This window comes from Rhodnius prolixus, unplaced genomic scaffold (genome assembly GCF_049639745.1).
Source record: "Rhodnius prolixus isolate KJV_2025 unplaced genomic scaffold, Rpr scaffold_5, whole genome shotgun sequence".
Classification (NCBI taxonomy): Eukaryota; Metazoa; Arthropoda; class Insecta; order Hemiptera; family Reduviidae; genus Rhodnius; species Rhodnius prolixus.
The window spans coordinates 27,442,530-27,885,519 of NW_027411624.1; the positions used below are offsets into that span (position 1 = coordinate 27,442,530).

The following is a 442,990-nucleotide window of genomic DNA, read 5'->3' on the forward strand; positions in this document are numbered from 1 at the left end:
TAACTTAATAAGTGGATGTAAAGTCCACCAGAAAAAATAGGCAGTCAAGAGGAAAAACAATGTCTACCTTGCTATTTAATAAAGTCTAAACTTTTTAGAGATATAATTGCTTTTGAAAAGTCAAATACAAAGGACTTGAATTTTATTTTAATAATAAATATTGTGATTCAACTTCGTTGTCTTAGCGGGCTAGCAGGTGGGTCAATTAACTTTATTGAGTTATTCCACAGCAAAATTAAAAAAATAGATCTAGTATTTTCTCCAACAGGTATTAATCGAACTGTATTTCCATTTATTTAAGATTGTTCAATATATTTAGGTTTTAATCGTTTGAGTATTTAAAAGTATTTTTTTATTAGAACCGAAAAAAATTTTCGTTTATAAAAATACAAATTTATAAATTAAAATGAAATGTGATCAAGATTATTAAAAACTCATTTATTAAAGAGGATCTAATTATTATTTTTTAGAATATTTTCAGCAATTAAGGCTGTTTGATGTGGTCACCTACTCAGAATAGTGTCCACCGTTTGAAACTGATTTCCTTCTTCCTAAACCATAAATCGAAAAAAATATTTCTTAACTTGGTTCCTAAAACCTTTATTGTTCTGTATTGGTGGTCGGGTAATGACGCTACACTTACAAATAAAAATCTTCTGTTTACAAACTGACTCCCAGTTTCTCAAACTCTTCTGTAAAGAAACACTTAATTTTAATACAAAATCATAAATTTCTCTAAAAAAGTTATTTTATTAATGTAGAGCACATTAGGCTTGCAAGGGCTACCCATCTAAAAGAGGATATTTCGTCAATTATGATTTAAATAAAATTACGGACAATGACGATCACTGTCATTTATTTCAAACATTTAAAACTTACATCTTAAAATATACATTTATTTACAATATACTAAAAAAAAAAGTATAAATTTTAAAAAAATATGTAACTATCTAATAAAATTTGGGTCAAGATAATTATTGGTTGAGAATGCAACCGAACTGTAACTTCGATTTACAAATACTTTTTTTGGTTTAAAGTTATGTGTTAGTGGATGTTTGGGTGGTGATGGTTCATCTAATAATGCCACCATGCAATCTGAACACATGGATACAGTAGGACATGTAGCACATTCCCATCTCAAACCCACAATTGGGCTCTCGGAACATCGATCACACTGTTAACAAATTTATTTTCTTTGTCACTTTTTTGAAATTTTCAATTACTTTAATCAACAATATTTAGAAGAATTACCTTGTAGCCATAATGATGAACTTTAGGTGCAGTTTCTGAGGAACTTTTTTCACTTTTAATCATCAGAAGAATTTCATTCCAGTGAGTTAAATCAGCAGTATCACTGCTTGAACTACTTTCACCATCACTATCACCTAATACTGCCATTGCCGCTCCAGGGAAAAATGTAGTTGGCTTATATAACAGATGTTTATGACGTTTGTGCACATGGCTGGGCTAAAAATATAAAAATAAGATGGTTATTTGTTTTTGCGTGTCGAAGTCACAAAATCAGAAGCACCCTTACATAACACGATTTTGCAAATACCACTTTTTCTGTTCAGGGGATCTCAAACGGATATTTCCGGAGAATTATAATCGAAAATCGGAACAATTAAAATACTTTCTCTAACAATAGTAGTGTAAGGGAAAGTAATATAAAAACAAAATTTGTTTCACTTACTTTTTGTCTTCCATATCTCTTTGAAGTAGCAGGTACATCTAGACCAGCCTTATGAAGTTTCTTAAAGTATTTTTGGACACGGCTGCAAACTTGCTGTGTAGTCCTGTTACCTAAATAAAAAAATATATAAATATTAAATTTAACACAAAAAAAAGTAGCACTAGAATACATATGTTTCATGCTAGCAATGCTCTCCCTTCTATTGATGGGATGAATTCCTACTACCAAATTTTATAATTAAGGATTGGTCAAAATCGTGAACCAAAGTGCGACTGTTTTAATTTCTCTCATTTTCAGCGCAATTCTTACATATGAAAACTGCAATTTAGGCATTAATAGAGGGCCCACGTCAGCAATACAAGTAAATCACCTAGACTACATTATGGTTCTTTAAAAGTAGTACAGGCATTCAAAATTTGGGAAAAAAATCTGTTAACATGAAACTTGATTTCACAAAATAGGGTTCTGAGTTTTTTTAATGATTGCCATTAAAGCTAGAACTATATCGCATACATGTATATACAAAAAATCGCTTTAATTTGAAATATTTTTGTTGGAACATTTAACCTAAGGTTTCTAGAGAATGTAAGGGCGAGATGTAACTTTGAAGTTTCTTTACAGTTTTACACGAAGAAGTCAAGAAAGCATTACTGATAAATTAAGCTACTAAAGACAATCTTAAGCAGTATCCTATCCAAACCACTTGAATTTATTCTTATTGGGACCAACTAAACCTTTAAAAGTTCGCTTTGAGGCTGAGTAAATTTTTTAAAAAATGACAGTGTGTGCCAGTACGAAAAAACCTATGTCGCTTTCAAATACTTTACGAGCTAGTACACATGTGTGAGAAAAGTACTTTAAGCGATATTCATTTTAGGCACGAAGACGCCAATTTTACTATTAGCACAATGGAGAAAGCGGAAATGAGAAACACAACAACCATTATATAATACATAAATTTATCAACAATGTCAAGAGGTTGTAGTGAAGGCCTTCATAACTGAAAAATATTATGGTACTTCGTTCTATTCCCGGTCTAGGCTTTGAATTTAATTTAATGGTTACTTTGAGAATGTAATAGAAAGACATGTTTGCCAGTCACCTCAGTCCGCGACATCTAATTTGCTAGTTAGGCTTAAAGCCCGTCTGAAAGGTAGGCATTACTTGCATACACTTAATTTTGACCATTTAAAGTGTATTCATACCTAGGGCGTCAGCAATTTTTTTCCATCTTCTGTTTTCTACTGGTTCTGGCGGAAATTCAACCAAAAGTGCTTCAAGTCGTAGTTGCTCTTCCACAGTCCACAACTGTGAACATATTTTTTTATAAAATTCTAGAAATATTCGCATTATTTCAGGCATATAAATGGTGAGAATAGGATTACGAAATCCTATCTCAAGACTTAAAGTGTGCATATGTTGGGAATTCGGCATTAGTTGTGGTTGCCTAGAAGTCAAGAAATTCAGTTCGAAGAAAATAAATAGTACCTGATTGAATGTTTCTGGTTTTTCTTCATTGTACACTCTTCCTCGGACTTTAATACGATTATCACCTTTTTCCAAATGATTTGTTTTCTCTGAAAATTGTTGAACTTTAGCCATTCGTCTAGTCAACAATGGATTTCTACTGTTAAACCTTTGATATTTAGACCAATCAATGTCAGGTACCTGCAAGTGGTATTTGATATTTACACTTGAAATTACATATTTATATTTAAATATTAAAAATTAAGTTATAAACTTGCCTTCTCAATATTACATCTAAACAGATAGGATTCCTTTCTTTTGAATATTTCTTCTTTGACTAAATTTGGATCCTTTAACACTTTATGTCTCAGTTCTTCTAGTTTATCAATGCTCTGTACAAAAAAGATTTTCATCATTTCAGCTCTTAGTATTAACAATGCACAAACAAATAAGTGAGCTTCAAAAAAAAAAGTGACTCCGTAGATGGAGAAGATATATATGGGCTTCTGATTCGAAAACAATGGTAATTAATGGTATCAATTTGGTAGAACAAATCACTTTTGATAATTACTACTTCTCTGCTAATAGTATAAATTATTTCAAGGATAACGTTTAATAAAACTTCTAATAATAAATTACCTGTGAAACTTTTACTCTTTGAGCTTCCAAAATCGCCAAAGTTCTCATAAGTTTTAAATAATCAGGATTTCCTTTCAAAGCCAAAAAGTCAGTTTCAAAGTAAAAATCGTCCTGAAGAATACCTCTTGAATCAATTCCTTTGCAAAACGTTTCCACAAAACTGTTGGAATCATCATTAGTAGTATCTATGGCCTCTTCTTCCATTCTTTCCAAGTTTAACAATTTCATTTACATTTCACAATAAAATCAAGAGCTAAAGGTAAACTGTAACTGATCCTTGTAAGTATGATGCTTTGATAAGAGTTCTTATCAAACGTAAATAATCTAATCAAAAACACAACAGAACTTACTAACAGCTGGGCCAACACGTGCAACCTATGAACTGAACCTCCCTTTCTAGCTTGAGCGGCCAACATGCGCGCGCAACAGTAGTATCCCAGTTTCTTTGTTATATCTCTTTAAATATTGTAGAACGACAACTATTTTCAGTTAGTGTCAGGCACGAAGTGTTAGGGGTAACCGTCAGTAAGATAACTTCAGATATGGAAACTGTACTTAGGTAAAATTTAAATATGTTTCGCATTCCAAATTATAACCTGCATCGTGAGTTTTCAAACTGTTACACAATAATTTTTGGTATTGTCAGAAGAAATAAACAATAAGTTATGTACTGAAACAACAATAAAAAATACTATAAAATAATTAAGTACCATGACAAACAACCCATAAAGACACTTATCCTAAAAGAACTATCACATTCTAATAGTATGTTTTATCTGATGCTAGTGAGGGTATGCTCTTTGGAATGGGTAATCCACTTTTGGATATATCCGCAATTACTGATGATGAATTTCTGCAAAAGTATGATCTTAGGCCTAATGATGCCATTTTAGCTGAAGCAAAGCATATGCCACTTTATAAAGAGATAATTGAAAATTATAATGTTGAATACATAGCTGGTGGTTCAACTCAGAATGCACTCCGTGTTGCACAGGTAAATTACTAGTTATATGTAGGTAAAATTTCAATGTAAGCAAATGCATTACTTATGTACTTTAAGTAATATTTATTTACAGTGGATTCTTCAGAAAAAAAATGTAACCGCATTCATTGGATCAGTGGGAAAGGATGATTATAGCAGGATTCTTGAGAATAAAGCAAGAGAGGACGGAGTTAATGTTAGGTATCAGTATACTGCTGAAAGACAGACTGGTAAGATAAAATATTTTGGAAATTTTGATAACTAGTTCAAAAGGCATACACAGATAATTTAGATTAAAAAAATTCAAGATAATCAATTAAGATAAAAATCAAGATAACATATTATTCTTGGATTTCAAAGGTTCTATTTATTTATTTTCATTCATTCAGTATTCAACAGTATGAAAATGTATTTGTTAGAAGAGAAAAGACTTTAAATCTACTATTCGTGAAATGTCACAAAGCAATAATTAATACAGTTATTCGGCAAATATTTACACATCAGATTTAGATCCTTATTTGTTTAGTGAGAGCGTTACCTTCTAGTAATTTATATGCTGAAGCAAAGAGTTAAATAATATTTGTTAATGTAAAAAAATTAATATTGTAGTTTCTATCCTGCAACTTTTGGGAATAGAATCACGTAAAGTAAGTTCAGTTGTTCTTTTTTAGGTACTTGTGCCGTTCTAATAACAAATAATGGAGCCTATAGGTCTCTTTGCGCAAATTTGGCTGCCGCAGAATGTTTTGTAGTTAGTCATTTACAGGAACCAGCTGTTAAAAAGTTGATAGAGCATGCTGAATTTTACTATTCTTCTGTACGTACATTACATTTGTTCTGTCCTTTATCCACAAATGAACGTACTTATATTTTTTCAAATTTTAATTACTTTGATTAGAATATTTTTCATCTAAAAATTTTTTATTTTGCTGTTAAATTCTTAAATTGTGTTGTAAAAATTTCTCCTTTAATATTATTTTTTCAAATAAAAATTGCTTATTCAAAAATATCTAAATAGATAAAAATTAAAATCTTGCGAGGCATTGAGCAATTAAGTTGAGGTAAATTCAATTAAATATCTTAGCTCGCCTTCACAAAAAAAAAAAAATAATAATAATGAGTCAGTTTTAATCATAAAGGAGAACTAATCCTTAAAGGACTACATAATCCTTTCTTTTATAGTTCCATAACACTGGGTTTTGCTCATTCTTGAGAATGCCCTTGCTATTAATTTTTGCCTAATATTTTGGCTTTTGCCTGAAATTTAGTTTATTACAAGAAAAACAAAAAATTCCAAGTTTCAGTAAATTATCATGAACTTATTTTTGCTTTGCTTTCTGATTTTGCTGATTAACTAACGTTAATTTGTAGTTGGTTACTTGTGAAGAGTAATTTTTTAATTTTGTTTTTAATTTTAAGCTTTGACTTGAAACAATTCCTGCCTATTTCAAATTTAAAATTTTATTATCTATTATTTTAAAATAGTATTACCTAAAACTAGAACTCTGTGACCACATTTCAGACATTGAAAATCTCTTTTTCTTTTATTTTCTAGGGATTTTTCCTTACAGTGAGTATAGATACAATTCTTGAAGTTGCACAAATTGCATTGCAAAGGAACAAATTGTTTATGATGAATTTAAGCGCTCCATTTCTTCCAGTCTTTTATAAAGAGCAAATGATGCGAGCTATGCCATATGTAGACATTCTGTTTGGGAATGAAACGGTGTGTAATACAACTTATTAATCTCTTATTATACTATTTTATTTTTAATTAGTCTATATATGCTTAACAGGAAGCGTTAGCATTTGCTAAGGAGCAAAATTTTTGTACGGAAGACTTAACAACTATTGCGTTAAAAATGACATTACTACCAAAACAGAACAGATTGAGACCAAGAATAGTAATTTTAACCCAAGGATCTAAACTACCTGTTTTGTTAGCTAAAGGTAAAGTTTTAATTATAAACATTAAATTTATTCTTGTATCATGCATAATTTCCAGTTTAACTTGCAGTGTGACAGTGTTTATGGTTTATTAGCTTAAGAGATTCAAACAAAAGTGATTTTAAAATAAGAGCACACTTAATGCAAATCGTTTGATCCCTTTTTAGGAGAATTTTGAAAAACTTGAAGCTCTTTTCTGTAAAATCTAACTTACGGTTAAACAATTTTCCATTCTTTTGGATTTCTTGGCATTGCACAGGCCACAGAATATTAACTTGTTATGAATGTAATAGCAAGTTACGAGCTTACTAGGGCTTATTTCATTATTATATGTTCTGTTCACATACGTACACTCGCGAGAAATGTTTTTTCTTAATATTAGGAACCTAAATTCATTTTTCTGGTCAATTCTATAATTGACACGCTCGTATCGTAATTCTTGCTCTTTCCAGAAATGAAAGTAATTTTATTTATTTTTATTACCTCTAAAAACGAAAAAGCAGAAAGATAAGATTAGTATTCTAAAAATATCAAATATTTCGATATTTGATTTTTGGTTGATATCCATCAATTCGCCACACAACTTTCCGAAGAGTTTTCGCAAGTTTATTAAAAACATGGTAATATTAATCTGTTCTTAAAGGGCACAAATTCTAGTTTAGAAGAAAATCTGTAATGTGAAGTGCGACTTTTCAAAGTATACACTTAGTTATGTAAATTTTTTCGGATTCGATTTCAACGTTTTCCTTAAAAAAATAAAACTTGCTTATAAATTTTTGATTTTTGTAGTAATTTTAATTTCAAACCCTAGAAAAATTGACTGCAGGTGACAGGTTTGTCTTAAAATTGAAATAATCTTACCAGATAGCTAGTTTGATGGCTGAGCTAAGTCATAATAACAGGCTGTTTGTCTGTTTAGAGTAATTTTTCCTATACCACGTAGTTAAGAATTACTCAACATTCTGTATAGTACAAGAACATTGTTAATTAGAATGTATTAATTGCTCCGAGAGAAAGTCGTTGCCACTTTGCCAAGTTGAATATTATTTTATGAATTCTTTAATACAAATAGCAAAACAAAAATTGAATATATTTTTATTGTATAAAATAACTGTTTACTGTCTTTAAAAGAAGCAAATTCTCATATGACTGAAAACTCTTATTTATCTTAATGATTAGCGATCAAGAAAATGAATGGAAGTGGATTGATAGTAAATATACTTAAGTATTCATCTTATTAATGCAGTATATGAATCAAGGTCATGATGTTGCCAGTACCACGTAAGAACACTTCACATGATCCAAATCAGTTAATAATACAAAGAGTAGGAAATAATAAGTTATGTTTCAGCTTTTGATTTTGTTAAATATTAATTTAACAGTTTGAGGCTTTCTTGTATATAGATTATTTAAAAAAAACAAGTTGTAAATTTACGGTTACGTATTTTTATACAAAGACTAAAAAATGCCAATTTTTTGTTTTGTATCTTCTGTTAGTTTGAACTGAAAAATTTCTTAAACCACCTCTTGCGCTTGCAATTGTGTGATAGATGTGAATTAATTTTCTTGAAGAATGTACTTTCTAGTTGAAAAAAAATCAATGCCAACTTCTCTGATGTATTGTAATGCCTATTTTACCAGGCTTGCTTTACTACATACAACTACCAATTAGGTATCGTGGACTGAGGCGATTAGTAAACATACTTCACTATAAAGCTGAAGTTATTAAAATATATTTTATTAAATATTAAATAAAATGCAAGGCCGAATCCAACCCAGTACCTCAGTATACATAACATTACTGACGTAAATTCTATATTACATTTAGTAGATAGTTGATTCCCCTATTCTAGGCAATATATGATTTGAGATATTCTGGGCACATATTATTAATCTTGAGCGGTGTATTTTATACTTAATCCAGATTTTGTTTTCATTCCTAGTCTTACCTGTTCCCGTAAGTGCATTACGCTGTTGCAGTTATGAATATCTGAGCGACATTTTACCTTCCTCTGTAGTTGATCATTAATTTAAAAGGAATTTTATAGTTATGTTCGTATACAAATCTAAATTCGTGAACAGGAACTACGTCTTTATTAAAAAGATTTTTATTCTTTTCAAGTATTTGAGATTTTCATGAAAATTGCTCCCACGTTTCCTTTAAATTTTATTTTTATTATTCACATGTTGATCTGCAACTTTTTCTTGATATGTTATCCAGTAAAATTGGGAACATCTAATGTCCTTCACACGTCTGAGTCGGCAAATTTTAACAGCAATGAGCATTTCTAGAACGGGGAGGGTAGATTTTCCTCTAATTACCATTTCATCCGAGTTTGAAGGAGATTCCACTATTAGAAGTTGCTGAATGTATTTTTCCCTATTCTGAGCTTTTTTTGAAAAAAAAAAAAAGATTTCTTTTTTCTTAACTTTGTATGAACGACGTAAAGCGAAAAAGAGAGTAAAAAAATAATCGCCTATTTTTCAGGAGTTGCTTAAAGTTCTACTACCAAACTGATATAAACATTTGATACATTTAGTTCACGAACTTTCAGTAATTTTTGTTGGATAGGTTTTTGTGGTAGGTTATAAGTGTAGTATCGATGAAATATGCATTTTTCTGTGTGTAAGAACTATTTTATTTTTTTAATTCGGGGTTTAAAAAATTTGATTATAATTTCTAAGCATATTAAGAGAAAGTTAACGTGTGTGTGTGTGTTTCTTTAATTATTAACCAACTAATTGGTTGCCCTTAAAATTTTATCTTAAATATGGATATGTTCCTTAAATACGGTTTAACTATAAAAGTAGTGCAAATATTAAATTTTATAAAAGATGCACCCGAGAATAGATTTTATATTATGTATTTTTATGTCAATGTAAGAAGTGTATTTTACGCATAAATTATTTTCTGCCTTAGCAGTCAAGTACTTAATGCGTTTATTCTTTGCCAGAAGTTTAGCTTCATCTTTCAACATTTATACGTGTTTCTAAGATGTGTGTTACTTCCTCTTTTTAAAATCGAAAGCATTCACTATCAATACCTTCTCTTAAAGAAAAACATTATACAAATTGATATAAATAAAGATAGGTTTAGTATTAAACAAATGTTAAATATGTATTAAACATTTATTTAAGCTGCATACATTCATTTTAAATCGTTGCTCTCTACACTCCATATATTCTCCTATATATTTCCTTTTTATACATAACTTTTCTAACGCTTGTTAATAGATGGTAAGATAACGGAATTCCCAGTTAAAGAAGTTCCGCCAGAAAAAGTTGTGGATACCAATGGTGCTGGAGATGCCTTCGTTGGAGGTCAGTTGAAAGTATATGGATTTCAATTTCATCAGCCCAATGTTTTTATGAAACAGTTAAAATGTATCTCCAAAAAAAAAAAAAATCCCCAAAGAGCAAGGGTATCTGACAACGTAAATCTAAACTCAGTTTTTATCCAAATTCTAGTAACATGTTACTTGCTAATATTTATTAACAAAAAAAATAATCTTGATATTTTCTAGAGAAAAAACTATATACTCATGTTTATAAATTTTCAACAATTTATATGTTTCTTTGCAGAGATTACAATAAGAAGAGCAAGTAGCTCTTCAGCTTTAGCCTTGGAAAGTCTTTTGAAAAAATCTTTAGTTATTGCTCTAAGTTACGAATACCATTGTTGCGTTTAGCTTAAATCTTTAGGGTTTAAGAGGGCTGTACGTCGTAACCACAGCACCTGTCAACATGTTAGGTTTACTGTATACCCAAGTACGTCCTAAACTTAGCACACCTTAGAGATTTTTTTGTTTTAAAAGGCTGCCGTAACTACCGAAAAGTCTCTATATATTTTAAAGCGACCCACATACATTTCAAATTTATTGTACGACCTATTGTAAAACTTCGGTAAGCTAGTTCTTAAAGCTATTCAAAGAATAGATCAAGGCATCGTGAATGTCTTTGCTGTTATCCTCTCTTTGAAAGCTAAAAAAATATTTATTCAGCTAATTGTAGTTATGTAATTTACCGCATTAATAGGCCCATATTTACATAATAATCTCACTTTTTTCTTAATTCCCATCCTTTTTAGCTTTCTTAACTAGACTTGGCTTTTTCTCACTTTTGTGTCTTTTTTATTTAAATTTCTGATTAAGCATTATTGATTTATAAATGAATCTTTTTCCTAGTTCCATAGTGTTTTATTGTAATTAAACATTTTTTTTTATATTTCTTTCTTTTTTAGGTTTTATATCGCAATTAGTAAAAAATAAACCATACGATATTTGTATAAAATGTGGTATATGGGCAGCTGCACAAATTGTGCAAAGATCGGGATGTACTTTCAGCGGAAAACCTACATTCTCACTTTAGTTCAAATTATATTATTAACGAGGTAGATTTTATTTTTTGTTTTTAGTTTGTGTTTTTAAGTGTAAATATTATTAGGTAGTAAATGATCTTTGATGTAGTACAGACACTAATTTTTTTCAACTTTCATTTTGCTCAGTTAGACATTTTACTTTCATTTTCTCATAAAATCTTCAAATGAAATCTTATGTATCAAATTATATAATTTTTAAATTGGGACGAGGTATTTTGGGGAAACTTCCATGTGTTTAATCCTAAATTATTTTTATTGATATTACATAATTTTAAAAAAGGACCAATGGGGCTAATTAACATTTTTATCACTAACCACAGTACTTAAATGTGCCTAACAAACATATGTAGGTTTAGCGTTCTAAAGAAATTTTGTATTTTGAATTACTATAAAATAAATTAATAGATTTGATTAGCTCGATATTTTATTATTTACCTTTAAAATATCCTTTTTAAGATAAAACCAAACTTTACGCTAGATCATACCAGAGAGGAAAAATGAGGTTACCTTCCACCACAAAAAAACTAAATGACACTGGGACAAACGTAGTAGTTCGTGAAATGTCAACGTGTGTGATCAATTTGTGAAACTAAAAAGCTCGTATTTCAATACGTACTATAGAATGCGTTGTTAACCCTGCACTATTGTGAGTGGCAAGAGTTGTCGGCTCAGCATTGAGGCCGCCATCTTGTTATGATGTTATGGTATCAAAACATTTGTCTCTTTGTGTCAAATACGTAATAATATTTTTAAAAGTTTAGTTGATTAATGTTGGTTTTAATTTTTTGTCTGAAGTGTTGTCCAAAAGTTTATTTTTAGTGCAGTGGTTGTTAATAAAAATTGTTTTATTTGAGCGTGAATGTGTTTTAAAAAAATGAGTTTATTAAGGAAATCCTATATTGCGAAGCAATGAGGTTCCTCACTATTCCTGACTTTTGTCATCTCTTATATAAATCTTAAGACTAACCGTGAGTACAGGATCAGATTTAAATAGTATTTTAACAAATTTACTTTATTGAAAGGTTAATTATCAATGGAAGAACGATTATAGTTATAGTTTTAAACTCTTACAGTGGTTTACCTAAGTAAAATGGCGTTGTATTGGCCGACATCTGTGGCGGTAGTATGTTGTCTACCTTATTTTCATATTTCTTTTAATTAACTCCTTTTTGTTCTTGCAATATTTATTTTTATAAAAAATAAAAACATTCTTTGAAGACCCGACCGAATAAATATCATCATTTATTTGCTTCCCAAATATAATTTTTTATATGCGGATAAAATAAAAAAAAACACTTAATTTTTTCAAATAAAAGCCGTATGACCAATTAAATTTTAATTTTAGAGATAGTTAAAAATTAGTATAAAAAAAATAATTGCTTTGCAATGATTTATTTTATTTATTTGTTTTCATTTTAGTGCTTTTAAAATGTGAATTGATGAAGAGTATCAATTTTTCTAAGAAGATTAAAAGATTTATAATGTGGAAGACTTATTCATCTTCTCCCGTTCAAAGAACGTGGAAGTTAACTAATTTATATTGTCACAATAATTTTGCCGTTAAACTAGAGTAAATATTTAATTACATAACATGAAAGATCAAGAAAATCACGGGAGTTTACAGTGGCAAAAGTGGATTTTGGACGCTATTAGGAAAGTAAGATCCCAAAAACAACGTCCTTCCGTTGAGAGAATATGCAATGCAATACGGCAACATCAAAATCAAACAGAAGCAGTTATTACTGAACAATTAGAACGTTTGGTTAGTGATGGTTATGTTTTGAAAGTGATTAATAAGGGTAAATCTTCTTATAAAGATCCGGGTGGTGTACAGCATAGATGTTTAGAAGTTAACAAAGATACAGATTTAACAAAGTTTGTTGTTAAAGCTGTCAGAGAACTTGGCGATGGTGAAGGTTCATCGTTGAAAAGTATTGAAAAATATATTCAACAGTCTAATAGTTTGAATCTAAAACCAGGAGTTGATCTAACCAGTTCATTAAAGTTATCATTGAAAAAAGCGGTTGACCGGTCTTTACTTGTACTTGATGGGAAGTTATACAAGTTTGTTGGTGGTAGTGGTGATAATGTTGGTGATAAAACTCCAAAACCTTCAGTTCCGCTGAAAAGGGGTAAAGTTGAAGCTCCGGCGCCAAAAACACCCGCCACACCGAAATCGAAGAAGGCACCTACCAGTGAACAGTCACCAAAGGTATGTAAATCCCTGACATTACTTATCAATTTCTGTATAAATAAAATGAAGTGTTAGTGTCACTCACATTTAACAAAATTCTATTTTCAATTTTTTTAGTGTCAAAAAGTTAATGTATTAATAAACTACAACTGTTTTCTTCATAGACAAATGCCGATAGTGTGGTCCCAATGTCAATGTTCTACTAAACTGATTTATGATCGTGTCCATTTCTTTTTTTTATTACAATTGGATCGGTATTTTAAATAACCATCATCAGGTTTAAATCCATTTACAAATGATTGTTAACAAATGTAATACAAAATATTATAACATATAAAACTTATCGTTTACTTTGTTGGATACCATTAAGTTCCAACATTGCGCTGTTCCGAAACTTGATCCATTTTTAATCAAACCATTCATTTGTTAACAAAGTTTTACCCGTGATGATCAGTTAAAAACTGAAACCGATTGTATTAAATATGTATATAAAGTCGTAACTCGACATACCATACATTCAATTTCTTTGGAACGTCAGATTTCTATGCTAAAATGTATAAGTGATTTATTAGGATATGATACGTGTGAAATCTTTATTACGAAACGTTTTATGTTCATCTTTGAATTGTAAAAACTCAAACAAAAGAAGAAGAAGAAGAAATTGTTTTAGAATTCGCTTTGAAGTATATTTGGCGGGAATTCTGAAGTACTTAATCATCTCAGGGTGTGCCCATGAATAACCAGTTGTATATTTTCCGCTCTGCCTCAAAGCTGTAAACGAACTCTGTTACAAAATCATCTATTTTTTTCGCAAAGTGAATTTAATTTTTGTTGCACTATTAGTTCCATGTTGTATCTGTATTTATGTTCGTAAACTTGCTTACCTACATCTGTCAAGACATCTGCCTTGCAAAACATCTGTCTCTTTCTTTGGCTTTCCAAGAGTAGTCTTTTAAAGCTAAACCATTTAAAATTTTACATTATATTTAACATAGTTATTATATTTATCCAGAACTAAAATTAAAACAACTAGAGTGTAAAATGTTAAACTTTTAAGTTTCTTTAAAGATTTGAATTATTTTTTTTAAGCCCAGTTACGAAGGTTAATATAAATTCCGTCTAGTAGACAAATAGCAACCCGGCCATATCTTCTTTTCACAATTATAGTGTTTAAAATTTTAAATAGTAAAAATTTTGTTAAGATCCATTTTTTCAAACAGGATAAGATATTTTATGTTTTTCTATAACTAATAAATTAATGCGTTTTTTTTATGTAAATAATTTAAAAGAAAACAATAATTCATATCATGACGATTATATTTTTTACATACCTTCGTCCTTTATTGATTTGTGTTGTGACCCTTGCTATAAAGAGAAGTTTTGATTCGAAAGATAATAACATTTTGAAGTTTCTAGCGATCCACGAAATGTTTATAAATCATTAAATATTTTTTAAATCTTATTTCGCAAGGGTACTACTAAAATAGATTTTGGCCTCAGAATGCACTTATGGTTTCAAATTTTATCTTCCGTTTCGTTAGTTATGTGCCAAAATGTTGGATTATTTACTGGGAAGGAGGAAATATTATACTTTAAATTTTCTTAAGTTTTCAATTAAATTATCCCTTTCCCAAAACACTTGTTCAAAAACAAAATATCGAGTATTGCTTCAACTTTATATTAATTACTTAATTTTCCCATCTAAGTCTGATGAATTTAGAAAAAATGTTAAAAAAGAAAAAATTCCTCTTCAGTGTCAAGTGAGCACTTCTATGATATAAAAATTTGTTTTATTTTACAAACTGTTCAGACTGTGATTTACTTAAAAGTAATTTAAGTAAAAAGTTAATTTAAAAGAAAGTCTCCTGTGATCATACAAGACAGATTTCACCCTAAAAAGCGATTTTATAACGTAAATATTAATAATAAATAATTATTATTTGTTAAAATTCTCAATAACTAAAGTAGATTATAAATTAGATGGGGAATGAAATCTACCTTTACATTAATGAAATATTAAGAAAGATCCGTTTTTATTTTTAAATTAAATACGCTGATCACTTGTCAGTGTTTAAAAAGTCGTTGAACCGTAATACTATCAGTGAAGGGGAAGTATTTCGACCTGGATACGACACTGTACGTATACATTGCGTACCATCTTTTATTCGTAAATATTATTTTAATCATGCTATAATCCATTGTGATCCATGTTACAATCACTTTTGATAAATAAATTTAAATGTGGGTAAAACAAAAATGAAAGAGAAGTTCCCTTAAGAGAGAAAATAAATCTAACCGCGCATTGCAGTTCTAAAAGTGGAGCGACATCAAATGTCTTCTCTTTTTTTTAATAATTAGAAAGTTTCATAAATAAGTTTTTTGAATCTTTTTATATCTTTCTTACTTTTTATCTAGTTTGGAAACAGTCTCAATTTATGTTTTAGTTTGTTATTTATTTTTTCTGAAAATTGTCAAATTTCATAATTGTTTTTTTACGGGAAATATTTAATCCAATGCCTTCTAACTACGAAAAAAGTTTGTTTGGTATGGTTTAATGTTAATTTAAACACCTGTGTCAACACAAGCATCTAACTTACTTTCAACGAAAAAACGCAAGTTAATTTTTTTTTTAATGAAAATTAATTTGGGCCCTACGAGGAAGTAAGGGAATACAATTTTCTTCCAAAGGGTCATTTTGGCTTTAAAAAGTGTGCAACGTTTTTAAGAAATAAATATATTTAGAAAGTTTGAATTTTAGAGAATGTATTTTTCATTATATAGCGGTGAGGGTGTAATAAAAGAAAGTAAAGAGTATATATTATATATATATATATGCTGTTGCAATAGTATAATAACATGACAATTATAATTCTATTTAAGTAATGACAAATGAAATAATGTTCGCTTTATAATTCCCGAAGCTGTGAGTTACTACTTTTCATCTTCCAAGTTCCGTTCTCATTTACTGGGTCTTATTGCATCGTGAGAATCTTTTTCTTATTAATACTTTCAACACCTTTTCTCTTCCTTTTTTCACGCCGTCGCAGAACACTCTTTTAAATGAGAAGTTTTCCTTTTTTTTCTTTTTTTTTTGACAATCACCAAAAACTGTAGCATTTTCCAGTATGATAAAAAAGAAAAACATTGCCGATTTGTCTTACTTTATAACCTAGCTGACCCATCTTTGTTTACATCATTTACTTTTATACTAGCTGATAAATCTTCATTTACATCATTCTTTTGTGTGATTAGTTATTTATTCTTACACATGTCACATGTCACAAGTACTATTATAGCATGTGCATCACTGTAATTTTTCAAAGACTTTCTCATTTTACTTTTCTTTTATGTCTCTTTTTTAAACTTAAAATGTAATATAATAATAATCAGTAAATAGCTAAAAATGTTAATATATTTTTTTCAGTCTAATCGAAGTACGAGAAGTCGGAGTGCACCTGAAGAGGTAAAGTAAATTTTTAATATATTTATTAATTAATATTATTAATGTTTTTTATTAATTAACCTTATAAAAGTAGGTAAATCGTTTCTAAAGTAATGTAATGATTATTTTGTGTTATAATTCTATGTTTTTGCCAATCATCAATAAATTTTTCATTTATTTATTTTACGAGGATATTCTTGTTTAGATATGGATATTTAAAATAATATTTTTAGAAAAATTAACTATATAAAAGATGTAAACCATTAATTTAAACCAATTAATAATTTTATTTTTTAACTATACTCCATCTCATGTGTTGTGTATAAGCAAGGAATTTATGTCGAATTAAGTGTGTTAGAAATATAGTACAAACGAGTTACACATCATCAGTATTGATTTTTAAACAAGGAATGTTCGCCATTTGTGCTAGGTGACAACGTTAAATTACCAATAACTCTAAACTATGTTGTTAAAAAATGTAATTTTGAAATTATACTTGATTTTTTTACTAATAACTGATAACAAATATAATAATTTTACGACTTTAAAAAAATAATTTTCTTTTGCTAATAAATAAACATCTTGTCTATAACTCCCTGTTTTGTTGAGAAATTCTTGAATCGATTACTAAACTGAACTAATAATGCATGAAATTGGAAAACCAGTCTGACAATGTGTTGACTTATTTTAATAGGCGACTATGTTCTAATGGCGGTAGTAGCTTTCTTCGTAGGTTTTGATAAGTGCAGGTAATCTAAACAATTAATTTATCGAAATAAATTTGACTGAGGTGTAAAGCTATTTATTACTAATTTTTGGCATTTATGTTTTGTGGCGATATCTATAAATTGTCAGTTAACATTGTGTAAGTAGTTTATTACATTGTATGTTTCGACTGAACTCGGTTTTTGCCTAAACTTAGCCAGCTAGTATAAAATTGTTTATATTTATTTTTAGGTTCATTGGTGAGGAATCCCTCTATTACGGTTACATTATTGAGGGAGAAATAAATGACTTCTTCATAAAACTAAATAGTTTTACAGGATAATAACAAGAACGTTTCTGCCCAAAGGGACTATTATCAGCCTATTGAATGGATTTGCTTGATTTGTAATTAATATCATTATTTGTGATGTGTAAGCTGAATTAAGATACACACACAAATATTTTGTTTTGTCTCTGACCCTTACTCGATCACTGTACCAGATTTTATCCCTTTCTTTTGTTTTATAAATTAATAGGCTAACTCGGGATAAAGTGTAGTTTAATAGCTGAGACACCACAGACTGAGAGATGAAGAATTGGACCTTGAAGTGAATACCAAAGTGTGGGAATGAGATAAAGACTTAAATCGAGATGAGTTCGGTAGTGCTCTTTCATTTTTGAAATTATTAGTTTTTATATAATTATTATACCGTTCGATCGATATAAAATACCAATACGCATTCAATTAAATTGGATAATTGCACTAACTCTCAAATGATTTTGAGTTGAGAAATTCTAATTAAATTGGTAATTTTAAACAAATCTATACTTTTCAAAATAGACAGTATTTATTTTAAGCATTTTAATTTATTTTTTGGGTTGTTTGTACTGTTTGTTTTGGTCACTGGTTTATTCATTCTAGAGGGTAGAGTAATATTTATTGCCATTTTCAGTTTTTTTTATTTTTACCAAGCTTTCGATATAGAATCATTTTCAGGTCTTAGCTGAATAATGAACATTGCAAATTTATTAAATAAATTTTTAAATCAAAATTTTTGATTTTTTATATGTTAGCTGGTTTAAAACTGTTATAGATCTTTAAGGTTTTAATGTTTATAACCATCTACCATGTAAAAAAATGAAATAAAATTTGAAGTGAAAAGAAAATGTGTTATTAAAACAAATGTACAAAATATGAATTTGTATTAGCTTATAGTGACCGTAAAATATTTATATTAAGGATTTAATTTAGCAAGGAGTAGGTCCAGAGCATTCTTCATTCATTGTTCTGGACCGATTACTCGCTAAATTGAATCATTAATACAAATTTACAAATGTTTAATTAGTTAGCTTAAGCCCCAGGGGTCGCCATACTTTTTCGATCATGGACCCCTAAATAATTTTTCGAAATCTCCATCGACCCCTATAAAAGTAATTTTCAGTTAATTAAAATAAAACTATCTATTAGGTACTGTGTTTGTACATTTATTTTATGATTTTAAACATTTACTAAAGTAATTTTACATAGTGAAACAATAGTTTTATGAAAAATATCTTAAATGTTGAAATTTAAGTACCTTAATATTTATTAAATAATAAGTAATTATAAATAAGTAAAAAATAATAAAGTAACTACAGTATTGCTTCTTAATTAATGAGATGGGTGTGCCTGATGTTTCTTTGCAAGGTTCGCTATATTTGGTTCGAAATTGTTTTTCCTTCGACCCCTAATCGACCCCCTAGCTCAGATAGACCCCCTACTTTTGTTAAATAGACTCCTGGGGTTTCATAATGTAAAATTACTTGAAGCCCTGAAGGTAAAACCTAGTCGCTAGCCGTTAGGTCAAAAGATTGAAAAATCCAATAGTAATGGCTGACTTTGGCATTAATTGCTTTTTTTTATATTTAGTAATCAACCTATTTGTTTTTACTTCTTAAATTAGGCAGAATTAGCCTTCTAATAAATTTTCAAAATTTAATTTAATTTTGTACTTACTTATTCATTTATGTAAGATTTAATGTTAATCTTTTAACTTTTAGTCTAACCTTTTATTAATGAACCTTTATTTTTCATTATAGTACTTTTAATACTTTGTAGTATGTACTTAACCACATTATGTTGTTGAGCCTTTTGCATAACGGAATTCAACATTAAATTGTTAACATTCGATCAAAAAAATGTAACGAAGTTAAAGACCCTAAAATAAAGCGTACATTACTTTTATAAAATACTTCATTACATGCAGGTGAATGAAAATGCTTTTGTTTAGAAATTGAGAATGTGCAGCCATACCTTATCCTTGAACAAAAATGAACGATTTCCGTCCATTCAATAAATAATATTAATTAATTAACAGATAATATTAAAGTAAAACTAAAATGATCCCTAAAAAATGTCCATTACGCCTTAATCCTAGGATCCTACAGAGATGATTGCCTAAAATCTAGATTTATTGAAACCAAGAAGGGGGCAACACTGCTTAAAGAGTTCTGACAAATTTTCTATTTAATTCAGCGGACAACGAAACTTAGCTTTTTCAAATTTTTCAATCTAATATTAAAGCCGAAAAATTTCAGAAATCAAAATAATATTTGAACTATTTCAATAACGTTTAGAAGAAATATCTTTATTCTTATGGCTACCAATTTTTTGGTGGTCTGACAGAAAGTACAACCTGATATCGTACTTTTCGATGAATTAAATAAAAATTTATTTTGAATTATTCTTTTTCAATAAATACCTCAATTCTTTAATAATATTGAAATACAGTATTATTTAGTGTATTGAAAATTGAAACTTGACGAAATCTATGATGACTAATCTTGATCAGAGAAATTTGGTAACATCTAAGGTAGAATTTTGCAAGCGATATTGAAGTCAATGGCGGCAGTCTTGAAGTATCTGTTTGGGAGAAGATCTTCTCGGTCCATTAAGATTGAAAGCAGATCTTCTGGTATTCCCTAGATCTTCACCAAACAACCTAACCTCTTGAACGAACAGACTACTTATTTATTTATTTATGTTAAATTCACTGCTCTGTAAGATACACGGTCACAGCCAGAAATAAAGTGACCACTTCTCATAAAAAAATCTAGATAATTAGGTTTCGAATGGTTGGTAAATTTGATTTTTTTTTTTTTGTATACCGTAAGAAAAATGAAAGCTGAATTGTTTTGCATGAAAGTACTCCACAGAATATTGAAGCTATACTTTTGTACACCTTCTAATATTGATTTTTAAATGAGTCAGTGGACCGTTACCTACTGTTTATTTTTTATTTAGACCTTTATATTTTCTTGTTTTATTCATTTTTTAAATAAAGAACAAAAGTATTCCAGTAAATCTAAAGATTTTTTTTTTTAAAAAAAATTATGTTCGGTAATGGCCATAGAAAGTCTAAACATGTGTAAGAAACACAATTCTTCAAAATCCAAGAAGCTTTTGATGACACTAATTAAAAATTTTCTGTAATGTAGATTTTTTTCTGACCTTCAAGTATTCTCTTTGTTTATGTTTTTAGACTTTTTTCTTTTAAGCTCTAGCATTGGGAGATGAAAGTTGCAAATCTTACGTTACTCATTACATAACAAATTAAAGAAAAATAATTTAACACTTTAGTGAAGGCCGAACGGTCGGTTAGAGGCGACGTTCGTAAAGCTAAGATTACTGGCACTAGGTTCGTCAATTCTCATACTAAGCCTTAGATTTTATTTTGTCTTGAAGTGATATATGAATCCTAAAATTAAAAGTTGTTTTAGTATTCTTCAAATTTAGTATTTTCTTTGCCGAAGATCGATTCTGAATATATTATTAAAACAAAATATATTTCAGTTCTTATTAGTATGAAAATACTAAATTTAAATTCATGGTGATTATTTTACCAATTTTGATTTTAACTTCTGATGTTCGATAGAAGTCCAAAACTGGATCGGGATACCAAAAACATGCGAGCCGTGACGGATAAAATCAAGGAAGCAGTCTATTGAAGATTATTTAAAAATCATTAATTTTTAAAAAGAAAAAATCTTAGAAGTCTATGATTCCATTCGGAGCTTTCTCACCGGCCTCCGTACAGTTTTCTCTCAAAGAAACATTGTCTATGATTGTTTTTTATCTACAGCTTCTGTTAAGTGATTGGACAATGAAGTCAACACTAAACAAAACAAAAGAAGGCAGTGATATCATCAGATATCAGTGCCAAGTTGGTTGGTCTTGAGTTTTATGCTAGTGTTGATGAAGTTAAAGACCATTAGGCCCAATGACTGAACCCCTTCGGCTTGCTAGCCACGATTGATTTTGAATCATTAAAAGTCACTAAACATTGTTACAAAATATTTTATGCTTAGAATCATCTTACATTTGTAGGTTATCATGCAGGATTCAATCAACAAGCTATGACGGATTGAAATAATTCTATTGTCCAACTATGCGGATTAACCCTGTTTAGTACTAACTTTTTAAGACGACCGATTGAATATTTAGTGATATAATTTGGGATGATTCTTTTTTAAAGTTATTTATCTTGTTAAAACTCAAAAAATGAAATAGATTTCTAGATATATTTTTCATTTTCTTTAAAAGTTTTGGCCCTGATACTTAATTCGCTAAAACTTACCTGCCAGGTATCGATCTAGAATTAGTATTGGAAGAAGTGATTTTGCAGAATTATGTAAAAAGGACAGATATTACTCACAACAAAAAACTTATCGCAACTAGAGTTGATTACTTCTCACCAAAATCGTTGAATCTTTAGATTTAATTAAAATTTGACAAATTATTTTAAAACATTAGTTGTTAATGTTGAAGGACTTATTGATAAAAACAAATACGTACTTATAAAAGTACCTTTAATCTAAGACTGCAAAGAAGTTAAAAAAAATCACTTTGAAGAAATGAACTGCAATTTGTTGTATGTTAAATAAAATAATTATTGTATTTGATGGAAATGTTAGAAAGCTTTAACTGAAATATCTTGTACGATAATAATTTAAATGTTTAATGTGTTAAAGGTTAGTAAAAAAGTTAAAAATTGGTATGTACATACTTAAGTGACAGCTTACAACTTGAGATCTTACTCAGAGATCTTTTTTACTTCCCAGTCTGGTTGTTAGTTCGTACGTTTTTGTATTAAAATATACCTCTACCTTTTTATATTTATGTTCCAAATGAAATGTGCAATTTATGTATTAGCTAATTTTTATAATGTGAGTTCTATTATTTTATAGTCTTCAGGTAAGCCCTACCCAATACAAGCCAGCTAGCTAGATAGGCTCTTATAGACAAACCGTATAAAAACAAAAACCAGAAACTCAGCTCACTCTAGCACAAAAGTCTTGGGCCAGATATTACCCTCAATCTCTTGAATTGTCCATTCTTTGTGGTTTCTACCAGGAGACGGAGAGAAGTTCGTGAAGACAGTCTCAGAATCATCTTACTATTAGTTCTATCTGGGGACCACTTCAGAATTTTATACTGCTGAGAACCCAAGCAGCTCATTGATAAGAATGAATATTGTGAAGCCATTAGTAAGAGAAGTTATTTTGCTAGGAGTAATATCAGTCCTTTCATGGTTTATCAAGTCAAACTTTTGTTTTGATATGGTGTTCTGTACGACAAAGTTATGATAAATTGTTCGAATTTAGTGTACCCCAGATTATGATGACCATATCGGCAGAATTTAAGAGGACTAACTCTTCAGCATATTCTATCGTTAGCTTGGATTATTTACCGTTGATATCGAACTATTATGTGAAGATATTCTGAAAATGAATTTCACCGCTGAAAATACTCTTAATAATAATAATAATATATGTATTTTATTTGCCTAAAGAAAGATACATCTTGTGGCAAGGAGACTGTCCTACACATGTACAACAATTTTCAAAAATTAAGTAATCTTAAATTAAAATTAAAACCATTTCATCCTGAATTAGTCGAAAATAATTAAAATATAGAATAATGATATATAAAAAACAGATGCATATAATTTAAAGTAAAAAGGACAATTACTTAGACACAGCTACTCTGATAAAATAAAAACTAGAAATTTTCAGTACCTGAAATTAATTAACACTGCTGACAAAGAACATTTAGTAAACTTCTAATTTTTTGAATATATACATATACAATGAGCACACATTTTCACCTATCATTTTTAGCCTTAGCTGGAGTGCTTGAGTAGTGGAAAGAAAAATATTATTTATTTTTTCTCTACAGCTTACAACCAAAAAATTTTCAAATCTGTGAAAATACTCATGAAGTACTCGTCCATGGGGAAATCTCTGTTTTTTTTTGCATTTCTCCGGACTTCTTTCTCCTCAATCACTTTGTTGAAAACCTAGCTCTTTGAGAGACTTAATTTTGCGTTTGAAAATCTTTTTATTTTTTAATTTTAAGGCGCGCTAACATCTTAGGTTCTCAGAGCACGGCTGGGTCTCTGGACCATTGTACTCTCGTTGCAGACAATACTGTTCATCAAAGGACAGTTAGTTGTAAGAGACATCTGGAAAAAGGAGGTCTAACAGCACTGTAATCCATAGTACCATCCGCAAAGCCATTTTTTTGGTTTAGTATTAACCTATACCTTTTATTTTATTATTATTTTTTCTTTTTTTGGAGGTTTGAAAAAAATCAACAAATTGCCTCATAATTATACCGTCCATATAATAGTACAAAAAAATAAATAATAATAATATCTACGTTTTCAAATGTATTTTTATCTTCATTTATTCGGAATCACTCCAACCTGTGGGGTACACTTCTTTCTATCTTCAACTTAGCTCACAATCTATATATATATATAAAAAAAAAAACACTTATGAGGTATTAATGCAACGTTTACACCAATATACCCCGGATACAATTTTTTACAATGTAGATAGCAGTGGATTTTTAGCTTTAAAGCCATTTCCTATACAAATCTAAGGTATTATAACAAAAAAATATTCTGTACTTTATCAATCGACGATCTCTAGTATTTTCAGAACTGTACAATTTACATAAAAAATTAAATGACATATTTAAAAAGACGAGTAAAATTAAAATGCCAGATTTAATGAAGATTACAATTTGATGATCGCAATGTTGAGAGTATTGCGTCCGATTCCTGAATCGATTTTGGATTTTATTTTCCCTAGGTTATGATTATATTAATATTGGAATATATTTAAAGTTTCTGGCAGGACTGTTGTGTAAGGGCTCAAAAGCTGCAATAAAAGTTACTTTGTTAACCGCTTGTATGTATCTAGGCACCTAATTGGTGAGGTAGTTTGAGCGTGAAGCCTGTCTGGAAAATAGAGATTACTTTATTTTTATTGATTGAAGTTCAGATTTCTTTTTTTTTAACTTTATCACAATGAATCACACATCTTACTGCACTTTCCCGGAATTATTTCAGAAAAGTCCTGCTCAGCTTATCTCCTGCTAGTGTCCGGACTTTAGTAGCACCAGTCAACTCATTTACAGACTTCTTCAATTTTCTTACTTCTTGCAGGCGTCAATCTAAAATTGAATTTGAGAATGTATGGATGGGCTAAACCTTTGAAACGATTTTTCTTTGAATGTCTCTAATATCTTGTTTTTCCTCATTTTCCCAAGTAATCTCATTTTTTCTGTTAGAGACTTCCTAGCAGAACTTTAGAAAACATCTATTTCAACTTCTCTTGCTTTTGATTCCTATAAAAAAATGGAAAGTACATTTTATAAAAATTTTATGATAAATATTAAAAGAAAACTACCTTTAAACGTTTAGAATCTAGTATTCAGGAATTACCAGAGTTACTACTCGGAAACCGCTCTGTTGTTCAAGGTTCTTCTTACGTAGTAAGGAAAATTGATTCTTTTTCATATGAGTTAGTAATATTAAGACTAGTAGGTAAGTTAGGAGAAAACATGAGCCGCTTTTCATTTAAAAAATATTTATTCTTCTGATATTTTCACTAGTTTACGTATTTCATGAGTCTACGTTACCATCTCACGTAAACTAGCTGAGAGTTTAAAAACTAGAGCTAAAAATGGGTGCTTCCAGATCACCTTTTCATCCGGGCTAGTCGTCATTGGCGTCTTTTTACAACCTTTAACTTAAGTCTGGCAAGAATACGACAAAACGATTTCTGAGCATTGTAAGAAGAAACTAGGACATTTGTTTTTATATGGAATTGATTATTTTTTTATAAATAATTCTTCAGATAATGATTAATTTCATTCATCACAATCTTATTGAGTCATCTTTTATATTGATCGGTTTCAGAATTTCCTGCATGAAGTTCGTAATAGAGAAATTGACTTCCAAATTTAAAAAAATTCTGCCCAAGTTTTTATAGAGATTGTGGATAACAAGCGTGCCAGTGAGAAACCAGCGATTTAAGAGCGCTATTCATTTTTTTTCCTTGTTTTGTTTTTTGTGACTGATTCAGCGAAGGAAGTTATTGATAATTATTCATATAAATATATATTTTTTTTATTTAAACATAATTAAAGATTATTCAGTTGATGAATTACTGTCTATACCTTATTATAAATTTTTATCCAATTTACTACAAAACCCGTAAAAAATGTTTAACCACTGACTGTACTGATATGACTCAAAACACGTTTTTTGAAATCTACCTCTCAATATTTGAACAACCACAATATATGACTCAAAACACGTTTTTTGAAATCTACCTCTCAATATTTGAACAACCACAATCATAGGGACAATCTATAGTTAATCTTAGACCTAACACCAGCAACCTATAAAAATGTTGATGAAATTATTTAATTTAATGATAATGTGCAATTTTATTTAATCAATATAAAGTAAAAAAAAAAAAATAGATTTAATTATGTTAAACATAATTGACATATTTTCTTACAAATTTCTTTTACAATTTTTTCGCAACTTGCTAGGAAAATCTATAATCTGAAATTAATTTCTTACCTGCTAATTTAGTTTTATTTTTTATGTGGCTGCCTGGTAGTATAGAATGTCACAACCTTGTTGTGTCCCAAAAATCAAGAAGTGCCATTTGAATTTTCCATCACTTTCCAAGTATTATTGTCAGCTAATAAAAATAAAAAGATTCAGTGATAAATAAAGTCTTAAAGGGTTCAAGAATAAAGAGGAAAATTGATAAGAATTATATTTTATTTATTTTCTAAATAGTTTTATTTAAGTGATAAGTTCACTGTGGAGCATAAGTAAGGAATGTAATTTAATACACGGGAAAAATGGAGGAGTATCAATGTCTTTTCAATTTTCATGAACTTTCATTAATTAATATTATGCTTTTGGTGTAACATCTTTTCTGCTAAATATTCCATTTAAAATTGATCATTTACACTGCTACATTAAAAAAAAGTATTGGCATTATAGTTCGTGTAATCAAAATGGCATCATCTGGAGAAAATGAGAAGAAAAATGATGTCGAAAAAGAAAACACACGAGACGAATCCAAATGGAGAACAAATAAAAACTTGCAAGGTCATTCTCTTGACCTGATTGTTACTGTAAATGCCTGAATTGTTTCTAAAAGCGCTAGATTAAATATTGGGTATAAGATTTTAATTTAGAGAAGTGGATATGAACAAAATCAATATTTATTCGGATAAATAAATTAGTTCAAGGAAGATGTCCAAGGATTTTCGAAAAGAATGCTGCATTTCACTACTTTTATTATTACTATATGTGAGGTTGAATATTATAGAAAACAACGTTTATTAAGTTCTAGTGTGTTCCAAAGCATTATTGTCATTGCAATGTACAAGTAAAAGAAACGTTTGTTACTACAGCAATCATTTAAAATGATTAGATGAGTTGTGAAGACTTTGTGATATATTGGTTTCACTTACCAATAAATTTATTGATTTGGTGTAAACTCAAGGAGAAAATCGTTATATATGTATTCCCCTTCAATTAGGAGTGAACGTTCGGGTTAACGTTTCACAAAAATTCAATATACTTTTTCATCGATTAATTAATCTAATCACCAATCCTTTGCAAAGTAATTATTACTGTTTGCACAAAAGTACTAACATATTTATTAATATCTTCAGATTTTAAATATTGTTTTTTTAAAAAATTAAGTTTGTGCCTTTTCCCTTTTATCTTCTGTATCTTTCAACATTGAATGTTTCGCATCACATAGTTCACTAATTTATTGTTTATATTTGTATGATTGAAATAATTGAGTTTTATTTGGAGCATGAGTTACAGTTGACACATTTGAGTTCGTTTGATGACTGACGGCTTAAGTACAGTTAGAATCAGGACCTTTTGGGAAATATTTATTTTACTTATCATTAACTCTCATAAATATCAGATTTTCATCTTTTAGTGTTTATTTTTGTTTACCCTCTTGAATACTTTATATGAAAAAGCAATCTATTAATTGCTGAAAGAAGTATATTTGATTTTATGGACAACCAAATATTTCGTCACCTCCTTTTACCAAGTCCAACAATTGGTACTAAGCCTAAAACATCTTTTACTACTTTGAATAAATTACTCTCCACGATCATATCATCTAAATCCATTAATTGAAGCAGCACTTATCTTCAATCGTTCCGATTGTCCCATTCAACACTTGGGGCTGGCAATAACCACGCGATATCTTCGCTAAGGAGATAAGTAACAATATAATTGAAAAGTCATTCATCTCTAGGTAATTGATAACTTTCACATGTCTGTTTTCTAAACATGTTCACTTGTTGCAGGACTTCTGCTCTGTAGTTTTAAGTTGCAAATAACATTTTTAAAAAATGCTGATACAAGTTACTTGTAAAGGCAGTATAAGGAAGGCTAGGCCCAATCAAGTCAATCTTGATTTAACATTAACATTATTCCATTTACTTTAGGAGTAATGATATTTTTTGACTTGGCAATTTATAGAGAGAAAGAACACAGTTTTATATTTTTGTTTACTTCAATTGATAGTCTAAAAATAAGAGTTAGTTTTTACCACAACGGCTTTTGATGTTTGCAATCCCGAAGATTGCATCGCTTAATATTTTTATATCCTGTAAGTTGACTGCCTTGTTTGACCCTGTATCATGTTCGTATGTGGAAGCAAATTCAGGCGAAAGCAATTTTTTACTGATATTTTTATCACCAGCCGCATTGCTTCTTTATCTTGTCAATAAAATTATAAATTAGTCTCGAGTATCAATTCTATAAGCTTTATCAGTCTTTTACATGTATTATAGTAGTACGCTATCTAAAAATATGTATGCTTAAAATAGCACAGTGCGCGTACAACATATTCTTAGTTGTGCGTAGGTTTTTTTGTTTTTTTTAACCATTTGGTTTAAAATAGTCATAATAAATTCTCATTAAACTTGGTATTTTTTACTAAATTTAAGGATTACCTAAAGAATAGATACATCCTGTTGACAGTCTAAAAACCCTTCAAAAATTCCAAATTTCTAAAATTCACGAAAGTGATAAATTATCATTTTTTTTTTTACTTTCAAAGAGAGGTAGAAAATTAAACAGTTTTTCAGTGCAAATAAATTTTTATGTATTTTATATGTCGGTTACATTTATTTAGTAATGAGTGTATCTCGAAATTAATTTCACAAAAGATGACGATTACAGTTCTTCTAACAGCAATAATCTGGTAGGATGTAAAATGGTGTATAAATAGGAAGAAAATTACTTCTACTCGGTGTTCTATAACAGTAGCGGACAGTCAAGTTATAAAGAGAATCCTATCCGTTGAGGAAGCGGATATTTTTTGCAAAAGAGACTGTAACGAAGATATTTTTCCCCTTTTTATTATGACGGTAGACAAAATAAAAGAGGTATTTTGAGGGGAACATAAGTAGAATGTGGGAACCCTAACAACGGCAGAGGGGTAAAATCTCTCAAGGATTAAAGCGTCCCGATTTAGTGACTCTTTTCCAGATAAGTTAATGGCCGCGACTATCACCAAAATTAATACGGAGCTAAATAAAAAACAAATGAAGAATTAGTATCAGTTATTTGTTTATTAACCTCAATGTAATAAATGTATTAAGAGAAAGTTGTGTATGTTAAATATATTCTCTTTTATCCTCGCTCCGCAAATAGCCACTGCATACAATTCGGAAATTTTTAATTATACCACTAAGTTTCCTGCCTCACTGGACCAGGTAATTGCGCAAGAAACTTAAAAGTACAATTTACAATAAAATGAAGAGGTACATTTTCTACTTAAACTCACCAAAGTTGAGTCATCTAAGGAATTAGGTGAAGCCTTAAGTTAAATTTGTTGTCTATCATTTCCTTTAATTTATACGTTTTAAAAAGAAGTGGTCTTAAGTATGAGTTTTGTTGTTTCTTTGCATCTGGTGGGATGGGACGAGTAACTAGCTACCTTTCATTTGATCTATTTCTTAAATTGTACCATCTCCACTGTTTTAAAATTTTACTACCTTGACGCTAAAAGTGGTATTTAACCCATATTCAAAAAATCCTTCCAGTTAAGAAATGATTTTAGTGATTTCAGCAACTTAATATTACATTGGTATCTAGTGGGTAACAACGTCCTAAAAGGAATATTCCAGAAAAACAAGTTTTAAACAAAAGTTACAGATATACAGACATTAAGTACTTAAATGAGAGTATGATTTGTATTATTCAAAACACGAAGTTAAAAAAAATCATATTGTAAATCCTCTCTCAGAAGTGCCCTTAATAGTATCTTCTTGCAAAAATGTTACAAGTGAAGGTTGAGTTCCACCAGGACTAGGTGCTTTTATAAAGTTTAGGAAATTTTTTGAGGCTATTATCATGTATGTATTATCAATGATTAAAATTGTAAGTTTGAAGAAAATTGTTTGTCTAGCAAGTATTTAATTTTGAAGAAACTTCGTTTTAGTATCTTTCAGTCAGATAAAGACCAATAGCTTTAGTCTGAGTCACCTATCATAAGATTACTTTAATGGTGGTCAATAATATTTTTAAAGTTTATAATTTAAATAAAGAACGATCTTTAGTATTATCCTTGTTAACGAACCTCTTTTGAAATGAGTCACCACACCACTTCAGTATTCATTCATCACTTCAATAGTATTCATTTTTTGTATTAAAATAAGAACTGTAGTTACCAAATGATACTGTTAAAAAAAAGATACAAAGTATGAGATGTTGAAATGATTTAATTGATTTTATTTAAGAGTGTACTTACCATATCATTTTTCCAAAAAACAACGCACTCATTTTCATTAAAAGTTTAATACAAAACACACTTTTATAATGTTTATAAACACTTATAATTGCTGGATAATTAAGTATAAAATGTTGCTTAAGAATACAATAAAATGTTTAAATACATTTTAAAATCGGGTATTTTAGAGAGTTAAATGGAGAAAAATCTGTGCACCTTTTTTTTTTTTTAAAAAAAAAAAGTTGAAGCTGAATACAATTTCTATAAGTAACTAATTAATTAAAAAACTTAGTGGAGTCTAATTAACCTGACATCCTAAAAGTAACCTCCTTCTGTTAGTTGGACAAAGTTGATTACCAATTATTGAAGCCTTTTCATTTCTTCTTTTTAGTTATTATTGTTATCTCATATTCAAATATGAGTTGAAAACAATTTTTTTTTTAACGTAACGTTTATAAAACAATTACTTTTGAAGCAATGATGGGTAAGGTATGTTGATTTTTTTTTTTTAAGTGGTCATAACATTTACTTAAAGTTTCAATTTATTCGGACTAAAGTTCACATAGTATTTATTAGTTTGTAAAGTTTATTTATTAAGGTTTGTATTAATTATTTAATGACAATATATTGAATACTTTCGAAGTAAGTTTAAAGTAATGGATCAATCTACATTTATGTTTCAATCTGATTTTGACATAAATAGTTATCTCCCGATTTACATAGTTCTTTCTTCCTTGATTTCTATTTTGCATAGTAAACATTGAAAATGACTCGCTTTTATAAAGTGAAATATGAAAGCGAAATCATAATAATTACGTATTAAGGAATTTAACATGATTTTTTTTTTTAAATTCTGAACTTCCAGTTTCTATAAAAGTATGAATATGTAAAAAAACACAAAAAAAGACGTATTGTTCCATCAATGAACTAATACTTTTTGTATTTTATTTTCTGCATTTTTATTTACGTTGAAAAAATTAATTTTGCCAGTTATCCCGGGTTAAATATACAAAGCTATTATTTTTATTTATACGCTTTTCACAGGAAATTTCTTTGTAAATTGAGGATTGGTTTTAGTGAAAGTGAAAAATCCCTTAAACTATTGTCACAGACCTTTTAATTTTCTTAGCATTGATGCCGTTTGGGCATCCTCTACATTAAAAGGTAGTCTCAAGAGAGATCAATATTTTCCTGAGATTGCCGCGTCTTGTAAGTTAAACGAACTCTTCAGGGAGACGAGATTAGTTCACTATGTTCTCCAGTTTCCTATTTGTAGTTCTTTCAATTAGTGCACGGAACTTTTGATTATCTAGCAACCTCTTGCTGGATATTTTTTTTTTTCAACGCTCCAGTGCCCGTTTCGTGGTTAGGGCTGGTAGGTGAAGAATAGGTAGCTGCGATTCTTCCCCCTACGAAAGCCGAACTTCTGTGCAGTCATCATCTTAGTCGAATGAACGATGTATTTAATTAATAATTTTTTGAAAAGTATGAGAGAGCATCACTCCCATCTAAACTGTTTTTTATGAAGGAAATATATTCAAACATATAATGTGCTATGGTGTATCAAAGAGAAGAAAAAACGAAAGTAGAATGCTTTACATTCAACAACGAAGCAGTACGTGCTGACCAGAGAACTGTCGATTGAGTGAGTAGCAGCAATGTTTGACTGCTAGCCAATAGCTCATCATATTTAGCGCCCTTGCGGTGGCACGCGCCAGTTATTATTGATCTATATTCTTCTGGACTGGCCGCCCACCCCATTTTCTTCTGTGGCGTTATTACTACTCAATATGCAATAATTGACAAAACACCACTTTAAATACTTCAGTACGAACAAGATAATAACCCTCACTATTAATTTTAACTTGAAGAAATATATGTTTAATTGCGACACAAAGATTGTTCATTTACAAGTAAGGGCATAAATGACCTCGCAGTCGATACGCCAGTAGAAAACATAGGCCAGTAGTGAATTGAAAAACTGAAGATGATAAATTACTATAAAAAAGTTTTAAAGCCTTACTTTAAAAATGCAAAAAACTACCATTTCTGTAAATCGTTAATCTGCTATGAGAAGCAGCTTAATCGTCCATCTTAACCAGTTTACTTCTCCATTAGTTCACAATTGATTTCATTTTCATCATCTTGTCACATTTACATCTAAAACATTTAAGCGTACATATTTGAAGACTTTCAAGATCAATAAACTTTTGTTATTTAAATGTATATTTAGAAGAAAATGTGACACTTATGCCTTATAAATATGTGCTCAGCGGATTTACATGTAGTCTCTAGTTTTGATTAGTATAAAACAAAAATATATTTTTTTATCCGTGAAACATTGACTTATGTTGTGAGTTCCGAGCTTGTAGAAAAACCGGGGTCATTTTTCTAATCATCGGCGAAAAGTTTATGCTGTTTTTTCTCCTTGGACAAACATCAGTATGCCAACGGCGAAAAACTAGCGTATAATCATCCATTTCAGTGTTAGATTAACACATATACTTTACGGAATTTCCTTTTTAGGATTCTGATGAAATAACAATTGGGAAGAGATTAGCTCAGTGGTTAGTACTAGACTACCACAAAGAAATTCTGGGTAGTCTGGAGGTGCAAGTGGTATGAATAAACTACTAAGAGGGAAGAGGAATTACTGTCAATTTCAGTCTTTCTTATTTAATATTTCCAAGCTTTTAGGGGTGTATAAAATTCACCCAGTAGTTGCTTCAAAACATAATTTTCACGGGGTGGGTGTTGATCTAATGGTCAAGAGCGTGGTTTTGACCATGTGAAAAATACCCAGTTCGAATCCCGCTTATGAATATTTTTTATTTTTTAGAAAAAAATTGTTTATCGTAAAGTATGAGCTTCCGCCCCCATTCGTGACACCTAATTGGTATATAAACAAAGTCGAAGTAAAGAGAATAGGTACTGAGATATCACCATCTTCATTCTCATTCATACTTATAAATGCGAATCTTCATTCTCATTCATACTTATGAATGCGAGAGTCGTTCTCAGTACCTTTAATGCAATCCCAACAAATCCTAAATTTAGAAAATTGCGTGCTTCGAATATTCATATCATCTACATTACAACTACATGGATTACCAGACAAAGATAATTTTTGAGGTAAATTCCTTGAAATAATGTGACGATTTTGATTTTTTGAACACTAGGTACTCGGATTTATATTTTAATTTACATAGTATCATCTTTTTTTTACGAAAGCTTAAAGGAACGTGTTCTCAAAAAACAAAAACAAAAAAACAGAATTATTAAAAATTTATTTACAACTAAATGGTTGACTGGTCAAAGAATAATGTTTAACATGAACTCCTTGGAATTATGTGATGAAGGCTAGTCAGTAGTCATTCAATTCTTATTGTCCATGACATAATACCTCTACCATATTATTCTTAGATAATTAACAAGTTAATAAAAAAGTTCTTACTATCTATAACTAGTATTGTTAGTTTAATAACATTTATTATTTTAAAATATAAATAAGCTTAAGTGAATATTGAATACTACAAACTATTGTAAAAATATATACTACATATTACATATATTTTTTACCTTCTATTGTCAGTAAAATATTAAAAATTAGTTCATCTATTGGAAAAAAAATTACTTTTCAATGTGGAATTTAGTTTACACATGTCAGGGACCCTGCTTAAAATGATTGTATTCCTAACCGTGTAACCTGTGCTTAACCTTCCTCATATTACACTTTCTGGCAGTGTTTATTATTTCCTTTTATATTACGGAGTTTTTGCGGTGTGTTTTAAGAGATAATTTCGAAGAAAAATTCATGTTGAGAGCAAGCATGTAAGCATGTATCATCTACAGAGATTATCTTTGTCATGAAATGGTAGGAATATAATAGATCAGATTACCAATTCTTACATTGTGGCTTTAAAGCAATGAAATTTGTTAAGATGAATAAATTTAAATCTATTCAGTTGGAATTTGATTAACAGTGAAAAGATGGTTATTACAGTTTCATTACAAGTCATTAGATGGATATTGCTCTAGCTTATTACCGAATGAAATTATTATCTTTATTACATGAAACGGTTGTTGCAATTTTGTTTTTTCAAGGCTATTTTTAAAAAATCTGTACAATTTCTAATATTGCCAGCATTTAAGTAGATAAATGTTCTTTATAAGTAGCTCTGTCATCAACAGTTCTTTTTAGTTAGATTAAATTTCAGTAGCTGCTGTACTTTTTCCAAGTTGGATGTGAAGCTGTATATGATAGTGGCATGGATGGTTTTTTTTTTATTCTTGTATAACACACATAGAAGATTGAAGTTAAAATGAGATATTGACATAAACCTTCCCAACGGGGACTAGTTAATCATTGGTATTTCCCATTTAGGAAATGAATGTAACCTTGATCATTAGAATGTTGGAACTGGGCTGTTGCCAATTCGTTGTTACTTATTGCAAGTTTTTATTTATATTCAGCTATGAAATTACTAATATATAGTGAATTTATTAGAAATTAAAGGAACATATTTTTTGTTTTTTCTAGAAGGTTAAAGATTTGTTCAAGTTTTTTTCATCTGTTTGCTCCAACGTGTTAAAGATGGCCTTCTCCCCCAAAAAAGCTAGTTTTAAAATCTGTTTTATTTTTTTGGTAAGGTCTAGTATTTTTTAATAAACTGAAGTAATGAGATTCTTGAAACAGGGTTGGTTTATTTTTTATTGTTAGTAAGTTTTTAATTATTTTTTTGTCTCTATTTTGAATAAAATGTCCTGATTTTACCACTCTGCTTACATACTTTGTCTGACGATATTACCTGTGTTATGTTCAACTCGGTCCGCAACCATTGTATTACTTTAATAAATAAATTTTGTTATTGAACTTTTATAGCAAGTTTATCTTATGAACTGCTGTTTGTAATTTTACCAAAACTACACTATATTATAGAATAGGTGTCTTGAGATAGGTGCGGTGGAAAAGTACTCGGCATGGCTGAGAAGGTGGCGACTTTTCAGTTAATTTTTTTTCATTCTTTTTTTTTTTTTTTTAGTTCAATGCACGTTAATCCTATCTTTTCTAATGCATTCCATTCCTGAAGTGTAATTTTGGAAGGTATCTTATTTACCTGTTAACGGTTACTGCTAACTCGTTTTCATTTTATCATTTGAGCCAGTTCTTGAATGTTGGGAATGTTACAATTCTTATAAAAAGTCCATCAGTTTTCCCAAAGCATCTTTGTAGTACGTTCATTTTTTTTTAATGAATGTTTACTTTTTTACATTAATTTTTTTCCATACTTATGCTCCAGAAGAAGTGCATAGTTATTGTATTATCAAAGTAATCTGAGAAAATTCTCTTTTACTTTCCCGGCAAACTTTGGTCCATGTCCTTAGCCGCTGATGAAGTCGACTTTTTTTTTACACAATTCATTCTCTGCATTGATGGCTGCTTTAATTTTGGCATTTAGAAGAAGGCTTATTTCTCTTTCATAGTGTTAGGGTACTTTTTTTCTTTAAAACGGTCCAAACAGATGCGGAATTCGTCGTCACATTAGTTAAGTGATAAAAAATTAAACCAATATAAAACCCATCTTGCACAAAAGCATTCTTTCTTACATCTATTTCTTTATTTTAAGCGCATCTCTTCTCTCAGAATAAGCATTCAGTGCCAGTTGTGTCGTACGCTATTATGCAAATTCTCGATGTTTCCTTTTATCGTTACAAGTTTTCGGTAGTCTTTTACTTGTTCTATCTTTTTCAAAACTTACAACCCCATTAAAAATTCAGTCGCTCATTTTTTATCAATGTTTAAAATGGAGGAGCACTATCCTGTTAAACGCACATCAACTTTTAATATGTACTGGAGCCTCTTGAACGCTTTTTTTTTTTTTTGGAATAGCTAGCTATTTATCATTTGCTGATGGATTGGTTGAGGAACCTTACAAGCAGGGTTTACCAAATTTTTATTAAAATTAAGATATTTCGTTTATTAATTCAATTGACTTCTGCTGAATCTTATTTTTAAATGCATGGTCCGAAGGACTTCCCAGTTGTGTGACTGAAATAGTGGTAAAGTTTCTAGTTTTGTTGACAATGGTACAGACGTTTCAGAGTAAAATTATTTTCAATCGTTTAAATATTTTCTACTGCTTATTTGTACCTATAGTTTTGTTTGAACCTTATTCAGTTCTTTACTGCTGATAATAAGAATACTTGAGACATTACAGTTTTCTTAATTTCGTGTTAATTGAGATACCTTGTATCTTTTACCGTTTGAGTTGGTAATTACAATGTAACTGCGTAATTCTGATATATTTACAAATTAATAAAAAAAACTAGTAACAATGTAGATAAATCAGAATTTTCCGAATCTCTTTTCTTATCAAAGCCTTCCAAGGCATTGTAATTCAGATATTTTAGAATCAGTAATTAGAATTCACATTTTTGCTCTTTATTATATTAATGACAAATCAGTTGCTCATCAAAATATTTTTAAGTAACTTATATTTGTTTTGCTACTTTTATAGTAGTTGTGTGTTTTCATTGTTTTATATATATATGTACATATACAATAACCTGTTAGTAACCAATTTTTTGTTTGTTCAAAATATTGATGATGTTGCTACAGGTTTGGTAATGTAAGGATGTTTCTTACAGAAACCTGCATTGGCAATTTGTGGTGAATGTTTGGGTACAGCGGCCAAGAACAAACATGGCCAAGAAGAGGCGTTACTTTCTTGCGAAACATGCGGGTGTAGTGTACACCCGTCATGTGTGTCCAAGCCAGACATCTTGACAAATTTAATAGCTAAAGGCAATATATGGAATTGTGAAGAATGTGTACAATGTGATAATTGCCACCTAACTAACGATAAGGTATTCACCGAATTTCAAAAGAAAAATGATCATCTAGGTTTTTTTTTTGTTCATCCTTTACATTATTCTTCCTTATTTAGACAATGTGATTAGTTAAAAACTAAAACTAATATATAATTCCGTCTTTTGTGCTGGTAATAAATTTAAAATTCGGTACATCTGGGTGTTTATTCCCATGTAAGCAAAAATTTGGCAGACATTATAACTCAACATCGCATTGTCTAACTAATTAACGAAAGAGATTTCAGAGAATTTCATTTACAATATACAGTAGAAACCCTTTGCTATTTTGTTGTGAATATTCCCAAATATTAAGTTTGAACTGCCTTAATGTTACTCCGAATTGATTTGGATTTATTCATTTGAGTAGATCGTAACCCATAACAAAAATGATTGAAATAAGAATTTAATACAAAACAACTGTGTTCAAAAGGCTAAGTGATTAGCACCCTGGATTTCCTTGTAGAGATGCCTGGTTCGAACCTAGCTACTGGTTTCTCTACTGATTTTCTCTTCCTAAGAGCTTCTTAATGCCCACAACTTGGTAATGTATAGTGTTTTTTTTTTAAAAAGAGAGAACACTTTATGGTGGAAGCCGGTAGTTCAGTGGAAAGAGCTCCGGGTGCCAATAACAATAAGGGAAAAAAAATAAAATTAAAAAGAACAGGTTTCACTACTAAACTCAAACTGAAATGCAAACACTTCTCCTCTCTTTAATGACAAAATCTTTCCATTTTTTAAAAAAATTATGTATGAAATGTAAAAGTATTTCATTAAAAATATGTACATTTGCTCGGAAAGAGCAGGTACCAGATATATAACCTTCCTATTTCAAGTGAAACGAAATATTTTCAATATAAATACAAAAATTAAATTATGTTTACTACACTTCAATGCATACTTCATTAGGATTGAAACTTATAACATTTTGTTTTAATGGAGACATGATTAAAATTAGGTTTACAGAAACTGTAAAATTAGATTTGTTTAAAAGTAGAAGTACAAATGATTGTTTTTAATTTTTTAACCCTCTAAAACTTTTGTGAGTAAACTAAATTTATTGCCCGACAGTAAATAATATTTTTTTAACTTAACATTTAGAAAAAAACGGGGCTAAACCGTACTGAAAGAAAAAATTATGCATTACGTTTGTCCTAGGCAACGCCATTACACTTGTATTTTAAATATTGAGTTATATTTCACTAATTTTAGACAAAAAAACAACAACATTTAATTGAGATGGTACAGCGCTGACGAACTTGCAGTGGCAAAGGCAAGGAGTTGTCAGATAGTCTTATGAAAAAATTAGCAGTTTTTCCCCATAAAATATGAATGAATAAGTCTATTTTCAGGAAACAATTCTTTTATGTATACTTATACTAGCTAGTAGAAAGCAACCATTATAAACCCTCCTGCACCAAAGTTTACAATTCAGTTTCATAATAGCAACATTATTTGTGTGAATTTAGAGTATCATCAATTAAAACAGATAATCCTACAGGCAATTAATTACGTCGCTTTAAAAAAAATTACGTGCTTTTAAAAAATCTTTTTTTAAAAAAAGACCAAGTAAGAAGCCACCAATTCTCCATTTTACCTGACAAGGTTCCACCATTCATTTTAAAGCATTAAAAAGAAATTAAATGATTATTTATTGAACAATTATATGTATTATATATATATAACCACGCGTGCCCTCAGACAAATCTGTATTGGATCTAGATTTTGACTTTTTTGTTTTTTTACCCTCCCGATTTCAAATTTTGTATTCTTTTTGATGCCTTAACTTATATTTTGTCAAAAAAGAAGGTTTTTTTTATCACACTGGCAAAAATACATTATCATAATACTAAGAAATAACTTTATTTGGCTCAAGCAAAAAAATTGCATTTGGAACTTAATTTGTGTTCTAATGGTACGCATAATCGGGTTGTTATTTTTTGTTTGCGACAACATATGCACGGGAGCTATTTTAGTGCTCCGTCGCAGGCTCCAGACTGTGATTTTTTTGCTTATAATGATTTGTCCAACACTGAACGGTAGAAAGGTCTTCTGATGATTTTTATTTTTCAACAATTTCATGTTGGTCTGTCTACTAAATATATTTACTGGATCCAGTGTCATATTCATTAAAGTTATAAAAAAAAATACAAAGCAAAACAAAAATGGACAGCATTTTCTCAAACAGAGCCTTTTTAAAACTTATTAATTATACTATTTTAAATTTAAAAATATTAAATTAATATTTAATTATTACTTTTTTTTCTTCAAATTAATCCGCTTTTCATATTCATAATTTCGCCCTAAACCAAACTTCCACATATCATGGACAAATTCATTTTATTTTATTGCATTTATCTTATTACTTTATAATTGAAGAATATATTTTCAGATATGCGTCGTGAAATGTGGTACTTGCACCAGAAGTTTCCATCTGAACTGTTTGGATCCACACTTAGACAAACGATCGAAAACTGTTTGGCGTTGTACTGATTGTATAGAAGGAGTACCACAAACAACATCACCTGCTAATAGACCAACAGCAGCTACTACAGTTAGTACTACTACACCAGGATCCTCTGTGTCCGCAAGTGCTACTTCGTCTGCGACCACTCCTTCTCCAAATAAATCAAAGTTAAAGAATCTCAGAGTTCAGCAACTTAGAAGTATTAGGTAAATCTAAAAAGTTATTTTTTTATTTTCTAATTAAGACAGGTCGTCATCCGAGTTTTTTCAAAAGAGCATTTATATAGGAAAGGGTGGGTATTCTTACCAAACTAATAATAATGGTAGTAATTCATACCACTTAACAGTTTGAAGCGCGTGTCTTCTTTCCAAAATTCCATATTCCTCAAATATAGATTGCAGTGAGTGGAGTATCGCACAAAAAACATGCAGCCCATCGACGGTAATTGTAGAACGTTCGGGCTTTTTTTGAATTAAAGGCATTGAAAATATCTTTAAAAAACAAAAAAACGAACGAATCACTTTTTAAAGGGAATAAGGACTATAAGAAAATGATTAGTTCTTGCTTCTTTTCTCAGTACTTTTATTTCAGAATACTTGATACTTGTAACATGAAGTTTTTCAATAGTTGTGGATTTATTGAATTTAATTATTATTATATTGTTATGCAGGAAAGCAGCCAGGGCGAGTATCGTGAGGAAGAAAGGAAAGTGTCGGTCGGTGAGCGTAGATAGCTGCTCGGAAGACGGTAATGACGAACTACCATCAACAACAACTAGTTCCCCTTCCCATGCTCCTTTCCTGCAAGATCCTCAGGGTGGTGGGGGCCGCGAAGAAACCAGTGATCGTATATCAAAGGAAAAACAAAAATTCTTCAGGTGTTCAGCTTTTTATAAAAAAAATAATTTAGCCGGGATGATAGGCGGGGGCGTTGGCGGTGTTGGAGGATCAGATGGAGGGCCAGGAGGAGCTGAGAGCGACAACAGCAGTAATAGGGTAGCTGGTGGAAAAGTAAGAATGAAAGATGGTGACGCCAGTGTTATTGTTGAACGTGTAATTACACCGGTGACACCATTAACAGAATTCCCCCGGGCGGTACCGCCCACGTTCCCTTTTTTGGGAGGACGAGAACCGTTTGGTGGATTGGCCCAATCAGAAGAGCCTTGGGGTTTCGCTGCAGTCAAAGATGATAATATTAAGGGTTCTACTACAAGTAATGAAGCAATGAGTAATTTACACTCAATACCAACTCAGGAAAATCAACATCCACGTAACAACCATAGGGCAGCATCATCGCGGAGGCCCCCTCCTGCCCCTTCCTCGCCCGCCACCGCTAACACCACCACCACCGCCATATCTCATCAACATACTCAATCCATGACTGCTTCGCCACATGTACCTACCCCAGCTAGTGGTGGCGGCGGCGCTACGACCACTATACGCTCACCGTCCAGCCTTGTCAAATCCGCGGTCAACTGTAAGGCGCACGAACTGGAAAGGAGGAAGTTAGTCGGGGAAGGGTGTAAACTGATGAAGGAAGGTAGCCGGCAGTCATCAGCGCCACAACAAGGCGGCACACCTGGTAAGCACCCCCACCTCGCCACTGTTCCTCCTCCACCCACCTCTACCCATCACCTCCCCTTCATCACCACTAATCTTTCATTCACTTTACCACTCATTCTTTCTAATTTACACTTACATACTGTTATATAGATATAATATTTAAAACGTCCTGTAACAACAACAATTACGCTATCATCTACCTTATTCATTTATAACGAGCCAACCTTTAAGTAACCTGTTGTAACTCCCGAATTTTGTCATTTTTACTGCTGCAGTTTTAATAAATCCACAAGTAAAATGGAGGTAAAACAGTATTATAATTCATTTCTAGTTTATTGGTCATGAAATCATATAAAAGTGTTTCTACCCGGCCCGTTAAACTGTGGTTTTATATATTATGCACTAAGAAAATGAGAACGAACGATTGATGATGAATTTGTTGAAGCTATCTTTCAAATAAAAACTATCTGTTCAAAAGGCAGTTTAGGTTATGCGCGATTCCATTCTTGCCATTCGTTTTTAATAAAACGAGAAAAGTGTAACGAAAACAGTCGTGACTATCTCATTTAACGCCTCTGTTTCATGTATTTCATGCGGCAACCACAATCTTTTCATTTAGTAGCTTAACAACACTTTCAAATCATTGGTGCTAACAGTTACTCTAAAGGTAGGCTTACTATAATTACGAAGAGCCAAACCGGGAAGCAGAGGAGGAAGAGGACCGGGACGCAGAGGAGGAAGAGGCTCATTTTCGTTTTGCTTTTCGCTTAATTTGTGTTTTTCATATTTGAAATACAATCAAAATTATTAAGAACTGAAAACATATTAATAAATGGGCGCGGGGGAACGATCGGCCGGGGTGTCGGTGTTGTTTCAAGTTTGACCGGGACCATCCCGGTCAAACCGGGACGTATGGTAAGCCTATCTAAAGGTCATTAAGTTGTATTAAAATGGGCACTCTAGAAAGAATTGTTTTCTACTTAGTTCCCCTAAAATTATTTAAAGATAAATTTTTTTCAACTTTTTGTTGAATATATATATTAATAAATTACATTCCGTTATGCTGAGGTATTCTGGGCACAATAGTTCTTGATAATCTTAAATTTATTTGATATGAGTTGTAAAATATTTTTACCTCGGCCTATTTGAACAAATGTTTGGTCGCTAAGCCCTCCAGAAAAATAGTCATTCAGTTCTTTATTTTACTTAATATCATTTTTAAGGAAGATTAACTATGAAAATTAGTTATCAAATCCGTGTTTTCCATTCCTAAAGTAAATTTTGTAGAAAAACAAATAAAAGTTGGTTTTTAGGAAGAATTGAGTTCAAGCACAGCTCCAACGAAATTTCCTAATTAGCAGAAATTTTTTTTTTTTGAAACATTTTTCAGAGATGAATTTTAGAAATGAGAATATCGTATCAATATTGCTTTAATTTGTACGTTGATTTGTACTATTACGCATTATAGAAATTGTTGTTGTTACTCGATGACGTATCTTTTCCTTGTAGTAGTTAATTAAAAATAGCTTTTGATAGGAGGAAGGTGTAAAGATCTGCCCCATAAAATCACTGCTCTGCTTGACTTACGAGAGCACACTTAACACCTCCATCACACTCTTTGTCACTGTAACTCTTTTTTTTTTTTGCGCCGTCGGTACAATAAATAAACTTGATATCAAAATATCGCATAGTATGAAATTCATTTGAAATTTCCATGTTTTACTTCATTTAATAGGTTAAAGTAGGAATGAAATAGAAAAATCTCTATATTTAGATTACCTTTTAAAATAATAAAGTACTATTTTTAGTAACAACTGGTAGCTTTGAGAAACGTTTAAAACGAAATTTTCTTTTTTTTTAATACTCAAAATTAAGAACGGACAATAACTGTAAATTTAAATTTCACTATATTGATATTTTACTTTTTTGGAGGAGTCAAGGCAAGAGACTTAATCGTCTCTTAAACATGCCTCTCTCTATTACATACACGCACTCAATCATTTCTCCCATGAAATACTCCCGTTAAGTAATCTCCAGGTAGCCTACAATAAGTAAAGTATCCCTGAGCTAAAACCTTCCAGGCATTCCATAATTCAATAACCCAGTATTGAGCTACATAGAACGCCCACATTTCAAACCCTATGAAATACATCAGGAGTAAACTGGCCTTCTGTGGTCGACAATTTACTTATTTCTGCATCGGTCAGATTAGCATCAGATATAGGTATTACTCAGAGCACAGTGGAGGAGAGCCCTTGATTGAGGAGGCCCTGGTCCTTTTAGGACCAGTAGCGCCGAAGAGGAAGGAAGGATAGATATTTCTCTTCTCCATTAATTCCACTTAAATATCCTAAGACCGTATAACTATTTCTGACGATAGTTATGATATCCTATTGCTAACACATAACGCCTCTCAAAGCCCCAATTTCTTACTTATAACATCTTATCTGAAAAGCAGGAGCTCCTTTTCTTTATGTGTATAAATTGATATATTAAGTTGATATTTTTGATTTATAAATTATTTGATTTAAATTATTTTTGTCAATAATATTAAAAACAAAATAAAAATAAAATTAGAAAACACCTTGACCAATTAAAGATAAGTGGCCCCCCCTCAAAGTTAACTGCCGAAAGTTAAGAGCTTAGTTTTTGCTATGCCCATTAAATTACCATTTCTAAATCATTCCTTATAAAAAGAGATTGAATTTTTTAGAACTTATGAATTAGAATTAAAAATGAAATTCAGTAATAATACCGGGTTTTTGAAATACTCTATCTTATAATTTATCAAAAAATATTTAACTAAACATATAACATTAATTATTGTAGTGATTTTATTTTATTCTATTACGTACATATGTTTTACTTTGTTCACGCGAGTTTAATTTTGGTTTCTAAACATTTCTTAACGGTGTTCAGCAGTATAAGGAAATTTATGAAATTCATTTCAGAAAGAAACTTTACACTAGATTCTTCATAATTTATCTAATAAACTTTTCCCAGATTCCTTTTGTATGTTCTTATGACTGCCCTATCTATTATTATTTTATTATATAAATAAATTATTCAAACAGTAATACGAAATAAGTCCTAAAATAAACTCCAGCAAGGAAGTAAGTATAACATATTTTCTGTATATGAGCTTAGCTCAAGCACTTAGAATGGAACAAAATATAAGAAAGTAGTAAAAATAATGTAATTAGTACTGAAAAGACCATAAATTCAGCTCTCTAGTTCTACTGCAAAAGATAATAAATATTTATAAAAAAAAAAATACAGCAACTTTGCTGAGGTATGTGAATAATTTTTTTTAATAATTTGTTTGTAGTGTTGGCAGGGGAAAATACCTGTAGGTTTCTTCGGTTGCATGTAATCTTTATAAAGACACATTCTTTTATGTTTAAGGATATAAATTTGGGACTTTGATTTGCTCGATTGATGATTTTTAAGAAAGGTGTTAAGTACGCTTTATTTGATAATAAAAATCACCCCACCACCCACATCCAAAATTGCCTATTCGTTTCAAATAAATTAGATATTTATAAAACGTATGCTTGTTATATATAAAGATTTCCCATATCATACTTTCCATTATTCTATTTCATTGTAGTTAATTTCAAAAAAAAATTGCACCTGAGCATGTTATATTTGGATATTTTTTTGAGATTATTATTATTTCGTTTAGTTTATTTTTTATATATTAATAAAACTATGATTTTTTTAAATAATTATTGAAACTTTTTCCAGCAACTATCAACAATCTTTTAACCAGTGAACTTCCTCCGGGAGTAACTCAAAAAGATGTTGAAATGTTTAAGGAAGCTAGAGAGAAGGCTGTGGCGGTAAGTTATTATCATTTGAAATCCCAAACGTTTTGATATACAAATTTTTATGAGTAATTCTTGAAAAAAATATTGAAAATGAATTAATGCTTTAAGCTAAAAATTATTTAAGATTTCATGCGACTTTATATTTCTTAATAAATGGATGCTTCAATAGCGCAGTAGTTTACCCCGAAAGTTACAGGCGCTAAGATCCTACATGCTTAAAATTAAGAGCTATTAGATCTGCTGCTAGGAACCATTAAAGATATTAGCTTGGTTAAAAACAAAAATATACTTTGTTTCTAAATCATGGTGAAAATCGCTAAAGCCACTGGCGTTTATGCCTAAGAGCCTTTCAGGCTACATGCCTAGTTGTGAGTTGAGAGGCTTTTGATTGGCAAGTTCACGTCTTATCAGTGATTGTAATTCTAATAGCCTGTTGTTGGTCAATTGCGATTCTAGCAAAATTTTGTGGGGTTTCTGAGGCCAATTGTTAAATGAGTGTATGAAGCACGGGGGATAAGCGACCTAACGAAATAAAAGAATTCTTTTGTAACAATTGATTTTAATATTTTCGTAATAGCAGTAATAATAATAATAAGGTACTAATTCACAGATGACCAAAGTTAATATTGAACCAGAATTTGAAATTACACAGAATGTAAATAATATTAACCAACAGCCTAGGTCTCCAGCTCAAATAGAATTTGGGAAATATTTGATACACACTTGGTATTCATCTCCTTTCCCTCAGGAATACGCTAGGTAATATAAAAATAGTTTAGTTTTAACATATAATGTATTACTAAATTAGAGTATACATTGAGTTTATTGATTTATTTTTCTAGATTGGGCAAACTATTTCTGTGTGAGTTTTGCCTGAAATATACCAAAAGTAGGATAGTACTTGAAAGACATTTAGATAAATGTAATTGGAGGCACCCACCTGGTACCGAAATTTATCGAAACAATGACTTATCAGTATTTGAAGTTAGTATTACTTCATTTCTTTTTATCAATACTAGAACAATTATTTAGTTAATTGAAAAATATTTTTCTTGTACAGAACAGTTACGATTATTTGTAAGGCTCTTTAGATTTTAGAAACTTATTTTTTGTAGCAAAAGGCGTACAGTCCTTTAATAAGGATATATATCTATATCATATGGATTTATTTATTAGGTATATATTATCCTAAATTGGTGACGCTCAAACGACTTTCTCTTACTAAAATATCGAGTTGTTGATTTGCAGAATATTTAATAGAGACAATTTAGAAGATATTTTCTAAATTTCATAACTCTTTTTTTATTGGGTTTTTAAAAAAATGAAATCACAAAAACGCGAAAAATCAAAAAACCATGAAAAACCGGTTAAGAGATTTTGATGCTACGCCGCATACAAGTCCCCTGGTAGGATTCAATCTATTGTCTTAAAATGCCAAGGGAGAAAGAAAGAGATTCCATACTTTAAAAACAACTTTTTCACACTCAGGGAACCTCATAACGGATATTTCTAGAAAATCTCGAAAATTTGAAAGTATCCATACTTTCAATACTTTACCTAGTAAGAGAAAGTAAAAATAATTTGTTTTTCTATCGATGCTTAAGCAATGATAAAATTTTATAACAGATTTCCAGATTAGCCAAAATTAGTTTTAGGTAATATTCCAAATTGTTTGTGGAAATATGTTTTGATTCTTAAGAAATTTTTTTTTTTTTTTTTTCAATGCCAAGTCATGATTATTAATTAGAAATAAATTATGTCTAAGCTCTGGTAGAACAACGTACAGGATTTGATAGGCTGTGTCTAGTGGATTGTGGGTATACTTAAGACTCAACTCTTTTAGATGTTTATACTCACTATAACCTTCAATTATTAATGTAGAGTGGGTGTTGTACCCTTGGTTTATATGTAAATCGATTAGCCTAATTTAATAAAATTCCTAAAATTGTATTATTTTCTTCCTTATAACAAATAATTTATTGTGTTGATTTTTTTTTTTAGGTTGACGGCAATACATCCAAATATTACTGTCAGAATCTTTGTTTATTAGCGAAACTTTTTCTTGATCATAAAACACTTTATTATGACGTGGAACCGTTTCTCTTTTATGTACTTACAAAAAATGATGAGAAAGTAGGTATTTTAGTTAATTTAGTCCAAGCCATAAATAATAATTATTATTTCATTTAAATTAATAAATATTATTCTAGGGATTTCACCTAGTGGGCTATTTTTCCAAAGAAAAACATTGTCAACAAAAATACAATGTTTCTTGTATAATGACAATGCCACAATATCAAAAACAGGGTTATGGAAGGTTCCTAATTGATTTCAGTAAGTAGATTGTTTTTATCTTAATTAGTGTGGAATCACTTCATTTGACAATGAAGAATGAATCAGACTGAACTTACTAGCAATCATTTTTCCACTATTATATTTCTTTTAATAAATGAGTAATAAAGACATTAACACATAGAAAGTTCACTTACTTTTGCTGTTGCAGGTTACCTATTGTCTAAGGAAGAAGGCCAACCTGGAACACCAGAAAAGCCACTATCAGATTTAGGCAGAGTTTCTTACCATGCCTATTGGAAGTCTATAATATTCGAGTATCTAGATAACCATAGAGATAGAGATTTCAATATAGAAGAACTGTCAAAAAATACTGGTATGTAGTAATCTATTTTCGTGTATATAAGATTTATGATCTTCAATGAAACTAACATTTGTTTTATTACTGAATTAAACTCGTTTTATTCATTTATTATTACTTTTTTTATTTTTAGAAAAAAAAAATTAGTTTAAGGGGAAAAATGCTTTAAAAAAATAGACATTTCATGGGATGTCGGTTTATTTAAAAAATTTGATAAATTATTTTTACCATATTAAATTGTACTAGAAGAAGCGTAGGATTTTTCTAAATTTAGGTAAATTTTTTAAATTAAGTGGACTATATTTTAGTGGTGTTTGGTAAAATTAATAAATTACTTAACGATCAATACTTGTACTTTTATTTTCAATAAAACAGCAATGGTATTTATATCACGAAAACCAGAACACCAGATTCCAAAAGGGAGGATTACACAATTTTTCCAATTTCAAAAAAGAGGAAAAAAGATATTTAATTTACGAGTTAAACTTAGTTACTTGCGACTGAGCGTACCTGTTCCTTACAAGTGCTTGAGAGGTGAATCTGAGATCATTTTTCAAGAAAAATATGTACTATTCAATCTAAAACCGCTATAATATATATATAAGTAGCGCAGAATATGCATTTACTTATAAGAATTCCATTTCAAAAAATTGCTGCATTCTGAACAGTACTTATAATTAAGAATGAATAATTGACTATACTATGGCTCTGTGCTTTTTACGAGCGTAGTTTGAAAAGTCCGTGCAAAAATAAAAAGTACTTAATTTTTTGGGGTAAACCTTTTTTATTTTTCAACATAGTCTCCTTTTAGGCTTATACACTTCGTCCAACGCTGCTCTAGTTTGTTGATCCCATTCGAATAATAGGATTTGTCCAAGTCTGAAAAATAGCCATTCGTTTCTGCAATCACCTCCTCGTTTGAATAAAATCTTTTTCCCGCCAGCCATTTCTTCATATTGGGGAACAAATAGTAGTCCGAAGGAGCCAAGTCTGGAGAATAGGGGGGATGTGAAACGAGTTGGAACCCTATTTCCATTAATTTTGCGACCACAACTGCTGAGGTGTGAGCTGGTGCGTTGTCGTGATGGAAAAGGACTTTTTTGTGGGCCAATCGTGGGCGTTTTTCTTGCAGCTCGGTTTTCAAACGGTCCAATAACGATGAATAATATGCACCTGTAATAGTTTTACCCTTTTCCAGATAGTCGATGAGGATTATTCCTTGCGAATCCCAAAAGACAGTCGCCATAATCTTTCCGGCCGAAGGAACGGTCTTCGCCTTTTTTGGCGCAGATTCCCCCTTGGTAACCCATTGTTTAGATTGTTCTTTGGTCTCAGGAGTGTAGTGATGTATCCATGTTTCATCCACAGTAACGAAACGACGCTTAAAGTCCTGCGGATTCTTCTGGAACAGCTGCAAACCGTCCTTGCAACACTTCACACGATTTCGTTTTTGGTCAAGCGTGAGCAATCGCGGCACCCATCTTGCGGATAGCTTTGTCATGTCCAAATGTTGATGCAAAATATTATGTACCCGTTCATTCGAGATGCCCACAGCACTAGCAATCTCACGCACCTTCACTCTTCTGTCATCCATCACCATATCATGGATTTTATCAATGATTTCTGGAGTAGTAACCTCAACAGGGCGTCCAGAACGTTCAGCGTCACTTGTGCCCATATAGCCACTCCGAAAATTTTGAAACCACTTATAAACTGTTCTAATCGAAGGTGCAGAGTCACCATAATGTTTATCAAGCTTCTCTTTAGTCTCCTGAGGCGTTTTGCCTTTCATAAAGTAGTGTTTAATCAACACACGAAATTCTTTTTCGTCCATTTTTTGAAAATCACTCGACTTCCTCGATTCAAACGAATGCCAAACACAAAGAAATAGACCGATGTGGTTGAAACTTGGTGTGTGTTCTTCCAAGAGATGCTACCAACTAAGCATAACCTCGATACGCGCCAGTAGTGCTATCTCTCTGACTTTGCACGAACTTTTCAAACGACCCTCGTATTTATTTTCTTGCTATTATTTAGTTGCAGGCAAAAAATTTAATTTTCGCGGAAATGCGCCAAATTATGTTGCTAATCTATTATTTAAACTACGAATACAGCAAATAATTAAGGAAAAAATGCATATTTTGTCTTAAAGTATTGCTTACTTAAGTAGGAAAGCTGGTTTGGGAGTTAAGAATTACACTTAGAATCTAAATGACTGAATCTATAGAGTTCAATGTTCAAAGTAATATTCTCTTTTAAACTTAATGTATTTTTTAATTTTTATTTTTTACACAATTACTCAATTAATATTGAGTTATATTCATTTCTTTTGTTTATTTTATTCAGGTGTTCATCCGCAAGATATCGCTGAAATGATGCAGCTAATGGGTATGATACAGCCTTGGAAACGGGATGCCGATGAGGGAGGATGTGGTCTTGCTGTAATTGTAGATTGGCCTTTAGTTGATAGCTACTTAGAAAGAATAAAAACTAAACCTAGAATAAAGATTGATCCAGAAGCTTTGCGTTGGACACCACTTATTTCTAATTATGTGAATCCATTTAAGATTCAGGTACTTTAATCTGTTAATTAAAATTAAAATAAATTTCCGTTAGAATGGCTACAGAATTTCCGTTTATGGAATATATTTCTCTACATTTAATAGTCTCAAGATGAAGCTGATGATGCCGACGATGAAAATGACTTGAATAAAATAGATGTAGACGATTTAGATGATGATGTAGATGTAAAGATTAGACCCAAACCTATTACTTCTTGGGATAACTTTCCATCGGCGTCTAGGGATTCAGTCAAACTACCACCGCATAAATCAGCTCGCAGTCGTCGTTACAGATATTCTGGGCGCAGAGGCAGAGTGGGCAGACCACCGAAAAAGTAAGTGTATTTATATCTACGTTAACGTAGAGTAAGTGTGACTAAATCCAATTCTATTATTATTCTTTTTTCTGCAACCATGTAGGAATGTTCTCATTACTCAATTAAAATCAGCTGTGTAATGCCCAACTTTACCTCACTATTGGGGAAAAATTCCCATTAGTGTCACTTTCCTCACTAGTGAGTGAATAAACTTTATTTTGCTTCCTTGATATAAGAAGTTTTGTTATTAAATATTTTCTGTAAAACTTTAATGAGCTTATTTAAATGTATTTTATCTAAATAATTAATAAAAAAAAACGAATTTTAAAAAAATAAAATAAAAATTGAAAGGAATATAGAAATAAAAATAATATTTTAATAAATAATTAGATATTTTTTAATTATAACAGTTAAAAAGGTTATAGTTTTACCTTATAGAAATTTAAAATGGATTCTAGTGATTCCTGTTTAGTTTTCTTTTTAGTTAATAATCCTAATGGTTGCAGAAAAAATATAATAATTAACTCGAGTGTAAAGTATTTTCCTCACACTCGGGTACAAACCCTGCCTCGTGTGAGGAAAAGTACTACTATCCACACTTGTTAAATAAATAACTATTATTTTAACAGCGGTTTTAAAACTAGGAAATAAACCTTTCGCAATAGTATAATGTATTTATTCAAAGATTTTAGACGTCTTAATACACTGCAATGATTTACGTCGTTATTTACACAAGTTGCGAAATAATTCCTTTTAGTCAGGAAAAAAGCTACAATTAGCCAAAATAATGTTTGCTTGCAATTAATAACTACGTAAAAGCTATTTAAAAAATTTAAAGAAAATTTATCGTTTTACTAATCTGAATCTACTTCCTTCAATATGGAACAAGTATTTGTACGTCATTCTTTTGTAGAATTGAGTAATAAGTAAAATACAAAGTAAAAATAATAAAATAAATAAAGTTCATCGGGTTAAAAGTTATGACTTTCTAAATCGCACTGCAGTACTAGTACTAGACCATAAAAGGCTGAAGAATATCGGGTGAAGGATGTCTCTCTGACCTAAAAATTTAGATTGAAATGGTGCAAAAGGAATTAGATCAACTGCTGAGTTGAGTGTCAGAGTAGTGGTTGGCATTGAAGGTAAAGAAAAAGTCGTAAAGTTGGCAATGGAAGGAAGGTACTTTAAGTTACATTCTAGTCTGAATCTTCTGTTGTATCTGAATCCAAGTGGGTTTTCTCTGGAGAACATTAATATGACGGTTTGCCTATTTTGTTCTTTACCCCCCCCCCCAAAATCAAAACAAATAGGAAATTTGTATACACTAGTTTTTTGCTAAAACAAATCGATTTTATCACTAATTCTTCTTTGCAGAGTAAATTTGTAATAAATGTTTTCGTAAAGTAATATTTCTTTTTTCGGATCTTTCATTTGTATTAATGTAATACACTTTTGTAGTGCTGACTCTTACTTAATAATGAAGACCTGTTGTACATTTTTAAAGTAGTATTAATTATTTTATCAACAGAACTTTTCCGCCAAAGAGAGAAGGCAGTGAAAATGAGTCTCCTACAGAGAGAAAAGCGGAAGCAAATAAAAAAGCAGTATCCTGCAGTGACCTTCTGGAAACACCTGCAACTAAAAATGCTACCCATGAAGATCCATTGCAAGATGGTCTTACTGAGAGAGGCCGCAGATTGTTGAAGAAAAGACTTAATAGAGGCGATGATATAACCACAGACTCTCCATTGATAAATGTTACTCAAAATAATGAGCCTACAGAAAGAAAGAGAAGAAGAACAGGCATTCTAAATGAACTTGCTATCAACAGTCCTATAATTAAACCCAGCAGACTAAAACTTCCATCGGCATCTTCAGCCTGCAACGTTGCGGTTACTAGTAATGATGCATCCATAGATTCAGTTAAACAGGTATTTTTACACAAGCGCTTATTTTGTAGTAAATTATTTTTCATTTAGGTTTTATATGGATGTTAAAACCACTAATTCAATCATATTTTATCAGGATTCAAGCACCCGGCGATCAAGCAGGTCTAGAAGGAGCACCCAAAACGAACAACTTCCTGCAAATGATTCATCCAAAACTGGTACGCATAAAAGTTATATCGATTTTTGTGTTTTAAAGGTAAAAAAAAAAATATATATATATAAAGCAATCAAATTCATAAAAGTGTTCATTGCTTTTATGTCAATATCTAAGGTAATTAGCGTCCATAGCTTTTTTCAGTGCACTACCGGTCTTCGGACAGTGTTTTCTCGTTACAGACAACACTTTCACATCACCGGCCAGTGAGCTGTAAGTAGCTTCTAGGAAGAAAAAAAAATCTTAGGTCCAGCAGCTGCTGGATTCGTAACCGTGGTATCCGCGTTGGAATCCAGTATTCGCTAACCACCCAGCTAATCCCTTCTCTAATTGCTTATTATTATTATTTAGGTAACGCGGCATTAACGAAAGGTATTAAAAAACAAATTGTTACAAAAGACAGATGGGCTAAGAAGAAAAAGCAAAAAGAAGTAATAACGGAAAAGTTACTCCCAGAGACAAGGTAAAAAATAAAGTTATTAGTTATTACTGAGATTGAATTGAATTTTGGCTTTCTGTGTTACTTTACTTATTAAGAGTTTCTGAATTTTATTTTTTTACTTTTTATTCGTCATTTTTCTGATTAAAACTTTTTGTTGAAGTTGAGGCTTTCCATTTATTTGGTTCAGCAATTTTCTTTCAGTGTGAAAAATTAGATGTTTGTAATAAAAAATAAATTTTAAGAAACAGAAGTATAACTTTACAATTTCAAATAGTTGGCCGTTTTCTAAAATAACCATCTACATAAAATAGTTTAAAATAATTTTTTAGGAATAATAATTTCTTGTAATTTTCTTTTTTAAACTTATTTTTTGTTTATTAACTTAGTTCAATAAAATTATATGATTTTCTTTCTCAATAGATATTCTTCTTTTTTACAGATCAAATTTAAGAGTTAAAAAAGTTATATCAAAAAAGAAAAAGGCTAAATGGTGGTCATCTTCTAGAAAGAAGACAAATAAGAAACGAAAAACGGGTGTTAATATGCTTGCTCTTCAACCATTGGAAGTTGAAACAAAAACTGTAGAGGAAAAACAACCAGAATCACTTCAAGAGAAAGTATTTGAGACAGACTCAATAGAAGATCCACATTTGCTTAATGGGACCAAAGAACTGCCTGGCGATAAAGAAAAAACTAATAAGATTGTTACAGTTGGAAGTGAATCAGTTGACGTTGATAGCATTGATGCAAAGGCAAAAGGTTGGATGAAAGAGATTACAGAAAAAGATCATGTCCCTAAAGACAAGAAAAAGAAGAAGGTCCAGAGAAAGTGGGGAGTAAAACCCAGAAGGGTTAGTTGAATTTTATTTACATTAAAGGTCAGCAGAAAGCTGCAGACTTTAATTACTTTTTTTTAGATTACTTTTTATGGAACCAAAATCAGGTCATACTTTCGAAATTAAAAATTCACCAGAAGTGCCCTTTCTAAAATGGTCTTCCCCCTCTCACTCTTATATATAATATTTATATACAACAAGGAAACAACTTATATAGAATAAGGAAGTCGGTGGTGATAGTCGGTACACACCGACTATCCAGAGCCCGTAAGCGCTACACTTCCAGTCCCAACTGTAGGGTTGGCTTGATACCTAAACCCTTAATTCGCAAATCCCTCATTGATCGAAATAGGAACTGCGCCCGCGTAATATTCCGTACTTAATAATAATAATATTGTAATATATAACATATGGATTTTGTAAGTGGGAGATCTCTGGTTCGAATCCCGCATTAAAACTATTTTTTATTTGTTGAAAAAATGTTAATAGTAAAAAGTTATTGTAATCGTGATCGTTTCCAAATTTTTTGAAATAAATAATGTAAATTTAAATAAGTTGATTATATAGTCGTTTGCTCTTTTTAAACATTTCTTTGGGTTTTGAAACCAGAGTTGATTTTGTTGTAGTTTGAATCCAATTTTTGTTTTAGAGATTTGAGACGTATGCTCTATGTATTGTGTACAAAATTTGAAACAAAATTCTAATTGCAGGGACGAAATATGAGAAATAAGAAGAAACAAATGGCTAATAGTTCTGCAGCAGTAAGTACGGTAATAATATCCACCACTACCTCTGAGAATATTAACGTGATCGTTGAGAAAGAACAGGATTCAGGACAAATCGGTGGAACTACTGCTACAGAGGAGCCAAAACTACGTGAAGTAACATCCATCATACCTGACACAACAAGCCGTGTTGAAACAGATACTTGTTCAGTTACAGAGCCGAAGAGCAATCAAGAAGCCAACGTTTTGCTGGAAGAAGCAAAGTCAGATGATAAGGAATTATCTTCGATTAATAATGAAGTTGGCAATGAATCGACCAAAACTGAATCCCAAATTAAGGTAATTTAGTAAAATACATTAAATTGATTTTTTATATTTGCTGATGGTTTGTCATAAGTTACGCAAACAAACCTTTGAGTATTTTTGTTCCTTTATATTTTTATTCTATGAGATTACTTAATATTGACAATCTTTTTTTACATTCAGAATCATGAACCATAGCCCTTAGAATTCAATATTTTTACAAACATAATGTCAGCTGTTATTGAAGCGTACATCTTAAAGACGCAATGTAATTGTTTGAACAAATTTTTATTTTGGTATTTCCATTTTCACCTGCTTACATTAACATTCTGGTACATCCACAGTGTGTAAGCACCAGGGCCTCTAGTTTTCGATTCATTTCTAAAATTTATTTTTATTCTTAGGAGGTAGAGGAGCCAAAACAAAAAATAGAAGAGGAGACTAACATGGGTAAAGAAATTATTTCTAATGAAGGACAACAGTTACCGCCTGAGGAAGTACCTGCAACAGTTTGCACACCCACACCTACTGCTACTGTAACTTCAGAGCCATTGCCATCACCAAAGACATTATCTTCTTCTGAAAAAGAACCCGCTAAAGAGGACAATAATACTCAGCCACTGGTGGAAAATAAAGAATCAAGTCCGGTGAAAATAGATTCACCACAAACCGTGTCATCTGCTGAGGAAGATTCAACTAAAGTTTTACCACCATCACAAACGGAGCCACCATCTCTTCTTTCATCAAATTCTTCGACAGGTGGGGAACAAAATGTTGCAGCTGTAGCATTAAGTAATGAAGTCATCAGCAATGTTAATAAACAGCAGGCACCTTCTCCAAAGTGTGCATTCGAGGCAAAATCCGAATATTGTAATTCGTCATCTCCTAAATCTGTAAATTCAATGGTAGAGGCAAGACAAATATCACCACCGAAATTATTAGTAGAAAGTAGACCTCAATCGTCACCTCCGAAACCAATGATTGACAAAATTCCTTCTACATCATCAGCAAAACATGTGATAGATAAAGTTCAAAATCAGCCCTCATCACCGAGACAAGTAATTGAAAAACCTTCACCGTCGCCACATTTACCATCGCAGAAATCATCTTTAGTTGAAAGAATGCATTCACAACCGGCCTCTCCAAAACCTGTGGTTGAAAGATTGCAGCCACATTCTTTGCCACACAAACCAATGGTAGAAAAATTACAGCCTCAACCGATGTCACCTAAGTACGTATCTGAAAAATCACCAACTCTACATCACCTTCATCACCACCACCACCACCATCATCATCCACATCCTCATCCCCACCATCCTCTACCAACTGTTGACAGCAGGACGCTTGCTTTATCGCAGAAATCAATGACTGATAACAGATCGCTACCACCTCAGATGAAACCAGTCATGGATGCAAGACCATCATCGGTTCCTATTAAAACGAGTGTTGAAAATAAACCTACTAATGTTTCCCATAAAGCTTCAATGGACAATAAGCCTCTAAGTATGACACCCAAACTTACAGTAGAACACAAACCTTTGGTGCCTATTATACATGATCCGAAGAAATTACAGCTGCCAGTGGAAGTTGATTTAACCCAAGGTGAAGATAGTATGTCTCCTGCAAAACCAGTTGAAGAAAGTGTGGTAGATACGGCTCCGCCTCTAGTAAAAGAAAGATGTTCTCCTCATGTACCTCCTCCATTGGACAAATCTAAAGTGAGTTCAGTTCAACGGATGTATGATCAAAGAACATCTTCACCTGTCCATCATGTTAAGAAAGAAAAGAAAAGTAGTACTCCAATAGTTATTTTAGATGACGAACACAAACGTAGGGAAGAAGTGATGCAGGCAGAAGTGAAGCCACCAGAGGTACAGATGTATGCGGCGGAAGCTTCTATTAACCCTGTCCATAGCATGCATGGATATGGTTGTGAACTTGACGTTAATCAATTAGGTTTAGCTGCATCGCAACAGTCGAGTGGAGAAATTGTAGAACAGCGTGCTCTTCAATATTCTGACTGCGCTCAGCAAGGACTTGCACTACATCATCCGCATTTAGCGGCAACATCTCACATGCATGTGGGTTATGCGACTGCTGCTCAACAACAGCGAAGCAGTAAGCAACTTTCCAGCAGTACGAGTAGCAGTAGATCAAGATCTGCTCCACAACATCACCTCCAATCAACTTCACCACATTATCATCAAAGTAATTTTAGTCCATCATATGTAAGCATGTTGGGACAAAGAGGAATGCCGACAGCCGCTGCACAACAGCGACTACCTTCGTGTTCTAATAATTTTTATCTACAGACTACCCAGCAAGGTACGTCGCCAAGTTCGCTGGTAAAATTGCAGCAGTTAACTAATGGCCTGGACGGCATACCGATGACGCCGCCTCCACCTCCTGTCGATCTAACGCCGCCCCCATCGTCGCATGCTACTCCCCCACCTCCAAATCATTATCATAAATTTTACCAAGCAAATCAGAGGCATCAAATGACCTCTACAACCAGACCACCACCCCATAATATGTTAGCCCAATACAACAGTTTTAATGGTTACCCCCGACAACAATCGCCAACTGTTACTAGCTACATTGCAAACAGCGCTGGCTTTATCAATCAAGCTACACAGTTGCCCATGCAAATGATGCAAGGGCAGTATGCACAAGATCCACAACAAAACACTATGTACACGACGTACGGCTACCTGAATGGTAGTTTAATGCAACCATTGAATAGCTCTATGAGACGATAACCTCTGCTTATTTAAAATTTTGTTTTTTAAAACACCAATAACAAAAATCACTTTTTCACCCTAGCTCGCAGTACCAGTTTTGTATTTTATTTTTTGACTGCAAAATTAATATTGCAGCTAAATTGTGATTTTTCAATGTTTTATTTAATTTTTTGTGTATTAATAAAGCCCACGAAAAATCACTTATTTTTGAATAAATGCACATTTATACTTAAGAACAAAAAGTAAAAAATTTATCTAAGTTGTGTATAGTGTTATATGTACTTGTAAATAATAATTATATATGTCAAAGGTTAGTTAAATCATGTTGCACACTGTACAAAAAAGATCAAATATTTTTACTAAGTCATTTTTAGTGTTTTGTTTTTATTTTTTATTATTTATATTTGTGTTAACCCCTTTTTTTCTAACTGGCAGAGTTGTGTAAATAGATAATTAAAAGATTTTTTAAATTATCTTTTTTTAATTTATAGATCTTTATGTAGCTTTTGAATTCGATTACTGTGAAAAAGTTGTCATGGAAATATTTTTTAAATCCATCAGACGAGAAAATTCATCACTGGCAACATTAAAAGTTATGAAAGCTGCTTTTATTTCCCATAAGTTTATAGGCAATTTCAAAGTGTAGGATTTCTTTAGTACTTTTTTTCTAAAAAATGAATTAGGAATTTTTTATGTTGAAATTTTGCAAGAGTTTTAGTTAATTTTAAAGCTAGGCCGCAGAAACTACACTCTTGATAACAATAATAAAAGAATCTCTTAGTTAAAGCTGAGTCAGGCTTTTGTCTGAGGGCTTTTAAGGTTCGTCTGCTTTGGTAAAACAAAAAATAGGCATGGTTTCGGTAGATTGCTAGAGCCCTGCTGAGGGATGAAAACGATGATTTATTTATTAACAAGAACAAGAATGTATTTCAGTTCAGAGTAATTCTAATTGGTGTAAAAAGTCTGTGTCAAGATTATTTTAGAAATTTCTCTTCTGCAGCATGACCAAACAGTTTCAGATCTGTTTTCCGGATCAGGTTAGATCGCAACATTGACTAAGTTGAATTTACATAGCTAAGATTACCTCGTATGTAACACCTCTTTTGCTGTGTGTTTCATTAAACAGATTCACCTGATATGTTGGTTCACTAATGGGATTTAAAACCTTAAAGGTTTTTTGAAGCCGAATTTCAAATTCCTTTGTACTACTACAGGGCAGTTCCAACGACTTGTCTGCTTCAAGCTTGTAGTTGCGTGCTGTACCTAGAGAGCAAGTGGGAGGTTCCTCTTCAATAATCTTTTCACATCTCTCTCTGCTTTTAAAAGTGAGAGAACGATATTTAGGTGTCTTTTAGCAACAATAAGAAATCCATGTTTATCATCAAATTCAGACAAGCAAGCCTTGTCACAGCGCATGAGGAAGATGTTATCATAAAGCCATCCCTAACTTAAACAATGCAACATGTAATAAGAGCAGTTAGACCTAATGTGTGACATATTCAAGAATTAGAATTCTGTGTCTTTTGGTTAAAGTTGACTCCTAAAGGTCTTGCTTGCGTGGCGAATGTTTTTTATTCATGGGTTTGAGAACGCTGAAACTTTTTGTAAGAGATAAATGCAGTGAATGGCCTTCCTCCATTTATTTATTCACTATATTCAAGACTTATATCTGCATACTCATACCAAATATATATGTGTCTATCAACTAGCTCAACACCAAAATTTGTTTTGGAAGTGCCTTTAAAATTCAAGGTGTCAAAAAAACTAAGCAAGTGTAATCGTTATCACCCATTTGACATATGAATTAAGTAAAACTTATGTTTTAATCAGAAAAAATAATAAATAATTGTTTAATATTTTAGTAAACGAGTGAATTATTTTTAAAATTAGACAATCGCGGATTTTTCAGTTCCAGTCGACTGAATGTTATCAGATGTAGTATGGTATTCGAACCTCAAGCTTTCTGCTTTTCTTTAAAATTTGATTACTCCTATATAGTAAATAGGACGCGCTTGCAATTAGCATAAAAGACGAAAGCAGATAAATTAATCTCTTTCAGCATCATTGCGTGAAAAAGAACTTTCTTGCACAATCATTTCATACTACTGCGAGATTATAAAATGAATATCCTATTCACGTGTACTCTAAAAACAGACAAAATCCCAAAACTGCTGAGCCCTTCCTAATACGCACTAGTTTAACAAAATCTAAAGAAGCGCAGTTTTGATTTTAATATTAAATTCGTAACTGAAATTTTACTTTTTTTACAGAAAGCTGAATTTAAAAATAATATATTAAAATACTAATTATACGTCTCGAAAGGTAATTTCTTTAAAAACTAACAAATCAGGGTTGGAAAAATAGTCATCTATCAGCAATATCCTGTAAACCAGACGTGAAAAAAGTGCGACAATTTGTATAATTAGAAGAAACATTTTATAAACAATTGTAACTTACGTTTGGAAAATGTAAAGGATGATTAAAACTTATTTTACATATAAAGCAATAATGAAAATAACAATTCTAAAATGAAGTAATGAATGAGGAAGAGATACATACATAAGAGATGCGTTATGAAAAAACGTACGATGAAATTGTCGGTCTGTCCATGATGTAAGAGAGAAGTGCACAAAATTGCAATTAAATCTACAACCATTAACAAAGAAAACGTATCGGTGAAATGTTTCTTATTTATTTTTTAATTTAGTATTATCAATTTTTAAATAATAATTGCCGATAAAAAATTGTTTAAGTAACTATTTACACAGAATAATTTGCCAGATATAAAGATTCATGATTTTCATAAACAAATAAAATTGTACGCAGCATACGAACAATTTAATATTTTTAGATTAATTAAAAAACAAAAATGTACATAAAGAAAACTTGTAATATTTTCTTGTGATTTCTATTGTGCAGCACTATAGGTAAGACTATAGATATACATATGTGTATTTAAACAAATCATAAAATAACTGATAAATAAAAGAATTGACTAGAATTAGAATGTGAAATAAATTATAATACTTGTACACAGATTGGCAGAAATAGTATTTATATTTTATATACATCAAATGTGTTAAAAACAAAATTATGACAACTTTGTGAGGAATAGTGGTGTACCTTTTAGAACTTGTGAATTGGCCTCGTTTATCTGAAAAATTAAAATCCACATTAGACATATATATGATTTATCTGTGATGGAGGATTTACATTTTAAATTGGCCACTCTTTCACGGTTGTTGAAGTATGCATTTTGGGATCTTACTGTAAGGAATAAAAGAAAAAGACACGTAATGAAACTGTTAAAATATCAAGTGAAATATTGTAAATTCTCAAAATTAAATTTAAAAAATGCCTTTTGTAAATAAAAAATAAAACAAAAATTTCAAATTCAATCTGATTATGTAGCTTTCATGAACTTACAAGCACTCGAACATAATCTCCACTTTTTATTTCTGCCAGGTCCTGTGATCCCTTAAAAGAAGGAATATTACATGAAGGAATTATTACTTTAATGTTTCCATCATTTCTTCCTGCTAGAAACGTTTTTGATCGTTTACTCTCCTATAGAAATATACACATATATATAAATATATACATATGACAGAAACCGAAAAATTTCCGTACTTTTATACATCTAATTAAGTATCTACAAAACGAAACCTTACTCCTTCGATCAAAACAGTCTGCTCATCACCAATGAATTTTCTGTTTAGCTCAGTGGCTCGTTTCCTGTACGCTGCAACCATCTTTATTAATCTTTCCTGTTTCACTTCTGATGGAACATCATCTTCGAATCTTCTAAAAGCAGTTGTTTTCTAAATCATACAAACGATTAGGAATTAAGTTACGAAATGAGTGCAATTATTTTTGAAAGAAAATAAACATACCTCTCTCATGCTATAAGCGAACAAATAGGCTACATGATATCCAACTTTTTCTATTAAAGAAAGAGTATCTTCAAATTGCCTTTCTGTTTCTCCACAGAATCCACAAATAAAATCACTTGATATAGTTACTTCAGGAATCATTGATCTTACATGATCTATCAGTTCAAGATACGATTCTCGAGTATATCCTCTTCGCATTCTTTCTAAAATTTCATTATTCCCACTTTGGACAGGAAGATGAAGACTGCTACAAACATTTCGGTGTTCAGCAATAACCTCCAGTACCTGACCGTAATTAACAGATTTATTTTTGCTTAATCATACAGTGGAACCATGAAAAAGAAAAAGTAATCAACCTCATCAGGGAAATCCTTTGGATGAGGTGAAGTGAATCTTATCCTCATTTGGGGATCAATTGACGCCACTTCCTTCAATAAACGAGCAAATCTAAGACCACCCTTTTTCGTTTTGTACACAGTTTTAAATCCTTTTGCCATTTTTGTACTATTATCTCCGTCAACATCCAAAGAAATATCTCTATAACTGTTCACATTCTGCCCTGTTTAAATTTAAGGCAATTAGGAATACTTGAAAAGACTACTACACTACACTACTAAAACTAATAACCTTGTTCCAATATTTCTGTTAATTTTGTATAACTTCCTTTCACTAGGAGGAGTATTACGATCATGTCAACTTTTCGAAAATGTCGTTTATAAGGCTTCTAAGACAGAATCACTGATTTTAGAAAATGGTCTACGTTAAGATTGAAAACTCAAGCTCGAAAAAATAATCGCATTAAGTTCAAACGTTATTAACATTATTCTGTAATATTTTATTCCCTATAAATATATTATTGGTCATACATAATATGTTTCATATTCCTTTTAAATAGCCTCGAAATTGGAGGAAGAACTTAGTTGTGCCGGGTGTTCTAAGGAAGGATGAAGTTAGCTTTCCTCTAAAGCGCCATATATGTATATTCTAGCAAACCATTTAATTAATATGTGATCATCATATTACATCACATAGTACATCCAAACTTCAGACTTTGTGACGCCACATTTCCTTCTTTAGAATCATATATTTATAAAATTAAAGCGAACCTCCGGTAAAAATTATAAATATAGTAAACAAATTTCTTTTTTCACACCGAAATTTATTACCTTCTTTAGGGTATTATAAAATTTGTGAAGTTTAATGTTGAGCTATATCATCATAACTGTTATGAACACAACAAACAAATTTACAAAAACGTCGGTGTGAAAAAAGAAATTTGTTTACAATATTTATTGACCGCACCTCAATACCTTACCTAGGATAATCTAATAACAACGGTCAAAAACCAAAACTATCATTTAAAAAAACTGTTAACTGCGGTAAGAAAAATTTGGTTGTACACACAGGATTTCATTTCATAAAAATCCTGTTAAATGATTTAGGCTTTTTAATATATAGTTTTTTTTAAAAAAAAAAAATCCCTAGTAATTGATTAAAATTATATTTTAAGATTTCAAACGCACCAAGTAAAGTAACTTCTTTATATCCTTGTTCAGACAGCATTGATACTTCCTTAATTATGGAAGTCGAAGGCCTGGATCTTTCTTTGCCCCTAGTAAATGGAACTATGCAATATGTGCACATATTGTCACAACCCCTCATTATTGATCTGAAAATAAAGATAATTGAACTAACTTAGAATGGCTTATTTATTGGAAGAACAAAATAAGACTTACACATAAGCAGTTACACTATTGGTGTTGAGCCGCACAGGTGTAATATCAGCGTATGTTTCATCTTGAGACAAAAGTACATTAACAGCAACTTGGTTATTGTCCGTCAAGGCTAACAAACGAGGAAGATCTTTGTAACTGTCGGGTCCGGCAACAATATCTATTGCCTTCTCTTTTTCAATCAACCTTTCTTTCAATCGTTCAGCCATACATCCTAGTACATTCACGAAGTTACAGTGGTTTTTCTATTTCCAAATACATATTTAATACCGTTAAAAAAAAACCCAAGACCACCTACCTAAAATGCCAATTTTTAATTGTGGTTTGTTCTTAAGATTAGTTCTTTTCAAACCTCGCAGGTGTTGTATTCTATTCCAAATCTTGGTTTCTGCACTCTCTCTGATTGCACATGTCATTACCAAAATAATATCTGCTTCTTTAATTCTGTTTGTTTTCAAGAAGCCTGCTGACTGTAGGATGGACCATACAATCTCAGTATCGTTGACATTCATCTGACAACCGTATACGTCAAAATACACTAAATTTTAAGCAAATAATGATCAAAATGATGACATTAGTACTTAATATCATAATTATAAACTGAATATTCACCCTTCCTGTTCCAACCTTGAAGACTAGATGGATTCAGATATGGTACTGTTTCGGTAATGTCTGTAACTAGAGCATTGCAATTTGAAGAGTTTACAAAAAAATCTTTCAGCTCTAATCCATCAGATGGAAGACTCTTGCGAAAGCAACATCCGCTCCTAAATGACCTGTTCAGATACGTATGCCTAATTGTCTTAAAAGGTGACCGAATTATTTTTCGGAAGTGTACTCTCCCAAACATAATGATTCGAGTACTAAAACCGCGGGCGAACCATAAAAAGACATATCATAACCTTCTGACCTGCAGGCTAAATATGCTACTAATATTTGTATTACTCTCCTAACAGCTGAAAGGGTGAGGTTATGTTATCATTTGAGATTGTTTAGGCTTAGGTTTTCTGTAGTTGATGGTGTATTGTGTTGTGTATCTTTTAAAAATATGGCTACTGATGAAGCTGTACAATCGACAAATGATGATGCCAGTGAGTGTAAAATGTCTGCAGTTCGTTTGGGATATTGGGATGATCGATTTGTTCATATACTTGTAAGGGGAACTGAAAGAAAACCCCCAGAAATTAACAGGGGGTATTTCGCAAGAACCGAAGGAGTAGGGATATTTGTAAGAAGATTTCTTAAGGTTAGCGAAAAAATGTAAAATTTCTGGGGTTGAACAGTAATTACTGCTTTTATGAATTGAAGATGATCTGTTTAACATTTTATAGATGGCTGGTGAAAAGTGTCAGATCATCAGTTTTGGAGCTGGTTATGACACACTTTATTGGAGATTAAAGGAACAGCATTATAAGTTTGATAATTTCACTGAAATTGACTTTCCAACCGTTACTGCGAGAAAATGTTACGCTATTAAGAGAAGCAAAGTGCTCCTGGATGGGCTTGGAGCTTCAGGTTGAATGTTATTATTTTTTGGCCGTTCTGTGTATTTCTCCTGTAATAATACCCCTTAATAACTAAATCTCGTCATTTTTTAGTAAAGTAATTTAACGAAATTACATAGTTCTTCCGCTTTAGTTGCCCGTTTCAAGTAAGTTAGTTAAATTAAAGTGATCTCACTTCGTTTTGTTTTTTTTTTTTTGAAGATCTAAATTTCGTTAGCTGATGGGTATACTGATCTGAAACGATTATTGTAAGTAGTTTAAGTTTAACTAGTGTATCACCTATTCAAGTATTACAAAAAAGTCGAGTGGAGTATTTTATATATTATTTCAAATTAATTTATTTTAAAAAAAGGAAAAAAAAAAACGAAATTTGAAAGCTAATTCTAAATATTCAATTTCAATTTTTATCTTATTAACCAACTTCTGCAGAAAGTGCTTTTTAAGGCCCTAAATGTAATAATTCCTTAGGCAAAATAAGTAAATAATAAATAAAATGTGTTTATAAGGTAATGGTTGAATGGCTTTTCAACAGATGGAGAAGTACGTTTGAGTTCAACAGAATTACACGGAGGAAATTACCATTTGGTTGGGGCAGATTTAAGAAATTTGGGCGAGGTAGCTACAAAACTTAGAGAATCAGAAGTAAATTATGATTTACCTACACTTTTCTTAGCTGAATGCGTACTTGTTTACATTGAGGCGGCTTCTATTGAAAATCTGCTTTCTTGGCTGGTACAACAGTTTCATACATCGCTTTTCGTGAATTACGAGCAGGTATTCAATTTGTTTTCTTATTTAGAATTGCAAACTCAGTGTTTGCAGAGTTGGCTGTTAAATCTATTGAGGCAAGTAGCATTTCTAGAACATCACAGGGAAATCTTAGTTCATTTAAGCTTCCTCACTAATGTGGCTCACAGAGAACCGTATAGGAAATCCTTGCAAATCTCAACGACACAATGCCAGCACTTTCCTACCTACATCCTACTGTAACGCATCGTAAAAGCGGACCACCTATTTTGCTGACAGTTCTTGGGTTTAACCGATCTATGTACCTGTTTTCGCCTTGTTTATAATTTTTTTATTCGCCTCTCTTAGCAACTTTATTTAAATTTTTTAATGCCTGTGCTGCATTTATTTTGAAGCCTCCTTTTTTTTTTATTCAAAAGAGGGCTAGAATTCTCATCTTAACTTCACAATCACTGCACCAAATTACTCCCATGTGTCGCAAGTCCAGAGCAGCTCAAAATTTCGAATTTGTTAATATGAGGACTTTATTAGGAAGATCTGATGACAAAATAGCAATCTAATTACGAACGAACTCATGTAACGTACATCGTTTAAATGGAATCCAAAATTTGAATTGGTTCCATTATTAAACCTAGATGTTTAAAAACTCTAATTGTCATAGATGTGATGTGCAAATACCATATAGATTTAGTTTATTATGCAGAGGTCCTTAAGTAAAAGTTAGTTGGTGCATTATTTATGGTTAAGTAATTTGTTTTTTAAGCGCAGAAGGTTTAATAATACTTTTTTCAATAGGTATATGTTTTTTAAAATACTAGCACCACACAATGTGTATATAATTATATAATCTATTTTGTACGACAATCTCTAAAAGGGATATTTTAAAATAAAGTTTCAGAAAACAGTAGAATTAAACTCCCTATTTTTGAGTTATTGAATTATAACTCATTTATAAAAATCTTTCATTGTAAAAGTAAAAGAATTACCTATTTTTTCAGACGGGCTTTACGTCCAACTATCACTGTAAATATCCTAATTTGGAGCCCAATTTATGTTTGCTCAAAGTACTTGATCAAATTTATTAGAAGTGTAAGATTTTATTTTGGAATTAAATTTAATGATAGTAATAAACAAGATTCATTTCTCTGAATGAAAATGTATTACTTATTTTATATGGCACACTTCTGATAAACTTTATAAGATGGACGATTTCTGTTGTTTAGGTAAACATGTGTGATAGGTTTGGAGAAATAATGTTGGAAAATTTAAGAGCTAGAGGTTGTCCATTATCTGGGGTTGATTCTTGTAGGTCATTAGAAACACAGACGAAAAGGTAAGCATAAAAAGTTCTATTTTTACTTTGAATTACTTGATACTTGATTTTGTAGTTTTTGTTAACTTTTTGGACTGATCAATGTTAAAAATGCCTCTAGAAGATGTGCTTTAGGAGTTAGAAGAGGGTATATTTCCATGAAGAGATGGAAAAATTGCTATTAAACATTTGCGTCAAGAAATGCTTTCACTTTAAGTGATCTTGGCGTCAGATTTATGAGTTTATTTTCTTTAAATTGAACTTTTGAAGGGTTTTAAAGTTACATTTGGAATTAATCTCTTCAAATTTGTTAAAGTTTTTTATTATGTTCTTTTATGTACTCTCCTTCATGATCGCATGGAGTAGTTTTGTTTTATTATTTTTCGTCCATTGATTCAATTAGATTAGATTTACATTCCGTGGCACTCCAATTTATTATTGGACTGTTTTTTATTCACTGTGAATAAAATGAGATGATTTTTAATTATGAATAAAAATCAATCCAACCGCATAGGAACAGTTACGTCCAAAGACAGCATCTAAAACCGTTAACTGTACACGAAGCGAAAGGAAACAAAATATTGGATTCCCTCGCGGAGGACCCTGCTTCGAATCCAGCTGCTGACTCTTAGATTTGATCTTTCGAGGAGCTTCTTACGGCTCACTGTCCGGTGATGGACAGTGTTGTCTGTAACGAGAGAACATTGTCAGGAGGCCGGCAGTGCACTTACATTTATTTGCATATTCAAATAAAAACAAAAAAAGGAGTAAAGGGAATTGAATTTTACACATTGTTATTATATTTAAATTAAAGCGTTCAACATCTAAGGTCAGTGCCCGTCCTTCAGGATTTTTTTTTATACAGACATCTTGAACGTCTCTAGGCAGTGAGTATTTAGTGGCTCTTAAAAAGAAATCTTGGGGCATGTAGTTGAACTCAAACCTGTGATCTTTGCGTTCATTCCAGTGACCTAGCCACTGGGTTAATTTCTTCCCTTATTTTGGCCTTGATTTATAATCAGTCAGTCAACCAAAGTTCTACGATAAGAACAAAATTATGTAGGCCGATACCTGTATAACTATATTGACGATTAACCTTTATACAACTGCCCTACTGGACAGTTTTAAAGCAAAACATTCGTTGCCTAATGATTTTTTTTAATTATATCCTTGTACAGATTTATAGATTCTAATTGGGACGGAGCTCGTGCTTGGACAATGATTGACGTTTATTCTGCAATTGATCCAGCCGAACGACACAGAATAGAAGAAATAGAAATGTTGGATGAAAGAGAATTATTAATCCAATTATTTCAACATTATTGTATTGTTATAGCTTGGAAAGGTGAACTGTTTAATTCCATAACTTTGTCAGATTATGACGAATGATTCTCCTCCGCCCTCGACGGCATTGTACGCATATCGTTCTGATACGTTCTGACCTTAAAGCCCTAAAATCTCGTCGAGGAGACTAAAACATGAAGTAGGCAAGGGGCAAATTTTCATATTTTCAATTATATTGATTATATTACTTTAATCCTCTTATTCGGCCATGACTGAGTAATGTGTAAATTCAAAGTTTTTCGTTCATATGACATTCATGAGAAAAAAGGAGAAGAAAAAATAAAAAAGCTGCGTAATGCAAAAAACTAATTTTAATATTAAGTATTTGAATAATAACCCCTAGTCAAAACATATTACTTCTAAAAATTAAGGGATGTTTTATTTTAATTTTATGCATCAATCACCAATTAATTTAATTGTGTTAAAAGTTTTCTTTTAATTGCTATTAAGCAACTTCGTGCCTCGTTCAAAATTTTAAGAAAACTATTTGCTGTTTACACAAATTATAAGATTGAGAAACATAACAAAAATGAATGAAGCCATTTTTTAAAAAGTTTTTTTTTTCACTAACCTTAAATTTGATTTATGAGAGATTACTCTTTTAATAATTAAAAAAAAAACAGTTTATGAAGAATTGTTTTATGAGCTAAGCTATTTTCTGTATAATTTTCTTGAGCACAAATCATCAGCTTTTTATAAAATTTGTTTTCTCCAGTCCAAGTGACAGGTAATACTATGCTTGCTAATGACTAGTTTTTAGGTTTTTTCTATAGGATAATTGTAATAGAACTAAGTTTTTTCCGTCTTATTATCACAATGAATGTCCAGTCTTCTAAAAATTACCTAATTTAAGCAAATCTTTGTAAATGTTAAGAAAAGAGAGCACTAAATTTAATTGTTTTCAATTTACAACTTTTAGGATTTTATTTAATTCTTCAAGTAACTATGAATTTGTCTCAGTTTTTGTGCAACTTATACTTAATATATATATTAATGAAATGAGTCACTGGCTTATCGAGTTCTAATGTTTTTTTAATTATTTTATTTTATCATATTTTCTCAGAACTAACAGAGCTATTTTATGTAAGAAACAAATTTTCATTAACTAGTAAATGTAATATTAGTTTTTAATGATAAATTTCCTTTTTTTGTATTTTTTTGTTTTACATAACTACAAGTTTTTTGTAATGACATTTCATGATCTTTTTTTATTTTAAGAAAATTTAGAATTTAGGGGCTAAGTGAAAATGTAACACAGGTATTTCATTTTATTGTTTTAATGCGCATAATTTTACAAATGTCGCCACAGTAGCCGAACGTTTATAGAGGCGAGACCCACAAAGTTGAAATGTATTGTTAGTACGATGTTTGATTCCAGTACTAGGCCATCGATTTTACTAAATGGTAATTTGAGAAATTAACAGTGAAGTATGTCTGCTATTCGCCTCTGTACACGAATCCTATTTAATTTGGAAATTAGACGTAAAGCCTACCTAAAACACAGGAATTACTCTTTGTTAAATTTAATATTTTTTTGTTTTTAATTTCAAATAATTTATTAAATTTTCATTTTTTTTAGTGCAGATTCAGACAAGAAAATTACTTATTTGATCAGTAGCATTAAATGTGGTTCACATTGGAGGTGGAAACATTACTTTTCCTGACCAGAAAGAAATAAGAGGAAAAAAATATAAGAACAATAACTTTAATTCGATTCAAAATAAAAATACCGCTTACGAAGAAGCCAGCTTTTTCTTTGGATTTTGGCCTTGTTGGACATGTAATTGATAACCCATTACTAACCTATTTCTCTGATCATTGTACCACAAAATGTGCAAGCAGATTTAACTAAAAAAAAAAAAAAAAAAAAAATGGAAAAGTTATCTGCTAATTATAAAATTAGGCATAAAATTATTCGTGCAATATTCTTTCAAGGGCTATAAAAATAGTAGAACGTTACTAGCTCACCTCAAGTTAAACTAGTTTAGGGGCAACTCGTGTCCAACCTTCTAAAAATGATCAAATCTAGTGTAATTTTAAGCATTTAATTAAAGTTTTAGTTTACGGTTTAAATAAAAAAAACCTTTCTTTTTTTTTATAAAATGACATTTGGTAAAATTATTTGGCACAAAGGCGACCAAAAAGGGTTTGTTAAGACCCTAAACTATTGCCGGTTTAGAATTTTATTCTCTACCGCTTTGAAGAAAGAATCCAGGACTGAAAGGTGCACAAAACACATCCTTTCTTGTTGCATCTTTTTTTTCACGAATATATCTGTTTAATGTATTTAAATTTAATGCAAATCATATACTATATAACATTATGTTATATATATATTTTTTTTATTATTTTTATTTATCCCATGAGCGTTCCGAATTGTTTGAAGCGAGAGTGAGACTGACTTTTGTTCTCTTATGTTGTATTTTGTTTATTAGAAGGAATTATTTATTGAATTTATTGTTTGTTTGTTTTGTTTTTTTCATTAAAACTTGTTTTTTCTTGTTTGTTTTGTGACTGTAACAATTACTAATTATAATTTTTTTAAAAAGAAGAAAATAATTTACATAAGATGTAATTATAAAATTTTTTGGTTGAATATGTATAGTTAACTATAAGTGGCGTGAGAATTTTAAGTGACTCGCTTTAATGATAGATTGACCTATTTCCCTTTTGGTGACATCAACCCTACCTATCATTTTGGAAGTAACATGAGGCCTAATTATAGTTCACAGCCCAATTTATACAATACTTGATCGATACTTTTTGTTTTCCAAAGACCGGATGAAAAACAACCCTTACGTTTTTTTGCATTCAATTAAAAAAAGGTTTTATTTAAACCCTCTTTATTGCTCGAAACATGCGTTCGTTGTTTTCTTTAAGTTAGACAAATCTGAAACAAAATTCGGCGACTTTCCGGCAACAAATTTTGTGTAGGCAAAAAACTCCGAGCTTCCAAGTTTTCACATCTCCTATAATTGTATGTTTTTTGCTATAAACAGTGGACCAAATGAATAATAGATGCCAGGTGTGGGCTGAAAGCACAAAATTAACATTTAACCTAACTTATATGCATCCTGCTTGGTCCTTGATGAAGAAGTACTCTTTGCGATTATCCAGATATTATTCGGTGAAAAAAGAGTTAATGCATCCTAGCTTAGTGATGTAGAAACTAGCTTAAATCTTACTCTTCAGGAGATGGTATAGCAAGTTGACCTAATAGAAAATATACCCACTTAGCTTATACCATCTCAGTAAAGATGATTCTAAGATTGAGGAAACTTTGAACAAAATTACTTCTAGGCTCTTATCATCCACTTCTAAATTTTTCAAGCAACTCTTGTACAAAACACTTGTATCCTCTTTTTTAATTTCAAAGCTACGTTTATTGGGTTTTATTCATTTTGAGGCTGTGTGGCAAATCTCTCAAACTCCATTACTTTTGTTTATAACGATAAAACTATGCATAAACTATCAAAATTATAAACTTAGTAGTGATAGAATCGGTTAGCTTTAACTTCCGTTGAAGATGAAGTGAAGAAACTGCATTCAGATGTTTGTTAAATTCTGGAAAAGGTTTTATGCATTTCTGTCAATAGTACCGAATGCCTGTAAGGTTTGATCCCCCATAAGTAAAATAAATAAATTAGCATCATTATTTGACGTTCGTATGGCTTCAAAAAATTTCAATAAAGCAATCATATATGTTACTTATTATACAAATTAATACAAAAGTGAATTCAAAATATATTTATATAATTGTTAATATTTATAATTTATTATAATTTTGTGTAACCTGTATGCTTGTGTAAAAAGAAAAATATCTCACGTCACCGATTGTCCAGTCAGTGTTTCTTATTGTGATTTTTATAAATTTATCTTTGAAAGAAAAGTTATAATTTATTATAACTAAAATAAATATTTAAAAAAAGTTTTAAATGTTATTATATACATTAAATGTATACTTTATTTGTATGTACATAAAGTAAATATTTGTTTGTACTGAACAAACAAATATTGAGGCATAGATGACTCAGGTGAAATATATTTTTTTTTTCCAAAGTTGGTTTTTCTTCCATTTTTTAAATAATTGAATGGTTAATTTTGGGTTACAGAAGTTATTTTTCTTTGCTAGAAAATAAGAAAACCAATGGATGGAAATGTCACTAGATAATGCTGTTGTGTTGGGGAAGACTTAACAGTAGGAGCAGGTAGTGTTCCAAGGATTTACAAACGTGAGTAGTGGAATATCGTGGTTTTATCCGAGGAAGTGCAATAAGTTTTAAAATACATCTTTTGCATCCTAATTCTGGCTCTTAACTAGGCAGTGTGACGCCTCTGTCTGCAGTGCTTGGTCCTTCCGCCAGTTACCTGCAGGCAAATCCATCATCGTGGTATCCTTTCGGAAAGGATATCGAGGCTTCCTTTCACCTCTTCAACCTTGGCCTGTTTCTTCCTCCGTTTCATGAATTCGTGAAAATTTCATTCGGATTAGATGTCTGTTTCACCTTTGCCTATCTTAATGTATACAACTTTCTCTGTAGGTTTCACGTTTTGGATCGAATGGTCATATTTTAGAAATCATTTCAGTTGCGTCCGTCGTTTCTCTCCTCTTTTTTGGCTAACTCACCTCAGTTACTAAGTTTTTAAAATACTTCTTAGGCCAGGAAGGGTTTATGAGAATAAAGTGTTGGTTCTTTTCTTGAAGAGTTAAACATTGTCGCGGCAACTTTGTAATTTACTGTGAATTTCAGTCAAGAAACCGTATAAAGTTTAGTCTTATCGTTGAGAGGCGATCCAAGATATTTAAAGCTTCCCCCAATCATTACTGTTTGTTCAATTTATTTATTTCCATATTAATGGAAAATAATGAATTTTATTCGAAGGAACATTTTATAGTAAATATTAAAATAAAATGACTATTTAATATTATCCTTTTTTTAATGTAACCAAAAAGTAAATTTCTAAAAGTCTGAAAGAGTGATAATGGACTTTTATAAGGTGAAGCCAGTTTTCTCAACACAATTCTTATGAACCAATCTCTGAAGGTGGATGAAAATTGTTTTCATGAACATCAAGTAGAAATGAAACAGTAATAATTGTGTAAGTATATTTTTCAAACTTTCAAAAAGTAAATTTTTCTAATTCAGTTATATTGTCACAATTTATTTCCACCAGATTTATTTATTTTGAGAAAAGCTGATATTAATAGGCTAGAAGAAAAAGAGTCAAAATTTTCATCATCGCATCTTATTACAGAAAAAAATCAAAGGATGGAACTCATTTTGTAAAACAAACTTTATTAGTAGCATTAAAAATTTAAATGAGATAAACTACATTGTAAAGCGGTAAGAGTAAATTTATCTCTTTGCTCCCTTATCTATTACGTATGATCTAATTTATGAGATTAAAAAATTTGTACTCTATATACTACAGCTTTGCGCCTGCGTAAGCAAACATTTATCAAATAATGGATTTGAAAATTATAGTTTGAATTCAGTCTCAATTTTGTGCCTTAACTGATTGAAATTATAATTGAAATATCATAAACAAAAAGTAACACATTGGGGCTGGTCTGTAATTAGCTCTTCTTTTACATTTCTATTCGAATTTGAAATTTATTTTAATAATGTGTTAAAAAATGAAAGTTTTAATGAAAAATTGTATTTTATTTTTCAGAACAATGGACTTGTTTAAGAAAAGCTGGTTTACAGAAGTATATGACATGAGCCCTGGGATGTGCCTGTCAATAGAAATCGATAAAGTTCTTCATCACGAAGTGACCAAGTATCAAGATATATTGCTCTTAGAAACGTAAGTCAAAAGAACTTGTTCTTATGAAGTCAGTGTATAAAATCATTGTAGAGAGGACGAAACGTTTGGTAGAAAGAGGATTTTTGTTTTTTTCTTTTAAGCGATCACATTCGTTAGAAACTAAGTTCTCAATATTGAAAGAATATCGTTTGCCCAATATTGGATTCCCAAACAGAGATCCCGGTTAGAATCCTGCTGCTAGCTGTAAGATTTTCTCTTTCTGGGAGCTTCTTACAGTTCACTGTCCGGTGATAAGATTGTGTCTGTAACAAGAAAAAATTGTTGAGTTTAGAGGTTGGGTGTACTGAGAAAAAGCTCCGATCATCCATTTGAGACAAAATGCTAGTTGAATAGGCTGCTGCTGCTGCTTGTAGGCTTTCATGTTACGTATTAAATAAATATTATAATATTTGTTCTAAAGTAATATTTGTTATTTAAAAATGTTTAATTTTTTCATTTGTTTTATGTGCTTGTTAAGGAAAAACTGTGGAAGAGCGTTAGTCCTCGACGGAATCATACAGTGCACGGAATTCGATGAATTTTCATATCAAGAAATGATATCTTTTCTCCCATTATGCTGTCATCCCGACCCAAAAAAGGCAAGTGTTTTGTATAGTAAATTAAAGTTACAGAACTTTTCATTTTTTCTTTTTTCTTCCAGTCAAAGAGAGTGAGATGCAATCGGTCCAATTTTCGATTTTGATATATATTTTTTCAGGACCCTTGTGAGAAGGGTATGTTCTCTTCTATCTACTAGAATTTTAATAGAATGAATGAATGAATGAATGAATGAATATGCTTTATTTACATAAAAAAAGAAACTTTTACAAATTAAATTACAAAATAAACTCTTTTAACTTATTAAACTCAAAATTATATTTCTTAAAGAATATAAAGCAATCTGACAATGGTTGCAAACAACCGTCTGCCAGGAATTTGACCTTTCTTTGTTTTGTTTTTTTCCTAAATGAACATATTTATTTTGTTTAATTATATACAATCCAGTACAACACATACACTCACAAACGAACACACACACCAACGTACACTCAATAATTGAACTGCTCTACCAACCAATTTCTGTACTCTAAAGCATTTTTTTGTATACATATATATACATATATATACTCCTTACTGACTTAATAGAATGTACGACCCTGTATATTTTATATTATTAAAAGCAGTTAAAAGTCTTCAGAAATTTCCTAAACTACCGAAAATACCATATTACTTAATGGATTTTTCAAATTTCCAAGATTTTTTTATTTCGAAAATGTCTTCAAAATTTTCTCTGTACTCCATATTCATATCAAAAGTTTTGTTTGGATAATTTTTGTGGAATAACGTAATAATTAATTATGTTTGAATTTTTGCGCATTCGTTAAAAGGTGTTTTATAATGTTCCTTGAAGTCTATAATGATAATTATAATAAGAAAATTTTTTTAATTAGATAAAATATTGTAATTAATAAAAAGTAGTATATTACTTGTTATGAAGCTCACAAAATGATAAGTACAATTTAAAAAAAAAAATTGAAAAAAAACGATTATAGGAAATTTTATCATATTGATATTACTATCTCTAGTTGTAGGAAGATGGTGAATACTTGGAATGTCCCCAAAAAAATCTGAGATTGATAAAGCGTCGAATGTGGGGTCACACTAATTCTGTAAAATCGTAAATAGTTTAATTATAATTCTTGTATTAGAAAAATTTCTTTGAAGTATTTCTGGTTTCATTTAATTTTTATTATTGCTTATGGTTCGGCCTTTCTTGGCAATCTTTAGAACAATGGAATTGAATGAAATCAAAATAATTATCATTAACTTATATGTATTTTAATAGATTATTGTTAATTTAACGTAATTTTACAATTTTAGCTCAGAACGTGTTTTTATGGTGGATAGGTGTGAAATGGAAAATGTATTGAAAGAGTTATGTGTGCTCTTTTAATTGTTACAGTAACTATATCTTATCCGTCGCACACATACGATTTTTTTTTACGTTTTATTCAAATTTGGACTTCATACAAAATATTTCTCTTTATTATCTAATGCCACACTCACTAATTTTCTTTAAAATATTTTCTACAAACATGCATTTGTTACTAATAGCAATAGATTACAAACTATTGTTTATTAATGTGGTAATGAATTAAAAAAAAATTATGTAAATACAATAATATATATATAAAGATTTGAATAAGCCTGCAAACAGTAGAACACAAATCTAGAAAATATAAAAACTTAAATAAATTCGAAATCCAATTAAATATGTTCATTTAACAGTAGATTAATTTAGAATTTTCTCAAAAACACTTGCTCCAATTTTGTTTAAGAGCCTCTTCGAAGAGGGGGTTCGGCTTTCTTCTAAAAGCTTTAAGTGTTTGATGTACTTTCTTGAAATCTAGGTAATGTTAATAGGAGTCAAATGTGGGTATAGTTTTCCAAATTTAAAGAAAATCGACTGCCCGGAAGTGACGCCTAGCTGAATAAATTTTTCAAAGCGAAAATTATATTACAAAATTTTATGCACAATTTCCAGGTACTGATTGTTGGAGGAGGTGATGGAGGTGTAGCGCGAGAAGTTGTGAAACATCCATCTGTTGAATTGGTTGACCAAGTTGAAATTGACGGAAGGGTTATAGACTTGTGCAAAGAATATTTACCAAGTATGGCTGTAGGCTTTACACATCCAAAACTAAAATTACATGTTGCCGATGGTTTTGCATTTGTAAGAAATAGATTACATAACTATGACGTTATCATCACAGATTCATCAGATCCAGTTGGTAATTGACAAGTTAAAATTAAATTTGATTCCATTAAGTGTTGAGGATAGCTACAATTAACATCTGCGAAAATTTTCGCGATATAGATTTTTAAAAGTCACGAAATTGACAGCTCTGTTTGTGTTTCTTTCAATCAAAAATGTGTAATCAAATGAAGTTATTCCAATCTTTAGGAGCTTAAATACATTAATTATGTACTGCTTTATATTATAAATAACAGGAAAAAATTATTATGTATAACCTATTATTCTTTAATTCAAAATTTCAGGCCCTGCAGTGCCTTTATTTCAACTAGAATATTTCCAGTTATTGCGTAACGCATTAAAACCTGGAGGTATTATCTGTTCGCAAGCTTCGAACCCATGGTCAAAAACAAAGGAATACGCAGATGTGTATAAAATCTGTAAACAATTATTTCCATCAGTAGGCTTTGCGTATACATCAGTACCTACATATCCTAACGGAATTATAGGATTCGCTCTGGGCTCTCTCAATAAGGTAATGTGTAGAACTAAATTAATTAATGCTAGTCTTAATTTGAATGGAAATTAATTTCAAGATAAGTTTTTACTTTTTTTAGTTTCATAAATTGAAACTTGGTAAAAAATAGTAGTTTTTGTTAAATAACTCAGATCTCAGATATAAAATGTTGAAAAGGCTACTCGACAGACGATCAAAGCTGACCCTGACGAACAAACGATCACTATATACCGCTCTACTTGCCCCAATATGGACGTACGGAATACAAATCTACGGAAGCGCTAAAAAATCGAACCTCAACCAACTTCAAACCTTACAGTCTAAAAGTCTTAGAACAATAGTTAATGCTCCCTTCTACGTCTCCAATCATACTATACACTCTGATCTCAACATTCCTCTCGTTTCTGAAATAGGACAATCTCGCTACACATAACTCCACTCAAATCTACACAGTCATTACAACCCTCTTATCCACAACAGGTCTACCATAACACTTCCTTCTAATCCTCAACGCAGACTAAAGCGGCGGTGGCCACGCGACCACCTCAACACAACGCCGACCTCCTAGGATGGTTGATGTGTAAACTTGCCAATCAGGCGAACTAACGGCTTCCATCACTGGATGGTCGTCGTTCACTCCACTCATGCCTCTTGGCGCACATGTATGTAAGTGCGTGCCCGTGTATTTGCGCCATTTCCTTACTCTCATCTCTTTTGCTTGTTATATCTATTATAGTTGCAAAAAAAAAAAGATAAGATATATTGCCGATCAGAATTTGCACAGCTTCTTTAAGTGTACTTAAAATTTTGAAGAAATTTATATTCTTTTCACAGTAATCAATTACTAAAGATATTTAAAAAATCAACTCTAACAGAAACTGAGATTTCATTTAAAATAAAAGGAGGTTATAAACTAAAATCAATTCTCTAGGCCAGCACAGACATCTTATTGTATGGTTGATACTGAGCCACAATAGATAGATAAAAGAAGTGTTGCACACTAATCGGACTGCCTCTCAGTCTTTCAAAGACCTAACATCTTCTGTAAATGGGATTTGGCGGCAACATATTCTTTCTCGTGTAATAAAACTAACTTTTTTCGTTTAAAACAGTAATATTTCCTTCAAATGAGGCTCCAGGTAAGTAGATTATCTTTCGTCAAATCTAGTTTTTAGTTTTAGTCTTTGAACAAGGATTAGTGGTTGGCTGGAAATGTGGCCAGCAAACTGTTGTCTATTTCTTATATCTGAAGGTGTTCCTAGATTAATTTTTATATTAAATTTGTTCCAGCAAACTAATTTCAAGGAACCTATAGGAGTATTCAAAGAGGAAGAACTTTCTTCTATGAAGATGAAATACTATAACGAAGATGTGCATCAGGCTGCATTCTCTCTGCCAAATTTTATTCGACAAGCTTTGAAAGAAAGTTAATAAAATTATAAAATAAAAATTTAAGTACCCTTTTATTGTGTGCTTTTACTTATCTGTGATGTATCAAGATCAAGAAGTAGGTTCACCACGCTTTCCTGGTATTTAGTTACTTGGTTATTAAGACCAACGTCTTAGTATTTAATTCTTTAACTCCTTGATAAAGAAGTATTTCTTATTTATTCAAATTTTTAATTTTTGTTGATATTTACTGGAGAAAGTGCAGTTTAACTTGTGCCGCAAAACTTACCAACTTAAGTTATCTCTACAGATATGCATCCCCACTGCTATAAAACACCAAGTGTCCAAAACGTTGACCATTACAGCTCACACGCCAACCAAACTTTAGAATCACCACATATCGTGTGTATTACAGTTAAACTGCAATTAATACAAAAACAAGGAAACTTACACTAAAAAACTTAAGAAGCCAAAGAAAAAAATTAGAAGATTTTTAAACAGATTCCCACAAAATTGTAATTGCCTATGCGAAAGCATAGGCGCGTGGCACACGACATGCTTATTTATATACCAAGGAACGTGTACTAGCCTGTTGTGTAGAAACGGTAGAGCAAAAAATGCAAATTTCGTCTGCAAAATATTAATTAAAAAATCATTTGAAAAACTCAATAGGGTTATGTGGGTTCGTGAACATTTGAAGAAACGGAAGAACTTAGGGCCTCCAATAATGTATATTTAAGCAAAGAAAGAAGGCAAATATAATAAAATAAACGTGGCTACAGAATTTTTGGTTTTAGATGAATCCTAAAAGCCCTGCGTTCACTCTATGAACACAGGTACAAATTTATTATTGATGCCATCGAACCTACTGGAGTCGATCGTGTACGATCCTCTCTAACTACCGCCAAACAAGGTTTAGATTACAATCAGCTGGCCCAAAAAAATTGCTTAACGTTAATAAAAAATGACCTCCGAATCCAAACATTACATTCAGTAAAAAAATTATGCTTTTTTTTCTTTTTCAAGTTGCTCTACAATGCATATTTCTTTTTTTAAGGCTATTAAACATCACATATATTTAAAAACATTTTGTTCAATAATTTGAATAAAATAATTCAATTAGAAAGTCTGCTTTGCAAAAAGTCCAAAATATTTTTAAAATTGGTTAAAGGATATTTACAAATTATGACGCTTAATTGGTGGTTACAAAATTTTTAATACTAACATAATTTATTTAAACGCTTCCGTTAAGTTGAGTCCCTCTTATTTCTTGATAAAGGTACCGGGAAATCAAATATATTATAGCGAAAATAAAAAATAACCGCAGTTTCTTATTTTGAATATTTATTATTTAGTATAAATTAATGAGTGATATAGAGACGTGCAAAAAAAAAAAACAAAAAACAATGGAACAATAAACAAAACAATAAAATGGTAACAATGCTAGATCTGGTTAACATCTTCTCTTTTAGGGCCCTATGTGGCCTTTATTATCATTTAATACAATTACGTTATTTTAAATATTAATTAGCCAAATCCAAAGGTTCTTTTTCTTAAAATTAACAAAAATTAATAATACATTAAATAAAAAAAAAACTTCCTCTTTTGGGACTTCATATAAAATACTGATGGTTTGCTCTTCTTCCAATCAAACTCAAAAAAATATTAATACATTTCATGCAGTTTCATCTTGAATAGTGTAACTGTAGGAGTGTCTTGACGATGTCACAAATGAAATAATCACAGTCTACTTTTTGGTCATATATTTATACGACCAATCTTTGAGCGGAACAAAGGTTTCTTTAATTGATTGTGGAGATGCCCATCTCAAAATGTAATGTGGACCACCAGCTTTGTCATTCGTGCCTGCAAATAATTATTTATCAAACTGAGTAAACGTTTGTTTTATTGAAATTGATTTTGACCGCAATAGCGCAAATGGAATAACTAAAGAAGAGTTAAAAAGAAAAATCCCTACCATTGTGTTGAATAATTTACATTTTCCACAATCGCATTTAATAATTTATCTGCATATTAAAATGATAATTTTTGCAAATATTGGTAATTTACTATTTTCAGTTGGATAGATGGTGAAGTATTTTCAAAGATTCATCATTTTCTTATAGCAATAAGAAAATTAATAAATTTGATTATTCACTTCTTCACATCAATACTTTTAAATTACGAATTAAAATATCTTAAACTTAGTACAGGACAAATTTCATAGAAAATAAATCTTTTTGCCTTAATGAAAAAAATGACATATAAAAGTACTAGTGGTTGTAATGATAAAAAAATAGATTTTGTTTTTTTACTTTGAATTATTTCGTTATTTTTGTAACTTACCCGACATCCTTGATCCACCAAATGGCTGCTGAGCTACAACAGAACCCGTCGATTTATCATTAATGTAAAAATTCCCGGCGGTCATTTTCAGCCTGCACAGCGCGTACGCGTTGAACGTACTGAAAAAAAAACATGTTTTAGAACAAATTTAGACCACAATTTTTTTAATTTTTATTTTTATCAGGTGGACACATGTATGTATTCCCTTCGGCTGTACATATACATTACTTAAAAAAATGAGTGGACAAAATAGCTGTAATTGTGTCAAACTTCAGAAATTATCCAATTAAAGCAAAGTTCAACATTTCAATCCTAAAATAAATGTAGAAAAACTCACTCATCTTCTGAGAAAATCGCTCCAGTGAGGGCGTACGGTGTGCTACAGTCAATTAAATTTAAAGTGTCTTCCACTTTATTATCAGGATATTGATATACAGATAGCACAGGGCCAAATATTTCTTCGGTCATTGTTTTATCAAGTGGATCCTTCGACTCTATGATGGTTGGCTCAATGAAGTATCCTTTTCTAAGAATAAAAATTATCTTAGCTGCATTAAACATTTTTCCGTTGCAAGAAGAATAAACATGATAAAAAGGACAAAAAGACTAGATAGCTGTAAATTTTGAATATGCAAAAAATTATTTATGACAATTAATTAAGAAATTGACCCTAACTTATCGTCATATTTTCCACCTCCAATTACTTTTAGGTTGGAATTTGATTTAGCATGGTCAATATATGAAGAAATTCTTTTAAATGCCTTGTCATCAATTACAGCTGACATAAATGTATCAAATTCTTGGACATCTCCTAGTTTAAGCTTCTTTCTTGTTTCTAACAGACCTTCTTTTATCTGCCGACAAAAAAAAAACATTAAATTATTATGAAAAAACTGCTTAAAGAAAAACAGAAGTCACAATAAACAAATAATAGCAAACCTTAGGCCATAATGATTCAGGAACGTACATACGAGAACAAGCTGAACACTTTTGTCCACAAAATTCAAAAGCAGATTTAATTGTTCCATTTACTACAGTTTCCACATCTGCTTTAGGATGTACGAAATGATAATTTTTTCCACCGCATTCACCAATTAATCGTGGATAATTTTTATAAAGATTAATATTTTTGCCAACTTGAGTCCACAATCTATTAAATGTCCTATTTTGTCGCGGCAAAAAAAAATTTTGAACCCGTTATTTATAGAATGTTAAAAAAATACATAATTTGAAAACATTAATTTAAAAAAAATATATACATATGTGCAATCTAACTTACGGGACTGAACCTGTGAAGTTAATGCCAGCAAGTCTTGGAGAACAGGTGATAGTGTCTCCAAAGACAGGACCATCAGCAGGCACGAAGTTTACAACTCCCGGCGGTACCCCAGCTTCAGTCATTATTTTAAAGATGGTATAATTAGATAACAGTGCTGTATCCGAAGGTTTCCACAGAGTAGCGCAGCCCTAAAAATCGAAAACACTAAGTAAGTAAAGTAAAGTAAAGTAATCGCCTACTTTTTCAGGCGGGGCTTAACGTCCAACTACCAATTAGGTGTCGTGGACGGAGGCGACTAGCAAACATACTTTACTGTAAATTTCTTTTATTAACCATCAAATAAAATCCAAGGCCTAAGACCGGGAATCGAACCCAGTACCACAATACATATTAGCGTCGCAGGTCTCGCCTCTAACCCGCTCGGCTACCGTGGCGCCTAAAACACTAAGTATAAAAATTAATCAATTGTTATTGTTAAGCCGCGTACCGTCCTATCTCGGCGGTACCTTTTGACAGTGCTCCATCTCGCCTTTTTCTATTTCTCTCTCTCTCTCCTTATTCCAATTCTCGTAGTACGCGTTATTTTTCGTTAATCGTTTCCTTTGGTGTCGCCGCCAATATCTTATTTTTCTGCTATTTTGTAGTTTTGTTTATTTCTCAGTTCCCATGGTTTCAACCTTCCCCTTCTCTATCCTCTCTTACCCGTGGGGTTTTTCTGTCTGCTGTAGTTCAGTACGCCGCTGACTCTGTGCAAATAAGTTAGTGCTCCTCAATTCCATACCGCTTCATAACGAGTCGACGTCTGGCCCTGCTCTGCATCAGATATAGTACGCGTCCGCTGGACCAACGCTTCAAGTACAGCTTTTCGTACTTCCGCAACGCTTCATCATCGGCTGCTTCCGGCCCTACGTCACTCGAGTCTGCCTGCTGGTGTACTTCTTACTGCATCTCAGCCTGCTAAGAGACACTTCCGCTGATATCTAGCACTTCGCTTCATCCGCATCTAGTGTATTGATTGTACTATTACTTCTTCTTCATCCGCATCTAGTGCACTTGGTGCACTATTACCCTTCCCTCTTCCGCTTACCTCACTTCCAATTCTAATACGCCTCTTTGGGCTTGAACCCCAATATTCCTTACTCTTCTAGGAGCTCAGCTATACATTACACACACACATCTTTACACACTTGTTTACCTAAGCTCTTTAATAGTTCCTATTCCCTTCTACCGCTTAATTAGAGATCCTTTACCGCCTGGCGGATACTGTGTGCGCTCGCTTCCGGTGCGTTAAAGGTAAGTGTTTTCTTGACCATTTTCATTACTAAATATTTTCTTTGTATTTATTTATCCCCCCCCCGAGCACGTATCGATTTAAATTACGTTTACGTCATCTTCCCCTCTCCGCATCTGGGTGTAAGCCTCACGCGCTTACGGTTATATATATATTTATATATTTAAATTATATGCTGATTATAATGTAAATAATCAATATTTACAGAAAGGTGTAATCCCATTTCATAGATGAATCGGTGTGATTATGAAATGGCAGTTCAATTATTTCAATGTTTGATAATTAATATATACAAACATAGTACTCTACTTTTTTTGTTTTTGTTTAAGGTGCTTTCGGAACTTTTTTCAGTGTACTGCCGGTCTCTTGACAGTGTTCTGTCGTTACAGGCAACACTGTCCATTACCGAACAGTGAGCTGTCCTAGGAAGAGAAAATCTAAGGGCTATTAGCTATTAGCTGGATTCGCACCCGGTATCTCCGAGATGAAATCTAGTACACGCTAACCACTGAGGTAATCCCTTCCCTATTACTATAAATAAATTACTTTGAGATGTAAAAGCTTCTGAAAATATATCTGAAGCTTAGAATTTGTTACCTGCACTTCATCTGTCTGATTAATTACTTCAGTTCATTAAAGAAGCAAGAGAAAGAAATTAATACCGGAGAAATCAATCTTTATAACACCTACCATTAAAGCTGGCGTATAGGCAAGATTTCCACCAATAGCAGTAAAATTGAATGGTGACACAGAAGCAACAAAGCCATCAAGTCCACGATATCTGTGAGAATTCAGCGATACTTTCGCTTCTGGGCTGAGCGGCTGATATTTCGACACCTCTTTAGCATACAAGGCATTGAATCTAAAACAAAATACAATAACAAAATAAGTGCCGTAATAAATGAAATTTGATACTGAATAACTGTAAAATTTGATTACCTTTAGGTGAAACTTTTATTTTACAAACTGACCTGACGTCTGCAGCCACACATGTTTCATTTGCCAAATACTCTTCAGATAAAAAATTACTTGAACATTCTCACATACAACTCCTGAATAGGCTAGTTTTCAAATCGTACATTTCGATATGTTTTTTTCTAACATATTTATATTTTGGAAATAAGAACATTTTTTTTTTGGCAAAAACAAAATCACATTAACCAGGAGGGAAATACTAAGCGAAGAAAAAAATAAAAACAATGAAATCTTGTGAATTGGGTTCTAAAATTAGTTCAGGAATTCATTGTTTAAAAACGACGATCCTGAGTAAAATTTAAAAATTCAATACCAAATTCACAAATATCAATATATCGATGGTAAAAGCACTGGAAACTGTATTAATGAAAAAAAGTACATAATTAATATTCCAGGAGAGAGAAAAAAAGAGAAAAAAACAAAGACCAATTCTCACTGACGCTTAGAGAATAAAAGTTCTCTGATTTCAGATAGGTTCTTTTTTTTCCTAGACTGGCTTGGTACATGGAACGGTGGTAATAAGCCTCTCCTTACAGGTGCGCAATAGCTTCTAAATAGAACTATGAAGAATAGATATATATAGGCGCGAATAACCCTGCAGTTGATGCGCCGAAAAAAAGGAAAAAAAAAATAGATATGTATATTTTTTTAAAGGAGGTATGTTACTTTGGGCTAACACTTAATAAGGAGCAAGGATTTTAAATTTTACGTGAAATTATTCACGGTGAACCGTCATTTTTAATTTCGGCATTCACTTATAATTAAGTGATTATAAATGAACAGCATTCTTTAATTAAAATGGTCATAATTATTAAAATAAACGAGAAGCAAGTCAAGGGTTTTAAGTAAGAGTAAACAACAAATATTTTTCTTCAAGCGGCAATTCACATCACGATGAGTTTGTCTTTACTATCACTAAATCTTGAACTGAGAGATATTCTTTTGAAAATCTGGTATTATGTAGCCATATTTTTTAATAAACAAATTTTCGTATTTGAATTGACCGGATTTATTTTTTTTTAATTTTTTTTCTTTTTAGCGCATCAACAGCTGAGGTTATTAGCGCTTGGAGCTTTTTTCAGTGCACTGCCGGCCTCCGGACAGTGTTCTTTCGTTACAGACAACACTGTCCATCACCGGACAGTGAGCTATAAGAAGCTCCTAGGAAGAGAAAATCTAAGGGTTAGCAGCTGGATTCGAACCCGGGACTTCCGCGTGGGAATCGAGTACGCTAACCACATAGCTAATCCCTCCCCTATTTATTTTTATTATTATTATTATTATTTTAACCGACGTAGCACGCATGCTTATTACATCCCTGACTGACTTCGGACATTCATCCATCATAAGTGGTAACTAATTCAGTTTGGAGTACAGATTTCGACTTTACTTACGTTACCGTCTTGTACTTACTGACTGAATGAGGGAGGTTACTTGATTGGTATGGGTGTTATTAAAAACGTTAATGAAAGGTAAAACATTTTGTTTAGTAATGAAACAAAATTAATGAAACCTATTACTTATTTGAGGCGTTTATCGCATAAGTAATGTTTTAGAATTGTGAAGCTGTAATTGTATTTTAAACGAGGAGCGTGCGGATTAAAGCTGAAAACATGGAATTAATTACAAATGAAATGAGCTTAATTCTAAGCATTATATAAATATAATGACAACTTTACGATTCTAAAACATTACAAATGCTAAATGTTTACAGCCCTAAAAACAGAATTAAGTTTTTTAAATTTTATTTCATTATTTTACAAAATGATTTACTATTCACTAACATTTGGAAAAACACACACATAACATATAACCTCCCTCAAACAGCAAATCTATTGCAAAACGGAAAAATATATGACGGATAAAATAAAAAATACTTGCGAAAAATTTGTATTTAAACACATCTGTTTAAAGTTATAATTTGGTGATTAAGAGGGGTTTTAAAACTTGACCTAAAAGTGTGATTTCAATATATTGTGAACAGATTTACAAATTGCAAATGTTACAAGAATCAAATATGTGATGAATAGTCAAGAGTTTAAAATCACTGTACGTTCAATTTTCAAGGTTAGCAATAAGAGAAAGTCGTGTTCACACCACACTTTTTTTATTATTAGTCAATACAGCAAGAAATCTAACTTTGTCCGTTAGCTCTATTTAGCGAGAACAAAAAATTGTAATAATAAAAAAAATAAAATAAAAAAAAATGGACAGTGCCAATAATACACTTAAGAATTTTGGCTGGGTGCCGTTGCCAAACGCTTCTCATTGTAACAAACAGGTTAACATTCTCATTCTTTGAAGGAATATGGAAACTAAATTTTCTTACACCCTTAAAATATGAAAATAAATTAATAACTAAATAATAATAATAAATTAAATCCTATAATAAATTAATCGAACTAATGAAATAAGGAACTTTTTAACAAGTTAATTTGCTATAAAAATTATTAAACAGGCATTTATTACTTTTTACGAGAAATTTAATTGTATACATTTTAGCTATAAAAGGAGAGAAGAATACCAATTTAGCTAATAATAATTATACTGCAAATTATTGTTATAGGAAGGTTACTACATAAAAAAAGTAATGGAATAACAATTTTAAAAAATAACATCTAATGACAAAATAACTATAATTGGCCTAATTTTATTATGAAGAAGACAATCCACTTCTTTTAAGAAAATTAGTTATTTTTATATTTAAAATCTAGATCAGCCGCTCCTTTTATGTTCAAAACATAAAACTTTAAATGAATAAATAAAATGTCAAATAGATTTTTAAGCAATCTGCAATACATTTATCATTATAAAATTTATATAGGTGATGTTATTTTAAACCGCAGAAAAGCTTTTCTAAAAAACAAACAAAAATAGAACACCAAGATAAAGCGGAAATAACTTTCATGAATATTTAAAACTATTAGAAAATTAATATCTGCAAAAATAATTGTACAACGGTTATTTATTATTGCAAAAAAGTAAAAATACTAATTTATGCAAACGAAAGAGGATTAATTAATGAAAAGAAGACTTAACAACTCTCCCTGGAATTATTTTTGAGCATTTCCCAAACAAAACGTTTACAAGTCTTCAGGCAACAAAACTAGCAACTCACAGCAAATCTATTAAAATGACTAGAATCTCTCTATAAAATGAAATTTATTATATTTAAAGAAAAAATATAATAAAAATATCTATAAAGTGTGTAATTTAAATTTCAAGTTAAAAAAAAAAAATAGTCTACGGAAAATCGAAAAATTTCAGTATGCTGCTTACAATGAATGATCTAGTTTTCTTAAAATTTGAAGTACTAGACTTTAAGAATATCTGCTAGATAATTGAGTATTATTATATAAATAGCAGAATTAAATTTACCCCAAACATCATTTAATGCTTATCATTTAAAAGAATTTGGTAGGCTAATGTAAGCTTCTTCCTCTAAATCCAATTACAAATTTCCATTGTAAGATTAATTGTTTAAAGACATTTATTGGATGTTTTAATCAAATACCAAATAACTAAAAATCCACCAATCGCGATACCTCGTAGAAAAGAAGACAAAAAGAGAGATTATCTAGCTTTCTAAGATTTATACTACATTTGTACTCATACTAAATTTTAGAGAAAAAGCGATAAATATTGAGAGTAAGACAATATGAGTAGAAGGAAGGTCTAAGTACATTTTTTGCCGTTGTAATCTATAATCACAATTTCGAAAATTTTGGTCTAACAATACTTTCACCCAAATGTAAGAAAGAGGGCGGCAATAAGTTTCTGAGTTGATTTATTTGGCAATTGCTATGTTGCACATTTAAACGTCTTTGTGTGCTGATTAACTGAGAAAAAAGAAAAATTATATACAAAAATTATATTTAGAACTGTTCAAAATAAGAATATTTACCTGATAAAGTCGATTAATTCAGCAGCACTATCAATTTCTGCCTGAATAACAGTTTTAGCCTGGCCAAGCATCGTAGCTGCATTCAATTTCTGCCGATATTTGGTAGCCATCATATCCGCCGCTTTTCTCCATATTGCTACTCTATCCTTTAAAGGCACGTTGTCCCAATGTCGTTGTGCTTCTACAGCCGTCTCAATCGCTTTCTTTACCAACTCCTACGGGGCACATACCTTGGGTCACAACACTTACTCCCTGTATTCTTTACTCTGTGACGAAAGCATAATTCAGAAATGTAAGAAAGAATTATGTTTGACCTTTTTTCACATTATTTATGGGTTTTGCAATGAAGCCTGTGATGATATTCTTTTATGAAAAGAAAAGTCATAACTTGAAAAAAAAAATCTGCATTTTCGGAAAATAGAAAGGATAAAAAAAAATTACGACCTATCCAGAATAAAATAAAAAATAAATTGGGGGGGGAAAAAAATACTCCTTAACCATTTTATGGAATAAGTAATCCCCAGGGCGCGAAAAATCTATGTTGTGTTAAAAAATAAATAAGTAAAAAATTGGAGTTCAGAAAGAAGAGAGAGAACAATTCGGAAAAAAATTCGGAATTAACTTACTGAATCGGCGTAGTAGAACTTCGCTATCTTCTTCTGATGGTCATGAGGCTGAAATAATAATTGAAAAATAAAACAACAGTTTTAGGAATTACAGCTGTTTTTAAATTTAAGAAAACTTTTATGAAAAATAAATTTAAGGGGCATTATTCTTCTGATCTGATTAGCTAAATAAACTAGGTAACCAATTGAAAAAAGAAAACTAGGTCATTTAAAATTATGTCAAAAGAAACATTATATTCCACTTCATTTATGTTATCTATTTATAATCATAGTCCCTATTCTATTTATAACTTATCTCTAACACCTATATTTATCTAAAAAACTGAGTATAGGAAATTAATAATTTTTCCCGTACCATAACTTGGTATCTAACATCTTTCGTTCGGTATTCTTGTCCACCTATAATTATAGGAACTTCTTCGCATTCGCTTGCAGTTTCTTTCAAAGCCTCTTGTAACTCTTTCCGCTCCTTACTACCAGGCAAATATTCTGCAGAAAAATACAATTACAAAAAAAAAAATCTTTTTACTTTATTATTAAATTCGTTTAAAAAAAAAAACCTACCATATACTGGTTCATTTTTTACATGAAAATCTTCAATTTTGATTTCCGGGACAACCGACGAGGCACATCGTGTAGTTAACCTTTTTAAAATAAGAAAAAAATATATATCAATAACTTAAGACTACGGTTCCTAACCAATATGGCTGGTATAAAACGAAGTGATTTTTTACTTTAGTATTATCACAAGTTTTTTTATAAAATAATTTTTTTTTTTATACTTGCAGGGAGTATACTTATATATTTATACATAAACGGTTCATCAGATAACAAGTTGTGTAGTAAGAAGTACTATCATCATTTTTTTGTCAAGGGTTAGTTTTCTTTTTAATATATCTGTAATAAATATAATCTAACCGTCTTTAGAGATAAAAAGCTCTCTTTGGCTTTACGCACAAAATTAGATTAGAAAGTAAGGTCAAAGGTTTGAGATTAAAATAAAAAATATTTATCTAAAATTACCTTTGAAGATTTCCGATAACAACCAATCGAGATAATGCCAGCATATTGATATCGTTTTATGTTTACTAATATGCCACTTAACTGGATATAAAAACAAACTTTCACTGGATATAAAAACAATCAAACATTTCAAGAATAGATTGGGAAAAAATTAAAAATACTGCCTCACAGTCTTGAACCTTCAACTCACGATCTCACCGCAACCCAGAATGCACCTATCCCTGATACAAAGGTGAAATAGCAAATGTTTCGTCAGCTAGCTGTAGCAAAAACGTGACGTCACGCATAATGGCAGCTATTCTTTGTCAATACAACCATATGGTCAGTTTATTTTTAAGCTCATAATTAAAAAATAAATAGTGGCATAAGATATTAAATTTTGGTCATAGAAATTTAATTAAATTGGTTATTTCAAAAATTATAGTTTTTAAAATATGAAATGAACTATTTTGAAATGGTTAAAAGAGATAAATTGGTACAAAAATCACAAAAATTAAGATAACTCATATGTATTTTTGTTCATAATCATATGTATCAACCATAATCTATTAATGTAACTGTTGACGTAAGAATCTCCGACCATGTGTTTGCAGAAATCCTGTTCATTAAATCAATAAAAAAAAAAAAAAATGAAAAAATAACTGGCACTTAGAAAAAGGGCAGGCTTAACATTAACATAAAATGGCATTTCAGGATATATGTACATAAATATTCTTTGAAACAAAATAATCTTTAAAAAACTTAGTTTTAAAAGTTGAGTATCAACCCTTATACAACTGTCCTACCGGTCAGTTTTAATTCGTAAAGTTATTACAAAAAGTAATCAAGAGAATATAATACTATTTCTCTGCTAAAAGAAAGTATAGCAATCGTGTTGATTTTCGGAGTTTCCAAAAGTGCATATTTTGACGTCCCCTAAATATAATCTAAAGATTGTATTCTATACGCTAAATCTAATAGCGAAATTAAAAGTCTATGTGGCTTCCCGAAGTGTAATTAATGTTAGTGTGTAGAATGTAGTCGTCCGTGAAGATTTCATGTGTATGTTTAGTCAGTGTGTTCCTGTAATAATTACCTAGATTAGTCTACTGTCTGCAAATTCGCAACCCTCTACCCGTTATAGTTGCAGCCATCATCACAAAGGGTGTCTATTGAGAATTTTTCGTTTTGTTTGACTAGAATACTTGAAAGGCGTCTCGCAAGGACGCCAAGGTAAAGATAGCTACCAATTCCTCCTCCTCCTAAGAACGTATAATCGAATAAAGTTCAAATTTGTTGCTTGGTTCAGGTACCACCAAAAGGCCGGACGAGATTTTGGAGTAAAACAGTTAACTAATTGCTACTTTGCCGTCGAGATTTTTGTTTTTAGAAATTACGGATATACCAATTTCTTAAAACTTCGTATGCTCACATACGATTTAATTGAAGCCGGGAAAAATTATTTTTAGAAGGTTTTGTAGGAAGGGAGACGTTAGACCAGGCTCTCCTTTAAACAGTAGGTACTGTTCTAATTTTCGTATGATGTAACATAGGATAGATCAAGGAAAGGTAGATCCCTCTACTGTGCCATTTCTGTATTATATAAGAATTCCTAAAGTGCCGGAAAGCACAAATTTATTATCGGAGGTCTTCACGAATGTCCCGAAAAAACTACTCCAGATTATTTAAAATTATTATATTAATTACTCAAGTAAATGACATATTTGTTGGAAATTTTCTTCAAGGAAAATTCATTGAAGGATAGCTGGAGGTTTGGCTTATAAAGTGCCTCATCGCTGATTTTTTTTTTTTGGGTCCTTCTGTGAAAGTATATTAATGAACAGTGAGTAGCTACATTTCTAATTTGTAGATTACTCTCTAACCAAAAGATGAATCTAATGATCACTTCTTTTCAGCACTCATATACTAATCTATTGACATGTTTGAAATTTGTTTAATGAAAATTGATGTTGAGGGATTCAGATAATCTTCTTTCAAGAAAATCTTAATGAACCTACCAGGTGAATTAACATTGGATAAATTTAAAAAGTTTAAGAAAACCTGAAGATTGCAATTAGAAAAAGTCTGTGTGCGTTTATAATAATTATTAATTAAGACGCTTATTCAAACTTGGGGTTATTGGCTTTTAGTGCTTGATCAGTTCATTTCCGGGGCTTCTAGAAGTTTTCTCTCGTTACAGACTGCTTTGTTCACCACGAACATAGGTGTAAGAAAGAAATTTAAGGGGAGCTATTAGGACTGAAACCAACTACTCCTGTTTTTACTGAATCTGATTGTTTCTAATCAGATAATCCATCTGAAATAATATCTGTAGTCGTTTTTATTGTAAAGGTACTAACGCAAGTATCTAGGCCCACCGATGAATGGAAAATTTACTAGTCTGAGCAGTTTTACTAGTCAGGGAAAATTTCTCTTTCAATAAGTATTCCTGAACTAACATGTTATATGTGGAATATTATAGCTGCTCTCTATAGATCTATTACTACCACGGAAGTTACCTGGTTTAAACATTTAAAAAGCAAGCTTGCTCATTAATTTCAACGAATATTATTGTTTATGTAAAAAAAATTAGTAGGTTCACATTTCGCTTTATCGCATATAATTAGTACTTCCTTAGATAAAATTATAAATATTATCTATATCGACGGAAGTGATTTATATTAATGGCAAACCATTATCTGCAAGGTTGTTGTTCTATTTTTCCTTAGTTTCGCATCATTAAAAACAAATCAAACTCCTAAACGATATTCGCTTCATTCAATTCTCGAGGTACTAACTTGTCTGTCTATCTATCTATGTATATAATCTAGGAATTTTAAAAATTATACATAATTATTACTAACATTATCCAGATTGTAAAACTGCCCTTACAAAGAAATGGCATTTTAAAAGTAACCTCAGAATGCGTGGTACACTGATGGCTCCAAGATTGAGGAGGGTGTGGGAGCGGGAGTGTACGGGGTGAAGCCGAAATGTAGCTTTTCGGTTAGCCTAGGGAAACTAGCTACAGTTTTTCAGGCTGAGCTAGCTGCAATTAGGTTCTGTGCTACCGAGATTGAAGGGCGAGGAATTATTAATTCTAAGGTCGTAATTTTCTCGGATAGTCAGGCTGCTCTACGGGCAATTAGTTCCTATCAGGTTAACTCAAAACTGGTTTGGGACTGTCTGGGTGCCCTGAAGGAAATTAGTGACCAAAATAAGGTCTTTCTGGTCTGGGTACCTGGTCATTCAGGACATAAGGGTAACGAAGCGGCAGATTTATTGGCCCGGGAAGGCTCTGCGGGATACTTCGTTGGCCCGGAGCCCTGCTTTGGGGTTCCGAAGTGTGTTAAGACTGCGACCATTAACTTATGGGTGCAGAGTAGGTCTCAGGAGTGGTGGCTTGCCACCACTGGGCAGAGACAGGCGAAGGAGTTTATTAAAGGCTATTCGCCGAGGCTGACTGCAGAATTAATCCGTCAAGGCCGTGGGGCTATCAGGATGATTGTAGGCCTATTAACTGGCCACTGCAGACTCAGAAAACACATGCATCGCATGGGCCTGGCAGATGATAGCCTTTGTAGGTTCTGTCAGGAAGAGGAGGAAACGGCACTACACGTGTTGTGTCAGTGTGAGGGGCTTGTGTGGTTAAGGATGTTACTTCTCGGGGAGCAAAAACCAAGGCCTGTGAGTTTTACCCAAAAGTCACTCTCCAGCATTAAGAGTCTAATTAAAAGGACAGGTCTGGAGGGTGAGCTTTAAAGTTAGGGGAGCCACAAGAGACCCAAAGGGGTCGCAGTGGCGTAGGCCCTGAGGGCGCCCTAGTCTAATCTAACTTCAGAATGCGCTAAAAAGAATTTACCTAAAAAAATAATTTTATTATAAATAAATAATTTATTATGCAAATAAATGCAAATTATATACCTAGTTTGGAGGAAACTTAGATATTTTAGAAAAAATCTCAGAAAAGTGAAAAATCCAGTGGTAAAGCGATATTTCTGGTTAAGGAATTTGCTTCTAACTCAAAATTTTAACAACACGTTTAACCCTACGACCAAAGGAGGGCCTACAATTAATAAGAAACTTTAGAGGAACCCCTTCCGCATAAGTGCCCTTAATGGAATTGTTCTAGAAAAACGATTCAAATAAAGGTTACAGTCTAATATTAGTACAGTGTGATACGAGGTTTAAAGAAAATCATCGGATTTTTTTTTTGAAAAAATGACAAAAAATGAAAAAGCCCATCAGGGTAGTGTGATGAACTTCCATACATTCGGATCCCTGATGATATCCAATCTAAATATATAATTTTTCAGCGATTCTCCGTTTTTGAGACATTTGGCTCTCCAACAAATTCTCACACCATTTTTAAAAAAAACCTCTTTTTCGGTCTACATACTTCAAAACTAATATTTCTGTGAAAACTAATTTTGAAAATCGGTGATCGCATTACTTTTTCTAATCAGTAGTTAGAGAAGGTTAAAGCTATTATTTTATTGAAACTTATAGCAGAATTTTTTATAAATAAATAATGTTGACCCAGTTAATTTTCTAGGTTTAATGTAAAGTTTTAAACAGTAGCAGAAGAAACGATATGGTCCACGGCATGTAATTCTTATTAATTATTGTATTTTAATGATCAAATTATTTTCTGACATCTAATTTTTGATATGTTTCAAAAGCGTCAACATTAATTGAAATATTATTCTTTTAATACAGGTCAAAATGGGGAACGCAACGTTTTAAATCTATTTTTATTTTCTTTTTAAATAAAGAAGCAGCAGCTGAGTTCATTATCGCAAAATATAAGACTGAAAGACTAAACGAACCGTTTAGTAGCTAGTTCCCCCTGAAGTTTCGCTCAGGATAGTTAGCACATGGATTGAACAAAATATATCAAAAACTAAAAAACGCAGAAAGCAGTATCGTTATATTTAAACTAGGCCTTACTAGGGAACTACCATCATAGTAAAGTACCACTTCTTTTCTCACTTTTTGGTGGTTTTCTTTTTTCTTTTTTTTTAAATTTAGAATCCTCATTATTACTTTTTATTGATCAATTTTTTCAGGACAATTCTATTGTAGAGAATCTTGGGGGAGAAGCTGTGTATAATGCCCACTAAAGTTCCAATTCCGTATAAAGTAGATTTTGCCTGTAAAACAGTATAATGTTAGCAGGAAATGTTATGCTTTAGAAATTTACAATTTGAAAAAAATATATAATTTAGAGTTTAAGAATCGCAACAAACAACCTGCCGTAATGCCTTTAGTTATAAAAAGTGTACTTTCTAATTTGTAAAAAGATGGGAATAAAATAAATATACACACCGTTTTTCTATTTTTCCCCTTAAACAGTAAATATTTACTTATTTATAAGATAACATTACTTCTTAAATTTACAATAAAATCTTAAAATAAAAGTGAGACAGCAGAGTAAAATAATTGTACTAATTTCATCACAAAAAAATATTGAAACCCCCTGAAAAAATAATAACTTCAAACAAATAACAATGATAACAAGAGTAATATAAAATACAAACAAAATAGATAAATAGTGAGCAACTTAATCGATAACTGGATTGCGCCGAATAATACAAATTTTCCAGCAGATAATTTTAAAATTTAAATAACAATACACATACAATGATTAACATAACAGCCTCCATATTTCTAACTTAGCATGACTTGATTCAAATTCGGACAAATCAGATCAAGTTCAAAATTAACAATGGTTCTTATATTTTTTACCTAGTGTTTGTTAAAACATCCCAAATTATAATAGCAAACTGCTTTCATTATTTGTTGCCACTCAATGCTTTTTTTGATTTTGGAAACTGGCATCGAAAAAATCCTGAAAAGTGAAAACTATTTTTTTTTTGTGATGAAAACAGCCATGAAGGTTTATAAAAGTTTAATACTGTTTATAAAAAGAAGAGCCAGTTTTAAAAATTATTGTTCCCCCATTAAGAATAAGAAATACAAAAACAACAACAAAAAGAAAAAAAATGTCTTTGCGACACAACCGTTGGTTTTTAAATTTTTAAAATCATCGTTTTCAACTATTTATTTTAATTAGACGGTGTGAGTCACTCAGTCGTCTTTTGAGGATATGTCCGACTCATCTCCAGAGTCTGGTACTAGTAAATTTGGAAGGCTGATTGTGGTAGCGGTACGTCCTGGTGCAAGTTCGTTATATGCAGAACATCCTGCTTGGAAAGCTTGACATCTTGCTTTTCTATTACCGATTGTTTGTGAAGATACCCGCGATAGTGTTCGTGGTGCAGTACTACCACTAGCACCAGCATTTGCGGTACTGGTAGCAGAAGCTTTACTTCTAGAACATGTACATAAAGCCGCTGAAGATGATGAACCACGCCTTTCAGAATTATCGCTCCAAACATCGCCAGCTGAATCGTCCAATATTGGTTTCCATCGCACACCTTTCCATTGACCAGAACCTGTGGATGGCCTACGTGGCGAACGATTTCCACTTTCACTTTTTCCATTTCCACCAATACTACATTCATTAGGAGTTTCAAAGGAAGATTCTAACATACCACCACCAGAAGTTGAACAGAAACTTTCTATTGTTGAATTTGATGACCACTGGCGCAATTCAGATGTTTTAAGTATTTTATCCTTAAAAACTGGTGTAGGGGGTTGTTTTTTGAAGATAAAATTTCTCATTTTTTCTGAAGGCGTTTCAAGTGTTGTGGAAAAGCCCTCTTCCACAGTCGACAAACGTTCTCCTTCACTGCTGCCCACACTCTGCCTGTGCCACAAATGAACATTATTCACGGCTAAATGCACAAAAAATATAAATATAAATAAATTAATTTACTCATTACTGTTTACAAAATTAAAAGAAATATACTAAATTTTTATATAATTTTTGGGACTTATATCAGTTGTTTGAATATTATTGGATGGGACAAAAAAAAAAAAATACCATAAGAAAATCAGATTTTATGTACTCTTGGAAAAGGTAAATCTTTATGAATAATTTTTTTAATATTTTTAATTCACAAGAATTGCGAAGCTTTCAGAGTTACATTCGATTTTTAGTTGTACTATCAGCAAAAAAAAAAAATATCATTTTACAAGTGGACAATCTTCTGTTCAGATAAACTCAATCAGGAAATTACATCGTAATAAATCACACTAAGAAAAGGCTAAAATAAAATATTCTATCAATTTTGCTAGTTAGCCAAATACCTACAATTAACTGAACTAAATCAGAGTTGGGCAAAATTTTTATTCGCGACTAATATTTTTAGTCGTGACTAAAAATGTGATTAAAAATTTAGTCGCGACTAATTAGTCATGACTAATTCAATCGTGGTCACATTTAATCATGATTAAATTAGTCGTAAGCGCGACTAAATAAAATAATCATGATTAACATTAGTCGTGACTAATTTTTTCAATCACAAACCATTAGTCTTAGTCATCGCCATGATTACTCTTGCTGAATGCATATTATCTGTGCACTTATACATATACTAATCTGAAATTTATGGAATTTAAGAATGCAAGCACTTTAAAGTTAAACCACCACATCAACTCACTAGACCTATATGGGACCACTTTGCACTCACATTTAACCATGTTTTCGACTCACAAGACTTTTATAGGACCACTTTACACTCACATTTAACCATGTTGACAAACTAAATAAATATAGTAAAATTAATTATTGGGAAATAACAGAACTCCAAATGTTCCAAGAGGTAACCTATTTAAATGAATTCACATCTCCTATTATGTAGTAAATTTCTCAAAATTGATTTTTATTTATTTATTTTTAATAAACAAGAAAGTTTGACAATTAATTGATGTGAGATTTGTTTTGATAATAAATTAAGCCGCAAGGTAGAGTCAGAAAAAATATAATTAGGTCTTTTTAGTAATTTTTGTAAGCTTTAAGAACCATTAAACTTATTTAAATTTTTATTTTTATACTAAATATTAGTTCACTAAAATGTAGGCTGTGTTGTTTCCAATTAGGATAGCTTGTATGAATGTACAATGATTCACAAATTCTATCAAGTGCTTTTCTATGTTACAAGTTCTATTTGTATGATTGTTCTATAATGCTTTATATTTTGTAACTCTGAATAATTACATTTTTTAAAAAAATTATTCAAATTAATATTTCGAAAATAATTAATGTTATTAGCTCAATTTCTAAACGAAATTAAATCTATACAATTACGATTGTTTATTTACAATGTTTTTTCACTCTACCTTGCAATAAAGTAAAAATAGATAAATAAATAAAGGACATTATGTATGTACACTCGTGATAAAGATTTATCTACATATTGTGACATACATTATTTATTATTGTAAAATGTTAGGAAAATGACAAATGGATTATTATGATAATTGAAAGCATAGATATTTCAGAAAAGGGTACGTTACGTTTTATCAAGCAGTACAATGCATAAATTAATATCAGGGCATGAGGGGAGCAAGGGTGCAGCGCTCATGGGTGCCATTCGCATAAAATGAACATGGAAACTAAATAAAACATGTAAATTTTGATTCAAAGAGTGAACCGGTCACTAAGCCAATGTGGGTTTTTACTCTTTGTGGGAGCTTACTACTTAGCTGCGAGGGACGCTCGCAATTCAGAACACAGTGTTGTCTTCTACCTTAGCGATGCACAACTTTTTGAAGACCGAGATCCAGAATTCACAAGTGTTGATGAAGGATTTCCCTCTTCAATGTCCTATTTTATTATTTTTTTAAAATGATTTAAGGTGCGTCAACATCTAAGGTTAATGGCGCCCGGAGCTTTTTTCAGTGATTGCCGGCCTCCGGACAGTATTACAGACAACATGTCCAACGAGACAACAGTGTCGCGTTACAGACAACACTGTCCATCACCAGTTAGTGAGATGTAAGAAGTTCCTTAAATAAATTACATAATCCATTAGTTATTGTTTAATACCTAAAAGTTAATCGCTCAGCTATTGAGGCGCCTTAATGGATCAGTTTTTACCGTATATTTTTGGACTGTGCTGTTTTGTATCTATCTCTGTGCTGTTTTGTATCTATCTGGTTAGTAGAGTGCAAATTATTTGTATTAAATTTTAGCAAGTTAAGAATGGACATCTGTGAATTTTATTATTTAAGCAATGCACAGCATTCATTTTTCGAGTAACCCACTGTTATCAATTTGCCACTGTTTGCAGTTGTATATAATCTATTGTTACTATAGTTTGTAATCAGTACATGCAGTATGATGGGATACAAAGAAAGAAAAGGATAAAAAGTCACAAAATAACGTAAACTAGTACAAAAAAAAAAGTTAATACTTGGGGAGGGGTAGGACAGACGTCTTACCGCCAGATACCTGCTGGTGCACTAGAAGGTGTTGGTGGTGTTGGCATCAACAGATTTGGTACAGAATTTTTAGGAGTATTCCTGCTTGTTTCTTGTTCTTCTTCTTCAGCAATTTCTGGTAAGAACATTGATTGTTGATCCTCTGGTACCCTGAAAAGTGAATTTCTCTTAATATATACAGGAGTATTTTAGAAAGAGCAAATCAGTAAATTATATTAAATTGAAATGCAGACGGTTCACAAAGTCGGGTCCGATTACAACTAGTGTTCCCTCTAAGCTGTGCGCGTGTGCGCGCGCACATACATTTTAAACATAGCGCACATGAAAAATATTTGCGCGCACGAAAATTTTTTGATTAAAACGAAACAAAGAAATCGATTGCAGGAACATATGGATATGCTGATGAGAGTAAAATCATATCGTATATGAATGACGGAAACAATGTAAATTTAAGTTAAGTTTATGCAGAATGGTTAAAACCAAAAGGCTGGAGAGAGAAGTTATAAAATAAATGCCATTCATAAAAAATGTAATCCTTAATTCTAAAATTGTTCAATAATAAGTAATTGTGAATTGTCTTTCTTGTTTGTTTGTTTTGACGAATGTGTTAATTTAAAAAATTAGAAGCAGACAACGTTTTTACATTCTAAGTATTTAAATTTTCTGATTTTCCATATGAATCGAAAAGGGAAGTCACACTAATCAGCTATATTCTGTCTTCACGATCTAATGATTTGACTTTATTTTAGGGTAGTTTTTTTCATTGTGTTCCGTTGTAATGTGTGGTATGCTGTAAGTTCGAGTCAATGCGTATAAGTAGGAACAAAATTTGGCTGAATATTAATACTATTATTGTATTGTCTTTTCTTTTTATTATACGCACTTTTTTAAATTGCTGCACAAAATTTGTTTATTTTGGAAAAAAAACTGCACACACTTAAAAAAGTGTGCACACAGGTCACAAAAAATTAGAGGGAACACTGATTACAACAGTTACGAATTTAAGGTAATCTACTCGCAGGTTCAGGCCTACAGCTGTCGTTCTTTATTTTTATCAAAATAATTTATAAAAAGTGTCTTATTTATTAACAAATGATCTCGTTTGTAGATTCATGCCGCAATGCAGCGTTGAGTTACAATATTGCAGTTGTGATTCATCGATAGCAAATCTGTTTATGGTCATTGATTAAGTTGGATAATGATAGAATTATTTGGCATCAGTTTAAATCAAGAAGAATAAATGCCTATGTGAACGGACAAGATTACATAAAAAGTAAAATGCAAACAAAAATAGCGTAAAAAGATAGATTTTTTTCTTGTTTATAGTACATATTTATATTGCTAATTTACCTTACTTTGTGAACTCACCTCATTAAATACATTTCAAATGTAAGATATTACAAACCCCAAACAATAAATAGTGGACAAGCAGTTTCAAACTGATACACAAATATTGGTATCTTAAACATAACAATTCATATTATTTTCCGGTTCTAGAAGGAATGTTAAAAAATAGATACAGTCCAAAATGTTTTATAATTTATATTCATAGCTGATCTTTCTAGTGATACCAGTACAAAAAATAAGCTGTAGCGTTATTTATAAATTGTATTAAGATTGATCTAAAAGAAATTATACCTATTAATCAATAATTAACTTGTTTTGAAATTTAATTTATAATTTCATTCTCCTTAAAGGCCGAATTTAATTTACTCCACCATATATGAGAGTGATATAAGTTTTTGAAATCTTAACCACAACACTAAATGCTGCACTAGTTTATTAATACGGAATCCCCAAACTTTTGCCAAAAATAGTGTAGTAACTTCAGTCTTCAAGTACAGTTACTACTATTTTCATTTCGTTTTACTTGGAGGCAATTACCGCAGACGTCTTAATCATATAAACAACATTTACGCAAATAGTTTCATATATAACTGTTTAGTAAATAATATTAATGAAATATTATGTACTTTATAAAGTAAATGTATGGCAAAGTTGTTCACTTTTTTTACTCTATATTTTTCTTACACAAAGAAAAATGAAGTAATGCGAACATTATAAATAAAACAAGAAGGGCGGTTATAATCTAGCATTCTGTGAGCTACAAAAATTAAAAAATTACAATAAAAATATAAAGAATAAAAGCAATTAGCTAGGCTGCAGTGGTCTCTTGTACCCTTAGTTATTCCCTACCTAGACACCCAAGCGGCCAGTTAAAACAGCTGCCAGTAATGTAAGTGAAGTTAGACTGTCAGGAGTCCAGCCAGCAGTGGCGAGGCGCTTAATTGGAACAAAAATCTGCTTTGTACACTCATGAGATTTCTTTTCTAAAGAACCTAACTGACACGTTTTCTACAAACTAAATTTTTTTTTTTTTTTTTTAACAAATGAAGCTTCACACAATATAGGTTTCCTTTTTGGGTTTAGCGTGATGCTCCAGAATCGGAGAAGTTACTAACAGAGGTTGTTTCCCATTTTTGGTTATAAAAATATGATTTTGATTACGTTAAAAAAAGTTACTGGAATTCTAGGAGTAAATAAGACGAAATAAGGATAAATTTTTGACAAGCACCAATTAATTCGTGCTTGTTTTCTAAGAATATTCAATAAATCCAATAAAATGTTTAAAGTTACTTAAATTCTCGTTACAATCCGCTGCATTTTACGAAAACCCGATGAATTAAATCATGCGGATTTGTCATGCTCATGCTTGCAGTGGTGCATTTTGAACCATGAATAAAATACAAGTTGGATACGGCGAGAGTTTGGATACTCACCTCGCATTTGTTCATGGGCAAATGTGGCGATTTCCATCCACTTATCTGCACCACTAATTCTTAAGCAATTAAATATGAATATATTAAAACATAATGTATTTTTTTAGAATGTTTGAACTGTACTTTCATCCACATTAACTCTATGTAAAAAAAACGAATCACTGCAGTAAAAAATAATTGAAAATTGGCTCTTAGTATTTCTTTCTTGAATCAAAGTTTGACTGATTTTCAAATAAATAAATAAATCAAGCATGTCAAAATCAAACAACAAACAAACCAACATACTGCATATTATGAACAGATCCTCTATACGTTTTTTTCTTATATGCAAAAGCTGCACCAGTATATGGTAGCGTTAGATTAACTTCATCGAAATATTTATCCTTTACTAATGGCGGCGCTTTCGCCATCAGTATATCCACTCCCAAATATGAGACTTTAGTGTGACGATCAATTAACCAGTTCAATTCAAAGTCTTCATCATCATCACCAAATGGATTTATTAACTGTTCAGCTACCTGCAATAATAAAATTTCATTGTATTCTTTATGATGGTTTAGGTTTTCGACCGTTGTTATTAGATTATCCTAGAGAAATTATTGAGGTTATTTATTATAAATATTGTAATTTGTTTACAATATTTATTGACCGCACCTCAATAATTTCCATAGGATAATCTAATGGTATTCTTTCGAATTATTCGACTTACATTAAAAAAAAATTTTTTTGGTTAACAAGATTTTGCAACTGACTTTTGGTAGTGGACTGTTTTATTTAGAGAGAGTATACTATATGAAAGGAGGCAATGCACTGGGAAGGCTCCGGGCGTCAATGCCTTTAGATGACTAAAGCACTTTTAATGAATACGTGACAATCCTTAAGCAATACGGTTCTTCATAAATAAATAAAAAGCAACATTATTTGTCAAAACGAACAAAGAAAAGAGGTTTCATATATATCTGGAAACAGGGAAGCAGTTTGGTCAAAATCCAGTCAGTCAATTCAATACAAACCTAAGATGGAAGGTTTAATATCATACAATTTGAGATCACTTGACACTAAAGAAACTGAATGTCGAAATACTAAACCTAAAAAATGTCTGGCTATATTTGAGTATAAGCTAGGATTTGTCATTTCTAGTTGAGATGGCTGTGAAACCCAGATCCTTAAAGATGTTACTACCGCGGAGTCTATTCTATCAATTGTGATAATATCAGAGAAAATAACAAAATGTAACGGCTTAAACGGTCATCCCTAGAAATCCCAAACTGATCACTTTGTTTTCATTTTAAGAATTAAATCGTATTAGGCTTTCAAAAGAGGTGTTCTAATTACACAATATTTTTATCTCGACACAGTTGTATCATAATTTGTACCTCAGTTTTCTTCAACTATAAAATTTGACCCTCCCCATCCTTGTGAGTGAGTCGTGCTTTAAACGTCAGCGTAAGTAACAAATTTAAGAGGTTGAATGTGTTAGCTCCAGATTGTGCAGTTTGATATTCAACACATTTTCGGATTATTCGAAAAATTTATTCTGAGAATTTATTCTTGTAGGAGAGTCAAAAAATATATAAATAATTAACTCAGAAAATTCAATTCAGCATAAGCTAGGATTAAACAATATTCTCATATTTTCAAGGTCTTATTGTTCAGTTTATAATTTGTAATTTGCGGAAGCTTAAGAAACCGTCATCAAGTTATTGAATACAGTAAAAAAAATCATTGTAATATGTTGCAGAATCCAGCCCAGTTATTGTTTCTTGTAACCAACTTACCTTAAGAAGGCCCATGAAGAAGAAAAATTGCAATATTGTAAACACTGGTAAATAAATATCAATTTCCATTTGTAATTGCTTCTTTGCTTCTTCGACATACTGCCTCCCTACAAGGGCAGCAAGGAAAAAAGAATACGTAGCCAAAGTCACTACCTAATAAAGAATAAAATGAACATCACATAATTTCTTCATTAAATAGATTTCCAAAGTTGACCAGTTGCAACATAATCGGTCGAGAAAAATAATCGTTATAAGTATTCTAAAAAATAAGTTAATAGTAACAAAACCTAATTCATACCAATGATGTCGCTGGTGATATTTTAAAGACCATTTCTCCAATCAAAGCATGCAAAATATACACATGTAATGAGCGTGCCTTTTAAATGTTAATAACAGAAATAAATATTGTAAATATAAAACTTCGATAATTAATGAACAGATACTGGATACTTATAATAATTTCTGTTCTAATTACAAACAACTGCAACCATTTTAATTTAGTGAAGTGGATACATTTGATCACGCTAATTCCTTTCCTCATTAATATTATCTGTTATTTCTCCGTAAGTTAACATTTTTTATTTTATAAAAATACATAGTTCTAAATTTAAAAACAAAATTGAACACCGCTGATCAAAAGTACCGTCTTCGTTTTTCTTTCTAGTGGATATTGATTCCCGAAGAGTGAGAAGCTTATTTAAGAAAATTACTTTAAATACTTAAATAAAACTAAAGAACTTTTCAAAATAAAACTAAAAACTTAATAGCAATCATGCATTTTTTTCATAAAATTTGTTACACTGAATTAGGAAATCATATTTTAAATTTATGATTGCTTTTGCTTTATTTAATAAAAGTTTATTATTATTACATATTTGGATATTCTTGGTAACTTCAGTCCCAACAGTTATAGCCAAAAGTACTAATTGCGTTATGGTAAAAGTACTAATAAACGGTAGATTGCACTCTACATCATTTAACAATTTAATATTTATTTCAATTACTTTTCAATAATCGAATATTTATTTTTTAATATTTATGAAATTGGGGACTAATGACAGCACATTTGAATGAAGTGATTTTAAATAACTGTTCAGTTATCTAAGTGTAATTATATTTGTGAATGTTTGTTAGATCTATCTTTACCATTTTATGTAATAACTGACTATGAGTTCCAATTATAAATGCTACCTAAATTTAAAAAAATAGCCAAATTTATATTACATACTTACATACCAACCTGGGTATAAACCAGAGGTATGGATATCCAATCATAACTCCACAAAAGACCACATTTAGACCTGAATTCATTAAACTCCTAAAAGTAGAATACCAAAAAGAAAAATCTTTATTAGGAATTTTGTTCACAAAAAAATTTAAAATTTACAGGAAATATTTAATTAATACAAAAGAAAAATATACCGAAAAGCCATTATAGCTTTTGATAATAATAGAAATAGCTATAAATAGATAAAAGTATGGTGCTAAATATGTTTGGCCGGCGTAGAAAAAATTTCAAAGTTTATTATTTTTAAAATTTATTTTTTATATTTGCCTTTAAGAACATTAATAATAATAATAATAATAATTAAATTACCTCCATAATTAATTTTAATCCTTGCATGTCATTTATAAGCATTTTATTCTTTTTTGCATCTTTAAGTAGACATATGAACCATGTACATGGGATCCAATAAGTGTTAAATTCTACGTTAGGGACGGAAAGAAACATTTCTAATTCAAGCGGTGTCATGAATCCTATAAATAAAAGAGAGAAACAATTTATTCTAATACTGAATGAAGTAATACTTGAATTCATGTAATAAGAATGAAGTCTTGATTTTTTTTTTTGGAGGGGCAATTTTCTTAGACTAACTGGTGCTAATTCCATCATTTATGTGCACACATTAGCAAAGTACATTCAATAAAAGTGACATAGATTCTGAACTATATTCCATAGTTACCATCTAAGAAAGTTACAGAGTATTAATGCCACAAAGAAAGGAAGAGAATTAAATTAACATTCAAAATGTCATGACGGTATTATTCGACATTTGAATAAAAAGATTTGTATCACTTTATTTTTTTTTTATCACAGCAACATGCTTTGTTACAGAGTGATACCAAACCTTTTATTAACTATTAAAAAAATACTATTAAAATCATACTTAAAAGTGAGATTTATTAATTTAATTAAATAAATAAGTAAAAAAAAGTTGTTATCATAATATATTAATAAACGAAGCCTTATATGAAATATCAAAAAATAGTAAAGAAAAAATGCGTGAATCTTGCGTAAAATTGTAGTTGAAGATGAAACTATTTATAAACAACCTGCCACCATTAATATAAGTCAACTTATGTTAGATTAGTCTGGAGTTTGCCTGGTTACTAGCAAATTGTTTTCGACTGGATGTTATTAAATTTTAAAACTAGCCAACCTGGTTTTTAAACAGATCTAAAATTTAAAATAAATAAAAGTTTACTCAGAAAACATTTACCTCATGCTCCAAACGAAAAATGAGAGATATAATATTTTTGGCTATTTAATTCTATTAATAAAATTTAGTTCTTCAAACTCTTTGTTTTTGCATACAATGATGTTTACTAGTTTCTAGTTTTACTCGCAGTTTATGTTTTATCAACTTACGAAAAGCTAATTCAAATGGCCCAGTTGAATCTAAACATTCGTATTTTAACACCACTCCTTTTAAAGAAAAACATTTCAAAATTAGGGAAGAAAAGAAAGAAGGCCTTGTCTACTCAGGATGAGTAAATCTTTACATTTCTAACGTTTAAGAGTGGTTGCAAAACTAAAGCATAATACAATAAGCAAGGAGAGGAAGTTTAGCTTAAGGCGACATATATCATAATTCAGCACTTTTGGGCTAGAGAAAAGGATCCTTGCATAATCACAAAAAAACGTCTCAGGAGAATTTGGCGTATTGTACTCAATTATTGACCACAGCCTGCGAGAAGCTTCAGTAAAATGCAAGAGAGAAACCGCATAGGCATTTCTCACTAAGCCCAAACTAGCTGCTCGTGGCTTGAAGTCGTTAATAATCTTCTTCAAAGTCAGAAAGATTTCCGAGTTAACAAACGAATTATTTTTCTCTGTATTTATTTTGTTTTTTATGTTTTTATCCTTTTATATTTGGATGTGAAAATATAATATCAAATGAAATTTGTAACACGTCATTATTGTTAGGTATCGATCTTACATCTTTCTGTTAATATGTAAATTGTACCAGCTTTTGGGCAATTTTTCCATAAATTTTGTCTTAAAAGTAATTACGTGGTAACATTTTATATTAATATAGATGCTACTGCTTCTTTTTTCTTTTGCTTCCTACATGATATTTTACGATCAACTTGACGTCATGTGCAGAATGAAAAAAAAACCCTTAATCTTCACTTTTCATCATGCTTAATTCCATCATAAATGTCTTTGCAAATCAGGGTTCACCTGACAGTTGCAACTTCTCTTCATTCATCATAAATCCTGACAACTAATACTTATCTTCTTCACTAATGGCACAATTGAATAAAGATAAAATTTGTCTTAAAATATCACATAAATTAACCAGATATATTTTCAAATCTATTGTTACTATAATTAAAACAAAAACAACCATAAAAGTGAGTTGTATACTATAAGAAACAAAGTATGTTATAACAATTATAAATTATTTGCAAATCCACATTTTTGCAACATAAAACTATTTTATAAAGATTGTACCTGCCTCGACGATGTGATCCATAGTCGGAAAACGACGTTTAACTGCGGAGCTGATAGATCGGAGGACGAGTACTAGAGACAAATTGAGGTACCTCATCAAGGTTCTTCTTAAAATACGACCCTGTTCATCGTTTCCTCCCACATACAGCGCCAAGGAATGCATTACTCTTAAAAAAGTACATAAACTTAATAGCGTACATGTTCAAAATCAGAAATAAATAACGAATATCACAAATTATATTTTTATGTTTTTATTATTATTATTTTTTTTAGTGATTTAAGGCTATTGGCACCAGGAGCTTTTTTTCAGTGCACTACCGGCCTCCAGACAGTGTTTTCTTGTTACAGACAACACTGTCCATCACCGGACAGTGAGCTGGAAGAGTTCCTAGAAACAGAAAATCTAAGGGTCAGCAGCTAGATTCGAACCCGGGTCCAATACGCTAACCGCATAGCTTATATCTTCCCTTAATATCACTAACTTAACCATAAATTGATCTTGAATAAAAGGTAAGAAAGGTAATTAATTTTCATATTCATGAAAAAGAAAAAAATAAAGTTAACCAGTCACATCATATGTTGTCATCATTAAATAAAGTCTAAACAATACTTTTATATCAAAACTAACAATTAAATTCATTGCTGCAATGTCTTTTAAAAATATGCTATAAAATTTTTTCCCATTTCAAAATAATGTTAAATGAAACTATTAATGTACATTTCTAGAAAAATTTCTATTATTCTTAAGTGTGTAAAATTTAACTTTAAGATAAGAACCGCACTATCGTTGGGATCACTTATCATTTTATTAATTTAAGAAAAATTTACTGGCGTGAATATTCTTAAGAAATTCTCTTCCATTAATTCTCTAGCTTACCAATTTTCTTTTAAGTTTGATTTATTTCAAAATTTTTGGTTTATTTAACGTAGAGGAATAAGCTCACCTCTAAAATGTAATTTAAGTGTAATGTACGGGGTCATTAACTTTACAGTACTAATACTAAACTAAAGTAAGAATTCAATATTAAGTAAAATTGCAAACTCAAAGAAATTAGACAGAGTGGAAGTACCAGTTTAGAATGAAGTTTGTAGATTTTAACGATTTTTTTTTTCCCCAAAATAGTTTTCAAAACAATTTTCTTGACATTGATTAAATGGATGCTGTATGAGATATGATTTTTCTTATAGTTAGTTCTTTCATTTATGCATATTTGTTTCCAGCTTTCACTCTTTTTCAGCCTTTAGACACAGTTTTCATTAAGCTCCCAACAATATTATATGAGAAGTGAGTGCACATTGAACTATCCTCGAAAGTCAATACAAGATTCGTTTGAAACAAAAATAAGAAAATCTCACTTCAAGCAAAAAAAAAGAAAAAGAAAGTAAGAATTGAAGAAAATTTACAAAGTCCAAAGTAAAACCCATTGATTTAACCAACCAAAACGCAATAACAGCGAAATCTACAATAAATTAATAAATAATAAGATAATGAACAAAATAATTAATTATTAGAGCAACAAAATATATTTTCTTCTCTTATAGTGCCAACAATTTTCAGCGTAAATGAACAATGTCAGAAGATGTTTGGAATCAATTGTTGAACTTAAAAAATAATTATATACTAGTAAAGTCATATACATTAATCTTGTGGAAAATAACCATCCTATAGAATATTCCTTAAACTTCTTTGTACAATTACAAAACTAACTAGGGAATAATTAAAATAGTTTAAAAATATCAATATAATTGTGATAACTAGCCAGATAATAGACCTTCAAAAAGGTTGGCCAAGTATTCTGCCAACCCATACATATTTACATTCCCCAGTGTCTCTCCGCTAGACACCACTTAATGTATACGGCTAGTATTGTTTCTTTGTTTGTTTTTTTTTCATTCTTTTAGAATTATATTAGATTTGAAATTATTTATTTAGCGTTTGCCTTTAGGTCAATGTTTTTAGCTAATTAAAATTTGATTGTACGATGATGAGTATACTTTTTCTTTGTTGGAAATATCTAGATTTGAATCTTGTAGACAGTAATGCTGTTATATATAACTTTCCCTATTTCTATTATTAGATGGGCTCTTCACCTCTTTCAAGGTACAATTCAACTAATTCTACCCTTTGTAAAGAAATAACAAAACAATGATTACTGCTTTTGAATTAAATAAACACAACTATTTAAATATCACATTTAATTCAAACTGGCGGTGACAATTAGGCAATAATTTACAAACGAACAAAGATGATTTTATCACACGAAAGCATATTTCTAGTAGAAATTAATAGACACCTATTTCAAATGCATTTTTGGAATCTCTTATAAGCGAAGAAGCTGCATATTGAACTGAAATGTCAATTGCAAGAAAGACAAATCCATTTGCAAAAAGACTTCTGGGCCCAAAAACAACAAAAACAAGGAAAGAAATCAACTTTATAACGTTTGAAACTTTATGACACCATTGGTAAAATGAATGAAGTAGCCACTATCTGTGATAACTGTAGCAGGAAGATTATAAAGATGAGTATCTTTTTAGATATAGTAGGCTTTGAGCGGATTTGTTGGAGCTACAAATGAACTTAGTGAATGAAGAAGAAGAAGTGCCCAGAAAGCTGTTCTGAGATCATAAATATGTACCCGAAAATATAAGATAATGATTAAACGGTGGAATTAGTTAAAAAGGGAACCTCAACACAATTCTTAGTCCCAGTCCAGTGATTGTCTTCAGAAACATGGTTTAGGAAATTGAAAAATGGAAATTTGTTGGAAGTGCTGGAGGCGACGGGAATAAGCCACTATAATCTAAAGGTTTATTAAAGAAATCGGGCAATGTTATTATGCAATATATTCTCTTCCTTTGTTGGATGCAGTTATGAGTTTTTGTAGGTAAAAAGATTATTATCCTTCCTATACATAGGGAACTATGTATAGAATGTCAGTGTCATCGTTTAGCCGGTACCAGGCTTAAAGAGGAAGGCTTGAAAGAATTCGAAATCACACTGCTTTAGGAGTATTATACATATCACGATCTTTTATTGGGTGAATTGGGGCTAGCGGAATTTGAAATCATAACATTCTACAACATAATAAATGGATAATTAATTATTAGAGCAATCTTTCGCCTGGAATTTTCATTAAATTAAACCATATTGAGTAAATGTTCTCAAGCCCATAATATCAACAACATCACTATTGGCAACAGAAAAACAAGACCGTAGCTTCATCATAGCCTGAAGCGAAAGAATACAAGGCTGCTGTTCAGAGATGGATTATGGAATAGATGCGTCTTTTCTGATACCCCAACAAGAGCATTCTACAATAAGAAGTTTTAGACATTCCACTTACTTGCACATTCTTACACTTTCCATAAAATTTACGATTGAGGATGTTAATTCCTATTGATTCTGGTTTGTGTTAAATTGTAAATTTTGTGGTTTTATTGCAGCTCGTTCTATAAACACAATCTGTCGCTTTAATTCGCTCATCATGCAAGCAGCTGCAATATTACTATACTTCATGAATCATATTCGAGAGCTAGTTTATATTCAAACTAAGTTGGAGACCGACTGATTTTTTGAAGTTTGAGCGCAAATACTCTAGAGATCCCCAGTTCAATCCTGCGTTCAGCTACTTTGATTTTTTAGAAAAAAATGCTAATGCTAAAGTTCTGTTTCCGTCCTATGCACGACATTTAATTTGGTAGTTGGACGTCAAGCCATTCCTGAATAGAAAGCGATTACTTTACACAATTTACTCCTTTTAAAAAATAAAATTAGATTTTTGCCTGTAAAATTAATGAAAATGGAAAATACCTGTTTAAATAATAAACTACAAACTTTCATTATCGCATAAAAGACAATACCCAGTAAGAGGTTATAAAAAAAAATAAATAAATAAAAAAATAGTCCTCGTCAATCACATGATGATAGATCACGATAGTCCCGGCGCATGGAAGTAATGGTGCTGTCACGATAATTTATACAAATAAATGACACTTAGAAAATAGATAGTAAAAATGAGGTGAATGTAACAACATAATATGAAAATTGTTGGAAAAACATAAAGCAGCAGTTCTGATCTAAATTATTTGAGTACACTTTTTTTTCGCATTATAAAATCAATCGTCCTGACTGAAAAACGGCGTAAAAGAAAAGCGTTTAGTGGTAGCTCACTTCTCCCAGATAGATGTGTAAATAATATTTTGGGAACAATGTTTAAATGAAAGAAAAAATTCTTTACGAACACAAGTATACCGTAAATGGTTTAACGAAAATTTAAGCCGTAACCCGAGAATTCTAGAAATCTAAAGATGAGGGGATTAATAGGGATATGCCAAAACTTCAAAGCCAAGATCATAGAAGAGACTCTTGTAAACCTAGTTTTGTTTACTGTACGAAAATTAATATAAAATGATACACTGGCAGTGGAAATTAGCAAATTTCAGTTGTCGCAAAGGAGAACGATTGTCCGAAAAGATGTAAATCGTATAAAGAACTGTGGTCATATGATGAAATCTCAGGGCTGAAACTTGGACCTTCATAGGCAGCTAATTAACTCTGGCTCAATTGCTGGGAAACGGAAATTTTCCGTGGTAACTTCGCCCCTATAGTGAATATTGGGACGAAGAGAATAAAGAAAGAATAAAAAGAATGAGGGCTAAGTAAAGACGCCCAGGTTATGGTTATGGTAAGATATTTCTACTGGGTGAATGTACAATGAGACCAAGAAAGTTGACCAGACGAATGAAGAGCATCTTGGAGGCTATGGCGACGACTGATTTGTTTGCAAGATGTAGAATTTGACTAAACTGGGCCGATTGAAAGTCAAATGCGGAGAAGAAAACAACCTACTGGATTGAGTAGAACTGTATGAAAGTAAACAAACATACCGTCAAAATGTAAGGTTTAATTTTCAGCATAGTATTTAAGTATACAAACGGATAGTTAAAATTTAAGATTTAATTGTCAGCATTTTAGGTTTTTGAGTTATGTTGCTAACAAAACACAGAAAAATTAAACACTAAATAGGAGAAGATGGAACTCCATACTTAGTTTTTGATCAACGAGCTTCATCTTACGGCGTTTTATTTAACTGTAACGGGAGAATTAATGATATATTAAGGAATAAAATAATTATTTACTTACTTGTCAGGCCAAGGAATGGCCGTGTACTGTTGCCACCATCTTCCCGCAACATAAGCCACATAGAAACCGAGTACAAACGATAGCGGGATTAAATTTATAAATGTATCACAATAAATTACTACCTTCTCGAACAATCTGTAACAAACAAAATTTTCCTGTAACTATTTTAACTGGTTATAATAACAATTTGTTCTGATCAACTTGTTATGAATCCTTGTTTATTACTAACAACTGTGCGTTGTGCACCTCTTTGTCGGCAGTAGGCATAATAAGCTATTGTAGTACATGACTTGCCGTGGTTCTCATTTCAGCGGCTTCCCATGATTACCAAGAATTTCCCTACAAAACCTTGTTGTTAAAATATAACTTTCTATTGATCAGGTATTTGAATGGAATATACCATCCCAAAATCCTCAGAACCTCCAGATTCTCTCAATTTAAGGGAAGGTGTATTGGCATGCACCACTAGAAACTGGGTATTAGCGGTCCCTCTCTCTTCCTAGAACTTCTCCAGAGAATCTGGTTATGGAGAGAAATATTTTTGGGATGAAGAATCTAAATTACGAACAATGAATTTTTTAAATAGAGCATGCTCAATGTGAATCCACAATTGATGTACCCTATTTCGCCATATAGAACATCACATTAAAAGTATTAAGTTACTGAATTGTAGGGTAATCGCGGCGCTATTTCAATAACTAGCCTAATCGCTTTAACCTGCAGAAAGAAAAATTAATAATTTTAATTCAATTATTATAAAATAAATTAACTTTCCTGGAACATACCAGAAATAAAACCACATTTGAGAAATAAATAACATAAACACTTGGAATTTCCGTTTTGGCGAAGTTAGAACTATATTATTTTTGTTTTCATGATGAAACAGAAATTCTTATAAAAATTAAAACTACATCCAAGTGAAGCTACATTTTAATTTTAACAAAAAATGAATGTTTTTTTTTTAAATAACAACTTCGTCTCTAATGTAATAATCACAGCATGTTTTTTTTTTAAATAACAACTTCATCTCTAATGTAATAATTACAGCGTTACAAATACCCGGTCGACCCCTCATATCAATAATTTATCAGTTTATTTATGGTTTTATGATTAGTAATTCGCGAAGTATTAAAAGTATAAAGTATAAGTTTAGGAAGTAGGAAAACATTTGTGGTTCGTACAGTTACAAAACAGTATAAAATTTAGTCTTAATTCACCAAAACATTAAGTAATGATAAACTTATTAATCAAACATTTCTAAGAGATTATAAAATATTTATCATCTTTATCTCCCTAAAAATTATATATGGATATCATGTGCCCGTAATTAATTCACTTATAAGATGATTCATTTTCTTATCTCGTCAACTTGGCAAAGTTTAGAATTCGTAAACGTACTCAGCTGTAAGGGGAGTACTTCCCAGGTGGTGGACTCCCAGGAATTAGGTTCTATGTTTTAGTGTCTAGCATCACACAGCCAAATAACAAGGTCGGAAGTGGGCCAGTTCATATATTTATGTATATATTCTTTCAAAAAGAATTCTTATTTATTATAAACGGAAAAACTGATAGATATTTTGTGTTTTTAACAACGATGATTTCTCTTGAAATCTAACTGATTCTTAGTTGTGCAAACTGAAAATATCAAACTATTATTAAGATCTACGTAATCATCCAAGCATTTTATCTAAGATATTAGCCACTGAAAATATGGTATGAAGCACCCTTCTTTTATCTCAATTCTCATCGATGGTTATGACTCACAACTTATGAGTGACCATTTTTCAAATAAAATATTTTTTTTAAGTGCTTCTTGATGTGGAAACCAATCATTTTTCTAAATGAAACTTTTTAAGTGGCATTTGCTTTTAATAGTTTTGCAAAAACAAAATTCTTCATAAGAAGATAATAACCTGTCTCTCTAATTTGTGTAATTATTTACTATTGAGACCAATCGAAAGAGATATCTTACTAATCTGTCATTTATTAGTAGATTAGACTAGTAGCTTTTGTGGATGTTTCATCTCGGCGAAGGTAAAGGAACAAAAAGTGATGGAGTACATATAAACAATGAACTCTGGGCTGCTTTCTTGAGGTGGGGAGATCAAAGTTTGCTTAACTGGCAGGAAGTAACCAGTGTGGTTAGAATAGAAATTGTGGATCTGTCCATTATGCAAATCTGAGGAAAAAGATATGAAAAGGAAGTCTGACAATTGGTAAGGATTGAAAAAAGGCTTCAACGCGGGTGTCTCAGTTACTAGCCTCCAATTTCGGTGGGAACTTATGGCAATATCTCTGGCAGATGAGCATTGGAAACAGGTAGTGATACATTGAAACAAGAGCAGCTATCAACATTATTTCTAGTACAAAGGAACCCGAAACGCATGGAGAGTAAAAACTGCCTCACGATGGTTGTAGAAGAAAAAAGAAACAGCCACACAATGTAACATATACTGTCCACTGCGGACTGACTGGAAATGAAGCTGCTGAACTTATGGCGATGGCAGGAGCTGAAATGAGATAGCCAAATAACCATGAGCATAGCAAGTCGCTTCATCAGTGCTGGAAGCAGAAGGTTCGCCGCAGGCAAAGAGCCGCAAAAGTAGAAGAAAAGAACTGGAAGTCCAATTACACCAGCGATGAAGGGTCCCGAGTTACCTGGTCAAGTTTACCTTGGATCAAGATGGTAGTGAAGATAGTGGTTCTGAGTCAGTTAGCTCAGAAATTGATTCCAAACGATTTTATTGGTAAAGAAAAATAAAAGGTACAAGGTATGACACTATAAAGGCAACAAATGATATGAAAAGGTTCAGTGAAAAGTCTATTGTCTAGATATCTATAAATCAGAGTGATAATAGAAGATATCCACGAATACTGAAACGAAAATTCTGTCATGAACGTACTCACCCAAAAAATTAATAAATAAAATAAGATAAAGAAAAGAGGAGTCACATTATTTTCAGACAACCAAGTCTCCTAGTACATTTATAGCCAAGTCGGCCACCAAGATGTCCGGTCGACTCTGTACGTGATTATCTTTCTCTTACAAATTAATGCAGCACAAGTTTTTTTGAAATCTTCGAAAGACTGCGGCTAATTTTCCTAGGCTTTCCGAGATATCATATCACGGATTAGCGGCTGTCTCTAAAGTACCCATTTCTTACTCTTTGTTTGAAGCCGTCCGAGGGCAGTCATAAACTTAAAGTAATTACCTTTTTATTTTATGACTTTAAGAGATTATGTTGCCTAAATTATTGTATACAACTTCAGAAACAATCTCATTAAGAAAATGATTGAGTCGTATTCTAAACGAAAGACAAATTTAAGAATTAAAAATTGGGGGCAATTATTTGTCAAACCAAAACACTCCTGAAAAAAATACTCAGTACCGAATACAGATAATTAATAAAGATACGGATTTGAGTTACATTATATACATTTTCACCAATTGGAGTATGCATTCCAAACTGTTGAAATTGAATATGTTCATTATTTTTACAAATTACAAAATAAGGTGAATGCTTAATTTTGTTTTTACTTGAAATGAAAAAAAAATTACTAACGAAAATAAACAAGATAATGTACAATGTATAAAGATAGAGAATCGTTATTTTTAGAATGCTCTCTATTGTCTGCAACTTGTCTACTAATCAAACTTCACTATAACTATTTATAATCTACAAACTTTCAATATGTTCTTGAACTTTGATATTGTTCAGTACAGTTCCATTAATTAACTAGCGAATTACCTACCAAGAGAATCTACTTTCCTCCCCCTAATGTTTAAGAGGAGATTTGAAATAATATAAAACACCTGATACAAGAAACGAATGTACATTCATATATAGTTTATTATAAACAATAGATAGGTCGTTTAGCAAATTAATACTAAAAATATAAAATGGGGATAATTAAGTAAAAATAAAAGTGAGAAGAGGCAGGGACTAGTAAATCTGCGACAAAGTAACGAAGAAATAAGAACTATTTCAGTACGAGGATGGTCATTTTGGAACAAAAAAGTTCTTTTAGATATTCAAGATGGAACAAAAAAGTTCCTTTAGATATTCAAGATGGTCTTGAAGAAAAGTAACTGCAGTGAAAAACAGAAAGAAAGTATAATGAGTTTCCTTTTTTCCTAGCAAATGATCTCAAAATCATTTCAGAAAGAAGCTATTTCTTGGAAGGTAACTTAGATAACTTACAACTTATTGACCAAAATGCTGACTGTGGTGGTGTCTGGGAGAAACGAGTAATCGGGAAAGCTGCAAAGATTACATTAGAGAAAAAAAACAACTCGGACGATGAAAGTCTCAAAGGAAAGCTAGTGATAAATCAGACGAAACGGATATCTTATTTCGCTAAGCTCAGACGGCATCTAAATAAAATAAAACGGATGGGCACGTATACGAAAAGGATAAAGGCAGCCACTTCAGAAGGTACTGTTCTGATTATACTATCTCCTGTATAACAATTTTATGGATATAATGTACATTCATTCAATATGTTTATATTATGATATAAAAAGTCTCGCGTTGCTTTCATTACAAATATAAAATACTAAATACTTTATATTTCTCAAAATGCAATAAGAAAACTCCGAAGACATTTCTGAGTTTTTGAAATTTCACCGAAAACGAACAAAATTATGATGTTCATTAAAATGAAAGGAAGTGCGATACAGTCAGGAGATTTCCTTTAAATCCTCACTAAGAAATTGAGACTCTGAAGTTTTCTTTCCTTCACGCCCTTTTGGTGTAGCAACTTCTTCCAGCCAAACATGTCAGTCCTATCTCCACTTCTTCTTGCCTCTTCGCGTTTCTTACCTCCATCATCCTCTCCAGTTGACCTAATCAAGTCAGCCTCTCACGTTTAACCATTCCTAACAGGCCCTGTTCCATTCCTTCAGATCCAGGTAAGACGGCTTTCTCCAATCATTATTCTACCTCACGAGACCAAATATCTTCTACACGATTACCTTTCAGACTCTGGGGACTCTTTCGTCAACGTGCAGATATCGTTCTCGGGATAATTGCTCATAGCGCAAGACTTTTGGCAACGGCCAGTTTTTTTTTTTTATTGCTAAATGTGCAAATGCTTCCTTCTTTCTATGACAATAAACTGGGTTGAGGATGGTGTAATTTCAAACTCATATCTATTACAATTGTACAAGAGTTATGAGACTTTTTTGCAATAACCAGTAATAAATAAATTAGAAGAAGTATGCTTTTTGCAATTCCTCAGACTACTAGATTTTAGAATAATTTTTAGTCAGCTGCCAAAAGTAAATATATTTTATTTTTCACTATTTTAAAAAACAACTACAGTTCCAATTTTATTAGATAAGAGAATTCTTAAATATTGTTACAAATATAATAATGTTTAAATCGCATACTTGTAAAGTCTTTTTTACCCCATAAAATAACACTATATGGTAACAAATGAGGTATGTAAAGATGTAGTTTGCGAGAAAAAGGCACACTGCCAAATTGAACTGTACTACTTGTTTATTACTCTAGGAGCAATTTCTTTTCTAATATTCTTCTTTATCCTTACTTTTTATTAGCGTTTTTTATTTTCTTTTTTTTTTTTTGATGGTTTAGATAAAATCGATGGTTTAGATAAAATGTCTTTGATCCTGTTCAAAATCCAAGCAGTATATTTCGTACTTTCAGTCAAAAATACACTTTTATAGAATATATACTACTCAAAAGTGATTACCAAAATAACAAATTACAATAATTAGTTAAATTAAATTAACAGAGGCGGATGTTGGTCTAGTGGTCAGATCCTCACTTCGAATCCCGCATATGACTAATTTTTATATGTTAGAAATTTTTTTTTTATAATAATGTATGAGCTTCCGCCCCCGTCTACGACACCTAATTGGTAGTTGGACGTTAAGCCCCGCCTGAAAAAATAGGCATTTTTATCAAAGACCTGTATTTTTAATTTAATAATTTTTAATGGTAATTATTGTGTTAATATTTCTTAACTAATTTGGAGTTAACCTAGATTCCGAATTACAAACGAAAATTTATTTATTATTTTCCCAAGAACTAACCTCAACAGCTTCATGAAGAAGAAGAAATGGCTGTAAAGCTAAATTTGCTGAAACCTACAAGACTATAATGCTGCTTACTACAGTACTACAGTGCAGTGGCGGCTTTGTTTGCCTGCGAAGTTACACAGTAGATATCTTATTCTATAAAAATGAACGCCGAACAGCTTAAATTATAAGTGAGAGTTATACGTACAATAGGAAAATCGTTCGATTAGCTTCCTATTTATGCTTGGATAATTGGAAACAGTCGTCTAAGAGGGGTCGAATACCAATCTGGCAAAACTGTAGAAGCTCCGATCTTTATAAATAATATATCAAAAATATAAAATATCCGAAAAACATCAATGGTTTGTCCGTCTTATGAAAATAAATCAGAATAGGAAACCCAAAAAGACTTTTACGATCACCAAGTACGGAGGTGGAGGAGAAGAAGACATAGAGGAAGTGGCTAGATTAACAGGAAAGCAAAAAAATGGGCGAAAAAGAATTGTGAGGAGAATTGGGATGACATGAGACTAGGAAGAGTCAGTATTTTTTGGAAATGGAATATAATTGTATAATTAAAAAAATAATACAGATTGATGAGATAGCATAACTTAATGCAGTAATTTTCAAACTCCGAACAGATATAAAATAGAATATCATTCATCTTTTCAATTATGATAAAAAAAGAACTTTGGCGTGCTACATGATAAAACAAAAATTATGTATGGTATGAACACGAATTGCTCTTACTACATTTCTCAAATCCTATCATCTCTGATCCCAAAAGGGAGGTTTTAATAGAATTTTCCATGAAATCGGCTTTAAATAAATTTGTAGATCTAACGAAACAATTATTACTAGGAGTCCTCACTTAGTCTCGCTATATCACCTTTTATGCCCATCTCATTCAGAGCACACTTGCCATCTTCAGTATTATTACACAAACGCTAATTTCTTACAGAAAGAGTCATATTAGCTAAGCCTCAAGGGCAAGAATAGTAAAGCTGAGAATTCAGAACACTGTGTTTATAAACACTTCTAAGAGAAATTTGATCACCAGATAATAGCGAATGTTCTGCACAAATGTGTGGGTAAGTAACAAGCAAATTTTATATTTTGTAGTACGAAGTATGAAAATCGTTTTAGCCAAACCTCAGTTTTCTAATAGTTAGATGTTGTCCTAAACTCTCGTGACAGTCGCGACGATAGTCTCAAGATGAAAAACCCAATTTCAACTTTTTTGCGATATTTAAGTAGTATTACCGGAGCAGCAACAAATGGTTCCAACTAAAGTTAAAATAGATTAGGTTCTGATAAAGTGCTTCAGGGCTAATTTCATTTTATGAAAACTTATTATGTAAATATTTCTTGTTATTTGGTCCTAGTAATTGCATTGTCTATGTATGTTGTGCATTATATGTACAAGCATTCACATCTAGGAGTGCTCGTAATGTAATGAACAGTACATGAAAACAAATACACACCGATTCGGAAAAACCACTTTTAATTTGAGGGGACCTCAAAAGGAGAAAAAAATAAATCATCTGCACTATTTCAGTGCATACATTACCTTCTCTTTTTAGTAATCATCTAAAAACGAAAACGTTTATGCTGAGAAAATCAGTTTCAAAATAATTATAAATTCAATTTTTTTTTACTAACCATAATTTATAACGGTTCAAATAAATCTGAGATCACAATGATTTGTGAATGCGCAGCTATTATCATTTAAATTTTTAAGTCATGGAAGTATTCAGTGGTGCGAATGAACCCGAACCTGGTTAAGCTGCTGACCTTCCCACATCCTACAGACCATTCAGCTTACACCCGATTCTAGGACAAGTTCTTGACAAACGGTTACTTAAGCGTATTAATCTCATATTATCGGAGTTTGGTGTTATACCAGACCACCAATTTGGTTTCAGGAGTCATCATTGTTCAACAATGTCACAGGATTGTTGATGCTATTGTTTCAGCAATGGAGAGAAAACAGTACTTGTCCGTGGGCGAAGAAGTCGCGTATTTAAATGAACCCACAGAAATTCCAGCGTGCCACGTTTACTCTCTGGTGGGGCCCCTGTCCACCTGTCTTCAACAGCAATTTTCTTCCTTTTACCTATCTGGTACGCTACCTTGGGCTCTTCATAGACAAACGACTCACGTGGAACCCACACACTAGACTTAAAAGACAAGCAATGACAAAACGTGCGAAATTGCTTTACAGACTAAATAGACGACACTTCAAATTGTCAATAGAACTCAAACGCTTAATATACAACACTATTCTCAAACCTATGTGGACTTACGGACTAGAGCTGTGGGGTTCAGTCAAACCTACAAACATACGGACGTACAGACATTTCAATCAAAACTACTCCGACAGATAGCTGACGCTCCTCTCTACGTGACTAACCTCACTTAACAACGACCTCAACATTCAATTCGTACACCAACTCGCCAAGACGAAATATCAAGGATTCAATACTGCTCTCCCTACTTGACTGGCTGTTGTAGTCTTTCGCCTCCTCTGACATTCCTGACAATCCTTGACGTAGACTGAAACGTCAATGGCCCCGAGACCTCCTTGAGGTCTGAAGACATCAACATCATAATCGGTTTCCTATAGAGAGTGCTACCGCTGGGTACTTTCTCTCCTCCTGCTCATCACGCGTCAATATATCTCATCCACCTTCTAATTTATTTATTGTATATATTTATACAGATTGTAAATAACTAAATAAATTTGAAAAAAAAAAATAAGGTGGCTAATTTTAAAATTAAATATTCTCGTACAAATTAATATGAACTGTTTCGATGGCAAGTTAAAGTGAAACGTTTTATAATCTTGGTAAAATGGGTAACTTCTTATCGTGAAAATTTTCGTAAATTCACTGTGACAAATAAATTACCGTATACAGCGAAAATACTGTATACAAATTAAATAACATGATTCGAACTGATGGGAATTACTGAAAATTCAACCTAGTTGAAACCTCCAATAAGTCTCGGATGTAGCTGACAGTTTATTCAGAATAATGTCAACCAACATAGTAAACTATTCCTCAATTTACGAACTTATTCATAAGGTGCCGCCCTCCTAAATCAACCGGTATAGGGAAGTAACTTTTAGAACTGTTTACAATCATGATATCGATTTTTCATTGCGGATTATGATCTAATAAACACAACTAATTAATTAGGTTTTTAGATGACTTTAAGCTGCTAAAAATATACGTATTACAGTGCCTTAGAATGAAAGCAGTATTAAAATCTAAATTAAATCTTTAACCTATTCGCTTTCACTACACAGACCTAACATTTTAAAAGAAAAATTCCACCCTCGCCTTCAAATTTTTAGTGCGGCGAAGTTCTACTTTACCTCCAATAATTAGCACTACTGAAAATGATTATTTTATCTACTATAAAATCTGATGCCTAGACCAATCCTACATAAGATGTTCACATAAAAACTGCAAATATTTGCTCATACTCATAAACAAGATCTCTAACAAGCCGTAGATCAAGAGTTCAAACTAAGCATACTACCTTAGCTGTTCTTTGAGGCACTGGAGTATTTTCAGCTCACAGATCGGTGTAGGACAAACCTGTCTACAGAGAAAACTCTGTAACGCCGTCCGCCAGTACCGGTCAACAGCGCACTGAAAGTCCTCAGGGCGCAAAATAAGTTGCAATTGACGCGCTTAAATTTAAGGCGCGTCAGCATGAGGTCATTGACATCTCAAATCTTTTTCGGTGCACTGGCGGCCTCCAGACAGTTCCTCTTGTTACAATATTGTCAATCACCGGACAGAGAGCAGTGAGAAGTACTTAGGAAGAGAGAATCTAGGGCAAACATTTCGATTCAAACCCGGAAACTCCACGTGGGGATCCAGTGCGCCAACCACTCAGTATGTTATAACTACCACTATTACTATTATTGATTAATTGACAATTGAAACTAAGATTCCTTCTACTTGCCAATGTCACAACAGAATTTTTTGTCTCGTTGCATATGATTCAAGATAAGCGATAATAATGAAATTGTAACCGAACTACTAGCTTACGGTCACTAGAATTAGGTACTTTATTTAATCTAAATATACTTAGTAACTTGGATTGGTTTTTATGTTTATCGATATCAATCGATTTCCGATTACATACTAAACCACAGACAACAGACTGAACATTGAACAGAATAGTTTCAAGATCTCTAGCTAAATATTGATAAACTTATTAAAAAAATCTGCTTAAGAAATACAATTAAGGGAAAATTCAGTACAATATGTGCAATTCATGTGCTAATCACGTATAAGTGATAGTGTTAGTAGAAGCCCATATCAATAAAATCACTTAGCTAAAAACAAATTTTAGAAGTTCATTAGTATCTTTAGCAAAAACAAAACCAAAAAAAGTTTAAATTAAAAATATTCAAATTGAAGAAATTAGTTTCAATCACATTTCAGATTTTCTAGAAGAAATGAAAAAGGTATTGATAGTCAAATGCTGATTACTAGAAATTTAATAGAATCTACTATAACTAATGTTGAGAAGATCATGGCCTCTTATTTTTTGAGCGGCAAATTACACTATAATTTGAGATTTTCACTCAGCGATTTTTTTTTTTGTGATTGATTTTCTTTCAAACGTTCCCGTATAACGCTTTTTTATACTAATTTAAATTTTTTCTCTTTAATAGTAAAAGGTTTTTAAACTTAGTTTCACCGTATTTAAGACGTTTCAAAGCACAGCAAAAATGTAATGTAGGCCCTAAATCAGAAATCATTTATGAAAGATTTCTGTAATAGTTTTTATCGGAACCAAAGCTACTGAACTACTCTATGATTTTTGTACTCTTCGGAAAAAGAAGAGAAGAAGATAAGATAGCCTACTAACTGTAATTACAATTAAAATTACATTACGAAGAACAAATGGATTGATTACATGGAAATGGGAAATGAAAGCAAAGCTAAATTTCAGCTCACACACACAAGCAGAATGCATAACACAAAAATAATGCAATTAACTACTTTTTCTTTAAAGAAATAACTTATTTTACGCGTACTGCGTGTAAATAACGTAGATCATTTTTGTTATGCATTCTCAAGTTAAACAAAATGCGTATGGGAGGGAGGGGTTGTCCCTGCGCTGTGCCCCAAACCAGCACCCTCACACTAAACATAAATAGCCACCTCCAAATTTGGCAACACACTGAACAATACACTTTTTCAAGCACATCTCCTTTGTTTTTTTTTTTTGCAGCCCTTCGACGAACCTCTTCTGTTCGAGTGTAAACGCGTTCCTGTAGAGAGCGCTGAGGAGGCCGAACGCGATGAGGAAGAGCAACAGTTCCCGATATATGAGCTTGTACAAGCTACCTCTCCACATGAAGAGGAGCCTGGTGAAACCACCGCTTGTAGACGAGGCAACTTCATATTGATAACTGACTGTCATATCTCATGCATGTTCCGTTCTGTGGGCCGCCTCACACTGCCATCGTATTCCTCCCTCCCTCTTCCCATTCTTGTTTTTTACGCTGAATCCCCTCCACCCAAGTTGAAGATATTTTATCACAATTTTTATACTTGAGATTATGATAGATTGAATATTCATTTCTTTAAATATTTAATTAGTAAAAATAATTGTAAAAAATTGCTAACTCAAATTTGATCATAGATTACGATCGTTGGAATGCTAGAATTTAAGGGAATTTTGTATTTTTATCAATCTACCATGTTGGCATGTTCATTAATTCAAAGAAGGTAATAAGTGTTATACTCACAAGGTTATTGGTAGTAATTTTATTTATTTTAAAGTGTACAAAGATGAAGAGACTGTCAGATGAGCGTACCAAATTAGTTTTCGAAAGAATTTCAAAATTGTAAGTGTTTTTAATTGTAATTATTTCGAAAGTAAGAATTTATTTTTTTTAGTTGTTGCTTAGTTGTTTTCTGCTTGAAATCCTATGTTCCCTCTAGCATTGGAAGCAATCTCAAATTACTTCTTGACAGACCTGATGGGCAATACTGCTTTAGAGAACAAAAAGATAGAGTTTATTACATTCCTGAATCTGTGATGAAACTGGCAGATAATGTTGCTCCAGAGAACCTCATTTGTGCAGGGACATGCATTGGGAAGTTCACTAAGACTGGAAAATTCCATTTACACATAACAGCTTTAAACTATCTAGCCCCATATGCTCAGGTATTTTATTATATTATTTTTTTGATCAGAAGTTGATTTCTTAAAAGAGCCAGACAAATTTACTCTTTTTTTTCTAGATGTAATTGGTAGTTCTCCTCTGTAGAATGAGCAGTACTCATGAATTATGCACTATATATACTAATTGAAAACTAACATAATTTTGCGTCTTTTCTCGTATAAAAAGGTATTTTTGAAAAGGGTAGATACGCAAAATATGTATATTTTTTACACAACGCATAGTGTTCTAGGTTATCAACTAGTTTACAATATTGAGGGATGTGCTCTGACCTCGTACTCCCAGGTCATCCACTGTAGTGTGAAAAAAAAATCCAGGCTTATTAAACTGGACTTTAATCCTGTTGGGAATATTTATACTTTTGTGTGGTCTTTGCTCACAAGAGTTTCCTAATTGGTTGGACGTAAAGCCCGCCTGAAAAAATAGACAATTACCTTACTTTACTTACTTTTCCTTATTATAGTGCAAATAATATTGAAAATAATGAACATAGTAAAAAGAGTACGTAGACAAAAATATACAATTAGCTGACTATTTGTGAATGTTGGATGCTAGTGTTATTAAAGCCTAGGTTTCTGAAGAATTTGCTTCAGGAAGGATGATCTTATTTCATAAAATTTAAATTCGACATGGTTCCTGATAAGCCCATGTCTACTTTTGGATAAAGAAGTTTATTTTGTATTATTATGTTTTTATTTTACTAGATTAAGTTCGAAAGGATAGAAATAGTGTATAAAAAAATGAGAAAATTTTGAAATTTAAACAAAATAAAACTTAGTCCTTTTACAGCATAAAATATGGGTGAAGCCGAATGCAGAACAGCAATTTCTTTACGGTCATAATGTTTTAAAATCAGGACTAGGGAGAATAACTGATAATACAGATAAATATCAAAATGTCGTCGTATATTCAATGACTGATGTACCCCTAGTAAGTAGTTTGCAATTTTGAATTCGAATAATATGTGTTTTGGCTAGTATATTCACCAATAATTTATGTTCGATTCTTGTTTTTCTAGGGTTTTGGAGTAGCTGCAAGAAGTACAGCCGAGTGTAAGCACGTTGATCCGCTTACAATTGTGTGTTTACACCAAGCAGATATCGGCGAATATATTAGATCTGAAGATACTTTGACATAATATGTAATTACTTGTTTTTAAAAATATGTAAATAAAATATTTTTACTCTTTCTTTTTGTTTTTAATATGGGGATGTTCTTTAGAATTCATTTCAAAAACAATCGTATGGATAAAGTGTTCTTTATGAACAGAATAATATTATTGTTCTATTGTTGATGTGTAACAAGACTATTAAGTGTAGCTAGTGGGCAGGAGTATGATGATCAACAGGATTCCTAAAGGATAAACTAGTTGCGCAGTTGCATCAGCTATTTCTGCAGAACATAATTGTATTATGATATGTGAAAATTGGATCTTAGAGGGACTGTAAATATTCAGATATCCTATAAGGCACTTAGCTCCCTGAAGAAGTAAGTTTCTCAAGGGTAATTTAACTTCATAAACAGGGTTATTAATAGTGGCATATTGAGTTCTTTATAAATTAATTCAAATCAAATCTTTTAACCCTTATATCTACTTTTTAAAGCTTCTTGCTGAGGCTTCACTCTGGTTTCTGTCGTCAGAGTCCACTGAAGACTATTATGTAAACATTTAATGTAAATTAAATTTTGCAAGTAGAGGCTATATGACCAAGTACAGATGCCAGAGTAAGTTCTTGGAATGAGGCTGCTGTAAGTGTATGTACCTGCACTAATGCGTAATTGTTATTAAATGCGTTCATTTTAGCAGTTTAGGCCCACAGAAACGAAGCAGCCATTCTCTAAAAATCTACAGGAATAAAGAAATAATCTCAGAAATTTTGCTAAGCAGAAAATAATTGAAATTAAATAATTAACAGTTCTTCGTTCTTTTATATTGCTGAGCTGTTGATACAATAGTTGCGGTGGATTTTTTTTTTTTATGCAGAAAACACCTGTACTCGATTTCTAAGGTATTTTTTAAAGGACACGAAAAAAAAATTGTTGCTCACATAGTTTGCCACCTTACCTAGTGAATGAATATTCGAATGATGATTCAATGACGCGTCTGCGAGAGAAGAGTCGAATTGTAACTATAGTTGACAGACAAAATTTTAAAGAGAGAAACAAACCATATGTCTCACTCAATCTAAGGTGTGATTTTTGGTTATCTTACTTCCCCCCACCCTAACTAATACTTCTACGCCTTGAAACCCATTTCTACTTTATCGTATGAATCACTAGATTAAAGTAATTTAAAAAATGAAGTTAACCAAATACTACTCATTTGAAAGTATTAATTTATTATTATTAGGCCTCATATTGTACTAATGAGACTCAGGCAAATATTTGCAAAAGAAAATTAATTTCATATTTATATATGCTAGGACAAAACAATCCAAAAGTTAAAAATGAAATTTTCCAACAGCATTTTTTTTTCTGAATGTTCGAAACAAATAGTAGTAAATAAAACAAGAAAAAAATAAATAAATCTCAAAATGAATTTGTGAAATAGTGATTCAAATGTTAACAATAAATTAAAAAAAAAAAGGCTGTTTACAAGGACTTAATTTATTCACAAGTAAAAACTAAAAGTAAGTACATAATATCACAGACTAGTTAATTTTCATTTAGTTCTTCACTTTCACTTAAATTAATTTTAACACAAGGCAGATGCATATTTATTACATCTGTAGTTCTTACTAGGGCAAATTTAAGATTACACATTGGTGTAACTAAATTCTTCAGAAATATATCTTGTCCATCTATGTCCATCCCATTGTATTCGGCTTTTAGTTGGGAGTTTTCCAACGTCGTCAATTCGCAAGGTGTACCTGCGAAATTTTAAATGTATTAATATGAAGGAAGAATTTAATTTTGTTTTTTATTTATTAGTTTTTTTTTTTACACTTAACCATTTACTGAGGACTAGAAAACTTTTCACTTAAAAAGTAATATATTGCTTGCAAAAATCGCAGAAAGAGGGAGAATCTATGCAGATTGAGGAGAGAATGTCTCATTGAAGTCAAATCCTCTGGGACATAAAAGATCTACAGCGGATCTCTCAGAGTGTTAGTGACTGAACACAGAATATAAGGTTGAAAGTCAAAGTGTGTATGATGGTGAGCTAGAGTTTGTTTGAGGGTGTGCTAATTGAAATGATTTCACATATCAATTTTACCTTAAGGTCCCAAGTATACGTATATGTGTGAGATTAAGTTATCAGTGCTTGTGTTGTCTATGTTGCAAGGGGTCAGCAGAAATGGTAATTTCTCCAAAGAAGCTACTAGCCCACCTCCTCCTATTGGGTAAAGGAGTATCTAATAAGAAGACGCGAAATACAACAGCAGCAAATCGAAGGTCAAATATTAGGATCTATCCTGGACATGGATCTCAATAATGTCTGGACTAAAGGAGGGTCAGAGAAGGATGCGGAAGAAAGATTACTGAGTATTTAGTCATTAATGCAATCATTCAGGATTTGGAGCAAACAAGAGACCAAAAAATCCATACATTAGGCTTTTTCATAAGTTTTAATTAAATTTTAATTTTCTAAAACAACTTTTATTTCGGGTACTTCTTAAGTTTCCTATTCTTTCGATGTGGAAATGTTTGCAGGAAAATCCGGAGCAATATAGAAATATTGATCCAAAGTTTCATGAGTTAAATCGACAGAATGACCGCATGTAAACATTATGGATGGGCATAAAGCCAGAAAAAAAAAATAGCGATGTAAAATGGAAAAAATTATCGAAAAACCAAATTTCTTACTTCCTCTGTCAACAGTTATGTTCAAGTTAATTTCAGTTAAACAGTTGTAGTCAGTTTTTTTTTTTTTTTTTTAGTTTTTTGCCTTAGTATTAAGTTCGACTTATATCGACCACGTAAATATTAATATGTTGTGCAGAGTAAACAGGCACTGCAGCCTGAAACCTCCTTTTATATATATTTGTATAAAAAAAATTGAAATTGTAAATAAACTTTTAAAATTCAAATTCAATTCAGTTAAACAACTCAAGGTAAAAAAACAGTCCAAACTAACTTCGGTTCCTTTTTTTATTTCTGATTGACACAAACCGAGAATTTTTCTTTCATCAATAATAGAACAATTATAAATCAGCTAACTGACATGCACCTCCTAAAGCAATAATATAAATCATTCATTCTTACCAACAAACCCTGAAATACACCTTAAAAATCTTTCTCTTAAAAATGCTCTAGCATCTTGCTTCTCTTCAGTATAACAGGATAAGTCGGGAGATTCTTGACAGGATTTTGCAGTTTCCATTGATGGAAATAGCCCACAACTGACGATCAAATTTTATAATTTCAGAAAACTTTAAAGTAATAAGTCACGCACTCCAATGAAGTGAACTAAATTTCCTGTTTACTACTGTTTATTAGTTATGGGACATTTGAACGAATCCAATGGTGGAACGAGTTGATTCAAATCCCTATTTTTAAGTAAAGTGATTCCGCGCAAAAAATAAAGGTAAATTAAAATGAAAATAATTAATACTGAAGTCATTTAGATGTTACACTGAAATACAATATTTAACTAACTTGAGGCTATCATTTATGAGTCACTGACATGTAACTTTCAAAATCAAACTACATCAGAATCACCTGGCAAGCTTAGAATACTGATGCTTGGAGGGGGCGTATTTCAAGATTTTTAGAAGGCTGCCAGTAATTATTTAATGACAATTTTTTATTTATTTTGTTAATTTCTTAACATTATATGTAGAGCTTTTTGGTAGGTACAGTACGCATTAAATACGAGACATTTTAAATTGCAGATATATGTGGACAATTCCAACAAAAAAAGAAGAAGCGAGAAACACTATTAGGAGAGTTCTATTGGCAAAAGCAATAACTCGGCTAACGTTCTCAGTTCTTCCGCTAAATAGTGTGTGCGCAAATAAAGTAATTAATTACAGTAGTGATCTAATCACGAGAGTGAAAATAATTGAAATAAATAATAATTTTGTTACTTTTTCACATTTCTGGCTGGATCCTTTATTTCAAACTAGAAGTTGGGTCCATTAACCTGGCGGCACTTTGGTTGAATTTTGAGACAAAACTTTTGCACCGAGCTCGAAACACATTGCACTCTTATGCACCACCAAAAAAAAATCTAAATTCGCCAAGGAAAAGCCACAATAAGCAATTAAAGTTTTTTTCCCGCCAAAAAAAATTTGGCCGGATTTGATTGAAACTTACTTCATTATGTTAAGTACACTTTGCACTCCATTGCACCACTTAAAAAAATTCATTAACTTTAATAATTACGGAGATATGGCCATTCAAAAGATCAAAGGAATTTGCCGCAAACACTGAATTTCGAACCGCGACTTAGTATACAGGTAGAGGAGAGCTAGCACCAGCTAGAACCACAAAAAAAATCTAATAAAATATGCACACATTCAGAAATATAAGGAATTAAAGTGCTAAAAAAAGCATTAACTTGGCGGCACTTTGGTGGAATTTTGGGTAAAAAATTATTGCACCCTGCTCAGAACACTTTGCACTCCTATGCACCACCAATAAAAAAGCTAGCACCACCAAGGAAAAGCCTCAATTTTCCATTTAAAGTTCCGCGCGAAATTTAAATTCAAAAAAAATGAGTCTTATTTGCGGGAAAATTGGAGCGCTTTTTTCCAAAATAGCAAGTACTAGTATTAGAACAACTAGCCCCACACAGGAAATGCCAAAAATTAGCATATTTTCAAAGTAATTTACAAATTATTCAACCGATTTTCCCGCCAACTTACCTTTAACCGGAAGTGCTCTAAATTGAATTGAAACTCATCCTATTTTGTTCATGGTAGCTAGCACCAATATGCACCACAAAAAGAAATTTTGAATTTACACTAAAAGCTGATATATTGATAATAAAAGATGCACTGACAGACGTGACCATTAACTTTGCGGCACTTTGGTGGAATTTTGAGAAAAAAATTATTGCACCCAGCTCGGAACACTTTGCAATGCCAATAATAAGCCAGCAACACAACGGAAACTGTAAAAATTCACCAATTGTACGCCAAATATAACTTTAACCGGAAGTGCCCTAAATTGAATTGAAACTCATTCCATTTTGTTCGTGATAGCTAGCACCAATGTGCACCACAAAAAGAAATTTTGAATTTACACTAAAAGCTGAGATATTGATAATAAAAGATGCACTGACAGACGTGACCATTAACTTGGCGGCACTTTGGTGGAGTTTTGAGAAAAAAATTATTGCACCCAGCTCGGAACACTTTGCAATGCCAATAATAAGCCAGCAACGCTACGGAAATGGTAAAAATTCACCAATTGTACGCCAAATATAACTTTAACCGGAAGTGCCCTAAATTGAATTGAAACTCATTCCATTTTGTTCGTGGTAGCTAGCACCAATGTGCACCACAAAAAGAAATTTTGAATTTACACTAAAAGCTGAGATATTGATAATAAAAGATGCACTGACAGACGTGACCATTAACTTGGCGGCACTTTGGTGGAATTTTGGGTAAAAAATTATTGCACCCTGCTCAGAACACTTTGCACTCCTATGCACCATCAATAAAAAAGCTAGCACCACCAAGGAAAAGCCTCAATTTTCCATTTAAAGTTACGCGCGAAATTTAAATTCAAAAAAAATGGAGTTTTATTTGCGGGAAAATTGGAGCGCCTTTTTCCAAAATAGCAAGTACTAGTATTAGAACCACTAGCCCCACACAGGAAATACCAAAAATTAGCATATTTTCAAAGTAATTTACAAATTACTCAACCGATTTTCCCGCCAACTTACCATTAACTTGGCGGCACTTTGGTGGAATTTTGAGAAAAAAATTATTGCACCCTGCTCAGAACACTTTGCACTCCTATGCACCACCAATAAAAAAGCTAGCACCACCAAGGAAAAGCCTCAATTTTCCATTTAAAGTTCCGCGCGAAATTTAAATTCAAAAAAAATGAGTCTTATTTGCGGGAAAATTGGAGCGCTTTTTTCCAAAATAGCAAGTACTAGTATTAGAACAACTAGCCCCACACAGGAAATGCCAAAAATTAGCATATTTTCAAAGTAATTTACAAATTATTCGACCGATTTTCCCGCCAACTTACCTTTAACCGGAAGTGCTCTAAATTGAATTGAAACTCATCCTATTTTGTTCATGGTAGCTAGCACCAATATGCACCACAAAAAGAAATTTTGAATTTACACTAAAAGCTGATATATTGATAATAAAAGATGCACTGACAGACGTGACCATTAACTTTGCGGCACTTTGGTGGAATTTTGAGAAAAAAATTATTGCACCCAGCTCGGAACACTTTGCAATGCCAATAATAAGCCAGCAACACAACGGAAACTGTAAAAATTCACCAATTGTACGCCAAATATAACTTTAACCGGAAGTGCCCTAAATTGAATTGAAACTCATTCCATTTTGTTCGTGATAGCTAGCACCAATGTGCACCACAAAAAGAAATTTTGAATTTACACTAAAAGCTGAGATATTGATAATAAAAGATGCACTGACAGACGTGACCATTAACTTGGCGGCACTTTGGAGGAATTTTGGGTAAAAAATTATTGCACCCTGCTCAGAACACTTTGCACTCCTATGCACCACCAATAAAAAAGCTAGCACCACCAAGGAAAAGCCTCAATTTTCCATTTAAAGTTACGCGCGAAATTTAAATTCAAAAAAAAATGAGTTTAATTTGTGGGAAAATTGGAGCGCTTTTTTCCAAAATAGCAAGTACTAGTATTAGAACAACTAGCCCCACACAGGAAATGCCAAAAATTAGCATATTTTCAAAGTAATTTACAAATTATTCAACCGATTTTCCCGCCAACTTACCTTTAACCGGAAGTGCTCTAAATTGAATTGAAACTCATCCTATTTTGTTCATGGTAGCTAGCACCAATATGCACCACAAAAAGAAATTTTGAATTTACACTAAAAGCTGATATATTGATAATAAAAGATGCACTGACAGACGTGACCATTGACTTTGCGGCACTTTGGTGGAATTTTGAGAAAAAAATTATTGCACCCAGCTCGGAACACTTTGCAATGCCAATAATAAGCCAGCAACACAACGGAAACTGTAAAAATTCACCAATTGTACGCCAAATATAACTTTAACCGGAAGTGCCCTAAATTGAATTGAAACTCATTCCATTTTGTTCGTGATAGCTAGCACCAATGTGCACCACAAAAAGAAATTTTGAATTTACACTAAAAGCTGAGATATTGATAATAAAAGATGCACTGACAGACGTGACCATTAACTTTGCAGCACTTTGGTGGAATTTTGAGAAAAAAATTATTGCACCCAGCTCGGAACACTTTGCAATGCCAATAATAAGCCAGCAACACAACGGAAATGGTAAAAATTCACCAATTGTACGCCAAATATAACTTTAACCGGAAGTGCCCTAAATTGAATTGAAACTCATCCTATTTTGTTCATGGTAGCTAGCACCAATATGCACCACAAAAAGAAATTTTGAATTTACACTAAAAGCTGATATATTGATAATAAAAGATGCACTGACAGAAGTGACCATTAACTTGGCGGCACTTTGGTGGAATTTTGGGTAAAAAATTATTGCACCCAGCTCGGAACACTTTGCACTCCTATGCACCACCAATAAAAAAGCTAGCACCACCAAGGAAAAGCCTCAATTTTCCATTTAAAGTTACGCGCGAAATTTAAATTTAAAAAAAAATGAGTTTTATTTGTGGGAAAATTGGAGCGCTTTTTTCCAAAATAGCAAGTACTAGTATTAGAACCACTAGCCCCACACAGGAAATGCCAAAAATTAGCATATTTTCAAAGTAATTTACAAATTATTCAACCGATTTTCCCGCCAACTTACGATTAACTTGGCGACACTTTGGTGGAATTTTGAGAAAAAAAATTATTGCACCCAGCTCGGAACACTTTGCACTCCTATGCACCACCAATAAAAAAGCTAGCACCACCAAGGAAAAGCCTCAATTTTCCATTTAAAGTTACGCGCGAAATTTAAATTAAAAAAAAAATGAGTTTTATTTGTGGAAAAATTGGAGCGCTTTTTTCCAAATTAGCAAGTACTAGTATTAGAACCACTAGCCCCACACAGGAAATGCCAAAAATTAGCATATTTTCAAAGTAATTTACAAATTATTCAACCGATTTTCCCGCCAACTTACCATTAACTTGGCGGCACTTTGGTGGAATTTCGCGCGTAACTTTAAATGGAAAATTGAGGCTTTTCCTTGGTGGTGCTAGCTTTTTTATTGGTGGTGCATAGGAGTGCAAAGTGTTCCGAGCTGGGTGCAATAATTTTTTTTCTCAAAATTCCACCAAAGTGTCGCCAAGTTAATGGTAAGTTGGCGGGAAAATCGGTTGAATAATTTGTAAATTACTTTGAAAATATGCTAATTTTTGGCATTTCCTGTGTGGGGCTAGAGGTTCTAATACTAGTACTTGCTATTTTGGAAAAAAGCGCTCCAATTTTCCCACAAATAAAACTCATTTTCTTTTAAATTTAAATTTCGCGCGTAACTTTAAATGGAAAATTGAGGCTTTTCCTTGGTGGTGCTAGCTTTTTTATTGGTGGTGCATAGGAGTGCAAAGTGTTCCGAGCTGGGTGAAATAATTTTTTTTCTCAAAATTCCACCAAAGTGCCGCCAAGTTAATGGTAAGTTGGCGGGAAAATCGGTTGAGTAATTTGTAAATTACTTTGAAAATATGCTAATTTTGGCATTTCCTGTGTGGGGCTAGTGGTTCTAATACTAGTACTTGCTATTTTGGAAAAAAGCGCTCCAATTTTCCCACAAATAAAACTCATTTTTTTTTAAATTTAAATTTCGCGCGTAGCTTTAAATGGAAAATTGAGGCTTTTCCTTGGTGGTGCTAGCTTTTTTATTGGAGGTGCATAGGAGTGCAAAGTGTTCCGAGCTGGGTGCAATAATTTTTTTTCTCAAAATTCCACCAAAGTGCCGCCAAGTTAATGGTAAGTTGGCGGGAAAATCGGTTGAATAATTTGTAAATTACTTTGAAAATATGCTAATTTTTGGCATTTCCTGTGTGGGGCTAGTTGTTCTAATACTAGTACTTGCTATTTTGAAAAAAAGCGCTCCAATTTTCCCACAAATTAAACTCATTTTTTTTTTAATTTAAATTTCGCGCGTAACTTTAAATGGAAAATTGAGGCTTTTCCTTGGTGGTGCTAGCTTTTTTATTGGTGGTGCATAGGAGTGCAAAGTGTTCTGAGCAGGGTGCAATAATTTTTTACCCAAAATTCCTCCAAAGTGCCGCCAAGTTAATGGTCACGTCTGTCAGTGCATCTTTTATTATCAATATCTCAGCTTTTAGTATAAATTCAAAATTTCTTTTTGTGGTGCACATTGGTGCTAGCTATCACGAACAAAATGGAATGAGTTTCAATTCAATTTAGGGCACTTCCGGTTAAAGTTATATTTGGCGTACAATTGGTGAATTTTTACAGTTTCCGTTGTGTTGCTGGCTTATTATTGGCATTGCAAAGTGTTCCGAGCTGGGTGCAATAATTTTTTTCTCAAAATTCCACCAAAGTGCCGCAAAGTTAATGGTCACGTCTGTCAGTGCATCTTTTATTATCAATATCTCAGCTTTTAGTGTAAATTCAAAATTTCTTTTTGTGGTGCATATTGGTGCTAGCTACCATGAACAAAATAGGATGAGTTTCAATTCAATTTAGAGCACTTCCGGTTAAAGGTAAGTTGGCGGGAAAATCGGTCGAATAATTTGTAAATTACTTTGAAAATATGCTAATTTTTGGCATTTCCTGTGTGGGGCTAGTTGTTCTAATACTAGTACTTGCTATTTTGGAAAAAAGCGCTCCAATTTTCCCGCAAATAAGACTCATTTTTTTTGAATTTAAATTTCGCGCGGAACTTTAAATGGAAAATTGAGGCTTTTCCTTGGTGGTGCTAGCTTTTTTATTGGTGGTGCATAGGAGTGCAAAGTGTTCTGAGCAGGGTGCAATAATTTTTTACCCAAAATTCCTCCAAAGTGCCGCCAAGTTAATGGTCACGTCTGTCAGTGCATCTTTTATTATCAATATCTCAGCTTTTAGTGTAAATTCAAAATTTCTTTTTGTGGTGCACATTGGTGCTAGCTATCACGAACAAAATGGAATGAGTTTCAATTCAATTTAGGGCACTTCCGGTTAAAGTTATATTTGGCGTACAATTGGTGAATTTTTACAGTTTCCGTTGTGTTGCTGGCTTATTATTGGCATTGCAAAGTGTTCCGAGCTGGGTGCAATAATTTTTTTCTCAAAATTCCACCAAAGTGCCGCAAAGTTAATGGTCACGTCTGTCAGTGCATCTTTTATTATCAATATATCAGCTTTTAGTGTAAATTCAAAATTTCTTTTTGTGGTGCATATTGGTGCTAGCTACCATGAACAAAATAGGATGAGTTTCAATTCAATTTAGAGCACTTCCGGTTAAAGGTAAGTTGGCGGGAAAATCGGTTGAATAATTTGTAAATTACTTTGAAAATATGCTAATTTTTGGCATTTCCTGTGTGGGGCTAGTTGTTCTAATACTAGTACTTGCTATTTTGAAAAAAAGCGCTCCAATTTTCCCACAAATTAAACTCATTTTTTTTTTAATTTAAATTTCGCGCGTAACTTTAAATGGAAAATTGAGGCTTTTCCTTGGTGGTGCTAGCTTTTTTATTGGTGGTGCATAGGAGTGCAAAGTGTTCTGAGCAGGGTGCAATAATTTTTTACCCAAAATTCCTCCAAAGTGCCGCCAAGTTAATGGTCACGTCTGTCAGTGCATCTTTTATTATCAATATCTCAGCTTTTAGTGTAAATTCAAAATTTCTTTTTGTGGTGCACATTGGTGCTAGCTATCACGAACAAAATGGAATGAGTTTCAATTCAATTTAGGGCACTTCCGGTTAAAGTTATATTTGGCGTACAATTGGTGAATTTTTACAGTTTCCGTTGTGTTGCTGGCTTATTATTGGCATTGCAAAGTGTTTCGAGCTGGGTGCAATAATTTTTTTCTCAAAATTCCACCAAAGTGCCGCAAAGTTAATGGTCACATCTGTCAGTGCATCTTTTATTATCAATATATCAGCTTTTAGTGTAAATTCAAAATTTCTTTTTGTGGTGCATATTGGTGCTAGCTACCATGAACAAAATAGGATGAGTTTCAATTCAATTTAGAGCACTTCCGGTTAAAGGTAAGTTGGCGGGAAAATCGGTCGAATAATTTGTAAATTACTTTGAAAATATGCTAATTTTTGGCATTTCCTGTGTGGGGCTAGTTGTTCTAATACTAGTACTTGCTATTTTGGAAAAAAGCGCTCCAATTTTCCCGCAAATAAGACTCATTTTTTTTGAATTTAAATTTCGCGCGGAACTTTAAATGGAAAATTGAGGCTTTTCCTTGGTGGTGCTAGCTTTTTTATTGGTGGTGCATAGGAGTGCAAAGTGTTCTGAGCAGGGTGCAATAATTTTTTACCCAAAATTCCACCAAAGTGCCGCCAAGTTAATGCTTTTTTTAGCACTTTAATTCCTTATATTTCTGAATGTGTGCATATTTTATTAGATTTTTTTTGTGGTTCTAGCTGGTGCTAGCTCTCCTCTACCTGTATACTAAGTCGCGGTTCGAAATTCAGTGTTTGCGGCAAATTCCTTTGATCTTTTGAATGGCCATATCTCCGTAATTATTAAAGTTAATGAATTTTTTTAAGTGGTGCAATGGAGTGCAAAGTGTACTTAACATAATGAAGTAAGTTTCAATCAAATCCGGCCAAATTTTTTTTGGCGGGAAAAAAACTTTAATTGCTTATTGTGGCTTTTCCTTGGCGAATTTAGATTTTTTTTTGGTGGTGCATAAGAGTGCAATGTGTTTCGAGCTCGGTGCAAAAGTTTTGTCTCAAAATTCAACCAAAGTGCCGCCAGGTTAATGGACCCCTAGAAGTTTAATTATGTTGCCCAGTCAATTTAAATTTACTTTATAGCTGATACTGATTTTTATAACTTTTATAAAAAAAAAAGAGAAACAAATTGTCTTAGTCGGGTCTTTTTCAAAGTTACGGTTTTTCGTGCTATTGACGATCAACCCTTATACAACTGACCTACCGGACAGTTTTAAGTAAGACACTCAAAGGTGATCCCAAATTTTAAAAACCAAACCACAAAGTATGTTTTGAATCTTTCAGAAACCGGGGGTTAGGTGATTTTCATTAAACTCTGTATGTACAATAATTATTAGCTTTTATTGGCAAAGTTATTCAAAAAAATTACAAGTAAAATATAACATTTTTAAGATTCAGAAAGTTTTTTAAGCCTTTTTTTTTCGAAGATTCTGGTTAAAATTTGAAAAGGGCATTATCATTTAATGCCTGTAGTTAGATAACCGCAAAACCTTTTTATTTTTGTTTAAATTTAAATAACAAAGCTTACCATTTTATACGAAAGATATTGAACCCAAATGTTAGTTCAAAAGTGTAATTTAAATAAAATTATGTATATTTTTATGCTCAAAGTAAAATTTGCTTTTCCTTGAAAATGCTTGCCCTTTTCAAAATTACTGATTTAATGTAAGTATTACGTTTTTCTCGGTAAAAAGCACACGTGGTTAGTAACCTTTTAATAACTGGAAAACCAGTTATCATTACAAATTTTATGAAACTGATTATATCAACCATCTTTATTTAACATTTGTTTTGCGACACATAAAGAAATGTGGTTTTATAATTCCAATGATTCTCTTGAAATAGAAATCTTTTATTTATAAATATCAATAATTAATATAATTTTACTTATAATTTTTTATAATGAACTCATGTTACAACCGATCTGATAAATGTACTCGATCTGTTTCCGACATAAAAATTATAAAAGTAAAAGAAAATACAAGTTATAAATTTAAAATTAAAAAAAAAGAAAAAGAAAAAAAAAAGTAATTTCTAACAATTTTGAAATTTTCACAATTATTATTTCTGTAACAATTGTTTACTTTTTTTAAAAAAATTATAGTACAAAATTTATCTTTCAAGTTATTAATTCATAACGTTTTGACAGACTATTAATATATTGTATTTATTACTTTCTTATCGTAATATATGTACTTTAAGAGTAAATATGAAACAAATCTTAAATATAATATAGTCTAAGAATAAGTTCATGGCTTATAATAGTGCCTCTGACTCACAAAGCTAACCAGAAAATTTTGACAAAATTCATACGAATTTTGAATTTTCTTCTAGGTCTTGTTGCTTTTTGTAACAAAGGAATAATAATTGTATGAATATATCTAAAAAGAAAATTAACAAAAATATTTGAGCAAAATCGATTTAAAAATAGTTGAAAATGAAAGCTGAACGTAAATTGATACTTTGTCAAACGCTCCAAATTTTGAGTTCTATAATAGCTTTATAACTAATTTACCTTCTTTTTAGTTTATTTTTTTTCTTATCTGCATCTTCTTCTCCTTTTCTTTAATAGCGGCGTTTCTACCAAATACCACTTTTGTTCTTTGAAAAGGGGCATAAATTATAATTACGGCCCGAAGCGCTGACATAATGTTTTCTTCTCCTTTTATTATTAATATTTATTTATTTTTTCTCGACACATAACATTTCCAATGCTAGGTCCAATTTCTTCCCTCTTCACGCTCGAAAAGGAGGGGAATGAATATTAATTCAGCAAATAATATAAAATGGCAACCTGCCACAACGGTTTCCTTTCTTTGGATTTACCCTGATACCATTTCTCTTTGTTGGACAACTGCACATACACTTTATTTTTTGTTCTTGTAGAATTCTGTAGGAAATTCTTCTTATAATATAAAGTACCATACATATCCGTATTTCGGAGAAAAAAGCTGTAGCGAGGCAGCAAGCAGAATCCCAAATGCGGAAAATGGATGGAAAGTGGTGGATGCTGGAGCACTAGGCGTCCTTCCAACGTTGGGATTCTTACTTTTTTAAATATTTCTATTTATGGTTTCCATATTTCATAATGTATTATAAGTGTCCAACAGATAATAATTATTAATAGAGGTTTTTGTTTTTATTCTATTCTATTCCAAATTCTTCATTAAGTTTGGAAAGATTCCTGAAAAATAAAATAGTATTAATTATAAATAAACTAGCTTATTTTAACTGTTTGATGGACGAAATAATATCATGCTTTATAATATTCATCAAAAAAAGTTGAACTTCTTTAGAAATTGGTTAATCTCGAAACAATGGTCAGTTAATAGAAAGATAAACACTGACGATCAACACACTGGATTCATCAAACTCAGGGCTGTGCATTCGAAATCGAAACTGTAATACCAAAAAGGAAGTCATCACAAATATAACATCTTTTTTTATAGAACTTTTCAAAATAAACTGTTCAAAGATAATCAGTTTGGATTCAAATCTCTTACAGATGTTGATTTTTGATCATTCTTTAGAGAAATATCATTGGTATAAAAACGTTTACTTCCATCTTATGGACTTTTAGAGGCATCCTAGGGAGGGTAGGAATTTGCACCGTGACCTCTAAGATCGATTGTGCCTCTCTTTCTGGTGCTACGCGCATCTCTAAAGCACACCTTGCAGTCCCTGATGTCGAATAAATCCCAGAATTTGAGAGAGTTCTTTTGGAGACATTGCTATTGAATATAAAATAAGAACAAGCTCTCTTGAAACTAAAACGTATTCTGAAAAAAAGTGTTTCACACCAAGCAGTATAAAAAAACATGCCCTATTACAGAAATCTTCACACTATTTACCACATTAGAGATAATATGTACTTTAGCGATTCCATTCAAAAGGAACATACATTCACGGTCATAATTAACGGCATATTTGCTCAATATAGGACGTAGATTAAGAGGCAAAGTGGGTCTGCTAATCAGAATTGCAAGTCGGCAATGCTAGCCAGAAGACACATGAGCCTACCTATTTATCGTACAACCAGACCGATAAAGGTCATACAGGATATGCTTGACGAGGAAGAGAGACTTCACTGCTTTACCTTTACCATTCTCTGGGCTCGTCTTGAGCATTGTCAATTGTTAGTTGACCCCTTTCCAATCACGAAGGCGTCTTTCAGATGGCTATAGGGTTTATGTGAGAATTTGTTTTGCAAACGCGCTCTAATAAACTACTAGTTAATGTTGGTTACCACAAAAAATATCACCGTATATGACGGTCACGGTGATTATGGACTCTTATACCATTCCATTTTAGAGGACACAAAGCGAAACCGTAAAAGAAAACAATGGGACAAGAGGGGTGAAATTTGGTTGCATATGTAATAATCTTTTTGAGGGTAAATTTGCTCAGTACCAAAGATGGAAAAATCAAACACTCACATGTTCTTGATATTTATAAGATTTATGGCAGTACAAATAAAAAGAATTTATTTTGGAGGCCGCAGGCTTAATTGTTTTGGCTTCTTCCTTCTTCAGTACAAAAATTTTAATATTCAGTTCAAAATATATCAAAGATGTCAACAAATACCTCTTATTTACATCTTCCATTAGATCGTTTCTGTCTAAAAGTGATATAACCAATTTCAGCGTATTCCATATTGATTCTGACATAGATAGAGAAAATTCACCTTGTGGGCCACGACCTGATGCCTGTTGATTTAACGCTGTCAAAAGATGTTCACCTGCTTCCCTAAAAAATTTAAATCACTTAGTAAATTTTTCAAAATATAATTATTCGATGAGTGGTCCGGTAAAATATTTTTACAAGGATTTTACAACAATGGGGTCCTTGAATCTTCACATTAATATAGCAGTTTTTTAATTCTAAATTCTGAACAATAAATTATTAGCTTAAACTCAAAAAAACAAAACAAAAAAGGCACAGTTTACTTCAGAGCTTAACTTTGTCAGAAAGTATTAAGCTCAATGTATACTGAAAGGACGCCTAAAAAAAGATCCCACTGGTATAGAGAAGAGACGGTCCAGATGCCGGACGTGCACTGAAAAAGACTACGTCTGTAAAGGCTTCAGATGTAGAACCCTTTTAATTTAAATTTAAAAAACAAGTAAGTGTTACGTTCGGACAAATCCTCTGAAAAATTAAAATCTATGATGAAATTCTCTCTCAATCAAAACTCCACAGCTTTTACCACAGACGAAGATACTATAAGTAACGCTATATATTACTGTATACGTTGAAGTGGAGATTTTTAAACTAAAATGGATCTGTCCTAGTCACTTATGTGAACGAGCAATATATTTCTAACGGAAGTGTTAAAATAAGCTATGAATTATTTTATTAAATATGTTCATAAAATGAAAAAAATAAGTTACCTATGAGCGCCTAAATGTACACAAGTAATGCCAAGATTGTATCTAGCTCTAATGAAGCCTGGCGAGAGTTGTAATGCACTCCTATACGCATCAACAGCTTCTTCCGATCGGCTGCCATTTGCTAAAGTTGCACCAAGTCGATTCCACATTCTAGAATCCTATAAAGAGCCTTAAATTACTTTGTTATTTCAAAAACGTATTTAAATCTGTCTTACTATTTTTAAATGTAAGATAGTTTTTGTAAAAACTACTAGTACTAAAAAAGTAAGAGCGCATCCTAGACTTGTTGGCCCTAAACAAATACTTTATTTTATTTGATATATGTACTCACATTAGGTTTTGCCTGCAAAGCAGCTTTAAAACAATCGGCAGCCATTTCAGTATCTCCTGAAAGGTTAAAAAGCACTCCAAGACCGCATTGCACATCTGCATCAATTGTATGCGTGGGATTTCTCCTGGCTGCTTCCAAATAAAGATTCTTCACTTCACCATGCAGTTCACTGAAATAGTAATAACTATTTAATAAAAAATTCCCTTGATCAAGATCAACGTTAAGAAATTAAACAATAAAATACCTAGTCATAATTGAAGTTATGCCAATTAAACCATGATCACTGGCAGAAGGCTCCTTCACAAGATCGCTATATTTCGGGTTCATGTGCAACCATTCCTGGGGGGAAAAAAATAAATAAAAATAATTTTATTCTGAGTGAAAGAGGACACATAAAATATTTGAGTAGATAATGTGGTTAGGTCCGCAGTGCTGGGATAAGAACATTCGATTTCTATCCGATGCAAAACGCGTCTATTATATCCCTGACCAGTTTCGGACTTTAATTCATCATCTGAGGTAGTTTAATCCATCTTGAGTAGAGATTTCAATTTCACGTTACAACTTATTTCAACTTACGTTTTCAGTTTCGCACTACACTTGCTGACTCAGCGCAAAGTGTATGCAAAGCATCTAATCAAAGAATAGATACGTTTCTCGTCTTTTTTAGCATTGAACATGAGAATAAACTTGCTAAACTAAATAATTATATTGCCAAGAAATATACCTTTAGCGCTCTGCAAGCCTGATTTTGAAAATTTTCATTCGTGTAACTGACAGCTAAAGCCATTAAAGCTGTTAAATTGGTCGGATCTAATTGTATACACTTTTTTAATGCAGCTATTGCTTGTGGATCCTATAAAAAAATAATAAAGTATATAATTTGACGTAAGTATTCTTTAAAACAAAATCTTAAGATTTGAAATGCGATATTAATCGCTTGAAATATTTTAGACTGTAGTAGAATGAAAACTGAGTTACATACGCTAATGAACAACTTCTTTTTGGTAGACCATCGACAGCGATGGCCAACTTTATCGGAGTTACTTTTTTTTAAATGTGAAAAGAATATAAGAACTAATTTCATAAAAATAAAAACACATACCTGTTCATTTTCTGCTTGAGTAGTCCCTAAAAGTTGCCAAGCCAATGAATTTTCCGGTTCATTTTTTGCGGCAGCTTCAAAACAAAGAACAGCGCTCGGTAAATCACCTGCTTCCAGTCTGGCTTTGCCCTCCTCAAGAGCATTCACCAGTTCGGTCATTGGATTGTCAGAAGCAAATTTATAATCCTAAGGTAAAACAATAAAAAAAATTGGAAAATTAAATTAAGTGAATAAATTTCTTTAATTTATTTAGTAAATATTGCGTCCTACCTTGAAAACACTTGAAAAATCACCGAATTCTGATATCCAACTGTTGCTATCATCAGCTATAGCCAGATTTTCCCATTGTTCGGATAACTTTGACCACAGCTGTTTATTAAAAGTATCTTCTTTTGATGTTGATGATGCTGCATCTTCGGATGATTTTGTATCTTTGTTTTCTGGTTCTAATAATTTAGTTTTTTTAGGTAAATATTTCAACTGACATATAGGGTGCTCAAATTCAAGACTCCAATGATTCGCTTTCGTATCAGTAGAATCTTCTGAGCTCACTGTGATATCTCCATCTCGTATTTGCTTCATATATTTCATAAACTGGAATTAAGCATAAACTGTTTTAAGAATATATATCCTAGGTAGGATAGAACATTTTAATAATTTTATTAAAAATAATTTAAAACTGACTTTAGAATCAGAGAACTTTTCATCATCTTTAACAGACTGGATAACATCGGCAGCTAGCTCTTGTAAGTCATCTTTCGTATCAACATACTCAACTGAATTAGACAAATCACCTAAAGTTGGCTCATCTCTGTAATTATGAATAATATTATATAAATAATTAATTCTTAAATAAGTGAATCTGGACGATAAGATGGAGTTTTTTATCTTTTACTAATTACATAATGTTTATACTCACAAAACACTTTCTTGTGTTCGCTGAAGGTACTCAGTGGCCCATTTAGGACCTATTCCTAAATCTAGATAATCGGAGGAAGGATCCAATACGTCATTTGGTTCTGCTGTCCATATTCCCGGTTCCGCGTGTTCCTAAATGGGAAATTTAAAAATAGAACGGCAAACGAAATTAGATAAAAACATAAATAGATGATAATGAAGCGTTGGGTTTCACATTAGATGGAAAAATTAACTAATGTTGAGATACGGTGATCTATATCTCAACATATCTCTGTACTGATATCAGCTGTCAATATAATTATTCCAAATTGCTCATGGCTCACTAAATTAATCATTGATGAACCTCATCAATAATTAAAAAAAAAAATAAGTAATAATTTTAAAAATAATTATGTAATAAATTTAAAAACAATTATGTAATAAATTTAAAAATAATTATGTAATAAATTTAAAAATAATTATGTAATAATTTTAAAAATAATTAATTTCGCCTAAACCATGGAATAAGGAATTGAATTAAAATCAATTTAATTCAATATCTGTGCGTTAAAGATTTTTTTAAAAATATACCATTCACAAACAAGTATTTTCAATTAAATAATTAATTATTCTAAATACAATTTAAATTTAATTGATGTAAATAAAATCCTACATCAAAATGTTTTCCAGCATTGAGATACTGTTGGGCCCAAGCTTGTACATCTTCTTCTATGGCGAGCTGAGAAACTGGAGGTGATCTTATGGGCCCCATCCTGCCTTCAAGATCTCGCATCTCTGCCAATAATGAATCCATTCTAAAAGGTTGTGTTGACTGAACCATAGTTTCTTCAAGAAATTCTTGTACCAGCTGTAACGTTGATAAATTGAGAGCTTAAAAGTAATTTTTAAAAATCCTTAGATACAGGAAGTCCCCAAGCCAAATCACCTGTGACTCCTAAGAGATGTCAAAAATGTAATAAAAAAGTTTCAGTTTCTCATAGTGCCAATAAAATGTGCAATGTGTTATGAAATATGCAACGTACAATGTAAGTGAGTGTTTAATGTTAAGGAAAGCTAGAGCTTTCCAGTGTTGCCCAAATAGTTGCACACAATTTGATTCTAATCTTCAGAATCGAGAGTCCCCAGGGAAGCTACTCATAACCACTAGTGATTTTATCTACCTATTTAAAATAACTCAAAACAGAAGAGGAAATGTAATAACTCTAGGTTGAGGCGTCACTTGAGTACACATTTCTTAAGCACATTCATTTATATCTCCCTAAGATTGTAGAGCTTAGTAGTGCGCGATTCTAGACACTATTTTCCCTGTAAATCAAACCGTAAAATGATGAATAAATAAATTTAACCTCTACAATCAACAAATAATCTTATATTTAGAATACAAAATTAAAAATTACTTTAAAAAAAGTTAGTTGAAACTCATTGGTTAAAACAAACCACAAACAAAAATAATAATAAATAGTACACAATAAATGTCTTGTATTATTATTCAAATAAATATACTACCCTGCAGGAGTAATTGGACTAGCCACTTCTTCATAGGTCTTGGAGTACCAGCGGATATATCACCCTAAACAACACTCATGATACACCTAAGACCCTCTTGCTGTTCATCAACAATAGATGATAGGTGCCAAATCTTGTGGAAGTTAAGCGTCTAGAGCAGAGATCTAATCTATATCGAACCCTGCACACCACCAACCTTAGCTTTGCGAACTCACCTCCAACCGTTGGCTAACGTGGGGCCTAGCCTACATCATAAACGAATCCTTATCATAAATTAATCAGAGTGGACCAAAATTGATTTACTCAATATTTCTGTTAAACAGAACTTCATTTTTAAAAAAAACAATTTCATTATTATTACTTGCACAATGGCAAACCGAATGGGTCAAGAAGCTGGTAAATGAACAAATCACTTGTGGAAAGCCAGTCGGAGAAACTTGTAAAAAATCATTTTTTCCCCAATTATTATCTCTTTGGAAAGCGATAAACCTCTAACTATTGAAAAAATACAAAATTTATAAAATAATTTATGACAGAAATCAATATTTAAAAAAAACAAAAAAACCTAGAATATCTAAAACAGAGTTGAAAACGATTTTTTTTTGTTGACATTGTCTTTCAGAACTTTCATAAGATCATCAAATATAATTTTTTTGTGGGCTTGCTGAGCGCAAAAATTAGCCAATATTATGCAAACAAATAATAATTTAAAGAGTTGGTAACCTTTAATTTATTGTTGTTTCTAAACTTAAACGACGTGGAAAACTCTCTATTCAAAATTACCCAGCTGACTTGTTTTTTTTATTGCTCGCTATTTTTAATTTTACCCATATAAGGAATAAATTTATCTTATTTTTCCACCCTAAATAGACACATTTTTTTTTAGTCTTGGACGAAATTATTATACTTCCAACAGATCACTGTGCGTGATGGACTGTGTTGTCCTAATGAGAGAATACTACTAGGAGACCAACAGAGCAAGACTTCGGACGCCTATTACCTCTGGTGCATACGACTCGACCCTTCAGTTAAACGATAAATCTAGTCGTTTAAAAACATCTCTTAGGCCTGCTCTCGGAACGGTTAACAGATATGATAGCTTAGCAGGTTTTTCCAAGTGTTAATTTGAATTTATTTAGTAGTAAGAAAATTGTGGCGTAAAGGTAATTCCTACTAAATGGTATAAATTCGTTTAAATATGGAATTATATCATTTATAACACAATATAAATTTCTATGATTATAAACGAACAGTACTGTACAACTAGTCGAAAATTTAAAAACATGAGAGCGCTTCTATAGTGTATCATTAATTCAATCAATGAATATTCAATATAGATGAGTAAATAAAAACAGTGATAAGATTTATAAAACTATTCAATTTCGTCTATTTACTAAGCTAGGATTTCAATTCAACTACAGATGCACTTGTTCAAAAGAAATTATTTTATACTAAAAAAAAACATACACGTGTAAAATATTAGGATGTGATACTTTGTATTCGGCTTCATTCTTAATTGGAAATTTAAAAACAAATAAGACTACATATTGAGTTGACTACATAACGTGTATTTTAACCCCTTAGAAAAGCGTGATTCAAATTAGTTAATTTATTAATTGAAAAATGATGCTAAAAATAATTAAAAAGTAGTACAGGCCTCGTAATTAATATCCTTTTTGCTCAAGTGTTTGGGATAGATGTGTTAATATGATATGTACAAATGCATTAGAATTCATTCATCTTTACTGTTGTCATATTTAGTCTAATTGCACAATGTAGCACCTAAATTGCATAATAATACCTAATAGATCTCACAGGATCAGAAATAAAATCCCTCTTTATAAACTACAGAATCAAGTAAAAAATGTTTACATATTTTAACTAATTTTTATTTTAAGCGATGACATCAACTAAAGTAGTAAGAAAATCAATTACACAGCACACCAATAAAAGATGTTACTATTGTCATAATTTTACACATTTAACAAAATATTTAGAATACCTGTTCAGAGTTTGCACTAGCAATTGAATCCGAAAATCCATGAAATCCTTCATCTTTAAGTCCTCGATCTTGAACGAAGTGAGAAGTAAGGCTAACGAGCGAATTCGCTCCACCACAATCACCTTCAACTAGTTTTCGTAATGACATTTTTCAAGTTCCTGAAATTTAATGTAATTAAAATTTCTGTAATTCCCACTTTTTCAAACTAACACCCATTGTTGAAATTAAATCCAACGATAATTACTTGTGACAAAAGCAACAGAACTAAAGGTGATAACAAATTAATTTTAGATGACACTGTAATTAGAAAAATATTTAAATTATGGTTACACTGATACAACAATTGCTACTTTAATATATCAGTATGAAAAAAACTCAGCAGCAAATCTTGATTAAAAAGGTTAACATTCACTACTCCTAGCCTCAACCCTGAATTTCTGGTATGACCAATGATTACTTGATATACGAGAACTCATTTGGTCTAATTGTTATTTGCGGCCAAAATGCAATAATTCAGTAAATAAAATGAATCCAGTGAAAACCATAAATTTTTTCACTCTTCTGATGTAACTTAATTAAAGTGAAGAATGAATTATTCACTAAGTACTAGTATATCTAACCAAAATATTTCAACAACCTTCCTTACGGATTGTTTACTCAAATTTAAAAAAAATCTACTCATCTCTTACAATTTTCTGCGAAGAAAACCAACATTCGTTAAAATAACTTTCAAAAACAAATAACCCGTTGTATTATTTAGTATCAGGGTACACATAAGCATTCTTAAAATGGGCCTTGGACACGTCATATCACCGTGACTTTAGATTTAAAATCCGCCTATAAAGCCTGATAATGACACAGCAAACACTGTAGATTACCTTTGTTTAATTTATACTTTAACTAAAGGCTCTATTTTGAGCAAACCAATTAGATCTCAATCATATCTTTTTTTTAAAAAAAAAAAAAAAAAAAAAGTACTAATTAACTGACATAGCCGTTCAAATTTTATTTTTCTTAAAGTGAGAAAACTTTGAACATACAGTTTTCTTGCTAAACAAATTATTTTGATTTCGCCTCTCGTCAATTGCAAAATCTGTAGGACTAAATGACAAGATACTGTATAAAATACCCACAAAAATTCTTAATCTGAAAATCTTTGTCAATTGTAAAATACGTAATCTGAAAAAATTAGGCTAACAAAACTTCATTTTGAACAAAGGAAAGTAAATTTAATAAGAGTGCAAACAACACGAAAATGCAATATACGACGATTAAAAATCTGAGATGAAACCCTTGTTTTCTCTTAGTCAGATTTTGAGCTGTAGGTTGTGCAATTCTCATGCTTGTGAAATTTTGAGCCAATCCTCCGAATTTGTTGAGTCTTTATCTCAGAAGTTTTGCTACGTATTTAATTCTCAGTGACCCTAGGTAGTAAACTGGTAGAATACTCAGAAATCGTATACTAGGCAGAGGTACTATCTTATCTGAAATCAACTTTTACGAAAAATATTCAAATAAAATTGATAGCATTTAAATTTAAAACAGTTAAGATTAGAAAAATAAATTAGAAAAAAATGGTGGTTCCTCCATTAACAATCTATTAAAATAACTTTCAAGGTATGCCTAACTACCACTCTCCCAATCATGGAATTTCCTACAACAATGTTTCTAATTGAAGTTGTAGATCTTGTAATTGTAGCAAAAAAAAAAAAAAAATCGCTGAAGCCGTTTTTCTGAAATTATACAAAAATAAAATCATTCAATGATTCCGTTGGTAGGATTTTTGTAGCTAACTATAGCTAGCCATAATATTTTTATATAAATTCAATTCCCAAAAGAAAAAAGTAATGAATAGGAGGATTCGTTAAGAGTTATATGTAAATACTTTGGTTTAATTTTCATAAACATAAACACATAATCCACTACTCAAAGCGTCCATCCGCAGTGAACGCGTTAAGCCAATGACTTTATGTTGCAGTGGAATTGCTAGTTTAGTAGAATACATTATACTTTACCACCTTATAGAATTAGTTTTACTGCACAGAAAATCTTCTTTGTTCAATTAATATCACTTGCTGATAATATTTTAGTTTACAAAATATATTAAACTATTGATTTTTCAAGGCAATATTTCCCTTTCACTTGACTAATAGCACCTCTACAAATTGATGGCGGAGAGAAGTTTCGGGAAAGAAGGCTGGGAAACAAATTCCACTTCCAAAGCCTCCTCTTCGCTCTGGGCCTCTTCGTGGAATCGTTGTTCAGAAACTCGTAAAAGGCATTTTAAAAAAAATCTCAGAAAAGTGAAAAATCCCACTCAGTAAACGTTTTATTCGGCTGTGGAATTTTAGCAACAAACTTAATCCTCATATTATAATATAGATGCTGAACTTTACATTACATATTCTGAAATTATACTTCTGAAGGAAACCTAACCACTACTTCCAAGAAGTATTCTTAACAAAATTTCATGGAAAAATGTTGCAAATAAATGTATATCTACAAATGTACAGCAAAGCAAACAAGTTCAAAGAAAATCGTCGAAGCTGATTTGAAGAGAAACTCAAAAAGTGAAAAAATTAATTTCCTTTACTTTCAGATTCCATGACGTTCACAATTGAGTTTCATTTTGAAGATTTTTTTATTTTTGTGCTAGTATACACCTAGACCATTTTCTAAAAACAATTTTTTGGAACTCATGGGTCATCATAGCGGATATATTCGGTAAAACTTGAAAACAAAAATTTGACTTAATCGACGTAAGCCCATCTTGTAGAGTCGAAAATTTATAGCATCAATACTGAATGAAAGAGATTCATAAATAAAATTCTGGTAATAACTATTAAACTTTATTCATCTTTTTTATTATAATATTTCAAAAAAATAATTATATAAATATAATCTGTAACAATGTTTTTTATAACAATTTGTAAACGTTCACCATACATTTAGTGACACTGCGCACATGTTTAAATTAATAATGTCTTAATGTATAAAAAAGCTACATAAAATCCAATTTGTTTTTTGATTTCCAGTTTCAAGGTGAATAAAAAATAAATGCATAAAATTTGTCAATTATAACAAAATAAAATAAAATTCAACTGTAAGGGGAAACGATATATTGTCAGTAAAATAAAATATATGAAGTATTTTTAGACAATTGACTTAACCATATTTTCTTTCCTTGATTAGTGAACAAAAAACCATTCCCTAGGTTCTTTTTTGTTATGAAAAAATTTCACATTTTTTTCTTTTTCAATTTATAACTACAGAATACTCAGCAAAGAGCATAACGTGACACTCATCACACACTCTAACCTGTTTAGTAGAAGGCGGAATTGGCATGAAATTATCTGAACAAGCATTGCAAAATATAGCTCCACAGTTTCTGCAATGATGCTGAAACAAAAATAAAGTGATGTTATTATTGGATAAACATTTTCTTTTTGTGAAGATTCTAACGCGCTATAAGAAATACTTTCTAAATAAAAAAATTAAATAACGGTAAAAATTTGATGTGAAATATAAACAGAATGTTTCTAACACATTCACAAAGGTTGATTGAGCATAGTTCTGAACTCACACTTTATATCAACTAAGCATTCTTAAAAAATTCTTAGAAATTACAAATACGCGATGCTGATTCGACCAACATTCTACGATTATTTCAGTGTTAGAATCACTACTGACTGAAATGAAAATTAACATTACAGGGAATATGGAATTAACATTACAGAAAATTCAAAATGGTTATTTGGTTATGTCGGACAACTTTTTTTCTAAAATGTATATGGTACACTTGGCGTTATTATTAACTTTAAAAAAATCACGTCGTTCAATTCTCTGCACTGGTTCTAAAAAGCAAATGTTTAAGGCCGCATTAAAAAAGAAACTCATGATAAAATTCGATAACCAATTAAATAATAAATACATATTGTATATATTATATAATAAATATTAATTAAAGTTTCTCACTTGTCTTGCAACAAGCACACTCGTCTTAATGCGAGAATTCAGGGTCTGATTCTTTTCATTGTTATTACCAACTCATGAGGAATTTCAAAAAATTCTACATATTATTGTTAATTTGTTCGTTGTCCTTAAGAATGTCTAACAACAAGCACATTAGCCCTTAGTGTGAGAATTTAGGGTTTGATTCCCCTGTCAGTCCAGTACTAATTAAAAACAAAATACAATTGTATGGGAAACTATTGGTAACTACTCTAGTACAACAGCTGGATCTGATAATGAAGGTACAAGTACTAATGCACTTCAAATTCAATGAAAACTGCCATCTTCTACCGTTTTTTTTTATCAAATCAAGAGGAACATACAATAATTTCAAAACAAATGAACTATTCTCTTCTCCAAAAAATAAGAACCGTTCCAGAAATCAACGAAATAATCTAAACTATAAAACTACAATGCAACATAAAATCAATCGACTATGAGAGGGTAAATGAAACTTTCTATTGTATAAACTAAAATTAAAAAATAAACTTAATTGTTTTAGAGGGATTACAAAACTTCAATAAATTATGAATTGATGATAAATAAAAAATATTAACTACTGACCTTTCGTCTTGTTAGACTGAATTCTCTTCGACAAATTTTACAATTGGTAACAGCATCATCTGAAGCCCATGAATTTTCAGTAGCCGAAAGAGCAGCAGCTTCGCCAGCTTCTTCTTTAAGTTCTGATACTTGTAATTTAGAAATGCTAAGGTGACGACCCAATTCCTCTAAAGTTTCTTCCTGCTCCCGGCATTTTTCATCAAGACGGTATTTTTCCTCCTGCAGAGTCATATAATTCTGAAAATAAATTGTTTCTTTAAATGACTACCTGAAGAAATCAGAAATATGTTTATACTATAATATAATTTGAAACTAACTTTTGTCACTTCTTTCAGATCAAGAACTTCTTGTTGCAATTCATTAACCTTCTTCTTTTCTGCTACCAACTCTCGTTCCAAAATTTTTCTTAATTCTCCCTCAGCCTGAATTGCCTTCGAAGAATCTTCTTTCATTGCTTCAGTAGCCAAGAGCAGAGCTTGTTCCACAGCACTTTTATCCTTCTCAAACTCCTTTTGCCTGTTCCACACAACCCAACCAACACCTCAGTCCGGAATGATCACTGTTCATCCTTAAAGCAAAGTGAAATACTCCGGGGCATGCCCTTTTATGGCATAATTGCGGGATTTATAATCACTTACCGTTATATTTTATTTTTTTGCCCCCATTGCACATATATATTCAGGGCGTTGAAAGGGCCGTTGCATTAGGCTTATGAAAGGACAAGCTCCTATGACCAGGCATGGAGGAGCGTATCAAGAGTTATACGAGGAGCTGCAGGCCGACTCTATTCTGGCCTTGCCTTCGGATTTTATGACTCCCAAATATAACTTCGACAAGCCTTTCAAAGTCTATATTGGAGACCGAGAGGCTTGGAGACGTGGACCCCCAGTGGCGGGAGATTCGATTTGGTACCAGATGGCTCCAAGACGGAGGAGGGTGTAGGAGCAGGAGTGTACGGGGTGAAGCCGAAATGTAGGTTTTCGGTTAGCCTAAGGAAACTAGCTACAGTTTTTCAGGCTGAGCTAGCTGCAATTAGGTTCTGTGCTACCGAGATTAGCGGGCGAGGAATTATTAATTCTAAGGTCGTAATTTTCTCTGATATCAGGCTGCTCTACGAGCTATAAGTTCCTACCAGGTCAACTCAAGGCTGGTTTGGGATGTCTGGGTGCCCTGAAGTAAATTAGTGACCAAAATAAGGTCTATCTGGTTTGGGCACCTGGTCATTCAGGACATAAGGGAAACGAAGCGGCAGATTTATTGACCCGGGAAGGCTCTGCGGGACATTTCGTTGGCCCGGAGTCCTGATTTGGGGTACCGAAGTGTGTTAAAACTGCGACCATTAACTTATGGGTGCAGAATAGGTCTCAGGAGTGGTGGCTTGCCACCACTGGGCAGTGGCAGGCGAAGGAGTTTATTAAAGGCTATTCGCCGAGGCTGACTGTAGAATTAATCTGCCAAGGCCGTGGGGCTATAAGGATGATTGATTTAACTGGCCACTGCAGGCTCAGAAAACACATGCATCGCATGGGCCTGGCAGATGATACCCTCTGTAGGTTCTGTCAGGAAGAGGAGGAAACGGCACTGCACGTGTTGTGTCAGTGTGAGGGGCTCGTGTGGCTAAGGATGTTACTTCTCGGGGAGGGAAGGCCAAGGCCTGTGAGCTTTACCCAAGAGTCGCTCTCCAGCATTAAGAGTCTGGAGTGTGAGATCTAGAGTGAGGGGAGCCACAATAGATCCAAAGGGGTCGCAGTGGCGTAGGCCTTGAGGCCGCCCTAGACTAATATAACCTAATCTATATTTTATTTTTAATATATTTTATATCTATATTGGAACAATATATGTTTGCATACATATAGGAACAATGTAAAAATGAAATCTAGAGAATTTAGCATGAAAAAAACTCAATAATTTTAGAATTTTGATCTCATTTCATTAGCAATATCAACAAACGATTTCCATTTTACACAAATCTAAGCAAAGAGCAAATTACATTTTAGCTGCGGTTTATGATTTTATCCAAAATATATAAATTACTCATTTCTTTAGACGATTTTTTTAAGTAATCTAATGCAATACATTAGATTAGTATAGGGACAAGAATTTAGGTTTTGATGACAAATAGATGTTGTTTTTGCCAAACTTTACTTAAAGATTTCTTTTTCACTTAAGACTTATATTAAAATTAAAATTTTCAAACAGTAACATAGATTTATTTATTTACTGAAAAAGTTGAGCTTATGAGCTTTCCTATGTTTTGCTTTATGAAGGGCATCGTCAGAGGGGCAGTTCGGATCAGCCCTTTAGATCCCCAGACAATTATTATAAAGAATTAAAAGAAAAAAAAAAGGAAATTAAGAGCATATAAAAAAAAGTTTATAACTGGCGCGAAAACTAAAAATCTGTTTACCATTGCTTGAGAATGAAAGACAAAAAGAGTGCTAGTCTGCAAGATTTCACAATTGAATTCATACTTGCAAATATACTCACTCATACGGCCATATATGTACAGTCATCCCTCAGTTATGGCGGTTATAATAGGGACCAGAACCGGCCGCGATAAGTGAAAAACCGCGAAGTAGTGTCACCCTCTCATTTTTAACATTAAAGAATAGTTTCAAACATGTAAATTAAATATTAATAGTATAAATAACATACATAAAATAATGTATAAGTGATATTAATATGATACGTGTGTGTAACATACGTAGGTGTAACTAAAGTGTACATACTGTAAATTTGTTTTTAGAGCTCTTTGAGCATAAATCTTGGGAGAATTTCAACAACGCCAAAACGACAGGGTGCCTAGAGATAGAGCACTCTTATTTTATTTGAAAGACTTAAATATTATTCTACACAAATACCCATGGTTAATTTAGTTCAGTAAATTGCGGTTTTTTTTTTTTTATTCTACAAGAATGCAGTCATTTATTAGCTTATCCTACCTTTTTATTAATGTGATATATAATTAGGACAATTATTAATTATTGTTATACGCGCGGCTAAAAGGTTTAAGTCTGTAAAGTCAGGCATTATTGCAGCATGAATTTCTTTTCGCTAAAAAAAAAATAATAATAAAAATAAATCATTTCTTTTTTAGTTTTATTAATAATTTACAAGAGAAACAATCAAAAATACGCAAAAAATACACATACAACAACAAAATAGATTAGCCTAAGCTACAGATATTTGAAGCAATCATCACCTTGTTATAGTGTTTTAATGTTGGCTGCCTTCGGTGATAATGAAACTGTATCCCACATTTTACCATATAAAAACTGTCTATAATCAACTTCAACGAAATGAATGAAGAAAAATAAAAATTCCAAAAAAATTATTATAAATCTGTGTTCAAAGAATAAAACTTCTAAATAGTGCAATTTAAATGAGAAAATTATTATTATTATTATTATTATTAAAAAACAACGTCTCTAATTACATTACAAATATTATTTTATCACAAGCAACTTGACAAATAACTCAGTTATTACGGAAAATCTGCCTGTGACTTGTTTATTTTGCAATTATTTTTTTAAGTTATTAAATTTTTTTTATAATTTTTTTTCCCTACGTACCTTATGAGATCTTTCAGAAAGCTGATTGGCAAAGCTACAATAAAGATTTTGTCTATTTCTTCATTTTATTTATTCAATTTTTCATTTAAATTTTTTTAGCATTATTTTTCTTTTAAACTAGTTAGTGTTTTTACAAAAGTAAAAGAATGTTTCTTACATTTTTTTTTTGAAATAAGAAAAACGGATTTACGTTTCATTTGGGGATGGTTTTCTTTTTTGGAGGCCTACCTCAGTGACAGCTTAGGCGAAAGCGGGGACTGAAGCAAGCCATTTTTATCATTCAACATTTCTTTAAATATAAATACACAGCAAAAAAAAAAGGCTTGCCATGCCTTTACAAATGATCTAATTCCAAAAATTAAATATTTAAAAAAGAAAAAACAAATAATAATAGCTATAGAGATAAGTTTATTGAAAAGTTGCAGCTTTGGATGAAAAGATGGCTTTAGCAAGCCTAGAATAAAAAACAGAGAGCAAACATCTTTCTCACATTTTTTGTTATTTTATTTTTTCTTTTTTCACTTAATTTTATTATTATTAGCTCTTGTATATAAAAAATAACTAGTACATACTTGTCGCCCATGATTTGTAGCGTGTCTGTCATTGCACAGGTCTTTGCCTCCAGCTTGGAAATGAGCTCCGTTTTGTGTTTGAGCGAAGATTCTTTTTCCTACATTGAACCCGAAAAAATAATAAAATGAAAAAAATGTAAAAAATAAAAATATCAAACTATGAAATAATTAAAAAAAACAAAACAAAACAAAAAACCTATGCAATTCCAAATTTTGCTACAAACCACAGTTAGGAGTCCAGTTTTATTGTCGTAATCTTTGCTATGTGTATTGCTTGTTTAACATAATTTATAACTGTAAGGAAAATGAATAATAATAAACTGGACTCCCTTCAAAAGTGTATATTTTCTTCATTATTATTATAAACCTAATCTACTTAACAGCATCAAATTCTTTCGTAGCCATACAGTTTAATCCCTATACCACTCCCAACCAATAATTTTGAAAAGCCTTAATATTATTTAATTGCCATGCAAGCGCAAAAATCACAGGAGTACTTAAGTTTTCAAGAAATACACTTGAACTAATCCAATCCTAGAATCTCGTATACAATTTCCTAAAAATGTTTGGAATCGCTGAAGATACTTCTAAGATGACTTTAATAAATGTTAAATAGCTAGTTTAACAATAATAATTTATTTAAAATTAATTCCTGATAAATTTGCTTTTAATTATTTAGATAAGTATAATGAGGTTAGTAAAAAATTATACTATCTTTTACAAATCTGAATTGCTAAGTTTCAAAAAAATTTGATTTTTATTTTTTTTAAATTTTTTAAAGGAGTCATTATTATTTTTAAATGAAATTCGTAGTTGGAAGTAAAACGCCACCTGAAAAAAAGCCATTACTTTACTTTTATTCATAAATATGTGAAATTAAAACTTCTATGAATAAGTAAGTAAAATTATGACTTCTTTTTTTTAAGCTACCAAAGCAGGTGAAGTGGATTGGGTCGGAAAAAAATTACTGTTACAATCTTTTCAACAATATTCGTGGGTTTCGAAGTGAAGCCCTCCCAATTATAGGTCCACGTCACCACTTAACGACTTCTGTAATTATTTAATACTGTTCACCGTGATTACAACAACGAAATGCCTGACATTTTATCAAATTTGGTATTTAGTATAAACTGAAAATTAAATTTTACATGTATACGTTCTATATTTTATTTCCACCAACAGAAAATATTAGGTAACACTGTAAAAAAAGATCGAAACAGCCTTTAAAAACTGTTCGATATTATTTGTTCATTAAGCGCTCAATTGAATGTTTTTTAACAAAAAAAAAGTTCCGATCATTAAACAAATCTCAGAATTAAAAAAAAAAAAAAACAAATATTCTAAGGTGGTTAAAAATGTAAATATTTAGATGAATTTATGTCATTTATTTTGTACTAATACGTCATTGTCGACTACTAAAAATAATGAGACCTTTACTTTTTCAAATAGTTCGCCAACAGGCAATTGCATGCGAGATTTAAGAAAGGTTCCTGCAGAATCCAACACTATCATCTTTTATTATTTTTTTTAGATTTCCTTCTTTTCCTCAGTTTCTTTGAATTTTATTAAGCATTTACAACCCATTTAGTACATGTAGAACATTTATTACTCCCATTACATACTAATTTGGGAATGGAAAAAGAATATACCTTAAAATTATGAAATAATGAAAGCACTTTTTTACAACACTAAAAAAATGTGACATCAGTGAAGTTTAGAGCTTATTCTTTTTTTTTTTTTTAAAAAAAATAAGAAATAAATATCTTGAAAAATTTGGGATTTTTACTTTAACATTGGTGATAAAAATGTTTAGCAAAAGGGTCTGCCTTTTTTATTAAACAAAATATAAAATTAAATAAATAAAATTATATAAAATAATATTTTTTTAAAAAAAGCTTTGTATTGTAATTATTTTTAAGTGATTATTACTGTGATGTTTTATTTAAAAAAAAGAAAAGAAAAAAAAAAGGCCAGCTGTGAGTAATATAATATTTAATCACACACGGTCACAGGGCCTTGCTTGTTTGAGTATAAAAAGGTCCCTTTCAAGTTTAAAATAAGAATGGCTTTAATAATAATAAATCTTTAAAAAAAAAAAACAGTTTACTATTAAAAAAAAAAAAAAAGATTCAGAAGAAGAAACAAATTATTATGGAAAAAGAAATCGTTCTATTTTTATTTTTTCTGCGTTCTTTCTTGGCACTTGATAAGTCCATCGAGCAACTTGCCGATCTCAATTGTCTTGTTCTGTAGCCTTGTGACCATTTCACCTTTCTCCGTCAGTTCTGTCTCGCATTCCTGACACACACATACCAATCACTCAAGAAAAAATGCACTCATACTAACAATATTAATTTTAAAGGCCTCGCAACTGTAGGTATCTCTTGTTGGTATGTACATAATACTTCTCCGAGGATAAAGCAAGAAGTTCTACACTAAATTGAATTATGAATTATCCTATAATAAATAATCTTTTAGGTCTTAAATTTCTTAACTGAATCACTCACTGGTTATATGGTAAATAAAAATTACTGTCGCAATAATTTTCAAAGCATGCAGTTATATATTAATTTGTTAAGACAATAATATACAACTTCTCCAACCACTTCTGCACAGTTCCAAATATCTTTGGTCAAAAAATAGTGAGCATTCCTAATAAACGGAAATGGGTTAGTACAAATTGTTCTGCATTACATTATCCAAGGGGCGTTAAGATTCTTGATAGAATGGCCGGCTATCATGGTAGTAATCTCATGAGAGATGGAAATATCGAAGCAGTTGGTTGTATAGATAAACCAAAACCCTTACAATTATACCGAATGTTTTAGCATATAAACTTTCATATCGCCTTCATGGCGACTGATCTAACCTTGATGAATAAGTTCACTTCTGAAACCTACTTCGTCTAACTTTTGTCCCGTGTCTACCTTAAAGGTAGCCTTTACTTTAACAAACACGCCTCTGACGGTGTAATACACACATTAAATGATTTATAGTTTTCACAATAACTAGTGTACGAGTGTTCTTGTAATGGAACCTATAGAATTTTCGTAAATGAAGTCACATAAAGTGTACACTAACCGTTATAGTTCAATTCTTCTGATTTGATAGACTCTTCAGATTACAATGTTACAGATAATTTTTTTTTTTTTTTAAATTATTTATAAGAAAACTAGGCGCTTATATATTATAGACATATATAAAATACACTTTTAACATTAATTAAAAGTGTATTTTTTAATACCAACTAAAATGTTTTGCAATGTCAGCTCATTGACATTTAAAAGACTTCCGCTTCCAAATGTAAATTAAATTCCACGTACTTTTCACTTTTCATAAATTAAAAATTATTTATAACAAAAAAATTACCTGCAGTTTTTTGTACATTTCCAAATTAATTTGTTTAATATCATCTAACTGCCGACGAAGTGACACTATTGTATCCTGCTTGTCATGTATGTCTTTTTCTAGAAGTTTCATCGCAACTTCCATTTCTGCTTTTAAGCTGACCTACATTCAAATACAAAATATCCATTTTAACACTTGTATGTATTAAATTTGTTTCCTACCCGTATGAAAATACGAGTCTAAATAAGTTTTGAGTAAATAAATAATTACTTGTAATCTAAGTTCTTCTTGCACTTCAGCTGTCTTTTTCTTTTCAGCTTCTAGTTCACGCCGTAACAGTTCTATTTCCACAGTATTTTCTTTACCTCCTCCCTAAGATATTAAATAAAAGATATTATTTTTAAAAACTGTTGGAATTGTAAAGATAAATATACCTCTTAACAATTAAAAAATAAGAATAAATAAATCTGATTTCTTTTTTTACTAGGTCCAAGAAATAAATTTTAAATATCGTTGATTTTATTCATTGTAGCACGCATTTTTGTTTTTGTTTTTGGAATCCAGAGCGGTTTCGGATGAGTAAAATCAAAGCATAGGATAAGTTGGAAACTTAAGTGGAGTCAAGATCTCTGTATTAAATTGATTAATCTACCTCTAATGATGGATAATGATCCGAAACCGCTCAAGGCTTCAATAAAAACGCGTATTACAACAAAAAAAAAACATTAGCGAGGCTCAGCAATGCAGACCTAATCACATTTTCAACTTTAGATATACTGCAAAAGAACTTAGGGATAACTAAATAGTAAATAAAACTTATTACGACACCTCATCAGTTCTTTCAGAATTGATGTCTCTTTTGTTGTTTCCCTTTAGATTTTTATTTTCTTCAGTTAAGTGCATTATATTTTTCTTCGCAATTGCAAGATCTTCTTTCATCAGGGCATTGGTGGTGGTCAACGACTCTACTTTGGCCTGTAAGTTACCAACTGTAGCACTAGAAAGTCATAAAAATGAATTTTTCTTTGTATGACAAATAATGAGTTGCCCTCATTAGCTAAATAAAAGCAGGCATAAATTGATTAGTACATTGTTTTTCATAGTAACAAAATTTATCCTTTATCTGAGTTAAGTGGAGTTTCTCATAAAGATTGACGATACTTTTTTTGATAATTATTTGTACTCTTCAAAAAAAAAAATGTTTTCCTCCTCAAAAATTGTTGCCAGGTACCAGGAAACCGGAAGCATACGAACATAGAAACACAGATAAATAACAGGATGCGATATGAAAATTCTCTTTGATTTGATTTGGAACGGCCATGAGAAATTTAATGAAAAATCTTAACAATTGATTAATTTAATTAACTAACATAACTTTACGTATTTATTAATTCTATTTGTTCATCGCGACAATTGTTGTCTATCTGAAAAACTGCTTACCTGCGGTATCAGCTAATGCGAAAGGATGCTCTACTAAACCAATTGAGCATTTCCCGGATGATAGCTGCAAATGTGATTTATTATGAATCCTTTGCTCGTTGATTCTCAGTTATGGATCGTTTTATGTTATGCAGTACTGCTTCAGTCTAGTAAATACTCGCTTAATTTTCAACTCTATCAATTCGCAAATCCTTTGCCGTAATTGATTAATTGACATTACTTTTGTAATGTCTATTTTTTTTCTTTATATCCAATTATCTAACTAGGTATCTTAAACTGCACTGCACTTTTATTGCTATTGAACGCTCATTCATAAAAAGGATGTTTATAACTCGTTTTTTCGGTTATTAAAACTTAACTTTACCAAGGAAATGGAATGTTTCAACGTTCTATTTTGCATGAAATTTCTGTGACTTCAAGCAATACCATTAAATCTCAATCTACATGGTAGACTGTAACTGCCTATGAATACAAAATAACAAAAATAATCCATGGGACCATTTCTTTTTTTAATTTTAATTGCATACCGGTTTTTCAATCGCCATTTTTTTTTCTTTACTTTGTACGCTTGCCTTTTTTTTTGTAAAGAAGAAATGAAAAAAATAGCCAAACAGGTATTCAGTTTTCGATCGTCTTTGTTTCAACGAACCCAAAACATAACAATTATTAAATAACTCCCTTTTCCTGTTATTTAACTCTCGATTCAATACCAACACAAAATATTTACACACATGACTATTACCTTTTAGCAAAGTTTTGGCTAACCCCTTTATTAAGATAAAAGTTTCCATTAATAAGATAAAATTACTTTAGGTGTCTGTTGAGTTCTTCTATATAGTTCTTCTGATCAAGTACCGTTGTCATATTATCTAAATCGAGCTCTTCTTCTGGCGTGCCACTGATAGAAGCATGGTGACTGGATCTGAGGTATAATGAAAAATCAATAACTCCTTGTTGACAATCTAGATCTTCTTCCTATAAAATATACATAATACATATATCATCAGAGAAATAATAAGCATTCATTAATACCTATTCTCATGCACTTTAGGCCACAATAAATAATCAATCTATTAGTTTTTATAATTCTCACAAATGTCAAAAGTTTGTTTAATTAAGGAAATACATAGAACTATAAATAAACTAACCTTAACACACAAATTACAATCGATAACATTAAGACCAACTAAAAGTCCAACTATAACAATGGCTTCATCACTCATAAGCAGAGCATCCTGTTCAAAATATTCAGATAAAATATCATCACGGTGGTCTATTAATAATTTTAGATAATCTGCTAATTTTTTTTGCATTAACGCAAGTCTTAACCAAGCTCGAGCCCGACCCATTTGAGTTCTACAAAATAAATAAAACAAAACATTAAAAATTCATACATTGAATTTATAACTGTCACATTCTCAAAAGTATATATTTATATATATTTTATTAAGTTAAATGAATTAAATAAATATAAAGTTGTTATTTCGCTAAATTTGCATGAATATATACGAAGTTTTCAGCTCAATAGAAACTCCATTGTAACTATCCCACTTGTAGGAATTTAAGATTTGCGTCTCTAACAAGAATCGCCATTCCAACTGCTACGATACTTAGCTTCTGTAACGGATTTTATGCTTACAACGTGAGAAGCACTCACGAGGCCTCGTTTTTTTAAAAAAAGCATCGATATTTGTTTAAGTAAAAAAAAAATCTTTTTTAAAGAATGTGCGTTAAATGTAAAGCTAGTCAAAGTTCTATAAATCTAGACTACGATATATTAGTTAGATCGCTCGTATACTTGTCTTAAAGTAACATGAACAATAAAACGCTCCTTGCTAAGTATGGACATCTGCAATCATTCATTCTGCTTAACAGTAATTTTTTAAAAAATTAATAATTGTCAATGTTTAAGTCGGATGCCCTAGTAGGCATAAATAGAAAATCACCTAACTTTAACAATTTTTTCCTCTTTTCTCTATTAGATATAACTTCAGTTGTTTTCTGAATTAAATAAAAAAAACTTACCTTACTGTTGGTAAATCTCTAACACTGCTGGTAATATCTTGAGCTTCACATGTTAACTTTTCAACAACTTGTAGAATGTCCCACAATTCTTTCTTGGGTCCAAGAAGGCCCTAAAAAAAAACAAAAAAACTTTTAAACTTTAATATTTAAATAATGATGATTTATACGAAAAATATATACAATGTGTAAACATTTATTTAAATTAATATATAATAGCATACTAACTTTTTTAGGTTTCAATCCATGTCTCAATACATGTTCTAATACAATAAAGAAATGTTGTAATGGCATATGATCAGAATCTAACATTCTTCCATATTTTAATGATGTTTCAATTAGTTCTTTTACTATAAGTTTTGAAATATTGACAAGATTTCTTCGCTCAATGACAACGGGATCTCTTGCTGAGAAAAACAAATTAAATACAAAATAACATATAAACATTTAAAGTAAAAATTTAGACGAATATATTCATGAGAATCAAGAAAAAAGTAAAATTTGCTCAGTAGTTGTAAATAAAACGTGAAAATTTTGATTCTCTTTATTGGGATTTATAACTGTCACATTCTCAATAGTGTGTATACGTATGCACTATTTCGATGGAAAATTCTTTTCAGTAAAGTAGTACTTCCGTTCATTCAATTAGCTTCAAATTTGAAATTTAGTTTCATATTTGTTTTTTATTATGTAACTATCAAGATAGTAGAATAAACAGTAATGTGGCACTTTAGAGCACAGGCTAACCACCCTCTTTTCCAGAAGTGCCTTTAATCGAATTTCCCTAGAAAAATGTTTGAACTAAAGTTATAGAGCTGCATATACAATTTGTAAACGAAGTATAAAGAAAATCGTTAGAACTGTCTAGGAGAAAATCTTAAAATACGAAGAATTCATTCAGTAAAGTATTACTTCTGATTGACTCATTCTGATTAAATCCTTAATGTGGCGTTCTTTATTGAAATATTAAATTTCAACTCCCTAAAATTTTTTGTTTTTGAGTTACGACAGATACGGACACCCAGTGTAAAACTATTTACTTTCAAACCTCAAACCTGTTCTAACAAAGCTCTGATAAAGGTGAAACATTTTGTGATTGTCTACTTGACAATTAAATTGCAAGTCTTAATAATCGCTCAAGACGTTAGAGGCCCTTTCGACACTGCATGGAGGCCGAGTGTTCTCTACCGATTAAAACGGTTCGGATTCGGCCCAGTAAATCTCTATAATCCCAGCAAACGTTTTTTTTTTGTTTTTGGACCAAGCAGCTAACGATAGTACGGTTTAAAGCTTTATCTCAGGAATGAAATTAAGAGTGGCCTAAGTCTATTGGCAATCAAAATGGTGAAGGGATACCAAATCATTGAAAATGCCAGTTATCAGAGAAGGTAATGATCCCTGCACTAATTATGAACACATTAAATTTAAAGCATATCTACCCAAATTCAACTAACTAATGTAGAGTAGTAGAATAAATAATGTAGTGTAGAAGTAGGTTAGCTAATGTAGAGTAAGAAAATTGTGAGATATTTACAGACGGAAGCAAAGACGGCATCCACGTGGGCTGAGTAGTTGACTTAAACGAGAAGTCATTCACGAAGCGAAGTTCAAAGTAAACAAGTATCGCAACAATAATTTGGCAGAGCATCTGGCATTAATTAAAACCCTAGAATGGATTAAAAACAAATAGATAGACTAAATTCGTTTCTTTCAGGTTTAACGCTGATTCTCGCGTGGACGAAAACCTACCTAAAAGTTACAAAAATTTCCCGCATACCGTTTCAAAAGGCGCTATCCGGAAACAAATCATTCAGATTTAGGATCAACAATGGCAGGATTCAAGATGAAAGTGCTTTCACAAAAAGCTTGGTTCCTTTAGAGTCAGATAGAATTCATTTTTAAAAATATAAACTATATTCTCACACAGTTTGTTAAACGTCACATTAAATTCAAAGCATATCTACCCAAATTCAACTTAATGTAGTTAAATTAATAGTTTTCTATAAATTGTAAAATTTTAAGTATCGGTTAATATTAATGCGATATAAGCCATCATGATTTACTATGAATAGAACATGGAAAAAATAAATTCTTTCTCGTAAGAGTTAATGTTGTTGAGAGAAGGAAAAAAAAACAGACCATTTTGTAAAATCATCTTTTTCGGACTCTGAGAACTGGATACGACCAGTGACGACAGCTCAAAATCGAAAATCTACTTGATTACAATATCTTCTCTTTCTGTGGTAGTTTAAGAGAAAGTCAACGTCGCTAGAATATTAATTCTAGAATTTTATTAGATTTCAGAAAAATACAAGAGAAGGATAATAAAGAAGGATTACGGAAATGAAATTAAGGATTTTTGCAACAGTGAAAAATATGTTTAAAAAAAATACCAATTAGCAAGGGAGGATCTACTGGTGAAGGTGTGGATTGATCATGAAAACCGTCTTGTATACTCATTTCAACATCTTGTAATTCTTTGAGGCATAGCCATTCTCCGTCAACTGAAACCCTGAAGTTGCAAAGGTAGATGGTGTCCTGGGCACCAGGAACTTCGTCTTCGAGCATTCTCATTAAGCTAACACAAGGATTTTTTTAATTTGTTTTAATATAAAACATCAAGATAAGTATACAAACAATTTGAAATTAGGTCTAAACAACAATTGACATTAACGTATCATAGACTAAATTTAAAAAAAAAATATATTTATATATCCTGCAAAAATACTACTATGATCTATTATCAAAAATACAGTTACAGTTTATATTTCTTAAATGCCGAAATTATAATGAATATATATAATTTTATACTAAACTAAATTAGCATTTTCCAATAGTTTTAAAGTAATGGGCAAAATTGATTTAAAACAATATTGAGAAGACTGTTGGATATAAGCGTAATTCAGTGAAAATCTGATAGGTGCTTTTGAGAAATATATCTTTTTCACTTGAGTACCAAAATATCAATGATACAAGCAGAAAAACGGAAAATTAAATTTGAAAAATGCGTGATACTTTTCAAGTATTTGATTTCAGATTAAGTAAAAATCTAAATTACCTAAACAAATAAAGTTTAGTTTAAAAATAACAAATTCTTGTTTTTCCATTTTTTTTTACATACTATATGAAACTTATTTTTTATTCATTGCCTTCTTTTATTTAAGTATAAAGTGAACAACGCGCAATTTAGACGGCAAACAAAAAATTATCTTTCTGAACTTTTTGTATGTATCTGAGTTTTAAAAGTAACAATTATCAATCTAATTTATGCGAAAGGTATTTAAAATTTAAAGAAAATGAAAGTAACCAATTTAATAGCTTTCTATCAGAAAAGTTTAAATCTTAAACAAGTAGACTTCCTGATGATATAAGTAAAAAGGTACATATGAAAGGGAAAAAAGGACAAAATTTTCAGAAGAAGGCACTGTTCTAGTTGCCAAATTTAGTAACGAAATAAAGTTTGCAAATACAGGTTACAAAAACGTCAATCACTGGAATTTTTGTTTCCAAATGTAACACAAAATGCTTTGAAACGCTGTACTAGCAGTTCTAAATATCAAAATTGACAGTTTTCTCATAAATAAAATCAATTCTAATCCTTATTTATTTTTGTAAATTTATGACAATAATAAATTCTTTGTCATTCTATAATAAAAAGATTAATTATTGCACAAAAACTGTTTTTAAATATAATCAATGAGATGAATGAAAATTTTAAGATGAATGAATTCTTTGTAAGTCATACCTGGCAGTTACAGTTATCTTTCCCTTTAACAAGAAAATAATTCTAACTCAAAGTTGAGTAATAGTATAATTTTGTATGAATAAAAACTCTTCAAGAATAAGCTGTAAGAATATAATTCCCTAGTACACAAAACAGATCAAACTTTATATTTTCATCATGGTAGGAAAGTAACACAACAGTAACAGTTCCAAGTATTGTAAGTATTGATTGTCAAGACATGACGGTGTACTGGTGGTGCCCTTAGGAAGAAGCGAGGGCGACACTGGTAAATCAATAGCCATGGAGAAGTACCAAACAGCTGTACAATCTCGTTCGTATTAATTACTTATAAGAATGATAAGCAGTTTCTATCAAAAATTTCTAACGTTGCCTATAAAGGAGTAACTTTAAGAGTTTTGGACTAAAAACTTGATAAGCTAATGTATAAATTCATTAGAGACAAATGCATAGCACTGCAGATACTATCAGAATTATCTCAATTAATTCCTGAAATCGTAGATTAAATTAAACGAGTATTTTTCAGTATTACACCCAGCATAAAAAAATATGTCATTTATCTTGCTTATGACTGACGCAAATCATTGATTTAATAAAAGCAGAAAGCCTACACGTACACACAAAAATATATATGTATAAAATATATACAATTTATTGTTTACTTAAAATTGCAAATTTCGTAAACATTACCTTTCTATTATCAAGAACAGAAAACGAGTATGAATCAAATTAGAATAACTTAATTAAATTCAGCTAATTTAATTAGCCACTGGCTAACTGGGTTTCGCTTTTAAATAATTTCCAATTTTTACTTCAGTAATGTTTATTTTTTTAAAGTCTTTTTATCTATAGATTGATAGATTGCTTCTTTACAGAATGAATGTAGAATACATACATAGCCTTAGATACTAGAACTTGTGGTCTTTAAAGATTGGAGCAATGTGGCTAGTCTCAACGATCATTTCATCTATTTATTACTATTCGTTACATCGAATGAAAATCAAGTTTCTGTAACGACAATCAATGCAGAAGTAACTGCAAAAAAATCGTTTCCAGTCAAATCACTGGCTATAGCCATTGTGCGGGGAAGAACTGTACGATTCTCTCATTTTTAAAGTTAGTGTATCCCATATTTATTACTGGGGGTAAAGTAGACCGCTTCCTCGTAGTGCTTCTGGACAACGTTAACTAAAAACGAACATAGCTAAATCATCTATGCCATTCACCTTTTATAGCCTATCAATGAGAATAAATATATCGATTTTCGAGCAAAAATGCTTTTAACAAATATTTTAGACTAGCACTAATAATATTTTTTTAAAGATTAGGAGCAGTAATTATTCCCAAGAACTTAATAGAAATTTAACCTTAATTAGCTGGCATGAAATTGTAGAACTTTTCTTTTGGCTATAAATTAACTTTCTTAGATTACATTAGAAAAGGGGCGGGACCTATGACCGTCGGTACCGCAGCCTCTAGAGACTTATTGTGCCTACCCTTTTTTAGACCTGGTAGACGAAACCTCCCCAAGTAAAAAAGGTTGAGGACTTTTCCAAACAGTTTTTTGCGCTTTTTACTATCTCCTTTGGCCTTAATGTTCCAAAGGTTTCATAGACTAGCGCAACCGTTCGACTGCAACGCAATCGAACAGCAGGGGAGAGGCCGTTTCCTTCTCCTCCTAACACAATCTGCACATCAGTTCTGAGCTAATAAACCCCACCTTGTAATGGTGTTTCCTGAACCTACCATGCTCCGGGAATAGGCCTTCAATTAGGGTAATCTGATTTCTACCCAAACACAGAGTCTCTTTGGTTCTTTGTTTACACAGCCAAGGCATCATAGTCTTGCTGTGTTTGCCCCCAGGACACATCATACCAGTTCTCTCCAGGTCCAATATCTGACAGCCGCACGAAGTGCACCCTTGGTGATCCCCAGGACAGGTTCCGGAGACAATGAAAAGAGTGTTAGCTCTGAACCTGACCAGCTGTTTCATTCCCCTTGATCCCCACATGACCCGGCACCCATCAGGCGAACTTTATTGTGCCGAGCCAGTTGTTCCAGGGCCTTTTTACTTTCCCAAACCAGGGAAGATGTAGTTCTGAAGAAAGTAAGGGCCTTCAGTGCAGCTTGGCTGTCCAAAAAGATGCAAATCTCCTTATTTCTAAGATCCATTTGCAGGTTTTCCTCAGCTCAAGAAATCATTTTTCAAACGAGTTGTTTAAAAAATTTAAAAAAAATTATGAAGCTAAATAAACATAGAGAATCCAGAAAAAAATGAATAAGAAATGGTACGAGGTTCAACAGTGGAGGAAAATCATAAAAAATAAACAATGCTTACTTCTCACAGAACACAAAAGGAACTGCAACAGAATTTGGAGTGTTCAAATATATGAGTTTAATGCTTTATCAACAAGGACTTTGGCCACCTGAACTGTTTCGTCTTCACATCGTCAGTAATTATAATTAAAGTATACCTAATTAGCTCGTGTTAAAAGGAGTAAATTTCATAAAACTGTAAACCTTAAAGATCTGACGTATTACCAAAAATAAATAATAATTTAAAACATTAAACATACTAAGTTTTGAGCTAAGCGCATCCACACGAAACTTCAGCTCATTATGCTAAACCCAATTACTCACTCGTTTCGTGCACTAAATTACTCTTAATTATAAACATTCTAGGGAAGGCCACACTGATTTTCAGATTGCAGTGGACTTAGCATCTCTTACGAAGCCCTCATCTAGCCTAATCTTTAGGGAAGTTTATCGTACACTTTTTTCTTTTTTTATAAGGTTTTAGTTATTGTAGAAATTTCTGGCCCACAAGAGGGACTTAAAAATTAATGCCCAGTTTACAAAAAAATACGGTACTGCACATCCATCTTATAGTAAGAATAATTTGAGAGGAATACTGCAAAAAAAAAAAAGGATTCTAGGATCTTTTAACTGTTCTTATACACTTGAGAAATTCTAAAAAGTATTTTATTTTGTAAATTAGTAAAATCGAACTTTCTCACTACATTAAAAAGTTCGAAATATGATGCACTGCTCTAGTGAACCCCAAAAAATACAGAAGTGACTTTTTTGAGTTAACTGGTAAAAAAAACCTCTCAATAAATTCCACTAGGATTTTAAGGTTAATTTAAAACATCTTTACACCATGAAAATCTAACTTTGTAGCTCTTAATTATGATTAATTCATAACATTATATCTTTCTATTATGTGGCTTCAAGTGCAATGCTCATTTATGTTATCTCTCAAAGACGAAAACCAATATTTATTTAGCTTACACTACTTCTTTACACTTATGTTAGAGAACTTGTAAATAATTTAATAGACCAATCCTTCCCACTTACTGATAAGGTATAAGATACGGTACTGGTAAAGAAGAAGTAACGACTTGTGTTGTTAAAAGTTAAAACATATTATTTTTTTTAAATTTTTTAGAAGCAATACTTCATTAATTGATAAACTACATTTCATTAACAGTCGAGATAAAATATTTCACTTTTATTAACGGTATTATTAATATTTCGAGCAAATTTCACTAAATATTCAAGTAACCAATCAATAATTCTTTACCTTTTTCTTTTGAAGCATTTCTAATAGTAGTATGTCTTGATACCAAAAATGAAGGGAGAAATTCAAACGATCCAATAGAAGGTGATCTAGAAGTTGATTTGTTGTCATTGTTGGAGAAATAACTTTTCTTTTCTAATGGGGATACAGTTTCATTATCACTAGAGGCAGCCATCAGCCATCAACTAACATTTATGGTTAATTTGAATAGTGCAGTGTGCCGTTTAGTGAAGTCTAATACTGGCAACACTGTTTTGTTTTTGACAGTTATAGTTGTAACATCTACTTAACCTTCTATGAAGATGGAAAACCCAGATCACTGGGTGGTAAGTGATTAATATATTCATACATTTTGCTGGATAGCTATCAATCCATCTTGCGAAATAAAACCTGCAGAGAAGACCAAGATGGAGAGTGATAACATTAATTTTTCAGTCTCAGCTCCTGGCAAGATAATACTTATGGGGGAGCATAGCGTGTTGTATAATAAGAAAGGAATAGCAGCAGCTATAAGTAAGAGAACTTATCTTCATTTTAAAGAACACAAACAGGCGCACGGACAAATCACTTTTAATTTGAAAAACCTTAATGGTGTTAGTGAGTGGGACTTCAAAAGTGTGTACGATCTGATTACAAGTCACAAACCGTTAGTAGTTGACCGTCTTAAAGAGTTTAATTTATTTACACCAGATTTGTTGAAACACGATGAATTTGTAGATATTTTAAGACAATTTGTGATAAAAAAAAATATTGAAAGTGGTCCAAAGCAGAAGTCGATGATGTCCCTGTTTTATGTAGTTGTTGGCATGTTGTGGTGCACTGATGTTAATATAACTCCTTTTGATATTGAGATATCAACCGATTTAACAATTGGTGCCGGTACCGGCAGTTCAGCTTCTTTTGCTGTGTGCTGTGCAGCCGCTATGTATCACTATATAAGGATGAAGGCTGCGCAAAAACATGGTTTAGGGGAATTTAACATATCTTATGAGATGTTTAAACCATTCAATTTAACCCTCTCTCAACATTATTGTGGATTTACTTTACAGGTAAACATAAAACAATAGTTATTACATCTAATTATGTTTTCAGATTTCAAAGAAAATGAAACATAACTTTGTTTACAGGATAAAAAGATTATAAACAAATGGGCATATTGCATGGAAAAAGTAATGCATGGCACCCCATCTGGGCTAGACAATACTGTTTGTACTTATGGCAATACTGTCCTTATCAATGTGAGTGATGGAAGTGAAGATTATCAAAAGTTCCAGATATTGGAGGCTATGCCTCCTTTAAGAGTACTTCTAATTGATTCAGGTAATTAAAAATAATAATGAATTAAAAAACATAAATAAGTAAAGTAATTTTTTTATTTATTTAGGAGTGGAAAGATCTACGTCTGATTTAATTGCAAAAGTGGCGCATGTACACAAGTTATGTCCAGAAGCTATTGATGGAGTACTTCAGGCAATGGACACAGTAGCCTTACAATTTATTAAGCTTTTGAAGGAATTGAAAGATCAAGAGGAACGAGGAGAAGTTACGGGTGTTTACACAAAACTCGAGGTAATTTGTTTTGTTTGGTTATTCTAATTTTATAATACAACAGGAGCAGTTAATTCCATGAACTCTTATAAAAAAAAAAGGAACTTCTTGGTACATATGTAGGTTAGTTTAAATAAATTTATTCAGCTTCTATTTTTTAAATTTATTTTTTATTAAACAGTCCTGTTTCTAAAAGCTTTAGAAAGAGAAATGGCATAATAATTTTTAAAAAAATGGAATTCATGCCCTGTTTGGAATTTTGATTTTAGGTACATATGTAAACTATGATTTGATAATTTTATTCTCTCTATTATCTTTTGTTCACTGATTGGATAAAAATGATGTGTCAGATTTTGCTAAATATTTCAATAAGTTGAACCTCGTGAGAGTGAGCGTAAGAGGCAGTTGAAAGAAAGGAGATGTTATCAATGTAGTGGTAGATATTGTAGCCAGAAGACCAGTGCATTGTACAAGTATTAGGAGGAAAAGAAGTGCACAGAAAACCACTGACACAAAGGAATAATTACAAAATAGATTTAAAATTGTGTTATGGCCTGGGATGCCTTGATACCTCTTTTAAAATGCTGCAAGACCACCCACAATTCGAAAGGTTCAAGGCATTTGCGTCTGCAAATGGACCGTACGAAAGGGAATAAATGAAAATTGATTGAAAACATGGATGCTGTGTTGTTTTTATAGAGTAGAAGAATGGGCCAAGGGGCATAGTACATGTCATATAATAACGAAGGCTCGGGAGTGATAAATGAAAAGAAAGGAAAGTATTTTATCTATCTTTCCATGCAATTATGCAGTTACCGAACGTAATATTATAAATTTGCTTCGATTCAGATGCCAAATTTAATACTTTCAAGAGAAAAAATGTAATTGTTCAGTTTTTTATTTTAATTATTGCCTGATAAGTTTTGACGTCCTCTTTGAGTACGAAAAAGAATCATTAAAAATTTGTGTACCTCGACTTTAGAGTTTTTTTTGGTTTCAACGTGTATAATAATGATTTAACAATCATTAGCAATAGTACTAAGTTGAATATTATCTTTTAACTAAGGCGCGTCAACATTTTGAGGTCTCAGGCGCCAGGAGCCTTTCTCAGTACACAGTCCCTAGAAAGAGGGAAATTTATAGTTTCCAGCTTGGCCTGAACATAGGATCTCAAGTGTGCTAACCAGTTTACTACCCCGCTTTTTGTTTAATATTATTGAAAGAATAATGTAGATAATGTTAATAATAAATTAAATTTTAAACCGAAATTGCAAGTTGGAAGTAATTCTTTTAAACGGAAATACCACTTAATGGAAAATTTTTTCATTTTTTCTGATTTCCTCCAAAATGGTTTCTGTGATTTTCATTTTTATAAACTACATACGTAGGTCCATCATTTTTATTCGTAACATTTTTCACGAAACTTCTTAATGTGGTTTATAAAGGAGAGGAAGTTTCGGGTTCTTTGTCATCAGCTTTCTTCAAATGTAACATTTTATTGTGAACTATATCGAAACCAGCTAATTTTTGCGCATTCTAATTTTAAGAATTAAGAATTTAATTACCTTAGTTGCAGTAAGAGAAAGATGATTTGATGTTTTACACCAGATTATTTTTATCATTTAAAATTATTGTCCAAAACTATTTAATTATTAAAAAAATAAATAAGTTGACTGTTAGTATTGTTTGCTCTTGTTTTTAGGTATTAATTGATATACAGCATTGTCTCTTAAAATCATTAGGTGTCTCACATAAGCGACTTGAAGAGATTATTGAATGCTGTGCTCATACTGGATTACATGCTAAATTAACTGGAGCTGGTGGTGGAGGGTTTGCATTTGCTTTAATATCGCCTTCTACTCCAGAACATGTGTCAGATAAAGTAACGACAGCTCTATACCATGCAGGATTTGTTGCTGATGATATAGTTGCCAATTCTGAAGGTGTAGCACTAGATATTAAGTCTATTTAAAATATCTCAGTTACATTCTCATGTCTTGTACCTTGTGCAATTGTGTAACCAAAAGGCTTTAATTTATTTCTTTTATATTGTTTCTTGTAATGTATACAAATTCTTAAGTAGTATTTTTTATCACGCAATTAAAAGTTGTAGTACTAGTTATGCAATTGTACAACTTATAATCGCATTGATTTGTTTGTTTCTACAAACATGATGTTTGAAGACTTAATACACTAAAAATATTTTTGTAATTTTTTTTATTATGAAATAAATTGATTTCATTGTTGCTAGTTTATATAATATATATACAATTTTTTTTTTTAAATAGTTACACCAGCGCTAAGATTCACTAATAGTAACAATGACAAAAATTGAAACTACTAAGCACTCACTAACTAACCCAGCGGTAACACTCCCTTACATTTATAAATAAAACAAAAAGTTCACATTTGAAACTTTTCGGATTACTCTTACACCTATATGGATTAGACCTCTGGAAAGAGACGAGGTTTGGGGGCTCTTTTGAAATGTTACTTACGTCAATTCAGAATTTTTATTTTATTTTTTTAAACAAGTTCTATATATTTTGTTGGTATATGTTTAATATCTAAGAAAGTGAACTACAGTGAGGCGATCAATAAGTGTTATTATATGATGAACAGTTCGTTTTTCAATCATTCGTAAACTAGTTCGAATTTTTTTCACATGATATAATAATAAATGAGAAATAGTGATTATTAATGTATTTATTAACATATCCCCCCAGAAAAAGTAAACGAACAATAAATATATAAGTATTTGGTGATATAAGTAATAGATCACAAATATTATTTTACTCATATTTATAGTTCGCAAAGTTATTTACCCAACGCTAGATCATGCTAAAATTAGACGTCTATTAATAATTTTCTTGAAATTATTAAACAAAAATATTTTAAAATACAAAATGTTTCATTTTACCCAGGCCTGAACTACAGAAACTTTCGCTTTCTTCTTCTTTTTATTAATTAAATTCTTTGCGGAAAATGTCTGGGAAATAATAGCTTTACAAAACCAAAATAAAATCTCCAAAATACTGAGCAAACTTCCTCCTAAAAAAAGTCCTCCAATGCCACCAAGATTAACTGTAACACATTTATGTTTTGTACTATTCGGAAATTAAAAAATAATGTGCTTTTATTAATTCATCTCATTACCTAGGAGTTGCATGGCATTAAAACTGACTTCTCGCTGGTATGTAACAGCATCAGCTGATTTAAAATACACATCGAAGCACCCATCGAAATTATTACTAGTAACGTAGAAATTTTTTGTTCGCTCTGATACAAATTCATAATTTACTTCATTACAAGTGGGTAGACAATGCGTGCAATCCAGAGCGCTATGTGTTTCTGTATCGTGTAGTTCCATATGGATATTTGGTGGCTTATAAAATCTTAAGTCCTCTGCAATTATCATATTAATTTAGATTTAAACTGTTTTTAATTAAAACATTGACGACACTATAATATGTTAATACAGTAATATTAATAATGTGAATTTCTAGCAGAAGAACTTCCATTTAGTCTGAGATGAGCAAATGAATCCCTGTTAGGCGGCAGTCGCGGAGTACAGTCATGACACCGCGATTCCCATCGTAGTTTCAAGACTGACTTATCTAATAACTTAGCTTAACATTCTAACGACTATGTCACAACCATCTGATCCTTTAAGTTAATAAGAACCCTGGCATCTTTCAATTACAAGTTCTTTTGCGGATAGTTTTTTCGTCTTCCTTTCAACGGATCATTTGCTCTTAAAGATGTAAAAGAAAATTTTTCAATAATTCAAGAACAGATAGTTGAAGTTTTTAGTAGTTAAAAACAGTAAGGAAATAAAAGCCGGAATAGAGATTGTTAGAGATGTAACAGACTATGGCGTCGATAAAAGAAAATTACAAGTTTAAAAAATACATCATACATTGGTCTAAAAATTAGAAAGTATAACTCTAATGCTAAAAGACTATTGAATGACTACCGTAGCCTGCATTTTTGTTGAAAGGCGAAAAAAAGGAGAGAAATGGTTCTGTAAGCTCAGCTATGGGGAAATTGCCTTATTAAAAAGGAACTAACTAGTATGGAGTTACTTCCTTTAAAATTGTTTTATTAAGACGCATCAACATCTGAAGTGAAGATTGGCCCATAACATTTTTCGGTGTACTGCTTGCCTCCGGACTAGTAATAAAACAAGCTTGTAAATATTTTACTCGTTCAACTGTTCCATTTAAATCTCACAAACAATATTTAAAAATTACTTTCAAACTGCCTTACCATTTAAGCTCACAATGCACTTTAATCGTAAGGAATTGCAAATTGGCAACTTTCTTCCTATAAATAAAAGCAGTACTTCTGTAGATATTTTAAACGAATATTTGTCATAAAAAAAAAAATTATTATGTATTAACTACCTTCGTTATAATTATTAAAATAGTAAGGCAAGCAATGACATCTTTTTAAAATGTATCTCAGACGGCATTCAATTATACATGATCTTTGAGAATAGATTTTTGTAATGTTCAGATACCTTTCATTCCTAAATATACATCCTCTGTCTTGAAGTTTAAGACCCCGAATATCATTTGAACTTTTTGTAATAGTAATTTTAATTGCCATATCAACTTTATTAAGATTATCAACGGGAAGAAGAATGCCAACTCCAGGCTCTGGCAACTCATGTGGATGATGGATTTGAGCCTGAAAAACATACATTTGTTTACAATTCACATTATATTAGATATATTTATAACTGAATGCCAACACATTTTTTGCTTCAACGACCAAGAATTTAAATTTTCATAATTTTAAAATTATTTTGCAAAGAAGCATTTGTAGAAGAAAGCGCTTGGTTGCCATTAATTATGATGGAAGCTTTAATTTTTCACTTTCATAAAAATGTTGAATGGTCAATTCACAAGACTCCACATAGCTTCTATTTGGTAATTTCACTATGTCCACTTTGATTTGTTATATAGAAAATTTATATAAAAAGAAGAGGCACCATCAAAGGCATCTTTGAAAACAACAATGGAATAATTTTTTGAGTCTCTACAAATGTTCATTTCCGCACAAATCTTCCTACTCTAAATTTAATAAAACTTTATTGTTAATTACAAACATAATATTGAACTGTTATAACAACTTTGTTATTAAACTACCAATTTCAGAAAGTTAAAGGGCAAAAAACAGATATTTTTGAGAAACTCAAAATCGAAATTCTTACTAGGCGTATGACAAAGTAACTATGTGATAAATTCATTGGTAACTTACTCTGACGTGGGTACTACCAGTGAATTCAACAGGCTTTAATTTTAAAGAATCAACTATTTTGATAAATATTTCTGCTCCGGTAGTAGGTCCGATGGCCCCTAAACTGTTACGCTTTAATCGGCAACCATTCTTTCTATTTTTCTTATCATCTGGAGTACTAATAAGAATAAGAATGTAAGATTAAATATTTATAATGTTAATAATTAATAAATGTAAAATTAGCTCACCAGTGATTATGGTTTTCTGAAGTAAGAGAGTTAAATGAGTAGCAAAAACCTTCCTCTGTTCTTTGTAATTTGAACATGGTATTACAACATTTTTTTGGTTTACCCTGCCACCAACATTTTTTAAAAATATCGGTACATTTTGGCGCTGACTGCAACACAATGGAATAGTATTGTTAATTAATATGAGTAAACATATTTATTAATCGTGAACATTCTAGTGATATTAAATAACCCCAAACCGACCACCAAAAGTTTCCCTGAAGATATTATTGAATTATTTGCAATTAACTTGAGGTTTTCAGTTCATATAATCAGTAACATCAAGCTTAAATTAATAACTTAGTAAACATGCAATATTAGTTATTATTATTATTCTTTATTTTTGTTTTATGAGACTGATTTCGTGAACTAGATAAAAAAAATTCATCGTTTTAATGCTTTCAATCGTCAATAAATTAGTGAAAAAACAGCTCTTTCTTTTAAAATCCATCATGATTTTCATTTATCGTGATGTCTGCAACGTCTTACAAGCTTTTATCTTAGTCCTGAGAGTAAGGAAGAATTGATAGTAAGATCTTCTTCTTGTCGATTGACTTTTTCCAACTTTAACTTTCCAACTTAAAGTTTCATCAATCAATACCAGTTACTCAAATATTAAATATTAATATTCTGTAGATTATACAAAGTTTCTTACTAGTTAACTCAGAAGAGAGCTTCAAGCTTGGCACAGAATTCTCAAGAAAAATTCTTTCTCTTATTGTTTAATTTTTTTTACATAGAGTTCGTACATCACGCAGAATGCATATAATTAAAATGTGATTGCTTGCAAACCATGTTGGAGAAGGGAAATTAAAATTGATATCTAGAAGAAACACCTGATAAGCAATAGTGTATTAATTTTTTTTAAACATATTTTGAAGGATGGCAGCTGTTTAGGCTTAACCAAAATAATGATTCTCGGTAATGAATCTAGTTAGACCCTGCATTTTGGAACTTACAAAAATTGGAACATTTATTCATTACATTTATTCATTAACTCAACCGATTCACATTTGAACGCAATGGGTTACCAAGTTTAAAGATACTAGTAGGAGCTAATCCCAAGAAAATCTCAAAAATTTATTCTAACATATTCTCTACAACCTTCTAGTTAAGAAAACCACAAAATGGATATTTCTGATCCAGAGTTGAAATAAAAAAAAATACACGATCGTAATACAGTCTCTTACTAGGAAGGAGCAAAAAAAATACTTACTTCGTACATGAGATCTGAGATGTTTACTTGTTTTAGGTAACTTAGTATTGGTTCACTTTTTTCAAGAAAATATTGCATTTGATAGAAAAGTGGATGTTGAAAAAGTGCCAAAGCGCTCAAATAATCTTCAATTCTTGTATCGTTCAATATTTCTTCGTTAATCGATTGACTGCAATTTATAAACTAGTTAGATACGATGTATAGTGTATATGTATTCTTTTAATGATTACTGCACACATCAACTCTCTCTCCACGACATTAAGAATCTGGAGGCCTCAGTGCAGGCGATTATCATGTAGTTAAAGCCTATCTAATCTAATCCTAATGAATTAGGGAGAAATATTCACAAGACGATGAGTATGATTACTTACTTTCTAAGATAGTCTTTGGCTTTAGAAATTAACAGCTTGTGACTGGGACATATAGTAATTGCTGGAAATAATTCTTCATTAAAATTACTCATAGTATCAGTAACAATAATTTGAACAGGATACTGGACATATCCTTCCCAACTGTTCCAGATTAGATAAACAGCTCCACTAAACGACATTATAAAAAGCACTGTCCAAATGACCCTGAATTAAGAGAAATTTTCTTAGTTAATTCAAAACACTCAAATGCTTAATTAAAAATAATGACTCACCTATGCCAAATGGTTTCACCATCTCTAAATATATGTTGGATACCGTGGACTGTAGAGACTTGAGTGTATTCTTTTAAGTATGAGATACTACGTTGCATCTTTAACCGCTTGTTTTTTGTTTCATTAGATTTATTATTCATTGCAGGCTTAAGTTGCAGCGAGATCATTTTAGTAGAGAGCCTATTTCTGCTTATCTGAAAACATATTCCGAAAATTGATTTGCTTCAACTGTAAATAGATTTAACTTAATTTACTATATATGTAATGTAAACAAATTAAATTATATTTGTATTTACATAATGTTTGTGACCAAATTATGTTAATGATAAATAAATACATATATCAGGTAAAATTCTTACCACCTCTAATGCTTGTTTGAGGTAGTTATTCTGACAAACATTGCGGGACTTTTGCTGCCTTACGTGTATGCAAATACTGATGCCTTCAATTTCAGTGCTCATTTGCTGCAGTTTAACGCACTAATTCACACATAAGATGGTATTTTCATCCTACTTTATCCATTTTTATTTATTTTTTTCGCCATATCTTCTGCACAGTGCTAAAGAGGAGGAGATCCTTATTTCACTTTATCGCATGCCTTGCATACTGGAGAGAGGTGAATTTTAATTATGGGTGGAACATTCATCTTAATGTAGTCAGTCTATGGGTATTAGGTCCCGTTTTTGCTTCACTAGATGTTCATCTTGTCTACATTATGTAATGTCAAGTTGCAACGTAAGCGACGTGGATTTATATTGTTTTTCTATTCTAATATTTGGGCTATTTATTTTTCAGCCAACTGATATGGGTTTTTCATAGTATCTTTTTTGCTGTCAATTTGGTAAGGGTCTTAAGTAAACTTCTCATTTAAACTAGTTTCATTATTTTGTTTTGGTCTAGTTGAAGTCAAATATAAAGATAACTTTCACTGGTCTCCAAAGCGAGAAAATGAATTTACATAGTAAGTCGGAAATAAGATTCAAGATTAAAACTGTTTAAAGAAAAAGATTCTTCCCACAACTTTTATGCTATTGCCGAACTAAATCCCGTTAATGAATGAATTTAATGAGTACTCAGTTTTTTTCTTTTTTATCTCAAAATGTATGAAGCTGCGAGGCAAGTACTATTAATTTATCAGCCGATGTGAATTTGAAAATCACCAGCTACAACGAACCTTACACAAATTATTTATTAGTGAATTTTCCTCAAATTAAAACTGTCCGGTAGTACAGTTGTTTAAGGGTTGATCTCAAAAACAGCACGAAAAAGCGTAATGTTGAAAAACAATAATTAACACCTGAATAAGCAATTGAATTAATTTTAAATATTTTCTTTTTTACTCAAGTTCCAATTTCTAGCAGCATAGATTTCAATTTTTATATGAAATTTGATGACCACATTTGCATTTTAATTCAAGAGAAAGAGATTAAGAATAATAATAAAAGAGAGATCAAATTATTATATAGTTTAATGTTTATTTTTTGGAATAAATGCATCTAAGCAAATATATTCTCCTCGTACAATAAAATATTTAATTATTGGCATAAAATCAGTGACAAGAGTACATTTCTTTTTTCTAGTGAGTAAATAGTAAATTTTATTTCGTTAAAAGTAAGCTCAGAAATACCAATGTTTCAAGTAATCATTAAATAATAAACAAATTAATGAAAGATGCTATTTTTCATTTCAATATTTTCAAAATTAACTTTAAAGATGAATTAAAACCAGACATAATTAGTAAATATAAATATTTATATTTTTTAAAGCCCAGTTTATATGACAATTAAAAAACACAATAATTTTTGATGTTTTGCGAAAAACTGGATTCCAGAGAACAAATATTTTCATACACTTCAAAAGGTCAGATTGCACGGTTTTAATCACTTTATACAAAATATTTTTACAACGGTTTTTTTTTTCTTTTCAAAATAAGAAAGGTGTAAGGTATTTTTTCAGTTTTTATATTTTGTTTAAACTTCAAAAGAAGTCGGTATTTAAATTCGAGAGAAAAAATTATTCTTCTCAACAGCAAAATAGATAATGTCATACTATTTTGAATTAAATTAATTAATCTAAATTCTGTTCGTTGTTACACTGATCAACAAAAGTTTATATATATATATATATATATATATATATATATATATTAAAAAGCTAATTATTTTGCTTTAAGCTGGAAAAACATTCTTCTGTGAGTGTTTTTTACATAAGAAACATGCTCTGAAGAAATAATAAATAATTTCAAAAATACTGATAATACTGCAACCAAGAAATAAATTACAAGCACTTCCAATAGAAACTGAAATAAAAAGAGCTTAATTATTATAAACTTAAAACTTTATAAACTTCCATTATAATTTTTTGTATTTTCATTCTAAAAGTAGAAAAATTAGTAAGTAGTGCATTCTAGAAATATTATCGGCCTCTGTACAATGTTCTACTTGTAGCGCACGATGCCTAATTAATAAGAAATCACATAAATGTTGACGATGATGTAGTTGATCATATAACTCTACAAATTTTCAGGATTCACCATGAAGAAGGCAATAAATTTGCCGTAATGACGGTAAAAAAGAAATTTGTCTAAAAAAATTTTATTGACCGCTTCACAATATACCAAGGAAAAAGTAAGCAGGAATCTGAATTACATGTTGTTGTTTTTTTGTGGCGAATTTATCCAAGGTAAGTGAAAAAAAAAAATGTATATGCTACAAGAACATATGGATTATGTTTATGAGCTAAGCAAATAGCAAATAAGTGAATAGTCAATTTTTATTGAAACTAAATATTAATACCTATAAGCTGGAATACAGGAAATCTTTTTTCTGTTAAATATTTCATTCCACCTTTGCTTGTAAAATGAATATCTAAAATGCCGTATTCCAAATTTCCATTGAGAATAGTTAAATTGCTTTTTTTGATTGATTTTTCATAAATAATTCCGTAACATGGTAATACACATTTGCAACTTGTTAGGTCTTTTCTCAACAAATTTTTAATTGCTAATGCAACTGCAAAAACAAAACAAAAATTATTTAATTTTATATAATTGCGAATTTATTTTTTTTTTGAATAGGAAGCAGAATCAAAACTTACTTTTCAATTTGGCTAAGCATTTTAGTTGTTCCATTGTGCATGGAGGTTGAAGGCTATTACTGTCTAAAATAATTTTGAAAATTGCATTTACTTATTTGAATGAATGAAATTTTATTACATTTAAGAATATATCCATCTTTATTTTCATTATTAATATCCAACGGTTTCAGGAGAACTTGAGAAACAGTTTCACGATAATTCATGAAATGTTCCTTGGTAAAACATCTACTGTTTTTCTTGCAACGCGGCCTTAGCATTCTAATATTAGCATTATGAGTTTCAAGCTGGCAATAAAAGAGTAATTACAAAAACTAAGTGGTATGGTCATTAATTAGTTCTGAACTATTATATTATTAGGAAATTGCAAATTTTGCTTAGCTTATGGATTTGGTTTCGTATGATAGTTATCTCTAATAACCAGATTTGACTTCTAACCCGCTGGAGATCAGGGTTTCACTAGCACTAGTTGGTGGAAGGCATAATAGATAAAATGTCAAAGAACAGAATTATCTGAAAACTTCTATAAAATCCCGTTCCGCAGATATGTATATGAAACTGTTGTTTAATGTACTAACCTAAAGTTTAAAATTTATTACCGTAAAAAAAATAAAGCTGACATTTGCATTTCATTTCAATAAATTTATGTCGGCATTCTGCAAGACAGGTACTCTGCGTATATAAATTGTATATCCACAAACGTCGTTCATTATGAAGGCTGCATCTACGATCTTCCTGAGCCATATGTATTAATTTCCTTGAGCTTCGTATAACAATTGGTCTGACCTAAAGCAATTTTGTTTTTCTTTATTTAATTTAATCACATAGATTTAGTTCCGACTGTACTTTTTTTTTTTAATAGAAGATTGTAGACCAAAAATTTAAAAAACTTACTTCTATTTGTAACATTTCCCCGTAAAGCGTTTCTAAAGTTGTACCAGTACCTGCTTCTGGTAATTCATGAGATGTAGTTATCAACACCTGTAATGTCATTTACTTTTGAAACCGCAACAGCAGAACATCATGAGCATGGACCGAAAAGTTAAGAGGTGTTTCAATTTCATGAAATTTGTATATTATTGGTAATTTAATATGAAAAAGATCGTAAATGTATGTTTGCTGTACAACTCCATTCACGTCTTCTTCTGAATTTAATTATTAAAATATAAGATAAAAGTCTTCTAATATGAATTGGTGCAACGAAAGTAGCCTTGGACACAAGTTACATAGCTGCGTTGATTACAATGACTTCTCAGCCTACTATCCCTATATCCTATACCTAACAGAGGTGGAGCCGTGGATTTTGAAGAAACACCGGAAAAGGTGGAAATCCCGAGCTGACTGCCGTCAGGCTAAGGAAATTCTTGGCCTGTCGAAAACAGCTGTGGTTGGCTGAAGCAGATCTCGGATCCGGTTCAGGTATTGAGTGGACATGCGAATTAGGCGTACCTTCTTTTCAAATGCGGCCTTACCCAGTCGCCAATTTGCGCTGGCTGAGGTGAGTCCAATGGGACTGTTCGGTATTTTGTATGTAGAGGTATGTCCCGTTTATTCTAAAACTAGTTTCCTCGTCTTCGGAAGGTTAAATTTTTCCTTCCCGGATATTGTGGCATATGGTAATCTTTTCGAACTTTCTAGGTTTATTCAGTGCACTGGGCGATTGAGTCGCCATGCTCCCTAGTGCCCTGTCACTACTTTATTAGTTTATTGTATTGTTATCCGGCAATTTTTAACCAGATTTGTTGGTTCTTATGAGATGATGTATGGGAGGGGGACAATGGGCATTTGATTGCCTGCGTTCCTTCCTCTTTTTGGTGGAACCAGCCTTTAATTCAATATAATCTAATCTACATTGCAAGGAATCTAATATTTAGACATAGACTTGCATATTAGAGCATATTGAAATTAATTAGTACTAAAATACAATGACTTTTCTTGGAATTAATATACCTTAAACGTCTAAAAATATAACTAAAAACCTCATATAGGTAGATTCAATTATCTAACCACTACGCCTCTTTCATATTTGCTTCCATTGGGACCAATCCTATCTTTAATAATATCCTCCTTCATGGTTACAGTGAGTCCAGAGAAAACACCTGAAGATGTTGTATGTCTTGGCCTACATCTACGATCACGATGATGTTTTGTATTTTCATCCTTGTACAACATGATCGGTGGTACATAAACTGGGCTAAAATGAAAAGCATATTTCATGAAAGTACTATTGTGTATAGGCACAATAAAAAATACAAAATATTACTGAAGTTGGCATTTATTTTTTAATCCTATTGAAACAATGAATCAGTCATCAAAAATAATGAACAGTAATTAAAATATTACCATTTCAGAAATCAGATTAAAAACTCTATTTGTATTTTACTACTGCAATTTTCTACTCACCAAAATTTATTGGCCTCTGATAACATAGAATTAAATGAATAACAAAATCCTTCTTCAGTTCTTTGCAGTGAAAATATTTTGCAACAATTTTCTTTTTTTCCTTGCCAATAGCAATGTTTCATTATTTCATCACATGCGGGCAGAGACTGTGCACAGAAATTAAAAGTGTAGTGGCAAATCAACTATTTCCTATATTCCAAAACAGTTATCAATTTATTATTATTGGATTTAGGAATCAGTCTTGGATTCAGTTTTACATAAGAGGTGGCCAACCCAAATGATCTTGTGGGCCACTTTGGAAATTCATTATAAGCCTGCTGGCCACTAATAAAATTATATGTAATCTATTAGATTGGACCCACTACAAATATTTTTACAGTGAAAATTCAAAACAGAATGAATTATTATTTATACAAAGAAACATAGATAATATAATGACAACTATGAGTTGGTTAAATCATATTTCATTTATTTAATTAGTGAGATTTTGTTTCTCAACTTTTTCACTTATCTCTTGCAAGTCTATCACAATGAAAAAATGTGTTTAGTTCACAATAGTATTGTAAGTCAATCAGTCCCATTCGGAGACAATAAACAAATTTTGTAAAAATAGGATGAATATCGCGAGCCATAAAATTATTCAAGGCAGGCCATATGCGGCCGCGGGTCGGCCTCCCTTGGTTTATACCAATAGAACAGGAGATACAAAAATAAGAAATACGAAGATTATGGAACGTTCCTAAACATTATTTCCATATACGATGATATGTCTCTCGTATCTCTTCAAAAACACAGCTAGAAAGCTGCAATTTTTCATAATTGTAAAGGTAGATGAGTACTATAATTGTCCATTTTTTCGCAGAGATTATATGTACCAATAGGACAGGAAATACTGTAATTCGAAATAAGAAGATTTTTCACGTTGTATCTCCTTCATAAATACATCAAGAAAGGTGGAATTGTGACCCAATTGTAATGGTAAATGAGTACTATAAATGTACATATTTTCGGAAAGTTCAGTGTTACTTTGTGTTTGGTAAATTTCATTTTCGAAAAAACGATTCGCATATGTAAGTTGACCTCACTGCGCTGACAAATTTTTGTGCCAGATTCCTCCAATTAGATTTTTTTTCTTGGACATATGTAAGTGTTATAAAAGTCTATTTTTGATCGTGACGTTCAAATGACGAAATTAGGATGAATCTCGCGGGCCTTAAAATTATTCAAGGCAGGCCACATGCGGCTCGCGGGTTGGCCACCCTCCCTTAGATATTAACACATTAAATAATAATAATGACTCTGGTTATTTATATACCAAGATGCTCTTTATGAAGAAAAGAGAAAAATAAAAGTTAAGTAATGTCTATTTTATCAGGCGGGCTTTACGTCCAACTACCAATTAGGTGTCGGGGGCGGAGGCGACTAGCAAACAAACTTTACTGTAAATTTCTTTTATTAACCATTAAATAAAATCCAAGGCCTAAGACCGGGAATCGAACCCAGTACCACAATGCATATTAGCTTTACAGGTCTCGCCTCTAACCGCTCGGCTACTGTGGCGCCTAATAATCTAAAATAATCTTATGCTATAATTATAAGCCTTTAATATATAGTTTTCGAAACTATTATTCCGATAAAATATAATTAAAGTGAATATTTACCTTTACCATTAGGTCAGTGATATTTAAGGAATCGAATAATGGGAGGTAACCAATGACTTTCTTTAGATGGTATTCCATATGAATGTATGTCGGGTATTGAAGTAGCGAAAGAGCGCTTACTAAATGTTTCATTATTACCTCTTTATTTGTGGTTGCTTTATTTAAATATCTGAATTTTTAAAAAACATATAAAGAAGCAAAATTAATATTACTTTAACAACTAATGTTTAATAAATCACTTTCTTAGTCATATTGTTGGACTTCTGGATTTTTTACTAACAAAAATTGATTTTTTTAATTGTTTATAAATTCTTCATATTAAGTTAATCTTAAATAATTAATTTGTTTAACCTGATGATATAAGCATAAGCCAAAGATGGTTTTAATCTATTTGCCGGGCATATTGTAACTGCGGGAAACGCCACGCTTGTAAACGGTAAATGAGGGTCTTCAATTTTTACCACAGTTGGTATTTGATTGTATTTTTCCCATATGAAAAAACTCACGGTACAACATAAGGCAAAAAAAAGCGCAATGGCAGTCAACCAAAATATTCTGAAAGAGAATAATTTTAATACTTTCTTAGTTTAGTTACTGAAAAAAAGGAGGCAAATAACTAATATCAACTGACCTTTCAATAAAATGTAAATTTAATATTCCGATATATTTGATGCAATGAAATGTTGATGAATTTATGTAAGCACGAAATGTTTTAGTTAAATGCTTCTTAATATTTTTTATTTTTACGTTCATTTTCAAACATCCAACCGCAACTAGTGCAGCTCATTTAATGAACGATTTTAACTAAATTCAGACGTCCTTATATATACAACCCTTATACAACTGTCCTACCGGACAGTTTTAATATAGAACCATCGCAATGATATTTCCAATTTGGGTATTTGCTTAAGAATTACGAATTACCCCCCCCCAAACAAACAAACATCGTTAGTAAGTTAAATAATTCATTACCTTATTCAGCGATTATAGATTTATTCACCTATTTTGCAATTCAGTCATGATTTCAAGGAACCTTTCTAGATAGTTAAAATTAATTTAGATTTAACGTCCGGTTATCTTTTACATACAAATAGAAGTTAAGTGAAATGATTATTTTTGCTACCCAAATATTAGTTGATTTATATTATGCATAACTTTTATTGTGAGGGCATCAAACAAGACATACATATGTAGCGCTAAGCAAGGGACACAAATATGACATTGGATGTTCATTAAAGAGCTCCAAGCAGTGAATGCTTTACAAAGGAATCTCTTTCGAATATTGTAAACTAAGTGTATTAGTTTGGTGGCATTTGGATAAAAACTAACAAAAGAAAAAAAAAACAACGTCAAAAAAAGAAGGAATATGACTTTCATTTAGGACCCCATCTTCACTTTGGCCAATTTTGTACGAAGAAGAAAACCTGCAACAGTTGACTTTTCGAAATTTCGTTTGCGGAGAGGCGGTGTAATCTAATCTTAAAGAAATGAGTGTGCTCCTGGTATATGAAAAACAGTTTTTGAATAACAAGGTTATTGGCACAAAAAAAAAAATGCTAAAGACCAAAAATCTCTTCGACCGTCCAAGAAAGTTGTGCTGGTTTCCGATTTAACACGTAGAGGTGAGGGTGAGCAAGAACGACAATCCGTTATGAAATTTCCCGGCTCGGTTAGTTGTACATATATTCAAATCACGCTTTTCAATTTCAGAATTAATGTGGTAATTAAAATAAATAATAATACACTTGTTTTCTATTTTGGCAATTTGTTTTAAATATCAGAGTTTAATTTATAAAATATTAACTAGGTAAAATGTAAATCTCTACTTATCTTTGCCTTTTCTATAACATTCATTGTTACTTAATCATGGGACGTTCATGTTAAAAATTCTTTTCTTATACAACATAATTTGAATTTTCATTTAAAAAACACATGTAAAGTTGATAAACATTATCATCTAAGACACAGAGCCAGCAGTGGTTGCACGTGCAATCAGCTGGTTATTTAATGACAGATCGTGTTTCGTGTCAGTGAAACCTTCCGTGTTAATGTTAGCTAAACAATAGATGATAACTACAAAAAATGGATCTACAATGTGCTGTTATGAGGTACGATTGGGGTCAGTTAGGAAGTAGAAGCCTTGTTGCACAGCTAGCTGTCAAAAATGATCCCCTTTTTGAAATTGAAGAGTCCTGCCCATATGCTGAGTGGTGGATGGGAACTCATCACAATGGCCCTTCTGTGCTAAAAGTTCATAACAAATTGTTGAAAGAATACATTCAAGACGATCCAACTTGCCTTGGCAATTCACTATCCACGTTTGGACCTGACCTTCCATTTCTTTTAAAAGTACTTTCTGTAAGAAAGGCTCTATCAATTCAAGTGCATCCAAATAAGGTAATGTGTTTTATAAAAGTGTTTAGTTATAGAATCTTTTAGACTAAAGATTTTTAAATGGTAAAATATTTGGGTAAATCTGCAGAATAGCCCATATGATTCCACTCTTTTTATAAACCAATAATTTTTTTTAATGAACTGACATTTTACTACCAAAATTTCATTTGCATTTCGAGTTTTTAAATTTTTAATTTTGTTGCTTTTCCGCAATAGTGTTAATGGGTGTTGTTAGTGGAAAGTATTTAAGCAAAAATGTTTTCACTGGCCTACCATAAATATGTATATATATTTTAAATAATGGTCCTTAAAAATTACATTATTATTACGTTATTTTAATTTTATGATTAAAATAATGTTAATATTAGTCTTCAAGTATGATTCCAATTTTATAAATGTAGCAGCAGCATAAAGTTTAAACACAAAATCTATAATACAAATGACGGCTTGCATTAGAATGACTTTAATAAAGAAAATTGGTTCTGTTTAAAATTAACGCTAATATGTATTGCTATTTATTTTATACAATTGTTGACAGGAGGATGCACAGACTTTGCATCTGAAGTATCCAAAAATGTACACAGATAGTAATCACAAACCAGAATTAGCAGTTGCATTAACCAAATTTGAAGCATTATGTGGTTTCCGACAATTGGAAGAAATTGCAGATTTTTTAAAAAGTGTGTGATATAACTTTTTTGCATTGTGGTATTTTACAACCGCTTAAAATATTAGTCTATTACTTTTTGTGAAACACATTTTCTATGAACCAACAATTAACCCTGGTCATTAAATGGAAAGGAAGGGATCCTGGGTTTAAATTCTGCTGCTGGCACTTTCTTCCCATGGGCTTTTTACAGCTTCTGTCCGGTGATGGACAGTGTCATGTGGAGTGAAAATAGCTCCGGGCGCCAATAACTTATGATGTTGACGTGCTTTGAATAATTAAAAAGAAATATTAAAGTGGATAAAGTTGTTACAGCCATTGCACTTATTTTTTTATAAACTAAAAAATCAAATAGAATATGCATATGAACTGGTTGTTAAGATTATCCCCGCATGTAATAATCCTTTCTAAAGTTATTAGTGATCACTGTAATAACCTATGAACTATTGGTCGCAACGAACAATGCGCTTTACGAATATTTCGCTAATTTGAGATTTAAAAAGAACAAGCTCGGGCTTGAAAACTGTCAATGGTATGGAAGTTCGTTACTCAAAGAAGAAAATTTAAAAACTTAGATACTGTGATTTACCATCGTCTTGGTCAAAATATCACATTTGTTCTTGTTTGTAAAATGTAAAAGGACAAAAAAGTACACAAAATAATTAGTACGGGTCTATAACATTATGAATGCATTTCTATCTGTTCATTAACGTGATTTTTATTAATTACAGGCATTCCAGAATTATGTAATTTAATAAATGCTGAATACAGTCAGAATTTCATCAGACAACCTTCAATTAAATTGTTAGAACTTTGTTTTTCATCTTACATTACTGCTGCTCCTGTTGAATGTAAGAAAAGTGCAGCAAAATTAATTCAAAGATGGGAACAATCAGGTAGGCTGAACGAAAATAAATCGTGGAATAGATTTTCTATTGGAATAGAGTGTGTATTAATCATTATTATTTAGATTTTAAATTAAGGGAGATGCAAATGGAGCATCTTTTTCTCCGGTTAAACAAACAATTTCCTGAAGATATTGGTCTATTTGCCATTTACTTTTTAAATCATATAACCCTTTCTCCTGGAGAAGCACTTTTCCTAGAAGCTGGTCTACCTCATGCTTATCTTCATGGAAGTAAGGATTTTACTTCATATTAGTGACTGATAAGTAACATAATATAACTTTACAAACATAACTTTTATTGTAGATTGCGTAGAAGTGATGGCCCGAAGTGACAATGTGGTAAGGGCGGGGCTTACACCCAAAGTTAGAGATGTGGCAACGTTAATTAAAATTATAAAGTATAATCCAACATCAATAGAAAACCTAAAGTTTTATGCTACTTATTTTGATAAATTTATCAGTATTTATAAACCGCCAGTTAATGACTTTGCTTTGGCACGAATTTGTGTTAGTATTTTTAAGTTCTTTTATAATTGTCAGACTTATCTTTTTGTAGAAATTAATTTACAATTCTTTCGACAGCTCCCCAGAGAGCAGATGTACACCTTACCAATGTTGAAGACTGCTTCATTATTGTTTGTTCTTAGTGGAACTGCAGAAAATGAATATTTTGATATTGAAACAGGCATGGTATTATTTTTACCAAGTGAATTCATTATTACATTGACTGTTACATCAGATGTTTTGGAAATGTATCAGGCCCATGCGAATGTTTAAAATTAAATATATTTCCTAAATAAAGTTTATTTTGTCTGTAGTTTTGTTTCTTCGATAAAGTTGTATATAATATTTGCTCTGAAATTATAAACATTACTCTCTTTTATAAAGACTAATTACTTTAACAGAATAATTAATTGATAATAACGAAAGTTTATAAAAGTTGATACCTGCCACCAGTACAAATGTTAATTATGTTTGTGAAGAAGGTTGGACATGCTTCACCATGAAACAGTCTTGTGTTGAGTAGAAATGCATTAGTTATAATAAAAGTTAATTCCTGATATGGTAAATTGGGTAAATTATATTTATATTTTAATTGACGCCCCATTATCTGTAAGAAATAATCAGGGTTACCTTTATTAATTAGAACTATTATTATTTTAAGATTACTTTTTAAAGATTTAACTCCAGGTGAAATTTATTTAATATTTGTTCTTCATGTAACAGCCTGAGAGCGTGAAAGAAAATTGTAACCACAGAATGGACAGTCTGAATTTGCGAATATCCGAATAAATTTATTCGAGTAAAAAAATTATTAAATTTGGTTTTTAGACTCGAAATAGTTGCACCTTTACAGGGGAAAATGTACAATGCCAATGCTACCTACCTTAAAGACACATAAACTAAAAGAAAATAATTGCTGACGAACAGGTTTACTTCTCTACTTTAATCTAAGCAAGATTTGTAGAACGTTTTCGTGTCAGTTTCTCGAACCTGACCAGATTCTTTAAGATGAACTAAAAATGACGTGTGCATAGATCGGCTCTTCTTAATTTTGAGATGGGAACAAACGAAGGGTAGAAGTGCTTCTATAAAGTACCATTAAACATGTGTACCTATCATAGAATTTGTGATTTTGATGAAGAAGACTGTTCGGCAATGGCCCGAGAAAGTCTTCACAACAAAAACTTTTATTATTGGTCTCCATGATTTAGGTTCCGTTGGTGCCCTTTATGAAGAGCTTCTTGGAAGTTGAACAAGTTGTGTACGCTAGAATGTAAAAACTAGAAAGATGAAAGGCACCAATTGTAACTGAAGCTTGAGACCAATAAAATAAGTTTCCACAATAAAGACTTTCAGCGGGCATTGCCAAAATTTTTTTCTCTTTTAATTGAAGACCTGACAATTATGTCAGTTTCAAATGATTCCATGAAACCTCTATAAATATTAAGGTAGCAACACAATATGATCAAGATTTTGCGAATAATGAACGAATTAATACAGTTACTTATGAACATTGCTAAACTTTATTGAACCACATCCAACGACCCGAATCTACCGACAAAAAGCTGGTTCATATCCATCGCTAATGAAAATGAAAAATGAAAAAAAAGCTCTGTAAAGAGATAGTCCCTCTCCATAAGACTTGGCGTTTTAAAATTGCCTCACAGATATTTCAATAGTAATATTAGTTAATGATTACCTTTAATAATACTGCTACTAAGGAAGACAATAAAGTAAAATTTGGTAGTATGCAATAAGAAATTCCAGCTAAAAATCCGCCAGTCAAGCCAAAAAGTTCACAATCTTTTCCTGTTTTTCTGCATAAGTAACAGGTGGTTGCCTACATACAAAAAAAATAAAAAAAAAAATAAGTAAATATTTATTCTATTATACGTTAAAAACGATATTATTTTCCATACCCTATAAATACCAATGTACGTTACAACAAATGAACATAGTTTTAAATTCTTTAGCATAAATATTTTTCTGAGTAGTTCTTCAGGAGCGTAAATGAATTTTATATTATACCATATTACCTTAAAGATAGTTAGTGCTAAACCAAATGAACAATATTTCAACGATTCCTGAAAAAAAATATAGTGTTTTATTAATATTAATTAAATAATTATAACGGTATACCTAGTTGAAAAGTTAACAAATTATTTCTACCTTTATCCCGTGCAAGAAACATGAGTTATGCTTACAAGTGTGTTTTTGCTGTGAAGCATTTTCATCAATTGGCAAGTAAAACCTGAAAAAAATTAAAAAAAAACGAAAATTAAGACATTTTGTAATTACAATAGAAAACTCATAATAAAAATATCTTGAAAAGAGGGTTTTGTTTTCTATGATACTTCTTTGAGTTATTCAGGCACCTCTCCTGTGTAATATACACACCCTACTAAACTAATTGAAATCAGTCAAGAGACTACTAGAGTGATAGTCTCCAGCATAAATCTTAAAATTGTAGGTGTAAATACTAAACTCACCACATTTCTTTTTGCCCACCTTTCATCAGTGATTTTTGGTTTTTTACCTCATACATGAGAAGAGCATTACATAACATGAATAAAGTTGTTTCAAAGTATATATTTCTACTTATTATCTTCGAGATGTAAATTCGCCTAAATATTGCTTCTACAAACTGATCCAATTTTATTAAATTAAGTCAAAAGTGAATTAATGCTGTAATTAACAGTAAAAGACTGTTTATACCATTGAAGCAAATGATGAAGTAATTAATTTTTTTCTGAGCGGGTTTTCCAGAAAAATTGCTGTACCGCACACAATTGGCAGTAAATAAGCAACGACATAATAAGAAAACTGCCCAAAATGTTTTCTATAAATAAGAAAAATGTCAGTTTTTTTTCATATTTAGATATTACAGAATTATTGGTATTTTTTTTTTTTTTTTTTTAATCTTACCGGAAAAAGCAGTTTCCTGAAGTGAATAAAATCATGTAAGCAAACGCTGTAGTTACAGATATTGCGAATTTTTTTGTGATTGGTATTACATCTTTTTTAGTCAATTGCTTCAATTGCGGTGTATAATGTAACTGAAAAGCAATTTTACTTTTATGTAATTTCATGAAGTTCTAATATCAGATTCCAGAGCGTTACAAATTCAATGTTTGGTTTTAATGCCACATTGGGACCCATTAATAAGTTTTAGGAGTAAATCAGCCAATCAGAAGGGCCACTTTATCAAATGAATTTTTAAGTTTTTCAGAAAAAACTACAAATAAAAAAATCATCAAATATTTATTATACTCATAAAGGCTTTTTCAATTTTTCTGCAATTTTGTACAAGACCCCAAAGGATTTCATTTGATCATGGATATGGCAAATCTTAAAGGAGATTATAATTACTATTATTTGAACCTTTATTCAAATAAAAATGATTTTAGTGGGAATGGTACAGTTGAGTCAACCTGCTTCCTTCACCGTAGCATTTAGAAAGAGAATGTGTATTCTATTCTGTTCTACTTCCTCCACTCTAAAGATATCTAAATGGGTTGCATAGTAATGCAATCTTTTGGGTTTTTATGATCTTATGGTACTAACAGTATTCAGACAGCCACATTTTATATGATTCAGAACTATAATTTCCAAATATAAAAAAACTGAGTGACATCCTAAATATTTATCAAAAAATTTAAAGAGAAAATGGTTGAGAAAAGGTGGGATTGATGGGAAAATAGAAGTTGCAAATTACAAGTTTTCACCAGGACCCTAAGCAGCACATAATGAGGTATTTTCTCTTAAACTTTGTAGTTTGAAAGAAAAAATAGTTTTAAAGAAATTATACGATACCAAATATAATGCTCCAAAAAATATTGAGGATCCTTGCAAAGTTGATTTACTGGTTATAAGATTTCCAATTAAACAGTTTTGGTGCCATGGATGGATTATTTTACAATTGTAACTTTGAACTTGTAGAAAGTCCTGTTTACTCAAAACCGCCATTAATTTTATGCTAAAAATAAGAATATATTTTAAATACAAATTTCACGTTTCTTATCGTTTAACATAATACAACGAATCCTACATAATATTAACGAAAATATACTCAGATACGTTTTGTTTTTATGTACATAACTTTGTTAAAGCAACTTTTCCAATTTATGAAGTTTTTTTTTAAAATAAAAAAGACGTACGACGTTAACTCAGAAACAAATAGAAAATGTTTTAGATTTCTTGCGGATGTCATCAATATTAATGGTAATAGGAAGGTCAATGAATAAATAATACATTTATGAGAGTGTTAAATAGAAGAGAGAATGATTTATTATTCATGAAATTCAATCATTTAACTGGTATTTTTTCGACTTCATTTTTTTTTTTTAAATAACAATATAGTCATATTAAAATTTAAATAAAAATAAAGCATTCACAATTTTTGACAGTCTTGACTGCAAAAAAAGTACCCCAGGCAACATCTCACTTGCACATTAGAAATAAATAATCTCTTTTACGAGAAACGGGGCTTTATTTCCATATATCTTTCTTTATTAATATATTTGGCAGTTTTTCTTGTATTCCTATCTATCTTAGTAAATTTGAAGTTCATAAGTTAAGTTCAAACATTGTTAATAATGTCAGTTCTAATACAATTTGCATTTCATTAAATTGGTTATAAGTTAGTGAATATCAACAGTTATTATTAGCAATTAAAAAATTGTTATATAATATTTAATCGCCTTACAACAGTTTTCAGTAAACAGCCAGTTCTTTATATTGTACACTTGTAGCATTTAGTGCTCAGATTATTCTGTAATTTCAGACATTTCAGTAGTGCAGGTCAAATAGTAAGGACAGGGCGAAATGTATTATTGTAAGGTTTAGGGTTCTTGATTAGTTTGCCACTATCAAGGACTTCACATAGAAAATTTGAATTTTATGTTCAATTCATTCATGTGCATTTGCTGTCAGAGGAGAAAAAATCTAATTTTTATTACTTAATTTAGAAATTATGTTGATCTATGTTAGGATTGTTCATCTGCTTGATAGATTCGTTAGGCTTATGGTAAATCTCAATATGGTCTTTGTACTAGCTACAGAATACACAAAAAAAAGGCAGACTTACAGGAAAGGAATTATGTAAGAAGATATTATTAAAGGTGTGATCTACTATACAAGCAAACTATTAGATTGGGTCGGTCGCGAATAATATGTTTAGATTGTGGGAAAGGAACACAGTTTGGTGCGTCAGAAATGTACGCTAAACTGTTAATTGCAATCCACGCATTAATTTTTACCAATGCTAATATGAAATTCATTAAAATTGTATATTAATAAAAAGCATTTTTCTTAAAGAAGTTCGATGAACAAATAGTTTCATTTACTTAAAAGTAATGATACAAATTAAATATTAATGACTTTTTTTATAACAGACTTTACTAATTCACAATGATAAAACCCAAGACAAATTTTATAGCTAAAATTATCAATTTATTTTTAAAACTTACAAAAAAATATTTTTTGGCGAATAAATTATTGAAACAATAACAACTTAATAGGAAATTGGCTTAATTTAGATTACTTTATTTAACAAAATCAATGTGATGCAATTTTGGTAAATAATAAGCAAAGTCGTAAGTATACACAACTAATTAAATATTTATACTTAAAAATTAATTATGATTTTTAATAAAAAAATAAATGAAGCTAGAAAAATGATTTTAATCAACTTCTTCAACAGTAGGACCTCCCTTGGATTGGCTGCCTCCTCCTTGATGTAGTTTTGTCATTATTGGTGAACACACTGCTTGCAATTCTTTTAATTTGTCATCAAATTCCTCCTTTTCCGCCAGGCTATTTGAGTCTAGCCATTGTAAGGTCGATGAACATTTATCTAACACACTTTTCTTCTCATTATCAGTTAACTTTCCTGTAGCTGCATCTTCAACAGCCTGCAAAATTACCGCTACTGATTAAATAATGTAATAATAATTGTAAATTGAAATTGTAACATTCAGTAGTGAGTAGAAGCATCACATTTCATCACGCTGGATGAAAAAAATCTAATCTAATCAATTATACTCCAATTTGAGAAGGACATTTCTAAGCGGAAGCTCTTAGGTTCGTAACCAGCTGATGGCCTTTAATTTTTCTCTCCCTAGGAGTTTCAACGTCTGGTAATGGACAGTGTTGTCTAAATGAGAGAAGTCAATGAATTGAAAAAATAAACTCAGATGGAGACGTGTTAAATAAACAACAATAATAACCCCCAAAGAAAACCTAAATTGAACTTGTTTAATGATATTTTTATGCAATAAATCCACTAGCTGCTGACTCTATTTGAAGTGTAATGAGAAATGTTTGAGGCTAGAATAGCAGCAAAGAATTCAAGAACCCTGAAGAGCCATTCTGTCCATTTCTCTAAAATTTTAGTATTGGTGTGTTTAATATCTACATTCTTCAGTTTGAAAATGAATCTATCAAATAATCAAAAGAACTCTAAATAAGATAAATTCTAACATTTAAAGTCATGATACTTTTTCCATACCTGCTTAACTGAAAAGCAATAAGATTCCAATTGGTTTCTGGATGAAACACGCTCCCTTTGCTTTTCATCTTCATTCCTGTATTTTTCCGCATCGGCTAACATTTTTTCTATTTCATCCTTTGATAATCTACCTTTATCATTAGAAATTGTTATTCGTTCAGATTTTCCAGTACTACTATCTTTTGCTGAAACGTTGAGAATACCATTTGCATCCAAATCGAAAGTTACCTATAAAAAATTCAATTTGAAGTTAAAGTTATTTCTAAAAGAAGTTAAAGTTAGTTATAATTACCAGAAGTTTTTTACGTAAGAAAAGTCTTGCTTGATACAATTGTATATTACTTTTTAAAATACCTCTATTTTAGGCACACCCCTTGGAGCTGGTGGGATTCCTGATAAGTTAAACGTTCCAAGTAGATTGTTGTCCTTAGTCATAGCTCTTTCGCCTTCAAATACCTACGGAATGTTAGTTATATTTGAATCATTTGAATAAATTAGATTTTAATCACGTTGTACACGTATGTAGACATTATAATAAAAACGTATTTCGGCATAAAATTAGCATACTTAAATCCTATTACACTTACTAAAAACATTTTGTAATTTTAAAATTTTACCACGCATATTATTCATTTATTGTTCATAAATTATGTTATCTATAAATAATTTAATAAATAATAATCTATATAAATAATTTTCACGAAGAAACAATCTTACCTGAATTGTAACAGCCGGTTGATTATCAGCATATGTTGTAAAAGTTTGCTGTTGTTTACAAGGAATCCTAGAGTTTCTTTCAACAATTTTTGTCATTACACCTCCAGCGGTTTCAATTCCAAGAGAAAGTGGTGCAACATCCACCAATAGTACATCCTGTATCTGCGAGGATGTATCACCGCTGAGAATGGCAGCTTGTACTGCAGCACCATAAGCGACAGCTTCATCAGGATTTATTGACAAGTTTAGTGCTTTACCGCAGAAGAAGTCCTGACAGAAAAAAATATCTTATAACTTTTTTTTTTAATTTGAACACATTGGTTAAATATGAATAACGTAAATGCTCATTATGGAGTAGCTACTTAATTCACTGCTACTACCACCGCATTAGAGAAGACATTTTGCAGGAAACCTATATGCAGGAAATTGTTATTACGTATGTAGCATCGAGCGCAGAGGAGTTTAGTAAAAGAGACTGCTTGATGTGGAATCATCACGAAGATAGTCAAAAAAGAACTCGGGTAGAGTAAAACCCAAAAAATGGAAGGCTTCCTTGGAAGATGGAAAATGTATGTAGTGTTCAGTCTAAATGCCAACTACATTGCGAAAATTCTAATCAATGACTTGAGTGCAATAAAAAAAAAGATTTTCTTTTCTATTTAGAAATAACTTAGCAAGTAAAATGTTACCTGCAACATTTTCTGAATTTTAGGAATCCTTGTCGATCCACCTACAAGTACTACATCATTAATTTTTCCTTTGTCCATTTTTGCATCGGCAAGAGCTCTTTCAACTGGTTGCAGTGTTGATCTAAATCATAACAAACTTCTATTATAAAAAATGAAAATGTTTATTTACATGTAAATATTTTCTAACTAAGCGAACGTTCTTAGCAACAAGTACAGAACCCATTTTACCTAAAAAGATCCATACAAAGTTCTTCAAATCTGGCTCTAGTTATCTTTGAATAGAAATCAACACCCTCATGCAACGCATCTATTTCCAAAGAAGCTTCAGTGCTGGATGAAAGAGTTCTCTTTGCTCGTTCACATGCAGTTCTCAATCGCCTTACTGCACGTGCGTTTCCTTTTAAATCTTTTTTAAACTTCCTCTGGAATTCATCACAAAAATGGTTCACCAATCGATTATCAAAATCTTCACCACCCAAATGGGTATCACCGGCTGTTGATTTCACTTCAAATAATGAACCTTCATCAATGGACAGTACCGACACATCAAAAGTACCTCCACCTAGATCAAATATCAATACATTTTTTTCTCCTTTCAAGTTTTTATCAAGACCATAAGCCAATGCGGCTGCGGTAGGTTCGTTTATTATACGAAGAACATTAAGTCCAGCAATAGCTCCAGCATCTTTAGTAGCTTGTCGTTGAGAATCATTAAAGTAAGCTGGTACTGTAACCACTGCATCGGCCACTTTTCCACCTAAATATGTTTCTGCTATTTCTCGCATCTTTGTCAGAACCATAGAACTTATCTGAAATAGGAACAATTTATTTACCAATTTTATGGGTAAACAAAAATTACTTATAAAATTTTCGATGAATTTATTATAGTTTGATAGAATATTCTGAAGAGATAAGATTATTAGAAATGTCCATTCCGTTATTTCAGTCAGCTACAATAAAGAATGAAACACTAAGTGAACTAAAATTTTGTTTATACCGGCTTTAAAATTAAATAAATTATGAGATGAAGGATGTCGGCAAGTATCCTTAAGAAAAAAAAAAAAAAAATTGACTGATGTTCAACGTTTCGGGTATCATTGGCTCTCCTTAATCTGGAGCTTCCAAAAATAAAGACTCTCTCTGGCCATGCTTGCAATTTTAGGCCTAAGAAATTAAAATAAATTATTTCCTTGATTTAGAAATTTACCTCTTCTGGTGCAAACTTTTTCACTTCTCCTTTATATTCAACTTGAATCTTGGGTTTTCCAGCGTCTGAAACTACAGTGAATGGCCAGTGCTTCATATCTGCTTGAATTTTAGGATCATCAAAACGGCGACCAATAAGTCTTTTAGCATCAAACACTGTGTTCTTCGGATTCATTGCTACCTATAAACAAAGAACTGTTTTGATTTAAGTGTTATTGTAAAATTATCAAGCAAGTTTTCTTAGAATTCAATGTGAATCGAATGAAGTTGAACTTTTAGCGCAATTCTAGAAATGAAATTATAAAACGAAATAATTCTAAAAATAGGATTCCAACAATTTAACATTAGATGAGCAAATTCTAGATATATTTGGTAGATTGGCTTAATAGAAGTCCTTGACAAATTGAAATCGTCAGCGCAAAATGAGGCAGTGCGAATCAATGACTTTTTGAAAATATATATCCTGAAAAACTTCATGTAGTTATTCATAAAATAACGGAGCACAATGAAGGTGCACTTTAGACAGAGAATCACATGGAAGTTCCATAAGTGCTCCTAAAAAAAATTACGTTAAAGACTGAAATGCTTGAGAAATGTAGTCAGTTAGGAGCTGAATTCAGCTTTGTATCATTGTAAACAGTTTTTAGCAATTTATAAACTTTAACTAATTTTTTGTTTTTCACAATAAAAAAGAAAATAAATTGGTATCGAATACTGAAGAAATGTTTCAAATTATGGCACTCCTCCAATTTAAATTCAAAATTAAATTAAAAAAAATATTCCTCTGAAAAAGTAAAACGTGATGTAAAGGGGTGTGGGTGTAAATATTTGACAAAGCCATAAACTTTATTATAAGTGTAGGCTCATACTCGTAACAGTTCTAAAAAAAGGATTTCCTCCTTAAATATAATCTATGAACAAAATGGATCGCGAAAAATCCGTTTATATTTTAATGTTAAACATCTGGAGAACCATTATAAAAACAAATTGTTTTACCACTTTTAAAAATCACAGTCCATTTATGGTATAGCAAGGTAAAATAGTTGTGTTCAAATCGTTTTATGTTTATAGAACCAAATATGGCTAAGTGTCACACAAAGGTTATCAGTCATGAATCAACAAGCTGTAGTATAGATGTTACGGTAAAATACAACTATCATTCAATTATTTTTTAAATATTTGTAAATCTATCTCATTTTTTTCGTTTTATAAATTGATCACCAAAACAAGTTTTAAGGTCCTGCGAACACGAACCTCGAACATTGGGTATGCATATTTTCAAAACGACAATTCACAGATGGCTCAAAGATTGTATACCTTTTTGTTTATACTATTATCACTTTTGTTATCAAGATTTCGATTGAAGTTCGTCAACCAGAGAATTTTCTAGTTTAAGTAAATTGTCTACCCGATGTGAACCTAACCAAAGATTTTTTGGAATAACATAAGTTAGTCCAGCTTTGAGAAAATTAATAAATTAGCGTAGGAATATTGAATAAACGGTTAAGTATAGCACAAATCTGAATATTCTTAGTGATCTCTTCACTTTTCCGAAATAGCATGCTATGATGGATGTTACCATTAATAGAACAACTACAATTATGGCGGAAAAAGAAAATGGTAAATGAGTTTCACACCAATCGTATACATAATTAGGGTATTGCGTTGATTCATATATGTACATCTACACAAAATCGTCCCTCAAAATATCTCTTAATTATCAATTATCTTTTTTTGTTATAAACCTTCAAAAAAAGCACAATCTATATTATCCTTCCTTTCAAGGAAAGCAATTACATATAAAAAAAAAAATTAAAAAATAAGTAAAAGAAAGATTTTTAAGCACACCACTTTGGCCTTTCAAAATAGACAATATTTTTTATGATTATGAATTACGTAAATTTTTTTTAAGTTAGAAATCAACTTAATTGATAACTTAAAAACAAAAAATATTTGAATGTGGAGACGTACTCTGCCAGCACCTTATTAGACACTGATTCCAAACCAGGAGTCTATTTTTAGACATCACGCCCACTTTGCTTTTCTGTGTCTTGTAACTTTTTTTTCTTTTATTTATTCTGTTCATTTTTTAAAAAACATAGTTAAAAAAGATTTTAACTAAAATTAGTAACGCTGGCACAACCAGAGGGGCTTAGGCTCAACCTACTAACCAGAATTTGTTATAATAGCATAACGGGTTCTGAAGTATTCTCCTAGAATTTGTCTTTTGATTTTATTGCCGTTTTTTGTCCAAGAAAAAAATTCTTGAAGTTACTTTCCCGTAAATTATTAAAAAAAAAAATGGAATAATAATAATTCAAGCTAGTCAGAAATTAGGGGTATAGAGACGAGGTAAATTTGAACTGGAGGTAGAGTGGTGATTAGAAGAACGATTTAAGTCCACCCGAAGCATAGAAGAGAATTAAGGATGGTGCCAGCTTGTCAGCAAATATCTTCCCTCTGTCGACTGGATTCGATGGCTAAAAGGCTGAAGAGGGGCACCAGTATCCCTCAGCTCCTTACTACTTCCCAGTAGAAGCCGTAAAGGACGTAGCGAGGAGGGAGGAGGTGTCATCCCAGCTCGAGAGGTTTTACCAAGTTAGGAAAAAAAAAAAAAAAAATACAAGCGATGATTCTCATAATGAAAGAACACAAATAAGATACAATTTGATTTATATCCTCTCTATTTTGCAATTGAGGAAAAATTATTCGAACGGAAAAAGATAACCATTACTTATAACCATTTAATAATTAGCATTTAATCTTTGAATTTGAATTAGTTTGGAAAATTAACAAAGCCTTAAGTGGCCATCTACATTATTGCTCTCTTCTACATCCTCTGTCTTTCCTCATAATTTATCCACAGAAGAAGTATCTTTCTCTTAACACCAATCGCAATTCCATAGTGCCTGCAATTCTTCATTTTTGGCAGGTTTCTTTCGTAACCAACAACACTGTTTATTACCGGCCAATGAACTGTAAGAAACTGGAAGAGAAAATCTAAGGGCTAGCTGAGGAATCAAATCCGTAATCTCCGCTTTGGAATCCAGTATTTGCAAACTACTAAGTTAATGCCTTCCCTAATTCCGTACACTGCTGAGGAATTATGTGTATGTTATGTGATAATACTTTATTAATAATTAATGACCACAGAATTCTGTGCAAATTGAGATACTTATTCGGTGAGAATAATTTGAGAGTTTTTGTTTAATTTTTTATTTCTTAGATACAAATTTGTCAATCACAGTGGTACAAATCGAATAAGTCAATTCCACTATTGTATTATATCATTTTGCCTATAATATATTTAAACATTACTAATAATATAATTTGTAACTATTAGATTGACATAAGGACAAAGGATCCTGTCTTATAAAACTGCCATTTAAAGAGATTGACATGTGTACTAAGACATGATACAGTACAATTCCATATAAAGAGAACTATGCCAAGGCCATATGTTCAACATTTATTTGAATGGATTCAGCTATGCATTTATCCTCTGATCAAAGTAAATAAATTTTAACATTAAAATAATCTTTATCTTACTTTCGAATCAGATAGTAAAAGTAGGAGCTTATGTATGAAAATAATAAAATCTCTGAAAAAAAATATATCAGGGTTGTTCACCTTAAAAAGGTTTAAATAATAAAAATTTAATAAATGATCATTACTGTTTTGTTTTTAGCAGTGAATTTCTCTCGGCTGGATTTCCTGGGTAACTGGTAAATGAAAACAATATTAGCTGTCATTTTGGCCGCATTATATTTGCAATCCCTAATATAGATGGTGAAGAGAATCAAGGCAATTTAAGGAAAAACATACACCAACCACAGAATCATTAATTAATATTTAAATTTTGCTACAAAATGATCCAGGTAAATTTGATAATCCCACATAAGTGGTTGCGAGTATTTATGATTAGTTGCATATTAAGTGGAATAAATAAAATCAGGGCTTTCGTTTCCGTCAAACCATAATAAAAGCATCATAGAAATTGTACGTCTGACAATAGATTTTTATTAAACTTCCTTGTTGATGCCAAAATGGATTATCAAGTATGAGGCTACCTTTGAGATTTTGCCACTAACTAACAAAATAAGGAAACATAAATAATCACACAATAAGATGTTGATAAACCTACCTATTTACTGACAAGACTTTTGCGAATTCGTAACATGACAGAACGTAATTTTACAACAGAATGAAAAATGTAAATAGCAATGATATGAAAATCAGACGAAAAAAAACTTAGAATTAGATCCTGTTTTTATATTTCAACTATATATTTTAAATCTGAAGGTTAAGTGGTTAAAATCTTTATTTTAAAACCTTAAAAGGAAATCATTGACTGCGTGCTAAATTTTGCATCAAGTATTAATACGAAATAAAGGCTACATAATAAATGGTGTGATCAGTGAAGGGGGTTAATTATAGATCGTGAAATAATTAATTGCTTCAATGCACAAATGTTTAATAGATCTGATAGGTTATTTGATAAATTGTTATTAACTCCACCTCGACACTAATCATATATTAGTACAAGATGAAGTAATTACTAATTAATCTGAGCGCATCTCCTTGAGGCAGCATCAATTTCAACACAAAGGTGTGAATCACGAGCTCGATGAAGAATCTACAATCTCGTTGCAATTTATAGTTGCAGAAAACCGAAATAGCAGTACGCAGAAACTGGTGGACTTCCAGGTTATCTCCTCCGAATTTTGATTGCTACAGCTTATACACTATACATATTAAGAAAATAAATAAAAATAGAATGGAGGAAAGGGATTAATTCTGTTTTATTAAAATGAGATAATTTTTTATTAAGAAAAAGAAAATTTTATGAGAAATTATTTATTAAGTATTTATTCTTCGTTCTTGTCGACGCATTATTTTTTAAAGATGTTTCGATTATTGTCCCATATTCAGCCCAAAATTAAAATATTTAATAAATAAAACCAATTAATTAAAATTTTTCTTACTTTTAAACCAATTTTATCCAGTAAATTATTTCCAGCTGAAAATATTTGAGAGAGATCGAAAAGCCGGCGCGTTTGCTTGGTTATCATTCACAGTACCAAATATTGTAGTTTGCTTGTTGCAACTAAAAGGAACCTTAGCTTGCTATCATGAACACTGTTAGAGATATGAATTACAAATCCTTTGATGAAGTGGGTGACAATGGTTTTGCCAAATATGCGCACATATTTACGCTTAAAAAAAATAAACAGTAGGCAAGCGTATATCATCGATCTCACAGTGCGTTTCGAATCCAACGACGCAAAGTAGATACGAGATAATAAAGTTAAAGAAAAGCGTAGCATTTATGCTTAATATATTAACTATAAAAGAAATACAGTGAACAATTTTCCTAGCGCGATATTTAGGTGCATGGTAGCATGGTTTGAGGCTCACAGCATGATTTCTACGAAGTCTATTGATTTTGATTTTGACGAGATCGGACATAGCTGTAGTACAAAATAACGAGGAGATCAGTACATACAGCCTTCCTGGCCACAACTAGAAATCCAATTTCTGGATTTACTAAAAATTGTAAACATACAACGAAGATTTTTTTGTTTATATATATATTTGTATGGTGAACAGTGTACTTTGCATTATATACATCTAACATAGTGTAATTAATCAACTTCTTGCTCGGTAGTCGACAAATTGTTAGATCTAGTGGAATTGTAACACAATGGCATATTAAAAGCAACACATAGTGGATTTTGTATCCAAAGTTATAGCATGTGAGGTTTTCTGCCCCCTTTTGATTTTTTTGTTCTATTTAAAGCTCTTCAACTTCGAAATTGGCTTCAGGACAAAGCTCTCTTGTTATAAACAACGCCGTCCATCACCGGATAATTCACTTTAGTGACTTCTAGAAAAAGTCCTTTTCAGGGGCAAAAGAATTTAATACGTAATTGACAAATTTTCTAATTACCATAAAAAAAAAGTGATAAGAGATTTATTGGTAATATATTATGATCAATATATTCTGGATATTTTATTTAGTTTAAATCACTTTAACAATTCAACTGGAAAAATATTACAATGACAGATAAAAATAATCAGCACTCTATAAATAAAGAGACTTACATCTAAAGGAAGTTTTAAATAAATATGATGATTCACTAGAAATATTTATAAGAGAGTCACTTATGTATAAATAGAAGTAAAGGAAACACATACACAAACCTTACACTAAGTATATACACATGTTATAATTGAATTTGAAACCTATTAACCGTATTTATGATAAAATTTATTTGCTTTTATTTTAGTGGTTAGGAACAGAAGGGAAGTTATTGATATAACTACAGTCTGTAAGGCGAGGAGACGGAGGGTGCTGAGAGATCTAATTTTGTCAGATCTCCGATGTATGTGTAAAGTCTAAAGCTCAGTTGAGTTCCTGGAGGAATTTTAGGAGAACAAACTGAGTTGGATTAGATAGTAGAAAATACGTAGGGAGATGTGGTACTCATCCCGGGATGTGATTGTAATTTGTTCAGTGGAGGGTTAAATGAGACATTGGAATATTATTAAGTCAGATTATCCTCAAACGAGGAGAGATGTTGGATAGAAATGACTCGTACAGCGATTAGTTCCAAAAGTCAAAAATAATGAATGAAGACTGAAGAGACTAGCGCACAGAAGTGGCTCATTTGAGGTTTGAAACAGCTGTAAGAAAGTTGAAACAAAATTTTAAGAAGGGAATCAGATGCAGAAAAAGGCACGCTAGGTAGAACTTTGGTAAAGGAATAGAGTAGTAATCAGAAGCTTCTGAAGTACGGAAAGATGGTCGTATGAATTGTATGAATTAAGGGGAAGTTGTTGCTGATGCTGTTGTTGTAAAACGACATTTTACACCTTTTTCTTCAATCATCTACCCAGATGTACACTTAATGAGACTGGTGTTCAGCAGGTATATATGGAGAATTCCCAGGTGCACACAACAAAGTAGTCAAATTGTACAGAGATTTGTTGCTTGAAATGGGCCCCGGAAGCTTAAATCTTATGACGGATTGTACTAAGCACTGTTTAAAGAAAGCTGAGAATTCATCAAGAAGTTTTAGGATTAGAATTAATGTGATAGCTAAAGATTGGAAGTAAGAGATAATGCTATCAATCTAAGCCAGGTAAAATTTGTGGGAACTGTTTCGTTACACTTCTATCTAAATATTCCCCTTCGGAACTATGTAATCCATCAGCTAAATAACATCTAAAAATATGAAAAGACTGCTTGGAATGTAAAATTCCAAGTTGAATAATATCATCTGAAACATTTTAGCTTCCCTACGAAAATGATTTTAAGTGGATTCTGGATTCTGAAAAATCTTCGAAGTTTTGTGAGTGCTTGTTGTTTACAACAGAAGTAATTTTATTCTAAAAAATGTTTTATTCTTAATCTACTGCGCAAAATTTTATATAATAACTCATCAACTGCAAGATGAATCAGAATTAAAAGAAAGTCACAAAGAATACAAACATTGCTAACACCTCAATTTGATTGATATTGTGACCCATCTCAAGCCAATGTATGTCAGTTTACAAAAAATTAAACATCTGAACTGTCTAGAGAGAGAAGAGCATTAAGTAACTAAAAATAAAAAAGTAATTTTTTTTAAATTAATGATAGCTACTATTTATTTTTAACTGAAGAGAGTAAAGTGACCTAGTTTGTATTATATAAATGAAACAGAGCTCCTTAAATTTAAAATCTGAATTTTACATTCATAAGTGTGTTAAGTCAAGTAAAATTTATGTTATAAGTAAGTAACAGTAAATAATTCCAATTTTATAACATCTTCATTCAATTCAATTTATACAGCTGCAAGATGTTGCCCAACTTTTCATTTTTAGAGAAGAAAAATAATATTTTTTTTAAGATGTATATTTATTTTCTACACTATTATTGAACAAAATCTATTTTATTATAACCCAATTTCTTATTACCTCAAATGAAAATCTAAAAACACTAATTGCAGAAAAAAACTTCTTAGCTACAGATAACCTTATAAACTGTTATGTATTTGATAAACGATCGCTGAAAACTGGACCAAGAATTTAGATTTGTCGCTAAAAACAATAATGTGTAAATTAGTCGCTAAGGAATATATCTTTTAATCCAAAGCCAGGCAGATAAATTATTGAACTACCGCCCAAATAAAAACTCTGGTCCTTCCCAAGGATTTCTTGCAAATTTTAAACCCTTCTTAAAAGTGGATGGAATTTTTAGTTTAGTTTAGACTTCTAATAATAAAGTTCCTCTGAATAGAAATTTTATTGAACTTTTGTTATCCTTAATCTTACAGTTTAAATCGCAAAAAGTGAAGAACCTCTCTAAGTGGAAGTCTAATTTAGTCACCACCAATTATCTTAAAAAAACTTTTAAATCAAATTTACACAAAATTTGTTTTCTAATATAGAAAAAGGCTCAGATTTTATGAATACAAATTTTAAAAAACGGAAATCGTTGTTCAAACCCAGAAAATAAAAGTAATTTAGCATTAAGGGCGAGTTTTGTTTATGTTTTTTTATCGCAGCTGGAATTGTTTTCTTTAAATATTCATACGAAGATCTTACTTTTTTAGACGGCTTGTCATCCTAGTCTGGTAAGGATCGTTATACTATTGCTAAAATAGTGTATAGTGTCCGGTACTTGGAGCTTATTTGAAAATTGCCAATATTAATTTAAGGAAGGTTCTAATACAATGGATTTTGAGAGTTTCACTAGAGCAACAAAGATTCACCGAAATGGATAAAACCACTAATTTAGAGAAAAGCGTTGCAGTTTCGAGAAAATTCTTTAAATTATTTTTACTTAAAGGCCTTTAAAATACGATTTCCTGTGAACTACTTTACCTAATGAATATTGAAAATATAAATATGTCAGTATTTAAAAACTACACTTAATTGGGACTAAATATAGAAGAAAGAGAATTTTATATTAGTTATTTTGTAACGTGCTTCTTTTGGACAAAAAATGTTTTTACTTTCTTTAATTTGTTTGTAAGAGAAGATATTGCTACCTGAAGATTTGTGTTTTCTGTGAAAATATCCTTTAGAAGAACCTCTGAGGTAAAAAAAAAGAAGGTCTTTTTGCTAATTTGTCTGTATTTATCACAAGCACAACTAAAAATAAAAAATCAAGTATAAACCTGATAATTCGAATCAAACCAAATTCAAGAAAGAAAAGCTAAAACTCTATAATGGAACTTGTGGGTACCGATTGGGAAATCTGTTTCAATCTTTTGAGTTTGTGATTTCAAGGGTCGAATCTTCCTTATTTTTCCAATACGATTATCCACTCAGCAGAAAGAAAACACAGAAATTTGTATTCATCAAAAATAATCTCGAAGAAAATATAAATATAAATACTAAATGTTTTGGCTAAATTTCATTATTTGGTTTTAATTGAATTGAAGCTTACAAAAAATACAACAGGCATGGCAAGTATCGTTGAGGTTTTACTTTAAGCCGTATCAAGAAAAGAATGAACTTCGATTCTTCTGTAAGTAAAGTAGTACAAAGGACTGAGACCTCAAACCGATTATTTTATTTTACTTTTTTGTATAATTGAAGAATCAAAGGCGAAAACGCTGAAGCAAAGCCGGAAATGCAATATTTTGATAATAAGAAGGCAGATAAATGGCGGTTTCCTGGCCACGTTATCTATGAATTGCGGAAGAAAGGTTTGAAGAAAAGAGATAGATTTGGTTTTGAAAGATGATTGAGGAGAAAGGTAGCTCACTCTTGAAAAGTTATGGCCAGAAGAGGACGCAATCACCATGAGGATTAGGTAACAACTGGCAATTGATTTGCCATGAATGGGCTAGATTCCATTGGAGTATGTACATCTATGATCATAAAATATTTTTATAATTTGAAATTCTAACAAAAAATTATTTGCTATTTGTGAAATGAATTTCGAGTTTACTATAAAGTTGGACAATTGTCTTAAATTGTTGGATTTTTAATTATTCCTAAAAAGAAATGAAACTTTTACTTCCATAAATAGAAAATAGTTATCATTTACAACATACACAAATTTATATATTTTCAAATTTAACACCATACAACAAGCACAATCATTAACCAAGCCTATGATTAAATAGAAACAACAAACTAATTAATTGAACAAGTTACATATTTTACCTGATTTTTGGCCGCATCGCCAATTAGTCGTTCAGTATCGTTAAATGCCACATAACTAGGTGTAGTTCTGTTACCCTGATCGTTCGCTATAATCTCAACTTTACCATGCTGCCATACACCAACACAAGAATAGGTTGTTCCTAAATCAATACCGACAGCTGGAGTTTTTCCCATTTTCTTCTTCTTTAAGTTCTTTCGAGCAGTTTAAACGACAAAAAATGTGCGTACTAGTTAGCGCTTTCAATGTTAAAATAAGACTGCGCTTGAAATGTAGTAACTGGTGAGTAGGTAATAGACCTTCTTCTCCCCACTCTTCAGAATAAATTCTTTTACCAAGTTAAGCCCTGTCTGTAACAAGAATAACATACTACAATTAAAGTTTTTGTAAATTAACAAAAAATAAACGAAACATTAAAATGAGCTCTTTTGCCTAAAACAGCAGAACGGCTGAACCGCAGAATTATATAAATTGAATTAAACTTCTTGCTCTTCAATAGTAATCATTTAAGCAGAAATTACCATAATATTGATATTTGAAAATGTTTTACGATAAAATGAATTTTTCCTCTAAAATGATTAAGAAAAGTTATCAATTCTGTAATTTGATAAAAGTTAATTTCCCAAATCTTTGTCGGATTTACTACAATTTCTAATCAACTGGATTAAGAACATTAGTTTCAACTCATTGCAAATATTTACTCTCTCATTTTCTGAGTATCACTAGGATAAACTCTAAAAAGATAGAAAATGCCCAGCATAACATTTTCTACCTTCTAACTTTATAGTACGGAAAATTATAATTTAAAAACTCTTTATTCAAAAAATGAGTAACTATGCATGAATGCACTATTTCTTTTAGCATTCGATTTATTTTTAACTCAGTGGAAGTTAACTAAAATTCAAAAACTGTATGGTGATTTAGGCTTGAAAATATGAGTATATTTTTAGTCATTACTCACAAAGTGAGAACCTAAAAGCTAAAGACAAATGGTAATTTATTACGATGGTATTTTTTTTTGATAATTTTTTGAGGGTTTTAAGTATAATAAATTAAAAATGGTTGTCCCAGGATTACCCAAGAAGGACAAGATAAAATAAATGTTCATTAAATTAGAACATTTCAGTTCAATAATGTAAAATTCATGAATATTTTAACATAGAAAGATTGATTATCATATTACCTTGAGTTTTCATGTGTAAATCCATTTATTTTATTTCCTAAAAGTCTTCTGTGTAGTTTTTAACTGCAATCAGTGGTAAACAAATTTTTAGTATAAATGAATATGATCATCATTATTACTGGTACTATAGCCCTCTGGTTTTGGCATCCTCGATGTTTTTCCGCCAGTCCACTTAATTCATTGCGACAGCCATACATACAATATAATCTAATACACTGTAGAAAAATGGAATGTACCACTGAAAATTGTTCTACTTCTATTTCTAGAAAATTCTATTCTATTTTTATTTCTAGTTCTGTACTTAAGGCGCGTAATTTTTAGGTGACATGTTCTAGGGTCGGTCTGTCAGTAATGAAGTAAATTTAAGAAAAACTACATCGACCTGACAGATCTATTGTTGCTAGTTGTTATCTAATTATGTACTTTCTTAAAATTCAACAATATGGGTGAGCAGTATTAAGCTTAGTTGAAGCTATTACTGTATAGTAGTAGCATACAACATACAGAACTGCTAGATATACAAGCCTGGAATTCTTCACGTATATATAAATAAACATATAGTTGTTAGGAACGAAAATCCAAGTTTCTAAAGAGATGGTAATTATATTCCAGTAGTGAGTGATTACACAAAGAAAACTACAAATATTTCTGCCACTTTTCTATACATACAGGGTGATCCATTTAAAACGCACCAATCGCAAATAACTTTTTTGGAAAGCGGAATTTCGAAAAAACCCACGGAGTAAACTATATGTTTTTTTGGTCTAGTTTTCAAATTTTTCACCCCCGATGCTGTACCTTTATTTTTGGCGGAGTTACGGCCAAAAACCCAATTAAGGTTTCATAAGGACCACTGGTTTTGACAATGATTATGAAGACTAAATAAAAAATTGTGAAAAATGACGTTGACCCTGTCTCGATATCCCTAATATTAGTTGAGATATTTAAGATCAAAGTTACAATTTTATCTTATTCATCATCAGTTTTCAGTATTAACTTTCTACCAGAAATATAAGTTTTGGGAGGTCCTCTGGCTGACTTCGTGGGTTTTTTCGAAATTCCGCTTTCCTAAAAAGTTATTTGCGATTGGTGCGTTTTAAATGGACCACCCTGTATATTCCCGAAAACTATAAAAAATATAGTCCAAAATAAATTATATAACTTTTTAAAGAAGTTGTGCTTAAACAAAAACAATTAATTCGATCTGGTAGCTTGCTACGGTTAATAAATACAACAGTTGAAGTTAAATTCTATTTTAAAATTAAAATTTCAAAACGCCATTAATTTGTATTAGTCATAGTAAGTTAATACGTCATATTTTAAATGCACTTTTTTTTCACAGCAAATTAAGAAATTAGTTCGTTACAGAGGTAACGATCTTAAATGATTCAGATGGAACATTTTGAGAAGAAACAATTTCTTTATCTTGTTCCTTGTATCATGCACTACTTTTTTGCTAATAACTGATTTTAGTACGAACCTCAACGTCACAATAACTCCGAGAAACTAAATGTGCCTAAATTTTGTTAGTTTTTGTTATTTCAGCAGAAACTTAAATTTTATTATTGATACATAAATCCATGTAAAGGCAACCTAAGATATGCTTTTTACTGCAACATTATACTATAAAGTTTTGAAGCTTACTTTTCTACTCAATGTAAATGCAGATGTCTATTTTAGCGAAACTGTTCGCTCTGTATTATAGAGATTATTTGACAAAGAACTACGTGCCGTCCTTTCTCTAATTGTTCCAAGTCAGTTCTTGTATTTGATATTCGCAAAAATGAAGGAACTTGTCTGCCCAACCTAATATCAATATCCAGCTCTGATGATCTTGTGAATAAAATTCTGGCGAAATGGCTATAATTTCGCTAAATTTACCCGTATGCACGCACTTTTTTTTTGGATTCCTGACCGGTTTAGAACTTATCATCTTTATCAGAGTTGATTAATCACTTTTATGTACAGAATTGAACACCATCTTCATTTCCATTTCACACTACACTTGTAGTGTTAATAGCTAGTCAATAGGTAGTAAGCGCAAATAACATGTAGTGTTTAAGAAATGTGGTTATACTGATCCATTTTTAATGTTGTTTCTAAACGTTCTGTTTATTTCGGTTACCTTAAAAATTGGCCGAACAAAATTACAGTTTATTTATGCAAACATAGTTTAGATATTGTAAGCGATAATAAGAATAGCTTTTAAGAATACTGGATGTTCTTAACATAATTTTGTAACTTTCATGTCCCTTGTTGGGATTCGCTGGACTAGAGTAAATACTCTAATGAAATAGTCTATTAAAGTGAATAACTTTTTTAAAGTAGGTTTCTTCTCAATTATTTTTATAAGACGTGTTAGCAAAATTTTTATTATTTCACTAACATTTTTTTCATTTTCAACATCCAGATCGAATTATTATTTATCATTTAAAGTACAAGTTAAAAGTATTCTTTTGAGTGAACGAAAAATAATTTGAATGCCTACCTTTCCGCTATATTATTTTTTTTTTGAGCAACTATTCAATGCAAAATGAAATACTGTAACAGTCACGATATCGAACTCATGGTTAACAGGAGGTGAAGGTTAAGAACGAAATAAACTGCAAACTAAATCAGGCAATAGCCCAGAGACTTAGTAAAGTATTACTTTAGTAAAAGCTGGAGATAGAATTAAATGTTGAGCTAACGAGTAAAAGCCGATGATTACCGACGACAAGCGAATAACTTAAATTTATTTAAACGTAGGAAAATTTTAAAATTAATAGAAATCAAATTTTGCAATTAATGCGAAAAATGTGAGAACCTGTTGATGAAATTATTTATTTTCTATTGTGTGTGTTGTACATCGGCTGCTCCGGTTACTAGCGCTCTATAATCAATTTCATGATCGATCACTTTTTGAAGTATTTATTGTAATCATGTATAATTTGCTAATTAATTAAGTAGGAGAAAATAGCTTCTTATCTATGTGATTTCTGTAGAATATGCGTTCAGCAATAGCGGAATGCAGCGCGAAAATTAATTGTCCGACCACAAAGAAAATTTGCCCATCCCTGCTTAAAAGTATTACTTTAATTTGTTCTTTGATATTTAAACCAGATCACATGGCCGGAAACGCAGATTTCCTAAAACTATAGCTTTAAAGTAATCAAGGATGTTTTGGGGAAAACTCTCTTCCGATGAAATACCTATTTCCTTAAAATTCTGGAGTTTAAAATTGTGTTTATTTAAGAAGTGGAATGCTTGTTATAATCGGTTGTTAATACAGCAGTAAAATACTTTCCATCCTTTTTTTAATGTTTTTCATTTTTATTTTGACATTAAATGTTTAAATACAACATACTTTCCCTTTTCTCAAGAATACAGTGTCACATAAAAATTCAAAAACATTATCATTTTTGGGTTATTTTTCTTTCTTTTTCAGTTTTTCCTTCAAAAGATTAAACCATTTGTAAATTCACTAATAAAGCGAATATATTTTCTTTTTTTTTAAAGGTAACAACATTATCTTACACTTATGTGAACAAATAAAAAAAATAAAAAAAAATAGTGAAATAGATTTATAGCCTGTGAAGCATAAGTTTATACAATAACCATATTGTGTGTGTGAATTAATTTCCTAATTTTATATGTTATTTTAGTTTTTGCATATATTTTTAAAAAGTGTTTCTCATCAACAACTTGCTAGAAAAATCTATATTTTTTGAGCATTAGGGATTTTATTTGCTATTATTTTACATTTATTACATAATATATTGTGTATTTTTGGGAGTAGCTTTTTCAGTGATTTGTGTTTATTTTGAAAAACTGCTTCTGATTATGACACTTAAAATCTGAATGCTCTCTTTAGAATATAATTTTTCTTTTGGCACGTACATAGGTTTTATTTTGCAACCTACTTTTCTTTGAGCAATTCTATTCAGATTTCTTTTCTTATTCTCTTTATTTACTTTTATTGACGTTTTGTGTAATTTCATACTTTCTTTATAAATTTTTTAATTTTAAAGATAAAAAAAACTATTTTAACACTTATTGTTTTTTTTTTGCCAACTACAGAATTTCTTTTTTATTATTATTATTATTTAATTTTTTAAACCAGAGTTCTTTTAATTATTTTATGCACTAAACCTGCAGTACTTTATTATTTTTGTATTGTTTAAAAATTTTGCTTATTTTATTTTTTTTAAATTTAAAATAAGGAATTTCAGGAAAACAATCATTAATCTCATAATATGCTGCATTTGCAAAGTGCATAACATAAGAAAAAGGCTTTCTTGTTAAATCGCTATTTTTATTAATAACATCAGGGGTTCGGAGACACATTTAATACTACGGCAACAATTATATACATTATCACACGATAAATGAAAAAACAAAAGCTCAGGAGTCATTCTTGAATTATTTAAACCTATACAACCCAGTTTTTACTCTGATATATTTTTGGATGATTTAACACAATAAATAAAATACAAATGGGTTTACACATATGAATTTCTCATTCTATGAAATTTTCATAAAATGTTTCAAATTTCTCTCTCTCCTTAAAAATGTCAATTAAAAAACTTTTTTTTTATTAAATTAAAAAAAAATGTTTCCATCCACGCACACCCAGAAAATTAAGAGCAAAGAGAATTTTTTGTTTACATTTTTTAAATACCATTCTCATCCCTAATATTAAGGGAAAGACTTTTTTTACAAAACCCAATTTTTAATAAATATATAGAAAAAGTAAATACATTACAATTTCCTAAGAAGTAAATAGGTGATATAATCAAGGTAACAACACTTCGTTTGCAGATTTTATCAAAACCATTTTTGGGGTAGAAATGTCTAAATTTATTTAAAAACTTATAGTCGACGGAATTTTTGAGTATTGTCGTTATTTTCTTTCTGTATTAAAATGGCAGCAAACTGGGAGCGCGTGGTCATTTATGTTATTGTTATATTATTTCGTTCAGGCAGGTTACTGAATTAATGGTGATGATTGGGAATCACTGAAGTCCAGTGCATAATACATGTCGGATGAGTCAAGCGCTGGAAATGGACGTGATTGGGCTAATGGTTCTTTGTCTTTCTCCATGCTGTAAAAACAGATAAAAATGTACATAAATTACCATTAACTTACTTGTGAAGTAAAGTATTTTTGACAAGCTGTGATTCCTAAGTTCTGTTAGAACAGAAGAAAATATGAATTTTATTTGAATGTCTCCTTGACTAGAGAGAGGTGTAAAATCCAATGTAAGCAATGTAAGTTACTTATGCTCGTAAATCCACGAAACAGATACTTTATAGCTCCTTTGAATGTCGAGATCGAATTACTCGTAAATGTACTCATCACCCTCTCTCTTAACATTGCGATTCCCTTGCACAGCTCCATACCCTTAGCTCTGCATTCTTCCCCTCAACAATTATTGGGACCATATATTTCCCGAGTTACCTTTTTCCCCCAGCAATTGAGCGCGAGGTCATCTGGATAGTACAGAAGTAATGCGAATCCATGTCTTCGAGCCAAAAGTAATGATATGCTGGCTGAACAGTTTCCAGATGAGATTTATTTTTTATATCTTACATTGCTAAAATTGGCTTATCGCCCGACCAATACCCGGACTTAAATCTCAAATCAAACTACTGACAATCGAAAATAAATTCTTTGATATTTATACAAATGGAAGATCTGCAATTCTCGGAGTGAAGGGCGATGGGAAGTTAGTGTTTTCCAAGTTATTCGAAGCGGTGGGAAAAGATTGTGGAAATTTGATGATGACTTGACAGCTGTGAGTTGGCTAGTAAAAAAAACCAGAGAGCATAAGATAAAAAGTGATGGTTCTTAAAAGATACCAGGGCATATTGGGCTCTTGTCTCGCTGACAATGAAACCAGATATGAAGATATGTCAAAAGGATTTGGCCAACAGGGTCTGTGACTTGTCGCTGTAATAGTTGGCTATAGTTGGTGTTTTCGGGAATGAGAAGGTCCAATTATTTATCAAAGAAGAAAGCTATTTCCTGCCATTCTTCCGGAAATACTGCCAGTTTGACTTTACATACTGTTGCAGTCCACTGGAAGGATGGACAGCAAGCACCTTTACACATGTACCTCCATCAAGGAGAATACAGAAAGAGGAGACTGTTGTCTAATGTACCAATAGATATTGTTCCGTTAAACGCAAAATGAGAATGATCCCACTTGCGGGTGTTAAATGGCACGCTTTCTTGTAAATTCTAAAAGTTCGAATGGATATTTAGACTCTCAATATTTTAATCTCAAATATACAGACTAGATTACATCCCAATAGTGGAGGATGATCAGATAGGACATTTTTACTCCTTGGTTCTGATTTAGCCTTGCCTGAGTTAATACCCCACTTCTTTTTCTAATTCCACTCTCTTATAACCATTTGATCAATAGGTCAACTATGACAAACACTTCAAAATTTGGAAGACAGAATTTTTATCAGTTAAACCATCTATAGGGACGGATGGGGATCTGAAACCAAAGAGAACCAAGAAAAAAAAAAATGTAGGTTTCTAATTAGTTGGGATAACGTGCAAACTCTTAAATCTTTAAAGAGGATTAAAGGATTAGTCAAAAGGCCCTAGAGTTCATGCAACAATAAAATAATATTTATAACTTCTTTTTGTTGCTGTAAATGACCCGGAAAAGATTTTTGAAATTAAAACAACAAAAATGTATTACCCATTCTTCTTGAGTACAGCATCAAATCTGCTGATATTATAGGGCAAAAGTGGAGAAGATTTGAAACAACAATGTTTGTAAGTCTCGTGCATCCTACAGTGGCAGATGATCACCTAAAAAAAAAAACAAGATTATATAGCCAAAAATCAAAATGAGACTTACTAAAGAATTCCGTGTAACATTAAATTAAAGAAATAAGATCCGAACTCACGGTGACAATGACAATTAATATAGCGCAAGCCAATGTTCCGGCCGCAACATACACGTTATGTAAATGATCCAGATGTATAGAAACTGGAGCTCTGGCCATATCCATCGACATTTGTAAATCCATAGGTTGATCATTTCCATCAACTTCAATTGTATCTGATGCACTTGGAATTACTTCAATTATAACTTCTTCTATTTAAAAAAAAGAAAAGAAAAAAAGAAAATACAATGCATAAATTAGTGTAAATAATGTGAGCTTTTACTGAAGCCATACAACGTACCATTGCAGATTTTCCCTGTAAATCCAGGTTTACATGCACAATAAAATGAATCAACACTACTCCAACAAGTCCCATCATTTCTACAAGGATTAGCGCTGCAAGCCTGAGAAATGATTAAAAAAAAAGTTAACAAACTGCCTGGAAAAGAAGCGACTGTTATAATTACACGACTTACCGCTCTAGTAGGTATGATACAATTTGCTCCCGTAAATCCTTTCGGGCACTCACACGAATAAGTGTTTCCTTTATCCAAACAGTAGTGGTGATGTGAGCAAGGATTAGGTGTACATAAATCTTTCTACAACAGAAAAAAAAAAATAGTAAATAAGTAAAATTAAAAAAATAAAATCTAATTTTGGTTTAATAGTAATGCTATGTGTTATTTATAAGTTACTGAGCAAACTTTTGTCTACAATTCGGTGACGAATTCATTAAAATCGGAACCATAAAAAGAGAGATGTAGAAGTTTGAAATTTGAACCATTTGCAAAACCTCCAAAATTTATCCTTGTATATCTCTATAACTATTATCACTTATACATTGCTATTTATACCAGTAATAGAGCTAACTTTCCTTTACTATTTTGTAAAGAACTCATTAAAATCGGTGCAATACAAAAGAATATACAGAGGTTTGTAATTTGAACGATGTGCCCAACCTCCAAAATTTAACCTCTTATATGTCAATAATTATTATCAGTAAAACATTTCTATTTATACCAGTTATAGAGCTAACGTTTCTCTACAATTCGGTAAAGAGGTCATTAAAATTGGAGTAACAGAAAGAGGGATATAGAGATTTGAAATTTGAACGATGTACAAAACCTCCAAAAATTTAACCTTCTATATCTCAGTACTTATTATCATTAAAACATTGCTATTTATTCAGTTATAAAGCTAACTTTTTCTGTACAATTGGATAAATAATTCATTACAATCAGTTCAATAGAAAGACTATTTTGGTGAAATCATTTTTTAAAAAAAGTTTATGAATTTTTTATGCTCATAATTTTTTGATTTTTTAAAACTTTTTTCTTTTTAAGCTGCAATTAATATTTTAATAGATAACTGTAAGGAACCATGGCATCGAATAAAAAGCATTCACCACCCGCGATCTAGAGTAAGCAACGCTCTTGTTAGATCGTTTCCTCTAGTCTTCTGTCTTTAAGTAGACTTATTAATCCTAATTAAAATATTGTGCATTAGTATAGATATTTGATGCTGCCATCTATGTTAATTTACTTCAGATTTCATCAATCAAGGTGAAAGATATCTACCTATAGAAATTAAAGTATGTTACAGACAAGCTTTTATGTTGTCAGTAAGCCGCAGTCTTATGGTTTCTTCAAGAGTGCTTATTTTATTTGAGGAACCACAGATTGCTATTATTTAATTTTATTATACTTTTTTACGCAGTTACGTTTTAAACTGTTGTCTCCTTTGATCAACGAAGATCTGGGAATTTTAACATAAACTAAAAGCTGAATGATTTTAACGGAAGATTATGCCTTTTTTGATATTGCCTCGACCAACATTTTAATATAAGAAATAACATCGAATAAATTCTTTAATTGTGCCCAGCAGAACCTACTAAATTTACAAAAACTGTAACTCTGCCTGCTTTTACCTGTGTTGCGCTTGTTATTTGGTCAAAGGGCTTTATTTAACCATGTAAATCTTAATTATTTTACCCATAGTACTAAATCCAAATAAAAATAAAATCAAACCTTTATCTGACATCTCTTGCCGGTATATCCTCGATCACAGCTACAAGAATAACTATCAATATGATCTGTACATGTGCCACCGTTTAGACAAGGATTCGAATCACATTCATTAAATTCATCTTGGCACTGACTACCTGTAAAACCTTAAAAAAAAAAATTATTAACTAGATTGTTAAGTCAATGTTAGAAGACACTAGGAAAACCTGTTACGTTTTATGGTAGTAATCAGTTTCTGGCTTTCGTTGATATTTAGATTGATGATATCACCACCTTTAGCAAGGTAAGGTTTTTAGAACGCCCGAAACCGGTTAATACACCGTAAATGAAAAAGTTATCAAGAAAAACAAATGTAGGAAAATATTCAGTTTAAAAATAAAACTTTTAACTGATGAAATACGAGAACTTAAAAAAGAGGGAGACGGTAAAGTTGTTTACCTGGCTGACAGAAACATTTATAACTGTCTCGCTGGTCAATACATATGCCATGTCTACATGGTGATGAGGCACAAGCATCTATGGAATTCTGACACTGTGGCCCTGTAAATCCAGGAGGACAAATGCATTTATATTGTTGTGCGGTTTCATTACTGGGTTTACACTTTCCACCATGGTGGCAAGGACCACTTTCACATGGGTTAGATGTATCTTCACATACTTTCCCAGTGAAACCTGTGTACAGAAGATGCATAATAATATATTGCGGCTAACCAGAAAATATCGAAGGCTGGATAGAAATATTACAGAAACTTTTAATTTTTTTAGTTTTGTAAAAATTTTATGACTATTTACAATAAAATTGCTTACCGTAAGGACAGAGACATTGGAATGTTGAACCTTCTTGTCCCTGAGATATATCAACACATATACCATTATTTTGACAGGGGCTGTGGAAACAGGCGTCTTTTTCTTCACAATGTGGTCCAATGTAACCCGGACAGCATTCACATTGGTAATCTTCCTACGATTGAAAAGTGATGTTTCAAAATTAAGAAAAAAAAACCAGGCATAGCAAAAACAAGAATAGTACTTCAATTTAATGTCCAATTTCTGTTAAATCATTATAATCTCATAAGATTATAAGAACTTATTTTCAATATTTTCAAGTACCTACAATTAATTACGACTAAAAGTGAAAAACGCCTACAATTACCTACGTTTGCTTACTACTACAATGTAGTTTTACCCTTGAATGAATTCATAACCTTTCACCTTTCCAATAAGTAAACAAACTACAGAGCACGTATTAGTTGTATCTTTATCCGCTAGATAGCACACAACGCTTCTTTTTGGAGGCTTAAATTTCATTTATTGGCGATAGATCGCGCAAGAATCAACTTATGTTTGAAGATAATCATAGATAACGAAATTGGCTTACCAAAGACGAGTTGGTGTAGCATACTCCTTTTCCAGAACAATCTTCATTTTCTCCACAGTTTTCTGATTTAACAGTCACTTTTAGCTTGATACAATGACCAGCCCATGAACCTGAGACCACTGAAATTTGATATACAATATTAAAACTGATATTTATTTTTTCATAATTGATAAGAAAACTAGAAAACCTTAATCATTAAAATATTTTTGACATAAAGCCAAAGGAAATTGGAATCAAAACTTTACTTATAAAAAAGCATCTTACATTATCTGATTTTTGTTTGTGAATGACATGTATACATGTAATGAAATAAAAAAATAAATTGTGGCAACCGAGAAGCTAAACAATGCCTCTTCGAATTTGTTAGTTCATTGCAATTTTGAAGTCCCTAAAAAATGCAGAAATATTCGGGTGAGCTCAGTAACTTCCGTTTTATGTTCAGAAAATCCTAGTGCTGAATTTGTAGTACGCATTTTGAGGTACAATTAACACTTGAAATTCATAAGGCTAAAATCTGTTGGAGGAAGTGAACTAGGCATGTTTTGATGCAAGGTTGGTTAACTTCTCACAATAATCACTACATTATCCAGCAGATACGTTCTGCTACAAAGACAAAGAAGGTAGTCCAATAGAATTGGATTTGGTTTGTCCACTATAAAAACTTATTTAAATGTGAATCTAACAGTACGCCTTGACATCAAGGTTTCTAGAAAATAGGTGGTTCTCAAACTTCACTATAACGGAAAGTGCGTTATTTTAAAAGGATCAATGAAGAAACTAGAAATGGTTAGAATCGTGCACTCGACTTTTCTGTTAATGATAAGTAATTTATTATTTTTCATCTAAAGCAAACGTTTTTTCCAACAAAGCTACATTTCCGAATATTCTTAAGATTTTTGTCTCTACTTAAACGAAAGATTAATGTTATTTTGGATTTTGAAAAGAATGCAAAATAATAGAGATACTAGTCTTGGTCCTAGCAATGATCTAAATTTAAATAATGAAGGGGAAGAAGTGAATTAACTAGAATTCTTATTTCTTGTACTCTACCAAAACATCACTTGAATATAGAAAGAATTTTTGGTGATGACTGATGAGTTTATAAAAGCTGCATGTGTCTTGATGTACAAAAGATAGGAAGTTAGGGTTCTAGAAGTACTGAACGTTAGAGACGTTTCCGAATGTTTTCTCTACTGAAAGAAATTTTTAAAGATATAAGTAGTTTCATTTCAACTAATTCTTAGACTGTGAAATCCGCTAAATGTTCTAGTTTCAAGAAGGTATTTAAATGGCTTATCCATCAATTTCAGCAAATTAATATTTTTAATTAAAAATCTATTAAATAAAAAAAAATTCAATTCAGTTAAAAAGCTGTAGGCCATTTTTCAGAGAAATATGAATGTTTCCCAAGTTGAATCCGATATTAGTTGATGCTACTCCGAGGGATTTCTCTACCACAACTATTCTAACTCAACTAATACAAACTAAATAAGGGGGAGTAACAATATGATAGCTTTTCTGAGACAAACATTTCGACATATTGTAATCCAAATATTGAATTTCGCCATTATTTCTAATAAAGAAGAGGGTAGATTTACTCCTTAAAGTATAGTATAACAAATTTTTTAAGCAACTCTGTCTTGTATAATATAAACATTAATTAATCTTTTTTTTTCTCGTTTGAATTGGAATAAATTAAAACATTTTAAAGGTGTAATAATCAGAGCAAATTATTAAGGAAAATGCTCTAATAATTTTCTGCTATTAACACTGTAATTTCCGTTATTAATTACACATTAATAACAAACAGATCTTTTGATAGGATCCAATCAAAAAATGATTCAGGTTTCTGTGATTTTTGATTTTTTTATATGTTCACATATAATAATATTTTATAATAAAATAATTTATCCAATCTTTAGATATTAATTACTTTAGAAAGATTTACTGGTAATCTTTATTGTGGCTTAGATTAAGTAGACAGATGATGGATGACTTTTTGATGATTTTTGAGGTAAATGGTTGAAAGTGAATAGTTGAAAGTCTTTTGAAGTTAGCCCTACTCTTCTGCTCATTTCTTCGCTATCTAATTCGCTCTTACCACTCCAACTGCACACTCTGAAAACATTGCAAAGTTGTTGGAACTTCATCCCAAGCCTAACCACAACGGCTTTATGGATCAATATCCCTCCGGCTTTGTCGGTATGCACTCTCACTCTGATAATATCGCTAACCTTTTCTCTTTGCATGACGCCAATTTGGTTTTAAGCGACTTTTCTTTTTTAATCATTTATCCTGCAAAGAGATGTATTGAAAGCTTGAAAAATTCAAATTTTAAATTTAAATAGTTACTTTTATACAAGTTAGGGTAGTGTCCTCTCCCTAACACAGTAGCCCTTTAGACTTTAAATTCTAACTCTATTCAGATGTGGATTCATTAGGTTATGATAAAATCTGAGAAATTATTGTTAAAATGCATTTCTCCTCCTGTATTTTATAAAACACGGTTTGTTAAAGATTAGAGGCTGCATCTCAACATATATTTTCCATTATTTTGACGTGAATACGTCTTTAAATTTGCTATCATATGTAGGCAATCCAAACACCTAATGATAACATAATCGGGGGATACAGTTTGGCATTATAGTTTCGAATCTATCGTCTACATCTAAAATTAAATTAGACCACTGGATCAAAGAATTCATTACGATAAGCGAGGACTGAGACGCATCGCGCGCGGTGGAGGGGGAAGCGCCGCCATTTTGAGATCATTTTGCTGCGAATCGAGATTTGCAAATGGTATAACTTTTGACTCGGAGAAGCTACGATGTTCGTTTAAGTTTTAATCGTCAGCTATCGTCACAATCTATGGATTGTATATAAAACATTAGTGTAAAATAGTGACAGTGAATATAATAAGGTGTTAGAATAAAAAAATATTATCAAAAATATATAATGTCGGCCTATACGCGTCGAAAAAGCCAAAACCAAATACAGAGATCGTAAACGGTTGGAAAGGGCTTTTCAAGTACAATCGAATGGTAAAAATAAAACACCATATGACCGAGTCAAGCTGTGCCGGGAACGTAAAAGAATGAATGCGGCCGAGCGGATCAACGACGGTGTCAGTACATCTGCAGCTGGGGCGGTTAAAATTATGCAAGTGGATGATGAAATCGCTTCTACATCGGTAACGGACTGTATAGGCATAGATTGTGTTCTATCGTTGATTATGAAGATACATTGGGCAGCAGCTAGGGCACGTTTCACTACGACGTTTGTCAACAATCCATTCGGACATAAGTGTGATGTGTGTGATCGTCTATGGTTTCTGCGCTCATTGAAGCTAACAAAAGAAAAACACTTACCGCTGCTTAATAATTTATTATTATTATTATTACTATTATATTATAAAAAATATAACCCGTTACGTAAACGTATTCACGTACAACACACGGCCGTGTCCATGACACAGCCACAGTTTTTTTTCCCCAGACAATAGAGCTCTTGCCAAGCATCAAAGCATCGTTTTCTCAAAGCACTTTCGTAGTCTCCAAGCTGTGCGTTGGAATATATTTTCTTGTCTGAACATGATGACTCATAGGACAACTTTATGGGAAATCTCTGCCTATTAACCTTTAAAGCAAACCTAAGCTCTTCTACTGTTTCATCTATTCATTGTTCTATGCAAATAACTCATATCTCTTAAAATCATGAAGTGTACCGGTTTTTCTGCTTAGTTTCACTAAGACTTCACATGGGGTCTGGGTATGAGCCTCATTATGCGAGGGGACAACTTCTGCTGCCATACAGTCTGGTGCTTCTAGTGCACAGATGTTCCTCCAGTAAATATACTCCCATTACTGGCAATTACCATAGTTTAGCGTAGCCAGGACCTAAAGCCTTGGGTTTTACCTCCAATCCAGTACACATCTGTTAAGTTAATCAAGTTCCTTCTTAAACAAGTACATTGGTAGAAAGGTTAGAGTCGTAGAGGAAGGTTTGCAACAATAAAACTTTCCTTATGGATTTCCAGGTGAAATTTATGAAGATATTACTATGATAGGATTTCCTGTTCTACTCTGGCTAGGAACAACATATTTATTATGAATAATGATGGGCTACATTCATTGCATTATTATACCTACTTTAATATGCTAATTCATTTACAAAATATGCAGACATAATGTGAAAGTTACAATCAATCCTTTAATTTAGTGGTTGAAGGGTATATGCATAAATGTATGTTCTGTACAGATATGATAGTTTGTACTTGGTAATATACTCGTACAATAACTATAGCTCGTGTACAATACAATGAAGTCCTATGTTGACTTTACTACATCCGACACAGTTTCTGTTTATAGCTTACATTCTAGAAACTTCGTGGCTTCGCTCTAAATACACTTGCATTGACTGTACTTTAATACTAACATAAATTATAATTAGAACAAATTTATATTATTAAGAAAGATGAACGCTAGTTTTAAAATATGTTACTCATCACATTAAAAAACACATTTTTTTTGGTTATATATGATTGGACCTGCAATGCAGGACAATATCAATGATTTCATCCGTTATGACCAATCGAAATTTTGTAATTCAATTAAAATAAAGTTATTACTTACGTAAACTCCTATTGAGCAAAAGTAATCACTTTAAAGCACTGGGAAATTATTAAAATTATTTTATAGACACTGTTCTGGTAATCCACTTCCAGATCAAAGCCACACTTTTTTAAGATTCTTGAAAAATAATCCAGAGTCCCCAGAGTCAAAGATGAGAGTTTTTATTCTCCAAATTACCAGCTTCTTTGCCCTTCACCCTGTCAGTAGTGTAGTAGCGTTTCTACACCTTTCTTTACGGGATCTCGAAAAAAACTGTAATCTCGAACAAGACACCAGTTATTCCTGCTTTTAGATAAGATTAAATGGCTTAACTCTTATACATCTGTATTAGAAACATCTGTTGTCTCCATTCTAAACTCAATCCTCTAATCGAATATTGGATTCTAAGTTTAGGTTAGATTATAGTTAAGATTCGATTAGATTAGTATTGGCCAATCAACCTATGCCACTGCTACAGGGACTCTTGTCGTGTCCCTTTCTACTTTAAGCACTCTTTCTATTAGATAAGACTTAAGTGGTTTTAGAGGGACTTATACAACCAATGCCTATGAAGAGATTGCTACTTAAGAAATTATTTAAAATTACATTAGGATTTAGAATGAATAACCTTCTCTAATAATGGCAGAAACACAAATGTATTACAACTGGCCCTATCTATAACAAGTTTTCTGCAAAATTATACCTCGGATTGGCGTCTATATTCCGGCTCCTCTAGTTCAGCCTAGGAACTGTTCAAGATCTCACAGAGTCATAATCTTAAAGTAATTTTCTAAATAATAATAATTTATAAAACAAAATAAAATACAAATCAATTTATGAAAATGAATTGCCTTCGACTTCAGAACGTCAAGTAAGGTCTTTATAATATTACTAATATTTATATCTTAAGAAGATCAGGTGGCCTAAATTATTTTGATGAAATATTTTACTTCTCAAACCAAACCTCCCACGAAGATTAAAATTCTGGATGCGGCTTTGTTCCAGCTAATGTTCCGCGTAACGCCGCATAACTCGTAATAGTATTTAATTTTTGTCCTAAAGTTTGGAAAAGAAAAAGAACAAATTGCTTGGAACTGAAAAGCAATTCTGAAGGGAGTGAAATTCACGAATATTTGTGAAATGGATATTGGCGACTCGCCATATGCTGCGGACTTGGAACTCCGTTGATATCCTGCTTTACTAAAGAAAAACTACTTTGCTCACAAGCTTGAAGATGAAGCAGAAGAAAAAGGAAATCTGTTGAAAAACAATAGAAGAATGAAAAATTTAATTCAGAAAGTTAGGGAGTGATTATTTAATATGGGAACTAAAGTGATGCAGCTAGAAGGAGTGATAATTTGTGCGGTGGAGGGATCTGACCCTAGTTGTTTACCTAATGTAAACAGTGGTGGCACTAGCAATGTAATGGACTCTTGGGCGTTGGCACATGGTATTGGATTCCGCGCCAGACCACAAACTGTAGCTAAACTGTCCTCACTCACTACCCAGCAGGCAATCCAGCCAATGGTTCTGTTCACATGAACACTCGCACAACTATCTAGACAATTCTCTACAATACCACCACTCCTTTGTCCGTACAAGAGTTTCCTGTTGATCATAGTCATCTCAGACCGGAAGGTTAGAGTTTCTAGTTTTCGGTTTTAGCTTCAGCTCACACCTTCACATTAACTCAGCCAAAGTAAATTGTTTCTATTACTCCACCCACAGCTAGCAGATGCTAACGCTCCAACCGCATGCATATAAACTATATTAAACGTTTACCATTTGGCTGGTAACGAGGGTCTTTTCTTTACGTTTTCATATTATTAAAACAAGAAATAGGCCAATCATTTGTTTATCCAATATTTAAACTAAATGGAATACAAATATTTAATTAAGTATTTGAAATAATTAGACAAGATAGCCTGTTTAAACGAGACGAACAATATACTGGGTAGCAAAATAAAAACAAAAAATCTGGGGACTTTCAGGAGACCTATGCAGCATAACAGTCTTCTATTGATACCTCGATGAAGTATGTTGTTTGGTAGAGCCGTGTTTTTAATTTCATTTAACTTGCAGCAAAAAATATGTAGGGGAAATTAATTTTGTAGTCTGCACCCTCCTAGCAGCTTGTTTAAGAAAATTATACTGAAATTTAGTAGAGATTTTCCTACATTCAATACGCCGAAAAATGACTTGAAATGCCATTAGGTTTATTCCTAGAATCGTTACAATGTTCTAACAGAAGGAATCGATATCACCTACTCGGAGAAGCTACATTATAGATAAAAATAACAACAAATAGTTCCCTCCAAATTCACAATTTGGATAGATTAAGGTATAAATCTAATCTCCTCGGCGATAAAAATATTTTTGTTATTAAAATATCCAACTTAAAATCGGATGATTTTAATAAATTTCAATTGAATTAGTTAAATTTCTACAGATTTTTGTTGTCAATTAAAAATACCAAATTCAAGAACTAATAGATTTGGTACAAACGGTTATTCTAATCATTAACTCTTTCATCTATGATTGAATTTGTTCCAATTAATTGATGCTGGAAGGGAATGAGAAATGTAGACCAAAAAAAGAATAAAGAAAACTTTTAGAAGGGCTTAAGCGTCTAAGAAAAGACCATTTTTAGAGCTGGTGAATTTAGTTAAGTTAGACAGAGGAGTATAAGGTTTGTTGGAATATGAGATCTTTTTTATATATCTTAATGTCATCAGACTAAATGAAGATTTATATGCTTATAATGTTGATGTACTATTTGGCACTAACAATTCAAGCGTAATGAGCACCTTTCTGGGAATGAAATCCACAAGGTAGGAATATTTACTCTGTTCAAGGAGTAGGAAACAGAATAATGAAGAGTGACAATGGCAAGATGAACTACGGAACCATTCTGGATTTGTTACATCTTCAGATGTGGAAAACAGAAAACAAACAACGTTCCTTTTCATTTTTAAAAATTTCAGAGTCCTTTATTAGATGAAAAGTTGAAGTTGATTATGCCGAGTAGATTCACTAAATCTAATACAGAAATTTAATTACAAACTTGAATAAACTGGGGTTTGCTTTCTTTTTGTGTTGATTTAGAGAATTACTATAGTCCAATTAAATTTATAATTAAAAATTAGATTCATTTAAGATAACGTCAGTCCATGTAAACAAGGAATTATTCATTCACACCGAGCAGTTATTTGAAGTCACTAATGAACTTTTTTTTCTTATACAATAACAACGAATATAAATTATATGAACACTGTGGCAAATTTAATGTAATAACAATTAAGAATGAAGACTGAAACAATTCAATAACGGATGATCGTTATCTTGCGAGTAACGATGCCAAATAGAATGCACTTGACTTTATCGATGCACTTGTATCTCGTAATTAAATGTACGCATAACTGTAAAGTCATTATTGTGTTTATTTTTCGTTGCGGTTCCGTTCTGTTAATTTTATTAATTAGAAAATTATTATGTATTTAATGAATTATTTATCTGAACTGTTTATTTAAATTAGTTACATTTTGATAAGGCAACCATTATATACTCTTTCATTGTGCGATTCTAGTTCTAAGTCCAATGTGCGCATCGAACTGTTAGTGTATTGTATTCTGTTTTTGAGAACCTAACTTCAAGTAGTTTATTTTCCAAAACAATACAAAATCAGTTGAAACTTTTTGAATGAAAAAGTAAAAGTTAAAAATGATTCCCACGTGGAAATGCCATGATCAAAACCAGCTACTTTGTTCCTTATTGCTCGTGTACAGTGATTGACAAGTTGTCTATTCGAAAGCACACTGTCCGGAGGATGGCACTCCACTGAAAAAGGCTCTGGGCGCCAATAATTTCAGATGTAAAGCGCCTTAAAATAATATAAATAAATAAATGCGCAGTAATAATGGGGAGAGCTATATCATAACATTGAATTTTCTTCAGATTTTCTGCGTTAGAATATTATTTACCAGACATAGTCACACCTACACATAGCTCTTACAAGCACAACAAAAACAATTAAAAAATAAAAATAAACTGCTATTTACCACGGATATTTTAATTTCATTTTGAAATTGACAAGACCTATAGCTTATAGAAAGAGTAAAAGAATGCTAGTCTCAGATTTTTACAGTTTTAAAAGCAATTTGCAGGTTGTAGGTGGTTCAATCATTGGGTAAAATAAATTCAATGAATAATCACTCACCCAATAACATGTTTACTCCTTCCGTGAGATCCTTATCATAGAAAGTAAGAAGTATATTTCCATCAAACATAACCGGTGTCATATCTAATTGTACTCCGTCTGAAATGTCACAAGATGTTGGGCCAGGTCTAGTTACCGAATATACAGCCAACTGTACTAAAGGCTTTTGTTTTGGTAACGCTGTTGATGATAATTGCTGATGAACTGCCGGCGTGGTTGAAGCTGAGGTGGGACTCAGACTTTCCTGTGGCAGGGAGGTCTCACTGTTAGCAGTTGTGGAGGTTACGGCCAATGTGGCTAAGGAGTGGGGTCGGCCAGTTGTAGTTGGATTCGCTGTCTTAATACTCTCGTTCATGTAGACCAGCAGCACATCGCCACACTGTATGTCGATTGATGATTCCAATGCAACTCCCTCTGGAGGACAATTTTCTTGGTCATTTGTAAAGCAACCGGAAATTTTCTCCTGAAACAGATAAACATTTAAAACGTTTTAAAACATTCATTCAGATTATTAAATGCAAGAATATGTTACTTTCTATTTGACTGGGAGCGGATGAGCGCAGGACCAAGGACATGTTGCAGTAGCTAAGTGAAGGTCTGTCAAGTTTGCAATGTGCAGCCATTGGCGTGAGCTAGCGTTACCTAACGTCAAATAATTTTAAATAGCAACAAACACTGCAGAGCTGTATGAATTGCATAAGATGCTACTTTTAAGCATTATTCATTAATAATCTGAAGTAAAATTTATACGAGTGGGGGTTGAAATCTTTTGTCTTGGTACCCAAACCATTGTCGTCCACTGGTGAAAAAAAAACTGATGGATGCGAGAGTCTTTGTTTGAGTGAAGACGATTCACTTCGATTAGTCTGTGTTAATTTTTTCTTTTTTTTTGGCGCATCAACAGCTGAGGTCATTAGCGCCCGGAGCTTTTTCCAGTGCACTGCCGGCCTCCGGACAGTGTTCTCTCGTTACAGACAACACTGTCCATCACCGGACAGTGAGCTGTAAGAAGCTCCTAGGAAGAGAAAATCTAAGGGTCAGCAGCTGGATTCGAACCCGGGACCTCCGCGTGGGAGTCCAGTACGCTAACCGCATAGCTAATCCCTTCCCTGTCTGTGTTAATATTTTTTTTTTTATAACGTACGCGTTTTTAATCCAAGCATGTTTATTGCAAATGTACAAATTGTTCAAATAATCAAATGTGAATTAAGACTGTACAGGTCAGAGCGAATCAATATGGCTACAATCTCAATCACTTAGGGCTATAAATTTAATTTACTTTTGATTACTTGGTAATCTGTTCGTACAATGAATTTATTTAACTCATGTAAATGGATTTTAATGATATACTCTAATATACTGGTGAACAGTGTATGTATGGTCACATCCTAGACTGTTTTCTCAATTATATTCTTTGTTTTTGATTTGTTCTGTTTGATTTTTTTTATGTGCTTTTCGTCCCTTTTTTCCATATCTTAGCTACTACTTATATTGTATTTTGTAATATTATTCCAATACTAAAAGATATCGTGTAGCGATTTCCTGAATGTGGTTTTACTCCTGTCAGAGTATTTGCGGATCTCTTTCTACCATCGTCAAGATTCATTCGAAACATACTGATTCCTGTCTCAAAAAAAGAGAAAGAAATCGCCATTAACTTTTTGGGCAGATTATTATTTTAGATTTTGAGAAGAGAAGAAATGACCACTTTCATTTTAATTTGAGAAAATATTGTTTTAATAAGAGTAGCTGTGTGAAAATAGATGCGTAAAGAATTGGATTTGTTAAGGGAAGTTGATGATGACTTTGAAGAGCATTTGAAGGGTAGAAGACTGGAGGAAGTGGAAGTTGTGCTAATAATGATGGTCTTTTAGGGTGTCACCACTTTAAAATCAAACAACAATTCAAAATGTAAATCTCTCGTTGTAACCAATTAAAACAAAAATAATTGAAAAAAAAAATTGTACCAATCATTTCTTCTTGTGAACCCTTATCAAACTTTCCTACCGGACAGTTTTAATTAACTTTCAAATCATTTGTGTCAAATCAGAACCAGTGAAGAAGTACACATCTCAAACTTCTGACCTAATGTAATCGAAACAAATAAAGAACATAATGTAATAAATACACGTAAATCTATAACTTTTACTTCAATTAATTTTACTAAAATTATTCTAATTATTTTCCAATTTGTCCTTTTTTGGGGGGATTTTCATTTTTCTTGTCTGGTTATACTATAATGGATCAACAACAATTAGGTCATTAGTTTCCATAAGTCCCTGAAGAAGTGCACCAATAGTACTCTAATCGTAGAGCTTCAATAACACAAAAAAATATATAAAGAAATCTTTCCCCTTGTAATTTAAGGCCTATCAAATTATGAACCTGATTATAAGTTTATAAAAAACTTATAAGAGCAATTATCTTGCACCTCCCTACTAAGAAGCGCACCTTAAGGTTTTGTGTGTTGGCAGTTTATTGCATGTCATTCTACATAATTTAATGTAGCAATTATAACAAGATTTCAAGAGTCCACATGTTCTTAATGATCAGTAAATTGTCTGGTCATCTGCTTATTATTTACAAAATTAAAGAGAATACTTACTTTAGTTTAAATTAAAAGTATACACTGTTTAATTTTATTCGATTTAATTTATACACGTTGGAAAAAAATCATCAAACTTGCTCTAATTATGTATATCAGCAATACACACTAAATATAAAGTGAATTTAAGATTAACTTACTTGGACTAATGTAAAAATGAAAGCACTCTTAATTAAAGGACAATAATTAAACGACTTTTCTCAATTATAATTTACTCGCTTTTACTTTAATACAAAAAATAAAAAAAAAATTAATGAAATAAAATGCCAAGGAGATTTTATGAGATTTTTTCCAAGTTTAATGTTAGAAAAGTCATGGCAACAAAATGAGAAAAATAAAAATTGCTAAAAATTATGGAAGAGGCAACATTTGGCTGCGTCCTGCTTCTTCTGGCTCAAACGTTTGATACTCGACGCACGCACCACTTCTATTTCCTTCGTGAGAATCTGTATTCTGCCGACTCACCTCTGGCTTTTTCTACTTCTTAGTCGCTATTTTCAAGCAATAACAAATAAATACTGCTACCACGTTTATTTCTAGAGAGAGAGAGAGAGAGAGTGAGAGAGAGAAATAATGCAACCAACCATTTTTTGTTTCAGATAAGTGGTACACCTGTGATGAAGTGGTAACTCCCCTGGCTCGCTAAGTTTTACAATTCACTTTACAAGTTAATCAACTTTTCTTACTTAAGGAGATAAGCGAAATGAATATATGTTAGGGGGAAATATGTAGACAAAGATAAGTGATGAAGGTACCGCGTCTTATGCTGAAGGATGATGGCGTATGAATGTTCAAGAAGGCGCTTAATTACGATGACCGCTTTGGTGACATTGGGGTCATCTGTTCAGACGATTACTAATATTTTGCCACATTCATTTATAGAACTAATATTGGCCATAATATTAAGTGAACGAGAAAGAAAAAGTAGAAATCTTGAAGAACTGGAAACCATTTCGACGTTCTTCCTTTCTATTTTACTTTTCTTTTTCCAAATGAAGGCTACTCTTTATGTTTATTTTAGCCCTAGCCATAATATTAAGTGAACGACGAAGAAAAAGTAGAAATCTAGTCGAACTAGAAGCCAATTCAGTGTTTTTCTCTTGTAGTTTACTTTACTTTTTCCAAATGAAGGCTACCCTTAATGTTAATTGTAGCCCTAGCCATAATATTAAGTGAACGAGAAAGAAAAAGTAGAAATCTAGACCAACTGGAAGAATATTTTTTATTCACTTTTAATTGTAATCAAGGGCAATCAAATTAATTAAAAATGTATTTGACTTCCTGGATTAAACTTGCTTTCATTTTCTTGTTTTTATTGGTTAAATTCTAGATTTTTATTTGATGTTCTTCCTGTTTAATTCCTTAAAGTCTATTTAAATTATTTCGTGATTTAAGGAGGAAGAAGGAAAATGCGTTCGCAGCAAACTTGAAGAAGTTCTGATTAATATTAACTTGACGACATTGTTATTTTGTTACAAATTTATTAATTTCAAAAGGTTTTCCAACTTTAATGTGTTTTTTTAATTTAAAATTTCTTTCTTCCAAACTTTACGACACACTGAAACTGAGATTTGTGGCTGTTCCTTATTTGCAATATCGATAGTGAAATGTTTTCTATAATTTTTTATCTTTTTACAATAACAAAACTGAATTACAGTTTATCAATACTGCCCTAAACCTTATTATGAAAAGATTTATCAATTGGAACTTAATGTGATTTTCTATTCTAGAGTTACTAAATGGTACAAACATTCAAGTAATCCTGTTTGTAAAAACCTTTATTCACGGAGACTCGACACTTGTATTTCCATTGAAAAATCCAAATCGGCATAGTGAAATACTTCTTTTTATGGAATGGATAAGGAAATTTTGTCAAGAATGTCACGAGAAACTGAAGAAAATAAACAAAAAAATCGGTGCGATTGCCTTTGTAGTCAATAAATCTTGAACAAGTAATTTATAGTTTGCTCTTTTTATGAAAACAACAATATTTTAGATCAATAACACAATAATAATAAACAAGAAAAGCTCTCTCATTTTTCAATAATTTTTCTCTGGAACAAAGAATAGGAGAAAATATGGAACAATACTTTTCCATTCATTTTTCACTCGTACTAAAATCATCTTGAATCCAAAGCAATATCAAAGCAATAACTTGAAGATATTTTCAGTCAGTGTATCGGGCCGGAAATCTTATAGCGTAGAGTTTTTCATGAAATGAAAAATAATAAAAAATGTATGAAGGAAGCGCGGGGATTACGTTTGGAAGTGGGAAAGCGTGGATAAGTGCTCGCCTTTCCCGCTGCCTTATTTTCATATTTTCCTTTCCACTTTCTTCCACACTGCTTCAACGATGAGCATTAAGAGAAAGATTATTCCCATTTCTTTATGATTTATTTTGTCAATTTTATTTTTTTCATAATGTTTATATTCTTTCCTTCTACTTGAAGTGGAAATTCTATGAGATTTCTCTGCTTAAACTCTACCTGCGGGTAGTTTAATGACCCACACAACGCTCATCTTTTCATTTATTTGCTGGCTGCGGTTCTAAGTTAAATGTTACTATCTTCAATGGTTTGACCGGATTAAAGTTTAAAAACAGAGCTTCTCAAGCTGTGTTCCACGGTACATTGTTGTAAATCCGCCTCTCATTTTCCAAAAGAAAAATTTTAATACCAACAATAAAATTCAAATAGTTCAAATATAGTTAAATTATCTTGTTATTCAAAGACGTCAAAAGGAAATAAATACTAAGAGGTTGTGAAAGAAGTATCGGTCATCTACCTGACTTCAGGTTTAACTTATAGGTAACATTAGAATAAAATATTGTAAAGTTTTTCTTGTCCTTTTACTAAGAAAGAACTTTATTTACACAACTAATGCCTGCCACTAGTTATTAAATAATATGTGGGTTTGATTAAATAATAAAACTCGCTAAAGTTGTAAGTAATAACCTGATTTATTACACATTAACATTAACTAACATGAACATTTACTAGTAACTAACGCTATTCATTACAGTCACCATTTACAACAGTCACAACAGTTTACTGTTACTTACTCACTACGTAACGCCACAAAACTGTTCCCCGCACTGCACCGAATTGCACTAGTCTCTGCTACACAAACAGAGCTCTACTCACTAACTGACTAACCGCCTGACTAGCTACCACTGAAGCACTCCGCAACACTGACTCTCTCAAACTGTCACTTCCAAAGTGTCTCTCCAAACTAACGTCTCTCCAAGACTCACTCAAAACTAACTGATTAAAACTGATTAACAGCTCATTAAGAACTCCTTAAAAACTGACTTCTCCAGCTGTGTCTGCCTCCTTTTAACTGCGTGCCTTCCTCCAACTGGGACTGCCCTCCTCCAACTCTCTGAGCATAAGTTTCCACGCCCTCCTGACGTTCATTGGCTGGAGAAAACATACTGCCACCACCTCAGCTGGGGCCGCCCTCCTCCTACTCTCTGTCTCGCTCCTACCTGTCAATCACTGGCTGGGAAAACACATATGCCACCACCCCAACTGAGGCCTTTCTCTTAGCTGGCTTTTACACAGGTCACTAACTCCTTGAACAATCTAGCCCTTTCCTTTTTAGTTCAGGTAGAGACCGGCCCTTTTGTCTACACAGTGGTGGCCTGATACCGACTTTGGTCGCTTAACCCCTAGAACAATCTAGGCCTTTCTTCTCTGCCACAGATAGATACCGCCCTTTTGTTTATGCAGTGGCGGCCTGTTACTGACTTTGATCGCTCAACCCCTAGAACAATCTAGGCCTTTCTTCTCTGCCCAGGTCAACTTCGTTACAATATTCTTCCTAGCAAGACTGCAAGTTATGTTTAACGTTTCATATTCAATAAAATCAAAGGAGGAATCATGTTTCTTAGCATTTCTGTTAAAAGTGCATAAGATGTAGTCGGTTTATATTTCGAAACATTTGAAAAGTGACCTTCATGACAAACATGAAAAATATTGTTCTGTGATTAATTTAAACAAAACAAAAATTTTGCACTACAATTAGAATTTCGACATAAGTCAATACTAAATTAGAAATCGCGAAAATTAGAAAACTAATACGAAAATTAGCAGGAGATGAGAGTAGCGTTCATGCCAGTCAAAAATATTTTGAGAAACATCAAGCACATGTTTTTTATTATTAAATTTTCATTGTGTTTATTACAAATAGGTATACATTTTTTTTTATACGACAATTTAAATATAGTAATAATAATAAAATAATACTATTTGATTTCATGCAATTGTAACGATGGTGCTTTTCTTCGTAAATTACTCACTACTTCAACATATTCTTTAAGTATTTGTTACACTAGAAGAACATCAAGTAAAACATGGTCTGCAATTCTTAAAAGAGTGATAACCACTGACTTATTGTCCTAATGAATGTGGTTAGTATAAAACATTAGAAAAGACAACAATGAGGTAACATCCGGTTTAAATCATTCCTAACTGAACAGGATTTTGTAATTGAAACTTCCGCTCTGCCGTCTTTCTTAAAACTAAAAATTTTATTTATTTATTGAATTCCCAATAGTAAGTATAACCGGACATTAGAAATTTCCGGATCATTGAGCAAAAGTGGCCAACCTGTATCCACTCTAATAAGCAATTCAAAGCTTTCATTCTTTTCATAGAAGTGGTTTTGTTCTTACTTCAATAGACTGTAGTTCGACAAAACGAAAAATGATATTTAATTTATTTTTAACTTATCGTACCTCATACGAGGGTCGTTTGAAAAGTCCGTGCAAAGTCAGAGAGATAGCACTACTGGCGCGTATCGAGGTTATGTTTAGTTAGTAGCATCTCTTGGAAGAACACACACCAAGTTTCAGCCAGATCGGTCTATTTCTTTGTGTTTGGCATTCGTTTGAATCGAGGAAGTCGAGTGATTTTCAAAAAATGGACGAAAAAGAATTTCGTGTGTTGATTAAACACTACTTTATGAAAGGCAAAACGCCTCAGGAGACTAAAGAGAAGCTTAATAAACATTATGGTGACTCTGCACCTTTGATTAGAACAGTTTATAAGTGGTTTCAAAATTTTCGGAGTGGCCATATGGGCACAAGTGACGCTGAACGTTCTGGACGCCCTGTTGAGGTTACTACTCCAGAAATCATTGATAAAATCCATGATATGGTGATGGATGACAGAAGAGTGAAGGTGCGTGAGATTGCTAGTGCTGTGGGCATCTCGAATGAACGGGTACATAATATTTTGCATCAACATTTGGACATGACAAAGCTATCCGCAAGATGGGTGCCGCGATTGCTCACGCTTGACCAAAAACGAAATCGTGTGAAGTGTTGCAAGGACGGTTTGCAGCTGTTCCAGAAGAATCCGCAGGACTTTAAGAGTCGTTTCGTCACTGTGGATGAAACATGGATACATCACTACATTCCTGAGACCAAAGAACAATCTAAACAATGGGTTACCAAGGGGGAATCTGACCGTTCCTTCGGCCGGAAAGATTATGGCGACTGTCTTTTGGGATTCGCAAGGAATAATCCTCATAGACTATCTGGAAAAGGGTAAAACTATTACAGGTGCATATTATTCATCGTTATTGGACCGTTTGAAAATCGAGCTGCAAGAAAAACGCCCACGATTGGCCCACAAAAAAGTCTTTTTCCATCACGACAACGCACCAGCTCACACCTCAACAGTTGTGGTCGCAAAATTAATGGAAATAGGGTTCCAACTCGTTTCACATCCCCCCTATTCTCCAGACTTGGCTCCCTCGGACTAATATTTTTTCCCCAATATGAAGAAATGGCTGGCGGGAAAAAGATTTTATTCAAACGAGGAGGTGATTGCAGAAACGAACGGCTATTTTTCATACTTGGACAAATCCTATTATTCGGAAGGGATCAACAAACTAGAGCAGCGTTGGACGAAGTGTATAAGCCTAAAAGGAGACTATGTTGAAAAATAAAAAAGGTTTACCCAAAAAAATTAAGTAGTTTTTATTTTTGCACGGACTTTTCAAACGACCCTCGTATCTTGTAGATTTAGGTGTTAGTGCTGCAGAGATTTTAACCGAACAGAGAAACCGTCTTAATATTTCGGAAAGCCGAGTTCTTCTTTCTTTTTTTTACGAAATTGAACAGATATCAAATATTTATTTTCGCAGCATCAAGGATCTCTTTAACAATGAAAGAGGCTTCTTAGTTTTTGTATTTAATTTTCTTATTCGCCCAATTAATCAATCAGCTACTGCATTAGAAGTCGTCGTTTTATGTAGGTGCAGTAATGCAACATTAAAATGAAATTTAATTTGTATTACAATATAACCGCATGTAAAGTATAAGTAAGCAAAGAGAGATTTAACTGCATATTTTTTATTAAACCTCATCTCAAAAAATTATGAGTAACTACTTTGCAGTTGCGCTATATTAAGTACCTGCGTAACCGTTAAGAAAATTAGCTTTAAGGAGGTAAAAAAATGTTTACTTTATCCAATATGAGCACAAAAATAGGCGTTAAAGAATAAAATGGTTTTAAGGAAAGCTTAATCCTACCTCTTCACAGAGCTGCCTTAAAAAACATTATCCTTAGGAAATGTTCCTAATAAAGGATATAGCTCTATATGTGTGCGAAGAGTAGACGAACTTAGGTTATCTTTGTTGTAATCTGTAGATAAATGTGTCCTTACGAAGTACCCGATAAATAACTAGAGATTGGATACTCCAGAGAATTATTAATCATTTTTGTACGCGTAAATTACCTTCATTGGCTTTATTTGGATCATTTATTAATCCGCTTTTATAATATTATTTATTTTTGTAATAAATGTTTAAAAGCTTTACTATGTACTTAGGTAGAGCTATTTAATATCTCTATTAAAAAACATTGAATTTCATCTGCTACGTTCTCAACACCTTTTCCACAATTCATTACCAGATTATTAGCAAATCGGATTGCTGGCAATATGATACTTTAAGATGACAATACACAAGTATGTAGGATTCTATTATGAGAAAATTCTAATATCATGTCTCCCTGAACTACAAAAAAATATTTTTCAAATAGAACATCACATGAAGAACATCCGGAGAGTTGGCGAGGAAAATCCATTTTACCTAGCTGACTTTTCGATGACATTAGTGTTGTAATCGATAGTATTCGATCTTTATGAAGTTACAAATTTAGAAAAAGCTGTTGGAAGCTCTTAAAGTTTCTCTGGTTCCAGCAGTTTTGATGGTAACTTTCAATATGGTTGCAATTTTGTACTAATACAGAAATTTTATTGGTCATTTTTAGTTCTCCATGTTGTGACCTGTCATAAATTATCTTCAGATAAATAACTTACCACCTACCGCCCAGCTGCACCACCCTCAAATTCGGAAAACCCAAACTGCAGATGTTCCTCGTGCCAGTCCGCTTTCATTATCACAAAACCATATTCGTCCACGCAAAATATGAGGAGAATTCTCAATTTCATTGTATAAAAATCCCATTATGGCAACATAACAGTAAATAAAAATGTACCACAACCGCAATGAAAGAAAATTCATTTCTAAGATACTAGTGTAGAAGCCAGAAAAATAGAACTATTATTATAATTTTTGTAACTAATACAATTTAAAGTTGAATCAATTTAATTTAATTAAAATAAGTTAATAAGTTTTATGCTGCAAGTCTCCGAGAGGAATTTTGTGGTTCGACAACTGGAAGATGGTAAAACAACCCGGTTTTTGTTATTTTACATGTAAATAGTTCCGTCCCTTTCTTTCTTTACTCTCGGGTTCGGCTGCAGAGGATGGAGTACCCAGGACTGCCAAACTGTATGGTTACAGTTCAGCACGAAAGATCCTTAATTTGCATATTTTACGAGTATATAAAAGCAGGACGTGGGACCGTTCTCCTAAACACACTTCAGACTTCCTAAAGGTCTGTGTTCTAATAATATCCAATGAAATCCCTTCAAAAAATCTTGGGATGGTATTTCATATAGTGATTCTGATGGACATATTTTTGCTCTATTAAAAACAAACCTCCATCTCCAGCTAATCTTTCTTCTGGTAAACTCTTGTTTAATGCCAAGGGTTACTGGGCAAATATTTCATTTTGACCGCTGAGAATGTTTTTTTGTTATTTCATGATAGAATAGGAAATAGAGTCGATCCTCTCAATAACGGACACTGGCGGGGGAAAGCAAAGTGGTCGCAGTTTGGAGGTGGTCGTTAGAAGGAGTGTAGGCAAGTTTCATAATGAAAAAATATAGTTTTTTTTCCAAACTTCTATTTAAAAATTGTTTATTATTAATAGATTTAAAAACGTACATAATTGCGTAATTATTTAGCTATATGATATGCATCAAGTTTTTCTTAATTATCCAAAATATTTATCAAAAAACTACATATTATTGACTTAATTAATAATTTTTATAATAATCATCACATTTATTCATAATAATAATAATTTATGTTAAAATTATCATCATACTATCATATATTATTAGAAAAATAGAACAAACCTTTCGGCAAGTTGACGATGGCTCGATTTGGTTTTTGCAAAATCTTCCAACACATTTATTTTCTCTTTTAGAGTTAACCACTTTCGTTTGAGAGACATATCGGAAAAAATAATATTGTTCGTCCAAAGTAATATTGAAAAATGATTAAAATGGTACAAGATGTATGGAGCTTATATAGGAAACTTTAGGAAAAACCAGAAAAAAACAAAAACTTGAGAGGGGGATAATTATTTTGATCACCGCGTCAAACGAACTTTTAATAATAAGGTGGTCGTTGGTGGGAGGTGAAACATAATAATCCGTTCCCCAAAATCAATGTTCGCGGTCGTTATGTAGAGTGTCCGTTAGACGGAGGTTCTTTTATATAGAAAGTGTCCTTTATTGGGTCGCTCGACTGTATTCTATCTTAGGATAAGAAGTTCTGACAACGTTATGTCCAATCTGTTGCTGGTGTGGTGGGTGTGAACTACGTAGAGAATTGACTCTGTGTGAGGAGTTTATGTCAACGGAAACTAATTCAAGAAAACTTGAAAGCCAAAACTTTATAAAGGACAAAAGAACTTAAGTGAACGAAGCAATATTAAGCTTTTGGTAAACCCCCCCCAAAAAATTTTCATTTTCAAAGTCTTTTCTATTGAATCGGAGGAAAATATAAACTGATAACAGCCTGTCTAAAATTTACAATAAATAGAAAAAAAAAATACAAAATACTCTGTGAAGTTGGTGAGAAGTTTTAACAGAAAAGACAGGAAAAGAAGATCCTGAAAGGAATGGGAATAAAGACAGAAAAAGGACTTTTCTGGAGACAAGGTCAATATAAAGGTCTATTGTAAAAGAAAGTTTTGAAAAACTTTGTATTACATTAAAAAAGAAGAAGATTTTAGCAGAGAAAGTCCAGCAAAAAAATGAAATAATAAGAGCCAGAAGCCAGAAAGGGGAAAAAATAAATGTCTCTTATTCAAGGAAAACGCAGGAGCCGTTAATAAAACGATGCTAAAAGTCTCACAAGGGGTATTATTGTTTTTTAAACTCGTGAATTTCTTAACGTTCCAAAAAAAGTTTAATGTTTTATAAGGTTACAGTTTCTGGTTGTAATTATTTATTGTTTAGGTTTATTCAGCCTATATACTTTAGGATGTTAGTTAAAGAGGGCCTGACATCTTTTGTTCCTCAAGGAACTTCATTTGACAAGTTTATTACTATTTGTCTCTTAGTCTTCGCTACTTTCTTAGAATGCTGGTGTTATCCTGTAGTGAGAATGGTTTTCAGGTTGAAGCAGTCTCTCAATGTAACATGTTAAAATTACGGATGTATTCTATACAATGAAATTTAATTACTAAAGTCTTGCCTTTAATAGAAGTAGGAAATAAGTGCTACTGAGCCTTAAAGAAAGCTTTGAGTTTCAACTAGCTCTCCAGAAAAGCCAAGTTGATATTGTCTAAGAACATATAAAGGCATCGCAATCCCAGGACACTATCTCGTTAAGGAAGAGAACGCGTGGAAAATTGAGAAAATTTCGGCATAGTAAGACTTGAAGTCGCACGAAGAGGTTCAATTAAAGAAATGAAACAATTCTATGGCGAAAAGCCGATTACTTGAAAAACTGCCTTAAACTTAATCTTCAATATTATTTTCAAACAAGAACAAATTAATAAGTAGATAGTATATGCATAAAATAATTAACGAATGATTATTTATAATCTCGTTAATGGACTTTGTCGTTAAATTTTAATGAATCTTTGTTAGTTCAGAAATTTATCTTAGTGGTTGTGTTTTATGTATTCATTATGTTAATATAAGTGATAACTTTTAGACATTATTTAATGTATAAATACTCGCTAGGAGAATTGTATATTTAGCTAGTGATTACAAGTCTAAGTACCCGTCGTAAACAACCATTAAGTTTAATTTAACTTGTAAACAAAGTATTGACAACTTACTAAGTAGTAAGTACTGAACTGCGCGATAAGTTGGCAAGCTAAATGACATTGTTATAAAGTTGAATGTTATAAAAGGTGATGGCGAACACGATTTCACTTTAGAAATGAGTAACACTTTTCGTAGACAATAAATTGTGGGGAAAAAATATTTGATGTGAACATTTTATCATTTTCAGTAGGGTTCAACCCCCTGTACCCTATACCTTGTCAGGGTGATTTTTCATCACCTTAACATTAGCAAAAAATGGGTCTCATTTTGCATTCAGTTCGGATAAGTGTAATAGGATAAATAAATAAATAAATCAAATCGAATGCCTATGTTGTAAATAAATTATCGTATGACAAGATATTGGCATAATCACTTTGGCAAAGAAATTGCCATAATAGGATATTCTTTGATCAAAGAGCGACAAGAAGAAGTAGAAGTTTGTCTCCAAAACGGGGAATGCCGTCAAATACTAACTCATATTTTCGCTCCTTTGGGAAAACTACCGCTGTTTGGCTAATGCTGAGTTCATGGAAAATGAATGGCAACTTTTGCCATCTTTGACAAGTTTGGGCATAAGGTGTTGGCCCATCCTTGCGATAATGTATTAGAAAAATACAAACTGTAACTGAGCAGTCAAAGCGGTAAAAATTCTTGAACCTAAACACTTTATTATTATAGATTGTCTTCTTTTTTCCCAGTGTTCTTGAAAACGAGTACAACGATTTTTTTTAAAACTTTGACAACACTTTGAATTCATATTGGTTTTTAAACTTTTGTTGGAAACATTTTGCCAAAAATTATCCGATTTAAGGGATTTTCAGGAAGAGAAGCCCTTTAGAGCGAACTATCCTCTAAATAAAAGTACAAAGTACAGATTTACTGTACGGTCCTCTGTCTATTGAAATCTATCATAAGGAAGATCCCAGCATCCATAGAATAGGTGCCTACTCTGTAGCTTTTAAGTTGTAGAAGTACACTCCGCTCTTTGCTGACCCTTTGGGAAGGGAAACATTCAAACGTTTCTCTCTTAATGCAATTCTTTAAGTGCAATTACCTATTTTTTTTAACTTGTAATTATTAATGATAGTACAAAGATGTTAGATATAATATTTGCTGACATAAATCTTATATTAAAACGAAAAACCCGTCAGTTAGACTTGTCTTTTACATCATATGAAAAATGATATATTGTAAGAGCACAATATAAAAGAAAAAATTGAACTCGGGTCCTTCCGTGGAATGGATACTTAAGGTCACAACTGGATCCATTGTATCCTCGATTCATTTTCTTTAACACAGCCTCCACATCATTCATAATCTTCAATAGGTTCAGCTAAAAAAAGGTACCACGGTTTTCAAAATTAAGCACAAAAAGTGTGTGTAGTCGCTCCTATAAATCTAGTTACCTGTACAGGAATCAAAGCCAGATTGGTTTAAGGTTTCTTATGCGAGAGAGCAGTGCCGAGCTAGGCAGAGGAGTGAGTGAAGAATCTCTTTTAACTTTAGAAATTCCTCGTAGTTCAGTACACGACAATATATGTTAGAAATTAGATATATTCTTATTCTTATTATTATTATTTTGTGTTTATTGTGCTACAATCAGCGCATTAGCGCTATAAGTAACAATGATAACAATGGAGTAATAAATTATAAGGTAACGAGTGGAGAAGTTACCCAGTGGTAACACTCCAAAATAATATATGGTTAGTCACTCTCTTCACTTGAGAGGAGATCACGAGGCCACTGTCTTTTAAGACGTCTTGTCGGGTTGTCCGGAAGAGTTCTAGAAGAAAGATTTTGAGCTAGAGGATTTATATGAGATTGCAGGCTGAAGTGGAGTTTTCTGTATCGTGTTTTAGCAACTTGGGTGACTAAAGGAATGTTAAGGTCAGTGTGTGTAGTCAGGTTGGAGACATAAAATGGAGCGTTTACGATAGTTCGAAGTATTTTAGATTGTAGCGATTGAATCCTTTGGAGATTGGAGCGTTTAGGTGAACCCCACAGCTCTATTCCGTACGCCCAGATGGGTTTCAAAATAGAAGTATAAATCAGTCTTTTGTTGTCCAGAGAGAGTTTTGATTTGTTGTCTAAGAGTCTTTTAAGTAGTCGATAGCGTGTGTTTAGTTCTGTTCTTTTACGAGTGTGGGGATTATTATTTTAGAATGATCAGCAACTTGGATTTTGGGAGAGGACTGTAAAGATTGTCAAAGATTAAGAGAATTTAGAAATTTAGGTAAAAAGTATGAAGTATTCAATTCATTGTAGAAAACTGTGTTCTTTACTCAATCAATTGTTCTTTTTAATAAATTCCTTTTTAGGTTGCCTCATATATGGCTATCTAGAAGGCAATGGTTACATGGTTCTTATTCAGACCAATCACTAGGAATACAGTCCTTTGGCAATATTAAATATTTTTATTACCTTCAAATATGGGCATTCAAGCTAAGGCAGATTATTTTAAATGAAAAATTTCTGCTCTATTCAGGACCATGGTTCTATTGATGTATGACGTCATACGCCCCCTTCAAATAACCAAAAAACAGATCAATCGTTATTTTTTCTTCACATCTTACGACGCATTAGTAATTTAAGTCAACACTGGTAAAAATCTTTTAAAACTGCTGAAACTAAGCTTGGCTAACCTATGTTAAGTTGAAAGGAAAGCTGTTCGAAGGGTATGGGAAGGGTCAGCTTACTGCGTTGGATAGTAGCTAAAGAAGAAAGAGTTAACGGGAGTCTATCTGTGTGACGTTGATAAGGCTTTACAGGAGTATGCATGAGTCCAATCCTAGCAGCAGTAAAATGGGCATTTCTTTAGACTGTTAGCTCTGCCTACTCACAAACAAACTTAAAGAGGAGATGTAAGGGAGTGTCGTATGAACTCTTAACGCACGACAGGCCTTCAACAGTCTGGGTAAATGCCCACTTACCACAAAAAATATTCATCAGATAAAGCTTATTATGCAGCACTTCGGAAGTTAACTTGGAATTTCCTCTCTTATCAACTGGAAAGTACTTTTTTACTTCTTCCTGCTAGGAAGGAAAGTATTGTAGTCAAGTTTTAGCCCCCTAAAGTTAGAAAATCTGTCTAGCTGAGTGAACAAAATATTTTAAAAAAACAGCAGGAAGATGAACCTCTGTATTTTGATTGGGTTTTAATAGGGTACCCAAAATTTAGCATGTGGATTTTCTTGAGATTTTACGAAAAATGGTTTAATTGATTTCATCTAAACATGGCGAATGTATTGCCAATACGCAGAGTTAGAACGAAAATATTTCACCAGCCTACGAGGTGTGGCTATTAAATAACGAGACTGATGCTGCTACAGAAGAACTATGCATGCGCCAAATCCTAACGACCGACAGCTGTGCAGCGTAAAGCCTTCTCTTTCGATTGCAGCGTCTCAAGTGTTTGTAGAGAAATCTGTCTTACCGGAACCGTCGTTTGTGTAAGAGATGTTAGTTTCGTTTTGACGAAAACATGGTACTACACATGTAGTAGAGCAACAAATTGTGAAATTTCACATGAAACTGGGTAAAACCGCTACTGAAACTTATCTTTTATTAAAATAAGTTTATGGCGATGAATGTTAATCACGTGCTCAAGTTTTTGAGTGGTTCAAGCGTTTCCGAGATGGCCGAGAAGACGTCGGAGATGATGACCGCCCGGGTCGCCCTTCCACGTCCAAAACAGATGAAAATATCGATTATAATTAATCAACTCTTACTACCGTGAGGTGCTTTACTCAACTCCGTGAAAGAGTAAGGAAAAAAAACGACCCGATTTGTGGAAGAACAAGTCATGGGTTCTCCATCAAGACAACGCGCCGGCTCACACTGCATTGACTGTCAAGACGTTTCTAGCCAAGCACAACATCCCAGTTTTAGGCCATCCGCCTTATTCACCTGACCTAACCCCATATGACTTTTGTCTGTTCCCTAAAGTCAAATCTGCATTTAAAGGAACATGATTTCAGACCTTTGAAGCTGTGAAAGAAAAAGCGGCATGCGTCATGCAGGAGCTCACAGAAAAAGACTTCCAGCACTGTTTCGAACAATGGTAAATTCGCATGGAGCGTTGTAGGGATAGGGGAGGGGTGTATATTGAAGGAGATAATAACTAAATATGTTTGAATTTAAAATAAAATGTTTTACAGCAATCGTCTCGTTATTTAATAGCCACACCTCGTACGAACCACTTTGCTGAATTCATTTTTAATTTATTTTTTGTGTGACTTTTTCGAAAGTGTGGTGCATTTATTTGAAACAATTTTGGCCCAGGAAAATTTGTTTTCAGTGTTCTTGATGAGGAAAAAATGGGCTAGGTTAGAAATATCATTTCTGTATAATTTGGGTTGTTTCGATCTCCTTTAATATTAACAAATATATTTTAAAATTCGGGCTTTGAAATCATGACAGAAATATAAATTAGAAAACATAAGTTAGAACCTGAAGGAATTTTAGCGAAAGAACTGTGGTCACGTGATTGTTCACGCTGTATTTGGAAGTAAGCAATCGGACATTGTAAACATTTCGATCATCGCTCATTGTAAAGGTACTTTTGGAGTGGTTCTAACCTCCCAGCATTGTTGAACTGTTTGAGTTGTAAAACTGGAGTTTGTTAGAGTTGGTAAAAGGGTTGAAGCTGTGTGGTAGCAGAGGTTTAACATCGTGTACAATGCCGAATATTAATTAAAATATTCCCATGGTAATGAGTACCACTCCTACAGACGACTCCTTCTTTTGGTCTACCACATTTCATTAAGATATACCACCGCAGAGCTTATAATTTGTTTACCCACTTTTAAGTAGCCAATTAATTCGCCTTGCTTCATTAAATAGGATCTTGTGGGACGCAAGAGAAAACTGAGACCTTGTGAATGGATTAAAAGAGCTGATGTGAATTTTCTCTCAATACGACTCTCAAAGTTTAAACTTACTAACTTTTTCAAACCAAGAATTTTGAAATTTATTTTCTCACTTTTTTAATACTGTGTTTGTACTGAACTCACAGAAACGAAAAGTTACATCAGCCTCAAACTTGCAATACGTTTTTGCCGATTCTGTTAAAAGTATTTCGACCAAATGAGCGATTTTACTAAAGCAAATTTTCAGTTTACGTGTATTTTTCTTTTGAAATTAGTTAGAACGATTCTCTATTTATATATACAGGAAAAAATGACAGTTAAGTGGTTTTGTGCAACTCGAAGAACCAGTGAAGTTAAGAATCTGTATCTTTCTATGCATCAACGAGGTGGTATCTTTCTGCTTAATCTTCTCTGTGAATTTGTAGGCTGATGCACTTTAAGGATAACCTACACAATTTTATAAATGAGAGTGCATTCTTAGGATCTCTTCTCTTATGTCTTACTTTCCAGGTAAGGTCTCTTTCCGGTATGGTACTTTTAGGAATTACATCTTAATGTACTTACTGTCAATAGTCAATTCTCTAGTTCTTTTTTTTTCCCCAAATCGTAATCTTTTTTTTAATTCAGATCTCTCGGTGATCATTTTTACTGTACTTATTATGAGTGCAGGCCAAAGTTGATTGGGATCTGTACAGTAAATTAGGCCTTAAATTATGTTTTTTTTTAAGCATAAAAAAAGAGTCTTTTGATCCGGACCGAGTAAAGTACAATGGCTTCTGGAGCTAACTAATGATTTAGCGCCCCTAATGGGTATTTTTAATAATATTACAAAAAAATATTCACTAAAATTATCACCTCATTAAAACTAAAACCTAATGAAACTGTTAAACATAACTAGGGTTGAAACTGTCCAGGCAGGTTACTAAGAACTTCTTGACGGGATAGGCTGGAAAGAATTTGGGAATTTAGCCAAATATTTCCATCTATTATCATCAAATATTTCAGTCGAAAATTCTACGACGCATAAACAATTCTTCATATTACGAATCCTATTCAAACTTATCTAAAAAGTACGTACGTTTTGACAAAGATTTAACCTCAAACCGATACAAGAAATTTGACTTTTGCCTCTCCGCTCATCCGCTACCCACTCAATTATAATCTTCAACTCTACCAGATGATCCCAGACGTCAATTAAAGCGGCACTGGCCACGAGATATACTCTACGCTGGAAGATAGTAATCTGAAATGATTAGTTGAGGGGTCAGCAATACTTCTTGCTGCAGTGAATCAGTCATCTGGCAGTTCTACATTTCATAAAGTTATTAAAAATAAAAAGCTTTTTGTTTTATAAGTTTCAGTTAAATAAAATGTTAAAAAGGATTCTCTTTAGAAAGGAAAGTTTAGCTTTAAAAATGAAGGAGATAAAGAAGTGTGCAGAAGAGGAAATGATAACACCGGTGTGGAAGGAAGGAAACCATTAGTGTGATTAAAGCCTAGGCTATGTCAGGCTAAACTTTGGTACAACCACCAGATAACCGTTAAAGCGGCTTTAGTTATATCACTATGGCGTTTTCTAGCCTTGGGCAGGGTTATGAGCTTGACAATGACTGGACAAACCATTTCTGTAACGATAAACACTCGTATCTTTGTTTCAATCACCTGTTTATTTAAATGATTAATAATTGGCAATTATTCATTCTGTCTGTCTCTGTATTGATATTCATTTCATTTGTTGCTTTTGAAACTGTAACAGGAAATATTGACAAGTTCTATTTTAAAAGGAAATGGCTGCTTTAACGAAAAGTGAATTGTGAAGGTTATACTTGTGAATTACAGGATAAGAATTACTGCAATAGAGAATATACAGGGTGGGGCAAAAGATATGAACCGGTTTTAAAGGGATGTAAAACGAAAACAATTCAACTTACAGAAATTATGTTTATATTGTTTAATTCAGTACAGAATCTAGTTTTTTACATTAAGTTTGAAAGATGATATCACGTAGGTGGCGGCCGTCAGCCGCGATGCACTCTTGAAGGCGAATTCTGAAGTTGCCTCCATACGATAGCAAATTTAAAGACGTATTCACGTCAACAAATTAAAATTTTATTCTGAAAACTAGAAAATTTGAGACTTTTCAATTTTGAATTGTACCTTTTATTATGATATTACAATTGATGAATTGTACTTTATATAATATTATAATACTTAATATTTACTTGATATAATATTAGAATACTTGATATTGTATAAGTAGTAGTAAATTGTACCGATAAAAGGTACTTTAGGAAGAAAGTAAGTACTGTAAGAAGACCATGTAATTATAGAACAATCTATTTCAGTGAGTTGAAAGAGATTCCCCCAAACAAGAGGAAATCCAAGAATCGGGAGCAGCATCCACGATGAAGCCCAGCTCAATAAGGACTGAGATAAGCCTAGAATAAGAAAAACACAATGAATTGAGAAAGAACATGCGTTAAATTCATTGTTGGGTACTCAAAACATTTAGTTTCTATAAAACCCCAAAAATCGGATTAAACAACTGACTGTTTGGTCGCCAAATTCAAAATAGAATCGGAAATTGAGGTTTGTAATATTAGACAGTGTTAAATGTTATTACAGATTCCAAATCTCTAACATTTTTTTATATTTTTTAGAATAGAACTAATTAGATTTTGTGAGTTAGGCTAAATTTGAAAACAAATGCTATTAAAAAAACAATATGACACAAGATACAATAAAAAAATCATACACAAATACATATATTATAAAAGATCTAAAATACAAGTTATTGTGTTATTTTAGTGGAACGAGAAGATTAAAATTACAGTAATTGAATAAGGGCAAACAACACGTGGGTGTTTCGAATCAGTTTTTTACAACATAGATAATGTCCAACCCACACAACTAATTCAGCATTCACTCTGTAATCTTCATTTTCTAATGCATTATTCCTGTTAAGTTTTATTTTTTCCCAGCTAATAATAAGATAATCCAATAATGTTGGAATTCCATTTTCCAGAGCGATGACTGTTAAATTCGTTAAAGTCCGCTACTTTGACCCCAGTATGACTTTGTCTTGCTATTTTTATTTATTTAAATAAGCATTTTCAGTTACAAAACAAAAAAGTTATTGCAAACAATGAACGTAAATTTCTTCAGTGGAATTTAATGGAATTACTTCAATTTTTTGGGGGGGGTGAAAACTCAATTTAAAATTCCAAAATGAACCATTTGGAGGAAGAAAAAAAAGGCTACCACATTTAGTGCAATTTTAAGGAATATGAAGGAAGGTTACTCTGTAGTGTCATTTTGAGGACTCGAAGGAGAATAAATGTATTCTCAAAATTACTAAATATAAAGGATAAATTGAATGCTGAGTATTCCCTTTTTACTCCTTAAACCAAGCACTAAAGAATAGCCGCCCCTTGCTTTCTCCAAATTGTTTGAAATAAAAGTTACAGGACTATTTTCGAATGCATGATGTTAAAAAAAACTGTCACGAGATACTGCGAAATCGATTTAGATTATCAAAATTAAAGGGAGGTATTACCTAAACAAATTATCTAAGTTCAGCCCTCTCCTTTTCCATTTTTAATCAAAAACCTTTTCTTGCACCTTCTCCAGAACATCTTTAATAAAGCGAGGACCTCAAAGCGTTCATTTCCGATGAACAATTTACTTCAACTTTGTAACGAAAGTGAGTGAAAGTAAAATCCTTCGGTGATTTACGCAGGCAAAAGTATCGAATAGTGCAGGCCAGCAATGATTATCAAGTAATTATTTGGTTTTTAAATTGATTCATTAATATTGTTCACAATTAGTCTGGTTACAAGAGCTTAAAGATTCTTCTTCTTTTTTCTTTTCTAGTTTAATGGACTTCTACGTAGTAAAATCTGATTTAGATATTAAATGGGTTGGAAGAGTTCTTGAAGAAGGAAGTAATTAACCAAGGGACACTTAATAATAGGGAAACTTGACAGTGTTTAGAATAGTTATACCCCAACAAGTGCCTTCCTGTTTACACTAATTACACTTTAAATTAAATCAGGACCACACCTAGAGACGCAAATACACCTGAGGCGAGCGAACGAAGGCATTTTGGGAGTGGCTGGAGTTGATAGGTAGGATGGTGTACCGTTTGAAGGGGGGTAGTGGTAGATATAATAACAAAAGACCTTACTATACAACTTGGAATTGTTCCAAGTTGTACACTTTGTTTCGGCAATACACCGAGGGACTTCATCATTTATTCATTTCTGATCATTCTTCTTCCTTAACTTTGCCGACCGCTTCTTCTTTTGTATTTTGTATATTCTCAGTTCATCCACTTTTTAAAAAGTTCTATTTAGTGGTAGGTTTAAACAAAAAATTAAACATTTAACTCTGTTTTACTTATCGTCAAAAATTTATTGGTTAAAACAAAAACAACAAATCTAACTAAATTAATGTAAGATTTAATTTACTTAATTCTCATAAATTATTTAATTGTGACCAGTTAGCGCTTCGGTTTATGAGAATAGCGAACAATAAGTGAACTGAAACAGGAATAGACATTAAAAACAAAACATGCCTCCTGAAGTGCTTTTATTAAAAATCGATTATACTAATACTAATTTTCATACTAATTTTTACGATCTCTTACTCTTACTGTTGAGAGATATTGTGATCGTGCTGATCTTTGATTTTGAGTTTACACCAGAAATACCGGTTACCCGAGAACGAGGTTCCCTTGAGTCTGAAAAAAAGAAGTATGTTAAAAGTGGTTAGTGATTGTGTCTTCTCACTCTGTGTGAGAATTTTTGAATGTGTGCACTTATTTTATCCACTGTAAATCCAAAAAATGTTGGAGAATGTTGGAGCTCTAGGGAAGAGATGAAGTTAAACTACTCATTTCAATGGATCACCAAAATTTTGGTTTTGAAGAAGATCAGTAGGAATAAGAAGGTGTTACTTTGACTTTTCTCTAGTTCTGTGATTAGGTCTAAAGAAAATTACAGCCTTTTACTATGTTTAAAGAATTTTTCAATTTATATTTTCATGCAAATTGAGTAAAACTGAAAAGCACAGAAAATTTCCTCTTCTTTTGCCAACTCGAAATTTTAACCACATTTTAAATCCATGGATCAAGTAAAGTGACATTTCCAGTGGTTAGGCTTTGACCAATAATTTACAACTCCAGGACTCTAGTGGTACATGCATCAAATATAAAATTTTGTACGAGAACTTCTCATTTTGTTTTAGATAGTCACAAGGACAGTTTTTCCTGAACAGTGGATCTCAAATTGCTCATTTCCGTTGAGAGCTCAATGTCGACTGATCATTGCTCTTAGAAGAAGACAAAGAAAAAACAATCTTCATGCATTATCGATTTGAAAGAGTTTTATTGTTTGCTAGAAAAGTTGCAAAAACTTTTTCTCCTGAAAAGAAAAGTTTATTCCAAGAGAAAGCTTATATATATGAAAGAAGAAAGCTTAAAAGTAAACCAAATGAGGTAAATATTTACTTCCCAGAATAGGAAGGAGGCAATGGATCAATACATGACAGACTATGACTATGATATAGACTGTGTGGGTACCCTATCATGGCCTTCATTCAGTGTTCATATATAAAAACCCATTATGTACAGATGGTAGCTGTTGGAAACCTGAACCCATCATTAAGAAAATGCTTCTAACTATTCAGCTGTCAAAAATATTCTCCATTAAAACCCATACAGTTGATAGTCTATTATTTACTATTTATTTTTATTATTTGGATCGTACAATCGTGAAAAACTTCTACAATGGATGGTAGATGAGATATAGTCTAGGTATTATCGTTAAAACGTAAACGACTTTTAAATTGGAAGATCCCATTGCATTGATGGAGATCATAGTTGCTCCCTGGTGAAAGGTGGGATTGTAAATTGATTTTATAAATTATTGAACCTAGAAAATAGTTTAGTTTTAATTCTTTGAGTGATTAAGGAAAGACGCAGGCTATATTTAAAGTATTCGTTTAATTTCATTTTTAATTTAACCTCTGTCTTGCACAAATAATAGAATAATTCAATAATTAACTAATACTTTATAATTTACACTTAAATTAATTAGGAACTTCCTCGTAATTGAAAATTACAAAAAACAGCTGCTGCACGAAAAAGTGTCTCGCTAGTTCAGAATTAAAAGCCGAATTTTCTGACTGGACATAAACATTAGCATTAAATAAAGTTTTCTAATTAAAAATGAAGTGTGATTAAAGCAAACCTCATCTTCGATTCAGCTTCAGTAGTGAAATGCTAAATATATATGTATTTTTGTGTCAAATCTACATTTCCCTGCTGAAATCTAGGTAGTTATAAAAGACTAAAACAGCAATATTCTATTTTTTTTGAAATATATTTTGGGCAAACTCAGTCCCTAAAGTTAAAAGGGCACCTTGCGCCTCCATACTTTTTATTCTATTACCTCTACACTATTATTTATTTGTAGCTTTATAAGTTTGTAAGTCAGTTGAGTCCAAGCTGAAACAAATTTGTCATATAGGATGGTAATAATTTACATTGGTAAGAGAAATAGTCTGGGTGCTTCACAACTTTCTTTTTATTCTTAGGGCTTAGGTTAAGAGTCGAAAGAGGCGACATTTTCTCCTCGTACTCCTCTTCTTCTCTTAAAAATTTATATACCTATATAATATATATTCAGTAGTATTTCTGGGCTGGCTGGTGAGAATCATCATAAAATATCCCCGTAGAGTGAATACGAGACCTCATTTTTCATGCTGAAAATCCTAAAGTAGGTAGTTTTCTCTTGATAATGGCTCCTGAATGTATATATATATATACATCTGAAAGTAGATTATAATATAAATATCAAAAAGCGGAAATTAATGTTTTGGTCGGAATGATGCCTTCCAGTATATCCTGGAAAATTTAATCCAAGCCCAAGGGATACAAAATATGGAAGAGAAAAGTTTCTAGGCCTTATTATAACATATCTAGGATTTATTTACTATTTTCCCTAATCTTGCACTTTCACCTAATCATTTAAAGATAGTTTCCTGGATCAAAAATGAGAAATGAGCAGTTCAAAACTATCCGTTCTAAAGAGCTCACTGGGATGGTTAAATGAAACAATTATTTGAAAGAATTTCAGAAATAATTGAAACCTTTTTCAGTTTTTTTAAAATATTTTTCACCAAATGATACAGATCTTACAATTGAAAATCGTGCTGATTTGACTTTGTTTTCTGTTTCTGTTCGAGCTAGAAAGAAGATGAGGATGGAAACGCTCTGGGTTTAGAGGAATGACAACACCATCCACAACAAGTTGTGGTGATCACTTCACGATGCAGTGTAAACACAAAATTAAATAAATTTAACTTTTCCTTATTTAAATAAATAAAATAAAAATGAAGTCCCCAAAATCCATTTCATTAATCTCCCCATCCACCTTGATTAATAAAACTTTCTCCAAATAATTTATTTTATAAAGCCATGTTAATTGCAAGCTCGACTGACTGTTAAGACTTAAATCAACCGAAATCGTATAAAACCTAAATCTGTACAAAACACTTATGAGACTTAAGTGGCAGTGTTGAAATCCACGATACAACCCTGCGTCAGAGAATCCATTCTTTTCAGTCTAATGTCCTTCTTCGTGCTGTCAATTATCTTCTCGACCCATCTATGCTTATTTCCTCTTTCTTTCTTCTTTTGCAACAGAAAGAGCGGATTCACTGTTCCGTTACCTTTTGGTTTTCAACCTCAAGGAAAAATTCTCTTCGAAACTTTATCTCTTACATCCCATGTCTAGGAAGGTTTCAGAGAAGTTATCTTTTCTGTTTAAAGGGAGTTTAAAGATAGGTCTTCTCAGTTAAATCCAGAGAACACTTTTAATATCGATATTTTTCAAGAAAACTTCCCATAATGTTTATTGTATAAGTGAGGGAAGAGCGTTTTCATCAGTCCAAGTAATGCCCAGGAAAGCAGCGAGTTAGTGAATCAAGATTATGTGATAAGAAAATCAGGGATTTTGACTTAAATTCCAAGTCGGATCTCCTGGTGATAGATGTCGGGAATGTCATGTTTAAGATTGGAGAGCTGCACTGCACCCTCTTACATGCGCCCAATTATTCGATGAGAGCCCTCGGTTAAAAGAAGTGTTTTGAACTTTGTCCTGGAAGTATGAATAAATGACGTACTTGCAAAGTGAAAACTAAAGTTTTTGAAAAAAACAATTCTATCTTTCCTTTGACACTAGCCATTCGAGCGTTAATATAAATAAAATAGTTTTAAAACAATATTCTATTTCACCTTTTTAGCTATATCTCACTATTTTCACCCAGACAAAGATTATTAAACACTCTTATTTATATCGTTGAAGTTGTGCCATCACCAAAAAAATAGCGGCAAGCAGATTTTCCAACCGAAATGTTTTTCCGGACCAGTTGTTCTTCTAATCAATCAGTCAATATTCGCTGAAGATAAACTAGAAAAGTTTTTCTGTCGACTAAAATTTGAATAACAAGTTGACAAGACGGTGTCTAAAGTGTGCGTAGTAATTTTACCAAGATAATGTGAACTATATAAATATTTATAAAGCGCTGAAGTGCTCCGTTCATCCAGCTTCTGTTTTCTTTCAATTTTCACGATAGAAATATATAAACGTTGAAATTGTTTTTACGAGCAATTTGTCGACAGAGTAAGATAAATCTTTTGCTGAAAAATTGAAATACCTATCTGGCTGTCTTGAACAATCCAATTGATTGATTTTTCTACCAAACTTTTATCTATTTAAAGAATAATACTTTTCTGAATCCTGCTAAAAACTAATTTTATTTGTAAACTGTTGCAAATATGCGTTATTTCTAGTTTGCACTTCAAAATGGTTTTCTCTTTAACTTATGGCACATTAGTGGACAGGAAACAAGGTAATCAAAATCCATGGAGACAAGCTGTATCTAATATTATTCTTTCTTTTCTTTTCTGATTAAGTTATAATATCTCTAATAATATAATATCTCTCTTGGCTGCCTAACAATAACAAGCACCTTTGCCATTTATCTAAGGCTGCTTCATTGTACCTGTATCACCTTAGAACATCGTAGGAGATGTTTCGCATCCAACACAGTACCTCAAGAGGACACAGAGAACCACCTTTCACCCAATTCTTACCCAAAGTAGCTTTCGGAAATTGCGGCTCACGGTATAGCCCTTCTAAAAGCAGGTTTGAAGCATTTTGGTTCTGTCCCTCGCTTTCTGTTGACCATTTACCGTTCCGTCGTTTTTATATTAAGTCGGCTATAACAAGAGGATAAGTTGAGAGTGATGGCGTTTCTAAATTTTCAAGCTCAGTGCTTGTGCCGACAATAACCTCAACGTTGATTCCTTAGGAAGATATAACGATGGCTATTTATCTTTTGTATTAAAGTGGTTGTGTGCTGATAGATTAGCCCAATTATGATTGGCGTTTTGAGATTCAGATTGACGCGAATAGTTACAAGTATCTACAGAAAGGGGTCTTTAGGTTAAAGTGACCACATTTTCATTGAGACAAAGCGGGACAAATGGGATGAAATGAGAAATAAAATTTAGTGATATATATTTTATAGTATACATTCATATACTTGTACAAAAATGTATTTATTATTAATTATTGGTAACTATAAAAATATTTGTAAAAAATAATAATTTGATCATGATTTTTAATCAAATTAAATTTTTTATTTTAAAAAAATTATGATTTTCTTTCACGGTCATATTTTTGATCCGAGTGAATACTTTGCAATAGATTCGCATCATTTATTAAAATGTGAAATATTTCACATGAATTGGTCAAATTATATTTTACACTTAATATAGATTTTAAAGTTTTAATGTTCATATTTTATTGATACTAAAAAAAACACGTTCTGTTGCTGCATTTGTTCCTGGAAGGGAGAGCGCGAATTCTACAATTTTCAAAATATTTTGATAAGGAATATTATTCTGTTTAAAATGAAGCAATAACTCCGTCCATTTTTTGTCTGTCCCCACATTTGCAGACAACCAACATTTAATTTTTTCATCTGTAACATATCTTTTTACCAATGACACCTCATCAAAAAGATCATTTTCGGAGAATGGTTACTAATATATTCAAAAGATTTTTCCACATATTCCCATAAAATCTCCTTTTTTAATGTCACCCAATTAGACGATCCCAATGTACGAGACCTAACGACAATGATCGAACACCACCGAGTAAATCTAACTGGGTACATAGCCTAATTTAGTTTACTCTGCATGCATTTTATGTGTTTTTTAATGTGTTTTTTATTTCTTTATATTCACCATAATACTTAATAAGTAATAGGTAATATATTTTAACAGTACATTTAAAATAAGAAATGCAGATATTTGCTAAAAAGCGGGACAGTCCACCAAAAAGCGGAACTGTCCCGCCAAAATCGGGACGTGTGGTCACTTTACTTTAGGTACATAAGTAAATTGGATGCAACGTGGTGTGTACATTGAACTGTTTGTTAATTATCAATGTAAATAAAATTGAACACAGGTACGAAATCCGTAGCTAAATTTTCCCCACAATTAAGATAGCTGGAAATAGTATATTATTGAATTTAAGACGAAGGATGCTTTTCTAAATAAAATAAAAAGCCTCTAAGAATCAGCTTAACATTAACAATTTTAACAGACAGAATATTAAAATGCGACCTTTTTAAAGTGAGTCAAAACTTATTGCTTTCTTTGTGTTTATTTGTCCAATTAGATTTAGAGGAGTTAATTTCCAATTAAATTTCACTGAGAATAGTCCTACAAAGATCAAAGAAAAGATGCTTAAAGGGTCGAAGCGTTGAGTAAGAAACACTAATTTAGATATTTTGCTAGCTCAACCGTTACTGAATATCTATCAAGATAAATCCCATTTTATTATTTCCATTATCACATGCTGGTTTGCTGCTTAAAAAAAAAAGGTGATGTATCTAAGTTTTCAGCTTGTTTCATTTCTTCGAAACATATTCAAAATAATGTACATTGTAAAGCTAACCCTAATGCATTATTCATTTAGCTTGAGTGAAAAAGTAGTAACTTGAATGAATTTTCCAACATTCCTACGAAATAAGAAAATATATTTTTCCTTTACTTATATTTATTTATGAATGTGTATTTATTTGAAAATTTATTTGATCTTGTTTTATTTTATTTACTGAATGTGATCACCCAATGTTTTATTAATTTGTTTTTAATCCATTAATTTAATAAAATGTACATTTATATGTGATAGTTCTTTATTTATTTTTAATTTTTCTATTTCAGGTTTTATAAATTTTTTTATCAATTTTGAGAGAAACGGGAGGCTTTATATTGCATTTCATAATTTTACTATTTGAAAAGAGGATTCAAAGGAGCTCAATTAATTGTTGCAACCATTTGCAACCTTAGAGGATTTAGAGAGTTGCGTTCTTGTACATACACATCATGCAACTATTAACAACCTTCACTAGTATACTGGTGCAAAACGAGACTGAAATGTAACAGATGAACCGATTTTGAATTTAATAATTATAATAAAAAAAAATATATATATTTTCTAAATAACCAATCTTTCAGCAACTTTATTTGATCTTTTTATTCTCTAATTCGGCGACTCATTGAGAGGACTGTAACAAGAGTGTTTGGAACGTACTAAGTTAGGATGGAATGATTTGGTGGGTAATTCAGAAAGCAGTTAGCAACGTAAAAGGCTGGCAGAAGTTGGCCAGTATACCGAGATAGATTTCAGCGCCATAAAGGTAAAGAAAACTATTTACAGATGCCCTACTTAAAATTAATTAATTTTGTACCTTTTCTTACTATAAAATTTAAGTATCGAAATGACCGTTCAATGATCATTAGAGTGTATTTAATCTGCTGATAATATTTTGTAGCGGCTACCTCAACTAACATCCAACAAGCTGTCGGTTTAGAGTGGTGACAGCAAGACGATGCTGCCAGGTCAGAAGTACTAGGCTTCTACCTTAATGGAAGGACATGCTGGGTCGAAACAGGTTCTACTAGTGGAAATATTATTAGCTTGTGAAAGGTCAATAAACGAAAACTGGATTAGATTGGACTGACCTAACCTATCCCTCTCCTCAGAGAGGCGTGTTCGCTAAATATTTAACGAATATTTGTTGTGGTCCGAACCATGGTACAAATATCCGCGAAGAAATCATGATAGATCAGTTAAACTCAACAATATTCTTAAGTGTCACAAGTTACGATCAACATAAAGAATATAGTCTTCAGTAGAACAGTGCAATAATCGAATAGTTAGTACCAAGTCATGCCCAAGTTATCAGTAATATCTCAGTAATATTATTAATAAAAACATTTGTGGTTCAAAATATTGTTTTATCAATTAATATTTTAAACTTTTATATTTCCTTTTTTTAAAAGAAGCAATTTGATAAGAAAATAAAATGGATGAAAATGAGATAAACTGCAGGAGCTTGAATTTTGTGAGGAGGGACACCTTAAGATCAATTCAAGTACATTCACTTTAAAATTGCGAAGGACAAAATATTGGAAAAATAACTAGACGGAAAAATAATCGAGATATGATTTAAAACAATTGACGATGAATGACGTAGATTACTGATGAATGGAAAAAAATAATGTACCAGAAAACAGAAATGTTCTGAACGAAGGCAACAAATTTTATGACGTCATAAAGTGTAGATTGAATATACTTATCTCTTAGTAGTGGCTCTAGTGGTCACTTCTATTCAGTTATCTTATTTTTCTGTCGAAGAAACTCTGAGAGAAAACTGTGAAAAACATTTAAGAAAAAAACCCATTCAGTGAGAGATAGAGGAGTCCGAATCCTCTTCATACTGTAGAGAAAAGTAACATTATGTTTACAACTGTTTTGCAAGGAGCAAGACGGAAAAGTAATTTTCCGTAATCTTGTTTTCCTGAGAACACATACACACTAACCTATTAACCGCAATAACCTTCACATCTTACCAGATACAAATGTTAAAAGATATTATTGGTCAAAGAATAAAAGTCTGACCAAAAGATTTATCCCCAGAGGAAATCTCAGATTGAGAGAAACGAAGAAAATTTCCCCCGAGGGAAATTGACGGTAGTTTTCCTCCTTCAAAATCTTGTATTTCCACTAAAAACGATTTCCAACTTCAATCTTCATTAATTATTTGTAAAGACTGATTTAAACATCAGGTATAGAATTCTTTGGGCTTGATGAAGGTAGGTATAACAAGTAAGGCAGGCTTCCAAAACAGTTGGCATAACTAAATGAGTGAGTAAAACGATGGACTCAAACGAAGAGTAGAAATACAAAGCAACAATTTTAATTTGGTTAAACCAGGTAAGAATTTTAAAAAAATGAATGCAAAAATACTACATATTTAAAAATTATATCAACAACTTTATGTAAATGTAATTAGAAGCGATGTGATTGCAAAATTTAAAAGAATCCTCTTGTTAACAAATGCCGCTTTGAAAATGAGACATTTAAAAAGTGGACATTCCACGGGTCCACAAACTATCCAGCTGGTGCTGGAAAATTAGAGCTAAAGTGGAACTGGCCATTCCTAGATTTGAAACATAAAACTTCTTAATGTGTTCAACGGATGGCTATTATTAAATACAATTTAAAGAACTTGTTAACGATAACGACTGGAACCAAGGTCTTAGTCCAAAGGTAAGGCACATTTCTTATAGAAGGATGAAGTAGTACTTTTGTGGATACAACGCTGTATTTCCTCCAATAAATATAAGACCAGAAAACACCTGTAATACAAGATAAAAAAAAAAAAAAATTAAACAAACACAAACAAAAAGTTCAAATGTTCCAAGTTAATTTGTAGTGGAAAAAAGGTGGAGAAAACCAACTTGATAATTAGTACAAAAGCTTTAAATGGAATTTACTACCTGTTAAAAAAAGTTTTTTATTTAACGAAGTAGAAAAAGGATCTCTAGTCAGTACACACAGTTCTCATAACAATTTTCTAATTTTCTTTTCCATTTTTTGCACAATTTTTTTTTAAATTAAGTTTTTCTTTTCTCAAAAACAAGTTTATAAAAGTGAAGCTCTTAATAAAATTTTCCAGGTTCTCTACAGTGTCTATTTTGAGTTTGTAAACAGAACCCTGTAATTTATCCATTTTATTTTATTTTAATAATAACTAAGGTATTAAAAATGAAATTAAGTACAAATTGAAGAAGGAATTTGATGTAAGGCCGGTCTTAACAGCATATTAACAAAAAGTAAACAAATAATTGCAATGCAGAGTACTGACTGCCCTAGTAGCAGCTCTTGTAACTAAGGTAATTTCCCAAACTGTTCAACGCAAAGATTATTATTTTGTATAATCATCAAGTAAATATTTTAGTAAAGACTAACTGCACTTGATTTGGCTCTTCAGTTTTATGTGCTCTTTTTTTAATACTGCTGCGACTTAGTCAGAATGTACTTCTTTCAAATAAAAAACTCTTCCTTAAGGTAATCCTCAACTTCCACTAAAGCTGGTGCACTTCTATTAAACTCTTACCATTATCAGGAAAATAGATTGAATCTTTTGAATTTTAAGATATTCGAGAGTCACTCTTTCCACCAATAAACTTTTCGATCTTCATTTCTCTTTTCAATGACAATACCATTACTTCCAGAATCTTTTCATATTCTTCTATTTTCTTAGCTTTAACTTCTTTTTTTTTTTTCAATTCATTCTGCTTTTGCTTCTGCACATGGTTCAATTTCCTCTTTTGCCTGGTCACCCTTTCTTACTACGTCCATCCCTTGCCTTGTTCAACTTCTTTCTCATTTTCTTTTTTAACAACTTTTCATCATTCATAAGTTCTTCCATTAGTTCTGTGTGCTTAGTGTCAACTTTTTCTTTTCCAGTTTCTCATTATCTGATCTTGTTCTTTCTTGTTTTTTCCATAATTTCCTTTAGTTTTTGCTTCTTCGTTCTCTAAGTAGGGATATCATTATCTGTCTCAGTGTAATGAACATTTTACACCACTAATATAAGCCTCTCAATAGTAAATTTGAAATTTAAAAAATTAAATGGTGTTAGGATATTTTTCTTTTAATTTGGATATTTATTGTTATTGTTTAATTAATTTAAGAAATTAATCTGTTATTGGTGTCTTATGCTTTTTCCAGTGCAATGGCAGCCTCAGGACAGTGTTCTCTCTTTACAAAATATCAACTGGCATAATTTGACACCCAAAATCCAACACAAAATCCCACTACCTTATTATACAATAATTCTTTTATGTTCAGGAATTACAGTAACATGAGTCCATCACAGATAGCTAGAAAGGAACAATTCACAAGCTCTTTTCATTACTGTAATCTAACGTGTTTATTCTACAAGGTTTTGATTAGAGATTAAAGATTCACTATTAGAGACCCAATTTATAGATCACGCTTCTTTGTAACAAAATCCATGAGTTTCACGTTATTATTGTTACTACTTTTCTACTTGTACGTTTAATCGTCATATTTGAATACACTATAGAAAAAAAAACATCATTTTTGATTTGAGGCTGCAGTGCACTTTGTATGATTATTCGTAGATATATCTCAATTTATTGATGAGGTACCTTCCTTCCTTTTTAGTACAAAAAGTTTATTTAACTTACTAACCCGGAAGGCCATTTTACTGAATCCATTTTTCAGTGAAAAATAATTAAAAATATATTTATTAAAATAGATTATAAATTCAATGAATGTTGCACTTTTTATACTTTAAATAAAATTTTAATTAGAAAATTATTTTTCACTTTAGCGGATCCACTAAGATCATTATCATACTCTCCTACCATTTTCCAATTGACATACTCTCGCTGACCTCCTTCAGAAAGTAATCTTAAATGCTTTTAATTTTTTGAAATAAAAAAATAATAAATACACGTAAGTTTTAAATTTACAGATAGATGTAATGATCTCAAATGATATTATAAAAGACTTTAATTGAGTCATTAAAAAAAAGGTTTTATATTCTATTTGTTCGGTTGCAATAGTTGTAACTTAAAGCTGTCCACCTCTTAAAAATAAAATTCTTTTATTACACGTGGCAAACAGCTAGATGGGTTGGTAAAAGAAATTAAATATGGATGTAAAAACTTGGCCGACAAGATCTTCAAGGTCCTAAAGAATGGTTTGGCGGACAAAACTAACAATAAAAGTGTCTAACAGGATAGGGCAAGGCGAGGAGAAAAGTTTGGAGGCGGCAGGAACAACTGCTCATCAGGCTGTCCCGGCAATACTTTACTACAGAGTGTTTCTGAAGTGAATGTGCAGAAGATCGGGTTCTACCAACCCTCCTCTCACTCCCCAAAAAACCCAGCGCTAGTTGTGGTCGCAGACACCCAGACAAACCTAACGACCTGTTTCCTCTAGTACTTCTACTAAAGGTTTGCAATAACTATGAACCCAGTCTCCATTGTGCGGAACTCAAATCTGTTCAAGCCCGTTCCAATTCACCTACCCCATAGCTCTCCAACTACAATTCAGTTTTATACTAGACAAAAACCACTAACACACGCCTGCAAATATAGACAAATACTCACAAAAGCCCTCCAATAGTATATAAGGATGGTATTAAAATGTTTTATGGGTTCCACCCTGGAATTCATATAGCCCTTTTAATAGGACAGGGGATTCCACCTTGGCCGTACCTTCTATTTCATCACTTCCCTCAGAGTGGCTCCCTCCCTTGTTTCTCCATCTCTTTTTTCGCTGAAGTTTCCACTCATTTCCAAGCCAGGAATTTGCAGACCGTGCTCTGGAATGAAATACAACTCTCGCTTGTACATCCTAACTTAACAAGACATTACCACCTTAGAGGCTATCCCAATCTCTCTCACATTTTTCGCAACCACCTAGGGCCCTTGGTTCCGCTTCTAAATAATACCTCCAACAACTTAGAGTCATCTATAACTTATAGAACCTCACTACTTTAATTTAAGTTTAGATCTGGACAAAAATAAAATAAGATTGCATTATGTCCATCACTTTTATCAGAATCTAGCTATAATTAAGAATTTCATAAAAATGATATGCTGAATGTTTTCGCAATTATCTCTTGAGTAATAAATACTTAATTCAATGAACATCTAGAGTAATCAGCCCAAAGGCAATACAAGTTTTCCTTTCTTATAGCCAAACTCCCATGTTGAAAAAAAAGGCTATATCTTAAATCCGATTTATAGTTAATGGTTGAAGTTTATAGATTTTTCCCGAAAGATGTAACTCATGGATGTAGGCCCAATCTATCTGTACCAGTTTTTAATCGAATGCAGCTAATTGAAGGAAATTGAAAATCAATTTTTTTGTACAACTATGAAAGATGTCACTTCATGTGCTTCACTCGATTATCTAGTAAATTTACTGACAATCAATTTGACATACAAACATTATGATTATTTTTGTCACTGATGCCATTAAAATAATAAATAGAAGATTGAAACAAATAAGTTATTACCTCAATCGATTAAAGAAGTATGATTATTTTTATCACTGATGCCATTAAAATAATAAATAGAAGATTGAAACAAATAAGTTATTACCTCAATCGATTAAAGAAGTATGATTATTTTTATCACTGATGCCATTAAAATAATAAATAGAAGATTGAAACAAATAAGTTATTACCTCAATCGATTAAAGAAGTATGATTATTTTTATCACTGATGCCATTAAAATAATAAATAGAAGATTGAAACAAATAAGTTATTGCCTCAATCGATTAAAGAAGTATAGTTATTTTATTGATGTATTTATTTAGAATGTTTCTATTTAATCGTAATCAAGAAAGTCAAATTTGCTTTTACAAACAATGGGATTTAAATTTTGTTTTGTTTAGATAATTTTTTTTTTAATTTTCTGTAAACCATGAATATTAATTGTTTAGCATACAGATTGTATAATTATAAAGGGCAATACGCAAATGTATTTTCAGTACGAAACTATTTTGTAACCAACTGTGGCATTAGGTTCTATAAATAAAACATTAAATTGAATATTTATTAAAATTATTGCGAGCATTGCCATAAAAGAAAACTTAAAGATTTGACCATAGGTTCTGCATATAGGGTTGACCCAATTTGAAAAATGAGAAGTAAAAACCATTGGAAAAAAGTGGAAGTTGTTCGCTAATTTCACAGTAATGTTGCTGTTTTTGTATTTGATAGTTGATATTAAGGCCAATGCTGGATTGTACACGCAAGGTTGATATAATATGAAAAATAAGAATAACAAACCATCGGAAAAAGGGTGAATTGTCGTCTAATTTGACCAGATAGCTGCTGTTTCTGTATTTGATAGTTAATATTAAGGCCAATGCAGGATTATACATCTAGGGTCGATCTAATTTGAAAAATAAGAAGTAAAAACCATTGGAAAAAGCTTGAATTGCCGTCTAATTTGACCAGATAGCTGCTGTTTCTGTATTTGATAGTTTACATTAAGGCCAATGCTGGATTGAACATCTAGGGTTGATCTGATTTGTAAAGTAAGAAGTATAAACCATCGGAAAAAGAGCGAATTGTCTTCTAATTTGACCAGATAGCTGCTGTTTCTGTATTTGATAGTTTACATTAAGGCCAACGTTAGTTTGTGCGTGTATAATAAAATAATAAATAGAGGATTGAAACAAAGAAGCAAAAATGATTACCTCAATCGATTAAAAAAGTATAGTTGTTTTTATTGTTGCATTTTGAAGGTGATTTATTTGGTAAACACTAATTTTACTAATTTATTTAGTACGTTTCAATTTAATCGTGATCTAGAAAGAACACATTTCTTAATTTTTAATAGGGAGATTTTAGCATTCTCTGCAAACCATGAATATTAATTATTTGCCCTACAGATTGTTTAATTATAAAGTGCAATATGCAAATGTATTTTAATGTAACTATTTTGTAACCAAATGTAGCATTAAGTTCTATACATAAAAAAATAAATTTAATGTTTCTTAGAATTACTGCGAGCATTGCAATAAAAGGATACTGTAGGATTTGTGTCACATTTTTAAAAAATTATATTCTTACATTTCAAATACTATACAAGTAATTGGTTTATTATCCAGGTTCGCTGGATTAGTATTTTATTGTTGGAATTGATCATTTCTGGACGTACTTATGGTTTTTAGTTTAGGCAGTACATCTTTTATCCACGATCTTGATTTATTTACCATTATCATATGATTTATATGAAATGACTTGTTTATAATATTTGATCCTGAGGGTTTATCTAAAGTCTGTTTTGTTTACAGTTTTTGGAAATGCTGCGTGTAATTTTTACCATCCAGAAGAGATTTGCACGGAGATCACATTAAACTTAAGTAATGATAGGGATTAAATTGAATGAAATATAGATTTTCCTCTTATTTTGGGGCAATCTTAAACACAAAACCCAATATTTAACTGTAAATTGATTTCAGCAACAAAGCAAGAGCACAGAACAAAATAGTAAGATGGTTTTGCAATGAACAAGAGAATATCTACAAAAGAAGGCTGAGGTCGAGGAAGCGAGAAAGAGTCAACCCGATAAATAAAAAAGTAGCCATGGCCCCTCCTTTTATTTGAGCTAGGTCCAGCTGCTGGAATTCCTTTAACATTCCTGCTGTGCAAACGTTGTCAGAATGAGGGAAACATTTGGAAATAATAAGAGATTCACCCAACCCCGGATAGACCATCTATTACTATTTGAATGCTTGCTTTAACAGTAGACTTTCTTTCTGGTTGGTACTGAGATGGTCCTCACTCAAATTGGTAATAATTTCCCTCACTGAATTCAAAAGCAGAGAGTACTAAAGATTAATTTAGCACTTAACAGAATAACAATTTGCAACGCCAGAAAAGGGAAGTTCCAAAATCAAACTTAACATTTAATCCTACAATTCATTTTAGAGTACATTCCATTTTCCGGGAAAATGTTCAGAATAAAACTAAAAATACCTTTTGAAATTTAATGCGGAGTTCAAAGGAAATAGTGTACATGAAGGGCGTCGCCAGCTTTCTGAGTAAGTAAGCATTGTGCTGAGCTTAAACGGAAGATATGAGACTCAATAAAGAAGTAACTTTACCATTGAAAAGGAAATAATATAATGTCCTTTTCATTTTAATAATTGACGATTAAAATTTCCAATAAAATCTTTTCTTATGAATATTTTCAAAAATTAGGTAATTCAAATTTCTAATTATAAGAGCAAGTAAACTTTTTATAAGAAAATTGGGAAACTCCTAGAAGTTTTTTGGAGAACTTGGTTTTCGGAAAACCATTCTTAAAAAATAATAGTTTGTCGTTTCGAGATTCCACTTGCGATTGTAGAGAGTGTTGTAGGGATTCTCCTGAAAGGGGCCAGAACAGACTTAAAGGGTGCAGCCAATAGTTAAACCCTAAGTGAGTGAGTGAGTGACATTTAGTAGTCACATATTTTATTAAATTGCCATTTCCTAAAATTTTTGATCCGATTAGAATACGGTCTCTTGCAGAAGTAAGAGAAAAAGTATGAACTACAGAATTGTAGAATTTAGACAAGTTTAAATAAAGTAAAATAAAAAGGTAAAAAAAACAGTACGATCTTGATCTAGTTTAAACTAAATTACAGGAAGGATGCAGCGCCTAAAGGGAAAAAGTCTTCACTTAAAATTCTGTTCAGCTTTTCTTCTTTGGAAGTTAATTCTGTCAGAAAGTTACCAAGGAAACTGTAGACAGGAGAGTCGTTACGCCACAGGCGGTACCTGATATCGGCCAGGACTATCCTAACAACCAGAATCTGCTTCTTCTACCACCTCAATGGTTTTTTTTTTTTTTCACTTCTTCACCCATTCCTTCGGCTCACTTCGATAATTTTCTGCAAGGCAACCATTTTCTTGGGTAACCTATTTCCAATGTAAATGGAATGTATTTTCATCTATAGAAGATTTAGTTAAAACACTTCGCCAGAAAATTATATTTTCCACTTGATTGTCTACTGGAAGTGTAGACTCAGAATAAATAATTTCACCAAAATCCTGAGAAAGGTTAGGTGTTAATTTTAGATCATTTTATTTCAGGAAATAAAAACGTTTATGGCTGTGTAAGTTAAAAAACACTTTTTCATGCCAATTCATTAAATATAATTTCTTTTAAATCGTAGACTGGTAAGTTTTAGATTTTTAAATGTGTTATTTTGGTGATATGTTACAGAGAAAATGATGAACTAAAGTACAATATATTATAAATTAAATAGAAAAATGTTTCATTTAAAAATATATGTATATATATTTTATGGTAAAAAGTTAGTCTTTTTAAGGCAATAAGACAATGGCCAGGGGTAAATTATGTGGAACATAAATTGTAATAGTTTTATAAATAAAGATGAAATAATAAAATGGGAGATAATTTAAATGGGAAACTCAGTTTATTATTATCTTTTTCTTCAATTAAATTCAAGAATTATGAATTTTCTATATGTGGAGGAAAATTTTACAATTGTACACCAATTTACACCAGTTTTCAAAACATTAATAAACAGTATCAAACTTAATGCTTGCCTCCCTAAAATTGAGTATCAACTTATGAAATGTTTCGTCATCTTTATCTAGCTACAATTGCTGAGAACCTGGTGCATCTTCTCATTTGTATTACCATCTTTAAAATTTAAACCTAATGAATCTGTTACTTGAAATACGAGTATGTATTAAGTATATGTATGTATGTATAAATATGTATTATATGTATGTATTACGTATTATTATTACTTGAAATTATGTTACTTATAATATGTATTTATTATAAATAAATTATGAAATATGAAATAAGTATTATTTAAGTATGGCTCTGGGCCTCCAAATTCTTAATAGGATGTTTTAGATAAGTTAGATAATAATATAAATCTTGCGAACCATCTGCTAATAAGTATGCAGGTGGTACAGAAGTTACTGACAAACAATCTAAGGAGGATTTTGCACCAAAACATGCCATAAAGCAAGCTGCCATTAGAGCATGAAGGTGGACATCTGTGAAATAAAGGTTCTCATTACAGAAAATGTAACTAACAGTAACACTATTTGTCAAGAAATGTTTAACTAACAATATATTTCTTTTTATATATAACTTATGTAAGATTTCTGTCAAAACGTTGTCTCTAAGATGATAGTTGTTTCTATACAATTTTATTTATGAACAATTTCAATAATTTCTGTAATCGCTGCTAGTATATTTTATTGATCTAGTTCGAATTACAGTACACAGTAATTCATAAATAATTATTATATTTGATTTTATAATTATTTAAATTATTCACAGAACTCTCAACATTTTAAACCAAACTTTTTTTAATTGATACAGCTTAGCTATCAATAATATATTTAGTATTTTCTGCTAATTATTTTAATTATTAATTAAGGATGTGAAGCATGTGAAAGGTCAATGAGGAATTGTTTTCCTAATTTTCTACAAATACCTATGTAATCGTAATTAATCGAAAAGCTCTCTTCGACTGAAGATAATTAAAGCTTCATGCTAAGATCCTACATTTAGTTGAAAAGCTTTTACATTAATGAAATCTAATCAACGTCCCAAAGGTTTTGTAAAACTAAATTTTCCCTGTACAACTCAAATATTTGAACACTGACTTGTTATCTTGTGATTAAATTAGGAAACTTATTGTACACTTGTACACCATGGTATTAAATAACTAATGATTTATTAGTTATTAGCTATTCGCCGAACTATTCTTAGTTTTAATTCAAGAATTAACGTGTTAATTATCCCAACTATCCAATTAAAAAAAAACACAATAGGAGTAGCTTTTACATCAGTAATAAGGTTTGCTTACTTTTAATTATTTCTTTATTTTAATGAGGGCGAAACGTACACAATTCTTAAATCAAAGATTTGGACATAAGTTTAGAGTCGATTCTGTTGAGTTTCGAGAGTCTGCCTACATTCTACAATAACCCAGGAATTGTTGTAGCACTCTCAAGATGGAGCACCTCTCCATTCCTGTCTATTTGACTAGACTTAAGAGTTTGATAAGGGATTTCTGGGTAAAGCTTGAAGGAATGAGTTTCTAGGTTCACACAGACAGGAAAGTATCTAATGCATGTAGTTACGTTTCTACCAAGTTTTCCAAGTCTTCTCGAGAAATCACACCATAGATTATAGTCGAACACTATCTTCTTCTGCCCTGGAACTATCCAGAGAACTACACAGAGTATAAAGTAATTACTGATTAATGACTACAAATGATTAATGTATTAAATCTCTTAAATGGAAAGATAAATTGGTGTTCCACGTTAGATTGGTCCCACTTTCAGCGAGAGAACGTTCAGCCATTTTGATTCAATCATTTAATTGAATGTAGATATAATTAATTAAGTGTACAGATGATGAAATAATACAGATAGGAATCTTGTGCTGAACTTGTTGAAAATGAAGCACACAATCTAATAATAGCGATTATTAATAGTACTCTAATAGATCAAACGTGTACACTATATATAAACATTAACATTAAGTTATTATTACTTAATTTACTTAATAACGCCCGCAGCTTTTTTTCAGTGCACTGCCAGTCTCCATACTCTTCTATCATTACAGACAACACTGTTCATCACAGGACAGTGAGCTGTAAAAAGCTCCTAAGAAAAGAAAATTTGAGGGCCAGCAGTTGGATTCGAACCCGGGATCTTCGCAGGGTAATCCAGTAAGCACTAACCACTCAGCTAATTTCTTCCATTTAAATTTAAATGTTTATTATATTCCTACTAATTTATGAACTCACCATTAAGTTAGCACCTTATATTACAGATTATTTGATAACAATCAAATCGAATCACTTCCCTCACAAATAACAATTGAGAGTTTTGTAAATCACTTTCTGAGACATTTACTTTCACAATATTCTATTTTATTCAATGCTGGAAATGGAATACAGTAACGCAATCTTTGGTCCTCGCTCAGCTAAAGGAGCCCTATCTCGCTCGCCAATAAACATTCTCTATATGTGTTTGTTACTGGTAGATTACTAAATCCTGGCATTTTATAAAATTGTAACTTTTTTTACAGATTTCGGCTGTTTATGCAGTGTTGTATTTATTACTAAAATTATCAACAAATAAATATAAATTAAACATTATAATATTTTATTGCATACCGAATATTTTAAGAATGTTTTCATTTTATTTCTTAAAACATAAAGACAAAACAATATGTATATAATTTTATGTTTTTCAATTATTTATTTATCTGTAATGGAAGTTAATTTTTTGAGGAGTAATGATGGAGTATCAAAATGCATCAATATCCTTCAATATGTCAATAAGTTTCATTAAATAACTATTCTTTTTTGTGATTTTTGTTTTTTAAAAAGAAACCTAATCATTATATGTGTGTTATATAAACAAAGAAATAACCCCAAATTAATTTCAAACGAATAATATTAATAGAACTTGGTAATTAGCATTTAAGATAATTTGTTGAATTTTATAACTAGGCTTTAGATAAAAAGGCAAACTTGCATATTTTGTTGGTAGTAATAACATCAGAATTTATGGGCTGGTCCAGTTTGCTGTTACTATTTTTTTAATTGAACTATAAATCTCCTGAATTTCATTTTTTTGAGTGAACCCAAGGATCCCAAGAAAGAGTTAAAATAGGTACTATAAATTTACATAAAATATTTATGTCACTTTTAATAATTTTCAGTTTTAATTTTTTTTTTATACTTGTTTTGAAACTATGTTGTAAAGTTTTTGCAATGCAAAATAGTTTTGACAAGTTTGCATTGAGTTAGAAAACTTTTTGAATATAAAATATCTATATGAGATTTGCATTGGTTAACAACTCACATATACATATATATATATATTTATATATTAACAAAAGCCCCAATGTTATGTATTTTGATTAGACAAAAAATATTTGTAATTATCTGGATTTTGTTTGAACTTACACTTAGTAATGAATCAAATATTATAAATAGAGGAGGCAAAAAATTAAATTATTGCATGACTTCCAGAAAAGCAAATTTGTTTAATGGGGAAGATCTCCCAAACTACTGACAGACAATCTGCATGAAAAGAAAGATGATAGATACAGAATGAGAACCACACTACAGGTATCTTTCCGAATATGTTGTATAGCAAACTTTTTCAACAGAGTTTGTTCATGCTTGAAATTGAAAAAGTAGCTGGATTTGACTTTTGATTCTTTCTTCTGTGCAAGATTTGAACTAGAGGTAACTTTATCATAAAATTGTATCAGGGTTACTCGTGCCTGGAGGGTGGTTCTAACTTTATAAGGCTATGGCTTGTACCTTTAGAACCATCATTGTTTCAGGCGAACGGGAAACGAGATGGTGTTAGGAATTCCATTTATACAATAAGCTAACTCACTCTTATAAGCTCAGATTATATCTGAGAAGCGGCTTGCTAAGAGAAACTATTACAATCTGCGTGAACATTCGAAACTAACTTACTTTCCAGATTTGACAAGATCACCAAACAGAACATTGATCTGTCCAGAGGATCGGAAAGCTGTATTATTTCCAAAGTTGACGACCATTAATCTTCTCTCATTTATAATGAAGGGACTTAAAAGGATCTCAGAGTAGCTGGCCACTATCTTGGAAGCGACGTATTAGATTATTTTCAGTGACATTAAATTGCTAGCTGAGCTAACTCAAACATTGAACCAGTGATATTCCGATCAGAAGCCCTAGAACCAAAAGCAAGGTTACGAAGGTGAAAACTGTATTTAATAAGGGGAATTACAGGAGTAAGTTACGATTTTCTTCAGATTTCGTGAACTTATTACAAATATTTTGATCTCATAACATTCATTTGAAGTATTTTTCTTGGAAAATCCCTTTTAGAAGGGTTCTGGGAGGAAATTTAGGGTTTGGCTGCCTTCTAGTGTTTCACTAGGGTAAAATACAAATATGTATCAACACTTTCTTACAATCAGCTTTTTTCCTACTTAACATTACTGACAGATACAAACAGCAGTTCTCACAGACCGAGAGACGTTTTCAGAATCTTTCATGACATGGGTCTGAAACAGGTATGTTTGATTCATCAATGATATCAATGATTTCCTTGAGGACGGAATCAGAATGCAGGACATTACGATTAAAGCATTAGGATATGTAGATGATTTAGTTTAATTGAAATCGGATAGATATTATGTTCAGAAAATGATAATTCCTCTAATACTGTGTAATATACTCAATTGAGAGACAGCAGTTGTTTTGAAGTAAGTGAAGCCACCAAGGGTGTTCACTCCAGATATTATTTTTGGAAATGATATGAAATATAAGTTATAAATAGAAATGGTAAGATTAAATTTAAGAAATTATTTTCTCAAATGACGAAATGCTGCGTGACTGCCGCAGTGCGAGAGCTAAAAGCAAAAGATACAATTACTACACTGAGCGAAAATGAATAAAAAGAAATTGTATTCCAATCTATTACCCAATCAGTCTCTAATCGATTCATTTACTCCAAAGTTATGCATAACAATGAGTTCACAGTAACCTTTTCAGTAGGTATGAATTTAAATTGCAAATATAATACTGTGGGATGAACTAAATGATCAATAAAATGGTAGTTTCACTTGATTAGATGCAGTACTGATGAGATTTACGCATGACTAGTTTTACCTGCATTTAGAGTCGAACAATAACTGATGCACATCATTGGTACAGAGCCGTTCAATATGTGCCTTTGTAGAAATGAATTTGTTGGTGTCTCTCTGCAACTTCCTTTGTTTTACAGTAAACTCTAATTAATAGTCTGGCCCTAATGGACCATTTTCATAGTTTTCATTTTAATCAAAGTTAAGGTGAAATGAATGGGCGAATTTTAACCATTTAAATAATTATAAATTGTGGCCTTTTTGAGCTTTTTTGGTTTCCTTTAAAGTGAAGCAACCAAGAGTTTTCCAAAGTTTCTGCAAATGTTAAATCTGACTAGTGAAGGATGTAATTTTCCTTTATTAGAACGATTAAGAGGGTCCTAATTGAAGCAAGTTTCCATCTTTCTCTCGATCTTTCATGAACAATATGTCAGACTCTTATTTGTCCGGCAATTTCAGTTAACAATGAGGACCATATTATCGTCAACTAAGCAGATGTTGCTCAACTTGGCGCTGTTAGAAGTGGCTACCAAAGAAGAAGCTAATAATAACAATTGTGGATGAGAGAGTCAATAGCTTTAAAGACAAGCTCACGGAGATTAAGAAGGTATTCACAAAAGTGGGTCTTGTTCATTTGTCTGGACAGAGTAAAAAGAGGAAGTTCATAAAGAATTTTAAGGTTTCGAACAGAACTACTCTAATAAGGTGCCACTTGAATGATTTCAGGCTCCTTAGAAGTAATTGCATGATCTGATAAATGAGAAAGTTGTGTAGATTTGGACAAAGTAGAAATAGCAACTTAGTCTAAAGCTTGAGTTCGGCTGTTTGGAGGAGAAAAATTGATGCTTACCTCAGAGGATCTCTTGTCTCTGCAGCAGACACTCTGTAACATGGTTGCTCTAATGAAGGAGCTGAACAGACTCATTTAGTCGCGGTGGGTTGTGACTCTCCACAGAGTTCGCCTATTTAATACGTTTTTCGAAAGAAATACTGTTTGATACACAATATCTTTTTTTTTAATTTATTTTGTTATTTACAATCTGTATAATACACTATACAATAAGTACATAGGGAAATAGAAGTATAGAGGCGTGAAAGGCAGGAGGAAAGAAACTGCCCAGCGGTAGCACTCTCTACAGGATATGATTTTTAGGCCTTCAGACTGCGAGGAAGTCGCGGGGCCACTGGCGATTCAGTCGGCGAGGAGGATTGTCAGAGGAGGCGAGAGACTGTACAAGAGGATTAGAGCAAGTAGAGAGAGCAGAATGGAATTTTTGATAATTAGTCTTGGCTAATTGGTGTACGAAGGGGATGTTCAGGTCGTTGTGTAGAGTGAGGTTAGTCACGTATGTAATGGTGTTTGAGGAGATGTTGGTTGTAGATGTTGATGGATAAATAACACCTTGTATTGGTATAAGATATTATATATGTATTTGACTGACTGCCAAGGACTGTATACTTTACACTACAAGAACAGAACAGACTGACTGACGTGGCTAAACGATGTGCACAACTGAAGTCTAAGACTTTGAACAGAATCCCTTTTTGACTTTCCTCTCGTTTTTATATACATTCGCCGAGCCTCCCTTCTCTGTGTGCCGAGGGGGCTGTCTCTCTCTCTCTGGCTAGAGTGGGTGAGTGGTGGGGTTTCACTACCCTTACACGTAGAAAGGAGCGGCAGCTCTCTGTCGGAGGAGTTTTGATTGAAATGTCTGTACAGTCCGTATGTTTAGCTCTAGTCCGTAAGTCCACATTGGTTTGAGGATAGTACTGTATAGTAATCGTTTTAGCACTTATATTAAAATCTAAAAGAAAACATTATAGCTCTTTTTACTTTTAATTTTAAGAAACAAAGAAAAATAATAACAATATAAATCCAGAGACAGGAAGAAAAAAATAAAAGAAAATACGATGAAAAAGTTATGAACATACTTCAAGAAATCATACTTAAGAGCTTGGCATATCCAAGATAGTTAAAAAGAAGTAAGCGGACATAAAAATGAAAACTTTGCCTGAGTCAAAAGATGGTGGAGGAGTCCGGATAATAGAGGGGAAGCAAAGAAATGGGAATATGTAGGAAAAAAAGAATTGTGAAAGTACGATGGTTTGGGAACTATAGCGACGTCAACAGGAGGAAATGTGAAGAAATAAGGTCGCCATGGGGAAGGGAAATGAGGTCCAGGACGGTGGGTATGTGCGTGTGCATGTGTGGGGGATGGATGTGGGATGAATCGGGGGATGAATGCTAAAATAAAAGTTATTTATCTTTATTCTTTTAGCAGCCAGGTTTTATTACTTTCGCAGAATGATGGTGGTAAATGTTTTTTGAATTTTTGCCAAAAAAGAGCAGTCGCATTTTTATTCTTCAAATATTCCCTCCCCTGAAGATAATTTAGAATTATACATAATGATCTAAATATATAATGACATAATTGTGGATTATTGTATTTAATTTGTTTATGTGTATTTCATTTGTTTATGTAAAAAGTTGAAGAAAAGTACCCTTATTTGTCCTGATTATGTTTGTTCCAATAATTAGAATCTAATCATAGCCTTCTTTGTAAGATAATTATTATTTTACAAACAAGGCTATGATTAAATTTATTCAAAGAGAAATCTAACTTGAATTGGTTTGCAGGATGTGGCAATGCCGCCTTCCCGAAGATTTCGTCGCTTTCACTGACACAAGACTTTTGAGTGGTCAGAGGGAGCACGTTGGAATTGGAATTTTGCCTAAATTTCATTAGGCTAGTTCTTTTTTTGCGAATAGAAGAGTTTATTCAATGGGTAAAATCATTTTTGTGACATATTAGGGGTTATCAGTTTAGCAGTATTATCTTAGGGAATTGTCCCAGCATGTCTAAAAACGTCAAGTTATGAATTAGTAAAAGTTTTTTTAAATTCGTAACAATTCCTCCACTCCCGCAATGTAAGAAACCACATAAATTATCCTGAATGCCCTCAATCACATCTTATGATCACATGCTTACCTTTCATCGCAGTAATAATCTTACTTCCTAGTTTTTAAACTTCTCTCTAAACTCTTTTAAATCTTTTTTAGAGGACCAGTCTTCGTTCATCTTTCTTACCTTTTCAGTATTTACGTAAACTCAATTATCTAATCTTATCCAGTTTTCTTCTTTTTTGCATTATTTATTTATCTCTTTTAAGAGTTTGCTACTTTTTTTTTTTTAATCATAGACTCCTTTCGTGCTTCTAGTATTGCCTTCATTACGAACTTAATTATTCTATCTTCTGATTTTTTACTGAAAACAGTATCATCGCACACATTTAAAGAAAAAAAGTAAATATATCTTCTACATAATGGTTCAAATCAAAGTTTTTGCTATTCAGTTGAATTTCTTTTCAACGTCGACCTCTGTTACCAATTCTTCTTTTAAAGAACTACGTAAACAATTTCATTTCGAGTGTTGCCATTGGAAACTTTTTATTTTGTCAGAAACTTTAGATCAAATTTTATTTATACGAAACATTCATTTAAAAACCTAATTAAATATCAGTTATTTACAAAAATCTTCCAATCATAAGTGAAAGTCATTGAAAAACGAGCGAATTGTATTTTAATTCGACTGGACAGCTGTTGTATTTGTATTTGATAGTTAATATTAAGACCAATACTCGATTGTACATCTAGGGTCGATCTAATTTGAATAATAAGAAGTAAAAACCATCGGAAAAAGAGCGAATTGTTTTCTAATTTGACTAGATAGCTGCTATTTTTGTATTTGAAAGTTAATATTATGGCAAAAGCTTGACTGAACTTGCACAATTGATCTAATTTTAAAAGTAATAAGTAAAAACCATTCGAACAAGAGAGAATTGCCTTCTAATTTGACCAGATTGCTGCTGTTTTTGTATTTGATCTTCAATATTAAGGCCAATGCTCGATTGTACATCAACGGTTGTTCTAATTTGAAAAGTAAGAATTACGAAGCATTGGAAAAAGAGTGAATTGTCTTCTAATTTGACCAGATTGCTGCTGTTTTTGTATTTGATATTCAATATTAAGGCCAATGCTCGATTGTACATCAAGGATTGTTCTAATTTGAAAAGTAAGAATCACAAACCATAGGAAAAATAGCGAATCGTTTTCTAATTTGACTAGATTGCTGCTGTTTTTGTATTTGATCTTCAATATTAAGGCCAATGCTCGATTGTACATCAACGGTTGTTCTAATTTGAAAAGTAAGAATTACGAAGCATTGGAGAAAGAGTGAATTGTCTTCTAATTTGACCAGATTGCTGCTGTTTTTGTATTTGATATTCAATATTAAGGCCAATGCTCGATTGTACATCAAGGGTTGTTCTAATTTGAAAAGTAAGAATCACAAACCATAGGAAAAATAGCGAATCGTTTTTTAATTTGACTAGATTGCTGCTGTTTTTGTATTTGATATTCAATATTAAGGCCAATGCTCGATTGTACATCAAGGGTTGTTCTAATTTGAAAAGTAAGAATTACGAAGCATTGGAGAAAGAGTGAATTGCCTTCTAATTTGACTAGATTGCTGCTGTTTCTGTATTTGATAGTTAATATTATATATTATATTATTAAGGTCAATGCTAGATTGTACCTCTTAGGGTCGATCTACTTTTTATTATGTTTTGTAGGAAGGAAATATAATAACTCTTTAATCTATTATTTTTTGGAAATTTCTCAGTAAAAAGTTTTTAAAATATTTTAAACTGTTTTTATCTTTTTTGTCACTAAAATCTTTCTATCTTGAGAAATACGGTCATGAAGTTTTCATTTCTACTATTTGAAATAATAAAAAATTGTATAAAAAATGAAAAGTCCATGTTGCTTCGGTAACGATAATGATGTGCGCTCGAAACCGGGTAATTCTGGATATTTAAATAAATTTTTCTGGATATACTAAATATTTTTTTTTGTATGTGAATATTTTTAAAATGCGTTCAATTCTCAATTGTTCCAATATATTAAAAATAAATGTTAGTTTTACATTTAAAAGGTCTGTTTCCGGAAATGTTAAATTTAATTTTGTAAAGTTTATACAGGGTTAGTTTTCCAAATATTAAATTTGTGCCATAATTCCACGAAAAAAGGGCAAGGTAGTATAAAGGAAGATGGAATACAATAGAAGGCCGCCTTTACAAGAGTTATGGTTTCCATTGTAGTCAAAAGAGGTATAATATGTAATCTTCTTGGTGTAGATGAGGAGCTTTAAGGAATCCGCCCGTTCCCTAATCCATTCCTCACACTCTCTAGTAGACTGTGTTCTAATGCGGAACATTAACGCCTGCAAATTTATCCAACATCTTCACCAGAGAATGTGATCATTAATGCGGAAAGTGGAGTTGGGAATAAATGAGTCACACATGATTAGCATAGGACTTTGAGAATAATTTCGCTTCGTTTAAAACTTTAGCGTTATAAAGTTTGAATCACGCTATTCCTCCTACTCCCATAGTTTGGGGCAGGTAATTTTCGGGAAGGATATAACGTTTTATAAAACAAGAAATGAATTTTAAACTAGAATCTTCCAAGATCAGTGTTAGCTTTTTCCGTGATCGCACAGAAGAAAACAGTTCTTGAATTTGAACTAGAAGAGGGTATCTTGAGAGTATTTTGGAATGATTCTTGGTATTCTACATCAGGCATTCTTACAACTGAAATAAATAAATTTAAATAAATAAAAATAATAATAAATTATCAAACTCTCAGCAGTTTTTAAAATTTTATTGACAAAGTAAAGTAAAGTAATCGCCTATTTTTTCAGGCGGGCTTAACGTCCAACTACCAATTAGGTGTCGTGGACGGAGGCGACTAGTAAACATACTTTACTAAAATTTCTTTTATTAACCATTAAATAAAATCCAAGGCCTTAGACCGGGAATCGAACCCACTAAACCAACAATACATCTTAGCTTTGCAGGTCTTGCCTCTAACCGCTCGGCTACCGTTTTACTATTTTATGGAAGGAGAGCGGGTACAGTTAAAATATGTGCAAGTTTGTGACTTTTTTTTTGTTTATTTGCAGAGAAGGGGAAAGTGGTCCGAACCTACATTAAGAAGCGCAACAATCCGAATATTTTGTTCAAACTTCCTAAACCCATCACTTCGGGTACAACATCCCGAACTGAGTCATTATTGATTTTTGAACTAGATTTCAGTGGTTTAAAAGAGAAAGTAATGTAGTAGTCGAGAGAAATAACTGATAGAAGGTAGATTCAGAGTAAAGTAATATCATTTCTTTCTATTTTATATGGTGTTCTAAGGTACCTACCACACCAGTGGGGCAGATATTAACATTTGACACAACATTTTTAAATTAAAATATGTATGTAAAGTACCAACTGTTTATTGATATAGATCTGCTAAGAAGACTTGAAAGTTGTAGAAAACAAAATAAAAAGGTACAATAATACGATTCTGTGCGCACTGCAACAGAAAATGTAAATTCTGTTCAAATGTGCCCCCCTCTCCCCTACATTATTGACGACAAATATCCGAATTTAACAGAGATCTATTCCGTGATACGCACTTGTGGTTTATTCTACAATACTCTATTCTAAATTGAATTCAATTCTTCACAATCTGGAATTTCGATCTTACATTTTACCTTTATAGGCTTAGACGGTTATTGATTAAGGACTATCGGCTCCCTTCTCTTCCAATAAATTTACTAGTAAGCTTGGCTCCGTTTTTAATCTGACAACATCTTTGAAACATCAAGGGACAGATAAGGATGATGCATGGTAGAGGGCCATCTCGCTTAACAGAGTGCCTGAATAGTTATTAGGCTTTAGATGGGAAAATATTTTGTCCAGAATTCCCTTTTGGGGGAGCTTTCTTCAGCATATACAGACAGAGCAATAGAAGGGAAGGCTGACTTGGCTTCAGCGAGTAGTTATACCTGACTTTTGGTTTTCACTTCTCTTCCAAGAACGTCCCTGAGAATACTTGGGTGTGTGTTTCATGTTGGTGTTGCAGAATCTCATTTAGAAGGCACAATATATCCAATAAATAAATAAAACATTATAGGTAATCTTGAAATGTATCTAGAAGGCAGTTTTAGATTCTTCAGTCAGATAAATTTCCATTGGACTGTTCTACGAATTTCGTTCTAAACAAACGTTGTCGATGGAGATTACAGGTGTTAGTTTTTAATCCATAAAGTTTACCTGTGCGGTATTCTAATACTGTAGTAGCGCCCCACTACAGTATAGAACTTGTTACACAAGTTGAAGGTTAAGTCCAGGCACACAGAACTTTTAGTCCGCCCTTAATCAATTCAACACAATTCCAAGGATTCTCATTAAAGTTAAATGCTAAACACTGACCTAAAAGCTATCTCCTATACAACTTTATTTGTATGTTCCTGGGCAAATTAGTTTTTAGGAGTTCAAACCATAGGGCTGGAGAGCTTCATTTCCCTTTGAAGGACCACTTCAGTAATTATGTATTTTCTAGATTGTTTTGAATGCACTTGAAAGTGATACTACCTGCTGGCTATCACTACTCTTGCCGAACAAATGGCGTATTGCAGTGAGGATGACGTTTGGCTCTTTAAAACCATTCTGTTTGATTATTAACTAGCTAGTGGTTAACTTAGAAAATGGCAAATATTGATTTAGATTATTTTTCCACAATTTTATTTTACCCATGTTTCATTAAAATAGCCACATTACAATTAGATTCTATTTCAGTTTATATTTGTTGTACATAATACAAAATATTATTTAAAACAAAACTTAATTTATTTTTGTAATTACTTTTACTTGCTTTAATTAGTAATTTACAAACTTTTTATGGGGGATAATTAGTAATAAAAAAGTTTAATGATATTTTTCGATTAATAGTAATTAACAATAAATAATTGAAGAAACACTTGAAAAAAAAACGAATGGACCAATCATAAAAAAAAAATGTATGAGGTAATGTTCTTTAGGCCAATCGAATGCTAGTATTTATAGCTTTGCCAGTAAAATTTGACCACGCCTACAACCAATAGACCACGCCTACAACTAATAGACCACGCCTACAACTAATAGACCACGCCTACAACTAATAGACCACGCCTACAACCAATAGACCACGCCTACAACCAATATACCACGTCTACAACCAATAGACCATGGCTACAACAGTAATTTTCTTCTTCCTGAGATTTTCGGTTTTTGAGCTAGCGAGAAAAATCAGTTTTTCTGACTCAGAAAAACGTCAAACTTTCTAGAAAACGGTTACCAAAAATTTAAGACGATGCAAAAATTACTTACATATAAACAAAAAAATGACTGACCAAAAAAATTTAGATTATTAATAATAACTCAGGCTGTATTTAAATTCCCAACTTGGTCAGTTATTTTCTCATTACCTTTTACTTACTGCAGATATAACATCTACACAGGTGTACTGCTGGTAACTTATTATTGTCCTGGAAATTTCTAAAGGTTTTATCTCATTCTCTGCTCACAATTTTCTAAATATTATCAAAAATTATGTCCGGTAAACTAAAGGTCCTCCCAAGGTTGGAAAGGATAGTTTGATAGCATCAATTTTTTAACTTTACTAATGATTTATTATTTATTATTACTGTAAACTAAACTAGAATTATGTAATGTTTTGAAAAAGTTTATCTGACCCAAAAGATATTATATGTATATACATTAAATGGTTATGTAAGTGATGGATTCATTGCAAATTTATGGAATAAATTTGATTACCTAACGGAATTTTTTTTTCCAGAATAAAGAAAAAAAAGCACACTAATTTACTTAGAGAGATCGTTGCTTGAGGAGGCAAACATCTGCTTGATGTTAAGAAGAAAGCCCGTTGTTATTGTCATGATTTGGCAAGGAAGTACTTTCTCACAGCTAAAAAGCTTGGATCTTAAGAGATTCAAAAGTTCCCAAGAAGTCCTTATAGTTTTTCCTCAATCTTCTAGTGATTGCTGACGTTTCAAATCACCATCTGATGATAATCTTACCTTCTAGATGTAACTAATGTACGAAAAAGATACAGACAACGCATTATAACTTGCTGCCAAGTTAGGAAGGGAAAGAGCTGCATTCACAAAAATAAAGCGCATCCAGGCGTTTCTAAACAAAGTAATGAGAATAATATCAGCTAAGTGAAGTTTCATAACTTAATAAATTGCAAAAACAGTGCACGTACCAGCAATGAAAATTGAACTTATTCCAATAAATAAGTACAATCATGATTCCATTATTTAGTGATTACATTTGAAGGATTCAACAAAACTGGCTTGTAGAGGAACTTCAGTGACATGAACTTTGTTGCTTCACTACTTAAATTTTGTCTGTGATTAACAATCTTATACAGGGTGATCCATTTAAAACGCACCAATCGCTAATAACTTTTTAGGAAAACGGAATTCCGAAAAAATCCACGAAGTAAACTATATGTTTTTTCGGTATAGTTGTCAAATTTTTTACCCCCTTATCTTTATTTTTAGCGGAGTTACGGCCAAATACTTGGTCAAAGTTCCATAAGGACCACTGGTTTTGACAATGATTATGAAAACTACATAAAAATTGACGTTAATCCCGTTTCTATATCCCTAATATTTGTTGAGATATTTAAGATCAAAGTTACAATTTTATCTATTCGTGATCGGTTTTCAATATTAACTTTCCACTAGAAATACACATTTTGTGAGGTCCTCTGAATGCGAAAAATGTTATTAGTGACGCAAAGAACAAAAATAATAATAGATTTTAAAAAATGTACTGTAATGTAATGGTTGTGGGCTAATCAGGATAAATTTGTATCATCATCAAATAAAAGCAACCATCACATCATCAGTTATTGGTGCGTTTTAAATGGATCACCCTGTACATTATGCGAGAAATAAATAACGCGCCCTGATTTGTCTGAAGTGCGTAACTCATCAGTGAAAAGAGTATAACTAAATAAAGAAAAATTTAAGAACTTCAACCAATCTGTTTTCTCCCTCGGCTCAAAAAAAGTTTAAAATCTAGAGTATGAAGGGCACTTAAGACCTTACCGTGTGATGTACTAAATTCTAACTTAATTACAATAAAATTACTAATTACTAAAATTACTAAATCCGGTAGTAAATTCCACCTCAATTTAGCAGCTCACCCTAATCTTCTTTTCCAATCTTTATCCACAAACTCCCATCTTTATAATAACTACATGTCGTTTAAAACGCGATCTCCTTGCTTTACAATCTCTTCCAACAACTTAGAGAGTGCCAGCGCTGACTGAATTCACTCATAACGATCTCGAGATGGTGTTGCTGAGCAATATCGGTTACAAAACGAATATGTGATGTTATATAACTTATATAAAGCTTAAATTTGCTGATGTATGTGGTATATACTTGTAAATAAGTAAGATTTAAAAAAAGAAATCTAATGTAACTAAGTTCAGCTAAGTTGTAGTGAAGCTCAGGCTTCAGGAGAAAATGGTACCCTGTTTAGGCTACTACATAGAGTATACTCGTATAATATAATATACATAGTTTTACTTTTTATATTTATACGTACTGACTTTGTATGCTCGTATAAGTGGTAGAAAGAGTCGCGCGACGCTTTGTGCTCGGAGTCGTCTAAAAAGCAGAAAGCGCAAATGATGCAAAGGATGTAGTCACTTCTTTTAACTAAAAAGTAAATGAAACAGACAGAATCAGAGAACTCTTTACTATTATTTGGAGGCACAAAAGTAATGTTTTATGTTCTATCGCCGGTTCGTATCCTACGTAAACAGCCACAGCCTTACTTTCATCTTCCCGGCCGCCGCTACTTTAGCTGAAGGCGGGAGACTAACTCACCCACACCCTCTCACTAACTTACCTTCTACTGGAAAAGGATCAGGATTTTTTATTTCCTGCACGAATTACCGAAGGATTCTACTTTCCTTTTTCGCAATATATTTCCGTTTTAGCCTGTCAGTTGAACCCATTCTACAGGGCAGAGCGTTCACTGCAATTATTTTACTTTTACAATTATAAATATATTATGTAAAGACATAGCCAAATAGATAATCACTAAGAAATTAATAATAAAAATTAATAGATTAAAAATGATACGTTAACATATATCAAAGACTCAAGAAACTAAATTGTAGAAAAAAAAAAAACAAATTCAATTACGTACATGGCCAGTAATAAAATAAAGAGAACTATAAAAGGTAATTACGTAAACTATTCAAGTCCATCACAATTTAATATCACTTTATAACATATAATTAGGTCTAATAATTATGTCAGCTATTAACTGGCAATGCGTGACGTACCTTATACATGATGCCTTTACAATTATGTGAAAATATCTATTGAAAACATTAAGACAATAACTGATTAAGCTTTACAGTAATGAAATTTATTTGAAAATTAACATCTGTACGAAAGAAAATCACCAGAAAGCAAAAAGTGTAGTAAGTAAAGTGAGGCGCCACGGTAGACGAGTGGTTAAAAGGCTAGACCGGCAAAGCTAAGATGGTATTGTTGGTTTAGTGGATTCGATTCCCTCAGTATATGTCTTACACTATTATTTATTTTTTAACAAAAGAAATTTATGGTAAAATATGTTTGCTAATCGCCTCCGTCCACGACATCTAATTGGACGTAAAGCCTGACTGAAAAAATAGGCGATTACTTTACTTTTTCAAAAGTTACACTTTCGCTCAACAAGTTCTTTTAAATATAACCCTGAAATATTATTTATCACATCGATATTAATATTAACAGGTAATATGGCCACACATAATTCTTAAGTAGACTTTAAAAGAAAGCTAATTCTTCTTTCTCCAACAGGTAGGACCGAAAAAGAAAAAACGCACTTTTCCTAAGAACTACTTTTCTGGAATGACATGGAAGCATCGCTTTTCATACCGAGTGAGAAAAAGTAAAACTTTGCCATTAAAATAAGTAGTAATCATGATAATTTTTCTACCTATTTCACTTATTGTGAAGATTCAATCCGGGTAGACATTCAACTACAACAGTACAAGAAAGTACAACTTCTTTTCTTTTCCTTTTTTAAATAAATATTTTAGGGAAAGACGCTATGATAAGTACTTGGTCGGTTAGCAATAACACGATCCACAATACTGGATATAAAAGGTGGCTACAACCCATGGACTATTGAAAAAAAGTCACTGAACATCCAATTAGGTGGACCACAATCTAACGAAATTAAGTAGGCTGGGGCTACCTTAACGAACCTTGTTGGAAGGTAGTTGTGCCCAACATCTGTCCTAACACCTACTCTTTCTGCAATTTCAGGACAGACATAAAAAGGAAATAAAGGCTTCATTGAGTCCTAACTAACTTGGCAATCAGTGTTCATTTGTCGCCCCCTTTTTTCACACTTTCCTCGAGTAAGAGAGAGTTTTCTCGGGAAAAGAGACAGAGAGAGAATTGGCAACAAGCCCTGGGTCGAAACAAATGAGAGAAAACTCAAAAGAAAGGTGTAGGTTGTTTTACCACTTCTTCCTGGTTAGATTTCCCGAGGGAAATGAAAAGAGTGAAGTTACAGACCGAGTTGTTCATTCTATTTCCTTCAATCGGAAAAGTCCATCTTCTCAACTCTTTTGTCTCTTTTATTTTTAATCTTCGAAGAATTTTTAATTATCGTTTTCAATAAGACCCCAGGATTAAGTACTTGTCCAGAATAAGAAATCTTTTTCTCAGAGGAAATTATATAGATATAAGACCAGAGCTTTTTCTTGTCCACTGACGATCTCTGGACAACATGCTCTCGTTTATGGACAACACTAATCACTACTGGATTCGGAACTGAAATAAGCTCCAAAGTAGGACCGTGCAACATAATATTGGAGCTCCCAATTTCTGATTTATTTATTTATTTGTTTTATTGCTTATAAGAAATGATACATTTCTATAGTAAGAGTTTGGCCTCTGCTAGTAATAACAATTATAAAAAGAAATAGCCACTACCCATTACTTCCACTTGTGAAAGATAAATACAATATAAAATAAAAGTATGAAATACAAAACCAAAATCACCCCTCGTACAATTATTTCTTAAAAACAAAGAAAATTAATTAAAACTGATATATTTACAAAAAATAACCTAAATTTGATAATGATGGGAGTGTAATTATTTCGTACTACACATTCGGCGGCGGAATTTCTTTATAGCTGTTATAATTCTTACAAATCTATACCTCTCATCTAGAGCACCAGAAATGAAATAGAACAAACTGTTTAATTTATCTTTGCTGTCAATATAAAGTAAATTAGTGTAAACCTCAGTGTTATTGGAGCTTATGTACCTAATTAACAATCTTTTACTTAGTGAATTATAGAAGGAACATTCCAGCATGAAGTGATTGATATTGTCTCCTTTATTTTCCGCACAAGTAAAACAAACCCTTTCTACTAAGAACACACTACAAATACGTGGTTTATTCCTTTATGAAAAATCCTAGGATACTTAGTACTGGCTACCCTAATCTGAGCTATCAGTCTGATTTTTTGAAATATTACACATCAGATTAACAAATGACTTGCCACTGGCCACAGGACATACCAATCTATAATTGGTATTAAATGAAGAATTGAGTACATCACTAACGTCTTTAGTTAAACAGTTGATATAAATTTAGAGTTGAGATTTTTCAGGTTACTAAATAGAAATTCAGCACTCTGTAGGTCCCAGAAATCCTCTGCCCCTATAGAGTAAAGCAGGATTCTTTATTATTTGAAAGAAAAATTATTAACTCCATGATACAAATTTCAATAGTAATCAACTCTAACTTTGTCTTTTTCTACTTTAATGTACATATACATGTGATTATTCAGAATAAAGGGCATAATAAAGATAAATCAGAAGAATAATTTGGAATAGAGTCAAAATAAAGTGCCTATTTAATTACGAAGATATAATGTACATTTTATTATTGGTATAACAAACAAATTATTTTGAATGAACTGGACAGCGACATCTAATAATTCTAAAAAATTATAATGAAAAGTTATTGCAGTAAAATTACTTGAATGATATCAATGAAATATTAATGAAATTATGATAGGTACTTGCTGATTTATGTACCTTATGACGTTTAATCAATCCTTACACTTGACTTTTTAAACTGTAAGTTTTTGTTAAGGAAATCATTATAAAGAAAATTATAATCACTACATTGTTAATTCTGTAATTTGGCGCCGGGACTTCAGCCTCATTCGTCGCATCCCTTCAGGCACGACAGTCATTGGGCTAGATTAAGAAAAATTTGATGTAGGTGAAGAACTTGAAACATTTCTAATGAAATGGTATCAAAAAAATAGTCACGTTTTGTGATACTCCGTAATTAGAAAAATAAAACGGAAATTAAAAGAAAATGTGATAATAAAAGTATTATTCTTTTCTTTTATGAACTACTAAAAAGATAAATTCAGGAAAAGCGAGGGAAAGAATCATTAAAGATGTTCTCTCTACATCCTCAATTTGTATGCAGGTATGTGCAAGGAGAGTTCTATGATGCTATTAAAGAGCTAGTGAGTGAAAATTATGGTTACCCATTTCATGTTCGTTCAGGTTCATGTTGTCGGCTGTTCAAAGAAGCCGCGGTTTAGCTCTTAATGCCATGTTCTCTCACTGCTGGAAATTACGACCCAAAGTTATTACCGGTCTTAAACCCACCGCTAATGGCAAGTTAACATATATCGTCCATGGGTTTTAACTTACTATAATTTGTAATTATGGGGAGCTGCCGTTATCTATGTTGATAAAATATCCTGGCTCTGCTAGCCAATATTATTTTGGTTTTTTTTTTTTTACAGAATTGAAATATTATTTTTAGTACATAAATAATTTAAATCGAGAAATGGTCTCTGTTTCCCACATCTCATAGCTATCCCGAAATGCTCTTAGATATGCTATCCCCACTCTCTCACCATTTGATAGTTAAGATCTGAAGACCATGGAATTCTTACGTTTCTTTTTGCAGATTAGTTTACTTGAATCATAAGAGTCATTTTGACTCCAGATTGGCATTACACGTAAATATTTCGATTTCTAAACCTAATTAGTAATATAAGTAGATTTCCCTGTTATTGTCTTCACTCCAGATTATTGCCTAAAAGCTTATTTGATAAATTTACATAATTTTCATAGAAACTCTCAAGGCACAAAAAAAAAGCCTCTTTCTAGAATTGATTTTCTGTCCGAATTGCAGTAAAAACTTGTATCGAATTGGGTAATTTCCGATCCGTGTCAACAGCGCACAGTAATTGAGAAAATAGTGAATGTAATTAAAAAAAAGGAAAAAGTCCCTGATCAGAAGGCAGCCAATCAGGGTTCTAGAAAATACTGAAATTACTGCGATCCTAAGTTGAAGTTAATTCCTTCTGCGTGAAATGTTAAAGCCGATTTGTGGACAAAATTTGTTTTTTCGTTCTTAATTCCTATTCTTTCTCATCCTTTAATGCAAATTTTAACATTAAAATTGAAATCAATGTAAAAAAAAAAAATATAAATATGACTCCACATTGGCAATAGCTGATTAAGTTCAAGCATTGACAAAGCACTGTTAATACCAAGTGCAAGTTTAAGCTGCAGAACATCTTGTGAAAAGAATTCGAAGCTGTTAGCGGAGTTTAATATTAATATCACAATTTAGTAAAGAATGTTTGCTTGTCGCCTCTGCCCACGATATCTAATTTGGTAGTTGGACGTGTTGCCTAACTAGAAAAGTGGGTATTACTTATTTTAAAATTAAAGTTGAAAGCTCTCCTTGTAACAAATTTAAACACTCTTTTTTTCTAGCAATAATTTGTAAATGATTGAACAAGTGCAAGGCAGAAATAGTTGAAAAAATTGTTTTCATTAACTCTCAATTAAGAACTTTTGGCTGTTAGAAATTTCTATTTAATAGAAATTTGCAAAAAATAGATGATTAAAAAAGAGTAAGTTCAAAGCCAGAGAAGTTTTAGGTCAATAGAAATTGAGAATAATGAAAATTAATGTTCAGCAGGAGGAATAAAAGTTGGAAGTAAAACAGATCTTCTATTCTAAGACGATGCAATGATTGCATTTAAATTGCAACTTATTCGTACTGCATTGATTTCTATTCAAATCGAATGCATAGCTAAAAACTAATCTAGTGTTAATTACGTTAAAGCTAATACCGGAAAGTTTCTGGGCTCTTAAAATGACAACTTTGGGTGAATTGATCTCAAGGAGAAAGTAGAAAAGGTACTACTTTCTCACCCTCATCCATAACTGCCCTTTGGTTTCTCACCATCCCCAAATTTTCGCCCGTATTTGCAGTAAACAGATACATCTACACAAACACATCCTCACAGGCACTTCCAACTTCTTCGTTCGACTTAAAGCACTAATTCTTCTTCTCCCTAACTTTGGGCACCGCAATCTTCTAGCTCTTCCCTACCACTCCCTCGACGCCAAACTAATAAAGGACATATCTGGCTAATAAATAATAAAGATTTATTCCAACCTTTAGTAGTACGAGTTGCGGCCCTTTATAACTTTCCAAACTTACTAAGATATTGCACTCCATAACTTGGTTTATTAATATTATGGTTTGCTTTATCTTTTGCCAATCTTTCACTTTTAATCAATAATATTTGGTGATAAAAAAATACTCTATAGCTAACCAATTTATAGCTAAAAGAGTATTTTGCCTTATTTTTGGGGAAGACACGAAAACAAAAAAATTGAAAATAAATTATTCAATCGACTTTTTGATCCTACAATTCTCAAGTTATTTCACCTCTCCCTAGAACCTCCCAAAATTAATTTGGATGCTAAAGTTTGTTAGTATGGCCATTTTTTATTTACAAAAATATGGTTGGCTTACATGATTCACTGAATGTGCTCGCCTCAATTATGTTATTATATTATATGCCTATTTTTCAAACTGCCTAACGATATGGGAAGCAACTCTAGTAACAAAGCTATGTTTTATGTCTACTATTTCCAAAATTTAAAAAGTTCCAAATATGGTTGGGTCCACAAAGTTAATACCGTTGATTTTCTACTTCATGCTATGTTATCCTTATTTCTGAAAGATTTAGGACTTTTTATTGATCATCAGAGGTTGAGAGGATGTTGAATTTTATTTCCACTAAGTCATCTACATACCTAAGTCTTCCGCAAAGTTGGTTAATATCGTTGATTTTCTACTTCATGCTATGTTTTCCTTATTTCTGAAAGATTTAGGACTTTTTATTGATCATCAGAGATTGAGTGGATGTCGAATTTTATTTCTACTTAATTCATCTACATACCTAAGTCTTCCTGAGTGGAGACAGTCATAAAAGTGGTGAGAGTATACAAAAAAATATTATAATAAAATGGTATTCGAACTAAAATTTGATTATTGATTCATAAGTTCCTACATACATAAATGATTAAAATCAATAAATTGTTAAGAATTGTTCATTAGTTTTGTTAACTGATTCATTAATTCAGAAGGAACGAAAGAATATTACCAATTTCAGAAATCGTAATGACTTGCAATTGGCAATATTCTTTCTGCCTTTTGAAGATTGATAAAAATTTAGAGCAAATTCTGATTGAAGAAGATTCTTCAGTTTCAAGTTTTCCAGTGTACCATATTATTTATTAATTTAGAGAAGTTGTTATACATTAATATAATTTTCATTTATCAACACCGGAAAATTTGAAATATTTACATAATTATGCGGTGAAAATGTAAAAATTAAAGATAGCGCAGCAGCGGTCTGATTTAACTAAACGCAATTGTAAAGAGATTTTAGATACAATTTCTAGTATAAGCTCCCAGGACCAACTGTAACAAACACAGGCCGCTCTGTAATATCTATATTACTCCATGTTTCTTCATAAATATTCAAACATATTAAATTAATCAGACCTTTCCAGTGGAGCGTGGCCACTGGAGTTACTGGAAGAGCTTTACTCAAGTTATATGTATTCCAAGTAATTTCCTTAGGTATTTATGTAATATACAGTCTTCTAAATGTTGCGCTTCAATATTTTCGTTATAGTAAACTTGAATAAATTTTACTTCCAACAGCATTTTTCTAACATCAGAAAAATGTACGGTTTTATCTGTTATAATAATCTTCAATTCAATTCAATTTATTTATTTGTTATAGGGCTAGTACCCATACACAGGAGCATGGTGGTGTTGGTGTACAGATCAATAGCATAGAATTATAAAGAAACCAAAGATGAATAATTACAAATACAGATTAATAATAATAATAATAATAATAGAGGTCTTTATTTCAATAACTATATACAATAATTTTGCAAATTAGAAAAAGACTGACAGACTTGACTCATGGTCAAAAGACCGTCTGAGTGAGAAGCTGTCTAAATGAAATTGAGAAAGTCTTATTAAGTTTCTATAGTAAGAAATTAAATATCAATTGGCCAAAATAACAGACAATTAAAAGACAACTTAAATTCCACATCTTTGGCTATAAAGACAAAACAAAACAGAGAGAACAAAAATACATTAAATATAAAATCTTAGGCATTATAAAAATTAAAACTTAATCGTCCAATCTCCACAATTCAAATCTATTTACACTGATTTATAATTCTCTGTTTTTTCTTCCATTTTATAAACTATGATTCTTATCAAATATAAGGTCCCGCTGTTTTTTTTTTTTTTAAATAGCTTTTATTTATTTATTTTGTTTTATATAATAAATAATTTATTTACTTAATTACAAGATTATATATTTTCGTACAAACTGTCTTTTCTATATTTAATTTCAGTAATTAAATTCACTGATAAGCTCATACCTATATCTCCACGCATCTTTACAGTAGTTTACAAATACAGATTAAATAAATGAATTATCTTATGCAGACCACAGTTACATGTAAGTTTTTATAAAACCATTCGTACTTATATTAAAAGAAAATGTCTTAATTTCAAAATGGATGTTACATATTTATACAAAACATGAGCTGAATTGACAGTGTCTGGGTTCAACAATTTTTCAATATGTTCCCCTACATTATCAGAATGGTAATACTCTCTAATAGGTTTGTAGAATGGGCATTCAACAAGAATATGTACCAGGTCCTCTTTCTTTTGTAACCGACATGACCCACAATCCAAACTGAGGATCTATTTTGCTTATTAATCGATCATGGATTATAAATTTATTTAACTTTATTGAGTATTTTCCACTTGTCCTAAGTTGGAATAATAATTTACTATAATTAAACGGCATTTTATATGTTAGGTACAACTGTGTTTCAATTGAGGGGTTAAAAACATTTACATAGTGGCTGTTATATCTAGACTGTTGAATACTTGTACTATCCAAATTAGTTAAATACTCTCGGTACAACTTTAAAATTTCTGGAATTTTCTTTTTTTAAATTAAAGGCATCTTCAATATATACTATACCAGATCGGTTAATTGGTTGCAGGAGATCTTTTAACTGGGTTGCCTAGTTAAATCGCGTTATAATAATCTTAAAGCAGAAATATGTAGGAAATAAAAGAAAATCGGTTGACATTTACGACTACGAAATATCTAACCTAACCAAAAGTCAGATTTTGAAGAATATCAGTCCTCCTTCCCGGACGATTACTCTTTTACCCTTCACAGGTGGTTTGTAGGCTGTCGGCGTTTAAAACCTCTGAAAGGATTCCCAGAGATGGTCAGCGGAGACATCCAAAATCTTCCAAACAACGTTTTGGCTGATATGTGCTCCTAGATTTTGTAGATTTTTTTTTTTTTTAAAAAGTAGTTAGTAGTTTTAGGTCTCTCACGAATAGAATGTTTAGGTCAATATGAATAGTCGTGTTTGTAACATATTAGGGGTATTGCGTGATAGCGTCTAAAATTTTGTTCTGGATGGATAATTTCTTTTAATATGGGTGGGTAGGTTTGATTGTTCCTTAAAGTTGTGTTCCGTAAGCCCAAATTAGTCTTGCAGTAAAGTTATGAAAGGTGTAGTTTGTTTTTAATGTTAGTTTGGAAAGTATTATTCCCCATGTTAGTCATCTTTCTAAGTCTAAGGTTGCGAATGTCTTTCTGATGAGGTAATAGTGTTTTGTTGATGTAAAAAGTTGGAGACAATTTGAACGCAAAGTGTAAATGTTATTTTTGTACATTGTAATTTATTGATACTTATCTTTCAAAGTTCGAAATGTTTTTTTTTTTTTTGTGAGATGTAGATGGTCTTATAACGGTTAGGGCGTTGTCTGGGCGTCCTGGTTCTGCAAGGATTGCAAAATCACATCTGGCCTAAGTCAGGTGTAGGAGATATGTCCATTATACTGACAGAAAACGGGGAGTCTGTCCAACTAAACTTCTCTGTGTCATTCCTGTCTTGATGGAGAGAACTTCTTAATAGAATAGAATGTGTTTGTTAAATAACATTTTATTATTCAATAACATCCGTCTGATAAACTTTTTTGCAGTCTGAAGCGAGTTACATCCAAGATGATACTCGTTGTTAAAGTTACCTTTTTATAAATAAGATGAAACCTTTGTCTATCGTATTGCTATAAGGCGAGTGTGATGTCTTAAAGCCTGACTAGAGCCTGACTTAAGATACAATCTGGAGTTTTATCTATTGTATTAGTGAAAATAATGAAACTCACTACAAATAATTACCATTCCATTCGTGTTAGAGTATGTAAAATTCACACCCTTAAAAATATTGGGCAACTCGTAACAAATGGAAATAAAAACTAAATTTATGTCAAGTAGAGGCAATAGAATTAACATTTAAACAAATTATGTGAGTGGGTGCATAGAAGTGCGAAGTGATGCCATTTGTAGGTGTCTATCCTAGAACCTAGCAACATCATGTCAGGCTGCAGTTATCTGCCTTGGTATGAGAGCTAGTCATTATGGATTCATGAGGGGTCATACATACAAGAACAGAGGTCAGGCTCAAAGTGCCAACATATCCCCTAGAGCACAGACTAGAGTACATCATTTAAAGTTCTCGCAGGCTACGGGTATCCTATTCTCTACCACATAACGTCAGGAGGAGGGAATGGGATATATCGATTGTACCCATCTTCTTAAACTGGGACTTTTGGTATCACTAAACATCAATGTTCTTAACATTTATTATTTAATAAATATTATCTAATATTCCAATTTCGTTTCAAGTTATAATTTATTTTTTCTTCTATTTATCAAAAAAATCTCTATTAATTATTACAGTCGCTGACTACTAGCTGGTAGTTGGGTTATTTGCATTTTTTTTGTAGGGTTTTTGAGTAGAGCAGAAAACTGTCATCTAATGGCGGATTGTTTGGGTTTGATGACATTAGTTTCAGAAACTTCGGTGGAACACTAAACGGTGGAGGTTAACTTTTAAAGTTATTGTCCACATAGCTGTGAATCATTGATGGTTTAAGTACGGGATCGATTTTTATTCTAGATTTGGATGGTTGGTCTTGTTTTCTTTCCGGGATAGCTTTGAGTGATCAGTCCGCATAATAATGCGGCTAAACAGCCAGTAAAATAATTTATCCATTGAGGAATTAAAAAGTATATTTTTATTGCGATATGTTGAAAGGACGAATTAATTAAGAACTAGAGGCTACAAAAGAAGGAATGAAGAAATCGATTGAAATGCATTAAATTAGGGCAGATGGCTTGCTGCCAATTTGAAAATTTGTCTACAATAGTTGGTTGTGCACCGCTTTAACCACGTTCTGGGTAACTGGCGCTTATTGAGCTTTCAAATTTACTAAAAATATTTGTAAGTACAGTTCTTACGCTGTCCTCCGAGCTGATTTGGCAACACAAAAAAAATCAGGCTTTTAAAATCTAATCTTACGATATGAAGACAGATGGAAATCATGACCCTACATGAACCGGGTTTTAAGATGATAGTGGTTTTCGACCTTTCTAGCTTACTTCTTTCATTTTAAGCTTGACCCCAATAGAACGATATCAGATATTTTCCGGGTCATGTAAAATAGTTTATTCTATCTGCGACTGGGGGTGTGTGGGTTAGAAAGAGAAACCAGAGGCAAACTAAAGGGAATTTGAGCAAAGGCTAAAATATTACCAAAAAAAAGAATCGCTCAAGCTCACACTAATAACGGGCTGGTGGCCATCTTCTAATGAAGACTTGGATATACTGAGAGATAGTAATATTTTACATGTAAATGGAAGAAAACGTTAGAGGTAACAAGTGTATACAGCTGAAAAAATCGCAAGTACCATCATCAAAAAAATTGCTGAATAGTAAAGTTGCATTACTAGTGGGCCTTTTTCTTCAAATTTTGAACTACACTTAACTATTTATTTTGAATGAGTATTTTATAAGTGGTGAGGCCGTACATTATACTGTAATGGCGCAATAGAGTAAACTTTCCAACATCCCTCACCCAAACATACTCTTAGATCAAGTTAACTGGGTAATTGTTTCAAATAAGTGCTTTAGATCTAAATACTGGCAATTGTTTTTATAAGATTACAGAAAATCGAAGATGCTGTCTTCGAGTAAAACACAAAAAACTGAAAAATGGATTCAGCAAAATGGTATTTTCGATTGGCTGATTCAAATTTATGCTCGCACGCAACCAGTTTGTAAAAACCACTCGGTCTTTCGAGATCTTAAAAACAGCTACTTTCAGTCTAAAACTGCACGATCGCATACCTCCTCTTTCTACGAGTTAGTACAAAGTAAAAAGCCTCTCAGATGGAAAATGGAAGGTAGTAAACAAAAAAAAGTTACAAAACAAAATGGTTAAAGAGGAATTATAAAAAGAAGTAATTATTACCTTCTTAGTTTTAAGATGATTAAAACAAAAGTTTTACATTAAATTTTCTCTTTTTTCAAACTGCATCTCATTAAAAACAGATTTTTAAGTTTTGTTTTTTTGAAAAAATATTCCAAATATCTAATTAACTTGATAATGAGAAAGTTTCCGAGAACATCTACTGAATGAGAATGTCTTTTTAAAATAATATTTCGGTGATTATTAGAAACCTTGGCTTAGCCATCAAAGTGAAGTTCATGCTTCGAATTCTTAAACATCGTTTGATGGCAATTAGATATTCTTACGACTGGATTTCATCAGTTCTTTGCAGATTTTCCAGATCGCGTTATCAATCTTCTAACTCATCCTCCTTCTCAATGTTCTGCTTTTCCTTCTAGTAAGGGTCACTTTACCATGCTCAAAACCAAGATAATTCTTTCTTCAGTCCTATATCCCATTGTTTTCTTAACCCATATCTTTTATCTTATTTTCACATTCTGTCTAGTGATTCACAGTTAAGGAACGGATTTTTATGTATTTAAAAATGCCAAATATTTAATTAAAATATGCATTTATTTTCGTCAATTATTTATACAAGAAAAGAACATTTTTACAATTTATAATAATTTATTAGGAACAAAATAATTTGTTTTTACAAGTTATCATGATTTATACAACAAAGAACATTTTTACTATTTATAAAAAGATGTGTTAAATTTTCAATTTTGAAAACTTCACTCTTCGAAATTGTTTGCAACCACATGAAATTTCAAATGTTGGAACGTAAAGTGACGACGATCTGGGCGTAAGATGGACTTCTAACGACTAAAAGATCGTTCAACATCTACAGATGTTATAGGTGCCTTGCTGAAAGAAGTTATCTCGTTGGTTGTAAAGGGTAGACGATGTTCTGAGGTGACTTCTGTTCCACTGATAATATCAGAAATCTGGCAGATGGTCTCCCACCCTTTGTTCTTGCTCAGTACTTCTACCAGTTTTGATCTGATCAGATCTCCCTTACTCCCAGGTATTCCTTCCACCTTTTCGATGACTTTTTTTAACGTTGGACACGTTTTCTGTCAGTCGAACATTTTGGGACTCAAGTTGGGTAATGGCTTGTGCAAGAAATACGCAATTGACAGAAATGAATGCAAGGTCGTTCCTTAAATTAGGTTTCTCGAATAAAGACTTGGCTGTATTTATCGCTACTGCTTTGTCTTCGAGATGTGAAAGGACATTCTTGATTTTATTGTAGTTTTCATAGTAATACTGAGCTGCTTCCAGCCAAGTACCCCATCTTGGCAATATTGGTTCTGGTGGAAGGCACAAGTCTGGATAGAGATCTTTTAGCATTTTAATGCGACTTGGTGCTTTTAAGAACACTTTTTTAACCGAGGAGATTAAGGAATCTACGTCACTGAACAAAGATCGGACAGTTTCTACTACTCGATGCAAGGCATGAGCAATACACGTCACATGAATTATCTTAGGATAAAATACCTGAATAGATTGCTCAGCCTTGACCATGTTGGGGGCAGCATCAGAGAGAAACAAAAGAACTTTTTCGTTCAAAACTCCACTGGGCCATAGGATATGCATTGAGGCATCGAAGAATCGTGAAATGGTGGAATGATTGCATTTTTCGAGAACCTCACAGTTCAAAAGGAATGGCTTTGAATCCACATCAGCATCACTGTCAAGTTTTCCAATAACTGCATTGGCAATATACCTGCCCTCAACGTCAGTGGTTTCATCAATTGACACCCAAATCGGCCCATCTTTGATATGTTCTCGAATTTTGGTTAGTGTATCTTTATATATCTTCCAGGTAGTTTTTCTGCAGAGTGCACTCGTCAGGCATTTTTTCCCAATACAGTTCTCTAAGAACCCTTTGAAATGAGGATTTTTAAGTTTGTAGAAAGGGATATCTGCTCTAATCAAAGCCCGACACAGATCTGTACTCAGAGTAGACTTACTTGATGATGGTAATGTAAGGAAGGCTTGATAGGACGTCCTCTCTTTCTTTCTGTTTTTATTCTCTATGTGCGATCCGGTGGCAATATGTTGGGTGACTTGGGAACGTTGAGAGCAAGAAACGCGCTTGTCACAAGATGTGCAGTACAAAATATCTCCATCACTTCGAAAAAGTTCTGCTGGAAACTCGCGAAGATATTTAGCAACCAGTTGTTTGTTTGAGGCCGATGTTCGTGGCATTTCACCAAAAAAAGAATACACTAAGTGACCGAACGAAATGAATTGGACACTTCAACGAACGAGCTGAAAGAACAGACAACGTCAGACAACTTCAAAGAACTAACAAGTGCCCGTCACTGTTTAGCAGCATTCTGTGTAAATTACAATAACCATTGTACCCACTGTGATTCACAGCCCTACAGTCTGTGGTTCACAGTTCCTGTCAACCACTTCCCAATTATAAAAATATGCCCAAAATGAAAAATATGAAAAAATATGTACATATTTTGATTAAATATGTAGAAATATTTATTTATTTTAATCAAATATGTATAAATATGCGATAACATCCAAATTTGTGGAAATATGTGAAATAAAAGTAGTCTAAAACGGCTTAAAAAGTGTCAGTATGAATACTGCTAGTTGAAAAACGTCTGTAAATTGCCTAGAAAAAAATATGTAAATACATACGAATCCGTTCCCTATTCACAGTCTTCAACAATTTGTTCTAACTAATTTGTGTTAGTCAAAAGATTGTCACTTCTGAAGGTTAAGCAGGAATTAATGAATAGAACACATAAGTGGCAGTCAAATTCTCTAGCCCCTATTGGATTTGAAATAAAATTGTTATTTTTCTAAAGAATATTAATGTAGGCTAGCCTTTCTAAGGAGTGATGATTAATGTTGGTTACTGTGTGGGAGCCGTGCAGTCTAAATGCAAATCAAATTTAAGAATTGTAGTCTATTAATGCTGAGAATTAATGGTATTTTATATGTAATATTACTGTTCTTACTATCTAAGAACATACCATAACCTTCAGTTGCTAAAATATTTACTTGTTTAAGAAAACAAACCTGTAGCTTATTGTTTTGACAATTTTTATATAATTTGTATTTTATTAAAATTAAATTAATCTTATTAATTGTGTGCACACTTGATATTAAATAATACTCGTTTTAATTATATCCTCTTTCTCCAATGAAATATAGAAACACAAACCTCACGAAAAAAACCCTTTGTAGAGGTCTCCAACAATTGCAAATTGCAATATTTTAAGTCCTCCTAAAATATTAAATATTACAAATCATTTACTTAGTCTTGAAAGTTTGGGATTTGTTCTTTGTTGGACTTTTCAGAATAAGGAACTTAAAGGAAACCATTCCTGAGGTGCTCAATAAATAAAATCCTCGAACATTTTAGTTTTTAACTAAATAATTTATCAACTTCTTCCCCATTAACTACTAGTCCTCTTTCTCTCTATTGTGTATACCAAATCCAGTCTTCTTCATTTTCTAAACCATTGCTTTATCATCCTCTCCAAAATTTCAATTATGTTGTTTTCTACTATTCTAACCCCTTTTAACTTTCCATCCCATAAATAGTTTCTACTATTCTGAGAAAACCTCATCCATTAATCTTTGATAATATAATTTATTATTAAACAAGCACTTGCTAAAATGTTCATACGTTATATTGTAGTAAAATTAACTGTTTGTAGTTTGAACATGAAGAGTTACGATTTAATATTAATTTCGCCCAATAATATTGTATGCGTTCTAATTAGGCTATGTGCGGAATGTTACTAAACAAATTACACTCATATTTCAATTAATGTGCTAATCTAACATATGAATAAGTTCATGTACTCTACTGTCAAAGTTTGTGATATGCTTTATTCAATTAAAGCATATATTATTTCATAATTTTATCCCAAAATTCCATACGGCATGTTTATTATAATTAATAAGAATTCAACTTGTTTTATTACTTTACTGGTAGAAATCATGGGAGTCAATTAGTACATTTTCTAATCTTGGCGCATTGCGATTCTCAAATTTCAATGTCACACTAACTTTAAGTGTTTGGAATAAAAATAGCATTTTGCAAAATCATGGACTTCGGAATTGGGTTGCGTTTCCCCAAAAAGCAATTTCAATATTTTGCCAGTCAATTACAATATTTGTTTAATTAGCTATTTAAACACCTTCTTTTCCTTGTGGTAAGATCAGGAAATGCGAACCTGCAGATTTTCTATTTCGAGATCCCTTCAAATATTTATTTGAAATAATTAGTGTACTTTGTAGGGAAGGGTCCTAATATAGGCAGCCTTCGTCCTTTGCCTCCCGCTTGACTTTCCAATATTGTGTCATCAGTATAACATACGGTTTCATCACTTATACAAAATTAAGAGACATTAAAACCTGAAAATAATTGGAAGAGCGGATTTGTTTCAGGGGTGGTTAACGTCCGATTACCGAATTAAGTTTCGAGGACGAGACGGAAGCTCATTCTTAGTTGGAGTCCGTCTCGTTAAAGGAATATCATAATAGCCATATTGCTGATTATTGTTAGAGCAGGGAGTAGTTAGATCTCTCTAGTTCCACGCATATATGTTGATGGCAGCGGTGAAAATTAATCATCAAGATCAAGGAAAAATGGCATGGAATGACATTGATGTGATTTCTAAGCAAATCAATCAGAGAAGTAGTAGCATCAGCCGAAGACCATTGAACTCTTTGAATAGGAACTACTCGACTTGACCAGAATGGAGTCGGTTCATATCGTTGAAAGGTATGTTGCATATATGTAGCTGATTTTTGTGAGGGAGCTAGCTGCAATCCATAACACCAGCGAAACCACTTCTGGCACGAAATGTCAAGAATTTAACTAAGATATAGATAAAGCTGTAAATAGCAGCCTCTTCTGTATTAGTTCTTTAATAAGAAAATTTTGATACCGTGGAAACAGGGTCAATACTTTCTTGTGATAGAACGATACTTTGTTTGGAATTGTACGTTTAATTGAAATGTAAATTCTCATAAAATATAAATAAAAGATTGTCACAAAAGTTTTTGCGTTTTTCTCTTTCTATAGTGACGGAATTTCAAAGGAATGGCGTGCTTCAAGTTGTATTCCAATCTGAATTCTATTGACCTAAATATATTCCATTCTTTAGTTAACAAGAAAAAGGTTCTTTTTGTGGCATAATAACGCAAGACCAAACAATTCGAGTAAGATTGTCTCAAACAATAAAGAGATAGAATTTGTACCTTAACTTCAGCTACAAATAGGATGTCTAGAAGCAAAAATGGATAATAATTTAAAAATTACTAGTAAATAATTATTTCTTCAATAATCAATAAACAATAATAAATGTTCAATAATAAAATAGGAAAAACCTTACCCTTATTACACCTTAGTGTATAATAAAAGAAGTTAGAAATTATTATTGAATACTAAAAAAACTTGGGTAAAAAGAGATGGAATATTTTATGAGCTCGCTGGTTTCATATAAAATGGTACCTCGAATAGGTGTGAATAGCAATTGCAAAAACACACAATGGAAACATCTGTCAACTTCTAAGCAGAGTTTTCTCAATTTCCTTTCAATAATAGTCCGGTAAATAAAAAAAAAAAGGAAGAGATAGTGAACAAATATACATACAAAAAGAGAGGCCATTTTTTCTGTGAGTTTTTTAAATAGAAGAAATAAAGTGCTCATGCAGACTCACATGACTCCATTTTCAAATTCATTCTGCTTCAATTGACAATTTTTGTTAATTAACCCTTCACTGCATTGCGAGCTGTTTGAGTTACAGACAATTTCTCTTCGGATTATTTTAGATTTGTGTAACCATGTTGTTCGTTTTTGCGTTTTACCTTTAGAACAAATCTTTCCAGTACCACTAATCAATAGTACCAGTACGAGAACAACTATTTTTGGAAATGAAATCCATTTGATGGGTTATTTCCCAAATTTTTCTCTTTTCGAATGAACATGACAGAATTAAATAAGACTTAAAGCAGTTTTTAGAATTATTACAGTCATTGTTGTTATTTTATTTAAGTTTTAAAATAAAACATATTTTATTTAAGGGATATAGAAATTTATTATAGTATCCGAATGACATTTCGAATAATGTAAGATATGAAACAAATATGATAGTTTTCGTTATCTCAGAGATTTCCTGGGGCTTTCCAAGACAAATTCTTGGATATTTGGAGAGATGAGATAGCAAAGCTTCGAGACCTATAATAATAATAGTTCTTGAAATAAAGTAGATTATCTACAAATAATTAGGTATGTTGGTTTAATTTATTAATATTAGTTCTCTTTGGATGGTTAGTTTTATCAAATTATAGTTTAATTGTTATGGTTAGTTTGTGTTTGACTGATGGTAAAATGGCTCAACGCTTTGCAGAAAGCTTTAACTTTCGCTGAAGAAAATGTCGCTAAAGATTTCCTTTATACTTATTGTAATCGAGTCGGTCTTTAACATTTAATTAAAACGTCTATTAAAGGGTAAATAGATTAAAGGTACTTCCTGGAATGGAAGAAGATTCTCTTCTTCACCACATAGAAGTGGTTTCCAATAAAATATACGATCCTAATTCTGGGTTAGTTGGGGATTCTGGGTACCCTCTCTAGAGGATCTACTGCATTGTAATTTACGGTTTTAAAAAGTGTATAATGTTAGAAAGAGTTTTCAAATTAAGATTTGGAGGAAAAGTTGAAGTTAGAACTATGGGAATCGCAATAAAAGGAAGCCATCTAAATTCTCACTAGAGTTTTCAAATTCAGTAATTAGGAAAAACTGAAAATTTAGATTTTTGGGAACACAGTAAGGTAAAAGGAAATTACTGAGCAAACAATTATTTCAGCTTGAATTTTACTTCAACTATGTGATTTTCTCATACGAAATTTGCCTACTGAGTCAAAATTGTCTACTCCAAACTGATAAAAATAAAATAAAATCATTGATGTATGTTGGTGCAAGCATTTTTAAAAAAGGTTTTGAATTTTTAAATCTCATATTTTTTTTTATAACCTTTTTCTTTTTATTTCTATGATTAATAGTTCGATTATTATAGATACACAGATATTACAGTCCATCTAAGTTAAATGCTGTGCTACTTGAACAAATATTTTGTAGATGAAAATGGCCAGCATAATACATCTAATACATACTATGACATCTAATAAATTCTAAAAAATATTAATGAAAATTAATGCAGTAAAATTACTTAAATGATATCAATGAAGTATTAATGAAATGTTGGTTACCTGCTGATTTGTGTACCTTTTGGCGTTTAATCAACCCTTATACTTAACTTTTAAACTGTAGGTTTTTGTTAAGGAGATAAATCAACCTGTGATCATAAATAAAAGTCCAAAACTGGCCAAGTTGGATAAAACAACGCCACTATCCAGCTCTGAGCACCCAACCAGTTTTAGCTGTTCGGGGGAGCCAGTGCAGGAGTTTAGCTAAAAGTGTGAAATATGCTTTTAGTATAGGAAGAATAAAATTCGGTGTTGGGACTTTGAAACTTCAAAGAAATTTGTAAAAGCGCTCCCACTAGATATCAAACCCAAAACCAATTTCATAAATGAGGAAATACACGTAATAATAAGGGAGTAATCAACAATAAATAAATAAACCATTTTTTTGTTGTTAATGAAAAGAATTAGCTGATAAGCAGTAACAGTAGCATTAAAGAAATGAAGGTGTTAGTGTTAAATGCAACGCGTTTTGCACGCTAATGGGAAAGATTAGCATTCTCTCAGGGCGACTGACCTAATTTGGAGAACATATTGGCCTCGAGACCATAGAATGCCAAATTAAATAAAAATTCTGCTAAAAATAGCTGCTGGTGGTTGAAATCATTAATAATTTCGTCCACGACACTTACTTTGGTAGTTACGACGTTAAAAACCGCCTTAATTTATTACTTTAATTTTTTTTTTTTTAAATTATATCATTAATAATTGTAATTAATTTTGGCATAAATGCTTAGGATTTTTCTCACTTATTTAATGCTTGACTTACGTTTCTTTACTTTGCCAGCAAGTTTAGAAGTGTTTTCTTTCTGTTTATTCAGTAACTATTTCCTCATTTTCAGACGTAGAGATTACTTATAGTAATTAAGGAGTTTTCATTTTGTTTTTCTTTTGATTTTCATCAGCTCCTTAATTCACAAAGTTAGACAATAATGCTTATTCACATTTACTTAAGTTCACAGCATTTTTTAGCATATCTTTCGTACAATTTTTTGTCTACCCACTTGCATTTTATCCCATCACCAAATACTTTCATAAAAAGTTTTAATAATTTAAGCTGAAATAATTGTTTTTGATCTGTAATTTCTTCTTGCCTAATTTATAAACATAACAACTAAATTTTCAGTTGTTTCTGATTTCTGGGTTTAAATTTATAAGTTATAAATATCATAAAAAAGAAGCTTTTTTTTTTTAAATTTATCCTTTAAATATACAACTGCTGATCCACAGGAGGAAATTACAACAACCCAACAGCGTAAGACAATAAATAGCATACAATTTATTGGAAAGACAAATTTTTGTGTAAAATCTCAGAGATGTGGACTTCCTTTTTACAAACAGAATAAGACACTGTTTGCTATCGGTGGTAGCATTATATTCAAAAGGTGAATTTTTCACTTCTGAGTTGCTCGTGAATTCGGGTCTACGATGTCTACGCCATTGAATGCTGCTTCTTGGAACGTTGGTTTGCAACTGGAAGCTGAACATCAACCAAGTATATCTTAAGTTACTACATCGCGAGCCTGGACGCGCTTACTGAACTGTATAGAAACTTACTGGATTAAGACTTAGTCTAGGCAGCTGGAATGAGGGTTGAGTTTTATTCCATGGTGGTTCACATGAAACAAATGCTCAGTGAATTTTGCAGAACCAGGTGAGCGTGAATTTTCCGCCTTCCAGTTTTATCCCAATTTGTTGTGCACAGTTGGGGAAAATAAAAGGTAATTTTTATCGAGTTTATTGCCGTCTAAGTTAATGAGTTCAACAGATTTTAGAGTACAGATTCTTCGATGGAAGAATCATTTCCAGTTTTGACACAAACAAATAATGTTCCCCTCCGATTTACTTCTGCTTCTTACTTCCTGTTATTGGGTAAGAGGAAAACTGCGATCCGTCAACAATACAGATATTGGAAAACTAGTTTGAAAATAATTTATTTGTCATATTTAACGGGGCAAACTATGATATCAATATGAGAAGATTGACCATCCTCCTGACTATGAACTAGATAAACAATAACAGATTTCTTGAGATAAATACTTTAAGGAAAATTTAAAGCTTAGTTTGAAACATCTGATACAAATATACCCTTATAAAAACTTAGGAAATGATTAAAATTGAAACCTATTTATTGAAAAATTCCGACCAGAGATTCAGCATGTTGGGAAAACTTCTATTTTTTTTTAAAAAAAAAACCGTCTCTTATAAAGATTAGCACATTAATTTGGTTTATTAATTATAATGGAAAATGCATAATGGTAATGAAATAAGCAAGCTAGCCAACACCAGAGTTTTAAAGTTTAGGGCAGGGGTGAAGGATTAAAAATTCATAAAAAATATACAAACTTGGTACTACAGGGAGAATGAGAAAAAAATAAGGAAGGGATAAACTGAAACTTGGAGAAAAAATGAAAAATTAAGGATAAAAGCAACTAAGGTAATTTTCTAACCTTACATTCAGCACCTTCTTTCTCGCGATCTCACTCTCAAATCTTGGGGTTTGGACTCAAGGGAAAGGGCAAAATTAATTTATTAAATCCTGTTATTTCCATTTTTGCCCCAACCTTTCTTAATTTAATTTGTATTAAAACTCTCTTCACAATTATTTTTCTTAAAGCTTGCTATTTGTCTACGCATTCAGATCAAAAAATTTAATTTATCTTCAAAGTTGTTGTAAAATATTCTACAGTGGAATATAAATTGATATCCGACTCATAAGGAGAGAACTAAGAAATCCCCTTACAAGAGACCAAGTAACGCCTTGTTCTTAACATTATAGGTAAAGAATGTGAAATAATCGCCCAATTTTTCAGGAGGGCTTTACATCCAACTTTCGTCTTGGACGGAGGCGGTTAGCAAAAATACTTTACTATTGATTTCTTGTATTATCCATTAAATAAATTCTAAGACCTAAATCGGAATCCTAGATTACAAGAGTGAAGGAGAGAATTCTCAATACTAGATGGATGTTTTTGGTATAATAATAATAATAATATGTATTGAAGAGAGTCTCTAATGGCCGAGATAAATAGTAAAGACCATCCTTGGATCGAAAACAAAAACAATTACTTTGAAACGCGAGAAAACTGTAAAAGATTTGGAACAAATTCATCACATCTATCGAACCTGCACAAAGAAAACAATATTTTCTTTACAAATAAATACTACAATGAAATACGATCAAATTGAATAAATAAATTCAAATGTTTAAGTTCTCTACAGCGAGATTTTAGATGTAAGAACTCATCTTTGAAATGAAAAGTAAATAGAGACAATTCATTTTAAGAAAAGAAGGAGTATTGAAGTGTCGCGTGTAGATTTTTAGAGCAGATATTTTTATTTAATATTCGCTTTTTTCGTTTTGCATTTCAAGGTTTGCATTGTACTTCATTTCTCGTTACTTTTTAAAGGTGTGTGATGAAAATGTCACGCTTAGAAACAAATTTTGTTTAAATGTATAACAAAAAAAAAAAAATTAAAAGGGCCGGAAAGAAAAAAAGCAGGTTAAACTTTAGAAAGAAGAATACATCAAAGCAAGGAAATAAAATGCCTATCAAAGGATTCATAATACTTTTAAACATTAAAAAATTCAATTTACCAAAACCTTCTTTTTGGCTCATCAAAAGACGGAGAGCCTGATTCCCTTTTGTTCATCGATGTACCCATTTAGTTTGCTGTTCCAGTCATTGTACTGGGTTAATTTCACTACATCTTGCAAACCTTTATCGACATCTTCCGTTCTCTCAGTTTTATAAAGATATAAATGATTGTAATAACAAATTCTCAGGCGTTTCATTAATTTTCCGTCTGCTAGAATATTGGTCTAGCATGAAAGTGGCAATGTGTTGGATGGTAATCGGCCATGTGCTCATAGATTTTTATTTTATTAAATAACAAATTTAAATACTCAAAGTTTGTTAAATAATAAACAATATGCCAACTGTACTTTATTAATTCTAGAACTTGTGGAAACAAACGAAATATCTCTTAGTTTAGTACAGTGGTAGCAAATAATTTTGCACCATGGTTGGTGGTAAAATTTTCTTACCGCCCATCTGTTCCACACTTTAATTTAATCTAGCGCAGCTGCCAGTGCTCTTAATTTTTGAGTGGAAGTTTGGAACAAAATATATCTTGTAATTGATCTTTTTATTTATACTTCGAGTATGTTTATAATACAAATAACAGAGAAATTACTTTATGCAGCATTTCTGCATCTCCAACGCCCATTAGTGCGGATGCAGCTTAAATTGACAGAAAAGAAAATTAAGTATAAAAACTCATAATAAATTGAATGAATTAAATTAAATAATACTTCTTTAGTTGTGCTAATAACAAATACAAAAAATAATATTAAATATTTAGAAATGGATTATATATCCTTCTGTAGGAAATCGATATTTGTAAAAATGATACAGTATATTAAGAAAAGCACAAAATTAAAAAAAATATTTGAATGAAAAATAAACAATAATAAAAATAAATAAATGAATGTAATAAATAAATCAAACCATAAAATGAAAAATAAAATACATACTTAAATAGAGCTCCCAGTAAATCAGTTGTAATTTTAGCTATCTGATTGGAAGTTAAATTCCGCAACTAGTTCTTGTTCCATCTTTTTTACTGTTTGTGCTCCGTATAACGGAGTTCTCTAAAACGAAAATCATTTCCGATTAGCTTTGTACAAATTGGTCAAAGTTACAAACGGCAGATTTCTGAAAGGATTGTACAGAACTCTCTCCTAATTTTAGAAAAGCCAACGGGATTCCATTAGTATTTGTAAATATTTCCTGATAGTAAATTGAAATTATCTACAAGATTTGTATTGTAGAACAAGAACCTGTCCAGTATAACCGTTCATAAAATCTCCTCACTTGAGCCATCTTAGCATATCTAAGACAGGATGTCGGCAAAAAGATCTGCCAGGCTATCAAAAAGAGAAAGAAAGGGAAGAAAAATATTTTTCATATAACAAATTCCATTCCTGATTACCACTAGCTCTATAATTTTTGGATGTCTGTGGACACGATATTCCAAAACCCTAGGGATATATTTGAAATGAAGTTTTGTGTTTTAGGTTCTGCAATTGGGGAGATTGGTTCTGCTGGTATTAAGTAGACACATTGCTTATGTAAACTTGAGCTTTAAGCTTAAGTTTATCTAATTTAAATTCACCTGTGCTCAATATAAGTGTATATCCTTAACAAAAACTTACAGTTTAAAATGTTAAGTATAAGGGTTGATTAAACGCCAAAAGGTACACAAATCAGCCAGTACCCAACATTTCATTAATACTTCATTAATATTTAAGTAATTCTACTGCATTAATTTTCATTAATAAGTTATTTTTTAGAATTTATTAGATGTCACAGACCCTTATGCTGGCCATTTTCGTCCACAAAATATATGTTCAAGTAGCACTGTAGATTGACTGTAATATCTAGTTATTTATAATAATCAAACTATTAATTACAGGTTAAAAAGAAAAACGTTATAAAAAATAAAAAAAAATTATGAAGCTAAAAAATTCAAAACATTTTTTAAAAAATGCTTACACCAACTTACATCAATGATTTTGTTTATTTTATTTATTTATTTTTATTTCTTAAATAAAAATCGTCGGTTTAAGTTCATTCTTCGATTAAAGTAATTGTTATTGTATGAAGTAGTCAAACTTTTATAATAATAGGTAATAATTATCTGGCTTTATCGCAAATAATATAGTTTTCTTCAATTACATTCTCCATCTAGGTGTTCTTCCCACAATGTTGTATATATGTAATATAAAGTAAATAAGATATGCATATATTTAGGACAGCTAATTATTCCAGTATTTTACTATAAGTAAAATTAGGGGGACTAAATTAAATTACAATAGAGAAATGAATAATTATTGTTTAATAATCTACTTGTTATTAACTGTGTGTTAATTGTGCTCACGAATATTTCGGTAAGACGAATTCAAGACAGTAGCCTACTCTAACTTTATCTTTACTTTAACATGCATGTACGTATATGTGATTTATCATAATTATAACAAAAAAATAATATAAATGAAGTGGCCAGCATAAGGGTCTGTGATATCTAATAAATTCTAAAAAATAACTTATTAATGAAAATTAATGCAGTAGAATTACTTAAATATTAATGAAGTATTAATGAAATGTTGGGTACTGGCTGATTTGTGTACCTTTTGGCGTTTAATCAACCCTTATACTTAACATTTTAAACTGTAAGTTTTTGTTAAGGAGATTTTTGTACCTTTTGGATGATTTTCCTTTTTGTCTATTTTACAAAGTTACATATCTTCTTTACAGATTTTTTTAAAATTTGGAATAAGCAATTCTATCATTATAACCTGATAAGGTGTTAACTACCACTGAAGAGATCTATTTAAAGAATGATTGTAGTTGCGGCTCCCAAACCATTCTCAATAACAATTTTTTTGAGAAAGCGTTTTGAATAACATAGGAAGGAATTTGTACGTAAATAGCAAAATTAAACTGCGATTTCAGTACTTCCTTTTAAGAGGAGTAAGAAAAATAAACTAGGATTGCAGTACTTCTCCCTAAAAGGCAAAGAGGCAAAGATTTTTTAATCGAACAATTCATTGATTTAAATCGGTTCACTCATTGATAATTTAAACGATTGCAGTACTTCCTCTTAGTAGGAGCAAGAGAATCAGCAACGTAGAGGAGCTATAACCACTTATTCGAGCGGAATTTTATCAAAATCGGACTAAGCGTTATAGAAATATTGGTAATAATTGTTTTAGAAAGGGCCTTATTTGGGTGGGGCAAACTCCCCTCCTTATGAGGCACGGTGCCGAGACTTTTAAAGTGCAAATCTGTATAAAATTTCGATTCGAATGACACTTCATTCATAAAAATCGGTTCACGTGTCGATAATTTGAAACGATTGCTATACTTCCCCTTAACAAGTGTAAGAGCTGATCGCCGCATTAATGTTACGTAGGGGAGCCCTAACCCTATCATCCTACCAAATTTTATCAAAATCGGGCCAAGATTTACAGAGTAATTAGTATTAATAATTTTGGAGGAGGCCTTGCATAAAGGGGGATAACTCCTCTCCCATTCCATGTATAGGATCGAGACCCCCAAAAGGCACATCTACATAAAATACTGAATCGAATGACACCTCATTCATGAAAATCGGTTCACGCGTTTAGGCGCTACGTTGTTTACAAAAAAGGTAACAACAAGAACAACAACAACAACAACAACAAGAACAAGAACAAGAACATTTTTTGAAAAAGCCGTTTTTGCTCATTTTCGGCAACTTTTTTCTCGAAACCTATTAGATCTGGGTGGTTGCAAAAAGATTACAGTTATAAAGGATGGTTTGGAGTAAGATTTAAAGAAAATTTGGGAATTTTATCTTTTATAGAAAAATAGAAAAAAATTGTCAAAGTTGGGTGTTTTTCAACGTTACACTTTTTCGTGCAGTTTTTGATGGTCAACCCTTATACAACTGCCCTACCGGACAGTTTTAATATATCAAATGAACAACAAAACCAAAAATGATAAAAATAATACCTGTTATTAATAAAACTGTCCGGTAGGGCAGTTGTATAAGGGTTGATCGTCAAAAACTGCACGAAAAAGCGTAACGTTGAAAAACACCCAACTTTGACAATTTTTTTCTCTTTTTCTACAAAAGATAAAATTCCCAAATTTTCTTTAAAATAAAGGGCAAACCCTCCTTTATAGCTGTAATTTTTTTGCAACAACCCACATCTAATAGGTATCGAGAAAAAAGTTGCCAAAAATGAGCAAAAACAGCTTTTTCAAAAAATGTTCTTGTTCTTGTTCTTCTTCTTCTTGTTACCTTTTTTGTAAACAACGTAGCGCCTAAACGCGTAAACCGATATTCATGAATGAGGTGTCATTCGATTCGGAATTTTATGTAGATGTGCCTTTTGGGGGTCTCGATCCTATACATGGAATGGGAGAGGAGTTATCCCCCTTTATGCAAGGCCTCCTCCAAAATTATTAATACTAATTACTCTGTAAATCTTGGCCCGATTTTGATAAAATTTGGTAGGATGATAGGGTTAGGGCTCCCCTACGTAACATTAAAGCGGCGATCAGCTCTTACACTTGTTAAGGGGAAGTATAGCAATCGTTTCAAATTATCGACACGTGAACCGATTTTCATGAATGAAGTGTCATTCGAATCGAAATTTTGTACAGATTTGCACTTTAAAAATCTCGACGCCGTGCCTCATAAGGAGGGGAGTTCGCCCCACCCAAATAAGGCCCTTTCTAAAACTATTATATTTCTATAACGCTTAGTACGATTTTGATAAAATTCAGCTCGAATAGTGGTTAAAGCTCCTCTACGTTGCTGATGCTCTTGCACCTACTAAGAGGAAGTACTGCAATCGTTTAAATTATCAATGAGTGAACCGATTTAAATCAATGAATTGTCGTTCGATTAAAAAATCTTTGCCTCTTTGCCTTTTAGGGAGAAGTACTGCAATCGTAGTTTATTTTTCTTACTCCTCTTAAAAGGAAGTACTGAAATCGCAGTTTAATTTTGCTATTTACGTACAAATACCTTCCTATGTTATTCAAAACGCTTTTTCAAAAACATTGTTATTGGGGATGGTTTGGGGGACCGCAACTATAATCATTCTGTAAAAAGATCTCTCCAGTGGTAGTTAACACCTTATCAGGTTATAATGATAGAATTGCTTATTCCAAATTTTAAAAAAATCTGTAAAGCAGATATGTAACTTTGTAAAATAGACAAAAAGGAAAATCTATCCAAAAGGTACAAAAATCTCCTTAACAAAAACTTAAAGTTTAAAATGTTAAGTATAAGGGTTGATTAAACGCCAAAAGGTACTCAAATCAGCGAGTACCCAACATTTCATTAATACTTCATTAATAGTCAAGTAATTCTACTGCATTAATTTTCATTAATAAGTTATTTTTTAGAATTTATTAGATGTCACAGACCCTTATGCTGGCCACTTCATTTATAATATTTATTTGTTATAATTATGATAAATCACATATATGTACATGCATGTTAAAGTAGAGAAAGGCAAAGTTAGAGTAGGCTACTGTCTTGAATTCGTCTTACCGAAATATTCGAGAGCACAAATAACACACAGTTATAACAAGTAGATTATTCAACAACAATTATTGATTACTCAATTGTAATTTAATTTAGTCCCCCTAATTTTACTTATAGCAAAATACTGGAATAATCAGCTGTCCTAAAAATATGCATATCTTATTCATTTTACATTACATGTATACAACATTGTGGGATGAATACCTAGATTGAGAATGTAATTGAAGAAAACTATGTTATTTGCGATAAAGCCAGATAATTATTATAAACGTTTGACTACTTCATAAAATAACAATTACTTTAATCGAAGAATGAACTTAAACCGACGATTTTTGAAAATCATCGATGTATGTTGGTGAAGTTTCTTTTAAAAAAAAGTTTTGAATTTTTTAGCCTCATAATTTTTTTTTATTTTTTGTAACGTTTTTCTTTTTAACCTGTAATTAATGGTTTGATTATTATAGATAACTAGATATTACAGTCAATCTACAGTGCTACTTGAACATATATTTTGTAGACGAAAATAGCCAGCATAAGGGTCTGTGACATCTAATAAATTCTAAAAAATAACTTATTAATGAAAATTAATGCAGTAGAATTACTTAAATATTAATGAAGTATTAATGAAATGTGGGGTACTCGCTGATTTGTGTACCTTTTGGCGTTTAATCAACCCTTATACTTAACATTTTAAACTGTAAGTTTTTGTTAAGGAGTTAAAAATAAAATAAAACACCATAGAGTTATATCAAACTTCACAAAATGTAGAGATAAAGTTTTACACCAGGTAAAGTTAATAAACAAAGTTATTATTCGAAATTATTGTGACGTTCAAAAAGTTTTTATCAAAACTGTTTCAGTTTGTTTTAAATGTGATTGTCTGATATGAAATTTAAAATAAAGTATTGTTACCAGTAATCGTTGTTATTGTAAATTACAAAATGATATTGTTTGATTAAATTACAGGATATCAACTAAATTTAAATTCTTAAACATCCTAGTTGCGCCAGGAAAGCTGCATCAGGCAGTCTCCATTCCCAAGGAGAAGGAAAAGGATCATTTACGCTGCTAGCGCTTTTCTAAAAAAGGCTGTTTTGCATTATTTTTACAGCAATTTTTTGTAATATAATAAGAAACATGAATTTTGATAAATATTGAGAATAATTGCAACTAAATAAAGAATACAAAATAAAGTAACGGTGCGGTTAATTGGTGGAAAATGAAAACAAATTTAAACAGTATACAAAACGTGAAATGGCCTAATTTTATTTTACTGTTTCTCCTAAAATGACATCAATTAAATGAAAACATTCAGTCTAAAGCTTCAATAAAGTTTTTATGGTCGCCTAAAAGCTTTTCTTATTTCCCAAGCTGCCGTTTCCTTTAATCTAATCTTATTGCGTTCAAGGGCTCCCCTTGTGCTCTATAAAGAAGGTTTTTCTTTTTTACCAACAAAGTGATTAGGTAGATTCTTTATATTTTGACACCTTCATCATTGAAAGTCTGTCCATTTATATTTTTCCTCGGTATTATGCGAGTTCTTGTTCAGCTGTTGGAATGCCACTTTATAATAGATAATAATCAAGGTTTCAATATTATATATTTTCAAAGCAATAGAATGGTTCTGTTGAAGAAGGTGTGTCTCAGCTACCTCAAAGACTCTATTGGTCTCTAGACAATTACAGAAACCTCAAAAAAGCCATTAAATTATCTAAATCTTCCTACCCAAACTTTTGGCTTCATATTTGATAGAAAGTATTATAAAGATGTTAAAATTGTAACAAATTTCTATGACTAAATTTAAATAATGTAATGTCCAAGCAACTCACTACGCCTCCCAGACATTACAGTCAAAAATACTTCTAAAAACTTCTTAACGCTCCGTTCTAAGTATCTAACCTCACTCATAATGATCTTAAAATCCCTTTTATTACAGATCTTGCTAAAACTCGTTTTCTCAAATTTCATTCCACTCTACAGTAGCTCATCCTAACCCCTCTCATAAAACACCTATCTTCCACCATATTACCAGGTAATCCTCTAAGGAGATTGAAGAGGAAGATGGCCTCGTGATCTTCTCTTATCGTGAGAGCAAAGCACATTACTGAAGTGACACCACCTACCTTCTCCACTCGTGATTTTCTTTTATTTTCTTTACCAGGTACCATATTTGCTCGTCGCAACAACCGTTGCAGTTGTAAATTCCAATAAAAGATTTTATAAAAGAAAATTAAATAATTAAAAATTAACAATTTAAAAATCTATTGGTATATTATATTGTCAGAGTTTGACATTGCATATTTTTTTTTTTATGTTGAATAAGATAATCTTAACTTGGTAATAGTTTTTAATTCAGTCCCATTATTAAGCTTTGCAAATATTAATCTGGTCATTTTTAAATAAAACTATATATCAACATTAGCTGAGGACCAAAACAACTTGACCTGAGCCTGTCTTTAGTCTAGACTAGATGCAAGAAGCTGTGGAAAAACAATAATGATGATAATAATAATAATAATTTAAAAAAGAACCATCATGCAAATGGCTATAAATAAGAATACATTACCGCAATATCCAAATGAAGTTCATGGGTTTGATTACTTCTCCAAATTGTATGCCCAGGGCCGAGACCACTTGCACAGTTCTGATCAACATTCGGCGATTTGCCGTCGATGAATCCAGGCAAACATGCTAGAAGTGTAGCCACGATTGATAGAAATAACTTCATTATCTTCAGGTGCATCTTACATCACCTGTTCAAACAAAGTTTAATATCAATTAGAAATAAGAATTTAAAAAGAGTTTATTGGTTTAGTAGTGTCTGTCTAAATTTTTACTATAAGCTTTCTTCGGTTTTCAATAATTTTTGAAAGAAAGCTGGCAAAGTTAGGCATTAAATTGAGCTTTAGGACCAAAAAGCAACGAGTAACTTCTTTTAACGGTTAGAATAGTGTTTTCACACGTTGCAAGTGATGCTAAATTGCTCTTTTTCTTCTCGCTAAGAATGGAAAAATGGGCTAAACAGCTAGTTCTTTCTTGTTCTTGAATACATCTCCCAAGCACCACTGTAAGTAAAGTATTCTTAAATCATCAAAGCAGTAAAACAACATTCTTCAGAAAAGAAACGGCTCCTTTTCGCCAAGGAACATATTTCTAGGAAATGTTTCGCCTGTTAACCGAACCTAGACGATTATTGTAATTTTGTCAATCAATGTATGCCTACAATTAGCAATATGAGCTTATAGATAATAACTGGCACTATAATCAGCATAAACTGCAAAATATTAAAGCTGCAACGTCGGACGAGATATGAAATTTGCCGATTTTACAAGATAACAAAAGTTTCACTCACAATAACCCGGTTTCTAATGCTCTGAATTCTACGAAATATTGCTCGATTGCATACTATAAGTAACTCTATAACTGATATAAATAACAATACTCTAGGTGGAATGGTAGCTGAGATATGGGATGTTAAAATTTGCTGATGTTCAAGAAACATAATTTTTGTCCCTCAATATCTCGGTTTCTTATGCTCAGAAGTCTTTGAAATAATGTTCAACATCTGGGTATCCTGGAATAGATAGCTTGTTGGACTTAGACTTTCCTTCCTAAAAGTGCTTACCATTTCTTGTGTATGGCAATGATGTCAGTATTTAGAGTATAACTCTTAAATTTTCTATTCCATCAATTCAAATTTCAAATTTATAAATTTCTCTTAATAAAAGAATTTAAACTACATTTTCCTGTAATAATTTAATTTTTATTCACCACATTAAAATTGCAAAATAACCATTTGAAACGGTAAAAATAAAATAAGCAATCAATTAAATAAATGGTAATATTTTAGGCTTTCAAAGTTAAAGCAGATTTCACCGAATAGCGAGGCGTAATGGGTGCCAAAAATAACTGTTTTACATAAATAAATCCAGTGAATTCAGTTAAGTTGGGGTCAAGAGTTCATCGGATGAAATTATCATTTCTAGTTTTCAGATGAATTTTTTTTTTTTTTTTTTTGCTCCAGTAAGAACAATTATTGTGATAAGAGCACAGTATCGGTTTTGAATTGTTTATAATAAATACTGTTTTAAATGGTCCGAAATAGTTGTTTTTCGGAACTAATACTGAGTAAGTTTCTTTCTCACACGTGTTCCAATACATATGTATGTACATACTACACGTGTTCTTCCAAAGTTCCAAACACCTGTATCCATTTTCCAATAATTAGACTTCTTCAAATTTGGAATTTGAATTTGGGATGATTTTAATGTCTTTTGTTATATAGCTAATAAAAGCGGTTTTTTTTTTTGCTTTTTTTTTGGGCATTGGCTTCCGCCATACAGCCAGCATTGTCTAGGCTATGTACTTATCCGTAGAATATCACTCACTCTCCATTCTTACTTATAAATACATTCGCTTCACACATTCATCCCTCTACTACATACAACTATTTACATAAACTACAGCTAATGGATGGATCAGTACTCTATATTCCTGCCATCCTTATAGCTTAACCGAAATTAAAATCACAGTAATCCTTCTCTAATCATTTTCTTGCATTCATTCTAATCGGCTAGAACTTTTAACTACATTCATATTTCATTACTACCTCTGCTATAGATTTAAGCAAATAGATGATGGTGGAGAATATTATGTCTTCGTAGCGAAATGGTGCATCTAAATACCTGTATATGTCGTCAAACATTCGTTTCCTTTCTACTGCACTACGTGGACATATCATTATTATATGTTTGAAATCCTCCTCATCATTGCAATCTAAGCAAAGAGGAGAGTGGACCTTTTGTTGATCCTGTGAAGAAGATACGATCCGCACACCGCGTGGTTCGCTCACAGCCTGCTTATTGTCGTAACAACCCATTTATTAGTGACAGTTCCCTTAAACCATGGTTGTCTAGGTAACTGATCTGCCATAGTTTTATAGAATCTCCCTTTATTACCATTACTGTAATCTGTCTGCCATTTTTGTAGTGCTGCTTTTGCAATTGTACACTTGATATCGGTGTGTGGTACTTTATAATTAGCCTTTTCCCCACTGTTGGTGGCTTCCTTTGCAAGTTTATCAACAATTTCCTTTTCTTTTATACCACAATAATCCCTTACCCACAAAAAACTAATGCAGACCCCCTTCTCTTTAAAAATGGCTATCATTTCTACCAATCTCTGCGATAATATGATACATTCCTGCAGGCTGGTTATGTATATGTGATAATTTACACAACGCACTCTGGCTGTCACTAATAATGGAATGGTAATGGAATGATAAAAGCGTTCATTATGCTGAAGTTATTTTATTTCATTTTTTCAAAGGAAAGCTTGCTTTAGAACTTGACCATCCAAAGGTGAATCTCACTTAACAATCAATGAATTGCCAGAACTTGAATGCAGAGTGACAATCACTACCAATAATTACCTTTTCTCTTTATGATTAATCAACATAAATATGAAATTCCAATACCATAAAGTAAATGTGACCTAATCCTAGCCAAGTTTTCGTTTACTTTAAGCTCTCAGAATGGATTATGACGAAGAACTGGTTTGCGGTGACAAAGAGTTTGATTTTTCACTTATTCGTAACCAGAACCTGCTCATTTAGATTAGTGTGACTAGAAATATCTATGTATAGACTCTACAAAGTTGGCTAAGCCGTAACCCAGAGGATCTGTGTAACGAAATACCATTAAGTACCCATTAAGTAGTTCTGGCAGTTAACTTAGTTACAAATAAGTTAATTATAAGTTTGGTACGCTGGATTGAAGCTGATTTATAGAAATGAAATGAAATTCATTTTTATTTTTCAAAATAGATGTTTCCACTAAAAATTCTCTCAATTGAGAGCTTCTAATTCTCATCTACGTTGCAGCTCCTGTATGCTTTTTTTAAATTTTCATTAGCCAGGGAGAGAGATGCTAATTGAAGAAAGAAGTCTGGGGAGAGGAATCTGTCTTCAAGCAACTCTGAATCCCAGATGACGCCCGTAGGTAATTTTTATTAAATTAATTACAAAAAGGTAATCAATTTATTCAATTATCCAGTTGAAAAACGTAGGTAATGAACTTGGGCGAATTATTAGATTATTTAGATAAAATCGGTAAGGAATATTGTAATACAACATCCAAGTAAATAAATTCCCATTCTAATGAACACTAAAAGAAAATGGGAAGAGATGAAAAGCAAAAGAAAAATCTGGAAATAAAGTGGAAATTGTAAGGAAAGTATTTTATTTGATGGTGAAACCCCAGGGTTAGAAAAGTGCACCCTTTTATGCAAGCAGCTTAGTAGGCACGAATAGAGATTGTGATCTTATGGCCAATGAGATTCTTCCAATCTAGCAATAACGAAGTTATTGTATCCACAATCAATGCTTACTTGATCGTGTTCAAGGAATGTTTCTTACTGCTTATTTTGTTGGCAATTCTAAGGTCACAACCTTAACCAAATCTCTACAAAAAGAATTTTAACCAGGCAACAATAATAATATTTGATAGAGACACGTCAAATTGGCATTTTTTCCATCATCAAATTAGATTAAATTAAAGATATTGCTATAGTGAAACGTTTTTGTACTTTTTAAAAAAATGTTTGGTTAGCGGTGATTCGCTAGTGACGTAATTATAGAGATGAAGTTTGCTACTTTTATGGATGGTGAACTTTTAGATTATAGTTGGAATTATAGATTCACCGTAACTTTCTTTTATCTGAGATTAGGGCAGATAATTTAATCAACAGGTGTGTAGATATCAATAACATTTTTAACCACAAAATTAAATCAAAATTCTAGTTTTTACTCCAATGATCCATGGAGGTTATCATAAAGCTGGGACTAGAGCCATTGTGGTTTATGCCAGTATAACCAAACACAAAGGGGGGCAGTTCATTGGTCATCATGTCATCATGCCACTCTGGTGAGTGTTTAGGATGGATGGGAGGAAAAGTGAACGAGTGGTTGCGCAGATCATTAATAGTAAACTTGCAACATTGTTGGTGGCGGCTAATGAATGCGGTATCAACTTATGTCATGGTATAGCGGTCGTCCAATAGCAGCGTGAGTACAGTATGGGTGTAAACTGTGGGGACGTCAGTTTTGCAGCCACTGTAATAACCCGGTTCGTACACACTGACACTTTCATACACATAGCAGGGCTTCAGGTTGACGTATATCCACAGATCATTAGCTAACCACCCTTGTCCACCCGCCATCATCACTCGGGAGGCCCATATTGTACCTATAAACTATTCAAGTTTGATTGCTCTCTCACTATCTCTATCTCTATCACACACTAATACAACATATTTGACCATGAATAGGGCCTAGAGTAGCAGTTGTTATATATAGACCAGTGGCTACCACCTCCAGGGAGTCAACCTCTTAACCGCTCGCTTTACTCCACATAGTAGTCCAAAATGGTTTGTAGATTGACGTTAAGCTTGTTGCTATGGAAATGCAAATGGATCCTATTCTCGAGAGTTTCCCAGAGAGTCTCCTTTTTTCTTTCTCTAACAACTAGTTAAGAGGAAGAATGATAATCAAGTCCAATTTTCAAATTTTTTTAAATTTATTTTGTTATTTAATAATTATATCTGTATAATATAATATACAATAAGTAAATAGGGAGAACGAAGGATAAATGGATTCGTGAATGGCAGGAGGAGAGAAACTGCCCAGCAGTAGCACTCTCTACAGGATATGATTTTTAGGCCTTCAGACTGCGAGGAAGTCGCGGGGCCACTGGCGATTCAGTCGGCGCGGAGGATTGTCAGGAATGTCAGAGGAGGCGAGAGACTGTACTAGAGGATTGGAGCAAGTGGAGAGAGCAGTATGGAATTTTTGATATTTGGCGAGTTGGTGTACGAATGGGATGTTGAGGTCGTTGTGAAGAGTGAGGTTAGTCACCGTAGAAAGGAGCGTCAGCGTCGGAGGAGTTTGGACTGAAATGTCTGTACTGTCCGTATGTTTGTGGGTTTGGCTGAACCCCACAGCTCTAGGTCCGTAAGTCCAGATAGGTTTGAGGATAGTACTGTATATTAATCGTTTGAGTTCAATGAGTAATTTGGAGCGTCGTACAAGATTTTTTTTTTCTCAAAATTAATTGAATTAATTTGAATTTTCAAAATTAAAACAGAAATTACATGTTTTTATAAAATAAAACAATGTCTTTTAATATTTCTGTACGTGTATTGGTTGACAGAATTAACTGTAAATGACAAAGTCTTGCAGATAGACCTCCCACATTTTGTGGCTCCGCCTCTGTGCTAAACGCAACCGAAAATGAAACGAACTGTTGATCATTACATCGTCATGCTACGCAACTTTCTACAACCAAATCTTAAGGAAATCCAAAATTCGGATGAATCGTTTTCAACTGGATAGTGAAATATTCCCTAAACGCTTAATCTCGTTGTGTAGATCTCTAGACTTTTACGTTCATCCAATCTTGCTCTATGCTGATTTTATCTCGAAACCTACTGAAAATTCTAAAGTCTAAAGAACATCGGCCAGAAAAAACAACAACATTGACGAATTGAATAAAGCAATACGACCGCACGAGTAGACTGCAGACTTCGGCTACAGATGTGCTTCGCGGGGAAAAAATGGCCATTTTTGGACCTTATAGTTTTTTAGGCCAAACGGACTGTAAAGCTTTCGTTTAAAAATAAAATAAAGTCCTAAATGCAGCTTACAATATCCATTTTTTAAGGCTTTAAGGCAGGATTTGATATTTCAGAAATCTTAAATTTGTTCTTCCATTTTGGTACACTTTTAGCTATTGAGATTGATACTAGAAAACTATCATCCAGACGTACTATTTTAGTGGTACGATTTTGCATAAAATAACTTCATAAAAGACTATTTTTCCGCTAAGATGCTTTTCCCAATTATTATAAGCATTTTGCCAAGAAAATTAAAATTTATTTTTCTAGAAAACCCCTCTAACGTGCTGATATTTTGAATTTTGCATATACTTACTGCCAAAAAGAAAATGATAAAGATGAATTAAATAATTTTGCATATATCTAAAGTCTTTTTTATTTGATGGAAATGGTCACGAACACTATTTGTCAAGCTATTGTTTATGTTGTCCAAGTAGTAAGCCCTGAAAGCAGGGTTAGTATTGTTTGAGTTAGTAAGCAACTCCCTAATAAGAGGAAATAAATGTAAGCTAATCCTTGGTTGGTTTACTAGACGATAATGGACTTGTCCACATACGACGAGGGTTTACACATATGGCGTGTAAACACACGCTGAAATATTGTGTTTATTTTAACCCTCCTCACACTCTCTCATGTCACCAGTTTTAGTAAACTAGAGCTTACTGGAGAATATAGCTTACTGTGTATATAGCTGGAGAAATAACAGAGCTTATAGCGGGTTATGCGAGTCTGCTGCACATGTTGCCGGCGATTTTCTTAATGAAAAAAATAAACTTTATTGTTCATAATCTGTGTTTAAATAAAAGTGTAATTCAAATATAAATGAGTTGTTTTGAATTTGGCGATCGTTGGTTGCTCAAAGAGTTTGAGGCTTTTAGGTCACTGAGGTTATCCCCTGTTCCGAAATAGTGGCTATTGTTTTGAAAGGGTATAAGGGTTTTTGAGGCTACGCCTGCCTACGTTCATCCCTAATTTCTATATCAATAATAGTAAAGATAATAATAAAATGTATTTAAAGTCGCAAGTTATAAGAAATTTACAGACAAGTTGCTATTAAGAAGACCAGATAATTACACCATTCTACTGCCATTTGATTCTGTATTACATTTTCTCCCTAGGTTCTAGAATACGCCGCTGTGGCAAAAAAAAGTCAATTTTTTTTTATAATAATAATAAATTTTCTTTAACGTCATGAATAAGACTCACGTGAAACCCACAAAGACTCACGTGGAACCCACAAAGACTCACGTGGAACCCACAAAGACTCACGTGAAACCCACAAAGACTCACGTGGAACCCACAAAGACTCACGTGGAACCCACATACTAGACTTAAAAGACAAGCAATGACGAGACGTGCGAAACCGCTTTACAGACTTCTTGGACGACGCTCCAAATTACCCATTGAACTCAAACGCTTAATATACACGTACAATACTATTCTCAAACCTATGTGGACTTACGGACTAGAGCTGTGGGGTTCAGCCAAACCTACAAACATACGGACAGTACAAGACATTTCAATCAAAACTACTCCGACAGATAGCTGACGCTCCTTTCTACGGTGACTAACCTCACTCTTCACAACGACCTCAACATCACCATTCGTACAACAGCTCGCCGAGACTAAATATCAAAAATTCCATACTGCTCTCTCCACTTGCTTCAATCCTCTAGTACAGTCTCTCGCCTCTTCTGACATCCCTAACAATCCTCCTCGCCGACTGAATCGCCAGTGGCCCCGCGACTTCCTCACAGTCTAAAGGCCTAAAAATCATATCCTGTAGAAAGTGCTACCGCTGGGCAGTTTCTTTCCTTCTGCCTTTCACGCATCCATTTATCCTTTATTCTCCCTATTTACTTATTGTATATTATATTACACAGATTGTAAATAACGAAATAAATTTTTAAAAAAAGTCGTTAACATTAACATATAACAACCAATAATATTCCACAGGTAATAGAAATGAGAATAATTGTTGCCAACTGTAGTTTCTACAGGCTTTATTTTGTGCTTCAAATTTCGTGAGATGATCTAGTAATCAGAAGTTCGCCTTATGTAAAATTTTTACAGTTTTAACATTATGTTTAAGAAAGCAAGGTAGTTACTAAAAGTGATGAGCCAAAATTCGAGACTTTTGAAAAGTTTGCAAAGACCAGGCACTAAGAAATAAAAAAGCAATTCTGCTAATGTTGATCATCAGGTTAATGCCAAAGTAATAAAAGTTTTCGTACTTTTGGATTGCCTAAAAAATTAAAAGAAATTGATTATTTAAATAAGAGTAAATTTCAGCTGAAATTTAATTTCCCAAGAAGCAGATCGAGAATGAACAGAGTTGTGTCACAGCGGCGAATATTTATTGTTGTGGTAATGAAGGAGAAGATAATGAAAGGTACAAGGAGGAAGGAAGCCGGCTAAAGAACAAAAGGCTAGAGTTTATTACATGTGACGTTAGAGGAATGTCACCATTGGTCTGTCGCAATTTCATATGAGACCTAGAAGTTGACTCGGTTTTATGTTTTCAGTGGTACCTTTGTTTTCCGTTTTTCCTCAGCTAAATATAATAATATTTAAATTATAATATTATACAGCTAAAATAATGAGTAGAAAATAAGATTGTGCACAAAAATTTCACATTATGTTACTTTTTAACCAACCGTTATCTCGATCGCCAAGATAGAAATTAATTTTTAATGATCGAACTTACAAACCACAAGTTTATTAACAAATAGCTGACTTTAGTACAGTAATTTTCTTCATTAAATTAATAATTATTTAGCAACTATAATTGGGTAATGGCGAGAGTTCTATAGAAGGTGTTCATGGTGTTTTCTATTATCAAATCTTCAATAACTTCGTGAGACTAAATTCTTTTTTGAAACGAGAAACTAGCAATGAATAAGCACATGAACACTAAGCACTTTTTTGTTTTGGTTCGATTCTTGCTAAAGCTCTCATTGTCTTTAAGAAATCGGAATCCTCAAATTGGGGAAAAAAAACATTCATTTAATCTTTTCAGAATGTGTGAAATTAAGGTTAAAAGTTAAAAGAGTTTTTTCAACATACCACAAATCTTTCCGTAAGTACCATTTCTTCTTTAAGTAACTACGCAAGGTTTTAGAGAATTTCTGTTATCAATTTAACTGCGATAAGACATCAGAGAGATGCTATAAATAACTCTGTTGAGTAAGGAAAGAGATTAGAAAGACCATAGTTGCGATTTAGAAGTCTTTGTTTCACTGGCGCTTTAGTATAATATTGAATGAGGAGTCTACAGTCAGTTGTTGTACTGTTCACGTCGCTCTACAATTTTTTGAGTTTTTTTTGTGAGTTGTAGGCGTTGGTTTCGTTTGAAAAATTATCAGTGTTTAATAGTTTTCTTGTTTTATATTAATACAAAATTTCAAATTAGTTGCGCGTCTAGTTATTTAGATATTAGTTAAAATATTTCAACATTTATTAAATGGTAAGCCATGGCCTACCTAAATAATGTAATATTTTTCAACATTACGCAGTTATTGACGATCAACCCTTATACAACTATCCTACCGAAGAGTTTTAATTTCGTTCAAACCTTCTAGGGCATCTGCGTCATTCAATTATCGAGAAACTTCATTATACAAAACGTAGAAACTAGTATTGGGTACTTTGGCTAAAGAAACAGTTCGCTTATCCTACTTACAATGATAGGATAACGGTTCCGGAATGCTTTCTATCAAGATTTACATAAAAGGTTATTATTGAAAATGATCGGTATATCTAGTTTTTTAATAAGTTGCCACACACTCATCAGTAAATGGCTTTTAGTGATGGGAAACCCAGCTCTGGCAACAGACGTGATCCACAAAACTAAAATAAATCCTCTTCCGCAGAGGAGAGTACTGTACATCGCTCCATTCGTCTCCTGGCTGTAGATTTATCTTTCACTTTGTACAGTAGGATGCTGAACTCGAGCGACTGGGTGCTTTTTAGCAGCTTTACTAATTGATGTTCCTTCCTTTACTTATAGTTCCCACAGTAAACAACAGATTATTTTTATGAAACATTCTGCTCTTACATACTCTGTTTTACTGAGTAGTATGCTATAGTTTTCCTGAGTACAGAACCATTAGTTGAGAAGATATTGAGAGTTGAAATTTTTTTGGGTCATGGTTTTGCTGTGAAATTGGGCCCTTATAGTTCCCACAGAAAACAACAGATTATTCGTATGAAACTTTCTGCTCTTACACACCCTGTTTTACTGAGTAGTATGCTATAGTTTTCTTGAGTACAGATCCATTACTTGAGAAGATATTGAGAGTTGAAATTTTTTTGGGTCATGGTTTTGCTGTGCAATTGGGCCCTTATAGTTCCCACAATAAACAACAGATTATTTTTATGAAACTTTCTGCTCTTACACACACTGTTTTACTGAGTAGTATGCTATACTTTTCTTGAGTACAGATCCATTACTTGAGAAGATATTGAGAGTCGAAATTTTTTTGGGTCATGGTTTTGCTGTGGAATTGGGCCCTTATAGTTCCCACAGTAAATAACAGATTATTCGTATGAAACTTTCTGCTCTTACACACTGTTTTACTGAGTAGTATGCTATAGTTTTCTCGAGTACAGATCCATTACTTGAGAAGATATTAAGAGTTGTAATTTTTTTGGGTCATGGTTTTGCTGTGAAATTGGGCCCTTATAGTTTCCCCCACAGTAAACAACATATTATTTTTATGAAACTTTCTGCTCTTACACACTCTGTTTTACTGAGTAGTATGCTATAGTTTTCTTGAGTACAGATCCATTAGTTGAGAAGATATTGAGAGTGGAAATATTTTTGGGTCATGGTTTTGCTGTGAAATTGGGCCCTTATAGTTCCCACAGTAAACAACAGATTATTCGTATGAAACATTCAGCTCTTACACACTCTGTTTTACTGAGTAGTATGCTATAGTTTTCTTGAGTACAGATCCATTAGTTGAGAAGATATTGAGAGTTGAAATTTTTTTGGGTCATGGTTTTGCTGTGAAATTGGGCCCTTATAGTTCCCACAATAAACAACAGATTATTCGTATGAAACGTTCTGCTCTTACACACTCTGTTTTACTGAGTAGTACGCTATAGTTTTCTTGAGTACAGATCCATTAGTTGAGAAGATATTGAAAGTTGAAATTTTTTTGAGTCATGGTTTTGCTGTGAATTTGGGCCCTTATATTTCCCACAGTAAACAACAGATTATTCGTATGAAACTTTCTGCTCTTACACACTCTGTTTTACTGAGTAGTATGCTATAGTTTTCTTGAGTACAGATCCATTAGTTAAGAAGATATTAAGAGTTGAAATTTTTTTGGGTCATGGTTTTGCTGTGAAATTGGGCCCTTATAGTTCCCACAATAAACAACAAATTATTCGTATGAAATTTTGTGCTCTTACAAACTCTGTTTTACTGAGAAGTGTGATATAGCTTTCTTGAGTACAGATCCATTAGTTGAGAAGATATTGAGAGTTGAAATTTTTTTGGGTCATGGTTTTGCTGTGAAATTGGGCCCTTATAGTTCCCACAGTAAACAACAGATTATTCGTATGAAACTTTCTGCTCTTACACACTCTGTTTTACTGAGTAGTATGCTATAGTTTTCTTGAGTACAGATCCATTACTTGAGAAGATATTGAGAGTTGAAATTTTTTTGGGTCATGGTTTTGCTGTGAAATTGGGCCCTTATAGTTCCCACAGTAAACAACAGATTATTCGTATGAAACTTTCTGCTCTTACACACTATGTTTTACTGAGTAGTATGCTATAGTTTTCTTGAGTACAGATCCATTAGTTAAGAAGATATTAAGAGTTGAAATTTTTTTGGGTCATGGTTTTGCTGTGAAATTGGGCCCTTATAGTTCCCACAATAAACAACAAATTATTCGTATGAAATTTTGTGCTCTTACAAACTCTGTTTTACTGAGAAGTGTGATATAGCTTTCTTGAGTACAGATCCATTAGTTGAGAAGATATTGAGAGTTGAAATTTTTTTGGGTCATGGTTTTGCTGTGAAATTGGGCCCTTATAGTTCCCACAGTAAACAACAGATTATTCGTATGAAACTTTCTGCTCTTACACACTCTGTTTTACTGAGTAGTATGCTATACTTTTCTTGAGTACAGATCCATTACTTGAGAAGATATTGAGAGTCGAAATTTTTTTGGGTCATGGTTTTGCTGTGGAATTGGGCCCTTATAGTTCCCACAGTAAACAACAGATTATTCGTATGAAACTTTCTGCTCTTACACACTGTTTTACTGAGTAGTATGCTATAGTTTTCTAGAGTACAGATCCATTACTTGAGAAGATATTAAGAGTTGTAATTTTTTTGGGTCATGGTTTTGCTGTGAAATTGGGCCCTTATAGTTTCCCCCACAGTAAACAACATATTATTTTTATGAAACTTTCTGCTCTTACACACTCTGTTTTACTGAGTAGTATGCTATAGTTTTCTTGAGTACAGATCCATTAGTTGAGAAGATATTGAGAGTGGAAATATTTTTGGGTCATGGTTTTGCTGTGAAATTGGGCCCTTATAGTTCCCACAGTAAACAACAGATTATTCGTATGAAACATTCAGCTCTTACACACTCTGTTTTACTGAGTAGTATGCTATAGTTTTCTTGAGTACAGATCCATTAGTTGAGAAGATATTGAGAGTTGAAATTTTTTTGGGTCATGGTTTTGCTGTGAAATTGGGCCCTTATAGTTTCCCCCACAGTAAACAACATATTATTTTTATGAAACTTTCTGCTCTTACACACTCTGTTTTACTGAGTAGTATACTATAGTTTTCTTGAGTACAGATCCATTAGTTGAGAAGATATTGAGAGTGGAAATATTTTTGGGTCATGGTTTTGCTGTGAAATTGGGCCCTTATAGTTCCCACAGTAAACAACAGATTATTCGTATGAAACATTCAGCTCTTACACACTCTGTTTTACTGAGTAGTATGCTATAGTTTTCTTGAGTACAGATCCATTAGTTGAGAAGATATTGAGATTTGAAATTTTTTTGGGTCATGGTTTTGCTGTGAAATTGGGCCCTTATAGTTCCCACAATAAACAACAGATTATTCGTATGAAATTTTGTGCTCTTACAAACTCTGTTTTTCTGAGAAGTATGATATAGTTTTCTTGAGTACAGATCCATTAGTTGTAAAGATATTGAGAGTGAAATTTTTTTGGGTCATGGTTTTGCTTTGAAATTGGGCCCTTATAGTTCCCACAGTAAACAACAGATTATTCGTATGAAACTTTCTGCTCTTACACACTCTGTTTTACTGAGTAGTATGCTATAGTTTTCATGAGTACAGATCCATTAGTTAAGAAGATATTAAGAGTTGAAATTTTTTTGGGTCATGGTTTTGCTGTGAAATTGGGCCCTTATAGTTCCCACAATAAACAACAAATTATTCGTATGAAATTTTGTGCTCTTACAAACTCTGTTTTACTGAGAAGTGTGATATAGCTTTCTTGAGTACAGATCCATTAGTTGAGAAGATATTGAGAGTTGAAATTTTTTTGGGTCATGGTTTTGCTGTGAAATTGGGCCCTTATAGTTCCCACAGTAAACAACAGATTATTCGTATAAAACTTTCTGCTCTTACACACTCTGTTTTACTGAGTAGTATGCTATACTTTTCTTGAGTACAGATCCATTACTTGAGAAGATATTGAGAGTCGAAATTTTTTTGGGTCATGGTTTTGCTGTGGAATTGGGCCCTTATAGTTCCCACAGTAAACAACAGATTATTCGTATGAAACTTTCTGCTCTTACACACTGTTTTACTGAGTAGTATGCTATAGTTTTCTTGAGTACAGATCCATTACTTGAGAAGATATTAAGAGTAGTAATTTTTTTGGGTCATGGTTTTGCTGTGAAATTGGGCCCTTATAGTTCCCACAGTAAACAACATATTATTTTTATGAAACTTTCTGCTCTTACACACTCTGTTTTACTGAGTAGTATGCTATAGTTTTCTTGAGTACAGATCCATTAGTTGAGAAGATATTGAGAGTGGAAATATTTTTGGGTCATGGTTTTGCTGTGAAATTGGGCCCTTATAGTTCCCACCGTAAACAACCGATTATTCGTATGAAACTTTCTGCTCTTACACACTCTGTTTTACTGAGTAGTATCCTATAGTTATCATGAGTACAGATCCATTACTTTAGAAGATATTGAGAGTTGAAATTTTTTTGAATCATGGTTTTGCTGTGAAATGGGGACCTTATAGTTCCCACAATAAACAACAGATTATTTTTATGAAACTTTCTGCTCTTACACACTCTGTTTTACTGAATAGTATGCTATAGTTTTCTTGAGTACAGATCCATTAGTTGGGAAGATATTGAGGGTTGAAATTTTTTTGGGTCATGGTTTTGCTGTGAAATTGGGCCCTTATAGTTCCCACAATAAACAACCGATTATTCGTATGAAATTTTGTGCTCTTACACACTCTGTTTTACTGTGTAGTATGCTATAGTTTTCTAGAGTACAGATCCATTACTTGAGAAGATATTGAGAGTTGAAATTTTATTGGGTCATGGTTTTGCTGTGAAATTGTGCCCTTATAGTTCCCACAGTAAACAACAGATTATTCGTATGAAACGTTCTGTTCTTACACACTCTGTTTTACTGAGTAGTATGCTATAGTTTTCTTGAGTACAGATCCATTAGTTGAGAAGATATTGAGAGTTGAAATTTTTTTGGGTCATGGTTTTGCTGTGAAATTGGGCCTTTATAGTTCCCACAATAAACAACAGATTATTCGTATGAAACTTTCTGCTCTTACACACTCTGTTTTACTGAGTAGTATGCTATAGTTTTCTTGAGTACAGATCCATTAGTTAAGAAGATATTAAGAGTTGAAATTTTTTTGGGTCATGGTTTTGCTGTGAAATTGGGCCCTTATAGTTCCCACAATAAACAACAGATTATTCGTATGAAATTTTGTGCTCTTACAAACTCTGTTTTACTGAGAAGTATGATATAGTTTTCTTGAGTACAGATCCATTAGTTGATAAGATATTGAGAGTTGAAATTTTTTTGGGTCATGGTTTTGCTTTGAAATTGCTCCCTTATAGTTCCCACAGTAAACAACAGATTATTCGTATGAAACTTTCTGCTCTTACACACACACTGTTTTACTGAGTAGTATGCTATAGTTTTCTTGAGTACAGATCCATTACTTGAGAAGATATTGAGAGTTGAAATTTTTTTGGGTCATGGTTTTGCTGTGAAATTGGGCCCTTATAGTTCCCACAGTAAACCACAGATTATTCGTATGAAACTTTCTGCTCTCACACATTCTGTTTTACTGAATAGTATGCTATAGTTTTCTTGAGTACAGATCCATTAGTTGAGAAGATATTGAGTGTTGAAATTTTTTTGGGTCATGGTTTTGCTGTGAAATTGGGCCCTTATAGTTCCCACAGTAAACAACAGATTATTCGTATGAAACTTTCTGCTCTTACACACTCTGTTTTACTGAGTAGTATGCTATAGTTTTCTTGAGTACAGATCCATTACTTGAGAAGATATTGAGAGTTGAAATTTTTTTGGGTCATGGTTTTGCTGTGAAATTGGGCCCTTATAACTCCCACAGTAAACAACAGATTATTCGTATGAAACTTTCTGCTCTTACACACTCTGTTTTACTGAGTAGTATGCTATAGTTTTCTTGAGTACAGATCCATTAGTTGAGAAGATATTGAGAGTTGAAATTTTTTTGGGTCATGGTTTTGCTGTGAAATTGGGCCCTTATAGTTCCCACAGTAAACAACAGATTATTCGCATGAAACTTTCTGCGCTTACACACTCTGTTTTACTGAGTAGTATGCTATAGTTTTCTTGAGTACAGATCCATTACTTGAGAAGATATTGAGAGTTGAAATTTTTTTGGGTCATGGTTTTCCTGTGAAATTGGGCCCTTATAGTTCCCACCGTAAACAACCGATTATTAGTATGAAACTTTCTTCTCTTACACACTCTGTTTTACTGAGTAGTATGCTATAGTTATCATGAGTACAGATCCATTACTTGAGAAGATATTGAGAGTTGAAATTTTTTTGGGTCATGGTTTTGCTGTGAAATAAGGACCTTATAGTTCCCACAATAAACAACAGATTATTTTTATGAAACTTTCTGCTCTTACAAACTCTGTTTTACTGAGTAGTATGCTATAGTTTTCTTGAGTACAGATTCATTAGTTAAGAAGATATTGAGAGTTTAAATTTTTTTGGGTCATGGTTTTGCGGTGAAATTGGGCCCTTATAATCAACAGATTATTCGTATGAAACTGTCTGCTCTTACACACTCTGTTTTACTGAGTAGTATGCTATAGTTTTTTTGAGTACAGATCCATTACTTGAGAAGATATTGAGAGTTGAAATTTTTTTGGGTCATGGTTTTGCTGTGAAATTGGGCCCTTATAGTTACCGCAATAAACAACCGATTATTCGTATGAAATTTTGTGCTCATACACACTCTGTTTTACTGAGTAGTATGCTATAGTTTTCTTGAGTACAGATCCATTACTTGAGAAGATATTGAGAGTTGAAATTTTTTTGGGTCATGGTTTTGCTGTGAAATTGGGCCCTTATAGTTCCCACAATAAACAACCGATTATTCGTATGAAATTTTGTGCTCTTACACACTCTGTTTTACTGAGTAGTATGCTATAGTTTTCTTGAGTACAGATCCATTACTTGAGAAGATATTGAGAGTTGAAATTTTTTTGGGTCATGGTTTTGCAGTGAAATTGGGCCCTTATAGTTACCACAGTAAAGAACAGTTTATTCGTATGAAACTTTCTGCGCTTACACACTCTGTTTTACTGAGTAGTATGCTATACTTTTCTTGAGTACAGATCCATTAGTTGAGAAGATATTGAGAGTGGAAATTTTTTTGGGTCATGGTTTTGCTGTGAAATTGGGCCCTTATAGTTCCCACCGTAAACAACCGATTATTAGTATGAAACTTTCTGCTCTTGCACACTCTGTTTTACTGAGTAGTATGCTATAGTTATCATGAGTACGGATCCATTACTTGAGAAGATATTGAGAGTTGACATTTTTTTGGGTCATGGTTTTGCTGTGAAATGGGGACCTTATAGTTCCCACAATAAACAACAGATTATTTTTATGAAACTTTCTGCTCTTACAAACTCTGTTTTACTGAGTAGTATGCTATAGGTTTCTTGAGTACAGATCCATTACTTGAGAAGATATTGAGAGTTGAAATTTTTTTGGGTCATGGTTTTGCTGTGAAATTGGGCCCTTATAGTTCCCACAATAAACAACCGATTATTCGTATGAAATTTTGTGCTCTTACACACTCTGTTTTACTGAGTAGTATGCTATAGTTTTCTTGAGTACAGATCCATTAGTTGAGAAGATATTGAGAGTTGAAATTTTTTTGGGTCATGGTTTTGCTGTGAAATTGGGCCCTTATAGTTCCCACAGTAAACAACAGATTATTCTTATGAAACTTTCTGCTCTTACACACTCTGTTTTACTGAGTAGTATGCTATAGTTTTCTTGAGTACAGATCCATTACTTGAGAAGATATTGAGAGTTGAAATTTTTTTGGGTCATGGTTTTGCTGTGAAATTGGGCCCTTATAGTTACCACAGTAAAGAACAGATTATTCGTATGAAACTTTCTGCGCTTACACACTCTGTTTTACTGAGTAGTATGCTATACTTTTCTTGAGTACAGATCCATTAGTTGAGAAGATATTGAGCGTGGAAATTTTTTTGGGTCATGGTTTTGCTGTGAAATTGGGCCCTTATAGTTCCCACCGTAAACAACCGATTATTAGTATGAAACTTTCTGCTCTTGCACACTCTGTTTTACTGAGTAGTATGCTATAGTTATCATGAGTACGGATCCATTACTTGAGAAGATATTGAGAGTTGACATTTTTTTGGGTCATGGTTTTGCTGTGAAATGGGGACCTTATAGTTCCCACAATAAACAACAGATTATTCGTATGAAACTTTCTGTTCTTACACACCCTGTTTTACTGAGTAGTATGCTATAGTTTTCTTGAGTACAGATCCATTAGTTGAGAAGATATTGAGAGTTGAAATTTTTTTGGGTCATGGTTTTGCTGTGAAATTGGGCCTTTATAGTTCCCACAATAAACAACAGATTATTTTTATGAAACTTTCTGATCTTACACACTCTGTTTTACTGAGTAGTATGCTATAGTTTTCTTTACTACAGATCCATTAGTTGAGTAGATATTGAGAGTTGAAATTTTTTTGGGTCATGGTTTTGCTCTGAAATTGGGCCCTTATAGTTCCCACAATAAACAACAGATTATTTTTATGAAACTTTCTGCTCTTACACACTCTGTTTTACTGAGTAGTATGCTATAGTTTCTTGAGTACAGATCCATTACTTGAGAAGATATTGAGAGTTGAAATTTTTTTGGGTCATGGTTTTGCTGTGAAATTGGGCCCTTATAGTTCCCACAATAAACAACAGATTATTTTTATGAAACTTTGTGCTCTTACACACTCTATTTTACTGAGTAGTATGCTATAGTTTTCTTGAGTACAGATCCATTAGTTGAGAAGATATTGAGAGTTGAAATTTTTTTGGGTCATGGTTTTGCTGTGAAATTGGGCCCTTATAGTTCCCACAGTAAACCACAGATTATTCGTATGAAACTTTCTGCTCTTACACACTCTGTTTTACTGAGTAGTATGCTATAGTTTTCTTGAGTACAGATCCATTACTTGAGAAGATATTGAGTGTTGAATTTTTTTGGGTCATGGTTTTGCTGTGAAATTGGGCCCTTATAGTTCCCACAGTAAACAATAGATTATTCGTATGAAACTTTCTGTTCTTACACACTCTGTTTTACTGAGTAGTATGCTATAGTTTTCTTGAGTACAGATCCATTAGTTGAGAAGATATTGAGAGTTGAAATTTTTTTGGGTCATGGTTTTGCTGTGAAATTGGGCCTTTATAGTTTCCACAATAAAGAACAAATTATTTTTATGAAACTTTCTGCTCTTACACACTCTGTTTTACTGAGTAGTATGCTATAGTTTTCTTTACTACAGATCCATTAGTTGAGTAGATATTGAAAGTTGAAATTTTTTTGGGTCATGGTTTTGCTGTGAAATTGGGCCCTTATAGTTCCCACAATAAACAACAGATTATTTTTATGAAACTTTCTGCTCTTACACACTCTGTTTTACTGAGTAGTATGCTATAGTTTCTTGAGTACAGATCCATTACTTGAGAAGATATTGAGAGTTGAAATTTTTTTGGGTCATGGTTTTGCTGTGAAATTGGGCCCTTATAGTTCCCACAATAAACAACAGATTATTTTTATGAAGCTTTGTGCTCTTACACACTCTATTTTACTGAGTAGTATGCTATAGTTTTCTTGAGTACAGATCCATTAGTTGAGAAGATATTGAGAGTTGAAATTTTTTTGGGTCATGGTTTTGCTGTGAAATTGGGCCCTTATAGTTCCCACAGTAAACAACAGATTATTCGTATGAAACTTTCTGCTCTTACACACTCTGTTTTACTGAGTAGTATGCTATAGTTTTCTTGAGTACAGATCCATTACTTGAGAAGATATTGAGAGTTGAAATTTTTTTGGGTCATGGTTTTGCTGTGAAATTGGGCCCTTATAGTTACCACAGTAAACAACAGATTATTCGTATGAAACTTTCTGCGCTTACACACTCTGTTTTACTGAGTAGTATGCTATACTTTTCTTGAGTACAGATCCATTAGTTGAGAAGATATTGAGAGTGGAAATATTTTTGGGTCATGGTTTTGCTGTGAAATTGGGCCCTTATAGTTCCCACCGTAAACAACCGATTATTAGTATGAAACTTTCTGCTCATGCACACTCTGTTTTACTGAGTAGTATGCTATAGTTATCATGAGTACGGATCCATTACTTGAGAAGATATTGAGAGTTGACATTTTTTTGGGTCATGGTTTTGCTGTGAAATGGGGACCTTATAGTTCCCACAATAAACAACAGATTATTTTTATGAAACTTTCTGCTCTTACAAACACTGTTTTACTGAGTAGTATGCTATTGGTTTCTTGAGTACAGATCCATTACTTGAGAAGATATTGAGAGTTGAAATTTTTTTGGGTCATGGTTTTGCTGTGAAATTGGGCCTTTATAGTTCCCACAGTAAACAACAGATTATTCGTATGAAACTTTCTGCTCTTACACACTCTGTTTTACTGAGGAGTATGCTATAGTTTTCTTGAGTACAGATCCATTAGTTGAGAAGATATTGAGAGTTGAAATTTTTTTGGGTCATGGTTTTGCTGTGAAATTGGGCCCTTATAGTTCCCACAGTAAAGAACAGATTATTCGTATGAAACTTTCTGCTCTTACACACTCTGTTTTACTGAGTAGTATGCTATAGTTTTCTTGAGTACAGATCCATTACTTGAGAAGATATTGAGAGTTGAAATTTTTTTGGGTCATGGTTTTGCTGTGAAATTGGGCCCTTATAGTTCCCACAGTAAACAATAGATTATTCGTATGTAACTTTCTGTTCTTACACACTCAGTTTTACTGAGTAGTATGCTATAGTTTTCTTGAGTACAGATCCATTAGTTGAGAAGATATTGAGAGTTGAAATTTTTTTGGGTCATGGTTTTGCTGTGAAATTGGGCCTTCATAGTTCCCACAATAAACAACAGATTATTTTTATGAAACTTTCTGCTCTTACACACTCTGTTTTACTGAGTAGTATGCTATAGTTTTCATTACTACAGATCCATTAGTTGAGTAGATATTGAGAGTTGAAATTTTTTTGGGTCATGGTTTTGCTGTGAAATTGGGCCCTTATAGTTCCCACAATAAACAACAGATTATTTTTATGAAACTTTCTGCTCTAACACACTCTGTTTTACTGAGTAGTATGCTATAGTTTTCTTGAGTACAGATCCATTACTTGAGAAGATATTGAGAGTTGAAATTTTTTTGGGTCATGGTTTTGCTGTGAAATTGGGCCCTTATAGTTCCCACAATAAACAACAGATTACTTTTATGAAACTTTGTGCTCTTACACACACTGTTTTACTGAGTAGTATGCTTTAGTTTTCTTGAGTACAGATCCATTAGTTGAGAAGATATTGAGAGTTGAAATTCTTTTGGGTCATGGTTTTGCTGTGAAATTGGGCCCTTATAATTCCCACAGTAAACAACAGATTATTCGTATGAAACTTTCTGCTCTTACACACTCTGATTTACTGAGTAGTATGCTATAGTTTATTTGAGTACAGATCCATTACTTGAGAAGATATTGAGAGTCAAAATTTTTTTGGGTCATGGTTTTGCTGTGAAATTGGGCCCTTATAGTTCCCACAGTAAACCACAGATTATTCGTATGAAACTTTCTGCCCTTACACACTCTGTTTTACTGAGTAGTATGCTATAGTTTTCTTGAGTACAGATCCATTACTTGAGAAGATATTGAGAGTTGAAATTTTTTTGGGTCATGGTTTTGCTGTGAAATTGGGCCCTTATAGTTACCACAATAAACAACCGATTATTCGTATGAAATTTTGTGCTCATACACACTCTGTTTTACTGAGTAGTATGCTACAGTTTTCTTGAGTACAGATCCATTACTTGAGAAGATATTGAGAGTTGAAATTTTTTTGGGTCATGGTTTTGCTGTGAAATTGGGCCCTTATAGTTCCCACAATAAACAACTGATTATTCGTATGAAATTTTGTGCTCTTACACACTCTGTTTTACTGAGTAGTATGGTATAGTTTTCTTGAGTACAGATCCATTAGTTGAGAAGATATTGAGAGTTGAAATTTTTTTGGGTCATGGTTTTGCTGTGAAATTGGGCCCTTATAGTTCCCACACTAAACAACAGATTATTCGTATGAAACTTTCTGCTCTTACACACTCTGTATTACTGAGTAGTATGCTATAGTTTTCTTGAGTACAGATCCATTACTTGAGAAGATATTGAGAGTTGAAATTTTTTTGGGTCATGGTTTTGCTGTGAAGTTGGGCCCTTATAGTTCTCACAGTAAACAACAGATTATTCGTATGAAACTTTCTGCTCTTACACACTATGTTTTACTGAGTAGTATGCTATAGTTTTCTTGAGTACAGATCCATTAGTTGAGAAGATATTGAGAGTTGAAATTTTTTTGGGTCATGGCTTTGCTGTGAAATTGGGCCCTTATAGTTCCCACAATAAACAACAGATTATTTTTATGAAACTATCTGCTCTTACAAACTCTGTTTTACTGAGTAGTATGCTATAGGTTTCTTGAGTACAGATCCATTACTTGAGAAGATATTGAGAGTTGAAATTTTTTTGGGTCATGGCTTTGCTGTGAAATTGGGCCCTTATAGTTCCCACAATAAACAACAGATTATTTTTATGAAACTATCTGCTCTTACAAACTCTGTTTTACTGAGTAGTATGCTATAGGTTTCTTGAGTGCAGATCCATTAGTTGAGAAGATATTGAGAGTGGAAATTTTTTTGGGTCATGGTTTTGCTGTGAAATTGGGCCCTTATAGTTCCCACCGTAAACAACCGATTATTAGTATGAAACTTTCTGCTCATGCACACTCTGTTTTACTGAGTAGTATGCTATAGTTATCATGAGTACGGATCCATTACTTGAGAAGATATTGAGAGTTGACATTTTTTTGGGTCATGGTTTTGCTGTGAAATGGGGACCTTATAGTTCCCACAATAAACAACAGATTATTTTTATGAAACTTTCTGCTCTTACAAACACTGTTTTACTGAGTAGTATGCTATTGGTTTCTTGAGTACAGATCCATTACTTGAGAAGATATTGAGAGTTGAAATTTTTTTGGGTCATGGTTTTGCTGTGAAATTGGGCCTTTATAGTTCCCACAGTAAACAACAGATTATTCGTATGAAACTTTCTGCTCTTACACACTCTGTTTTACTGAGGAGTATGCTATAGTTTTCTTGAGTACAGATCCATTAGTTGAGAAGATATTGAGAGTTGAAATTTTTTTGGGTCATGGTTTTGCTGTGAAATTGGGCCCTTATAGTTCCCACAGTAAAGAACAGATTATTCGTATGAAACTTTCTGCTCTTACACACTCTGTTTTACTGAGTAGTATGCTATAGTTTTCTTGAGTACAGATCCATTACTTGAGAAGATATTGAGAGTTGAAATTTTTTTGGGTCATGGTTTTGCTGTGAAATTGGGCCCTTATAGTTCCCACAGTAAACAATAGATTATTCGTATGAAACTTTCTGTTCTTACACACTCTGTTTTACTGAGTAGTATGCTATAGTTTTCTTGAGTACAGATCCATTAGTTGAGAAGATATTGAGAGTTGAAATTTTTTTGGGTCATGGTTTTGCTGTGAAATTGGGCCTTCATAGTTCCCACAATAAACAACAGATTATTTTTATGAAACTTTCTGCTCTTACACACTCTGTTTTACTGAGTAGTATGCTATAGTTTTCATTACTACAGATCCATTAGTTGAGTAGATATTGAGAGTTGAAATTTTTTTGGGTCATGGTTTTGCTGTGAAATTGGGCCCTTATAGTTCCCACAATAAACAACAGATTATTTTTATGAAACTTTCTGCTCTTACACACTCTGTTTTACTGAGTAGTATGCTATAGTTTTCTTGAGTACAGATCCATTACTTGAGAAGATATTGAGAGTTGAAATTTTTTTGGGTCATGGTTTTGCTGTGAAATTGGGCCCTTATAGTTCCCACAATAAACAACAGATTACTTTTATGAAACTTTGTGCTCTTACACACACTGTTTTACTGAGTAGTATGCTTTAGTTTTCTTGAGTACAGATCCATTAGTTGAGAAGATATTGAGAGTTGAAATTCTTTTGGGTCATGGTTTTGCTGTGAAATTGGGCCCTTATAGTTCCCACAGTAAACAACAGATTATTCGTATGAAACTTTCTGCTCTTGCACACTCTGTTTTACTGAGTAGTATGCTATAGTTTTCTTGAGTACAGATCCATTACTTGAGAAGATATTGAGAGTCAAAATTTTTTTGGGTCATGGTTTTGCTGTGAAATTGGGCCCTTATAGTTCCCACAGTAAACAACAGATTATTCGTATGAAACTTTCTGCTCTTACACACTCTGTTTTACTGAGTAGTATGCTATAGTTTTCTTGAGTACAGATCTATTACTTGAGAAGATATTGAGAGTTGAAATTTTTTTGGGTCATGGTTTTGCTGTGAAATTGGGCCCTTATAGTTACCACAATAAACAACCGATTATTCGTATGAAATTTTGTGCTCATACACACTCTGTTTTACTGAGTAGTATGCTACAGTTTTCTTGAGTACAGATCCATTACTTGAGAAGATATTGAGAGTTGAAATTTTTTTGGGTCATGGTTTTGCTGTGAAATTGGGCCCTTATAGTTCCCACAATAAACAACCGATTATTCGTATGAAATTTTGTGCTCTTACACACTCTGTTTTACTGAGTAGTATGGTATAGTTTTCTTGAGTACAGATCCATTACTTGAGAAGATATTGAGAGTTGAAATTTTTTTGGGTCATGGCTTTGCTGTGAAATTGGGCCCTTATAGTTCCCACAATAAACAACAGATTATTTTTATGAAACTATCTGCTCTTACAAACTCTGTTTTACTGAGTAGTATGCTATAGGTTTCTTGAGTACAGATCCATTAGTTGAGAAGATATTGAGAGTTGAAATTTTTTTGGGTCATGGCTTTGCTGTGAAATTGGGCCCTTATAGTTCCCACAATAAACAACAGATTATTTTTATGAAACTATCTGCTCTTACAAACTCTGTTTTACTGAGTAGTATGCTATAGGTTTCTTGAGTGCAGATCCATTACTTGAGAAGATATTGAGAGTTGAAATTTTTTTGGGTCATGGTTTTGCTTTGAAATTGGGCCCTTATAGTTCCCACAATAAACAACAGATTATTTTTATGAAACTTTTTGCTCTTACACACTCTGTTTTACTGAGTAGTATGCTATAGTTTTCTTGAGTACAGATCCATTAGTTGAGAAGATATTGAGAGTTGAAATTTTTTTGGGTCATGGTTTTGCTGTGAAATTGTGCCCTTATAACTTCCACAGCAAAATTGGGGTGACGGTTGAATTCGCTGATTGGTCGATTAAGAATGGGAGGGTGGTAAAGGTGATGTCGTCGAATTCGGATTGCCTGGAAGAGCGGCTATCTTGCTCAATTTAGGTTTGTCGATGATTGATCAATAAGGAGTGGTTAGGGGGCGTAGCCTAAAGCCCTCGTCGAATTCGATGATTAGTCCATATGGAGGGGGGCGTGGCTTAATCCCTCGTCGGATTCGATGATTATTCAATAAAGATGGGTGGGGTAGGTGTGGGCGGAGTTTGAGATGGCGGCCATCTTGCACAAAAAAGGTGTACATTTTAGGTGCTCCAGAACTGCCATTTTCCCTCTACTGCCCCATTTTTAATAAGTACAGAACCCGATTTTTTAAAAAAAGCTCATTATCACAAGAAGAATTCTTTGTTATGTTAAATTGAGGTAATTGGTGGAATTTGGCATAGCATACAAAATACGCATTAATGTACAGAAACGTGCTGGTAGCTGAATTTAGTTACTAAATAAAAACAAAATAAATGAATGTAGATATATTATATTGATATCATGTTGGTTTAATTTACCTGGAATTTGTATTTAAATATTTTGTGTAGACTCTGACAGACGGTCTATGGACCATGTCATATAAATGTTAGTTATATTATTTGTATTTAATTTCTTTTTTTTAATAATAAAGCATCATTCATTCATTCATTCATTTATAATATTGAATATTGGTCCAATCAAAATGTAAATGCTCAGAAGGGAATGAGTGTGAGTAAAGCTATGTTGTGCGCATGTAAATAATAATGTAATATATTTGGCTAACCAAACATTAAAGCCGAGTGGTTAACTCTAACACCGCAGAATTAGTGAATTCATTTCAGGGTAATGGACTAGGAATTTCGCCCATAACTATTACTGAAGAAATGGTTGATCTACATTCATCTCAGGGATCGATCTCCCTAATTGGGTTTGTTAATCAATATTTTGGACATATTAGTTTATTCTTTATATTCTGAATACTATTCAGGGTCCTCCTTCATGAATTAATTTAGACTGCCCTTACCGACCAGTGCCCAAGTTTTGGTTCCTAAAGTCAAAATACTTCATTCTCCCAGGAATTAGTTCTGTTCTAGAGAACGGTTTTAAGTATTATCACCGCTCTACGAGCTTCGTCACATCTGTTTCGATCTTCTCTAGTGCATCCTCCTTCTTTATCGAGCGACCATTATGTATTTTTGAAAGATAACTTCCAGCTATTCCACACTTCCAATCAAATTGCAATTCTTAATTCTTAATTGCAATAAAAGTATCAAGTTTATTGAAATAATTAAAGAAATGACGGAAATGATTAGAAGAGTAGTTACGCGCAGTAGACTACAGAACCTCTTAAAGCTCACTGACCGGTGATGGCCCATGTTATCTTGAAGCGAGACAAATTGTTACACGGAAACTGGAAATTTCTTTTCCAATTATAAGGAGAAAATAAAGTGAATTATTTGAGGAGAGGTTTTTCTTTTTTCTTTTTTGATTTGTTAGGAAAACTTTAATGAAAGCTTTTTCTCAAAACACTTGAAAGATTTAATAATGTGCCCATTCAAGCGGTATTTCTGTTTTGATTTATAATGAAGTAAAAGACAAGCGTACGCGCAGCACATGGTGCGAACTTAGATGAGGGATCGGTACGATTGTGGAGGTGGGCACTTTGTTTCCGGAATTGAAGACTGGAAGAAGGGCTAGGTGAAGTTTCCAGAGTCCGAGGAATGGGTGGGAGGAAGAGAGAATTTAGGCAAAAAGAGAGGAGAAGATTACTGCCAGTAATTTATACAAGGGCATAAATAAACGAGAAGGCAACTGCCCTTTGGGCCCAGTCCAGCGACCTAGTTCCTAAAACTCCCCGAGAATTAGAAGGCAAATGGGAATGATGCTAAAGTTGTGAAGGAGTGGTAACTAGATGATGAGGAAGTTTCTAAACGGCAGAATTGTGGGCGGAAGATATCTCATTGTTACAGACTAACGCCCTTGTCCTATCCCATCTATAGAAGAATTTCCACCGATACTTATCTAGAAGTGCTTGGGTAATTAAATAAAATAACTACCTTCGTTCATTAAAGCAGTACTAAACCTTCTTTTAAGAAGACCCTTTTCTAAGTTCCAGACTCTATGGTTTGAATCTCTGCATATTTACAGTTCCAGTTTAGAGAGGAGGCAGAAACTTATTTAGAATTCCAATTATCTGTGGATGGCCATTATTTTATTCTATTTATTTTTTATTGAACAAACAATAGATGTTTGATGCACCGTAATGAAATTGAAAACAAATATCAGACATATCTTTTGGCTTAAAATGGATCAGATTTTTGTTTAATTATTTAATTTTTAATTTTCGGCTGAACTTAGGGGTTTATTATTATTACAATTTTTATTATTAATAATAATTGTCTTTATTAATTAATATTTACATTTATACTCATAAATAACATTATATTAAAAAATTACAATATAAAATAAATCAATACTTAGAATGCTTATTCTATTTTTTTAACTAAAGACTTAACACTAGGTCTGCTGGACCGTCAGAGTGGAGTCTTGTTACAATAAATAAATAAATATAGTAATGAAAATAGTTTTAAAGGAGCAGAATGGAAATAAATAAAAGGAAACGGAAATTTGGAAAAAACATAACTAAATTACAAAATAAGTTCTGACTTAAAGTTATAGAAATAAAATAGAAGGCTTTGTACCCAAATACACCAATCTATAGGCATTATTCATTGTTATTTCTGTGGAAAACTATTACAATTCAAAATTTGTTGATAATACGAGGGTCGTTTGAAAAGTCCGTGCAAAGTCAGAGAGATAGCACCACTGGCGTGTATCGAGGTTATGTTTAGTTAGTAGCATCTCTTGGAAGAACACACACCAAGTTTCAGCCAGATCGGTCTATTTCTTTGTGTTTGGCATTCGTTTGAATCGAGGAAGTCGAGTGATTTTCAAAAAATGGACGAAAAAGAATTTCGTGTGTTGATTAAACACTACTTTATGAAAGGCAAAACGCCTCAGGAGACTAAAGAGAAGCTTGATAAACATTATGGTGACTCTGCACCTTCGATTAGAACCGTTTATAAGTGGTTTCAAAATTTTCGGAGTGGCCATATGGGCACAAGTGACGCTGAACGTTCTGGACGCCCTGTTGAGGTTACTACTCCAGAAATCATTGATAAAATCCATGATATGGTGATGGATGGCAGAAGAGTGAGATTGCTAGTGCTGTGGGCATCTCGAATGAACGGGTACATAATATTTTGCATCAACATTTGGACATGACAAAGCTATCCGCAAGATGGGGGCCGCGATTGCCGTGTGAAGTGTTGGAAGGACGGTTTGAAGCTGTTCCAGAAGAATCCGCAGGACTTTTAGCGTCGTTTCGTCACTGTGGATGAAACATGGATACATCACTACACTCCTGAGACCGAAGAACAATCTTAACAATGGGTTACCAAGGGGGAATCTGCGCCAAAAAAGGCGAAGACCGTTCCTTCGGCCGGAAAGATTATGGCGACTGTCTTTTGGGATTCGCAAGGAATAATCCTCATCGACTATCTGGAAAAGGGTAAAACTATTACAGGTGCATATTATTCATCGTTATTGGACCGTTTGAAAACCGAGCTGCAAGAAAAACGCCCACGATTTGCCCACAAAAAAGTCCTTTTCCATCACGACAACGCCCCAGCTCAAACCTCAGCAGTTGTGGTCGCAAAATTAATGGAAATAGGGTTCCAACTCGTTTCACATCCCCCCTATTCTCCAGATTGGCTTCCTCGGACTACTATTTGTTCCCCAATATGAAGAAATGGCTGGCGGGAAAAAGATTTTATTCAAACGAGGAGTTGATTGCAGAAACGAATGGCTATTTTTCAGACTTGGACAAATCCTATTATTCGGAAGGGATCAACAAACTAGAGCAGCGTTGGACGAAGTGTATAAGCCTAAAAGGAGACTATGTTGAAAAATAAAAAAGGTTTACCCCAAAAAATTAAGTAGTTTTTATTTTTGCACGGACTTTTCAAACGACCCTCGTATAACTCTTTAAAGTCTTCTAAATACGCTTACGAAAATGATTGTGACTATTACGCCATAATTCTATATTATCACAATTAGCAAAATTTAATGAAATGTTTAAATTAAACGTAACCTCTATGAAATTATAATTATTACTATTTTTAATATTTAAGGCCTATCACCATCTGACTCCTAGAGCTTATCTCAGTGCCACAGGACAGGGTCCTCTAGCTAGAGACTTTAAGGAGAGTAACCATAACTTTAGGGATTCCAAAATTGCTAAGCGGTTCTTTCGTAGAAGTTAATGACTGACTCTGCTCTCATTTTAACTTTACTGGAAAAGTAAAGACTTAGTAAAGACGTCAGTAAGTACTTGACAAAAAAATCTACTTGCTGCCAAGACCTATATTTGTAAACAGAATGGGCTCGTTAACGATTACTTCTCTAGTATTGTTAGCCTGCTGTTAGCATATTCTACAACTACTAACAAAATCTATTCTATCTTCTTTCATTTCAGGCCAATAGAAAATCTTTCTAGCACACTCCATGCAAAGATTGGTGTTCCTGATGCGCTGAGACTAAGATATCAGGAAGGACATTTATAATTTACGAGTTCCACGAGATAGAACAAGACTTACGACTGACTACTCATCAACATAATCAATCCTCGAGTAACCATCACCATTTGCTCAGTGTCAAAATACCTATACTTTAATTTTAATCCTTAACAATCTTACATATTGTAACGAAGTTGACCTGGGCGGAGAAGAAAGGCCTGGATTGTTCTAGAGGTTGAACGACCAAAGTCAGTAACAGGCCGCCACTGCATAAACAAAAGAGGCGGTATCTACTTGTGGCAGAAAAGAAAGGCCTAGATTGTTCTAGGGGTTAAGCGACTAAAGCCGGTAACAGGCCACCACTGTGTAGACAAAAGGGCCGGTCTTTACTTTAACTAGAAAGAAAAGGGCTAGATTGTTCAAGGAGTTATTGACCTGTGTAAAAGCCAGCTAAGAGAAAGGCCGCAGTTGGGGTGGTGGCATATGTGTTTCCCAGCCAGTGATTGACAGGTGAGAGTGAGACAGACGGAGTTGGAGAGAGACGGAGAATGGGAGGAGGCGTCTCACAGCTGAGGTGGTGGCAGTATGTTTTCTCCAGCCAATGAACGTCAGGAGGGCGTGGAAACTTATGCTCAGAGAGTTGGAGGAGGGCAGTCCCAGTTGGAGGGAGGCACGCAGTTAAAAGGAGGCTGACACAGCTGGAGAAGTCAGTTTTCAATTAAGTGTTAATCGAGTTTCAAGCAAGTTTTAAGGAGTTATTAGAGTTTATAGTCAAGTTTATGAGTTAGTCTTGGAGAGTCAGTGTTGCGGAGTGCTTCAGTGGTAGCTAGTTGGGCAATTAGTCAGTTGATGAGTAGAGCTGTGTTAGTGCAGCTGAGACTAGTGCAATTCGGTGCAGTGCGGACCAGTGGTCAGTCGGGGAACAGTTTTGTGGTGTTACGAAGTGAGTAAGTAACAGTAAACTGTTGTGACTGTTGTAAATGGTGACTGTAATGAATAGCGTTAGTTGCTTGTAAATGTTAATGTGAGTAATGTTAACGTGTTAATAAATCAGGTTATTACTTACAACTTTAGCGAGTTTTATTAGTTAATCAAACCCACATATTAAAATAACTAGTGGCAGGCACTAGTTGTGTAAGTAAAGTTTTTTTTTTGGGAAAAACTTTACAATATATTAATATTATTTTAGTGCTTAGCTTGTGTAAATTTATATTAGAATAGAATCTACCTTAAAGATGTTAATTATATGTCTTAATTCATGATCTCATCTGGTTCATTCCCTCTTATTACAAAGGAATGGGACTCTTTAGTTGAGAGCTCTGGATTTGTGAGTAAATATTAATAAATCAATTAAAAATGTTTGTTCAACCGGAAACATTAAATGTTATCTAATAAAATTCAGGAATAGACGTTAATCGTAATGTTAATAAAAGCAGTATACGTTTTACATTTCAAAATAAAATATTATTGGCAACTGTTACATTAATGAAACTGTAAAAATAATCTCTAAATTCATTTCAAGTTTTTCAAGTAGAGATCTGTTGTGATTAAATCATTGTGAAAGAGTTTCACCAGTGGGTGATTGCTCTAACCATGTCATTACAAGAGAACTGAACCAGTAAGATCAAATTGTTGCAGTTGTTAATATACAAATAAAGTAATCACATACTAAAGTTATTTTAAAGAGAAAAAACAGCAAAATAATAGAAGAAAGAAGTAATGTTTATTTGCGATATTTCATTATAAAAAAAAAATTGAAACTTGAAAAAACGCATCATATTTCTCAACAAATTGGCAAAGACGTTTCATATAGTAGATATATATTTTTTATTTAACCGAGACTCAATATATTGAAAAGAATAACCTTTAAATTGCATCCTGTGAAAAAAAGTTCGAATAAAGATTTTCTCACTCTTCTTAATAATTTCAATGGTTGCTTGCATTTTCGTGATTTAGAATTGCTCAAACAAGGTGACAATGTTTCACTTAGCCAACTACATTATCGACGAGAGAAAGTAAGATTCTGTGTACATTTTTCCACATTTATACCTTAACTTTTGTTACATCTTACTCTCACATATTACCGCTATAAACTGACTTGGTTGTTCTATCTACCCCAACACATTTTGCTCATTCTGTTTGAGTTAGAGCTGCTGCTACTCAGTCTGCAAATAGTACTATACTTTTGGTTTTGTTAACCTTTTCATTCCCTTTAAAACCTTGTGAACCATTGTCAGTACATTCTTCTCTTTTCTCTCTAATTTAAGTTCGCTTTCTTTCAAGCTCATTCCTTTAAAGCTCACGTTTTCTCTTGTTTTATATGAACACCATTGTCTCCTTATTTTATTCAAACGTCCTCACTATAGACTTCCGGCTCAAGAGTTTCTAGACTTACTTCCTTAATCTGCATCAACCACAGCTTTCTGGCATGAAATACTTTAATAATTGAGTATTTCTTTCTTACCTACTAATTCTCTTCCTCCTCTAGAGGTGGTGATATCTGTATTCTTGACTACGCCATTTTTAATGTTTCTATTTCATTATCATTCTGAATTGTTTTAACATTTAGAACAAGCTCCCTGAACTGAATCCTACGGTCCACTTTTTACTTCAGTTCCCGTCATTGATCTAACGGACGGAGGCATTCCTTGCTATAACCCAACAATAAATGTAACTATTAATTTCACATATTCCTTATATTTACTTCTTAATAAATTAGTTTCAGTTAAAAACCTTTAGGCCATTTTTGCTTTTACTTTTTTCATGCAATTAAATTTGTAATCCTGAGTTTCTTTTAGTCAGTGTAAAATAAAGCGTAATTTATAAAATAACGTAAAAAAATTACATTGACATTTTAAATTATTATAAATACTGTAACGAAGTTGACCTGGGCGGAGAAGAAAGGCCTGGATTGTTCTAGAGGTTGAACGACCAAAGTCAGTAACAGGCCGCCACTGCATAAACAAAAGGGGCGGTATCTACTTGTGGCAGAAAAGAAAGGCCTAGATTGTTCTAGGGGTTAAGCGACTAAAGCCGGTAACAGGCCACCACTGTGTAGACAAAAGGGCCGGTCTTTACTTTAACTAGAAAGAAAAGGGCTAGATTGTTCAAGGAGTTAGTGACCTGTGTAAAAGCCAGCTAAGAGAAAGGCCGCAGTTGGGGTGGTGGCATATGTGTTTCCCAGCCAGTGATTGACAGGTGAGAGTGAGACAGACGGAGTTGGAGAGAGACGGAGAATGGGAGGAGGCGTCTCACAGCTGAGGTGGTGGCAGTATGTTTTCTCCAGCCAATGAACGTCAGGAGGGCGTGGAAACTTATGCTCAGAGAGTTGGAGGAGGGCAGTCCCAGTTGGAGGGAGGCACGCAGTTAAAAGGAGGCCGACACAGCTGGAGAAGTCAGTTTTCAATTAAGTGTTAATCGAGTTTCAAGCAAGTTTTAAGGAGTTATTAGAGTTTATAGTTATTAGTCAAGTTTATGAGTTAGTCTTGGAGAGTCAGTGTTGCGGAGTGCTTCAGTGGTAGCTAGTTGGGCAATTAGTCAGTTGATGAGTAGAGCTGTGTTAGTGTAGCTGAGACTAGTGCAATTCGGTGCAGTGCGGACCAGTGGTCAGTCGTGGAACAGTTTTGTGGCGTTACGAAGTGAGTAAGTAACAGTAAACTGTTGTGACTGTTGTAAATGGTGACTGTAATGAATAGCGTTAGTTGCTTGTAAATGTTAATGTGAGTAATGTTAACGTGTGAATAAATCAGGTTATTACTTACAACTTTAGCGAGTTTTATTATGTAATCAAACCCACATATTTAATAACTAGTGGCAGGCACTAGTTGTGTAAGTAAAGTTTTTTTTTTGGGGAAAAACTTTACAATACTAATGATAGAAACTACGAGAACAGATAATTTTTGTTTCATCAACTCATTATGGCTTAGTCTATAGGATTTTGAGGAAGTGACGTAGAGCGACGAAAAAGGATACTGATGTCTTTGGGGATGGTATGACTTAAAAGGTAGCCAGCTATAAGGCTGGTTCTATTACGCGGATGATTTTGGATTTATTATTTGGATTCGACGGTTAATGGAATAACAGTTCTATTCTGGATTTCCAATTTGGTTTCGGTTTATTGGCGTGCAAGTGACATTTGTTTGAAAACCTAATTTAAAAACAAACAAACGGTAAAAAACAGAGTTATCGAAAATAGTTTCTATATTAAAAGTATGTCTTAAACCATAAATTTCTCTAAAAGATTTTTTACAGAAAAAACGTTTGCACTTTCAATATTTTACGTCAGACAAAATAACACGCTATGATTTTATATAATAATATAATAATAATAATAAAATGTTTATTAATTTAAAAAATAATACAGCAATATAAAACATAAAAAACAAAACACAAATAATGCATGGATTTTACTCCGTCTGCATGAATTGCAATGAAATTAAAAATGTTAACCAAAAAATTATAAATGTTTAAATAAAAAAACTTAAAATTCTTTTTTACTATTGAAAAAATAAATTTTATAACTAATATAATGTGGAAGAAACAAAAATTGAAATTTTGCCAAATTAAATTTTTAAGATTTTACAAAACAAAATGGCGAAAAAAATAAAATTATTTTTCTTTTAAATTAATACAGAGAAAAGAGGTCAATAATCCCATTGTTCCAACAGCCAAGTTCTATACCTGGATGCATCTCTTAGAAATGAACACAGATTATTCCAGTTTTTTCCATTTAAGAACTCACAAAGTTCTACCTCTGTGAGCACCTTTCTATTAAAATATTTAAGTCTGTAAGAAGACAAAATAGGGCAGACTGCGATAAAATGCATAATATTTTCAATTTCTCGCAAATTGCACATGGAGCAAAGCTGACACTCGTCATTATTAAAATGTTTATATTTTAAGTTTAGCGCTTCACATCTGGCCTTTAAAATGAGCTTGGCATCACTAAATGAAAGTGTGCTGATATAATTACACTCATAGCTCAACTTCGAATAAAACCTATGATGTACAGCTTGTCTGGCTTTACATTCGGCACTTAATTTATCATTTTGTTCTATTTGAGAAACTAAACTATTTAAACTGGTCTGCCAAACCTCCAAACAGTTAGAATCAATATTTTCCGCAGGAAATTGAAACTGTGCACACAACAGCTTCCAATCATTAATCCAATAAAAATTTTTAGAGATTACTTTCGCGGCTATTATTCTAGGCAATCTACATTCTGGCAACTTAAATAACTTTAAAATATAATTGAAATGTAACTTCAGAGTGTAGATAAACATACTAGACATGCCAATCTCTAAATTTAGCACATAGTTAGGCGTATTGGGAGGTAAAGAGAATAACTTTTTGAGGAAAAACCTCTGAAGTTTCTCAACAGTTTCATATCGGTTAAACCCCCAGACCTGGGCTGCATAGCACATAACGGCTCTAGAAGTGGCATAAAAAATCTTGAACTTAGAGTCTAGAGGTATATTTGAATTTGACAGCATCCCGCTCCATGTGCAATTTAAACCAAATTTAGCAGTTCCCAATTTATCTTTTAAATGCTTATCGAAAGACAATGAAGGCGACAGATTTATCCCCAAGTATTTATAACTTTTCACAATCTCTATATTCTGACCATCAAAATGCCATTTTTCAGATACAGCATGTCTTCCCCCTCTTTTTTTACAGATCATAATTTTTGATTTTTCTAAGTTGACCGCCAGTCCCCACATCTTACAGTAGCAATCTAACGAGTTAATCATCTCTTGTAATACCGCCGGTTTATCAGCAATCAACACAATATCATCTGCATATAACAATGCACGAACAATTAAACCTCCGATATTTACACCACCTCCGATTACATCCGTAATATCATTTATGTAAATGGAGAAGAGGGTAGGAGAAAGTAGGCAGCCTTGCTTGACTCCCGAGGCCGTGTAAAACCATTCAGAAATACCTTCTCCGCACCAAACAGCAGCCCGTGTATCACAATACAAACGTTTAATTATATTAATAAATTTAGTTGACAAGCCGATTTGAGAAAGCTTAAAAAACAATAGATGACGCGAAATAGAGTCGAAAGCAGATTTGAGGTCAACAAAAAACAAATACACTTTTTTCGTAGAACCCTCTTCTAATTTCAGTTTTACCAAATTTACTAAGCTAAAAATTTGGTCAATGGTTGAATAATCTTTCCGAAAGCCTGCCTGGAATTCTGTAATTACATTATGAGAATCGAGCCAGAGAATTAGTCTATTAAGAAGTAAACCAGTAAACAACTTGGCCTCTACATCAATAAAAGAGATGGCTCTGTAGTTCGTTACCAGCTTCGTTTCCCCCTTTTTATGTAATGGAAATAATAAAGAATCTTTAAAATTAGAGGGTATACTTCCAGAGTCATAAATCTCATCGAATATGGAAACCAATTTCAACAAAAAAGTATCGGTTGAATTTTTAAAGAATTCATAGGTTACTCTATTTATACCGGGGGCTTTACCGTTCTTTGCTTTATTCAAAACAACCTTTAATTCAGAAACAGTAAATTCTTTATCTAAACAAGGATCAATTACAAGGGGTTCGGCATATAATATAAAGGGAGCACGCGACCACGAATTATACAGCTTCTCAAAGAAAATTTTAAACTGATCTACACTAATATTACTGTTACATATAAAGCTCTGTTTTTTAAATATCTTAATCGCATTCCAAAACTGTTTCGAATCTTTAGCACATTTTAAATTGTTTATTACAGAATCATAATACTCTATTTTTTTAGTTTTACAAAGCTGATCATAATTTTTTTTACATTCCAAATACATATTCTTAATTACTGTACAATTAGTTCGCCTAAAAACTTGTAACAAATTAAAACAATTTTTTCTTTCCTTGAAACATTCCCAATCAAACCATTCTTGTTTTTTGAACAGGGGTTTACCGTATTGACATTTAGGGGCGGCATTTTTAATACATTGAGTGAGGGTCGACATAGACTTTTCGGGGTCACCATTGAAGACACATTTATCTAATTCATTTTGAAGTTTTTGCTTATATTTCAAACCATTTTCTTCACTCCAAAGTAATTTTGGTAAAAGCGGGGTGTTTACAATATCATTTGTATGGGTACCTGAAAGATGAACTGTTAAAGCAATAGGACAGTGATCGGAAAAAAATTCCGGTAACACTGCAAATTGATTAATTGTCGACAAAAGCGAAAAACTGACACAACAAAGATCATTCACTGATGACCCCATAGCTCCGATAAACGTTAACTCCCCCTCTTCATCACCTTTAGTTCTACCATTTAAAATAATTAAATCATTATTGTCACAGAATTCAAGCCATTGTTTACCTCTAGAATTTAAATTTTTATCTTTAGATTTACGTTCCAAACTAATATTTGTATTCGAAAAAATTAACTCAGATCGCATCACTTGGTTGTTTGCAATACGTACATTACAATCTCCCATAACAATAAAATTATTTACCTCAGCCTCACAAAACAAATTCTCTAAATTTACAAAATCTTGTTCCCAATTATTACAATTGATATAAACTGGCACAATATAAATTACAGTATCAACACTCTGCACAAATAATGACCACAGTATGGCTTACTCGTATAAAGCTTATTGCATTACTCTTAAATTTTGAATTTTTGAATCCATAAATATTCCCACCAATTGCCCTACCATAAATATTATGACGTACTGCTGGAATTACAAACAAATGAAAATCTCTTAAATAATTTTCAAATAATTCTGAATCATTTTCCTCTAAAAAAGTCTCGACGAGTAAAACAATATCAAAACCCTTAATAAAATTTATGAAAAGAAACTATCCTTCTTATTTTTAAAGCCCGCTATATTATAAGCAAGAATCGTAAAAGCGAACTCATTACCTTCATTGACGAAAATTTTATTTTTCACGACCACTTTCTTTTGAACTTTTCCTCTCGATTGCTTGTGGTTTACGAAAAGGCTGCTGTATGTGCGGATCATCTGCTTTCCTCTTCTGAGGTTTCTTTCTTCTCATCAATCTTCCTTCTCTAATCCAATTACGTAAAGTTCCATCAGAAACATTATCTAGTCCAGTACTTACGGAATCATCTTCTCTCTCACTTTCCGAGGGTGAAAGAGAGCTTGCATCTCCCTTTTTCTGCAATTGGTCCAGACTCCAGAATCTACCATCTATTTTCAGCTTATCATAGTACATGAAAGCTTTTTTATTTTCACTACGTGCCTCCTTCCAAAAAGGGTAAAGCTTCTTTCTAGTTTCTCTAACGCTCAGAGGAAAATCCTCAGTTAAAACTAAACTTGTACCTTTCAAATTTTTCGCAGATCTTAATACCTCATATTTGCATCTCAGTGCTAAAAATCTTATTAAAACTGGCCGATTATTTCTTTTATTAATACCAACTCTCCTTATTGCATCAATATCTTTCAAATTGACTTCTGTTTTCAGCACATCCCGGAAAATAGATTCAATTTCCTTTTCTAAATCATAGATTTTTTCGTTGTCTTTCTCAGGGAAATTGAATAAAAGTAAGTTTTTTCTTTTGTAAGCATCTTCAGATTGTTTAATTCGTCCCTCTAATTCTGTAATTTTGTCACTTTGTTCCCGACTTTTTTGCAAGAGCAGATTTATCTTTTTGTCAGTACTTTTGACTTTTTCAATCAGATCATCATTTTTTTGACTCAACTCTGTACGTAACTGATTAATTAAAACCATTAAATCATTTAAATTGGGCTCTTTGTCTCCCATTTTATTAGTAAAGTTTTGATTTTTTGTTTTTGTTTTGATTTTTAATTTTTTTTTTTTTTTTTAATTTTTTTTTTTGAATTTTATATGATTATTCAGTAGAATTTAAATAAAAAAGGCTTCTCGGCCTTTTGGCTAAGATCAAAGTGATTTTATATGATACAAACTGTTAAGATAGATTTACGTACGAGGGTCGTTTGAAAGTCCATGCAAAGTCAGAGAGATAGCACCACTGGCGCGTATCGAGGTTATGTTTAGTTAGTAGCATCTCTTGGAAAAACACACACCAAGTTTCAGCCAGATCGGTCTATTTCTTTGTGTTTGGCATTCGTTTGAATCGAGGAAGTCGAGTGATTTTCAAAAAATGGACGAAAAAGAATTTCGTGTGTTGATTAAACACTACTTTATGAAAGGCAAAACGCCTCAGGAGACTAAAGAGAAGCTTGATAAACATTATGGTGACTCTGCACCTTCGATTAGAACAGTTTATAAGTGGTTTCAAAATTTTCGGAGTGGCCATATGGGCACAAGTGACGCTGAACGTTCTGGACGCCCTGTTGAGGTTACTACTCAAGAAATCATTGATAAAATCCATGACATGGTGATGGATGAAAGAAGAGTGAAGGTGCGTGAGATTGCTAGTGCTGTGGGCATCTCGAATGAACGGGTACATAATATTTTGCATCAACATTTGCACATGATAAAGCTATCCGCAAGATGGGTGCCGCGATTGCTCACGCTTGACCAAAAACGAAATCGTGTGAAGTGTTGCAAGGACGGTTTGCAGCTGTTCAAGAAGAATCCGCAGGACTTTAAGCGTCGTTTCGTCACTGTGGATGAAACATGGATACATCACTACACTCCTGAGACAAAGGGGGAATCTGCGCCAAAAAAGGCGAAGACCGTTCCTTCGGCCGGAAAGATTATGGCGACTGTCTTTTGGGATTCGCAAGGAATAATCCTCATCGACTATCTGGAAAAGGGTAAAACTATTACAGGTGCATATTATTCATCGTTATTGGACCGTTTGAAAACCGAGCTGCAAGAAAAACGCCCACGATTGGCCCAGAAAAAAGTCCTTTTCCATCACGACAACGCAACAGCTCACACCTCAGCAGTTGTGGTCGCAAAATTAATGGAAATAGGGTTCCAACTCGTTTCATATCCCCCCTATTCTCCAGACTTGGCTCCCTCGGACTACTATTTGTTCCCCAATATGAAGAAATGGCTGGCGGGAAAAAGATTTTATTCAAACGAGGAGTTGATTGCAGAAACGAATGGCTATTTTTCAGACTTGGACAAATCCTATTATTCGGAAGGGATCAACAAACTAGAGCAGCGTTGGACGAAGTGTATAAGCCTAAAAGGAGACTATGTTGAAAAATAAAAAAGGTTTACCCCAAAAAATTAAGTAGTTTTTATTTTTGCACGGACTTTTCAAACGACCCTCGTATTATGCAGTATTAAGCAGTTTTCAGCTTTTGGCCAAATATCCAGTTGAATATCTTGAATAATTTATAGCAGAGATACAATTTCACTGTTATTTTGATACAAGAATAATTGTTTTGGGGGATTTTAACTGCAGGGTGGGTGAATTGAATCGATAAGATTGTGACGATTTTGAATTTACCGATAGTAATCTAACAGGTGACAGGAAGTCTTTTGTCAGGATCTGCAATAAAAAAAAGGTACGAAACTTGTAAATATGATGGAGGATCTTGGGTTCGATGTCTGCAATGGGCACAGTCCTTCTGATACCTTTCTATGTCTTTCTATAGCAGATAAAGATCAATTAGATAATTTATTTCTATTTACTGTAGATATGCTCAAAATTGAGGTTCTTCATTTTGAATTAATAGTTAATGTATAGTTAGTGTTTTTCATTTTTGTTGTTTATATTTTTAATTATTTTTGACAGTAGTTATACTGATTTAATATTCATCTTTATTTTGAGAAGTGGGTTTGTTCCTTTCATTTTATAATACTAATTTATTTTAATTTGAATAATATCTAATTTATGTTCTTTTCTATTTCTTTTTTCAACATACGAGGTATGTTCAAAAAATAAGGTGAATTTTCAAATTTCGCGGGCTACGTACATTCGAATTTCGATTGTCTTTTTTTTTTATGTTGGTACACTTGTCTCGAACATATTTTCAAAGTTGTAGCTATATAGCATGTTTAGTTTGTATGTTAGAGGCATAAATAAGACAAGTGTTTTGCGAGTTCGGCGATTTTCTTCTGTCGAAAAAAATGGATCAACGAATTTGCATCAAATTTTGTGTAAAAAATGGAATTAAGTGCTCAAAAACACTTGAAATGTTGAGAGTGGCGTACGGTGAGAGTACTCTGTGTCAAAAAAATGTTTACAAGTGGTACAAGCTTTTCACAGAAGGTCGAGAAGATGTGAATGACGACGCTTGCCCTGGACGCCCCAGCACATCAACAACCGATGAAAATGTTGAGAAGAATCGTCGAATCACAATTAGAGAAGTTGCTGAGGTTGTCGGCATATCGGTTGGCACATGTCCTGCAATTTTTTTCGGAAATTTTGGGCATGAAGCGTGTAGTAGCGAAGTTCGTTCCAAAATTGCTGAATTTTGATCAAAAAAACCGTCGCATGAGCATCGCTCAGGAATTGTTGAATGACATTATCATGTCTCAGTCACCGTATTCACCAGATTTGGCGCCCTGCGACTTTTTCCTGTTCCCATGATTGAAGAGACCCATGAAAGGACGGCGTTTTGCGACGATTGAGGAGATAAAAACCGAATCGCTGAGAGAGCTCAAGGACATACCAAAAAGTGCATATCAGAACTGTTCCGAGGATTGGAAAAAACGCTGGCACATATGTATTATATCTGAGGGGGACTACTTTGAAGGAGACAAAATAAAAATCGATGAATAAATAAATATTTTTTAAGAAAAATGAAAATTCACCTTATTTTTTGAACACACCTCGTATGAGTTAAGTAATTCCTTTTGTTGTTTATTATAAGATTATTATTATTATTACTTTTACTTTTTTGTGTATAAATACTGTACTCATTTGTATGGCTCAGGCTTAACAAATAAACAATAAATAAATAAATAAAATAAATAATCCAGTTGACATATGCACGTAACAGCTATAATTTGCACACGCTAGTTTTTGTAACTTAGAACATGGAATTTAGATGTTGTGTCTGATGAATGTAAGATGAGTCCTTTGGGACTCACTTCTCAGGATGAACAAACTTTCGTAAAAATAAGAAGTTATGGAAATGCGTTTCTTTTTATTACGTCGCCTAAAAACCATTGGGTGAAAACGTTTTTTCACGTACAGATTTTTTGTTTGTTTTTTTAAAAATGATTTATCAGTTTTTACTTTTATCACGTTTACTCAATCTTCTACTTTTGATTTATGTACAACTCCCCAATTTTTTAGTTATTTAAAAGCTAAATAAAAAATATCAATCGCTTAAAAAATAGCTTGGATTATTCTTTCTTATAAAACTCTTCCAGTGAAACAGATACATCTTAAAACTACCAATTACTCTAGAAGAGTTAAGAAGTTATAGAATTGCGAATTTTTTTTCCCTGTACCGACTGTTCATTAAGTATTTCCATTATCACCAGAACTTATCGTTCCCAAACTGATTATCGATTTCAAAATAACAAGCTTGAAGATCGGAAAAACAGAAGTATTTTAAGCGGGAACTCTACTCCACTCGTTGCTCATTAAATAAATTGAAATGATTACAATTCCTAAACTTTGGTTTCGTTGTTTTTTCTTAAACAAAATAATCCAAAAATACAAATCACTTTTGGGAGAAAAGTTTGATCGCCAAGGAAGATAAGTTGATGGCTTGTTATGCTTCTTTTTTTTCTTATTAGAAAAGCTCTTCCTCTGCTCCGGGAAACTTTCTAAGTGCAACGGCCCCACTACTGTTTCTTCTATGTAAAGTTTAAAACAGTTTCCTGAGGCAATCTCCGCACTGTCTACTCCGCAGTTTGTTCTGACACCTGAGCGCTGCTTTGATACACCACTAAACTTCCATCTTCTGGTTTCCACCTCTCCGAGACATCATCTCCTCTCTCTCTCTCTCTCTTTCTCTCACGCCCTCTCATTCCATTTCAGAACTATCAAAACTTCTTCCTGCTAACTAACTTTGCAAGTGATTCAAAGCAACCAACTAGAATCGACCAGCTACGAACGAACGCAAACAACTGTATAGACCCCTTATTTCCTTAATTGGCGTTTTTAGGATAAGGCGACAAAATCCCTGAATTATGAAATAAGAGAAAGGTTTCAATTAATTTCATCCGTCATAGAATGCCTCTTTTAAGTTCTGATCTCTTTCAGATTTTGCTTTCTCATCAAATTCCCGATTTCATTAATACCGTGTAGATATTTGTAGGAGAACAAGATTATACATGTTTGGTTGCCTTAATTTATAAAAAGAACTTCAAAACAATTGAAAAAGTAGAAAACATTAGCTACAATGACCAGCAATTACTTCGTTTTTGCTCTCATAACTAATATGAAATGCAGAGCCAGAATATACTCACTCATTGGGTCGCCCTTGTTTCAGAAACCCCTTCAAAAGCGAAGTAAAAAGATGCAAATACGAGGTGAAATAATTAAATAACGAGACTATTGCTGTAAAACATTTTATTTTAAATTTATACATATTTAGTTATTATCACCTTCAATATACACCCCTCCCCTATCCCTACAACGCTCCATGCGAATTTACCATTGTTCGAAACAGTGCTGGAAGTCTTCTTTCTGTGAGCTCCTGCATGACGCGTGCCGCTCTTTTTCTTTCACAGCTTCAACGGACTGAAATCGTGTTCCTTTTAAAGCAGACTTGACTTTGGGGGAACAGATAAAAGTCACATGGGGACAGGTCAGGCGAATAAGGCCTAAAACTGGGATGTTGTACTTGGCTACGAACGTCTTGACAGACAATGCAGTGTGAGCCGGCGCGTTGTCTTGATGAAGAACCCATGACTTGTTCTTCCACAAATCGGGTCGTTTTTTTTCCTTACTCTTTCACGGAGTTGAGTAAAGCACCTCACGGTAGTAATTTTGATTAATTATAATCGATATTTTCATCCGTTTTGGACGTGGAAGGGCGACCCGGGCGGTCATCATCTCCGAAGTCTTCTCGGCCATCTTGGAAACGCTTGAACCACTCAAAAACTTGAGCACGTGATTAACATTCATCGCCCATAAACTTATTTTAATAAAAGATAAGTTTCAGTAGCGGTTTTACCCAGTTTCATGTGAAATTTCACAATTCGTTGCTCTACTACATGTGTAGTAGTACATGTTTTCGTCAAAACGAAACTAACATCTCTTACACAAACGACGGTTCCGGTAAGACAGATTTCTCTACAAACACTTGAGACGCTGCAATCGTAAGAGAAGGCTTTACACTTGCACAGCTGTCGGTCGTTAGGATTTGGCGCTTGCATAGTTCTTCTGTAGCAGCATCAGTCTCGTTATTTAATAGCCACACCTCGTATAAACTAGAATTACCAGTAAATTAATATATTGTTGCTTTTATCACCCTTATCTTTAGCAGGGCAAGATTATACATATTTGGTTGACCTAATTAAACAAAAGCTCTTAAAAAAAGAATGGAAAAGTAGAAATTATGGGTTTGTATGACTAAAAAATTACTTCGTTTTTGCCTTCATTACCGATATCAATTGCAGAGCCAGAATATACTAATTGGGTCGCCCTACTTTTGAATAAGTACTTTAAAAAAACACAGAAAATTTGGGAAATAGCTAGAACGACTAGCAAATTGTATTATTTTGCCTCTTACTTTCACATTTATAGCAGTGTAAGATTATCCATGTCAGGTCGCTCAAATTTGATCAAAGAACTTCAAAAAAAGAGGAAAAATTGGGGAAATAATTGCTAGAATGGCTAACTAATTAATATATTTTGGCCCTCAACACCGATATATACAGCCGGACAAGATTATACATGTTGGATTGCCCTAATTTATAAAATGAGCTCTAAGAACAAATGAAAAAGTAGATTAATATTAGGTAGAATGACCAGCAAATTTCTTTGTTTTTCCTCACATTACTGTCAGCAATTGCAGCATGATGTATTCGCTCAAAATAGTTTTCAAGAATAATTTGGTACCGTCTATGTTGTACCTATCCATTAACTAGCTCATTACGTATCTCGCAAATAACGCGATTGATTGCACACTTTTAAAGTTCTTAAAAATGTTGTATGATTAGGGCCAAATTTTAACTTAAGGAGAAATGTGTAATTTATTTTTGATCTACCCAATGGTTCCACATTATTAAAAAACAAAACAAACAATCAAAGTAGATAAAACTTTGCGAACTTTCTGAAATGAATAGCAACTGTTTTCTCATCTCTGAACGCAGAGATCTCAGCAGCCCAGTCTTTTCCCCTAGCCAGTGAAGTAAATGTAGTAGGGAGTTTTCTCTTTGTATTGATTTTCCGAACATTCCACACACTACTGGGGTTATTTTTCACGCCTCTTTTACTTCATAACACTCGCAGAAAAAAAACTGCTCTGACGATTTTATTGAGTAACTCAATATAGTTTATTGAACTTTTACAACTTCCACATTTTGGGGTAGACAAAACAATTCTTTACACTCTGCAGTTGTTTTAACGATATTAATGGAAAAAAAGCTCTACTGTGGCTGTGTCATAGACAGCCGTTTATGTAACGGGTTATATTTTTTATATAAAATATTTGTATTTAGGTATTTAGGATGAAATCAAGGAAACAAATAATTACTGTGTTACAATATAACTTTATTAATTATAGGTCTGTTATACGAAAAGTACGAAACAAATGGCATACAAGATACATCGAGATTTCTGGTAAACGTTAAATCAATATAGGTACCTAACGTTGTTGGAAGTGTTTCAATATAAGACAAATTGAACTCGCTGAGCATGAAGTCGGGCAATGAGCGGTTTTGTGAGACATCAACATTAAAGTCCTTCAACTATCATAATTGGTGTAGTAAGATCAGGCTCATAATCGGGTATAATTTTAGAGATGATTTTGGAATATTTTAACAACGATCGTAACATACAGAGTTTAATTTCTGCTAACGCTGTGCCGGAATGGATATACACACGCCCGAGAATTAATTTGAAGATGCCATTGGCCTTTTTCGTTTACTAGACAGACATCACCATCTTTTGCGTCTTTCATTTCCAAATAAATTTCCGAAATGTCAATGTTAACTCTATTACAATCAGTGAAGCTATTGATGTTGCGATATGTGGCGACTCCACCGGCTTTGCGACTTTTACCATTCCATTGTTCTTGAGAAGCCCTTTCCAACCGTATACGATCTCTGCATTTGGTTTTGGCTTTTCGACGCCAACATTATATATTTTTGATAATATTTTTTTATTATAACACCTTATTATATTCACTGTCACTATTTTACACTAATGTTTTATATACAATCGATAGATTGTGACGACAGCTGACGATTAAAACTTAAACGAACATCGTAGCTTCTCCGAGTCAAAAGTTATACTCATTGCAAATCTCGAATCGCAGCAAAATTATCTCAAAATGGCGGCGCTTCCCCCTTCATCGCGCGCGATGTGTCACAGTCCTCGCTTATCGTAATGAATTCTTTGATCCTTTAGCTATCCAGTGGTCTAATTTAATTTTGGATGTATACGATAGATTCGAAACTATAATGCCAAACTGTATCCCCCGATTTTGTTATCATTAGATTTTTTGGATTGCCACCATTCAAATTTAAAGACGTATTCACGTCAAAATTCATGAAAAGTGGAGATTTTAGTAGACGTTTGCATGTACTATACATTTTTACGTAATTAATTTAGCCGAAGGTATATCTGCGCTTTCCTTTTGCTCCTTAGAATACAGAAGTTTCTTGAGAGTGATGCTGCTGTTAGATGGAGCCACAAACAGATCTCAGTTTAGAAGACGTGGTAGCCTTTCCAGTAAGGTAAGATTTCCTTGTCTTGTATTGTTACAAAGATTAGTCAAAAGAAGTGTTGTGAGCCTTCACTTTAGGCTATATTTTTTACACCTTAGTTTAACTATTTATTTGAGTAAATTAGTTTAGTTTTTAAAGTGTTTGTAAAGGGCCCCGTTGGCAAAGAAAACGTTTCTCTTTTTCTGGGAAACAAAAATGTAAATTTAAATCTTTTTAATATTCATTTGTTTTTGGCTTAAAACTTAAAGAGGATGATATCCGGTATCTTGCAGCCTCTCTTCCGTTTCCCTTCTAGTTTTTTTTTTTTAGAAAAAGAATTTTACCTCCAGCGTTACAGCAGAGTGGTTTATGTAGAGAGTGGCCTGGTAGAGGAAGGGGAAAAGTAAGACCATTGTGCTAAATGTTTACACGGGTATACAGACTCGCCAAACACCCACTCGAAGGAAAAGACCATCAGTCTAACACCAGACTTTGCCCAGGATAGGTTTACATTTTTCATGCGAGACCTCATTCTCTCTCACTCTCGAAGAATGAAGAGAAAAAAGCATAAAAAAGAGCAAAATATAGCTTCCCTTTCCTCCAACACCCATCTTAAAAAATGTGGTATTCATAAAAGTGAGAAAACTAGAGTACGTTTTAGACACACTTCTCTCTGCTCTCTGCTACAGGTAAAGTATTCATTGAACAATGAACACATACACATCAATTCTTATTTGCTATTTTTCTACTGTAACGGGAGATGTTGGATTATTAACATAGTTTCGTAAATAAATTTTTACCCAAAATGAAAACGGTAAAATTAACGGTATTTAAAAAAAAAAATTAAGACAATACGAAATCCATTAGGGTAAAAACATGTTCTTTGTCAATTCGATAGAAAGTTGGACTCCAAACACTTTCCCACAGAATGAAGCTAAATAGTGGTGAAATAAAAGTAGTATGATTTAGGGGGTTCTGGGACGAATTTTTTGTGCAGCTGTGGAAGTGACGTCACATGACGTCACAAGGCATACCCCCGCCCAAATTTTGTGGTCCAAATGGATGAGGCATGTCGTCACCATGACGTCACATCACGTAACATGACCTCAGCATAACATCACATTTTTCCTTGTTGCACATTTCCTACGTCACAAGACATACCCCCGCCACCTTTCCTCCTATTCCAAATAGATGAGAGGCATAGTAGGGGGCATATGACGGCACATTGCACATTTCCTACGTCACAGCAGGACATACCTTAATTCGTCCAAATATGGATGAGACTTGGGGGGAGGGACGTTACAACTTTACTTAGGAGCGTGCGTGCTTGCGTGCGCGTACTAATTAAAATATGGGGTGATTATAATAAAACATATATATATATATATGTTTTATTTCATCATTTATTTTACAAGCGTATATATACACAGTATTATGTAAAACTAAAATTATTTACTTTATTGGACAAAAATACTTCGATGTAATTACAATAGTAAATTTCATCTAATTTGGTAATAATATTATTATGACATAAACTGGAGATATTAAAACATTCGTAAGTATCAGGACCATCTTCACAATTTGGATTTGACCAAACACAAAGTACCCTAGTGCCTGGGGCCGCTAGTACCCCTCATGTGAGTTATTTTTTTTTTAACTAAGGTTAAAGCTGAAATATGTTTATTTCTATTTTTCCTAATTAATTTTTTTTTTCATAGTGTAGACCACCACCACCACCACCACATGCATATGGTGAGAGAGGATACTCTAGTAAAATAAAAAAAAAACTAAAGTACGCTTGTTTCTACAATATAATACTAATGGTGATTTTTTTTTCTTTTCACAGGTAGATGATAAAATGTAAAAAAAAAAAATATTTACAAAATATATATATTTATAATAGCATATTGTTTTATTTGTAGTACAAAATCATCAACATATAATTTATCTAAAGTATATATATTTTAGGTAAGAACAAAAGGGGCTTTCCTTTTTCTGTATACAACCAGGCTGGATTTTCCTATAGGCTAACTAGGCTTCAGCCTAGGGCCTCAAGATCAAGAGGAGCCTACATTCAAATTGTTTCTTATTTTGGCATTGGCTTTCGCCATCAGCCAGCATCGTCTAGATGCTTATCACTAGAATATCACTCCATTCTTACTTATAAATACATTCATCCCTCTACTACATACAACTATTTACATAAACTACAGCTAATGGATGGATCAGTACTCTATATTCCTGCCATCCTTATAGCTTAACCGAAATTAAAATCACGTAATCCTTCTCTAATCATTTTCTTCCATTCATTCTAATCGGCTATAACTTTTAAATACACATTCAAATTGTTAGCAAAATTAAAATTACACTATTCTAAAAAACATATTATATATTAACATTTAACATACGTATTGATATACTTCTCACAGTAGTGATGTATTTTATTATCTCTCATGTAATTTACAAACTTAAAAATGGGAGGTGAAAGGGCCTCATAAGTGGAATAGCCTAGGGCCTTTTTTCATCTAAATCCGGTCCTGTATACAACGGGGACAATCTATTAACCTATTTAAATCTAAAACAAGATTACAATATACACATTTGATAATTTCTCGTGAAAATGTATCTCGAGGAAAATTTCCTTTAATCTCTCAGAAACTAAAAACTATTTTTCTTCGAGGGAGGATTGCGGAAGACTTTTTTTTTTAAATACAGCTCTCGTTAAAAAAAATTGTAAATAGATCTTAGGGTTGATAAGTAAGTCCTCATTTTTCAACTAAAAGAATTAATGAATAAGAAGCTCTCTCTTTCTAAAGCCCTAAGGGTGACCAGCCTTCACAATTTGTGTTATTCTGTACAAAGTAAAGATTCAAAAGTGATGTGATTTTGAGATGAAGATTTAGAGTTCCCCAAACAGTTGTCTTAATCAATCAACTACTTCTACAGTATTTTGTGCGAGTATAAGAGTAGTTCTTGCTCTTAAGAGGGAACCAAGATTCTTCAAGATGTGGTGGCCTGGTTCCTAAAAGCTTGCTCAAGTTAGTTAAGATAAAATGGGATTATTAGCAGATTATTGTATGAAGGACCAATAATCTCGTTGGTAGCCAATTTAAGAGCACATAGGTTGGTATAAATGAGAAGATAATAAAGTCTAACTTGAATGCGGAACTCGTGGTTCTAATTCTGCAGATTTCTTACCAAATGATCATAAAGATTTTTGAAAAAATCTTTGAAATAATTAACAATACATCTTAACAATTGTTGAGTGCAAACAATGGTTATAAAGCAAACAATCTCTTTTCGGTTTAATCAAAAACCCAAATATTTTTCTTCTACTCCATAAATAGCTACAAAATATGTGTGTAAAATATTGTACAACACTCAATATATAATATCGTATAATAATATCCAGTCTATCGTAGATCATCTTGTCCAATAGTTCTCTAAGGTGTGTGGATACTGCGTGAGTGTATAGATTTCTATACTGTGCGTTTGTACAGGTTTGTTTCAAGTGAATTAGTGTGCGTGTGAATAAAGATTTACGGCAGGCAGAACGGAGCTCCAGTGGGGCGGAGTGTAGTAAAACCTTTGGCAAACAATTCGGCGATAATTGAGAATAGGCGGGTACGGTAAATCAGGTGCTCTATTGTTTTACCGGGCTGGTACCATTTATCTAATTTTCTCCGTCTCACATTTTTTCCGACTTAAAGCGATACTTTAATCGGGTTCACTCAATTATACTAGCATGTACATTGCGCTAACATGAACAGTTTTATGTTAACAGAATATGAATTCAAATAACTATGATTACAGTAAATTAAAAATAGAATTTAGTTGTAGTTTTTTACAACAAAATAAGAAAAAAGATTTCTTCTCAATGAAGTAAGGTTACCAGAATTTAATAAAGGACAGGAAGCAGTGACTATTAATTTAGAAAGAAATAGTAGAATTGAGATTAGTTGGAATTCAAAGGAAACGAACACATTTTCTAGACGTAATAGACTTAGTTCATGATTAGACTGCTATCTATCTAACAAGTGATTGAATTTTTCAGATTAAGACTAGAAATAAATTAAATTTCTGGTGGAATCAATTTAGTTAATTGGATCCCAATTTATTGCCGCGCTGACAACGGCAATCTTTAACAAAGATTTATCTTGCATATAAACCGATAACTTCTATTCGAAAGTAAGATAAATAACTAGGATATCTAAGTAATTTAAATTTTATTTCCTATTACTATTCTAAGTGAGAAAAGTATTGCGACCGCGTCAAATTTTGAAATTCAGTTTCCTTCCCCGAAAATCTCGAAATCCGAGAATGTGGTTTTCTTTATAAATTGGACAGATTGTTGGGTATCAGTTAGCTTGCCTATTTGTTCGTTTATGGCAAGTATAACTCAAAAACATAATTATTTCTATCTTCTTAGGATGAGTTAGATTTCCTGATTGTGATTAAAACGTTTTTATCCCAAGTATATGTGTATCAGAATGTGTAAAAAAAATAAAGAAAAACGATAAATAGAAGATATAAAAATTTCGAATGTGATTTTATAGTTAGTTATAGTACATAACTGAACTGCATTCTCAAGTTTCTCTCTGACAGTGATGACAGTTCTGCTTCTATAAAATATCTATTTTAAACAATTTTCAAGTAAAATTGTCATAAAAGGTGTTTTTTAACGTCACACTTTTTCGTGCAGTCCCACCGGACAGTTTTAATGCTATAATTTCAAGTTTCTAGACCAGTGATGGCGAACCTATGACCCGCGGGTCAGATACTGACCCACACTTGCTAGGCAACCATTTGTTTGTTTACGAGGGTTGATTTAGATTTTCTAATTGTGTGGATAGTTTATATTCTATCTGTATTTTTTTTCAATCACGCATTGACACAAAAGCAAATTTAAATGCTATCTATAACCTTTAGTTTGATCATTACAGTTCTAAAACGCAAATGACGACAAATGCTTTTGTAGTATTTGAAATAAAGCAATAAAAGTGTTTACAAAATATCAAATAAAATGTATAATTTTACTCATATTTTGTTTGTTAAAAAAATCGACAACCCAAAGCAAATAACCATATTTAGATTTTTCTTCGGGTAAAACACACTTTTGTAAGGTTTTGTTCAGTTATGTTTGTAAAAAGAGACTTCCATAGCACTTGTTTCGTCCCGTTTTACCCCGTTAAGCCAACTGAATTTTAAAGATGTTTAGTTTTGAAAATATTCAGTTTAAAATTTTTAAACTTAACTCTTGTGCAAATGGGCATTAGTGACCCAAGAGCTAGTAACAGAAAAAAAAAAAAATGAACAAAATTTGACCCACGTCTCAAAAAGGTTCGCCATCCCTGTTCTAGACTATTCTGCTTAAAATTTTCTGTTTTTCAGAACTAAATGGGGGGGAAAAAACCACTTAAAATCGCTCTTCTTTGCATTTTGTTACCAACTGTTCTGACAAAAACCTATAGTTTTAATATTTAAAACATTTCTTGGGCAAAATTATTTTTTGAAGAATTCTGAGTATCTGGATTGTTGGGGAAGGAAGAGATTTCGTAGAAAAGTTAAATAAATAATATTTTTAGTACAAATTCTAAGTACAGTAAACAATAAAGTTCTTCAAGTATTTTACTATCTGAAATGTTTGCCAAAGAAATGCAGGGCTTTCTTTAGCCGTTTAAAGTAGAATTCCGGCTCTTTTAAAGTAGAAATAAAATACCAAGAGCAGAGGAGAGAATACCTAATGCAATAATTCACCGGAATTCCTTTTCTTTCCGATTAATAATTCTATGAAAGAATAAAGGATTTACAACTCTAATGGTTAGGTTGGTAAAATTGTAAATATTTTCATTTGAGCATTAAATGGGAAAGTCACATGACTTTTCCTTACTGCAAATACACTAATTACGTCCAAACAGCTCAATTAATTTACAACATATACTCTAAAAACATACTTTTTCTTTGTTCTCTACAATCTAAGTCCGTAAATTTCCAATTTTAGAATTCTACGAAACTAAAATGAATCTAATATGTTTACAAAAAAAGGTAACAACAAGAAGAAGAACAAGAACAAGAACATTTTTTGAAAATGCCGTTTTTGCTCATTTTCAGCAACTTTTTACTCGAAATCTATCAGATCTGGGTTGTTGCAACAAAATTACAGTTATAAAGGAGGATTTTTCCTATATTTTAAAGAAAATTTGGGAATTTTATCTTTTATATGAAAAGAGAAAAAAATTATCAAAGTTGGGTGTTTTTTCAACGTAACGCTGTTTCGTGCAGTTTTTGACGATCAACCCTTATACTATCCTACCGGACAGTTTTAATAAATACATCTTTCTTGTACTTCATGAAGGCCTAGGGGATGTGGACAGTGTGTGAACACTTGAAGATGTCCTTAACCCTTTACGAGCAACTCTAAGTGGTTATCTTCACAATTTTGGGTAGCTTAGAAATTTAAGAGAAATGAAGCAAGTTCCTCAATAGTTTAAAGACTGTTCTAGCCTCAAAGTTAGCAACTGCCATCATTAAATAGTTCATTATTTTTGAATACTCTTTCCTCGCTAAACAAATAATTGAAAAAGTAATATGGTTTTTTGTCTCCGATTCTGGTCAGATCAAAAATCTTCAAGTGGCAAATTTTACACAGTAAACTCCTCCCTAATGGTAGCATTAGTTACTCATAAGAGTATTGTTCTTCCAGGTTCGCAAAGATATCTTGCAATATCTTAAGACAATATCAAACATTGTTTTACCTATTTTGTTTACGAAGGAAAAAATGTGGATGTTGGATAATTGCAATGATTTTAACCCTCGTAGTGCGTATGTTTCTTTTTCTTCGAATTTTCATCCGACAACCGAAGATGATTCATTAGTTTGGCGATGATATTTGTCTTTAAGTAAGTTCTGTCGCATTCTAACTGTGTGAGGGAGATTACTTAAATTGAATTTATTAAAAATGTAATAAATATTAGTAAAATTAATTAATTGAAGACTATTTTGTTTTTAACTGTTCTTTTAAAATAAAAAAACTCTTAAATAAGGGAGGTAAATAGATAAGCGAGATTCAATATGAAACTGGAGCGTTGAGAATTTATGAAATCAGATGTGTGGTGTGTAAAAAGAGTTTGGCTTTTTTTAAATATATCATCGTACGTTTAATTTAGACCAGGGGTCCCCAAACTTTTTACACAGGAGGCCAGTTCACTGTCCCTCAGACCGTTGGAGGGCCCGACTATAACAAAAAAAAACTACTTTAAAGTAAAAAGAACAAAATGGGAACAAATAAAATATTTAAAATAAAGAACAAGTTAATTTAAATCAACAAACTGCCCAGTATTTCTGTGGGAACTATGGACCTGCTTTTGGCTAATGAGATGGTCAATGTCCGGTTTAGTTATAGTGCTTTGCCTTTCTTCCTACTTCTGCTGTTATTTTACACTGTTTTCGGAGCCGCGACGCGTCATCGGAAGTAGTACTGTACATGAGCGACGCAGCGCTTTGCAGCACCGCCACAAATATAGTGCTCCTCTCACTGACCACCAATGAAAGAGATGCCCCTTCCGGAAGTGCGGCGGGGGCCGGATAATTGTCCTCAGGGGGCCGCATGTGGCCCGCTGGACGTAGTTTGGGGACCCCTGATTTAGACGGACATAGCTTTGCTTAAAATTAGTTCTATCTGCATCGGTGCGGAGAGTTAATGAAAACGAAAAGTGAATTTTTCAGCAATGCATTAACAATGGTTATATTTTATACTTTTTTATCTAGCCTTGATTCGCCATTTATCTATCCCTAGCCAGGTCTTCGATTGGTTTTAGAAGCATTCCGTAGCTATGGTGATATTAACAAGAAATTGCAACATTTATCCTGCAATATTAGAGGTTACCCTTGGCAGTTAAGCTTGGCAGGTGTCGATGTACTTCTAAAGCTTGAATCGATGTTACGAAACAAAAAAAAAAAATTATCCAAGTTGCCAGTTTTACTTATACCCAGTTTTAAAATCCATGACATGGTGATGGATGACAGAAGAGTGAAGGTGCGTGAGATTGCTAGTGCTGTGGGCATCTCGAATGAACGGGTACATAATATTTTGCATCAACATTTGGACATGACAAAGCTATCCGCAAGATGAGTGCCGCGATTGCTCACGCTTGACCAAAAACGAAATCGTGTGAAGTGTTGCAAGGACGGTTTGCAGCTGTTCCAGAAGAATCCGCAGGACTTTAAGCGTCGTTTCGTCACTGTGGATGAAACATGGATACATCACTACACTCCTGAGACCAAAGAACAATCTAAACAATGGTTACCAAGGGGGAATCTGCGCCAAAAAAGGCGAAGACCGTTCCTTCGGCCGGAAAGATTATGGCGACTGTCTTTTGGGATTCGCAAGGAATAATCCTCATCGACTATCTGGAAAAGGGTAAAACTATTACAGGTGCATATTATTCATCGTTATTGGACCGTTTGAAAACCGAGCTGCAAGAAAAACGCCCACGATTGGCCCACAAAAAAGTCCTTTTCCATCACGACAACGCACCAGCTCACACCTCAGCAGTTGTGGTCGCAAAATTAATGGAAATAGTGTTCCAACTCGTTTCACATCCCCCCTATTCTCCAGACTTGGCTCCCTCGGACTACTATTTGTTTCCCAATATGAAGAAATGGCTGGCGGGAAAAAGATTTTATTCAAACGAGGAGGTGATTGCAGAAACGATTGGCTATTTTTCAGACTTGGACAAATCCTATTATTCGGAAGGGATCAACAAACTAGAGCAGCGTTGGACGAAGTGTATAAGCCTAAAAGGAAACTATGTTGAAAAATAAAAAAGGTTTACCCCAAAATATTAAGTAGTTTTTATTTTTGCACGGACTTTTCAAACGACCCTCGTATTTCTTCCAATTTAACAAGAGCAATTCGACTGGATAGAAAAGTTTGGAACATAAAGTATGTTTCCATTTCATTTCTTTTAAATTGTACGCCTGGACATTCAGAACGACTTAATATTGGATATCTCTTTTTAATTAAAAAAAAGAAGTTTTAATTGGCATTAATTTCTCTCTTTTAAATTTTTATTTAACCCTTTTTACGGCAAGTAATCCAAGATAATCCTGAACATTCCTCCCCTCTCCTTGCATAACCCGTAACCTGATTAAATGTATAAAAGAGATGTTTGTTTGAAAAATAATTTTCTTTCTTTTTTTTTAATCTCAATAAAGCTTTGATCGCCATCACATTTTAGACTTTAACGACCCTTCCCCCATTCTTTGTAAATTTATAAGAATTTTTTTTAAAAAAATTTAATTACTGGAAGCAAAATAAAAAGAAGTCTAAAATATTACCTTTTGCTCATAAAGGATAGAAATATTAGCTAAATTCTGATCCAACGTTGCTAGGGATTCTTACAAACTATAAATACTGCCTATCATTTTTATTAAACAATAGTTTTTAAAGTTTTGAAACTTTTATTTAGTAAGATAGCTTCTTGAAATTGGAAACTATAGTCCCTGTATGTGATACTCCGTAACGATATTATGCGGATTGATTAGACAAAGTGGGCATTTTAAGGCAAAATTTAGACGCACTGCAGCCTTCCTGTGAAATAAGGAGAAGATTTCCACTTTTTCCAGTAGTTTTTACCTCTGACTTCTTAAAATAGATCGTCCCATAATGCAAAATCTAGGGTAGGCCTTAATATTAACTATGAAGAACAAGAACTGCAGCTTTCCTGTGAAATTAGGAGAAGATTTCGACTTTTTCCAGTAGTTTTTACCTCTGACTTCTTAAACTAGATCGTCCCATAATGCACAATCTAGGGTAGACCTTAATATCAACTATCAAGTACAAAAACAGCAGCCTTTTCGTGAAATTAGGAATAAATTCTGACTTTTTCCAGTAGTTTTTACTTCTGACTTTTCAAAATAGATCGTCCCATAATGCACAATCTAGGGTAGGCCTTAATATTAACTATGAAGAACAAGAACTGCAGCTTTCCTGTGAAATTAGGAGAAGATTTCGACTTTTTCCAGTAGTTTTTACCTCTGACTTCTTAAAATAGATCGTTCCATAATGCACAATCTAGGGTAGGCCTTAATATTAACTATGAAGAACAAGAAATGCAGCTTTCCTGTGAAATTAGGAGAAGATTTCGACTTTTTCCAGTAGTTTTTACCTCTGACTTCTTAAAATAGATCGTCCCATAATGCACAATCTAGGGTAGGCCTTAATATTAACTATGAAGAACAAGAAATGCAGCTTTCCTGGGAAATTAGGAGAAGATTTCGACTTTTTCCAGTAGTTTTTACCACTGACTTCTTAAAATAGATCGTCCCATAATGCACAATCTAGGATAGGCCTTAATATTAACTATGAAGAACAAGAAATGCAGCTTTCCTGTGAAATTAGGAGAAGATTTCGATGTTTTCCAGTAGTTTTTACCTCTGACTTCTTAAAATTGATCGTCCCATAATGCACAATCTAGGGTAGGCCTTAATATTAACTATGAAGAACAAGAACTACAGCTTTCCTGTGAAATTAGGAGAAGATTTCGACTTTTTCCAGTAGTTTTTAACTCTGACTTCTTAAAATAGATCGTCCCATAATGCCCAATCTAGGGTAGGCCTTAATATTAACTATGAAGAACAAGAACTACAGCTTTCCTGTGAAATTAGGAGAAGATTTCGACTTTTTCCAGTAGTTTTTACCTCTGACTTCTTAAAATAGATCGTCCCATAATGCACAATCTAGGGTAGGCCTTAATATTAACTATGAAGAACAAGAACTACAGCTTTCCTGTGAAATTAGGAGAAGATTTCGACTTTTTCCAGTAGTTTTTACCTCTGACTTCTTAAAATAGATCGTCCCATAATGCACAATCTAGGGTAGGCCTTAATATTAACTATGAAGAACAAGAAATGCAGCTTTCCTGTGAAATTAGGAGAAGATTTCGATGTTTTCCAGTAGTTTTTACCTCTGACTTCTTAAAATTGATCGTCCCATAATGCACAATCTAGGGTAGGCCTTAATATTAACTATGAAGAACAAGAACTACAGCTTTCCTGTGAAATTAGGAGAAGATTTCGACTTTTTCCAGTAGTTTTTACCTCTGACTTCTTAAAATAGATCGTCCCATAATGCCCAATCTAGGGTAGGCCTTAATATTAACTATGAAGAACAAGAACTACAGCTTTCCTGTGAAATTAGGAGAAGATTTCGACTTTTTCCAGTAGTTTTTACCTCTGACTTCTTAAAATAGATCGTCCCATAATGCACAATCTAGGGTAGGCCTTAATATTAACTATGAAGAACAAGAACTACAGCTTTCCTGTGAAATTAGGAGAAGATTTCGACTTTTTCCAGTAGTTTTTACCTCTGACTTCTTAAAATAGATCGTCCCATAATGCACAATCTAGGGTAGACCTTAATATCAACTATCAAGTACAAAAACAGCAGCCTTTTCGTGAAATTAGGAATAAATTCTGACTTTTTCCAGTAGTTTTTACTTCTGACTTTTCAAAATAGATCGGCCTATAATGTACAATGTAGGGTAAGCCTCAATATTAACTATCAAATACAAAAACAGCAGCCTTCCTATGAAATAAGGAGAAGATTTCCACTTTTTCCAGTAGTTTTTACTTCTGACTTTTCAAAATAGATCGGCCTATAATGTACAATGTAGGGTAGCGATGTGACAATGTGCATACTAAGACGCTGCTTTGACATGCACTCAATTTGAAATAAAAAAAAATGAGGGCAGCATAAATTTTTTTTGAAAATAACCTTCTCAAAGCAAATAACCTTTCCAGACATTTTTCATCTAACAATAATGATCGTAAATGTTCCTGTTTGTGTATATGATACAGCTTTTACATTTTTTTAGTTCAGAAATCAGAACGAGTGTGGCACACTATTTCCTCATTTTGAAATCCCACTTGACTGACACGACATTTTAGAGTGAAGGTAGGAACTATTCTTTCTCCATTCAGCCATGCTGACGCTGGAGTTCCGCAAGGCAGCATACTAGGGCCCCATTCTGTACACAATCTACTCCTCAGACATACCTTCTCATCCTAAAACTACTCTTCTCACCTATGCTGACGATACTGCCATCTTATCTACTAACAAAGATCCGTTAATAGCTCACAGAAACCTTCAGTCTCACCTCACCTCCTTAGAAAGATGGGCTATTAAACTGAACGAAACAAAATCTCAAAACATTACTTTCACTCTTCGACGCATTACTCTTCCTTCTGTCTTTTACAATCTTATTCCTTTACTAGTAGTCAACGTAGTCCGCTACCTTGGGCTTAACCTTGACAGAAGGTAAACATGGAACCCTCATACTCGACTTAAGAGAACAGAACTCAACAGGCGCTTCCGACAACTCAAAAGACTATTAGACAACAAATCAAAACTCACTCTGGACAACAAAAGACTTATATTTGTAAGAATATTAAAGCCAGTCTGAGCTTATGGCATCGAACTGTGGGGTTCAACCAAACGCTCAAATCTGCAAAGGATCCAGTCCTTGTAGTCTAAAATTCTTCGCTCTATAGTAAACGCTCCTTTCTACGTCAAGCCATTCAAAGAGACTTAAACATTTCTTTCGTCACACAAGTGGCAAAAACACGATACAGAAAATTCCATCTTAACATTCAAACACATCACAATCCACTGATACAACATCTATCTTCCAGAACATTTCCAGACAACACTTCCAGACGTCTTAAAAGATAGTGGCCTCGCGATCTCCTCTCTTATGAAGAGAGTCAGCAGAATTTAGGATGTTTTTTGGAGTGTTACCGCTGGGTAACTTCTCCACTCTGATATGTGTGAATGTTGCTTATTGTTACCCTTGTTGCTTATAACGCAATGCGTTGATTGTAACTAAATAAATGATTAAAAAAAAAAGAAATCAGAAATTTGGAATAGCAAAATTGAAGTGAAGACAGGCTGACGGTAACGATGTTATCCAAGAGTTCACTCCAAGCGAAGGAAAAAAAGTATAAGACGAGTGACATCACGTCAATGTCAGCTCTCTTCCGCCGAGGACTAGATTCTATGGCTACACAGGATAAGTGGAAGCTGGTTCGCTCCAGAATCCCAGGGTTCAACTATAGTATTTCCCAATAGTAACGGTAATGGATGTCGCAGAGAGAAAAGCAGGCGACACACCATCACTAGTGGATTTAGATGACAGCACGTCGCTAATGGCCAAGTCAGCGATGAGCAAAAAAATATAAAAAAGAAATAACACTACATTCTAGTGAACCTTAACTATGGATGAAAATCTAATTCCATCAACTCCATCTTTAATAAGAGATTTTCCGGGAGACTTTTCCTTTCTCCTCTAACAAAAAAATTGAAAAACAAAAATATAAATTAAGTTTTCACAAAAAAAAAAAAGAACTGTGGAGCTCTAATTAAGGGAAAAGTTAATTATTTTAATATTAATACAATCAATGAAATTAAAACTAAAGAGATAATTTTATTCAAAAGCAATTAATGTAGTTTATTCTAGCGTGTTACAATTACAATATATTTATGATCAGCGGGGGTGTAAACGAAGGGGGTGAACCTTTACAAATCAAAATTCAAGTTCTACCGCAACAAAGTCCCTTCCTAATTTCCTGCTCCAATCAAATAGTTAACTAAACCAATTTCAGTTAACCTCCTATTTCTCACACCACTTGGCCATTTACAATAATATATACTAAAAGTTGACTTCCTAATAAAATAAAACATTAAATAGTTATTTATTTAACAAGTGTGGAAAGTAGTACTTTTCCTCACACGAGGCAGGGTTTGCACGCACGAGCGAGCGAAGCGATGCGAGTGCAAGTGCAGATTGCCGAGTGTGAGGAAAATACTTTACACTAGAGTTAAATATTATATTTTTTTTGCAACCATTTATTAACTAATAAAATTAAAAATTACATTTTTACAGTCTACAAAAAGTAATTTATTTATTATAAACATTTATTGTTATATTACAATTAATTACATTACTTACGTATTTACATTACTTATTACATTTTCTGCTGTTTCTTTTATTGATGGAGGAGTGTTTTCTAAACAGGCATCACTAGAATCCATTTTAAATTTCTATAAGGTAACACTATAACCTTTTTAACTGTTATAATTAAAAATATCTAATTATTTATTAAAGTATTATTTTTATTTCTATATTCTTTTCAATTTTTATTTTATTTTTTAATATTTTTTTTTTAATTATTTAAATAAAATAAATTTAAATAAGCTTATTAGAGTTTTACAGAAAATATTTATGTTAATAACAAAACTTCTTATATCAAGGAAGCACAATAAAGTTTTTCCACTCACTTGTGCGGAAAGTGACACTAATGGGAATTTCCCCCCACTAGTGTGGGAAGTTGGGCATTACACAGCTGATTTTAATTGAGTAATGAGAACTTCCCTACATGGTTGCAGAAAAATAAAATTTATATTTACTTTTGCTGTAACTCTTTTTGCAATAATCAATTTTTAAAGACATTTACTAAGGACTAAACTTTGATTAAATAAAACTTGATGGTTACAAAATGACCTTATTGAGATTGAAAAACTCTTCTAATTGCAAAATTACCAGACTATCATTGGAAAACCCCTACTAATACATAAATCAAAACACTCAGTGATTGAACTGTGGCAAAAAGTGAACACGATTCAATCCGTAAACGGATCGTTTTTGTTACGCAAACGCGGTTAAGAAAATCGTCGGCAATCGTTCAAATTATGAGGCGAATCAACAAGAGGTGCTGGTCAAAAATATTTTTTGGGAACAGAAAGACCTTAAATGTTCATTTTCAGTGAACATTGAACAAAGAACGCAATGTCTTACAGTGAAAAAAGAGAAAATATCATTCATTAATTGAAAATAAGAATAACGTTGAGATCCATTCATCTTTGATAAAATGTGCTAACTTCCAGATTTATCAAGAAAATTTTTGAAACTATCGCATACTTCCACTTACAACCGCATTTGAAGGTTCAAAACTTAAATTGTTTTTCTTCATTGCAAGGTAGTTAATAATCCTTATTTTCTTTTGTATTTCTAATAGAACTGGTGTTCATTTTAATTCTACCTATTCCTGACTGTTTGTATTTTTTAATTTCCGGTGGCAGTGGAACGGTTGGTTAAAGGACCAAAATAAAGGTGACATATAAAAAGTTGGTTATTAAATATGAAGGAACGTGAAGGACAGGGGTACGTACGATACCAAGGGACTCACAAAGATGGTGAATATTAAAACATAATACAAATTCTAAAGCGGAAAAGATGGTGGAAAGTAAAGGCAAGGAAAGTAGATATGAAAAATGAAGAAGGAAAAAAGAAAAACGTTTCCACAATTCACACAAAAGCTTTTCATAATAAAGTCAATCTGTGTTCACCCTGGTTATGCATACATAGTGGGGACATGTATGTTTATTGCATAATTCACCTCAGAAAAGGTGGATTGTATTTCCATTGCCAGCTGGATTCGATTTATATTTCCTACTCCAAAGATTAACTTTTCAGTTTGAAATAAGGTAATCTTTATTTAAATTTCACAGTTATTACCACAATTATTTAATCAATGGCAGACAGATTACAATAATGGTGATAAAGGTAGATTCTATAAAACTATGGCAGATCAGTTACCTAGACAACCATGGTTTAAGGGAACTGTCACTAATAAATGGGTTGTTACGACAATAAGCAGGCTGAGAGCGAACCACGCGGTGTGCGGATCGTATCTGCACAGGATCAACAAAAGGTCCTCTCCTCTTTGCGTGGATTGCAATGAGGAGGAGGATTTCAAACATGTAATAATGATATGTCCACGTTATGTGGTAGAAAGGAAACGAATGTTTGACGATATATACAGGTATTTAGATGCACCATTTCGCTACGAAGACATTATATTCTCCACCAACATTTATGTGCTTAAGTCGATAGCAGAGCTAGCAATGAAATATGAATGTATTTAAAAGCTATAGCCGAATTAGAATGAATGGAAGAAAATGATTAGAGAAGGATTACGTGATTTTAATTTTGGTTAAGCTATAAGGATGGCAGGAGCACAGAGTGCTGCTCCATCCATTAGCAGTAGTTTATGTAAATAGCAGTATATAGTAGAATGATGAATGTGTGAAGCGAATGTATTTGTAGGTAAGAATGGAGAGTGAGTGATATTCTAGTGATAAGCACCTAGACGATGCTGGCTGTATGGCGAAAGCCAATGCCAAAAAAAAGCAAAAAAAAAAAAAAAAAAATTTAATCAATAATCAATTATCACCAAAAAATGATTATTACTCATTCAGTGATGAGCAGTACGAATACTGGAGACCAGAGTGCACTGGGAAGGCTCCAGACACCAAGGAACCAAAATTTGGATGCACCTTAATTTAGACTAAGTTTAAATCTAATTGTTGGCGCAGTTTAACAAAATCTGGTGAAAGCATATCAACTTTTTTACTAAGGCACTTCCACTTCTTTACGGATCAATTGGTTTAAGTAAAAATTCCTTTTAATTAAACCAGTGATTCCCAAAGTGTGCGCCTCGGCTCCCCGGAGCGCCGCGGTGCCTTCTTAAGGGCGCCGCGAAATATTCAATACTTTAAAGTTAAAATTTGGTAGCATGGAACTTTCTAATTTTTGGATATCAGTAAAAAAGGAATATCCAGCTCTACGAATATAAATTCCATTTGCAACATCCTATTGGTACGATGCTGGGTTTTCGGTGGTCGCGGTTATAAAAAGTAAATATCGCTCGAGAATTAACGGCGAACAAGAAATGAGGGTAGCCGTATCCAATTTTATTCCGAGATTTGAGAAGTTGTCTAGTGAACATCAAGCCCATCCATCCCATTAATAATTTTAATAATGTTAATCATCAATGGACGTTCAATAAATTGTTGGTGAATTTAAAATTCGTGTTTAATTTATTTGCCAACTAACCTAACCACATGGTGGTGGTCCCGTCTCGATAAGGATATTACCGAAACAGTTGAAATTAGATATTTTATATTATTATCCCAAGGAAAATAGTAAGTATCTGTTTTTAATTTTTCGCTGTTAAATGGGTAATCGCTTTTGAAAAGGAAAGTTTGCCAATTTTTCAAGAAAGTCAAAAATTTAGAAAAAATCTTATGTATTAAGGGCGCCGCGGGAAAAAATCCGATTATTTAGAGAACCGCAAACCGAACAAGATTGGGACCCTCTGAATTAAACAATAATCAAGCTTCCCCCCCCCCCCAATACGGGGTGTTCCTAAAATGGGAATGCTACCAAGAAATGCTGTAAAATGTGGCAAAGAGAATGGAGACATCTCATTTAAAGTGTTGGGAAGCAGCCTGGGATAACTGTCCAGGCTTCTAAAGACATGGAGCTTATAGCAGAAAAAAACGCTTCACCTTCTGGGCGAAGTGTATGCAATGGCTGAGAATGATTCTACCCTCTTTGCCGAAATTATAGCTTTTCATTGAAATAAATATTATTAGTTTATAGAAATTCGTCAAATTATGACTTTATTAGACGTATGTATGTGTAAATGGTAATTAATGATGATGATTAAGTAGGAAATAGACGTAGCGGGAAATAGGAATAGCAGGAGCAGATGCTGAAGATACTCGAAAAGAGAATGGTTGAATTGGATCCTGTATCCTACTTGAAACTGTCTATCTGCTTTCACCGAAGTAACCATTTCTTTCAGTGGAACTCCAGTTCTCTACCGCTACATTGAGGTCCCTCTATTCCAGATTAAATTTCATCATTTTCAACAAGTTTTTAAGAGGTATAACTGGAAATTCTTCCTTAGACAATGATCCAGTTCGCCTGTTTTTATGCTATGATTTATCACATTTAATTGCAGCAGAATATTACTGAGCTAAAAACCTATTGGGAGTGAACTTAAGTCTAAACAATTAAAATTATTTCATGTGGACTTACGATTAGAACAAATAGGAGGTTACAATGAAAAACTAAAGACAAAAACAAAAGAGAATCAGTTCTACTTTTATGGCATTTTAATCAACAGAATGATTACGTTATTTCTTTTCAGCTCTCCAGGAAGTACGTAATTCTTTAAAGAAAATATTCGGGTACGAGTTACTCTTCGCATTTCGCTGAGCAGGTCATGGATTTTCACAAGAGGAAATATTTCAACTATTGGAAGTAACCATGTAGAAAAAGAGGAAAAAGATAAAGATTATATAGATTAAAGGAAAAAGGGAACTTTCAAAAGAAAATGGCCTTATAAATCAGTTAATAACTGAGAGGATTGGCGCCACAATGGTGCTATCGATATAGCAGCTCTAGTTTGTGGGGACAGCAATGCAGCAGTAGCTTCTGCCGCCTCCGCATATAATACGATCTTGTTAAGTAGGCCATTCTTACCTTCACCATCCATGATGGTAATCCATAAATGTAACTCTACAAATCCAGAAATGGGGTGCACATTTACTGCTGCAATATTGGTTTTAATAATTTACTCAGCTGTGAATACGTGAATAGAATCAGTACTCTGAATAAATAATTTTGCCCTAATTTGCATTTGTTAAACTGCAATCACTTTCAATGTTTATTCCTAAACTATTATTTTACATTACTTCAATACTTATTACAAAACTAAGTATTTCAAAAGTATCAACTAGACTTTTTCTGAAGTTAAGTTGGGCGACTAAAGTAAAAGTAAAGTAAAGCCTATTTTTTCAGGCACGCTTAACGTCAAACTACCACATTAGATGTCATGGACCTCCGTCCATGCGACTAGCAATCATATTTTACATTGATTTTCATTTATTAACCATTAAATGAACCCTCATACTCGACTTAAGAGAACAGAACTCAACAGACGCTTCTGACAACTGAAAAGACTACTCGACAACATATCAAAACTCACTCTGTACAACAAAAGACTTATATATGTAAGTATATTAAAGCCAGTCTGAGCTTGTGGCATCATCGAACTGTGGGGTTCAACCAAACGCTCAAATCTGCAAAGGATCCAGGTCCTTGCAGTCTAAAATTCTTCGCTCTATAGTAAACGCTCCTTTCTACGTCACCAATCAAAACCATTCACACAGACTTGAACATTCCTTTCGTCACACAAGTTACTGAAACACGATACAGAAATTTCCATCTTAACATTCAAACACATCACAATCCACTCGTACAAACATCTGTCTTCAAGAACATTTCCAGACGTCTTAAAAGACAGTGGCCTCGCTATCTCCTCACTGATGAAGAGAGTCAGTAGAATGTAGAATGTTTTTGGAGTGTTACCGCTGGGTAACTTCTCCACTCTGATATGTGTGAATGTTGCTTATTGTTACCCTTGTTGCTTATAACGCAATGCGTTGGTTGTAACTAAATAAATGATTTAAAAAAAAAAAAAAACTAAATAAAATACAGGGGAATACCACAATACATCTCAGCTTTGCGGGCCTCGCCTCTAGCCGCTCGACTATCATGGCATCTAATTTTGGCGACTAAATTAGATAATAATTGTTAATTGTCTGAATATCACCACTTTATTACAATATAAATTTAGTTTAATCGATAAAATTCCGGAAGGCTTGTAATTTATGAATGTAATTTAATTCCATACAACTAAGATTGATGTGAAAGGGACTTTCTGGACTGGATTTTGAAGAAGGAGAATTAACCCCAAAGTTTATTCAATTGCCGAACTAAAATTAGAAAATACAAGATAAAGAAATCTGAAAAAAAATTCTATATTTCCGCATAATCATTCTCAACAGTTAGACATAATTACGAGGGTCGTTTGAAAAGTCCGTGCAAAGTCAGAGAGATAGCACTACTAGCGCGTATCGAGGTTATGTTTAGTTAGTAGCATCTCTTGGAAGAACACACGCCAAGTTTCAGCCAGATCGGTCTATTTCTTTGTGTTTGGCATTCGTTTGAATCGAGGAAGTCGAGTGATTTTCAAAAAATGGACGAAAAAGAATTTCGTGTGTTGATTAAACACTACTTTATGAAAGGCAAAACGCCTCAGGAGACTAAAGAGAAGCTTGATAAACATTATGGTGACTCTGCACCTTCGATTAGAACAGTTTATAAGTGGTTTCAAAATTTTCGGAGTGGCCATATGGGCACAAGTGACGCTGAACGTTCTGGACGTCCTGTTGAGGTTACTACTCCAGAAATCATTGATAAAATCCATGATATGGTGATGGATGACAGAAGGGGATGAAGGTGCGTGAGATTGCTAGTGATGTGGGCATCTCGAATGAACGGGTACATAATATTTTGCATCAACATTTGGACATGACAAAGCTATCCGCAAGATGGGTGCCGCGATTGCTCACGCTTGACCAAAAACGAAATCGTGTGAAGTGTTGCAAGTACGGTTTGCAGCTGTTCCAGAAGAATCCGCAGGACTTTAAGCGTCGTTTCGTCACTGTGGATGAAACATGGATACATCACTACACTCCTGAGACCAAAGAACAATCTAAACAATGGGTTACCAAGGGGGAATCTGCGCCAAAAAAGGTGAAGACCGTTCCTTCGGCCGGAAAGATTATGGCGACTGTCTTTTGGGATTCGCAAAGAATAATCCTCATCGACTATCTGGAAAAGGGTAAAACTATTACAGGTGCATATTATTCATCGTTATTGGACCGTTTGAAAACCGAGCTGCAAGAAAAACGCCCACGATTGGCCCACAAAAATGTCCTTTTCCATCACGACAACGCACCAGCTCACACCTCAGCAGTTGTGGTCGCAAAATTAATGGAAATAGGGTTCCAACTCGTTTCACATCCCCCCTATTCTCCAGACTTGGCTCCCTCGGACTACTATTTGTTCCCCAATATGAAGAAATGACTGGCGGGAAAAAGATTTTATTCAAACGAGGAGTTGATTGCAGAAACGAATGGCTATTTTTCAGACTTGGACAAATCCTATTATTCGGAAGGAATCAACAAACTAGAGCAGCGTTGGACGAAGTGTATAAGCCTAAAAGGAGACTATGTTGAAAAATAAAAAATGTTTACCCAAAAAAATTAAGTAGTTTTTATTTTTGCACGGACTTTTCAAACGACCCCAGTATGTTAAAAGATCTACGTGTGGAGAATGTAAAGTTAACGAATAAGTAACCGAAATTTGACATTGTTAACTAATGTTACAACAACAACGCTGTAGATAATTAAAATCTACAATTAACCTTATTGATTTCTTGAATTTGATACATGAACTAAAACATCCTTCCAAGAAACGAAAGAATAGAACCAATCCACTTGAAAATACGTGCTTATCAATTCAAATTATCCATTTGAAAGAGACTTAATTTCATGGAGTTCTATGTTCTATTTCTTTGAAGCCGATGTCTACCTCTCGCTTCTAACATCTAGTTATTTATTTTTTTCAAAGAAAATGTTGAAAAGAAGATCTAAATTTAATTGGATCCTTGTAATAGAGATGCTGTATTCATTTTTTTTTTGGCTTCATGATTTGAAAATTAATAGCCTTGTTTACTTACGATATTTCTTGCCATTTTCTTCCATGAAAATACTTTACGGATTTCTCTTTTATAAAGGATGAAGTAATGATCTAATAAAATATAATTTGGATATTTTTAGAAATAAAAATATGTAATTATAACTAGTGGATGGTGGGTAACAATTTGCCAGCTTTCTAGAATTATAATATGGCCAAAATATTGACGGGAATATAAATAATGTTGTTGAATGATGTAATCAGAGATAAAATGTGACAAATGAACTCTGTTCAGGGCTACCTGGAAATACTGAAAGTTCACACAAAGGATGTAGATGATGAAGTAATGGAGCCCTGCGGCCATCCAGAGAGGACAACCGAATGATGATCATCATTGTCTCATGACCGTTACTTCATTTCCAGTTCCATTAATTATCATAATTTAATTAACATTAATTAATAAATGTTCCAATGGATCGTATCATTCAATGAAATATGGTATTCAGTTATTTAATGTAAAAGAAAGATAGGAAAATGTAAATTCTACGCACAGGAGTTCAAGAAATAGACACACAAGTAACCAACTTCTTACAAGTGTGGAATATTAAATGTTTTCTCCAATCGTTTGAATAATTCAGAAGAAAAAGTCCAATATTAAACGAAAAATTAGTTTAAAATTCAATTAATTTTAGGATTATTCTTTATTGAGTAAACGGTGAGTACTGGCCATATTGCAAAAATCACTTTTTCGTTCTCAGAGGACCACAAAACGGATTCAAAAAAGCTAGATTCTTGTTACTAGTTAAGAGAAAATAAATAATATTCCCTGTATATTCTGGTGGGCTTAATATTTAAGAAAGCCGCTGATCCTTTCATCTCTATGTGATTTAAAAAAAAAAAATCTTGTCAGAAAATAAAACGTTTCTAACTCATGGCGAATGTTTACGTGATGATGGTTTAATATTCTTCAAAATAAGAAGTCTGATCAAATACGCTTTATATCGAAATGGAAATTATACGTCATTTGCAGCAGTTTGTACGTCCATTAATAGTTGAACAGTTGTAATTAGTTAAGATAATGACATACATCTATATATACATGGGTATATAATTATAATATAGTGACGTCCTGGAGGAGAGTGAACTCCAGCTGAAGTTACATGATGAGATCTAAACTAGGGAGGTCTAGTTCAGTCCTCTGAACATCGTAGTTATCCACCTCCTAGACTTGACTTGCTCTATTGATCTCCCTGCCACATATGTGCGTGCGGTACGTCAGTGCGAGCATATTCCTTCAGGAAGTTTTCTACCCTCAAACATTCAGTATCCAGGACTGTGAACTCCATCAAACTACATCGTAGTTCCACTAACCCCCAATTAGCAGCTCTATTCACGTCCAAAGCTAAATTTAACTAATTTCTTTTTATTTTGGATTACACTCTATTTTTCCAAAGGTGCTCATGATCTTGTGACCAACATACAGAAAACCTAATTTGAACATTTAGATGATTTTCTTTTAAGGAGCGCTTACACCAAGCGAGCGAACACATGTTTTAACCCTACCACAAGATGAAACACTTAATTCTACTCTCACTTCGAGCCTTCGTGGCAATGTATTGGAAAGCTCGTTCGGTCGGGGCAAACAGAAATTATTATTAAAACAACCCGTTCTCAGAGCGTTCTTCCGTAACTCGCCCTACACAAAGTTGGCTAGAGCATTTTTAGCCAACTATTAATTCATTTTTTTATGGGTTATCTAAGAAATGGTTCCAACAATTTTCACATTGCAAATAAATAACGTCAAATTGAAACTTATTTCCACACCATATTTCATATTTCTAACTTCATCAGATCTGGTTTACTATCTTGGGCTCTTCAAAGACAAACACTATCTTGATATTCACATACAAGACTTAAACGACAAGCCTTGACAAAGAGAACCAAACTTCTTCACCAATTGTTTGGACGAAGATCTCAACAACCAAATGAAAAGACTTATATATACAACTCTGTACTCAAACCTGATGTGGACTTACGGACTAGAATTCTGTATCTCAAACAGTCAAAAATACTATTATTACAGTCTAAAATACTACCACAAATAGTTGATGCCCCGTTCTACGACCCAAACCTGACACTACACATCGATCTGGCCATTCCTTTCGTATAGCAACTAGCCAAAGAAAACGTCAGAATACCATAATACTCTTTCTCACGGTATTATGGGCCGACTGAAGCGCCAGTGGCCCCGACATCTTTTTCGGTAACAGCGCAAAAGGTACCACGTCGAGGGTGCTTCTAATGGATAGTTCTCTTCTCCTCCAGTTACGTCTTACATATTACACTGTTCACTTATTTACTTATTGTGTTCTTAACTACAAAGATTTTACATTTTTAAATGAATTAATAATTTTTATTAAACAAATAGTATTCTGTGACTTCATTTTAACAATCCTTTCTGGAAAAGAGTAGTCGTTGAAATGGTAGATGACGATTGTTATCTTTTTTTATAGTAAAAACTCCGAGAAATTTTCAATTACTAAATGAGCAATTTAATCATTTGATTGATCTAAATAAAACTTTACAGAACTTTAGTCCGGGGCATTTATAATTATAATTTTATAGAGGGAGCTGGCCCACTTGGTTATTACCTAATTAATTTGGCCTTTCAAAATATTGAATCTAACCGGGCCGGAAAATAAATGTACAGTTTATTAATATGGAGATAAATTGAAAAGTGAATAAGTGCCTCCCAGCTTCTATCGAATCATCTCCTGATTAGAATTTATAACCAAACACTGACAAAAGTAAAGGGGGAAGCTAATTTAACGTTGTCATTGTAATCAAGGAGATGGATTCTGCGCTAAGTTGAAAGAAGGGGGACTTTTAGCTTGTGCCGACACCTTATATATGTATCATTTGATAGCAATAATTTCTCCAGCGAAATAAGCTCGGTTAGATAAGGAAATTAAACATTAATTGATAGCTATTTAAGCGCTGTGGGTGGAACAGTAAAGGAACGAATGAAGCTTAAAAAGTTTGTTCTGAAAGAATTATCCTGAAAACAGAATAAATATTAAATAAAGGAGTGGTTCCCTTATTTCTCCTTGTATATGCAAGCTCTCCTGGGAAAAACCGGTGTGATCCATGAATATTTCTTCCTGCTTTAATTTACTCATTTTCTCAAAAGTAAATTTTAATCATCACAATAATATGGCGGTAGAAATTGTAGTTACAACTACTGGATTTAGCTAGTGAAGTGTAAGGGTAGTGAAACCCCACCACTCATCCACTCTAGCCAGAGGGAGAGAGTCAGCCCCCTTGGCACACAGAGCCCCCTTGGCACACAGAGAGGGGAGGCTCGGCGAAGGTATATAAGAACAAGAGGAAAGTCAAAGAGGAGATTCAATTCAGAGATGAGATATTCAGTTACATATTCAGTTCAACATTCAGTTCGAGATTCAGTTCGAAGATTCTGCTCAAAGTTTTAGACTTCAATTGTACACAACGTTTAGCCACGTCAGTCAGTCTGTTCGGTTCTTGTAGTGTAAAGTATACAGTCCTTGGCAGTCAGTCACATACAAATATAATATCTTATACCGATAAAAAAAAAATTTTTGTTTTGAAGCACTTTTATTATAATATTTTTCCCTTATGTGCTTGGCTTTTTCATTATTATGTTTTGCCTGTTGACGAACTTTTTGAATTTTTTCATGTAGACATTTTGTATGAATGTTAAAATTTTGAACATCTTTTTGTGGATAGTTTAGTATCCAGGGAAATTGAAATTTGGTACCAAAAACTAGTTCATGGGGGGTAAAGTTTATGTAAGGGTAGTGAAACCCCACCACTCATCCACTCTAGCCAGAGGGAGAGAGTCAGCCCCCTTGGCACACAGAGAGGGGAGGCTCGGCGAAGGTATATAAGAACAAGAGGAAAGTCAAGGAGATTCAATTCAGAGATATTGAGATATTCAATTCAGTTCGAGATATTCAGTTACATATTCAGTTCAACATTCAGTTCGATATTCAGTTCGAGATTCAGTTCGAAGATTCTGCTCAAAGTCTTAGACTTCAATTGTACACAACGTTTAGCCACGTCAGTCAGTCTGTTCGGTTCTTGTAGTGTAAAGTATACAGTCCTTGGCAGTCAGTCACATACAAATATAATATCTTATACCGATACTAAAAGTGTTATTTATCCATCAACATCCACAACCAACAACTCTCTCCCCTCAACCATTACAGAAGCGATAAGCTAAATGATTAGTTTCGGGTTCACCTTCAACTGGCTGCCTTTAGATCATCTCTATAAGCCTCTATAAACTCACTGGCCCATAATGTTTGTAATGAGGGAACACTCCTCATAGACGGCACTGCCTGAGAACACTCTTGGGGCTAATGTTAGCAGATGTTAATGCGTTTTAATTTCAACACATTATGTAAATTGGCATCAGATTTTTCCTTCAGTATTATATTGAAAAATCTCATCTGGTCGATGCCACGTTGCAAGCAAGTAATGGAAATCCGCGTTATTAACATCTTAAATTTTAACTTTATTCGGATATGTTAACAGCAACTAATTTTCGAAATTTCTACTGGACCCTAGGTGCCTTGGAGTAGAAGGTTGTACCTGTTGAAAGACTAGCTAAGAAATAATATTCTTTTGGTTTCTATTTTCAGAAGATATCTATAATCTAACTTAATAGTTCCCAGAATCTTGGTAATTTTTTATTTAGTTTAGACACAATTTAGTGGTTCTTTCAGCTAGTTCAGAATTTTGTGGGTGCTGTAGAGAGGAAACGTGTAGTTCAGACTTGAAAAATGTATTATTCATCTGAATTTCTCATGTTAACCGGTTTGTGTGGTATTTTGCCCTGAAATACAAAGCTCCTCTCATATTTACCTCACGGAATATGTCCCCTGATATGAAGGGCTTTAATTTGCCACACACCGAGAATTATTAGGGCTACAGCAGTGAAACGTTGCTTCGCTGAAGCGCTCAACTTCATTTGTTTTAAACCATGTTCACCACACCGACTTTACTGGAGAAGATTAATATATTCACTCTGATGAAGTCCGTTAATTAATTTTGTTTTGTTGATCGTAAACCTAGCATTAAATTTGGGAAACATTTTTACAATTTAGGGGCAAAAAAATCATTTTAAAAGTGCATTGTAGTTGGAAAAAAGTGGCGCTATCTCTTGAGAATTGTTGGGTATCTCAGATCGCCAGTTATGCAGTTCGTTACTAATGCACCTTAGTTTGTGACAAAATTTCTGTAGAGTGAATTAATTTAACTAGTGATTAGATTAGAATACTAATTTAAATTTAGCCTCAGGGCTAGACTGAATGAAATAACTAGCCTTTCGATTTAGGCTTCCAGCAGGCCTAAAATTATGCAAATTTCTCATGAAATTTTCCAAAACGAACAACTTTTTAAATTGTTACATGTAATTGACTTTAATCGATTTTTATCACTTTTGTACCATCTACCGATGTGCTGATACGGATTGTGGATATACTTTCAACGGTAATCTTTTACCAATTCATTGTCTTTCAACTCTTCCAAAGAGTTGTGAACGAATATCTGCGCAGCTTAATCGATGAGAACGCTCTGTAAAAATCCCTCGAGTCTTTAAACGCAAATCTCATTTAATTTCAAGTTTGTAGAAGAAGAATTTACCTTGTCAATTTTGTAGAAGTGAATATAAGTACTTTTTAGTATCCAAATTAAGACCTTCCAAAGTTGAATACTGAAAGCCTATTTTAATAATAATTCTATTGTAGGTAAAGAAAGTGCCTCTAAATTTCCAGTTCTCTCATTAATTTTTAGTACCAAGTTTTAAGTTCACAAAATTATATAATAAACATCTCGCTACAATTTTTTCTTATAAATGCAATGCTTAACTGATACTGCTGTGTTGGGTGTGATGGGTTCGCCTTCGTTTTAGTCTGGGAATGAAGCCACCAAACTGCCTGAAAATTACGAGATTACCTAATTTCGGTTTTGCTATTGAAACAGAATCACAAATCCCGAATTTTGCTACCAAATCATTTAACCAGGAGTTGTGTTACTAAATGGATCTGCCGATCTGACTGACTCGAAGATGCGACTTTACTGACTAGAAATTTTACCAATTAAAGGATTTGCCATTTGACAAAGTCGAAAATTCTCTGATCGAATCACCGAACGAATACTTAAAAATATATTTTATTTTAATTCGCCTCTATCTGTCCGGCTTTAATATTTTAAACTAGATGTAATCTCCTCGATTAGTTTCAATTTTGCCCCAACACATTTTAATGGATTATTCTCCGATCCCTTTGTTTTAATTTGTTTTTAAATATTTCTGGAGCTCCCCAATTGTTATTGCATGAACCATATCCCGGGATACGAACCCTCCTTTTAACGTTTCACTTTGTCATTTTTATTCTTTCTCTTAAACTGTGGACGAGCCTAATCTACGTAGTTAGGTTTGGTTTTTGAGGGCCTTGGAGCTCATTAACTGCTTTGTTTAGTTTGAGGAATATTTTTTAAATAGCTGCAAGATTCTGCAGCAGAGAGTTTAAGAGGTATTAAATAAGACAATACAACACTAAGTTTATACAAGCGGCCTTATCCAGTTTCCAATTTGTGCTGGCTGTGGTGAGTCCGATGAGACTGTGCGGCACTTTGTTGAGGTGTCCAGTTTATTCTAAAACTAGATTCTCGTCTTCGGGGGGGTCAAATGTCTCCCTACCGGAGATTGTGGCATCTGGTAATCTTTACCAGAACTCTCTAGGTTTATTCCAGTGCACTGGGCGATTGAGTCGCCATGATCCCTAGTGTCCTGTTACTACTTTATTAGTTTATTGTACTGTTATCCGGCGATTTTTAGCCAGATTTGTTGGTTCTTATGAGATGAGGAGTGGGCGGGGAACAATGGGCATTTGGTTTGCCTGCGTTTCTTTCCCTTTCTGGTGGAGCCGCCCGTCTAAAACAATCAAATCTAATCTAAGTTTATACAATGATCAATTATTGCATTTATTATTTTGCAGTGAAATAGAATTGTAACAGGTATTAATTGAATATCTCTAATTACACATTTGGTTTATCCCCACAATTTTTATGGTAAATAAAAGTTCGTTCAAAATATCAGATTACAAAGATGTCAAAATATTAAAGCTCAGATAGATTTGAAGTTCATATATGATTTAATAAGGATTTTACTTACGAAATACGGAACTTGCCTGGGTGACGAACGGCGAAAAACTGACCCTGTTACTAGGGCACGACTTCCATACATATCTTTTACCCTTGATAAGTCGCAGTACCCTAGCAGCTGGAGTCGTAAAACACAAGACCCTTTTTGACGTCACTTTCTACCTCTCTAAGTCTGACCTAAATATCCTTTTCTGTATGTTTAGGAAATAATATTTTGTACATTCAGTTTTTATACATTCATATATTCGGTTGATTTTCTTTAATAATTAATTCATTAGGATGTCCAGAGTAGTAAAATTGCAGAAGCACTTACTCCTCATTGGTTTAGTCATGCCACATTGTACTTTATCTCATACGGATTGTGCCAAATGAGCACAAACTTGCCACTTATCGTCTGGAATCAGCAAGTATTTCAGAGTGGAGTCTGTGCTGCGTTGTTCGCAAAAGACTGGCCAATCTGATTTCGGATTAGATAATAAGTGTCGCGGACGGAAGTAACAAAGCACATTCTTTACTATTAACGTTTTAATAAAAAATAAAAACTTAAAAGTTATATGTGGGTCTTGATCATTCATTTACTACGCCACACTCATAACTATACCTCAAACAAACCAGCTCCTTAATTAGTTTTAGGTACTTCTCTAAAAACGCATCTTCAAACTAAAGTTACAGGTTCATTGGCTTTCAAAGAAAATCTTCAGGCTAATTTCGAAATTAGTTACATAATGAATAAAATCGCATTATCGGTTCTAGTTGGCTGTTAACCGAAATGATCAAATATGACTATAAAGTAATAATAAGTAATTAGGAACGCTGCATCATTTTTGTGCGTAAAGAAATAAATAATTACAAGTTATTCAAAAAAATTGATGAAAATCTTCACCTCTTATTTACATCCAACATTTCACCTTACGGCGAAACCTGTCTGACTAATCTTTAAAAATATGTATGAAAATCCGTTTCTAAGCAGACAAATTGGAAACACCAGCACTGTAAGAGGGTTTGAAATCAACGATGTGATAAAATCTTGCTGGAAATAAGAGGTAGGAAAATGAAAAATAAAATAATTCAATTTTCTATATTTTAAGGAAGGCTTTTCCAAATAAAAGATTTTTCTTCTCTTTTTATAAGAAATTTTTTCCATTGTAAAGAAAATTGATGATGCAAAAAAAAAAAATGTAGAAGATAAAACTTGCTCTCAGAAAACTTTTTAGTTAAACAAACTATGCAGATCAGTTTTTCCATCTACGTTGTAATAAGGGTATTTTAAATATTGTAAATCTGGTGATCTCGAGGTCACTCCTATCTTTCATGTTTTTAATCTCTTTACAGCATCTGTCTTTCTATCGAGTATCTTAGATTCTCTTACTCTTCTTAAGGAAGGAAAGGAATTGCAATCGTGCCGATTTTCAACAGAAATATCCACTTTTGGGGTCCTTTACGTGCGAAACAATTGGTTTTACAAACGATTAGTTCTTGTACAAGTGCACGTTTGTACCACATTGTGCCTATACTTCGCTCAACCTCCAGAATTGCAGTGAGACAAAGTTTTGAGATTCTGCAAAACAGTTTTTCCCTTTTTTCCTTTTTTTAATTTTCCACAAATACCTAATAATATCCCTTTAGTAATTTAATTAAAAACTGAGATAATTACGAATTTATATTTTTCTATATTCAGTAGTTTTCCAGAGTTTATAACTAATTATTTCCGGATTAGAAAGGGAGAAATGGCAGACTAGAAATCCTTTCTCCTTCGCCACAGGGATTAGGGATTAACATAAGCTTTACCATATTTTCTTCCCTCCTACCAACCATCGAAATATTTTCAGATAACTCTTTCGTCTTCCATTTTCTTAGAATTCTTCAACATTCAGTAAAGATTTAATTTCTAGAGTTACAAATTACTTTCATTAATGGCGAATCTAATAATTGCCCGTCTTCTACGAAGTGCTGATTTTCTACTTTAATATCTTACCATAAATATCCATCGTAAGGTTCCTGGAGGTCGAAAAGTAGTGTTTTACGATAGGTCTGCTATTATCTATAAGTTTCTTTCTCCTTATTTTTTAGACTTATGTCCCCAGCAAATTAACTCTCTTTAAATAGTGTGTGTGGTCTTCTGTAATATAAGCTTTTAAAATAATGTGGGTGCTTAGAATTTAATTATATTTTAATTTTTATTAGTCTTTATGTTGCCATACTCGTTTAAGTCTGCGTAAATGCAAGGGCAAAGACAAAATTGTGTATAACTTGGATCTAAAAAAGTGATTAATTACCAATAAAACGCAAAATTAATATTCATAAAGTAAATATTTATAAAAAAAAGTGACGAAAAAACAATAAGTTGGTTTATTATTGTTAATAGGAGATCTAAATTAATTTGTAATAAACATTTATTGACATTTTTTAATAGTGTCCAAGCAATATTTTAGTTTTTCACCTGGCTAGTGTTCCCTTGGGTGAGTCAAGACTTCTCTAGCTCAAATCGCTCCTTTGTTATAAAATTGGAGCACCTGAACAGAATTTGATCCCAGGTCGGACATGTCTGTCTTCTTATTTTATGGGTAGTAAACTGGCTCTTCAAAGTCTTCAGTGGGATAACTGAAAACATGTTAGATTTTTGCCATGACCTCTTATGACCTTGGTTATAATTAAATTTATATTGAGTTTACACTTCTTTCTGGAGCTGATGTCTGGAAAAAAGCACCCATTGATTTGGGATTTAGATAAAATCAATAAATACTTAAAAAAAATGGCTGTCATGAGTTTTCCCATCTACAATGCAGTTTACCACATGTAGATCTATAAGTTTGATTATAAACATATCCCCAAAACAATCAAAGATTCAACATTGAGCTATGACCTATTCAAATAATGAAGAAATCTCGCATCTTTGTAGCTGCAATTTAAGCATTTCACAAACCTGAACTCAGATCAGACTACAATAAAACAGTCAATTTTCAAATGGATCTCCGTCAGAAACTGTATCTCAATTAGTGGGTCCTCCATTTCCAAAACATGATCAGCTCTACGACTGCAGACTAAGATATCAACACACTTAGATTGTGCAATTAATTTGGGCGCTAGGCCAATTTCGCTAAGGGTGGCCAGTAAAATTATAAAATGAAATTTCCCATGAAGTTAAAAATTTTATATGTTGACTTGACGCCGCAATAAGATTGGTGAAATCTGCCTCGTTACTGAATAATTGTTCATGTTTTTGAGATTATCTCGCTAATTGGTCCAACGTTACCGCTCATGGTACGCCTTTAAGCCCAAAAAAATGCTTCTTAAAGCAGTTCTATGAAGGAAAGGTGAGGTTAAGCCTTTTCCTAAAGAACCATAACTAAATCAAAAATGTAAATTAAGCTGTAAAAAGTTATTTACAGTGCTGTAATAAACACAAAACGGGAAAAGTAGGAAATTAACATAAATGTTTAAACTGTAATGGCAACAAGAAATAGGTTCTGAAATTGTACAGCAAAACGCAGACTGAAAAGTTAATATACTACCCGAGTGGACTACATTACTTATTCATTGAGCTTTCCAAGGACTACATTTCAACTAGCATAGGATATTGGTAATTCAATGCTCCAGAATTTTGGGGTGAGTGACTTGGTTTATGGAAGTTAGAGTTCTAGAGGAGTATATATAGCTGGAATATTGGTCTTGGTTCTGTGTGTGTGTGTGACTGTGTTTTAGTTCGTTTCCTTCAGAAGATTTACTGCCGTCTGACAAGGACTTGGCAGGACTGTAGAGTCCAGAAAGTGCCCTGGAGCGAGAGAAATTTCCCATCAGAAGTAGTGGACCTACCTGCTACCTAAGAGATTAACTGTAGTAGTGTCAATAATGGATTGTGTTTTAGAAGCAACAAAATACACCTTCAAATATTAATTTTTCCACTTTTCTTTTTAAATATTACGGTTTTATTTACGGAATAGTTTTTGGAAAAGATTTTTTTGTTTATTAATTAATACCAAAATAAATTGAAAGTTCTTATCTGTCCGCTGAATGTGCTTTGTAGAGATGAACTTTATTCAGATTCTAAACCACTAATTGGAACTTCAAGAAACTAGGTGCTTTATTAAAGTTTGTTTTAATTTATTAATTAATTTCTAGGAGAATTGCGAAATTTATTTAGTGGCAGATATCCACCTTAATTATGGACTTTTACGAGAAAATATCCAGATGAGTGTGTTCACAGGATTTCCTTTATTCCAAATAGCAATTTTGAAAGAAGCTCAAAGCCTAGAAGTGCCCAAAATCAAATCTTTCCGGAAGAAGGTTATAAATAAAAGTTACGAACTACTTGTTCACATTAAGAATATCCAGTTTAATGTTAAAATGAAAAATCCGGATGAGGAATTTTATTTATTCTCTGAATTTTTCCAACATATTTTACCCTCCTTGCATTATCCGGAAATGGCACATTAAAGGAAGGAAATATGTATACTATCTCTCTTCCTCACTCTATTAAAGGTGTCTTTTTGAATTTTGCTGGATTTTGTAGAATTTTGCTGGAAAAATATTCCCAATAAAATTTTTATATAAAACTTTACATGTGTGCGATCAGTGTACAAACTTTATGGACAATACGTGAGCTGTTTTATAGAAAATTTCAAAAACTTGTAACTTTCCAGTAGTCCGTTATTGTTGGAAACCTTGTCGTGTCTCAAAATGGCAACTAAAATTGGAGTTTTCAGCGAATTTGAGTTAGTGGATATTTAATGGATTCAAAATCGGAAGCATTAATGATTCCAGTGCTTTCTTTATGCGATAAGTTAATGAAAGTAAAAAATCCATCAGTCACATTTGCGGAGAACCTATTTTCTATAAACTTTGAATTCTACCAGTAATTTTAACTTATTTTAATAACATATAAGATCTAGAAACGTGATGAAAAGTTACATCTAACCAATTACCTCTTCAGAAATGAATTTACCTAAGTTTAATGATTCAATAAAATAAAATAACATCTGAAAACAGTTTTATAGAATGAACTTCCGAATGAAGGTTCAAAGGCCAATACCATCATCAGTAAAATATGATTGAGTTCCGCGGAAGTCGAACTAACTTTTGATACAAAAAGAAGAAATTATAGCGAAAACTACTTCTACCGAAGAGTCGCAGAAAGGTTCATAAGGATATTCAAATTGATTTTCTATTTCATGCAAAAGTCTTCCACAGTTTGTTAGATAAAAAGACCAACTCAGTAGGAAAAGACACACTTGAATAAGATCGAATAATTTGCTGAGAACTATATTCAAAATTATGTTTTAAAATCTTGAAAAAGACTTTTTATTTTTATTACTATTTAAGGCAGTTTAGCTCGTAGTAGACTGCTGCCTCCGGGCAGTGTTATCTCTTTCCAACACTGAACATCTCAGAAAATGAGCTGTAAGAGGCTTCTGGTAAGAGAAACATTTTTGGATTAGCAGCTGGATAAGAACCCGAGAGGTTCCAGTACCCTAAACCCTTACCTTTTTTTTTTTTTTTTCTTTGCTAGAATGAAGCCATTCATTCATCAGAAGAATTTCATCAAAAATTAAAATGTTATGAGTATTAATTAAATAATTAAGAAAAGATTGGCAAGTATTTTCAATGTATATGATAATAAGAAAATCTTGATACGGAAGTAAGCCATTTTTCACTTTTCGATAGAAGTGGAAAAAAGTTCGCAGTCAGTTCAACTTCAAGAACAAAAACAAGAGCTTTGATGTGGTTTTGAGAGAAACGCTTGGAATTCTCATATGGCTTTGATAGTTACTTTGGTTTGCGGTTTTGTATTATAATAAAATGTTTACCTTTTAGTTATTAGAAATTACTTTGTTTTATTTGAAGTAGATTTTGAACTTACTATTTAGATTGTGGCGATAATGGATAAGAATAGTGGCCAAAGTAACTGGGTAGAAGTTAATCTTTTCTTTAGCAGGAATTTTCATGATTGTACAGGGTTGAGAATGAATTGTAATCCGAGCTTAATGGTCATTTACAATCTAATGATAATAATTTCTTGGTTTGTGAGACTACCTCGCTCAATGGCAATCTTTCGCATGATAACAGACTCATCCTTCCAGGAAATCGCTCTAAATATTCAAGATTTTCAATTTTCAATTTCATATTTTTACAGAAAATATTTGATTAGAGATCCTTTAAAGTCTGAAAATGTGGTTTATCTTTCCAAATTTGTCTAAATCAGTCTCAGGAGGGTGAAATTTTAAATTTGTTTCAGGTGCCATTATCAGAACTGATAAAATCAGCTAACAGATTGTACCACTTTACCAAAATTATTTTATAGTTTTTCTGGAAAACAGTTAAACTATGATTTTCTTTAAACGTATCAAGGACTTGCAACATCAAGGACACTTCTGGATAAGACTGGGTGTTATAATGTTCTGACTAACTAACACATCTGGGGTGTTAGGATGTTCCTCTATTAATAAGGATTTCTAACTTTGAAGAAATTTGGCCCACTGAAAGTGCATTTTCTCGGACTTATGTGACTTCTAAACGGATTTTACTGGTGTAAACTCGAAATCGGAAATCATACTTCTTTCCTTAACAATTAAAATTAAATTAAAAGTATTAGTAAAATATAATTAAGGGACTCTAAGCAAGAAAGAGGGTTATGTGAGCACAAGGGTTCACCGACGCCTACTTTCTAGCAGATGTGACCGTTCTCCTCCGCACAAGTTCTCCAAGAAGCAAGATAAAGAAAAGCTGGAAAAGCAGTATTAGAAGAAGAGATGAGGTCGCATGGAAAGCGGTTCAATCTTTTAAACATTAGACTTCTTGGCAAAAGAATTTTCTAGTACACCTAGAGCGCCGTTAAAAGCTGTTTCCCATCTGCCGACCGTTTTTTCTTTTTCAAACATCTTTTATTTAAAAGAAAATTTATAGTTTACTCATTTTTAGATTTAGTTTGTTTTTTTCTACTCCTTTTTTTTACGAAAGAAATGGTTACGAACCTAACAGGTTTTTGTGGTTATTGTTATTATAATCAATGTTTAAATCGATATTAGTGTTGGAATATAGTTTTCGTGACCGCAAATTGTTAAACTTAGGATGGAAGATTTGCGAGGAATCGATCAAATAAAACAACTCGTCTCTTTGCCAACGTTTCGACAAATATATTGTCCTCTTCAGAGCCTGGATATTACAAATACAAAACAATTTACAGAGTCAGTAACATAGAAAAAAACAGTATAAATTAGTAATACAAAAATAAACAGTAAAATACGTGGCTGTGCGAGTTGGTTGAGTTACAGAAACTAATTGCCAAAATGGAGAAGCAGGTATAGATACACAGATATGAAGAAATGGCTGGCGGGAAAAAGATTTTATTCAAACGAGGAGGTGATTGCAGAAACGAATGGCTATTTTTCAGACTTGGACAAATCCTATTATTCGGAAGGGATCAACAAACTAGAGCAGCGTTGGACGAAGTGTATAAGCCTAAAAGGAGACTATGTTGAAAAATAAAAAAGGTTTACCCCAAAAAATTAAGTAGTTTTTATTTTTGCACGGACTTTTCAAACGACCCTCGTAGATTTTTGGCTCTTAGTTTCTTTAACTCAACCAACCCGCACAGCCACGTATTTTACTGTTTATTTTTGTATTACTAATTTATACTGTTTTTTCTATATTACTGACTCTGTAAATTGTTTTGTATTTGTAATATCTAGGCCCTGAAGAGGACAATATATTTGTCGAAACGTTGGCAAAGAGACGAGTGGTTTTATTTGACCGATTCCTCGCAAATCTTCCATCCATTAGTGTTGGAGTTTATATAGTAGCTTATTCGAATACCGGATGCCAATAAATACGCCAAAATAAATAATATAGAAGCTCGAATGAAAATATCTTTAGATTTAAAACGTAGAAAACGCTCTAATTTATGTAATTACCTTCGATAATCTGCTGAATGTAAATGAATCGAAGTTCTTAAAAAAGTTTGACGTTTACATTCGAGAAAATTAATTGATGGAAATAAAGAGCGTCTCAAATTGTTTTTTATATTCTTCGAGAAAATTGGAATTAATAGATAAGTTTTAGTCAAAGAAAGTTGAATACAAAAGCAAAAATAAAAAAAATATAAAGCCACTTGTCACCTAAATCTTGCTTGATGATCCATTTTTCTTTGGCTTAGTATGTACACAGTGGCCAGAAATCCCTCAGGAAGAAGGTTGATTGTTAGTAACGAACCACTAACCTCGCCGCTCTTATTGTAACGAGTTACTTTAGCCCTTCTTCTTATTACGTTCTGTTTTTTTCCCTTCAACTTTCTGCCCCTGGGGGGCGGAGGAAGCCAACAACTTCCAATTAGTAAAAACTACGGTTTAAATAAATGGCGCAAAGTCACGAAGGCAATGTTTTGCCTCAAAGTTATTTATACCTTAATTAAATACTATCTGGACTTTGTGTACTTCTTGTCCCAACGGGGGGGACTTACTTTAAATTGTGAAATTTGTTGAAGAAGTACTCTCTGTTGGTTTTACCGGAAGATATTTGGGCTTGCGACTGACAAAAGAAGTTTAAAACGTTCAAAATTTCAGAAGTAAAAGGTAGTTAAGTAACAAAAAAAGTGCTTAAGACAAATTTAATTACATTAGTTTTGATTGGACCTTATTTTAACTTCGGTATAGATAAAGTGACTTAAGAAACACTTTAATAAATTTAAAAAAAAACTAATTTCAAGATTTTTCAAATTATATTCAATACTAATTTTTTTTTTTTTAAATCTTTTATTGCAATTGCACCACTGCAACGGTTGTTGCAACATGCAAATATGGTAAAAGAAAAAAGAAATAGAAGAAAATCATGAGTGGAGAAGGCACCCAGTGGTGTCACTCCAGTAACGTGCTTTGCTCTCACGATAAGAGAAGATCACGAGGCCATCTCTTCAATCTCCTTAGAGGATTACCTGGTAATGTGGAAGAAGATAGGTGTTCTATGAGAGGGGTTAGGATGAGCTGCTGTAGAGTGGAATGAAATTTGAAGAAACGAGTGTTAGCAAGATCTGTAATGAAAGGGATTTTGAGGTCATTATGGATAGTGAGGTTAGATACATAGAACGGAGCGTTAAGAAGTTTTCTGAAGTATTTTTTACTGTAATGCCTGGAAGCGTAGTGAGTTGGAACGGTTCAGTCGATCCCCATACTTCGATGCCGTATGACCAAATAGGTCGCAGTAACAACAGGTGTAAGAGTCTTTTGTTATGAAGGTCAAGTAGTCTGGCGAGAAGTTTGTAGCGTTGGTTAGTTTCTTGTCTTTTCAGTCTAGTATGGGGGGAATCCATGCCAACCGTTTATCTAGATACAGTCCAAGGTAGCGTACTTTGTCCACAGGGTATAGGAGTTTGGTTCAAGATGACAGAATGTAGGATTTTCCGTCTGAGAGTAAATACTATAAACTTTGACTTCATAACGTTGGTTTTGATTCTCCATTTGAAAAGCCAGTCCTGTAAGTGGTTGATGCGCGTTTGTAGAGTTCGTGTAGCGATAAGAGGATCAGAATGAGGAGATAAGATTGCAGTATTGTCAGCAAAGGTAGAAAGAACGGTATTCGGATGTTGAGGTATGTCTGCTGTATATAAGTAAATATGCTGTAAATAATTGATTTAATTTTATTTCTTTAATCTGAAAAAATGTTTGAACCCTCTCCTATATGAGGGGGGCTCCGCCCTTTCCGCTTACCGTTCGCTCGGCTCTGCACCGCATCTAAAATAGTTTCATTTTCTACAGAGACCTCCTATGTAAATAGAATTGACTCTGCAGATACTCCTGCCTTAGATAGAAAGGACGCGTTTTTTTTCCAATATAAGCTGATAAGTTACTTCGTACACTTTCATTGGCTGCAGGTTATTCTTCACATTTGGTTGAAGGTTCCTATCATTATAGTATCAAAGATATGAACTTCATAACTGTATTATTTTCTTTGTTTGAAGTAATAATTTTCCTTTATGTAAATTATTTGATCTCCCTTTATGGAAATATTTTTCACAATTTCCCTAGCGATAAGTTGAACACATTTTTACAGATTGTTCGAAATTTAATTTTGGAAATAAAAGTAAACTGAGGCTATTTTTTTTCTTCCAACTTCTTTGAGAGGTTTCAACTCACATAAAACGGTAGAAGGATGAATGTGAAGGATCAATGAATAAAAGGGTAAAACAGAGAAAGAAAGCAGATTGTGAATAAGATAAAAGTACTAGTATACATGGTAGTGAAAGGAGATCAATGTAGTCCCATTAGGGTTGTCTCCTACAGCATCTCTGCTGCATTCAGTTCATCCACAATTTTCTGTCAGTTCTTACAAATAGAATTTCTACATAGATCTTGTTTTTTTTTTAAAAAAAAACAATTTATTTAAGAAATGTTTAAAAGAGGAATCTTCAAAAAAATTTCAAAATTAATCCAAATAGAGAGAAATTGTTAAATGAAAATTCAGAGGGTGCGGGAAAATTAAAATAACCCTTTAAAATTAAGATAATGAAGGCACTGAGCAGAAAACGCATAGAAAATTTTTTTTCCAAGAACATTCTCGTCCTTAAAATTAAAGTATTTAAATATCATCTAGAATTTGAAAATCATGATGAAAATGTTTGAATTTTCATTCATAAATTTTATTCAAAACTAAAATCTACCGAAAACAATTCTCTCCATAAACCCTAGTAATGTTTAAATGGAGTTACACTTTACAAAGTTAAAATAATTCAAAGTACAATTATAATAATAATAATAATATTTTTTATATAAATATTTCTGTATTATACAAAGTAGCATGTTACAGAGTTAGCCTTTTACTTTACTATAAGAATTAAGATACAAAAGTAATTGAAATAGACAAACTTATACTGAAATTAAACTTAATAAAAGTGTAGGTGAATTTAAATAGAAAAAGGAAAATGTCACTCAGTAATACTTATACTGATTCGTACTCGAAAGGAAACAAAATAAGAGGTAGCTCGGGGTGACAACATCAACAGGGATCTAGGCAGTGCAAAATCACAAATTATTCGTTCGCATTACCGACTAAAATAACATTGCAGATCTAGGGAGCACAGACTGAACATTACTCTTGCAGCAAAACACTACGTAGTCACATTGCTGTAGTAAAAAGGTTATACACATTAAATACTTGAATTTTGTTTCCACATATAAGTATGTTTGTTAAAGAAGTATCTGACTGACTATTAAGGTATCTATTTCTGCATAAACCGTAGTAGGGGCATTTTAAAAATGTGTGTTCGAGAGATTCCTCGCTTGCTCTGCATAATTTACAAGTTTCAGATAATTCTACGCTATATGTTATGTTATTTTTTTGTATAAATAGTACATTTTTTATCAGAACTAATCCTAAGTTGGCTGAACACCCTGGCGGCTTCCAAACAAATATTATAAAATAAGTAATAGTTATCGTATTTTGCGTGCAGGATTTCTCTATGCAATGTACTATACGAGTACGAGGAAGAATGTGCTCTCTCTAGGTCATCTGAAATAGATTTCTGCCTCCAATCACCTAACAGTTTGTTTTTAAATTTTTTCATTAAATCTGCCCGCTGGCTCTCCCACAGCCAGTCATGCCCTCACGCTATGAAAAATAGCTTTCTATCTGTGATACCCAGTTGTATCACAATGACATTACTAGAAGAGCTATCCATATTTAATAATTTATTGAAACAGATTTAAGGCAATCTAAAAGTTGGGCGCATATCTAACAATTTTATCAGCCAATTCAAAGCTCTTTTTAAGACTATGCATGCCAATTTAACCAGACCAGTTTCTTGTCTGACCATGTAAACTGGCGGTGCCAGCAAAATAAAGATTTAAAAAATTTTACTTCCCAGTAAAGCCCAAAATTCAAGGCCCAGAATTCACCTCCATAAAGTAGAGTGGAACAGAGGATACTTTCAAATAATAGTATAATAATAATAATCTTTAGCTTAAATTGCAATTAAAATGGTTTACCTAAATACATTTTCATTTTGTTGTAAATGAAAGATTTTCTTTTTGTAAAATAAAAGGAATGGAAAGTTTTGATTGCGTTTTCCAGGAATGTTTTGGTACAAATAATTATCTCCTTAACAAAAACTTACAGTTTAAAAAGTTAAGTATAAGGGTTGATTAAACGCCAAAAGGTACACAAATCAGCGAGTACCCAACATTTCATTAATTGTACTTCATGATATAATTTAAGTAATTTTACCGCATTAATTTTCATTATTATTTTTTAAGAATTTATTAGATGTCACAGACCCTGATGCTGGCGATTTTCATCTATTTATTTATTTTTATTTTTAAATAAAAATCGTCGGTTTATGTTCATTCTTTAATGTGCTCACTAATATTTCGGTAAGGCGAATTCAAGTCTGAAATATTGTTTTAAATCCTCCGTGATTCAAATTTAAATAGTAGCAGACTCTAACTTTGTCTTTTTCTACTTTAACATGCATGTATCTGTGACAACTTCAGAATAAAGGGCACATTAAAGAGAAATAAGAAGAATAATTTGGAATAGAGTTAAAATAAAGTACCTATTTACACAAGATGTAATATACATTTTATCATAATTATAACAAAAAAATATTATGAATGAACTGGCCAGCATAAGGGTCTGTGACATCTAATAAATTCTAAAAAAATAATAATGAAAATTAATGCGGTAAAATTACTTAAATTATATCATGAAGTACAATTAATGAAATGTAGGGTACTTGCTGATTTGTGTACCTTTTGGCGTTTAATCAACCCTTATACTTAACTTTTTAAACTGTAAGTTTTTGTTAAGGAGATTTTTGTACCTTTTGGATAGATTTTTCTTTTTGTCTATTTTGCAAAGTTACATACCTGCTTTACAGATTTTTTAAAATTTGGAATAAGCAATTCTATCATTATAACCTGATAAGGTGTTAAATCGGAACCGTAACTACCACTGGAGAGATCTTTTTAAAGAATGATTATACTTGCGGTCCCCAAACCATCCTCAACAACAATTGTTTTTGAGAAAGCGTTTTGAATAACATAGGAAGGTATTTGTAGGTAAATAGTAAAATTAAACTGCGATTTCAGTACTTCTTTTTAAGAGGAGCAAGAAAAATAAACTGCGATTACAGTACTTCTCCCTAAAAGGCAAAGATTTTGTATCGAACGACAATTCATTGATGTAAATCGGTTCACTCATTGATAATTTTAACGATTGTAGTACTTCCTCTTAGTAGTTGTAACAGCATGATGGCACTTCACAGCCACGTAGAGGAGCTTTAATCACTTCTTCGTGCTAAATTTTATCAAAATTGGACTAAGCGTTATAGAAATATTGGTAATAATAGTTTTAGAAAGGGCCTTATTTGCGTGGGGCAAACTCCCCTCCTTATGAGGCAAAGCGTCGGGACTTTTAAAGTACAAATCTGTATAAAATTTCGATTCGAATGACACTTCATTCATGAAAATCGGTTCACATGTCGATAATTTGAAATGATTGCTATACTTCCCCTTAACAAGTGTAAGAGCAGATCGTCGCTTTATTGTTACGTAGGGGAGCCCTAACCCTATCATCCTATCAAATTTTATCAAAATCGGGACAAGATTTACAGAGTAATTAGTAATAATAATTTTGGAGGGGGCCTTACATTAAGGGGGCTAACTCCTCTCCCATTCGATGTACAGCGTCGGGAACCCCAAAAGGCACATCTACATAAAATTCTGAATCGAATGACACCTCATTCATGAAAATCGGTTCACGCTTTTAGGCGCTACGTTGTTTACAAAAAAGGTAACAAGAACAAGAACAAGAAGAACAAGAACATTTTTTGAAAAAGCCGTTTTTGCTCATTTTCGGCCACTTTGTTCTCAAAACCTATTAGATCGTGGTTGTTGCAAAAAAATTACAGTTATAAAGGAGGATTTGCCCTATAATTTAAAGAAAATTTGGGAATTTTATCTTTTATAGAAAAAGAGAAAAAAATTGTCAAAGTTGGGTGTTTTTCAACGTTACGCTTTTTCGTGCAGTTTTTGACGATCAACCCTTATACAACTGTCCTACCGGACAGTTTTAATTAAAAATAAGTCGCGCAATGTTTTTTGGTAAAATGGGAGATATTTTCAAAGATTTGAAGTTTGAAAAGAGACTGAAAAAGATTGTCAGAGAGAGAAAGAATGAGCGGTTCTTTTTGTCTCTGTCTCTTCTGGAATTCTCTTTAAAAAGAAGGGCAATTAATCTTGCGGGTCGCACTCATGGCAAGCGATCTAACGGCCCGAGGAGGGAATGTTCCCTAGATAAAATTATAATTAATGGGATTCCATCTTCCGCCCGCTCAACCAACTCTTATATTTCAGCTTTTCTCTCTCTAGGGCCCACACAGTTCCGGCTTGCCAGACTCTTCCTGCGCTTTATTGTACTCCCAGAGATACTTATTCTGGATGAATTACATTTTAGTGCGCACAGAAAGTGAGAATCCTCATTGGCTTATCATTTTAACATTTAAACAAAACCAAAATGTAAAAACTTAAAAAAATTAGTCTTTTCATTGGTTATTTGTAAATTTAATTAAAGAACACTTAACCACACAAAGACGTTTCTTTGTTAATAATCATACTATGAAGAAAAGGTGGCTAACGGAAATGGCAGTCAGAAGAATATTTCAAACGTAAGAGAAATCTAAAAGAGAAACGACGATAAAGAATATTAACCTTTTTCTAATACCTTTCTCTCTCTTACACACACCGCTTTTGAGTTTATATAGGGAAACCCAGAGACAAACACACTCTACTCTCTAAAAATCACTTTTTTGTTCTACAATAGATATTCCAACTAAACGTTCTCCAACTTCTAACTTAATACATTTTTCTGTGAATTTCAAAACTATTAAACTATGGGTAACATTATCTAGATAATAAAAGATATTAAAAACGACACATTAGGATGATCTGAAATGAATTTCGCTACAAAAATTATCCCAATAAAGGTTGTCGATAAAAATTTATCGATATAATGTTTTATTTCATTCCCCTTGATCACCACATGAAACTGCCGACCAACTGGCCAGGAGTGGTGCTAACACTCTCCATTCATTTGCCCGGAACCTGTCCTGGGAATCACCAAGGGTGCAGTTCATGTGGTTCTCAGAGACTGGATTTGGAGAGAACATGAAAAGAACTGGGTGATATGTCCTGGGGTTAAACACAGCAAGATTATGATGCCTTGGCTGTGTAAACAAAGAGCCAAAGAGACTCTGTGCTTGGGTAGAAATTCAGATTACTCTGATTACAGGCCTATTCACGGGGCATGGTAGGTTCAGCAAGTATCTGTACAAGGTGGGGGCTTATTAACTCGGTGTTGTGCAGATTTTGTCAAGGAAGAGAAGGAAACGGACTCTCAGTTCGATTGCGCTGCAATCGAGCGGTTGCGCTAAGATATCTTCGGAGCTTTGAGACCAAAGGAGATAGTAGCGCAAACAGAACTAGTAGGGGAAGTCCGTAACCTCCTTAGTAGGGGAGGTTTCGTCTACTAGATCCAAAGACGGTGGGCGCAATAAACCTCTTTTGGCTGCGCTGCCTTGGGGCATAAGTCCAGTCCTATCCAAATTTTAGAGACAATCATAGAAGGCCTATTTAAACAAAAAAAATCGCTTCATCTGCAAATTATCATCTTTGACGTATTTACGGGCCATTTTAGACCTAAGAACCATTTTAGACCTAAGAACCATTTTAGACTCAAGAAACGGATGTTGCAGGTTAAAAAAAATCTGTCGATCGCAAAAAATAAAAAATTACCCGAATTTAAAACCTCCACTTATGTTTGCTAAAAGTGTTATTAGGTTATGAAAAAATTGTCCATAAAACAGTCATTATTATAATTAAATAAAGCGTACCTACTTTCAATGAGTTAAGTTCGTGTATAGAAAGTCAATTTATATTCTGAATGAGCGACACGCTTTCAAAAAGGAAATGAAATCTGTTTCAAAATATACTGGATCGACTAATACATTACACACACACATTCATACTTATGTGTGTATATAAACACTTAAATTGCACTTTGAAATAACCCACATACAAGCTATACGCATATGAATACGAACATGTAACCTATGAAATGAATTCAATGGAACAATATTTGTTCAATGTGGGCGATATAACACGTCACATAACATTGAAATAATATGCTAATATTCTGCCACTTTATGGTTGTGAAAATTTCATCAATAATAACAACTTTGCTGAAATATCGCGTTGGTTGTTTTAAAATCTCTCAGCGCCACTCTGTGGATATTTGTTCCATTTCTACAGAACTATTGGCACGATTCTAGGAAGTTTCAATTCCACAGTTGTAGCCGCAATCTAGGTTTTTCATAAATATTTGATGCATTACAAAATTTTAGGGTGTAGTTTCTAATTTTTTACTTTATCCTACCACTGGTAAAGAAATTATTTGAGAAAACGCAAAAATTTGATTTTTCCGAAAATATACGTTTTAAGATGCACTGATTCTGAAAAAGCTTCTTTTTTTTAAAAAATTGTGTGACCTTGTAAAGACAGAATATCTCAAAACAAATAATTTAGGAAGCTGTAAGTACTAAGCTGTACTCTCAAGCGAACCATGAAGTAATTAAGGCTCAAGAGAGAATTTGCCAGAGAAGGGTTTCTTGTGCTGTATTCACGGGATTTGAATCCTTTTGGAATTCTGCAAAATACCTTTCTTCCGTGCATCCATCAGAGAATAGGTGCTAAAAAACCGCAGGTGTGTTGTTTGGAACCCCCGGCCAGGGACGAATAGGCAAGCAGCAAGTGGCCTGAACTTACTGCGCTATTTCTGGAGTAACGCAGGGAGGCCTTAAGTTGATCGCTGCGTCCATCAAATCATCGCCAAAAATCTCTCTTTGATTCTGTGACAGGCATTTATTACCAATCTTTTAACCTTCAAAAAAAGACGCAGAAGATTCAGCAAACATTTGATTAACAATAAACACAGTTAGAAAACAGAAGGAGGCCGGGTATTATAGAACCTCCACTACAGCCCGGACAGAGCTCAAAACTATTTCTCCTATTTTAAATTAAAAGTCGTTAATCATGTCTATCATTTTTTTTTAACTTGGGCTTATTAACACAAAAATGGCGTAACAAATACATATAAGAAAATGGTGCAGAAGGAACGATTTGTTTTCTGTTTTTAGCTCGTAGGAGAAACCATTACATTCTAACCGCAATGGATAGTGTAAGTATGTTTTGCTCCTACCTTATGTATTTTAAATAAACAGATAGCTGAATAGGTAATAGGTAATTGAATGCTGGATAATATATAATCGAACAATAAACGTTCAATTCTAATGGGAACCTTATGGAGAAAATATCCTAAATTCTTTAAAACAGCTTATCAGACCCAGATGACCTTGAAATTGATTTTCTTAAATCCCAAGCAGTAAGTGATCCAATAGGGTAGCCACTTCTCCTCAATAATTCTACAAACCAGCAAGGAATCCTACCAGAAACTTGGGAAATGGCCTTGAAATACAAAGCCACTTCTTCGTAAATATCAAAAACTGCACTTTGATTACATCGACGAGCCACTGTTAATCAACGATAATTTTAAAAAAGAAGTACCGAATTGGGTTCCAGTTCATCCAGATTTCTTCTTATTTTGTCACTGTTATCTCGTTTTGAGCCCAAAGCTAAAGTATACATAAAGGGTGGCCCTCCTTTAGAAAATGTAGAGTAAAATTTAATGGAAAAATAACCAATTGGGTTCCAGTTCGTCCAGATTTCTTCTTATTTTGTCACTGTTATCTAGTTTTGAGACCGAAGCTACAGTATACATAGAGGGTGGCCCTCCTTTAGAAAATGTACAGTAAAATTTAATGGAAAAATAACCAATTGGGTTCCAGTTCGTCCAGATTTCTTCTTATTTTGTCACTGTTATCTAGTTTTGAGACCGAAGCTACAGTATACATAGAGGGTGGCCCTCCTTTAAAAAATGTACAGTAAAATTTAATGGAAAAATAACAAATTTGAATCCAGTTCGTCCAGATTTCTTCTTATTTTGTCACTGTTATCTAGTTTTGAGACCAAAGCTAAAGTATACATCTTTACATGGCTAAGGGTAGCCATCTTTTGGAAAATGTTAGGTAAAATTAATAGGAAAAATACCGAATTGGGATGCAGTTCGTCCAGATTTCTACTTCCATTGTTGGCGTGGATAACAGCACACTGGTCTCATTCACATGTAGAAGTCAAAAAGATTTCACCTCTGTGTGCTTCCACCATATCACCGACATAAACGCTTGCTGAATTCAATCTCGTAAACAGATCATTCGTGAAGACACACCAGTGCCTAGACTGGAGAACTACCCTGGAGGCAAACTCTTACCGTTCGTACGACTACAGTTTGACAACCCAGGGTGTCCTGAATTACTCTACACCTCGAATAAACGCTAAGCTTGTTAAACAAAAGCAGTAGACACCTTCACGTAGAAGGAATTCTTCTACAGCATCAAATAATACTCTATCAAACGTTAAATCTGAATAAATGTAACACGTAGAACAAACTCTTTCGTCTCTAGAGCGGATTCTATTTTACCATCAAGATAATACAACGCTACAGTGCAAGCATGTTGGTTTGGATGCAATAGAAATCACTTAAAGTGACCAACAATTCCAATCTATCCAATAATTCATATACCTCCAGTTAGAGACTTGCTTAATTTGAACATCTGTAATGAATTAAAACTGAGTTCTGGGGAGCTGCAACATTACGATTCGCTTAGAAATATTGTTTTATTCTAATTGAACTCCACTGACTCCAACTAATTAAAAATGCAAGGTTTGAAAAAACTTGTAAGTTAGAAAGAGAATCGTCCGGGGTTCGCACTGTTTTTCTTGCTTCTATTATAAATAATGATTTATTTTTTTAAATAAATTTCTGCAAAATGAAAGAAAAAAGGAATCTAATAAAATTAGGCTCTCCAAGAAATACCACTTCAAATAAATTCAACTGTAACTTAAGCGTACTCAAAGAAATAAAAATTCCGAGCTGAAAATAAGTTTGAAATCGGAATTAGAAAGAAAAAATTTTGTAAGCTCGTCAAAAATTTTACCCAGTAAATGAATTCATACTACATTTTAAGCTTTACCACTAACAAAACAGTAAGTACACTTTTACTACGTTTTGCTGCTTTAAATAATACTTATTCTGGTATAAAAGAGGAGAAAACTCGACCAAGTTGGCCGTCGGTGGAAGACCATTCGAAATTGCAAAACTGATCGAAGCTAATCCGCTTAAATTGAATACAAAATGTGTGCACTTCATTTTTCTCTCACAAGACCTAGTTGCGCTAAATCTTTTTAACTTTATTTTTATGGAATTACCTGGTTCGATTTTAACTGGACAGTAAAATAAAATTGAAGCCGCTAACGCAATAGAAGAACAACTTTTAAAATATGATTTTAAAAACTGAGTAAATCCCTTTATCTTATTTTATACCGATAAAATTTTATGGAGATTTAACTTGAAACAAAAATGTAGTTCAAATTTTCCTGGTGGATTTCACTCTAAGAGATTCTGTGCTGCGAGAATTTAAAAATAAAAAAATCTGAAGAAGATATACTTGAACGTGGGCTTAATAAGAGGATCACTTCTGGGTGATGGTCTTTTGGAAGTGTTCCACTTTTTACCGTCTTATTAGCTAGTCTAAGTCCAATCCAAGAACAATCTCTATGTCCATATGTTTCTGTTCTATTTTTAAAAAATGTTTTTAATTTCAAAGCTCAAACAACCGAACATTATTAAGAAAAACGATCTTTTAATATTATAGTTTTGAAGTAGAAGAATATGGCTAAGTCAGACCACATTATTATATAGACTTCCAAATTTTAACTTACTTAGCAGCTCACTTTTATAGTCTATTATCTCTATCTGTCTGTCTGCTTGTTTTAAATTATTTATTTCCTTAGATGAGTTTGACTCTACCTCTTTTTAATGCCCAATTGTTCTTTACATGCCACCCTAATCTCCGGAGACGTTTTCATTCATCACCGAACATTACTTTTACTGTCTTTTTTTATTGTATATCTCTAGTGTTTAATAACTCAGAATATACACTATATCGCTTTTAAAGGTGTGAATTGTGACAACAAAATTGTATCATATTCGCAAATGTTTGGAGTCAAATCGGCTAATTCTTGATATTCCCTTTCGTATCAAATTGGTGGCAAATTGTCTAGTAATTTAATTATAAATAAATAGATTTTATTCTTCTTTTACTTTATTCACATCTATAAATGTGAATTGTAAATTATTTTATTAATGGCAGGATTCGGATTTCCGTTTAAGAGCTTCATCCTTTCGTAATCTACTTATTGGGTTTCCTGTCACAAGTTCCGCTCTCTTAGAGTAAGCAATGAGGGATACATTGTAAGTAGAAGTTGGATTGTTTTAAGAAAAAGCGATCGACGAATAAAAAAAATTTTTTAAAAACAACCAAATTAATGAAAACGCCTAACCATCTGTCCACAATTGAAAAACTTATTCTTTTTTGCGTTAAGTTTGATATTAATGATGATAATTTAAATTTTATTTATGTTCAAATTCTTTTTATTGCATCCGCTAGATCAAATCGACAGAATATTGAGCAATCTAGTTTTATTTTCGTTTAAACCGATAACCCCCGTGTATGAACTTTGAAGTTTATCTTGATAGGAAAGAGTCTTATGTTTAAATCTTGCATTTTGGGGGGGGGATTCCTGTCTGTGCAGATTAGCCAGAGATGTACTAGTGTATTATTTAATGATATGTATTATGAGTACGAGGGTCGTTTGAAAAGTCCGTGCAAAGTCAGAGAGATAGCACTACTGGCGCGTATCGAGGTTATGTTTAGTTAGTAGCATCTCTTGGAAGAACACACACCAAGTTTCAGCCAAATCGGTCTATTTCTTTGTGTTTGGCATTCGTTTGAATCGAGGAAGTCGAGTGATTTTCAAATCGTGTGAAGTGTTCGAAGGACGGTTTGCAGCTGTTCCAGAAGAATCCGCAGGACTTTAAGCGTCGTTTCGTCACTGTGGATGAAACATGGATACATCACTACACTCCTGAGACCAAAGAACAATCTAAACAATGGGTTACCAAGGGGGAATCTGCTCCAAAAAAGGCGAAGACCGTTCCTTCGGCCGGAAAGATTATGGCGACTGTCTTTTGGGATTCGCAAGGAATAATCTTCATCGACTATCTGGAAAAGGGTAAAACTATTACAGGTGCATATTATTCATCGTTATTGGACCGTTTGAAAACCGAGCTGCAAGAAAAACGCCCACGATTGGCCCACAAAAAAGTCCTTTTCCATCACGACAACGCACCAGCTCACACCTCAGCAGTTGTGGTCGCAAAATTAATGGAAATAGGGTTCCAACTCGTTTCACATCCCCCCTATTCTCCAGACTTGGCTCCCTCGGACTACTATTTGTTCCCCAATATGAAGAAATGGCTGGCGGGAAAAAGATTTTATTCAAACGAGGAGGTGATTGCAGAAACGAATGGCTATTTTTCAGACTTGGACAAATCCTATTATTCGGAAGGGATCAACAAACTAGAGCAGCGTTGGACGAAGTGTATAAGCCTAAAAGGAGACTATGTTGAAAAATAAAAAAGGTTTACCCCAAAAAATTAAGTAGTTTTTATTTTTGCACGGACTATTGTTATTTTTGTTTTATTTACTGTTATGTTTTAATTTTTAATTTTTATTTTCAAAGTTTGATTTTGTTTTTGGGAATGAATTGGAAAATAGCCAGATACGTTTCGAATATTGGTTCTATGAGGATGGTATGCAGTTTGGCAGGAAGTGGACATTTCGCTTTGATGACTGCATTCCACAGTTTGTCCCTATCATCCTGGTGACTATTGCAATCAAGGATCAGGTGGTTGGCGTCTATAATTGTATCAAAAGGGCAAGAGCAAATTGTCCTAAAATATCATAGAAACTAACGATATCCCACTCATTTCTAAGTTTGAAAAAAAAATTCGTTGAAACTGATTCGACAAAATTCGAAGAAAAAAAGGAGGGAGGCGCTAGACCGTTTCCTCTGAAGAAGTCTTGAGATTTCTGGAAGGAAATGTTCGAATCTTACTTTGGTTATTGGGTTTTTATGGAAACAATAACGCAAAAAAGATTTCAAAGTGGTTGAGGAGAAAACCAGTTTTCATATTTGAGATGCAATTATAATTATTAATAAAGGCGAAAAATAAAAAGGTGTATAATTATTTAGTTCATATAACTAAAATTATATGAAAAGATTTATATAAAGATCTCCTTTTGAAAAAGTGGTTTCCCAAGCGGGCTACGTTTGGTGGCCAAAATATTTCCAATCTAATTTATAAAACACAAATTTAATTAAGCACGAAAAGAAAGATATTTAAGATACTAATATCAGGCAATTTAAAATGATAAATGTAACTTTTTGGTAGTTCTATAATTAAGAAAAACTATTTCTATTAAATGTAATGGAATGCTTTTGTCTTTTAATTCAATAATAAAAGTAAAATGCTCACTTCATCGCTGAAGCTAATTTAAAGATATTTGATTTTTTCTTTTAAAAAAAACGCATTAATTTATGTTTTTGTATATTTACAGCAGCTTTGCACACTACTTTGTGATTTGTATAGATTACTGAACGACAGGTATTTGTTGACTCGCAATTGTATTTAAATATCATTTTTTACGTTTAATTAAATATAAAAATGAATTAAGCAGTTAGTTATGAATGTTCAGGACGTAAAAAGACGAAATAACTGACCTGTGAAGAAAGCAAGGCTGACGCAGGGCGTGGAGAACTAAGGTGAACTGTCGAGGTTGCGCCGTGACGACTGTGCGTGCTACAATCCCGCCAAACACCAGCGACCTTACATGCAGCCTATCTATCGATGTTTAAGGCGCTTTTTATAAAGTTATAATTTGTATTATTATTTTAACTTTAATAGTTTGTAGGTATAAGTTTATGAAAATAAAGTTGATAACTTTTGATGTTTAATAACTTATAATAAAAACTTCTGGCAATGAACATCATATCAGTTTGCTGCAAATATGTTTTTGTTTAAAAAAAAAAAATTGCTGGAAGTAAGCACACCTGTTTCATAATCGTAAAATAATAATAACAATCATCATCATCATCATCATCATTGTAATGATGCTTCAACGTTCATCAATCCTTAGCGGCTGCCCCATATTTTTTACTTTCAAGAAGCCTCTGAAGTGTTTTTTTTTCCAAACGCGTCGACATCTGAGGGCGCCCGGAGCCTTATTCAGTGCACTGCCGGCCTCTGGACAGGGTTCTCTCGTTACAGACAACACTGTCCATCACCGGAGAGTGAGCTGTAAGAAACTCCTAGGAAGAGAAAATCTAAAGGCCAGCCGGATCTCCGCGTGGGAATCCAGTACGCTAACCGCAAAGTAATCCCTTCCCTTTATTGAGGCTATTCTTCTTCTGCTAATCAGTCTTAATTTCTTGTTCAGTAGACAATTCACTTGTGAGGAGAGAGTGGGACAGCGTTTCTTTTCCTCTGCCTTTAAGGCATGACAAGAACGAAATGTCCCCCAAACGGTCATTGAATCTTAAATGTTGGTTTGAGCATCCTGTTTACCAATGATATCCTTGGATTTTGAGCCTTTAACCCAATTTCCCATCTCTGTGTCACTGTTAGAGTAAGTGAAAATCTACCAATACTTTTTGTGAACCTCTTTGTGACTGTCCACTTCCATAAAAGCGTTCATGCCAAAACTTGACCTTTTCAGACTCAGCTCAAATGCATATATTGAAAATGAAATCTCTCAAAAGTCACAGATCCCCCTAAATAATAATTACAGATGAAATATCTCTCAAATAGTTGTAGCCGAACAATAAAATCAGCTTCAGTTTTTAAGCAGTTAAAAAATGTGATTATATTATTTCATCTTTGCATACTTGTAGTAGCTGTAATCGTTTTCTAAATACTTTTTTAGTTGTAGAGGAATTCGCCAGAGGGCTTTCTAACTAGTATGGTGTTCATTTCCTTAATATTGAAGTAAACAAAGAGAAAAATTGTGGTGGGGGAAACAAACATTGCTGGGAAGTTCTATCTGGTAATGGAAGACATTAGGCCCTGTGCAGTATTTTGTTGAAAATAAAATCCAGGTAATTATCTAGCATGGTAATTATAATTTCTTGTAGTTTAAATTAAAGATTTATTTAGATTTTATAAAGTTACTAATATAAATCATTTTGAAAGACTAGTCAACTTATTTGAACGCGATTTTCATTTTGGTTAATTCACCTAATCAATTGGTTAACTCTTCTGAGTAAAGAATCGTTTTTGGGCTGATTTTCGATTGTGAGATTTCATCAGAGATATCCTTTTTGAAATGCCCTGAGTTTTGGTGTGTCCATGGCAACTCAAAAATGAAAAATCGTAGAAATTTCAAATTTGATATTTAGCCTAGGTGCCAATAGAAAATGTGCTATTGCTATTTATTGTTCTGGCTGGACACCTATACAGGTGTTAATAAGAATAAGATGTTCGCAGTATCATCTCTTTGCGTAAAGGCTCGCGAAGGTTTTGGTTTTACATTTTGGTTTTAGAAATACGCGTCTCGCTGACAGTGATTCATTTCTTAGTATTTATTTTATATTTTTAATTCAATATAACTACATTCGGACTAAGTTGCAAAAAATTGTATCAAAGAACAATTTGGAGAAAATTAATTTCAGTTTTCTAGTAAGTTTAATGATCATATTAACGAGAATGGGAATTGATTTGAGTGACTGGATCTTTGAATTCTTTATATTTCATCAATTTTTCATCTATTAACCTTGAAATGTTGCCGTAATGCTCCTTTTGGCCAATGAATTTTCTTCAGGTTAACTGTGAGTGGTTCTTAAACTTAGCTGTATGCTTTGATGTGTATATTCAAGAAGAGCATAATTCAAAAACAGAATGTAATATGGCCTTACGCTAAAATCTTACAGCTGGTGTTATCAGAGCTTTAAAAGGCCTGAATAAATCACTCGTAAACAGTAAGTCGTCTTTCGACTGCTGGGATTGTGTTATGAATGATTGATTTCCAGATTATCTAGAGAGCACGACTGAAAAGTTCTTCGACGGATTTTACTTTCAACGCATAGTGTGTATTAAAGCATTAATACGTCCATCAGCAGATTGTACGTATTTTGTAAGCTTATATTATGAAAGAATTGCTAAAAAGAGTGTGACATTTATTTTCTGAAATAATGTTAATGGCACCATCAATATTTTAAAGAAAGTAACGCGTCATATATATATATATATATATTTTAATTTAAGGCACTTCAAGATCTGAGGTCGTTGGCGTCCGGAGCTTTTTTCAATGCAGTGCCGGCCTCAAGGCAGAGTTCACTTGTTCAGACGTCAGCGGATACTGACTTATAGGGCACACCTAGCAAGAGAAAATCTAAGTATGTTTGTATGAATGCTGGTTATATTCTCTTTTCCAATATCTATTATATTACCTAATTATACCTGGCCTAATGCATCATTTACCCCGCTGATTCAGTATTAGTAATCAATGCAAAATTTGTTAGTTTAGACTATCGATTGGTATTTTTGAGGAATTTATAAATTAATAAAGATATTGATTTTTATGAATGCAAATGCAATTTTTATTTTAAATAACTTAATTTCTTACATGAAGTAAATTACCAGTTTTTATCTGAGAGATTACATATAAACGAGGTACAGATATAAGTATCTAGTCTTCCTTTCGTAAAAAACTGAGTGACTTGTAAGTTCTAGGGGCAACAACGAGGCCATGGCCAAAGGCTTATGACTAGGGTAATGTGTTAGGGTGATTTTTTGATTAAGTTAAAATACCAATGGTCACGAACGTAAATAAGCGATCTTAATCTCTCTCTGTAAATACCACTTTGCTGAGTAGATTCTTTAATTTTCCGACATTTTCTCTGGATTGGCTTCGATAGTCTTTAAACTGTATGAACATATTGTACCCCTTTGATCAACGACTTTTATTTGCAAAAAAAAAAAAATCTGTTAATAGACTACTGCGTTAGATGGAGGGGAGGTTACCTATAATAATTCCATTTCAGTATAATGTACGGTCCTGTGTCTTGTATATTATAAAAGTAGATGAAAAAAATTAGGAAAGATAAAAAGTAGCTACACGTGGGATTCGTACTAGGGATCTCCCACTTGCTTATCCCCGTTCGTGATCACCAACACCCGCCCAGTGTCTTTACATTATAAGGGTACAATAAACGTAACGATAAAATTTTGAACTTTAAGAAAATTCCACAGCTGAATATAGCGTTATACTCTAAGAATTGTTCACTTTGTTTTGTGTATTTTTCTGTCTTAGCTTCCACATTTTTCTCTGGCCTTTGTTTTAAGGCGTTTCTGAGAACGGATTTGATTGGGCTCCATTTTAAAGTTTAATTTCGTTGTAGTTTTAAGTTTGAAAACTGGGGTTTGAAGGAACATTTAATTTTGGAGAATTATGTTTCTAATTTGTATAAAGCTTTTAATTTAAGTTTTGAAAGAGAAACGTTTAACTAATGCAAGAATTTTGTGATGATTTAGGATTGTGGACATCTGAAGAGCAGCATTTCCAAACTTCAGAGAATGGACCAACAAGAACTCCCTGTCAGCTCTACTTCTCTTAGAAAAGATTTATTTTGGAAATAAAGGAGGAGAGGAGATATACGAGGAGTAATATCAGGTGGGTTGATTAAAGAATAATATAAAAGAATTTTCTTACCGGAGATCTTCGTCAATGGAGGAAATTGTTGTTAAGATGACCTGTGATGTACCCTTTAAGAATGAAAACTATCGCCCTCTCCCCATGATTTTGAGATTACATTATGCAAATTTGGGGTTTTAATGTTGCATTAATGATTTTTATCGTTTTATTATGGTTGATAATTTCCATTTATACTCTTTGTGTATTCTCTTCAATCACCAGTCATCTCTCTCCCAATAAACTTCTTGCAATTGACAACAGCTTCAGTTTACAGCCTTAATCATACCTTATCTCCAATTATTTCCTCTCCATTCTCCAGTTCCTTAGTCACCGCTTCTTATCATGAGGTTATCTTAATGCTAAGCATCCACAATGAGGCTCTTGGCTTGTTTACTTAATAATTTCCTATCCGAGTATACTTACTAATTTTTATCTCCACCACTACTAAGCTATTGGCTAGCCAACTTCTATTCAAAATTCCAAATATTTTACCGAAACCGGCTTCTGTAATTTGAAATGTTTATTGTAGTTACCTTGTTTTTATTATTCGTTCATTTTCTATTTTCATTTGAGATAAAGAAAACATTACGTTACATTTCCAGTAATTTTATTAGAGTTTAATTTCATTTATTGGATTTGTCTAAACGAGATGTTTTGGGCTCCAGAAAGGAAACAATTATTTCAAACCTTATACGATTTTTTATTCTGTTAATTCTAAAATATATATAAAAAAAGTAAAAATTATTCAAACTGTTCAAACAGTTGTGTGAACTTTAAAATGACGTTTTTCGTGCATTTTTGTCGATCAACCCTTATACTACTGTCCTACCGTTCAGTTTTAATTTACCTATATACAGGGTATTCAGCATAAGACTACGGTAACTTCGGGAGGCGATTCTGGGCATCATTTGCAACAAAAAATTCCATATAAACTATGGCTCGATTCGGCTCCGTTTTATAGATATTTTTAATTTTATGTTTTTTCAAGGTGTTACTACTTTTTAGCAAAAAGTTGTCTATATTTCTCAAACTATTAAAGCTACAGCTATTTTAATAAGCTCATTAGAAAGAAGGTTAAATTTCCTTTTAAATAAGCTAATTTGTATTCCAAAAAAATAATATCAAGTATTTTACTTTGTGGCCCAAACATAAGTTTCTAATTTTTTCCAAAAACTTTGACTTCATTTTTCTCAAAAACGTTTTATATAAAAAAACCGTGCATTATTCAGGAAAAACATCTACATACGATCACCTTTCGAACGGTATACAATAATTGGGGTTATGTTAAACATTGATGCAGAAATCTGTGATTAATTGCAAAAAAAGTAGGCCTCAAAACAACGTCGGCATTATGAAAGGAATTCTCCTACCATAAGAATATAGTTGATCAGAATCATCAAATCCAGTACGATTTTTTGCAAACGTGTAATTTAATAATTAATTTATTTAAAAACTATATTCAAAAATATAAAACTTACATTAAAAATAATAAAATAAAATAAAAAGAAGAAAAATGAATATGATGTTAAATGAGTGTTAGGTACCAATTTCGAAAGAAAGGATTTTCGTTTAACGAGTTTAGGATCTGTGTGTTATTCTTTAGTTAATTAAAGAAATATACTAAATAATGTGAATAAATCATCATTTCATCATTTTGAACTACTCAATAAACTTTTGGAATTAACAGGTTGTGAAGAGCTAATGAATAAGCCGAGAACTTACTTATCGCTCTAATCTCCAAGTTAAAAACTGACTTGTTTTATCCTAATACGGCTTATAAAAACAAATAAATACAAGAAGAAGAAAAGATAGTTTAAAGTCTACATTTTCATTAGATATTTAGTTGTCATTTTGCTATCAATATGCCAACGAATTCGAATATTGAATATCGCGATATGTCATACATAATTATTATTTTTAATGTAAGTTTTATATTTTTGAATATAGTTCTTAAATAAATGAATTATTAAATTACACGTTTGCAAAAAATCGTACTGGATTTGATGATTCTGTTCAGTTATATTCTTATGGTAGGTAAATTCCTTTCATAATGCCGACGTTGTTTTGAGGCCTACTTTTTTGCAATTAATCACAGATTTCTGCATCAATTTTTAACATAACCCCAATTATTGTATACCGTTCGAAAGGTGATCGATCGTATGTAGATGTTTTTCCTGAATAGTGCACGGTTTTTTCATATAAAATGTTTTTGAGAAAAATGAAGTCAAAGTTTTTGGAAAAAATTAGAAACTTGCTATTTCTTATGTTTGGGCCACAAAGTAAAATACTTGATATTATTATTTTGGAATACAAATTAGCTTATTTAAAAGGAAATTTAACCTTATTTCTAATGAGCTTATTCAAATAGCTGTAGCTTTAATAGTTTGAGAAATATAGGCAACTTTTTGCTAAAAAGTAGTAACACCTTGAAAAAACATAAAATTAAAAATATCTACAAAACGGAGCCGAATCGAGCCATAGTTTATATGGAATTTTTTGTTGCAAATGATGCCCAGAATCGCCTCCCGAAGTTACCGTAGTCTTATGCTGAACACCCTGTATATAAATAAATTTAGCATGAGCTCATATCTAAAAAATTGAAAGTGAAACTTGATCTCGAGTGTTAGTACCATAATTTTCGCACAGCGAAATGTTACAGGATACTTCATTTTCTAATATTTATCATAATCATACCCCAGTTTTCATAATGTCTGGGTATAAACAATTATTTGGTTGGGGACATTGAAGTTATAATGTAGGATGTTGATATTATTGAATGGAGTGTGATGATTGTAGCGAAATTTGATAATGTAGATGGCATAAGTCTAGGTTCTGGGATAGTTTTGATTATTGCAAACTAATTATCGATTGATAAGAGAAGATTTAAATTTCGTAGTATTTCGGAAGGAATCTATTTGAGTTTTTTAAGCTAAGGAACCAGTGTCGTCGATTTTCTTTGTTTGATTTTAGCTTTAATGTTATTTTATTTAAATTTTCATTTTTGGCTGGTTCTGGAGAATCTAGTTAGGGAACCTATTTCTGAGTCTTCTAAGCCAGTTTCCAGTTAAAACTAAGAGATTGAACTTAAGTTAGAGCACAACTCCCTTGAACTCATTTCAGTTCTTACAACTTATAACTTAAGGTAAAACTAAAGTTAAATTCAGTAATGTGGATAAAATCATAATATGTGAAAAAAACAGAAATGCAGCAACAGTAATGTAAATGCATTTCCTAAAATAGATAGGCTGTAGCCAAGGGTATCAGCTGGTTGCACGTAACCTTCAGTTATCAACAGAACATATTCCCTGCTGCCTGCATCCCTTCCCAGCCACACAAATCCTCATCTCTGTAAGCATGCCCACACATACACACACTGGTAGCTTGCATTTTTTTTTTATATAAGCTTTTCATAAAAATGTTATCCATGCAGATCTTCCGGAATAAGCCGCTTCATTAGTAAGGCTCCCGGACGTCAGAAATAGATGTATTCCTACTCTATTCCGATTTCCAATTATACCAAGTGAAAAGATTTGCTAGCATTATCTAAGGTTCAGCTGGTTGGCCTGTTTTTCTTCATCACAAATATCCATTATTTGTTTTTGTAAAAAATTATTAAACTGGAAATATTTCCAGTCCCTAAGATTATGGAAAAATAGATAGAGAAGGCAACGAGGGATTTTCATCAAAGTACGTTGTTTTTGATTACTGATTTCTTTATGTGTGATGATCACAGTAACTACTCATTCAAAGTCTTGAATCTGTTTGTTTTTCGAAAATTTATTTTAGAATAATTGAAATTCGCAGCTAGAATTATAAAGGAAAAGTTGTTTTACTTCTTATATTATTTATTATTTTATTATTTTATTTTATTTTCTGATTTAAGGCGCGTTGACATCTGAGGTTATTGGCACCCGGAGCTTTTTTCAGTGCACTGGCGGCCTCCGGACAGTGTCCTCTCGTTACAGACAACGACTGACGCATCACCGGACAGTAAGCTGTAAGAAGCTCCTAGGAAGAGAAAATCTAAGGGTCAGCAGCTGGATTCGAACACGGGACCTCCGCGTGGGAGTCCAGTACGCTAACCGCATAGCTAATCCCTTCCCTTATTATTTTATTATTTATCAGTCTATGGCATCTGGAGAATGTATTAATTTCTTGTAGACCAGATTAGCCAGGAGTAGCATTAAAGTCTCAGACCAGCTGATTAAGCTGACCCAGCAATCCTATTCAATTGAGTAGAAAATCAACGTAGTCCTTCTCAGTTAGTGGTCGCTTGTAGAACAGATTAGTTCGCCAGGAGTGCAACTGGTAGGCAAGAACAAGAAGAGGAAGATAGGGCTAATTTTGTCGGTGTGATTTCCCATGAAGAGGATGCTTGGTGTTATCAAGGTAGCGTACGTAGGCAAGAAGCAAGTGTTGGCTGAGTTCCTGGGCTATTTTCTACCAGCTATCTTTGCCATCTTCTGAAGATTATCCAAGATGAGACAAACTCTAGTTCCTTGTTTCCTTTCACTTAAAGCTGCAATTCTTCATTGTGAAGCATTGCCCTACTACTGACTAATTTATAAATTACCTTTTCCTTCGGAAGTACACGTGTTGTAGGGGCCTCTCTGTCCAGAAATAAGTGCTCGTTGACTATGATCTGTAAGTAATCAGCCGCTTTTGGTATGTCTATATGAAATCTTCTTCTTCTTAACTGGCGCTACAACTCATGAAGAGTCTTGGCCTCCTCAAGACGTGCCCGCCAGGCGTCTCTTTCCTGCGCGGCTGCCCTCCAGTTTTGGAATCCTAACATAGATGCAGCATCCTTTGCCACATTATCCTCCCAGCGCAGCTTTGGTCTGCCTACCCTCCTGTATCTCCTTGTATGTTTCCTTCCCGCACTTTCTTAGGAATCTCATCTTCACTCATCCTAGCTACATGTCCTGCCCATCGCAGCAGTCTACCAAGCTTTATTACTTTTACTATATCAGAATCCGTGAAGAGAGTGTACAATTCCTGGTTTTTCTTTCTTCTCCAATTCGGTCCATCGCGTGTAGGACCTTAGATTCCACGGAGTACCTTCCGTTCAAAAAGCGAAAGGGCCCGTTCATCTGTTTATGTGAAATAAATCATGAAAATTATATGATGGGATGATTGTTTTCAGAGTGCTTTATTTTTATCTTTAATTTTATGGCCTATTTCGGCGCATGTTTTTTGTATTTTTGTACGGATTCGGACTATCAGCCATCACCAGAGATAGATTCTGGTAGGTCTGGCCATTTTGACTTCACTTACGTTACCGTCATGCACACTATACTTGCTGAATTTTTGTACATCATCTTTAAGGAAGTCTAGAAAATACTTCAGACGTAAAAGACCATGCCACTCAACCATTATGTACATAAAAGTCAAAAGCAGTATTTTATTTTTTGTTTTTTAAAATAATTCAGGGTTCCAGAAAACTTTTAATTAGGTGATTTCCATTTAAATTAAATAGGTTTTTCAGTAAAAAATTGTTGTTTTTTTTAATTACTTTTTATCCATGTTTACTTTTTGTAAAAGGAATATTGTAATTTTTCAGAAATCTATTTTGAGATTTCTCTGAAAATACGCTTTTTGATGGCCCCTGTGTACGAATTTTTTTTTTTTAAAATTGGTTTGCTTGTAACTGTCTATTATCTGCCTGTGACAGCTCGCTGATAAGGACATATAACCTTTTTAGATTAAACATACAGTTCGATTAAAGCTTCAAGAGCTTTAATTGTTTTTTCAGGACTAAAGTAAAATACTAATTTAGCTATCGGAGTACACGGTTTCTGTACAATAGAAATAAGTATATGAAAGAAAATAACAAGAAACTTTGATTTGATATAATATAGTTTCGGTAAAACCGGTAATATCTGATTGTATTTAAACTTCACTGAATTTCTATAGAAAAAAAGTCATTCCTTTATAAACGATAATGTTGGAACAAATAAACTATCGATAAGCAAATACATTTTTAAAAAGTTGAATGAATTTTTATGAATATAAAAGTCCTACTAGAATAATAAACGCAAAGACGAAATAATAATTTCGTTTACACACGATTTTGATTTATCTCTCAATTATGTTAAATTACACTATTCTTTGGTTCAGATAAAAAAAAAAAAACTGAAGTCTTTATCTATAAGATTGGAGTGTTAACAAGGAAAAAAGTAATTAGATTGAAATCGAATTGTAGAAACCGATGGACCTTGTGAATAGAGTTTAATGTAATTAAACGAAATTTCTGTTTGGGACGTGTTGTAATGTTGCCCTTTGAAATGTGCCATCTGTTCAGTATAGAAGGTCCCCTAGGATAGTGAGGTATGAGGACAGTCAGTCCTAAATAGTATTAATCCTCCTGGATAGCAAGTGAACCCACAGCAAGTGATAACATGAAATGAGTTTAGGGCAAATAGCAGAGTCTGTCCTTCACATTATATTGAAATTAAACTTCTTCTTAAAATATTTCGTTCCAAGGAGAATTCCTTGAAGAATATTGACTTTTTAATTGTGCTGGTTTTTAGTTAGACTTCTATAGAAAACTGGTCTTTGCCAGTTATATTCCATATAAAGTTCAAATTTAGGAAGCATTGAATACCTAAATTCTTAGTATATTAAATTCATTCAAGCAGTAATTACACATTAGATACCAAAATGAGATTGCTCAACGAGTTGCTAGCAGCTTTCTGGACAGTCCTAAATACATGTGAAAACATAAAAAATAATTTTGAAGGCAAAAACAGCTCATAAGAATATTTCAATGTGGATTATACATGAAATTCAAGGACAAGCGATTAAGGATTATCACTCTTCTTGTGTTGATTAATTATCACTAGCTAATCATTATAAATGATTTCGCACAAGTTTTACGCTGTTGAGGTAGAATCATTCAAGGAAGTCCTATGTAAATTGGGAAATGGTTTCTATGCATTCGAACGATACAGTGTAAATTCTATTTCCCCCTAAATTGCTCTCTAAACTACCCATATATAGTCTATACCTGATCATGAATGTGCAGGATGACGTACTTTTGCTGGGTCAGTTTCAGTCCAGCTTAACTGGGTGATAGCTGTTTTTTTACTAGGCTATCCAATTATTCACAATAAACGGTTAAAGCCATTTAGGAACATCCATAGTTGATAATTTCTTCGCAGATCTATAAAAGGAAACATCTCTTTTTATTCAGTTTAGCTGCAAAGGCCATGGCCTAATATCTGGAATAATTCAATATGGATTTGCAATAGACTCATTCATAGCACGTAACATTTCGATTGATGAAGCGATCCCTAGTGAATTTTAATTTGCTCTCAGCAAGTTTTTTAAACAAAGCTGTGCTTTCTTGTAGTCAATTCATGAAGGTGGCGGTATTCTTTCTTCTTTACAGATCACTGTGAAGGTGACTGGATAGAGTAGATCAAGGTTACAATTACTATGTTTGGTAGGGAAGGGATTTGCTATGCTGTTAGCGTACTGGACTCCCACGCGTAGGTCCCGGGTTCGAATCCAGCTGCTCTTACCCTTATATTTTCTCTTCCTAGGAGCTTCTTACAGCTCAATGTCCGGTGATGGACAGTGTTGTCTGTGACGAGAGAACACTGTCCGGGGGCCGGCAGTGCACTGAAAAAAGCTCCGGGCGCCAATAACCTTAGATGTTGACGCGCCTTAAATCATTAAAAAAGAAAAAGACTATTTGGTGCCGACTCCTCAGATTTAGTTAGAGTATACTGAATTGAGAGTACCTGAACCTATCTTACTTCCAACCTGATGCCCCTGAATCTTGAATTTTCGAAACACAACGTTGAGCAGGTCGTTCTTTTCACCAAGTTTCCTCTTCATCTTTTCAAATGTTCTTGGTAGCTCCGGCTGTTAAACATTCTGGTTTTCAAAGGTCAAGGAATCACTAAACATGATTTTTTAATAGTCATATTAAGCACTAATATCAAATTCTGAATCAGGGATATATTACCTCATCATTGCAGAGTGGATGGATATTTTAGACACGGTCTCCTGTCATGTCTGTACACAGTATTTTAGTTTTCGCAATTTTATTTAAAACCATTCGCCACCGCTATTATTCTTATGCTTTTTTACAGCTTTATCTAGATTAGTTTTACGAAAAAATTTATTTCATCGCCGAATTCAAAACGTATTTATGTAGTAAATTCTCAAACTCCTGAAGGACAACTCTTTCGTTCAAATTAATGATTGCTAATTTACGTTCAATGTAAATGATCCCAAAGTATTTTTTCAGACTACGAGGGTCGTTTGAAAAGTCCGTGCAAAAATAAAAACTACTTAATTTTTTGGGGTAAACCTTTTTTATTTTTCAACATAGTCTCCTTTTAGGCTTATACACTTCGTCCAACGCTGCTCTAGTTTGTTGATCCCTTCCGAATAATAGAATTTGTCCATGTCTGAAAAATAGCCATTCGTTTCTCCAAATCACCTCCTCGTTTGAATAAAATCTTTTTCCCGCCAGCCATTTCTTCATATTGGGGAACAAATAATAGTCCGAGGGAGCCAAGTCTGGAGAATAGGGGGGATGTGAAACGAGTTGGAACCCTAGTTCCATTAATTTTGCGACCACAACTGCTGAGGTGTGAGCTGGTGCGTTGTCGTGATGGAAAAGGACTTTTTTGTGGGCCAATCGTGGGCGTTTTTCTTGCAGCTCGGTTTTCTAACGGTCCAATAACGATGAATAATATGCCCCTGTAATAGTTTTACCCTTTTCCAGATAGTCGATGAGGATTATTCCTTGCGAATCCCAAAAGACAGTCGCCATAATCTTTCCGGCCGAAGGAACGGTCTTCGCCTATTTGGCGCAGATTCCTCCCTTGGTAACCCATTGTTTAGATTGTTTTTTGGTCTCAGGAGTGTAGTGATGTATCCATGTTTCACCCACAGTGACGAAACGACGCTTAAAGTCCTGCGGATTCTTCTGGAACCGCTGCAAACCGTCCTTGCAACACTTCACACGATTTCGTTTTTGGTCAAGCGTGAGCAATCGCGGCACTCATCTTGCGGATAGCTTTATCATGTCCAAATGTTGATGCAAAATATTATGTACCCTTTCATTCGAGATGCCCATAGCACTAGCAATCTCACGCACCTTCACTCTTCTGTCATCCATCACCATATCATGGATTTTATCAATGATTTCTGGAGTAGTAACCTCAATAGGGCGTCCAGAACGTTCAGCGTCACTTGTGCCCATATGGCCACTCCGAAAATTTTGAAACCACTTATAAACTGTTTTAATCGAAGGTGCAGAGTCACCATAATGTTTATCAAGCTTCTCTTTAGCCTTTCATAAAGTAGTGTTTAATCAACACACGAAATTCTTTTTCGTCCATTTTTTGAAAATCACTCGACTTCCTCGATTCAAACGAATGCCAAACACAAAGAAATAGACCGATCTGGCTGAAACTTGGTGTGTGTTCTTCCAAGAGATGCTACTAACTAAACATAACCTCGATACGCGCCAGTGGTGCTATCTCTCTGACTTTGCACGGACTTTTCAAACGACCCTCGTAAGTCCACGTTTGCCTACAATTGCCCTGTAAATTCCCTCCCTTCGTTCCAGTAAAAAAAAATTTATTTTATGTTTAATTTAGTAGAAAAAAACTATTTACATAAAACGTGGCGTTCATATTATATTTTGGCCATTTTAATATTGATTACTTGACATTCACTTTTAAGCATGTATCAGTATTTAGTCGAGTATTGATCGTATGATTTGAACTTAAATGATCATAAAGCGGGTGACCTAAATTTTGAAATTCGGGCAATATTTTAGAAAAAGGTTTACTGTAGAAACTGCAGCTAGAGATATTTGTGAAGTTGAGGGGGTCGACGCTGATGCATGTAGCACGAAGTATTGGTTTCATGGCAGAAAATATGAACCATCACTGTCCCTTGTACCCAGCTGTTTTAAAAGTAGCTGTCTTTTGAACCAAGAACGCAGGTGGGTTAGAAATGACTCACTTGACCCATAGTAAGCACTTGTACGACTATATTTTATTTTGAAAATACTCATTATAAGTGCGTCAATTCCAGTCACTAAAAAGACTTGACTGATTTAAAAAAAAAAAAGGCAAGAGTTTGATTATACCCCTATACTAATCAACTAAAGAGCTTATTGATCAGTTTTATATTTTTTTTGACTTCCTTTTACCTTAGTTGGAGATAGAATTGCAATTTGCAGATTTTCGATAGTGAGACGCGATAAGGTTTCCTGCGTCCTAAAGGGCAGTTTTTTAGATATTGGCCTGAAGGAAACATGGATGAATTTTACTTTCGTTTAGACTTGGTATCTACGCCGCCAACTCTCTACTTAGAGAGTTAGGACGAGGTTAGTCTCCTCGATAACACCATTTTAGTGATTGAAAGGTTCTGTTTCTGACCTATTATCTAACAAATTATTATTCAATTTAGAATTCGTGTTGTATGTGTGTTTTGTTCATAGTATTTTGGCAGCTGAAATAAATAACCCAGATAAGAATCCCAATTAATTACTGAATGGTTGCCATAGAGATAGTTGATGTACATTTCTTAATTAATTCATTCCACAATATAATGTGTGTCGACACTCCCAAGTGATATAAGGCTGGAAACATAGTGGAGCGGCGAGCAAAGCGGCGATGATAACTGCTTCAGATCAAAGAGAGCGACGAGCAGCGAGCAAAGAGTCGCATGCACATAGTGACGAGTTTAGACGCGTTACTCCTTTCGACGAAACAAGATGGAGGAACTATTTCTATATGAAAATTCTTCCTTGCTTAGTAGTAGGAGCTGCAGTGATATAAATAAGACCAGAAATGAACTTGGTGAATTTCATCACTTGTACCAACAATTTCGGGAGCATCCTGGCAAGATTCATTCGTATTTTAGAATGTCTATTTAACATTTGATTACATTCTAGCCCAGTGTAACCCCATTAATCCTAGCAGTTACTTTAAGGTTAGAAAAGAATAAATAAAAACAAAATAGAAATATATGCAGATAAAAAGAAATTAGTCAATTAAAAAAAACACAATAACTTTATTAAATCACTACACCATGATTTGTCGTAAATTAATGTTGTTCATCTGAAAAACTGGAGTAGTACGACGCAACAGAAGAAGGATTGGAGAATTCGTCCTGATCAGAAGTAGTAGGGCGTGAAAATGTAATTTAATTTTGCCTAGTATTTAGATGAAAGTTAGCATTAAGGACCAAATTAAATGTACCAAAAATTACCTGAATTCTCCATTAACTACTTGTTAATTAATTTTAACTATTAATTATTAATTGTTAAAAACTATTGTAGCTTCGCAAATATTACGGTCCCACAGAGGTTTCTTTAAACAAACTAAACCAATAAATGTATCAATATCCATAACCTATGAGCAATAACCTTTAAAAATTGAGCGCGATGAGAGCGAAGAAATCAAACATGTCACAACGCTTTGCTCTACTCTCTCTCTTGGTAGCGTTGCTCCATCTTCACTTTGCTCTCCACTATGCGCGGTCCCATATGTTAACTTGTGTTTGTTTTCTCCGCTTTGCTCGCCGCTCCACTATGTTTCCAGCCTAAGAGAGGTCTTCTCTTCTAGGCTGCCTAGTTTTGCGTTCTGTTAATTTATATAACTGCTCCTAATTTTTACAACTTGTAACTGTTTCCATCCTCCTTAGGGTAAGCGCCCTTAATAAATGTAACTTTAAAGACCAGAATAAATCTTAAACTATTCGCATCCTTTAAATTTTAATTAAAAACTTGCAGGATTTAAATTTTTAACTCATGCTATAAAAGAGGAAACTTCATTTTAAGTAAAACAAAAAAAAAACTTTGTAACCTTAGGAACTTGGGATAAGTTCCTTAACTTAGTATGGCCCCATTGGGTCTGTCTTGTCACTTTAGGAAGAAGGTATAGAGTTTTAACAGAAACTGCTGTCTACAGTAATATCCACCTTTTCTCAACTTCCAACGTAGAAATAATGAGGGAGTTAGTGAGAATGATCTTAGTGGTTGAAGGGTCCAGTTTGGTAGAGGACACCCTATTGGCTGGAGAAACTTGCGTGTTGGTTCCCTTAACAACCTGGGGCTTGTCACCTCGATGTTTCCAGGTCTCCACTCTTCTTCGGGGTTTGATAACAGGTCCAGTTTAACACTTGTCAGCTTCGCTCTTTCTCCCTCTCTACCTTTCATTTTAACTTTATCCCCTTTCTCCTTAGCTTACCTCTAAGTTTTGTTTGATGAACGAACTTAATTGGCTGCTTAAATTAACCATCAGCACTATCTACTTATCTTGTATTTAAGGGCAAACCCGTTTACGAGGGTCGTTTGAAAAGTCCGTGCAAAGTCAGAGAGATAGCACTACTGACGCGTATCGAGGTTATGTTTAGTTAGTAGCATCTCTTAGAAGAACACCCACCAAGTTTCAGCCAGATCGGTATATTTCTTTGTGTTTGGCATTCGTTTGAATCGAGGAAATCGAGTGATTTTCAAAAAATGGACGAAAAAGAATTTCGTGTGTTGATTAAACACTACTTTATGAAAGGCAAAACGCCTCAGGAGACTAAAGAGAAGCTTGATAAACATTATGGTGACTCTGCACCTTCGATTAGAACAGTTTATAAGTGGTTTCAAAATTTTCGGAGTGGCCATATGGGCACAAGTGACGCTGAACGTTCTTGACGCCTTGTTGAGGTTACTACTCCAGAAATCATTGATAAAATCCATGATATGGTGATGGATGACAGAAGAGTGAAGGTGCGTGAGATTGCTAGTGCTGTGGGCATCTCGAATGAACGGGTACATAATATTTTGCATCAACATTTGGAAATGAAAAAGCTATCCGCAAGATGGGTGCCGCGATTGCTCACGCTTGACCAAAAACGAAATCGTGTGAAGTGTTGCGAGGACGATTTGCAGCTGTTCCAGAAGAATCCGCAGGACTTTAAGCGTGGTTTCGTCACTGTGGATGAAACATGGATACATCACTACACTCCTGAGACCAAAGAACAATCTAAACAATGGGTTACCAAGGGGGAATCTGCGCCAAAAAAAGGCGAAGACCGTTCCTTCGGCCGGAAAGATTATGGGCGACTGTCTTTTGGGATTCGCAAGGAATAATCCTCATCGACTATCTGGAAAAGGGTAAAACTATTACAGGTGCATATTATTCATCGTTATTGGACCGTTTGAAAACCGAGCGGCAAGAAAAACGCCCACGATTGGCCCACAAAAAAGTCCTTTTCCATCACGACAACGCACCAGCTCACACCTCAGCAGTTGTGGTCGCAAAATTAATGGAAATAGGGTTCCAACTCGTTTCACATACCCCCTATTCTCCAGACTTGGCTCCCTCGGACTACTATTTGTTCCCCAATATGAAGAAATGGCTGGCGGGAAAAAGATTTTATTCAAACGAGGAGGTGATTGCAGAAACGAATGGCTATTTTTCAGACTTGGACAAATCCTATTATTCGGAAGGGATCAACAAACTAGAGCAGCGTTGGACGAAGTGTATAAGCCTAAAAGGAGACTATGTTGAAAAATAAAAAAGGGTTACCCCAAAAAATTAAGTAGTTTTTATTTTTGCACGGACTTTTCAAACGACCCTCGTACTTTTAAAACGAATGTTCATTTTAATCGTCATTTAAACAAATATATTTTAAATCAATAATATTAATCGCAAATGAAATTTAAGAAGAATAGCAATTTATTTGGCAATGAGTAAGGTTTTGTTTATATTATATTCGAATTTATATTGAAATTATAATTAAACAAATGAGAAAATAAAAATATTAGATATTTACTGTAACCGCTTTTAATTGGTTCTTTAAATGGGTTCCCATTGATGGCCAGTCAATCCTTAGTCCTGACAGGTTTCAAAATTCCCATCCACCTTGTATGTGCAATCTAGCCAGAATTAAAAAGCCCTTTATATTGAAATATATAAATAAAATACGGATAAAAGTTTTTATTGAAGTAATAAAAATAAATGCAATAAAAATATACATATATGTATACAATTTCATTAGAAAACTTTATGAATACATAATTCAGTTTGTACGTATAAATTATTTATCTACCACAAGCATCTATTTTGGCAATTACGTATCATTCTTAGCGAAGATTTAATAAGAAATTTTTAAAATCAACCAGAGAATTTTGAAAAATAAATCCTACAAGTCTATTAGTCTAGGAATGGGGCTAAATTTTAAATGGTCATCTGCGTAGGTAGTTCTTTCGCCTTGTATGTATTGCATTTTGGAAAGTGGAAATTTAGTTAGTGGGAATTGTGGGAAGTAGGTTGTGTAAGTATGTACATGAAAATCAAGTCTGTGTTGGCCTTCTAGAGTAAAGGTGTCATTTCCAGTATTTTCCATAATCAGATCGTTATTACTAATAAAGATACAAAACATTCGTCGCATATATATAAATGGTTGACTATCCGTTGTTTAGTGACAGCGTTTCCCAACCTGTGGTACGCGAGTTGCTGGTTGGTGGTACGCGAAAAATAATCAATAATGGCGGACATAAAAAAAAAATTAAATCATAAAAATGTCATAGAAACGTTTTTATGAAAGTTTTAGAATCCCACTCCATATAAACAAATATAATAAATAATCCTAAAGAAGAATTTTGTAAATTAATTGATAATTTTGAAGAGAAAAATATGTAAGCAATTTTTAATTATTTAAAAAAAGTTTTAAAACTAAGATCTTACACTTTACAAAGTTTATAAAGTGAACATGAACTTTAACTCCTTTGTAACAGATACATTGTATCTCTATACAAATAAAGGTAATAAAATAACATACTGGGAATAACAAATTTCACGAAATACAATCATTTTTACGAAGTGGTACAATTTAGTATAATGTACTACCAAGTGGTAGGCGAGCTAAAAAAGGTTCGGAAACACTGGTTTAAAGCATGGCTTAAATTCAATTCGGTTTATCGAAATTACAACTAGTATAGCTGATTTGTTTAAAACTTAGTAGACATACACTGGCCCAATTCAGACACCTGGAAAGTTATCAGATGCTGGAGGTTATACCCTTTCCTTGTGGTTTCTTTGATATCTGGAGCTAGAGAGGATGCTGTATGTACTCGCTGGGCACATTAAAGAGTGACTCAATACATCATAAAGGTAACTGTTACATCCCGGGGGAAAAAAATCAGCTATTACTTTTATTTGAAACATTAAAAAAAACACTAGTAGTGGGTTCTAACAAACTCTCAAAAATCTGTGAGGTTGCGAATCTATGATATTTCTGGGCTACACTGACCTTTTAACCTTTCTACCAGCTAAGAATTATCTATAGCTCTACTAGTCCATAAATATTCCATAAAAACTAATCCTTTGAAGATAATTTGTCATTTATAATTGTAATATTCTAAAATAGAAGTAGGGAAAAAAAATCGTGTGTTTCCCACCAGATAAATTTGTCTGCTTTAGTAGCTTTTTGGTTTTGGATAGTCAGGTTATGAAATAACTTTAGTTATAGTTCAGAAATAAAATTATTAGCGTTATTCCATATTGTATTTGATATTTAGAAATATTAAAAATTGATTTTTTGGGTATATATGTTATGTGTATTGAAAGATTGGCTGTTATATATTTATATGTATATAGAAAAAGATGTAACTCTCTCCTGGATGTGGGTTCCTCTCTGCCTGTGTTTGTATGAAGTAAACAAAAAGCGGTCAAGGGTTCGCTGGTAAAGCTTTGTGCTACTGTGATGATGTAAAAGGGGTCAGCTATCTAACTGCAGAGCCCATAGGCTACACCGGCGAGATCGATAAGTGTTCCCTATTTATAGGAGGGTAAACTCCTGATCAGGAATGACCTGCGCTTCTCTTCTACTCATCCGACATCCCTACCCGCCCACTCACAGAACCTTGACAGAACTGGCGGACGGAGGTAGTTGGCTGGTTAATCAGTCACAGTTATGGTTGTAAAATAATCAAACTCAATAAGCAATTTGTGTAATATTGTGGGCAATAATGGCATTTTATTTCATCTTGAACTGCTTGGAAGAGTTGTACCCTCAACTAAGAAAGATTTAATATAAAGCGTTTTAGTGGTGAGGAAATTGTATTACGTTAGTGAGAACTAGGAAACCACCGTTTCCAAAATGTGGCTAATCGAACCTGAATCAAATGTAAAAATGAATAAATTTTCACAAAAATGGATCCTCCAATGTTTTTGAGAGTTGGTTTAACGAAGCTGCATTGTTACATTTTTCTACAAAGTTCTTTTTTAAATAATGAAGTGAACGAAAAATAATAATGGCGGTTTTTCTGTTTTTAAAAATCCACTTTTCTTTTATTTTATTTTAGGGGCGTTTACATTCCTGAAACACGGATTGGCATTTTGGTCAATGCATTACTGGGCGGGCCTCTTGACAATATTCTATCGTTACCGTCCACACTGTCCATTATTGGGTTAGCGAATTAACTTAACTTATTGGGATAGCTAGTTACATTGGGCAGTAAATGTAACTAGCTCCTTGGAAAATTAAATATAAAGAACTGGCTGATGGATTCGAACATATGATTTCTGCGAGGGAAGTCAGTGTTCTAATTACTGGGTTACATCTCATTTATTTTAGCTTTCGTGTTTTTTATTATTATTATTTTATTTTTTTAAAAATGATTAAAAGGCGCGTCAACATCTAAGGTTATTGGCGCCCGGAGCTTTTTTCAGTGCACTGCCGGCCTCCGGACAGTGTTCTCTCGTTACAGACAACACTGTCCATCACCGGACAGTGAGCTGTAAGAAGCTTCTAGGAAGAGAAAATCTAAGGGTTAGCAGCTGGATTCGTACCCGGGACCTTCACGTGGGAATCCAGTAAGCTAGCCGCATAGCTAATCACTTCCCTGTTTATTTATTTATTTTTTTTTTTATGATTTAAGGCGCGTCAACGTCTGAGGTTATTGGCGCCCGGAGCTTTTTTCAGTGCACTGCCGGCCTCCGGGCAGTATTCTCTCGTTACAGACAACACTGTCCATCACCGGACAGTGAGCTGTAAGAAGCTTCAAGGAAGAGAAAATCTAAGGGTTAGCAGCTGGATTCGTACCCGGGACCTTCACGTGGGAATCCAGTAAGCTAGCCGCATAGCTAATCACTTCCCTGTTTATTTATTTATTTTTTTTTTTTATGATTTAAGGCGCGTCAACATCTGAGGTTATTGGCGCCCGGAGCTTTTTCCAGTGCACTGATGGCCTCCGGATAGTGTTCTCTCGTTGCAGACAACACTGTCCATCACCGGTCAGTGAGCTGTAAAAAGCTTCTAGGAAGAGAAAATCTAAGGGTTAGCAGCTGGATTCGTACCCGGGACCTTCACGTGGGAATCCAGTAAGCTAGCCGCATAGCTAATCACTTCCCTGTTTATTTATTTATTTTTTTTTTTATGATTTAAGGCGCGTCAACGTCTGAGGTTATTGGCGCCCGGAGCTTTTTTCAGTGCACTGCCGGCCTCCGGGCAGTATTCTCTCGTTACAGACAACACTGTCCATCACCGGACAGTGAGCTGTAAGAAGCTTCAAGGAAGAGAAAATCTAAGGGTTAGCAGCTGGATTCGTACCCGGGACCTTCACGTGGGAATCCAGTAAGCTAGCCGCATAGCTAATCACTTCCCTGTTTATTTATTTATTTTTTTTTTTTATGATTTAAGGCGCGTCAACATCTAAGGTTATTGGCGCCCGGAGCTTTTTCCAGTGCACTGCCGGCCTCCGGGCAGTATTCTCTCGTTACAGACAACACTGTCCATCACCGGACAGTGAGCTGTAAGAAGCTTCTAGGAAGAGAAAATCTAAGGGTTAGCAGCTGGATTCGTACCCGGGACCTTCACGTGGGAATCCAGTAAGCTAGCCGCATAGCTAATCACTTCCCTGTTTATTTATTTATTTTTTTTTTTTATGATTTAAGGCGCGTCAACATCTGAGGTTATTGGCGCCCGGAGCTTTTTCCAGTGCACTGATGGCCTCCGGATAGTGTTCTCTCGTTGCAGACAACACTGTCCATCACCGGTCAGTGAGCTGTAAAAAGCTCCTAGGAAGAGAAAATGTAAGGGTCAGTAGCTGAATTCGAACCCGGGACCTCCGCCTGGGAATCTAATACGCTATCCGCATAGGTGATCCCTTCTCTAAATTATTGTTATTATTATTATTACTATTGTTCAAGATACAGCTTACAGTTGTAAGCCATGTTTCAGCCAGCTAGTTGCACGATTCTTTGCTAGATACCATTCTTTCAAAAACTCCTTCATTTCCAACTTCGGTGAGGTTATTTTCGATAAAGTTAACCCAAAGATTAGTCGGATAGAGTTAAGTTTGGATTTCTAAGGCAAACGCTGATGTATTCTTGGAAACATTCCAACAAGAACAAGTTTGTTCTAAATAGGGATTAAAAGTCAGAATTCATAAAAGTCTATCAGGAAAGAATCTTTGGTACTGCTAGAAAATACAAACGTAGGCACTGTTTTGAATTCCCTTCTAAAAACAATTCGACCACGATCTAGGGAATCTTTTCTTATTATTCTTTAGTTGAAGAGCTGGTTAGGTGGATTTTTATTAAATAAAAATTAAGTATTCATGCGAATTGCTGTGGCTCTAGACGACGTCTCCTTTTACCTATCTCTTAGTTTGGAGAAATTAGTCAATGTGATGTCTCGTAATTTCTCACCAGTTCTGCAGCAAGACTGTCGCCCTTACTGAACTGACTTTAACATATAAGCATAACAGACCGCTAAAAATAAAGATCTCTTTTTTTAAAAAAAATTAACCCTGCTTTATTTATCCAACTTAAAATAGAATATTCCCTTTGAATTCTTTGTCACAAAAAATTAAATAATTTTTCATTAATTTGTCAAGCCAAACAGCGGAAAAAATGGGTCTGACGATTAAGTTTTTTTTTTACCAAATCAGCCAACCACAAATACCACGTTATTGGGCCCATTTTCCAATCATTAATAAAGTAAATCAACAACAAACTCTGACTTGTTGAGTATTCTATTTGATATCAATATCCGAGAAGTTTTTAAACGAGACTTTAAAAAAAATTGTCTTGCTGGAAACTGTAGAAAAATGATTACATTTATGCTGGCTTTGCTGCAGTGAGAGACATGCAATCAATTCAATTGAATGGTCGACATCCGTCAGAAAGGAATTCCACTTAGACTTGTGCGGTAAATCATTGTGACAAATATGTCGCACTTAACTATTCCATTTCATTCGCCAGTTGCTGCGCCCCAGTCGGTTGGGAAATATTTGAAAACTTCTAGTTACTGCAAACTTGTATATACAAGTATTTACACACATATGATGTATATTGTAAAATAAATCGATCAAGTGAAATTACTCTTTTTTTACAGCTAGTATTTTGCGTTTGTGTTTACAGAATATCTAAAAACATTGTACGAGGGTCGTTTGAAAAGTCCGTGCAACGTCAGAGAGATAGCACTACTGGCGCGTATCGAGGTTATGTTTAGTTAGTAGCATCTCTTGGAAGAACACACACACGAAGTTTCAGCCAGATCGGTCTATTTCTTTGTGTTTGGCATTCGTTTGAATCGAGGAAGTCGAGTGATTTTCAAAAAATGGACGAAAAAGAATTTCGTGTGTTGATTAAACACTACTTTATGAAAGGCCTCAGGAGACTAAAGAGAAGCTTGATAAACATTATGGTGACTCTCCACCTTCGATTAGAACAGTTTATAAGTGGTTTCAAAATTTTCGGAGTGGCCATATGGGCACAAGTGACGCTGAACGTTCTGGACGTCCTGTTGAGGTTACTACTCCAGAAATCATTGATAAAATCCATGATATGGTGATGGATGACAGAAGAGAGAAGGTGCGTGAGATTGCTAGTGCTGTGGGCATCTCGAATGAACGGGTACATAATATTTTGCATCAATATTTGGACATGACAAAGCTATCCGCAAGATGGGTGCCACGATTGCTCACGCTTGACCAAAAAGGAAATCGTGTGAAGTGTTGCAAGGACGGTTTGCAGCTGTTCCAGAAGAATCCGCAGGACTTCAAGCGTCGTTTCGTCACTGTGAATTAAACATGGATACATCACTACACTCCTGAGACCAAAGAACAATCTAAACAATGGGTTACCAAGGGGGAATCTGCGCCAAAAAAGGCGAAGACCGTTCCTTCGGCCGGAAAGATTATGGCGACTGTCTTTTGGGATTCGCAAGGAATATATATATTTTTGATAATATTTTTTTATTCTAACACCTTAACACCTTATATTCACTGTCACTATTTTACACTAATGTTTTATATACAATCGATAAATTGTGATGACAGCTGACGATTAAAACTTAATCGAACATCGTAGCTTCTCCGAGTCAAAGTTATACTAATTGCAAATCTCGATACGCAGCAAAATAATCTCAAAATGGCAGCACTTCCCCCTCCACCGCGCGCGATGCGACACAGTCCTCGCTTATCGTAATGAATTCTTTGATCCTTTAGCTATCCAGTGGTCTAATTTAATTTTGGATGTAGACGATAGATTCGAAACTATAATGCCAAACTGTATCCCCCGATTTTGTTATCGTTAGGTTTTTTGGATTGCCTCCATATGATAGCAAATTTAAAGACGTATTCACGTCAAAAAATTCAAATTTAGTGTTAAATAATTCAGAAAGGTTAGCGCAGCCGATATTCTGATTAGACATATCTAGGTCAACAATTCAATTGTTGAACTTTTGTATTGAATTGAGTTTCTTTAACAAAAACTACTGAGTTGAGGCTAGCTGTGGTATTACTTCTTTAAAATACTAAGTAATATAAAAAATTCACCTATAAGAAAGAAAAGTCTTATGTAGCTTGGGTGATAAATCTAACAGAAATAATTTATAAGAAGAATCTTAACTCCAAGTTAGTGGTGAGTTGTATAGGCAAGGTTGGTAGTGGAATGTAAAGGTCGTCACTTAGCAAGGAAGTGAAGTACCCCGCCCAAGGGTGTGTAAATCTCCTAGATCTGTGCTGGCAGCTGAGAGTAATGTTTGTGTTTGTGTAACGGGAAATAAGGGAATAGCAGTTTTCCTCGAGGGAAAAGGAAGAAGGTTGCCCACCTCCTTGCTACCCATTATTCCTAAAGGATCCCCGATATAGGATGAACCTGAGAAGAATCCCCCTGACTATACCCTCTACCATGGAGTCACACATGTGTTTATTTACTTCACTCCAAACTTTTTCTTTTTATAACAAATGTTTTTAGCTTGATAACTGTGTGCGTTATTTTAGTGTAAATAAAATTCAAGTTTTTTTTTAAAATTTGGAAAAACTGAAGTTAGTGGTTGTGATTCTCAAATTTTGCTTAAAAACTATCGGGTTGTCAAGTATGAAATGGAGTAAAAAATGCACATAATTGAATTCGATTTTTTTCCAATAAAAACTTTTTATTTTTAATCGAAAGTATGCACCCATATTATCGATACAGTTTTGCCAATTTAGAGGTAACTCATTTATTCCTTTGCTGTAGAAGCCTGGATCACGGGAGTCGATGAAGTCTTGAAACGTCATTTTGACAGCCTGTGCGGAATTGATTTTTTTTTTCAGATAAAGTTGTTTAAATTTTTGAAAGAAATGATAGTCAGTGGAGGCAAGGTCTGGCGAGTACAGTGGGTGACGGAGAGTTTCCAACTTCAACTACTGTAGCTTTGACATGGTCATTCGTGCGGCATGTGGTCGAGCGTTGTCGTGCAGGAGAATTAGAGTCATCCGATTAACTTAATCGCAAGATTTCTCATCATTTCGTCTAGTTGATAACAGTAGACATTCGCCGAGATCGATCGGCCAGGTTCCATAAAGCTGTGGTGTAGGACACCTGAGCCAGACCATCAGCTTCTTCTGGTGGATGTCTCGTTTCGAACAGTGTTTTGGTGGTTCATCTTTGTCCAACCATTGCGATGAACGCTTACGATTAAAAGTACATGATCCATTTTTCATCGCACGTAACGATTTGATTGAGAAATGGTTCGGCTTTGTTGCGAGAAAGAAAAGAAAGATAATGCGTCGAGTCTTCGTTCTTTTTGTGCATCAGTCAATTCATGCGGTATCCACTTGTCCAGCTTTTTCACTTTACCGATTTGTACCAAATGAGTCAAAATTGTTTGCTTTGATACATTGTACATTAGTGATAATTCACGTGCACTTTGGCTGGAATTCGCTTCCACACTGGCTTTCAGGACGTCAAATAAATAACATGAACTTTGATCCATTTCATACTTGACAACCCAATATTTATGAAATCTTTGTAGTTGGTTGTGATAAAACAAAATAACTATTGTAAACTGGAAGGACTGGGTACTCTAAGCCGTTCATCAGGTCATTTGTCTTTTTAGCTCAATAGCAGCTGAAAGGAGAAACCTTTACTTAAACTCAATTTTCGGAGTTGTTCATTTTGGCATTGATTACTTCCAATGGGGCATATATTTCTGGAACGGTGCTGGATGCCTTTATCAGATCAGGTTCATTGTCTCATAAAAATTTTAGACTATACGTACAACTGTATGTACAATCTGCTTTAAATCTTAACTCTTCTCTTCCCTTACAAAGCCAAAGGTTTTTATCTTAGGGTTTTCTAAAGCAGCGTTTCCCAACCTTATTTTGGCTCGCGTACCACTTGGTGGTACATCATGCTAAATTGTACCACTTGGTAAAAATGATTCTATTTCGTGAAATTAGAGATACAATGTATCTGTTACAAAGGAGTTCAAGTTCATGTTCACGTCATAAACTTTGTAAAGTGTAAGATCTTAGTTTTAACACTTTTTTTAAATAATTAAAAATTGCGTACATATTTTTCTCTTCAAAATTATTAATTAATTTACAAAGTTCTTCTTTAGGATTATTATATTTGTACCCAAATCTTCTAAATTAATTCCTTTTAAGCATTCAACTACCAGCAAGTACCAATTAAATTTAATGTTGCTTGGATAGAGCTTACTGATTACAATCAGTCTCTTTAACAGATCTTTACACAGTTATAATTTAAGTTCTGTCGCATGAACATTCTATTAAATTTTCTTTATCTTTTATTGATAATGATGTAGCTTTTCCTAAATTTTCTTTGTAGAAGGGATTTGAAATCCAGTTATCATTTGTGTTTTCGGGTTTTGGAAAATACTCCATGAAAGACAATTTTAATC

At 32.6% G+C, this 442,990-nt stretch overlaps 18 protein-coding genes and 5 long non-coding RNA genes across 61 annotated transcripts; 9 read left to right on the forward strand and 14 right to left on the reverse strand.

Annotated features, from left to right (window-relative positions):
- Window positions 1-839: 839 nt before the first annotated feature.
- On the reverse strand, window positions 840-4,187 carry Atac1 (Ada2a-containing complex component 1). The gene is made up of 7 exons (XM_074137003.1): window positions 3,800-4,187; window positions 3,439-3,552; window positions 3,182-3,361; window positions 2,899-3,001; window positions 1,694-1,803; window positions 1,252-1,467; window positions 840-1,174 (listed from the first exon to the last, which is right to left on the reverse strand). The coding sequence occupies exons 1-7, from the start codon at window positions 4,025-4,027 to the stop codon at window positions 947-949; spliced, it is 1,179 nt and encodes a 392-aa protein (XP_073993104.1). The 5' UTR covers window positions 4,028-4,187; the 3' UTR covers window positions 840-946.
- A 34-nt stretch (window positions 4,188-4,221) lies between these two features.
- On the forward strand, window positions 4,222-11,520 carry Adk2 (Adenosine kinase 2). Of its 2 annotated transcripts, XM_074137006.1 has the most exons (8): window positions 4,222-4,358; window positions 4,586-4,793; window positions 4,876-5,011; window positions 5,453-5,598; window positions 6,337-6,507; window positions 6,578-6,731; window positions 9,963-10,049; window positions 10,969-11,520. In XM_074137006.1, the coding sequence occupies exons 1-8, from the start codon at window positions 4,342-4,344 to the stop codon at window positions 11,094-11,096; spliced, it is 1,047 nt and encodes a 348-aa protein (XP_073993107.1). In that variant the 5' UTR covers window positions 4,222-4,341; the 3' UTR covers window positions 11,097-11,520. The 2 variants fall into 2 exon arrangements, with proteins under 2 accessions (XP_073993107.1, XP_073993108.1); XM_074137007.1 differs by lacking the exons at window positions 9,963-10,049; window positions 10,969-11,520 and adding an exon at window positions 7,908-8,718.
- LOC141458707 (uncharacterized) lies at window positions 8,860-11,707 on the reverse strand. The gene is made up of 2 exons (XR_012461119.1): window positions 11,542-11,707; window positions 8,860-10,464 (listed from the first exon to the last, which is right to left on the reverse strand). It is a non-coding gene; the product is annotated as an uncharacterized lncRNA (long non-coding RNA).
- Window positions 11,708-11,735: 28 nt separating this feature from the next.
- enok (histone acetyltransferase enoki mushroom) lies at window positions 11,736-58,455 on the forward strand. 8 transcript variants are annotated; one of them, XM_074136974.1, is made up of 20 exons: window positions 11,736-12,074; window positions 12,526-13,318; window positions 16,725-16,763; window positions 37,224-37,442; window positions 39,835-40,115; window positions 40,580-41,490; window positions 45,219-45,313; window positions 45,912-46,060; window positions 46,144-46,285; window positions 47,303-47,434; window positions 47,512-47,635; window positions 47,805-47,969; window positions 50,301-50,527; window positions 50,621-50,850; window positions 52,361-52,763; window positions 52,858-52,939; window positions 53,287-53,398; window positions 53,817-54,228; window positions 54,924-55,277; window positions 55,646-58,455. In XM_074136974.1, exons 2-20 carry the CDS (start codon window positions 12,698-12,700, stop codon window positions 57,998-58,000), a joined length of 7,053 nt encoding a protein of 2,350 aa, XP_073993075.1. In that variant the 5' UTR covers window positions 11,736-12,074; window positions 12,526-12,697; the 3' UTR covers window positions 58,001-58,455. The 8 variants fall into 8 exon arrangements, with proteins under 8 accessions (XP_073993075.1, XP_073993080.1, XP_073993077.1 ...); XM_074136979.1 differs by having other exon boundaries at window positions 40,580-40,656; XM_074136975.1 differs by lacking the exon at window positions 11,736-12,074 and adding an exon at window positions 12,088-12,229.
- LOC141458704 (uncharacterized) lies at window positions 23,307-34,282 on the reverse strand. Of its 4 annotated transcripts, XR_012461109.1 has the most exons (5): window positions 34,155-34,282; window positions 32,599-32,735; window positions 30,426-30,525; window positions 26,369-26,492; window positions 23,307-25,122 (listed from the first exon to the last, which is right to left on the reverse strand). It is a non-coding gene; the product is annotated as an uncharacterized lncRNA (long non-coding RNA). The 4 variants fall into 4 exon arrangements; XR_012461110.1 differs by lacking the exons at window positions 32,599-32,735; window positions 34,155-34,282 and adding an exon at window positions 30,933-31,054 and having other exon boundaries at window positions 23,308-25,122; XR_012461108.1 differs by lacking the exons at window positions 32,599-32,735; window positions 34,155-34,282 and adding an exon at window positions 30,883-31,015 and having other exon boundaries at window positions 23,308-25,122.
- A 2,565-nt stretch (window positions 58,456-61,020) lies between the features above and the next one.
- LOC141458684 (CDK5RAP1-like protein) lies at window positions 61,021-64,458 on the reverse strand. 3 transcript variants are annotated; one of them, XM_074136992.1, is made up of 9 exons: window positions 64,221-64,458; window positions 63,907-64,146; window positions 63,612-63,822; window positions 63,399-63,544; window positions 62,232-62,434; window positions 61,876-62,151; window positions 61,654-61,803; window positions 61,409-61,549; window positions 61,021-61,136 (listed from the first exon to the last, which is right to left on the reverse strand). In XM_074136992.1, exons 1-9 carry the CDS (start codon window positions 64,456-64,458, stop codon window positions 61,074-61,076), a joined length of 1,668 nt encoding a protein of 555 aa, XP_073993093.1. In that variant the 3' UTR covers window positions 61,021-61,073. The 3 variants fall into 3 exon arrangements, with proteins under 3 accessions (XP_073993093.1, XP_073993092.1, XP_073993094.1); XM_074136991.1 differs by having other exon boundaries at window positions 61,876-62,160; XM_074136993.1 differs by having other exon boundaries at window positions 61,876-62,160; window positions 63,907-64,120; window positions 64,221-64,361.
- Window positions 64,459-64,656: 198 nt separating this feature from the next.
- LOC141458693 (leucine carboxyl methyltransferase 1) lies at window positions 64,657-70,395 on the forward strand. Its single transcript, XM_074137014.1, has 5 exons — window positions 64,657-64,854; window positions 64,940-65,123; window positions 65,646-65,887; window positions 67,084-67,193; window positions 68,351-70,395. The coding sequence occupies exons 1-5, from the start codon at window positions 64,657-64,659 to the stop codon at window positions 68,559-68,561; spliced, it is 945 nt and encodes a 314-aa protein (XP_073993115.1). The 3' UTR covers window positions 68,562-70,395.
- A 3,327-nt stretch (window positions 70,396-73,722) lies between these two features.
- SpdS (Spermidine Synthase) lies at window positions 73,723-81,309 on the forward strand. 2 transcript variants are annotated; one of them, XM_074137022.1, is made up of 6 exons: window positions 73,723-73,861; window positions 74,193-74,327; window positions 74,806-74,926; window positions 76,873-77,119; window positions 77,388-77,617; window positions 78,890-81,309. In XM_074137022.1, exons 2-6 carry the CDS (start codon window positions 74,197-74,199, stop codon window positions 79,028-79,030), a joined length of 870 nt encoding a protein of 289 aa, XP_073993123.1. In that variant the 5' UTR covers window positions 73,723-73,861; window positions 74,193-74,196; the 3' UTR covers window positions 79,031-81,309. The 2 variants fall into 2 exon arrangements, with proteins under 2 accessions (XP_073993123.1, XP_073993122.1); XM_074137021.1 differs by lacking the exon at window positions 73,723-73,861 and adding an exon at window positions 73,929-74,086.
- P5CDh1 (delta-1-Pyrroline-5-carboxylate dehydrogenase 1) lies at window positions 80,437-90,672 on the reverse strand. The gene is made up of 12 exons (XM_074136990.1): window positions 90,433-90,672; window positions 89,974-90,053; window positions 89,765-89,898; window positions 89,410-89,457; window positions 88,784-88,998; window positions 84,595-84,766; window positions 82,614-82,801; window positions 82,274-82,496; window positions 82,010-82,188; window positions 81,672-81,860; window positions 81,335-81,453; window positions 80,437-80,854 (listed from the first exon to the last, which is right to left on the reverse strand). Exons 1-12 carry the CDS (start codon window positions 90,474-90,476, stop codon window positions 80,736-80,738), a joined length of 1,710 nt encoding a protein of 569 aa, XP_073993091.1. The 5' UTR covers window positions 90,477-90,672; the 3' UTR covers window positions 80,437-80,735.
- On the forward strand, window positions 89,993-95,886 carry LOC141458705 (uncharacterized). 8 transcript variants are annotated; one of them, XR_012461114.1, is made up of 5 exons: window positions 89,993-90,119; window positions 90,198-90,284; window positions 92,157-92,254; window positions 92,328-92,432; window positions 95,131-95,886. It is a non-coding gene; the product is annotated as an uncharacterized lncRNA (long non-coding RNA). The 8 variants fall into 8 exon arrangements; XR_012461115.1 differs by lacking the exons at window positions 89,993-90,119; window positions 90,198-90,284 and adding exons at window positions 90,620-90,753; window positions 94,967-95,015; XR_012461117.1 differs by lacking the exons at window positions 89,993-90,119; window positions 90,198-90,284 and adding an exon at window positions 90,620-90,753 and having other exon boundaries at window positions 95,131-95,384; window positions 95,481-95,886.
- Window positions 94,638-127,651, reverse strand: LOC141458681 (bestrophin-4-like). Of its 7 annotated transcripts, XM_074136986.1 has the most exons (10): window positions 127,534-127,651; window positions 125,741-125,882; window positions 113,206-113,340; window positions 108,060-108,226; window positions 105,918-106,078; window positions 105,561-105,638; window positions 104,321-104,473; window positions 102,828-103,060; window positions 99,773-99,912; window positions 94,638-97,211 (listed from the first exon to the last, which is right to left on the reverse strand). In XM_074136986.1, exons 4-10 carry the CDS (start codon window positions 108,220-108,222, stop codon window positions 96,502-96,504), a joined length of 1,638 nt encoding a protein of 545 aa, XP_073993087.1. In that variant the 5' UTR covers window positions 108,223-108,226; window positions 113,206-113,340; window positions 125,741-125,882; window positions 127,534-127,651; the 3' UTR covers window positions 94,638-96,501. The 7 variants fall into 7 exon arrangements, with proteins under 7 accessions (XP_073993087.1, XP_073993083.1, XP_073993084.1 ...); XM_074136982.1 differs by lacking the exons at window positions 125,741-125,882; window positions 127,534-127,651 and adding an exon at window positions 124,524-124,726; XM_074136983.1 differs by lacking the exons at window positions 125,741-125,882; window positions 127,534-127,651 and adding an exon at window positions 124,524-124,726 and having other exon boundaries at window positions 94,638-97,183; window positions 99,763-99,912.
- LOC141458700 (60S ribosome subunit biogenesis protein NIP7 homolog) lies at window positions 124,841-126,657 on the forward strand. Its single transcript, XM_074137038.1, has 4 exons — window positions 124,841-125,129; window positions 125,227-125,452; window positions 126,258-126,398; window positions 126,487-126,657. Exons 1-4 carry the CDS (start codon window positions 124,990-124,992, stop codon window positions 126,604-126,606), a joined length of 627 nt encoding a protein of 208 aa, XP_073993139.1. The 5' UTR covers window positions 124,841-124,989; the 3' UTR covers window positions 126,607-126,657.
- A 406-nt stretch (window positions 127,652-128,057) lies between the features above and the next one.
- LOC141458701 (gem-associated protein 7-like) lies at window positions 128,058-129,808 on the reverse strand. Its single transcript, XM_074137039.1, has 2 exons — window positions 129,675-129,808; window positions 128,058-128,338 (listed from the first exon to the last, which is right to left on the reverse strand). The coding sequence occupies exons 1-2, from the start codon at window positions 129,790-129,792 to the stop codon at window positions 128,124-128,126; spliced, it is 333 nt and encodes a 110-aa protein (XP_073993140.1). The 5' UTR covers window positions 129,793-129,808; the 3' UTR covers window positions 128,058-128,123.
- A 10,527-nt stretch (window positions 129,809-140,335) lies between these two features.
- Window positions 140,336-149,112, reverse strand: Pex5 (peroxisomal biogenesis factor 5). Its single transcript, XM_074137637.1, has 13 exons — window positions 148,932-149,112; window positions 148,688-148,845; window positions 145,832-146,026; window positions 145,181-145,311; window positions 144,946-145,072; window positions 144,532-144,855; window positions 144,262-144,447; window positions 143,884-144,012; window positions 143,401-143,495; window positions 143,157-143,325; window positions 142,826-142,983; window positions 142,020-142,181; window positions 140,336-140,619 (listed from the first exon to the last, which is right to left on the reverse strand). The coding sequence occupies exons 2-13, from the start codon at window positions 148,832-148,834 to the stop codon at window positions 140,580-140,582; spliced, it is 1,863 nt and encodes a 620-aa protein (XP_073993738.1). The 5' UTR covers window positions 148,835-148,845; window positions 148,932-149,112; the 3' UTR covers window positions 140,336-140,579.
- A 2,402-nt stretch (window positions 149,113-151,514) lies between these two features.
- On the reverse strand, window positions 151,515-171,767 carry LOC141458709 (protein RUFY3-like). 3 transcript variants are annotated; one of them, XM_074137047.1, is made up of 13 exons: window positions 171,542-171,713; window positions 166,610-166,794; window positions 164,445-164,623; window positions 164,220-164,329; window positions 163,343-163,550; window positions 163,003-163,169; window positions 161,583-161,751; window positions 161,025-161,126; window positions 160,776-160,916; window positions 157,407-157,504; window positions 153,580-153,778; window positions 153,263-153,499; window positions 151,515-152,086 (listed from the first exon to the last, which is right to left on the reverse strand). In XM_074137047.1, exons 2-13 carry the CDS (start codon window positions 166,788-166,790, stop codon window positions 151,943-151,945), a joined length of 1,935 nt encoding a protein of 644 aa, XP_073993148.1. In that variant the 5' UTR covers window positions 166,791-166,794; window positions 171,542-171,713; the 3' UTR covers window positions 151,515-151,942. The 3 variants fall into 3 exon arrangements, with proteins under 3 accessions (XP_073993148.1, XP_073993147.1, XP_073993149.1); XM_074137046.1 differs by lacking the exon at window positions 171,542-171,713 and adding an exon at window positions 167,962-168,183; XM_074137048.1 differs by lacking the exon at window positions 166,610-166,794 and having other exon boundaries at window positions 171,542-171,767.
- Window positions 171,768-171,797: 30 nt separating this feature from the next.
- Window positions 171,798-175,332, forward strand: Mvk (Mevalonate kinase). Of its 2 annotated transcripts, none has more exons than XM_074137054.1 (4): window positions 171,798-172,587; window positions 172,666-172,858; window positions 172,923-173,107; window positions 174,789-175,332. In XM_074137054.1, the coding sequence occupies exons 1-4, from the start codon at window positions 171,946-171,948 to the stop codon at window positions 175,056-175,058; spliced, it is 1,290 nt and encodes a 429-aa protein (XP_073993155.1). In that variant the 5' UTR covers window positions 171,798-171,945; the 3' UTR covers window positions 175,059-175,332. The 2 variants fall into 2 exon arrangements, with proteins under 2 accessions (XP_073993155.1, XP_073993156.1); XM_074137055.1 differs by having other exon boundaries at window positions 174,829-174,939.
- Window positions 175,333-175,337: 5 nt separating this feature from the next.
- Window positions 175,338-189,467, reverse strand: LOC141458132 (uncharacterized). The gene is made up of 19 exons (XM_074135725.1): window positions 188,265-189,467; window positions 187,985-188,188; window positions 187,634-187,802; window positions 185,973-186,118; window positions 185,577-185,763; window positions 184,464-184,550; window positions 184,169-184,355; window positions 183,573-183,635; window positions 183,272-183,487; window positions 182,651-182,775; window positions 180,477-180,670; window positions 180,205-180,408; window positions 179,834-180,002; window positions 178,579-178,727; window positions 178,352-178,508; window positions 177,493-177,778; window positions 177,356-177,412; window positions 176,243-176,491; window positions 175,338-176,170 (listed from the first exon to the last, which is right to left on the reverse strand). The coding sequence occupies exons 1-19, from the start codon at window positions 188,384-188,386 to the stop codon at window positions 175,998-176,000; spliced, it is 3,144 nt and encodes a 1,047-aa protein (XP_073991826.1). The 5' UTR covers window positions 188,387-189,467; the 3' UTR covers window positions 175,338-175,997.
- Window positions 189,468-189,608: 141 nt separating this feature from the next.
- Window positions 189,609-192,418, forward strand: Mpi (mannose phosphate isomerase). Its single transcript, XM_074137056.1, has 6 exons — window positions 189,609-190,030; window positions 190,566-190,707; window positions 191,426-191,590; window positions 191,665-191,832; window positions 191,906-192,108; window positions 192,184-192,418. The coding sequence occupies exons 1-6, from the start codon at window positions 189,716-189,718 to the stop codon at window positions 192,376-192,378; spliced, it is 1,188 nt and encodes a 395-aa protein (XP_073993157.1). The 5' UTR covers window positions 189,609-189,715; the 3' UTR covers window positions 192,379-192,418.
- LOC141458714 (transmembrane protein 135-like) lies at window positions 192,386-196,284 on the reverse strand. Of its 2 annotated transcripts, XM_074137059.1 has the most exons (10): window positions 196,154-196,284; window positions 195,919-196,081; window positions 195,031-195,161; window positions 194,821-194,944; window positions 194,595-194,749; window positions 194,275-194,356; window positions 194,025-194,189; window positions 193,805-193,945; window positions 192,549-192,712; window positions 192,386-192,456 (listed from the first exon to the last, which is right to left on the reverse strand). In XM_074137059.1, the coding sequence occupies exons 2-10, from the start codon at window positions 196,069-196,071 to the stop codon at window positions 192,405-192,407; spliced, it is 1,167 nt and encodes a 388-aa protein (XP_073993160.1). In that variant the 5' UTR covers window positions 196,072-196,081; window positions 196,154-196,284; the 3' UTR covers window positions 192,386-192,404. The 2 variants fall into 2 exon arrangements, with proteins under 2 accessions (XP_073993160.1, XP_073993159.1); XM_074137058.1 differs by having other exon boundaries at window positions 195,919-196,268.
- An 83-nt stretch (window positions 196,285-196,367) lies between these two features.
- LOC141458710 (heat shock 70 kDa protein cognate 2-like) lies at window positions 196,368-215,216 on the reverse strand. 4 transcript variants are annotated; one of them, XM_074137049.1, is made up of 10 exons: window positions 215,059-215,216; window positions 212,571-212,785; window positions 211,390-211,737; window positions 201,227-201,406; window positions 200,248-200,828; window positions 200,020-200,140; window positions 199,331-199,600; window positions 198,968-199,069; window positions 198,614-198,841; window positions 196,368-198,017 (listed from the first exon to the last, which is right to left on the reverse strand). In XM_074137049.1, the coding sequence occupies exons 3-10, from the start codon at window positions 211,561-211,563 to the stop codon at window positions 197,787-197,789; spliced, it is 1,887 nt and encodes a 628-aa protein (XP_073993150.1). In that variant the 5' UTR covers window positions 211,564-211,737; window positions 212,571-212,785; window positions 215,059-215,216; the 3' UTR covers window positions 196,368-197,786. The 4 variants fall into 4 exon arrangements, with proteins under 4 accessions (XP_073993150.1, XP_073993151.1, XP_073993154.1 ...); XM_074137050.1 differs by having other exon boundaries at window positions 212,571-212,633; window positions 215,059-215,209; XM_074137053.1 differs by lacking the exons at window positions 211,390-211,737; window positions 212,571-212,785; window positions 215,059-215,216 and adding an exon at window positions 202,543-202,823.
- A 633-nt stretch (window positions 215,217-215,849) lies between these two features.
- On the reverse strand, window positions 215,850-415,965 carry LOC141458708 (uncharacterized). 4 transcript variants are annotated; one of them, XM_074137041.1, is made up of 12 exons: window positions 415,848-415,963; window positions 317,853-318,039; window positions 231,687-232,149; window positions 222,861-222,979; window positions 222,290-222,443; window positions 221,921-222,154; window positions 221,486-221,628; window positions 219,935-220,057; window positions 219,760-219,862; window positions 219,480-219,670; window positions 219,269-219,381; window positions 215,850-217,654 (listed from the first exon to the last, which is right to left on the reverse strand). In XM_074137041.1, exons 2-12 carry the CDS (start codon window positions 318,027-318,029, stop codon window positions 217,537-217,539), a joined length of 1,938 nt encoding a protein of 645 aa, XP_073993142.1. In that variant the 5' UTR covers window positions 318,030-318,039; window positions 415,848-415,963; the 3' UTR covers window positions 215,850-217,536. The 4 variants fall into 4 exon arrangements, with proteins under 4 accessions (XP_073993142.1, XP_073993144.1, XP_073993145.1 ...); XM_074137043.1 differs by lacking the exon at window positions 221,921-222,154 and having other exon boundaries at window positions 415,848-415,965; XM_074137044.1 differs by lacking the exons at window positions 317,853-318,039; window positions 415,848-415,963 and adding an exon at window positions 233,654-233,768.
- LOC141458715 (uncharacterized) lies at window positions 233,653-234,570 on the reverse strand. Its single transcript, XR_012461120.1, has 2 exons — window positions 234,432-234,570; window positions 233,653-233,771 (listed from the first exon to the last, which is right to left on the reverse strand). It is a non-coding gene; the product is annotated as an uncharacterized lncRNA (long non-coding RNA).
- Window positions 259,703-262,324, forward strand: LOC141458241 (uncharacterized). Of its 2 annotated transcripts, none has more exons than XR_012460831.1 (5): window positions 259,703-260,128; window positions 260,342-260,546; window positions 260,890-261,104; window positions 261,184-261,365; window positions 261,501-262,324. It is a non-coding gene; the product is annotated as an uncharacterized lncRNA (long non-coding RNA). The 2 variants fall into 2 exon arrangements; XR_012460832.1 differs by having other exon boundaries at window positions 259,703-259,927.
- Window positions 415,966-442,990: the final 27,025 nt, after the last annotated feature.

What these genes read in the sequence shown, in the direction of transcription:
- Atac1 (XM_074137003.1), bottom strand. Translation starts at nt 4,027, where the DNA reads ATGAAATTGTTAAACTTGGAAAGAATGGAAGAAGAGGCCATAGATACT. An exon ending in AGAGATATGGAAGACAAAAA is followed by an intron (nt 1,468 to 1,693) that starts GTAAGTGAAACA and finishes TTATATTTTTAG; the next exon opens with CCCAGCCATGTGCACAAACG. An exon ending in TTCATCATTATGGCTACAAG is followed by an intron (nt 1,175 to 1,251) that starts GTAATTCTTCTA and finishes ATTTGTTAACAG; the next exon opens with TGTGATCGATGTTCCGAGAG.
- Adk2 (XM_074137006.1), top strand. An exon ending in CTGAATTTTACTATTCTTCT is followed by an intron (nt 5,599 to 6,336) that starts GTACGTACATTA and finishes TTTATTTTCTAG; the next exon opens with GGATTTTTCCTTACAGTGAG. An exon ending in TTCTGTTTGGGAATGAAACG is followed by an intron (nt 6,508 to 6,577) that starts GTGTGTAATACA and finishes TATGCTTAACAG; the next exon opens with GAAGCGTTAGCATTTGCTAA.
- enok (XM_074136974.1), top strand. Translation starts at nt 12,698, where the DNA reads ATGAAAGATCAAGAAAATCACGGGAGTTTACAGTGGCAAAAGTGGATT. An exon ending in AAGGTTCCTAATTGATTTCA is followed by an intron (nt 47,636 to 47,804) that starts GTAAGTAGATTG and finishes TTGCTGTTGCAG; the next exon opens with GTTACCTATTGTCTAAGGAA. An exon ending in AGAACTGTCAAAAAATACTG is followed by an intron (nt 47,970 to 50,300) that starts GTATGTAGTAAT and finishes TATTTTATTCAG; the next exon opens with GTGTTCATCCGCAAGATATC.
- LOC141458684 (XM_074136991.1), bottom strand. Translation starts at nt 64,458, where the DNA reads ATGTTTGGGAGAGTACACTTCCGAAAAATAATTCGGTCACCTTTTAAG. An exon ending in AATAGTGTAACTGCTTATGT is followed by an intron (nt 63,545 to 63,611) that starts GTAAGTCTTATT and finishes CTTTATTTTCAG; the next exon opens with ATCAATAATGAGGGGTTGTG. An exon ending in AGACTGTTTTGATCGAAGGA is followed by an intron (nt 61,550 to 61,653) that starts GTAAGGTTTCGT and finishes ATATTTCTATAG; the next exon opens with GAGAGTAAACGATCAAAAAC.
- LOC141458693 (XM_074137014.1), top strand. Translation starts at nt 64,657, where the DNA reads ATGGCTACTGATGAAGCTGTACAATCGACAAATGATGATGCCAGTGAG. An exon ending in TTGTAAGAAGATTTCTTAAG is followed by an intron (nt 64,855 to 64,939) that starts GTTAGCGAAAAA and finishes AACATTTTATAG; the next exon opens with ATGGCTGGTGAAAAGTGTCA. An exon ending in TTAGAAACACAGACGAAAAG is followed by an intron (nt 67,194 to 68,350) that starts GTAAGCATAAAA and finishes ATCCTTGTACAG; the next exon opens with ATTTATAGATTCTAATTGGG.
- SpdS (XM_074137022.1), top strand. Translation starts at nt 74,197, where the DNA reads ATGGACTTGTTTAAGAAAAGCTGGTTTACAGAAGTATATGACATGAGC. An exon ending in GATATATTGCTCTTAGAAAC is followed by an intron (nt 74,328 to 74,805) that starts GTAAGTCAAAAG and finishes GTGCTTGTTAAG; the next exon opens with GAAAAACTGTGGAAGAGCGT. An exon ending in GTCATCCCGACCCAAAAAAG is followed by an intron (nt 74,927 to 76,872) that starts GCAAGTGTTTTG and finishes CACAATTTCCAG; the next exon opens with GTACTGATTGTTGGAGGAGG.
- P5CDh1 (XM_074136990.1), bottom strand. Translation starts at nt 90,476, where the DNA reads ATGCTGGCATTATCTCGATTGGTTGTTATCGGAAATCTTCAAAG. An exon ending in AGTTCTACTACGCCGATTCA is followed by an intron (nt 88,999 to 89,409) that starts GTAAGTTAATTC and finishes TGTGCCCCGTAG; the next exon opens with GAGTTGGTAAAGAAAGCGAT. An exon ending in TGGTGGATCAAGGATGTCGG is followed by an intron (nt 80,855 to 81,334) that starts GTAAGTTACAAA and finishes AATTATTTGCAG; the next exon opens with GCACGAATGACAAAGCTGGT.
- LOC141458681 (XM_074136982.1), bottom strand. Translation starts at nt 124,702, where the DNA reads ATGACAGTCAGTTATCAATATGAAGTTGCCTCGTCTACAAGCGGTGGT. An exon ending in TTTACACTCGAACAGAAGAG is followed by an intron (nt 113,341 to 124,523) that starts GTTCGTCGAAGG and finishes TGTTTGTTACAG; the next exon opens with ATTGTTCGAGAAGGTAGTAA. An exon ending in TACCTCTGGTTTATACCCAG is followed by an intron (nt 104,474 to 105,560) that starts GTTGGTATGTAA and finishes ATTCTTTATTAG; the next exon opens with GTAGTGACTTTGGCTACGTA.
- LOC141458700 (XM_074137038.1), top strand. Translation starts at nt 124,990, where the DNA reads ATGTTCATTAATTCAAAGAAGGTAATAAGTGTTATACTCACAAGGTTA. An exon ending in TTCGAAAGAATTTCAAAATT is followed by an intron (nt 125,130 to 125,226) that starts GTAAGTGTTTTT and finishes TGTTCCCTCTAG; the next exon opens with CATTGGAAGCAATCTCAAAT. An exon ending in CAATGACTGATGTACCCCTA is followed by an intron (nt 126,399 to 126,486) that starts GTAAGTAGTTTG and finishes TTGTTTTTCTAG; the next exon opens with GGTTTTGGAGTAGCTGCAAG.
- LOC141458701 (XM_074137039.1), bottom strand. Translation starts at nt 129,792, where the DNA reads ATGGAAACTGCAAAATCCTGTCAAGAATCTCCCGACTTATCCTGTTAT. An exon ending in GTGTATTTCAGGGTTTGTTG is followed by an intron (nt 128,339 to 129,674) that starts GTAAGAATGAAT and finishes AAAATTTCGCAG; the next exon opens with GTACACCTTGCGAATTGACG.
- Pex5 (XM_074137637.1), bottom strand. Translation starts at nt 148,834, where the DNA reads ATGTCATTACGAAAACTAGTTGAAGGTGATTGTGGTGGAGCGAATTCG. An exon ending in AAAAGTTCTCTGATTCTAAA is followed by an intron (nt 144,856 to 144,945) that starts GTCAGTTTTAAA and finishes GCTTAATTCCAG; the next exon opens with TTTATGAAATATATGAAGCA. An exon ending in GTACATTTAGGCGCTCATAG is followed by an intron (nt 142,182 to 142,825) that starts GTAACTTATTTT and finishes TAAATTTTTTAG; the next exon opens with GGAAGCAGGTGAACATCTTT.
- LOC141458709 (XM_074137047.1), bottom strand. Translation starts at nt 166,790, where the DNA reads ATGAGAATGCTCGAAGACGAAGTTCCTGGTGCCCAGGACACCATCTAC. An exon ending in GAACTCAACAGACACCTAAA is followed by an intron (nt 161,752 to 163,002) that starts GTAATTTTATCT and finishes ATGACTTTCTAG; the next exon opens with TGCTACAGTTGGTAACTTAC. An exon ending in TCAGTCTAACAAGACGAAAG is followed by an intron (nt 152,087 to 153,262) that starts GTCAGTAGTTAA and finishes TTTTTGTTTCAG; the next exon opens with CATCATTGCAGAAACTGTGG.
- Mvk (XM_074137054.1), top strand. Translation starts at nt 171,946, where the DNA reads ATGGAGAGTGATAACATTAATTTTTCAGTCTCAGCTCCTGGCAAGATA. An exon ending in ATTGTGGATTTACTTTACAG is followed by an intron (nt 172,588 to 172,665) that starts GTAAACATAAAA and finishes CTTTGTTTACAG; the next exon opens with GATAAAAAGATTATAAACAA. An exon ending in GTGTTTACACAAAACTCGAG is followed by an intron (nt 173,108 to 174,788) that starts GTAATTTGTTTT and finishes TCTTGTTTTTAG; the next exon opens with GTATTAATTGATATACAGCA.
- LOC141458132 (XM_074135725.1), bottom strand. Translation starts at nt 188,386, where the DNA reads ATGAACGTAAAAATAAAAAATATTAAGAAGCATTTAACTAAAACATTT. An exon ending in GCTTATGCTTATATCATCAG is followed by an intron (nt 187,803 to 187,984) that starts GTTAAACAAATT and finishes TTAAAAATTCAG; the next exon opens with ATATTTAAATAAAGCAACCA. An exon ending in GGGAAATGTTACAAATAGAA is followed by an intron (nt 184,356 to 184,463) that starts GTAAGTTTTTTA and finishes AAATTGCTTTAG; the next exon opens with GTCAGACCAATTGTTATACG.
- Mpi (XM_074137056.1), top strand. Translation starts at nt 189,716, where the DNA reads ATGGATCTACAATGTGCTGTTATGAGGTACGATTGGGGTCAGTTAGGA. An exon ending in TCATGCTTATCTTCATGGAA is followed by an intron (nt 191,833 to 191,905) that starts GTAAGGATTTTA and finishes CTTTTATTGTAG; the next exon opens with ATTGCGTAGAAGTGATGGCC. An exon ending in TTGCTTTGGCACGAATTTGT is followed by an intron (nt 192,109 to 192,183) that starts GTTAGTATTTTT and finishes TTCTTTCGACAG; the next exon opens with CTCCCCAGAGAGCAGATGTA.
- LOC141458714 (XM_074137059.1), bottom strand. Translation starts at nt 196,071, where the DNA reads ATGGCGGTTTTGAGTAAACAGGACTTTCTACAAGTTCAAAGTTACAAT. An exon ending in TTTTTGGAGCATTATATTTG is followed by an intron (nt 195,162 to 195,918) that starts GTATCGTATAAT and finishes ATTGCTTTTCAG; the next exon opens with TTACATTATACACCGCAATT. An exon ending in CTTCATCATTTGCTTCAATG is followed by an intron (nt 194,750 to 194,820) that starts GTATAAACAGTC and finishes AAATTGGATCAG; the next exon opens with TTTGTAGAAGCAATATTTAG.
- LOC141458710 (XM_074137049.1), bottom strand. Translation starts at nt 211,563, where the DNA reads ATGGGAAAAACTCCAGCTGTCGGTATTGATTTAGGAACAACCTATTCT. An exon ending in CTTTGTATGGATCTTTTTAG is followed by an intron (nt 200,141 to 200,247) that starts GTAAAATGGGTT and finishes GTTATGATTTAG; the next exon opens with ATCAACACTGCAACCAGTTG. An exon ending in ATTGCTTTTCAGTTAAGCAG is followed by an intron (nt 198,018 to 198,613) that starts GTATGGAAAAAG and finishes GTAATTTTGCAG; the next exon opens with GCTGTTGAAGATGCAGCTAC.
- LOC141458708 (XM_074137041.1), bottom strand. Translation starts at nt 318,029, where the DNA reads ATGCACCTGAAGATAATGAAGTTATTTCTATCAATCGTGGCTACACTT. An exon ending in AGGAGTAAACATGTTATTGG is followed by an intron (nt 222,980 to 231,686) that starts GTGAGTGATTAT and finishes ATCAAATTTCAG; the next exon opens with TGGTCTCAGGTTCATGGGCT. An exon ending in GCAAGAGATGTCAGATAAAG is followed by an intron (nt 220,058 to 221,485) that starts GTTTGATTTTAT and finishes TTTCTGTTGTAG; the next exon opens with AAAGATTTATGTACACCTAA.